The sequence below is a fragment of the Canis lupus genome, chromosome 3, assembly GCF_011100685.1.
Source record: "Canis lupus familiaris isolate Mischka breed German Shepherd chromosome 3, alternate assembly UU_Cfam_GSD_1.0, whole genome shotgun sequence".
Classification (NCBI taxonomy): Eukaryota; Metazoa; Chordata; class Mammalia; order Carnivora; family Canidae; genus Canis; species Canis lupus.
Genome location: NC_049224.1, coordinates 84,512,949 through 85,089,664, shown reverse-complemented (window position 1 = coordinate 85,089,664; position 576,716 = coordinate 84,512,949). Strand labels below are relative to the sequence as shown.

Below are 576,716 nucleotides of genomic sequence, written 5' to 3'. Positions count from 1 at the left end.
TGAGTGGGGGGGGGCGGGGAGCAGAGCCGCAGGCCCTGCCGCGGGGTCACCCCCCCCCCCACAGCCCGAGGCAGGAGCCCCAAGCGTTGCCACTTCTGACGCCCACGGCGTCGCTTTGAGGTCGTCGTCATGCCCATTTGACAGGCGGGAACACTGAGGCTCCGAGAGGTCGTGCGACAGGCCCAAGGTCGCACAGCCAGTGAGCTGCGAGGCAGGTCTTCCCTCCCCGGAAGGCGGGGCTGGTGATACTGGAGGGAGGCAGATGGAGCCCTGATCATCCTGAGCCTGAAGGTGTCTTTACGGCCCTTCGTTGCCACTCCCAGGGACAGCTTTGAGTGGAAATGTTTCAGACCTACACTGTTAAACCTGGGTGTTTTGAGTTTTTCCCCACATCTTTTTTTCAGCTCCTGCTGTCTTCCTTCATTTTAAAAGCGGGTTGCTCACATGACAATGCCCAATACCCCGGGAGTAATTTTCCTCCTTAATCATTCAAGTTCTATCATCCTAAAAGCCAAACTCTCCTTCCTGGAGACCTATACCTCAGCGAGGATTAGCACTTTGATACATCTGAAACCATCTGTCAGAGAGAAAATATTAGGCATTAGAGGCTCATTTTGTTCTCCAGGAAACCTGAATCATCTTGAAGATGGAAGAGGGCCAGCCCTGCCCCTGGAGACCATTAGCAGAGGCTGAGAGCTTGGCGATGTGAAGGCAGCAGCTCTGTGTAAATGCTCTGCCCGTTACAAATGCTACATTTGGTTTCTGGAGGCAGAGCATTTTAAGCACACACCCGCATTGCCCTGGAGCTTCTTTCATCACCCAGGACCGAGGTGGCCTCTGCATGCTGCCTCCCAGCCTGCGTCCACCTACCCGTGTGCCTGAGGATAAACGGGGGGGCGCTTGAAGCCCCGCGTGGTCTGGTTCCGTCATCCTGACCCGATCCTGCCCCAGGCTGTTTTCTTACTAGGGCATCTAGGATTGAACTTGGGACAAGGGGCTCTGCTCCAGATCCCACTGGAAAGGTGTCTGCCAGGAAGACAAACGCAGTGCCTCTCAGCTGGGGATGCTTTTGTCCCCCAGGGGACATTTGGTTCCATCTGGAGACATTTTTGCTTGTCACAGCTGGGGGTGGAGTGGGGTAGTGTGAGTGTGCTACTGGCATCCAGTGGAGAGAGGCCAGGGATGCTGCTAAACCTCCGCAGCGCACAGGGGAGCCCCCCATGACCTAGATTACCCAGCCCAGGTGTGCATGGTACCAAGCTTGAGACATGCTAGATCAGATGATGAAGGCGTGGACTTGTGCCACGCGTCCTGGCAAGTCTTTTTTTTTTTTTTAACTTTTTTTTCAAATATTTATTTATTCATGAGAGACACAGAGAGAACGGCAGAGACACAGGCAGAGGGAGAAGCAGGCTCCATGCAGGCAGGGACCCTGATGCAGGACTCGATCCCGGGACCCCAGGATCATGCCCTGGGCCGAAGGCAGGTGCTAAACCGCTGAGCCACCCAGGGATCCCTCTGACAATAGTCTCATAGGGATACCCTAGAATCTGTGGTTGTCTGAGTTGCTTGAGACAAAATCAGGGCTTTTAGGTGCATGTTTACTGAGTGTGCCTAAAATGTCTGCATTTTAACTCGAGAGCAGTCAGTCTATGCCTGCCCACCTTTCTGGCTCAGTTTTAGTTAATTGGCCGACTCTTATTTGAGACTCATAGCTGATTCTTTCAACAGGTAAATACTAAACAGCTAGTGTTTTTTGAGAGTTTATGTCTGCCTCTCTTCCCAGCACCTCATATATATATTAACCCACATAGTTTTCATAACCATTTGTTGTAGCTGCTGTGTGATCATCACCCACATTTTATACGTGGACACACTGAGGTCTGGGACAGTTAAGTGACTTGTACAAGGACCCACAGCAGATGGGTCAGACCTGGGATTGGAACCAATGTGCTCTTTCACTACACGAGGGCACCATTTGGTTTCTGAGGCGGTGAGAAGGGAAGCAGGGCAGGTGAGGGTCTAAATCCCTTGCAAGATAAGGGTCTTAAGGTGAGTTACGTAACCTGCCTGAGCCCAGTCTGTTTCTTCATCTGTAGCAGTGGACTTTGCAGGCCTTAATCTATAGGTGTTGGGTGTATTAAATGAGATCACAGGTATGGAAACATCTAGTATAGTTTTATATTAGGCATCCCCTAAAAATGTTTAAAAAAATAAGGAACCAGGGCACCTGGGTGGCTTAGTGGGTTGAGGATCTACCTTTGGCTTGGGCTGGGGTCCTGGGGTCCTGGGATTGAGCCCCACATGGGGCTCCAAGCTTCTCCCTCTCTCTGCCTGCCGCTCCCCCTGCTTGTGTGTTTGTATGCGTGAACACACACTCTCTCTCTCTGTCAAATAAATAAAATCTTAAAAAAAAAAAAAAAAGAGGAGCTATAAGGCAAGGATGTAAGGAGATTTAAGCCCGGCTGGCTGACCTGTCACTAACCTGGGGTCCAGGCAGGTGAGGCATTGGTGACCGGGCCATGGAAGCCTGGCCTGTCTGTAGGGAGGATGGAGCTGCAATTCATTTCAGCACCTTGGACTAGTCTTTGCATTTTTTATAACCTGGATTTTAGCAACGGCTGTGTACCTGGTACTGCGTTAGGTGTCGGGTATACGTGACTGTACAAGATGGTCAGAGCGCTTCTGTCCGTCTCACTGTCCCCACCGTCATCCAACCCATTTCCTTCACCCGCTCCTTAGACTCTGAGCTGGTCTCCCTGCTTCTGCCAAGCCCAAATCCTGATTCCCTACCCAGCAGTCACAGTTGCTAATTTTCTCTGGTTGCTCTTTTGTTGCCAATTTCTACTTTACTTGCATTTGTGGTTAAAGAATGAGGACTATATGATTTTGATTCCTTGATATTGGTCAGGATTTGCTCTGTGGGCTTAATACAGGTCAATTATGGAAGTGTTCCTTCTGTGCTTGAAGTGGGTATATCTCATTGTTGGGTACAGAGTTCTGTGTGCACCGATTCCAGACCAAGCTTCTTAATTCTGTTACTTAGGTATCCTCAGGCCATATTATTAGGTGCACACGATAGAGAATGTTCTGGAGACTTTTTTCCAATTATCATTGTATAAAGGGTCCTCTTTATCCCTCCTGTTCCTCTCCAGGTCTATCATATCAATATTAGAATTACCAGCATTGTTTTGGTTAGACTTTCCTGGTATATTTCTTATATTTGTGCCTGTCTGTCTGTCTGTCTTTCTTTCTTTCTTTCTTTCTTTCTTTCTTTCTTTCTTTCTTTCTTTCTCTTTCTTTCTTTCTTTCTTTCTTTCTTTCTTTCTTTCTTTCTTCATTCATTCATTCATTTATCTATTTATCTATTTATTTAAAGATTTTTTTATTTGAAAGACAGCAGGGGGAGGGGCAGAGGGAGAGGGAGACAAGCAGACTCCCCCCACCCCCACCAGAGTGGGGAGTCCAATGTAGGGCTCGATCTCAACCCGCAGATCATGACCTGAGTCGAAATCAAGAGTCAGATGCTTAACTGCCTGAGTCACCCAGGCAGCGCTTGGCATCTGTCCTTAAATCTCATAACCAGCCTAACTTGGATTTTTTAATCCAATCTGGTCATTTCTTTCAACTGCTGGATTGAGCTAATTTTCATATATGTTTACTGATAGATTTATTTGCCCTGTCTTGTTCTGTGTTTTCTATTTATCCTTCTATATCTACAACTCCTTCTTTTCTCTCCATTTCTGCCTTCACGGTTTCTCTACTTTTTACCTCCTCTGTTTTTTTTTTTTTTTTAAGTTTTACATTCTTTTTTGATTATTTTGTGATTACTGCTTAAAGTTAGTCAGTATCCTTATCCTCCTATACAAAGACCTGAGGAGAATGCCTTGGTCCTTGGACCGCACAGCACTCCCGGTGTTTATTCCTCTCCAGTCAGTACCATCAGGGTTTTATAGTCACTGATTGTTCCTCTTTGCCCCTATTCTTTACTCAGCAAACCCTACTTCTCACTGCTTCCCAGTGTCCGTTTTCTTCATTCTGAGATGCATCTGATATTTCTTTCTTGAGCGTCTGTAACTGGTGGAGTTCATCCTCGTTTGTCAGAATATGTCCAGAACTCCCAATTCTCCGTGTCTGTTGAAACGTCTGCTGTCATGCCATTTGTTCTTTGAATTTGATCATCCTGCTGGCTTGATTAAAATACTCCCACAGCCCTCTGCTGTCCCCAGCGTCTAGCCAGTGGAGGCTCATGGAAGTATTTTAATCGGGAGAGTGAGGCGACCGGATTCAGTCTCACCCAGGGTCAAGGCTGGGAACAAGAATTCCAGATAGAAGGAGGCTGTACTTGCTGTGGTCACAGGAGAGTACGGAGAGGTGACTAGCCTGAACCAGTGGTGGTCATGGGACTGGAGGAGGGGAGCTATATTTAAGAAGTAACGCTACAGGGTGAGGGAGGAGACAAGGGAGAGTGACAGCCTCCAGGTTCCAGCAGCGGAGGAGATGGTGGCGCGCTGGTCATTAACTAAGCAACACAAGAAGGAACTGGTTTTGGGAGTGAGGAGGATGAACCAGTTCAACTTTGGACACATGTGTTTTAGGTATCTGGATATGCTCCTGGAGATTTCTGATGGGCTATGGAATATTCCAGTCTGGAGCTGAGGCACTGGGCCTGAGCTAGAGCTAGAGATGGGGTGCTGGATCAGCATGGGACGGGAGGCAGAGCCATGGGAGGTGAGGGCTCCCAGACAGCACTCAGAGACCGCGCGAGACAAGCTGGCCTAGGACAGACCACTGGTGAACACGGTGTTGGAAGAGCAAGTGCTCAGAGAGGCAGCTGTCAAAGGAGATGGAGGAGGAGTGGCTGGAGCAAGAGGATTAAAACCAGCAGAGGCTACAGTCACACGTCCCATAAAGACAACTCTGGGTGCAAAGGGGTATGGCCAGCAGGGCTGGGCTTCTATGAGGCAAAAGATAAGAAGTGAAAGTATTCAGCGATGGGCGTTAAGGAGGGCATGTGATGTGATGAGCGCTGAGTGTCCCGCGCAGCGGGTAAATCATTGCGTGCTACATCTGATGGGCTACGGACTACGTGGCATATTCCATAAAGTATTCATAAAGTACGTATGTACTTTACGTAGCGTATTTATAAAGTACGTATGTACTTTATGTTGGCTAATTGAATTTAAGTTAAAAAAATACTCAGTAGATTTATGAAAACAAGGTGAGGGTCATAGTTATCTTGTTAAGAACACCTTAGTGGTTTGGTGGTGGGCAGAGAGCCGGCAGCTGTCCCCTGAATTGGCTATTTCAAGGTATTTGACTGTATGGAGAGAATGACGGAATATATTTGCAGCAGGTCAGGGGGTCTCGGGAGAGGGTTTTTTTGTTTGTTTGTTTTGTTTTTTAGGGAGAGGTGGGACAGCCAAAAGGTCTCTGGACAAAGAAAGGTGAAGATAATTCACAGAGCGACAGGTGATAGGGGATCTCGAGATCAGTTGGAGGAAAGCCTTGGACCAAAGTCAGGACACCTCTCCCACAGGCTCAGGAGGAAGGGCAGGTGTGGATGCAGCTATATCTAGGTTCAGTGTGGGGAAGTTGTTGGTGAGGACTTCTGTTCTGTCTGTAACACAGGAAGTGCAGTCATCTGTGAGAGGCACAACCCCCAGCCAGACTCACTCTCCCTTCTGGAAGCACCGTCTTCCCTGAACTTCTGTGACCACCCGGTGCCAGTCATCTTCCCTTTGCTCTTTTGCTCCTGCCTTTCAGCCACTCCATCTTTAACCTTTCTTGTTGGATCTTCCTCTCCCCACCATCCTCCACATGTTTGTCTTCCCCAGGACTCTGGACAGACTGAGGAGAAGGCCACAGCTGTTGAAAGTGCAGGGCAACGTAGGCCAGACATCCAGTCCTTGGGAAGGGGGCCAGTGGCTGGCAAGGGAGGAGCCCACATTCCCACGTAGGGCCTGAGTGTCAGCTGGGCCAGCCTCGGCATGGGGAGTGCAGGGACAGCTGGGTTCCCGGGTCTCTGCTGGAACAAGCCTCAAGGCAGCAGGAAAGAACAAGGCTGCTTAGATAAAGTGAGGTCAAAGAGATCTTCCATGCTTTAAAAGCAGGCAGGCTGCTGTGGCAAGTCTGCTTTGTTGGGTTTCATGTTGACATGCACTGTGACCCTCAGCTCTTCCACTCGCTAAGTGTTACATGGATGACAAGGTCAGTTCTACACATGACACTTCAGTCCCGAAATGAGCACTGGGGGAGACGGCGCTGGCACTGGTGGTCAGCGATCCCAAACCAGAAGTATGGGGGGACGGTTCTGTTGTGCTCCTGGAGGGAATCCCAGATGATGCTTTTTAGCTTTCATCCTGCTGGCACGGCGCGGTTTGCTGGAAGAGCCCGCGTTTCGGGGAGACTACAGCTGCTGTAGCTCAGAGCCTAATCTGGCTGTGTGTGTCCTAGAACTAGACAGTGATCCCGAATACGGCCTTTTAAAAATAACATGCATCTTATGCCAGCCAGTGAAATGAGACAGAATAGGATCATTTTCTGTGATCCTGCTTGTTTTTTGACTTTAATTAGATGTGCAGAAGCATAAAATCCTAAGAGCTTTGCCCAAAAACCCGTGCCCCTTCAGTCCCCTCACTTAGGTGACTTAACCAAAGTCACTGAGAACATTAATTGCTGGGTGGACACTAGAGCCTAACTCCCTGACCTTGTCTGCTCCTTAATGATGCACTGCTTCATGTGCCTTTAAGACAGCGGAGAGGGTTCAGTAGCAGAGGGAAAGGTCGCCCAGAATTGCTGCGGAGAGAGCTGTGTCCTCCTACCACTCGATTGCATTCTCTTAACTGCCGCACCTCCTGCCCCCAGCTAGAAGTCTGTCATTCCGGTTGCAAGAAATCACTTGATCCAGGATACTTCTTACCTTGGAGGAGCATCTGCCCTATTACATGCCAGGTGCTAGAACATGCTTTTTGTTTCTTTCGCCCATAGACTCCAGCGCAGTGCAGGGCTAGCCTGCAGCCTTATTTTCTGACCGGCATTACAGAGCCCCCTGGGTTCAACCAGACTCTGGTGGAGAAACAAAATGTGTATGGCGTTGGGAGGAGTCAGTACTTCCGGTGGCCATCTGGTCCCCCTCCACCACAGGTTCACACTTGTCACTATGGCCGTTTGATGCCTCCCACTGCTGGTTCAGCTGGGCACTGGTGCACAACCAGTTCTAGATGACCCCGCCGTCAGATGGAGCAAGGATCCAGGCAACAGCAGCAGGATGAGAGCACTGGAAAAGTAACTTCTAAATATTTTATTTGCTGTGTGAAAAAAGATGCCTTTAGGTAATTGTCACGGAACATCACAAGGAAGTGTAAGAACTTCCTAAAAATTTGTTTTGCAGTTGTGTGTTTTAGTTATTAAAAAAACAAACAAAAAAAACGTAACCAACAGAAAAGACCTAAGAATAGTATGATAAATCCCTGTATATTTATGTCACCTAGATTACCAGTTAGCATCTTGACGCATTTGCTTCCCCCCACGGATGCTGTATTACAGGTCTACACATACATACATACACATGTGAGTGCAGAATTACATATACGTATAATTATTTCTGTTGTTCTGCTGAGCCATTTGAGAGTAAGCTCGGGACCCTATGAGCTTTCCTTCCCAGACACTTCGATATGTATTTCCGAAGAACAAGGGCAGTCTCTTAGGTAACCACAATGCAGTTATCCAGGCCAGGAAACTTAATATTGACACAATGCTATTATCTCACACACAGTCCATACTCAAATGTTGCCATTTGTCCAAGGACTTCGGGTTTCGAGGGGCTTTTATTTTTAACTGTCCGTTGCTAAGAGGAGATGGCAGGGAGGGTCCTGAGGCCGTCTTCTCTCTGGGCAGGGCTTGGAGGCCCTGACCTTCTGCACCTGCTTTTCGGTTTCCAGCTGCTGGCCCTCCACCAGCGCACGCCCAGCCAGTCAGTGGTCAGCGGGCGCCGGGGAACACTGTCTTCCTTTGTTGTGGAGTTGTGGATGTCAAAGCAACAAGTCACACGGTTAGAGCTGTTTGACAGCATGGACTTTCAATATAAAGCTATGTTTTCATTTTCAGAGACTTAAAAATTATTATGTGGAATCACTACAATAGGAGGAGCAGCCCGCTCACAGGCATTAGCAGTGTTAATAATAATACTTTGGCCCTTGGACTGAAGATAACGATCCTCAATTAAAACCACAAATCACACCCCTGCCGTAGCACCAGGGGGCAGAGTCGGGCTTGCTGAGATGCCGGAGCGGGGACTTTGCTAACCAGCATCACAAAGCTCCAGGCCCAGGGTTGCCTATTTGCGTCTTAATCATTCCACTCCTGATAGAAACATGCTCACTACTGAAAAGTCAGTAATTAGCTTATCCTGATTTGTTCACATGGTTAAACCCCTGACTTCAGCATGCTCTTTTCCTGAGGTTTATAGACACTTGCTGTTTCTCTAATGACAACAAAATAGAAACTTACTGTCAACTTCAGCAAGAGGCACGTACTACTAAGTCCCGAGGGACCGGTTTGTTTTCCTTCTAGCAAATTCCACATTCACAAATTTTAAAGTGTCTTTGTGTCATGTCATGAATTTATATAAGACTGCTTGGGCTTTAGAGTATTTATAAAACATTAATGGATTAAAGAACCAGGGGATGTAGATAGGATGCTAATACCGGTTATCACTTGGTAGGAACTAGTTCAGCAAATCGGTTTAAATTGCCTGTCCAAGCCAAAAAAACCGAGGTGGTTGCATAAGGACAAGGATTAGAAAGAGATTATGGTCTATTTTAAATAAAGCCTTAGCCTCTCTCCAACCTCATTAGCAATTAGCAAGAAAGTGTGAAGACAGGGATTCCTTTCTCTTCACTTGGTTCTCCATTGCATTGTGAGAGGTTAGGATACAATTAGACATTCTGTCCTTGCTATCAGAAGTCAACTTCCTTTGGTGCTTGGCAGCCTGCCAGTGTCTCCAGCTTTGTAGTACCCGCCTCTTGGAGAATGTGTGCAATACACCAGGCTGTCAGATTTTCTTAAATTTATGGCTTAGAAAGCTTTCTGGCAATTTATTATTATTTTTTTAAAACCCACCTCTTCCCAGGGTCACCTGGGTGGCTCAGTCGGTTAAGCATCTGACTCTTGATTTAGGCTCAGGTCATGATCTCAGGGTGGTGGGATCGAGTCCTATATTGGGCTCCTCACTCAGTGTGGAGTCTACATACCCTTCACCCTCTGCCCCCACCCCCATGTACACGTGCATGCTCTCTCTCTCTCTCAAATAAATAAAATCTTAAATAAGAAAACCCCACCTCTTCCATAATACTGGCAAGTGGACCTTTTAGGTGCGGAACATCGTATCTATGTTTATTCCTGGCACAATCGATGGCAGTGTAGTCTTTCACTGGTTGGCATTTTCTAAGAGCATGTTTGAGACACATCCGTACATCGAGACCTTACACGTTGGCAGTATGGTAGGGCTCAATCCTCCAGGAATTTAATGGCTTAGGAAATGAGATCACCCTTTGTGTTGGAGTCATTTTAGAAAATCCGACACCTGAGAGGCTCCATTATCCACTCTAGATGGAAGAAACCTTTTGGCATATCTTGGTCCGGAGGGTGTTGGTTATCGCCTACCTGCTGCTTCTCAGAGAGGCCCGGGGAAACCACCGGGCCCTTGTCTGTAATGGGCTTCATTATGCTGTGTCTTCCCACTGCCTGTCGTAGAGTTAGATACCGAGATTCACATAATCCCTGTTGTCCAGTGTTTTATTTGCCAAAGCAAAACTTAGCATTGATAAAACTATCAGGTAGGTCACTTGGGATTGACTTTCTATCACATCACTCGAGAAGCAGGTTCTATGAATATTCGATTTAGCAAATCCCTGCTTCTTGTACCTTTACGCTTCTTGTAACTTTATGAGAATCCAGAGGCCAGAATAAAGAGAAAGGCCTGATATTAAATAAGAACTAAATGTGGATTTCAAGAAACACTGTCAGCCTGATTAAGACAAAGGTCTGATTACAACATTTAATTACTATAATTTAGTAGTAAACATCCTCTGGCTCCAAGTCTTTCCGCTGAAAAGCCGCCATTTGTTTGTCAAGATACTTGAAATAATAAGTCTTTGTTTTCACAGACCTTGGGTTTATTCTAAACCACTTAGAAAGATGTGTCGGAGCGCTTGAAGCCCACAGACATAAAATGCCCAATTTCTCTTGGCCCTCGCCTGTTGGACATCTCCAAAGAGATGGGCTGAGCTGCTATAGCTGGAACGCGCTTACTAATTGGCACAGCACCTGCAATCAATTAGGGAAGCTTCAATTATCCAAACCAAAGCCACCCACCCAAAGATTAATTTTCTGCTCTATTTCCTATCAAAAACATAGCATATTTAGCTCTGGGTCTAGTCCTTCGGCGGAGCACATTTGAGACATAGAAACTACATCGTTTTCTTGTTAATTGTGCTTGTTCCTTCAATTCAGCAGCCTTTCCCTCCTAATATCACGCCCACCAGCTCTTTCAAAATTGTTCTTTTTCTGTTGTTTTGTTGCCTTTCCAAAATGCTGAGATCACCGAGAAAAGATGTTAGTCGGGAGCTTTTCTTTTGAAGTACGGCTTTCTTTGCTTTTATTGAAAATGCCCAGTCTTTCTGCTCTGTTGGATCCAACTTCCATAACCTAAAAGCTCTGAGTATTAGTGTCTCGCGTGTATTGTTTCCGAATCATCCCCTGTCATTGTCCCACGTAAATAGATTTCCACGACCACGGCCCAGCCCCCACCTTTGTAAAGAGCAATTTTTCTGTTGTGTTTTTCAGAGAAAGAGCAAGCTGTAAATCGAGCTGGGATTATTCAGGAAGATGTGCAGCCACCAGGTAAACTTAAAAATCAAAGCAGAATCTCATTTGTAACTGTGTGTGTGCTGGCCCTGCAGCACAAGAAATCTTTGGAGTGGGGACGCTGGCTGGCGATTGTCCTGTTCCTTGCACAGAAGTTTAACATTTTCACCCCGGAGTACATTTTGCACGTTTGCCCATTCCTCTTGTGCATTTGATAAATGGGCATAAAAATGTCACAAATGTGCGATTGAGTATGAAGGATACTCGGTTCTGCAGACCGATTTACCAAGCACCTAGTTAAACCCTACCCTCCTGGGGAAAAGCCTGCTTACTCTCGAGCTATTCTAATTGATGCAAGATTCTGCTTTATTACAGCAGCTCAAAAGTTCCCTTTGTGGCTGAATGGTTACTTTCACATGGTCCAAGTTGGGTGAGAAGGAGAAGCTTCCAATTGATTAACCAAAACTCTTATAATCTGTGGCAATGTTTGTTTGTTTATTTTGTTTTTTGGGTTGTTTTTTCTTTTGGTAATATTGTTATTTATGTTTTAACTTGGCCAGATGCATCGCTTCCTGTTGTGGGGCAATTTCTGAGCCATTTAAAAGTCTCTCCTGGAGGTCATGGCTGCCCAGCCATAGCATCCCAGGCTCCCGGCAGCTTGCCCGCACTGTCTCAAACTACATGGAAATTCCACAACTCAATTCTGATGTCGTTTTGCCAGTTTGCAGTTGCAGGAAGTGAGGAAGTTGAAAGGCGAATCCTGTTTTGATTCATGTTTCTTTCTATAGGGTTAAAAGTGTGGTCTGATCCATTTGGCAGGAAATGAGAAGGCTATCACCACCTCGATTATGAAAGACATCTTCATGCTTTCCATTCTGCCGCAAGTACAATAAATTGCCTCACGGTAGAAGGATGGCTGGAGAAGAAAACTCCATAAAGCTGAAAATAAGAGTACTGTGCACAAGGACTAATATTTCCCTTCTTAAGTATCAAAAGAGCCCTGGAGCAAATCACACCATTAGGGAGGTTTTCATGATTTGCTTTACTTTCTAAAAATGAAGCTCTCTCACCCAGCTGTGTTTGGAGGAGATCTACTTATTATTCAGTCTCTACCGCTTTCCCAACCAAGCTGTGATGTGAATGCAAGCAGCCAGTGGACTTGGGAAGATCCTAGTCTGTCTTGCCATCCTCCAAATAGGAAATTTCAGTAAAAAGCCACCGTGCTGAGCAGCCTCACAGGGCTCTTTGGAAACATTAAGGTTGATAAAATTCTTTGGGGACAAGGTACATTGTACTCTTTAAGAATAAGCAGCTCAGCGTAGCCGTCTCATCGAAGGTTGCTGCATGTTGGAAAACAAATGCGAAGTGAGTTAAACTAAATGGCCGTGCATGCATAACAGAAATCAGTGTCGAATTAACAGGAGTGAAAATACGTTTATTAAAATGATCTGTTTTTAATTCAGAATGGTGTAAGTCTTTTTGAAAATCCTATATAAGCTCATGAATGTATGCTAAGAAGCACTATTTGACTAGAGCATATTTGACAAGATAGTCGACTGTGTGGCGTTTCTCACTTTGTGTACAAGTAAACATGTGAAAGGTAAATAGCAAAGGTGTTGAGACAGACCCTTCTTGGTTGCAGTGCTCTCCGAGGTTCCTCACCAGCTGCTGCAGAGATGAGGGTGAGAATGCTTTTCTTTCTCTGGGGCCCTGTCTGGCCCCTTACTAGACGATACGCTTTTGGAGAAACCCTTCCTTTTCATTTTTAGATTTCCCAGAGTGCCTTGCACATCACTGTGGGTTCTCTTTCGATAAGCTGCCTGATGACATAATGTTACTATTGTGAACTGGGAGTTTGCTTAACAGAGGACTGACACAGTGATATAATTACTGTCAGAAAAAAAACCCAGACTGACAGTTCCAAAACCAAAGCCATCATTTTTTGGTAGATATTCCCTGACATTTCATTGACTTACAGTTAATAATCCAATAAAAGAAGTTGACTCATTCAGGGTAAATATGGCCACTATTTTCCTTGGAGGGGGCACCAGGAAGTTGTGTATAGTGTAGCATTCTGTGGGTGCCTAATTGAGATTTCTTTATGACCGAGGCAAGCACGGTTACCATCTGCTCTGGGAGATGTTGTAGAGCCTGTTTGTTAGTTGGCCTGTTTGTTAGTTGGAACAGACTCCGCTTCGTCTCTTCCACGGGATCTTTGTCCTGGCTTTCACCCTGCCCTTGGTACACCTCTTAGCAGAGATAAAGGAACCCTATGTCCTGCTTAGCTGCCTTGATGTTTATAATAAAAGGAGCAGCCTTCATGTTGTCAGAGGTGTCATATCAGACTCTGCCGCCCACGTTTGACAAAAGCTGGGTGGTAAGAGACGCTACTCTTGGGGACTGACCAAGGGCCTTGAAGTTCATCCACGAGGCTCCCAGGTATGCCTCCAGGAGGATAATGAAAGCCGTCTGAACAGGGGATCTTGCTCAGATACAATGAGGAAACACAGAGTTAAAGTAAACATGGCTTCTTTGTTTCTAATTTGATGATTTCCAGGAGAGGTTTACCTTTTATCAAATGTATTTGACCACAAAATATTTTTCATGGATTATCTTCTGGGACTAGTGACCAATGACATCCTTTTCAAGAAATCTTTCTCTACATCAGTGGTTCCCCAACTTTTGATCTCAGGACTCTTTGACACTCTTAAATTTTTTGAAGATCCCAGAGTGTTTCTCCTCATGTGGGTTACCTGTAGGTACTGTATTTGAAATTAAAATACAATTTTAAAATGTTTATTAATTTATTTAATATCAATAACAAACCCATATAGAGTGATATGACATATTTTTTGTGAAAATTTGTTTTCCCAGGGACACCTGGGTGGCTTAGTGGTTGAGCATCTGCCTTTGGCTCAGGTCATGGTCTCGGGATCCTGAGATCGAGTCCCACATTGGGCTCCCTGTGAGGAGCCTGCTTCTCCCTCTGCCTGTGTCTCTGCCTCTCTCTGTGTCTTTAATGAATAAATAAATAAAATCTTAAAGAAAATTTGTTTTCCCAAATAAAAAATAATTTGCAATTTTCTTTAATGTCTGGCGCACAGATTCTCTTAACAGCTAGAGTATCTGCTTCTGCATTCGAGCTGTTGCTATACCACATGTCACGTGGCCTCTGGGAAACTCCATTGTACATACTCATAAGAAGATGAGAGTAAAAAAGGCAAAGAAGCAGGGGCACCTGGGTAGTGCTGTCAGTTAAATGGCCGGCTCTTGGTTTCGGCTCAGGTCATGATCTCAGGGTCCTAGGATGGAACCCTGGCGTCTGGCTCCATGCTCAGTGGGGAGTCTGGCTAGGGATTCTCTCTCTCTCTCTCTCTCTCTCTCTCAATTTCTCTCTCTCTCTGCCCCCCCCCCCCCATGAATAAATCTTTAAAAAAAAAAAAGGCAAGGAGAACCCTCCTACACTGTTGGTAGGAATGCAAACTGGTACAGCCACTCTGGAAAACAGTATGAGGGTTCCTCAAAAACTTAAAAATAGAGCTACCCTATGACCCAGCAATTGCACCTCTAGGTATTTATCAAAAGGTTACAAACGGTGATCCGAAGGGGCACATGCACCCCGATGCTTATAGCAGCAATGTCCACGGTAGCCAAAATATGGAAAGAGCCCAGATGTCCGTTGGCAGATGAATGGATAAAGAAGATGTGGTATAGACCCACAATGGAATACTACTCAGGCATCAGAAAGCATGAAATCTTGCCATTTGCAACACAGTGGATGGAACTAGAGGGCATTATGCTAAGCAAAATAAGAGAAAGAAATACCCTATGATTTCACTCATGTGGACCTTAAGAAACAAAACAGTTGAACATAGGGGAAGGGAAGGAAAAATTAAGATGAAATCAGGGAGACAAACCATAAGAGACTCTTCACTCTAGGAAACAAACTGAAGGTCACTGGAGGGAGGATGGGTGGGAGGACGGGGCAACTGGGGGATGGGCATTAAGGAGGGCACGTGATGTAATGAACACTGGGTGTTACATAAGACTGAGGAATCACTGAATTCTATCTCAGACTTGGAAAAAAAAAAAAGCAAAACAGCTTTAGTGGTATTATAAAAGTCCTTTTTGCCATGCTGATCTCCTGAAAAGGTCTCGGAGACCCTATAGGCCCCTAGACCTTGCTCTGAGTCTAGTTGTGTTTCTCACATTTAGTCAGACCTGAAAATTGTGTGTCTAGTTTGCACTAGTTGCTTGCAGCACACTTGTAGTGAACCATGCTTTGTCATGTCCACATGAAGGGAGGCTATCAGGGAGAGTGATCGAGAATTTTTTATTACCAAAATGAAGTTGGATCCTTCGTTTTCAGCGTCAAACAATATCCTCTTGAGGAAGGTTCAGGCTGACAAGTCTTTACTTCTCAGAACCAGAAATAGCTACACTGCCCAGCAGTCACTCCATCTACCCTGTGAGCCTCGTGTGGGTAGCTTGTTTCCCTCTGGCTGGCAGGAAGCTCAGCCACAGTTGTGCTCCAGCTTTTTACAAAGTACCTAAGCCCTTGTGGAATTTATATGGGCCACCGCACTCACTTTATCCTTTCCCCCTCCAGACCTTGTCTTCTTTGCTTTCTCACTCCAGTGTCCTATCCTGTACGTTAGATCCCTCGTTTGAAAATGAGGCGGGGGGGGGGGGGGGGGGGGGTAAGAAAATGAGGCGGGGCATAAACAGTATTTATTCAGTTAGAAACCACTAACAACCTAGGAAGGGAAATGAAGTCACAAATAAGATCGAGATGATGCGGAACATGAAAAGTGCCCTCCCAGATGTTCGGGGTATCTTCCGACACTGGGCATTCACCAGCCCTGGGCCCCTGTAGTTCTACTCCTGATGCAGCAGAAATGCAATTGTAGATTCATCCGTAGACATGTACCAGAATGTTCACAGCGGCCAAATGCCCGTCAACAGTACAATGGAAAAATAAGCTGTGATATATTCACATGATGGGATACGATACAGCAATGAGAATGAACAATACAATGAAGCCGCAAACAGTGCTGAATAAATGAAGCCAGTTGCAAGAGTACTTTTAGATTCCATTTGGATGAATAAAAACAGGATAAATTAAGCCATGCAGTTAGAAGTTCGGGACGGTGGCTACCCTCGGGAGGGGGGAGGGTTAGTACCCGGGAAGTGCTAGAGGCGTCTTCACGGGGCTGCTAGGTCCTACTTTTTGATCCGGGTGCGGGTTACACGGGTGTATTCAGTTTATGGAGACTCCACTGAGCTGTATGAGAAATTCACGTTCTTTTCTAGATGCACGTCATCCTCAAAGCTTTTTTAAAACCGGTGCAGAGATTGGCTTGAGAAGAAAAAGAAGTTGAATCGGGAACTTTCCAGAGAACCATGCTGTTCAGTGGAAGGAGCAGAGGCTCTAGGAGGGGCGGTAAAACGTACCCTGTAGGACTGCTGGGGACAGTGGTGACCCTGGAGGTAAAGTGGACCCAGCCAATGCCAGGGCCAGCGGAGGCCAGATCAGTGAGAGCCGCTAGGTATCATCAGTGGAGCAGCTGATGCTCCGCGGAGCCGTGAAGCATGCGGGGATTCAGACGCATGAGTGACAAGGGTGTGGACTTAGCAAAGCTATGCAGGTGTGGGGGGGAGACCGCCCGACGGTGGCCTGGAGCAGGCACTCATTAGTGTCTGGAGGGACCCAGTGATCGGTTGACAGAATGAGAGGGGGGCAGACGAAGGGGGCGGCAGCTTCAGACCACGTGGCGGTCACCCTGGACGTCAAGGTCACCCCGATCCATCCTACTTAATTCATAAACGCCTTCAGATGTGTCCATGGCCACGTGACAGGTGAGTTTTTATCTTTTGAATCTGAATTAAAACCATAAGCTTGCATTGTGGTTTTGTTTTTTCTGGGTTTTTTTGTTTTTGTTTTGTTTTGTTTTGTTTTTTACTTTTTTAGAGATTTCCGCCTTGGGGGGTGTAGCTCAGTAGGAGAGTGCGTGCTTTGCATGCCTGAGGCGGTGGGTGCGATGCCCTGTAAGGGGCGCCTGGGCAACTCAGTCCGTCAAGCACCTGCCAGGGGTCAGATCATGATCCCAGGGTCCTGGCATCTAGCCCCGCGGGGGCCCCTTGCTCAGCAGGGAGCCCACTTCTCCCTCTCCCCCCCCCCCCCCCCCCCCCCCCGTCCCTCTGCCTGCCGTTCACCCTCTGTCAAATGAATAAATAAAATATTTTAAAAGAATTTTCCAGGGCAGCCCCTGGTGGCTCAGCAGTGTAGCGCCACCTTCAGCCCAGGGCGTGATCCTGGAGACCTGGGATCGAGTCTCCCGTCGGGCTCCTTGCATGGAGCCTGCTTCTCCCTCTGCCTGTGTCTCTGCCTCTCTCTCTGTGTCTCTCATGAAAAATCTTTTTTTTTCTTCATGAAAAATCTTTAAAAAAATAATAATAAAAGAATTTCCCAATGACACTAATTTTATTGTATTTTACAGGGCTGCCGTAGATTGGCGCTTAGAAATGAAAACGGGGCTTGGCCCCAGGTAGGCTGAAAAGCATTGAGCTGGAGGCTCAATCCCACGTTCTCAGGTCCAGGCCAGTGCAAGGCTCGCAAGGCCTCACTATGCTCAGCAAGCTCCCCTGCTCCTGGCCTGCCCGAGGCTCCTCTGTTCTGCTGCATGAGCAGATGAGAGCACCCTGGTCTCAACCCGGGAGGGGACTCCTCGGAGAGGCAGAGGCCAGTTCACGCTCCCAGACCTCTCCTGCTCGTGCCTGGGGCCTTCTGCAGGACATGCCCTGCTCCCTGGCACCCCTGTGTGTGTGGGACGGCAGGGGAGCTGAACATGTGCCCCAAGAAGGCATTAACCCCATGGCCACCGGCCCCGGCGGAGGGGTTCCCAGGTGGTGGCCCCTGGCTTGCCCTCCCTGAGGCTCTCCCAGCTGACTGGAAGTAGCAGGGGGCCCTTCACTACTCCCCTAAGCGGCCTTTCCCAAACCCTGACCATCTGAACATACCAGAGAGAAAGGAGGGGTCCCTGCTGCTCCTCAGGAGAGTTGGGGAACAGTCTGCAGCCCTCTCCTCCTCCTGGGGCTCTCTGGGTGGCCGTACATAATGGAAATGAAATGCAATGAATGAATGAATGAATGAATGAATGAATGATGCTGTCCAGAACCTTTGGGTTGCAAGTGACAGAAAACCAAACCCAAAATGGTGCAAAAGGGAATTCAGTCATCACAATCCGTTTACATTGCCGTGATCATTTTTTTCAAATACAAAAGTCCTAGGTCACAATCATTTGTGAATGGTTAAGTGTTACACCCAGAGCCCCAAGGAAGAGGCGCTGGATCTCCTAGACAGTTACAGGCTTCATGTCCCCCGGTAGGCCTCAACGGCTCCTCTTGCCAGCACCTCGCTCCCTCTCTCACGGGAACATTGCACCCCTCTTCTCTTCTCCTCCCACTCCCTGTTGGCTCGTCCCACCCCGTCCGTCGCCCTGCTCCGGGTGAAGCTGACTTTACGCGGGAGTAGGCATGTGATCCACGTTTGGCCAGTCCGTGGGTTGGGCGGACTCCTGGCCTGTGTGGTCAGACTAGAGGAGGGTGACGTCTTCACCAGATTCGGAGGTGTTGGCAGCCTTCTTGCCGCCATGAGGGCAGAGCTGGTCTACCGAACGCTGTTGGAGGAGGAAACAAGAAAGAAGCCAGGTCCTGATGCTGCTGTTTCCACCTCCTGGATCCACTGGTGTCTGAATCAAGGAGATTTCTGGATTAATAAGTACTGTTAATTTCCTTTTTTGCACCATTTTAGATTGGGTTTTTGTCGCATGCAACCAAGAGGTTTGACTAGGCATCTCACTTATAGTGCAAAGAGTTGTGGGGTGTTTGTTTTGAAAGAGAGAGTGGGGGGCAGGCAGAGGGGGAGAATCTGAAGCAGGCTCCACCCTCAGCACGCAGCCCGACCAGGGCTCTATGTCACGGCCCTGAGATCATGACCTGAGCCAAAATCTAGAGCCTGGGGCTTAACCCATTGAGCCACCCAGGCGCCCCTTAATTTTATGATCTGAATTACTTTTCTGAAATGTGTTTCACATGTCATTTCCACCTTAAATAAAGGATGTTGGACATAATTCAGCAGCTCTTTATGACTTGGGTTTGTTGTGATTGTGCAGCTGTGCCTGAGGGGCTGTGGGATGGGTCAGGCGCTTACCTGCTGTGCTGGTGAGCTTTCCGGGTCCCTTATCTCTCTCTGCCCTGCCTCACAGCTGGTAAGGAGCAGGCCCCGGCTTCATCTCCCAGTCTGCAGTGAGATTGGGAAGCACTTAGCCAAAATTTTGGAATCTGGCATCAAATGAAAGTAACCGCCTTTCATGTGGATTTGGAAGCTCTGATACAGTTGAATTGCAAGGGCTTTGTGACATTTTGGCTGCCCCAAGGATATTTTTTTTTTCTTTTTGGTTTTTGCTTTTTATTTCTGCATGGTTCTGGATAGATGAGGTTTCCTGATTTTTCTATTGGTTGAGACTTTTACTGCAACAAGCTTTCCAAACACTAGAGGATTGTGCAGTGTGAGCAAGTGAGCGAGGGCCTGGGATGTCTTACAACAGCAGAATTAACTCCGTCGCCTTCAAAGAAGGGACAGAAACCGACAGCAATATTCTGAACCCCAGGCTGACCTTCACCGTGTTTTGCTTCTTTTCTAAAATAGCCCCTTTCTTTTCAACCTCTAATCACACACACTGGCTTGGGAGAGGAGGGGAGGAAAAACAACCAAGCGCGCTTGTATCAGAGAGAGCGGTTCACTTAAGGCAGATGTGGAATCAATTTGGGCAAACGTGGGTCGCCAGCTTCTGAACTTTTCTGCTGAGCATATGCACCCTGGAATACATCGGAGCCGCTTAAGCCTCGTAAATGCGATGCTGGAACATTGGGTGACCATCTGCAAGGGGCATGCGGCTTGCTGCCCTCTGGAGCTGAGGGAAAACCCAGAGGGGCACATCCTCTCTGGGCAGCTCAAATGAAGACAGTTGTGTTTAGAAAAACATCCAAAATCCAAAAAACCAAACTGAAGTCTGGTTTGGAGATTCCCAGGAAAATGGCACCTCTGGTGATTTACCTTGCGGAATAAGCAAAACCTGCCTTCTGAAATGGTGATTTTTTTTTTAAATTTTTATTTGTGCTCCCACTTGACGTGGGCTCACATTACAGAGATAAAATACCCGAGCACACAACCGTCATTTGGTGTTTGTAACCCAGAGAGCAGGACTTGGCTTCTGCGGGCCCCTGCCTTTTGCACGTTGGTCTGTGGCTCTGGGGGAGAAGTCAGGCAGAGGATGGAGAGTCCCAAAAGGGTCACTCTTGGTTGGTTGTTGTTGTTGTTGCTGTTTTCTCACCAAATACCCGACTCTTTAAAAAAAAAAAAAAAGATTTATTTATTTATTCATGATACACAGAGAGAGAGAGACACAGAGACACAGGCAGAGGGAGAAGCAGGCTCCATGCCGGCAGCCCGACGCGGGACTCGATCCTGGGACTCCAGGATCACACCTTGAGCCAAAGGCAGACGCTCAACCGCTGAGCCACCCAGGGATCCCCCAAACACCCAACTCTTAACTTCGTTTGGGCTCTCCCTGAACTTTGCACCAGCTCTTGCCAAAATGCAGTGGCTTTGGGTGATGGAGGGACGGTGATCCCAGTGAGTGCCAGTGAGCCCCGGCCTCCTGGATGTGCTTCCAGCAAGGCAAAGGGAAGACAAATAAGGGCGGTTGATTCTCCAGTGTCTAGAATGACTAACACAGTTACATAAACAGAGTAGGTGTTGTGGGCTGAACCGTGTCCCTCAGGATTCACATGTTGGGGTTTTGACCCCCCAGCACCTCTGTATTTAGAGACCGGGTCTCAGAGAGAGGATTAGGATCAAGAGGGGGCATCAGGCTGCGTCCTAATCCTGGTGTCCAGGGAGGAAAGACTGTGGAGACACAGAAAGAAGAGAGGCCTCAGAAGGAACCAAGCCTGCCCATAACCTTGAGCTTGGACTGTGAGAAAATCCATTTCGGTTGTCAAAAGCCGCCCAATCTGTGGGACTTATTATGGTGGCCCTGGCAAACGAATGCAGTGGCTGCATCCGCTGGATGTCGTTGCATCATCTCTCGCGAATATCCTTCTCCTTGCTCAACACAGGAGGCAGGTGAGGCCAGAGAAGGCCAGGGGACTTGGCCAAGGTCACTCAGCTGAGGGGTTGGGGGGGGAGGGCCAGGTGTAGAACTTGGGCCTCTAGGCCGCCCCTTCCACACTCTTACTTCACACGAGGAGGAAATGGCATACTTCGGAGAATCTAGGGTCGCTGTTTCCTTTGGAGGATATTTTGATACATGCAAAATTGTCCTTAAAAAGCACAGCGAGCGAATTTCACCCATTAGGAGATAAAGAAGCTGCAATGACAAAATGCTGAATATTCACATCTAATGAGCTTTCTGTGGGAAACAGCTGCATGGCACATGAAGAATGGACACATTTACTCCTTCTAAAGGACACAGTTACTCGTTCTGGGAGCAATGTGGTGTAATGACATGCCTGGCGCCGTACCTGGCCCAGAGCAGGCTCTCAGTACCTCCCTAACTCTGGACAAATGACATGATTATCCTCTCCAGACCTCTTGCTCATTGTGCGTAAAATGTGGGGAGGGGCCCCTCATGTTCTAATGGAGAGACCTGGTTTCAAGCTTCAACCTCACTTCAGGATCCCAGGTAAAGTCACCCTATCCCCCTAGGGCTCAGTTTGCCATAACTGTAAATAGAGAATTGATTACAAACTCTCTAAAGATGCCTCTTAGCTGAAAAGCCCTGAGTCTGATGGCCTAGATGCTCCTGCATCCCTTTCTAACTCTCCCAACCTCTGATTTTTTTTTCCAACCTCTGATTTTATTGGTTTTGGAATTGATTTGTTTCAGAGACTGATTTTTTTTTTTTTAAAGCCTAAGTAAAAATAAAATAACACTTTCCCTTCAGCCAGGCTAATCCCAAGCAAGCAGCTCAACAGATGAGCAAAGAAGTGTCAAGGAGACAAATAGAAGTGAGGACAACCACAGCAGGGGCGTTCCAAAACCTGTTTCTTTTCAGCCAAAGGTGATCCTTGGACAATTACTCTCACCTGTGGGACAGCAGGTAGAAAAGGAAGACCTGAGAACTTGCTCCGACAAACAAGGAAAGGTTACGAGCAACAGGAAATATGAATTTTCTCAAAGCCTTGTTCTTAGGTTCCGTTTTGAACTTCAGGGGGTGTCTTGTTCCCGAATGGTTATTTTCCCAGAACTCTTAGCAACAGGTTTAGGTCACCACCCTGACCTCCCAAAGTGGGTGCCCCAGGGCAGGAACCCGGAACGGAACGTAGGTTTCTGAAAGAATGTCACACACAGGAAATGCTGCATTGGGGTTTAATTCTTGATCTGGTTTTGAATATCTTGTGTGTGTTGGGGCGGGGGGGGGGGTGGGTATGGGTGTGGTAGTAAATAATGTGATTGATTTCTGTTTGAAGCAGAACTTTCCGAAGCTCTACACCCAAGCAGTCAGGTACCTTGGGCAGCCAGGTGCTCTTCCCAGCCATGCCAACCTGGGGAAATGATTTTTTAGAATTGTCCTCTCAGACTTGGTTTCTGAGTTGAAGGGAGAGTCTTTGGATTTTTTGTGATATTCGAGAAATGAGATCTTGGTGTGGATTTGAGTCTTAGAAAAGGCCACAGGCCATTCAGACCAAGACCTGTGGCTTAGAGGGGTTCTCTGGGTCCTGCACGCCCGGCAGAGGAATGCAGCCTGAGACACGTGGGAGGAAGGAGGGAAGCAGAGCATTGTCATTTTGTAACTCCGGGGGAAATCATCAATTCGGGCAATGATCCCCAGTGGATGAACTCGTTAGGTGACAGACAGATGGGGGACTTGGCTATGGGGGGTATCAGGCTGCGCTCCCCCAACCAATGATCAATCTGAGCGCCACAGAAAGTAGGACAGGGTGCGTTTCCCAAAGTGCTGCAACCCCAGCCTGCAGTACCTGCAGGAGGTGTCCCTGCCTGTTGTGCCCCCAGAGCCAACCCTTCCATTTACAGGAAGTGGGGAGGACTCGGGGAACAGGTACAATGACTTCCATGAGACCACAAAGAGGCAAAGGGACACATCCAGAAAGTAGGTCATTTTGCAGGACTACTGACCCCATTTCTACAAGGTAGCCGTGTGAGATAAAGATAGCGGTAGGAGTATTCGAGATGAAAAGAGGGTGGGGAAAAAAAAGATTAAAAGAGACTGAAGAGACATAACAGGCTCACGTAACGTATGGATCTTCTTGAACAAGCCAGCTCTGAAAGGGACATTTCTGCAACGACTGGGGGAATTTGCTTATAGGCGAGGCGTAGGATAATATCAGAGAATCACTCTTAATTTCGCGAGGCACAGTCGTCAATCTGTGGTTATATGACACAGCGTGGAGATGTTTCAGAGCGACAAGAGAGTAGGCGTGAAGAAACGCTGGCCTTGAAATGCATCCGCCAGGAATCAAAAGCAGAGCACATTAAAGATGAAGTAAATGTCGCAGAATCTTGATAATGAATGCATCTGCTTGGGCCACGGGGCTCCTTGTGCTAGCCTCCTTGTTTTTGTTGGAAATTAAAAAAATAAATAATAAACAGTAGGAGGAGGAAGTGGTGGTGACTTTCAAGAACTGGTCACTCTGAAGGTGGGCGTCAGGCCATAGGCTCTCTATGGTCCCTTTTATGTCAGATCATAAATAAATTCCCTCCAAGGGAAAGAGGAGAAAACGGAGGCACTTTCACCTATGTGGGTATGAAGCATGTCCAGGATATACTTTTAGGATAAAGCAAGGGACAGAATAATGGGCCCAGAATACTACTATTCAGGTAAAAACAAAAGGGGGAGAGGGGAGTAAGTCTGCTTTTCTCTGAAAGGACCCACATCAGTGGCTGCTTCAGAGGAGAGAGAGAGAGTGGCTGGGCCAGGGTGGAAGGGAAATTTACTTGCACACCATCTGCTGTGCAGCCCCTTTCGAATCTGGGACAATATGCACATCTTACCTGTTCAAAAAATGCAATTAAAAAAAAAAGAGCCATGCATTTATTTCTCTAGCTTAAGCAGGGCATCTGCAGTCTAAATCAGGTCTTAGACTTGAAGGATTTTAGATTTGGGGGGATGTCTACCTCATTTACGCCTCTCTCTCTTTCAAGGCCTACCTCCCTCAGGACCTGCTGAAGGAACAGGCCTGGGAGACGCGTCTGGGCTGCGGCCACAGCTCGCTGACCAGGCTGAACCAAAGACCCACTCTTCTCTCTCTCTCTCTCTCTCTCTCTCTCTCTCTCTCTCTCTCTCTCTCGGACAGGTGCATCACTCTCACGTTTCTTCTTTTAATTAAACACAATTTTTAGTTTTGGCAAAACATACACAGCATAACACGTACCGTCTTAACCATTCTTAAGTATAGAACTCAATAAGTACGCCCATATTGCTGTGCAGCCAACCTGCAGGATTCCTTTCATCCTGCAAAACTGAAACTATATCCATGCCACAGCGCCTCCCCGAGCTCCCCAGCCCCTGGCCGCCACCCTTCTACCTCCTACCTCCATGCATATGGCGGCTCTGCGTATGTCAGGTGAGTGGAATCACAGTCTCTCTTCTTGTGCTTACCTTGCTTCACTGAACATCGTATCTTCGAGGTCCATCCATGTTGCAGCAGGTGTCAGATTGTCTTTCCTATTCAAGGCTGAGTAATATTCCAGTGTGGGAGCACGCGTGCACGCACGTGTGTGTGTGTGTGTGTGTGTGTGTGTGTACCGCATTTTGTGTATACATTTATTTACTTGCTGATGGACACTTGGGTTGCTTTTAGCTACCTTAGAGCTTAAATATAATATAGTATATATATATTTATATATATATATATATAAATATATATATAGCTACTGGAAGCCATACTAAGTGTTACTTAGAATAACGCTGCTACGAACATAAGTGTACAAATAACTCTTCAAGACCGTGCTTTTCCTTCTTTTCTGTATATACCCAGAGGTGGGATCGCTGGATCACACACTAATTCTATTTTCTGGAGCCACCTCCATACTCTTCTTCGGAGTGGCTACACCATTTCATATTCCCACCAACAATGCGGCAAGCATTCCACATCCTCGCTAACCTTATTTGCTGGGGTTTCCTTGTGGTCCTTTTGTTTTGTTGTTGTTTTTGTTTCTGTTTTGTTCTTTTTTGACCCTCAGGGGTGTGAGGTGGTTTCTGTTTGCCTGGTGTCGGTTGCTCCTTGACCTGATTCCTCCTCTTCAGTCATGCTCTCTTGTCACAGCCGTCACCAAATCTATCAGTTTTGTCAGGGCTTCCAGTTTGCTGAATGTCCCAAGACATTCATTATTGGCTTCTCTGTGACTTTTGGAGGCCAAAGACCTTGCGGACCGACACGTTGTTGTTTCTACTTCAGACAGCTGATCTCCGACACGACGCAGTGGAAGAGAAGAGCCAGAAGATCCCGGGTGGGCAAGCCAACTCAAGCTAGCTCTAGAATGTCCGTTCCTCAGCAAGCTCCTTGCAGGAGGTTTGCTTCTTCTGGTGAATATTTGTTGAGATCTTTGGTGTTGTTTACAGTTGCGGGCAGATTTTAGTAGTCTGCCTGAGGACCAGAGGACCTGAAGTATGAGTAGTGGTCCTTAAGCCTCTCCAGCCTGCCCAGGAATGTATGATGAAGGAAGGCACCATGTGAACATCTGAGGGAAATCATATCTTCAGCAAGAGGGCCCAGCAAGTGCAAAGGTCCTGAGGCCCTGGAGTCCCGACTGGAGGGGCGAGGAAGCCAGAGGGGCCGGAGCGGCACTGTGAGAGAGGGCAGTGGTGGGGATGGGGACAGAGGGAGCAGCCACGGCAAAGGAGGGTGTTCCTTCACTCGGGCTGCCGTAGCAGAGCACCGCAAACTGGGTGGCTTCGAGCAACCAGCTTGTTGTCTGTGGTTCTGGAGGTGAGACATCCAAAATCAAAGCATCAGCAGGGTTGGTTGGTTCTTTCTGGAGGCTTTGAGAGAGAACCCATCCCATGCTTGTCGCCCAGCCTCCGGTGGCTGTGGCTAATCCTTGGCACTCCCTGGCTTGTAGACGCATCCGTCCAGTGACTGCCTCTGTCTTCACATGGTGTTCTCTCCACGCATCTGCGTCCAAACTTCCCTCTTCTGATAAAGACACCAGTGATCTTGGATTAAGGGCCCTCCCTTCTCCCCTATGACCTCATCTTACCTAATTGCATCTGTAGCACCGCCCCCACCCCATTTCCACATAAAGGCACACTCTGGGGACCTGGGGTCAGGACTTCAGTGTATCTTGTTGGAAAATGCAATTAAACTGACAAAGAAGGGCAGCACTGTGCTGTGCTGAACTAGAGAGCTTCAAAAAGAGAGAGAAGAAAAGAAAGAAAAAGAAATCACAGGGTAAGCAGAGGCCTTGCAGTGACAGAGGCCCAGAGATCCCGCAACTACAGCCTCCTTGGACCTAGAAGGTGGGGAGTCTGGGGGCCAGAGCCATCACTGAAGCCAGGAGATGAAGGCCGCAGGAACATGCGCCCCCAGACCTAGGCAGGCCGGGCTCCGGGGTCCCACACGTGGGTTGCAATGTGGCGTGGTAGGATAGATGTTAACAGCAAGGACTCTTGAGCTAGACTCCCTGGGTGCAAATCCAAATGTTACCATTTCGAGCCGTGTGTTCTTAGGCAAATTACTTATCCTCTCTGTTTCTTGGTTTCTTTACCTGAAAATGGGGGAAAAGAGGGTTGTCACAGGGTTAACTATGTCCATATGGGAAAAGCACTCCCTCCCCTCCAACCTCCTCATTTCCTGCTGGTAACTTGCCATTGCTGCTTCTGACTTCCCCAGTGCTCATTTTCCACCGACGGAACCCAACTGACAAAGAGCAGAAAGATCCAGGAGATTCCGAGTCCCAGAAGGACAGAGTATGCATCTGGAAGTTAAGCGCAGAGTTAAGGGCACCCCCTCCATACCCTGGGCTGGTCTTGCTGGGAAATCCAAGGCAACATCATGAAAACAGAGTACGTTCCCCGGGGCCACTTCTCCTGGGAAGGGGCGATGTAGCAGTTAGTGCTCTGCTCACCCAAAATTCCACGCACTTCCCACAGTCTGCTTGGGGCCACGCGGCTACTTTGGGCCAACCGACAGGGAGCAGAGATGACCTGTGTCACTTACAGGCCCAGTGTGTCCCTCCTCCATCCCTCTCTTCCTCTCCCGCAGTGACACACGTACTTAGGAAACCACGGTTTCAGGACAGTGCAGCTTCAGGATGGGGGAGGAACGCCGAGCCCAGTTTTAACCTAAGTGAGAAGAAACCCTTTTTGGAGGGTAAGCCTCTGAGATTTGGGGGTGCACCTGTTAGAGCAGCATCATTTATCATGTCCTGACTAATACAGGAGATGAACCGGGCCTGGAGAGGCCCCGGGCAGGGGAGAAAAGTCCCAGCTGAGACCTAGAAATATATGGGAAATGATAAATCACCCCCACCTACTTCCATCCTTGGGGGGGGTGGCAAGTTGCCTGTGCTCTCTGTGGTCAGAGTGAGTGGGGCTCGTGAAAGGAGAGGCTGGGGGCAGAGTGTGGGGACCAGACTGAAGGTACAGTGGGCAGGAAAGCCAGGGTGGGGAGCGCTGAGGGAGGACAAGGGAGGGGCCTTTCCAGTGTCCTCAGCCCAGCAAAGGCTCTAATTAGAAATGATGCATTTCAGCAATGGAGCACTTCCTTTTTTTTTTTTTTTTTTCAAGGAGCCGAGATGCCAAGGTCAATATTATACCCTTTGAGGATCTATTTGCGTTGTTAACATCAAAGGGTAAGGAAATTTAAATATCAGGCTTTACCTCTGGTGTTTTAAATGAATGCCTGGAACCTCACAGGATCCACAAAGGGAGCAGAAGTCCCGCTGCATGAGCCGGACCCAGAGGGCGCAGACCCGGGGCAAGTCCCAGGTGGCAGGCGTGGGACAGCGGGACCCTCGGCAGGTCAGAGCCTACAGTCCAGAAAACTCCAGTGGTCAGTGGTAGCGCTCCAGCCCCAGAAACCCAACACACGGAGAGAGACCTGGACGCAGAAGGAGAAGCCGGTCAGCCTTGGCCCGGACCTTGGGGCTGAGGCCTGCGCTGGGGACCTCACGGGCCAGGGTGGAGAGAGGGTGGGGGGGGGCTGAGAGAGGGCACCCGGAGAGGAGGGTCTCCCGCTGAGTGTGGGAGCTGCACTTTCTCCCCGGGGCGCTGCACAGCAAGCCGGCAGCCACCCCCTGTCCTAACCCCAGACACGGGGGCACGGCCGCTGTCCCCGCACCGCCCCAGGAACCGCGGTTCTCCACCTGCGGCCCGGGCGACACGCGTGGGAGGCATTGCCGATAGCTACGTGACCCCCCCAGAGCCCTGCAGTCAGAGTCCCAGGGGTGTTGTGAGCCTCCCTGGCGGCTCCCACGTCCAGCTGGGCCTGCAGGGCTCCGTGACAAGGGCGGTCCTCAAAGCAGGGTCCCTGGACGAGCAGCCGCGCTCGGGGGACAGGGTGGGAACGCAGCTTCTCAGGCCTTGCCCCCCCCCACACTCTGACATTCCGGGGCGGGGGCCCCGGCAACCGGTTTTAGCCAGTCCTCCAGGTGATTCTCACACACACTGAAGTTCCAGAACCACTGCATTTGGGGGGAAACAAGGTCGGCTGGGGGGTCTGGCCCTCCCCGCGCAGAGGGCCCATCTCTCCGGGAGCATGGAGGGGACACCGTGGTGACAGCCCCTCGACGGCTGGCATTTGGTGGCCACCCCATGTGCCAAGCACTCCACGTGCCTCATCTCATTTGATAAACCTCACAACATAACTAAGAGGTAGGTGTTAGGATGCACATTTTACTTTTTTTGGAAATGTATTTGGGTGAAGGAGAGAGAGAGAGAGAGAGAGAGCGCACAAGCAGAGGGAGGAACAGAGGGAGAAGACTCCCCACTGATCAGGGAGCCTGATGTGGGACTCGATCATGACCCCAGCCAAAGGCAGACAACTAACTGACTGAGCCACCCAGGCACCCCCATTTTATTTTATTTTTTAAAATTTATCCATGAGACACACACACACACACACACACACAGGCAGAGACACAGGCAGAGGGAGAAGCAGGCCCCCCATGGGGAGCCCGATGCAGGACTTGATCCCAGGACCTCAGGGTTCATGCCCTGAGCCAAAGGCTGATGTTCCACCCCTGAGCCCCCCAGGTGCCCCCTGTTTTACTTTCTCAAGAGGCTGAATCACCTGGCTGAGGACCCAGCCAGCCAGTGGGGCAGAGGCTGGAGTTCCGAGAGCTCCAAGGGGCCCAGCCCTGCCCTGAGGCAAGGACTAGATCTTTCCCTGACAACCTGGAAAGACCGCATGGCCAGTCAGGCTGCGGGGAGAGAGAGAGGAGGCCTGAGGGGCTGGGTGCTCTGGAGCCTGGGTTCCCTGCCTCCTGCACAACCCCGTGGTCCCTAGAGAGCATTGACACTTGGGGAGGGGGGTCCCGGGGGGGGGGGTGCTGAGAACCGCTCCCATGCGCCGAGCCTTTGGGAGACCTCTTCATCCCAGCCTCGGCTTCCCTGCCAGCCCCCCTGCATCCCACATCCCCTGCGCCCCTCCCCTGCCTTATGGGGAGCAGGTGTTCCGGGCCCCCAGGGCCTCTGCACTCCCCTTGCAGGCTGCAGGGCCCCGTGGGCCCTCTCAGATGCTCTCAACACCCCGATCCAAGAGACACAGATGAAAGCGGTGCCCCCGAGGCCCCAGGTGGCCTGGGCAGGCTCCTGCCCCTTTCTCCACACGCCACATGCAGGGTGGGATTCGAGGGGGGCTGGGAGGAGACGGTATGAATCCATTTTCTCAAGAAACTACTATCGGCCTCGTAGCAGTGAGGGCCCCCCAGAGGAACAGAGCCAATAGATTTTATATCATAAAGGGTGCCGGTCTGATACCAGGAGCAGAGGGAAAAGGGGAAGAGAAAGGGCGGAGAGGGGTCCAATTCTGCTGGAATTCCTGGTTCCAGGAATCCCCAAGCCCTGCCCTTCTTGTGATTTTTTTTATTAATAATGAGCGAATCAATTCCAGCTTTTTTGGCTTAATATGTGTGTGCTTGATTTTTGTTGCCTGCATGGAGAGAGGCCTGAGTTCTCCAAGGAGGAAGCGGGAACAGGGCCAGGAGTAGGGTGAGGCACGCAAGCACCCAGGGCCCCAGATGGAAGGAGGCCTCGCCGTCAGGCTAGGGCAAGTCCACAGCCGGCCTCTCAAGGGAGCGCCTTCTTCCATTCAGCGCCCTTGGCATCTCTTGCCCCCGTCTCCCCGGCCCTGGCTACCCATGGAAGCCTTGACTTTGAACTCACAAATATCACCACCCACTGATTTATTTGTTGATTTGCTAAGCAAGCATTGATTGGGTGCCTACTGAGTCCCCAGTGCTGTGGAGGGTGCTAGAAGGGGCAACAGATGAGGGACAGCGCCTTAGGGACAGACAGCCTGGGCAGGAAGACAAATGTGCCAGAAATAATAACTTGAGAGATGTGTCATAAAGGGCAGCATCTGTCCCAGAAGCACCGGGAAGTGGGTGGTGTTGCTGAAAACTGAAGGAGAAATACAACTTAGATAAGAGAGAGAGAGAGAGAAGCAAGTGCCCACTGGAGTCGTCCCAGGAAGAGGGGCAGCACAGAGCGCATGCTCGGCCACTTTCCGTGTCCACTCAATAAACACTTGTCCAAAGCCTATTAGGAACCAGACATGGGCTAGTCTTCATGGGTTACAGAGAAAAAAAAAATCCTACCCTCGGGACACCTGGGTGGCTGAGCAGTTGAGCATCTGCCTGAGACTCAGGGCATGACCCCAGGGTCCCGGGATCGAGTCCCACATCAGGTTCCCTGCATGGAGCCTCTTCTCCCTCTGCCTGTGTCTCTGTCTCTCTCTGTCTGTGGACAATGGACACATAAATAAATGGACAAATAAATAAAATCTTAAAAAAAAAATCCTACCCTCAAGGAATTGACCCTAACAGTGAAGGAAGCAGACAGGAGCCCCTGACCATGTAGAGCAATGCATTCTATGGGGTGGGGGGTGGGGTAGATACAGAGCAGGGTGTTCACTTCATCCGGGGAGGGCAAAGGACGGCTTCCGGGAGGGGTACTACTCGCCTGAGCTGGAGTCTGAAGGGGAAGTAGGTATTAGCCAGAGAAAGAAGTCAAGGCCGGCCGGGGAGAGAGACCAGTCCGCGAAAGGCAGGGTGACAAGGGGCCGCAGTGGGACGACTTCAGCAACGGTTAGGTGCCTGGGACGCCCACGGGATGCAGGCTGGGCCCGAAGTCCTATATAGGGTCACAACAGTAGGAGAACTCTGGAGCCGAGTGCCGTCCACCTCCTCTGTCGGTAAGGCCCACGCACCAGCTGCTCTTCCAGCGGGAGCAGGTCACGGCGTCCTCGGCTGAGCGCAGGATGGGCGGCTGGCCTGCATCGAAGGGTCTGCGCCGCGTGGCAAAATATGTCTTTACACTGGAATGAAATTCAGCGGGCGGGATGTTGTTCCATTAGAGTCTGACAAGTGGGAAGGAACTGGGATGGACCAAGGGAACCCCAGATTTATAGCTGGGAGGTACCCCACGCTCTCTAGGGCATGGCTAAGTGGGAACGACGGCAGGCAATTATCTACAGTTTAAAAAAGCGTTTCTCTCTCTCTCTCTCTCTCTCATTATCTCTTGTTACCTACAGATGAAAATTCACATATGATGCAATTTTTCTCTGTGCCAGGAGCATCGCCTCTTAGGAAAACAGATGGTCGGACCAGCTGCCTGGCTCGAATCCCAGCTCCACTCTCCGTGTCCTTAGAGGGGGAGTTACTTCTCTCTGCTTCGGTCTCCTCATCCGAAAAATAGGGACACTAATATTATTAGGAGGAATAAATTAGTGCTTAAACGAATGATTGCATGTGGGAAGCACTCTTTATTTTTTTATGAGGATTTCTTATTTATTTACTTGAGAGAGAGGGAGAGAGAGCACAGAGGGAGAGGGAGAAGCAGACTCCGCACTGAGCAGAGAGCCCGATGAGGGGCTCAATCCCAGGACCCCGGGGTCATGACCTGAGCCGAAGGCAGATGCTTCACCGACCGAGCTACCCAGGCGCTCCGGGGAAACCCTCCTTTAAATGAGAGTCATCGGGTGCCCTTTAGCCTCCAACCATGCCAATCTAAGTGTGGACGGCAGCCTGGCACTACCTGAAAGGTTGTAAGAAATGCAGAATTTTATTGAATGGATCTATATTTTAATAAAGTCCCTGGGTAAAGCTTGAGAGACACTGAGCTAAACCTACACGATTGTTTTGTTTTGTTTTGTTTTGTTTTGTTTTGTTTTGTTTTTGACTGCTCTCCCTGTGGTCCTCGCCAGTCCAAAAACTGGCTTCACCAGCTGTGCCCAGAGAACGGCCCTCCTCATCACCAATATTTGGGTTTGGGATTGGAGCTCACCTCACACCTTCGGCCCATCCTGCAGCTAGCTGGCCCCTCTCAGCCTTCCCAGTTTTGAGAACACTCTTCTTTGCCACTGAATTCCCCAGGGCAGCACACACAACTGTAACTGAAGGCCTGGGCTATTACACTGGAGCACAGTGAAATTTAAAAAAAAAAGTAATTATGTTTTAAATTGTTTTTTCTTAAATTTTAACTTAAAAAAATTTCTTAATTTGCTTTTTTAAGCCCAAGTAACACATCAAAGTTTTAACAGTCCATAAAGACGAAAGAAAGAAAGAAAGAAAGAAAGAAGGAAGGAAGGAAGGAAGGAAGGAAGGAAGGAAGGAAGGAGGGGAGGGAGGAAGGAAGGGAGGGGAGGGAGACGGGAGGAGGAGAAGAAGAAAGAAAAGAAAAAGAAAAGAATAGAAAAGAAAGAAAAAACATCCAGAAAAAAAGAAAAAAAAAGACCCCGCCCCGCCAGCCTCAGAGGAGGAGAGAGGAGAGAATGAGAAGAAAGAAAGAAAAAAAAAACAACAAAACTAAACAATTATTAATACCATTTCCCACCTCCTTTCTGGAAGTCAACCATTCCTCTAGGGCTCTAGGGTTCTCTTCAGGTATTACATCCATATACCGCCATTTCTTTTTTTTTTTTTTTAAGACTTTATTTATTTATTCATGAGAGACACACAGAGAGAGAGAGAGAGGCAGAGACGCAGGCAGAGGGAGAAGCAGGCTCCTTGCAGGGAGCCCGATGTGGGACTCGATCCCAGGTCTCCAGGATCAGGCCCTGGGTTGAAGGTGGCGCTTAACCGCTGAGCCACCTGGGCTGCCCCATATAGCACCATTTCTTGATTCAGTTATTATTAAACTTTATCTCATGGTGTCCTCTTTGGGGTGTATGAGGAGTTCACTCTTTAAAAATCTATCCCTTTGTCCATCCAGCTCCCCTTCCAGCTCCTTCGTCTGCTCTCCATTTTCAAATTCTGCAGTTCGGGGTGACAAAGGCGCATCAGAGCTGTATTTGTTTGCTGTCTTCCTTCTCCTTGTTTGAGAGTCATCTTTGACACAAAAAGGGAGGGGGAAAGTTATTGATTCTACCGTCTTAAAATTCAACAGGCAAGTGACAGATTCTTTTGTCCCTCTGCAATCTTTGCCAGGGACAAATTCCACGTTCACCACATTACTCCCTCACACGGTTTCCTGAGGGCGTGCCGGCCTTTTCTCCCCCTGGGTTCCCTACAACCTCCACCCCTCCACGTCTCTTGCTTCTCCTGCTCTCATGCTGAGCACTTCAGGCCTCTCCATTTCCAGTTTTTCCCCAGGGATCTGTTTCCACTCAAATGGTGTATTAGTTCCCTAGAGCTGCTGTAACACACTTCACAAAAGGGTGTGTGTGTGTGTGTGTGTGTGTGTGTGCTTAAAACAACAAACACTCTCTCCCTGTTCTGGAGACTGGAAGTTCAAAAGCAAGGTGGCAGCTGGGTCATGTTCTCTCTGAAGGTTAGGGAAGGACCCTTTGGGGGGGCAACCCCCCATCCTTCCTGGGCTTCCAGCCACCTCACTCCACTCTCTGCTTCGGTGTCACCTGCCACGTGGACTTCTTCCCTGGGCACGAGTCTGTGTGTTTTCAAATCTTCCTCTCCTTGCGAGGTCGCTGGTCCTATTGGATTTAGGACCTGCCCTAACCCAATATGACTTCATCTTAACTTGATCAGTGGACGGGAGTCTTGAGGAGACGCTATTCGACCCAGGACAAATGGCTTATAACGTGTTTTGCTGAGCAAAGCCCAGTTGTCTCCCTATAAAGAACTCCTGTTTTAGTTCTTAAAATAATATATGTTTTCTCCTCACCACAGGAATTGTTTAATTTCTTAGGCCTGTTAGCTTTGTTTCTCCACTTATTCCGAAGTGACATTAAGCCCAGGACTCCTGCCACGCTTAGCTCAGGGCTCAGCTCGTCGTCAGGTGTTCAGTAAATAGTAGAACATAAGTTTTGCTCTCATGTTTGCCCAGTGCCCTGGTTATTCTGTTCTCTGGTGTGAGAGTGATCTGATGCGCTCACCGTCTCTAAGAACCGATGGTTATTACCCTCCCAGAGCTTCTGCATTGATAGTTCCCAAGGCCAACCTTTTGTGGGTCTTCGGGGATCACCAAATAAAATGAAAACTCAGCCCAACATGTAAAGCTTTTCACAGTCGGGGGTGGGGAGGTGCTTTTCTAGTCTTTTCTCCCAGTGAACTTCTATTCATCCCTCAAGACCAAGTTCAACAGCCACTTCCTCTGTGAAGCCTTTTTTAAGCAGAATTCATTTCTTCCACCTTGATGTTCCCCACCATTGTGAGCACAGTTTCTTTTAACACTGGCCACATTGTGAGGGAATTTGTAGTGTCTGAGTCTACTGCCTACTAGACTGTGAGTCCTGCTGTGTCGACTAGGCACAGTGCCTGGCTTAGAGTAGACTCCAGTATATCTGTCCAAGGAGGCCATAATGGTGGCATTGGTGGCAAACAGGCATAGAGCCTTTTAGGGCCTCTCAACCCATACCTGGGGAGCTCCCACAGAATTTCTTAGTATAGTCATTGGGAATTGGAGCAGGGAATGAGGTGTTGTGTCAGTAAATCCGAATTCTATTATTTAAGAATCAATGCAAGGTGACAATCTTTTACGGTTTTTAAACCTCAGACAATAGAGGGTAGGCCTTTCCCTGTGGGAGGCTGGGGAGGGGATGGAGTCCTAGAAAAGAGGAGTGACTCTTTCTGTCTTCCGTCTCAGGGTCTTAGTTGGGCTCACTCAAATCTTGGGGGCTTACTGCAATGAAGCTCAAGATCTAGGCAACTATAAAAAAAAATAGGGAGTTCAAGGGGTTGACCATTGCCTCATCATCTCCCTCACACTGGGCTGTCACTCCTCCTTCTAATGATGCAGACCCCAGCACCTTGCCTATGGCTCTCAGACCTTTCAGTCGGCTTCTGTTCCTCCCCCTGCCAGTGTATACATTTCTGTGCCTAAGAAACTTTTTTCTGGGGCCATGGAAGACAACTCTTTCTTCCTTCATTCCTTTTTTTTTTTTTTTAATAAAGATCTATTTATTTATTTATTTGAGAGAGAGCGAGCGAGCAGTTGCATGAGTGGGAGGAGAGGCACAAGGAGAGAATCTCGAGCAGACTCGCTGCTGAGCACAGAGCCCAATGGGGGAGCTCCATCTCTGGACCTACAAAATCATGACCTCAGCTGAAACCAAGAGTCGGATGCTTAACTGACTGAGCAACCCAGATGTCTGGAGGCAGCTCTTTCTATAAGCAGTAGGCCAGGGTGTCAGGGAGTCAACTCTATGGGCGCAGCCCTCCACCAGTGATTCCAGGAGTTGCTGCATAGATGCTCCAACCCCTTTCTGTCTTGGCTGGGGCTAACCCTGGTGTGCTCTTCGGATTTCCCCCTGGAGTAAGACCCTGCTGCCTACTTCCCCCTGCAGGCTGGATAATGCACAATTTCTTGGCTACCTTTCCTCACCCATATCCCTTCCCACCCTTCTTCTGCACTTTCCCGGGACCACTGCCCCAATCCAGTGCCAATTTGCGCTCCAATCCTTGTCTCAAGAGTTTGCTTCTGAGAACCCAGACCAAGAAGAAACATGGCAACTTCGGTCCCTTGATGCTCTTTCCTCCTCTTGCCATTTGGGTTCTCCTTGCTTCTAATTCTCAGTAATCTTTTTTTTTTAATATATATATTTTTAATAAATTTATTTTTATTGGTTTTCAATTTGTCAACATACAGAATAACACCCAATGCTCATCCCGTCAAGTGCCTTTTTAAAAAACTCATAGCTCATAGTGTCTTTTGCTTATTTTTATTATTTATTTATTCATCTATTCATTTATTCGTTTATTTATATCTTAACAATTACTTCCACTTTCTTATAATCTGCACCACCTGCGGGTCCTCACGCCTTCCCTGTCCCCGAGCTCCCTCTTCTCAAGTCCTCTCACCTCCTACTCCCTCTGCTAACTACCTCCCTCCTCCCAAGTTCTCAGCTCAGGTCTGCCAGCAGGGGATCTGATTGGGGGGGACTCAGCAGGGGGTCTGATTGGGGGACTCAGCAGGGGGTCTGATTGGGGGAGTCAGCAGGGGGTCTGATTGGGGGGACTCAACAGCGGATCTGATTGGGGGACTCAGCAGGGGGTCTGATTGGGGGACTCAGCAGGGGGTCTGATTGGGGGGACTCAGCAGGGGATCTGATTGGGGGACTCAGCAGGGGGTCTGATTGGGGGACTCAGCAGGGGGTCTGATTTGGGGACTCAGCAGGGGGTCTGATGGGTTGGGGGACTCAGCAGGGAATCTGATTGGCGGACTCCTCCTTTTTGCCTCAGGACTTGGCCAATGCAGGGATTGGCTGCGGTGGGGTCAGCTGATCACGGTCTGTCCAATCAGCTGTGTTGAGGCAGGGGAGCTGGGACCGGAAGTGCCGGCAGGTGTCATGGCGGTCGGGGAAGAGGAAGTTATGGAAGGTTCGAGCCTCTCCCCGTAGTCATATGGGCAATGGATGTTTTCTCCTTTTACTTGGAATGTAACTTCAGCTTCCTAGGTTGTCCAGCCAAGTCACTCCAATGATGAAATTTTTTCTTTTTGAGACTTTATGTATTTATTCATGAGAGACACAGAGAGAGGCAGGGACCCAGGCAGAGGGAGAAGCAGGCTCCATGCAGGGAGCCCGACGTGGGACTCGATCCCGGGACCCCAGGATCGCGCCCTGGGCCAAAGGCAGGCGCTAAACCACTGAGCCCCCCAGGGATCCCCCAATGCGGAAGTTCTAAAGCCACCTGGGCCTCTACCAGTTAAGACCTGGCCATCTAGGACCTGGACCTTCAGCCAAGCTGGGACAGAAACTTCCTGTATATATCGAAGCCCATGTGATTGGCAGGGTTTGTACCCCAAGGCATCTGTGCAGGGGAGAAAAACAATCTTTTTAATTTAAAAGCTTGGAAAAAAAAAACAGCAAAGCACCACAAAAGAGAGAGAGAGAGAGAGAGAGAGAGAGAGAGAGAGAGAGAGAGAAAGAGGAAAAAAAAAATAGAAAGAAAGAAAGAAAGAAGAAAAGGCCCCAGGGAATCCCGCGAGGGAGAGATAATCACTCCCTGCCTTCTCAGACTGTTCCTTCTGTGTGCGTGTGCATTTAGAGGGAAAGATTTCTTCCCCATAATAAGAGGATTGTCCTACATATGCTGCTTTTTATAACCTGCTTTTTCCCCCACCTTATCACTGAACATTTTTCCGTGTCATTAAATATGCTCGTCCGGCCTCATTTTAGTGTCAGCCCGGCCTTCAGACCCGGGCCTCGGGCCCTGCCAGCTGCCTTCCCAACGTCGCCCCTCCCCTCCAGGACCCTCAGCTGTGAAAGGCGCCGCCGCCGCAGGGGATCCGACGAGCTCCCCCTTCGCCCCCCGCAGCAACCCACCGAGGCCCACGCCCCGGCTGCCACGTGGGGCCTGGGCAGCCCCCCCACCCCCACCCAGGCCCTCCGGGAAAGCACCAGGCCGCTCTCGGCAACTTCCTCGTTCCCCACGTGCTCTCTGCAAAGCCAGCTCAGGACGTGGGGAGCTCAAATGTCAGACAGTGGGAGCTGGAAGCCCCCGAGGGAGCCCGAGGAGCCAGGCCCAGGCGAGGGGAAGGGACGTGCCCACACCAGCCAGGGAGTGGGTGGCAAGGTGAGGGCTCCAGTCCCTGTGGCCAAGCCTCCTCTCTTCTTCCCCCTTCCCAGCGCCTGTAGGGAGCTGAGGTGCTCCCCTTCCCCCCTCTGTCCCCCGGGGCCAGGGGTGCGTGGCATTCCCCAGCCCCACGAGCTCGGCAGCTGAAACCCCAGCCCTGGGATCGACCTTGGGGAACCTGGCTCCTGCCCCCTCGCGCCCCAGCCTCCTGGATCCAGTCCTGGTTTCACATCCCTGGGTGTGGTGTGGTTAGAACAGCTGCCTTTCTGCCCCTGCCCCCCCATCCCCGGGGCCCTGGGTCTGAATCAACATTCCACCCACAGCAGGCCTTCCTGTCTCCAGGGCCTGGGCTCCCAGACTGTCGGGAAGCCCCAGGGACCCTCCCCGGGCCTCCAGGCTGCCTGAGTCCCGGCGGGTGGCAGTGGCTGGAGCTGCCCTGGGACTCGGACACCCAGTGCTTGCCTGCTGCCCTGCCACTCGGAGATGCACTCGGGTGGCGACCCCCAGACCCCCACTCCCCCGCCCCCCTCAGGAGGCTCTGGTTACCAGGGAAACCTGGAAGAGGCTTTGCCCCAGCTGATGAGAGGGGTGTGCCCTTGAGGGGTCACCACGAGACGGAGGATTATCCCAGCCGCCCCCGGCGGGCGGCGTGGTGGGCCCTGTGCCTGATGGCAGGAGCCTGGGGGGTGTGAGTTCAAGCAGCACCCGTGGATTTCCAGGCCCCGCCCCCCCTTTTTTAAGATTTTATTTATTTATTCATGAGAGACAGAGATAGGCAGAGGGAGAAGCAGGCTCCATGCAGGCAGCCCGACGTGGGACCCCATCCTGGGTCTCCAGGATCAGGCCCTGGGCCGAAGGCGGCGCTAAACCGCTGAGCCGCCCAGGCTGCCCCCTCGTCCCCCCTTTAGGGATCTTGAGCCCCAGCCTCGGGAGCCTCCTCGGGGCCCTGGCCGAAGGCCGAGCGGGGACCGATGTCTCTCGGGACAGCCACGGCTGTGGCCTCCCACCCCCGCCCTGCTCTAGAGACGCCCGCTGCTGTTACCCCGTGGCCTAGGTGCTGCCGTCTCTCTTGGGGGGAAGCACTTGGTGGGATAGGAGCTTTCTGCGAGTTTAGACCCCTTAGCTTTTTTTTTTCTTTTTTCTTTTTCTTTCTTTTTTTTTTTGCTTAAAGCACATGCTGCCTTCTTTCATCTTCAATCCCCTTGATTCCCCTGCATGTTTTCTTACATGGCGAGCACGATCAAAAAATAAACTAAAATAAAATTCCTGGTGGCCACTTTATTCGCTAAGCACTAACCCAGTTTTCTGATCTTCTATCAATCAGACAAGAGAAGTGAGGCGACGACTGGCCCCGGGGAAAGGACAGATGGGCATCCTCTCCGGTGGAAAGCTCGGGCGGGGATCCTTCCCGATTTCCCCGATCGGATGCCAAGCTCCAGGCCCACCCGTCCTCCACCCAGGCGTCCGTCCCTGCGGCAGGAGCCCCTTGCTGAGTCTCACACCCAGGCTCCGGGCCCAGAAACTGGAACGCTTCCTCTGCAATCCTTGTAAGTGTATCCAGGCCGCCGTGATTCCACTCGGCCAAAGACCATATCCGTTTCCACCACAGCGAGCCGAAAGGTAGACTGCACCTGCCCCACGGTGGGGAAAGGAGAGGGGCGCCTCTCGAGGAAGGGGATGCCTCCCGCCGGGCCTGGGGCACCTGATCTGGGGCAGGGGCAAGCCGGTTTCCTTTTTTTTTTTTTTTTTTTTTTTTTAAGATTTTATTTATTCACGAGAGACACAGAGAGAGGCAGAGACACAGGCAGAGGGAGAAGCAGGCTCCCTGAGGGGAGCCCAATGTGGAACTCGATCCCAGGACCCCAGGATCCCAGGATCACAACCTGAGCCAAAGGCAGATACTCAAGCACTGAGCCACCCAGATACCCCAGTGGCAAGCTGTTTTTTTTTTTTAAATTGGAGTTCGATTTGCCAACATATAGCACAACACCCAGTGCTCATCCCATCAAGTGTCCCCCTTGGTGCCCGTCACCCAGTCACCCCAACCCCCCGCCCATCTCCCCTTCCACTACCCCTTGTTCGCTTCCCAAAGTTAGGTGTCTCTCATGATCTGTCACCCTCACTGATATTTCCCACTCATTTTCTCTCCTTTCCCCTTTATTCCCTTGCACTATTTTTTATATTCCCCAAGTGAATGAGACCATATAATGTTTGTCCTTCTCCGACTGACTCACTTCACTCAGCATAATCCTCTCCAGTTCCATCCACGTCGAAGCAAATGGTGGGTATTTGTCGTTTCTGATGCCTGAGGAATATTCCACGGTATACACAGACCACAGCTTCTCTATCCATCATCTGTGGATGGACACCGAGGCTCCTCCCACGGTGTGGCTATTGTGGACATGGCTGCTGTGAACATCGGGGTGCAGGTGCCCTTTCACTTCACTGCATCTGTATCTTTGGGGTAAATCCCCAGCAGTGCAATTGCTGGGTCGTAGGGCAGCTCTATTTCTAACTCTTTGAGGAGCCTCCACACAGTTTCCCAGAGTGGCTGCACCAGCTTGTGTTCCCACCAACAGTGCAAGAGGCTCCCCTTTCTCCACATCCTCGCCAACATGTGTTGTTTCCTGTCTTGTTCATTTTCTCCATTCTCACCAGTGTGAGGCGGGATCTCATTGTGGTTTTGATTGGTATTTCCCTGGCGGCAGGTGATGGGGAACATTTTCTCATGTGCTTGTTGGTCATGTCTAGGTCTTCCTCTGTGAGATTTGTGTTCTTGTCTTTGGGGCAAGCTGTTCTGACCTTGGCTGCCAAGCAAAAGCAGGGAAAGTCAGAGAGGGTGGAGAGCAAGGGATGGGGGATGTGGGGGCGGTGAATGAGGAGACAGAAGAGGGGGTACACTGGACAGCTAAGCCCCACATTCACCAGTCCTGCTGCCCGAGTGGGAAGTGGCCAGGGGAGGAGCAGGCACTGCTGAGGACAGCGCTGCCCAGCTCTACCTACGCAGGAGGGCAAGAGGCCATGGGGCCAATTTTCCGGACAGGACCAGCAGGGTCATTTGCAAGCGCCAGTGCAAAACCAAAGTGCAGATTTGTGCAAAACCGGTTAAGAACCTCAAGGTGGAGGCTGCAGAGCATTCACGCAAGGGCAGGGCCCCGGCAGGTGTGTAGGTTGCCTGCCCTGGAGCCCACCTGGATTCCCGGGCTGGGACGGGTGCTGCGGAGCTGGGGGGTCACAGGCTGAGCGCGTGAGAAGCAGGGGATGGTGATCAGAAACACATCGGGGGAGGGACACCATAGGATTAAGCCCAGGGATGGACCTTACATCAGTAACAGCTAATTATTGAGCACCTCCTGTATACCAGGCTTTCTTCTAAGTCTATGTCATCCCGGTCAACCTCAGGACAACTGTAGGGGGCGAGTACTAGCATCATCATCATTACCACGTCCCAGACGAGAATGCCCGGGCGCTGAGAGGTCAGGTAAGGTCCCGCAACCTTTGTGACCCTTCCTCAACAGACAGGCGGAGTAATTTGCCCCAAGGCATAAAGCTCCTACACTGGAGATGGGTTTGAGCACAGGCCCAGGGCCTGGGCCCGGAGCCACTTGACAGAGCGCATCTCAGCAAAGGAAAGCTTCCTCACAAGGAGCCGTCTTACTGTAGCCAGGAATGTTCTAACTGAGCTATTCAGAGATGCATGGGCTGGAGAATTTGGAAATAGGCGGGAGGGCCCTTCATAGAGGGGAACCCAGCATTGCTGCAGAGCCGGGTTCACTACCAACCCGAACAGCAAGAGTCGTGGCTCTCTCGCTGGTTGGGATGGGACTCGGCTAAGTGCAGTCCAAGTGTCATGAGATCCTAGGAGGCCAGTAGCTGGTGCCCGTTACACAGAGAAGGAGAGAAGAACAAGATCGTGGAGCTTGGAGCTGGCACTCCTCAGTCAAGGAGACAGAACTTGAACCCAGGTCCATCTGCTTCCAACAGCCATTCCAGACGGGCTGACTCTGGGGGTCCCTCTCACCCCAAGATGCTATAATTCCAAATCTCCACAGGGATATGATACTGTATCTGCCCATGCGACTTCACTTGAGCTTGTGTTAATATTTTTACAGAGAGTTTGGAGATTGCTGGGGGGCCCGGGAATCTGTTCCCTGTCTTGAATCAGTCTTCTGGAATGTTGGCCCAGACTCTGGCCAGGCCATTCTGACTCTTTCTCCCTTGAATTTGACAATCTGGGTTTTATGTAAGTGCTGGTGAAGGCCCATGCTTCTGATTTCATCTGTATTTAAACAGACAGCCTTATGAGTCCTGGCATGACGTCCAGAAAAGCCTGTGGGCTCTCACCTTCTCTGAGCCGGGAGGTCTGTGGTGGCCCCGGCACTCAGACTGAACCCCAAGATTCCACCCTTGAAGTTGTGGGCGAAAGCCACAGGTTCACAGCGCTCTGGGTTAGGAATAAAGTCAGAGCCTTCTCCAGATTTCTCTCTCCGCTTCCAAACCAGACCCTTAGGCTTCGGTCATCTGGCTCCAACACCACACAGACCAGCAGATCCCTCAGGATCTGACCCCAAACACACACGCCAAGATATAGCTCCCCTGTTCCCATCCAGCTTCGCGGTTCTTCCAGGAATTTGCCATCTGCATTAGCTTCCTGGAGCTGCCGTCGCACGGGACAACCAAGCGGGTGGCTTTTTAAAACAAGAGAAATGTAGTCTCTCTCAGTGCTGGAGGCCAGAAGCCCAAAGTCGAGGTGTCCACAGGGCCATGCTGTCTCTCAAGGCTCGGGAAGGGAATCTGCTCACGCCTTCCTCCTAGCTGCTGTCAGAGATCCGTAGTATTCCTTGGCTTGTAGACACATCTCTTCCATCTCTGCCTTGTGGTCACATGGGGTGGGTTCACTCTGTTCACCGCTCTCTCTGTGTCTCTTATCCTCTTACATGGACACCGGTCATACCGGGGGAGGATCTACCCTAATCGCACGTGACCTCATCTTACCTTGATTACAAACGAGACCCTGTTATCAAGGTCACAATTACAAGTACTGGAAGTTAGCGCTTCAACATATCTTTTCGGGGGACACCACTCAACCCACAGTACCACCCAAACCTCCATCAGCATCCTGCTAGGGACACTTGATAGACTGTTTCCGGTGTGTTGACTCCATTCGTCATGTGAGCCTCACCTTGATCGTATGAAGTAGGTCCTACTTCCCCCACTGCAGATGAGAAAACAGACGGTCAGAGAGGTTACACAGGTCGCCCAAAGTCACATGCAGCTGCCAAGCGCGGGCCTGAGCCCCACATCCCAGGACAGTCAGCAGCACTGTTCTCAGCATGCGGTGAGCAGGAAAAAAGAAGTCTGAGCCCACCTGTTGGGACCAGGGCACTCCGAAACAACTGGGCAGTTCTGCAAAGGGACTCGCAGGTTCTGTGCCAGACAGCCTGGCTTCAGACTTCTTCCTTCATGTTAGATCATTTCTCTGAAACCCAGTTTCTTCACCCGTAAGCGAAGGGCATGGAGGCCACCTTCCTTCTCTCAAAGAATGGCTGGGAGGGTCAATACCCGGCCTTGAGCTGGCCCCTCGGAAGCTCCGTGAACAAGGGCTATAAACTCCCCTCCACCCGGCCTGCACTTCCTTTAGCTCCTGGCCCCAATGCCACCTCATCAGAGGCTTCCCTGGTCATGGTATCTAAACCGGCGCCGTGCACACTGCTGTGCCCTTGATCTCATTACACAGATTTCTGACTACTTGACACATTCATTGCTTTGTGGTCTATCTTACCTACTTCCAAACGTGCACTTTGAGGGAGCAAGGGCTTCGTCTATTCTGTTCCCCCCATTGCAGCCCCAGTGCCTACAACGGTGCCCGATGCACAGCAGGCACTCATTAGTATTCATCAACTGAATAAACAGAGTAGCCTGATGTCAAGTGGCGGTTCCTCCTCACGGTCGGAGTGGGAAGGGTTTTTCCACCGGAACTAAGCTCTGCGAAAGCAAGAGATCATGGCCATCTGATTCATTGCTCCATTGCCAGCGCCTGGCACAAAACAAGGTGCTCAATAAACATCTGTTAAATGGATGGCTGGGGAAAAGGCTGCTGGGGAGGTGGAGACCCCACGGTGCCCTGCTCTGGGAAACAAACAGCCAGGGAAGGCCTTGGCTGTGCCTGACCCGGACCTTCGAGGATTCCGGAAGGTGGGAAAAGGAAAGGGTGGCTTTCTAAGCTCAGAGAGACAGACCTGGGCTGTGCGGGCAGGTGGGGTGACAATGAGCAAGGCTTGTTTGCGACCTGAGGAGGGCTGCCTCCTTTGAACAAGGTTGGCATCAGAGGCAAAGAGGCAGGTTGGTTGCCTCTGATTATGAGTTGCTTAAATGCGGGGTGAAGTGGAACGCAGGGTTCCTTCCCAGCCGTATGCATCAGGGACTCCACTAATACCCCCCTAAGAAACAAATGATTTAAAGTGTGGAATGATAAGAGCTATTGAGTTTAGCTTGTCTCTCCCTCCCCCCAGTATCACTCGTGATCTCAGACTCCACGAAGGCCAGGGCACGTCTCGAAATAACTTCTCAGGCAATTAAACCACATCCAATTTTATAAGTCTGAATATGTCAGAGGATCCTGTTACCTCCATCTTCGGGCCCGGAGGCCAACATTTTCTCATCAAATCTAACGGGCTTGTAAGAGGAGCTGACATCTGGGTGATAGAGCAGACGTGCCGTCTCTCTGCTCTCTCTCTGCTCTCGTCTCTGATTTCTGGTTGCCGAGCAGCTGAGATCTGACTCTCTGGGGGTCCTGGGGTTTCAGGGGCAGGGGGAAGGAAGGTCCCTCTCCTCCAGCACCACCAGGATGCCAGGGATTCCTTGAATGCAGGTCAACACCTTCCATTTCATTGCAGGAGGATAAGCCTAAAATTCAAAGCACCCCGGGAGAAGCAATAGATTGGTTGGAATTAATACCAGAGTGCAAATGGCTAGCGCAGACCTTTGGTCCCTGGAGGGCCGATTTGAAAAAGCCAGGAGAGGAGAGGTGGTGTGGGGGAAATGAGTGGACTTCATACCAGCCCAGTTCTTCCTCTTACTACCCGTGGGACTTTGAACAAGTTAATTAACCTCTCATCTGTAAAAGTGCAGGAGCTCTGCTTCAGCCGGACTCAGCTGGCTACAGCTCCCTCTGTTTGCCAATCCCCACCCCCCAGCCCCGTGCCATTTCTCAGGGACCTTTCAGTCCAGAAAGGTCCTCTCCCTTTTTTCCACCTGACTCCTTCTCCTCTTTCTGCTTCCCTGGACGTCTGCCTGGGGTTGGAGGGCCAGCTGTGTGTTCACATGGTAAACTCAGCAGTCTCGACACCCCCCTCCCCGCCTCATACACAGCAGACAGGGAGAACCTGGGGAAGCCGGGGCTGTTTCTTCTTCTCCTCCAGGTCACGATTAGGGACTGAGCGATTGTTTCTTCAATAAGCGAGAATGACCTTTGTTAACAAAATGTTTCCAAAACATGGAAATAAAGCCAGAAAATGACTGCATGCCCTTTCAATGTCGTGCTGGAGCATCCGGGCTCACCAAGGATGATTTAAGTCTCTGGGAAAACTTGCCCATATTTGACTTTGCTGTTTGCTATTGAATAGAGCCAGGGCGCTAAGTGTTGTGTGTTAACTTGCAGAGTTTTGCCCCGTAGAGATGATCGTGGAAAATGATTTCTTCCTGGTAGAAAAGACAACCTATGACTTCGTGGCCATGCAGAGTATTAACCATTTGTACCTAACTCGATGATCCTATTCTACATTCTTTTTCTTTCTTTTTTCTTGCCTACAAATACCTCAGTCTGTGAATCAGCTTCATCATCATACTGGTTCCCTCAGTACTTAAATGGGTTCAATAAGACTTTGACTTATGTTCATTCTATATTTTATAAGAGCCCTTTTCTTTAAGAGCCATGTTTTTAAGTACTTGAAAATCATATTTTGACATCTTGCAGGAATTTTGAGAGGTCTAAATAATAGCAGCCCCCAACTGTTCTGTTTTGTTAGAGCTAAACATTGTGGGGCACCTGGGTGACTCAGTGGTTGAGCATCTGCCTTTGGCTCAGGGCATGATCCTGGGGTCCTGGGATTAAGTCCTACATCAGGCTCCTGGCAGTGAGCCTGCTTCTCCCTCTGCCTGTGTCTCAGCCTCTCTCTCTGTGGCTCTCATGAAAAAATAAATAAAATATTTTAAAAAAAAAAGAGCTAAGCATTGTGCCAATGCTTTATATCTTTCATCTCATTTAAGCCTCACCATCTTATAAAGCAGATCTTTATTTTATCAGTGAAGAATCTAACGCTCAGACGATTCATAAGCTTGGCAAAGCCAGGGACACACACGGTGTGCCAAGACCTCTACCTGCCCTTTGTTTAATCCTCACGATGACCCTGTGACCCAGGCATCATAATACCCACTTTGTCTATGAGAACACTAAGGTTTAGTTACCTGCCCAAGCCATCACCGTGTGTAAATGGCTAAGACAAGATTAGAAATCCGACACTTATATACCACTCTGAATTTTTTCTTCAGTGACCCAGATACTTAGCTTATGGGAAAGTCCACGATGCCTAGCACATTACACAAAATGTTAGTTTCGCTTCTGTCAGGGAAGTTTGGTGGTGAGGAGGTGGGATTGACAGGGTAAATTGCCTCGTGAAATTGTAACCATTTCCCCCTTCTTCTGTAATGTAGATTCCACCATTTTTAGCTGGGCCCTAAATCAAGATGATGTTTCCCAGCCTGCCTGGCAGGTGCACGTGGCCATGTGATTAAGTGAGAAGAAAGTGAAATTGTCCTATGGCTCTTTTTAGGAACCTTCCTTAAAAGATGGTGAATGAGCACCTTTTTCTGTATGCCTTCCTCCATCTACCTGCCAGTAACATGAGCGTGATGTCTAGAGCGCCAGCTGTGGTCTTGTGCCACGGGGATGATCCTGGCCCTGGATCCTATTCTACATTCTTTTTCTTTCTTTTTTCTTGCCTACAAATACCTCAGTCTGTGAATCAGCTTCATCATCATACTTAAATGGGTTCAATAAGACTTTGACTTATGTTCATTCTATATTTTATAAGAGCCCTTTTTAAGAGAAGTTTAAGGGATAAACTGAAAAGAAGCATGAGTCCCTGGGGGCTGGGCCAAGTACCACACAAACCCTGGGCTTCCGGCCTCCCAGCTTTCACATGAGAGAGAAAGGACCAGTTGTATGATGCAAGCCGCTACTTTTTTGGATCTCTGTTGCTTTCAGCCAAATGCAGTCCTAACTGATATGGCACAAAGGAGGAAGATGGAGTCTCCGGGGCAAGGTTGGCCTTCTTCACAGAAGGGCCTGGGGATGGCCTTGATTCGAAGAACCAACCAGAAAGGCCCTGGAGAACCCGGCAGTTGGAACTGTTGGGGAGACAGATGTTGAATGGGTTCTATCAGCCATGACTCGCCCTGACTTGCATCATTACACCTTCTTTCGGGTCTGCCCTGCCCACTGAGTTTACGGCATTAATAGGAGCTGCCTGCCAAGACATCATGGTTCCACACATGGGGGATCCCCAATCTCCCCTCTTTTCGGTACAAAGAAATGGTGTGTCACCAAAACCGTAATGAGAAAATCTGTCAAGCAGAGTTCACTTCTCAGGGAGCACGTGGAGCAAATACCTTCCATCCTGCCCTGCTGGGCTTTGTCCCTCGGCCGTGCAAGAATGGAACACGTCGATCTCTTCAACACAGACTGACAAGGCGAGGTGCAGAGCCCCTGAACTGGCTGGAAATTTAAAATCAGCTTCACCCTCTCCTGAGCCTCTGGAGAAGGGGAAGGATAGGCATCCCCTGCAGATGTAGTGCACACTTCAGAGGTCCGGGTGATGACATCAGTTGGTGGTGTGTGTGTGTGTGTGTGTGTGTGTGCATGCTACACACGTGTACTTTGAGACTGCTTTTTTTTTAAAAAAAAAAACATTTTATTTATTTATTTATTCATGAGAGACAGAGAGAGGCAGAGACACAGGCAGAGGGAGAAGCAGGCTCCCTGCGGGGAGCCCGATACGGGACTTGATCCCAGGACCCCAGGATCACACCCTGAGCCGAAGGCAGATGCTGGACCACTGAGCCACCCCAGCGCCCCATGACTCTGAACGAAGACACCAACAGAGGTGTTGTTCCCCGCCAGGACTGTATCAGCCTCTGCTGCCAGGTGCCCTCTCCTGGGGTCTGGCTGCCTTGAGTTAGTGTCCTGCTATGTGATCTTGGATACAATGTTGTATGCCTCAGTTTCCCAGCAGCAAAATAGAATTTATGACAGTCCCCATCTCCACAGGCTATTATAAAGACTGGATGATATATTCCAGGTAACGCTTTGAGATGCCCAGCATGTCGTAAGTACTCAACAAATGGTGCTCGTTGTTATTGTCATGGAGTAATAATAATGTACGTTAATGCTTCCAACTCCCCCCATGTGCTAGACATTGTGCTGAATCTGCCACACATATAAATTCTTTGTCCTTACACCTCTGAGGCTACTACTGTTACCTCGCGTTTTATTGGTAAGCAGACTGACACACATTTGAGGCCCAAACCCAGGCTTCTGCTCCATTCCCATGAAAAAGGAGAAAAGGAGGGGATCCTGACTCCTTACTGACTGCTGGCCTCATCTTAGCCCAGCGTTCTCGGTGCCTTCCCACCTCAGGCTTTTGAGGCTGCCGTGTTGCCCTGCCTTGTCTCCCCAGATCCATGTCGGCTCTCTGGGCACCTTGTCAGCCCTTGTCAACCCCCCATTTCTCTGTCACACAGTCTGCTGCTTCCATATATTCTCTGGTTCCTTTGGTAAGGATTTATTTTATTTAAAGATTATTCTTGGAGAGAGAGAGAGCATGAGCAGGGGGAGGGGCAGAGGGAGAGGGAGAAGCAGACTCCTGGCTGAGCAGGGAGCCCAATGTGGGGCGCGATCCCAGGACCCGGAGATCATGACCTGAGCTGAAGGCAGCTGCCTAACTGACTGAGCCACCCAGGTGCCCTAGCAAGGATTTATTTATTCCATGGTTTCCTTGTTTTCTCTCTTTCTGCAGACTAGATGCAAGCTCCCGGCAGGCAGGCCACATGCCCCCCGACGACAGGGATGCCCAGCACACAGGGAGCATGCCATAAACATTGAACATTCCTCAGGCTTCAGTAGAAGTAAGAGAAGGGATCCCCCGTCAGATGTCGCATGCCTCCAAAGAGCCCTGCGTGCACTGGGAGCTCTCCCATGATGTGCAGAGCTTGCGGCCTGCCTGGCCCCATTCCACGCACCTGACGTCATCTCACCACCACCTACTGGGATGCGTCCTCGAGGATCTGAGGATCTGTGAAGGCCCCCGGAACAAAAGCTCACAGACGGGGGGGGGGGGGGGGGGTAGGGGTGCCTCAACAACAGAAATGTATTTTCTTGGGGATCCCTGGGGGGCTCGGGGGTTTGGCACCTGCCTTTGGCCCGGTCTTGGAGACCGGGGATCAAGTCCCACGTCGGGCTTCTCGCATGGAGCCTGCTTCTCCCTCCTCTCTATGTCTCTGCCTCCCTCTCTCTCTCCCTTTCTCTATCATAAATAAATAAATAAATCTTTAAAAAAGAAAAAAAGAAATATATTTTCTCCCAGTTCTGGTGGCTGGAAGTCCATGTCGGGGTGTACGCAGGATTGATCTCTTCGGAGGCCTCTCTCCTTGGCTTGTAGATGGCCTCTCTGTCGTGTCTTCACATGGCCTTCCCTCGGTGTGTGTGTCCTAATTTCCTCCTCCTATGGGACACTGGTCCTATTGAAGGAGTGTCTACCCCAATGACCTTGTTTTACCTCATTTAGCTCTTTTTTTTTTAAGGTTTTATTTATTTATTCACAAGAGATACAGAGAGAGAGAGGCAGACACAGGCAGAGGGAGAAGCAGGCCCCATGCAGGGAACCTGATGTGGGACTCGATCCCGGGTCTCCAGGATCAGGCCCTGAGCCCAAGGCAGACAGACACCCAACCGCTGAGCCACCCAGGCATCCCTCAATTACCTCTTTAAAGACCCTGTCCCCAAACAGTCACCATTGTGAAGTACTGAGGGCTCAGATGTAAAGATTTGAGTTTGGGGGAGGGCAGCACCATTCAGCCCATCACAGGGTAGGAGCTGTTATGATCCCATTTTCCAGTTGAGGAAACTGAGGCACAGGGAGACTGGGTAAGTCACCCAGGCGCACAGCTGACAGAGGGCAGAATTTGAACCATCATCGCCTGACTCTGCGAGCTGACCACGGAAATGCTGTCGCTACCCGCCCCCCAGCCTGCAGAGGTGGTGTCTGGCCTGGCCTCTCTCCACCTTCCTCCAGGGGTGAAACAAATTGCCCAAGGCCACTTAGCTGACAGGTGGCAGAGTGAGAAACCAACCCAGGTGTCCTGGCTCAGGGCCTAACTTCCTTCCACGGCCCCACCCCTGCCTCCCTAAGCCAGCTGCTTCTATAGGAAAAGGGGGCTAGGAATTGGTCCCAAGAGGTCAAGGGCGGGTTTCAGAAGACACTGGCATTATAGGGAGACTCATGAAAACGTGGTTCCCTCCAGCACGTCCGACAGGAGCCTTTTAGGAATGACTCCTATGGTTCGGAACTGCCCCAGGCAAGGCTGGGGAGAGGACGCAGGGCTGGCCTCCTTCCTAGGTTCCCCCACCACCCGCTGCAGCGCCCCTCCCTTGCAGCGGCAGGAGCTGCCAGAATAAAACACTAGCACGGTCTGGTTCTGGACGAGGACTGTGTGCGAAGCATTTTTATGCATTCATTTCTTTAATCCGCTCAAGGACTCTACAGGTCAGGGGACGGCGTTATCATCGTCCCTATTTTGTACAGGATGAAATCAGGGCCCAGCAGGTGCCCCGAGTCCCCTAGGGAGGACTTGGTGGAGGCTGAGTGTAAAGCCGGGCAGCCGGCTCCCAGCCTCAGCCTAGGTCCCCTCCTTCACCCCGTGGGCCTGGCAGCTGCCGGGGAGTTGGGGCTACCCCTCCCCAGCTACTCCTTCACCCCTTCACCTGTCACTCACCCACTGAGAACTTCCGGCACCTCCTCTATGCATCCAGGCCAGCACTGGGTTCCTCCTCCTGGGGCTCCAGGCCTGGGGGCTGAGATCCCTTAAAGAGACCGTATGGACCCTGTAGAACAGGAGTGTGTCCCAGACGCTCCGGGGCAAAGGGGGGCATTGACGGTCTGGGGAAGTCAAAGGAGCCTGGATATGGGGCCGTGACTGACGTGCTGGGTCTGGAAGGAAGAGTTTGCTGGGCAGAGAAAGGGATGTCACCTGGTGTGTGTGGAGTCGGGGGTAGGGTGGGTGGGAGGAGAGTCCAGAGGTGGAGCTGGGGGTGCCATGCTAAGAAGGGGGGTGCATCTGGGAGGCCGTGGCATTTTAAGGCCCCTGTGAGATGTGAAGCAACTCGGTTTTCCAGCTCTGCAGTAGCTGCTCATCCTACTTAGGCTAAAATCCCAAGTCCCTCCACCCCCCACCCTCGTGGCCTGCAAAGCTGTAGGGGCCTCGGCCTCCCCTCCCACCTGTCGGTGTCCCTCCCCCGCCCCAACTGCCTTCCTGCTCTTCCCCAACAGGCCAAGCATGTGACCTAGATGCTCCCTCTACCCGGCCCTCCCCTCCGCCCCCTCCCCTCCCCTCCCCTCCAGCACGCTTCTGTTTAATCGGCTAATTGCATTCAGCCGAGCTGTAGCGTGGCTCTCAATAAAGTCTTGTTAAATGAATGAATGAGCTCTACTTTATTATATCCCAATTCATTAAAAGTAAGTATACAGACAGCTCTCAGCTGTCCAATTGTGCTGAACAATTAACCAGGACACACTGCTCCCCTTCGGGCTGCCCAGATCACCCCATTAACTCTGGGCTCTTCCCGGGGGTTGCGGCACCACCTCCGCTGCCGTCCAAGGGGGGCCGCTGAGCAACGGAGCAGCGCTCAGCCCGCGGCTGCCTCTAACCACCCTCCTGCCACAGACGCGGCTCAGCAGCGGAAAAGAAGCCGTGAAATTGCCTGAATGGAGAAGCTGTCGGGGAAGTAAAAGGGGCCTGTCAAAACCCTACGTTGCCCCCAGAGACAAAAGGCAATTCCTTCTAGCACCTTCCAGCAGGTTCCTGCCGCTGGAAAGGGATGGGCAGGGGGAGAGGGAAGCCTCTCCCACTCCCGGGTCCTACCTGCATCTCTTTCCCTCTGGCAGGGAGGAGGAAGGGGGGAGTCACAGGACTGCTGAGGGACGCGGCCCCTCTTAGGCGCGGGGGACGTTGCCGATGGTCCCAATAGCAATCAAGTCTTTGACGGGAAAGACACGCACGGAAATCCCATTCCCCTCCCTGGAAGGACAGTGGCAAAGGAAGTTGTTTCCGCCTCTGCGAATCCGTCCATCCCTGGACGACGGCAGGAGAGGACTGTGGGCTCCCAAACCTGGCTCAAGTCTCCTTCTCCCAGTATTAGTATTATTCTTTCCTGTTGGGTGACAGCTCGGGCTGATTATGCATCAGTCAGGGCCCCTTCCAGCAGGTGCAGCTGACCCCGTCCCCACCGCAGAGCTGTCTTAACAAACCGGGTGGAACGGAATCCTGGGGAGGACATCGGGGCTTGGTGGACCCCCAAACAGCCGCCGTGTCTTCCCGGGCAAGGAGATGAGAAAGAAGGCGGACGGGCTCTAAGTGTTGAGTGTGAGCCAACAACTGGTTGTGAAATTGTGATTTAGAGATGGGGGGGGGGGGGGGCACACTCTGGGAAGCAGGTGGCTTTTGCACCGCAGGAGACAGATTCTTCTCGTAGCAAAGGCTCTCCTGGCTCCCGGAGACGCTGCAGGTGAAACCCGAGGCCAGGTTTCCGGGGATGCTGCGCCCCGGAGCGCCCGGGGGCCCGGAGGGCTGGCTGGCGGCTCCTCGGGCTCTCCGGGCAATGGCCCCGGAGGTTTACTCCCGCAAGCCCGCAGGGCACAGCGACGCCCCGGTGTTGGCTAATGGGCCGCTGCGGCCTGGTCCTTGGGGGGGCGGGGGGGGGGCTTGCAATCGGCCCGCGGGGGCGCGCCCGGCCACGGCTCCGTTCGGCCACTAGATGGCGCCAGCAGCCTGCCGGCCGGGCCGCGGGGGGCCGAGGAGCCCCGGAGCTGCAAGGCCCCGCTTCCTCCGCAGGCTGCGGCGCCCCGGGCGAGGCGTGCGTGGCTTCCAGGTGCTTCTTGCCAGGGAGGATGGGTGTCCTCTGCCCTCCCCCGGCTCCCAGACGTCTTCCCTGCAAGAAAGTCTCCCCTCCGCTCGGGCAGACACTGCCTGGGGCCCCCTAGTGCATACTCTTCCCCGCCTGGGGCGCTGGGCAGCCCTGGGGGTCCCACCCGTGGGGCAGGGACGGGCACCAGGGGCCCCGTGGAAGGCTCAAGCGGGGCTGCGGTTCGAATCCGTAGGGTGAAGGCTGTGCCTGGTTTCAGACATTATCCCCCAGACCTGGGAGGCGGCCCCAGGCCCAACGAGGGGTGCAGACTTATTCCTACAGGACCTCAAGTTCCAACAGTCGCTGTGTCACGCTGCCATCCTCCGTCTGTACCAGGACTCTCTGATTTTCTGTTTACTCTTTTATCCTCATTCTCCATGGGCGATGGTGGCGTTTCACAGATATCCTCGAATTCACATGATCCGTGGAAAACATGTGTTCTCGAACATGTACGTATGTGTGCATGTACACTCTGGGGAGGAATATCCTTAGCGTGTGCACACACATGCATGCATGCGCACACGCCCCTGATCCAACAACACTGTGTATTAGAAATCCAAAGCTTGGGGAGGAGCTCTTTGTCTCAAAGAGCTCAAGGGGTTCACATTAGGGTGGGTGAGAATGTGGCCTCCATACCAGGTATCTTGATTCACAGGCCGGTCTTTCCACCAGAACATATATTTTTACGTTTTTTAATTCACATAAATGATTTATTAGGATCTAAGAGGAAAATCGAGGGCAGCCCGGGTGGCCCAGCAGTTTAGCATCTGCCTTCAGCCCAGGGCGTGATCCTGGAGACACGGGATCGAGTCCCACATCTTTCCTCTGTCTGTGTCTCTGCCTCTCTCTCTGTGTGTGTCTCTTATGAATAAATAAATGAAATCTTAAAAAAAAAAAAAAAAGAGGAACATTGGAAACCAACCTAGGTCTTTCACACAGAGGGGATTTAATACAGGGAATTGATTTGACCAGTGACAAGAGGAGAGACAGAGAAGATAAACATGGCAACCAGGGGACCCAGGGATTATCCACCACAGGAAATCACCACTGCCAGGCTGACAGCACAAAGGATGGTGGTGCTCTGGAGCCTGGGCTTTTAGCTGGGCCCTGAGTGAGGACTGCCTGGAGGTTGTGAAACAGTGGAGGAGGGACCATCCGGAAGGAGCTGGAACCACAGAAAAGGCACAGGGGCTGTGGGAGACACCACAGGAAACAGAGGGGGAACACCCTGGCTCTCCCTTCCTCTACCCACCGCCCCCTCATCTTCTACCAGAGTTTCCTATTGCCTGAACTGACCTGGAAGCCAGAGGCAAACGAGCCTGGAAACTGTCGATCCCTGTGACACAGAGGAGCCCAGCGAAGGGCTGAGATGGACTGAGAACAAGCTGGCAGTTCCTGAGCAGAATAGTGGGGTCCTGAAGACTTTGGGGGGGGTGTGTGCACATGTGCTTAGCATATTCAGGTGAAGTGTAGGCTTCCTGTCTCAAATCTCAGCTCCAGGTAGCAGCCATATAGCAGACCAAGTCCTGACCTCCTCTGTGCCCCTGTGCATTGGGGACATCAAGGATGTAATATTGACTTCCTGGGATTTGCAAGGACTGAGCAAGTTAGTCCGAGTCAAGTACTTGGAGTGCTGCCTGGCACCGAGTCAGCCTTCAGTCTCAGTGCGTGTGCATCCAGTTTGCTGCACGTGCTTCCACGGCACGTGCTCACCATATTTCATTTCTCCAGGGAAGCCTGAGACCACGCCGATCGTCTGTCCACTCTCATTCGGGATGGCAAGGAGTAGCGGGTATGTGTTGAATTAAGGAAAGACTATATTTCAGGAAAAAAAAGAAATCAGAGGGCTGCATGTAAGTGCTGCGTGAGAGGGGGGTGAAATCCAGGATGGCACCTTTAGGGTCAGCTTAAAAGCAGGATTACTTTGAAGGATTTGTCAATGAGATTTGGACCAAAGGCACTCGGTAAAATACACTTGACTCAGTTCGACCTTCTCATAAATGAAAATAACTTGGTTCTACTCTTCCATGACAATGCAAGATCTGTCAGGGGTAGAGTCCGTGTCTCATCTCACGGACTAAACCCCTCCCGACGCCCACAGAGGCTCTGTGAGTGGGGCCCTGTGATCGGCTGCGGAAGCTGAGGTTCACAGGACTTAAAACCCCTTTCAGGGGCTGAGCCAGGGTTGAACTCAAGCCCGAGCTAGGTCGTGCTCCTCTTAAGGGACCAGCAGGGAGCCCGCCCCATGGAGGGGGAGTCACTTTTCAGTCGCAGCTGGGAGCATAAGTTGATTCCATGGGCCTGCAGCTTGGGGCAGGAAGGGCTTGAATCTGGGGTACACAGCCAGAAAGGACCCCAGACGGAACCTGAGATGGAGTCCGAGCTAAGAGTGTGTGAGAAGTGACTCCAGGTCTGGAACCAGCCAGGGAGATGCTGGGAATCCTTGCCCTGGGGCAAGGCTGGTGGGTGGCAGCAGCAGGCTGGCAGGTCCAAGGTCTAGGTGGGAGGACAGATAGTTGGCAGCTTTATAGGGGCTCATTGAGTGATTACCGTAATGCCCCATTGTCTTTGTAAATGATTGCAGTTTGTAATTGAAAGCTCTGGAGACTTCTCCAACCGGAAGATTTGAGCTAATTCATTGGCTCAGCCAGTGTAGAGTGTGGTTCATTTGGGCACCTGCTTGCATTTCCAAGGATGGATGTGGACCATTTATCTCTGCCTTGTTGTCTCAGCAGGTCTAGAGTCCATGCTAATGAGAGCAGATTGATTTTCCTAAAGCACCATTTCCATCATGTTGCTCCTGGATTGGAACCCTGCGATGACGGCCCATGACCCCCAGGAAAAAGGCCAAATGCCACATTTGGAGTGGTAGCAGCGTCCTCTCGGTCAGCCTTCAGGGCCCCCCTTTCCAACCTGACCTTTCTCCACCTCCCACGCGTGCTCTAAGTACATTTGTTCATCCATTTAATGCTTAGTAAGTGCCTACTGTATACTGGGCCCTGCTAGGTTATTAAGATTTGAGCCGTGCTGTGGTTGGAATGCTTGCGTCTCCCCCAATTTGCATGTTGAAATCCTATGCCCAATGTATGGTATTAGGAGATGGGGCGCTGGGGAAGTGTTTAGGTCATGAGGGTTGATCCCTCATGAATGAGACCCCATAGAGCTCCCTCACTCCTTCTGTCATATGAGGTTATAACCAGATTGGCGTGCTACGACCAAGAAGAAGGCCAAAACCTGACCATGCCGGCGCGCTGACCTTGGACTTCCAGCATCCGAAACTGCTTATAAGCCACCCAGTCTCTGGCATTTTTGTTATAAGAGCCTCAACAGACAAAGACAGGGTACAAATAAAAAGACAACGTAGCATGTAATGTGCATTAGTTTCCTGTTAAGGATGCACCACAGATTTGAAGACTCAAGACAACAGAAGTATATATTCTCATAGTTCAGGAGCCAGAAGCCTGAGATCCAGGTAGGAGTGGAGTCGGGTCCTTCTGGAAGCTCTGAGGGAGGATCCATCTCATGTCCATCTCCTTGCTTCCGGGGGACTGCTGGCAATCCTCAGCATTCTTTGGCCTGTAGAGGGACCACTCCAATCTCTGCCTGCATCTTCCCATCACCTTCTCTGTGTCTTCTCTCCGTCTCCGTCTCTTATTGGGACACTTGTCATTGAATTTAGGACTGATTCTGATCAATCCCCCTAATTTTGAGATCCCTAACTTAATTACATCTGCAAAGATCCTTCTTCCAAATAAGGTAACATTCACAGGTTCTGGGGCAAAGACACAGCTTTGGGCTGGAGTGGGGGGAAGGTGGGAGGGTTGTGGGGGGGTGGACACCATTCAACTCCCTGCACAGTGTTTTAAATAACGAGGACTTTACTCTTCTCACTTAACAGGAAGTCTGGAAGTCTGCAGATCCCAGCCCTGCTTCATTCCCTCGCCTCTCTGCAGTTCTGCTGGGCTTACCTCATCACCTCAGCTCACTCTCTCATGTCTGTCTGCCTGGGAGGGGCAGCACCAATCACGTCTATCCGGATTGTTATGAGCTTTCTCAGAGGCCCACCCAGCATCTCCTCCCCTGGAAGAAAGACTGAGAATATGAGACTTGAGATTTTCCTGCTTCTGAGGTAGAGGTGGGTGATGCCACAGATTAGGTATGAATGTTGGATTGGGTAGCCACCCATGTCTACCCTGGGCAGGGGCACGCAGTGACCAGCACACTGTTCTGTCCTCAGGAAGCTGAGCATTACGGTCTTATCTCACCCTCATAACAACCTTGTCTTGAGGTTTGTTGGGCTGCATGGAGTGGAGCCCCAGAGGTGGTGGAGCCTGTGATGCACTACCCAAAGCCGTCTTCAGTGAAGGACCTACTGTCCCAGCTGCTGGGCCAGTTAGCAGACCGTCTTCAACGGTCAGACACCTTGTGCATTGATTGACTCAGCTGCAGAGAGTGGCCTCGTCCAAAGTCATGCCATTCCCAGATATTCCCACATCCAACGGCTGATCCACACAGCTCTGGCCATTTTGGCCCAACTAGAATAATTCTGAAGGGCCATTCTAAACTCCTGAACCTCCCATGGTGTTATGTGCTGAATTGCGCGTGGCACCTCCCCCTCTGCTGTCCCCATTCACATGTTGAAGCCCTAACCCAGGACTCAGAGGGTGACTATGTTCAGAGATTGGGCCTTTAAAAAGGCCTTTCTGGGTGGGCTCTTATCCAATATGACAGGTATCTTTTTAGAAAGAGGTGATTAAGGTACAGACACACACACAGAGAAGGCTATGTGAAGATGCCAGAGGAAAGTGGTCATCTACAAGTCAAGGAAAGAAGCCTCAGAAGAAACCAACTCTGCTGACACCTTGATCTCTGACTTCAGGTCTCCAGAAATGTGAAAATTAAATTTCTGACGTGTAAGCCCACCCAATCTGTGGTTTGCTACGGTGGCCCAGCAGACTAATACGCATGGGTTGGCTCAGGCTGGGAGCCTGCATGCCAGTGTGGCTCCTCCCTCCGTCCACTCCTGCTTCCTTCTCTTCCTGCCACTGTGTCCATCCCAAGAGCAGTCCTTGGAGAACATGGCGCCCGCGTACCTCCATCTCAGAGTTGACTTCCAGGGACCCAGCCTGGACCTCTGCTCACTCCAGCTGATGGAAAGTGGAGGTTGTGGGGAGGATATGTGGGAGAGATCTCAGATCCTGGAGGGTGGCGAGTTCATACGCTTCATGGATTGAAAGTGGGACTGGAAGCTGGTCAGGAACAGTGTCTGCTGTCTTTAGTGCCCAAGTGTCTGTCTTCCTCTACCTCTTCTCTTGCCTACACTTCTCTCTGAGCATTGGCTTCTGTCTGCAGATTCTCCCTGAAGACCTACTCTCTCTGCAGTCTCCTCTTTGCAGGTACCTTCAAGAGGACCAGCCTAAGTCGCTGGCCACCTCTGCCATTCCCTTTCTAGGTTCTTTTATTCAAAAATCTCACAGAATTGAGTGCCCAAGTGGTCAGGGGTGGGCCTCCTCCAGGCCTCCAGGTGGTGGAGTGGGGGAAGAAAGGACATGTGGTGAGGCGCACCAGGCCATGAGTCTGTGACGACTCTTTGGTATTTTACTGAAGCCATAGTGAAGGCCGAGGACACACTGCTCATTCCCATTTACTATTGGGAGGCACTTGTCTTGTGCTACATTGTGTTGTTATTGCTCAGTTTGATGAGAATTCCCCAATTTGATGAGAATTACAGGTCTCAAAGACCAGGGACTGTGCATCTTCTTTGCATTCTCCCTCTGTCCTCTGCACCTGAACCATGGCCCTCAGCCAGGCCTTGTTCCGAGCTGATGCTCAGTGAACACTCGTGGATTCAAGGATGGGGGCCAGAATTTCAGATCGGTGACATCCATTTTCTGCTGTGATCACCGCCCAGCGGTCTCCAAGACACAGGAAATGAAAGGCAGGGGTGTGGCTGGAGGCAATTGTTTCTCTACAATATGAACTGACTTAACAGCTAAATATTTTTTAATTGTGGTAAAATATACATAACAAAATTTACCATTTTAATCATTTTTAAGTGTACATTTTAGTGGCATTAAGTACATTCACATTGCTGTGCAACCATCACCACCATCCTTGTCCAGAGCTTCATCTTCCCCAGCTGAAACTCTATACCCATGAAACACTAACTCCCATCTCCCCTCTCCCTGGAGCCCTCACAACCACCACTGTGCTCTTTGTTTACATGCGGTGGACTACTCTAGGAATCTTATATAGGACCAATCGTACAATATTTGTCTTTTAGCGACTGGCTTAGTTCACATAGCATAATGTTTTCGAGGTTCATCCATTGTAGCCTGTGTCAAAATCCCCTTCCTTTTTAGGGTTGAATAATATTCCAGTATAGTGTATATACCACGTTTTGTTTATCCATTCATCTATTAGTGAATACTTGGATTGCTTCCACCAACAGCTCTTTTTTTTTTTTAAAGATTTATTTTTATTTATTTATTCATGAGAAACATACACAGAGAGGCAGAGACACAGGCAGAGGGAGAAGCAGGCTCCATGTTGGGAGCCCGACGCGGGACTCGATCCCGGGACTCCAGGATTCGCCCTGGGCCAAAGGCAGGCGCGAAACCGCTGAGCCACCCAGGGATCCCCCAACAATTCTTTTTAAGAAAAAAATTAATTTAGCACCTGTGATACAGCAGGCATAGTACTCAATTCCTCACATTCATTATTTAATTAAGCTTCCCAGTATCTTTAAGAGAAATGTATCATCTTCTTTTAAGTTGAAAAAATTGAGGTGTGGAAAAATTAAGGAACTTCCTCCAGCCACCAGAGGGTGGCTGGGTGCCAGAGCCTAGAGGCTTCCCACCTCATGCTTTAAGGGGCATCACAGTAACCCAATTAGCAAAATCTCAAGTGGGAAAACCACAGGACAAATGGCCCGACTTCTTCAACAAATGAAATGGAAAGGGAAGAAAAGAAAAGGAAGGGAATCTGAGGAGGAGACTTAACGGACAAATCAACCAAATGAAATGACTGTGCTTGTTTGCATTCTGATTTGAAAAAAAATCAACTTTTCAAAAAAGCAAGCCATTGGAGAGATTTGAATAATGGGTGGATAGTCTCGGATGATATCAAATTATTACTGTTACTATTATTTTGGTATACTAATGGTATTGTGGTTGCATTTTAAAAGGCAAGAGTGAGAGTCTTAGCAGTACAAACTGAAATATTTAGAGATGAAATTTATGATGCTGGTGTCTAGAATTTGCTTCAGAGTGCTCCAGGAGAGAAGACGGGTGGTCAAGGGGTAGGGAGCAGATACAGATGAAATAAGATTGAGTTTGTGTTGATAGTTGTCGGGACCTAAAGATTGAACCAGATTTAAGGGACTGGCAAACGAATGCGGAGTATAGACCTCGCTTTGGTCCTGATGCAAATGATTTCAAGAGGGAAAAACAATCCCAGAGACAATAAGGAGAATTTGAACTCTGAACTCTTGAATGATATTAAGAATATATTGTTAATATTTTTAGCTTCGATGATGGTATAGTGGTTATGTGTAAGGAAAAAAAGAGTTCCTATTTTTCAGAAATACATTCTGAAACATTTATGAGTGGAATGATATGGTATCTGCAACACACGTCAAAATTTTCCAAGAGAAGGGTGTGGAGAGAGGAAGTGGGGGATACAGATCAAAAAAGATCAGCCATGTGTTGATAATTATTAAAGCTGGGTGATGGGGGTTTGGAGTTCATTTTACCATCACGTCTACTTTTGAATATCCTTGAAAATTTCTACAATAAAAAGTTGAAAAGCAAATACCTGTGAAGAAATAGTGTCCCATTTCTACAAGTGGGAGAACTGAGGCTTTGGGAGATTAAGTAACATGTCTGCGATCTCACAGATGGTTGGGGTCTGGAGCCAGAGTTAACCACTGGAACATTGGCTGTTCCTACCTGTCCGGGGGCCACTTTCTTCTGTTAGAAACGCCTTGACTTTTTTTAGGGAGACCCCTCTCTCCAATTCTTAGTCCATGTGAAAAAAGAGGCTGACCCCAAGTCTGGTTGGAGCTCCAGGGCTGGGGATACAACCCAGACCCGAATAATCAGATTTGCTCATGGTGGTTGGCTCAAAGGAGGGCAAGCAGGCTGAGTTGATGCAGCAAGAGTCATCCTCAAAGTTTTCTGGAAGTAGAAGGAGAAGCTCCTTTGCCTCTGGAATTGCTAAAGAATAACAGCAACAATGAGAATAATACATACCAAAGCTTCCTATGTGCTAGGCAGTGCCGTGTGCACTTTAGGCATGATACCAATATATTATTTAGTTATCTATCATTAATTATTCCCCCTTTTACTGATAAAAACACTGAGGTGCAGAGAGGTGAAGATCTGGGGCAGCACTAAAGAGATCAATTCCATCTGAGGCGAAGTCAATGCTAAAGGAAAAAAATAGCTCCAAGGAGAGACCAAGTCCTGATGATGTCATTCCAGTTTCTGGATCTGAGTAGCCCGATCCAGCTCTACCTTGGGATCTTCCCTTTCTTGAGCCAATATCTTTCCTTTATTAGTGCAAGGCCATTTAAATTGCATCTCAGCACTTTTTGCAACTCGAAGGGACTTGACCCATACAATTATGGCGGACATTGAGTGCCAGGGGCAGAGAAAGGGAGAGCGTGGAAAGGAACCAACATACACTGCCTGTCTTAGGGCAGGCGTTGTGCCAGAGGCTTTATATACGTCCTCTCATTGATTCATTATAATAGGTGAATACTGTTCTCATTTCATACATTAGGAAAATGAGGTTATGGATGGCGGAGGCACACTGGTTGATTCAACAACCATTTCATTCTGGGCTAGGTACTCTGAAAAGTCCTGAGAATTCAAAGATAAGAGAAATAATAATATTATTATTTTTTATTGAGTGCTTATGGTGTGCCAGATATTGTTCTAAGCATTTGACATGTATTGTCTCATTTAAATCATTTGGAAAAAAATCAATCAATCAATCAATCAGTTGGACAAGCTTGTGAAGTAAGTCTTAAAGTCATTCCCATGAAAAGTTAAATAATGTGCTCAAGAGCTTGTGGCTGGGAAGTGGTGCAGGTAGGGTGACTTCAGGAACCCGGACCCTAACCTGACACCACACTGCCAGCTTTCCCTTCAGAAAGTTTCATGTGACTTGCCTTCAGGTCGCACAATGCAATCCAAACTGGGCTGCCCTACCCCAAAGCTCAGGCTCTTCCCGTAGCATCATAGTGCAATTGGACATTGCACTAGAGTTGGATTTGGATTTTGTAAGAAACCGAGAGCCATGGGATGGTTTGAGGTGGGGAGGAGAATGAGATTCTCATCAAAATCATATCATCTTCCCAAGAAGGGATGGGTCCTTGGCTGTATTTACACTGACCAGAGGGCAAAAACAGATCCCTATAAACACACCCCAGAGGCCACACCTTAGTGTGGTTTACATCGTGTGCCATGATGCACAGAAGTAGGTTTCATTTCTGCTTTTAGGGAGAGAACTTCCTGTTTGTCCCCGCCCTGAGTCTCTTGTAGCAGGGCACACTGGTGGCACAGCCCACAGAAGTCAATTTTTGCCTATCTTTTCTTTTGAACTGCCAACAATCCTTACTTATTTATTCTGGTAACGATCCTCTTCCCTTTAGCAACCGGCCCTCCTCCATTCCACATGGGTCTGTTGGGGCTACTGATCATAAGACCCACTTCCTCTGGCCAGGAATCCAATGATGGGTGAGAATGTCACCCTAGTAAAATTAATCAAACTCTTCTGGAATTGCATGTCTGGCCTTAGGAGAAAGGAGCTTACTTGTTACTGAGATTGGATGACATAAACCTGAACCTGTCTGTGTTTTCACTCCCTCCCCACCTCACCCCACCTCCACCAAAGCCATGGAGGAAGCTTATCTTCTGTAATAGGAATGAGCCCAATATCCCAAGAAAGACATGCTGAGAAATGGACCTAGAGAGATACATACAGAGAGAATAATATTGAGTCTCAGCATCCAATCAGGCCTGAAATAAATTCCATTTCAGAAACTCCCAGTTTCTGGCATCAATAAATATTCTTTTTGCTGAAACTAGCTTGATTTGAGTTTCTGTTGCTTGCAACCCAAAGAGTTCTGGCTAAGGCTTGCTTCTGCATCCAGAGACTTTATTATCCACTGCTTATTGTTCTGGCTTTTCTTACTTGTGACTTTCACAAATAATAATAAGTCAAGAATATGTGTGAAGATCTATCTAGATTGCTGCAGTTATTTATTATGGTAAAAACTTCGGAAGAAACTTGGATGTTCTCTTATAAATGAATTGTTCATCTGTACACTACCCTAGTGTTCCCAGGCCTAATGAGTTTGTGACCTAATAATATTAATGCCATGACTATGATACTCATGCTGGAGTTCAGCTCCACCCAGAGTTTCTCATGGTTATGTCTGGGGGTCCCCATGGTGGTTCCCACTTAAGTTCAAGCCTAGGCTCACTTATATTTTTCAGCTCTGGCTTCCTTCTTGAGACTTCACCATTGCCCCGGGCTCTATGGGAAAACATTGGTCCTGTGTGTGAAACTGTCCTTTCGGGTAGCTGCCCTGACCTTGGACATCAGAGCTGGGCTAGGTCTGCGGGGGTGGGAGAAGTAGGGAAGGGAGTCACCCTGAAGTGGATGTGGTGTTTATGTTTCTTTTTTCCCCCTGTTCGACAAGTTTCCCCATTTCCTTTCTTCTGCTAATAGATCCCATGAATCAGGCTGTAGGAGGGGACCCACAACCCAGGCCTGATAAGTCAGAGCTCCCTCTCCCCCTGACAACAGTGAGTGGTAGTGACACAGGACTGAAGCAGGACACACCAGGCCCCTCCCCTGGGACCTGGGGAGAAAGACACACTCTCTCTCTCTCTCTCACTCACTTTTTTTTTTTTTACTTTAGATTCCTGGTTTATTATAAAAGGATATAACTCAGCAAGAGTCAGATGGAAGAGACACATTAGGCAAAAGGTATGAAGAAAGTGTGCACAGCTTCCATGCTGTCTCTGAGTGCACCGCTCTCCCCAAACCTCCATGTGTTCACCAACTCAGAAGCTCCATGCTCTCTCTTCACTGTGGTTTCTAAGCTGCAGCTTATGAGGCTAAGCCTCTAATAAGAAAATCCAGAGGCTGTGAGGAACCTGGGTTTTAGCATGTGGATGGAGGCCCCAGGAAGGCTGGTTTACAGAGGATCAGGTTGGAACAGATTCATAGAGAGGAGCAGAGAGAAGAAACAAAATCTTAGCAACTTCCCATAGAGTTCCTGGTTCTAGATCTTTCCTGAAGGTCTGCTGCATCCCTGACCTGACCTTGGATATCTTGGAATCCATGCAATCAACTCCCAATATTTGCTGAAGCTCACTTCAATTAGTCTTTGCTTTTTGGCAACACTAAGGGTCCTAACTAACACATGCACTGTTCACCTTTCTTCTTCAGATATTGTGCACAAAACTTCTTTCTTCCATAGTCATAGAAAAATAACTAACCCTAAGCAAACCAATACATGCAAACCAATCCCTGGGCCACCAGCTCCAAGCCTGACATCTTACCTTGCCAAAGGAAATCCCTTTAAACACAACCTAAAACTCATAATTGCTCCTACACTAAGTCTAAATACAGTAAATAATGGTCACTAACCATTATTACTAATGGTTACAATGGTCGCTAACTTGCTCAAGGTGATCACATATGGGAGAAATAGGAGAGCCCGTATTCAAACCTATCCCCTCTACATAGAATGGTATTTAAACATTCCTATATTTTTATACTTGCATATCAACCAATTTTCCAGAGCTTTATCTCAAAGAAGTAGTCTGTGAAATGTTTATAGTCCTGGGGATCAGGGGCTGAGCAGCACCCTGCCTCAGTTCCACACAGCCAGGATCTTTGGTTTGACTGGCCCTTGCTGCCATCTGCTAGGCTGGGGAAAGAGAATGAGGTGACCTTGCATCTGCCCCCTTCACAGCTGCAGCAGAGGCCACAGGCTCACACTTGACAGCTGAGCCCCAAGGCCTCTCCAAGCACAAGGAAAAATGAAGACAACCCTGACATGAGAAGATACAGGCTTGGCATGAGGTCCAGGAGATAAGCCTGCCCAGAGTGTGGAAGGTGAAGGGGGGAGGTCATAACTAGAGCAGAAGGACTCTCTCTCAGGCAGCTGCTCCCTAGCTGAGGGCTGCCTCCTTGGTCAAAGAAGCCAAGAAACCAGAGGCCAGTGTCCTCAAGTTGCTCGCAGAGGTTAGCATGCTGCACCATCCCACCAAACACGTCCCAAGGGAATTTTCTGGATCACCATGACCCTCCAGATTCAAACCCAAGGATTGTAACTCTGATTCCTGATTTTAGAGACCTGGGACTCCCAAGGCCTGGGTCTTGCCTGTGAGACCTCTCTGGCCTTTGCCAGATTCTTCCTCCTAACCACTGCTCAGGTCTATATATAATGTGAAGCTGAATGCCATGGTGGACAGTGACACAGGAACCAGGACCTGAACTGAGCCACACGCTGGCTGAGTGAGCCACCCGCACTCATCCATATAAAGCTCAGTTAGAGGTAGGGCAAATGGAGGAAATTGCAAACTTTTAGACAAAGAGACAAAAAGAATAGGGAGGAAAGGAAGAGAAGAAAGAAGAGAGAAAGATATCAAGTTTAAAATGACTCTATCAACCCCCAGTCTGAAAGACATGGAGAAATCTATATTTAACTGATAATAACCAATCAATCAACTATTGATAAATTGTTCACCTCAGGTGAAACTAAAATAATAAAGCAGTCTGAAAAATAATTTAAATATTTTAAAGCATTTCTTTAAGAAAGTGAAGGAACAATAGGACATAAACAAGAATTTAGAATAGTGAAACAAAAATAAGCAGAAATAAGCTCTTTTAAATAAAAAAGGTAGATAGGAAAAGTAATTTTAAATAATTACTAAAATTAATTTATATTATATATTATGAATATATATTTTTTATATTTTTTAAATTATAAGAATTAATTAGGAATCTTAGAAATGTAAATTGCAATCCCTGCGAAAAAAATCTAATGAATTGGATAGAATCTAAACTTGATGCAGTCATGAAAGGAATTTAATTAAAAGATAATGCTTGGATGTTCACCCAAAACATGGCACAAAGGGACAAAAATTTAAAAGTATATAAAAACAATTAAGATGTATGGAGGGCAGTTTGGGAGGCAACAACATATAGCATATAGAAGTTACAGAGAGAAATAGTGGAGAAAACATAATAAAGGAATGATGGTTGAAAATTTTCAGAATGGTAGGAAGACTGAGCTCCCCAAACCGAAAATCACATCCTGAGTGAAGTTGCAGAGTATTCAAGATAGAGAGAAAATCTTGGAGGCAATCATAAAGAAGAGCTAGATTACCTAAAAAAGAACCACAATTAACCTGACAATAATTTTCTCATCAGCAACAGAGGAAGTCAGAGGTAGAAATTATAACAGCTAACACTTGAATGGCACTATGTGCCAGGAAGTACACGAAGTATTCCAGGTGTATTAACTAATTTAATCTTCACAAGAATTCTATGGGATAACATTCTTTTTTTTTTTTTTTTAGAGCATGAACTCTTTTTTTTTTTATAAGATTTTATTTATTTATTCATGAGAGACACAGAGAGAGAGAGGCAGAAACATAAGCAGAGGGAGAAGCAGGCTCCATACAGGGAGTCTCCATCCCAGGACTCCAGGATCATGCCCTGGGCCAAAGGCAGGGGCTAAACCACTGAGCCACCCAGGGATCCCCGAGATAGGATTCTTATTATGCCCTTTATACACAAGGAGATTGAACAGAAGAGAAGCATAGTACTTCCTGCCCAAGGTCTCAGGTAGTTAAGACTGGGAGTTGGAAGTCAAACCTAATTGGGACACCTGAGTGGTTCAGCGGTTGAGTATCTGCCTTCATCTCAGAGCATGATAAATAAAATCTTTAAAAAATTAAAAAACAAACAAATCCTAATTGCCTGGCTCCAAACACTCACAACCACCACTCTATACAGCTTCTCATTGAAAACACGGATGTGGAAGGCAATGAAGGAAAATAACTAACAACCTTGATTTTATCCCCAGCTAAATTAGAGATGTTTTGGCATATGAAGATTAAAAACTTAGTATTACTCACAGACAGTTGCTGAAATAAATTTTAACGTGTATTTCAACAAGCAGAAAAATTAACTCAAAAAGAAAACATGGAGGGATGCCTGGGTGGCTCAGTGATTGAGCGTCTGCCTTCAGCTCAGGGCATGATCCTGGGGTCCTGGGATCGAGTCCCACATCAGGCTCCCCTCAGGAAGCCTGCTTCTCCCTCTGCCTACATCTCTGCCTCTCTCTCTGTGTCTCTCATGAATAAAGAAAATCTTTTAAAAAGAAAGAAAGGAAGAAAGGAAGAAAGGAGGAAAGAAAGAAAGAAAGAAAGAAAGAAAGAAAGAAAGAAAGAAAGAAAGAAAGAAAGAAAGAAAAGAAAAGAAGAAAAGAAAAGAAAGAAAAGAAAAGAAAGAAAGAAAAGAAAAGAAAAGAAAAGAAAAGAAAAGAAAAGAAAAAGAAAAGCAAGTATGCACCCAAGAAACAATGATGAATGGACTATCTGGGTTGGTAACCCCAGCTATGAAATGTAAAAATGTTGAATTTTTAAAGATGAAAGAGAAGCTTACTCAACAATAACAAGATCAGTAGCAAAGGGTAGTTAACACAATTTTTTTCTTTTCATGTTTTATAGGAGGAGAAAAATATTGAATGACTTCAGGGTTGTTTTTTAAATTACAGCTAAAGATAATCATGATTCTGACCTTTAAGTGCCCCCCAATCCTGCTCTGTTCAGCACCAATCCTACCTTTAGGTTGGCACCAAAAAAGGGACAAGGAAGGGAAATTAACATTTAAATATAGTCATATTGGTGGAAATCTTTTTGGACTCCTTCTAATGTCTTTAATCCAAGCCACCCCATGCCTTAACACCCCATTGTCTTCTCCCAGTGCCTGCGCTCCCTGGGGAAGCTTTCCAGGACCATTCTCTGAACTTGGAATTCCTATAGCACTGTCACGATTATCTGATTCTTTTTTCCTGCCTCACATTTTTTTCCTTTGGGGGAATTCGCTATCGCCCAGCACTTTGGGATTCTGATAGGCTGTCCATCAAAGGCCAGACTTCCCCCACATGAGAGACATAAAACTCAGGCAACAAGCCAGAGTTCCCCATTCATGGGACACAGTGGCCTTGGTTGGAACCAACGGGCATCCCCTTTTCTACAACACGGAAGAACAGTGCCGGAAAATGAGGCCACACAGAGGAAAGCAGAGCTGAGATGACCAGAGAGAGTTCTGATTTTATCACAAGGGTGCCCTGGATTTAGCTGTGCCTGAAGTCAAATGACTCCAGGACCTGAGCCAGGACATTTCCCTCTTGCTTGAGCTACTTTGAATTCGGGTTTCTGTCACTTAAACCAAGAGTCTTGATCAACTCAGCCTCTCATTTTTAGGACGACTCATTTAACATGTGCCGTTGTTGCAACCCAGTGAAGCTGGTTCCTCAGAATGTCCCCCTTTTTCTACAGAAAGCTTTGGCGCATCTCTACTGTACGTCAGGGCAATCAGGCCAGCCAGGCTCCTGGTTTCTTTCAAGTACAAGCCTCTCTCTTTTGGCGCTTGTTTCTTTCCATATGGTAGATCAGGCTTTGATGCCAAAATAATTTAGAGGCACATCAAATTGCTTGAGGTTGCTTATGAGGAATTTCCACCGCCCGCTGACATTATCTGAAGCCTTTCCCTTGGGAAAATAAATGTATATATATGACATATATATATATCAACACTGTCTCCTTTCCTCCCTCACTTCTCCAACTAGGGAATAGGTGTGCACACCACCCCACTCCCCAAATGCCTCCTTCTCTATCTCATTCAAAGATAGAGCTTGCAGATTCAGGAGGCCTGCTAAGAAAGTCTTGCTTAAGGCTTCAGGGGGGCCTTGGGTTTTAAGACACCACCGGATCTTCTCTAGTGTAGCCTCGCATCTGGAGCTGGGGAGCAGAGGTCTCTCATCTGCAGTCGTAATTCAAGGAGCTGGGGAGCAGAGGTCACCACCTTACACCTTTCATCATGTGAATACCCACTCCCGAGCACACAGTGGCTCCCTAGGACTACGCATATCCAAACCAAACTTTTGCCAGAAATTGCCCTGTTTAGGCTAATTTTCTTTTTCTTTTCTTTTTTTAGGCTAATTTTCTTCCTGCACATTCTCTCTCCACACCCCCAGACTGGTTGGCTGACCCACTCCCTGCCTCCTAAAACTACCAAGTTCATTCTCCTCTCAAGGCTTTTGTTCTTGAAGTTCTTTCTGTCCAGAATGCCCTTCTTTCTTCTTCTTCCCACCTCCAAACCTACAAAACCCACATGAAGGTCCACCTCTTCCACACAGCTCTCCCTGATTCTTCCTTCTGTCCTCTCATCTACCATTTGCCACTTTTCTGAAGAACAGCTGTTCCAGAATGAGGAGTACACAGCTTATTATCTAATCATTGGCACTTTGTGGGATTTGAATCCATCTTGCCTCCTAACTGGAATATGTGCTTCTTGAAGGTAAGGAGCATTACTCACCCATCTTTTACTTGTGCTCCCACCCATCTCAGCATCGGTCAGGACTGGGCATATAGTCAGGAGATACTTTCTCACACTCGGTTGATCAAAAACATTACTTTGGGAATTTGTCTTAGAAATGCAGATTCTCTGATTCGCCTCCTGGAAATTCTGACTTACAAGTTCGGGGTAAGATGCTGGGATCTGTATTTTTGAAAGTGCCACGATGTAGGTTTTGCTGAGGCCAATTTGGAAAACAAGGCGTCAGAGTCAGCATATTGCCAAAACCCAAATCAAGACACATATCTGACAAGCTCAAGTGTTTTTATGAGAAAAAAATCACAGGATAATTTAAATATATATGGGCCTGGAAATTCCACGGTGTGAAGCTTTCTTGCCTTTGGTGATGTGGATTTTGGACATGGTGGCAGAGAGAATGGGCTTGGAGTCTGGAAAGGGTTTGAATCGTGCCTCGGCCACTCATTTCACCTCTCTGAACCTCAGTGTCCTCATCTGTTAAATATGGATAATAGGACCCACATCCCAGAATTGCTGTGAGAATTAAACAAGGTCACGTATGTAAAGTACCCAGCTCCATGCCTGGCACAGAGCACATATTTGTTACATATTAGTAACAAGCCCTAGTGGATGTTAAGTCATAGAAGCTGGGAAACTTGCCGGGTTGTCAGAGGTTATAGGTTAGACGAAATACTTTGTTGGCGGGGTGCATTCTCCATTCCTTTTGAGAGGGACCTCTTGGGGGGATCTCTTAGTCCTTATGTGAGTACTTTTCTACCACTAGGGGGTTCAGAGCCCCAACAGCATGAAGTCCCTGAAATGCAGACTGAGAAGTATTCTATTATCAATAATAATAATCATCTATGCAATAATAATATGCTCCCAGCATTGGATCCTTGCTAAGCCAGAGAACATTTTCCACCTGCAATCCATATTTATGCAGCATCACATCTTGCTTGTTTTGGGGAGCGGTGTGTCCCCTTGCCTTACTTTTGGTCACAGGACATTGGGAGCCTGATCTTCTCTGCTCCTAATGCCAAAGGAAAAACTGTGACCACGATGTGGCCTGGGAGAGGACATGTTGGGATCATTTCAGACGGAAAAACCCAGGCTTTGGAAATCACTGGCTGTATCTTAAATGAGGCAAGAGGTCAAGACCACAGCCCAATGGGAGGGATGGGGTTTCTCTGACAGGCAATAAGCCAATCGGTCACTGGATTAATGGGTCAAAGGATCAACGGATCAATGGGGTCTCACAGGCAGCCGATACTTCCAATCATTTTGGGTCAGAAAAAGGACAGGGTCTTAGTCTAGGCAGTGGGAAATTTCCCTCTTTCCTCAGGGGACAAAGGGCAGTTGGATCTGTGTTGTAAGGGGAGAAGATGACTGGGAAGTGCCGTTCTGGGGGAGGCTCCGGGTCACTGGCACCACTTTGGGAACAGGGTTGCCACAGTCCCGTGTCACCTGGAGGTCTGTCAGGGAAGTGGGGATACTGAGCTCAAGCCGTTGTTATAGAACTCCCTCTGTTTTGTGCTTCTGTTGCCCTAAACTTCAATAAAATCCTGCAGGAAGAATTTAGTAGTAGGAAGAATTTAGCAGAGATTTGTCCTTTCTTGGACTAGGGGTCTCAGCAATAAACACCTACAAAACAGCTGGAAGGAAGGAACCAAAGAGTCCTTCCTGGAGGAGGTAGTGCTGGGAAGGATTGTCAGTCAGCTCATATTATCAAGCCAAATGTTTGTGGTTGGCTTGGGAGGTTGCCATTGACCCCACAATCCCTCTCTTGATTCTCAGAATTGAGGCTTCTTAGTGCCTCACAAGGATAATTTCGGGGTCCAGAAATTGGACTCCTACCCTGCTCAGGTCCACTGCGCACTAGGTCCCCTTCCCCTCATCACGCAGGGCCATCTCCCTGGCTTGGCTTCCGCTGTGGCCACACTGCAGTCTCCCTCCCTCCTCACACCCTGACACACGCTCAGAAATGACAGGGTTCTTGTGGGTTCGGCCTGCCAGGAGCAAGGTTTGCCAAAGGCAGCCTGGAGCCAAGCGGGTGGCCTCCGAGTGAGCAATGGGTTATTCCAGGCTGGAAGGTGAGGGCAGCCTCCCAGCTATTTCCTCCAACCTCAGAAGCGAGTCAGTGGCTGGCAGTTCACATGAGGTCCCTCTGACATCTCTGGTCAGGAATGCAGCTTGCTGGGGATTCTGAAGCAAAGAGGTCATTGATGAGAGGAGAAGTCATTAGCAGGCAGGACATCAGCGTGGACCCGGGGCCTCCACCTGCCTTAGCAAGTGATGGCTCTGCCCGGAGCACCCAGGGCTCACGCGGGGGTGCCCAGGGGTCTTCCAGGACTCTGACCACCTGAGGCCCGGCAAAGCACGGCTGCGGCAGCCCGGTCTTGTCTTTAACTACACAAATCCCTGAATCTCACAAATGAGGGAGAAGAAAAGGTGGCCGGAGGCAGATCCAGAGTTGCATTTTTGTGGACTGTGCCAACATTGACAGATTGCCAACCTTCTTTGGTAAAGGTGTCCAAGGAAGGAGTAGGAGAGAGTTAGAAGCTCTGCTCTTGAACTCAAAGTACACTTGTTCCTGATGCAAGCTCCCTGGTCGTGACCTTGGGTTCTGCTCCGTACACATCAGTATGTTCTCTAGCATATGCTGTGTTCTGCTGTGGCCAGGCTCACACCTTCTCTGCCGGCTGCTAGCCTCCACACCAGGGCTGTTGGCTCAGTGTGCGAGGGGCACTCTGCGTCCTAGAGCACGCCCTGGCTGCGAATATATTCATCCCCCTGGGACTAGAGGGTACTAGAACCATGCTTCTTAAACTTTGATGTGCTTAGGAATTGTCTGCGGCTCTCATTAAAATGCAGATTCTTTTTAAAAAAAATATTTTATTTATTTATTCATGAGAGACACAGAGAGAGAGAGAGAGAGAGAGGCAGAGACACAGGTAGAGGGAGAAGCAGGCTCCATGCAGGGAGCCCGACGTGGGACTCGATCCTGGGTCTCCAGGATCACACCCCGGGCTGAAGGCGGTGCCAAACCGCTGAGCCACCCGGGCTGCCCTAAAATACAGATTCTGATCCAGAAGGTTTGGGTGGATGTCAAGATTCTGCATTTTCAGGAAGCCCCCAGGTGATGCTGGTGGTGTTGGCTCACGACTACACATTGAGAAGGAAAGTGCCAGAAGGCTCAGAAGCTATTGTTATGGGGTCAGGACTTGGAATTTCCAGGGTCAGAGGTCCAAATAGCACCCTCATTTTAATGGCCAGCTGACTCCCTGCTGGGACCACTTAGCCCCCACCGGCAGGCCCAGCTCTGCCGGAAGCTCTGGTGCCCAATCTCTTGAGAGATACATAAGATCAATGGTTGGATGGGTCTTAGGGGTCGTTATTTCTCCTCTATTCATCCTGCACCCAGTGTAAGATCCTCCCCTGCATCCTCCCGGCTTCCAGGGCTGACCCATCTCTGCTTCACCCACCTCCCTGAGTGGCCGTCCATTCCTGATGGACAGAGATCTCCTCTGGACTTTCTCAAGACTCGGTGCAATGACACCTTTTCTGGAACCCAGCTAAAAAGAGTAACTCTGCCTCCTCTAAGCAGCTGCAGTGACCTGGAACATGTAAGCATGGCATTTGTCACAGTGTGGTTGTGATTATGCACTTTTGTAACTGTCACTTCTGCAGTCCTTGAGACCAGGGAATAATAACGCAGCGCCTGGCCATCCCATATATGTGTTCAATCAATTGTGCTTTCTGTCCTGGTCCCTCTTCCTTAGGAGGCCCCTCCCTCACTTCCTAGGAGACATTTCTAGGTTAAGGAGCTCCAATTTCTGCAACCTCCATCAGACCTGTTCAGGGGAGTGGAAGACACCGATTCTTAAACTTGGCAATGCATTCGAATTAAGGGGGAGCTTTAAGAATATGGACTCTAACCCTCTGAGATTCTGACTTATTTGGTCTGGCCCAGGCATCAGGATTTCAGAAAACTCCTTGATGATTCTCATCTGCAGACAAGATTGAAGACCACAGGGAGTTAGGAATTTTAGACTAACACCCAACATTTTCAGCCTCCTGTCAGCACTGCGATCGGGCCTGTTCCAATCATGAGTCCCCAGTGCCGGCGAGTAGCACTTGCCATGGACTTGAAACTAAGCTCCTTTGGATGAAGAGAGGCCATAGAACTACACGGGTAAGGGACTAGAGGCTGGCATAAAACCAAACCCCAGCTGCATGGTTTAACTACAAATTTGACTTGAGATGGTTTTCTCTCTGAGCCTTGGTTTCCTAACCCACCAAAGGTGATAAAGGTTTATTTGTCACTTTCTACTTGGTAATAAAGCACTCCAGAATTTAGTGGCTGAAAGAACAAACATTTCATCTTCCTTGCAATTCTGAGGGGTGGCCGGGCAGTTCTTCTGGTCTGGACTGGCTTCGTTGGGGCCGGATGGCCTCCCCCAGATGGCTGGCAGTTGGCTTGCTGTCAGCTAGGGGGATAGAGGTGGCCTGGCTGGTGTCCACATCTCCCATCGTCCAGCGGGCTAGCCCAGGCTGCTTTACACGGTGGCTGTCATGAGGTTCTGGGAGCTACAAGGGACTGAGCCGTGATGTTCTTTTCATGGGTCTGTTTGCTAACATCCCATTGGTCAAAGCTAGTCAAGGCCAGTCCAGAATCAGTGTGGGGGATAGATTACCAAAGGGCATGACTCCGCTTACTAAAACAAGGTATAATTCAAAACTAAAAAAATAAAAGCCCCATTGACCTCCCAGCTCCAGGAACTAGGAAACCTGCCTGGCCTTCTCCTTTGTATTCATGTGCCTACGGATAATGCCAATGATGGTCACAATATATATTGAGCTCCAGGAGTTTAGCCACCCACAACAGTTTATCTGAATCTCAGGCTATAATTTTTGTTTCAGATGTTTCTCTGCAAGTTAGGTCATTAATTCATCTGACTTAAAGGTTTTTAAACAAGTGAAAATGGTCCCTTCCCTGCAGGAGCTCTGTCATCACCTGGGACAGCGTGCAAGTAAATGGAACCCAGAAGTCAATGTGAACTTTGGATTTATACCTACGTGTGTTTTCTCTGTGTGTACTTGCACAAAGAAATCCTTCCCCTTCAGAGTTCCACATCAGACAAATGTGTGTCTGAACAACGGAGGCATGACTGGAAGCTTGGGAGGGGTAACAAGGGGGTACGTGGTACCCATCACAGTCAACAGCGTCGACAACCTATCTAGATGTTCTGTTCTTCACATTTTGCCCTCTGTTGCTCACTTCCAGAAGCATCTTGTTCCCCCTACTTCCCTGGAGCAGCTCTGAACCCCACTTGCTCCCCTCTCCCCGGATTCTCTTGAACGAATGCCTCTCTTTGCTCTTTGTCATGCAAAGCAACGCAGCTCTCTCAGCCCCCACCCACACCTCAAAATATTTCTTCCTCTATTTTCAAAATTAGACCCGTGCAGTACAGAAGTCAAGGTATGGACTGTCTTGGGCTACTTGATCACATACTTCTAGATCTTTATCCCTTACCTCATCCCAAAGGACTTGCTGAATTATTTATTCTGATGTTCTCCCCAAAAAGACTCTTGTGAGTAAAAATAATCTCCATCTTCCTACAGCTACTTCTATTATCAAGCATTTTGAATTTTGTGAAAGGACAGAAGAAAGGAGTGATTCTTTCCAATAGAAGCATGAAGGAAGGTTTCCTGGAGGAAGTGACATTTGCACCAAGCCCCGATGGAACTCCTTTGAGAAGGATAGCCATCAATTTCAAAACTAATGGTTTCAAAATGTGTTCATCTTTCTAATTAGTTAGCCCAGTTCCTTAGGCTGCTATTCCATCCCTGTGTGGCATCCCCTACCCAATCTGACAGCCACTCCACTCCTTTTTTTTTTTTTTTTTTTTTTTTTTTTTTTGAGAGAGGAAGGGAGAGTGCAAGTGGGAGTCATGGTGCAGAGGAAGAAGGGAAGAAGGAGGATATTAAGCAGGCTCCACACTGAGCGTGGAGCTTGATCTCATGACCTGAGTCAAAATCAAGAACTGGATGCTTCACCAAATGAGCTACTCAGGCACCCCCTGATACCCACTCTTAACTGGAGAACTGGAATAAAGGAGTTAATACGAGTTCTTTTTCTGGTTAATTATTAGGAGGGGACCAAAAGCCAAATCACCACCTATTCATGGCATATAGAACAAGAAAAAAAATATTGGCCCTACAGTTTTAATTGTTCCCCAAATATTGTCTACGTATCATTGGTTTTTGTTTGGCAAGGATTTGTTGTTATTGTTTTTCACATGCTTTGGATCTAGACTAATCTTGGCACTTAGATGTCCCCCTGGCCTCACAGAATAGGATGCCTGGAATTGATCATCAAAACAAGCCAAGGAGTGCAAAGAAATTCCTCAGCAATTACTACATTATTTTTTTCTTTGTGTCGAATATGAGTTAGGTGAGAGAATTCATTCATCTCTTACTATACTACGAGGGTCAGAGGCAATTTTTCTCATAGGATTCAGAGCTAAAGTGAATTGTCTTCTGAACTTCCCTGCAACACTTACCTGAAACTAAATTCACACAAAAAAATCTTTCTTTTGAAAGATCATTCCCAGAAATTAAAAAAAAAAAAAAAAGTGTAGTAGTCCACTTGGAAGATGCAAAGATTTAATTTCAGGTGGCATTTTGTCAGGTGAGGGTGTTCGCACATGTGTTGCAAGATACAACAACCCTGACAGAGGTTTAAGCAAAACAGGGATTTTAGTTGTTTATAACAGAAAAGTCTAGGGTAGTCAGTCTTCAGTTATGGCTGGATCCAGGGGCTCAGATGATGTCGTGTGAGTTCTTATTACTCTGTAACGCTCAGCTCTGCTCTTCTTGTCCTACAAACTCTCCCCACTAGCAGCTTCAGGCTTAATTCTGCTAGTTTGACAACCATGGAGAAATAAGACAAGAGATGTCCACTGCAGTGGAATGCCTACTTCACAGTGGAGTAAGCTGAAGAGGGAAGTAGAAAGGTAGGTGGGAGGGGGTTGAGGGCAGTGGGTAGACCCAAGTGAATTTGGGTTGGCAGGTCTGATTTTCAAAGCAGTCGCATTGACTATTGGTAAAAATAATAATATCTCAAGACCCCAAACATTCCTTTCTTAATTTCATCTGAGTACCCAGTCATTGCTGATGTTTACGAGTGTCCGCATCAACCAGGGCCGCTGGTCGACCACGGGCAGCCTGGCAAGCGGGCAGCTGTCCATCAAGAGTGGAAGAGAGAAGTCTGAAAGCCAAGAGAGAAGTCGGGAACTTGGCCTGTGTGGTGCCCCGGGAAGGGAGGAGGGAAGGGGAGAAACCTCGGCAATTTGTTTTTAATATTTTGCTTGTTCTGGATACCATGAAGGCTGCGTACATTGGCTTCTGACTAATGAAAACAGAGGGAAAGCCAGGCTGGAAACCTGGCCGTGTTTCCGTGCACAATTAGGTTTGTTTGTTTAGGTCCCTTTTTATTTGTTTTCAGATGACTCAGATAGGAGTTCTGCAGGCATTTCAAAGCAGAGTGTTCTTATGTGTATTTTGGGTCTAGGGCTTCACCAAGTGCAGAAAGCCTTGGCTCCCTGAGGTTATTTTCCTATCCAAGGGTTTTTCAAACTTTCAAGTGGACCTGGAAGAGTGCCGTTGTGAGCCAGGTTACTTTCCTTAGCAGACCCCAGCTTGGGGTCGCACGGGGGACGGCGATCACAAACACACAAACACAGAAGTCCCCAAACAAGGCACAAGGGCGCCCATTGTGCTGACCTCTGGCACCATCTCCCCTTGATGGCTTTACCATCTGTGCACTCCAGTCCTCTCTGGAAACCTCTTTAGGAGCCGGCCTCCTTCTCTCCAGACAACCAAGTCCAGAGATGGATTCTCTTTTCCAATCTCTGGGTATCTGTCTACAAACTGTTCAACTCTGAGGACTCTCCTCTTGCGTTGGCATGGTTTAGAGTCTGAAGGCGCCCACGAAATACAGCGAGATTTACAACCTGGCCAAGTTCCTTTGCCTAAGGGGAGTGACTCCCATGGGGATTGTTTGCTCCTGGTCTGCTGATCCCCAAGTCCAGGAAGGGACACGGGAGGGGCCTCGGCAGGTGCTGGGCAGTAATCTCCTTCCTAGATGAGCAAGATGCAAATCAGGTAATGGTGAGGACCCCTCCAGCTTCCCTTCTTGGAGGCTTATGTCCAGCAGCCCTGCCTCTGCAGGATGAGTCACAGGACAGGGACCCCCGAAGTGGTCCTGATTGTTTTCAAATACTAAGAGTTTATGTACTCAGCAACAGCAGGTTTCCTAAGTTCCCTGGAAGCTGGGTCCCACCCTGAGTCTCGCAGTCTCCCCAGCTCAGCTGCCCGTGTTATATGAAGACATTGGCCCACGTGCTGGCCAGAGAATTACTTTCATACTTGAGTCACTCCAATGAAACTTCTGTGAACCAAGATTTTGTTTTTCAGTGCTCCTCTTCCTCTGAATGGGAAACTGCCCTGCTTTTAAGACTCTCCTCTTCCAGTATTTGAAGCTTGAAACCTCCTGAAGCTCAGAGCTGAACGATTCATTCTGTCGAAATGCACACATTTCAAGTATTTCTTTTCCAACCACTTTCTTCCAGAGCCATATTGTGGGGTCCAAACAGAGCTTTTACCCAGTCTCCTGCACCTGCTACAGCCACACTGCTGCGCCAGGACATGTGACCATGGGAACAACCGCCCTGTGTCCTTAGCAGACCCTGAGACAAAGACTGGATGAAAGTTGGTTAATCAGGAAGCGAACGCAGGAAGCACACGAGGTTAGACGTGAAGTGACTCTGGGCATCTGGAGCTCAGTCCTGCTCAGGACCCTCCGAGAGACTGTGTGGGATATGCCTCAGCTTGTCCCACAGGCGAGGAAGCTGTCACTGGTGGTTGAGCATTTGCTCCTGGCGTGGGGACTCCCAAGCACACTCCCGTAGCCCTAGAAAGTTCTCAGGCTGAGAGAGACACGAAGCCCCAGGCTAGTGTGGAACTCTCGGGAGGCCATCTCCAGGGTACACTGAGGGGATCTGGAAGGAACACCAACCATGATGTCTATAGCATTTCCTGTACCCTAAGAGGACCAAAGGAAGGGCACAGTTATCAGAAAGAAACTGGTCTGTTTTCACTCAGCTGAGTGTACCGAGACCGTGAAGACTAGTCCCAATTAGCACTAGTTGAAATGACAAGAGCTGAAAAGCAAAAGTTTTGTTTCAAGTCTCAGTTAACCTGTTTATTTAGCAGATGTTAACAGAGCGTCCACTAGCTTCAGGTTCTGTGCTAGGTGCTGGGGCACTGCAAGGAAGGAACCAGGCTCTGTCTCAGCCCCAGGAGACCACAGTCTGGTGGGGGAATGGAGGCAAGGAAAGAGTTCAAGGGAAGGGACTGTGACAGTACAGTCCCATCTAGGCTGACAGCGTGCGGTTTCTGTTCCTTAAGAAGGAAGCAGAAGAGTGTTCTAGTGAGAAGGAAGAGAATGTGAGAATGCCTGGAGGCACCAGTGCAGATGCACAGACTCAGGGCCATTTTCCAGTAGGTGGTAAGAAGAAGTGGTGCCCAATAAAGTCAGATGCCAACAAACACCAGGTCACATGGGACCTTGCCAGCCACTCTACAGTGTTCATGTCATCTTCCAGAACAGCGAGGAATGGCTTCTTCCTATTAATCTTACTATTATTTAATTAACGTTTGTTTCATTGCTTCTTGAAGCCCCCCCTTTTCCTTCTGGATTTCATTTCCTTCTTCCTGAAGAGTATCTTTTGGTAGCTTCTCACTGATGTTTGTTTGTGAGTGGTGAACTCTCTCAGTCAAGGGCAGATCCAGTTTTCCTGGTGCCTGAAGCTTATTCAATTTTGGTTCCTTTTTAGGAAAGAAACAATGCAAACTATGAATTAAGAATGAAAGTAAACATCGATGACAAGAAAAGGAATCTCAACAAATTTTAGAAATCTGACAACGTAAAATACACATTATAAAACCCAGAAAAATAACATTTACAAGAATTAATTCGCTATAATTTTTTCCAACTTCTCCTCATGTTGGTGGCATTGGCATGACCATGGGGACTTAACAAGGAGGGAAAAGACTCGGCCTACATTTAGAATGGGTTTCATGGGATATATTAGATGGTTTGCAGTCATTTCCATGTATAGTTCAGTTATTGCTGGGTGTACAGATTCTGGAATGGCTTCCAGAAATACTCCTACCCTCCACATGCTGCCGTGCCTGGCACACAAGCAAAAAATCCTACAATGCTCAATACCAAAAATATGTGGATGGTAGAGAAACAAAATTTAAGATGTTTAGAGCCATCTCCAATTTTCTAGCCCATGGAAAATTCTTCTAATATCAGAAATGTAAAATTGTAAGTGGAGGATTCATCCTTATTCACAGGCTAGGCAAAGTGGAAGTTTTCTTTCACCAGCAATATGTTTGAGAATGCAGTGCATGCAATCATCAACACACTATGAATTTACAGCTCATTTGTGAAAGAAATTTCATAGAGGTCTTTCCAAGGTTCACAATAATTTACGTGCCATTACCAAAAGTGTGATAAAGCCAAAAGAAAAAATTATAATGATCAGTGACAGAAAATAAATTTAACGCTGTTAGAAAAAAAATTGTATTTATCTTTCTCTTGTGTCTATAGAAAATAATTTTTACAATGTCATCACATGAAAAGGTGATTAAGGAATACGTAGCTAAAAATGGAACAAGTCTAAATGCAATAAGGCATCCTGGACTGGATCCTGGAGAAAAGACAGAAGTGGAAAAACTGGTGAGATCAGTCAATAAATTGGTGGATTATTGATGATGAGCAAGTTTAAGGATGCTAGGATGCCACCGAAACAAGTATTGGAATATTTGGGTTTCCAAAGGCTAAAGCTAAAGCCAGAGCTGAAAAGCAGATGTTGGCCGAATATGGAGGCCAAGCTTTAACTTTGTTGCATCCCTTGAGGAGAACCTAGGCCTCTATCATTGGGGCCCGTTCAAGGTCTAACGACGACTCCCAGGGCGGCATGGGATCACCTCATGTATCAACCACTCTTGTTTTCAATGTCCTCTTCATTTCCGACACAAGGGCACTTGTCCTTCTCTTTTACAAACTCAGTTGTGTACTTAAATTTCTAGATGTTTATACTGTGAGAGTTTCCAAGTTCATTAGCTCATCAAGTTGTTGGGCTGGTTTTCAGCAGGAGAGTGTGGGGCGGAGAACTTGACAATTTAGGAGGGAATTCTGGCTTCAGCATGGAGAATGGATTTGAGGTGTGGGATAAAATAGAAACAGGACAAAGACAGGTCTGATGGAATTCAGTTGCAGGGATTCAGGGCAATCTGAATGAGAGGCAGTGTAGCGGAGAGGGAGAGAAGTGGATGGACTGCGACATTTCCGAGGTCAGAGGAGCAGTGGTGACAGAGTAGCTTTGGTGGCAGAGGGAGAGGGAGGGGTTTACAATGTGTCCAGTGTGGAGTGGGGACAGCTGGGTGGATACTGTTGCCACTTCTTGAAATAGGAAACAGGAAAAGGGAAGGAGAAGAAGCCCTTAGATACCTATGTGGCACCCAAGTGGATGTAACCAAGTCTCAGTGTGACATACAGATTGGGAGAGAGATCTGCTCACCCTGAACTTGTGGATTTGGGACTTGCAGTGGGCACTCACTCCATGCAAAGTGCCTAGAATGGAACTTGGTTCAGAGCAAGGATGGGGTCTGTGTGAGGGTGAGCTGCTCTAATGACCACTGTCGTAGATGTACAAGCACCAATCACACAAATCGATGCAAAGTGAACCTGAGCTGATGAAGGGAAACAGCTGATGTACGACGGAAGCCTGTAGTAGCCTCTCTTGACACCATCAGGAGAGTCAGGGAGGGCTTCCCAGAGGACGTGGTGCTTGAACAGAAATCTAAAGAATAATTAGAAGGAATCAGGCAACAGGCAGAAGGAAGAACATTCCAGGCTGAGGGAACAGCATGCTCAAAGCTCTGTGGAGAAGCGATTGTGGGCACATATAAGAAGCTAAGCTGTTATTATGGCTGAAGAAGAGCAGGGGAGCCTTAGGGAAGACATGTCATCTCTCTGAAAGAACAAACTGGATAATTTGCAACATCCTCCTTTTAGGTCTCAAATTCTAGATTTTTGTGAGCCTTGTCACTTCTCCTTTTGGTAAGAAGAATTCTACAGAAAAGTTGCAATAGAACAGTCCTAGTCTTCACTAGGACTCAGCAATTGTTAAAATTTTGCCGTATTTTCTTTCATCTATCTCTCTACTTACCTATTAGCCAACACACTCTCTATACCTATATAATATCTGCAGCTCAATATAACACATACTATTATTTTTGTACAATTTAAGAGTAAGTTACTGTCATGACCTTCACCCTTAAATATTTCAGCATGTATCTCCTAAGAATAAGAACATTCTCTTACGTGCCTATGTCCAGTGATGGAATTCAGGATGGGGCCTACAATGCAGAATTCTGTGGTCTCTTTAAATATGGAAGAGATTCAAATAGCAGCTTATCCTGAGCCCCTACTGCGCGCCAGGTGCCATCCTCCGCATGGAGTATTCAAATGGGTATGAGAAACAAATCCATAGACAGATACTTACACGGAGATGTGGAAGGAGCAATGGCAGACGTATGCAGGAGTGCCCAGGGGACGCAGAGGAAGGAAATCTAGCCAGAGACTAGCTGTCTATACCATCTTCACTCTCCTCTTCTTTTTCCCTAACTGGACCTCTGCACTAGTAGGGTTTCCAATGCACCTCACTCAAAAACTATATTCCCCAATTTTTCTGTTGAAAGACCAAAGATACATATTGGAAGTCACCGGATGCAACTTTTGGGAGAGCTTATTAAAGTATCCAAGCCGGCTGGAAAGAACACACTTTGGCACTTGACCCCTCCTCTTTCCTGCTGTTGGGAAAGCCGTTGGAATCGCTAGAGCTGCAGCAGCCACCTTGCGCCATGAGGAGACATGAAAGATGGAAACTAGTGTTAAGAATGGTGGAGCAAAAAGACCAAAGGATCTTGGATGGTTGGCGATAAAAAGGAGTCACCATGCCAACTCTGAATTGTACACGCCAAACTCTGCAAGAGGCATTAATGATCTCACTTAAGCCACCATTAATTAGGGTTTCTGTTACATGTAGTTGAAGCTAGTCCTAACTGATAAATCACTTGATTCCGCCTTGGGGATCCAGGGAAAACTGCATGTGTAATATGAAAAATAAGTTTTAAAAAATAGCTTGGGTAAAAAAAAGTAGGAGGAGGCTCCAGAGCATAGCTTAAGAGCAGCAGAGGCCATGGAAGGGATCTGAAGAGAGCCCTGGTACTAAATTTCAGTTTTAGGAAGCAACAGAGGGGAAGTCGTCTCGCTGATAGTACACTGAGGCAGGAAAGCTAGTGAGAGACGATGTGACGATCTCCGTGAGGAATGACACGATCCTGGAATAATACTGCAAAACATGCTAAAAAGCAAGGCCTCTGCTGTCAGCAAGACCTAGGCTCCATTTGGGCTTTGCCACTTATTACCTATATGACCCTGAGCAAAATAACTTCTCAATGCCTCAGCCCCTCCCTATCCCCAGCAGACTGTTAAGAGAATTGAGGCTACGTGTGCAGGATGCTTAGCGCTTGGAGCAGTACCTGGCACATATAAGAAGCGCCCACTAAATTGCTGTTGAGGCCGTGGCAGTGCAAAAAGGATTCCAGGCCTTAAGGAAGAAGATGAAATGGACAAATGGACAGAATGCACGACGGGGGGGGGGGGGGGGGAGGAGGAGGGGCAGGTAAGAGAGAGAAAGGAGTTAAAAATGTCCCCTAGGCTTCTGTGGAAGAGCTGCCTGGGGAGCATAGGGCCTGGGACCTGCAGAGTTGGTTGGTGGTGTCTCTCCCCATCCGGTGGAGACAGCCAGGCCTCCCTGCATGGAGAGGTAGGGGGGCGTCCCAGCAAGGAGGGGAGCTGGAGACAGACTGGGGAGCAGCTGGAGCCCTAGAGGGCAGCTGGCCTTGGGTGGTGGCGGGGGTGGGGGGGGCACAGCCCTCAGTTGAGTGTATAGGATGGAAAGAAAACAAAGCCACGAGGGGCCCTGCAGCAGGTGCCGGTGGCCAGCGAGGTGGCCAGCAAGGCAGCCTAGGTGGCCTGGGCTTAAGGTGAGGGCAAGAGCAGGAGTGTCCCAGGAAGTTCAAGGGACGCAAAATCTGCAGAAAGCATGTCCGGTCGCATTAGACGCTGCGGAGCCATCCAAGGCGGCCTGAGAATTGGGCAAGTGGGGGTCACTGGAGCCCTCGGGGCCGGCGGAGGCCACGGCGCCCACGGGGCTGGAAGGCGGGGCGCGCTCAGCGGGGACGAGAAGGGGACACGGGATGGGGAGGCTTGCGGGAGGGAGCCGGGGAGTCGTCCGCGGTGGGAGAGGAAGCTGGGGGGGGGGGGTGCTCCGCAGGAGGGGGGCCGGCTTCGGGCGGGGCGGGGCAGGGGGGAGGGTCGGACCCCGCCGAGGGTCAGCCCACCCCAGGAGGACCCCACCGGCAGCCACCGTGACTCCTGCGGGGCGCCCGCCTCGTGCCGGCCGGAGCCTCGGCCAGGCCCCCTCTGCGGCCCTGCTTCAGGGGGGCCCGGGGGCTCCGGGACCCGCGGCCCTGACCCGCGTCTGAGCCCAGGCCCCCCCCCCCGCGCCCCCCACGCTCCACCCCGGGGCTGGCGACACAGTGGAACCGCGGGCAGGACGCGCGGATGCGGCCCGAAGGCGCAGGAAGGCCGCGGGCTGCCTGGAGGCGGCGGCCGGCGGGCCCGGGGGGTGGGGGGTTCGGGGCGGGGGTCGGGGGGGAGTCGGGGGGCGCAGATCCGGGCCCCAGCGGGGATCGTCCAGACCCCAGGGCGGCCCAAGCGGCTCCGGAGCGACAGGGGCCGGCGTCCCCAGGAGGGGGCAGCAGCGCCCCGCGGAAGGCCGCGCCTCGGCTCGCGGGTGGGGCTCCCGGGAGGGGGGCGCCCCGGGCTCCCCCCGCCCGCCCCCGGCCCCGGTGCACAGCCCCGGGTGCACTTGCTGCGCCCCACGGGCCCCGAGCGTCCCCCTTGGGCGCCACAGCCTCGGGAACAGCCCCCGGCCGTGCGCCCCAGACTCCCGGGTTGTTCTCCTCCGTCTCTCTGTCCCCCTCCTCCCCCTCCCCCGGGCCCTCCTGAGCTCCTCCACTGGGGGTTCCCCCCACTATGCTGCAGCCTAGCACCCCCCTCCCCGCCCCCGCCCTGCCTTCTGGCTTCCCAGCACCGCTGTGGACCATCTTCCCCGTCCTGGGCACATGCAAAGGCCCTGGGCCTGTTCTGGGTCCTCCCGGGACATGGAGCCCCCACTTCTCTTCCCAGGTCTCCTTCTAGGGGCTGCCTTTCCGGCTCTTTCTCCTCTTTGGTGCCTGCTGAGGCTGGCTCCCTCCCCTCTGCATCCTGCCCCCCTCCCCCGCCCTGGGGGGGAGCTGCCTCCCACCTTGTGGAGCAGAGACCCTTCCTCTTGCTGCACTGCTCTCCCTCCTCGAGGCCTCCCCACTGGGCAGGACAGGAGTAGGGGGGCCCTTCAGCTCTGCCGGGAAGCCCACACCCCCCCACCCCCGCCTGGCACAGAGCCCACCCTGTGGGAGCAGCCCTGGGGGCTTCTTCACAGGCTCCCTGGGGCCCCTGCCCAGGCCATGGGAGCCCAGTTCAGGCCTGGCGCTGGTGTGCCCGGCGCTCAGAGTCGCCGGCTGCACAAATATAACTCACCACACATGGGCTGTGAAGGGAAAATAGAGTATCATTATTTTGCTCAGATCTAATCTGGTCTTTCTCCTCTGGACCCCACCCACTAGTTAGTGGGATGGGGAAGAAAAGCTAAATGTCCAACCCAGTTAAATTCTGAACGGATATTTTAAACCCTTCAGATAATGCTCCGTCTTTAGGAAAAACACTGTGCGTGCCCGACAATCCCCCGCTCTGCCCCCCACCCTAGAGGCCTGGAATAGGGAGAGAGGGAAGCTTTCTCCTCTCATGGCACCCATGGCAAATGAAGGCCCTTGGATGTGTGCTGTGCACTGGTCTTGGGGGAGAGCTCCTTTTTGTTTTGGCCTTGACCTCCCGGACTCCAGCACTGGAAGTGTGGCTTGTTCCTCCAGCCCGGGCCTGGGGACAGTTGGTGCCTCGGCCTCAGCTGGGCAGCAGCCCTGAGCTCTTCCCATTGGTTCTCCAGTCTATCAGCTGGGAGGTCCACTCCTTAGCCATGGCTGCAGGGTTGAGGGTCACCTGTATCACGACAGCAGGCCCTTTCCTGGGCCCGTTGTCTCCCACCTTAGCACCTGCACCCCAGGAAAGTGAACTTCAGGCCTCCTCCAGGCAGACCACTTGGAGCTCCTTTTCTGCGGCTGCGCCCTGGTTCTAAAGGGGCGGCTCGTGAAGGGGCTTCCACCCAGCATCCCAAGGGGGGCACCTCTCTAGCAGCCTCCCCCCTGCAGGAGATGGGGACAGCAGGGCAATTCCGTGGATTGCTCGGCTCTTCACACTCTGTCCACTTCCTCTTCTTTTTAAAAGGTTTTCAGGGACAGAAAAAGGGTGGGCTTTCCTTTCCCCTGATTTCCTCCTTTCTGACTCTCCTGTAAGCCCTAAACGGCTGGCCTTGGGCTCTTGCCCTGCAAGAGGAAAGACTCTGAGCTGCAGGCTTAGTCTTGATGTACTGAGGGAGTGAGGAAGAATTTGGAAAAATCCCTTCTCCAGATAATGGTCTGGCTCCTAAAGGCTAGAACTTTCTGCGTAATCCTATTTTGAATGACCTGAACTAAACATTAGCTGGGTGTCCTTCTTTCTCTCTTGGAATTCCTTCGGAAATCAGTAGGAATCTGCAAGCACAGACCCCGCACCCCCTCCTCCTCTTACGGCCCACGGTTATCGAGGGTGGACCCAGGAGGGTGGGAAACAGAAGCGCAAAGCCCATGAATGCCTTCCAGCAGGAGCCCTCGCCCTTGCCCTGTTCTCCAGGCCTCTGTCCCTTCTGCTCCCTTCCCCAAGGTGGGCTTGTCAGCACCCTCTGTCCTCTGATGATCCAGGTGAAGATGTTTTTGTTTCCTACCTGCCCTCATCACCCCAAAGCCGGGCCCGGGCCCCCCCACCCCTGCTGCAGCCCCACCTCCATCCTCCGCCTTCAGGCAGAGTCCACACCATGGGCAGGTTTGCGGCGCGCTTTCCCCCCTCTGTGCCCAGGCCCGGCTTTCCCATCATCCAGCCTCTTTGCAAGGCTCACCTCCGGTTCTCATCATCTGTGCGAGGCTTTCCTGCCTCTGCGCACTCAGTGCGAGTTCTCTCTCCTCTGAGGGCCTGAAACCGCTTCAAATTCCTCACGTCCTACCCTGGATTTATGGCTGGGCTCGTATTTCTCTCCCAACTACACTGGAGTCTCTCGGAAGGCAGGCACCGTGTAGCACTTGGCTACGTTTCTTCCATGAGACCATGAGTCAAACTGACTAGGAGGCTCTGATATGAAGTGATAAGTTGAATATGATGATCAATAGGAATCGCCCCAGACCACATTTTAAAGTTGGCTCAGAGCACATCGGCTCACACAAATGATTTCATGGTTTTGGCCTCAGTTTCTTTATTTGTTAAATAATTGAGTGGGTTTCCATGATGTCTTAGGTCATCTCTGCCTCTGACAATCTGTGATTTTACCCATACTCTCTTGTAACGTGTGTGTGTGTGTGTGTGTGTGAGAGAGAGAGAGAGAGACAGAGAGACAGAGACAGAGAGAAAGGCAGAGAGACATGGGCAAGGGTCACTAACTGGGGAGGCCAGGTGGTGTAGAGGAATGGGACAGACTTAGTTAGGACAAGTCTAGGCACAGGCCTCACCTATTGGGTGACCTTAGGCAGGCTACCTTCTCCGCGTCAAATGGAAGATGAGGATATTTACTGAGCACCCATTGAGTGCACACCCTAGATTGGCAGTTGGGGATATGGAATAAATATGACCTGTCCCCGCTCTGTGGGAGGCCAGGGCCCATTAAAAGGAGACAAACCTGCAGACAGGCAAGTGTAATCCACGGTGTAGAAGTTCTCCGTGGGAGAATGTCCAGGACACAGTGGGGCCACAGAGGAAGGAGCGGTAGATCTACAGATTCCAAGGATGATGTAGCTGGGAGTGGGCCAAGGAAAGGTTCCCCAAAGACCCGAGACCAGAAAGGAGTGCTCCTGGAACCTTTGGAGAGAAGGAGAGAAGCAAGTGGTGTCAGGTCTATTACTGCTGTCACGAACCTTCTTTGACCCAGATTGGCGAGGCCTAGGAATCTTGGATCCTGACGGCATTTCCCAAGAGGTGATCACAGCTGACATTTAGACCACTGGCCTGGGCTCTGAACCTGTTGGTCTTCCTCCAAGCGCCAGTCCCTTTCCTTGTGGCTGATGAGTCATCGCTAGTCCCCGAGGTGGCCTCTGGAGCTTCTGTTTCTCCTCAGTGACCGCTGCCCACCTCATCTTCCTCCAGGGAAAAGCAGCACTTGAGAAAAGGTAACTAGTTCCATAAGAAGTGACCCCTCCTCAACCCCTCCCACCAACACCCCCCCTCCAGTGGATCCGGGGGAGATGTTTTCTGCGATGAATCCCTAAGAGTCCCTATCAAGGGATAGTCTGAAAACCAGCACTAACCAGAGGAAGCTGTTCAAACGCCATCCATTTTGACACTTGGCAGGATTAGCAAAGCACCTCTTCCCTCGGAGAGTGGGAAAGTTTCCAGAATTAGTCTGCGGCAGAAAGGGAGGTCGAGCAAACAGGCATATTGTTTTCTCATAGCTGTCTCTCTTGTTAATGTTTGGTCGGCCAGCCGCGCATTTTTGCAGTGTTACATAGGCTTACGTTCAGCTTTCATCAGAGAACAATTAGGACGAGTGTGGGGAGAGGCCAAAGGGTCAGGGACAACAGATGGGCCTCCACTTAAGCAGGTTAGAAGTTCAGTGCTCCGGAGGAAGAAGATCCATCTTTGGCCAGGGGACCGAGGGGTTGGGTAGAAAGAGGCAGAGCGGAAAGAAGCCAAGGGCCTCTCCTTTCTGAATATCCCTTTGGGACAAGTCTCTGTATCTTAGGCAGTTGATAGAGTTTTCCATGAAGAAGCATCGGCAGCTTTGGCGGCATCAAGAAGCCAGAGGCTTGGTGCCATACTAAAATAGCAGCATCGCTGTGTTTTCCAGCTGAAGGATTACTCCTTGGTGAGCCAGAGAGCTTTGGAACATCATTTGGAAGCAAAACCACATTTTTTTCCAAAAAAAAAATTTTTTTTAAAGACAACTTTGCATGCAATGAAGCTAGGGCTTAACTCTTGAGGGGAAGCAGTAGAGAGATGGCCATTGGTAGAAGGTGAATTTGCCTTTGGTGAGCCGAGGTGCCTGTGAGGGCCAGAGAGTTCCGGAAGGGTTGCTTAACAGGAAGAAAGGGCTGGTATGTTGGTAGAAAAGAGCCAAAGGCAGAAAGGGAATTGCACGAGTTAGTCTTTGCTGCACGACATTCCACCCTGACCTCGGTGGCTACAAACAACCACTGTTTTATTCACTCATGGTTCTGGGGATCAGCAGTTTGGTCTGGGCTCAGTTGGGTGATTCTTCTGCTTATCTCACCTGGGGGCATCTGGCTGCAGTCATGTGGCAGCTCAAAACGGTGTTGGTAGCCCAAGATGGCTTTCCTCACTTTTCTAGCGATTGATACTGGCTGTTAGCTGGGCCATGCGTCTCCAGAGACCAGCCTCAGCTTCGTCACATGGTGGCTAGTTTCCAAAAGCAGCAAGAGAGAGGAAAAGGCTCAACACACAATCATTTTTCCAGTCTCTGCTTATGTTACATTTGCTGTCCCATTAACAAAAGTAAGTTGCATGGCCAAGCTCCAAGTCAGTGTGGGAGGGGATGACACCAGGGTGTGGATGTAGGGAGGGAGCCCTGGCTCCATTGGGAACCATTACTGTAACTGTCTACCCACAAGAAGGAAGTAAATCTGAAATGGAATCGAATGCCCTAACCTCAGTGGGATGCGAACATGCAAGTCAGTCCATATGAGCTCGAGCTGAGGGAAGAAAGACCAGAGAATTATCTCATTGGGTTTTTAGAACAAGTCTGCTATTTCCTGGGGCTGTTGGAAGAGAGATGCTTGGATTAGTAAGACTTGAATAACTCAGTGGGGGTCATTTTTATCATCTCATAAATTTTATAACGCCCTCTTCCCCTATTTCCAAAATCTCCAAGTAGATATAACCCAAGATGCTTCAGGCCGCCTCAGCCTATGGGAAAGACTGGTGTAGCAATAGAGTCTAAATAGGAAAACAGGCACTGTGTCATTTCTACAAAAGAGGGAACTGGTTATACTGGTGATAGAGGAGGGGAGAACCAGACAAGGACAATGAGGCAACCCAGGGATGAGTGACCTCGAGGAGTCACTGCTACCTCAAGGCTGGAGAGGCAAGAGACAAGGCCCCATCATGGAGCCCAGGGAGCAGGGTGACCTGGTACAAGCCAGAGCTATGACTGGACTGTTCAGTATGAGTTGGAGCCACAGAGAAGATAGAAGCTTCTCTAGCCCAGACATTGCCTTCTTCCTTCCATTCAACCCCCCACCTCCTGCTAATGCTTGTCAAAAGCCGACTGCTATAGAGGATCCTAGTTAGTTTGGGCTGCTGTAACAAAATACTAAGACTCGATGGCTTAAACAACAAACATTTATTTCTCACAGTTCTGGAGGCTAGAAAGTCTACGGTCAAGGGACTGTGTCTTCTCACTGTGCCCTCACAGAGGGGAAGGGGTAAGAAAGATCTTTGGGGTCTCCTTTACAAGGGCATTAGTTCCATTCATGAGGGCCCTGCTCTCATGAGCTAATCTCTCCCCAAAAGCCCACCTCCAAGTATCATCACCTTGAAGGTTAGAATCCCAACATATAAATTTGAGGGGGCACAAGCTTTCAGTCCATAATAAGGGGCCTCAGAAACACAGTCGTCAAGGGCAGCTCCCTGGAACACAGAGCAGAGCGGGAGAAAGGCAAGGAGTGTATCCAGGGTAGAGGCCCAGGACCAGCTCATGGAGTACATTCACAGAGATAGCCTGCATCTTACCCCTGTTAGTAGAAGCAAGACTCCTGTTGCCCTCAACATCCTCTGGGTAATTTCTCTGCATCCCTGGGGTATTTCGGGTGAACTGAAGAAAAATTGCCCAGCCCTCCTTACTCAAGTCCAGAAGCCATTGAGAAGGGGTGGACTCCTCCCTGAGAATGCTGCCCTGCTCCGGCTGCTGCCATGTGCCACCCCGAGTGTCCAGACCCTTGGGCGTGTGGCATGGTGTTGTCCTGAGGCCTCCATGTGGTGGCACCTTGCCAGCGCTCTGAGAAGTAGGACTTACCCTGTTCACTCGGCAGTTCTCCTTATCATACAGGCCTTCACAAAAATAACTCATTCGGTGTCTTCCTGGGGTCCCTCCTCCAACTCACATCTCTGGGACCAGGGCAGGAAGCAGGGTCTAAGGCAAACTTCCTCTTTGCCCTTTGGGGAACATTGGACCAAACTGTTCCCTCATTCTCCTTCGACCCAAACACCTTTCAGCAAGCCCGCTCCTGGGTGCAAGCTAGGACCACACATTCAACACACACATGCACCTGCAGGCACAAGCATGTGCTCACACTGTTACCACCACAAAGCTGTGGGAGTGCAGGAGAAATGATATCATGAGGCTTGATTAGGTACCTGCAGTGTGTCACATATTTTATGCTTAATTCCTTTATTCCTGATGACAATGACATTATTCTCATTTACAGGTTATTGGGTGCACAGAGGTTTTGTTTCTGACACAGCAAAAAGCAATGAGGTCAAGATGTTAAGACAGGCCCGTCTAACACCAAAGTCCACATCCTTCTCCACCATGTTGCTTTTTAACATATATGAATGACATTCTATTCTCTTCTTGGTACTATTTTTATTTTCCCTAAGAGACTTGAACGAGTGGTTTTTCCCATGGTTTCTAGTACCTTTTCTGGTACCTTTGAGTACCAGAGAGTGTCACCTCCTGTTGAGTGGTCCCGAGACTGAGTCTAAAAGTCATCATGACCGGTGTGCTGTCTCATACTCCCATTCTGTTTTCCAGGGACCGATGTTGTTATAAGACGGGAGTATTGATGAATGGCCCCTGGAGATGATAAAGCCTGGGGATCTGGAGGTGATTTAGCCTTGTAGTTGAGAACACAGACTTTGGCTCTGGGCGCAGCTTTGGGAAAGGAATTTTCCATGGGCACACAAAGCTGCATTGTAGCTGCAAGCGTGGGTGATGCCAACCCAAGACTCGCGGCCAAGACAGGCCAGCCCCGTAGAGCCGTAGCAATAATATGGATCTGGGCAGTAGGAAGAAGCCAAGAAGGCAGGGAGACCAGTCATTGTAATGGTCCCTGGAAATGTGATGGGTGGTGATCCTCCAATTCTGAGTCAAGGTCCTGTACCTGAAAGGACAGGTATGAGCGGCACGGCTGCTGGAAATAAGAAATGCTTTTTTTCAGGGAATGAATGCGGTCCTGGCTTTCCTACTCTCCCTCCTTCAAGCTTGACTGGGCTGTTCCCTTTGCTCTCTGGTAACCAGAGTGATCCTGAGGACTGGGACCTCAAGCTGCCTTGTTCACCACTTTATCCCGGGTACCTGGGCATGGCAGGTGCTCCACAAACACTCACTGAATGAACAGATCAAACACATCAGCTGAAAAATCCACTGTTAATTTCATCCACACAAAGTCTTTATTCCTATCATGTTTGTATGGTGCAAGGTCGCTAACAGCGATTCAACTCATCTAAAAATATTTTTATAATGCCAACAAAACAATGTTACAGAACGATTAGAAATTGAAGGAGAAAAAAAAATATTACCCATAATTGCTACTTTCAGAGCAACAATTAGCATGCTGCACGTTTTCCTCACATCTTTGCTCAAGTGCTTGTATTTTGCCCATTTGCATTTATAGGTCCATTCCTTTTTATTTCTTCTTTTTTAACCACAGAACATTATACTGTCAGTATTTCTGGGTTGCTACTTAGTCTACATAGTTAGTTTGCATCATGCCATTGCGTAGTCTTAGGTCAGGGCTTCACAGATTCAGTTCCTGCATTATCAACGTCCCTCCTCCATGGGCATCTCATCAGTATACAGATGTGCAGGAATTTCTTCCATCTTCTAAACAAATGTCTCTTTCCTTTCACAGCAGAACTTTCCTCAAGTGTTGTCTGTCTCCTATTCTTTTTTTTTTAATAGACTACGCCCAAGGTGGGGCTCAAACTCATGACCCCAAGATCAAGAGTTACATTCTACTGACTGAGCTAACTAGGGACCTCTCTTCTTCTTGAACCAACTCCATTCAGGCTTTTGTCCCCATCACTCCCCACATATTGCTCTTATCAAGCTGATGGTGACCTGAGCGATGCTAAATCCAAAGGTCTCTTTCTAGAACCCACCTTGCTTGACCTGTCAACAGCATTCATCCCCATTCATCATCATTCACTCCTTCTTAAACCCCTTTCTTTCCTTCTCTTCCAAGATAATGTGCCTTATATCCCTGCCTGCTCCTTCTCAGTCTCCTCAAACCTTAAATGTTGGCATGCTCCCAAGTTGAGTGCAGAGCGTGTCTTTCCTTGTCTGTACTCACCCCCTGGTAGCCTCACCCATGCTCCTGTGATCTTTGTGCCCTGAGGACTCTCAGTTTTGCATCTGCAACCTAAACCTTTCCTCTGAACTGCAGACTCTTACAGCCAACAGCCCATTTGTCTTCACTGCTTGGATCACTAATAGCTTCACAAGCTTCATGTGTCCAAAAATGAAGCTCCGGACCCTTCTCTTCAACTTTCTTCTCCCATAGCCTACCCCTTCTCAGCAAATGGAAATTCTGTTTTTCCAGTTACTCAGACCAAAGATCTTGGCATCATCTTTGATTCTTCTTTTTCTTTTCCACCCAATGGCACTACTTAAAAATATATGTAAAACTCAATCGCTTCTGGTCCCCTCCACTGGTCAAAGCCCACTGTCTATATCATCCAAATTACCTTAAGAGCATCCTAACTTCATCTACTTTGCCCCCTACAGTTTATTCTCAATGCAGCGGCCAGACTGGGTTCCTATTAACCTACGTCATAGCATTTCATCCCTCTGCTCCAAATGTTCCAGTAGCTTACTGTCTTAGTCTGTAAGACAGATGGGATGCTATAACAAATATCACAGACTGTATGGCTTATCAACCCCAGAAATGCATTTCTCAAATTTCTAAAAGCTGGGAGTTAAATATTAGAGTGCAGGCATCATCAAAGGAGGACCCTCTTCTGGGTCACAAGCTTCTTGTTGTATCTTTATTTGGGAGAAGAGGTGAAGGAGTCTCTGTGGAGACTCCATGGGATCTCCTTTCCAGGGACAGTGATCCCATTCATGAGCCCTCATGGGCTAATCACCTCCCAAAGGCCCTACCTCCTAATATTACACTGGGCATCAGGATTTCAATATATGAATCTGGGCGGGGGACACAAACCTTCAGACCGTAGCACATACCATCACACACAGAATGAAGGGGACGGCCCTCACCATAGCCTGTAAGACCTTCCTCATCTGACGCCCCACACCTGGACCTTGTCCTACCACCACATGTAAACTAGTCTCCTTAGTGTCACTCTAATGCCATGCTTCTACCAACGGATCTTTGCACTTGTTGATTTCTGTGTCTGGAATGTTCTTTCCAGAGATATCTGACCTTCCGGCTCTTTCCAGTATTTGTTCAAATATGAGGCCCTCCTTCACCGTCCTAGTGAATGAGAATTGTGGTCCTATTTCTCTCGCTTGCCTTATGTTTCCCTATATGAGCTCCCGTGTAATTTACTTCTTCGTCTGTGTGTTGGGGGCCTCCCCCTGCTAGACTGTAAGACGTAGGAAGGCAGATTTTTAATCTTTTTGTGGTCCACTGCTACCTACCCGGTACCTGGAACAGCATGTGACACACAGTATTTGTTGAATGAATCAAACTGGGATTCAACATCTAGCAGTTAAAGACTCAGCCGTATGACATGAGAAAGCAGAGCACGATGGCCAAGAGCAGGGGCCGTGTCCGTGTCCGTGTCTACATGGTGCTTCCGTCACATGGCCATCCAGCTGTTTCCAGCTGTCCACATGACACAACCGTGAGCTTCTGGATGGTGAGGGCTGTGTTTTATCATTCCTGCATTCTTCTTGTTTTCAGCTTTATCAAGATACAATTGGCAAAATGATACTACAGTACAGTGCGATGCTTTGATGTACATGTACCATTGCCCCCGCTTACCTCCCAGCGCAGGGCCTACGGCATAGGAGTTGCTCATTCAATACTTGTTACGTTTGTTGAAAGGCAAGAAAAGGGCTCCTACAAAGAGTCTGGAAGTGCCCGTGACCAACTTTATCTCTTTCCCAGTTTTGCCTTGGGGGCCAGCTGTATACTAAATTTATTCACTTATTTACTTCATCAGTCAACAAATGCAGCCCTGCAAAATCATGTGATTGTTATTATTATAAACAGGGTTTTCCCGAAACAAAGTGCAAAGGCCCATTCCTCTAACGCTTCCCCTAGAAGGCTTTTTGTTCCAAACAGAAACTTCAGTGCCTCCATGCAATCAGCACAAATCCCAAGTGCACTCTGTCTGGCCAAGCACAGGGCATTTTTAGCTCCCCCTTCCCTGCTCCAGAATGTTGGAGAGCATTTCCCTGCCGAGAGCTCTCTGCCACCCCTTAAGCGCAATGACGGCTGCTCACCACACAGCAGATGTGTGGTCACACGCAATTAAGTGGGTGCAGGCCGTTAGTGGACAGACGGCATGAAGTATGCACAACTGAGCCAAGAAGCAAACAGTGGAAACCAGAGTGGTAACATGGCTGTGCCCGCCCAGCCACTCGCAGGAGGCTGGACTCGCTTTCTTCCTTCATTTCCTGGCACTTCCCTGAAGCAGCACCAACCGTCCTGCTAGTGTTATAATTCCTGCTTTATAAGGGAGACACCAAGATAGACTGAGAAGCTCACCCCACCTAGGAGGAGGGACGCTGTTCTTCGAGGTGACTGAGGCACTGCCACTTTTTCAGTGGTCGACACCTGAGTGTGGCTACTTTATGGGAACTTTGGGAGCAGTAGATATTTTGGCCCACACCTCCTATTTGGATTGAAAGCCATAACTCAAGTCTTTGTCTAGAGGAAGAAATGCTTTCAGAGGAAAATGAACCTGCCATCTTTATACCAGCCCCTGCTTCATCTCAGAGAGACCTATTCCGGCCATGTTTTTGGTTCATGTCCATTCAGGGGTGTGTTTTTTGGGGGGGCGGGGATTTGTTCTGAATTATCATATCTTACACAGACCATATGCAATAGCAGTTAACATTGCGTAAGTAAAAAGCATCCAACTGATACATGAACCAACACGTGTGGTCTCACATGCATTGTGCTAGGTCAGGGGTCTTCAATCTGGGGCGATTCGGTCCCCACAAGGGACATTGGGCAACATCTGAAGACCTTTTTGGTCGTGGCAGTTGGGGAAGGAGATGCCACTGGAGAAAGATGCCATCTAGTGAGTAGAGGCCGGGATGCTCCAGGGCAGACCCCACCACAGAATGATGCAGGCCCAATGTCAATAGTGCTAAGGTTGAGAAATCTCGTGCCAAGTGAAAGAAGCAGATTCCAAAGGCTACATGCTGTATAATTCCATTTATATGACATTCTGGAAAAGGCAAAACCATGCAGAAAGAAAATGCAACTGTGGTTTCCAGAAGCTGGCTGAGGGGAGGGGATTGACTTCCAAAGGGCACAAGGGAATTTGGAAAGGATGGAAATGTTCTCTATCTTGCTTGTGGTGGTGGATCACATATGTATGTGTTGTCAAACCACACAGGAATATACACTTAAAAGGGTAAATTTGTCCTATCTACATCATACCTGAAACAAACAAATAGAATTGCTCTATTTGACCCAAAGCAGTTCTGGAGAATATAGGGGATGGAAAATGGTTACACACACACACACACAAAGGGAAACAAGCTGAAGTGATAAGAAAAAAAAAATGAAGGAAAATACAAAAAGAACAGATTTTTGTTTAACTATCATGCAGTGAATCACACAAACTTAAAATATACAATTTGATAAGTCTTGACTTACGTATATACCTGTTCCACAGTTGGCACTATCATGATGAACCTGTCCCTCACCCTCAAAGGTTTCCTGGTGTCCTTCCCTCCCCAAAGAAGAATAATGGTGATGACCACAGGGGTGGCTGTCAGAATTTAAATGAGATACCAGCATAGAGAGGGCTTTGTTACACACCTGGCTCATTTTCTTTAGGGGGAAGAAATTCTTGTACTGTGAAAGCACCCCACAGCAGAACACCCGTATTCCATGCCTAGATACGCTGCTTATTCTTGATACTGAAGTGAGGTTGAAGATCAAAGAAGTGCCATGAGCAATGCAGATGTGCTTCATTAGTGCCTTCTGGATGAATGAATGAATGAATGCATACACTGGAACTGTGTGTTTAAATATTTAGCTGAAGACACAAGAACACGAGAGATGTAAAAGAAATGGAGACAAATAAGTTAGATAATCACATGGTACTAAATACAAGTGCATTTTAAACTTAAATATATCTCAAATCAAATTTGTGTTCTTCCCTAAAAAACACCGTTCCTGCTGAAATCCTTAGGTTAGTGGGTGGTCCCACTGCTCCCTTAGAAGCCTCACCAGCTACATCCTCAGCTTCCCATTCTCCTTCAGCCTCTCACTCAGTGCCGCAGGTATACATTTTCATCTGTTCGACTTCATTTCTGGAAACTCTTGCCTGCTCTTCATCTCCATGGCAGGTGCCAGCTCTCCTCCTCCGATCTCACAGAGCCTCCTGCAGTGCCTCTTAGGTAGCCTTTCCCCTCTGGGCTTCCTTCTCTCACGGCTAGAACTTTCTTAAACCCCTTGGTACTTCCCTGCTTCCCAGCTCTGTGAACTTTCCATTCCCCATATGTGAGGCCCCACCTCCTTGGGTACAGAACTTTCTATTACCGAGACTAAGCTTCCCATTACCCAATCTCTCATTCCACCTGAAGCTTCAGTCATACCTTCGTGTTGCCTTTCTCCAAATACACCACGATCATTCCTTTTCCCACAACTTTTTTTCCTTGTCAATTAAAAAAAAAAATTGTGGGTAAAACCTAGATAACATAAAAGTTACCATTTTAGCCCTTTATTTTTAGGGGCAATAGAGGAAGAGGGAGACAGAGATTCTTAAGCAGGCTCCACACCGGCATCAGGGAAATACAATTCAAATTCTCCATGAGATACCACCTGACACCCGTGAGAATGGCTAAAATTAACAAGACAGGAAACAACAGATGTTGGTGAGGATACAGAGAAAGGGGAGCCCTCTTGCACTGTTGGTGGGAATGCAAGCTGGTGCGGCCACTCTGGAAAACAGTGTGGAGGTTCCTCAATACGTTAAAAATAGAGCTGCCCTACAACCCAGCAATACACTACCAGGTATTTTTACTCCAGAGATACAATTGTAGTGATCCGAAGGGGCACCTGCACCCCAACACTCATAGCAGGAATGTCCACAATAGCCGAACTGCGGAAGGAGCCGAGATGTCCTTGGACAGATGGATGGATAAAGTTGGGGTCTATATATACAATGGAATATCACTCAGGCATCAGAAAGGATGAATACTTACCATTTACATCAATGTGGATGGAACTGGAGGGTCATGTTGTGCAAAATAATAAGTCAATCAGAGAAAGACACTTATCATATGGTTTCACTCATATGATGGAATATAAGAAACAGTGCAGAGGGTCGTAGGGGAAGGGAGGAAAAACTGAATGGGAAGTCATCAGAGAGGGAGAAAAACTGTGAGAGACTCTTAAATATAGAAAACAAACTGAGGGTTGCTGGAGGGGAGTTGGGATGGGGGTTGGAGTAACTGGGCGACGGACATTAAGGAGGGCACGTGATGAGCGCTGGGTGTTATACACAACTGACGAGTTATTGAACACTACACCCAAAACTAAGTATGTACTCTATGTTGGCTAATTGAATTCAAATAAAATTTAAAAAATGTCCTTCCTTTTTAAGACTAATTAATATTCCATTGTATGTGCATTGCACATTTTGTTTATCCCTTCACCTGCCAATGGACATTTGAGTAGTTTCCATCTTCTGGCTGCTGTGAGTAACACTTCTGTGAACATTGGTGTGCAAGTATCTGTTCAAATCCCTGCTTTCAGTTCTTTTTCTCCCCGTATCTTTTTATATTACATGCTGCTTCTGGCTGGACGATCCACCCAGAGGTATCTTTTACCCTCTTTGTGAAGAATTTCTACTCAACCATCAAGACTCATTTCAAAAGTTCCTCTCCAATAGTCAAGGAGAGGTGCCCTCCTCTGCACTCCCTCAGCCGCACATTCTATGCACTTTTATAGTTCTTCCTTCACTGAACCGCAATTTTTTGTGTCATTGTCTTCCTGCCTTACTAAACTATACTTAAGAAGGGAGCTTACCTTGTTCACCCCTCTCCTCCATATATCATGCTTGGTCCACGGTCAGAGCTGCATAAATATTCAAGGACAGATACTTTAAGGACTGCCTCTGGGTTCTTCAGGCTCAGGCTCTGTGGGGACTCAAGGAATATTAGTCAATGTTGACTTTTATTGTCCATTTGTTCCAGGAAAGGATCCAACACCAAGATGTCACCTTAGAAGTACTTTCTGGCTGCCACGGGGTCCTTATGTCCTTGGGGTCTCTGCAGAGGTGACTCACCATGGTTAAACATTTGAAAGGCTACCCCTTTTGACTCTGTTACTCATCTACCTAGACAGTCCTAATGGGAAGGCTCAAACCAGCTGGACTTTCCTATACACTTTCAACCTGGTGCATTCCATTCTACTTGTACCCAAGTCTGAGGACCTGAGGAACAGAGGGAGTTTTAGAGTTGGAATGCACTCAGCCTCAGATTCAAAAAGCATTTTCTGAACTCTTTGAAGAATTACTCTTCTACAGGCCAAGAATTGAGTAATTTTAGTAAAGCCATGGGAAACCCAAAAGTTGGGTCTTAGCTCCCCAGCCACCCTCCCTTCCCCCCTTTTCCTAGCTCTGCCCTCTCCCTGTCAGTTCTATCTTTCCTTCCTAACTATCCTATTGTATACTCTTAGCCTTTTCCTTACCTATGATCTTGACTCTCAGAGAGGAGAAAACATCTCACCTGCCTTGAATGATGATATACCCTACACCTCACAATGCATGGCATGCATATGTTTATCCGTTCATTCACTTACTTAGACTTCTGTTCACCACCCTGGAGGGATCCAGGTACCTGTTCACATTTGAGAAGGGGATGTTAGGGTCATGCTCCCTCCCTTAACCAGGAAGCATATGCACACATGTGTGCATATACCTTTGAAGAAAGTTCATTTACTTCTTAATAAAGTTCGAGTGGTATAGTCTGATCTACTTTGAGTCTGGAGTGTATTGAGGAGTTTTGAGGGGGTTCTTTGGATAACTCCTCCCATTTCACATTAACTTCTAAAACATCAGGACTGTAGGGGAGGAAAAATCTTTTTTCTCTCTACTCTTTTAGGTTCTAAGCTGAGACTCCTTCTGTACTAAAAGGAGAAAAACAAACAGAAATTTAATAGCATGTATACCTCCTATATACATGGAAGATATCCAGGAAAACTGAGTCATTCCCTGAAATGGCCTAAGCCACCACCTTAAATAATATCTCCAGCTAAAAACTCAAGATGAGTGAGTCAAGACTCAAGACTCAAATGAGGGTAGAGGGAGAGCCAGTTGTGGAAGGTTATTAGGCAAAACAGAGCAAACAAGAGTATGATTATTATGCAGATTTAAGCCATGCTTTCCCCATTGATAAGTTTCTGAAGATTTAGTCATCCTTCTCTTCCTGATTCAGAGAAGGAGACACTGTTCCAAGTAGAGATTTGTACCAATGGTTAGGGATACTGACCCCCTTGCAGCCAAGAATCCACACATAACTTTTGACTCCCCCACAATTTCTCTACTAAAAGCCTACTGCTGACCTTACCAATAACATAAAAAGTTGATTGGCACATATTTTATATGTTATATGTATTATATACTATATTCTTAAAATAAATAAGCTAGAGAGATGAAAATGTTATTAAGAAAATCATAAGGCATAAAATATACATTTATAGTGCTGAACTTTATTTATCAAAAACAGTTTATCTACATAGGACCGACGTGGTTCAAATTCATGTTGCTCAAGGGTCAGCTGTAAATGTTTCTTTTTTTTTTAAGATTTTATTTCTTTGATGGAGAAAGAGAGAGCACATGCAGGGGGAGGGAAAAAGGGAGAGGCAGAAGTAGGCTCCCCACTGAGCAGGGAGTCCAACGTGGGGCTGGATCTCAGGACCCTGGGATCATGACCCGAGCCAAAAGCAGACACTTAACTAACTGATCCACCCAAGTGCCCCTGTGAATGTTTCTTTCAAAAGGTTAACTACTCAGTTTTTAGAGCTTCTCCTGTATCTGCTGTTACTTAAAAATAATCAGCCTAAAATAATTCTTATGCCAAAGAGTCATATTTTGGGGTGGAAAACATGGCTCCCTTTCAGGACTAATCCCACAGCTAGCCCTAGGCCAGCAAAGAGTACCAGAGAAGCTCTTACTGGGATCCTTCTCCAACTTCTTGCTATTCCCTGAACCTTAATTTCCTCCTCCTGCCCTTTCCACTCCACACCACAACACGTCTCTTCCTAGGTGTCAGTCACCACCTACTTCACCAGTCCAACTGCCAGATGGGGGACAGAAGGGACCTGAGGTCTTGCAATTTGAGGAGGAGGGATACAAAATGAAGATGGACATCTGTTCTGATATTGGAATGTCTCAAAAAAAAAAAAAAAAACATTTTGGGTGCATCTCCAGGTATAAAAATGAACCAGCTAACAGAGTTTCAGCACCTAGCATGGCATAGGGGGCCTTCTAGGTTACATTATAATATTCAGTTCACTTACTTTTGGGGACAAGAACTCCTGAAAGTCAGGATAGGGGAGGGGAAGAGACGTAAGAGAAGAAGAAAAGTCCATCCCCGTCCCAATGAAGACAAAGTAGAGATAACTGGTCCCATAGGAAACCACTGCAGCAATTGAAGCCATGAATTAAGGTGATGGCTCTTGGCTTCACACCTACATACTTAAGCGGCCAGATGAGAAAAACTAGAACAGATGTTAGGAAAAGATGATGATAATGACTATTTGGGGCTGGTACCATCAATTCTTACCTGTCTCCTATTTGACATGCACATCTGCTCTTGTTCCCTCTGGTCTGTTTCCTGCATGGTGGTCTGAGTGATTGCCTTGAGAGCAAACTGCTCAGATCTGATCAGGGCCTTCTCAATTCTCATAGCTATCATCCAAAGTCCTCGATGTGACCTCCTGTACCTCACATGCATCACCCTGCCTGCTCTCCAGCCTCTTTGTTTAGAGTCTGTCATTCCCAATAGATAGTAAATTCCTTGAAGGCTGGGAATGCATCTATCTAGTTCTTGACTTCTTCTGCAACGCCTGTGACAAAGCTGGTTCTGGAGAGAGTTTGGGAGAGGAGAGAGTACAAGAATGAACACTATCTAACTGAAGATTCTAGCAGAGAGTTAGAGCTATAAATTTGGGATACCATTAGCATCAAGAACGTAGATACAAAAATAGAAGCAAATGAATTTGTATATAGTGAGAAGACAGGGTGGCTGGAGTCAAACCCTTGGGGGAACAATGGCATTTTATGTGGCCACATAAGTGAGGAAGGATAAGCAATCTAAAGGAGGCTGGCTGAGAAGGAGCTGCTAATGGCTGCTCAGGGAACCGTCAGAGAGCCTAAGGCAACAGGAAGGATTGTCAAGTGCTCGCATGAGACCCATAGAAGAAGGATTGGTGACAGACCAAGTTTACAGGCAATGTAAGGGATAGAGGAGCAAGTTAAATGACACCAAGGGGAGATGGTCTGGCCACTGTGGAGCAAGGGACACTCTACAAGGCAATCAGGACGACTTCTTAAAAAAAAGAAAAAATCAATATCATTTTTTTAAAAGGGGTGAGGAAGTTCAAGATCAAGAAACTAAAAAGACTGAACCACAACAATATGTTGGATTGTATCCTGGTTCAGGAGAAAACAAAACTAAAGTTAGCTGTGTGGATATCTGGAGGAAGAGCCTCCCAAGGAGAGGACACAGTGAGTACAGAGGGAGACCCTGTCCGGCCCTTTAAAGGAATGGCAAGGAGCCCGGTGAGGCTAGAGAGGGTGAGAAAGTTTCAAGGAGGGTAGAAGGTGTAGGGTCATTGTAAAGACTTTGGACTTGACTGGATCTTCAACATGCTATTGAAATGTCTATTTGACATCCAAGTGGTCATGTTGAGTAGGCCTTTGGGAAAACAAGTCTGAAATCCAGGGAAGAAGCTAAGGAGATAAAAATGTGGGGGTCATCAGCATATGCCGTAATTGCAAAGCCATGAGGCTGCATGAAATCATCAAGGAAATGAGTATAAAGAGAAGGTTCGAGCAGTGCTCACTGGGATGCTCTGAGACAAGAGGCCAGGAGGCCAGGAGAAACGAGCCAACGTGGTTCTGAAGGACTGGCCAGCACAGAGGAGAGAACCCAGAGAAAGCAGTGGAGTGAGGTGGAGTGACAGCAGTGTCTCGGGGAGGAGGAGTTGGCCCCCTACTGCAGGGAGGTCAGGATGAGGCCTGACACCTGATTCATCCACACAGGACCGCTGACCCTGACCTCGGCAGGGCAGTTCCGGTGGAGTGAGGTGGGTAAAAGCCTGAGCAGATGGAGCGCAGGAGAGATCAAGAAGGGAATAACTGGACACCAGAGTCCAGGCGACTGAAACAGGAGCTGAGAGATGGGTTCCCAGCCAAAGGGGAAGTTAGGTTGAGAGAAGTTTGAGCTTTTGGGTTTTCTTTCTTGTCTTTGTTTTAAGATTGGAGAAAAGATAGCGCGTCCATATGCTGATTGGACAGAGTGAGGGAGCCAGTGTGATTACAGGGGCGAGCAGGGGCTCTCTGCCATGTGGGAGAGGTCTGGGCAGCTTGATAAACTGAGTCCCAGGAGATGGGTGACACCCCAGGGAGCAGAAACAACAGAGAGGCCGGGGTGCTGGCTCCCAGCCGGCCTCCCTGCCTCCAGTGGCTGTGTCCTACCCTCCTGTTGACACCAGAATCTGGCTTTCCCCGCAGCCACTTTGCCTGGAGCCCAATTAAGGCAAAGATACAAATTCGCCCAGCCACGGCCCCATGAAGTCTGGCCTCAGGGCTGCAGCCCATTTGGAAAACGTTTTAATTTCATTTGTGTGTTTTTTCAATTTGATTATTAAGTGTTGTTTGCACATGGATGGGGGGAAGGCCTGTTTTTATTCGCTGAGCCCCCTTCCTCCCTGGCCTGCGTGCCTCCCTGGTGAGTAATGGGGAGGCTGCTTTTCTGGAACACAAGGGAAAACTTCCAGCAAATTGCAAAAGCATGTTCCTTCCTTGAAAAATCCTTTCACACTTGTTTTTTTACTCCGTTCGTAAAGTTCATGAAAAGCCTCCATAAAAGTACTTTAAAAGGCCATAACTTTCTTTGTTCTCCATATCAGACTTTCTTTTTCTCTCTTAAGGGGGTATGTAATTTAAAGGGATAATAAACAAAACCTAAGGCCAGCGGTGGGCGTGGTGTGATGAAGGGAATGGGGCACACTGTGGAAATGACAGAGGTTGGCAGGTTGGGGGTTCAGGAGGAGGAAACTCCATCTGCATTTTTGGGAAATGACACCCCGATGCTTCCCCCCCAGCCTCTTAGATCTGTTTCTCAAGTCGTTAACATCGACCACAGGACTAGGGCAGCAGGGCAGACAGAAGGGGCACAGGTCTAGGGCAGCAGGGCAGACAGAAGGGGCACCGTCAGAAAGGCTCAGGACAGCCACACATCCTTTCAGCCCCCTGAAATATAAGGGGAGTGGGACATGGGAAAACAGGAAGGCATGCTGTCCGGTGTCAAGAATTTGTGCAGGAGGTTCTGGTCTGAGAGCTAGAGGGGGATGTCGTCTCAGGAAGAGCCTCCGAGAGCTCTTCAAGGGGATGGAGCCATACAAGGAGTTGCCTCCGCCCAGAGAGGTATCCTGGCCTGGGTCGCTGTGGGGCTGTGGGACTGGGACGCTTTCTGAGCCCGGGGCAGGGGGAGGGAGGAGCTGAGTGCAGAGGATGCAGCTCCTGGGGGCAGCCCAGGGAAGCACCGTGGGGGGCTCAGTGGCAGTGCTTGGGACTGGGACCTGTGCCTTAGCCAGTCACCCATCTAATCCCTGTGATTGGGAGTTGTCATCCCCCCTCCCCCCCTTGCCTATGTGAGCCCACCCAGGGCTGCCCGTCTGACATCTCTGTCATTAGCCCTTCTAATGACAATGGCAAAGTAACAATGCCTCCCCCCCCACCCCATTTCCCTCTCTATAGCACCTGCTTCCCTCCCAAAAGCTCCTCACCTTGGGAGAACCAACAGTGCCCCGTCCCCTCCCTTAGGGCCTGGGCTGGACCCAAGGGCCCCGGTGCCTTCTGCTGCTGAGGCAGCGGCCCAGTGGGCCCTCCTGCAGGCCTGGCCACTGCCCACCTCTTCCTCTCCCCAGCTTGGCGAGTTGCCTCCTCTCTGTTCTGCCTTCTCCTCACCCCCCCTTCCTCTTTCTGCCCCTCTGAACTTCAGACTCTCCCTCTCCTTCCCACTCCCTTTGGCAGAGGGCCACAGAGTAATCAGGAGTTGGCCTTGGTGGCCTCAAGCTCTGGACAGTTTCTTGCTAAGCTGTGGTTTCCCTAAAGGCCCCTCACTAGGCTCCACACTTGGGGCTCCCCCCCTCCCACCCCGGAACACCCTCTTGGGCCCTCAGGGGAGGGTGGGACAGTAACTGTGTCTTTCTTTGTGCCAGCCCCAGGGATAACCCCAGCCCACACATCCTGCTTCCTCCAACACCTCACATTCTAGCTTTATCTTCATTTTGCAAATGGAGAAACTGAGGCTCAGAGAGACAAATTTACCTGCTCTCTGCTGTTTCTGCTGTCATAATTGTACCTAACTGGGGAAGCTCTTGCTAAATGCATCTAATTTTTCCATCTTCTTGTTGGGAAAGACCTGGTCGACGAGCTTGCACCAGGGATATTAAACCCAGTTCTCTGAACATTCACGCCTCTTCCGCAGCCTCTCATTGAGACCCTCAGTGTAGCAGAAGCTTCATGCATGCTGTGGCTCTTCCCCTATCCCAGGCTCCACCAGAACCATTGAGCGTGAGCAAAACTGTGTGTGTGTGGTTTTTTTAAAGATTTTTATTTATTTATTCATGAGAGAGAGAGAGAGAGAGAGGCAGAGACACAGGCAGAGGCAGAAGCAGGCTCCATGCAGGGAGCCTGATGTGGGACTCGGTCCCAGGACTCCAGGATCACGGTGCTAAACTGCTGAGCCATCCAGGGATCCCCTAAAACCGTGTTTTGACACAGCTCCCTGCTCCTCGAGATAACCCCTGCCAGCCACTTGAACACACGATGCTCTCGTATGTGCTTGTGATGGAATCGTTTCAGCCTTGCAAACCCAGGACGGTCAGCTCCTTTGCAGTGAATCCGCTCCCTCAATTAACTTGGGATTTGGGGAACCTAATAAAGAAGTTTTATTAAATGCAAAGAAGATCATCACTTTCAAATGTCCCAGTGGAGAAGTCTGAGCCAGATCCCTGTGATGATTTGTCTGAACCAACTGGTCCTTTATAGGGAGGTAAGTGAGAGCAGTTTGGTCAGGCGGCCAAGAGAAGCCGTCCCCCCTCCCCCCGCTTGGCCCCTGGAAGGCTCTTTTTAGGACATGCTGGTTTATATGCACGCTGATAGCTGTTTCATATCTGGGCTAAGGGGTTTGATGGAGCTGTTGCCCCACATCCAGCACACGCAGCACAGCATGGTTAGCAGGGAGTGTTTATGGGGCTCTCCGCTAATGACTCCCATTTATGGAACATGTGTGGAGCAGCTGAGTGGGGCCGGCTAAGACAGGACATCAGTAAGGCCTGGGTTTTGCAGCCCGGCTGCACGCACAGGCTTTCCCAAGCAGCTGCAAGGATGGGTCTAGTACAGGGTTCTGGGGGAATCCGAGGCTCCCCAGAACTCAACTTTCAAAGTGCTAACCATGCCCTGCCAAAGATGGCTTTGCCAGGCAAGCTGCTGCCCAGACTGATTGGACGAGGTCAATAGTAAGAATTCTATAATAGAAAAATCTAAAAAAAAAAAAAAAAAGAAAAATCTAATACTTATCATTTACGCCCTCATGCCAGAGATGGTGGAAAGCACCACAAATATATGTATATATATATATATAATTTTCTTTCATTTAGTCTTCAAACTGGCCTGTGAAGTTGGTAATATTTATTGCTTGTTTCATCTTCATTGTACAGAGACAGGAATAGGCGGAGAGATACCAAGTGGCTTGCGCAAGGCCGCAGAACTGGGGTTTCAACCCTGGTGATCTAACTCCAGGGCCCAGGTATGGAGGTGTGGAGACCTGAATTCTGGAATTTCATTCACTAAAACATGATAGTGGTTATGGCAGGATGACATAGCGGTTGAACACATGCATTTTGCTATTAGAGAGACCTTAGATGTGAGCTTCAGTCTCAACTTACATGAGCTCCTTCAGCCTGGTAGTGACACCTACTAGTGAGCCTCAACCCAGCTCCCCCCCCCCCCCCCCCCCCCCCCCCCCGCAGAATAAGCCCCTCATGAACGTGTGACAAGGCACCCGCCCCAGTGTAGATCCCTCGGGGCAGGAGCGTGAACTGGAGCCCTGCTTCTACAGTGCCACAGCTGTGCACCCCTAGACAAGTCCCACAACCACCCTGAGCCTCAGCTTCCTCAGAGTAGGGTGGGACAATAATAGTGCTCACAACAGAGCTGATAACAACAGGGGGTCAAGGACCACACCGATGGCTGTGAGGCACCCCTTTTGCAGCTTCCAAGGCACGTGCAAGTGCTGCCTCTTGTCTTTGGGAACCCTTGGATTTCTCCCTTTTGAGCACAGCCGCCCCGCACATTGCACGTGGTTATGAGCAGTGAAGGAAACAGAAACCCGACCTTCAAAGTGCTTATGCGCTCCAGGGGGAAGATGGGACCAACAAAAATAAAGCATTCATTAAAAACAAAAATGACATGTCCATATACACACATCCTTGTAGATAATCACTCACAGCCGTGCAGAGACTGGTGCCGGGGCTGCAAGATTTTGCTGGAGAGCATGAGAAGACATCTGGGAAGGGTTCTGGAAGGAGGGAGATTTAGGGCAGAGGAAGGAGCGTCCCCCCTGGAGTGGGAGCTCGAGTTTATTTCTTCCTCATCTTGCATCCCTTGCACCCAGCAAACAGTAGGTGCTTAATGCATGCTTGCCGAACGAGAACAGGAAGTGGAGAGAGGGGGTTCCAAGCAGAGGAAGTGAACAGTGCGGTGGTGACTCAGAGGTAGGGCAGGCGTTGCACCAAGTGCTGAAGGCATGAGTTTATTTTTCTTTAGTGTTTTCGCTCAGGGTTTGGCCCCTGATAAGCCTGGGGGTGGGGGGGGGGGAGGCGGGGATGGGCAGCCTTCCGTTATGTGTTGTCGTCGTGGCCCACCTTCACGCGCCCTGTACACACACTGTCCATGCCTGACGTCGGATCCTAGCCCGAAGCAGCTGAAAACTGCTCACCTTGGAGCACAGACACGTTTGGTTGTCTCCCCAACATCTGCTTCTTCCTTCTTCCCTTACAACACCCCAGTTTGGTTCAAGATCGCTTCCTCCGGGAAGGTAACATGATGGCTTTGCCGTATGCAGCAGGGCCAGCCCAAGCCTTGCTTCCCAGCGTCTCCCTTCCTGCGTGGTTCCGGTGGGGCCACGAGAGATGCCTTTGTCTGAGATTTGGAGGGTCCGCGTCAAGCTCAGAAGATCTGAGTGGGATCACCAAGCTCATCTCATCATCAAGGAACGTTGGCCCTGCTTCGCCTTCGGTCTGGAGCCTCCTTTGACTCCTCCAATGCCTTGGGGATCTTGGATCTCAGTGACGACGGGCCCCCGCCTCTTCTGCAGAGTGCTGAGCTTGGGGACCCTCAGAACGGCCCCGGCTCCAGTCCGTCCCTGTCCAGCTTGTCCTTGCTCTCCCGCATGTCACACCTACCTTGTCTTCCTCACTTACTGCTCCGTGGGCTTTGAAGCCGCAGCGTCAGATGCAAAGACAGCAGGCCTATAGAGAGGGTTTAACCAGCTCGCACAGTTGCAGAGGGTGAAGACCCTGCGACAAATCCGATTGCATGTTTTTATGGAGAGCAATTCTCTAGGGGTTCTGCAACTCTGAACCCTCACTGATGATACAGGTACGTATGGACACCATAGCCCCAGCTCAGGAGTGAATTCTGGTTGGTCCGAGCCAATCATGGTGCTTCTGGTCCCCTTGCTGGTAATGGGTTTAGGTATGGGCAAGACCTGGGTCTAATCAGTTATGGAAACTCCAGTAGGGGGTTTCAAGGGGCAAAGGCACCCTTGATCTGAGAAAGAGGCCAAAAAAAAAAAAACCCCCAAAAACGATGCTATTCTTCTATTAGGCGTTGTATCTGAATAACTTGGCATGGAGGCAGCTGCTACAGCCATGTGGGGGTATTGTCCCAAGAAGTAAGCTGAGGACCAAGCTAGAGAGAAAACATGGAAAGAACCTGTATCCTTGTAGATATAGATGAGCTGAGGAATTAACCTTCCTCGAAATTGCCTACCCCTGGAGTCCCAGTTATGTGAGAGAGTGTTTTGTCATCATTTAAGCCATTTGAGTCAGGGTTTCCTGTTTCTTGAAGCCAAAGGCATCCTAGTCCAATTCCCACCCCAAAAAAGAAGCCTCAGATTTTCTTCTTGCGATGGATCCCAACGTTTCCATCCACTAGGAGCTTTTCCAAAAAGGAAGTGGTCAGCTTGGCGTGAACTTGGTATCTGGCCTCCTCTTGCTTGGTCTTCTCATCAGAGAGAGTGGAAGATGAACACCCCAGCAATCAACAGAGGATGTAAGAGTAAACAGTAGAATTTGGGATTACCAAGATGGTTTCCAGATTATAGCCCAAAGAAAAGTGGGATAAGGCTGCAATTATGGTAATCATGACAATCGGGTCTATCAATAGGATGCAAGTAACAGGAAGCCATCGTGACTGGTCCTTACCTCTCATCTCTCAGCTCCCAGCTCACCCTTTGGCTCTGTGGCGAGGGAAGGGTACTCTGTAAGCCACATTGCACAGACTGGTTTTCTATGGTGTTCTGCCGGTTAGAGGCACTAGAGGGAGATTCGGAGACAGGAGGAGAGAAGAACTTCATTTCTGACTTTCAGCTCCTGGCAGTGTCTCTCCAGCAGGCATCGACAGTGGGCTCACTTCCAGCTCCTTTTGGGACTCCCAGAGCCCCCTCACCATGGCCCTGAAGAGGAACTAGACCATCAGCCGTGTCCCTTGGGACGTGGGGTGCCGGCTGCACTAGCTTCTCATCCAGTGGGCCATGTGCTCTGGGCCATCAGAGCAACCACCCTGCCACTTTAGGGGTGCGAGCACCCATCACATCCTGCCTCCTCTCCCCTTAGTGGTCTGAGAGCTTCAAGGGTCTGAACACAAGCCATGCGGGTTTCCCCCCGGGAGCCCAGCACAATCGCATGAGACCCTCTCTCTCCAAGGTCATAAGCTCTGGCAACCACCCTCTCTCTCTTTTTCTGTTGGCTCAGGATTTATTAATCTCTGGGTTACCTCAGCATCCTCCTTTTGATCTCTTGCTTGTGTAACAAATTCTTTTATTAAGCCCCTGTGTTTTGAAATATCTCGTGTGGTTTCTCTTTTTTCTGACTAGACCCCAACCAATCGAGAAAAATTTATTGGATCACGTAACCCAAAAGTCCAGATTGAGAACAGTCTTCGGGCACAATTTATTCCAGAGGGTCTAAATCTTACGAGGGCCCCATTCTGTTTTCTAACATTTTCTCACCACTGATCTTTTCTGTATGTGGATTGTTTTCAGAGTGGCTACCTTCCAGGTAGCAAGAATGGCTACAGCAGTTTCATTCCTCACACCCATAAACCATGCTGTCTCCAAAGAAGGGAGAGAATACGTTGGCCCTCAATTTCTAAGTAAGAGCCCGAACTTCACTTTGCTTGTACTGGCTTTGGCCAGTTGCCCAAAACTGAGCCAATCACTGTGGCCAAGGCCCAAGCCCATTGACTGGTTTAAGCTAGATCACACATCTCTGCAGGCTGACTTGAGCATGGAGCCCACAGATGGAAATCAGGGCTTCCTGGGAAGTGACAGACTGAGGCCAGGGAGATGAACAATTGTTCCCTGTACTTCAGCTCAGATTGTCCAGGATAGCCCCAATTTCATATTTCTGTTATCTTTTTATTTTTATTTTTAAAAATGTTTATTTATTTATTTGAGAGAAAGAAGAGGAAGAGAGAGAGAGAGAGAGAGGAGGAGTAGGGGCAGAAGCTGAGGGAGAAGCAGACTTTCCGCTGAGCCGGGAGCCCGATGCAGGGCTCGATCCCAGGATCCTGAGATTGCGACCTGAGCTGAAGGCAGAGGCTTAACCAACTTAGCCACTGAGGTGCCCACATTGTTGTTTTTTAAAAATATCTTTTAAAATATATAACCAAATACACAGTGGTGACTTTTTAGCTACAACATCAAAAGGACACTCCATGAACTTCATTAAACTTAAAAATTCCTGCTTTATGACAGACTCTATGGAGAGGTTGAGAAGATAAGGAACAGGCTAAGAGAAAAAAATTTCAAGGACCTGTCTGAAAAGGACAGCTACCCAAAATTTACAAAGAACTCCTAAAACTCAACAATAAGAAAACAAGCAACCTAATTAAAAAATGCTAGTGACCTTAACAAACACCTCGCTAAGGAAGATATGCAGGTGGTAATCAAGCATAAGGAAAGATGCTCCACATCATATATTATCAGGGAAATGCAAATTAAAACAACAACCAACACCACTACATGCCTGTTGGAACGGCCCCAAATCAGAATGCTGACAAGGCCAAATGCTATCAAAATGTGAAGCAACACGAACTCACATTTGTTGCTGGAGGAAATGCGAAATGGGGCTGCCATTTTGGAAAATAATTAGGCAGTTTCTTATAAAACTAAACATACTCTTATCACACAACACAGCAGTTGAGCTCTTTGATATTTACCCAGAGGAACTGAAAATTTACGTGCACGTGGAAACGTGCCCACAGGTGTTTCTGGCAGCTTTATCAATGGTTGCCAAAACTCAGAAGCCACCAAGGCGTCCTTTGGTAGGTGAAAGGATAAACGAGCACATCCAGACGATGGCATCTTACTTAGCACTAAAAAGAAACGTTATCAAGCCATGAAAAGACCTTAAATGCATATTACTAAGTGAAAAAGCCAACCTGAAAAGGCTACAGACTGAATGATTCCAACTGTATGTGGTCTGGAAGAGGCAAAACCACGGAGAAGGGGAGAAATATCGATGGTTGCCAGGGGTGGGAGGGGAGGGATGAACAGGCAGGTCAGAGAGGATTTTTAGGGGAGTGAAAATACTCTGAAAATCATAAGGGTGGATATATGTTATAACACATTTGTCTAAACCCATAGAACATACAACACCAAGAGTGAACCTGAAGGCAAACGATGGGCTTGGGGTGATTATGTGTCGGTGTAAGTTCATCAATGCAACACATGTCCCACTCTGGGGGTGGGGAGGATGGTGATAACCGGGTCGGCCGTGTATGTGTGGGGGCAGGGATATATGGGAAATCTCTTTCCTCTCAAATTTATCGGGAACCTAAAACTGCTCTGAAAAAAAAATAGTCTTTAAAATAAATAGAACACACACACACACACACACACACACACACACACACATATAGGGTCCTACAGCTGTCTCTCTATCTCTCTATACATTTATCCCCTTTTCAAATATCTTCACAAATGAGAAATAACCCTTCGGTCAACCCTGTGTCTCCATTTAGGTTTCCCAAGTGACGTTCCCCAGAGCTGTGAGGGAGACAGACCGATGAGTTGCGCGCCCCAGAGAAGTTGTTTCCATCTCTTTGTGGTCAAAGAAGTGATAAGGAAGATGTTGATGAACCGCAATTTACAGGAAATGCTTTTTTATTTTTAACTTACATTAGTTCACGTGCATTGGAAACGTAACCTGCGAGAGCTCGTTTCCACCATCTGGCAGCAACAAGCTCATCCCCGGCACCCAGGGGTCCGGAGGATCCTAGAGAGGCCCTTGTCTTCCAGCATCGACTTCCAAAGTCACTGAGAGTTGTTTAGTCCCTCCAGTCCTTAGGAGCCAAGTTCTGTTCTGTTCTTTTCTTTGAACTTTTCTCCCCTTCTCTCTCCCTCTTTTTTCACCGATGAAAGAATTAAGGCCCAGAGACATTAATTGGTTTGCCCAGAGTCCTAGAGCCCAGCCAAGACTCTAAGTGAGAACATGAAGTCCCGTCCTAGGCCACATCCCAAGCAAGGCCATCTTGTTTCCCAGATGTTTCTTGTTTCTCTGGAGACTTCCAGGAGCTTCAGTGCCCTTTCAAGGGCAGCATCTGAGCATCCTGATGTGTGTGTTGTCTCGTTATTATCTTCCACCTGCATTTACTCTGCCAGGGAATAACACCACCTAGCCCTCGCATGGCCTCTACCATGCGCCAGGCAGTTTCCTAAGCCTTTTACAATTATCACTGTATTTAAAACAAAGTAAACCAATTATTCATATATTCCATCCTCAAACAGCCTCATGAGGTAGATGCTATCATCATCAACATCCGTGGTGTACAGTGAGGTTAAGCCACTGCCCCATAATCGCTCAGCCAGTAAGAGTGAGGCCTGGGATCCGCACCCAGGCAGCAGGCTGCGCTCCTGGAATGCTCCATTGCTTTTGAGACTTAAAGGGAAGAAAATCAGACTTGTCGGAAGAAGGATAGATGAGCTAAATGAAGGATGGGGGCAAGCAAGGGAGAGGGGCTCAGGGGAGGGGAGCGGGAGGGAAAGCTTCGAGCGTCGGATTCTGGTTCTTAGGGCTTTGCAAGCCCACTTTTTGCCCAAAAGTCATGCTCTAATATCTCTATTCCCTCTTAGTCAAAGTTCTAGACGAGCTCTGGCCACTCCCAGGATGCCGTGAAGGATCGGGTCTCAGGGCGGGGGTGGGGGTGGGGGTGGGGGAGCCACAAAGGCAGCTGGCAACGTAAAGAAAAATCCGTCACCAAGAGTGGACCCTTCAGACTGGCACGTGTGAGCAGGAGGAGTCCTGCTGCAGTGAGCCTGCTGCAAGCGCCACCCTGGTGTGGAGGCGTCAACGAGGGATGGACCTGGGGACCCCCCACCCCCGGAGACTCAGCACTGAGGGGCGCCAGCAAATTCAACTCACCTGTGATGACCCAAGTGCAGGACACTCTTCACCCTTTTCCCTGATCCAGACAAACCCAAGGGAGATGCTGAAGCTTCTGTGTACACCGTGAGGTCCCCTTGATTGAGCTCCTACTGGATGCCCGGCACTGCAATGGGGCGCAGAACCTCTAAGAACGCGTGGAACCCGGGTCCCTGCAGGCAAACCCCACTGGTTATAACACAAGACATAGGGCTTAAGGGAACAGTGGGCCCAAAGCTTTTTGATCTTGCCCCTCTGTCATTTAGAAATTGTGAGCACGCCGAGTGCCGCACACCCTCCTGGCGGTACATCCTGTTCCCTGGATGCACCCCTTGGCCTGGTAACAGGGCCTCCCCAGGGCCCCTGCCTCATGAGGCTGGATCTTCTGGAAGGAGCCTGGGTCTTTAGCAAGGCTTCTACTGTCCTGGAGTAGTGACAGGGGTGACTCAGGGGTGTCACACGCCGCCACCCTCGGTGCGCTTGCCAGGGCAGGCTTGCCTCGGGGCCCCAGTCCAGTGTGCTGGGGACCAGGCATGCTTCACTCCCCCCGCCCCGGCCTCTCTCCTCCCTCCTGCCTCTGGCTCGGGGAGTGTGGGGCTCCCACCTGCTCCCCCTCACACTGGTCCTGCGCCGTCCAGTTGGGCCCAAGCCCCGGGCTTGGGAAGCGCAGGCCAGGCCTTGAGCCTTGGAGGGAGGCCCCCCAGCTCCTGCCTGCTGGACCCCCGCTCCCCCAGCTCCCCTCCAAGCCTTGGGGCAGCCCCCTTGCTCTTCCTGAAGCAGAACCCCCTTCAAGGGACGGATCAGCCTTCAAAAGGAAGTAATAGGCCATCTTAAGCAACAATTTAATTCCTGGACAGAAAGTAAGGAATCAGAAAACAAAAAAGAACCCACAAACCCCTAAGCAGCACATCTGTGAAAGAGCCTGGTGAAGACTGACAGTCATTTTTTTTTCTTTTTTTTTCCAAACATGCAATAGATGCGTAAAGAAAAAAAAATCACAATTTGTAAGATGTTGCTCAGGCAGACAGGTTGAGATGCTGCTGCTCATTAACTGACAACAGGTTTCCCTTGGCTTTGAATATGCTTTGCCCAGGGCTCAGCGTGCTGGACTCGGGAGCTGCCCTCAGCCTGAGCTCTGAAGAGAGGGCCTGCCCTCTGGGGTCGGGCTGGGGTCTTCCCAGGAAGCTTCCGAGGGACAGAGCAGAGGGTGCAGAGAGACAAGGCCACGGGTGGGTGCTTGGCCTGTGCCCTCCGGGGTTGTGCCTTTGGCTGGGCTGGGCTCCCTCGGAGGGTGACCTCAGGACCAAGTGTGAGGGCACACACCCCAGGAACCCCGGGACAGGATGGGGGGGCACCCAGGGCCCCTGCTTGGAGGACCTGCTGAGGATCCCTGTTTGGAGGAGCTGCCGGCCACTGAGGAGGAACCCCAGCGGGGCCTCGGGGACACGGTGTCACCTTGCCTCAGGGTGGCCTATCCTGGGGGTGAGGACCCTGGGGCCTGAGCCTGCAGGCAGCTCCCAAGGCCATGCCCGCGCCAGCACCCAAGCTGCCCTGGGCACCCACAAAGCCCCAGGACGGGGGCCCCGATATTTTGGGCAGGAGGCCAGCAGGATGCTGAGCGCCCAGGCTGGAGGGGGAGGCCCCGGCTGCCCCTGTCCCCCGAGGACTCAGGCAGGGGAGCAAGAGAGCTGGAATGGCACCTCGGGAGGTCAGGTGCGGCACCACTGTGTCAGCTAAGAGCATCCTACCAATGTTCCGTTTGATGCAAACAGTGACTCAGAAGCTTCTTTACTTGCCCCACATCCCTCAGAGGAATCTCTGATCAGAGGCCGGCGTCCTGCAGAGATCTGAAGCCTCCACTTTCCAAGGTGACTGCAGGTGACGGGTCCTCCGGGGCCTGGACTTTCTGAGGGAGCCACGAAATCTGCTGGGGATTCCTTCTCCCCCTCCTCCCCCAGCCCCAGACCTCTCAGCTTTCTGCAAAGAGGGGTGGGGGGGGGTGACTTTTAATCCTGATGGTTTTGAACTCTGTTTTGGGAATAGTTTATGTGCGCAGGGGGCAAAAGCCTGAAGAACACACTGAGTTGGACGGGGAGGCCGTCCCCGGGCCGCATTCACTGGGCTCCCTTAGTCCTCATGCACCTGTACAGTCCATATGTGTGTGTTGTGTCTTTTTTTTTTTTTAAGATTTTATTTCTTTATTCATGAGAGACACACAGAGAGAGAGAGATTGGCAGAGACACAGGCAGAGGGAGAAGCAGGCTCCATGCAGGGAGCCCGACCTGGGACTCGATCCTGGGTCTCCAGGATCACACCCTGGGCTGAAGGCGGCGCTAAACCGCTGAGCCACCTGGGCTGCCCAGTGTGTTGTGTATTTGTATCTGTTCGCACAGATGTGAACTGAATCCCATTGCCCCTCTTTTCTTGAAACACGGCGTTCTTCACCTTGCTTTGTCATTGAGCGCTGCAGCCGTGAGCAGTGTGGAGAGAGCTGCCTTTTTGGAAACAGCTCTGTAATATCCCGTACAACTTTTTTTTTTTTTTTTTTCCCTCCAGAAAGCAATAATCCCCAGCAATCAAGGAGCCTGCTAGGGGCCAGCACCATGCTAGTGATCTAACTCAACCCCGATGGCCCCAGCAGGGAGACAGGGGCTGCAGGACCCACCACCATGTTGCTGCAAGGGTCTGAGGCTTTACTGAGAGCTCCAGTACTTGGCCCAAGGTTACACAGCAGCTAAATTGGCAGACCAGCCCTGGAGGGGAGCTTGGGCTTGGCAGATGTCAAGTGTGTCCCTTGCTCACTGAAGCACCCTGCCTCTCAGGGGGAGACGGGGCACCACCATGAAGGCAGAGAGCCGTACAAAGGAACACCGATACCAAATTGGATATTTCTTTGACAGCATACCATGGTGCTTTGTGTGTGGTTCGTTTTATTTGAGCGAACATTTATAGAATTTCCTGCATTTTTGCCTATAAAGGTCCCAGCTGAGGCGCGAGGCATGAATGCGTGGCTGGAAGATGTTGGCTTTTGAAAGAACAGGCCCAAGAATTGTGGGTGCTGCTGCTGGGGTGCAGTGGAGCAGCCGTCCTGAGGGAGCTAGGAGCTAAGCCCTAGGGAGTCACTGAGAGGGGGTACACTGCTGGGCTGGGGCCGTGCTGAGGCCAGGGACAGGTCTGGGGTTCTGGGCCAGGGGTGGGGTTGAAGTAGGGGGTGGATGAAGGGAGCTGAAGCCAAGAACAGTATGGAAGGAGGAAGGGTCTGGGATCATCTGACCCAAGGCCACATTTTCAGGTGGAGAAACAGACCCAGAGCAAGGTGGTGGCCCTGCCAAGCTCACTGGGAGTGGAGATGAATGAAAGGCCAAGCCTCCTGACCTCTATCCAGTGCCCCTTCTACTACTGCTCTGAGGACAAAAGCAAAGAGGGTGTGTGTGTGTGCATGTGCATGTCTGTGTGTGTGTGCGTGTGTGCATATGTCCACGGGGACCGGGGAACCATATCTGGGCATAAAACTCTGCACAGGCTGAAGAATGGAGAGCAAAAGGAACTCAGGCAAGGAAGTCAAAGGGGAAGAAAAAAAAAAAAAAAACAGAACTCAGAGATCCTTCCAATGCTCATGCAAGTTCCAGAAATTTCCAACCTGGAATTTTGCCATCTTCAATGCCATGACAATGTTTGACAATATTACTGGTAACCTTTTGGGGGTTGTTTAGTTTTATGATGACAGCAACTGCAGATTTTAGAGTTCTCAGGCTCTTTGGCAGCTTCACAGCACCACTGCCTGACCAGCACCCACTTGTTCCTCCTCAGGTAGAGTGATAGCAATTGATACGGACTGAAAGCAGAGGGAGCTTCTCTAAAGAGCTTTTGTGAGAATTTGGGGGAACGGATAGTTCTTGCCTCTGTAGTTGCTTAGCACTAGAATGTAAGCCTGGAGATGAGGAGGCCTCATTAGAAGAGCATCTGAGGATGAGAGCAGAGCCCAGAGAGTGATTCTTCCAATTGATATGTTTTGAGCACCTGGATCCAACTGTGCCTGCAGCAGATATACTTGGGCTTTTACATTATAGAAGGCATTGAATTATCTTTTGCATGTGTAGGACATATATACGTAAGTGGTTGAGAGTCAGGCTATCTTGGATCTGCCACTTACTAGCTATGTAGCCTTGGGCAAGACACCTATCTCTCTGGGCCTCAATATTCTCATCTATAAAATGGGACAATAATAGCATCTATTTCATGGGGTTGATAGGAGGATTCAGCACATTAACCCATGAGAAGCTTTAAACAGTGCCTAGCATATAGTCAGCGTATTGGTTGCTATTTTCAAAAAGTATTTGTATCAGTCAATATGTCTTAGTAATAAATATCCCCCAAAGTCCTAGAGGCTGAAGGTAACAAATATTTCTTTTTTTTGCACAAACTACATGCCCACTATGGATCAGCTTATCATAGTCCCTCAGGAAGGGACACTGACAGAGCAGCTGCCATCTCTCGTGTTGCCGGTCACTGTGACAGAGAAAAACAGATCATAGAAAGGGACACATTGGCTTTTGCCCAGAAGGGTGCCCATCATTTATGCTCATATTTCGTTGGTGAGTTACGAGTGAGCCCCGCAGGCCACACAGACACGCCGATCTCTGGAAATTAAAGAAGGGCAGGGGGCCTGAGTGGTGCAGTCAGTTCAATGCCTGACTCTTAGTTTCAGCTCAGGTCATGGTCTCGGGGTCGTGAGATCGAGCCCTACATCGGGCTCCGCATTCAGTGTGGAGTCTGCTTGAGACTCTCTCCCTCCACCACTCCCACTTGTGCTCTCTCTCTCTCTAATAAATAAGTAAGTAAATAAATAAATAAACAAATCTTAAAACAAAAACAAGTGAAGGCCTTCCTGCCATGTTCCCGGAAGGGAATAACCCTACTGACCACCCCATTCCCGCCGTTAGGTTATAACGCAGTTCCCAGGCTGTGAATTTCCATCCACTCTTCAAGGCCCTACTAAACCCTGACTAGGTCGTTAGCCTTTCCTAATCACTTCATACGATATGAGCTTCTCTTTCTTTGAGACCTCAGAGCCCTTACTCTCTGGAGCAAGGAGCAATTTTATGAATTTGAATTATCTGTTATGTTATTACCTAAATCTTCTGTGGTCTCATTAGATGGAGTGGAGTCTTCTTCTATTTTTAGCATCTGGCAAACACCCTGAATTATAAAGTCGCCTAATTAATACGTGTGTGATTGAGTAGCTGCTTCAGTGAGATTAAACGTCCATGCATGATAAAAGCCCCTGTTTTACGTGCAGCGTCCATAACTGATATTTGCTGAGCACTTGGTCGGGAGGTGCTGTGCATAAAATATTTTCTTTGCATCGGTTGTTGCATTGAATTCTACTTTAGTTTTCTCCACCCCACCGATGAGAAGCTGAGGCTCAGAGAGGTCAAGCAACTTGCCCAAAGCCACACAGATAACAGGTGGCAGATCGGATGAGCACTTACGTTTGTCTACATTCATGGCTCACGCTCCTAACCCCAGTGATGCAGCCATAACAGGGACAAATGCAGGCTTGCCACCCGAAGACGTAGTTTCAAGTGCAGCCTCTGTCACTCGCCTTGGCACGACACCGAACAAAAGGGGCAGACCCTGACGGGATGCTCATTCTCTCTTCCCCCAGGGGAAGGCCAGTGCTTCTCAGGTGTCAGCAGCGTGTGATTCACCTGGGAGAACAGCAGAACACACACACACACACACACACCTCACATATGCAAGGTGAGAAATTCTATGATGCAAGTATGACCTCAGTAGAGAGAAGAAGGAAGGTTACCCTGGAGCTGAGTCTCAGAGATGAAGAGGAATTGGTTGAGTAATGAAGAGAAGGTTAATGGCCATCACCGCCACTGCTGCCATCGTGCCAGCCCCTCGGGTCCAACGAGGCCGGGTGACACTCCAGAATGGGAGGCCAGCCAATTTGGGAGCAGATCAGATCCAGCCTCATTCAGCATTACTACCAGTTATTTGATAATGACAGAACCCAACTAGACACAATGTCTATTGATGCATCATGCCTTGCATGGGAAGGACAGCAGTTCCAGGGGAAAGCTGCCATTGCGGGGAAGTTGTCTAGCCTTCCGTTCCAGAAAATCCAGCACAGCCTCATGGCACAGGACCATCAGCCCACGCCAGATAGCTGCATCATCAGCATGGTTGTGGGCCAGCTCACGGCGGATGAAGACCCCATCATGCGGTTCCACCAGATGTTCCTATTAAAGAACATCAATGATGCTTGGGTTTGCACCAATGCCGTGTTCAGGCTTGCCCTGCACGACTTCAGCTGACCTCTTTCCAGCCAGGCACTCATGCGGTTTCCTCCTCCCTCCTCTTCCTGATACTATTCACACTCCTCCAGATGCTCCAAATATCACACACAAATGAGCAGGGCTGTGGTGGGAGCGGGCGCAGTGCGCTGCTACTACTGTGCGTGTTTGGATGCTAGACTAGTTGCATCTGACAGAAGTTTGAGTCGTACCAGCACATGCCTTGGAAAGACTTAAGGAATGCAAAAGGTTGTCTTTTTTTTTTTTTTAATCTACTGACAAGTTGCTCTAGTCACCCAAAGAAGTGAAGGAGAAAGCAGCTGCCTCACCGCCCAGATAGTGACCGCCCAAATATTGATTTGTTCGGATGTTTCAATGGCTTATGATATAATAAAATGACAACAATTTTCTAAAAAAAGGAGAGAAGGTTAAGAAAGAGTTTTCATTTCAGGTGGGGTGGTTCAGTGCATGTGAAGTCAAGAAAGAGAGACGGTCCACAGGGGCATTTGGGGAATTGCCAGTGGCTCAATAGCCGCAAGATAGAATGAGGGATCTCTGGCAAGAGCCAGGGCTGGAGATGAAGAGGAGGGCAGATCCAAGAGGCAATGGCATTACGAGCAAGGATGAAGGCAACCACCGAGGAGTCTCAAGGTCAGTGGGTGATGGTGTCAAGCTGATCTCCAGATGTTTCCCTCCAGCTGCTGTTGGAGAGCCTGTGTCAGAGAGGCCAGAGCTGGGGGCCGCTGAGGTTATTTTGGATGAGGAGGATTCCGGGTCCCAGCAAGCCTCACTGCCCGGGACCCCATAGCAGACAGTTGTCCTTAGGATTTAGATTATGTACCCAGGGCATTTCCAGAGTCACAGAGCCACGTGGTTGCAGATGGCCCTAGGGACACAAAACAAACACCTTGGAGAAGGCCCCCAGGACGCAGAGTAGAAGAGGAGGCTGAAAGTGGAAGAAGAGTGTCCCCAGGCAGCCCCACCCTGACATCACTTCTCCCTCCCTCCCCAGTCAGTCTTCGTGATTTCTTTACTAAGCCACTGGTTCTCAACCTTTTTCCTGAGGGGACACACAGGCACTTGACCTTCCCTGGCCACACTCGTATCCTTGATACACCCAGGGTTCAGGGTTCTACACACTTCCTGGAGCCACCAGTGCCGGCAATTGAGAGTGACATTCGCAGAGGAAGACCCCCCCCACCCCCCAGCTCATTCTAATTTGCAAAAGAAGTAAATCACACAGACCCCTCCCTGCCTTCCCCAGTGCTAGCATAGATTACAAGCTTGGACACCAGGCAATCTCAGGTTCCGACCCCCTCCCCTAGGCTGTGTGACCCTGGGTGCCTTACTTAACCTCTTTGAGCCTTAGCTCTGTCCATCTGCAAAATGGGTGTGATAATAGACCTCCTGCCGTGAATGGTTTGTTGTTAGGATTGGATTCTATTACGGTACATGGTAAATAATAGGTGATGACTGGCTTATTATTAAAACTTTCTTATTCTTTTTCCCACAGTTGATGGGAATATACCAGCGTCTGATGACACTGTGCAGCAAATTAGTTTATTAGGCAAAGGAAAACCATTTTGTATACATGACTCCTAACTGACTTACCTTTATTCTTGGTAGTCATCACACTGATCCTCTGACGACATACTGTAATTCACAATCTGATCTAACGTACCGGCCTTCTCCTCTGTTCCTAATCAGCAAGACTCTTAGGAACTCGTTCATAGGTCCCATGCCAAAGCTCAGCTTTGATTTCCTATTATAAACCTGTCGTCCTCAAGATCTGTTGGGTGAAAAACACACCCATGGTGGATCAGAAGGAGCTAGAAATGGCAACTGGGGCATTGCCAAGGGGGGGATGCAGTCCTGAACCAATCTCTCAGCAGCCCACACCCTTGGGCTCCATGTGGTCTGTAGTCTCAGCCTTTCCAAGAACTTGTTCCTCTTCACTACCCAAAGGGTGCAGAAATAACTTAATTTGGGGCCCTTTCTGATGGTCTCCTCATCTGAAAAATGGGAATGCTGTCCACTCATCCCTCAAAGGATTTAATTCAGTTGTTGGCAAGTCCCCCAAAGATGAAAAGAGCAAGAGATTCCATTGCCTGATCCAAGCCAGCATCACCGCCAATAGCCTTCTAACTCATCCCACAGAGCCCACCCTGAGCCTTCCGCTCCCCAGGTCAGGAACTCTCAATAGCTTTCTGTGGCTCTAGGAACAGGATCCCCATCAGCCCACTACTCATGTGCCTGGTTCTTGCCAATCTTACAACCACATTGGGCTCATTCTGTACCTATTCACATGACTCCCCAAGCGTCACTTGGAAGATGTGGTTTCCCACCCACCATTGTGTGTGTTGACATCTCTGCTGGAAAAGCACATCCTCCGCACCACTGGCCCACCTCTACTCATCTTCAGCTCTCACTTCCAAAACCCCTTCCTTGGAGGGGTCATCTGTGACCACCAAATTGCTGCTGTGATCTCAGGGCCCCTTAGTGTTGTTCCCTGTAGGCTCTATCACTGCCTCCCCAAGTGAAACATCTGCTCCATGAAGGCAGGGACTCTGTTTTGTTTCCTCCTTTTTCCTAGCACCTACTGGCCCCAATGCCTGAGTAGTATTTAACAACAACAACAACAACAAACACAATAAAGTCTATAAAAATAGCATTCTTTTGTTAATGTTGGAGATCTCAGATGAAGAGCTCTGTTTTTACCAAGAGAAATAGAGTAGGAGAGTTCATTGTTCCATTTGATTTGATTGTTGTAGACTGAATTATTCCAATGACAAATGCAAATGTGCTTATTCCTCTAAAACATGATGCTGTTACTAAGGCAATTACTTCTCTTAATCTTAATGCTCCCTTCACATCCCTAAACCTCATTCTTGATCAGGAGCCACTGTTCATCATTTCTTCACCCATGAAGTCTCAGGTCTCCAGTGGTAATTATGTCACAAAGAGTATCTTGGGCAAACTCAGGTAGAAGGGAGACTACTGGGGGAAGAGAAAGGCTTTTCTCTCTCACCTGATTACTATATGCAAATATCCTGGGTCTGAGAGTGGGGGTGTTTGTAGGGAGAGGGAAGGGATGCCCTAAAACATGCTACTCAAAGCTTTACCAACCCATTCTAAGTTCAGAAATGTTAAGTACAAAATGTAACTGGCTCATGTTAAACTTTTAGGGAAGTTTGACTTTGTCATGACATCCAAGCCCATGATCAATGGGCCTGTGTCAGTGAACAGGGCAGTAGGGACCAGTTTGGATGCTGCTAAACTCCAGTGATGAGTCACATACACTGGGACCACAAGTTCTTCCTCAGCATTTTGGAAACATTCAAAAACTGGTTCTTCACCAGATAGTTTGAAAAACATGTTATAAAAGATGATGTTGCCCTAGTCATGTTGTAAGGAAAAGCCAAGCCTTCGAGAAATGGATAGAAACTGAGAAACATCTAAAGGCCAAAGTACAAAAGAGAGCAAGGGAATATCAATGAATCAGGGGAAATGAATCAGGGAAAATGTCCCTGGAGATGAACCTTGAGTTGGGTCTTAAATTGTTGGTAAACAGTAAGAGACGAGGGGGAGGCAGGCATTTCAGGAAAGAGGTAGAACCAAGCTAAGGCATGGAGGGCATGCGGGGTATGCAAAAGGCACACACGCTCCTAGCTCACTAAACTGAAATAGAGAGGATAAGAGATTACCATTTGGTAATCGTGGGATGTGATTTGGGTAAAAAAGGTCGCTGAGTAGTGAATGTAAGGGGGCAAGCTTGAGACAAACAGAATACTTACATAGTCTCAAAGTATCCGTCCTCCCTATTATTTTAATGACAAAATCAACATAGTGACCCAACTGTGGAGAAACCTAGCAGGGACCACCTCCGCTAAATGATCACAGTTAATGTTCTGAGTCATGGGAAAAATCGACCTCAAGGATCTCCTGATAGGATGCACTGGGAAGAGCACATATTGCATCATTCCTGCCAAAAAAATATTACTGAATCGAACTCATGAGGAAACATCAGACAAACCCCAATTGAAAAGGATTCTATAAAGCAGCTGACCTGTGTACTTCAAAAATGTCTGTATCGTGAAAGACAAAGACTAAGGAAGTGTTGCAGATTCAAGGAGACTGGAGAGATGTGACAAGTGAATGTAACAGACAATGTGGGATTTTCGTTTGCTTTAAAGGATAGTATTAGGACAATCGGTGACATCTGGATAGGATGTATCCATTGGATAACATTGGATAATGATACTGTATGAATGCAAATCTCCTGAATTGGATCATCCTACTGCGACTTGATAAAGGGAATGCTCTTATTTTTAGGATATAGACATTGAAATATGTAAAGGGACATCACTCATCAAATGGATCAGAAAAAATACAGCATGAATGAGGATACGAGGATGGGTGTAGACAGTGCCAGAGGTCAGAGCTGGTTATACAGAAGAAAGCAAAGAGGTAGAATGTTAACATTTGGGAAATCGGAGTGAGAGGTGTATGAGGACTCTTTGTGCTGTGCTTGCCAACTTTCCTGTGAGTCTTAAATTGTGTCGAAATGGAAAAGTTAATGGAAGAGAAAAGAGCCATTAGGTTCCAGTCCCTGCTTGGCTCCAAGTCAGTGTGTGACTTTGGTTTATTTCTCCCATCCCCTACCCCACCCTCATCTTTTCCTGCTCCCACCAGCCCTGCCCTCTGGAGGCCTTATAGCTTGGCCTCTCTCACTCCAAGTCCTTTCAGCCAGTTTCTGGATTTACACCTTCTCTCCTCTTCCTGTGTCTAATGTTCCTTTCAGAATGCACCCTGGGAGCTGATCTGTTTGGCTCGATGCCCCTTGAGATCTGGGGTGGCATTGAGAAGTTCTGCCCAGTGTCCGGAACTTGCCTACCTTGCCAATCCCTGCTTATGCCCCAGACAGCTCAAAATAGCTAACATTTATTGAAGGCCTACTCTGCACCTGGCACTGCACTTTATCATCCCAATAACCTAAAAGGTAACTTGTAGTGAGTGTAGTCCAGTCTCATGCTCATCTCGCCCTAAATCCCAGTGGCTGTAAAACCCTACTTCTTTGACTATAGGAAGCGTAATATTTAAGGCATTGCCTTCGCTATAGATTGCTGGGAAAACTCTGGGAAAACTTAGTTGTGTCCAAGGATCCCTTTTGGTCGTCTCCTTACCCAAAGCTCACAGAACTAGGATTTTTGGCTTCAGGTCCTCAGTGTTCCATGGAGAGGCCCCTCCAAGTTGGCAGTCCCACCTCTATCACCATTAGAGCTGAAAATACCTGCACCTCAATGCCAGAGATTTTGTCACCCCCAAAATAAATAGGAAAATGTTCCTTTTGTGTTACAGCCCATTGGAGTAGGAGTTAGAAGGTCCCACACTCAGCTGCTCAACCTCTAGGGCTATGGCATTTATGTCAAAGTTTTTTAAGTCCTGGGTGGGGTCAAATTCTAATATCAGCCACAATAAATACATTACTGGGGCCATACTTCTTCTCCAACACTCAGGCCTGGTTGCTGGGCCCATCTCTCCACACGAGACCACTTCCCTTAGTGTGAGTTCTTTCATAGCCTTTGTCAATGCTCTGTACAAACTGAACTTAGTATGTATCTGAGATAGAGATCATGAGTATAAAAAAGGGCGTTGCCTATCACCACTGGCCGAAATGGCTGAGGGCCAGATCCTGCTCCATCAAGATACCCTGTTTATAGCTGACGCTCAAAGAAGCTTCTTAGGATCCTGTAGGGGCTCCCATTTGGAGGGGCAAGATGTGAACCCATGTCACTGCAGGACTCTTTCCAGGGCATGGCCTTGTCTTCTCTTCAAAGCAGAGCATAGCCAATACTTTGGTAAATGGAGGCTTTCTTACTCAAGGGATTGTTAGCTAAATGAGGCTTTCCTGGACCAGCCGAGGATTCTGGAAATATTTTGGGCAAGTGTTCATGATGTTGCTGCTGCTGCTGATGATTTCATACTTGGAATATTCAGGCCACTTATTTTTCTTTTTTCCTAGTATCTCTTTCCTCACAAGTACTTTATTTACCCCAAAGAAGGTAAAATCAAGAGTGGCCCATTTTTATAAGGTTCTGGAAAATGCTTGAGGGAGGTAGGAGGAAGGTTGAAACTATTGGCAACATGGTTTTAGAGAGAGAGCGTGGGTTTCAGAATCAGACAGGCCTGGGTTCAAATCTGCGTTTGTTACTTACTATTTGAGTAAATGTTCAGAAGTTCAAGGCCCTCATCTGTAAGACAGAGATAATATCATCAAGCTCTCAGAGTTAAATAAGAAAACTTATTTTAAACCATCAGTCTTAAGACAGGCTTGATACATCTGAGTTTCTCTTGCCTTGAATGACCTTTTCTGGATTATATGAGAATTTTAGCTATCTATATTTTTCTGTTCCTTCTTCTTGTGGACAACCCTTAAAGCCAGCTCAAAAGCAGGCCTTGTTTCCATGGAAACGTACTTAAGGTAAACAAATTTGAAAAGGGGAAACACAGACGCCCGTCCCCTACGCCCACTCACAACCAATGCACAGCCTCAGCAGAAACGTTTCCAAAGAAATGTTTCACAAAGCTTTCGGGGAAGGCACCAAGTGCTCTTTCAAAGTCTTTACATGCTTTTTCATTGTAGGGCTCTTGAAATGAACAATAATTTGAAACAGATAATAATGAACTTCACACAGCAATGGATCAAAAGTGGAATTACTGAGCTCACCATTGTCTAATATAATTAGGCTGACACGCTGTTGAATCCAAATGCAAGACTTCTCTCTTTCTCTTCTCTCTCTCTCTCTCTCCTATATGTTCACATTTATTTGAAGAACTTTTAATGAACAGGATATTACAAGATTCCTGAGCCCCACATGGTTTCAGTTCTAATCTAAGCAATTTACTTTCTTCTGAAATTCTGATTTTCCTTTCTTTTCTTTCTTCTCTCTCTCTCTCTCTCTTTCTTGGCATCATTATTTTGTTCATTTGAAAGGGGAATTGCTTCCCTGAGTGTGCATGGAAATATAAGCACATAAATCACACACCAAATCTACTTAACGAGAAGGAGTAATCCCACTGCCATTTCCCACTGAATAATGCATTCTTGGTGAAAATGCTGCAGGTACTTTAGAAGACCAAAAGATATCTTGTCAAATGACTTTTTAAAATTCCACAAAATAATTTTTCTGTCTTAAGTAGCTTATTAAACATAGCAGCAATTAGACAATAGATATTTCTTAATTGGTTCTAACCTTAGATCTCTCTTCCATCATGGCAGAAATCAAACTAGCTATACAGGGATGTAAACATTCTTTTGAAAACCCTAATAACAGAGTAGTTTCCTCTACTTTCTGTCTAGCACAAGGGCCAACTTTTAACACGTGAAAATCAACTCATGTCATGTCTTACCCAAGACATCTATCCTCAAGATGTGACACCTAAAATGATAACAGCAGAAACATAAGTCACCAAAGACAACTCATAAAATTATGGCTAACAATGGTAGACAGTTTTGTTGTTGCAATCAACTACATAAAAGAAAGAGAAAGGGCATCTATTAAAGCCTTTATTAGTTGCTTTATTAATCACTAGAACATGTGAATTTTCCAAAGGCTCTAACAGAAGAAATGGCTTGGCCAATGTTGCAAAACCACAGGCAAAACAGTTTATGCTACTGAGGATATACATCATGGTAGAGAGAAAGATTAGCAGAACAATTTTCCCCCAAATCAGATTGTCTAGATGCCCCTGAGTGGACAAGTCAAAGCAACCACCCTGAAAGGGAGCTCTGAGTCTTAGCTAGTGGGATACAAGGAGCTATAGTCACTAGAGAAAGAAGGCCCAGCCAGGCCACTGATGATTAACATCACTCCTAACTCCATCGGTCAACATCAGATCCAAAGCAGAAAATGGAGAGGTAGCTAAGGTAGTCCTTCCCTTTGTCATGTGAACAAATCTTTTTGATGAGATGTGAGGAGGGTTTAGCAGCCACAAAACCATAGACTTGCTGAACATTGGAGCTGGAAAAGTTGTAGAAGAGAAACTGCAGCTGAAGGTGATGAAATGACTTGTCCAAGGTCACAGAGGAACCACTACCCTCCTTCACCACTTGAGACTTGAATGGAAATAGTTTTTTACTGACACAAAAAGAAAAAATTTAAAAAATGAGTACACTATGTGTCAGCAAAAGTTATGCCACATGCAGCTAGATCATTGCCCAACAAAGGAAATGTGGATTCACAGAACTAGCTTCCTACTTCAAACACTATTTTTCCTGTAATTGGGTATGGTTGGGGGCAAGCTCTGGTCAAACACCACAAAGATAAAGGGAACCTCTGTGTTCTTAGATGTGTCAACTGTAGGCCCAATTAAGATGTCTCAGCCATTCATAGATCCAGAGTTGCTTGAGGCAGGCCCAACCTGGGCTCCACGTTCTGGAAAATATAGAGAAAGCATGGCAGCATCTTTTCTTTCCAGAAAAATGTGGACAAGTACAGGAGATCTGAGATCAAGTGCAAAGATTGAGTATTGACAAAGTTCCCAGCAGGAGTTCAGGAATGGGAGAAATTGTAGGGTACTAGACAAATAGTCAAGGATGGCTTGATTGAGCTGATATCCATGGGATCTTGAAGGCTGGGCTGGATAGGGGACTAGGTATAGAGGAAGAGACAGGTTGGGGGGATCTAAAACAAAGTGGGAACAAAGTTTCTGAGGTAGAAATTAATATGGCTCCAGAGAGTCTGGTGAAGAGACCCAACTAAGTGTCCCAGAAGTTGGGTTTAAAGACATGATGAAAAACAACAGTGAATAATCCATAGGGAAAGCATGATGAATGACTCACTAAGTCATCTGGCTGAGGCAACACAAAACAAAGCACCAGAGTCTGGACCCATTTCCTTGGAGATCCTTGTCTCACTGGTGTGTTAAGAAAAAAATCAGATCTTCATTTTTTATTTATTTTTTAAAAGATATGTATGTATGTATGTATTTATTTGAGAGAGAGCAAGTGAGCAGGTAAGCACAAGCAGAGGAGGGCAGAGGAAGAGGGAGAAGCAGGCTCTTGGCTGAGCAGGGAGCCTGGCACGAGGCTCGATCCTAGGACCCTGGGATCATGACCTGAGTTTAAGGCAGACACTTAACCAACTGAGCCACCTAGGCATCCCAAATCTGCAATTTCTAGATGTACATAGGCCAGAATCATCAAAAGGTAATATCCTTCATATGATGAGTAATATCTTGACCTCTGTACAAAATACAAAGTTACTCTGACCCATATGAGGGATCATTGACCTTTCACAGAACCACTCCCCAAGGGAAAATTGACCAGATAGTTTTAGAAGCCATTTCTAGGTCCACAGGATACTGACTCAACAAAATACGGTATTTGCCAAAACTACTAAAGATCCAAATAGCTAGCCAAATTTGCCTTTATATGCCTTTGAACATTCCTTCTCTTTGGCCTTAAAGGCACTCTTAAATTTATCAACTCCTCCTAGAGGAAGGCCTGCCCAAGGCCTTCCAATGATTACCTCTAATTTCTGGGGCGGGAAGGTAAACTGAGATGCAGAGGAATTATGGAGTCATCTAAATGGGAGACTATTTCAATGTTAAAACATGGCACACCCAAACGCCTGCTGTACACAAAGGCTATTTATAAGTCTGATTTTACACTTGGATTTACAATGAAGTTTGAAGCAGAAAGAGCAAAATTCCAGATTCAAGAAAAATTACAGCTGGAAAAATAATCTTAAAATAAAAAAACCAAGAAAGCCTTCCAAGAAGTTACTCAATCTGGGAATTTAAGGAAGATGGAGGTTTGTGTCCAAGAGGAAACTGCTTTGGGGACATAGAGGAATGGAAACTCTTGCCTTCAGACTATTTTTGTAGCCCTCTCTTCAGCCACACACACATCTGAGGAGAGAGAAGGCATTCCTCTTCAACTGCTTCCAATAAGGCACACGCGAGCAGAGACCTCTGGTCACGCTGAGCACGAGCCACGTGCATAAGGCGCTGAGAGGCTGAGTGAGGGGAGATATGAATTTGCCCCTGACCCTTGGCCCCAAACAAACACACCCTCCCTGCCTATCTGCTTATGCCTCCACCATCCACACAGCCTGGAGCTCCAGGTCACTCACAAGTGGTGTGTGTTGAGGGTGGGAGTTGGGATTTGATGGGCAGAAATTCCCTTCCTCCGCCCTTCTTGCCTTGTCTTAAGTGGGAGGGAGCTTTGGATTCATGTTTAATAGCTGCCCAGTGTAGTTATTTGCTGTCCGGAGGCTGTAGATTTTCATTGTGGTTTGGCAAACACGTGGCATGGAAGCTGCCACCCCTTACTCACCTTCCTGTGGCAGACATCACTGAGCAAGCAGAGCATTCTTTTGTTTTGAGCAAAGACTCAACCTCAGAATTCTCCTCAACCCGACAGTCAGGCTGTCATCACCAATTATAGTTGGCAAGTGGTTTGTAACTTATTTGCCAGCCCCAGGGTAGAGAGAAAGAAAGAGAAAAGGAGGGGCACCTGGGTGGCTCAGCGGTTGAGCATCTGCCTTTGGCTCAGGTCATGATCCCAGGGTTCTGGGATCAAGTCCCATTTGGGCTCCCCCGCAGGGAGCCTGCTTCTCCCTCTGTCTGGGTCTCTGTGTCTCTCAAGAATAAATAAATAAAATCTTTTTTAAAAAAGAGAGAGAGGGAAAGAAAGAAGGAAGAAAGATGAGAGCAGCATTTACTCAGCACCAACTATGTACCAAGTAGGGGTCTATCATAGAGGGTGGGAGTCGGCCTTGATGCAGAAGGGTATTTTATTGTAATAAAAACCGGACTTCACTGGCCTGATGCTGGGCTTAAATTCCCCACAGACAATGCATTTATATTGTCAACACCCTGGTTGGCCAGCTCCCACCAAGCAGTGCTCTACTAGGACCAAGAACTGCGGGTTGTGTTTCCACACAGCCCGCCTCTGAGAACCACCTGGTGAGGGAACGAGAAATTGGAGTCCGAAGGGCCATCCATCCTTTTTTTTTTTTAAAGATTTATTTATTTATTTATTTATTTATTTATTTATTTACGATAGAGAGACAGAGAGACACAGGCAGAGGGAGAAGCAGGTTCCATGCCGGGAACTCAACTCGGGACTCGATCCAGGGACTCCAGGACCACGCCCTGGGCCAAAGGCAGGAGCTGAATAGCTGAGCCACCCAGGCATCCCCCCAATCCATCCTTTTATCCCTGTTCTACCTTCACTGGTGAGCAAGCTGCATTTCAGTTTTTCCTCATTTGCAAAATGGAGACAACAAAGCTCCCTTTCTTAGAACATTGTAAGGAAGGTTAGTACTTATGCAACTGTGAAATGGCTCAGATCCCGGTGTGTCGGAGGAATCATTTAAATGTCAGGTTTCTTTCTTAAGTTACCAACTAAACTGGACTCCCCTTCCTGGAGTTTTAAGATGATTACAGTAATAATGGATGCAATTCATTATAAACCAACTATGACTGTCAGACTTATAAAAAACAAACAAAAAAATAGAGGGCTCCTGGTTAAATCTGAATTTCAGATAGAAATAGGAATGTTTCCAGTATAAATCCTTCCTAAATATTACAAGGAACATACTAATACTAAAAAAAGTATTCATTTTTAAAAATCTGAAATTTAAATTTAACTTGCTGTCTGGTATTTTAGGTGGCAATGCTTGCATCAAATCTGGAGATGTGGAATGGATAAAAGAATGACTTTAGAGAAAAGAAATGTCATACTGAAAGGAATGTTTCTCGAAATGGATGACTTTGCATCATATCCTTCCATAAGAACTACATTTTGTCCCACCATTGAATGCACACATACGTATGTGAATTAATGGAAATAAACATCTCACAAAACCTTTTCTACGAACAGTGCAGTCTGACAGTTTCTCTTCTTTACCTTCCTTTTTTTTTTTTTTTTAAATTTCATTTTAGGAAAAATTCCTGGTCTAGCTTTTCACTTAATTGATTTCCTGCCCCTCTAATGCAGAGGTCAGCAAACTAAAGCCCAAGGGCCAAATCTAACCAGTCAGCTGTTTTGTGTATGGCCAGTGAGCTAAGAATGGTTTCTATGTTTTTAAATGAAAAATCATGAGGAGAATTGTATTTCATAATGTGAAAATTACTCGAAATTAAAATTTCAGTGCCCTCAAATAAGGTTTTATTGGCACCCAGCCACACTCATTCACGTTCGCATTGTCCATGAATGCTTTCACGCTATAATGGCTGAGTTGAGTAGTAGTGAGTTGAGAGTTGCATGTTAAGTATGACCCACAAAGCCTGAAATACTTATGACTTGTGCCTCTACTGAAAATTTGCCTGCTTCTGTCTTAAAGTCCTAATGGGTTGTAACCCCTAGTTTGAAAAGCTCTGCTCTAAACGGTTTTGCCCTGAAAGCATCTATTTCTATTCATGTCAGTGGACAGCTTTTTCTAAGAATTTCAGGTCAACCTTATTCTTCTCGGTTCCTCATAAGATAAACCCAGATGAAAAGACTTTGGCCAGAAAATTTATTTTTGGCTGCCCTTAGAGTATGGGTTAAATTCAGTCAAGGCCCAGACTAAGCAAGAGTCACTTGCGGCATTGGTGGCTCCCAGAGAAGGGAAGGGTTATGAAGAATGTGGACAATAAAACATCAAGTTCTTGACCTTGAGCCATTGACTCTTATTACAGAATTTAGAGCTTCCAGAGCAAAGGTTTGTGATTTGCAAGAGCTAGGTGTAACTGAATCTAAACTGCATCTAAATCCCAAGTAAGAGCAACATAAAATTCACTCTACACAATAGAATGGAAAAAAAAAGTGAGGGTAGTTGCTCCAGTCAGAGAAAGAGGAAAGGGAGTAAGAGAGCCACAGGCTGACAGATCCCCGAGGGGTCATGTACCTTGCCTTCTCCCACACCTAATGACTTTCAGAGGCAAGGTAATAAATCCTCAAGATAGGTTTAGGGGGCACTAGGACGTGAAAGAATTTGAGCCTTGCTCTTTGGAAGATGCCTGGAGCTAGAGGGGACACCACAGATAAATATATGGAGTCGGCAAACTACCACCCAAGGGCCAAATTCAGTACACTACCTGGTCTTATAAATAAAGTTCCATTGGAATTGGAACTGAGCCATGTCCACTTATCCACAAAGCGTCTCTGGCTGCTCTTGTGCTACAACGGCAGAGTTGAGGATTTGCCTAAGACATTTCCTATCTGGCCTTTTACAGGACATAATTTGCCAGCTCCTCTTCCCTATGCTGGGAATAGTGTCCTAGATGGGCAATAGGGTGAAGCAGGCAGAAGGGCCCTGAGAAAGTCCCTGGATGTTCCTATAACATTAATGTGTAGGACAGCATCTTCCCTTGTTCTGTACATTCCTCCATGGGAACGAAATGGCTAAAAAAAAAAAAAAAAGATAAGCAGATCTGAGCAGGGCTTGAAGTTGGGATAAAGAGGATATATTGGAGAGGGAGGGCTCCCTAACAATTAAGATCTGGGCAGGACGCCAACTATGGCCATTGGGTGCCAGTATGAATAGATGCCAATGGCCAAAGACTAGGCCTCTATCAGATTAAAGATGTCCATGGACCAGACCACCCCCATCCCTTCCTCACCCACCTCAGCACCCCATTTCCTACACCTAAACAATCTTAAGGCTTCAGGATCTTAGTTGCAACCCCAGGAAGAAGGGAAGGGAACGAAATGTTGAAATAAGTGACTAGAACCAGAAATGACTGCGTAAATACCAAAATGGATGATTTTACTCCAGAAGTCACTCTATATTAAGTTTCCTGCCACTAGCAGAATGTGGGCTTACACTAGAAATTAGGTTATAGAAAAATGAAGAAAGCTGCCTGCCATGTACACAATAGGAAGAACAGAAAACTGACTTTGCCGCTGTAAGAAACTGGAACCACTTCATTCACAGCAATTCAGGAGACCACAGCAGTTGAAGTCCCAATGGCTCATGACTCAGTGACTCCATACTGAATTCTTTGTCTACTCCTACCTAGAATAAAACAATTTAAACCATTCTGAATCTCCCATCATCCCCCATTCTACCTTCAACTTCAGAGAGAAATCCTGGGCGAGCTTAAATTCTCAGCAGTAGGTGGCGCTAACATGGAGAGTGCCATACTCATTATCGGATGATGAATTAGCCAGACGCTAATTAGAGCTCCCTTCATTGACTCTTTCCTCTACTGCATACTCCCCTAGGTCTAATTGAACCTCGTTATTTAGTAGGCCCTGAGTGGTGTTACCCCCGGGCTAACTCTGCCTCTCCTGAGTATAATGGAAAGAATTCCAGAGTTAGGAAACATGGGACATGGATTTGGGTTGTCCTACTAATTAGGTGAATTGGCCAAGTCAGTTAATCTCTCTGAGTCTTGGGATCTTCATCTTGAAAATCCATGAGTTGGAATTGTGGAGTTTTTGTTTTCCAGGTTTAGAAAGTGATTTAATAACCACAATAACGCTTTTCACTCATCAAATTAGTAAATTTTAAGAAAAACTTAAGATTCCAAGAGAGAGGATGAGCACTGGGTGTTATCCTATATGTTGGGAAATTGAACTTCGATAGAAACAAAACAAAACAGAAAAGATTCCAAGAGAAAGGCGCTTGGAGGGCTTTGGAGGGCTGTGGAGAATGTAAACTGGTACAGACTTTCCAGGGGGCAATTGGGTAATATGTAGCCAACGTCCTAAGAATGCACATATTTTTGTGTCTACCAATTCCCCACCTAGGAATTAATCTTAAAGAAATAAGTACAGGGATCCCTGGGTGGCGCAGCGGTTTGGCGCCTGCCTTTGGCCCAGGGCGCGATCCTGGAGAACCAGGATCGAATCCCACGTCAGGCTCCCGGTGCATGGAGCCTGCTTCTCCCTCTGCCTATGTCTCTGCCTCTCTCTCTCTCTCTCTCTGTATGACTGTCATAAATAAAAATAAATAAATAAATAAATAAATAAATAAATAAAAAAGAAATAAGTACAGATGTGTGCAAAGACATAGCTAAAAAGATACTCAACAAAGCAGAACATTTCAGCTTCTCTGAAGACTCAGTGTATCTTTGTTAACAAGTTTCTGAACCTTCATATAATTCTCAGAACTGCATTACAATACTCGCATAAGGCAACAAAGCAAACCATTGTTTAATCACATAAAGAGAGAAACAAGTAGAGCCTAGGATTTCTTGAATAGTTCTTGAATTCCAGGCGCCATGCTAAACAGTTTTCTTAAATTCTGCCTTTAAATATTCTTACAATGACCCTATGCAAGAGGTATTATTACACTTATTTTACAGATAGAGGCTGTGAGGTCAGACAAGTTAACTCCTTGCCCAAAGTCACACAATGCTAGAACACAATGGAAGAAGAAATACAGCTTCTGCTTTGTAAAGATCCAGTTCCCTTGGGCTGGCAGAAAACTTTCCCTGTAGTGGAGGTAAGGGGAGGGAAATTCTCTATGTGGGCATTAATCCTGAGTGGGAATTGGATCCAGGCTCTCCAGAACCGTTAAGTTAGAATGGTAATTTCAAAGCTTTCCAATTCTTTGTGCTGCTAAAAATGGGAAGCCAACTTGGTCTGTGACAGCCAAGGCTTTCTTATAGGGAAAAAGCACTTCACTGGACTTTTAACTGGAGAAAAAAGGGAAATTCCATCCTGGAATTGGAAGCCTAGACACAAGGAGACTCCTCAAGTTCTGCTGTCCATCGAAGTCAAAGGTGGGGGAGTTGTTCCGATGTTAGTGGATTTAGGTCTTTCTCTGGTGGGATAGAAGGCAGAAGCTGTTGGGGTCTAGCCCTGGAGGAGGAAAGACATGGTCCAAGCGAAATTCTGTGCAGAGGTGAGGAAAGGGCAGGGCCACACTCAGCAATATGTGGGAACCTGAAGATCGAGGAAGACCACTAGGGAACTGGGTGGGATGACATCTGGTCCAGGGTTTTGGGGTGTGGTTATGGCCAGCACCGAACTTACTTTTCTCCTCTGTGCACTGACATTCCTTCAGGTTTTCACTCAAGCCAGGAAGCCTCATGTGAGCACTGCCTTAGAGGCGATGGAATGCACCGAGTCGGCCTGGGCAGCGGGAACCCCATCCACATGGAGAATGGCAAGCGACCACCAGAATTATGTATACACTCTCGAAAGAGCCTGGGTTTCCTGAAGTCTTATGGGTCAGAAGCTGGAGTTATTTTACTTTGAAAGAAGGGTGAGCCCCGGAAGGTGGCAAGAAACTCAGGGACACATGAGCTGGATGTTGTGCTTGCGTGTCGGGGAGCTGGAGGTAGGCCGGTCGGCAGGGCAGCTGAAACCATGTAGTCGGATGCCTCTTCGCAGGGCTCACCTGTTGTGGGGTGACCACGAGCACCCGGCGGCTGGCAGCAGGCTAGGAGATTACAGCATGAGATCATGCTTATAATGGGAAAAAGGCTTCTCTCCTCCGGCTGACTAATCAGCGTGCCATTTTTATTGTATGATCAGTATCAAGAGACAGCGGTTCTGAACTCGGTCAGCATCCTGGGTTCATGCTGGCTGACAGAAAGAACAGTTCTATTAGCAAAGAGAACAGGTGGAGGGATTCGCAATCTTGCTAAGAGGGTCAAGACAGCTTGGTCCCTGGAGCCCCGGGACCAAGGCAGCTCCCCTTAGTACGAGATCAGCTATTCCAGAGCCCCCATCCACCAGGTCCTCCGTGGACACTCTGCATCTGCCTCTTTCTTCTTATTTTAACATCAAAATCTGTCCTGCTCCTCATCAATCTGCATTGCTTCCCTAGGGCCCCCGCAATAAATTACTACAAACTCGGTGCTTCAAACAGCAGAAAATGATTCTCTCACTGTTCTGGAGGTCAGAAGTTCAAAATCAAGGTGTTGGCAGGGCTGTGCTCCCTCTGGAGGCTCTGGGAGGGGGCTGGGGATCCTTCCTTGCCTCTTCCAGCACCTGGTGACTCCAAGCAAATCGTTGGCATTCCTTCGCTTGTAACTACATCATTCCAGCCACTGTCTCCATCCCGCATGGCCTTGTGCTCTTCTCCCTCTGTGGGTCTCATATGAGGATGCTGGTCATTGTACTTGGGGCCCCCTGCACAACCCAGGATGATCTCATCTCGAGATCTTTCACTTAGTTATATCTGCAATGACCCTTTTCCAAATAAGGTCACATCCAAAAGTACCAGGGGTTAGGATGCAGACGTAGCCTTTGAGAGGCCACCATTCAACCCACTGGAGTAACTAATGAATTTATTTATTTACTTATTTAAAGATTTTATTCACTTATTCATGAGAGACACACAGAGAGAGGCAGAGACACAGGCAGAGGGAGAAGCAGGCTCCATGCAGGGAGCCCAGCGTGGGATCCGATCCTGGGATCCCAGGATCATGACCTGAGCCAAAGGCAGACGCTCAACCACTGAGCCACCCAGGCAATGAATGAATGAATTTAAAGGTGGGTTTAAGGAAGGGATAAAGTAAACCTTGTCAACGTATTTACCCTCTCTTAATTATCTCAGTTCTCATTCTGTAGCCCGTCCTCACTTGTTTCCTGCCTCAGTAAATACTATGAAGTAGAAGACAAGGAAGATAAAGGGTAAAAGGGTAAGGGCAGGATAAAAAGAAAGGTAAGGAGAGAGCCCTCCCACTCCCAGGAGAGGTCAAGAAGGGGAGAGGGGAGGAGGAAGAGTTTCCACCTGGGTACTCACCGCCCCCTCCCCTTTCAGGGAGAACCCTAGGGGGAGAGGAAGTGAAGGGAATCAGAAAACCCAGACCAACTGGGAACTCCAAGTGCAAGGATCTGTATGCTCATCCCCGCAGGCCAGCTCAAGACAACAGGAAATCCCTTACAGAAGCCCTGTGTTTGTCACAGTGCCGAGTGACAGGGTGCTGCCCAGAGGGCGGTTTAAAGAGGGCTGACAGTGGGGTGCCTGGGCAGCTGGGTCAGTTAAGTGTCCAACTCTAGGTTTTGGCTCAGGTCATGAGCTCAAGGATCGTGAGATCGAGCCCCCACCTCGGGCTCTGCACTCAGCAGAGAGCCTGCTTGAGATTCTCTCCCTCCCTCCATCCCTGTACTTGCGTACTTTGGCTTTCTCTCAAATAAATAAGTAAATAAAAATAAAGAAGGCCGAGAGAAAGGTACGCATGCACCGATGGAGAAGCCACCCCAGTTCCAATGGCCTGTTGTCCTGGAATTTCTGTGCAACTTCCAGGAGGGGACATGGAGCTACTGATACCAGATAAATCCCAGAGACATGGGGACCACAAGGCCTCTGGGTGCAGGGATCTCAATAAGGCGTGAACATAAGGCCCCATGGACTTCTGCGACAGGGGTCCCCAAATCAAGAAACGAGATTATTGAGCTACACCCCAACAGGCATTTGTGCCAGGTGCCTACAGATGGAAACGGCCAGGAAAGGTCACTTTCTGTCCTATCCCTCCTGGAGGTCATCGGGGAGGGAGCCAGGGCTGAGGGAGCTCCTGAGACCAGAGGAAAAGGATAATAATGAGTTTAAACTCTGAACTGCCAGACTGTTTTCAAAAATTACTTGTAAACAAAATACATTGCTTCTTTTAACTGTCAAAATATGGGACTGTCGGCTCTGGGAAGCAAAGTGGCACGAAAGCAGAGGGTGATAAAGATGACAGAAATGGCTTTCGTGTGGGTGTGTGGCATCGGAGAATGGCACACGCACCTGCTATGGACGCACTCTTTTTTTAAAGTTTATCACCTTCGAATGGCCAAAATGAACAAGACAGGAAACAACACATGTTGGCGAGGATGCAGAGAAAGGGGAGCCTCCTGCACTGTTGGTGGGAACACAAGCTGGTGCAGCCACTCTGGGAAACTGTGTGGAGGCTCCTCAACAAGTTGAAAATAGAGCTGCCCTACGACTCAGCAATTGCACTTCTGGGGATTTACCCCAAAGATACAGATGCAGTGACGTGAAAGGGCACCTGCACCCCGATGTTCACAGCAGCCGTGTCCACAATAGCCACACCGTGGGAGGAGCCTCGGTGTCCTTGGACAGATGGATGGATAGAGAAGCTGTGGTCTATGTATACCGTGGAATATTCCTCAGGCATCAGAAGAGATGAATGCCCACCACGGACGTGGATGGAACTGGAGGGTATTATGTGAGTGAAATAAGTGAGTCGGAGAAGGACAATCATCAGATGGTCTCACTCATACTGGGAATATAAGAAATAGTGAGAGGGATTATAAGGGAAAGGAGGGGAAGTGAATGGGGAAAAACTAGAGAGGGAGACAAACCATGAGAGACTCCTGACTCTGGGAAACAAAGTTTCAGAAGTGGAGGTGGGTAGGGCGATGGGGTAACTGGGTGACGGGCAATGAGGAGGGCACCTGATTAGATGAGCACTAGGTGTTATACTATATGCTGGCAAATCGAATTCAAATTTTTAAAAAATGTAAAAAAATTAATAAATAAAGTTTATCACCTTCCCTTAAGGTAACAAATTCATTGACTGGCTATGTAGCATCCCACACCTGTCCCCATGCTCACCTCGTTACATGCACACATAGATATATTTTTTTTATTTTAATTTTTTTTAGGTTTGCTTTTTTTAGTAATCTCTACACTCAGTGTGGGGCTTGAACTCACAACCCCAAGATCAAGAGTCACATGCTCCTCCCACTGAGCCATCTGGGAGGCTCAAGACGTGTTCTTTGTTTTTAAATGGGAGCATGCCCAGCTACTTTTCTTACTCGACATGACATGTGAATGTGTATGTTTGTGTAGTGAGTATGTATATATGTGTGTGTGTGTGTGCTTCTTTTGATTCCAAGCATGCAGTACACACGAATCTTAGCCTCAATTTGCTCGGTATTACCACCACCTTCACTGTCATCTACCTCCCCTTTTTTGACCATGTTAAGGAATGTCTTGTTTTGTTTTGTTTTTTGTTTTTAAAGATTTCATTTATTTATTCATGAAAGACAAAGAGAGAGAGGCAGAGACACAGGCAGAGGGAGAAGCAGGCTCCATGCAGGGAGCCCGATGCAGGACTCGATCCCGGGTCTCCAGGATCACACCCTGGGCTGAAGGCGGTGCCAAACCGCTGAGCCACCCGGGCTGCCCAGCAATGGTTTTTTTAAAAGATATTTTATTTATTTATTTGAGAGAGAGAAAACAAGATCACAAGCAGGGGGGGTGGGGGCAATGGGAGAAGCAGACTCCCCACTGAGCAGGGAGCCCGATGCGTGACTCGGTCCCAGGACCCCTGGAATCAAGACTTGAGCAGAAGGCAGATGCTTAACAGACTGAGCCCTTAAGCAATGTTTTGATAGACACACTCGTTTTCTTATCTAATCCTCACAAGACCCTTCTGAGGTGAAGGTCTTTCTGAGACTCCTGGCGCAGTGACAGGCCTGGGCATGCCCTGATGGTCCATGCTCTTTTTTTTCTGCACCACAGTCAAATTCCTGGAAATATCACTCCCCATGGCTGTCCACAGTGTATGGAAATCCCACCTTCCAGGATGTATATTAGTTTCCTAGGGTTGCTCACAATTACCCCCAAACTGGGCAGCCTGAAGAAGCAAAAGTTTATCCTCTCACCATTCTGGAAGCCAGAAATCTAAACTTAAGGTGTAAGCAGGGCCACACTCCTGGAAGCTCTAGGGAAGGATCTTTCCTTGTCTCCTCCCAGCTTCCACTGGTGGCAGGCAATCCTTGGCTTTCCTTGGCTTATAGACTCCTCATTCAGTCCTGCCTCTGTCAGCACAGGGTGTTCTCCGGGTGTAGCTCTGTGCCCAAACTTCCCTCTTCGGAGGGGGACACCAGTCCTTGCGTTAGGACCTGCATTCACCCAGTATGATCTCCTCCTTAACTTGATTCCATCTGCAAAGCCCCTTTTGCAAGGGTCACATATATGAGCTCTTGGTAGACATGAATTTTGGGGGACACCAAGCCACCCAGCACAAGGGGATATTCTTTTGAGTCCAAATGTGATTTCTTAAAGACTCACATTCAAGTTCTAAAGTGCAAGTGGCTTGTCTGCAAAGAGCTAATGTGTCCAGTACCACGTGAATGTGGACAACCAGGTGGGCACATTGCTGGGGCTGGAGTGTTGATAGGTACCTGGGGATCAACCCAGACTCTCAACTCCCTCCCCACAGAGCTCACACCAGTCACCAATCACTGTGTTTGGGTCTCCTGCCCTCACTTTCTGAATTCCTCACCTCAGTAGGAGTGACACCCTCTGGGAAGAATTTCTTCACCTCTAGTCTCACCCTCCTCCTCTGACCTTCAACCCCAGTGATCTTTCTGAGTTAAAATTAAGATCATGTAAAACCTGGTCCTTGCCTTCGGGGCACAGTCCAAGCCTGTTGGCCAGCATAAAGGCAGATTGCTTCCCAGGTAACCTCAGCTCTTCCCTACCCCCAACCCCTGGAACCCTGTGTTCAGGGTTCCAAGCCATTTCCAGAAACAACCTGCCCTCCCATACCTCCTTGGCTTTCCATACTCTGTGCCACTGTTTAAAAACCCCTTCCCTCCCTTCTTCACATGGTGTAGCAGGTTGACTGGTCAACCCCAGGAAGAGATGTCCATGTGCCAACTTCCCAAACATAAGAATTTGATGCATTTGGAAAAAGAGCCTTTGCAGCTATAATCAACTTAGAGTTCTCAAGGTGAGATCATTCTCAATTACCTGGGAGGGCCTAAATTGAATGACAGGAGTCCCTATAAGAAAAAGGCAGAGGGAGATTTGACCAGAGATATACAGAAGGGAAGGCCATGTGAAGACAGAGGCAGGGAATGGATGATGTGGCCTCAAGCCAAAGAATGTCTGGAGCCCCCAGAACCTGGAAGAAGCAAGGAAGGATTCCCCCTAGAGACTTCAGAGGGAATGTGGCCCTGTCAACACCTTAACTTTGGACCTCTCACCTCTAGAACTGGAAGGGAATACTTTTCTGCTCTTTTAAGCCACCCAGTTTGTAGTACTTTGTTATAGCAGCCCCAGGAAATGAATATCCGAGGGCTCTCCCCATGGATATGGAAGGCTCTGCCGGCTGCTGCTGTCACTAGGCCACCGAGCTGAGAGGGTGAGTAGAGACTACATCCAGGTTTCACTCAGCTTGCCACACTGTGTGCTATGCACGAACCTGCCTCTTGCTAGAAGGGGGGCCTTTCTCTTCTGATGGGCCAGCAGTAGTCCTAATCCCTGGGTGTTGTCCAAGGTTCTCTTCCTGAGTTGGTCCTCCAGGAAGCCTTCCCTCACCCACACAATCTCCCTCAGACTAGTTTGGACACATCACCTCTCTAATAGCACCAAATCATACATGCATGCCACTGTAAAACAATTGTTCCCATTCCTGTCCCCTCCCTAGCATCTTGGAAGCAAAGACTATTTATCATTCCCTTTCCCCTATACCTACACCTAATAGGTGTTCAAACGTGGCCTACTGAATGAATGAGCAGAAACACACAATGGGGTGTTAGCAAGCTTGAGGCAGGGAGAAGGTAAGAGTCAGCAGGGGCAGAGATGGGATGCTATTCCCAAAGGGTGGGGCTGCATAAGGGCAATTTTATGCACATCACAATTTTGCCTAAACTAGCCATCAAAGAAAACCAAAAAAATAGACTTAAATGGAGAGCATCACCAGGATATTAATGTTTTACAGATGCCATATCTGATCTTGTGTCTTTATCTTTTCCCTAATTGAGGCATCAGTGCCTAAGGATGTTTCCATTGGGGCCAAACACGTGTTCCACACATCCAATGGGATGCAGTGCATTGCATTCCATGCAGATACACACATGAGCTCATACAAGTCCCAGGGTGCTCATCTGGTCCAGATTTGAAGGAAACTATGTAGCTGGATGGAGAAAAACACATCATGTATCAACTTAATACCAAACAGATTTTATGACATACTGAAACTGCTTTTGATAATCTACTAATATATCAGAAGGGCTAATGAACTAAAAAAAAACCCAAAAAAACAACAACAAAAAAAACCCCACCACAGCTAATCATTGTATCTTTGAGGTCTGGACAATGTTTGTGTATGTTGCAGGGAAGACAGACAAAAAGATATAGGGAACTTTAGTGAAATTTATCCAAAAGGACTTCAGAGAGGCAATATGTCTATTGTAACAAGAGGTATATTTTGCCAATTTATGAGTGTAGGCAAATTTTTTTTTTTTTTTTTTTTTTCTGGTGGAAAGTCAAGTTGGACCTTTCCAGAGATAAAGAAGGACAATGGCCTGGTCGTTCTCATCCCTGCTAGGTATGGGCATCATGGAAGCTGTCATTGGGGGTCAGCTCTTGGTTGTCTCGTTTGGGAATTCCTCAACCCATTGTTGAGATTGGTGTGAGTAGCACCCCCCCCCCCCCAACTATTACTTCACATAAAATTAAAAATTGGGAAAATGGGATTAAAATGATAAATTAGCTAAGAACTTTTTGGCCACTCATGAAAAATCACTTGTGGTTGGCATAAGAAAAAAGACAATTGTAAGGAAGGGTATTGGCGAGACTAATCCAGTGAAATGGAGAGTTAATGAATATTGGGAAAGCTAAGGACTGAGAGGGTTCAGGATCTTTAGCAGCAGGAGCTGCCATTCATGAGACAACTTCACCTTCTGAGTAAACAATTCTGAGAGGACAGAAACTGGTTGACCCAGTTTGAGATTGAATTGAATTAGGATAGATTACTCAATTAAGGGCAGGGGGAGGTTATATTCACACAGAGTGATCTCTATAAGCCAGCGAATGCTGGACTTGGGGCCGATGGTAAATACCTACTCACATGTTGGGAGGGTTTTAGGGCACATGGGAATTTAATATAAGGTGTTTGTTTACTTGCGTTCTTTAGTACAAGATTTTCAGCTTGGTATTAGGGAGAAGTGGTACTGTCCCCTGGGATGGGGGATGGCATCTGAAAATCTGTAGAATTCTACTGGATTGTCTCAATGTCTGGGAAGGGACAAGAAGGAGAGCTGAGCACTACTGACCTCAGAAGGCAGGGACCCAAGGAGGGCACCTTCTTACAATACCCCCAGTGAGAAACACTGCATTAAAGTTAATTCCTGAATCTGCATGTAACTCGCTTATTCTATGGGATATGGAAGCCAAAGGGATATTACTGTTTGTATTTGCTTTTGTTTGGATATTGGTTGCTCCTTGGAGGTGTTTTTATGTTGTCATATTATATTTTTTACATAACCAAACCATTTTGTTTGCCTTATGTAAACAGACATATCTTCTAAAATGCAAGAGAGGAGTGGAGGGCATTCTTTAGAGAAAAACCATCCTTTCAGATGCCCTACTCACACTAGGAGCTCCAGAAGGTCCTCTCCGTTTGGTCTCCTGTGAGGAGATATTATAAAGAGATTCTGAGCTATTAGCCAGGGCCACAGGTCAAAGGCAGCAGTGCTTCAGTTCCTGATGCACATAAAGGAATTTGAGACAAAAAACTAACATAGAGACTTTTCCTCTTACTGGACAAAAGTAGTAATAGGGCCTTTGTAACAGGGGAATCATGTGATCCTTTTAAAAATAAGAGTGAATTCAGAAGTCAGGACTGTCTGTGTAGGAAGCTTCAGGGAAATGCAAAGAATTTTTTAAACGAAGAAGTTCTCAGAATAGGGCTGTAGAAAAATGTCTCCTGACAACTGGGGCAGCCATATTGGCGAGGTGCAGACATGATTAACTTCATTTTATTTTCATACAGGAAACCATAGGGATAGCCAAGAAACAAGATCACTATTTCAGTTCTTGGCTGGTTCTACCTCTTAGGGGATACCCCCTTCCTCAGTTAGAGAGCTGTTTTTATGAGGAGGGACTCACATGCTTTTTCATTGCTACATTTTCTTTGAATCATGATTGGCAATTAGGCATTCAAATGGACTATATGTCTTTGGGATTCTTCTAGATACATAAAGAATTCCCCCATCTGTTTTGCTCAGGATGTGGGCAGATGAAGAAGCAGTAACCACTGATAGATATTGCTTCTATTTGACTGGTGTTGGGAAAGAACCTTCACAATCAGCCAAGGAGACATTCACCAGTGCTAAGAGATGGGAAATAGAACTATATCTTTGGGTCTCACTTACTTCTGCAACTGCCCCCAGGTCGGAGGGAGTTGGGGTGGGTGGGGGGAGGGTGGTGTGGGAAATCCCACCTTCCAAAGGTTAAAGACAACCTATGACTTAAACAGAGAGCTATGGAAATTGGCAAAAGAAAAAAAGAGAAGAAAAAGGGAAGGTCATGCCATAAAGTGAAAAAAGCAAAAAGAAGGAATTCAAGTCAACAAATATTTATTAAGCATTAGGTGCTGTGCTAGATGAGTCATCATAACAACAATTGTAAGAGTAGGTCATGCTTGTTGTCCTCTTTCCAAGTTCCAGACACTGATTTTTGTTTTTGTTTTTAGTTAAAGTATAAGGAACATACAGTATTACATTAGTTTCAGGTGTGCAAGGTAGTGATTCAACAATTCTATATATTAGTCAGTGCTCCTCATTATAAGTGTATTCTTAATCCCCTTTATTTCATTCATCCCCTCATCTACCTCCTGTCTGGCACTATTTTAAGTATGTCTTAACTCATTTAATCCTCAAAGCAAACCTATAATATCTATACCTGTTAGTATGATTCCTCACTTTAAGAATGCAGAAATGAGGCACCAAAAGGCTAAGTATCTTCCTAGAATTATCCAGGTAGTAAATACTAGAGCTGTTATTTAAACTCAGTAGGTCTTCAGAAACTGGGTTATAAATCACTATATTATAGTTTCTTAAGACATGATTTATTTTCTCAAGAAGGTTACAGAAAGATAGGGTTATAAACAGTAATACTAGTATTATTTGGACAGAAGATGATGGATAAGGAAGGGTTTTGGGGACGCCCTTAGTCCAGTCATTGGAATGGAGGTGGCATCTAACCAGAATCTGGAGGAGTGGATAGGAATAAGTTAGGGAGACAAAGAAGCAGAGGGAAAACAACCAAGACAACAGGAATAAAAAGTGTGTGTGTGCAGGGAGAAACAAGCAATCTAGAGGTAGAAATACTATAGAGTACGAGGAGAAAGATAAGTGAGGTATAGTTGGGAGCTTAACATGTTAAAGGCACACCATATACATTTGTTGAATGAATACATGGGGGTCCAGCCAGTATGGCTCTGTGGGCCTAGTTAAGGAGATGGGTGGCTATTGGGGGGAGTTTAAGCAAAGAATACTATGATATTAGATCACTTTAGCAATTAATATATAGATCTCTCTCTCTCTCTCTCCATAGATATATATAGGATGAGAGGATGGCAATTTTAACTATCTTTTCTTATAGTTCTTTATAGAAGACCTTATGTTAGAAACTGGTTAGAGGGGCACCTGGATGGCTCAGTGGTTGAACATCTGCCTTTAGCTCAGGTCATGATCCCAGGGTCCTGGGATCAAGTCCCGCATCAGGATCCCTGTGGGGAGCCTGCTTCTCCCTCTGCCTATGTCACTGCCTCTCTCTGTGTCTCCCATGAATAAATAAATAAAATCTTAAAAAAAAATAAAAGAAACTGATTATAAAGTGGACAAAGAAGTTTGTCTTGAAATTACAATTTTCTTTTTATTAGTCTATTGCCCAAAAGTAGTAATTTCTTAGTTACTTCCTTCCACAAATTAAACCATGACATCATCAGTGTAAATAATTTAATCTATGCCTGAAAAGGGTTCTTTTCTTTCCTCTTTTATTCTTTTTTTCTTCCTTAATTCCTTTCTTCCCCTTCTTTCTACTTTTATCTTACTTATTTGATCAAGTGGCCAAATTGGCATAAAACCACACCTCAACTTGACCACAAGGGTTACAATGGAGATCTGAAAACCCAGAAGGAGGATAATGCAACACGCCAAGCAAGAGAGTCTGCTGACGGCCTAAACTGGAATAATATTAGGAATGGAGAAGAGAGAGCATATTTGAGAAAGAGCAAAGAGCTAGCATTGGTCAGTTATGTGTGCATGGGAGCCAAAATGGTAACAGAACTAGAGCAACTGGGATGAATTCTGGTTTCTGGCCTGGATGGCTATCATTTTTTGAAATAAAGAGCAGAGGATGAGACACAGGTCTAGGAATGAGAGTGATGTTTAGTTTCAGGCATACGGATTTGAGGTGCATGTGGGAAAACCCAATAGGAAGCAGAAGGGTTTGAAACCAAGGAAATGTTGACAGAGTTGGAAATGTAAATTCAGTACTTACAGCCTGGAGGGTGTGATTGGAGGGTGTGATCACTAATTTCAAAGATGCCATCAATCTCTTCCCTCCAGGTAATGCATATGCCACTCCCCCACCCACAGGAGGACTCTGTGGCCCTCCCCTCAAATTTCATCTGAATTTGTAAATACTCTGACCAAGAAAATGCTGGGGAAGAGATATTCTGGGACTTCTGAGTTTCAAGACTTAAGAAGATGGAAAACTTTTAGTTATTTCCTCTTGGATCATAACGTGGAATGCAACTGCCATTCTATGAGGAAGCCCAAACTATTAACCCAGAGAATCATGATAATGAATGGTTATGAATGGTTATCATTGCTGTTTTAAGCTACTAGTTTTAAATGGCTTAATCCATGGCAATAGGAAGATAAATTGGTAACTGAAAGAGTGCAGTGATGCTTATAACAAAAACCTAATTTTATATGTATAAATATATAAAATGTAATCAGTGGGATGATTGATGTATGGGTCTAGCTAAGAAGATTTCCAAGCAGAGTGACAACTTCCTTTAGCTGCCAATAATAAAGTACAAGAAGAATGAGATGATATTAAGAAGGAACTTTTCAGTTTTCAAGCAGAATTTAGAGGCAGAACTTCTGATGCAAAATCTGCTTGATGGGAAATTAAAACAATTTTGTATTTGCAGCTTTCAGGGAAATAAGAGATACGCAGAGTAAGAAATAGCCACAGGGAGGGGTGCCTGGCTGGCTCAGTTGGTAGAGTGTCCCACTTCAGGTATAGAGATTACTTTTTAAAATATTTTATTTTATTTTAAAGATTGTATTTATTTGAGAGAGAGAGACAGAGAGCACATGTAAGAGAGTAAGCATGAGCTGGGGTGGGGGGGAGGGCAGAGGGAGAGGGAGAAGCAGACTCCCCGCTGAGCAGAGAGCAGGACATGGGGCTCTATCCCAGGACCCCAGGATTATGACCTGAGCCAAAGGCAGACACTTAACTGACTGAGTCACTCAGGTGTCCCTGTAGAGATTACTTAAAGGAGGTGGGGCGGGGATCCCTGGGTGGCGCAGCGGTTTGGCGCCTGCCTTTGGCCCAGGGCGCCATCCTGGAGACCCGGGATCGAATCCCACGTCGGGCTCCCGGTGCATGAAGCCTGCTTCTCCCTCTGCCTGTGTCTCCGCCTCCCTCTCTCTCTCTCTGTAACTATCATAAAAAAAAAAAAAAAAAAAGGAGGTGGGGCGTAAATAAATAAATATATAAATAGGCACAGGGAAAAATCAAAACCAGAGGCTTCTAAGAAAACATAGCCTTTGGTAAAGATCAGATCAAGGATGTGATATTAAGACGTTTTGTTGACACCTCAGAAATATGTAAGGTAGTACCTCAGAAGCTTCTCAACTCGATAAAAGATCTTCCTCATGGAGAACTTCCTAGACCCTTTCAGTAAGACAATAGGACTTCTGAGAACCTTAAAGATTTTTGCCCCATGGCACACTGATTTTGAGGATCATATATCAAAGAGATTTATGTGCATGAATTATAATTTAATACACAGTCCACAGCATTTTAAAAAAGGAATTTTGTCACTTTAAACTCAACAAACAGGGCTTGAGAAGCTATTAATCAGAAGAGAAATGTTTCACTGGAGAACGACAATGCATGATGTTTAGGTTATAGATCTAGAATGTGGTAAGGGATGGATCACAGGAAATGAAAAGCGGTCCCGGGTCCCTTTCTATGAGCAGGAAGGAGGCTGAGAAAGCTACCCAGTAGCAAACAGAAGGTATTTCCTCTAGGAAAGGAAGGACAACTCAGAAGGAGAAGCCAAGATTCCAGAGGGAGGAGTCAAATTCCTTGGAAAACCACTCACATGGAGCAGAAATAAACTCTTAATCAAGGAACTGTTCTCTCCCCTGGAGTCAGAGAAAAATGACCACATGGGTTCAGTTGGATCTCAAAACTGCTAAGGACAGTGGTGGTAATATGTACCTCCTTTACTTTTCCTTTTTTGAGTCGGAACATCTATTACTTTATTCAGACAGACAATGTAGATCACTACAAGATGCTTGCTATTATGTTTCATAAATCTCCACACCCAAAAGACCATGACTGAAGCAGACCAGAGGTGCTTCATCTTTATCTGTTTTATTTTATATTTTTAATATTTTATTTATTTATTCATTCATTTATTTTATTTATTTATTTATTTATTTATTTATTCATGTAGAGAGAGGCAGAGACACAGGCAGAAGAAGAAGCAAGCTCCCTACAGGGAGCCTGATGTGGGACTCAATCCCAGGACACCAGGATCATGACTTGAGCTGAATGCAGACTCTCAACCACTGAGCCACCCAGGTGCCCTCTTCATCTTCATTTACACCTGATTTAAATGATATCTTGGACTTTGAGTGAATGCCATAGGGGATGAGAATTTTGAGGGAGAGATGAGTGCATTTTGCACACAAGAGTATTGTTCATTGTTGAGGTCAGAGAGCCAACTCTGGTGGGTAAATCTCCAAATATATCCACTATCTATTCCTTCCCTCCTTGAATGTATATGTTACCTGTCAAAGGACAACTAGGACTGGACTATAGTCACAGAAGTGAAACAGATTTTATTCAGGACTATTGCAATAAGGAAAAAGAGATCTCAATATGGAATCGGGCTCAGTTCTGAACATGGCATGGGTAAGTGGCCATCTATAGCCAAGAAGCAAGTTTGGGGTGGGGGTCAGTGGATGAAAATAGCTAAAAGGAAAAGTTGGGGATAAAGGAGGATTCTGGCTAAACTGTTCCAGTAGGATTCTTGCTGAAGATAAGCCAGGGGGCTCAGACATCACCCAGGGGATGGTAGGTAAGGAACCTAAATCAGATCCTGAGGGTGATCAGATATGGAAGATGAGGGATTCTGGCTAAACCCGCTTAGCAGGATTCTCACGAAAACTGGACAAGGCAGATGTACATGAAAGTCCAAAAGTCAGGAGCCTGAGCGGAGTTTGGTCTCAATGAGAGAACCTTTGTCACACTCCTCCATCAAGAGAAGAGGTTTATTTCTCCTAGGCTGGCCTCGTGACTTCCTTGGTCAATACAATGCAGCAAAAGTAACACCTGGGACTTTTGAATATCCATTTTAAGAGAACTGGCAGCTTCTACCACCTTCTTTTTGGAACACAGCCACCATCTGTAAGGAAGCTCAACATCCATGAGGCAAGGACCATGTAGAAGAATACAAAGACCCTCAACTGTCAGCCCTAGCTGAACTCCCAGTCAGGAGCCAGCATCAATCACCAGCCTTGTGAAGGAGGCCATTTTGGAACTATCATCCTCCTCAGCACCCTGGCCAATACTACAAAAACCAGAGGAATCACCCACTTAACCCACAGAATTGTGGGGATCTTAATTTATTGTTGCTTTAAACCACTAAGTTTCAGGTGGTTTGTTGTAGCAACACATAACCAAAACAGATAATGATTAAAACTTTGGAGACTGGATAAGGTATTTCCAAGAAAGCACGTGAAAGAATAAAGCAAGAACAACTCCAGGGAGAACAAGAATTCTAGGTGGTTAGAAGCTGTCCCCAAAAGGAGACTGAGAAGTGTTCAAAGAGATAGGAGGAAAGCAAGAGAGAAAAGGAGGAAGGACTCCTTCACAGTGTCAGATGCAGCAGAGAGTTCTAGAAAGAAAAGAACAAATATGGATGTGAAGCTACTGTTGATGAACTTTGTCAAAGCAGCTTTTAACAAAGGAGTGGAAACAGAAGCCAAATTACCGGGGGTTAAAGAGATTTCTAACCAGGAAATTTTATTTAGTCATAGACAGTAAAAACGAGAGGAAACAACATCCCTGTAACCAAGTGTCTAGAAAGGAAGTAAGAGTAATATAGTACCTTTGGTAAATAGGGGGTCACGGGGTCAAGAGAAGTGTTATATTAACACATTCATGCTTTCCATTCAGGCTTTTTACAAATGCCCATCTTCAAACTGATGTGTGACTTCTGCTATTACATTTGTCCACATGGTTCTGCTTGAAAGCTAAGCAGAACTGAGCTTTTATGATGGGTGCATCTTGTGGTGTAGGGAGCACTGTAGTGGGGGTTCTGACACTTAGTTTGTCATTAGTTACAGCAGGTCACTTATTTCTGGACCTCAGCTCCATCTCCATTTAACAAATGGATTTGAATGGAGGACCGTGAAGCGCCTTTCAGTGTTAACATTCTATAAAAGTGATTTCACTCTCAAAAGCTTCTATGTGTGATTATAATGCTTCATTCTTGTTATTTCCTAAAAATCTGGGATGTGACTATGGGCTAAATCACTTAACTTACACAAAGTACTTGGACCTAAAGCACACACAATAGTCTGATTTTTATCCCATATCCTATGAGTTGGAATTTGAGTATATGGTGCTCAACAAAGGGACGAGTAATCATGAGCCCTTGGGACTTTAATTATTCAAAGCAGGTCATTCTGGCCCCACGGTTGATGAGCTAAGACTGTCCCCTTGATCATACCACTGGGGAGAAGGTCTGTGGGCATGCCCAGGGATAAACCAGGCTACCAAGCAAAAAGGGAAGGGCCAAGGGGATTTACCAAGCCTAGCATATTCCTCAGTCTACTTGACTGGGGAGATTTCTGACTCATGTAGTGTGGAGACGGGAGCATATCCTAAGCCTTTCCACAGCTCTTCCTCCCAAGGGTCCGTATTATCAAACATCCTTTTTTTGTATTGAACATCTACTGGAGGATACTATTTCTGCATTCAGACTCTTTTTTTTTCTATTTCTCATTTATACTTTCATCTTTACTCTGTGGGGTGTCTTCATTCCCAAATACCATTAAAGACAAAGCCAGCGGTAAATAGTTCTTGTACAATCAGGAAATGTATTTAATTGGTATTACCAAACTTCCTTCTTTTAGAGTAAGAAAATAAACTAGAAAGAGAAATCTGATTATATCTCTCAAATCCTAATACTTTAATATCGATATATTAATGTGACAGGAGGAGAAATATATTTGCAGCAGGAAAAATAATTCTTTTTTCAAAGATGCGCATCCTCCGAGTGCTCAACTAAGTGGGATGATGAATAGGAGTATGCAGCCTGGGAGAAGCCTTCATAGAACCAGCTAGTGTTGGTTAAGGAAAAGGAAAAAAGAAGAGACAGAGCCAGGAAGGGAGGAAAAGAGAATTCTGGAGACACCAGAATGCTGGTGCTCATCAAGCTACAGCGTCTATTGGAGGGAGACAGTAGAGCAGCAAAGCAGTTATTAGCTGAAGAGAAACACTATGGGCAGAGCTGAGATGCTTAGTGCTCTAGTTTATTCTTAAAATAGAACTTGGCTCTTTGTCACATCCTCCCCAAACAAACAAACAAAAAAATTGGATTTCAGAAAGTATTAGTAAGTACCAATAAAGTATGTGTCAGGCCTATTTTAAGCCCTTACCATGTATTAACACATTTAATTCTCACAAGAACTTTGTGAGGTAGGTGCCATTACTACCCTGGTTTTACAGATAAGGAAACCAAAGCATGAAGATGTTAGATTAAATCACCCAAAGTCGCACAGTCAGTGGTTATGTGTGGGGCCAGGAGTTGAAACCAGGTATCTGGCTCCAGAGTCTCTGTTCTTAGCCAGCACCCAAGGGAAAAGCTGGGGAAGGCACAGGACAGAAATGGTAGAGAGTGTTCAGTCACACAGCACAAGGCATGGCCATAGAAATCCTCACTAGACCCAGTCCATGGGCCTGTTCCCATGTGTGCATGCTCGCTTCCCCCAGACTGAGGGACGTAGCAGAGAAAGAGGGAGAGAAAAGTGTGTGCTCAAGAGGAAGCCACAGTCTATTTATAACCAAATCTTTTGGTGATGACACCCAATCATTTCTACATATTCTATTTGTTAGACGTGACTTAGTAAGTCCCACCTACACTCAAGGGAAGGGACTCCACAAGGACATAAATACCAAGAGGTCTCCTACCACGCAATCCTAACCACTCTTGGTGGGCTGGACTCTCCGTGGTAGCAAGGAGAAGCAGCAAAAATAGTAACAAACCCTTCCCTTTATAATCTCATCCTTTGTTGAGTGGACAAATCTTGCTAAACTCTTCGGCAAACTTTTCCCAAAATGATGTTACTTGTCTACCCTTCATCACAGCCTCCTTCATTTGCATGTGACTTTTCTCATGACAGCATATGAGGAGGCAGCACCAGGAATGCTCCTCGCTGAACTCCAACTGTGCTCTTGGCTCATCACACTCTTCAATACAAAAGAATGTAAACATTCGACAGTCTCCCCTTCTCCTCTCCTCCGCTCTCCCACAATGTCTTGCTGTTTGGTGCAAGTTTCTCTGAATTCACTTACTTCATACATTACATATCTGTAATCTACGCTTCATGCATTTTCCTTGTCTACCGAAACATTTGTCTTCTGACTAATAGTTCCCCAAACTCTGCTTGTTTGACATTTTCTTCTCCAGAACAAGTATCTTCAAAAACATAGGTTTTCAACTTAGGTTAAATGTAAATACCACAAAGTCCAATAGCAGTCACCAAAAAGCAATAAAATAATATCAGAATAAGCCAGATGATAAGCAAAAAATTCTCTTTACAACCTGAATTTCCACAATACTTCTTGGCTACTGCCCAGTTCTACTTCATCAAAAGTGTTGGGCTTTCCTACTCCTAGACAATTAGAATTGAATTGTAAACCGTCAAAACTTTTTTTTTTTTCTTGGTCTGTGATCTAAAGCAGCTCTCCACTCAAAGGCTCTGAAAACTGATTAACTATAAGCCAGATAAAATTCCATTCTTCTGCTCCGCATCCCACCTACATCACCATGTTCCAACAGAACTGTCAATTTCTTGGTCTTGGTGTTTCATATTTTTTAAACTGGTATTTAACTGGTACTTAAGTTTGAATCAACTTCATGATATATACTGGTATTTATTTTAAATCAAATCAATGATTTCAAAAAGCTTGAAATCCCCTAACTAAATGCATTCCCATTCTTTTTTTTTCCTTTTTTTTTTTTTAAGATTTTATTTCTTCATTTCTGAGAGAGAGAGAGAGAGAGAGCATGAGTAGCGAGAAGGGACAGAGTGAGAGGGAGAAGCAGACTCCCCGCTGAGCAGAGAGCCTGATGTAGAGCTCTATCCCAGGACCCTGAGATCATGACCTAAGCTGAAGGCAGATGCTTAACCAACTGAGTCACCCAAGCACCCCAATGCATTCCCACTCTTAAACAAAAAACAGACAAACAAACAAACAAAATCTCTATGGGCTTCCAGAAGGATCAGCATGATGGAGTAGGTTTGAATCCCAAGACCTCACTTACCTTAATCAAGTCACTTGGCCTCTGTGTATAATGTAGTTTCTAATTCTCAGCTTTGAGAGTATTGTAGGTCTACGAGGTAATCATCACGCATTTAACAACTGTTGATTGTTATCTCCCAAGCAGGAGGCACACAAGGTAATAAGCTCTGCAGGATACGAAGATGAATTCGAAAAGGATAATGCCCTTGAGAAGCTTAAGATAAAGAACGGGATATTGCAATCAATAGCTATGACTCAGGACACCTGGGTGGCTCAGTGGTTGAGCATCTACCTTTGGCTCAAAGTGGGATCCCAGGATCCTGGGATTGAGTCCCACATTGGTCTCCTCGAAGGGAACCTGCTTTCTCCCTCTGCCTCTGTCTCTGCCTCTCTCTGAGTGTCTCTCATGAATAAATAAATAAAATCTTTTGAAAAAATAACTATGATTCAAGGTAGCTAGAGATAAAAACCCTTTCAACCAGGTTTCCTCTTCCAAGCAAATGTCACCTCTTCAGAGAAGTCTTGAGCACTCCTGCTAATGTGGCCCTTGCTCGCTCGTCTCCACTACACCTGTTTCATTAGCTTATAGCACTTTCATTATCTGACACGATCATGATTATTTAATCTTAGTATATAATTAATTTTGGTCCTCCCCTTTCCTGAACATGTGAGCACCATGAAAATAGTGTAGAACAATGTTCCATGAATGCCTGTAGAAGAGCAAATGAGAGATTCAAAATTAGAAACTCAGAGAATGCAGAAATGAGAGATCATTGTAAAAGTATGTAGTAAAGACTAATCATTTTCCCAAAAGGAGAACCCTAGTCTATGAGCTTTATGTCATTTCTGATGACGTCTATGAGGGATGTCCTGTTCTCCCCCAGGACAGAGCCTGGGGATAGAGCTGATCATTGAATAAGGCCAGAGGAAAGAGAGGAGTCCACCTTCCTCCCCAGCCCCTGGAAAAAAACAATCCCTGATTCTCTCACCATGTATGGAATGGCTGACTTATAGCATCTTCCTAGAGAACAGAAAAAAATCAATTTTGTTAGATGAGGCTGTCCTTTCGCATTGCTCCCAGTGAGTTATTTAACACAATTAGATTTCACACATGTCAACACCATGTGTGAACAAGTACATAAACTTGTATCAAAGAGCTGCTAGCTGCTAGAGTATACTTTAATATATGAAGGATATTACTGTTCAATAGGATAACTACTATTCAAATGAGGAAAAAAATTAGAAAAAGTGTAAATGCTCTAAGGTAATTTTTATATGATTAGACAATATTTAAACAACCCAGAAAATATCCATGCCTTGTCTGAAAAGACCATAATTAAATATCTAATAAAAAGAAACTGATTTATGATTCCAACCATTTCTTCTCTTACAAGGCCTTGTAAGATCAATAATAAAATGCAAGTTTTTAAAACCTCATTATAGTTAAATTACATTTACTAACAATTGCCTCTTTCTTCATTAAAATAATGTTTCATCCAATAACTACCACAAGTATCAAATCAATTTAGCCAGGGCTCCACCATTTCCGCGCTGCTAGACACTCACCACATTGGACTCAACTATTCATGTTTGCAATCTCAATAGAACTTCTCTCCACTGGATGACAATGAAAAGATGCTCTTCTTTTCACTCTTCTCCCAGGGGCAAAGAAGTAGAGAAATTGTCATTCTGGTGTTTCAGCATGTGACATGATTTTGGGGGTAGTTTAAAAAATGAATTTGTTCTTGATGTTTTCATGTAAACCAGGGACTCAGTCAATAGTTCTGAGTTGTTGAAATTCCTCTGGAGTAGAGGCCACCAATGACATTAAGAGCCTCTCCAGAAAAGGCTTGTGTTTGTAAAATGTCTATTATATACTAAGTAATTCACATGTGCCAGCTTATTTAATCTAGTGTTGAAAACACCTAACAATTATGTATTATTTACCACCATGCGTCTTACAAGGCACATGCTCTCTGGGGATTGGTGGCATGAAGAAATGAGAACATAAGTCTCAGAGGCCGGGGATCCCTGGGTGGCTCAGCGGTTGAGTGCCTGCCTGCCTTCAGCCCAGGGTGTGATCCTGGAGTCCCGGGATTGAGTCCCGTGTCGGGCTCCCTGCATGGAGCTTGCTTCTCCCTCTGCCTGTGTCTCTGCCTCTCTCTCTCTCTCTGTATGTCTCATGAATAAATAAATAAATAAAATCTTTTAAAAAAAGTCTCAGAGGCCATATATTTTATTTTCAAAGCAATATTTTTGGGGTGAGTGACTCCTATGCCCATTTTATATACAGTGTAGGTTCCAATTTGGATTTAAGTTATATCCATCTTGCTGTGCCTAGGAGAGTAATCCATCAGATATCTATCTGCATGAAACGGTGAAGAACTTTATCAAAGAGATCTCACACTAAAGGAAGTTGAACACAATGATCTTGACCCATTTACAAATATTCTATTGAAAGAGTCAGTAGAATGTGGTATTTACCATCGATATCCTTGAACCCACTTATAAGGATTCATACCTAGGTCCTAAGAAGATAAGAAGGATTCATGTCTGGGTCCTAAGAGTTATAACAGCAAAGCTACACAAAAGAAAACATAAAGAGTCATTTCTCTAAAAACCACGTATGCCCATGGGCCATAAAAAGTAAGCTTTAGTGTCACCTTTCCTTGGCCCGATGAGAGGGTCCTCCACCCAACTAATGTTCTTCCCTTTTATTCTTTCCTTTTTTTTTTTTTTAATTTTTATTTATTTATGATAGTCACAGAGAGAGAGAGAGAGAGAGGCAGAGACACAGGCAGAGGGAGAAGCAGGCTCCATGCACCGGGAGCCCGATGTGGGATTCGATCCTGGGTCTCCAGGACCACGCCCTGGGCCAAAGGCAAGCGCCAAACCGCTGCGCCACCCAGGGACCCCCCTTTTATTCTTTCCTAACACAATCCCAACTTTGTTCAGTTGTCCACTCTTCTTCCTTGAAGAGGAAGCTTGCACTGGGAAAGCTGGCCTCACCTCCAGTCTCATAATGAGCTTGACTGATATAGATATAAACTCTTCTCCCTTGCCACTGATTGACTCAAATGTGAGCAAGGGATGAAATCCAGCTTTGCTATGGTCTTGTGGGAAACTTCTTTCATGTTCCCTTAAAAGAATGTGCAGAAGCAACCTCCTCTCTCTGGACATTGTCATGGTGGGCATATTCTGGAACTGCTTCTGTTGCTTTCTTGTGAAATTCAAAGGAAGCTAAAACACTACTTTGTTTGAGTAGTTAAACTACTACTCTACTTTGTTTGAGTAGAACAAAGCCAAGAGAATCATAAGAAGACAGAGTTGAAGCCCCTAGAGTTCATCAACCTGAAAAGTGCTTTGGCAGAAACTATCCCTTCTAAATTCATTCTTTGCATTTTCCATGTGAGAGAGTCCCTATTATAGTTGTGCATGTGACTATCCAGAATAAAGGTATCTTCTCTTTGCAATGTGGTATGTCTGCATGACTAAGCTCTGGCTGATGAACATGAGCAGAAATGTCGTGTGGCAGCTTCTAGGGACCTTCCTTACAAGACATCTGGTTCACGGACATTCTTACTCTTTTCTTCTTCCTGTTCTGAGAGATAAATATGATGACTGGAGCTCTAGCCAACATCTTGGTTTATGGTCACAGTGTTTACTTCTTTCAGAAATAACAGAGTAGTAAGCTGGAAGGAACCTAGAAAAAAGATGAAAGCTTCTCCAGATTTTGTTGAGCACAGTTATGATAGAAGCCCTGGCCTTCCTATCTCTGGCCTTGTACATGTGTGAGAGAAATAAAGCTCATTTAAGCTGCTGTTAGTTTGGGTCTCCATTTCTCACTCTAACTTAACACTCACTGGTACATATGCCTTCTTATCTTTGGACTTCTACTGAACTGTCTAGCAGACAATAATTTCCACTCCCTTGATCCAGATTGGATTGAATTTTCTATTATCTGCAACCAAAAACATCTTAGGTAATACATGGAGTGAGCCAGTCTCAATCCCAACTTGGCTACAAACCATTTTATAGCTTTGACATTGTGAGGCATGCAATGTATTGATGACTGCACCAAGTTAAATATGGCATTAGAGAGGCAGTGCCCATCAGGAGACCTTACTGCCCAAAGATAGCCAGAAGTGATGATGATATACATTAGAGGTGGTAAGCCAAAGAGGTACTCCACATGGTGGTCAACATAGTGGATTTGTCTGGGAGTTAATGCGAGACACTCCTGAGACTCTCAGAAATATTTAAGGAACATTCCATTGACTAAATGGAATAAAAATTAGTGGAATATGCTTTCTTAACTTTAAATTGAGCTCTTTTAACCAACAGGGATACAAAAGAGAGAACAGAAAAAGTTGAACTCAATATAGATGAGGAAATAAGCTCAAAGAAGTCAATCAACTTGCCCAAGTTCATGAAAGTAGCCTCACAATTTGAACGAACACCAATTCCTTATGAAAGGATATTTTTATGTCATGTTTTTTTCCCTAATACTACTTATTGCCTTCCTCTAAACAAATGCATTCTTATATTTGCCAAATATTTTTAAAGAGAAACAAAACCATGTTTACAATAACACCCACCAACTCAAGATAAATGAAAATGACCTAATCAGGAATGCTGGTGCCCAAAGGTTCCCTTCTAAATATAAGTTATCTGATTTTATGATCCAATACTTGATTTTCTTTTTTTTTTTTTTTAATTTTTATTTATTTATGATAGTCACACAGAGAGAGAGAGAGAGAGAGAGAGAGGCAGAGGGAGAAGCAGGCTCCATGCACCGGGAGCCTGATGTGGGATTCGATCCCGGGTCTCCAGGATCATGCCCTGGGCCAAAGGCAGGTGCCAAACCACTGCGCCACCCAGGGATCCCTAATACTTGATTTTCATTATAAATTTTAAGCCATATTTTTGAGATTCAATCCATGTAGTTTTAATAATGCATATATTCCTCCATAACCTTAAATAAAAATAAATAAGATTTAATTCGGTTTTGGAATAATCTGAATAATTTTCACTGCTGGATTGTTCAGTTGTTAAAAATTGTCCTTCCAATTTTAACCAGTTGACCTCAGCTTTGAAACATGTGTAAATTAGTATCCTGACAGAGAGAAGAGACAGACATTTTTCCAAGGATTGGCCAGAAAATGTGTGATTTTTTTCTTCTCCTTCAGGCTGTTGGCTTACCAGTTGCAAGGGTTGAATCTCAAGAGATTCAGAAGCTCAATTTGAATAAACAAGCAAAAGTTTGGATACTTATCAAAACTCTGGCAAAACTAGGCCAGAAATGGACCCGATTTTCTAGTGTGGTTTCCAGTATTTCCTGTTTCCAGTAGGACTGGGCTATCTTGGGAAGAGTCTGCTAATGACTGGAACCAGCTGGACATAACTGGAGAACACTCAAAGATTGAAAAAAAAAAAAAACAAGAGAAAAGATAGTGCGTGTGATTTCAGGCTGCAAGAGAGATGGAGAAAATTAAAACATGGTGCTGAAAATAAGTATCAACTACTCAACTTATTGCTTCTTGTATTTCCCTAGAGAAAAAAAAATCTGGAAGAGTTTATCCTTTCTGCTGTCAGTACCGCCCCAGTAAAGATATCTACCTCATAGACCTCAAGCCATCTATATAGTATGAACTGCCAACAAATTTCAATGGCTTAGTACCAAGAGGGGGAAATGGCTATTTATCTACTTTTGGCCGTTCCTAAATTACTGTGCATCCACAAGTTGGAAGAGGCTACAATGCAGTCTATGATAAATAATAGTTGATAATAAGTTTTCCTTTCCTAAGCCAAACAGGACTACCCTCAGTCATTCCAAAGAGGCGAGCCATAAATCTATTTGGAAAAAGAGATTCTGAAGAGCCACTGAAGATCGAGGTTAACCATCTGTGATAAACACAATTGATCAAAGTGCAACATCCCTTCCAACCTTCTCCTGATGTGCCTTCCTGTGCAGAAGAGGTTAGTAAGCTAAGCAGTATTTCCTGGGCTTCATTGCAGCTAGAGTTCTAGACATCATTTTGACTCCATTACTGAAATTACTAGTGCAAGAGTTGAGGTAGACACCAAGATGAATGCTACCCTTCTTCTTCTACTACTGTTTCTGTAGGCAAATGCCACCATGACAGAATCAGCATGGTCCCAGCAACTGGTCACTAGCTTCGTATGAGTCTAGTGGCAGGACTGAGCCATCCATTGTTAAGTAAAGGCTCTACAGCTGGCAGTTATGAAGGGTTCACTGATTATGGCATATTCTTGATGATGTTGGTGTCGTGACTGTTGGATTGGATTTCTGATAATGTTGGTAGGTGGTGCTGGAGCCAGAAGCAGCTTCCTGATTGTAGCTAATTTGGTGCTCCAGTTCTGTGGTATGGCTTGAGTGTTGTTCCTATAAACTCAACCTTCCCGATGGTTATCTAAGCCACTGAATACTCATTAATAAATGTCTTTCTGTTTTAAATGTATGTTCTGTTTTCTGCAGCCAAATGCTAATCGATGTATCTCCTTCTCAAGGGGGATCTACAGAAATCCCAACTTCTTCCCAGTTTCTGCACATGGACCTGAGATAAACTGAATGAGTAGTGAGGGTAGAATAGAAAACAGGGGTGTTCCCAGGAGCTGACTAGTGCAGGGAGATTTTTACCCAGGATGTCATTCCTGAATAGAGGAGTTGAGAAGAGGAGAGAGACTCAGAAGCCAGGAAATGGAGTCAAGTTCAGAGTAGGAGAGAGATTAAAGTCTGTGTTAAATGGGAGTGGCTGGGATGAAGATAGAGACCAAGAATGAGTTGGAAGGCCTGTAGCAAAAGAAGCTGACAGTGTGGAGCAAGAAGAGAGATGCAACTCTGGGTGATCCCAAGTCCTTCAGGTTGCCATGAATTTAGGTAGAAATTGGCTCAAATACCCATTTTACACACCCCAATAAAATTCATATTCTTCCCAACATGCCAAAGTGCTTTGGAAAGGAGAGGTGACTCATATTTCTTCTAACCTTCTGAGGTTCCTGCTTCCACTGTTTCTCTACCTCTGCTTCCTACTCCATCCTCCACCAGAGGATTTCTCCAAGGTGTTGCCCTCAAGCCAACTCTTCAAACACTTCACTTCCGAAAGTGCCACCAGATTGTATGTAGCAGACTTCACTCAAAGGCTAAGATATTACATCACTATTTGTTACAGAAAACCACACAATTGAACATGAGTCCATTTCTTTAAAGTCCCTTGGTCAATTTGACCCTCAAAGAGTTTTCTTTGGTTCTTTCTTCCACTTGGTTCCTGACTCATCTTGCCATGGAGTCAACACCCTCCTGCTCCCTCCAACTAATTTTTATATATTTCTCTGTTGGGTGGTTTTAATATTATTGCCTTCTCATCCAAGCTTTTCTGCCCAGATGGTCCTTTTTTCAAGCAAAATGGCTCATTAAAAAAAAAAAAAAAAAGGCTCATTAAGACAGTTTGTCTCCTAAGAGATCCACTAGTTCATAAATCAGGGTGGAAGGTGGATTTGCAGATATAGTAGAAGGCTTATACAAAGCAGAATCCCAGAAGAGAGATGAAAGGTGGCATTCTGGCTCAAATGGAAGAGGTGATTCACCTTGAATCCCTACCACTGAAATGTGGGGAGAGCAGCAGGGACAGGTAATAACACAAGGGACAGGAGAAGGAAGACTGTTCCCACTCCCATCCCCAGAAGGCTGGGAATCTGGTGGGCTGGTCTTTTCTTCTTTTTACTCAGCCTTGGCACATCCCATGGTGGTAAAATGTGGTAGTTGAGAGTCTGCCCTGAAGAGTCAGCCTGCCAGATTATATATCCTTACTCCATTACTCACCAGTTACATGGCTTTCAAGGCAAGTTTGCTTGACACTCTGCATTTGTCAAGTGAGAACCGCAATAGCACCTATGGTGTAGAGCTGATGGGAGACTGAAATTAGAAAATGTATGAAATGTATAGAAAAGTGACTGAAATATCTTCGGTTCTCAGTAAAATCATCTATTATTATAGTAACATAAATGTCCCCTTAAAAAAAAGAAAAAAAACAACCAGATGGGTGGACACATCTAAGACACAGCACAAATTGATTGGGCAGTAGAGAAGATTAAAAGATAGAGCCCTCACTGGGCTATTTAAATACACTATGGACTCTGCTTAGCCTGCCCAAGACTCAGTTTCCTCATCCATAAACTTGGTGTGATTATACCTACCTCATGGGGCTCTTCTCAGGATAAAAGACAATAATGTTTATGAAGAGAATAGCACAGCGGCACTATTAAGTTCCTCCTTGTCCAGGAACTTGGACTGATCTCTCTCATTCTTGATCTTCTATAACCAGACTTTGGAGATAAAAACAGCAGCAACAATAAGCTGCAAGTGTCTCCCCCTTGCCTTCTTTTTTTCTGCATTGCCTACTGTATTCTCAGTTGATTTTATGAACCGAATAAAATTAAAGCAACAACAGATATATCTTTGTAATAATAATGCTTATAACCAGCTGGTTTAATAAACCAGCGGGCAGACAAAATTCATTTTATTCTTTCTCTCTTTGCCCATTTAATGTGTTCTTTGGTCCTCTTCCCTACTCGGTGGGGAAACTCAGTGAAGTCCCATGCTTTTCCCCATTGTTCTTAGCTACTAAAAGGTCTTCAGGTCATTTCAACCATATATAGAGACCAATCCAATGTAATAATCAAATAAGCAAAACTACAAGCTTTCACAACCTGAATGGGCCTTGAGGGCATTATACTAAGTAAACTAAACCAGAGAAAGAAAAACACTGTGATATCACTTAATTAATTGTGAAATTCTAAAAAGCCAAACTCAGAGATAGAGGGGGTACAGAGCAGTGGTTACCAGGGGTCACAGGAGGAGGGGGATGGGGAGATATTGGTCAAAGGGTACAAACTTCAAGTTATGAGTCTGATAAGTTTGAGGATCTAATGTGCAGTGTAGTGATTATATTTAATAATGCTGTTATCAAACACTTGAATGTTTCTAAGATGAGATCTTAAATATTCTCACCACAAAAAAGAAATGATAGTCATGTGACGGGATGGAGACGGTAGCTAATCCTATGGTAATGATCATTTTGTAATTTATAAATGTTATGTTTCAATCATATCTCCATATGTGGAATAAAAGGAATAGTGAAAGGGACCATAAGGGAAAGGAAGGAAGCTGAGTGGGGAAAAATTAGAGAGGAAGACAAACCACGAGGGACTCCTGACTCTGGGAAATAAACAAAGGGCCGCAGAAGGGGAGGGGGATGGGGGGATGGGGTGACTGGGTGACAGGCACTGAGGAGGGCACTTGATGGGATGAGCACTGGGTGGGTTGAATTTAAATGAAATATTTTTAAAAATCTTATCTCAATAAAGTTAGTTGGGGGAGGGGGACTACAAGCTTTCACCTGGTTGACGCTTTACACATCCTTCAACACAGGCTTGCGGGAGGCAAAGGGGTATAGTGGACCTCTCTATCCTTCTTACTCTATCTCCTCTCCCACTCAATAGCTGCTAGTTAAGGACTTCCAGTGTGCAGCACACGGGGATGGTAGGAGGAGAAGGTGAAAGAAAAATGACTTGCTTGAGAGGAGCGGCTGGAAAGGCCCACTGTGCCCTGTGCCGTGACAGATGTCCACAGCTAACTCATGGTTTCCTGGAGCTCTGTGGCTGACTCTTTGGGAAGTTCCTACTAGGCCTCTCCAAATCATCTCCAAATGTGACTCTTGTTCTAGGCACCGCCTCTCCTCCAGGTGGCTGCTTTGAAGTCTCTCCTTAGCCCTGACTGCCAGCTGCCAATCCTTCTTTCAAGGTAAGTGGACAACTGTCATTTCCACACCCTCTTGCATGTTTATAGATCCTCACAGTCTGAACCCAGCTTCCCACAGAAGAATCCACAACGCAACATTTTCCAGTTCTCTTGGTGCTAGGGCATGGGCATGTGACCAAGATTCTGCTGATTGGAGACACCGCATGAGGCTTTCACACCCGAGTTAGTCATGTGAGGAAATAGGCAGGCGGACACGGCTTCCATGGCACTGATGTGGGTGATGGCGGGTACAGCTCAGTCCCGGAGACAACAGAAGGCCAGCAGCAGCTTTCTCCCCAGGGTGAGGTTCTGAGACTGGTTTCCCAGAGATCAGACTTAAAACCTGTTCCAAAGATTCCGTAGGTCACTGACGCCTTATACTAAATCTCTCCCTGTAGCTCTGACTGGAGGGAGTTCCATCACCTGTAGCTAAGAACTCTCAACCAAGGTAAGATCCTCCAAAGGCCATTGGTCCAGCTGTCTTTGAAGATGATACCAGACCAACTTCGTTTCAGGGGCCATATGCCAACGGTTCACAATACTAACAGTGCAGCTTACTCAGATACCACTGCCCATCTTCTCTCTGCTTTAAAAGAAAAGATGATTGACCCAGCCCCAAGCCTGTAGACTTCTTGTGAGAGTCACACACCAGTCCCTGTACCCCTAAGTTCCAGGAGACTTTTACCCTATCTCTTCAAGTAGCTCTCCAAAAAGCCCTCCTCACTTGGCATAAGGTGAAGGGAATGCACTCCCAGCCCACACACACACCTCTATGTAATGTTCACAGAAATGCCCAGAACCCCCAAGATGTACCCCATGGATTTCTTCCCACTACACATACCCTTCGGCCTCCTCACTTCTTTATTTTCTCCTTCTATTGCGTAGGTATAGTTTTAGGGCTAAAACTGGCAGAAAAAGCTTTGTAATTTCTCAGCATGCTTCACACAAGAGGTCTAGCCCCTTATCAGTCATATGAGGCTGTACTGGGCAACCACTGTGCTGTTCTCAGCTTCTGAAGCTTCTGAAAAACCTCTAAGATAGAGAGAGTCCCTTTTTAACATCCTGTTAAAAATAAACAGGCACCAAGAATTGAATTTTTTAAAATAAAACCATATCAAAATTAGCATTTAGTTTGAGATTCCAAATTTTCATCAAGTTCTCATTCAGTAATATTCACCAAGCCAACATTTCCTGTTTGGGCTATCAGCACGGAAAACACACATCCATTCATGCTGACAGGCTCTAACAGACTGACTCATGCGGAGGCATCAACAGGCTGCACTGAGCTGACAGGTTGTCAAATCAATAAATGGGGTGGGATGATGTCAGAAAACCAGTCCATCATTGCTGCCTGCAGCTTGTGTTCATTATATGGAATGCTAGGCATGCTGTGAAGAGCTGGAAACAGAAAGTCGTACCTGTTCTTAATCTGTATGCAAGCCAAGTTTCTCGAGGAGCACAGTCCTGAGGGAAATAGGTTCACACACTAATTTTTTTTCCAGCCTGCTATTGCAGGATCTTTAGCTTTCCCTATCTCCAAAATTCCCTCAACAGTTTCTGGGAGGCTTTTGAAGATACCTGGCATGTCTCAATGGACTATCTTCTCAGCTACCCTGGGTGTACATCATTATTTCCCTCTATAGCTTCTCATGCCCACAAAGTTGCAACAAACAGATTGCAATCAAGCCACACAGGATTCCATAAAGCTAGTTTATGACTGACCTTCTGCTGTTGCCAATGCCACCACCCCCTGTGGCCACTTCCATGATATCACAGGCTGCCAAAGCTACCCCAAACAGCTCAAAGTGGCACCAGGGTTCTTTGCCTTCTTTGTCATTAAGGATACCCTCTGTCTTCCTGGGGTCGCACTCTGCAATATGGATTCCATGTTGATGTGATTTGGGCCTTCAGGTCTCACATGAATCCTAGATAAGCTGCTCTTTAATAGACTTGCAGATGTTCCCATATCTGAGCCAGAGGCAAAGCTGAAAGATCCTGAGAGGCAGACTGCAAGATTCTGAATCCAGCACATCTGCTGTGGACCACCTGTGGGGCTTGGGTTCTCCTCTCCGAGACACCACAGGTACCAGGAGAATGCACTACAAAGGTATCTTTGTATAAGATCGGGCCTAGATACACCCTATGGTGAAAATATCTTCAACTCCAAGAACACTGACTTCCCACAGATTGAAAGCCACAATCATTTTTCTAGAGGAAAAGTCATATTTTCTGAGGAAAAGTCAAATTGTCAAAATTTTACTATTGAATTTGTAATGCACACTAAATGTTGATTGAGGCAGGAGAGTTGACTTCTTGAAGCAGAGTACTGCCAATATTGCTCTACAGAACAAGCTGTTCTTCCAGAATGGGGAGAAGTATCAATGACATTCTACCCTCGGCACTTCTGCCCATGTGACTTCCCCATTCCCCATCCTCTCAAACTTCTTCCATGATCACAAAACTGTATGCGGAGCATTTAGCCCAACCATCCTGCTCTGGGGTTTTTGACTTCAAATATCTTACTTTACGTCCCCCTGTAACCCTAAATTCTGATAATCTTTCTTCCCCAATAGTATCTGAACTTGCATTATACCTCACGAGACCAGGCCTCACTACATTACATATTATATAATATATAGCATGAAATGATGCAGTCCATGTTGGCCAAGTAGGGAAAAGATGATTCAATTCAGCATCACACACATGTACTGACCACCTGCTAGGTGACAAGTATTAAATAATGGAGATGAGTTAAACTGACTTCACAGAGCTTACCATCTAATCCAAAAGGGTAATGTAGCAGAAAGGGTCATGGGCACAGACCCTACAGAGAAAGCTGGGCTACTTTGTAACCTTGAGACAAAAGAACGTCCTTGAATACATATACTCATCCTTCGAGAGGAGATAAGAAGAGTATTTAATGCTTAGTATTGCTGTGAAGAAGCAACAAGTCAATACACGTAAAATACTCAGAAAAGTGCCTAGCATTATTAGCATTCACAATAATTTTAGAGAAAATAGACATGGTCATAACTGCCTACGACAGAATAAATTATTGAGCAGTGTAGCAAAAGCACAAATAGTAACTATACACAATTCCATGTTTGAGGCAAAGCTGTGTCCATAGATAAGATTTAAATATACATTCATCATATATATTTACTGATTGCCTAATGTGCCAGGCATGGAGCTGGACCTGTAGGATGCAGTGATAAGAGGAAATCATAAGGACTCAGTCCTGTCCTTAAACACTATTTAGTAAGTGACTAGAGAGGTCTAAAAAATTAGAGATACCAGTCTGTCTGTCAGATGTGTAGTGTGCAAAAGAGTTCATCCTTCATCATTAATCAACCTCCAGGTGGGGCATAGGTTACTGGTCAATCCATGGTTTGGTTACTCTCCAGCCTGCTGTGGCCAGGTCAGTGAGCTCATGTGTTACAAACATGGCTGCCACCTCCTCCTCAGGACTATGGGCAGGGCTCTCCACTTCCTAGGAGTGGGTAGACAGGGCCCACATGTTGATATTGTTTAACATTAGCAGGCAGGTGTGGAAGACCAATCAGGGTTTTAGGGCAATGTAGCTTCCAGAACAGAGGTGGTCATTCATGCCAGTCCAAATACAAGAGAAGAGATGGAGCACTTGATTGGTCCACTTTTGTAATATTGAGTCTCCTGACCTCTTTATGTCCTATGATTTCCACTGCTGCTTAGGTTGATTCATGTCTTTTGCCTTAAGGGAAGGTCTAAGTAAGCTCATAACCCTGTACATTTCCCCAGATTTCCTTTTACACTTCCAACTCTCCCCTCCAAAAATTATTCCTTTATTTATCTCCTGCCCAGAGCACTAGGACACTCTCCATTAACTGCTCTTGAGAACTTGACACTCTCTTTGACACAGCTTTTTTTCTTGTCCCTTTATTAAGTCAGTTGCCAATGACTTTGGAAGGTGGTCTAGAGTAGTCCAAAAAGCATGACTTTTGGAGTCCTCCAGACCCAAGGATAAATTCTAGCTCTATCACTCCCTAATACGTGATCTTTAACAGGTTATTACTGCATTGACTTGAGTCTTTGTTTCATGATCTGCAAAATAAGACTAATAATACCTACCTTATAATATCACAATGGGAGCATATAAAATAGGGTGAGGAGATCCCCCAGCACAGGGCTACCCATAGTGAGCACTCAGTAACCATAGGCTCTTATTTCACATCTATCATCTCACTTTGTTTTCTCTGGTACACCCTAGCACAACAACGATCATCTTGTCTTACATTGTTTCCCACCTCAACCCATTACATACCCAGCTGTCAGAAGACTCTTCCTAAAAACAGCTCCAATCCTGTCACTGCCCACATTGGAAATCTTTAATGCCTCCTCCAATGTCAACCCAATAAATGAAGTTCAGGCTCTTTAGGTTGGCATTTTAATTGTTCAGATTGAGCTCCCTTTCCTCTCTCTCTGTGAAAGCCTCCAACCTACTCAAACTGGGTAGCTCATCCATTCCCTGTGCTTTTTTTTTACACCATTCTTCCTGCCTAAAATGCACTATCCTCATTCCTTTCAATCAAAATTCTATCCATTTTATTTTCACCTCACCCATGAGGCCTTTCTGAATCACCAGTTTTAAATTAACTTTCTCACTAAATTTCCACATAGCATTTTAGCACCTTGCATAAGGTATAGGTTACCTTCTATACTACAGTGGAATTATCAGTGTAACAGCCTCAACAATTTTGTGGTACAAAGCACAGATTAAACAAATATATGCAAGTAATAGACATGGTATGAAGCCTTAAAATGCCTGAGAGTTGCATAGACCTTTTTCTTCATAGCTTATATATAAATTACCATGTTTTGGATAGTAAGACCCAACCACCCTGGCTGCAAATGATTGAAAAAGGCTTTGTGCCTGAGCCAAAAGTATCTGGGTTATAGGCAGGTTCTCTTTCTAGGAAAGTTTGCATTTAAGCCACATAGAAGGGGAGTAATTGGAAGAACTAGCATTTGAGAAAACCAAAAAAGCCATGAGAGATGCCAGTATGCAAGCATCATAGGCAGTGGGTGAGCAAGAAGCATGAGGTTGAACAGAAAGTAGGGCATGGGGAAGCAGGAACAAGAGTCAGTAAGAGCAGTAGGTACAGACTCAGTCCAGTAGAAGCAACAAAGGCACAGCTGAGTCATCAGACAGATGCACCACTAGAGTGGCTGCTGGGACCTGGAATGGTGTGCAGTCATAAGCAAGCTTCTGGATCTGCATTCAAAGAACTCTTCAGCTGTTGTTGACTTTCTGTGCTTTCTTACTAGCTAAGCATCCCTACAGTAAACCCCTATCACCTGGAACAAATTAGTAAATATTTATTCTCAACAGTCTAGAAGAGCCTTCTATGGGACACTGAGGCATGAAGTAGCTCTCTCTGCACCCTTGTTTTCTCTTCAAAGACAGATTGAGTCTTCTCTGTCTTGCCCCATAGCATATTAGTGAAATGTATAAGTGCTTATGGCCTTTTATACTGTTCAGACAGTAAGGTTTTGAGACCTGATGGTCTTCATCCTGACTTTGGCAGCTTACTGCTTGATACTATCTTGTTTGAAAGTTCTGACTTATCCTTTTATCTCCTAATGATCATATGTCAGCTTCTTAACCAATAGGTTACTCAAGATCATTATCTCAACTTTATAGATGAGTCAGTCAAGGCATGGACAGTTTAGAGCCTGGCAAGAGTATTGTGGCTTAGAAGCAAGAATGTAACCTAGAATTTCCGAGATGCCCTAGCTATGACTCTCCCCTAGTCCCTTTGTGATTAGACTGAGTTGAATGAACATGAATTTAAGAAAAGAAAAAGAAAAATACCATCTACCATCTTCAAAGGTGGGTAGTAACTGAAACAGCAATTTAACAAAATCCTTCTGGATGCCCCTTGGAAACCTACAGAAAATGATAGATTCTAAGCACTTACCTGAAACATCAGCCTCCATGGGCGTAAGATTTAATCTGATAATGTCATGGATCTGAAGCTAGTTGCTTTTTCACTTATGAATTTTATTTGGTCAACAAATTTTCTCTTGCCAAATGCTCTTTTGTGGACTGACAGTAACTTGAGAGTCCAACTGACAGACACATCTTTGCACCCAATAATTGAAAAGAATGGAATCAACTGTCAGGATAGAGATAGAAAATTAATCCTTAAAGCAATCCTGAGAGATTAATCTCATCATCCCCATTTTTTAAAAAAGATTTTATTTATTTATTCATGAGCGACACAGAGACATAGGCAGAGGAAGAAGCAGGTCTCCCATGGGGAGCCCAATGCAGGGCTTGATCTCAGGATCCCAGGATCACAACCTGAGCCAAAGGCAGATGCTCAACCAATGAGCGACCAAGGTGCCTCTATCCTGCCTTTTTACATCTTGCTATTTACAGGAAGCTGGATATTGCCTATGTTTCAGTGTTCAGACAGTTAGATTCTATAAACTATAGTCATGGCTAAAAGCAAAAAAAAAAAAAAAAAAAAAAAAGGAGAAAAAGAATTCTGAGTTGACATAGATACTGTGATGTGCTAGCCTTGGTGTAGTAACTTAAACAATCGTCAATTCACATCCAACTCAGACAATAGAGATGGACATTAGCATCCAAATAAATGTAACATCACACACCCAGAAGCAATCAAAACTACATACAAGAACTCTAAGGTGTCTAGAATGAGCAGCCATTTGCTTTGTTTGTTTGTCTGTTTTGTTTTGTTTTGATCTCATGGGCTCCCTTTTGTCCTTTTTAGGTAATAAAACCACTCTTCTGAGAGAAATCCATGTAATTGTTGACATTGAGCCTCCTCATCTGGCTAATCAAATCATTCCCTCCTCTTAGATACAATGATTGGTTCAGACATAAATTTTGATTCAAGCAAGGCCAACCAGAATGGTCTCTGCGATTTGATATGTGGACACATTTATGAATTATTAGTCAGAAAGATACAAGCTCCAATCTTCCAGCAGCCATATTTTTAGAGCACAAAGAGCCCATTTAAAGATAAATGATTACAAATTAGCAGAGCCAAGAGATGGAGAGAAAGATGGAGCCAATAAATTATACCTATTAAGTCCAATTCTGGCTTTGAGCAAACAAATCATCCTACCAAATACAATAGCAGACCCCATATTTTTATAAAAACTGGTGAGTGGCTTGAATGTTTCTGGTAGGGAGGAGAATAACAATAAAAGTGTGGATATTGCCGGTTCATACAGGGTGGAATTGATTGTAAATTCATCCATTTTATGTGGAGATTTTTTTTTTCTTTTGAGAAGGATTAACTGATCAAATGGGAAAAACATAAGGAAAAAGTAAAATATCCATAAGTAACTATCATTAATATTTCAATACATGTATGAATTAATAGGATATAGCAAACTGTCAAAATTTGCTGTAAAGTTCCACATAGTAAATATTTTAAGCTTTGTGAACCATATGGTCTCTATTGCACCTAACCACTGAAGCCATAGGCAATGCAAAAATGAAGAGACATGTCTGAGTTTCAATAAAACTTTATTTGCAAAAACAGGTGGTGGGCCAGATTTAGCCTGTAAGCCACGGTTTATGGATTCGTGAATTATAGGATCAGCCGCTCTAACAGAAATCCAAAATAATAGTGACATAGACTAGAAATGCATTTTCCCTTTAGGAACAGGTTGGACATTAATAATTCAGGGCTGCTATGGCAACTGGACTGTGCCGGAGACCTGGACTCCTTCCATCTTGTTGCTCTGCCATCCCTGGGATGTCGCCCTTATACACATTGTCTGAGATGACTTGCTGCCATGTCTGTGATCTGGCAGGAAGGGAGAAGTGGGGGAAGGAAAGGAGAAAAGGAAAAGCATATCCCTTCCCTCTAAGGGTACCAGCCAGGAATTACATAGGAAACTCCCACTCACATCCCGTTGGCCAGAAGTTAGTCCTATGGCCACATCTAGTTGCAAAGGAGGCTGGGAAATGCAGGCTGTATTCTGGACAACATGTAGGTAGCTAAAAATTCAGGTTTGCTTGTTTGTTTTGATTATAGAAAACGGGGAGAATGGATATTAGGGGGAAACTAGCTGCCTTTGCCACCATTTTCCTCCTGTCTTTCTCTTTAACGCATGTATGCATGTGAGGAGAGTCTTCGCATCCCCCTGCCCCCATCCCACAGCCTGGAAAGAAACCCAGGAAAAAAGGAGTGACTGGAACAGGTGGCTTTATTGTTAATTTAACAGAACGGGTTTTGTAATCTAACCCAGAGTTGGAAGGTGGATAAATGCTCTTTGAGGATAGTGAATTAAAGTAATATTACCAGGAGCTACATGGTTATCTCGTCTAAACCTAAGGTTTTTCAGCAAGAGACTAGTTTCAGCAGTGAAAGATACGTGTATTATTTGGTTTAGATGCCTGGAGCAAAGCTAAGAGTCATTAGGAGTGGGAGTGGGAACTCCCAAACCTTTTTTTCTTGGGACTGTAGTTCAAGTCTTTTCACCAACAGGAGAAACAGTAGCCTTGACCATGCCTTTGACTTATTAGCAGGTTCCAGAAGCCAGACCACAAGAAGTCACAAAAGAGGATATGAGACTTGGTGAATTCTGAGAGAAGCACAGTGTGTCCCAGGAAATGGGCTGGAGTGAATAAGCCAGGACTTAGTTTGGGAGGGAGGAGTATGGAGAGAGAGAATAAAGAAAAAGAAGAGGGAGCGTGAGGACAAGACAGAGCATCTGTGGGTGGCACAATCTGGATCCTGACGTGGGGCATTCTGAAGTGTGGGCACTGAATGCCTTCCCCCCATTTTGGTGGGGAGGGATGGAGACCATCTAGGAGCGCAGTGGTTGATTTTTCTACACCCCTGATTCAGGAAATTTTTAATGCCCCCTTCAAGCACTGAGTGAAAGGTGCTTACACCTTCCCTGGAGGACAGATTTGCATGTGATAGCTTGGGGGTGGGGGGTAACACGCTATCTGGAACAGGGAGAGAAAAACAACCCCTCCTCCTTAGTTAGGCACCCTCTTGGTGGATCACAGGGTGACTGGGGATTCCATTTATGACAACACAACCAGGGGGCAGAACGACAAAACTCCTCATGGCCTCACCCGGTGCATGGATGGAGAAATAGCTGTACTCTAGAGGGTGTCCATCACACATGATACATATGTATACAGATATACTATCTGTATGCCCCAACCCAACTTCTAGATCTTAAAGCCTCCAAGAATTGGTGTTATATGTATCCATCTTTGCATTCCTAAGGGAACAATTACCAGTTTCCCATATATGTTGATTTCTTGAATAAAAGAAACCACCTAACCTGCAATTTCTTTTTTTTTTTAATTTTTTTTAATTTATTTATGATAGTCACACAGAGAGAGAGAGGCAGAGACACAGGCAGAGGGAGAAGCAGGCTCCATGCACCAGGAGCCCGACGTGGGATTCGATCCCGGGTCTCCAGGATCGCGCCCTGGGCCAAAGGCAGGCGCCAAACCGCTGCGCCATCCAGGAATCCCCTAACCTGCAATTTCTTAAAAAAAAAAAAAAAAAATCTATTAAGCACCTACTGAGTACCAGGCACTAGGCATCTAGGATACAAAGATGAAAATTCATAGTCCCTGCTTCTAGCCTATAAGGGAGATGGACACTGAAGTGGACATCTGTTGTTTTTTGGCTTCCAGCCCTTAACCCCAACTTCCTCTTAGCATATCACTCCCTCGTTTGGGAAATCCCCCACACTGTGTGTTTGAGATAGTCAGTACACTCTCACACCACAGAAGTCAAAATTGCTAGCTGCTCCTCTCTCTCTTCCTTTTCCATTCCTGGTGCAGCTCCAGGTGAGCATATGACTAGGATCAGCCAACCAGAGGCTCTCCCAGGACGAGGAATTTTGATGGTGTTATAAGAACCTTGAGTATGGCTGGAGGTTCTAATCATCATGATGTTAGTGGCAGAACCTCTGGTTCTTTTTTTTTTTTTTTTTTTTAAAGATTTATTTATTTATTTTTGATAGACAGAGAGAGAGAGAGAGAGGCAGAGACACAGGCAGAGGGAGAAGCAAGCAGGCTCCATGCCGGGAACCCGACGTGGGATTCGATCCCGGGTCTCCAGGATCGCTCCCTGGGCCAAAGGCAGGCGCCAAATCGCTGCGCCACCCAGGGATCCCAGAACCTCTGGTTCTTGCCCATTCTCTAGCCGTTGTCTTTCTTTGATCTTGAGAACCCCCTCATATTGTTCCAGTAAGTTTATTTCTTTCCCTTAAGATTTCCAGAATTGGTTTCTGTGGACAACAACCAACCAAATCCCTTGCTGATGCAGAAGTGTTAATATTTTGGATACAAAGATGGGAACCTACCCAAACCATCTCAAATAAGTGGAGAGTTTGCTGTAGAAACACAGAGAGCAATATGGGAAGTGGAGGTGCCTAAATTTAAGACAGATGCCATTACAGAAGCCTTCATGAAGCATGATCTTAAAGGATAGTTATGGGTCTCAAATACTATAGACCCTTGTCCAAAATCTTATGGAACTCATATTCTAGTTAAAAAAAAAAATGTAACATTGAACTGATGAGCAAAATATTTAAGTTTATGATAAAAGTTAGAAAAGAATGAAGAAGATCTATTTACTAGAGACCCAAAATAGTTCTAGAACCCTCAGCCCAGAGCTGCTATTGACATAACTACTATCGTCAGCTTCTTTCACTTCCATCCCCAACTGAGTTCTGGGCTCCCTATAACATAGCTTTTCTCTACCTTATAGTTCCTGCTTATTTAGAGCTTCCAATGCCTTATAATTTAAATTTTTACATCATCGCTTCTCCAGGGTCATAGTTTGGGTCCCCTGGGAAGCAGACCCTGAGATGGTGATTAGCAGGCCAGAGGTTTATTAGGGAGTACTTTTGGGATTCCCACCTGCAGAAGGAAAAAGACACTGATAGAAATAAATGGGGAGAGCAGTTGAGCCGCAGTGCTGTCTTGACTTGCATGACCTACTCATTTGCTAGGGACTTCCCAGATTTTAGCTTTTGTCCCTGCAACTGCCGCTATACCAGGCAAACTGGGATTCTTGGTCATCGTAGTATTGACAAAAGCCTCAGCCAACTAAATCACTCTGAAGCTGAGATGATATTCCAAATTTTCCCAAGCAACCATTGGAAATGGGCTTCCCTGGGAAGGACACATGCTTAGGTGGGGAGAAGGGGGAGTCTTCAGTAGAGACAATTCTCCCGAAAAGCTGACAATCGAGGGTTGTCTGCTGGCAGTGCCATCAGCAGCTGAGGGAATAGATCCTTCATTTCTGAATGGGATCTGGGCAGCACATCACACCGTCCACCACAGGTTCTCTGTATGTCATGACCTTTCAGCTTCAGTTACTACTGCTCATTGCTGGAGACTCTCCCAGTCCAAATCCCTGACTGTGAGAGTCTGGTTTAACCTGGCCCACATCACCATCTAGGGACTGGCTCCCCTTGGCCATTCAGCTATGGTAGGATTGTATGGTAGAACCATGCCCCTCGTGAAGGGTATGTGGGGAACTTCTGTGCTTTGTTTTTTTTCTTCAATTTTTCTGTAAGATTGAAATTCTTTCAAAATAAAAAGTTAGGGCAGCCCGGGTGGCTCAGCAGTTTAGTGCCACCTTCAGCCCAGGGCGTGATCCTGGAGACCCGGGATCAAGTCCTACATCGGGCTCCCTGCATGGAGCCTGCTTCTCCCTCTGCCTGTGTCTCTGCCTCTGTGTGTGTGTGTGTGTGTGTGTGTGTGTGTGTGTATCTCATGAATGAATAAATAAAATCTTAAAAAAATAAAAATAAAAAGTTAAAAGGGGAAAAAATAATCATGTCCTTCTAGACTCACCACTTTGACAAGGTCAAAGCTAGAGGAAATCTTGTCGGTGAGCATCCCCATTGGCATGACCACATACCAGCAAACAATTGTAACGTGCGATAGTGGGTCGAGCATTACAATGTACATATATAAGAAGGAGTGTTTAAGGGAACAGTGGGTGGGATACATATGGTTTGTGAGGGGTCCAAAACACCTCGCTCTGCCTAGTAGAGCCCAGAAACTTTTGCCCACAGTCTTGAAGTAGGACCTGAAAAATGAGCTAGGGCCTAGGTTTTTGTCCAGGTGGTAGGGAGAGGAAGATATTCCAAGCAGAGAAAATCATCATTGTGAAGGCGCAGAGGTGTGAGAGAAACTGGAGTGGCCCTGAAGGGGTTGGCCTTCCAGCCACCCTTGTACTCGCTGCCTCTTAGCCAGTGCCTGAGAGGCATTTTTGGCAGCTGTGCAGAGGGAAACATGCCACCCATTGAATCATCTGGGGCACTCCCTGTTCCCACCTTTCACGAGCTGGTGCCAATGGGTTCTCTGGGCCAAATCATGCCCCACCCTGATCCTGTTTGACTTGTATACTCTGCCAGAATCCTCACAAGGGGCGGCTTTGCCTGAGGCCCCTGCTGCCCTTCGCTCTACTCCAGCAGCCAGGTCAAAGCCAACACGGGTCCCTTCTCGTGCTGTCAAGCTCCCACTGATGTAAACTGGGCCTTGGGAAGTGGGGGTAGCAGGTTGCTTCGGTTGCCAACTTGGCTCTGGTAGGCAGCTCTGCTTTTCCTACTAGAATGCTAATAATGGAAGGATTCCCAGGAGAGGTGTAGAGGTTCCCATCTATGGTTTCCAGAGGCACTAAGTTTGCTGACTTTTAAAGCTTCACACGAGTACAACAGTGAGAAGACCTCTACAACAGTGAAAACCATCAGCAAGTCTGCAAGATAATAATAATAGCTAACTCTTATTGAGTACTTACTATGTGCCACACAGTGGTTTATAGGAATTAATCCATATAATCCTCATAAAAGCCCTATAAGATAAACACTATTACTATCCCCATTTCTCAAACGAGGAAATAGAGACCCAGACGTGATGTTACTCTGCTTGGAATTACACATCTCGTAAGCGGACTTGAGCCCAGCCATTCCCTCCATTTCAATGACTCTATTAGTCTATGTTCTGATGATTTCACTGGCATCTTATAAGGTGATGTCTGAAAATGCTCTACACTATATTAACACCAAGTTCTTTCACATACATCATCTCAGTTCAGCTTCGTATTAGTCCAATGAGGACATCGAGCACAGGGCCGTCGTTTCATGTTGCAGATGAGGAAATGGAGGCTCAGAGAAAATGAAGTGAATTAATAACCAGCGAGTGGTCAGATTGTGTTTTGCTTGTTGGCCTTCCTTTTGGTAAGTCATTTCAAAGGGTCCTAAGAATATTTGTATCCAAAACTATCTATATTGGTAGGCCGAACTACCAATAATTATAGTAAAACCCACCTACGATGGGGTGGGACACAGAGAGCTCCGTTGAGAGAGAGGTGTTTGGAGTGTCAGCATATTTTGTGTTAGGTAAGAACCCAATCCCTTCTTGCATCAGAGCCCGGGATGGGGGACAGCAGTTTGAGAATCAAGGAGAAGCAGAAAATAGCCCCTGGAGAAGGAGGTTAGCTATACATCAGAGACAGTGTTTTGTTTGGTTTTTAAAGCCGGATGTTGCTCCTAAATCTTTGCTGCCAGATTAGCAATGCATGTACATGAATGTACATGTACATGTACATACATGAATGCATGTACCCTAAAAGGACCTCAGAGTAGCTACACACTGGTTTTGTGTTTGTATTTAATATAGTGGGCATTTTGTAAAATACAAACATTACATGGAAGGAGAATCAAGTTTCTGTGGAAAGAGGTCTACACTGGAAGTCAGGATTATTGTCTGAATTAAAGTTTTTGTTTCATCATGAACTCCAGTGACCTTGATTAACTTACCTTTTGGGGCCTGATTTTTCTCTCCTGAAAAACCAACAGGTTGGGTTTTTATAAACTGACTGGCCCTTCCAACTCTTAGAAATATCGTGATGATATTGTAAGACTGGCCTACTTAGAAATACTCAAATTGGCTTAGGCTCAAAGTGGAGCTGCTGAGGAACTAGCATCAGTGTAGTGGCAACCAGTCCCTTCACTCACAGGGGTTCCCCACCTGGCCTTGACTGAGATGGAGGGTTTCTATTTGGGTACCACATAATTTTTCTATCTTTTTTTTAATTTTAATTTAATTTTTCTATCTTTAACATTCGAGGAAGAAAGATTATTTTAAAATAATCAAAAAATGGGCAGCCTGGGTGGCTCAGCGGTTGAGCATCTGCCTTGGGCTCAGAGCATGATCCTAGAGTCCCAGGATCGAGTCCCACATCGGGCTCCCTGCATGGAGCCTGCTTCTCCCTCTGCCTGTGTCTCTGCCTCTCTGTCCCGCATGAATGGATAAATAAAACCTTTAAAAAAAATAAATAAATAAAATAAAATAAAATAATCAAAAAACCTACAGGTTTAAAATGTTTTTTTTTTTTGTTGTTGTTGTTGTTTTTTAAGTTTTATTTACTTAAGTAATCTCTACACTGAACATGGGGCTCAAATTCACAACCCCAAGGCATTTTGTTAATAATAGTCATCATGCTGCACAGTACAGCTCTAGGTTTATTCATCCTACCTAACTCTAACTTTGTACTCTTTGACCAACATTTCCCCATTGCCCATCCTTGATAACCACCATTCTCTCTGCTTCTGTGGATGGGCTTTTTTAGATTCCGTATATAAGTGAAATCATGCAGGTTTTCTTCGTTTTGTGTGCAGCTTATTTCACCTAGTGTAATGTCCTCCATTCATTCAACTTGTTGCAAATGGCAGGATCTCCTTTTTTAAGGATGAATAATTTTCCATTGTGTATGTGTGTACATATATCACAATTTACTTATCCATTTATTCATCAATGGAATTTTAAATTGTTTCCATATCTTAGCTATTGTGAATAATGCTGCAATAAATACAAGAGCACAGGTATCTCTTTGAAGGACTAATTTCACTTCCCTTAGGTATATACTCAGAAGTTTCATTAGATCAAATAGTAATTCTATTTTTAGTTTTCTGAGAAACCTTCATAGATATAATATTGGCTGTACCAATTTGTGTTCCCATCAAAAATGTACAAAGGCTCCCTTTCTCCGTATCCTCACCTATACTTATCTCTTTTTTTGTTTTGTTTTGTTTTTTAAGATAACCATTCTAACAGGTGTGAGGTGATATCTCACTGTGGTTTTGATTTGCATTTCTCTGATGATCAGTGATATTGAACACATTTTCATATAACTGCTGGCCAGCCAGTTGTATGTCTTCTTCAGAAAAATGTTTATTTAGGCCTTTTGCACATTTTGAAATCGGGTTGTTTGGGTTTTTTGTTTGTTTGGTTTTTGCTGTTGAGCTGTAGCAGTTCCTTATATAATTTGGATATTAACTTCTTAACTGATGTGTGGTTTGTACATATTTTCTCCCAATTTGTAGGTTGCTTATTCATTTTGTTGATATTTTTTTTTCTTTCTGTGCAGAAGCTTTTCTGTTTGATGTGGCCTCACTTATTTATTTCTGGTTTTGGCACCCAAGCTTTTGGTGTCTTATTTTAAAAATCATTGTGAAGGCTGATATCAAGGAGTTTTTCCCCTATGTTTTCTTCTAAGAGTTATACAGTTTCAAGTCTAGGCCTTAATCCATTTTGAATTTATTTTTATATATGGTGTAAGACAAAGGTCCAGTTTCATTCTTCTGCATGTGAATGTCCTATTTTCCCAGTGCCATTATGTATCCCTGTTGCCCTTGTCAAAAATTAGTTGATCATATATGCTTGGATTTATTTCTGGGCTCTTATTCTGTTCATTGGTCTTTGTGTCTGTTTTTATGTCAGTCCTATACTACATCATGTACATATTAAAGCTCTCTCTATTCTTGTTCTTTTCTCATTAACCTGCAATAATATAGGTTTAGTGCCATTGACACAAATATAGAGAATGGAAGTGTGGCATCACTAAGTTATTAGGTTATAAGTTATTGCAGTGTTTTTCAAACTGGGTCACAACCCAACAGTGGGTCAATTTAGTGTACTGAAACAAGCACTTATTAAAAAAAAAGATATAGAAAAGAAAAACTCTCAAAATTTGTCATATGGTGTCAATAAGTATTGTATACAGAAAATTGTTTCATACATGTGCACACAGAGGCGACCAATCCAAAGAAGTGCAGGTGCACCATCTCTGGAGCAGGGGCCCTCCAAGCTCACTGTAGTAGGCTGCATAATGATCCTCAGCAATTGCAGGTCCTGATCCCTGGAACCCGAGAATGTTACATTAGAAGGAAAAAAGAATCTTTGCAGGTGTGATTAAGTTTAGGGTGTTGAGATGGCTAGATTATCCTGGGTTATCTGTGTGGGCCACACTATGTAATCACAGGTGTTCTTATAAGAGAAAGGCAGAGGGAGATCTGACACAGATAGAAGCACGGCTCTGTAATACCTTGGTTTTGACCCAGTGAAACCGATTTCAGACTTCTGGCATCCAGAAGTGAGAGAATAAATGTCTGGTGTTTAGACTACCAGTTTGTGGCCATTTGTCACAGCAATCACAGGAAACTGTACTCCCCCCCTCTTCTCACCTCTGCTGGTTGTTGCATCCTGGGTGGGGGAGGATCCTAGAGAGGGAACCAACACCATCAGAGAGGTAGTAGTGGTGACACTTAAAAGGTTATAGAGCTATTTACCAAGTGGCCTGGAATGTTCCTATTATTTTCACAACTGGTGCAGCTGCACTGCCCTAGACAGGCCGCCCAGCCGCTCTGTTTATGTGAGTATGAATATCAGTGTATTCATATTCATACTGGAAACCAGGTCATCATGTAAAATGGATTCCTCTGTGAGTGGATGCCAAAAAAAAAAGGGGGGGGGATTGAAATCCGCTGACCCAGATGACCCAGATTATGTTTAGACTGACTTTTTTTTTAGGATGTCATCAATATGAAAACCTAAAATGTAAATATCCTCGAAAAGAATCCATGGACTCCCAAGATTCATCTCCAGACACTCAAGGACCCTTGGACCCCAGTTTGAGAAGCAGTAAAGTCAACTTCTCTCTAGCATCAAGTAGAGTACCCAGCTATTTCACATCTCTTGTATCGGAAGCCTAATTTGTGAGCGCTCATCCACCCCAGGCTGTGCTGACCTGTTGTTCCTTCTTAACCAGCCCTTGGCACCTGCCTCTCAACATGGAGCTTTCACATTGGCCACCTTTCCCACAGAGTGGGTTTGAGGCCTCTAGAGACTCACTCTTGTCTGTGCAGACGGAGAGCCACTCTGACCATCTGCCCTCACCCTGTCCCCCACCTCTCTCTGCCTCAGAGCCTCAGAGTCCTTGTTCCAGTGAGCCCCTGGCTCCTTGCTATCTGTAGTCCCCGAGGACTGACTTATCTTAGCCCCATAGTCTTAAAAGCAAAGATTTAGGAGCAACATCCTGCTTTAAAAACCAAACAAAACACTGTCTCTGATGTATAGCAAACCTCCTTCTCCAGGGGCTATTTTCTGCTTCTCCTTGATTCTCAAACTGCTGTCCCCCATCCCGGGCTCTGATGCAAGAAGGGATTGGGTTCTTACCTAACACAAAATATGCTGACACTCCAAACACCTCTCTCTCAACGGAGCTCTCTGTGTCCCACCCCATCGTAGGTGGGTTTTACTATAATTATTGGTAGTTCGGCCTCCCTTTGTGACAGATCAGCTTTGAGCAACTAGAACATAGAGTTCCAATCCCTGTGGCACCCCTAATCTGCCACCGAGCTCCCATTCCAGACCACCAATGAGCCCCAGTTCCACCTGAGGGACACCAGAGGTGCCTACCCTGAGGCAAAACTTCCCTCTTCATGACCCGGGCGTCCTTCACTCCAGCCAAACCATTTCCTTATGCATGCACCAACCAACCTTCCGAGTCATGAATGTCCCAGAGCTTATATGACCCTTTATACGTTGTTTCCTCTACCCCTAACCATTTCATTTTCACCACAACCTTGGGCATTCAAGGTTTTGAAAAAAACTGATGCTCATTGTTCAAGAGACCCATTACTCTGTGCTGTTCAATTAGTGAGTGTCATTGCTGGCTTTGGACTCCCACCTTCTGGCTCTAGATCCTGTCCACTTTTCATTCCACCCTATTGCCATATCCTCACTGTATAGTAAAGCTAACATGAGAGGCAGGGAAGAGAAGGATTCTCCACATTTCTCCAACAGGGGCTGTCTGCCTGAAGTTACAAAGAATCATCCCTACCCTGAAGTTAAGTGAGTTTATACATTCGCCTTATCTTTATGGGCAAGAGCATAGATGGAAACCTACCTATATAGTTTGAGGGTGCCCAGAGAAGGGTCCCCCCAGCCTAAGACCTAATAAGGTGGCAGAAATTGAAACTCCATTATTAGAGTCCTTCCATTCTTTTGAGCCTTAAAGTCATGGGGTAGCAAAGCTTTGGAATCAGATACACCAAGATTCCAAACCCACTTCTACAACTTGGCTATGTAGCCTTAGGCAAGTCCATCTTTTCTGTAATTTTCATCTATATTGTGAACAGGACCTGCTACATAATTTGTGAAGCCTAGTGCAAAATGAAAATGTGCCCCCCCCCTTGTTCAAACATTAAGAATTTCAAGATGGCCACAGCAGAGCATTAAACCTCTAAACATAGAACCCCCCATACCCATGAAGCCAGCCCTGAGAACAAAGGATTGCTTTATGGAAAGAGTGTAAAGAGAATTTAGTGTTTAGTATAATGTTTTTTTTTTTTTAAGATTTTATTTATTTATTCATGATAGTCACAGAGAGAGAGAGAGAGAGGCAGAGACACAGGCAGAGGGAGAAGCAGGCTCCATGCAGGGAGCCCGACGTGGGATTCGATCCCGGGTCTCCAGGATCGCGCCCCGGGCCAAAGGCAGGCGCTAAACCACTGCACCACCCAGGGATCCCTAGTATAATGTTTTATTTTTGTCCTTTTGGTCCATGCTTCTCAAGCCAGAAGACCTGTCTGGGGTGTTCCCTGCAAATACAGGTTCCCAGAACCTTTCTAGTCCATTCTGATTGGGGAGAGAGGGCAGAAATGTACATTTTAACAAGGATCTTTGCCAAGATCCTTTGGAATCCCTAGTCTACTTGGCATGAAGCATCCTCAGCTCAGCAAAACTCCCCAGGAGGAATGGCAACCCAAGCCAGGTTTGCAGCGGGCCTTGGTACAGCAATTCTTCTGCAGTTCAAGTGCCACCACTACGCTTCCTGAGGTCAACAGGATGGACCTTTGTCTGCCTCATTCCTCACTGCATTTCCTCCTTGAAACTCCCAACCACTCCTCCTGCTTCGTTAATTCTACTGTTGGGGCCCTGTGGGTGCAGTAAAGGCACCTGTTCCCCTCAGCACCCTCACTGCCCCCCACATGTAGCCTAGTTTCATGTCTAAGTTGCTCTCAGTCAATGAAAGGCGATAGGACTTCTTCCTTAACCCAGGATATAAAAGCACCTTGGAGTTTAGTAATCCTGAGAGCTACCTTGTGGTGAGTAATTTGCATCCCTCATAGCATTTAAGCCTTACCACAACCCTCTGCAGGAGGCTTCGTAACCCCATTTTACAGATGAGGAAGCTGAGGACAATTCACGCACTTCCGTTATAGGCAGCGGTGGACACAACCCTGCAAGGCAGAGAGTGCAAATATTAGCAGTCCTTATTTTACAGATGAGGAAACTGAGGTTCAGGTGGGTTAGGCAGTTCCCCAAAGTCACAAATGCTGCAAGCAGAAGGGCTGAGATTTGACCTCGGGCCCAGGCTCTTGCCAGCTCACTTCTTCTATGCTTCTCCAAATGTCTTTCCTTCCAACCTTATTTAAGTCCATTTGGGCTGCTATCACAGAATACCATGGACTGAGTGGCTTATAAACAACCAAAACTTATTTCTCGGAGTTTTGAAAGCTGGGAAGTCCAAGATCAGGGTGCTGACAGATATGGTGTCTGCTGAAGGCCCAATTCCTGGTTCATAAATGGTGTCTCTTCCCCATGTCCTCCCACAGTGGGAGGGCCAAGGGCACTATCTTGGGTGTCTTTCATAAGGGCACTAATCTCATTCATGAGGGTTGCACTCTCATACCCTACTCACTTCCTGAAGACCACACCTCCAAATACCATCTCACTGGGGTTAGGTTTCAACATACAAATTTGGGAAGAGAGACACAAACATTCAGAATTTAGCAGTCCTCTTTGGCAGAAGCCTTAAGAAGGGGGAGCTAACTTTAGCCACGAGGAAAGAGCCCCAAATAGTGAGGACCTGTGGTGCTAACCTTCATGGGTCACACACAAAGGTCACCTCAGGCTCTGATGGAGAAGTGCCTCTAAGCTATGGGAACTGAGGAGATAGGCCCCAGGTGTGCTGGGTGTCTCTCCTTCAGGGCCAACTTGGCTGCTGCTCTGTTGGGGAAAGCAGGTCAGCGACGCACCCAGCTTCACAATCCAAGACGCCGAAAGGATCCCTTCTTTCCCAAGTCACCATATCCTGGCTTCCTGCTCCTCTTCTCTCACACCAACCAACCATGTTGCCCACACTGCCACCCAGACCTGTCCCTCAACTCATTTCTTGTTCACTCCCACACCCCCAGCCTCCATACCTGCTGCCATGGTTAGGAAACTGGAGGGACGTCCCCCTCAAGTGACCCAGAAGCAAGGAGCTGCAGGGGGGTGGGTAACAAATCCAGAGGGCAGTAGACACTGAATGAAAGCAGCCTGCTCTCCCAGGGCATGCTTTCACTCTGGATTGCCGCTGGCAGCACCTTGCTGGTGGTCAGTCATGTCAAAAATTTAGATTACTTAGATGGAAAAGAAAAATTAGTCATATTGGGAGCTTCAAAACATTGTAATTTTTTTTTTTTTACCACCTCTTTGGTGGCAGGAACTACTCTAAGCACTTTTCACATATTAATCTATTCATTGAGCACTGTTTAACTTCTTCATTTGCCTTACCCCAGTGACCCTGAAGGTCTGAGACTTTTATTCACTCATGTCGTAGATGAAAAAGTTCAACCTCAGGAATATAAAGTCATTTGCTCAAGGTCACACGGTCACTAAGAAGTAGACTTCAAACTCCAATCCAAATACTTGAGACACCGAAGCCTACATTCTACAGTTTCCGTATCATGTAAACATCTTCAAAAGTCACTTCTAGAACTAAATAAAACCTCCAAAATAACAGATCTGTCTGTCCAGTAGAAGCCTGACAAATGGGGTCAGAAGAGAGGTGGAAGAGAGAAGTTCTGCCTTCAGAGGCCTCTCCATTTGATTACCGAGGTGAGGTTGCCCCATGAGGGCAGCTGGAGAAGCAGGTAGGACAGCAGGGAGTGACTGTGGGGTTGGGTGGGCCGGCTGGCCGGAGAAGGCACAGGCTTCTCCCTATAAGTCTCTTTTCTTTCATAAGTCCCTGGAATCTTCTTTTCACCCTAGTTTTACCTTCAGTGACATACACAATTTGAGGGACTTTTTTCCCCCAACTTTAATGCATGTGTCCTGACTCACTCTGTGATGGACTAAGAGACACCCAGACGGCTAATAAAATATTATTTTTGAGTGTGTCTATGGAGGTGCTTCTGGAAACATTTTGCATTCAAATTGGTAGACTGAGGAAAGATCACCTTACCTATGCAGGTGGGCATCATCCATCTGTTAAGGGCCTAAATAGAACAAAAAAGTGGAGGAAGGGCAAATTCTTTCTCTCCGCTTGAGCTAAGACACCCATGTTCTCCTGCCCTCAGCCATTGGAGCTCCTGGTTCCCAGGTTTTCGGACTCGGACCAGTACTTGCACCATCAACCCCTGATTCTCAGGCCCTCAGGCTCAGACTGAATTATACCACCACCTTTTCCTGGTTCTCTGGCCTCCCGATGGCAGATCGTGGGACTTCTCAGCCTCCATAACTGTGTGAGCTAATTCCTACAATCTATCAATCAACTTTCTATTGGTTGTGTTTCTCTGAAGAACACTGAGTAATGCCCACCCTTTCTGTTCTAGACTCTCTACTAGTCCCACCCCACATAGTCTAGTAATCTTTGTGTCTGAACTACCTGTCTATAGACCTTAAACCTTTCTTTACTCTAACCAAATCCATCTTTAGGGAGGCAGCGATGACACTGTCCAGTGAGCTCACCCTGCTCTGCCAACTGCTAACTTCTGCCCACAGTGTGATGGAGAGAGAGGGCATGGTTCAAGCCTAGGTTTGCCAAGTATGGCCAGTGACCTTGAGCAAGCCACTGTACCTCTCTAAGCCTCTTTGTTTTATTTATAAAACATGGAAAATCATGTGTGGCCATTGCAATTGATGCACAGTTTTTCCTGAAGATCTAATAAAGGAAAAGAGAGAGAAAAGGGCTTTGAAAAGTGTGTACTCCATTTCACTATCAGATGTAACTGTCCCCTAGGTGCCATGAGCATTATGGTATGTGGATCATAGAAGTATGGTGGATGTTGACCTATTGCTTCCCCCAGCATCTGGTCCTCCTCCTGTCAACAGTACCCTGATTTCTCTTTGGGCACTCAGTATGTGTATGTTGGATGGGATTGACCCTACCCCATCTCCAGGGATGGATTCCAACTAGCATAAGTCAATAAGGATAAACCTCCTATCACACACAATAATTGGTTAAGGGAAGAGCATGTAAGTCAGTGTAGGCCAATGAAAGAGTGATATTCCTCACATTTAGGAGCTACCAAAAGACAGGATATCTTACCTCTCAGGACGTGAGGTCTGACATTTCATAACTATTTGCTGGCATGAGGTGAGGGCCTAGAACTGCCAGGGAACAGCCTTGTAAAATCTAAGGATAAAGCCCACACTGTGGAGGTAGAAGGAGAGAAACATGGCACTGGCAATCTCAGTTGCTGGAGCTAACTCTACCTGATGTCATCCTAACCAGCAGACTTTTTAGTTATTCATATAACAAAATAAATGTCTTGTACTATTTAAGCCGGCTTGAGTTGGATTTTCCATTATTTACACAGAGTACTTTGCTACATCAATCCTCTTGCTGCTCTTCTCTTTCCTTATCCAGTGCTGGAGGCTTTTCTCTCACAGAGAAAAAAAAAACAAACAAAGGCAAAACAGAAGACAGAAGAAAAGTGGGGAGGATTTGAAAGCCAAGTCCATAGATCTGACTTCTCGGTAGATGCTCTGGAAAGAGATCCAACACAGGGGACACTTGGAGCTGTTGGCCAGAATAAGTTCCAGGATTATTTGGAAATGTCAATGGTCTATCCTCTCCCTTCTCCCACAGATAATCAAGAGTTGGCTGAGAGTGCTAATCCCCACCAAACACAGCCAAGGAAATATCACCGCTCTGGAATTCTGAGTCTTTCCAGGGGTATAAACCATCATGTTCAGAGTGAGTTCCAGGGCTGGGGCCAGAGGCCACCTCATGTTAGTGACCCATCTGGAGCACCACAATCCATTTCATAGACATTAGGACAGAGGATTATAAGCAGTCCTGCTTGCTCCTATTCCACAATGCCCTAGCCCTGCCCCAAAGAACAAGAGGAAATGAGGCCTAAAGGCCCATCTTACTGACCAGAGACAGCAATACAAGAACTCAAGTGCACAGCACAGCCTCTCCTGGTAGCAGGATTTGAGAGAATGTGAGGCTTAGTTTCCTAAATGCCAGGCGTGTACTTGGAGTTAACTAGGACCACCTGAAATCGATCTGAATCCAAGATGGAGAGGCAGGTGGGCCTGGAGGAGGATGGAACAATAATCAATAAGCCAGTGCATCTAAAGGGCTGGGCCAGTTCATGGGCAATTCAGGCAACTGCCAGACCTGTGGTTCCAAGACAAGGGACCACATCACAGCAGCAGGGAGTTAGGGAGATAGTCACTACCCAAGGGGTATGCCCACGAGGGATAGAGCACCATCCCCAGTCTTTTTTTTTTTTTAAGATTTTATTTATTTATTCATGAGAGAAATAGAGAGAGAGAGACAGAGACATAGGAAGAGGGAGAAGCAGCTCCCTCTGGGGAGCCCGACGCGGGACTTGATCACAGGACCCCGGATCATGGCCTGGGCTGAAGGCAGATGCTCAACCGCTGAGCCACCCAGGTGCCCCTCCATTCCCGAGTCTTAAGCTCCAACACATATCAGTGTTTGCCCTCAAATAGTGTCTTGGAGATTTCAGTTTCCTCACCTGAGAGATGGGAATAATAGTAATTCCTCCCTTATAAGATTGTCTAGATGAGTAAGTACATGCTAAGTGCTTAAGACAGTGCTTGGCACATAGCTGAGCTCAAAACAAGGCGTTTTTTGGTTACTGGGATCAAGGGGAACTAGGATTCAATGAGGAGGTTGGCATGGGGAAGTGGTGGTGAGCAAAGCAGGGGCCCTATGCTCACCCCCTCTATTCACTCAGCACATAGCATCTACTAACTGGAGATGCAGAGAATCAGAGCTTCAGTGAGGCCAGGTTGCCAGAGGGTTGGGCCAAGACCTTTCCTCCAGCTGTAGGGGAGGCTCCCTCTGAAATTGAGGCAAACAGGCCTTACTGGGGAGGGCTCGGTGGTTCACTGCCAGGGTCTGGGAAGAGCAGACCCTAGAGACAGGAGACAGGTAGATGGACTCTGGAGAACAGTAGCTCTGCACAGAGCTGGCCAAGCTGGTGCCTGTCCATGACCCTCTGTTTTCTATTCTCCTTTAATGTCATGGGTGGATCAGTAAGGGAAAACCAAAAGGATAAGAGTCTTAGTCTCTAGCTGGGTGGTTCAGAATTTCCTTAACAAATGCCCTTGAATTTTCCCTCATGTTTCTGTATTTCATGTTTTAAAGTAAAGAATTTTTTTAAAAGAGACTGTCTGCTACAAGAATGTTCTTTCGTCCTGTGAATGCACTTGGAGCCTCTGCTCCTTTGCCATTGGTCCTGAGAGGCCGGTGGAGCACAACACTGAGAGCATGCCCAGAGCAAGACTGCAGCATTTGGAGCTGGCACTACCACACTCCTAGTTCTGAAGCTGTGTGAATTTGGATCTGTTCTCCAGCTTCTCTCATGCCTTTGGAATTCTGAGTCTCCCATATTTTTAAAAAATGGAGATAATGGTAAGTTAAATTAGCTAATATGAACAAAGGCACTTGAAATGGTACTTGGTAAAGGCCGCACAAGTAGCTCTGGTCCACATCTGAAGCTGCTGTGGCTCTGCCCAAGCCCCTGAGCTCCCCACATAGACTCGCGGCCTCCTTAATGACCCGGTTACAGCAGACTGTGACATAGACCACACTTTTGCTGAAGGCTTAATGTATCCACCAGGATTCTTTTGGTTACAAGTAAGAGTAAGCCCGACCCAAACAGACATCAGCAAAAATAAGATTTTATGAGCACACATAACTGGAGAGTGCATGGCTTGGTTCAGATGCTCAAAGGATGAGGTCAGGCTCTGGTGTCACTCTCTCGACTTGGCTCTACGCTGCGTGTTGACTCCATTCTCAGACTGGAACTATACTCACAGTCACAAGATGGCTGCCAATAGCGGCAGAGGCTGCCTCCTCCCTGACTCACCATTACAGAGAAACAAGTGAGACTGCTTCGCTACAGGTTGAAACAGAAGCCCTCAGTGCTCCGATTGGCCTGACTTGGTCATGTAGTAGTCACCAGCATCTTGTGCTATCCCTAGAGCCAGAAATAGAGCCACATAGAGAAACTGAAGTGCTACTCCCCTCCACAAACAACAACAAAAACAAACAAAAAAAAAGTTTGCAATATTTGAAGACGGCAGAGTGAATTACAATGGAGAGGGGGAAAGCTCAGCTTTCTTCCTCCTTGCCATGTCTAAGCAGTTCATCTCTCCTTACCATCCCCCAAATGAGATGCCAGGCAAGATGGAGGATGATGGTTAGGAATCCACATTTGGGAACCAGACTGCCTGGGGCAAGTCTTGGCTTTGCCACCGATACCTGTGCAACCAGGGCAACTGACTTTATGGCCATGAGCCTCTACAGTCATCGTGTCTGCAAAACAAGGCTGGTAATACCACGGAGATCCTGGAGGGTCGCGAGAGTCCCATGAAAGGGTAAGGCCTAGGAGCATGTGTCTGATCCACAGTAGAGAGCCAGTTCACCTTGCAACTGTTTTCACTGAGTGGTTGTCCTTCTACCAACTCTGGGCTATGTCACTCAGCTGGGCCCTGGCCTGAAAGCCTTCAGGAGGGAAGGTGACCCGGGCCAGGGGTAGGGAGGGCACTCAGTGAAAGGCTGACTCACTCCTGAGATGAGGAAGAAACCACGAGCATGGATGCAAGAGAGCCAGGCGGGGGCACGGGGCCAAGGATGGGAGCTGGCCGAGGCCAGGAATTCCTAAGAAGTGCTCCCTACACTCGAGTTCGGGTTCATAAGAAAACCACAGCATCTCCTTTTGCCTTCAGAGCCCTGTCTCCTGAGGTAGGAAGTGAAAAACACCATCCAAATAAGGCCCAAAGCCCTGCCGGAATTTGCATGCAGGGTGTTTATATAGATTAGGACATCTCTGTGGACTTGGAGCTTAAACCTCCAAGGCTTTGCTGTTCATCAAAGTTTAATGTTTTGTTTCATGATGTTCCTTGTCAGCGCTAAGTGGCTCTATCAGCTCTTAGGAGGGAAACTTCCCCCTTCGGGGTGCATTTCCCCTGCCCCGAGCTGGAGAGCCCCGTTGCTAAGGGCATCTGTCTGTTTGCTTGTGAGAAGTACAGATGTGAATAGTCACCGAGTCACATCTTTTGTTCTGCTCATCTGGCAGCTGGGGCACCGGCTGATGTCACAACTGCAGAACACTGGGGCTCCCCAAAGAGGAAAAAGAACAGAAAAAATGCCAAATGGAGCCCAGGAGGCTATGGCTGCACTCAGGGGCCTCCAAGAATAGGGTCTGTTCTCAGAAATTTCACTCTACATGGCTCCAACTAGCATGAAGGCTGATGGAATGTGATTCGTTTCGATCTGGGTTTGTTGGGCCATCACTGACCAGCTGTGAGGGGAAGGTGGTCACTCACAAAGGCCACTGAGATACGATTTCTACCCCCTGCAAGAGTACATTCCAGTTGGGGCTGGGTAGAGCTGGCTCTCCCATTGAAGGGATCTAATTTACGAAGCATCCATCTGGGTCGCATCTCCATCAGAGGATGGGACCAGGACTAGGTTCTTTGCCAGCAGGTGCTCAATTACCTGAGCTAAGTCAATTGTTCACGCCCAAACCACAGCTACTTCTTGAGTTGCCACTGGGTTTTCTACACCGTGAAAGCATGAGATGAAGAATAAGCATTCAAGAAATCTTTATCTAATTGATGACTACCTCAAACCCTACACTAAAAGTAAGTTCGTATATCATAATAATGCCAAAATGGAAGTTTTAGGAATCAGGGATGAATATTAATCCAGGTCCAATCTTATCGGCTCCCCTTGCTGCCTCATTTGTCCAAACCACCATTATTTGTCCCCAGTTGCTTCCTAACTGGTCCTCCCCCTCTTTTAATTTATATGCAACAGAGCAGCCAAGCTAATCATGTGAACCTTGATTTACCTGATTTATATCATGTCGCTGTTTGGCCCCAAGTCTCCCGCTGGCTTTCCATCTCACAAAAAGCAAAAGCCAAAGCCCTTCCAGTTAAGGGACTTTCAGGGCCCTACATGATTTGTGCCCCCACAGGAGTGAAGCCACCTTGGAAGTGGCTCCTAGGGCCCCTGGGATGGAGCCATCACATCAAGCACACAGAGCAGAGATGATTAAATTATCCTTGCTGAGCCTGTAGAAATTACAGAATCATGAATGAATAAGTGATTGTCATTTTTGTAAGCTGCTAAATCTAAGGTGATTTGTTCCCCAGCCGGAGATAACCATTAAGATTTCACATTTTATTTTTTTAAATAATTCGCTACCAAAAAGATTCAAAGGCCACCATTGCATGACAGTATTTAATGAAAAGATAAACTTTTTATTATCCGTTAGGTTTCGAAAGGGTATCATACAGTATGTATACAACTTTTTAAAATGTATTTGAGTACACAAGGTATCCATAAAGTTCTCGTGTGGTTTGAATTTTTTATTAATTCCTGCTGTAACAGGTAGAAACAAGTTGCAAAATGCATCTCAATATTTAAACAAAATTGCCCATGGTTTATTTGCTCTAATTTCTTTATAGAGAGGAAGAATGAAGAAGGAAGAGAAAAAAATTCCGTCATTTATTTCTATGTCCCCTACCTTCTAAAGCAGCCAACATCCTCAGTCTCGGGACAGGCAAGGCCACAGCTGAAATGTAAAAGGAATAAAACAAGTTAATTCTTAGGCTGAGCTACCAAGAGCCCAGTTCCTGATGACTTGGGAAATCTGGACACGTTTTAGGTGTTCTTAAATATTTTTTGTTTTTTGAGATGCCTGGTGGCTCAGAGGTTGAGCATCTGCCTTTGGCTTAGGGCATGATCTCCGAGTCCCAGGATCGAGTCTTACATCGAGCTCCCCGCAGGGAGCCTGCTTCTCCCTCTGCCTGTGTCTCGGCCTGTCTCTATGAGTCTCTTGTGAATAAATAAATAAAATCTTTTTTTTAAAAGGTAATAAAAAATATTTTTTGTTTTGTTTTGTTGTTAGTGGCAGTGGCAGCGATGGTCTTGCCTCTGGCCCAACCCCAAGCAAGATGCAGCTCCTTTGGCTAGACTGGGTGACCAGACTGGAGAAGCCTGTGTAGGCTGCAGTTGAAACTTTCCCCCCACGTCCCCTCCCTGTGATTCCTTAACTCCTCTCTGTGTGTCCTGAGAAAAATGTATGTCACTGTTCCTTGCAAACAGAACAGGCTTGAATCAATACATCCACATCAACTTTCCAGGCAAACTAAAATTTCATTCTTTTTACTAAACCTCTTGCACTCTGGTATTGATTTTTTTTTCTTTTCAGGCAAAATGCAGTAGTTTACATTTTTCTGAATTTCATTTTATCTTTTTGGTTTCAACAGTGCTTTCCAGCCTGTCCAGACCCACTGAACCTTAAATGGATCACCTGTCCTACAAGCTGCTCCTCTCAGCCTTAGATTTTCTGGAAGTTTTACAAATATGTCTCATGTGTCTTCATTGAGAAAAATGTTGAATTTTTAAGCCATGTTGAGATGGGTAGAGTCTTCCTGTAGAATTTCATACTTGTTTGATGTTCTAAAACCCCACAACCACCACCCAAAAGAGTAAGGTAGGGTCAAACAAACGGGTAGGAACAATCTGAGCAGGGGCTGGGTGACTTGTCCACGACCCCACCCAAAGTAAACACAAAACTCCCCTGAGAATGCCTTCAGTTCGGTTGCTGTTCCACAAATGCACTAACCCTCTGTGAGGCCCAATGCAAATATCTGTTCCGTGTTTATTATTCTAACATGTGTCAACGTCCTCTTCCTATTTGCCAACATAAGCTCTTTTGAAGTAGGGACAATTTTTGTCATTTGGTTAAACAGAATAGAGGATTAGGGGCTTCTAAAATGCTGGACGGGGCGAAATGGAATGAGTCAGAGTAACATGGAGGAGGTTTTTATAAAAATGTCTTTTAACCATTTAATAAACATGGCCAATCAATGGAGAAGGAAAGGATGATTCGAGAAACAATGCCAGGATATTTGTTAGCTATTTTGAGGGGGGAAGCTCCATTCTGGCCCTAACCTCATGCCATGAATCAAAATAAATTCTAGAAAGATTCAAGAGACAAATGCTACAAAAGCAAATTGTAACATTTGATCTACAAATGCAGATCAATGGGATAGAACTGAAGGTCCAGAAATAAATCTTTAATTTCTTCTTACATCGATGGTCAATTGATTTTCAGCAAAGGTGCCAACACAATTCTTTGGAAAAAGGACAGCCTTTGGAACAAACAGTGCTGGGACAACTGGAGGGGCACAGGCAAAAAGATCAATTACACCCTTACACTATACACAGACCTGAACTCGAATTGATCATGGACTTAAGTACAAGGGCTAAAACAATAAGACACTTAGAAGGTAACACAGAGAAAATCTTTAAGACCTTAGGTTAGGCAAGGATTTCATAGATATGACACCACAAGTATGATCCATGAAAGAACAAATTGATAAATCAGACATCATCAAACTTGAAAGGTTTTGTGCTTCCTGGGGCTCATGGGTGGCTCGGTAGGCCGGCCTCAACTCTTGGTTTCAGCTCAGGTCATGATCTCACAGTTGTGGGGTGCTCAGTGCAAGTCTGTTTCAGATTCTTTCTCCCTCTCCCTCCCCCTCTACCCCTTCCCACTCATGTGTGTGTGTGTGTGTGTGTGTGTGTGTTCTCTCTCAAATAAATAAATAAAATATTTTGTATTTCCTAAGACAACATTAAGAAATCAAAAACTTTTGTATTTCCCAAGACAACATTAAGAAAAATGAAAAACCAAGCAATAAACCAAAGGAGAAAATCTTACACACAACTCCTGTTCTCACAGTTTGTCTTCTTCAGGAGCCACACAGTAAACTCATTAACAAATAAGAGAAACACTAGAGTGACGAGTGCTCTGCAGTAGACAAAACTACTATGATACGTTGCGTGTTAGCCCCGTTAGACTGCATAGTTAGAAAAGAGTTTTCTGCTGAGATGTTCATTTCTATCAGGAAACTTGAGTTCTGAATAACTAACAAAAAGTCAGTCATGTGAAGATCCTAAGGGAGCACCCACCAGGCTGAAGCATGGGCATGTGCAAAGGCCCTTTGGTGGTCACAAGCTTGCTTGTTTGAGAAAATAAACAATGGCTGGTAAGTGTCGGCCAGAGTGGGCAAGAGCCATGGGAAGATGCCTGGTCCCAGAGGGCTTTGAGAAATAAGGTGAGGACAGGGTGTGTGACTGAATCAGATCTGTGTGCGAAATCTACTGAGCAGAGAATGGATTCCAAAAGGGTTTATCACTTGGAGTTCTCAGTTGCAAATAGCAAAGCTGACCCCAGCTGGTTTAGCAGAAAGAAACTTATTTTCATTTTCTGTAAGTATTTTAATTAAATATTCAATCAAATAAATTAATCTCTTCTGAAGGATTTTATTTTAAAAGGCATTGGGTTCACAGATTTTTTTCGGAGGGCCCATAAAACAAGACTCAGGGGTTGAGGGCCCGGGAACAATTCCGAAAACTGCAAGGAGGGAAGCCCTGCAGCTGATGCCCAACTGGTGCTACTTCTTTGTATGGAACTCAACCGTGGCACTCTTTGAGGCCCCCAAGTCAGTTGTCTTTTGCTGTTTCCAAAAATAAAAGAGATTACACAGACCTTCCTTTTTCAAGCTGCTCAGCACTGAATCAAAGTCTCCGAACAGCAAAGCCTGGGTCACCAGCTTACATCCTAGTTGCAAAGGAAGCTAGGAACTTGAGTTTTCGACATTCTGACTTTAGAGAGTGAAACTCCCAAGGCCAGAATTTTCTGAAATATTAAAATGATATTTTTTTAAAAAGTACTAGAAAGTAAGAAAGCATGAAAAAAAATCCATGAAAAAGAATGTTTCCAAATGAGGACAATGTTATGGTAGTCCAGGGGAGGAATAATGCGAGACTTGATAAGTTGATGACGTTATAGGATGATGGTTCTCAAAGTACAGTTCATGACTAGAGCATCTTCTGAAATTTTTGAAAGAAATGTACGTTTCAGGCCCCACCCTGAACTTAGTGATTCAGAAGCTCTGAGGATGAGTGAGGCCCGGCATTTTGATTTTAATAAGGCATCCAGGGGCACCCTGGGTGGCTCAGTGGTTGAGCATCTGCCTTTGGCTCAGCTGTGATCCCAGGGTCCTGGGATCAAATCCCACATCAGGCTCCCCACAGGGAGCCTGCTTCTCCCTCTGCCTGTGTCTCTGCCTCTCTCTCTGTGTCTCTCATGAATAAATAAATTAAAAATATTTTTAAAAAATAAGGCATCCAGATAATTTGTTGTACACTCGAGTTTGAGAATCACTGATTTAGGACACGGAGAGAAGAATATTCAGAAGTAGTCTCTAGAATTTCTTGATGGATTTGATATGGAATTTAAGGGAGAGAGTGGAATCAAGGAAACCACCTAGATTTTTACTTGAGCAACTGGGATAATAGTAGCACCTTTTCCCAAAATGGAGAGACAGCTGGTTGAAGGAGTGAGGACTGGGTTTGCTAAGCATGCAGGGGAAGACACTAAGGAGGCAGTTGACTAAGAATCCGGAGTGTTTGGGAAAAGCCAGTGATGGAGAAATAGGTTTGGAAAGCCTCAACATTTAGATAGAATTTAAAGCAAATACTAGTGAGGTCACCAGGAAAAGATGTGATAGAAAAAGGGATCCAAGACAGATTTTAAAAGTCAAAGTGAAACATAGGAGGAGGATTCAACCAAAGATAGAGATGGAGTGGCCACGGTGGGCATGAGTAGATAGCTCACAGGATGCAGCATCACAGAATGCAAGAAAAAAAAGTGTTTTCAGGTAAAGGGCATGGCCCACTCCCCTGGATGCTGCTGAAAGGTCAAGATAAGAGGAGAGTGACCCCTTGACTGCAAGGAATTTTGGTGAATCATAGGGAAATTACTAGATTTTTTTTCTAAATATATTTCCTGCTACCCAGAGGGGTAGGGAGTTAATAAGGGAGATTAAATAATATATTAGTTATCTCAGGCTGTTATACAAAATACCACAGAGTGTGTGGCTTAAACATCAGAACTACGTATCAGGACGCCCATATCATCAGGCTCTAGCTTGCAGAAAGTTAGCTGCCTTTTCATTCTGTCCTCAGAGCAAGCTCTCTGGTATCTGTTCTTAAAAAGGAACTAATCCCATCATGAGGGCCCTACCCTCCTGACCTGCAAATATCATCACTTTGGAGATTAAAGCTTAAGGTTATCGATTTGGAGTGTGGAGGGGAGACGTGATTCAGCCCATAGCAGATAAGTTATATAATATCAAGAAGATATTTTTCTTTGCTCAAGTGAGAGGAAGGTGGGTGCATCTGGGACATTGCTACTGGGAAGTCCTCCTCAACTCCCACCCATTGCACCTCCTCCCATTGGGTTCTCATGATCTCACCTGTCACCAGCCGTCCAATTTTGCCACCCTGCCTCCAATGCATCTTCCACATAACAGACTGATGTCAGAAAAAGTCAATGCTCTCCATGGCTGTCCTCTTGGCTTCAAACCCCATGATTCAGCAGTGTTTCCAAAGTGTGCCTGATTCTAAGAGTCACTAGGGTGCTTGTTAGTCTGATCCTAAGGTCCTCCAACAGGAGTGAGTCTGGGGCATTCAAATTCTAAGCAAGTGTCCACCAAGTGATACTTATCATCAATGAAGTTTGAGAAACCCTCCTCCACATGATAAAGTTCAAGTCCTTGGCAGGGCACAGTGGGGCCCAATGAACTGGCCCCATCCTCTCCCTGCAGCTCCTTGGAACTCCCACCTAGCACTCTAACTCTAGTTGTGGACAACTACTTGTGGCTCCTGACCTCCCCATTCTTCCTTGTGCCCCCATTATTCTTTACCTGAAAGGAGACCCTCTCTTCACTTGGCCCCCTGGCCAACTCCTCATCTTTCATCTCCCTGCTTTAGAGCTCCCTCTTCTTCACCACCCTCCTTGTTGACATTCATTTTACACTTCTGCTACACTCAGTATGTTTCCACTATAGCAACTTTTGCAGAGTTTTAGATTTGCCTATTTGCATGTTTGTCTCCCCACCGGCTTGATAGGTCCAGAGAAGGGAATGCATCCTTTCATCTTTGTATCCCTGGCCTCTTGCACAAAACCAGGTGCAATGCAAATATCCATTAGACGTTTGCCAACTAAATAGACTAGTAAATTATTATGGACAGGACAAAGGAATTCAATAGAATTGCATATTCCTTAAGGACTGCTATTAAAAATCAGGGGAAAGATGATCATCAAGCACACGTGCACACACGCACAATGGTACCCAAAGAGAAGAAGAATGCTACCCCATGTGGAAACCAAGACCTCGGCTGTTGCAGACAATAATTGTGACAATTAACCACAAGCTGGCCCCTCTCTGGGTGGGGATCCAAATGAGAGAGAGACAAAGAACTCAGTCAGAATAGTGAAAGCAGCATTGTTTCTGGCAGGCGGGCTGGAGAATGTGGAGGCTTCTAAGACCCTGTTGAAATTCTGAATATCCTGAATGTCCTATTCAATCAGGGAAAAGGAATATCCCTTTCCCTTATTGAAAACTTTGGGATAAACTATCTCCCAGAAGATTGACCAGAACCCTAACCAACAGGAGCCGAGGATGCTGCTTCCAGAGATCTGGAATAAAGGTTGCTATCCTCCTCCACTCCTCAGGAGAGGACCCTTCCCCAGTCTCACCAGCCAGAGAAAGTTACTTCCGTTTCCAGGAAGAAAAAAGGAAGAGTGGAGGGTGAAGGAAGTGTGTCGGTCATCGGTTTCTCTCCTGAGAGTGGAGCGGAAGCTCCCCCTCTCTCTGTGGAAACACGGGCAGTGGGGGACACATCCTCCCCCATGAGCCCCTGCTGTGGAAGTGCTTTGAGAAGAGCTGATAATTGTAGAGTCAGGTTGAAGAAGGAAGTGAGAAGTTTTTCCAAAACCAGAAGGGAAATGGAAAAGTTCATGTCACGTGAATCTGTGGAGAGCTGAGAAGAAGCCTGTATGAGAAACTCAGAATACTCCCCAACTTCAAAGTGGGGAGAAGGAGAGAGAGCCACTTAACCTTTCGGAGCCTCCCTTCAGCCGCCTGTCCAATGTAGGAGGGTGGGAAGGGGGTCACTCTAAAATGGTAGAAGGGCTGGGTGGACTCAATGTACTGTTGTCATGGGGAATTGTAATAGCCTATGTCACACTCAAGAGATGGGCGATGATGGATGAATCCATACTTATGCCACTCTAGTGGTTGGCTCTCCCTCATCAACTTCCTCCCCACTTTTCCACCCAGTCCATCCACCTCACCAGCGTCTTCCAGTGTCAGCTCTGCCTCAAGAGACAAAATGTATGCTCCCTGGACCCTCACATGCTATTGCAGTTAACATCTAAGGATTGTTCCACACTAATTTGGCTTCCCATGCCCTTGAACTCTGCCTTCAATGTTATCACCACCTCCAGGTACGAGGTTCTAGGGAATCTCATGCCCCTTTCTGAATTCAGAGCCCAAACAGGCACAAACAGACCTTCACCCCAGAGGCTCTTTCTAAAACTTGGTTGTTGATGGTAAATTTTCTGTTATAGGTTACACAAGCAACAATATTTTGACCCAAGAAAGGTCTACTCTATCATCAGACACATTCAACAGATGATGACCACAGGCCCTGATGGGGCTAAGCAATCTTGGCCAAGATCTCACTGTAAGGGAGAGGCAGACGGGGGTTAAAAATTAGGCTCTGGCCCCCAGCTGTGCTTGCAAACATGTTCAGCCCTTGAAGTCTAACTCTGTCCTAGACTCTGCATATTTACTTAGCCAACACTTGTGGATCATTTGTGGTGTGCCAGGTACTGTGTGAAGCACTTTACAATCATTAACTCGTTTAATCCTTAAAACAATCTGAGATAGGCAACCTCTGAGAAGCTACTTAATCTTCTTGTGTCTCAATTTCTCCTTCTGGAAAAGAGGATTCCAAGAAGTACTTACTTCATAGTATTGTTGTGACAGTATCATTAAGTTAACACACCTGGAGCACAGTGCCTGGTATAGAGCAAGTACTACATGATGAAATATTTGTGATATAAATAATAGGGACAAGAACAAGGATGGGTACCCAGTCTTAGAGGGTGAGGGAAAAGTTCCTCGGGAACCACCTACTTGGTGGAGAGTTGGCCAGTTTCTCGCTAGTGAAGGAGCTTCTTGCGCCTTTGCTCTGGTCCCCGCCAACGGTCAAATATGAGATGCAGCTTCAGATGAGAGTAAATACGCTTTCCAAGATGTAAAGATGCATTTGCTAGCTCTTATTTACAGACGTGCTAACAATGGAAAACTCATGTTCCCTCATCTGACCAACCCTGAGAGCAACGCCAAAGATTTCCTGTAATGAAAGGGACTAAAAATACTTTTTGATGATGGAGAGGGTGGAAGTTGAGCAACGCTGACTGAGTGAAATACGGAAATGATACCAAATGGCACCCAAGCAACAAAGCAAACAGCCCACCTGGCTTTTGATCTCTCAATCTTATCCCAAGACTCAGTACGTCTTGTTTTGTTCCGGGAGGCCATGCTGTGTCTTTGCATCTGCAAGATCCACCTAATTTTCTAGAGAAAAAAATTAGTCGGCATTGACTAATGCTGAACTACTGCAGAAGATGGTTTCCAGCAAATCAAACACCTAAATAATATAACTTTCTCATCTTCACAACCCTTTGGAGATCTTTAAGAACTGGGAATATGTTTCAGGCTTTGGGGACTCAACAACTAACTCCATATTTACTGTCAATTAAGACATACTTCATATTTTTATTAAATTTAACTGTTTTTATTCAATTTAGCCATTTTGTTAAACCATCATGGAATAGTTTTCCTAGTTTATAAAACTCCTCATATATGTTATTTTATTTTACTGTCATCCCCACTCGATGAGCAATAGTCATCATTCCCATCACCATCGCCCTTTTCACAGATGAAGAAACTGAGGCACAGAGAAGTAAAGAAACTTGTCAGAGATCACATGGCAGCAGATGACAGCCTTCTGATGCAAGAGCTGTTTCTTCTGTTCTGCCCTCCTGATCCCCTGAAATTCAGTTTAACACTGTTTGGGGTATCCTCATTGTTACAAATCTTCTCTGTTTATTGTGGCTGACTTCCAAAAGAGGCCTCAGCCTGGCCAAGAGGAACCTTCTCTTTTCCTTTGCAAGTAAGTTTTTCCTCTTCTCCTGTCTGGAAAAGGTAGCTTGGCGGCCAATTCAGTGAGCAATTCAATGATTTAGGAACAAATATGTGGGACAGCTGAGTCTCTCCAGATGTTGAGCTAAATAAGGCACAATTGGACTTTTTGGACCTGACACCTCTTCAAGCCAAACTGGGAGAAGGGGCCTGAGAATACTTGAGAGAGTAATGATAGTATTCTTATTCAATAATGCGTAATACATGCCAGATACTTTACAGAGAGGTAGGACTCAAGATAAATAGCTGGTACATTATACATCTATATGATAAAATATTATGATTTCCCTTCCTTTGGTTATCCTGCTTGCAGGAGGATTTTTCCACCCCTGCACTATTGAACTCAGAAGTAGCTGCATGACTTGCATTAGCCAATGAAAAGTAGACAGAGATGACACATGTCTTCCAGCTTGTGGTTTTCCATCTGCCACATAGACTGGCCATGTTCTAGATAGAGGCTGCCCTGGGCCCCAGAGAGGGGTGGAGAAACCAAGTTTCAGCCAATCCGTAGTAGCTAAGTAGTGTGAGCCAGCACTATTTCTCTGCTGGGTGGCAAGCCACTGATGTTTTCAGATTGTTACAGCAGCATGATCTACCCTCTGCTGACTGGTAAACTTGCAGGAGATCCCATAGCTAGTACGAGATTGAGCCAGAATGGTTCTTCTCCAGCATTTAATGAGTGCTTTCTAAGTGCATTAACAATGCTAAGTTTTCCATATATCATCTATTTTTTAAAGATTTTATTTATTTATTTATTTATTTACTTATTTATTTACTGAGAGAGAGGAGGAGGAGAGTGTGAGTTGGGGGAGGGGAGAGGGAGAGGGAGAGAGAGAATCCCAAGCAGACTCTGCTACTCCATGTGGAAGCCTGACCCAGGGCTCAATCTCATGATGCTGAGATCATGACCTAGGCAGAAACCAAGAGCTGGATGCTTAACCATCTGAGCCACCCAGGTGCCCCTCCATGTATTCTTAATCGATCCTCACAATAACCCCATAACATGTATATATTGTTCTTATGTCAATGTTTCAGTTAAGGATCTTTCAGCTCATAAGGAGCAGATCCAGGACTTGAACCCAGATTGCTCTGGATTCCTATCCAAATCTCATAATTATGAATCCATGTGGTAACCACGTTCACTTCTTTAGGACACGGAGCTTGAGAAATGGAAAAGAGCAGAATGAATTTGCCAACCCCTGTCAGACTGTCAGATGGTAGTTATGAACCTATAAAGTCAAGAGAATAAGGTAAACTGCTCCAGTTTTTGAACAATCACCCAATGAATACTCTGTGCGTGGACAAAGGAGATAAAAGTATTTGGAGCTTCCTTGACACTCCTCCATTCCTGCTTACCTCCTTTATTAGTTCAGTTTTCCCTGTCCAGCTTCTGACCCAGAGTTCCCTTCTTGTCCTGTTAGTGGACAAATGAAGATACAAGAGCTACCTTCCACTCTGAGGTTGGAGCCAGCAGGACCATAGGGAAGAGAAACAACTAAGACTTTGGAAGTAAACAGACCTGAATTCAAATTCTGATTTTGCCATTTATCAGATTTGGGACCTCAGGCAAGTTGTTTCCCTTCTTCATCTATAAAATGGGATAAGTAAGCATGCCTACCTCACTGGGCTACTGGGGTGAAAGATATGATTTTTCTGACAAGTGCCTTGGGCAGGGCCTGACATATATTACATATTTGATGAATGTTAGTTCCCTTAGGAATTTATTCCCTCAAACCCCTTAAATTTGTGTGGACTTGTCTGCTTTCCTGTTTGTACTTTCCCTTTGTTCCTAACCTTCCTATCCCTTCCCTAAAAGCACCACGTGAGGAAGCCCAGGTTAGTCTACTGGAGGATGAGAAGTCATATGGAGTAGCAATAGGCTTTCCCAGTTGATATTAAACACCAGCTCCCAAATGTAAGTGAAACCCTTTTGGACCATCTAGCCTCATCTGAGCTACCAGGCAGCTGCAGCCATAAGAATGACCCTAAGCAAAATCAACAGATGGGATGAGCACTGGGTGTTATGCCATATGTTGGCAAATTGAATTTAAATTTTTAAAACTGTAAAAACAACAACAGATGAACCACCCAGCTGAGCACAGCCCAAATTGCTGACCCACAGAATCATGAGCAAGTAAAATGGTTGCTGTTAAACCCTTTTGGGATAGTTTGTTATGCACAAAAGATAACTGACACACAAAGTCTTTAACACACAGCTCTGGGGAACTGTTGAATTCATAGTAAATCCCCATTCTCTAGTAATATCCCCAACATCACCAATGTGAGCTCTGGCCAAAGGTGAACTGCATCTGAGATTGGACCAACCATAGTCCCTCTGACATCATGGTGGCACTGTAGAGAGCTGGCCCACTGGCTCTGATTGCTGAGGCCTCTGGGGTTACCCTGACTCTGCTCTTCTCAAGGTCTCGTTGTTCAATAGATTTGCTGAGCTTCCCTGGGTCCTTCAGATAAATTGCATCTCTCTTTGAGATAGCTTGAATTAGTTTCTGTTGCTCATACCCCTAAAATCCTAAATGAATAAAAGTCTCTTCAAAAAGTTTGACCCCGCAGAAGAGGAAAAGGTAATCAGTGAGTATGTCTAAATGTTCCTAAAAGCCATGCTAGTCTCTGCAGAAAAAGAAAGTGTGAAGAGAAGGCACCAACCTTACTCTCATGGAGGCTCCAATGTAAGAGTCCTCCTGGCTCAATTTTTTTCACTGCTTTTTCCTTTAATTTGTGGACCCGGCAACTAAAGATAGTTTGGCCAAGTCAATAATTATTCCTAATTAACTTGAGTTCTAATGTATCATCCTTGGCTTTACCAGAAAAACCCACAATCAGATCTGAGTCTTCACTACTTGCCCAGGGTTATTCAGATCCTTGAAAGATGAGGAAGTAAGTCACCTGTCTTCCTTAGTATCCACTTAGTACCCCTAAAAGGGAGCTAATACTCTTCCTTATGACTTTTACAACTAGCTTAATAGCTGTCTCCACCCCCCTCCTCTCACCCTGCTTTAAATGTAGCCCCTTTCAGAATTCAGGTAATATGAGGAAAAGCATTCGTAGAACTGATCTTGACTTTGACTTTGACTTGAGAAGGGAGTGTTTACAGGTGACCTGAGAGTGAATTTCTTTGTTAAAAGGATTGTGAAACCCTGACAGAAATTTCATGGATGGGCAGGAAAGAATAGGAAGAGTAAGAGGACACTCACATGCCACGCACTGTTATAGACAGGATCCAAACAACCCTTTGAGAGGTAGGCAATGGTGTTCTCATTTTACAGATGAATAAATGGAGACCCGGAGAAGTGAAGAGGATGCCCAAGGTCACCAGAGTCTTAATTTAAGTCCAGACTTGTTGTCCAAGCTCCTGCCCTTTCCACTACCTGGCTGCTTTTCTAAGAAGAAAGCAATAGAAACTGACTTGGAGTTGGAGGTAGGTGGGTGTCATGCACCTTATTAACAGTCATTAGAAATGGTAACTCCCCAGTTCTTCCTGGTTACCAAGATGAATTTTTCCCAGCACTTCTCAAAGAACAAATTTATTTTAAAGTCGTCTCTATGATATCAATAAGTGAATATCAACAAATGTTCTATAAAAGAGGAGGGATTCTCTCAGCAAATAAAATCTGAACTGGTCACTTTACTGTAGGACACCTCAAAAACTTAGCTCAAAATTTAGAGTGCCCCTATGAAACTCCAATGAGAAGATCTAGTGTGATATTAGAGTACACCTTAGTTGGCCATAACAAAGATCCTCTGAAATACAGTGGCTAAAATAGAAGTAAATTTCCCTTGCATATATCAGCACAAAGATGAGTGGGCCAAGGCTGGCCAACTAGTTCTTCCATCCTCAACACATGGATTCTAAGAAGGTAGCAGTGGTTACCATTTCTCAGGCAGAAGAAGCCAGAAAAGAGGGAGTCTGGGACTAGACGTTTTCTCTTTAAGGAGATAACATGAAAGTTACACACATCACATGTGCTTACTTCTCACTCGCCGAAACTTAGCCAGCTGGACACAACCAGACCAAAGAGATACAATACAGCCTCTAGTCTGGTGTCCAAATCTCAGGCCAAAATTCAGAAGACTTCTGTCACCAAAATGCAGAAAGGGAGAACAAATACCAAAGGAAAATTGGCAATTTCTCATTGTCCCTAAATTTATTTACTAACAAAGTCCTTTTTTACAAATGTTCCTCAGAATTGGCTTTTCATTAAATACTTTACTAGTCAGCATAGGATAGTTAATATGCAGTAACAAACAGATCCAAGCTCCAGAGACTGAAACCATAGAAGTTTGTTCTCACCCATACCACATGTCTATAAGTGGGGGAGGGATGGAAAGAGAGAGTCTGCTCTGCTCTCTGGGAAGGAGTTGATGGAGAATCTGTTCTCTGAAACGATGCTGATCTCCAGGATAGAAGGAATGAGAATGGGGGTGAAGCACAGACCACCACATCTAACTTCAAGAAAATGTAAGTTGAGTCTGACAGCAATTCATAGCCTCTTCCTCACGTGCACCTCCCTCAAATCAGGCCTTTGTTCCCAGAATTGAGGCAGCTTAGACAGAGCCACCCTGTCTCTCTCACAGTTTTTAAGAATCTGTCGAAGAGGAAGAGGCCTCCTTTTCTCTACCTTGTTCTGATCTGCCACTGCATTGTACGGATAGGGGTACCAAACACAAGCTTTGAATAATTATGGCAATTGGCAAAAGTGCCTGCAATTACTACTTTCCTGCATCTATGTTCACACTATCAAGAGGCAGAGCCTATTTCTCCAGTTTCTGAACCTGGTTGGGATCTGTGACTTGCTTTGACCAACAGAATGAGACAGAAGCGACACTACACCCGTTCTGGGCCTCAGGAAGCCCTGTTACTATGTCCACTCTCTCCCTGGAATACTGTCACCTCTATATGATTACTGCATGATCCCTAAGTGATTGACTATGGGTTCATCTGACTATGGGAGGGTAATAGATCACATGGAATAGAAATGAGCCACCCTAGTTGAGGTAACACTAGATGATATAGTGGGGTGGGGGACATAGGACAGGGCATCTCAAGGCCCAAGAGATCCATCATTAGTGTTCTGTGGAACATAGCAAGGGTCCCAGGGTAACCACTGTCCCACTCTACCATGTTCCCAGGACTTGGGACTTTCTGGGCTAAAATCACAAAGCCCAGAATGAACCAGGACAACTTGGTTGCCTTATGGCAAAGCTAATTAGTCCATGATCTGCGTAGCATTACTTAAGAGGAGCTAGAAAGGGCCAGGAAAGTAGAATGTCTTACCCAAGAGCACAAAGTTAATTCATTCATCCCATTTCTTCATTTAATCATACATTCAATACCACTTCAGGTTACAGTCCTGTGACATGGCTGTTTTTCTACAGGTGAAGAAGATTCATTCTAATATACTCAATAAAAATAAGAATAATAGCCTTTGCCAAGTACCTATCATCTGGCCAACATGGTTCTAGGCACTTCATTTATATTAATCTGTTTAATCTTCACAATAGTCATAGGGAAGAAGTACCATTATCTCTGTTTTACAAATGAACAAACTGAGACAATAAAAGGGTTAAGTAACTTGCCAATGTCACATAGTCATGGTCACATAGTGGTAGGACTAGAACATCTGGGGCCGTGAAGCTCCAGGGCATGTGCCCTTTATTAGATCCCATGCTGTCTGCTGCCCATCTCAGGGTGCCCAGCCTGACTGCATTCGAGACAAATCCACCCTCCAAAGCCAGCAGATCCCACTCAGGCCCCTCTTTCCAGCCAAAATGTACAAGGTGACATGCATCTTGATGAAGAGGGATGACTAATGGAAGACTAAGAAGGTCACAAATGTGCCTGGGTTGAACCTCTGTTTAAGAGGTATGCTTGGTGAGTGTTGAACCCTAGAGAGTGTGACGCTATGGGTTAGAGGGCCCTGTGATGTGGCACATTGCATCACCATACCTCAGCTTTCACAGCTACAAAACTGAAATTTCCCACCCAGCTATGATTAAGACTCTGTCTACACTTGGGGGAACCCAGTTCACCCAAGGATTTCCATTCAACAGAAACAATGGAGGTCAGGAACATCAAGGCAGCCATGAGACATGAAAAAAAAATCAAATTAACTTAAAGCAGCTGGAGCATCATTCCCCTGCTTCTCCCCACCTCCCCCCCCCCTTTGGCAATTTATTCCCAGGCTGCTCTTCTATTAAAAAAAAAAAAAAAAAAAAACAGGCCTCAGATCTCAGGAGCAGCTAAGGAAAACCAAGAAAGAAGAAAGATTATTTCTTGTTTGTCTCTATAGATAGCGTCTATAGTCAGGGCACTTCTGAACCCTCCACTCTTCAAAAAAAAAAAAAAAAAAAAAAGAGAGAGAGAGAGAGAGAGAGAGAAAAGCCTGTGTCTGCACTTTTCCCCCCTCGAGAGAATGCTGGCTTTCTTCTTCTTCATTTTGACACTTTCACTTCCCATGCTACAAGGTGAAGTGACCATCAGACTCGGGGTGCGAGTGGCTATCTCTTGCCACGGTGCTTCATGACTTTGGAGCCTCCAAAAAGAACCCGTGTCAAGATGATTGGACCGCTCTACCCAGCATTGCCAAGGTGAGTGCTTCCTCCAACAGAATATGTCACGTTGCCCATAGAAATATTTAATATGCTCTAGCTGGTGATCTATGAATAAGGATATTGCTCTTTGCCACTTGCACCTCAAGGTGTAATGAGCTAAGCATCCCCTCTGCTGTCTCACTCCACCCAACAGTGCCCTGGTCACATTGCCTACTCTGCTGAGGCCTTAGATTGCTCAGCAGAAGACTGAGGCAGGCTTCAAACGTTGAGGTTTCTACCCCATTAACCAGACCCTCTCCCTCCCTTAGGGCCAGCAGCACAACTTCTTCCTCGGGCTCTTTTCCCACTGCCCTATGTTTTCCTGCCTCCTTGGTTTCTCCCTACTTACTTCTGCAGAGAAACACGGGAGTTTTCTGCAATCAAAAACATGTATGTGCCCATGTTCCCTCTAGGCATTTTATATTTTGGCCTTTTCCTTTCTAATAACCCCTTCCAGAAAGGTCGGTAGGGGATGCTAACCAAGTTAGTTGCTTATTGAAAGCAGGCCACTCTCACCACAATGTTGGGCTCTGCTGGGAACAGCCCATGACATATCTGCTATTCTCAAAACTTGCAATCTAGCTGGGAGACAAGCAGGACTCATCCATGCATTCGTATGGACTTTCAGCACACAATTAGTGAGTGCCTACTGTATGTGGGGTATTTGGAAAACAATTAAGTGATTTCTAAACTCTGAGCTCTGGCTCCCAAGGCAGGAAGAGGGGAATGGAGTTTATGACAGAGTCACAAATCCACACATATCACAAGTAGTGTCTGCAAATTTTTATTCTCTTCTTATTCATACATTCATCTGACAGATATGTACTGAGTGTTTTTATAAACATAGAAGAATATCTCAGACACGTCTGTGTGTTTTCCAAAAGCATTTGGATGCAGTTGTGACCGATGAAATATAAATCCACCTCAAAGTTTTACTGAATTTGGAATGTCCTTTTCTCACTGAGTATTTTCGGAGTCTGGATGCCAGAAATTCATTCTCATCATGGAACTGCACAATAGGAGTTAATACTTTTTAAAATGTGCTCTTATACTGGAAAATGTGGGAATGTCTGCAAGAGAAGGTTAACAGAGGGTACTTAACCGTACCCATAGGTGTGGGTTTTGTAGGATGCTAGCCAGGAGTGTACGGTCAAAGAAACCAGGGAGATGTGGCGGGGAAGCCCAGGAGGCACCAACACTGTATTCGAGCAACCCTCACCCGTTTTTTTGTCTACGGCACGGAGACCACATTACTTTAAAATATGTACATATTCTCTCTCTTTGAAAATGCTTTAGTGACAAGTTATTTGATACAATTAGCATATATTATATATCATAGCTAATAAATAAATCCAGAACATCTAAATCTCCACCTGATTTAGTTAGCTCATTTTTATACAATGTGGGTTTTCCAAAAGCAAAATATTTTATAATGGTCTGTGTTCATTGTTCTTTAATACTTTTCCACATGCTTTCCCTATACATGGTTGGAGCATCACCAAAATGATGAGATGCGGACAGAGCAGGAATCATTGCTCTGACTTTATAGACAGGCAAGGGTTAGCTAGCTAAAATTGTCAGGAAAGTGGATTATGAAGAAATGTAAAATGATCCCAGGACATAGAATCTGGAATTTGGGAAAGAAGAGGTAAGCCATCATAGGAGTTCTAAGAAGATCATGGGGCTGTTAAACGTCAATCTCTTAAAATGGAAGAAGAGACACATTAAGAAGGGCCTAGAAAAAAGGTAACAGCAGATATTTTTGAAAAAATGGAAAATAAAATATAGAAAAGACAGTCCAACCAGCAGAGTGAGGCATGGTGGGGAAAATTGAGGTTCGAGTTGGCTGAATGGGATTCAACCCACTAGTACTTCTGTTAACTGTATTTTCATGGGACAATGATTCATGTGGCCTAAAAAGGTCCAAAAGATTAAACTATATTCGGTCTCATTTCAGGTGATGCATATTTAAGTGAAAGGCAGCACTGTCAAAAACATGAGTTTGGGTTTGAATTTTGCTTTCAGCACACATTAGCCATCGGGCCACTACTTAATCTCTCCGAACTTCCGTTTTTTGCTGTTGTCATTGTTGTTGTTGTTGTTGCTGTTTTTATCTCTAAACTGAGTCTGATAATACTTCCCTTGCATAGTTGCTTCAAAGACTCGAGATGTTGTATGCAAAGCACCTAGTAAAGTACCAGGGACATTGCAGAAACTCAAGCAGGGAGAGTTGGTACGTTGGGTGGCGGTGCTGGGTTTAGTTTATATGTGTCTCATGGCTTCAGTACTAGACTTGGAGTCAACAGAATGCAAGCTTTGGGTCCTGACTCTTCCATTTAATAACCCTAAGATGAGATGTTATTAAAGGTATTTAGGTTTATCCACCCTGAGTCTCTTTTCTGATATAAAAATGAGTATAATTGCCCTTCCGGTTTTCAGTTCAAGGTTCAAATGAAGTGGTGTATGTGAAACAGCTCTTAAATATAAATGTCATATAAAAATAGCATATCACTGCCCCTGGGTCTTTAAAAACTAATTACCTATGTTAAAACAGATGCATCACTGTATATGTAACAAACGTATCTCTGTAATAAGAATACAGGGTAGACGTCTCTCCAAGCTTCAGAAGTCCTAGTAACAACAACAAAAGCCCCTCAAATTCTAAGAAACGTTTTAGTTAGCATGGAGGCAATTGTTCAATTTTCAGGGTAAGGACACATTTGAACGGGTTTACAAGCATCGTGATGGACTGGCCATCTCTAGGCTGACATCAGGAAGGATGAACAGCCTTTCTGTCCCGAGTTTATCCGAGAATCAGAGTCCTTAGCTCAGGAGGGATGAGAGATAGTGCCGCCCACCCACCTGCTTTGACCCTAAGAAGTGAAGTCACTCAATCACAAGGACACCCATGGAGAGGATCTCCAGGGGCCGGCTTGCCCCCTGCCTCTACCTTAGGCTTCTGGCTCCCTGCTTTCTGTGACTACACTGTTACTTCTGTTCAAATGCAATTCCCCCGTGGTTTTCAAATCTGCATCTGATAAATGGGAAGGACTAAAGAGCAAACCCAAGGTTGTCTGCTAATCTGCGGGACAAAAACCACCCTGGGATGTTTCCCTGCGTAGGGCCGGAGGGCAGCAAGAGGCTGGAACTCAGCATCTCAAAGTTCCTCCCATCCTCTTGCATTTATGATATCATCCAGGAAACATTTAAACAACCTAGAGGGAACGAAATGTCTTGCCAGGTGGTGGCTTGTGATATATACAGACGGCCCCTGACTCACAAAGAAAAGACTACAGAGGGCCCATACATACAAACAGCTGCTGCCATCCGCCTGGCCCCCACCACCTTGCAGCTGCCATGGGCTGTGTGAAAAAATTAAAAAAGAAAGAAAGGGGATAGAAAAAAAAAAAAAAAAAAAAACTTGGACCACTTGCAGATTCGGTACATTCAGAGGCAGAAGCAAGGAAGAAGCTGTGGAAACAGGACTCACTTAAGGGAATGGACTCCCCGGATGAGTTTTCAGCCACGGGGGATGCTACTGCAGCCTCCCTCTCTCTTTGCCCTGAAAAATCTCTTCCCAGGAATGACTGCCCTCTTGCATCCAGAAGACCTTGGCAATGTAGGATTTTGCCTCCAGGCCTTTTGGGAAGAAGGAAGGCAGGAATAAAGAATAATTTATCATTAGAAACTCTTTCAAAAAAGCCACTCCCCCTCTTTAATGGTTAATAATAAGAATGCTTACTTCTTGGGGTTGACGTGAAGACCAAGTGAGTCGATGAGGAAGTTCTTACAACTGTGCCCAATATGTGCTGATATGACAATGATAAGTGTCATAAAAGTGTTGGCTCCCTGTAAAACTACAATTATTCCCAGTTTGCAGGTGAGAGAACTGAGGATTAGAGAAGTTAAATTATGCTACCGAGGCCATAGAATGTAGAGGTGGAAGCAGGATTCAAATCTAGGTCGGCCTCCAAATCCTATAATCTTAACTACTGGGCTACCAACAGTCCTATGCATAGCATTGGGCAATCATTCACACGTTAGCAAGAATTCACTCAAGGGCATTGTTTTCTGCTGAAAATCAACTTAGCTCAGCTGCACTCAGGAAACAGGAATTTTGGCCGGGGGAGCGGGGTGGGTGGCAAGTAGGATATTTGGGGAAAGAGTGGAAGACCTGATGGAGAGACCACAGCTGAGTGTTGAGTAGGGAGCCTGGAGGTGGTGGCACCCAAGGATGGGAGAGGTTTAAAAAAAAAAAAAGGGCAATTTAGAAGGAGTCAAAGATAAATTCTGACCCATGTGAAATTTCATCTCGATCTGACTCAGGAAAGGGGAAGGAAGATTTCTCTCTTTTTCCCCACCTACCACCTCTGGGCCCACCCATGGCTCCAAATTCCTTACTGGTTCTCTTGGTAGACTACAAGAAACTTCTGTGGGCTGGTTGGAAACATAATGCTTCCCCTCCCATTTGTCATGCGTTTCTTTTGGGAAATGTGTGCTGAGTTCCAAACAAATGACTTGTCATTTAATACAACGTGTGTACACTTCCCATCTGCCTGAGCCGGGCACTGTGCTGGGTGCTGGGAATAGCAAAGGAGCCACGAGGCAAGGTGCAAGGCCCTAAGCAGGAGCCCCCGTGGGGGGTGAGCCGGGTAAGCAGCTAAGAGACAACGTGCTGAGTGCAACGGGAGAGGTGTACACAAAGTGCCTTGCAGCCCAGAGGAGGGGGATGGGGAAATTGCCTTTAAATCAACTTCTGGAATCCCAACCCCTCTGCAAGTTGGGAACCGCATGCAATGCATTAGAAGTTACTGGAAGGACATACTTACCATTTAGTACTGAATGAACTCATTCTTCGACAGGACTGTTGCCTGCTTCTTTTTCCTGGCAAGTGGTAGTATCAATATCTGTGTTTTTTGTCAGAGGTGAAGGACAGAAGTGATTGCATGGACTCGGAACTCGGACTGCTCTGGTTTGAATCTGACTCTCACTTAACTAGTCAGATGACCTTTGCCTCCATAGGTCTTGGGGGTTTTTTATCTGTAAAATGGGGCCCCTGAGAATACCTTCTTCATAGAGGGGATAAGTGAGCTAATGCATGCAAAGCCCAGTGCCCAAGATGGAGAAAACATCTCACCCAAACTTGGCTGCTACTACCTGGGTGATAAATATCAACTGGCTTCAAATAACTCTACAAAATAGAGCTCTGTTTCCGGAAGATCGTTTTAAGGGATACACAGACAAGCATGTTCCCTTTTTTTTTTTTTTTTTTTTTTTTTTGAGATTTATTTACTGATTTGAGAGGAAGAGAGTGAGCAGTGAGGGGCAGAGAGAGAGAACCTTCACACCGACTCCATGCTGAGTGCAGAGCCTGATGCAGGGCTCAATCTCATGACCTCAAGATCACGACCTGAGCCTGAACCAGAGCCTGATGCTTAACCAACTATGACACTCAGGCCGCCCCTAGTACGTTTACATTTTAATAGCATATACTTGGGGATCCCTGGGTGGCGCAGCAGTTTGGCGCCTGCCTTTGGCCCAGGGCGCTATCCTGGAGACCCCGAATCGAATCCCACATCGGGCTCCCGGTGCATGGAGCCTGCTTCTCCCTCTGCCTGTGTCTCTGCCTCTCTCTCTCTCTGTGTGACTATCATTAAAAAAAAAAAAAAAAAATAGCATATATTTGTCTTCCCACATTACAGGGGGGCATACATAGAGCTCATCAAACTCACATTTTAAAGATAACATTCATAGGATTAATAAAAAATCTTAAAAATTTTTAGTCAAACTACAAGAAAACAAATTAGGAAATAATAGTCAGATGTTACTTCTTGTCTTCCAGAATAAAAGTACCAAGCTGACCAGGAGACTTAAATCGAGGCTAGGGCAGCAGACAGACATTTCACTTTAAAGTTTTCTTCTTCTTTTCTTCCCTCTACCCCATCCTTTTTATTTTATTTTATTTTATTTTATTTTATTTATTTATTTATTTATTTATTTTTTGCACTGGGCATGGCTTGAATTCATTTTAGTTTTCTTAATATCAAATATGTATATGAAAGCACCTATTAAAATGTTCTCTAGATGTTTAAAAAAAAAAGAAAAAGGGATACAGGGAAAAAACAGAACAGATTAAGAAACGCAGCAAGTGATGGTCTCCCTTTCCGTGTTTTCTCACTTTAATGAAATTCAAAACTTTCATCTAGGACTCTGGGGAAAAGCACCATTTTCTAATGCCCTAACTAAAGGGAGAGTGCATCTGAATAGCAGAAAAGAATGCCTTCTGCATGCCCGCGCTTTGTTGGCCCCAATTTCAATCCTGGTGGAAAAATCCCTGAAGCCTACAACAGCTGAGCTTTTCGCCTGGAATTCAGATGATCAGAAAAGGAAAATTATACCCTGAGGTTCTGGGGGCCACTGGAGCAGCTTGTGACGCCACCTGCCGCTTCCACCCCACGAGCTGGGGGAGCTTAAGCTCAAGGGGATTCAGGTTTGGGGGAGGCGGTGGCAAGGAGACCTAAGAGATGAGGACAGGTCTGTGTCAGCTCATTCGTTGGGTTTCCCCCAAGTTGCAGTAAGGTCTCCGGGGCACCCAGTCACCTCAACCCCTCCTTTGTAAAAATTACCCCCAGGAAAGTCCCTCTGTCGACCACAACAGTTGGCCTTTGAAGTCTATGGAATGGTCATGTCTGGACGGGGTTTCCCTGGGGTCAGTATCCCCATCCTGGCTTCTCCTGGCCCTGCACCGTCACCTCCGTTCACAGCCTTGGAGAGAGCAGAGTGTGTCACAGGCACACCAAACCAAGGGACACTAGGTGCCAAGGTCTTTAAAGCCGTCTGTTAAGAAGAGTTTTCACTTCTTACCAGCCTACGTATCTCCTCCCTTACTCCTCCTATGGAGATGGCCTCCCCTCACCCAGCATCCTCCCCTGCCCTCCACCAACCTGGTCACACAGTCTTTCATTCCCCCACTCTGCCCCTACTAGGAAAGGGGGAAGCAATTAATCCCCTTGTGGATCTCACCCTGGGAGAGCAGCAGGTACAGAGGAAAGAGTACTCACTGAACTGTGGGCAGTGGCTTTCAGATAGATGCCTTTTTTTTTTTTTTTCCAGCCTCAAGAATAGGATTCTCAGGCACAATACAGGGCACGCAGTTACACTGGGACAACTAATTTTTCGGTATGGGTATGTCCGAAGTACTTATGGTAAATACTGATCCTCAATGCTATTTGTTGTTTGTCTGGCATTCCAGATAAACAACAACTAATTTTTCAGTAGGAGTATGCCCAAAGTACTCACATACTGATGCTCAACATCATTTGTTGTTTATCTGACAGTCCCATGCAACTGGATGTCTATATTTTCATTCCCTGAATCCAGCAACCTTACCCAAGAACAACCTCATGAGGCTGGCATTATTTTAGAGATGGGCAAACGAGGTCTGGGAGGGATTAAGCGACCTGGCAGGAGCCACAGTGCTTGCAGGCGACAGAGTAGAGATGAAATTGTCAGCCCAAACCCACTGATTTCAGGACTGACACTACTTCCACGATACCGCACAGGGTTCCGAGCCTTAAACCAAGGCCTAGATGGGATGCTGATGGAGGAAAATGAGACATTCTCTACGGAGTCTGGGGAGAATCTTGGATGCCTTGTTCAACGTGTAGAGGATCATTCAATAAACACCGGGTGGCTGCAATTGAACTGAATTGTTGCCACGTTTGGTAGCTAAAAGACTCCGCTCCTTTCCTTTCCTATAAACACTCTTAAGAAAAGTCTTGTCTCTCTGTCTCCCAGCTCTAGTCCGCCTTCAACACGACCCTTCAGCTCTTGCAGAGAGCACTTCACCCGTGTGTTTAGGCAGTGGTAGATGAGGTCATGGGACACAGCTCCAAAAGAAGCTTCGAGTCATGTTACATCCATTTAACACATGGAGGAAACCCACAGGACTGAAGGAATTGGCTGGCCCGAGGAATAAACCAGTCCTCGTTCAGCTGGACAACCTTCAAGGCTCAGTGTGTGTAGCTTAGTCACCTTGCTTGAACCAGGCTGCCTCACCAGACCTTGAAAACTTCGATGTACACTTTAGTTGGTGTTGTTTTAGGGGAGTGGGGAGCCTGTGGGGATCAAGAGAAGGAAGGGACATCTTGCTAGAACTCTTTCCCACCTGAAGATGAGATCAATCATTTAGAAACCTTCAGCCTGGTTTCCTTTGTAAATCTATGAAGCTCTATGAATCCGCACGCGGGAATCTGTTTGGAGCACATGCAGCTCAAAGATGCCCACAAACCTCCAGGTCCCAAGGGAAATTGCTGTGGTTCCATACATAGGGGGACATCTTACCCTCCTCATCTTAAGTCCCAGCCTTTTCCTCCAAACCCTCACTAGAGAAGCCATGTGAGGACAGAGGGTAGATAGTAAGAGCCAAGGAAAATGGCACTGAAAGAAAATGTGCACCCAAATCTGTCACCACCAGGAAAGTTGGCTGCCTCATAATCAGTTTAATATCTGATGATGAAAGCAATAAATTCTCATTGTGGGAAAAATTTGAAAGTGCTAAAAGTATAAAGAAACAAAAACTACCCATAATCCCCTCATGCTGAGATAGAACCTTTCCTAAAACTGCGGTGCATTTCCTGAGGATCTCTGTGCACACAACCAACGTCATCGGCCTCACACGTCATCCATGACTCTGCCTTCCACTTTTCCTAACCTAACGAGTTCTAGAACTTCTCTCACATCATTAAAAACTCTCCAAAGGAAAAAAAAAAAAAAAAAAACTCTCCAAAGAAGCTGCACGACTTTGATGAACCTTTAACCGATACATTGAAGACAACGTGCTTTAGTTATTATTCTTCTGCTGCTAAAGATTGAGTGTTGGCCACATTTTCCCTAATAGACATAACATAGCAGTGAGTGGCTCCTTCGCGTACATTCTCCTCAGACCCTTGGCACCTGTTTCCTTATGTCTAACATCTAATACAAAATGGCAGCCGATCTGACCCAAAGGGATGTGTCTTACCATGTTTTCTGCTTTGCCCTGCTCTGCAGAGGCCCTTACGTCTTCCAGCAACTGCACTAGTTGGAGAAGCACTGGGGTCGATTATAGAGCGAGGACTGTCTAATCCCTTGTCAAGCGAAGGGGGCTCTTCACAGCGAAGAAGTTCCAACCCCACGTGGACTCAGGCCACAGTTTATAAGACAGAGACAGAGACAAAGAGAGACAGAGAGAAAACCCCAGGAACCATTTTCAGAGAAACCACCCCACGATATAATGCCACTGAGCACATGACAATAAAAGTCCTCAGAACTGTGCCGCTTGGTATTTTCAACAGAACCATTGCTTGCTGATTCAGTTAATGATAATGTTGGGTTCCAATTTTTTTTCCAAAAGGGAGTCGTAAGTGTTCTCAGCTTGGACAGGGCTGGCTTAAAAATAAACAAATAAGTTATATAAGTCCAAACTTTGGAGGATCAGGTTTTAGAAGCCAGAGCTCTGGTGTAGGATTAAAGGGGCCTGCTCGCATCTTGTGGTTGGGCCTCACGTGCAGCCTCCAGGGTGGAGCAACAGGAGAGCATGCCAGCTGTCCCTGAACTCCAGCTTCTAATTTGAGTACCAACACCCACCAGGAACTCACGCAGAGCGCACCCCATGTCGCAGTGCTTAGAAGACGGGGGAGAGAGACAAAAAAGCAAGTGCAACCACACTGGTAGATCGGGGCAGACTTCTTTTTCTTTACTCTCTCCAAATGTTAGAGTTTTTGAAAGGCTTAATGGTGTTATTCAAGAGCTGTCATCTTCCTCTTGACAGCTGGCCGCATTTTAGTGGGAAGTGAACCGATTACTTGAAAGCTTTTAAGACTCCTCCAGGAAGAAAGATGTCAGATTCCTCAAAGTTACCAGTGTGGATGGAGCCCCACTTTGGGTCCAGCTGGGGAAACTGTCGAGGGCCAGAAGCAGCCCTGGGCTCTGGGGGGGTTCAGAATCCTCCTTGCACTCCTAGAGCAATAAGAACATGTGAAATGGGGGCATCTGCGTGGCTCTGTCGGTTAAGCATCTGCCTTCAGCTCAGGTCGTGATCCCGAGGTCCTGGGATCGAGCCCCACGTCAGCTGGTGGGGAAGGCTCCCTGCCCAGGGGGGAGCCTGCTTCTCCCTCTCCCACTCCCCTGCTTGTGCTCTCTTGCTCTCTATCTGTCAAATAAAATCTCAAAAAAAAAAAAAGAAGAAGAATATGTGAAATGTCACAAATAAGTGCACTCATTCAAGTATGTATGTATCCCTACTATGAAGAGCTTTATAAGTGGCAGGTACTGAGGACCCAAGGATAGAAGTTAAAGTAGAAGAGGCCCTGCCCTCCAATTGCTGATTCTAGTTGAGGAGAATAGATTTGTTCAGAAATAGCCAGAAAATGTCACACACCCATCCCACATGGCGATGTAGACCAGGGGTCTACATGGGACAGGACAGCAAGGTAAAAGCAGGTCTCCATTCTAGCCAGTAACTAGCCTTCTGGAATGCAGGCTCAGTGTGGTGACAGCTTCAGATTTTCCAAAGCAGGAGAATGTGATTTTTCTGTAAAATATCTCAATTTCTTTTTAAGCTGGCTGAATTTTATTTTTTTTTAAGATTTAATTTATTTATTCATGACAGACACACACAGAGAGAGAGAGGCAGAGACATAGGCAGAGGAAGAAGCAAGCTCTGTGCAGGGAGCCCGACGTGGGACTCGATCCCGGGTCTCCAGGATCAGGCCCTGGGCCAAAGGCAGCTCTAAACCGCTGAGCCACCGGGGCTGCCCTGGCTGAAATTTATTGAACCCTATGCAAACTAAACAAAACAAACCTATAAGCTGGATCGCAACAAGCCACCAGTGTGGACCTCTGATGCAGATGATATTTGTTAATATAGAAAAAATATCTACCCTCTTGAAAAATGCATTTTACATAAACAGTATGTTTAATATGATCACATTTTTGTTCTAAAGCATGCATTTAACACATAGAAAACAAACAAACAAACAAAAAACACATAGAAAAAAGATGGAAGGTGTTAACAGTAGATCCCGGACAGCAGGGCTGTAAGTGATTTTTTTTCCCCTTTTGTTTTTCTGTTTTTAGCAACATTTTTATAATAAGCATGTGTTGCTTCAATACCCAGAATTTTCGACAAAATCAAATTTTTTATGAAAACACAAGTTCTGTTTTATTATGAAACAGATAAAATATTATGAAAGCTTTAAGAAATAAGACAAAAATTAAATGGGAATAAGAATTCTTAAAACATGTTAAGGATAATAAATTTTGAGTAGTAAGAAAATAAATGGTACACATTGGACATTTACAGTGAGCTCTACGGGCATCATGTCACATATTCTTCTCAACTTCTATGCAATGCTACTACTGTTATTCCCATGCACAGGGGAGAGGATGAGGCTTGAAGAGGTTAAGTAACTTACCCAAGGTCACACGGAGCTAGAATCCAAAACCCAGGTCATCTGCGTCCAGAGGCTGTGCGTTCTCTTAGCCTTAAGTAGGAGATTACAGTAGGTCCCCCTTTTCCACGGTTTCAGTTTCTGAGTTTTCAGAAAACCTGAACCTGTGGTCAACTGTGGTTGGGAGACAGAAGATCTTCCTTCTGATGAGTCATCAGAAGGTCAATAGTAACCCCGTGCCATGTCACAGCGTCTACACCTATCACTTCACAATGCCTCACTTCAGCTCATGGTGTAGGCATTTCATCCTCTCACATCATCACGCGAAGAAGGATGAGTATCCTCAGGTATTTTGAGAGAGAAAGAGAAACCACATTCATATAACTTTTAATATAGTATAATGTTATAATTGCTCAATTTTTTAAAAAAGATCTTATTTATTCAATGGAGGGAGAGAGAACATAAGCAGAGGGAGTGGCAGGCAGAGGCAGAGAGAGAAGCAGGCTCTTGGCTGAGCAGGGAGCCCGACACGGGGCTCGATCCCAGGACGCCAGGATCATGACCTGAGCCGAAGGCAGACGCTTAACTGACTGAGCCACCAGGCGCCCCATATAATTGTTCTATTTTATTAGTATATTGTTCGTCATCTCTCATGTGCCTAATCTATAAATTAAACTTTATCGTAGGTCTGTATGTGTAGGAGAAGCATGGCTTCTATAGGGTTTGGTCACTATCTCCGGCTTCAGGCATCCACTGGGGGTCTTGGACAGTATCCCCTGTGGATTAGGGGCAGTATTGTACTAGAAGCAAAGTGAATGAGGAAGGTCAAGGAGATGGTGGTCTTTGACCTGGGCCTTGAAGACCCAGTAGGAGTTCAACCCCTAGAGATAGAGAGGAAGCAATATCACCAAAGGAGTAACCATGATAGCAGGGGGCATGACAAGAAGTTCTGATGACGTGAGGTAGGTGGGCTGGAGATAGTCACGAGAGCCACTGACACTTCCAGTACCAGAATGAGATCCGGTGCCATGGTGTTACTTAATTTGCTGGTGCCGCCATAACAAAATACCACAGACTAGGGGGGCTTGAGCAACAGAAATTTATCGTCTCACAGTTCTGGAGGCTGGAAGCTCAGGATCAAAGCGTTGGCAAGCTTGGTTTCTCCTGAGGCCTCTCCCCTTGGCTGGAAGATGTCACCTTTTCAGTGTGCCCTCCCATGACCCTTCCTCTAGAGTCTCGCCTTCCTCTTTTCATAAGGACATGGTCAGGTGGCACTAAAGCCCACCCTAATGGCCTTATTTAACTTGATTTCCTCTTTAAAGGCCCTGTCTCCAAACACAGGCAGATTCTGAGGTACCCAGGATTAGCACTTCAACACGTGAATTTGGCGGAGAACATAGACCGTAGACATGCTCTCATCTTTCCCTCCTCCCCATTTTCTTCATTACCAAACGGTCCCATCCCTGCTCTGGGACCCTCAAAACTTATCACTGGAAAAATGTGCTGTGAATCACTGCTATGATTTCTCTCCTGTGTCTCCTGGAGCCCTTGACATTCAGACGGCCTGTCCGGTGTTGGCGCATGAGGTCACATGCAAAGAAGCACAGTCCAAATAGCCATTGGAGATTTTTTAAAATGTTGTAACCTCTGATTTGCATCTTTCAAAACAAAATTAAAGAGGACTTAAATCATAACCCTCTTGCAACCCCTTTAACCCTAATTCTCCCATTCTCGCTGCAGCAACTTCCTTTCTTCCCTCTGTCCCCCTAGACCGCAAATGCAATCCTTTCCCCTCATCTCTTCCAAACTCCCGACTTTTTATTATTTAATAAAAATTATTTTTATTTTAAATAATTTAATAATTAAATATTATAAATAATAATTAAATATTATTTAATTCCTTTCTACAGGACAGGGGCCAGGGGGGAGTCAGGGCACAGGATCATATTAATAATCATCTACCTCCGGGAGCCTGGGTGGCTCAGTTGGTTAAACCTCCAACTCTTGGGTTCAGCTCAGGTCATGATCTCAGGGTGGTGAGGTCGAGGCCTGCATGGGGCTCCGGGCTCAGCGGGGAGACCACTTGAGACTCTCTCTCTCCCTCTGCCTCTCCCCACTCTCTAAAATAAATAAATAAATCTTTTTAAAAAATCATCTACCTCATCCCACGCTGCTATGTCTCTCTGATGCCACTAACACAGCCCAGTGTTGGCACAGCTCTTTGTAGACCAAAGCTTTTTTTTTTTTTCACCTCAGTTCTATCTCCAGCAACTCAGACAACTAGAAGGCAATCTAATCTTTAGAGGGTGGGGGGAAGAATGAGGTTTTCGGAAATTTTTCTGACAAATTTAAGGCTGGCTAGCGGTGGAGTGGGACCTGGCTGATCCATACAGGCTTTCTTCCCAGGATTGGGCCCGGGATGCTTCTATTCCCAAAACAGGTGGCAACGAGGGTTGGCTCATAGCTCTCAAGTGCCCTGTATAATACTGAGAACATTGAAATATTCCAGAGTTGCCCCAAAGTAGTTTTATCTTGCCAGAAAGCATCGTCATAAGATAGATACCAATCTAGCTATCAATGCAAGATTTTTCTTTTCTTTTCTTTTTCCTTTTCTTTTCTTTTTTAAGATCATTATGTTGTTTGGGAAAGGGGGGGATTGTTTTTTTTGTTTTTTTTGTTTTTTTTTTTTTTCAGAAGAGAGTTGGATTTTCAAAGTGGTTTTCCTTTGGCAAAGTGGCAAACTTCCGCAGGTATTTTTCACTCTCAAAGTTCTCGCAACCTTTCTCTCTTCGATGCCTTTGACTCTGCCAGAGTCAGATGGCAAGCCCAATGGAAGTCATTTGGCAGGCAGCGGCAGGCGATGGCAGAGAAACAGTTTCTCCTTTCCACCGTGCTGTCAGGGTAATTTGTTTTCCTCATTGCTGCAAAGGAAACCAGAAGCGCATTTCGCCCGCTCCAGATCCCTGAAGCTGGAGTTCTGAGGTCGCATGGAGGAGGCCAGGAAAAATCATTTCTTGGGGTGGTTTGATGCTTTCTGAGGCCTTTTACTAGTGACCTGTAATACTAATTACCTCGCCTTCCTGTCTGAATAAAACATCTTTCTGATGATTCACGGCTGTGGAAGCCAGCGTCAGTAAACAGGCCACTGAAATTCAATTCTATTGCATCTCAAAACTGGATTCTTTGGCTCTTCACAGGCAAATCCAGTCTCCTTGTAATCCAGGCCAGTGTGGGTTATAGAAATAGGAGCAGGACCTACTAGGCCTCAGTGGGGGAGAAAGGAGTCCAGAGAGTGGGGCCCACTCGGGTACAAAGCATAGAATCATTTCTTTCTGCTCTTTTTTTGTTGTTGTTTATATAAAAATCCTGAAATGGTTCCATCATTTCTTGGCTGTGTGACATTTTTCTGCAACTTAATCTCTCTGTGCCTTGGTTTCCTCATCTGGAAAATGGGGACAATAGCAGTACCTACCTCACAGGGTTTTCATGAGGCTTAAATGAGTTAACATTTATAGAGCCGTTGGAACAATATCTGGTACAGAGTGAGGGCTACATGTGGATTTTTAAAATGTGCTTTGAGAAAATAGTCATGTTTAATAAAATCAAGCAGAGTGAACTGAAAGGCAACAGCGACTGACTGGGCCCCGGGATCCGATGCTCTCTTTCCTGCAGAGTGAGCCTGAGTAGGACACACAGAGGTCAGAGCAGGCCGTCAATAATGAACCAAGAGGTGAGGCACAGATCCAGAGCTGGCCGTTTGCTCTCCAGACCAGTGGACCATCATTTTCAGCAGACTTCAACACTTTCCTCCTTAAAAATGGATTTTGAAAACTATACCTCTGCATACATGCTTAATTTACCTAAACTTTAATTTATCATTCAAAGATTAAATGATTGCAGAAGATACATTACACAGGATAAAAACTGACATTTGAAAGGAAAACAGTTGCATCAGTATTTTAAACAAATTCTATCGAGTTATTACCCAGCCAAGATCTTAGCAAATTTGCCACCCATTTAAAAAAAATACACAAGCGCAAAATAAAAATTAAAAAAATAAAAATGTACACAAGCCAGCTTTTCTTTCACAACTGAGAAATTCTACTGTTGTTCTTTTATCTCCTTAAACTGCTATTCTGTTTGTCTTCCTCCTCAGAATTTTATCCTACTCTATGTTTTTTATGTTAGTCTTTTTCTGTTCATCATCCTGTTGTGCTTCTCTCCAACACGTATCTGAATATTTTTTTCCTCTGGCCACTAGGCTCTAAACATAAAAAAATGAAAGAGAGAAAGAATTCAATTCTATTGCATCTAAGAAAGAAAGAAAGAAAGAAAGAAAGAAGAAAGAAAAGAAAAAAGAAAAAAAGAAAAAAGAAGGAAGGGAGGGAGAGAGAGAGGTTCTTTGAGATTTAAGTATCTTAAATTACTAGCAATATACAATTGATCAAAATATCATCAATATATTTTAACTTTTGATATATAATTATAATCTCAAAAGTAAGTTTTAATGCATTTCAATGAGATTGGTAGAGATATTTCCCCCTCGATTAGTTCAGATATCCTAGAATGACTATCACTTACTATTAGGAAGATTAAAAGTAATCTAATTAAAAGATTAGAATCATTGCTACTCCCGACATTCAGTTCTTTGAATTCCTTCCTAACTGTATGCCCAAACACAATGTAACTCTTAAGCACCTATAAGTTCGATTAGGTCTTTCTCCAATTTTATTGAAATTAAATAATTAAAAACCATCTAACTTGAGAAAGGATTTGTTATTCAGTCATTAATGTCTCATTCTGTGAAGTATAACCAAAAAGGCCAAGACTTGTAAATTACTTATTTTATTATTATTTTACTTGTTATCGTCTCTTTTAGAGGCACTTTGTTAAATTTGTTTTGGTAAGAGAGGAGAAAACCAAAATATTTATTTCCCTACATCTTTTAGAGTAGAACTACTTTAATGCTTTTATCTTGTTGGGTGCTTTAAATAAAATTTTGTCAAAATCTTATTCAGACCTGGCTCATTCAACTAATGAAAGATACTCTTTTGTGTAACGCAATTATCAGACAAATCAGTTCAGTTAGATGCATTTCTTGTCATTAAAAATGTGACCATATCTCTTAAATGAGTGTCTTAATGATCATTTTGGAGAGTATTATGAAAACCGCTGAGAAATAAATTATGGAATGCATCACAGAAAGTAGATTATTAAAAAGCAGCCAAGTTTACATTGATGTAGATCAGATATAATTAATGTTATAATGAATGTAAAACAGGATGACAATACTGTTTCTCATTACTTGATTTGCAATAGAATAACACGCTATTTTGCCAGAATTATGATCTTTGTGGAGGCGGAAATGTGATAGAAGGGATGATATTCTTTCTCTAAGTCATGTGAATGTGTGCTTCTAACTCTGATATGTGGCTTCGGGAATAATTAAATAGGAATTATGTCCAAAAATCAGAAATAATTTTGTCAATTTCATTAGTTCTCCTGGCTCAAACTTTTCTGTTTAATGAAGTTATTTAATAGGAAAGTAGTGTATTTGTGTATACTGCTAAAACTAATCGGACCAACATGCATCAAATACCTACATATTTATTCATAAGAAGTAGGTAAGATATGGGACACCTGAGTGGCTCAGCGGTTGAGTGTCTGCCTTCGGCCAAGGGCGTGAGCCTGGAATCCTGGGATCGAGGCCCACATCGGGCTCTCTGCACAGAACCTGCTTCTCCCTCTGCCTATGTCTCTGCCTATCTCTCTCTCTCTCTCTCTCTCTGTGTCTCTCATGAATAAATACATAAAATAAAATCTTTAAAAAAAAAGAAGTAAGTAAGATAGGATTTTATCAAAACAATTCTAACAACCTCATGGAATAGCATACACATTATCTGAAAAATGTAACCTAAAATCTCTGTAGGTTTTATCCAACATATCATGGAAATCTTAGTGGTCCCAGAAAATATTCCAGGTCTATCTTTTAAGAGTTAGCATAATTGATTAGCCTGGACAGCTCAACTTTTGTCAGACACTTTTCTTTCCGGCTAATGATAAGTCCCAGGCATGAAGAATCAGACTTTTCTTAAACACACAAATTCCCCCAACACACACATACACACGCACACACCCAGATGTTGCCATTAGTAATCAAATTCAACCACAAGAACAAAAAGATTATAGGATACCCATCCATCAGATAATAATGGCCAATATTTAATGAGCACTTACGATGTGCCAGTCATCTTTCAGAGTTATTGACATACACTCGCACTTAATTGGTCCTTATTTGGCCAACTTTGTGAGGCGGGTCTGTTAAACATCCCCATTACCAGAGGAGGAATGGCCACTCAGAGGCCACAGGACTGGCAGCTGGAGAAGGCAGCATGTCATCCAAGGGTTCCTCAAAGCCAATGCTCAGGTTTAACTATCACATGCATCGCCTCCCCAGCACATGAGTTCATCTGTTATTATTTCCATTCCATAATTAACCACTACTCCATAATAACAACCACTGTGGTAGACACATAATGCCCTCCCCAAAAGACATCCAATCCCTAGGACCCGTCAGTGCATGGCAGGAGGGACTCTGCAGATGTGATTGAGTTAAGGATCCTGCGATGGAGAACATGTCCTGGATGATCCCAGTGTCATCAAAAGGTGTCGTATAAGGGAATGGGAGGCAGGAGGCTGAGAGTCAGAGGAGATCTGACCATGGAGTCAGAGGTCAGAGCGAGTGATTGCTGAATTTGAAGATGAAGGAAGGGGCCACGAGGCAAAGAATGCAGGCAGCCCCTAGAGCCTGGAAAAGGCTAGAAAACAGGTTCTCCCCTAGAGCCGTCGGAAAGGAGCACAGCCCTCCCAACATTTTGATTTTAGCCACAGGAGAACCATGTCAGACTTCTGCCCTTTCAAACTGTAAAATAATAAATGTGTGTAGTTTTAAGCCGCTAGGTTTGTGGCATTATTACAGGAGCAATAGGAAACTAAGTCAATCGCCAAAGCACAAATAGAAGGCATCAGTCAGAGGAGGGTATGAGCATTCACCAACCATTGTGTACAAGCTGATGGCAGCCACACGCTTGCTGCCAAATAAAGCCAAGAAATACGTCTGAGCAGCTAAGAAATGACAAATAGGTTCATGTTTCCGTACTGAAAGTGAAGGTGCCCCTTGTCTCAGTTTTGGAATAAGTAAAGATTATCCATGGAGATTCTTTCTCTTTTTTTACTTTTACAAAGTTGACTTTGGTAGTTCTTTTTACGAAATGTCCCCCTTCTTTGTTTCAGTGTCAATTTTTGCTTGAAGACTTTTCAAGACTTTCCCTCCCCGAACATTTTCCACTGGGTTTGAGCCTTGACTCTCCCAGTTAACTTGCTCCAGACCATTGGCATTATTATAATTGCTGGTGTAATAAATCATGTAACTATTACCTCTGCTCTTGCATAATGGCTAACTCTGCGGTCAGATGGTCTTCCCGCATCTCAAGCCCCACACAGCAGCCAGAGGGAGCTTTTCACTCCAGAAATCTGACAGTGTCATTCCTCTCCTCAAACCCCCTCCCTGACTCCCATGACACCGAGAATGAAGAACAGACTGCTAAGCGTGATATCCAAGAGCCCCCTCGTCATCTGCCTCCCCTCGTGGTCTCCCAAACTCACCTGGCGTCTCTATCCCAAGCTCTGCTGGGCTGCAGTCTTATCCAGGGCTCGTTGCCAGATTCTCTCAAGCCTATGTAGATGCACATTCTGCTTCCTTTACCTAGAGCAGCATCTGCTCCCTTTTCCATTGGACCAACTCTGTCGCCTTCTTCCCTGACTCAAGGGTACAACCGATTGTCCCGGCACCACCTGCAAAGACGCAGGTGACCAGGTAATAGACACACAGGTGTGGGTTCGGACATCCCCTCTGTTTACCTTTGAGCCATGGTTTCCTATGTTATCTATCTCTGATTTCCCGGCTGCCTGTTGAACTACCCACCTTTGTTTTCTGGCTTTTGGCTTTGCTCTTCTCCACTGGACAGCTGACGCTGTGAAGCTCATTCCCATAAATCTAATAGTACCTGCAGCCCCAGGTAAGAGATGTTCCCAGAGGATTCAGCATCAGCTAAAAGCCACCCCTCCCACTACACACACACACACACACACACACACACACAGCCCAGATGAGAAAACACTAAGGGAGACTGATACAATAACAATAATCGATACCTATTGTGTACCACAGCATGCAGGCATTTTGTAAAACACTTTGTTTCTTTCAGAAAAGAGAAAAATCAGGGAGCTGGCTGGTGCACTAGACTGAGTGTACCACTCTTGGTTTTGGCTCAGGTGCTAATCAGGGTCATGAGATTAAGCCCAATGGCCAGCTCCATGCTCAGCATGAAATATGCTTGAGATTCTCTCTCTTTCTCTCCCTCTTCCCCCCTTCCATGCTCTTACTTGCTCTCTCTCTCTCTCAAATAAAGAAAGAAATCTTCAAAAAAAAGAAAAGAAAAGAAAAGTCACCTGTAAAAGCAGGTACTATCTTTTCTCCATTGACAGACGAGGAAACTAATTCCACTAAGATGAAATACTTGTTTAATGCCATAGAGTCTTTTAGTGATGAGCCACTGGGTCACATGACTTCAGAGAGCTCAGTCAATTAACAAGCCCCAGTCCATTTTTTCTGATCCTTATGGGCCCCCACCCACCCCCACCACACTTCAAAGTACTTCTCTGAGCTACCAAAGTTACTTTGCATTTATTTCACTGGAGTCTAATTGTGTGGACCTGTGTGTCTCCCTAGAGACATGAGCTCCTCAGAGTAGGGAACATGTCTTTCAAAAGAACACACAAAAGAAGCACTAAAAATGTCTTCCTAAATAAGTTGTTATTATTGGTGTCCCAAGACATATCCATTGCCCTAGCTTTGCACATCCTCCTTAACTGCACATATGTGTACACCTACCAGGACCTAGGAATAAGATTTCAGTCTCCTATTGACCTCTCACCTCAGGTTCCCAATGCAATTATGAGTTCTCTTTATGAACTAATTTCTAATTGTCATATTAAGTTAGTATTGTAAATCACTTCCAAATCCCTTGAGAAATCAAAAGTGGGTTTTATATATAAAAGAATGCATGTGTATGTGAGATTTTAATAAAATCCTAGGAAAGTGAAGTTTTAAAGCTTAAGGGATCCATGGGAGGTCAGCTGGTTCATATCTTCCTTTTTTCAGACAAAACAACCAAGGTCAATGAAAAACTTGAACACTGGTCCCTGAATATGTTTTGGGTTTGGCCCACCTGAATTTTTAAAAATTGAATCAGTATTTTTACTTTGTGTCCACACAGAAAGAAAGAAAGAAAGAAAGAAAGAAAGAAAGAAAGAAAGAAAGAAAGAAAGAAAAAGAGAGAGTGGGAGAAAAGGGGTTCTGTTCGTTCTGCTTCTGCTGAAAAATTAAAATATCTGGCAACCTCTAGGTATATACCCAAGAGAAATGACAACATGTCTGTGTAAAAATGTGTACATGAATGATCACAGCAGCATTAGTCATAATAACCCAGGAGTAGAGACAGTCCAAATGTCCATCAGTTGATGAACAGCTAAATGAAATACGGTAGATCCATATAATCCATACAATCCCTAGAATGGAATATTATTCATCATAAAAAAGAATGAAGGGCTGATACATGCCACAGCATGGATGAACCTTGAAAACATTATATTAAGGGGGACTTGGGTGGCTCAGTGGTTGAGCGTCTGCCTTTGGCTCAGGTCGTGATCCTTGGGTCCTGGGATTGAGTCCCACATCTGCAGGGAGTTTGCTTCTCCCTCTGCCTATATCTCTGCTTCTCTCTGTATGTCTCTCATGAATAAATAAATAAAATCTTTTTAAAAAAATTATATTAAGTGAAAGAACAAGCCACAAAAGGCCCAACATTATATGATTCCATTCATATGAAATATTTGGAGTAGACCAACCTGCAGACACAGAAAATAGATTAGTAGTTGTGTGGGGATCAGGGATAACAGGAATGGGAGTGACTGCTAATGGGTAAAGAGTGTCTTTCTGGAGTGATGAAAATGTTCTAGAATTGATTGTGGCAATGGTTGTACCACTCTGAATATACTAAAAAAATTAAATTATTTAAACATATATGTTCATATAGACACATACATGCATATACGTGGGTGTATGTTGATAGATTCAGATATGAATATGTATCAACAGGGAAGCCCATATATCTGTGGAATTCTAGTAATTATTGGCTGGCTCTAAGTCATGACTGCTCCCTTTGAATGAAACTTCTTCTGGGTCCACGGTCTCCACCACCCCACTACCCCCGACTACAAGCTTCCCCCACTTCACTCAACTGTTTTCTGCCTGGCCTGGGTCTTTGAGTTTTCAGCTTTTGGTCAAGACTATCATGGAATCTCAAAAACGGAAAAGATGTCTCCAGTCTGATCTCCTCACAAAACAGGACAACAGGAGTCCTCATTCATATGCCAGGTGTCCTCTTCTTGAATACCTTCCTCTGCTTAAATTCTTTCCATAAGGGTCATTCACTATGTAGTGAGGCAACCCATTATCGTTGTCACTGCCATCATTACTCTTAATAACATTAATGTAATACCTTGAAATTGACAGAAGGCTTTAACTGCTTTATCTTGTTTGATCACCATAACTAACCTGTGAATTACTTATTGTTACCCATATTTTACATAAACATATTGAGAAATTGGATGACTTGTCCAAGGAGGTGAAACTTGAGCTCAGATTTTTCTGACTCCAAATTCCATGCCATTATAGTATGAAATATTGCAAAAATACATAAAAGTACAAAGTCATATAAGAGACATCCAGGTACCCACCACTGAGGTTAAACAGATGTCAGCTTTTTTTTTTATTTGTGTCAGAGCTCCCTCATGCTCTTTATCCTGTGCCGAGGTCTACCATCATTGAGAGGACCAGATCATCCCACTGCGGTGTATAGAATTAAGTCCAATCCCTCTGTCATGGAGGGCCATTCCATCTTCATTTTAAATTGATGTTCTTGGGACCCCTGGGTGGCTCAGTGGTTTAGCACCTGCCTTTGGCTCAGGGTGTGATCCTGGAGTCCTGGGATTGAGTCCCACATCGGGCTCCCTGTGCGGAGCCTGCTTCTCCCTCTGCCTCTCTCTCTCTTTCTCTGTCTCTCATGAATGAATAAATAAAATCTTTTAAATAAATAAATAAATAGATGTTCTCGAGGATTTCCTTGGTTCAAAGGAAATGTCTGAAAGAGAACGAGGACACAGAGGGAAGAATGGTATACAAATACTTGGTGAATGTTCTTATCTTAGCATATGTCATTCATGACAATCTCTCCCTCTCTTTTTCTAACAACTGGTTAACTCTACTTCCAAAAACTCCATGCGATTGACCCAATTGTTTTGTTACACTAGAGTATAGCTATGTCCAATAAGTGTACTTAAACTAAGGTGGGTATGGATGAGGTTGTAGTAAAACCAATGGTTTGGTTGCACTGGAATCTACTCAGTAGTTGGGGAAATAATATAATGTGGGGTGGAACAATCTGGAGAAGCTTTCTCGACTCTTCCACTCATTGACTGTCCCACACACAAGTGGATAGTGTCCCCAGGCCTCCTTTCCATTGTGTAAAATGGAACTAAGAACACAGGCTGGACCCCTGGTATACCTGCCCCAGCCTGGTCCAGATGTGCTCAAGCACCCAGCACAGCTAAGAAAGAATCATCCTACACCTGGCAATTCGACTCATTTCATGAGCTGAATGCAATCAAAGGGCTGAGGAACCAGCTCAAGATGAGTCACCTGGCTCAAGAGATGATTGTCAGTGGTCCTAGCTACATACTTCACCATCAATAGCCATCTCATTTGATCTCTGCACTGATGCTCAAACCACAGATTTCCTGGGCCTGCAGCCTCCCAGGAAATGGAAGCCAAACAACAAATGATTCATACTTCCTTTAAAGTGGCAAGAAAAACTGCCACATAAATTGCCACCAACTTTGCAAAGCCCTGGCCTGAGCTGCTCCCTCCACATGCTGAGCTGATGGGCATGGTAAGCCTCCCCTGGGTCCGGGGACTGTCTTTCCCCTAACTGGGTTCTCTCCAAAAATGAGAGGGGAAAGACAGAAAGAGCTGGAGGAGGAGAAGAGAGTTGACATTTATTAAATGCCCAGTGTGAGCCGGGTTCTGACTCCATGAGCCACTTTTACATATATTATGTCATGCAATTTCACCACAATGAGATGAGGCTGGTATATCTGATGCTATCTGCCATCCTTTACATTCTCTTTTTATTGTCCATTTCCCTCACTAAATGGTTCACTGCTGTATCTCCAGTTTCTATAACTGGAACATAATAATGTATAGTAATTAGACATAACACTCCAACCAGGTACTGTTCTAAGTACTTTAATACGCTAACTCAAGCAAATAGTAATAGTAATAATAAGCACTTAGCTTTTGCCAGATGCTGTTCAATGTTCATACATTAACTCAGTTATTTCTCACAACAACCCTATCACTTCAAAACAAAACAAAACAAACTACTATTTTCACTTTCCGGATGATGCAGTTGAGGCACAGAGAAAAAACTGGCTTGCCCATTCCCCTACAGCTAGATTCAAAACCAAGCTACCAGCCTCTAGTTTTAACCATGATGCTAGCCTGCCTCTCTCATGATAGATGCTTAATAAATATTTGTTAATGATCATACCCATTTTACAGATGCAGAAATTCAGCTACTTGCTAAGATCTTGCAGCTGGTAGGACCAACTAGGATACAAACTGAGCCCCGTGTGATCATAAACTACCATAACCATAGCCGATGAATTTTTTTAAATTATAATGAAATACACAAAGTATAAAGTTTACTGTTGTAACCACTTTTAAGTGTACAGTTCTGTGGCATTAAGTACATCACACTGTTGTGCAACCATCATCTCCAGAACTTTTGTATCTTCCCCAACTGAAACTCTGCACCCATGAAACACTAACTTCCCATTCCTGGAAAATTCTTAACAAGGAGACATGTGGCCAGAGTTAGACCCTGGAGTGAGAATTCAACTGTGGGAGATGATGTGAGAGGAGCAATAAAGAATTCCTGCCCTTGAAATTTGTTTCCTCTGTTAGCAGTCATAAATTTGGACATTATACCATTAAGCAGTCATTCTTGTGATTTTTATAGATCTTGATATCTTCAAGAACCCAAAGAGAAGGCTAGCATATCAGGCTGCTACAATGCAGGGTTAACTGAAAGGGAAAGTTAGAAGGGCTGGTACCAGGAAACTCGCTTCCCTTCTAGCTTGTTAGGGACCAGGAACTGCCTTCTTTTGTTTATCATCAAATATTGAGGAGTGCCCATCGTGTTCCAGGCACCCCTGAAGTGCTGTGGATATGCTGATGAGCACTGTCATGGGGCTTCACGGAAGAGTAGCAGGATGACCCTTTTGCTAGGGAAGAAGTGCTCAAGCTATGGGAACACATAGGAGGAGTCCAAGGAAGGCTTTCTTGGAAATGCAACATCTAAGCCCAGACCTAAAGTTTGAATAGGAGTAACCTGGATGCAGGTGGCTGGAAAGAGCAGGAAAAATGTTCCAGGGCAAAGGGAATAGTATGTGCAAGATTGGAAAGCAAGATACCTATGTGAGGAGCAGCACGATTGTCAAAGGTGGGGTGAGGCATGGTGCGGGAAGAACAGAGAGAGAGAGAGATTGAAGGCTAGAATGAGGCTGAGGACCAGATCAAGTCAGGCCTTATAAGCCAAATAAAGGAACAGGGACTTGATCCTGACAACAGCTAGGAGCCATGGAGGGTTTAAAGCAGGAAGGTGGCACACTCAGATTTGCACATCACAAAACGTGGAGGACAGAAAGGAAGGAGGGACAGAACTGGGAATAGGAAGACCCATGTAGGAGTTGATGATGTAAATCAGGGCAGAGGCAAGGGTTCTCTGAACCAGGATAGTGGCCACTGTGGAGATGAAGTTGGTAGACAGGCTCAAGAGTGCCCGTGAAGCAGATTTAAGAGAATTAACTGGGTGATTGCAGGAAGAAGGGGAGAGGCAGGAGTCACAAAAGTTGCCTGGGTTTCCACTTTGAATAGCCAAATGGCTGGAGATTATAGTCACCCATTCACTGAGATAAAGGACCCTGGGAGAGTGGCTGGTTTGGGTAGAAGTTAATGAGTCTCATTTTAGACAAGTTCAACTGAGGGGCCTGTGAAATACCCCAAGGTGCCCAAAGGTGAGGCTGGTATGATTCTCCTTCTGTATGTGGGGGTTAGATAGGATGCAGAAAGGTTGACAAGAGGAACAAGAATCTAGTGAATTCTAGATAACAGGTATTCACTAATCCGTTATACACACACACACACACACACACACACACACGCTAGAATGAAACAGAGGACAATGCTGCATGTGACAGCTCTTCTGGGTCAGTAGACTTTGAAGGTCTAGAGCAAGCATGCAGGGGCTGGGAGTCACGGGGCAGGAAACCCCTGGAAATGAGCTTTACAGTTCTAATCTCATGCAGTTTATGAATTTATTGAACAAAGATACTCAATTTCTACATTAGAAACACTGGCACAGACCTGCATCTTTCGAAAACCTGGCAAGCGGTTCATTTTTGAGGTGATTAAAAATGTGCTGGAGTCGGATAGTGCTGATGACTGCACAACCTTGTAAAATACTAAAAACCACTGAATTGTACACTTTTAAAAGACACATTTTATGGTAGGTGAATTATATCTGAATAAAAAGCATCCTTAATAAAACGAAGACCCACGTACAAATCCCGGCCGGTACTATTCAGTCCCAGTGACCCTGTGAGCTCTTCTCTTTTGTACATGTTTCTGGCTGGGCCAGGGCCCTGTGGTTTACTCTATTTTCAGTGACTGAAGATGGTGCCATCCACCCTCCAGTAATCTTTCGACATCCGATTCTGATGCTTCTCCTTTTCCCTGCTGCCCCTAAAGGCAGAGCTGCAGACCGGGATGTCAAGTGCATTTGCTATTGAGGAACATAAAAAAATTGTGAGGAAGATAGAGTTAGACTCCCTACGTATGATGAGGTGCCCCTCCTCTGGGACACAAGTTGCCTGTAATTTCTCCTTTATTGCCTATTAATTCAGCTATACTGATTGTATATGGTGTGAGGGCAGGGATCACACCCACCTTGTTCTATAATGTATCTCCAGGCCCTGGCATGTGGGTGGTTTTCCAAAACCAAATTGAATGAATGAACACATTTCTATGTGCTACCTCTCACTCTCAAGAGACTTTTCTGGGCCTTCCTACTCTGCAACTTCATTCATTTTGCTTTGTGGTAGGTAATGCCCATAATATAAAGCTCCCCTCCCCCAGTGGGTTCTCTTTCCAAATGTTTGATGCTTTCCTAATTTTGTGACTCAGACTTGTTGACTGGTTTTTGCCTTCAGGGTTTGTTCTCCTGGTTTTAATTGTGGTCCCAAATTCGTGGTATAATTGGGATATTGGTGATGGAAAAAGGATGGTGTAACTTTTACTTAACTGGGTGACAGAGCTGAGTAGGTATTTCTTAATAGTCTCTCTGGTACTCAAAGAGTTTTAGCTCTGTTGTGATAGCTTTGCATCAAGTACATGTCCTGGACTTCCCTTTACAAGTGCCTCCATCCTCCTTCCCAATATGGCGTCAGTATGACTCCAAAGACCAAATGGGCTTTGCCTTCATATTTCATTATGACTCCCACAGCTTTATTGCAAAACCTCTACCCTTCCTTTGCCTTTACTTCTCTCTTCCATTTCCACCCCCAAGAGGCATGACCCACAATTCAGTCTCCAGAAATAAAAGGTGCATTGAAGTAAATTTCATTGCAACTGGTGTAGGCTGCTCTGACACCACAGAGTACAGAAAATGCCACATTTCTTTAATGTCCTAAAACAAATTAAACCTATAACCTGCCCTACACTCAAAAGGATCAAGGGTAGCCCCAGTGGCTCAGCGGTTTAGCGCTTCCTTCAGTCCAGGGGGTGGTCCTGGAGCCCCGGGATGGAATCCCACGTTGGGCTCCCTGCATTGAGCCTGCTTCTCCCTCTGCCTGTGTCTCTGCCTCTGTGTGTGTGTGTGTGTGTGTGTGTGTGTGTGTGCCTCACATGAATAAATAAATAAAATCTTAAAAAAAAAAAAAGGATCAAGAGTTGCCAAATCACAGGAATACCCCATGGTTCATCCTTGCCCCCTGCATTGCACAAGAAACATGGGGCTTTACAGAGATCAAAATTGGGTGGAAGGTCATGCGTCCTCCGTCCTTCATTTCAATGATACCCATGAGCTGCTACTTGCAAAATCATATGGTAATTTTTTCTGTCTTCATCTTACTCAAACGGACATGGTCAGTTTCTCTCTCTTCCCAAAAAAAACTTTTTCTTTCCACTTTTCTGCTTGTTCTTCTCTTTCCCCAGCCACTCCTGCTCTGTGACTCTACTGATTCCTCCTCATCTTCTCCAACTCTAAAATCAGAGAACCCCAGACCTCCATCTCTGGACCTCTTCTCTATCATCAGTCCTTGTCTAGATGAGCTCATCTGGCCCCATGGCTCTGCGGATCATCTCTGCGTTGATCATTTCCAAAGCAATCTCCAGTTCTAACTTCTCCCTTCAACTCCAACTCCTATAGCTGACTGCTTATTTGACGTCTCCACTCAGATGCTGAACAGACATTTCCAATTTAACGTCTCCAAAACCTGATCAGTCCTCCCCACACCAAGTCACAGCTCCATCCTCATTCCTTCCCATCTCAGCAAATGACACTTCATTGTCCTGTTTGCACAGGCTAAAACCTTGGAGTCATTCTTGACTTCTCTCTCTCTCTCTCTCTCTCTTCCTCTCCTTCCCACTCCCCTTCCCCTCCTCTCTCTCCCTCTGTCCCTCTCCCCCCAGTCCCATATCCAATCCATCTGCAAATAGGATTGTCCCTTGCTTAGTAACATAATTCCTCACCTCCTCTGCTGCTGTCACCCTAGTCCAGGTCACCAGCATATTTTTGCCCTGATTATTGCATCAAGGCTCTATCTGCTTCACTTCCATCTTGTATCTCCTAAATCTATTCTTCACACAGCAGCCATAGTAATTCTTTTCAATCAAAAGTCAGATCATATCTATGCTTGAAACTTTCCAAGAGTTTCTCATCACAGTCAGAGTAAAATGCAAAGGCTTTGCAGTGCAAGTGCTTACATGGTCTGGTCCTTTCTGCCTGGAATAGTCCTTCTCAAACATCCATGGGGCTTATTCCCTTTTTGGCCATATTCAATGCAACTTCTCAGTGGCGCTTTCTCTGACCACCCTATATGTACGACTGTCTCTCTCTCTCTCTCTCTGTCCCCTTATCATCTGTATTCATTTTCATGGCCCTTAGCACGATTTCTCGTAAATGCATTTATCTCTGTATTGTCTGTCATCCTCCTCTAAGATGTCAACTCAGTGAGAGAAGGGACCTGAGGCTGCTTTGTTCACTGCTGCACCGTCCACTCCGACAGGATCTGCCTCAAACTACAGGCTGTCTGCTAAGTGCATGGATGATGGGCCGTTGCTGTCTGTGGAACCCGCGCAAAAGTGGTGACTACCAGCAACCTCTCCCTTTCTGGTCTTCGACAGGTTCCCACACTCACTGCCCTCAGTTCCATCCTCCAAGCTTCCCCCACAGCCATCCCCATTGAACACTGCACCTTAGGGGTTCAGGGCACAGGGCAGGGTGCACTGCCACTCACACAACCAGCCCCTCCACACCTCCTCTCTGTCTCAAAGGACTGTATGTAACTTCACCTTGACCTTTCAAACATACACACACACACACACACACACACAGCACCCTGTGGAGTGCTTCCTTGTTCCCTGGAGAGGAGAGCCCTGAGAGGCAGTGGAGCACAATGCTTGCTAGACCTTGGAGGCCAACTTCTGTGTCCAATTCCCTGCCATTTAACAGTTGTGTGGCTTGGGGCAAGTTTCTTAACTTCTCCGTGTCTTAGTTTCCTTATCTGCAAAATAGAAATGAGAATGAGTCACTTCCTCGTGGGTTTGTTGTAAGGATTAAATTCGTTTATTTCTGTTAAATCCTGAGAATCATGCTTAGCACAATATGTGTTCACTCTGATTGTTGTAAAATGTCTGTCTCTTTCACAAGGATGGTGAGCTACAGGGAAAGAGACGGCTCTTCCTTCCCTAGGGCTTCTATGGCAGAGAGGGCTTCTACAGCAAGGATGGGACCCCTGAGGTTGGCCCTTCAGTAATTGCTCAGGGGCCTCCCCTCATCCTCACTCTACCAGAATACATCAAGTCAGAGCAATGGGCACAGGATTTCCTGTGCGTGATGGGCAGGAGGCGGCGTGGTGGTCCTCCCTGGCCCTGCACCTTCTGCTGCATTGTTTAACTCCCTGGGCCTCCGTTCTCCCATTGACACGACTGCACTGGGCGGGTCTCCGAGGACTCTTTCCATCCCTGAGTCAGTGATTTTTTTATTTTATTTATGAATTCAGTAAGAAATAGAAGACACCGCTCTTGCACTTGAGGAATGCTCAATCTACGTAAGGAAATTGTCCTGATGCCCAGGAAACTGGGGATAGCCCTTGAAGACAGGACATAAGGAAGGGTCCCCCTGCACTCCAAAACAGTTCTGGAAATGATTCACAGAGAAAGGCAGTGGGTCTGGTCCCCGGGGGCAGGCAGATGCAGGCCCACCATCTGTGACATCGCCCATTGTGTGTATGGGTGCGGACAGCCGGCCGGGACCCTGATAGATGGGGCTTTGCAAGGAGGCAGCCTGTGGGGCAAGATGACCTGGGTGTTAATCCAAGTTAGAAGTAACTAGACTCAGAAGTAAGACAGGCCAGGAGGAAATCCCAGCACCTTTGTTAGTTGTGAGATGCCCCGTCTCAGTTTTCTCACGTCAAAAAATAGTGCTGTGCTCATACACTGGTTGTTAGGATTCCATAGAATGAAGTATGTGGAGTTTGGCACAATGCACGAGAGGTAGTGAGTGCTCAAAAAGCATTAGCAATAGCCCGGGTTTATTACTGTTAGTATGTGCCCTGGCACATCTTCCCTGAATTGGGCCGAGAACAATCCCACCCCCTGCACTCACTTCACCCAAGATGTGGGTCAGAAAACTGTGAGAATCTAGCAAGTGCAGAGTTGGCCACCTTTCCAAAGTGTATGCCAAGATCCCAGATTCAGTGCCAGGGGCCCCAGGGCTGAAAGGAGATGTCTCTCATAGCAGAGATACATGGGGGAGGGGCTTCAGAGGTCCAGGGGTGCCCCCCATCTCCCTGCCACCAGGAGCACAGGGGGTGGGGGGGTCAGCCAGCAGGTAGGTGCTGAGAGGGGGCACAAGGTGAGGGCTCGTGGCTCAGTCTCAGGCAATGGCAGGTGTGTACTCCCTTCCCACTAGGAGAAGGGACGGGGGTGGGGGCAGCTCCAGCCCTGGGCCATCTTTTACTCCAACTGTTTGCATATAGGACACGGCACGCCCAGTGCAAACCACGTAGGGCAAACAAGGCTGGATTAGTGGTTGCAATCCTGGAGTCAGATTCAGTGATGGTGTGGGATTCATTTTTAGCTTTTTGCATTGTCCCCTTTCCACAATTGGGCACCGCTCTGGTTATTACACTCACATGTGAAAGTCCAACCCAAAGTTGCAAAGAGTAAGGACAAATAACCCACTCAATCGGCTGAATTGAGGAAAGTAAATATGATATAGGCATATTTTCTTGATAAATATATGCACAAGTAAACATGTGGCCTAGAGTCTTATGCCTCGAATAAATTGATAACATGATAGTCTAAAATAAAACACCAAAAGCTTTGCTACACCCCCCCTTACACATGCCAACCGCCGGCCAAAATGGAAAGATTTAAGACTTTCGAACGTAGACAGCTCCATCGTGGCTGCAATATGATTATTGTCTGTCAAAGCAATGGTTTTCACTTACCAACACTGATTTATTTTTGTTTGGTTTGGTGTCTTTCCCCCTCAGTGTGATGAGTCTGAGTGAAAAACTTGGCAGCGAGAGGGAATGTGACCATCCTCGTGGACTTAGAAGTTGCCCTGTGTTATCTCCTTTCCCCAGAGGTGGAGATTTCTTCCCCCGTCCCTCCCAGAAGCTCACCGTGGCAGGCTGCTTTCTGAGAGTTTATGTGTAACTTCCTTCACTGCAGAGGCCAGGCTCTAGGTTAACTTCTGGAAGTATCTTTGGAAACTAATTCTCAGGCAAAACTCCAAGAAAAAGAGGCACATGGGTGAGGAACTGACATAATTTTTTAACACCACAACGAGCATATTTCTGCAGGCAACTGCAGCCAAAACAGGTTGCCAAGACCAATATTGATCTAGTCCTTCATCCAATCAACAAATGCCATTGTTTATAAGATATAATTTTTCTTGGTTAAAGTTCAAAGTTAAACTCCAAGGATTTTCAAAACTATAAAAATGAGAGGCTTTCATACCCTCAAAAAAAAAAAAAAAAATCCTGGCCAGTTTTCCTCTTTCATGGCTTTTCATAGTTGCTATAGGAAACAGAGCCAAAAAAACATTTTGGGGGTCTTTTTCTCTCTGAACTCTTGATAGTTTTCTAAAGGAGGATTACACCACGTAAAAGCCCCTTAAATCTTTGTACCTCTCCTGAAAATCATGACATGCCAGTTGCACAGGTGACTAGTGTTTACTTTTCTGCTCCAGGCCTCACCCACCTGCAGAATTCTATAAATCAATTCCGCTTTCTCCAGGTTCAGGTCCCAACAGCCCTCCGCCTTCCCACCTCTCTTCTCTTATGTGGAAATGACGGTCTTTTCTAAGCCCCTTAGAACAAGACAAAAGGCTCTGTGGCTCACATCTGGGTTCCGAAAAGGAAAACCTTAGCAGATAAATACTGACTAGATGGCACTTTGGAAACCAGTTCCTCGCGATCCTTCTAGATCCAGATGAGTATCCACTTCTGGGAGGTGGCCTTGGCGATGGACAGGGCAGGTTTAGGAGGTGGAACTAGGGCGGGAGAGTGATGAAATTTATGAGATCTCAAGTTGGGCAGCTTCTTCCTTAAGAAAAAAATAATTCTAGTTAACCGAGGTCTTGCCATCTTCTGAATACCTGCCTCCCCACCCCAGCCCCCGCCTGCCCAGAGGACCTGGCGGAGTGGCCTGTCCACATGGAGTGCCGAGTGTTAGTGGTTCATTTGGGGGTGCCTACAGTGCCCCGATTCACTCCTAGGGCACTCTCAGCTCACTTTTCTAGTTTGGAAGAAATGTGAGCTGAGGATGGCGAGCATCCATTCCTGCCCTGGACGTGTACTGAGTGCCTATCACACACCACGCTCTTGTCTAGACACTCGGGTCCAGCCATGAATAAACCCAACAAGCAGTCCCTGCCTTCGGGGGACTTGTGCTGTAATGGAAGGGGAGTGGGAAGATTATAAATGATGAGCTAATTTCTTAGAAGAGATGCTTTGAGTGCATTTATATGATGTTCTCTTACAAAAGACAAGCAAGGGAAACAAGTGAAAGACACAGCACCCCGCAACCCTGTGCACTGGGACATGGCGACGGGATTCCCATCAGCAGTAGGAACCACGGCAACACCCCAAATACATCAAGCCATCACGAGGCCAAGAACCAAGGGGGCTCATTCTAAGCACAGACGTCTTTGTGCCGGCACTGGCAGCTCACATCCATGCAGAACTTTCCAGCCTGCCAAGAGATTTCACAAACTCTGTTTTGTACAGAGTGGGTAGAGATGATTGTGTCAGTCCTTTGGATGAGCAATCCAAGGTTTCAAGATCAAGGGTGACTTGCACAAGCTTGCGAAATCCACATGGCAGGTACTGGGCTTCAAACTCAGCAGAAAAATAGCAATAATAATAACAATTATAATAAATATGGCTCTTGCCACGTGCTCACCCCTGTTCTAAGAGCTGCATAAGAATTAATCCAGTTCAATCTTCAAACTATCCTAATGAGACAAATATGACTCTTTTCCTCATCTTGTAGATGAGGTCATTGAGGCACAGAGAGGATGAATCGCTTGGATAAGGTCACACCACTAACGAGTGGCAGAGGTTGGCTTCAAACTCAAGTCTCTCAAACTCAAGCAGCCTCCTCAAATGGTAGCTACGGCTCTAGGTCCGAAAGCAGTGCACTCTCTCAAGGGCAGAAAAGAAGGTTGATCCATTCATCAACCGGCCAGGAATGAATACATAGCCACATGCCAGAGATGTCACCCTCTCTCACAGAGAGCAACCGTGTCTCTGTGCTAATAATATATTTCATGAGTGATAGTGATATTAAATAAGAGGGAGAGAAAGTCAAAGGAATTTTTTAATTGTCTGTGGATCCCTTTGCTGCAAACCAGACGTCTCATTAGGATGAAGCTGGTTTATCTATTACTCCTTTGAATTCACAGAGGACCATGTTTTGCACAGTTTTCTTAATGTTAACCACTTTGTGATCTCTCCCTCCTCTGAATTGTTACACCCGGTCTTTACGAGACAATATTACATGTAATTACACTTTGCTTTATACTCTGACACAACCGTTCTATGTACGCCCATCCTGTCGCCCCAGATGATAAGCTACTCAATGATTCCATCTACATCGGATGCCTTCATTGCCCCTTCAGCACTAACCTAGGTACCTGACCACTCTTTGTTGACTGCTTCGATGATAATATTCTAGGCAAGTTTTAAGTGGTTTTTCCAGAAGTATCTATATTTATTCCATATTGGTTGGCTAGAGATTGTTTATTCTTTGTTTTGCTTTGTTGCTGTTAGAACTGTAAATGTTCATATACAAAGACATTGTGCTGGTACATGTTTAGTAGCAAGCTCTCCAGGAAAAAAAAAGAAAACAAGGCCTTGATCTATAGGATTTCCCATGTATAAATCCTCTTGCAGTGGCCTATTTCAAACTACCAGCATGATGTCAACCGGCTGACAAAGCTCTTGAGAATTTAACAATTGGTTCTAGTGAGCCAGTGAATGTGGCTCTGAAACACGATAATTTTCCCCCTAAAATATGATCTTTGCTGGATATGGTGACTTCCGGTTTCCTATCACAACAAAGGCTTTCTTAGCGAGAGACTATATTCAGGTTTGCCTGAAATATATGACCCTTGGTTTATATGTGTGATAGTTTGAAATACACCCTTCAGCAGTGTAGAATCACTCACTTCATCCTTCCAGGGTCAGGTTGTAGGAAAGGCTCTATATTTAAATTGATGGACCTAGGGGGCATCTGGGTGGCTCAGTGGGTTAAGCGTCTGCCTTTGGCTCAGGTCATGATCCCAGGGTCCTTGGGATGGAGCCCTGTGATGGGCTCCCTGCTCAGCCAGAAGCCTGTTCTCCCTCTCCACCCTGCCCATAGTCTTTCTCACTATGTCTCTCTCTTTTTCAAATAAATAAATAAGATCTTTAAAAAAAAAAAAAAAAGGTTAAAAAAGGGATCCCTGGGTGGCTCAGCGGTTTAGCACCACCTTCTGCCCGGGGCATGATCCTGAAGTCCAGGGATTGAGTCCCACATCGGGCTCCCAGCATGGAGCCTGCTTCTCCCTCTGCCTGCGTCTCTGCCTCTCTATCTCCCATGAATAAATGAATAAAATATTTTTTAAAAAGGTAAAAAAAAAAATTGATGGACCTAAAAAATTGAAGTCTACTCTCTTAAGTCAACCAAACAACCAAGCCATATTCCGTCTCCTGCCTTCTTACCAGCTTCCTTCTTCCCTCCCCCTGTTCTGTCCTTCCCCACCTCACTTCACCTTCTTTACTGCTTGTGTCTTTTTCATTTTGAGTGGTAGGCTTTGCCCTTAACTTACAGTGACATTGGTAGGCCGAGAAATCAGTTTGGGCCAATGATCTTGCCATCCTAAACCCATGTGAAAACCCAGTGTAGAACTTAAAACAACTGTTGGGTCAGTTTTCTTTCTAGCCAGTTTTCCAGAAAGTCCTTCTCCTAATTTAGCTTTTTATTTAGGGCTCCAAAAATGTCCTTAATGGACTGTGTACATTTTAGAGGGGAAGAGATAACTCTCCACCCAGTTGGGAGAGTTTCACAGGATTCTGAGAATGTTGTCTTCTCTGAATTTATGAAGATTCTAACTGCTGGCTACCTCCTCTACCCTCCCGGACAACCCCCTCCTCTTTATTAAACTTCTGGTTATGAGAAATTTTACTTGGTGTATGAGTTGAGGGAGGGAGGGAGGGAGGTTAAGACCTATCCATATGTGGAAACTGGCTCCTTCATGACTTGGCTGATGGGGCTGCCTGGGCGCAGAAGAGCAGCAGAAAGCAATTACATTGCTTCAAAATCATTCCCATCGTATCAAAACCATCATTGCTATTTTCTTAAAAAAAAAAAAAGCTATATGACATTAATAGGTTTTTAAAGGAAAATAATAAAAACCATTTTTATTTGAAATATCAGTGAGACTTTCTATTAAATTTGTTGTGACAAAGCCCACTTTTCTTGAAGACTTGGTTCTGAAATCCCTCATCAAGCTCGCATGCTCTTTCTCTTCGTTTTGCTGTATATGTCTGGCTCTTTTGTCACTCTGGCAGTGGAAAGCCTAGTCACAGGTACTTTCAACCCAAGAGCCTCCATGACACCTTTCCCTGAACTGCTTACACTTCTCCATTTGGTTTTGTGTTATGTGGGTGTTTTCCACTCCAAGTAGACTAGAAGCTCCTTGTAAGCTGAGGCAATTTCACTTTCTGTTTGAGTCCCTGTGTTTTGCAGAGCACAGGTGTGTGGAATCCCATAATTTCAGAGCCAGAGTATTAGGCATTAGTACTTTGGTCCATGGTATCCATGAACTCCCTGCAATTATATAGAAAGGACTCTACGGGGGACCTGGGGAGCTCAGTCGGTTGAGTGTCTGCCTTCAGTTCAGGTCATGACCCCAGGGTCCTGGGATGGAGCCCCGTATCAGGCTCCCCGCTCAGCGGAGAGCCTGCTTCTCCCTCTGCCCTGCTTGTGCACTCTCGATCTGTCAGATAATTAATTACAATCGTTTAAAAATAATTTTTAAAAAAAGAATGGACTCTGTGCAGCTGTGTGTGGATACGCAGGCACGTGCTGTTGGCATTTTACTTGGAGGAAATGTTCATCAGATTCTCAAAGATGTCACTGTCATTAAACATCTGGGGAATTTTGATATATTACCGAGAAAAGAACTAAGTCCCAGAAAGAAGAGAGATTTATACAATAATTAATAATAGCATCCATACATTCATGAAAGAATTGTGAGATGTATTTCATATACCTTTAAAGTGTATAAGTCAGTGGTTTTTATAGTCTATTCGAAGTTGTGCAACCATTACCACGGTCTAGTAAGGATTATTTACTGAGAGCCTTGGGGCCAGCTACTGTTCTCAGTGCAGTGGGTAGGACAGATAGATTACATCTCTGCCCTCAAGAAACGTAGCCTCCACTGGTGCAGACAAGAAATAAGGAACCAAACCAGTAAACAACAGTGCTCTTGGTTGACCTGTGTCCAATGCTAAAATTCATATGTTGAAGTCCTGACCCTCAGTACTTCAGAATGTGACCTTATTTGGAATTAGAGTCTTTGCAAATATAATTAGTTAAGATGAGGTTCTTCTAGAGAAGGGCAGGTCCCGTATCCCCTTCATGAAAAGGGGAAATTTGGAAACAGAGCCACACACAGAATACCTTGTGAAGGTCGTTATCAGGGTGATGCAGCAGAAGCCAAGGAACCCCGAAGATTGGCAGCAGACCACCAGAAGCTAGGGTGCGGCCTGGAGCAGGTTCTCCCTCGCAACCTCAGAAGAACTCACCTGCTACCACCCAGTTTATGGTACTTTGTTTTATCAGCCCTACCAAAGTAATACCTCCAGCTAGCTTGTAATTGCCTACAAAGAAAATTATAAGGGTACCATGGGACAGTTGGGGAAGAGGGCTACGTTTTACTTTGAACAGAGGACGGTAAGGGAAGCCCTCTCTGAGAAGCCTGGCATGGGATAAAGAGAAGGAGCTACTTGTGTAGAAATCATTAAAAAAAAAAAAAAAAAAAAAGGCATTCCTCAGTAGATACAGCAAATGCAAACACCCTGAGGCAGGAGTGAGATCAGACTATCCGAAGAACAGAATGACAGGTGAGGCTGTGGCGCAGTGGTCGCAGGCAAGAGTGAGACCAAATGAGAATGAGAAGGGAGGAAGGGGCTAGACCCACCTTGGCTTGGGAGAATCATACTAATGTGTTTGGATTTTTTCCAAATGCAAGGAAAAGCAATGGAAAGATCTCAAACAGAATTGCCAAGATCAGATTTATATTTGGAAGAGCGACTCTGGGTGTTAGGTAGAGACTAGATTGCAATGTGGGCAAGAGGCTGGCTGTGAATCCAGTGGGGAGGTCGCTGGAGAATCCAGGGCTGAGAGGTGGTGGCTTGAACTAGAGTGGAGGCTTGAAGGTGGCAAGGAGTGACCCACCTGGAGATGTGTTATCAGACAGAATTAAGAGGACTTAGGGGCAGCCCAGGTGGCGCAGCGGTTTAGCGCCGCCTTCAGCCCAGGGCCTGATCCTGGAGACCTGGGATCGAGTCCCACGTCGGGCTCCCTGCATGGAACCTGCTTCTCCCTTGACTGTGTCTCTGCCTCTCTCTGTGTGTGTGTGTCTTTCATGAATAAATAAATAAAATCTTAAAAAAAAAAAATAAGAGGACTTCAGGTAGGGGAGATGGCAAGAGAGAACAGAAGGGTGTCACTCAAGTCTTGGGCTTATGCAACTAAGTGGAGGGCAGTGCCATGAACCAAGATGGAAGGGCTGGGAAAGGAACAAATTTCACGGGGAAACCAAGAGTCTGTTCAACTCACATAAAGTTTGAAGGGATTCAAAGATGCTCAAATATACTTGCTAATTGATTAAAATATGTTTTTAAAACAAATACCTGTTAAAAGCAAATTAAACTTAATTTGATGAGAAAACATTTCTGAGCCTTTGTACCACCTACTGAGATGACAGGAGGCCCACTGGAGTATGACGAAAATGGGGTTGCAGGTCCCAGGCTCCAGGGCCCCTCGTCTAAGAGGAGAACCACTCCCATACGTTGGAGATGCTTCTGGAAACTTTTCACTAACTTTCCACACCTCTTAGCACACCTCCCTCTCTCCCAGTCTCCCCAATCCCTTTCATTTTCTTGCCAGTCTCCTGGACTTGGTTCATCCAAGACATGGTTTGGGGCCACCTCCTCAGTGCTGGGCAGCATGTTCAATATGAGCAGTACGGCAGGGTATGTTTCCTAGGGCTGTCCCAACAAGTTACCAAGGGAGTGGTTTAAAAAAACACAAAATGTGTTCTCTGTGAGTTCTGGAAGCCAGAAGTCTGAAATCTATAAGGCTGTGTTTCTTCCTAAGACCCTGGGGGAGAATCCTTCAGCTTCTTCCAGCTTCTGGAGGCTCTAAGTGCTTTTTGCCTCGTGGCGTGTAACTCACGTGGCCTTCACTGTGTGTCCCCAACCTCCTTGTGCCTTCCTCTGTAAGGACACTTATCACTGCCCAGATAATCCAACATGATCTCATCTCCGGATCCTTAACTTAATTACATGTGCAGAGACCCCTTTCCCAAAAAAGGTCCCATTCACAGGTACTAGATGGGCAGAGTTGGTGGAGGGTGAGGGCCACCATTCAAGCAACTGCAAGCAGTGAATGAGAGGCTTGCTCCCTCTTCTCACAGGACGGTAACTGAGACCTGAGGGTAAATATAAACTAGCAGAGTGAAGGAGAGAGGGACAGCATCCAGGCAGAGGAGCTGGCAAGTTTGAAGAGAGAGCATGGAGCATCTGAGGACACAGACCAAGTTAGAGGAGGCCTGGGAAGAGGTCAGAGAAGGGTGGGCAGGGCCAGACCATTGAAGACCTCGTCAGCTCTGGGGAAAATGTGTGGACTTGGAGGCAATGGGGAACCACTAGGGATTTTAAGCAGGGAAGGGTCATGGCCAGGTACGCATTTGAGAAGTGAGCCCTGTGTCTTACGGAGAATGGGTGTGAGAATGGAAAATTGGGAGGTAGACCAGTCAGTTAAGATGCCCACTGAGAGTCTAGGCAAAACATAGCAGTGGCTTGGACCAGAGAAGAGAGGGGGGCAGAGGAGTTCTAGAGTAGAATGGTAGGTCAAACCACCAAATTTTACTGGATCTTGTCTGTCCCAACCAGAGATCTGATTAGTCATACTGGGAAAAGCAATATGTAAAGACCATGCCTTATTGTGGTCTGGTAAAACCATTTGAAAAGGGAGTCAGCTTTTATAAATTAATTTGAAAGGCTTGAGGAAGACCTTTTTAGGAGGGCAAATGGAAACCTTATAATGATTGGTACTGAACTCACCCTGAAAATATCCCTTCCTTTTCCATTCAGCTATGCACTCTTGTGGCCTCGAAGAGCGACACTGGTGTAATTTGGAGGTTTTAATAGCCTCTGCATGGAATATGTGGATGTGTGGTTGCTACAAGTATTTTCATTCTGTGTTTTTATGGCCTGAGCTATTTTAGCCGGTGATCCCCATGCCAAGAGGACCCAAGTAGACCCCAATAGCCCAATTATTGTCTCGAGGAAACTGGATGCCCAATAACTTGGGCAGTTGTGAGAAGCAGCTCAAGATTCAGGGCTATGTGCCCTCCCTGTGCTCGGAACGGGGGAGTGGGCCTCCTGGTTTAAAGGTAGGACATCCTTCCTCTCTTGGCAGTGTCGTTTGTATTCAATGTAAAACTAGAAGAGGATGGAAAATTTGCCCAGCTGGAAAAAACCAACAAAAACACGAGCCAGTATTTGGTATTTTCACCCAATTCCTTCCACTATGACACAAAACTTTTTCAATTCCCCCCCAAGACCCAGCCTGCTCTGCAGCTGAGGCTGTTCTCAGGCCCAGACTTGGGCTTGAACAGTCCTGGTCTCACGGACTGGTCTGATCTGTCCCCACGGGTCTGCACGGGTGACACACCTCAATCTTGGGGTCTTTGTTGTTCCTGCAGGATCTCACAAGTGCTGGGCACATAGATTTGCTAAGTAGATACTCAGAGAAGAGTAGATCTGCACTCAAAGGTTTTGGAAAGGGCAGAGGAGGGGAATAAAACAACAGAATAAGGCACGTCCACTTTTTTTTTTTTATTTTATTTATGTATTCATGAGAGACAGAGAGAGAGAGAGAGAGACAGAGGCAGAGACACAGGCAGAGGGAGAAGCAGGCTCCATGCAGGGAGCCTGACGTGGGGCTTGATCCCTGGTCTCCAGGATCAGGCCCTGGGCCGAAGGCAGGTGCTAAACCACTGAGCCACCCAGGGATCCCCAAGGCACGTCCACTTTAATAAAATGCAGCGAGATCACCCTGATGGGAGCGTGTTGACTTACCACAAGCCCTGCACAGGCAACTAGAAGACTCAAGGCCCACGAGGGGGTCTTTCGGGTTGTGTGGCCTTGAGCAAGTCCGGGCCCGGTCTGGGCCTAGTTACGTTTTTGCTCAAGTGAGGAGTTGGGTTGGGAGACCCCATGCGCTGGCGATCGGCCCTTCAGCATCCACCCTGCTGCGGCCTGTGGCTCTGTGCACACGCAGGCCGTCTGCTGCTGATGGGGAAATAGCAGCAGGCAGGGTCTCAGTGATGTGACCCAGAGAGAACCGAGCAGAGGACTCCAGCAGAAGTGAAAGTCCTTCCCAGAACTGTGGCTGCCGAGCAAATTCCCCTGGAGGACCCTGATGGATGCCGCGGGCACAAGTGCATGGCTCCGCTCACGTCCTGGCCTCTCTGCACCTGCCCCCGCCCGGCCCCACCCGAAGGACACTTCAGCCGGAAAGCAGGAAGGTATAAGCACTCCTGCCAAGTCGTGCTCGGGGGTTCAAACAGGGCCCCCACCCCAGGGCCGGGCGCCTGCGGGTTCATAAGTGGCCCTCCGACCACGCCGTGGCGGTCACCGCTGCCATCTGCGCCAGGATGCCTAAGGGCCGGCCTCTCCTTTCTTTTCGGCCACAGCTCCCCCTCTCTCCGCACACAGCAGGCATCCATAACCACTTGTTGATTAGCCCTTAAAAATAAACCAGATCAAGGCACCTGGGGGGCTCAGTGGTTGGGCACCTGCCTTTGGCTCAGGTCGTGACCCCGGGGTCCTGGGACCCAGTCCCACATCGGGCTCCCCGCAGGGAGCCTGCTTCTCCCTCTGCCTGTGTTCCTGCCTCTCTCTCGTGTGTGTCTCTCATAAATAAATAAATAATTTTTTTTTTTTTTTAAAGCCAGGTTAAAAAAAAAAAGCCAGGTCAGGGTGGTCAGAGCTGGGAAGGGCATGATGGGGGGCAGAAGGGCATGGAGCTGTGTGCAGCCAGGGCTCTAACGAGAAACAGGTCCCAGCACTCAGGGGACATTCACGACCTCTCCTCCCCAGCCCTTCTCCCCAGAGCCAGCCCTCAGAGAGCTTGAGGCCCAGAGCCGAGGCCAACACCCAGCCTCAGCCCCTCCTGGGCTCTCCAAACCCCACTCCCCTGCCTAAAAGGTGATATGTGTATCTACAACCCCGTTTGTCCCAAAAAAGGATGTCGAGCATCTTTCAAAGGTGGAAATGATACCGTGGAATGAATTTAAAAGAAAAATGAGTCAAGGGGAAAGTAAAGTTAGGATTATCTAAGGTGGAAATTCAGGTTTGGGGGTCAGGGGGAGGGAGGGCTGGTGTTTAAGAAGAGGATCCTCTGGATTCCTTGTGGTCCTGCCTCCAGGTCCTGGGCACCCTGGTCAGGGGAAGCAAGATGAGCCAGAGAAGGTGACTGTTCGTGTTTCCTTGGCCGTGAGCAGGGCGGCCGTGTCAGGCATTGGGATAGAGTACTTGGCAAATGGGGATCAGGACCCAAGCACTTCGTAAGTCGGGGACAACATGCTGGTACTGCCTGTGGTCACTGGGGAGTGCGGTGGGCCAGCCCTTGGCGGGCCTTCAGGCCCCAGCTCTGCGGCTTGTGGCGAGTCTCCAAAATCCCCATGAAAAGAAAGTGAGCACACACCTAAGTCTGTAGAGCGGGCGTGTACACGGAGGCCACACGCTTACACACGTGAACCCCTATGACACACTTCCCAGCCCTGCGAGGCACGCGTTCTCCATCTGGAGTTCGCAGACAGGGAAGCAGAAAGGTTAAGGAACGTGGTGAAGGCCACACTGCTATTTGGCAGGGGCCGGATTTAAATCCAGGCCCCCTGCTTCCCAAGGTGTGCTCTCAACCACTACTTCACACCGCGGCCAGGCTCCGTAAGCGGGAGCCACCTGCGCCCCGTGCGGGCCCACGCAGTAGGCGGATGAGTTACCCTAAGACCTAACTGAAGAGTCGGAGGGTGGGTGTTTATCTCGCACCTGCAGAGATGTATGTGTGCGTTTTAAATTTGGATCGATTGACTCTCAAAAGGCTGTATCAATAGTCACTCTCAGTAACGTGTTACAGACCTAGGTTCCAAAGGCACTAAAATACCTCTTACACTGCAAGATGAACTTCTTTTTTTTTTTTTTTTCTTTTTTTTTTTTAATTCAACAAATGCTTAGCAAGCCCTTCCAATGGGCTGGGAACCGTGGTAGGCACTCGGGATACATCACTGAACAAAAAGGACGAAATCTCTGCCCTAACAGAGTTTATAGGGGGTTGGACTTAGACTATTTTGTTGTCAGACAGACCTTGGACTCTGGTCCCAGGATTTCCTGCCTCCCTCTGGGTCTCACACGGAAAGAATGTAGAACTGGGGGATTCAGATTGAACAGCCATTCCCTGAGCTTCGAAGGAACAAGCCTCCATGATGTCACTGGAGTCTCCGAGTGCTTCAGAGAGGGGTATTCCTGGTATAAACATCCCCATCTCAGAGATGAGGAACTGGAGGCTCCGAGAGTTAAGGCCCTCATTCTTGGTGGCCCGCCCAGTGCCCAGGGGCAGAGCGAGGAGAGAACTCTGGCCCGGAGTCCCGTGCTGATGTCACCCTACTGCAGGGGTTAGATCACTACAAGGGAATTCATCTGGGGCCCGAACACATATTTTGGCCCTTAATCCTATAGCATCTACTGATTGCATCATTCATTTGGAACTCGGAATATGATTGCCCAGATCCTTATTTTTTGCTCGTGTACGTACACATTAAGCTGTAACAAGGACAGATATCGTTAATGTATTAATTCTCGTTATCCTCCCCCTTCCCCTTAGGTAAATTTTAAGGAGTGTGGATTCTAGTTTTCTGAGTCAGTTTGTAGACTATGGTTTATCAAGGGGAATCCTGTTAATGGACCAACCGAGGAAACTAAAGAGGCCAGAAAGGTTAAGCCGATCTTCAGAACAAAGGTCAGAGGAATTACAGGAGGAGAAGAATGGCAAAGCCCTTGGGCTAGCTGTCTGGAAAGGACTCTCAGATTTGAAAAGTGAGAGGAGGGAAGAGAGGGCGTTTTGGAGGAACCAGTACTGACTCCTGGGAGTACTGACACCTGAACCAATGCTAACATTTCTTTTTTTTTTTTTTTTTAATATTTTATTTATTTATTCCGAGACAAAGAGATTGAGAGAGAGGCAGAGACACAGGCAGAGGGAGAAGCGGGCTCCACGCAGGGAGCCCGATGTGGGACTCGATCCTGGGTCTCCAGGATCATACCCTGGGCCGAAGGCTCAGCTGAACCGCTGAGCCACCCGGGCTGCCCAGTGCTAACATTTCTTAGGAAATGTTTCCTCATTGCATAGATGAGCAAATAAGTGACTGAATTAAGGAGTAAATGAATGAATTGAATGAATTCAGTGGAAAGCTGCCGTGCCTGTGGAGGCTACTGCAGGTGGCAGAGATGGGGAGTTTCTAAAGGCTTTACAGGGCATAAAACATACATTTTGGATATTTCCTCAGAGACCAGGTTAACGATGATAATACTTGATGGTAGATGTGCTTCTTTTTATTCTTGTTTTTAAGTCTAGTTGACATCTACGTTATATCCGTTTCAGATGGACAACATATGATTCGACGGTTCCATACGTTACACAGTGCTCACCACAATAAATGTAGTCACCATCTGTATTTATACAACGTTATTATAATATTATTGACTAGATTCCCCATGCTGTACTTTTCATCCCTGTAACTTATTTATTTCACAAACTCAGTTTGTAACTTTTAACTTCCTTCACCTGTATTTCCCATCCCTCCCACCCCTTCCCGTTCTGGCAGCCACCTGTTTGTTCTCTGTATGCATGAGTCTGTTTCTGTTTGTTTGTTCATTTGTTTTGATTTTTAGAACCCACATGTAAGTGAAATCATACGGTGTTTGTCTTTCTCTGTCTGACTTATATCATTTAGCGTAATACCTTCTAGGTCCATCCATGTTGTGTGGATGTGCTTATTTGAGGAGCACTCCAGAAATGAGAACCATAGGACTTGCTGGGTTTTATACGGGTTTCACATTGAGGAATAACCCATGTGATGGTCTCCATGAAAGGTTGAGCATACAGAGATGAATAAGACATGCTCTCCCACACTAAGGAGATCACAGGCAAGTCAACAGATAGCAATGTACATCTCACTTTGTCAAGGACTGTAATAGGGAAATGAGTAGAGTATCCAGATGCTCAGAGAAGGCTGTCTCAATTTGGCCTAGGGGTCTGGGGAAGATCTCATGAAGGAGGTTATCTCTGAAGGTGGTCCTAAAGTATAAGTAGCAGGATGGGCACCTGGGTGGCTCAGCAGTTGAGCATCTGCCTTCAGCTCAGGTTGTGATTCTGGGGTCCTGGGATCGAGTCCCACATCAGGCTCCCTGCAGGGGGCCTGCTTCTCCGTCTGCCTGTGTCTCTGCCTCTCTTTTTGTGTCTCTCGTGAATAAATAAATAAGATCTTTTTAAAAAAAAAAGTATAAGTAGCAGGAGCTTTGCAGGTAATGAAGAAGAGGAAAGGCATTCCAGAAAGATCAGAGAAAGAGAACCCTGACATGACAAGTTAGAGCCAGAGGAGAGCCAAGATTCAGGGAGGAGGGGAGTGAGAGCACAAGAGGATCATGTACTACAGGATAGTTGGGCTGGTGGTAATAGGTTTTGTGCTCCCAGCTGAAAAGTTGGGTTGGTCCCTAGGAAGCAAAGCCAACAGAAGAGAAAAAAGAGGAGCAGAATTTTTCCTAGGAATAAAAGAGTAGCATCAGAGGATAGAACAGGGTCAAGAGAGACTCAGGACTCAGAAACTATCTTTTATCCCCCACTTTATTCCAGTACTTGAGGATGATTGTCCAAGTTGGTAACCATGTTCTACAAGTTACTAACTCTCTGAACTTTGGGGAGTTACTTGAATCCTCCGTGTGTCAGTTTTCTAAATGGGAGTAACAAAACCCACCTCATAGATTTGGGGCATCTGGGTGGTGCAGTTGGTTAAGCATCAGACTCTTGATCTTGATCTAGGGTCATGGGATCAGCCCCACGACAGGCTCCTTGCTCAGCATGGAGTCTGCTTAGGATTCTCTCTCCCTCCGCCTCTCCTACTTGTGCTCTCTCTCAAATAAATAAATCCTGTTTAAAAAATGAAAGGCAATGAAAAGGCACAGAGAAAACCTAACTGCATATAGCAAAGTGAAAGAAGCCAGTCTGAAGGCTACAAACTGTCTGATTCCAGCTACATGACATTATGGAAAAAGCAAAACTCTAGAGACGGTAAAAAGATCAGTGGTTGCCAGTGACTGGGAGGGGGTGGGTAGGGGGAGAGAGATGAATAGATGGAGCACAGGGGATTTTTGTGACAGTGAAGATATTTTGTGTGAGACAGCAATAGTGAATACATGTCATTATACATTTGTCAAAACCCACAAACATACAACACCACTAGTGAAGTCTGATATGAACTATGCACTTTAGTTAATAATGTATCGGTGTGGGTTCATCAGTTATAACAAATGTACCACATCAATGCAAAAATGTTAATAATAGGAGAAACTAGGAGGTTGGAGAGGGAATATAGGGGAACTCCGTAGTTTCTGCTCAACTTTTCTATAAACCTAAAATGGCTGTAAAAAATACAATCTACTTAAAAAAAAAAAGAAAAAAAAACAGGGACGCCTGGGTGGCTCAGCGGTTAAGTGTCTGCCTTCTGGCTCAGGGCGTGATCCTCCTGGGGTCCAGGGATCGAATCCCATGTCGGGCTCCCAGTGCATGAAGCCTGCTTCTCCCTCTGCCTGTGTCTCTGCCTCTCTCTCTCTCTCTCTCTCTCCCTCTCTCTCTGTGTGTGCCTCTCATGAATAAATAAATAAAATCTTTAAAAAAAAATCGAAGACAAACACTAGTAAAAATAGAAGTAAGGTACTTCAACTGCCATGTCACTAAATGGGAAGGAAAATTAATAAAAAACCTGGATAGATTAAAAAAATCAGGGATGGAGAACAGTTAGAGGAGGTGATCATCCAATTTCTGCAATTCTGAAATGGGGAAACTGAGGCTCAGAATGACCTGATGTGCTGGCCGTCTATGCAAGTGGGGTTACACAGGGCTTAATCTGACCCTCTCTACGACTCTATAGACATAGAATTCCTGAGATTCTGTTGAAGAGTGCCAACATGATTCTGTCTGCGGTTAGCTCCATTTATCTAGAATGTCAAGCACAGAGTGGCCTGGTTCATTTCATATTCTGTTTAAGTGAAGGTTGCCATGGATACCATATAGAGTCATCCAATTTTCTCAGAATTAAAATGCATGCAAGAAAACTGGTTTAAGGAGAAAAGTAGGCCAAACATAATTTAAATTTATTCAATGATGAGTCCTTAGTGACGGGGAAGGCACCCCAGGATCCATCAGGGCCTTCATGTGTCATTCCAAATTTCACTTATTCTTGCTCAGAACTGCAGAGACATGAGGGCTGGGAGAGGGGGGATGAACCCCCCTCCCTCACTTGACCATATCAAAGAGCTTTGGAAGTGGCTCTTTTTGCTTAACCCCCAAATATTCACCTGTGTCTCTGTCTCAAGAAAGCCCTGTGGAGAATGATTACGCAGCAAGAGCAGAAGAATAAAAAAGCTTTCCTTTGAGTCATCTGATGGTTCCATCCTGCATGATTGGCAGCCATGAAATTAAATTAGAATCCTTCCCCGTGTCCTTTGTCATCACAAAGACCTGGGTAATTCCTTAACTAACCAAGGTCAGTCCTCCAAGCAGGGAGGTGGGCTGAATGTGGACCTGCTGTTCAGATCCCAGCTCCGGCCCATCCTGGCTACGACAACTTGGCTGGTTCCCCAATATTTACGTAAAATGGGAATGGATGGTAATCATGTCTGCCTCAAAGGGTGGTTGTGAGGAGTCAATAAGAAAATGCAAATACTGAGCAGGGCCCACAGTGCACAATCCTAAATACCAGCAATTATTATGGTCATTATTAATATTCATCTAGTCCGCGGAAAGGACCTGCCACGAGACCCTGTATCAGGCTCTAAATGACATTGAATCAGTACCATCCTATTGGAATACAGTCTTGCATTCATTTATTCCTTTTTTTTTTTTTTTTTTTTTTGCATTTGGAGTGGCTGCTGTTTCAGGATATGGGAGGCACCAGGCCCAGGGTCCATATGTCCACCTCATTCCGAGAACACTCTCCCAGAATCTGCCGCTTATGATGTGGAAATCCATAAATGCAGAGCAGCCTTCGCTTTGGTGGTGGAGCATCTGGGTGCTGCTGATACATGTCAGATGTCAGCACATTTGCTGCACGTCTCCCTGCTGGCCTAGCCCGGCTCTGGCTGGCTTTCACATTCTCATTCCTCAGTGTCCCGAGAGAATGCTCCTTCACATCTCCAGTTTCTGGGGTTCCTGAACTGCTACTTGTTTCCAGGCCTCACCGGCAGTTCTCGGCCGTGAGACAGTTCTGGCAAGATGCGCAGGCCATTAGGGCCAGGGCCTCTTCCAGGAAAGTCAGGGCTCCCGTGCTCCTGCACTTACTGGACACATCGCCTTAGCATCCCCCCCACCCCACCCCACCCCGCCACCCCCGCTGGACGGTTCCCTTTCATCTGGAAGGAGGGATCTGGACATTGTCTCACAGGTACGCTCGTGAAAGCGAATCTGCCACAGGGATTTATTTGTTCAAGCTTATTCGCTTTTCCGAGGCAATCTGGTTGTAATTTCAGCGGCAGACTCTTGGTTTGGCTACTTTATCCGTTGCTCCCCCTTTTGCCATTTTCTCCACTTGCTGCTTTGCAGACTGTCTCTTTCTGTTTGGGTTATTCCTTTTAAAACATACCCCCAAACGCACAATTGCACACATACGCATGCTCACACGCACACCCACGTAGAGACGTACAAGAATCCCTCCAGCGTAAGAATTCTAGTGAGTTGCTGGATACCGGGGGCCACAAACATTTGTCCTTAATGGTGACGTTCGGTTCTGATAGCCGTGATCCCTGCCACTTTCAGTTCCCCTTCCCAGTGGTGTTTTGTCCCACGTTCACCAGCTTCCTCATCCAAGTCTGTATTGAGTGGAGTTGGCTCTTATTGCCAAGACTCTACAGTCCCCCTCTTTGGAAAAGAGAGAGAAGAAAAAGAACACCCAAGAACACAACATGTTACTAATCAACAAAACTCTAGGTAAAACTCAAATCTTAAAACGGACTTGGACAGAGCCCCAGGGACCTTCCCCTAGGAAATAACCCGGAGCGGGCTAAGAGCAGAGGCCCAGAGTAACAAGTCTGTTCCCTCTTGCTGGGTCTCCAAGCATGGCTTGACCGGGTGGGGTCTGGCCACTCCCCGTTCATTCATATAGACTTGGCCCTGCTGGGCCTGGTACAGAAACTCTCTGTTACCCTGCTTACCTTGCTATTTCGAATACTACGTCTGAATGGCTCCTTGTTTTGGCCCTGACTTTTTTTCCCACCTCCATTAACTCAACTCCACAGGCGGAATCCACACTTAATAAAACAACCATTGGGCCGATGGTGCAAGTCACAGGAGCCTTAGAGCTCTTCCTGGCTTTGTTTTTCTAAAAAGTACCCATGACCGTGGCCAAGCAAACCAGCATATACCCATGGGCTTCCTTGGGAGAAATTAAAACAAGTGAAGCAGCGGGGATGGAGGATCAGGCAGGGAGCCGAGAAGAAATTTAATAAACTCTGTGCCCCTCTTCTCTTTCCTTTTGGGGGGATCTGACTGACTGTGGTGGAAAGTTCTATGGGCGTTTGTGGTGGGCCAAATGGCCTCCTCAGTTGAAGTTGGCTGCGGTGTAGCTGAGTCAAGGGGGAGGCGTCTGCTTTGAGTGGGTCGGTGTGCTCTAACATATGGAGGGGGACCCTGGCACACTTAGAAGTGGGTGACGGATTTACACGGCTGTCCTCCACTGTTTGTGCCTCCTCCTCTCTCTTGGGCGCTCAAGAGCACCCGCTGGCCGTGCTGCCCTTGACTTGGCTGCAATGGGCCCCCCGGGTCCCTCCGAGATGTCCCTCAGTGGATGCCTGGAGCTGCAGATACTGACCCTTGCGTACACCACGGGTTTTTCTCTTCATGCACACCTCTGATAAAGTTTAATTGATTAATGAGGCACAGTAAGAGGTTAACAGCAATAACTGATTACGAAATACAACAATTATGACAATATACTGTAATAAAAGTTACGTGGATGTCGCCTCTCTCTCAAAATATCTTATTGCACGGGATTCACACTCCTGGTGATGAAGGGACACAATGCCTACGTGCTGAGATGAGATGAGGTGAAGGACGGCCACACTGTGACCTAGCAGCTCTCGGCTGCTGTTGACCTTGGGACGATCCACCGGAAGGAGGATCAATCATCTGCGGGGAGATGAAACTGCAGAAAGCAAAACCACGGACAAGGGGGACCTACTGCATCCCCCCTCGAGCGCCGCCTCCTAGCCAGAAGCACTTGCCCCTTACCATTTTCATCTTACTCCACTGCATCGGGATGTTCCCCTCACTGCGAGGCCCAACAAAGCCACAGCAAGGACCCCGACGTGGGTGCATTGAGGCCGGGGTTCAAATCCCATCTCTGCCACTTACTAGTTGTGTGTCCCTGAGCAAGAGACCTCCCAGCCCTCTGAGCTTCCATTTCCCTGGCCTGGAAAATGCAGATCAATAATACTGCCCACACCATCTGGGCATGTTTAGAGGATAATAATAGTAGGATAACCACCATAGATGACAGCAGGAAAACACAATTGGATAAAAGGAGATAACAAATGCGAAGTACTGAGTCAGGATTAGGACCCAGGTAGTCTGGAGGCACCTGGGGGGCTCAGCGGTTGAGCGCCTGACTTTGGCTCAGGGCGTGATCCTAGGGTCCCGGGATTGAGTCCCACGTTGGGCTCCCTACAGGGAGCCTGCTTCTCCCTCTGCCTGTGTCTCTGCCTCTCTCTCTCCTTCTCTCTCTCTCATGAATGAATAAATAAAATCTTAGGAAAATAAAAAAAAAAAAAAAGAACTCAAGGAGTCTGATGAAAGAGACCATATGCTTGGTGACTGAGCTCTACCACTGCCTCTAAAGTCGGTTTTTAAAAGTCATCATGAAAAAATAAATAAAATTAAATTAAATTAAAAAGTCATCATGAGGGATCCTGGGTGGTTCAGCAGTTTGGCACCTGCCTTCGGCCCAGGGCGTGATCCTGGGGTCCTGGGATCAAGTCCACATCGGGCTCCCTGCATGGAGCCTGCTTCTCCCTCTGCCTGTGTCTCTGCCTCTCTCTCTCTCTCTGTGTCTCTCAGGAATAAATTAATAAAAATCTTTAAAAAAAAAAGTCACCATGAGATATCGTATTCATTGCAGGGCTATTCACCCTGCAATAGAGTGGAATGGATGCAAACAACTGATTTTTTTGCCTTTCTCATTTCTACACTGCTAGGTACCATAATTCAAGCAAACTGGTGTTTTTATTGTGACTTGTACAAATATGCCAATAATACTAACAACAATAACATTTAACACTAACACGGCAAGCGAATGGCAGAGCCAGGGTTTGAATCTGAGACACTCAAATGAGATCTTGTTCTAACCATTAGGCTCCACTGCCCACACACAGCTGGTCTTTTAGGTAAGTTCTCTCGTTTCATTAAATCCTCTTTATTTCTAATACAATCAATGGTTTCTTTTTGTTTCCTGGCAAATAAGTTCAGTTCCTTTCTCTTCTGTTTTTTTTTTTCTTCAGAGAGTCATTAGCTTCCCACACTTTTGTCTTAGCATCAAAATGGCCCACAAAACGTACCCGGAGTGAAATAAAAATGACAAGCATAGCTCTTGCATTCTAGCATCTCATAATGAGGTCTGATAAAATATCTCCACCGATAAATTTCGACACCTTGAGTGAAGTGTTCCACTCTTCCGTGATTTTCATCCCCTGGCTCCGAGATTATGGCAGAGATAAAGGCCTCCTCTGGGCCCTCTGACAATATCCAACAAGGAAACATAGAAGTGGGCTTTATAAACATCAGCAAAAGTGATGGATTCTGAACATTAAAATGCATAGTGGAAGAAACAGCCATTTCCACGATGTGACCTGTTTACAAAATCTATTGATTGAAGGAAAGAGATCAATATTTTAACTCCATCTTATACCCCCAAAGAACCACAAAACCACAGGAGAAAGGCTGGAGCCTCAAGGAACCAAGGCGATTATTTTAAATGGGATGAAACAAGTGACCTGGCCAAGCATTTCTGGAATCTATTTTGATTCAACAAATCACTTTTTTTTTTTTTTATGGCCAATCAGTTCAGCCCAGTTGTAAATTTAGGACATGCGGCCCAAAAGGAAATGTACTTGATCCAATTCTTTGTTTTAAAGCTATATTTATTTATTTGGGAGAGAGAGTGGGGGAGGAGGAAGGGGTGGAGGGGCAGAGGGAGAGAGTCTTAAGCAGACTCCATGCTGAGCAGGGAGCCCAACTCAGAGCTTGATCTCAGGACCCCAAGGTCATGACCTGAACTGAGACCAAGAGTCTGACACTTAACCAACTCTGTCACCCAGGCGCCCCGATCCAATTATTTCTAAAGTGTCTGTTTTATGTGGGGCACCCGAATGGTGCAGTTGGTTAAGCATCTGCCTTCAGCTCAGGTCATGATTCCAGGGTCTGGGAATCGAGCCATCCCCCACGCCCCCCCCTTACCCCCCACATTGGGCTCCCTGCTCAGTGGGGAGCCTGCTTCTCCCTCTCCCTCTGCCACTCTGCCTGCTTGTGCGCCCTCTCTCTCTCAAACAAATAAATAAAATCTTTCTTTAAAAAGTGTCTGTTTTATCAGTTCCCATTTTCTTCCCATCTGAATGTGTTTGGGAGTCTCAGGGAAGCGATTGTGACTGCATCTCTTTAAGTAAGAAATACTGTATCACCTCCCTATAACGATAGCCCATTAATTGAGCCCTGGCTACTTGACATCCGTCATTAGAGAAATATTTTAGTGTGGCAGTTGAGTACGTGGTTTTTGTGGCCAGTTCCACCATTATGTGGCTGCAAGCAAATAGCTTGGTCTCTTTGACTTGGTTCCCTCATCTGTAAATCATAACACCGAGGCCATAGGATTGTTGTGAGAATGAAATAAATGCATACACATAAGGGTTTTAAAAGAGTACCCGGAGCCTGGTGTAAGCTGGCTATTTTTTCTTTTCTTTCTTTCCTTTTTTTTTTTTCTTAATGTTGCTCAGCACCGTCTAAGTTTGGTGTTATCACTCCCGCATTACAGTGAAAGGAAGCGAAGTTCAGAATGGTAAATCATTTGCCCAAGGTCTCACTTACACAGTGAGCAGCTGCTTTTCCTTCTCCAGATGCTCCAGCAGTATTGTATGCACTGTAAAAAAGAATTAAGTCAGTCCTTTTTTTGTCTAACTGGCATCCTGAAATGATTAAGATTCAGAATAGCTGGTGCATGGTTGGACTTGTATTTCCCCAGATGGTAAAAAAGGCATTAGTGAATCCACTGGAGGGCTGACTATGAGAGAATGTGTGGAGCTGTAAATTGAAATACCGGAAGGAAAAAAAAAAAAATTATGAGTGGTGACATTCATGTTCTCCTAATATTCATCCTTAATGGCATTTATGTGACCACAGGTGTCAAGGTAGCAAGCTCCTCTGTGACACAGTTGACTGTCTTCTTACCTGTCATCTGATCTGTCTCTTCCAACAAGTTTTCCTTCCCTATTTGGGATTAAACTCAGTTGTCCTTTAGAGAATGATAGGCCCCAAGCCTCCAATTCCCTTGGTTTCATGAAGATGTTGCCTTGCCCATTACTCAGCCGCCGACTCTCTTTTGTGTTGGACTTGCTGTGAATTATTGTTGGGGTCATTAGGATCATCACTGTTGTAATTCTGTTTCATTTCCAATCTGTCTCTTCAAAACAAAAATCAAAGCGGGCAAGCTCAGAGCATATACTCTTATGGAAAAAGCACTCAATCAAGCAAGGTCAAGGTCTCATTGGTATGAAAACTGAGACTCTCGGGCAAAAGGAGATTAGAAAGTGTTTCTGTGAAGTGTCCCTTTTTGCAAAAGTCAAGGAGGAACAAGTTACTAGCCATGAATGATTTCTGTCCTTGTGAATTCCAGACACCTTAATATTTAGGTGGCACAGAATATTATTAAGAATAACAGGATGTCTCTAGCTTAGGCAGGAAACCATTTTCAAAAAGTGTCAGAGCTGATTGTACAAAAAGAATATAATTACAAATAGTGATGGTGGATTCCATTTCAGGTTTGGAGGTGAATAAAGGCGGCTGAGAGACTATAGGGGTTTCCTGTTTTGAATTTGGGAGAAGCCAAGACTTTTGTAAATATTTTTAGATGTACTGTTTATGGAAGGCAAAGAATACTAACCCGGAATGTTGGATAGTACGGCTGAATGTTGGTTTGTACGTCCTAAGTAATTTAGGCTATTGGACGGAGTACCAGACTCATGTAGGTTTCCCTTAATTTCTTGCCTAAAAAGGGCAATAGTGAGAAAATGACTTTGACCAAAACATTCAACAAGTATTTATTAAAAGCCTGTGGCACAAATGACATTCTGCAGAAGGCACTTATATTAGACCCAAAGGAAGGAGAAGATGAAATACACACTTGTGAGGATTTATTAAGGGACAGAAGAATAATAAAATTACAAGCATGAAAGAACCTGAGAATAATTCCCTACTAATATATGGAAGAGCAGTATTTCTTCCCCCAGATGACCACATGGCTTTCTCCCTCAAGTCTTTCAAGTCTTGCCCAAATATCACCTTTGCAGTGAGAAGGTTCCAAACCATTCTATCTGCAAATTGCATAAACCACCTCGCAGACCCTGTCCCTCCCCCACTGCCCCGTTTGGCTTTTCTCCATCACCTTTTAGCTTCTTTTATAATTTTGTCGTTTCGCTTACAATATTCACTCACCTGTAAACGTAACCTTCATAAAAACAGGGAAATTTTGCATTTATTTTGCTCATGGCTGAAGCCCTGGCAGGTAGTAGAGTACCTGGCACATGCTACAAGTTCAAACACCCTTGCTTAATAAAGTGTTGAATAGTGTGTGTCAGATGACATACTGGTGCTGACAATTTTCAAAAATAAGTAACCTTCGGCGATGTTAATGAGGAAAAGCTTCTTGGAAGAAGGGACATGTGGGCCTTTCAGCCCAAAACAAATTGATTTGATCAAACGGGGCGATTACAGCATAGGTTTGGGGTTTTAGACCAAACTCTGCCTCTGTTTGGCTAGGGGACCTAAACCAAGACACTTAACTTTGGTTTTCGTGGATCTCTGAAGATACCTACACCTGGAACCAAGGACTTCTGACTCTCAGTGAGTTTGGAAAACAAACAAACATAACAGAAAAGCTTGGAAAAAGAATTACTGCATTCTGTTCTTGGTCTCTCCTGGCCAAAACTGAAGTCGCAAATACTCAAGGTGATGCCTGGCACAAAGGTCACCTCTGTTGGTGTACTCTGGGTATGGCCGGGCGGCCCTGGGTGTATTGGTGAAGAAAGGATCCTTCCCACTTTGGGTGGCTGGGCCCCATTCCTGCCCTCGCAGGGCCCTCATGATGCCCTTTATTCCAGAAGCTCTGCGGGGCGCCCATCCAAGCCAGCCTGCTCCCGAAGTAACCCGTACTCAAAAATTATGTCTTCCTGTCCTTTGCTCTCCAAGCAAAAAAAAAAGTCTGTCTTCTCAGTCTCCTGCCAGTTAGGACTGGATTCTGATGAGCTAATTCCCTCTAGGGTGGGAATGACAGATTGTTGGCTGGGCTAACCTTCTGTCTTCCTCACCACCAAAGCGAGGCCCGATGCTAAAGAAGGAGTTGGAAAGGAAGGGCGCCTAGAATATCCCGTGCCTGGAATCTGCCTGCACTTTTACTATATGAAATTATTTCACCCACAACCAGGTAGATGGTATTACCCTCCGAGGACCTGAAGGTCAGGAGAGGTAAAGCATGGAGAGACTGCAGGAGTTTCTGTATTATCACAGCACTGAACTGAATAAACGGGCCTCGAAATAGACCTCTGGATCCCCTAACCGACTTCTGGGGCAGCGTTGGGGGCTGTGAAGAGTCCTTTGCAGCTTCCTACCACAGCCCCATAAACCCTGGCTGTGACCCTCAGCGCGTAAGCCCTGTGAGGAACTCACTTCACTTCTCTCTGCTCTGTTTCCTCAAACGAGGGACAGTAAGAGTGTGTGCTTTAGTTATGTCTTGCTTGTAACAATTTGCTCCAAAACTTGGTTGCTTAAAACCACAACAGTCATCCCTACAGGCCAAGAATTTGGGTGCAGCCCAGGGTCGCTCATGACATTGCAGTCAGGTGTCGCCTGGCATGTGCAGTCTTCCGAAAGTCTGACCGGGGGCTGGAGCATCCACTCCCAAGACGGCTCACCAGCACAGCTGGCAAGTTATTTGCTTTCCCCGTCAGCCTCTCCACAGAGTTGCTTGAGTGTCTTCACAGAATGGCAGCTGGCTACCCAGAGCAAGCAATCCAAGAGACCAAGGTCCAAGTCTCCGGGACTTCATGCTTACCTTCGGAAGTCACGTGCCATCACCCCTGCCATATTCTGTTGGTCACCCAAGGCAGCCCCTGATTCGATGTGGGAGGGAACCACATGAGGGCCATCTTGGAAGTTCCGACAGCAGCATCTACCCCACAGGTTGTCGGAAGAGGTAAATGAAACAACCCATGTTAAACCTGGAACATGGTAACTACTGAACACACGGTAGCTACTATTGCAGAGTGCTGAATGCCAACCTATACTAAGGCTGGTTCGGACTCTTCACTTTGCCCTGAGTTCTATTCTATTGGATTTTAAAGATTTTATTTATTTGAGAGATAGAGGGCGAGCACAGAGGGAGAGGGAGAGGCGGGCTCCCCACTGAGCAGAGAGCCCGATGGTGGCAGGGCTCCATCCCAGGACCCTGAGATCATGACCCGAGCCAAAGGCAGACGCTTAACCGACTGAGCCACTCAGGTGCCCCTGTTCTATTGGATTTTAACAGGAGACTCCCTTATGAAATACTTGGGCCCTCATTAGAATCCAACAGGAAGAATCCAGAAAGCCACAGAGCGCAAAACAGCAGCAAAAGCAAACACCAGTTCAATGAACTGATGAAGCAAACAGCATCTGGGGGCCAGGCTCCGAGGACCAATGCAGCTAGTCGGCCCTGGCGGGCTCAACAGCTCGACCAGCCTGGGAAGCACCTGGGGCAACCTTGTCACTACCTCCTAAACAAGTAACAGCAACAACACATGTATCTCTAGCTGTAGCTTGGTCACGCAGGTGTCATGTCTTAAATAGTGTAGTAGAGTGTTTCACAAACAGCTTCATGGTCCAATACATTTGGAAGGCTATTAAATCCTTTTTTTTCTGGAGACTCACAGCGCACCTTTTGTGGCATTAAAGACTCTAGGAAGTCCTATGGGTAAACAATAACACAATTGGTAGGGGGAAAAAAAAACAAAAAAATGTGTTTAGTTAGATGTGACCCAGCACTTTGCAAACTTGTTAGAGCACAACATGCATTTTGTTGTTTTCCTCTGCAGGTGTAAGCCTCCTATGTGGAAACATTGCCTCCTTCCTAAAGGCACGATCATGCATAAACCACTAAAACTTGTTGACTTAGTCGCTTCGTGATGAGTGTGAGGTGGAGATAACACACACTTCACGGGGCTGTTGAGAAATAAGAAAGGTCCCTCACCTGGCATCTGGATTTGACAGTAAGAACTTGGCTTTGGCAGTCAGAGCTCAGACCCTCTGGCTCCCAATTCCAGCACCACCTTGAAGGAGCTATTTGACCTTGACCCCAGCTTCTTATCTCCCCTTCAATTTCTGGCCCAAAAAACAAGAATTCTTGCACTTCTTCTGTAGCTTTAACACGGGGATAAAATAAAAGGGAGCCAGTGAAAGCCCAGCCCTTGCTCTGCACCCTGCCAGGGCTCTCTGGTTGTAGGGGTTTCGGGGTGATTGTGCGGCCAATCACCACGACTGTGAGGTCACAGTGCTGATGACAGGGCTGATGAAGCCTGTCCCCCCCCCACCTCCGAGCGCATGCGTTTCTCCCCCTCTATGGTGCCACGCAAACCATCAGCAGCAGTGAGATGTGGTCATTTGCAGAGTGGCTCCGCCAGGGGATGGTGCTGGCAGTTGGAGACAAGTGGGTGGCGACCGATCCCGAGAGCTTCCCAGAAGTGGTGGGGTTGCAGGAGGATATTTAAAGGCAGGGAGGCAGGTGGCGGGGCAGATGGGGGTGGCAGGGTTTACACCCTCAGGACAGCCGGGACAACGGCTTAGAGGCCTGAGTGGCGGCGGCTGCAAGACGCCAGCTTTGCTGGAACAAAGCAGCAGGTGAGGACCACAGCGAGTCCCCGCTCCAGGCACCCGGGGAGGGCTGAGGCCCAATAAAACCCTTGGCAGCGAGACTGCGGCCCCATTTGCCTTTTTCAATCAATCAGCCAACAATTGATGGACAGGCCCTGAAGCAAAGCCCCAAGATTCCCGCCTCCCCCACCTTCTCCCAAGCAATAGCTGCACAGATAACTGTCTAACTTCTGAGACCGTCTCCTCCCTCCTGAAGCCACAATCAGTCGTCCAGAGATTTATTTTTATTATTGAGCTCCTATTTCTGCTTTTGCCATCACTGCAGATCAGTTTGGGTTTTGTCTCCCAGCCAAGTGCTTTTCATATTTTCCAGATCACTCCAAAGTCTGTATGTGCTGCCTGGAGCAGGTTTAAGGAACAATCCAAGATTTCTTTCTGAATAAGCAGTTATTTGTACTTTGTTTTGCTTTTCTTGGTTACTGAAGAGAAACAGTGACATAAAGAAAGCGCTGGTAACACTTAGCATTGAGCAGCACAAATGTCAATGGTAGTGACTTTGCAAATAAATAGTTACATTGTCAAGCACACAAGAGTCTCATTGAGGAAATCTGTGCGGTGACTGCTAACAGGGTTAACACTTTAGGCGCAATGTAATCAAGGAAAGACTGTAAACTTTGTCCAAATTGACCTCGGAATGTACTAAAAGCAAATGCCAACCGAGGATCCCAGGATATATTTCCAGACCAGTCACAATGCATTGGGAAGAGAGGAGAGAAGAGAGAAGAGGGAGGGTGGGGGAGACTCTGATAGAGAGGAACTCTGTTTATGGGGAAATGGAAAACGTTTCCTTAATTGTTTCAGTGATTATGGCAAATCCAGTTATACTCTGTTTCGTTCTCTATTTTCATCCTGGTTCTACTCAAAGCCAAGATATATATTTTTTTTAATGAGAGGGAAAATGCAATTTGCCACTTTGCACTATTTTTCCTTGTAAAGGATGTTATTGTAAAGAAACTAGAATCTCTTTGGCAAAAACTTAAGTGACTAAACGCTTAGGACTCCCACCACCCTCTTCCCAGAGATTTTGGCAGATGACAGTGTGGGCGAAGCCTGTCTGTCCTGCCTCCCAGTTTAGGGGTTGCCAAATTTAGCACATAAAAATACAGGATGCCTTATTAACTTTGAATGTCAGATAAACTACAAATAATTTTTTGGTATAAGTATGTTCTGAACGTTACACAGGACCTACTAAAAAATGTTGTTTATCTGATGTTCAAATTTAACTGGGTATCCTGTATTTTGTTTGATCACACCGTTCCAATGGACTATAGATGTATAGGTTTATTTCTGGACTCTCAATTCTCTTCTCTTGATCCACACGTCTGTCTTCATGCCTGTATCACACAGTCTTGATTACTCTAGCTTTATACATTTTGAAATAGAAAAGTCTGAATCTTCCAACTTTGTTGTTCTCGTTAAAGACTGCTTTGGCTACCCCGGGCCCCTTTTATTTCCACATGAATTTTATTTCTGCAAATAAGCCAGCTGCGATTTTGATATGGATTGTGTTGAATCTGTGGATCAGTGCTTGCTTCGGGAGCACATATAATAAAATTGAATCTGTGGATCAATTTGGGGAATATTGCAACCTTAGTTATATTAAGTCTTTCCATCCATGAACATGGGATGTCTTTCCACTTATCTAGGCCTTCTTTAATTTATTTCAATGATGCTTTGTAGTTTCCAGTGTACAAGTCTTATGTTTTTTTGTTGTTGTTATTTAACTTATTCCTAAGTATATTTTTTAGTGCTATTATAAATAGAATTTTCTTAATTTCATTTTCAGATTGTTCATTGCTAGCGTACATCAATAAGATTGATTTCGGTATGCTGATTGCTATGACATTTAAGATTGAAAGTTTGTTTTTTGTTTTTTAAGATTTTGTTTATTTATTCATGAGAGACACACAGAGAGAGGCAGAGACATAGGCAGAGGGAGAAGCAGGCTCCATGCAGAAAGCCTGATGTGGGACTTGATCCCGGGTCTCCAGGATCATGCCCTGAGCCAAAGGCAGATGCTCAACTGCTGAGCCACCCAGGCGTCCCTAAGATTGCAAGTTTGAAGAACAACTGTTCTAGTGAGTTATAATTTACATTTTGATGGCCTGCTACAAGGATATTAACTTTTCTGGGGATTTTTGCTAGCCTGGCTCTTTGAGAAAATGCCAGTGGCACTGGCTAAGGGACCACAAACATATAACCTGTCAGACTAGGGGCTCAGGTGAATTGATAGAAATGAGGAGAAGCAAGATCCCCACAGGCAGATGTGTTGCCCTTTGGTACTGTAATTGCCTATTTCTCTCATTAGACTTTCAAACTCTAGGGTCTCCTGCACAGTTGTCTCTTAAAGCACAGTCTGGTGCCTACTTTAAGTGTGTTGCCTGACTAAATGGAAGGGGAAAAGTGGAACTCCTGAGTTCAGCAGGATCTTATATTGCTTAGGGGCTTCACATCCTACTGTGGATAGTGTGGCTCATTTATAAGCACCTTGCTCATAAAAAACAATAAACCAATTTCTAGGGCTACAAAAGTATTATCTATTATCTATATGACATACTATGCTATTTTTATTGCTGTCATTTCATAATACTTTTAAAAATACATTGCATAGCATATTGGCCTTTATTATTCTTGTTTAAGATTATTTTGACAATTTTTGACTTTTTATTTTCTAATATTCATTCCATTACTCAGTCCTTAGTGGGACTTCAACTGGATCCAGTAACATTTTTATATTACTTGGGAAATATTTTATTTTCATGATTTTTTTCTAATCTAAGATTTTGATATATCTCTCCATTTATTAAGACATGTTTTATTTTACTTCAATGAAATTGTACTGCTTTCTTTCCTTTTTTTTTTTTTTTTTTTTTTTTTTACTGCTTTCTCTAGGTGGGTTCTAGACTTCTTTATTTTTTAAGATTTATTTATTTATTTATTCACAAGAGACACAGAGAGAGAGAGGCAGAGACACAGGCAGAGGGAGAAGCAGGCTCCATGCAGGGAGCCCGATGTGGGACTTGATCCTGGATCTCCAGGATCACGCCCTAGGCTGAAGATGGCACTAAACCACTGAGCCACCTGGGCTGCCCAGGTTCTAGACATCTATAGTTCAATTTGTTCATGACACTATTTTTAAAGAATTTATTTTGTATATTCTTTTTTTTTTTTTTTTTTTTTATTTTATGATAGTCACACAGAGAGAGAGAGAGAGAGAGGCAGAGACACAGGCAGAGGGAGAAGCAGGCTCCATGCACCGGGAGCCTGACGTGGGATTCGATCCTGGGTCTCCAGGATCGTACCCTGGGCCAAAGGCAGGCGCCAAACCGCTGCGCCACCCAGGGATCCCTATTTTGTATATTCTATATGTAACTCACTATTACTAATATAAAGAGAAGTTATTGGGTTTTTTTTTAAATATTTATCATATGCTCAGTCACTCTTCCAATTCTCTTGTAGGTTTTAATATTTTTAATTGAGTCATTTTGGATTTCTAACCATAAAAGTACATAACATGCACAAAAAATAACTTCACCTTTTCTTGTTCAGTATTTTAAAGCTTCATTTGCTTTTCTTGTCTTATTACATGGTTAGAACCTCCTAGATAATGATAAATAATAGTGAAGATACTCGTTTACCTGTTTTGAAGTAAAAAATGTTTTCTCTTGAAAATCCTTTATCCAATACAAACTATAATACAAAACAGGAAACCAAACCCTTTTTGGATATAGCCAGACCCTCTTTGGATATAGCCATAATTATATTTAGGAGATATATATAATATATATAATAATGAATAATTCCCTGAGAGCAGAGTAAGCTCAAGTCTCCATGGGATAGAAATGCAGACTTGAAGGAATTTTTCATTCTTCAAATTCTTGAAAGAAGTGATGGGAGAGAGGAGCCAGGAAGAATCTGATCTATCCAAGATGGCAGATTAAGAGTTCAAAGATTAGGAACAGCTGGGGAGAACAAGAGACCAGAGATCAGAAAGCAGGATTTTCTTGGGCAAAAGCCAAGAAAACCAGCTGGGAGGTGACCACTGTGTCAAAACAGCTTTATGCAGAAGCCAAAGAGGGAATGCAAATCTCTGATAGGAAAGAATTGTGAAGAGTAATAGAAAGTCTTGACAAGCAGCTTCTAGAACAGAGTTTTTAAGTTTTAAAAATATGACTGTCATCTTCCTATCAAAGTAGTGGAATCCTTTGCCTAGCACAGTGACTTGTATACAGTTGGTCACAAAAGAAAAAAAAATTGTTGATTTAATAGACTGGGAGAGAGAAAAGTAACAGTATCTCAGAAGCCAAAGAAAAAGTGGTGATTTCTAATACAAAAAGAATGATTTTTTAGGGTTTAAGTAAACACTTTATTGAACTATAACATGCATACAGAGAAGTTACAAATCATACACCATAATAAATTATTAGCTCCCCCTAACCACCACTGAGAGTAAGAAACAGAACATCACCAATTCCCTAGACATTGCCTTTGAGCTCTCTCCTAGCCACTACCCCTGCCAAAGAGTAATCACAAAGCAACATAGATTCGTTTTAGCTATTTTTAAACTTTGTATAAATTAAAATCACACAGTATGTACTCTTTTGTATCTGGCTTCTCTCATTCAACATTGTGTTTTTAAGATCCTTCCATGTTGTTTCATGTATTTTCACTGCTGTATTGTATTCCATTATATGATTATAGCACAATTTACTTATCTATTCTATTGTTGATGGACATCTAGGATTAGTACAGATTGGAACTACTAAGAATAGGGCTGCCATAAACATCTTAGTAAATGTCTTTGGATGAACATATGTAAGTTTACATAGGGTCTCCATCAAGAAGTAGAATTACTACAGGTATCTTTATTTTCAGCTTTAAGAGACATTATTAAACAGTTTCCCTGGGAAGCCCAGGTGGCTCAGCAGTTTAGCGCCACCTTCAGCCCAGGACCTGATCCTGGAGACCCGGGATCGAGTCCTACACTGGGCTCCCCACATGGAGCCTGCTTTTCCTTCTGCCTGTGTCTCTGCCTCTCTCTCTCTCTCTCTCTCTCTGTCTCTCGGGAATAAATAAATAAAATCTTTAAAATAAATAAATAAATAAACAGTTTTCCAAGTGGTTATAACAACTATGTTCTACTAACAATATATAGTTCCAGTTGCTCTACAGCCTCACCAACTTTGAGTGGTCTTTTAAATTTTAGATATTCTGGTGCGTGTGTAATGGTCTTACATTGTAATTTTAATTTGCATTTTCCTGATGACTAACAAGGCTAAGTGAACATTTTTCCTTTGGTTGAAGAGTTCAATCATATCCAAGGTAAAATATCTAATAATACAAGAGTATAGGGGTGCCCAGCTGGCTCAGGAGAGCAAGCAACTCTTGATTTCTCAGTGTCATGAGTTCAAGTCCTACATTGGGCATGGAGGCTACTTAAATATATATATATATTTATAAAATAAAGCCCATGGTATTAGTTTCCTAAAGCTATCATATCAAAGTACCACAAACTAGGTGTTTTACAATAGAAATTTATTTTCTCAAAGTTCCAGAAACTAGAAGTCTGAAATCAAGGTGTTGGCAGGGCCCCACTTTCTCTAAAACCTATATGGGAGTCCTTCCTTGCTTCTTCCTTGCTTCTAGTGGTTTATCAGCAAAATTTGGCATTCTTTGGTTTGTAAAAGCACCACTCCAATCTTCCGTCTTCATGTGATGTTTTCCGTATGCGTCTGTCTTCGCATGCCTGTCTTCTTATAAAGACACAAATAATATTGGATTAGGGGCTCTCCCTACTATGATATCTTAGTTATATCTGCAACCGTTCTATTTCCAAATAAGGTCATGTTCAGAGGTTCTGGGGGGTTAGGGCTTGAAAGTATCTTTTTCTGGTGACACAGTTCAAACCATAACACTCCTCTTAACTTTTTACTCTTAATAATTTAGTACATATCCTAGAGAAAATCCCTGTGCATTTATACATGTATGTATATAGTATGTATATGTGTGTTTACATATACACAAGCATATGCCATATATTATCACATCATGGATGCTGACACTTTTTATTTTTAAAACATTTTATTGTGTTTTTAAAATATCTAACATCAAAAATAAATAAATAAATAAATAAATAAATAAATAAATAAATAAAATATCTAACATCAAATATACCACTTTAACTATTTTTAAGTGTAGAATTCAATGGTGTCAAGCACATTCGCAATTTATGCAACCATCACCACTATCTGTTTCTAGAATTTTTCATCATTCCAAACAGAAACTCAGTACCTATTGAGCAATAACTCCTCATTCTTTCCTCCCCCATCCCCTAGTAATCTCCATTCTACTTTCTGTTCCTATAAATCTGCATATTCCAGATACCTCATGCAATATTTGTTCATTTTTGTCGACTTATTTTCTTATTTTACTTAGACTAGTGTTTTCAAGGTTCATCCATGATGTAGCAAGACTCAAAAAGTCATTCCTTCTTAGGCTGAATAATATTCTTCTATTGTGTGTATAGACCACATTTTGTTTATCTACTAATCTACTGATGGACATGGCCTCTTTCCATATTTTGTTATTGTGAATAATGCTGCTTTGAGCACTGGTGTACAAGCATCTGTTTTGAGTGCCTGTTTTTTATCCTGCTATACTGCTTTTGCCACTTAATAAATTGTGGCCATGTCTTCAAGTCAGGACAGATGGGGCTACCCCATTTTTTTCACCACTTGCTTTGTATTCCATAGTATGATGGATGTGAGGATGACATTCTATGGAAGTAAAATTTATCCTGCCTGGGGATGCTTGGGTGACTCAGTGGTTGAGCATCTGTCTTCGGCTCAGGTCTTGATTCTGGGGTCCTGAGATCGAGTCCCGCATCAGGTTCCCCGCAGGGAGCCTGCTTCTCCCTCTGCCTGTGTCTCTGCCTCTTTCTCTGTGTCTCTCATGAATAAATAAATGAAATCTTAAAAAAAATTATCCCACCTGGGTGGTGAAAATGAAGAAAGAATCTGAGACTATACAATGCAAATGTAAGTTTTCTCAAAATGGGTTTTGTGGAACCCTGTGATTTCCCAGACATACTCTTATAAGTCCACACGTTTTTTTATAAAGTGCAATTTTGTGCTTTCATTTTTGAGATAATCTAAAATGTAGTTATAAGCATTATTCGGATCATCTGCATGAGCAGCTGTTGAGTATTGCCAACCCACGTTGGTACCCTAATTTATGGGCAGTTTCTATAATTGTCATGATGCCAAGTCAAGGATAACACAAAAAGAATAGAGGTAGACCTAGCAAGTTCACTCTGTTACAGAGCCAGTGATGTCATGTGCACTATAGGAATGAAGGGGTTGAAGTAGCTCGAATAGAAGAAAGTAGAAGAATGGGACCATCACAGAGTCACAGTAGTGAGAATCTGAGTAAAAAGAACCTGTGACAGTAGTCAGTGCTATTTTCATGGGGGGTGGGGGCTGGGGGGGAAAGGCTGCAATAATGTGGACCGAAGAATTTCTCTAGAAATATTTGAATTTAATTTTTTAAAATTTTCCTTTTATGGTTTGAATTTAATTTTTAAATTCACTCTGGGTTCTATTATTGCACATGTCAAAGCTGTAAACACAAGGAGTCTATAACTAGTTTTCTATTTATATATTTTATTTATTTTTTTTAGACACTATTTATTTTTTTTTTAATTTTATTTATTTATGATAGTCACACAGAGAGAGAGAGAGAGAGAGAGGCAGAGACACAGGCAGAGGGAGAAGCAGGCTCCATGCACCGGGAGCCTGACGTGGGATTCGATCCCGGGTCTCCAGGATCGCGCCCTGGGCCAAAGGCAGGCGCCAAACCGCTGCGCCACCCAGGGATCCCTATTTATATATTTTAAAGTTGCGTCCTTTGAAAGGTAATTTAAATCAATGATACATGTTTATTCCCTATCAAAAAGTTCCATACGTTGCTCAAGTCTGAGAAACACTAGCCTAGCAGTTAACTTGATGCAGAATTTCCAGACCACAGCCGTCACGATGGGAAATGTCAGCACAAACAGCTAAATAGGTCTTTGGCCGGAGAACATCAGTTTTTGAATGTGAATATGGATTTATATGTAAATGTTACTCTATGCCAAAGTCAGAATGAATGATTCATGACATCGGGCATATCCGAAAGATCGGGCCCAGGAACTAGGCTGGTTTTCCATCCTGCCCTGTTTCCACCACATCTGAACCCCAGCTGCCTCTTTTCCAAATGAGAGATCGATAACAGTACCAAACTTGCATGTCTGCCTAAGGATTGTGTGTAACATATTGAAAGCATCTGGGGGAGTATTAGGGGTGTTCAGTGACAGCTACTGATAGGACAGGGTCATTTGAGCTGTAGGTTTTGAGCATGTTCCATGAGCTTTATGTCATGCTTAAGCCTTTTCCACACATGGGAAAATATTCTCAACTGGGTAACCGAATACTACACGTATAATCAAAGTCATATTTACTAATGCTATTATTATAGGATGCAAAAATACAAAAAAACAAAGTAAAAACTCTTAAAGTCTCATTAATTGAATTTTTAAAACTATTTCTTTTATTTATTTGAGAGAGAGAGAGCACAAGCGGGAGTAGGTGGGCAGAGGGAGAGGAAGAAGCAGACTGCTCGCCAAGCAGGGATGTGGGGCTAGATCAGGCTGAGTTCATGACCTAAACTGAAGGCAGATGCTTAACTGACTGAGCCACCCAGGTGCCCCATTAACTGAATTTTTATCAACTCTTCCTGGTTCGTTAAATTCTGCAGAGCAGATATTTCAACTCTCAGTGTTAGAACTATCTCTAACGTCTGCCGATCCACTTTTACACGGAATATATTGTGGTCTTGCCCCTGCAGCCCTGGTCATGAATAAAATCATGGAAATATGAATGTCTACATGGATATACATCTATAAGGCGTACGCGAAGTTGAGCTAAACCTATGCTGACTTCAGACCATAAACTGGAAGCTTGTTGTATTTTATAACCCTGGCATCTGTTTGCTTTCTTGTGATTATTTTTATTCCAAAATTGGAGTGACATAAGGTAGAGATTCTGGTCCCTCTCAGTTTACAAACAGTAATCATATTTTAAACAGGTACACGGCCTAAAACAACATTAATGAAAAATGATGATCATCATGTTGAAGGGTTTTGGAATGTTGCTTTACTTAGACATTCCATCTTTCCCCTTATTAGTAATAAAAATGTTGAGTAATAAGTAATAAGGTTGGGGACATGCCTAATGGTGTTTTCCCTTAGCACCAGAGTCTGTCCACTTCCTCCCAACTTTACTGCAACCATATGGTCCACATCATCCTGCACCTAAGTAAGTCCTGTAGCATCTTAGTTGGTTTCCTTGCTTCTACTCTAGCCCCTTCCCCATACAATATGTCAGAGTGGCCTTTCTTAACTATAAATCAAATCATGTCACTGCCTGCTTAAGACTCTCCAACTGTTCCCACTGCACATAGCATAAAACCCAATCCTGACTGCGGTCCTACAGCCGTGCCTGATCTGGCCCATGCCTTCCCTCTCCCACCACCACTGACACCACTGTCCCTCTGGCTCACCATGCTGCAGGGTCACACCTTTTCTCTCCTCAAATACTCCTAATACATTCCCACTTGAGAGCTATGTCCTCTGCCTAAAAATGCTGTTTTATAACGTTTGCATGGTTATTTCCTTCACGTCACTCAACTAACTCCTTAGAGACTTCCTTCCCCACACATGCCATCACCCTGAGTTTACCACCTTGTTTTATTTCCTTTAAAGCTCTCAGTACTCTGATTTCATCCCTACCTTTTATTGGGAACTACCTTATGCTTTGATATCTCCCTACCTTAGACTATAAGCTACTGGAGTGTCTTGTCACTAAATGCCTAATATGAAGCCTAATGAAGGCACAGTGTCTTGTCACTAAATGCCTAATATGAAGCCTAAATGAAGTGGAAGTGAATGGAAGTCTTTCAGCAACATTGTTTGAATGAATGAATGAATGAGTGAGTGAATGAATACCCAAGTTCAGGAATCACCTAAGTTCTAGTCCTAGCTTGGTTGCTGAGTAATGGAGTAACCTCTGGCAGGTACTGAACCTCTTTAGGCCTCAGATTTCCCTATGAAATATATTTAGTAAGCTAGACTAGATGATCATTGAGGGCTCTTCTTGTTTAATACTTCCGTGGTCTGTATTCATTTATTATTTCCCCCTTTCCTTACCTTCCTTCTCTGTCTCTCTTTCTCTGTCTCTGTCTCTCTCTCTCTCTCTTCCTCAGCAGCACTCCCTTGGATTCATAAATAGTTCTAAATCAGTTGGAGATATTTTATGCATAAACACAGAGTTCTCAAGGATGTATGGTCTGTAGACACTGAACTGTCATCACAACCACATGTTGTAGTGTTTATTTTCCTGCCCAGCCAGCCCCATCAGAACCACACCCTCCACTGCCAAGCCACAACCCCACCCTGCCTTTGGAAATAAAAATGGAATAGCAGGCTCCCTGGCTTTTGGAAAGAAAAAAAATAATAATAAAAAAGCTGCATAAATTTCAGCCAGTATGATGTTTCTGGAGAAATCAGGGTGTCACTGACAGGATTGACAACTTTATAAAATTTCTTAATATAATAAAGTCTGTGAAGACAATAGGGACAAATTTTAGATACTGCCAAAGATAATTTATTTTTCCTTTTTTTTTTTTTTAAGAGAGAGTGAGGAGGGGGTGGTGGGCAGACGGAGAGAGAGAGAAAGAGAATCTTAAGCAGACTCCATGCCCAGTGCACAGCCAGAGCTCAATCTAATGACCCTGAGATCATGACTTAAGCCCAAATCAAGAGTCGGATACCTAACCCACTGAGCCACCCAGGTCATGCATGCCTGCCAGAGATAATTTCCAAATTACTTTTTCTAGTCCACTCTTAATTATAGTTCTACCCTTAAACATGCTAAACTTTTAGCCATTTAGTTTATACTATGCTAGAAGTATACATTTAAAAATATATAAAAATGATTAGAAAGCAACACTACACAGTGGAATGTACACCATTCCTTATTTCAGATCCTGTGAAAAATGGTCTCAGGAAATGAAAAAGGAATGTTTTCCCATGTCTAGAAGAGCTGAAGTCAATACCCAGCTGCAAGGATAGATTTTTAATTTGCTTGGAAATGTATATCTGCAAACCGAGTTTTTAAAATTTTAAAAGCCACTTGGAAACTTAGAATCACAGCATTTATGAGCTTGGAGAACACTGTACCTTCATTTAACAAATGAGGAAATTGAAACTCAAAGAGATCAAATGACTAGACTAAGGTCATAAAGCTCATTGGTGCTAGACCTGGAACTAAACCTCTGGTCTCCTACTTGGTAGTTCCACGATTTCCTCATCATTATATGATACTGCCTTTATGACTCTGTAATTACCTGCAACTTTTGATCCTGGGTACCAACCCAGAATATGGTCGATCGGGATATAAAATGATTACTCCATTAACTGAGAAGCCACTTGAGGAATTACAGTATTAGTTGTTATGCTGTTGTTACAGCAATTCCTAATATTTGTTGAGTTTATGTGTCAGGTACTGCACTGGGTGTGTTATTTGCCTGATCCTATTTAATCTACATGTAGTCCAGGGGCATAGATAATAATAAGATCATTAAAATTTATGTGTCATTCACTTTCCTAAGATTTTTTTTTAAGATTTTATTTATTTATTCATGAGAGACACAGAGAGAGAGGCAGAGACACAGGTTGAGGGAGAAGCAGGCTCCCTGTGGGGATCCTGATGCAGGACTTGATGATCTCCGGATCCCAGGATCACGACCTGAGCCAAAGGCAGATGCTCAATCACTGAGCCACCCAGGAGCCCCTTTTCTAAGATTTTTACATCAATAAATAATTTATTCCTCAAAACTATCCTATAAAATAATATTATTACTCCTATTTACAAATAAAGAAACTAAGTCAGAAAGAGGTTGGGTTTTGCTCAAGTTCAGACTCAAGTACATACCTTTAAACCAATGTGCAATCTGCTTCTCTATGCTTTACCATCTACTCATTTGTTTCTACTTTCCCATCACCAAACTGTTAGGAGAAATAATAAGTAGCTAGCCTGGGCTGCTTCTCCCTGTATCCACCCATCTTCTCAATAGTAGCTGGCAGTAGAGACATTTAAAGATAGAGGAACCAAAAAGAAGAGAAAGCCATCTACAATCTGAGTATCTCGGACAATCCAGGATCTTACTATCTTATCAGCAATGTGTAAACTTCAACAGGTTTCAGGGTATGGCCTCCAAATTATGTTTTCTATCCATGGTGGCCTGGTATAAAAACATAATCCGTAAATTACTGTGTGAGCTAGATTCTTTCTGCAAGAAGGAACAGAGACACTCATGTTATGTCAGTTAGTGGGGAAATGATGTGTTGCTAAAAACATATGGAGAAGCAGGGAAACACAAAAAATGGTCTCCGCAGCTGCACAGCCAGGCCTCACAGAGCAGCATTCATTTTTCTTCAGGCTGCAATAGCAGCTCTAGTCAGCCAACAGCAATTCCAGTTGTCTACCGTAGTGATGACTTGACATCTCTGTTGGCCATCTGTCTCATAATCTGCTCACTGTCAATGGACTTTTCTCTATGTCTTCTCTACCTCTTTTTGCTCCTGCCTCTGCTCTGGATCTCTCTTCTTTTGCCTCTATTTATCAGCTATGGCTTTTTTCTGTAGGACTTACAATCAAACTCCAGAAGGAAAGGGGGTCTGACCGGGAAAATGAGTAGACCTATCAGTTCACCAAATAGACGATGCTTCCATCATGCAGAATACTTACATCGAGCTATCTCAAAGTCTATCAATGGCTGTGTATCACCCACCTCCCCAAGCTGGGACAGACTCCCAGGTCCACTAGCTGCAGCCAAGGTAGCAGGATCACACAGAGCAAAGCCTGGACCTGCATGTCTAGCAGGGAATATGGAGCATGGCAGGTTCTATATATGTTTTGTCTGCTACAAATACAAATCCTCTTTCATGTACTTAGAGTGCTAATCAGAACAAAAAAATATATATTAAATTTAAGAATAAACCAAAAAATAAAAGGTCATTGCCAACTATTCTCTTATTGCTAGAGTTCCATTTTTGGCTGTGACAAACTCCAAACTGAACATCATACACTTTTTTTTTAATGCTCTTGAACATAAGCTCTCTCACCTGTTGAATCTATAGCCAAACAGTTTAGTTGACTCAGGATACAAAAAAAGCAGCTGTTACCTGACTGGGTTCTTTTTTAAAGAATTTATTTATTTATTTATTTAGTTAGTTAGTTAGTTAGTTAGTTAGTTAGTTAGTTAGTTAGTTATTTGACAGAGAGAGAGAGAGAGAATGCACATAAGCTGGCAGAGGGGCAGAGGAAGAGGAAGAAACAGACTTCCTGCTGAGCAGGGAGCTGAACCCAGATATGGGGCTCCATCCCAGAACCCCAGGATCATGACCTGAGCTTAAGGCAGATGCTTAACCAACTGAGCCACCCAGGTGCCTTATCTGTCTGTTCTTTTGTAACCCAGAATCTCTGATAATTCTAGCATTTCAAAATGGCCAAATATTGAAGGGTTTTTGGCCAATATTTTGGCCTATTGTTTTATTGATGGCATTGACTTAGGAAGAGATGGAAATAATAGTACCCTGTAGTCCATTTTGCATTTTGGAAGTGCTCTTCATTGAAATGCCACTCTTTCACTCCTTTGTACTTCTGCAGGGCTCTGACTAACCATAAAATGCAAATCCTTCACAGCTCTGCTGAAAGCTCCTTTCCTTTTCCATGAGGCCATTTTGGTTTTTCTAAATCCACCTGGATTCCTTTTTTCCTCTGAACTCACTATGGTTCATTAGCTGTGCTGTTCATGCATGACACCTCTTACTATAATTGCTTTTAGGAATCCATGAATTTTTACTTGTTGATGATAAACTCCTTGAGGGCAGAGAAAACGACCAATGCCTTATCCTCTAAGCCACTTAAAACAATATCTTGCACATAAAATGTATGAAAAAAAAATACAGGAGGGGGGAGCATGAGAAAAGGCATGATTGTGCCCACTTAAAGTTAAAATACAGCTTTTGGAATTGAGGAAAATCTTGCACTGACTCATGGTGGCACTAAGCCAAAGTGCAGAAGCAAAGAAACTATTTAAAGGTAGAAGAAGAGAAAGAATGAGAAGACACAGGAAAGAAAGAGATGCATCAGCTGGAGGGCTAAGATGAGTGGATAAACAGGAAAGAGGAGGAAATTCTTTCTAAAAGAGAGGAAGGTTAGGGTGCCTGGGTGGCTCCATTGGTTAAGTGTCAAACTCTTCATTTTGGCTCAGGTCATGAACTCAGGGTGGTGAGATCAAGCCTGTGTTGTCAGGCTTCATGCTCAGTGGGGAGTCTGCTTTTCACTCTCTCTGCTCCTCCCCCTGCTCACTCACTTGCATGTGTTTATGAGCATTCTCTCTCTCCCAAATAAATAAACCTTATAAAAAATAATAAAAATAAAAGAGAGGGAGGTGGAAGATAAGAGCAGAAGAAGAAGGCAGAAATGTGTTTTTACAATCTCTTTGAGAAAATGCTTTATGGCAACCAGAAGAGCTAATTTGGGCTTTGGGAAGTAGAGAAGAAATGGGGAAGGTTCTATCCTTTGGTCAAAGGTAAGAGAACTGAGAAAAGTAAAAACAGGATAAAGGGGAAGAAGAGAGGGAAGTGGTTGGTCCTTTTTTGGTGATTAAAATTATTCCAAACAAAATCTGTTTTTGACAATTTGCAAAATCAAAGGGAAAAAAGAAAACCACAATGAAAGGAACTTCAAAGTCTAGATTATACTTTTCTTATTACGATGGAATACTTCACTATACTTATGAAGTTACTTCCACCTTCTACTTTATTCTAATGATGATGTAGACCCAAATAGCACCCTGAAATATCAAGTGCTCTATCAACACCAGGAATGTGACCAGGTATGTGATGCTTTGAGTTAGAAATTCTGTGCAATTTGGATAATTGTAGGCAAAACTTCTAACACATGAATATAAATTGTTTGTCATTGTGGAAGAACTTTTCCAACATTTTATTTTTTTATTTTTTTATATAAATTTATTTTTTATTGGTGTTCAATTCTTTTCCAATATTTTAAACCAGAACTTTCAAATGACTGTCTAATCTAGCAATGTTCTATGGCCATCCTAAATCAGATTCCTATCATGCAAAAGTATCAGAGAAAATTCATTCTAAGTTTCTTTAAATTAGAAAGTAAAGATACAGGTGTAACATTTTTTCCCTTTGTTTTTAGGATACCTTTCTTCTCCAGTTTCCTCTTACCATTCTGACTGCTACTCTCTGAGTTTTCTTTGAAGCCTCCTCTTCCTAGATTCTTCCATTACATTGGTATTCCTTGGGAGTCCATGTTTTACCCTCTGCGTTTCTGACACTACACCATCTTGTTTGCTTTACTTCCCTTAGTTCAATTATTATTTAGAGGGAGAAGACTCCCCAAAGTCTACTTGCCACCTAATCCTTCTCTACAGAGTTTCAGAAACATAATTCCAACAGTCTGGACATCTCTAGTGTGGTCTTCAGGCACCATGAATTTCTTATGTCCAAAATTTTCTTATCTCCCCACCAAAACTTGTCCTTTTTCCTCTATGCTCCTACACCAGCATTATCATCCATCAGGTTTCCCAAAGCAGAATCTTGGATATTATCTATTTATTTATTTATTTATTTATTTATGGATATTATCTTTAATTTCTTCTTCTACACATCCATTTATCTGGTCTTTTGGAGCCCATCGGTTGGGCCTTTCTTGAACGGTCTACTTCTACCAGTCTCAGGAGACTCTGAATTATCCTCACAGCTCCACAATAAAATCTTCCTGACTTTCCTTCCCCAGATTATGTCAGGTGCCCCAACTGTGCTCTTGCATTGCACTCTGTGCCTCCCTTTTACAGTATATATTGGTTTATGCTGTGCTGAGCTGATGTAACAAATAGACCCAAATATGTAACCACTCAGTCATTAGGAACTAATTCCTGCCCACATAACACTCCTGGGCTGGGATTCAGGTTGTCAGACCAACGTGTCTCCACACATTTAGAGAACAAGGCTCCTCTTGCTTTACTTCCCTTCCACTCCCTATCCAAGTCCTTGCTAGACTTCAGTCACACAACCGTACCCAACTGCAAGGGAAGCTGGGAAATGCAGCTTTTCTGTCCACGTGGATGAAGAAGCAAACAACAGATGTAGGGGGAGGGCCATCTCTGCCACAGTAGAACTTATCACAGTTGTAATTTTACATTTTTTGTATAATTCTATCATTATCTCTATTTCCTTCCCCCGATTGTAAACTTTGTGGAGATAGGTGCATTTTCATCCACAGTCTGGTCCCAGTATGCCTCCGTAAATATGTGTTGAATTAATCGATACATCCTTATTAATCTCCATCTCTAGCATGTCCAGCCCAGAGCACTGCAGCAACTTTTAACAGACTGTCCTCTTTGCTCTCTCTGTAGCGTCTGTCCTCCATAGCGTCTGTCCTCCATAGCGTTTGTCCTCTATAGAGTCTGTCCTCCAGATTGATCTTTCTAAACTGCACAGTTGACCCTGCCATTTCTTCTACTTTACAATTCTTCAGCAGACTTGCATTGCCTTCTGAACTCTTTATCTGGCCATGTAATTCCCTTCCTGATCATCTTTCTAGCCTTCTCATTGCTGTTCTCTTTCCCCCTTCCCTCGCATCACGTACGTGTGGGCGGTCACTCACCCTCTCACACTTGATCTTAGCCAAAAGGCCGAGAAGCCATTCTCACTCACCCTCTCTCACACACTCTCCCTCTCCATCCTAGTCGCACTGAAACACTGACACTTGCCCCATGCCCACCCTACCTCTACCCTCCCCACCCCCTGCCCCACAACTGCTCATGTCTTTGAGTTTCAGCTAAGCTTCTCACTAAACTAGGAATGCCCATTAACCCCCGAGATGGTGTTAATGCCCTTCTCCTGTGCTCCCATGGCCCTCTGCCCACTGTAGGAGGTATTTTATGGTTTCCTAAAGTTATTAAGCCCTTCTTCCTCAGCAGACTGTCCTGACACATCTTGTTCCCTGTAGAGCTCCTAGCACTTAACACACTGGGTAGCACAAAATCTATATCCCGGAAACAGAGGATGGATTGAAGGAGGGAGGAATGGATCGGTAGATAAATGACATTTCGTAGAAGGAGAGTTGTAAGCCACAAAGTTTCCAAAAAACATCAGTCATCACTGGTAGCATCTGTTACAAAAGCTTCAGTGGTAAAAACATCAGGTAAAATTATACTAAAGGTAGAAGTGCCAATTATCAAAAAAGTTTTCCAAATTTCTTTCCATAATCTGAACCTCTTCATCACCATCTTATTGCAAAAATTCCAAAGAGGTGCTTTTCTTCTCTTCCATAATAACATTAATTTTTAAAACCCAAATAGCCTTATATCTGTACCTTCTGATGATGCAAATCGTCAACCAGTTGTCTCTTCTCTCGAGTTCAAGGTAGAACAGGGGATGGGTTTATCCACCGTTTATCTTACTTGCTCTTCCTGGGGCTCCCAGAGGCTGGTGGATCTCTAAATCTGTAAAATAGAAGAGGATCTGATTTTGTTTCAGGTCACCTTTGCCTGTGTGTGCTCCCGAGCCGTGGAATCTGGAGAGGGTGGGGCTTGGAGATGAGCCAAGGCTTGTCCAGGGTCCAGCCTTCCAGTGTAGATGCAATTCAGTAGCCAGAAGAGCAGACTCCCAATTTAGGAATTTGCCAAAGACACTGCCCAAGGATCATTCCTGAGTTCTTCTGACTGTGTTAGACCAACTAAAAAAAAAAAAAAAAAAAAAAAAAAGCAGCAACCTGTATTCATATGTAAATGTCAGCGTGTTCTATCATCACCTGAGCAAGAACAATAGATTTCTAAGGGCACATTATTGCCAAAGGCAAATGAATGAATTTAATAGGCATTCACAGGGCAGGAAACTTTACAATTTCCATGTAAGAGTAACAGCTACTTGCAGAAGTCAGATTGAAAAGATCCTCTGACTTAATTGATCCCGATTCCATCTGACCGTCCTATAATAATAACTGAATATTAAAAAAATAGTACTAAGTGTAAGCTTCTAAACCAGTGTCTCTATTCCAAGGATTTCACTGAATCTAAATATTCCTAAAACCCTGTTGATTAGTCTGTAAGCTGTTTTGATTTGTATACGGAGGGAAGAGGGGAAAGAACAGCACATGCTATGATTTAGCTTCAACTTCCTACCCTGCTTTATTTTCAGTCTCGTCAGAAAACCACTTTCCTTGCTTGCCTCACTCCTTTATTTTTTCCAAAGAAGTGTCCTCTTCTCTGTAAGGTCCTGGTCCAAAATAATCAGTATTGGAAGTTGGGCTGTTTTTGCTTCATTTCTGTGGTCTGAGTCATTCTCTCCAATACCAGGGTGCCCTTAGGGAAGATACAGAGGAAATGATGTAATTCTCTTTGGTCTCTCTCTTTCACGCTTTGGGCTTTTTCTTTGGGCCTGAGCCTTAATGAATCTGTTTCCTAATTAGCCAGCAAGGAGTACAGTGAACCACATGTGGATCCTCTGCTTCTCCCTTCTCCTCACTAAAGGCACACACGCTCTTTGCTCCTTCAGTGGGTTCTGGTGATTTTGCCAGAATTAGCACCTAAATCTTCTTAGCATCATTGTCAAGCAGCTGGAAGCAAAGGCATTTATTATGCCTATTTTATGAGCTGGAAACCAAAAAAGCAGAGCGTCTTGTCCAAGGTGGAGCAAGGCCGAAAGGAGAGGAGAGGGATCAGCAGCAGCAGAGGGGGGCGGAGGAGGGGGTGAGTATCTATCTCCGGGTCCCTGGGCTTCACCTCCCAGCCATGCCCTTTGCATGCAAATGTGGGAAGCAAAAGTCTAAATTCAGAAAATCTGTTGAGAACAGATTTCATGTACCACTTGATAGACGTGTGTTCAATCCTGGGCGTTTTAGACCCTGTACCATGTCATCATTCTAACTTTTTTTTTTTTCCATCATTCTAACTTTGAGTCAGTTTTATTCTTTTTCTCTGAAACCCAGCTTCTCTGGCTATTCTCCTGGTTTCTTAAATTGGCTATTGACAAATAAACACATGTGCTCTCGTTTGGTGGGAGGGGGAGCTGGGGTGCCTGGAGCAGGCTTTGCCACTGTACCCCCACTTCAGCTACCCAGACGACTACGGCACTTGGCCTTGCTCACAGCACTTTCTCAAATACCCTTCCCTCTGAGCCTTACAACTCGGTTATTTTAACTCCTGGCTCTTTCTGTTGAAATGATCTGTTCAATCTGTGTCTGTCTCCTCAACCGGAATTCAGCTTCATAAGGGCAGGGGCTCCATCTTAATGCTTTTCGATAACCCCAGCACCTTAAATTTTAGTGGAAGCCCATGAAATGATTCCTCGAACCACACGAAGGAAAAGGAGGAACAGGTGAAGGGTGGTAGGAGGAGGAGAATCCAAGGGAGAGGAGTGAAGGGGAGGAAGGGGACAGGAAGGCCTGAAGGAACAGAGAATTGAAACTGGCATCCCCAAAATGCTTTGAGGCAGCTAGCATTTACTGTTAAGAAGGATCCAGAATCTCAGAAGGAAGCAACACATTTATTAAAAAGTTACCAGAAAGATTCCCCGGAAACAAAGAATCCGGCCCATCGCGTAAGCTGGCTTGTTTCTCAACATGTGAAGTGGCCGGTATGGTGCTTAGGAGACCAATTCCTGACTCCTGACTCGGGGGGCAGGGGGGTGAGGGGAGCCTCAGAGATTTTTTTTAACAAGCATCTCAGGTGCTAGAGTTTGGAAAGCATTGCTTGGGTCTTTCCTGAGTGCCTTCATCCCCCTCTATCCCACCCAGGTCCAACTAGTGTGAAGCGGTTTTCATCAAAGCCCTAGCCCTCTGGCAAAGCCTGGTTTGTCAATTTGGAAAGACCCCCGAGACTCCAACACATAATCCATGATGCCCTGTTTCATTCATTCTGCACAGTGTCACCGTGATACACACACGTGTGCACACACATATACTTCCCACGTGCACAGACATGCACGGGTACACACGGTCACACAGTGCTCTCTGCGGGGCTGGTGCCTTGGGTCACTTACCTTGTCCTAGGATGTCTCCTGCCTAGGGCAGCCCTGACCAAGACTGGGTCTGGAAATTTGGTAGGGGAGTGAAAAGGCTGTTTAGGGCAAAAACTCTTTGGATGAAGTTCCTCATATTTCAGACCTTTGACTTCTGTTTTCTTTCCTTTTTTTTTAAAAGATTTTATTTATTTATTTATTTATTTATTTATTTATTTATTTATTTATTTGAGAGAGAGAGAGTGAGAGAGAATGAGCAGGGGATGGCAAGTCAGAGGAGAGGGAGAAGCAGGCAACTTGCTGAGCAGGGACCCCGATGTGGGGCTCAATTCCAGGACCCCCAGATCATGACCTGAGCTGATGGCAAACGTTTAACTAACTGAGCCACCCGGGGAGGTGCCCCTGGCTTCTGTTTTCTAGAGAGAGAGAGAGAGAGAGAGAGTGCATGATTTGAAGACATGAGAAAATGAAAAGGTTAATTATGTTTTCTAAAAGTCACTACAGATTCGGTGACAGGCGAACTTGCATTTTGTCTTCATTTTTTCCAAAGTGATTCATTCTTGGTTTCTCACACCTGCTTAAAAAACAGGGCTTTCTTCTCTCTGTCCTTAGGGTGAGGGTGTGCCAACCATGTTTGGAACCCTGAGGTAGGTCTACCAACCAGGGGAGGGCTAGGTGGGGGTGGCGGTGGAGGAGAGCCTTATTTGACCGACATAATGTAGTCATTGTTTAAAAGCATACATTGCGCAGAAAGCCGTGGTTAGATTTGTGGTGTGACACGGGGAGCCCGATGCATTCCCCAAGAGCAAGACTTTCCATGCCCAAGGTGAATGTTTACACTGCAGAGGCTGCAATCCCTGTTCATACCGTAGGTTTCCCTTCCGTGAAGGCGGCTTGAAGCTGGGGAATTTCTGGCCCCCGGAGTTCTTCAAAGCAACCGGCCCCAAAGAGAAGGAAGGCTCCACAGGCCGAACTGACTTGTGCAAAGTGGCCCGCGTGGCCCAAGTTTGTGCCTTTGTAGGACTCTCTCTCTCTGCTCTCACTTCTCTTCTGGGTTGCCTCAGCCCCATTTTTTAAAACTCCTTGTCAGTTAATTCACATTTCCTGATTTGGCAAGCAGCCCCCCACCACCACCCCTCTTCTTGGGTAAAACTTCCTGAGCTGACATAAAGAGAGCTGTTACCTCACCCGTCGATGGCATTTAGGTTTAATGACATGAAGCCCCACAGTAGTTACCACTTTATAAAATTCAAGTGACTTTTTTTTTCTTGCTGGGCTCCCTGTTTTGCGAGGCCGGCGGGTTGGCCACCTCGGGGAGAGGGCGAGCGCGGCTGCAGGCCCAGACCTTGGCAGGCAGTGGGCAAGGGCCTTTCCAGCTCTAGGCAGCAAAGGGCAGCCGGCGGCACAGAGCTTTCTGGATTTCCAAGGCTCTTCGGGAATCTAAGAGAAGGAGGGCATAGACCCCAAGCCCACAGAAGAGCCGCTCTGTTAACCGTTTCGATGCCCGGCGATGGGCACGTGCCTTCAGGGCGGCTGAAGGCCCTGGGCCAGGGGGCCGTTGGCACCCCCGCCCCGGCAGCTCGCAGGGAGGAGAGGGCAGGGGTCATCGGAGGCCCCCCTGCACCCACTCTCCCAGGGCTCCCGCTTCGGCCCTTCTCCCTCCTGGAAAGCTGCCCACAACCAACAGGAGGCCACGGGCACTGACCCCTTGCAGGGGACCAGCTGTCGGGGCCCTGATCGCGGCCCCTGGCGCCGCCCGTGTCACCTCCGGTTTGGGGAAAGGGATCGCAGTATTGGCCCACTCCGTTAGCACCTGTGGGTCCCTGCGTGGATGTTACCTGGTGGGTGGAGAGGCGATGGAGGCCCCAGGCTGCAGACGCAGGCCTCACCGCGATGCGTCCCCTGCCACCACCTCTGCTGCCGGTTGCCTCCTGGCCAGCTTGGCCCACGTGTCCCCAGCCCCTGCTCCACTCTTCCCCTCTGCCGCCCACCCCCCGGCCCCGTGGCCCCTTAGAGTGGGGCCGCCGAGCCTCAGGAACCCGGGCGGCCGGTTGGGTTTGTCCCCCACTGCACCCTGGCCCGGCCCGACGCCCCACACGTAGCAGGTGCTCAAGACCTAGTGGTGGGATGATGAAGGAATTGAGGAATTTGTGAAACTCAAGAGAAGCTACGGGAAGGTAGGGTCTCTGATCAAGGAGAATCTTTCCAAAAAGTACCAGGGCCAGGGGACCCCTGGAGGGCTCAGCAGTTTAGCACCTGCCTTCCACCTAGAGTGTGATCCCCGAGTCCTGGGATCGAGTCCCCTGTCGGGCTCCCTGCGTGGAGCCTGCTTCTCCCTCTGCCTGTGCCTCAGCCTCTCTCTCTGTCTCTCTCTCTGTCTCTCATGAATAAATAAATAGAGTCTTTAAAAAAAAAAAAAAACAAGCACCAGGGCCAGAGTGGGGGGTGGAAGGCACGGAGATAGAGAACGTTTGAGCAAGGAGTTGGCTCCTCTGTCACTTCGTGCTTGCGTTAAACGAGCCAGTTAGATGTTCTTAAATGACGTCATCCGTATCTCAGAAATGGAGAAGCGAAGCATCGCAAGGCCCTAAGCCCACCCCAGGTCATGCAGAGAAAAAGCGGCAGACGGCGTCCGGCCCGCGTGACCTTCTACGGAAGTCCTTTCCACGCTGCTGCTGTGGTCCCCTGACTTCTAGCTGCCACCGAGCCGGGGCAGGGGCATCCTAAGCAGATTCAGTTAAAATGCACGAGGCCTGGATGCACATCCCAGCGCGGCTGCTCCCCGGGAGGCTGTGCAGGCTCCTCGTCTCCGTCTCGGGGCTACCTGTTTCCTAGGAAGAAAATGAGGAGGTGGGGACCCAGCATCCTCATTGTACCTACTCCTCCCAGCGCCAGGCGGGGCAGCGAGAGAACACACCTGAACCAGTCCAGGGGATCCCTGGGGGGCTCAGCAGTTTAGTGCTGCCTTCGGCCCAGACCGTGACCCTGGAGACCCAGGATTGCGTCCCCCATGGGGCCCCCTGCAGGGAGCCTGCTTCTCCCTCTGCCTGTGTCTCTGTCCCTCTCTCTCTCTCTCTGTCTCATGGATAAATAAATAAAATTAAAAAAAAAAAAAAAAAACAAGTCCAGAAGAAGAAATGAAAACCCGGGAAGGCTACATGCCTCGCTGTGTGGTTAAGCAACATGTTAAGTTGATGGTTTGGAGGAAAACCACCCGGGCTGGAGGTGTCTTGACATATCATAATTGTCACCACCTCCCTGAACCACGGTTTTATAGCTCACAAGAAATACTGACGTGCTAACTTGGAAGCTATTGCCCATGTAGAGTAGACCTACCTTTTATAGTTTTGGGTTTAAAACACCTTCTTCAGGATGATGAAACAAAGCCGTAGCCATGTGGCTGATGGGGTCTGGGGGCTGAGGGGTCTGGCTCGGGCGACACTGGCTGCCTCAGAGGATTGGAAGCCACCTGTGCTGGTGGGGCTGCTTCCCTGCAAGGACACAATCCGCAGAAGTCGATTAAAACACAGTCCAGGGACACCTGGGTGGCTCAGTGGTGGAGCGTCTGCCTTCGGCTCAGGGCATGATCCTGGGGTCACAGGATCGAGGCCCATATTGGGCTCCTTGCATGGAGCCTACTTCTCCTGTCTCTGCCTCTCTCTGTAACTCTCATGAATAAGTAAATAAAATCTTTTTAAAAAATTAAAACAAAACACAATCCGTGGAAAATCTCCAGTCCCCTTGGGCTCCAGGCTTATATGTGCTTCGTTGTTAATACACCCAAAATACCGTCTCTGTTGACCACGTCTCTGTTTCCGTGGGTTTTCTGGCTAAATGCTGTATGTGAAATATTTAAGAGTCCCTTAAATGGGAGAGAAAACAAGTCTTTGCTTCACTGTGACATCAGGCCTGACAGGAGCGGCGCTGATTGACATTTAATTGAGCGCACACTGTGTTCAGAAAACTTCTCACAAGCCAAGTGCCAGGTTGAGTGTCCCTGTATCTTCGGAGAAAGGCGATTTAGCAAAGAAATCCTTCTCTCTTTCCCTTGGGGCAAGCACAGAGTCAAGTAATACCTTCCTTCTTCAATCTGTGAGATTGGTTTCAATATTTTTTTTTTTTTTCCTTTTGGCCAGACGGCATTCTGGCTTCACTGTTACAGAATCACCAGGCCACATAGTTGTCTATTAAGTAAAAAAGCCAAACTTGTGAAAATTAGGCTCTGATCCCTCTCGGTAACACTAGCCCTCATGAAAAATCCAACATTTATGGAATTTCTTAGCTTATGATATAGGAATCTCCACTCCACCCCCTGCACCACCAGACCAGTCTCTCCCGGCTCTTGGGGTGAGCACTGGGCTGTAAGCCTGAGGGCGGTGGGGCCTTGTGGTCACCCTCGAGATGGGCATAGGTAGGTGCCAGCCAGCCTGAGCTGTAGAAAGCCCAGGGCAGCACCAGGGAAAATCTGATTTGTGGGGACACCTGGGGGGCTCAGCGGTTAAGCATCTGCATTTGGCCCAGGGTGTGACCCCGGGGTCTGGGATTGAGTCCCCCATCGGGCTCCCTGCAGGGAGCCTGCTTCTCCCTCTGCCTCCCTCTCTGTGTCTCCCATGAATAAATAAAATCTTTTAAAAAAAAATCTGATTTGTGAAAAGCATGGGATGAAGCACGCACAGGCTTACTGGGGTGGTGGGAGCCTGTTCATCTCTTCTGCAGGATTTAAACTATCTAGGATAAAAAAGAAATTAACTTAAAAAAAAAAAAAACAACTATCTAGAATAGCCACGATAGAGGCAAATGTTAGCAGAAGGAAGAGACTTCATTTGTACATGTGGGCTCATATTTTTCCCTGAGAGAAATGCCCTCCTGACCTTCTCCAGCCCCAGAAGCACAGAGGAAGAATTTTGCTGGCGCGATTCATGTTTTTAAATGTATTATTTTCCCCCATAGGTTTCTGTCATGCTTTTAAGAATTGGCTTCGGTATCCTTATCATGTTTACAAGTTTTTTGTGCATGATATCTTCATGTTCTTTTTCCTGGTATTTATCTATATATATATATATCTTATTTTCCAGGCTAGCTCCTTTGTTGAATATTTACCGAGCACCTACTATGTGCTACGCACTGTGTATAGCATTGTGATTGAGAATGCCAAAGGTTTATTTTCTTTTTGCCTGCAATTAAAAAAAATTTTTTCTTTTAAGATTTTATTTATTTATTCACGAGAGACACACACAGAGAAAGAGAGAGGCAGGCTCCACGCAGGGGGCCCGATGTGGGACTCGATCCCGGGTCTCCAGCATCAGGCCCTGAGCCTAAGGCAGGCGCACCAAACCGCTGAGCCACCCAAGGATCCCCGATTTTTAAAGATTTAATTACGTGTAGTTAACATAGTGTTATATTAGTTTCAGGTGTACAATATGATGATTCAACAATCCCACCTATTACCCAGTGTTCATCAAGATAAGTGTCCTCTTAATCCTCATCACCTATTTCCCCCATCCCCCCACCCACCTCCCCTCTGGAAGCCATCGGTTTGTTCTTTGTAGTTGAGTCTGTCTTTCTGTTTGTCTCCTTTGTTTTTCTTTCTTACTTGTTCATTTGTTTTGTTTCTTAAATTCACCGGGAGTGCAATCGTATGCTTTTGTCTTCCTCTGACTGACTTATTTCGCTTCGCATTATACTGTCTAGCTCCAACCATGTTGTTGCAAATGGCAAGATCTCATTCTTTTTATGGCTAAATAATATTCCATGATATATATACACATATATATAAACCTACTTTTGCTATTTATCTATTGACGGACACTTAGGATTATTTCATATCCTGTAAATAATGCTGCAATAAACATAAGGGTGCATGTATCCCTTCTAATTAGCATTTTCATATATTTTTTAAAATTTTATTTATGTATTTGTCAGAGAGAGAGCACAAGCAGGGGGAGCAGCAGGCTCCCTGGAGCAAGGAGGCCAATGCAGGGCTAGATCCCAGGACCCTGGGACTATGACCCGAGCCAAAGGCAGACACTTAACCGCCTGAACCACCTGGGCATCCCGAGCATTTTCACATTCTTTGGATAAATACCCAGTGGTGCAATCATTGGATCATACGGTAGTTCTTTCTCTGTTTTTTTTTTTTTGTTTTTTTTTTTGAGGAACCTCCCTACTGTCCTCCCCAGAGGCTTCACTAGTTTGCTTTCCCACCAGCAGCACACAAAGGTGTTCTCTTTTCTCCACATCCTCACCAACACATGTTGTTTCGTGTGTTCTTGATGTTAGCCAGTCTGACAGGTGTGAGGTGATAGCTCATTGTGGTTTTGACTTGCATTTCCCTGGTGATGGTGGTGCTGAATATCTTTTCATGTGTCTGTTGAAAAAGCCACGGCTTTGACATTCTAATTAGGAGCTCTTCAGTGACTGCTCCTTTACCCTCTATTTGCTGTCTTTGTGTCCTGGTTACTTTATCGCATTTGCTGCATATTCATCTTCAATTCTTCTTCTAAAGATAAGGGGCTAAGATATAATTGCCAAAAGGGTAAAATCATGACTCTCACGCACATGTAAAACGAACATAGGCTAAGGATGTCATTTAGCTCATTAATCCATGAGGGAACCAGAAAGATGTTAGAGCGAATTCTTTTTTTTTTTTTTTAAGATTTTATTTATTCATAGAGACGGACAAAGAGACAGAGACAGAGACACAGGCAGAGGGAGAAGCAGCCCCCATGCAGGGAGCCCGATGTGGGACTTGATCCCGGGTCTCCAGGATCACACTCCCAGCTGCAGGCAGCGCTAAACCGCTGCCTGCGCCCCTGGGGCTGCCCTGTTAGAGCCAATTCAAAGGACAATTTGAAGATCAAATCTCTATGGGGGCAATCTGGAATGCCAAAATGAATTTACTGGTGGATGCAAAATTGCCCAGCACATAGTAGGTACTCGATAGAGGTTAACTGTATGTGGTAAATGTCTGTTATATCTGGCAGTTCTTAATGAAATATCACTAAATTAAACCTGATTGAACAGGAGGCTGTGATCTGAGCCTAGCGCTTGTGGAGGGTCCACTTACAGAAGAACACAAGGTTTGCATAGCAGGCTGTTTTGCAAATGATACTTGAAATGTTCACACCGATTTCTGTAGTCGCTTCGACTTGCTTTTAATTTAGGATGATTCTGAGACCAGACTAGACAAGCAGTGATGAATTTCAGTAAAACCTCCCAGGAAGATAGCAGGTTTTTGCACGCCACATCTGAACTCCTCATTTTCAGGTGCAGAGAGAGGCAAAAGGAGTTTTGTGAGTGGCGTTGCAATCGTCTTTTCGAGACTAGACCCATAAAGAGATGTTGCCTCTCAGGATGGCACGAACAAAAAAGCAGCACCGTTTGGTGGCCGGGAGAGCGCCGTCCCTGCCCTGGCTACCCACGGGCAGTGGGATCTGTCCCCGTCACTTCTTTCTCTGTGCCTCGGATCACTGAGGGCACCATTACTTTTTAAAGCTGTTCTATAAAGGTGCTTGAGGAGCTTTGCAAACATTTGACTCAAATTTCATTTTTTACTGCTTTAAAATGGGTTACTAAAAGCAAATGGTTTGATTAATGCCAGACAAGGCATTTTCAGAGGCTCAGCACCCTGCTGCATACTGTCTTTCCAGAAAAGCCTGCAGTCAGAGTGGCCCCCACAGTCAGGGTGGAGTCTTCCTGGGGAGCCCTGCTCTGGGCGAGCTGTCAGACACAGATGGGGTGGGCAAGGGTTGGATGTGAGTTCCAGGACTCTGCAAACAGCTATTCACGCTACTGTTGTGGGTTAGGCAGCTGATGTCAATCTTCCTGAAGCAGGGTAATGGAAAAAATTAATTTCAAAAGTGGACTGGAGGGGCATTTGGGTGGCTCAGTCAGTTAAGGGGGACCGACCCTTGGTTTTAGCTCAGGTCCTCATCTCATGGGTGGTGAGATCAAGCCCTGAGTCGGGCTCCTCACTTAGTGGGAGTCTGCTTGGATAGTCTCTTCCTCTGCCCCCTTCCTCCCTTAAATAAATAAATTAATCTTTAAAAAAAAATGGACTGGAAAACCTTGAATTAAAAACATACAGTTTGGGATGAGACGGTTCTGGAAATAGTTCTGGTGATGGTTGTACAACCTTGTGAATGTACTTAATGCCATGGGGTTGCACACTTAATAATTAAAATGGTAAATTTTATGTTAAGTATATTTTATCACAATAAAAATTTTTAAAAAGCGAATGGACACTCAGATGAGTTTTATGCTAAATTTTTGTAAGTTCGAGACTTCCCATGTGCTATCAAGTTTTTTTTTGTTTGTTTGCTATCAAGTTTTTTTGTATTCCTCCCCTCTTTATTTATTTGAAGAATATCCTGAGATTGAAAGGTGACTATTTAAAAATTGTGACTGTTTGCAACTACATTTATATCTGAATCAGAATTTCCTTAATATTTATTGAGTAGCCCAAACTAAATACAGAAATACAATGGAGGATGGGCCTGTAACTATTTTCCATTAGATCCTATTTCTAAATGTTTGTGTTAAACAAAAACAGCCTCTTGGAATGACATTATAATTAAGAGTTGTTTTCATTTTAACATATAAAAACAATTTATGCTAAAAAAGCCAGTTTAATCTGTTATATTTTAGGATACTACTGAGAGTCCCATTGCTTAAAAAAAAAAATGTTTGAAACCACTTTACTACATCATCTTAAAATTCTCTCTGACTTGTTTATTATCATAATTATAAAATATTCAGTGTTTGAAAAAGATTTATATTCTATGGGTTGCTTTTAGCAGCCATTGGGGGTGGGGTGGAGACAAGCAAGATGTATATATATATATCTCTTCAGAATAGGCAAATCAGAAAGATGGGATTATCCAATAAGTGTATCCATCTTCAACTGGCTACATGTAAATAATCATAGACACTGGAGTTCTGATTTCTTGATGTCGGAGCAAAAGAGTTATGCTAATTTAAACAGTTCTTCGTCTTGAACTTATAAAGTTATTTTTTAAAACCCTTCTGTTCTACTTTAATCCTCTTTCTGGGCAGCCAGGGTGGCTCAGTGGTTTAGCGCTGCCTTCAATCCGGGGTGTGATCCTGGAGACCCGGGATCGAGTCCCACGTTGGGCTCCCCACATGGAGCCTGCTTCTCTCTCTGCCTCTCTCTCTCCCTGTGTCTCTCATGAATAAATAAATAAAATATTTTTTTTAAAAAATCATAATCCTCTTTCTATTTGAGTCATAGAACTCTTTCAAACAAAGTGCTTCATCCTTTCCAAATTATCTAGATCCCGGAGGGCCTCCCCTGACAAATTATCATGCAAACTTTCTGTGTGTGTTTATCTAGGGAAAGGGTCATAGTTCCATCAAATTTTCTAGGGATTCTACAAGATGTAAATAACTCCCTCCATCCTTAATCCTCCTTTTCTTTTTGCTAATATAAATCTTGCCTATGAATCATCTAAAAAGGAATTTTGCTATGGACAGTACAATCAGGTCACCAAGAGAAATAAACCCTTGAAAAGGAACATAACCACGTCGGTGCATTTCTTTCTTCTGGGATAAGCTGCCAGCACCATGTTAAAATCCCCACCTACTCTGAGATTGTGCTCAAATTCCAATATCCAGATTAGTATTAAATGTGGTAACATGGAACAAAATGATCTGAGAAAGAAACAAAATAAACTGGTACATGAGAAAAAGAGTGGGGGACGCCTGGGTGGCTCATTGGTTGAGCATCTGCCTTTGGCTCAAAGAGTGATCCCAGGGTCCTGGAATTGAGTCCTGCATTGGGCTCCCTGCAGAGAGCCTGCTTCTCCCTCTGCCTTTGTCTCTGCCTCTCTCTCTGCGTGTCTCTCGTGAATAAATAAATAAAATCTTAAAAAAGAGAGACAGTGGAATGACACATTTTGTATTCAAATGAGCATCTAAGAAATGTAAATGATGACATCAAATGAGCTTGATATATTTCATAGTAGTTTAATATTGTAACAGAAAGAAATATTTAGTTGAAATCAAGACACTATTGCCACTTTGATTTTGAAGTATAAACTCTTATTTTTTATTTATTTTTATTTTTTATTTATTTATTTTTTAAAGGTTTTATTTATTTATTCATGATAGAGAGAGAGAGAGGCAGAGACACAGGCAGAGGGAGAAGCAGGCTCATGCAGGGAGCCCGACGTGGGACTCGATCCAGAGACTCCAGGATCATGCCCTGGGCAAAAGTCAGGAGCTAAACTGCTGAGCCACCCAGGGATCCCTAAACTCTTATTTTTTAATTAAAGATATCTTACATGGTTTTCTAAAGGAAAGGGAGTCAGAAGCTACTGAGTTTCTCCTCTTTCCTACAGAATGCACTTAAATAAGCTTTTTAATACGGTGATTTTTGGGTTTTGGTAAGGCGTCCCAAAAACTTAAAAGTAAATGATATCAGCCATTTATATAACCCACAAGTCTCCATTTTCTCGCAAAATCTAAATTAATCAATGTATCCAAATTATGGAATACAATCAGGTCATGATTACTGAAAGCACCTCTCAAACTGGGAAGTTCTTTTCAATAGTACTTATTTTATTATTAGGATATGTTACTTACAAAATCCAAAAATGAGAGACGAGGGGTAAAGACAAAAAAAAGTTACAAATCATGAGATTACTGTCCTCACACTCATTCATCAGAACAAGCTCAGATGTATTTCCTCAACAGTTGTGTTGCTGGATTCTTAAAAATTGTCTTTCACTTATTAGCCCTTACTGTAATTACGATTCCCCAACACACAGCTTCCTACTTATGGAAATAAATTTTGGTTTTGCAACTGACTAGCAGTTATTTGATTAGAGAGTGACATTACCATGTTGAGAATACCCCAAAGCATCTTATCTGGTCCATATCAACTCTATTTTTTTCCTCTTTTGTTTGGCATGAGAAAGCCTACTGTATGACTTCCATCTCTAGGACGGGTTAAATTTAAATGTTCCTTCAAACATGTATCTTCGTGTCTGGCAAGGCATTTTTGCACTCCTGCATAACAGCCCCATTCCCAGAAAACTAATCTAAGCCTCCACACCTCTACCACGACCATGGTGGCAGCCAGGGCCCGGTGATCTGGAATATCTACCACCTTCTTTTAGTTACCTTTTGCCATCCAACAGAACCGAGCAACTTAAAACAATAATGAACATTTATCATCCTGACCCCAGTCCATTTCATCCATCCCCCATGTAGGAACAGCTGTATCTACCTCAAACTGGTACCATCCCTGCTATTATTTCAGAAAATCTTCTGCAAGACTTCTCTGCCTTGAAATTTTAGCAAATAAAGATTACAGCCTTGTTCTTCCAACAGTTTGAAAAGAGAATGTGGGAGAAGGGAGAGGGATAGGAGTTGATGCCAAAGACAATAATGTCATCAATAGTGTATGTATAGCAATGGCTCCAAATGGCTCACGATCGCCATCAATTTCAAATCCCACCCCAAACCCCTATGTAAAGATGGCATGTTACCAAATGCAGATTCCAGACAAGTCCCCAGCACCATTTTCCAACCATACGCTACTTCCTTAATTCTGTTTTACATAGAAATTCTTGAACTATCCCTACCTGAATATAGATTATATATATGCCCAGAGCCTAGCACAGCACCTGATGTTTTAGAGAAGCTTATTAATTACATGAGCAAAATTGCTCACTAGGAGTGTATTGAAGAGTTTAGTCTAAAATTCCTTAAAACATTTTTTTCGTGCTGGCATATTAATTTTGAAGACTTGCTTTGGACCTTATTCTGGGGGAGTGATTACAGAACACTGTAAATAGGATCCTTCTGTCCTTCAATATCCCATAATTCATTGTTCCAACTGTGCTTAGTACCTCTGATTGTGAGATTGTGAGAAACTTAAGAGCTTAGTTCATCTTCCTTGATCCTGTACAGTGTCTTTTTGTGTGTGTGTGTGTGTGTGTACAGTGTCTTACAAACAGAAGGTGTTCACATCAACATATGTTCATTTGGGGCAATTTCCTTATCTGAGGGCCACCCAGTCTTTTGGAAAATGATGTCATAAACTAAAAACTACTGATTGGCATTTTTCAGGTGAAAAAGGCAAAGGAAAAAAAGTAGAATGGTATGGGAGATAGAAAGTATCAATTTTGAACCATTCCATCATTCTTCGATCTGTGCTCAAAAATAAAGGAGCTCTTTAGATCATTAAAGAAAGAAAGATGATATCAAATGGAAGATGACCAGGAAATGGTCTAGCCCTATGTTTGCTATTCATTTTAATGTCCTTGAAGAGCTCACCTCTCTGCTACCTGGTTCTCCCATTTGCAAAATGAGTGTATTGCCCCACATGGCACTGAGGTGGTTTCCTCTTTTTTTTTTTTTAACTTTATTTATCTATTCATGAAAAACACAGAGAGAGAGGCGGAGACATAGGCAGAGGGAGAAGCAGGCTCCCTGCGGGGAGCCTGATGCAAATCTGGATCCCAATACCCCAGGATCAGGACCCGAGCCAAAGGCAGATGCTCAACCACTGAGCCACCCAGGCTTCCCCACGGAGGTGATTTCCAATGCAATGATTCTAATTTTTATTTATTTATTTTTTTATTCTAATATATTGAGGCACTTGACTTACTTTTAATAACAACATCTGAGGAGAATAAATAAGACCTGCTATTTGTCCTCAATAGTGTTCTCCAAGAGAACGGGTAGGTAACTAGGAACATTTTATCAGTTATCTATTGCTGTGTGATAAATTGCCCCACTTTACCCCCAATGATAAATTGCCCCACCTTACCCCCAATGTTAGCCCAAATTTAGGGGCTTAGTTAAGCAAGAATACATATATCTTCTTTTATAGAGTTTCTGAAGGTCAGGAATTCAGGGGAGCCTTAGCCAGATGGTTCTAGTTTACGGTCTCTCAGGAGTCGATAGGCTAGAAGTTGGCTGGAGGATGCATTCTGAAAACTTGACTGGGGCCAAAGGGTCTGCTTCCAAGATGGTGCGCTCGCTTGGCTCTTAGCAAGATTTCAGTTGCTTACCACATGGAGCTCTGTGTAAGGCTGCTTGAGTGTCCTCATGACACAGCAGTTGGCTTTCCCCTTAATGAGTGATTTAAGAGTGAGAGCAAAGAGGAAGCCACAACACTTTTAATGACCTAGTCTCACAAGTCGCACACTGTCACTCCTGCCACACTCTATTTGCCAGAAACAAGTTGTTAAATACAGCCCTCACTCCAGGGGAGAGAAATTAGTCGCCACCTCCTAAAACGAGGAGTATCAAAGAATTTCTAAGTTTATTTGTGAATTTGTGGACTTATTCTGAAACTCCCTCAAACATCACGTACTGGTGAGGTCGGGTCAGCACTGCAAGATAGAGGACGGAAGTTACAACAACGAACACTTCTAGAGTGACTCACTATTGAGAAAGCATCTCCCCTTGTTTTCTCATTTGGTTGTCACAACAACCCAGTGGATCAACAGCATTAATATCCCCATTTAGAAATGAGGAAATGGAGGCTTAGGTAACTTTTGTAAGGTTATTCTGCAAGTTAAGTTGTATAGCTGGGAATTAAGCCCAGATTTTCTGATACAAAACACGAGATCTCTTTACTGCCTCAAAAGGCTTTGCACAGACAAGTGTCACTGGCAAGTTTGACCCTTCCTTGTTACCCACCAGTTGTCCTCACTCATTTTTTTTTCTCATTTAAATTTTCATTGTCAGCCTCCAGACTTGAGACTTCAACAGTGACTTGAGGCCATTTACAAATGAAATATTTAAGAAACCAGGAGGAGTAAATACTTTTAGGCACCAGAGTTTATCAGATTACACTTGGCAATAAATTTGGTTCATATTTTTCTGGCAGCAAAGGTGAAAAGAGAAACATAATAGGCAACAGAGGTTTCACTTTCTGACAAGAGCCGGCCTCCACGTTCTTATTGCCTAAAGCTAAATTCGGGAGGGAATTTATCACATGGATCTGTGTAGAGATAACGCAACTTGACATTCTGGTCAGTATCTTCAATCTTGCTTGTGTGAAAGATCTTCTCGGACCATCCCTGTATATCAACAGAGGTCACCTTTAACTTTTGTAAATAACATTTGATCAAGAAGCTAAAGAAAATGCCGTCCAGGCCAACTGTCCTCCAATTTCTTTACCAAATTAAGGGATGTAAACTGGAGAGTATACATGAACAGGATGATTAATCCGTCTGCTGGACAATATCCTTCGAATATCAGGAGTTGTCAGTGAGAGTCCTTAAATAAGCTGCTGGATCTTATTTCTTTGTCTTGACATCCTCTATCAGCCATCTAGCATACAAACGTTCTGCATTGTCAGTTAAATTAGGGGTTTTTGGATATTTCCTATATGGGAGCAGGGAATGCTAATATAATGTTACAGAAAAATGTAAAGTAAGTAAGGGCCATCTGAACTCTAAAGTCTGTTTTGGGGCCCAAATGCTATGATTCTGTGACTTTAAGGGTGAGATGCCAATAGGCATTCTTGTCGCCAAGGAGAGCCAGCCCACTCTGGCCAGGGTGTGAGAAGCAGTGCTGTCAAAAGCCTTGGCCAATTTTTTCCCCCAAAAGGAATTTCAAATATATCCAAGGTCCTGGGTTAGTGACTGATTGAAACCAAAGCTTTCTACTGCATGACATAGGATCCTGGAATAGATAACTTTAGCCCGAAAAAAAGTTAGGGCAGGTGCAAGCAGCTGTCCAGTCTTGCCATAAAAGTACTGAGTAATAATGTGCTTTCTTTACTCCTGTTCTTTCAGAATTTGTCCAGTTAGCTGAAAAATACACCCTAAATGTTCCCCTAAAAGTAGATGATTTAGTGTGCTTCTATTTAGATATCATAGTACTTATAAATATTCCTGTTTATTCATGGGAACCCACCTTCCAGAATAGGATTGTAAATTCAACACATAAAAATCAATAGCCTTTATTTCTGTGTGGGTTTTTTTTTTTTTTTTTTTTTTTTTTTCTGTTTTAAAGCTGTTGGTCTTCCCTCAAGGAAGTGGGCAGGTAATAAAGTAAATCATCCTTCATTTAAAAAAATAAAAAGCATTCTTCTTGAACACAGTGTCTGTGCCCTGAGCCAGTAAGTATTCATTTACAAGCTTTGCTTTCCGTTTATGACCTATATTTCCAAACTACCTAGCTGAGAAGTGCTGCAGAGACAAAATCGATGTGCATGGAAAGAGTAGAGAGAAAAAGTGTTACTCTTTGTACAATAACCCAGAGTCTCGAGGAGGAGGCAGTCAAGGTGGGCCGGCCGCTCGTCAGAACCACAAGTGTGTTTAGATCCTCTTCTGGTCCGTAGGTTGCGTGGAGCAGGTGAGGTTATTTGCCTGTCCTATTAATAGGACAGTGTTTGGTATAATCTTTTTTTATGTCAAATGGAATTATAAATATTAATTTTCATGGCACATAGAAAACCTTAGGTATTGGAAAACTGCTGAAAGATCTTATTACAAAGTGGCCATTTAGAGAAAAAGAACAGGTTTAACAATTTTACCATTTTCTGAGCAAGTGGGGAAACAAGAAATTAGCTCCTGGTAGGGGAAATTTAGCCCGGGGCATCATACAAACTGAGTAAATATTCACCAGGAAGAAAAGTGGGGTGAAGCCCCTTCTTTTAAGCAGAGGAAAGGTGGGGTGAGGCAAGAAAGTGTCCCTGCTTTCGAGAATTAAAGGTATTTGAATCTAGCTTGAGCACAGGCCCAAGGGAGGGAGGAGGGGGGAAGCGGGAGAAACGGAGAGGGGGTGGGCAGGAGCCACTCCCTGGAGGGGTCTTTCCACGGCTCAGCCAAGGCCCCTGCTCCGGTGCAAATCAGCCCTCAGCATCCTTTTTCCTTCCTGGGCTCCAGGCCCCCAGAGCTCTCCCGCCTTTCCTCTCCCTTTGACAGCTATAACCACCCACCTTTGCTCTTGTATCCGGAAGGTGGTGCCTTCAGCTTGCAATTTGTTTCCTGTAAAACAGCACACAGCTTTTGGGTTAAAACAAAACAAAACAACAACAAAAAAATCCAATGCTAATTTCAACGCTCATTGCCAGAGCAAAATGCTCGAGGAATAACAAAAAAATAATAGATATGCATATTGAAGTTTCAAATTTGAGTCACATGATTTACATTTTAAAGATCACACCAGGATATCCCACAGAGAATGGACTGTAGGGGTGGGGGTGGGGTAGAGTCGAAGTAAGAAGAAGGTGGGATGGTAATGCAGGTACCTAGAAGAGAGGTGATGGTGCCCTAGACTACGATGCAGTGGGGAGAGGGTAAAAAGTATTAGATGTGGGGCATAGTTTAAGAAAAGAACTAATGGGCCTTACCAATGGATTGGATAGGGTTGGTGATGAAGAGATAGGAACCAGGGAAGAACCGCTGAGCCCCTGGGTGAGTGCTGCCCCGTTCACCAGGTTTTGCCCTTCCCAGGAATGATCCCTTCTAGACATTTCCTCTGGACCAACTAAGTTGGGGCTTTGGGATGAAATGCTGTACATAAGTGACAACATTTAAGTAGGGAAATGACAAGATCGTTTTTCTCCTCTTTCATTACACCCACATTTCCTCCATGAGAAGAACGACTTTGTTGGGTGAAGTGACAAGGATGGCTGCGGTCCAGGACGAGAAGGTGTGAGTGTCTGTGTGCGTGCACAGGTGTGGGGAGGAGGAGGGATTCTTTTCTCTCTTTCACGGTGAGGTCGCTTCGCTTGGTGAGTAGTTGTCTTTTTTGGAAAGCCAAGAGTAACTGCACCGTGATGGATGCAGGACCAGAAAGCATGATGGGTGTTATGACAGAGGCCAGTCTGCTGGCAGCCCCTTCCATCTCTTCTTTTTGCCATGCTACGTCCAAGAATCAATCACTGGGCTGATTTGGGGATTGGAGCAGAGGGATGGTTGTGGATGTTCAGCAGCTTGGTCCCGCTCATCTAATAATCCTTTGATGGAGGGATGTTCCAAGGGGGAGAAAGGAGCCTCCTAAGGGATTCCCTGCCTCCACAATCTGGGTCCTTCTGCTGGGTTCACATTCAGATTGTGATGCTGCAGAGTTGCCCCAAGGGTGAAATCAGATTGTATAATTGTATAACCACAATACACCACTTGGCTCCCTAATGTTTAGTGGAGAGCCATCACCGAGAGACACGTCCTTCCCACTGAGATCTGCTAAAGAAAGCACCTGAATTAATGAGCCCGGATGAGTTTGGTAAGGGTGCAATGGATATAAAATATTCCCTCAGCCTCCACTGAAGATCCTTCCTTGGGATCTGTCTTAAGTGGAGGCTAGACAGACAGATTGGACTCCTTGTCAGGCAGCTTCTGTAATCGGCAGCAGCGTCGCTTTCTGATGTCATCACTCAGAATGAATAGAAAAGTTGCTAAATCTTGCCCAGTGATCTCCCAGGATAATTACAGAGCACAGGGCTGTTGGCCACACCCACCCCACGCACCCTACCCTACCTCTAACAATCCCCCTTTTCTTCACCCCCAGGTCACTGAGAACAGAGATAGGCCCAAAGTCCATTGTTGAATGTGGCTGTGAGGCACCAAGTTGTGGGTGATGTCCCTGTGTTAGGGCAAGATTAGCCAGGCTCAGTGTCACTCTGGTCTTAGCAAAGAAGCCATTAACTTATCCTTTTTAAAATTTTAATTAATTAAAAAAATAAATAAAATTTTAATTAATTAATTAATTCATTCATTTTACTTACCTTCATCTATTCTCCACTCTATTTCGTAAGTTTCAAGAAAGCTGCCATATACGCACTATTAATATCTTATTCTTTACCTGGATGAATAACAATTGCTTTTCTTTTAACCAATGACATTAACATTTACGTTCTATTTTCTTTCGGAGTAGAATATTTGTCTACGTACCCAATATAAGCTCTACATTTGTAGTTGGCTACCTACCACACCCACTCTGAAGATCAAGGTCAACCAAAAAGAAAAGAGCTTCATCCAGAGCCATAATTCATTCTGCATTCTGTTAACAAGCAACATCCATTTAAAATAGCAATAGTGTTTTCAAGGTCCTGTTATTATTCAGGCAGGGACTCAAAGCGATCACTTTCTTGGATCACTTTCTTGGCATTCATAGAAGCTTAAATGTAAGATGTGTTCTGTGGGCAACTGTCTGCTTATTTTCTTTCCTAGACAAGTGGTTAACCCGTGTTGCATATCCTGTGTTTATAGAATTCCAGAAAGGTTATGTCATAGAAATCGCTGGTGTGTGTGTGTGTGTGTATGTGTGTGTGTGTGTGTGTGTGAGAGAGAGAGAGAGAGAGAGAGAGAGAGAGAGAGAGAGAGATTTATAGGGAGAATGTAAACTGAGACATCTTGAGGAGACATGCATCAGTTTACAGTCGATAGAGGATGCTGGCCTTAACTTGTCTACTCTGGTCACTGTTTTCTGTTTAATAAGCAGTGGAGAGTCCAAGAATACATCCAATGGTAACAGCCAGCCCGAGCACAAAACAATTAAAGTCAAACGCACCGATTTATTAAGTCTTTCACTTGTAACGTTAGGAAAACCTTCTTGAAGCTTGTAATCAGATGCAAAAAGCTTCCATTTACATTTTTTTTGAAAAGCCAATTTATTTTGTCCTAAAATCTCTGAGGGTTTTTTAACAAGCATCAGCTCCTAAAATAAACAAAGAGAATAAGGGGGAAAAATAGAATTTATTAGAAGGAAAAAGTCCCCAAGGAGCTTTTATATTTTTAACATTGCCTTACATTAAAAAAAAAAACAAACAAACATTATTTTACTGTTTATCCCCAAGGACTTAACGAATTTCTTGGGGGGAGGTGCTATTTTAAATTCAGGGTTTTATTTCTGATTTTAAAATCACAATTAGCACAATTACTAAAGAAAATGTTTCTCCCGATATCCATAAAACAACTTAATGTTTTAATCTACCTCAGCCACCAGCTAAACACTATAGGCCATTTTGAAAACATTCCCTAATCCTTGGAAATAGCATGCTTTCTCTTATATTCTTTCATACACTAATCCTTAAAAAACATATCTTTTCTCATTTTCTATTCAATGTTTGCTATTGTTGTAATCTAAGAAGGGCTTCTTTGAAAAAATGCAAAATTAAGTTTAACCCACAATTGAGTCTTACATCCTGTGGTCTTGGAATTTTAAAATTTCATTCAAAACACACATTATAAACAAAGTCTCCCAAATGACCATCCAGAGAGGAATGTGGCAAAAATCCAGAAACTATTGTAATATTTGGAACTAGCATAAGCACAAATAATCAGTGTGTTTTTTCAAGAGGGGATTATGGGTTGCAGTTTTACAAACCCTACAGGGGATTTGCACGAGATGGGCAAAGCTACATTCCACACTAGTTGTGTGCCTCCAAAAGAGACCAAACCCTTTACAGTGAATGAAGAGGATGAGGAGGTATTAAAAGGATCATCTTAATAACTGATATTTGTCCAATATAATGATAATTTGAGGACACATTCTGGTTTATAAATTCCTATAAAAATTAAATTCAATGCAGTATTTTTAATGAGCTTGTTTTTTAGCATATTAATTCAAGTATTAACTGTGGAGGCTGATTTGGGATGAACACAAGTTTTAGAGAGGACAACAAGGCTTTTACTTAACTTGTTAAACAAAAACCAAAATTGATATCACCAAATCAAGAGAATCCAAATTTTAGAGGCAGGAAGACCTGTGGAGTTATTAACATACAAAGTAATATTCTAAAAAAAAAAAAAGAAAAAGCACTTTTAAGAAGTAAATCTGGGGGCGCCTGGCTGGCTCAGTCAGTAGAGCACATGACTCTTCATCTCAAGGTTGTGAGTTCAAGCCCCACATTGGGTGTAGAGATTACTAAAATATAATAATGATAATAAACTTTAAAAATGAAAACAAAAACCCTCAAAAAAAAAAAAAGAAGTAAATCTATAAAAAGAGTGCAAGGAGAATTACAATTAACCATTTTAGAAGCATTTAAAATCTAGACTTCCGGGCAGCCCAGGTGGCTCAGCGGTTTAGCGCCGCCTTTGGCCCAGGGCTTGATCTCGGAAACTCGGGATCGAGTCCCAAGTCAGGCTCCCTGCATGGAACCTGCTTCTCCCTCTGCCTGTGTCTCTGCCTCTCTCTCTCTCTCTCTCTCTCTCTCTCTCTCTCTGTGTATGTGTGCCCCAGGAATAAATAAATAAAATCTTTAAAAAATAAAAATAAAATCTAGACGTCCAAGAAAAAAGGGAGAACAGAGAAAGTTGCATTAGTACTGCAAGATATGTCAACCCATTTCCCTCCTACTCCAAAAAAAAGAAGAAAGGAAGGAAGGAAGGAAGGAAGGAAGGAAGGAAGGAAGGAAGGAAGGAAGAAAGGAAGAAGGAAAAAAAGGAAGGAAGGAAGAAAGAAAGAAAGAAAAGCTCTAAAAAAAGAATGAGGCAATGAAATAAATATAATTTTTACATCAAAAGATACAATATTTAGGGACAGGGCAGGGGAGGGAGAGTCAACGAAGAAGCTGGAAGGCGAGGCACCTGAGGTGCTTGGTTGGGTAAGCATCTGCTTTGGCTCAGGTCGTGATCCTGGAGTCCAGGGATGGAGCCCCAGGTCAGGCTCCCTGCTCAGTGGGGAGTCTGCTCCCTCCGCCCCTCCCCCCAGCTTGTCTGCTCTGGTGGTTTCTCTTCTCTCAAATGAATAAATACAATCTAAAAAAAAAAAAAAAGGAAAGAGGCTGGCAAGCAGTCACAACTCAAAACGATTCTTATCTTAGCAAAGCTGAGTATAATAATATCTTAGATATTTCTCATCTTATACCTTAGTTAATTTTATGAGTCTAATAATTAATCAAACCTTCTAACCCTACTTAGAAGAACAACCTCATCTAGAGGATTCACCCTAAATGTCATGTTTATTTCCAATATCAGAGTTAACACATTGTGTAGATCTGCAAACACTGATGGTATCTAATCTTTCTCTGCCCATATATAATTGAATGTGAGTAGATTTCGCCACCTCCGTAATGTGTCAGTTTCAGTTTTAACACACTATTCTGAGAAATTTTTGTGAACTAATATAGCATTTTTGGCTGTTTTGCTTTTAATCATCATGAAAATGCATGATTTCACTGGGAGGAACCAAGGAAAAAGATTTTCTTTACCTAAATTGTACTCATTTCATAATGTACAAACAGGAATTGCATTATCCTGGCAAACAAGCAGCGTCTCAGAAAAGATAGCCAAGTTGCTTTAAAAATAACGTAGGAATCACTCCCACTACTGAATATTAGCTCTGATAGTATGTGATCTAACAGGAAAAGTGGGGACTTCTTATATTGTGCTTTTTTTGTGATGCTGAATTATTTACACCAAACCTCCTCAACATATCCCAACTTCCTTTACAGTAATTTTTTTTTTTTTAATGAAAACTTCTTAATGAAGAAAGCAAGGTTTTGGGAGTAGTGGAAATGGCATGCAATTATAGATTAACCAACATAAATAAGGCAGAAAGATGGCTTCAAATCTGGTTTGTCCTCTTGTGATCTGGGTGTGAAAACAGCCAACTTTCAGCACTGTGTGCGTGTGTGTGTGTGTCTGGGGTGTGGGTGAATTATAAATGTGAATAACTGGCCTGAGGCTTTGCTCATTCATAATTTGCAGTCAACTTGAATGCTCATCACTTTTCCTCTTCCCATGGAGACTTTACCAAAGAAGGGTAGAAAGAGCTAAGTCTACGGTTTTGAAAGACCTTGGTCTCTATATACTGCTGAGTCTTTTTTTTTTTTTTTTTTTTTTTAAACAACACAGAGAGAGGCAGAGACACAGGCAGAGGGAGAAGCAGGCTCCATGCAGGGAGCCCGATGTGGGACTGGATCCCGGGTCTCCAGGATCATGACCTGGGCGGAAGGCAGGCGCTAAACCGCTGAGCCACCCAGGGATCCCCATACTGCTGAGTCTTAAGATCTTAAAATGGCTTTCTACTTGTATTGTTCAAAACCTTTTTAAATGAATGACACAATTAAACTACTCTTAGCAGCTTAAAAACGATGGAAGAAATTTAGTATTAGGAGGGCAGTTGGTCTGAATAAAGTCAGCTCATCTCTCCCCCACCTTTTTCCACTCCTGTTTAATTTTTTGCATAATTTCTATTATTATTTAAAATAGTCTTACTTTTATGTTTACCCTTTTCTTATCTGTGTCTCCATCCCCCCATCTTGTTTTACTTGCTCAAACTTGTCTCCCTAATACCTAGAATGGTGCCTTGCTCAGGGTGGGTGTTCAGTAAATACTTTTTTTGAATCCATGGATGACAGAGGAATAGATTCTACGAGGTGAAAGTGGGATAGGATACACTGAGCCATCAGGGCTCCGCATGATGTATTTGGTGGAGTAGAGGCTATAGGGAGAAAATTGAGTTAATGGGTTACCCAAGGGCAAATTTAGAAGATTCTACTGAGACAGACTTAGTTTATCCGACCTATGTTTCCAGACAGAGGCCTCTATGATGAATTTCTTAAGAAAGTTACACATGAATGAATACCCTCAAACATTCAGAGAGGGCCTCTGCTGATCCTACGCCTACCTTGTGCCGGGCATTTTGCATATATATTACATGTGTTATTTATTATTCACTACTACTGTATGAGGTGAGTATTAATATTAACTTCCTTTTAAAAATTTATTTATTTATTCATGAGAGACACAGAGAGAGAGAGGCAGAGACAGAGGCAGAGGGAGAAGCAGTCTCTCTGCAGGGAGCCTGATACAGGCCTCAGGACTCCATCACAAGACCCCTCTGATCATGACCTGAGCTGAAGGCAGCTGTTCAACCACTGAGCCACCAGGTGCCCCAGTATTAACCTCCTTTTGCAAAGGATCCTAGAAGTTAAGGAACATACTTAAGGTTACCCAGTTGGTATGAACTAAAATCCCTTCCCTATGCGTCACATGGTCTCTGTTAAGTTCCTTTAGTAACGGTCATGAGTCCAAATTAAAAACACAGACACTGTTATATTTGGTTTAGATCTGTTTCTCCAAAATCTATTTTGTACTGAGGCTTGATAACTTTGCTGCAAAAAAAGAAAGTTAATTATAGAATATCCCTGGAAGGATACTCAAGAAATTGGTTATAGGATTGCCCTTCTAAAGGATAACTGACTGGGCCCCTGGGAGACCACAGCCAGAGGGATTTTTTTTCTGCCAGTTAGTATTGTTAGCTAAAATGCAGGATACTTGCTTACATTTGAATTTCAGATAAATAACAAATAATTTTTAGTACAAATACGTCCCAAATCCCAGGTGGGGCAAATCCACACTAAAAATTTATTTGTTGTTTATCTGAAATTTAACCGTATTTTAACTTGTGTCCTATATTTGTATCTGCTAGATCTGGCGACGCTATGTGCATTCACTACTATAAATTTTAAATTTTGTTCCATGTGTACATATTACTCATTCTAAAAATAATCAAGTTTTTAAAAAAGTGGTTTGTTTTTACAATCTGTCATACATTGAAAGGCAATTTTAGCAAAGGATGAGAAGTAGACCTGGTATAGACTGCAATTAAATATGTGTCCTAAGGATGATTTTTCTAAATAAGTATAAAAGAACTAAATTTACAAAGATAATTCTGGCGTGCATTTTGCCAGCAGAGCATAACTAAGCGGGGAAGAAAGTCTGAAAACACGCCTCCTGATGAAGTTGTAGGCATTAGAGATCTGAAGGGGACACTTCAATCATGGATCCTGGGACAAGAATAAGTCAGGAGGGGAAAGAAATTGGTATCTGTATCCCAGGTACCTTGAGCGCCATTAAGGTAGAGTCTTAAACTGACTGAACTTGAGAGCTGGAAGGAACTTTTGGGATTTTCTTTTCAATTTCGTCATCCTTTCCTGCACATTTGAAAATAAGGAAGTTCCATTTCCAACTCCAACCCCACAACTCCCCACCCCCATCATTAGCTCTCCCCCGTGGCCTAGAGATGTGTCCCAATTCTTAGGTTCTCAAAGTAACATTAACATACCTATTACGTAATTACCCTACAAGTCCCAGCCTTGGGATTTTAATTCACCGATGGTAATGAAAGAGAAAGTGACCCAGTCGGCCTAGCATAAGACGGGCTATAGGAGAGGTCAGAAGAGCCCACAGATATATAGCTACAGATATTCTAGTTATATCTATAACTGAGTGTGCCCTGAGGAAGGCTACATAATTTCTCTGGGCCACAGCTTCCTTAGCTCTTAAAAGGGGGAGTAGGAATCCTCTTCAAGGGCATGGGAGGATCAAATGGGATCATGTACCAGAAGTCCTTGGATTAAGTTGGTTTGCAGTCATTTCAACTATGATTTTTATCTTAAAACAAGATCAGTCCTAAAACAAGATCAGTCCACTTCTGAAATGAAGCTGGATGGTAAATCAACTGACATAATGATGACTATTCCCTGATATTCTGTGGAGTTTATTATTTATTTGCCTGCACGCTAATATTTATATCAGCGACTAAGACAAAAATTATCATGTCATTGAATAGTTACATTTTAATTTTTTTCTGCCCTTTTTTTTTTTGGTTAACAGCTTTATTGGGACATACTTCACATACCATATAATTTGCCCATTGAGGTTTACAGTCAATGGATTTTAGTATATTCAGAGCTGTGCAATCATCACCATGATTTTAGAACATTTTCATCCCTCCAGAAGAGTCAGTCCTTCACCCATTAGCAGTCACTCCCCTCCCCCGCCCCATATTCCCTAGCCCCAGGCAACTATTAACCTACTTTCTATCCCTACAGATTTATTTATTCTGGATATTTCATATAAACAGAATCATACAAATATGGGATCTTTTTGTGACTCACTTCTTTCATATAGTGTATTTTCAAGATTTATCCATGCTGTAACAAGTATTAGTACTTTTTTTTTTAAGGTTTTATTTATTTATTCATGAGAGACAGAGAGAGACAGAGACACAGGCAGAGGGAGAAGCAGGCTCCCTCAGGGGAGCCCGATGCGGGACTTGATCCCAGGACCCGGGGATCATGATCTGAGCCCAAGGCAGACACTCAGCCACTGAGCCACCCAGGTGCCCCAGTACTTCATTTCTTTTTGTGGCCTAGTATTATTCTGTTTTATAGATATGGTACATTTTATTTAACCACTCATCAGTTGATGGCCATTTGGGTTGTTTCTACTTTTTGGCTATTATGAATAATGGTGCCATGCATATTCATGTACAAGTTTTTATGTGGACATATGTTCTCTGTTCTCTTGGGTATCCACATAGGAATGGGGTTGCTGGGTTTACCTTTAGCCATTCGAAGAACTGGCAGACTGTTTTTCAATGTGGCTTCATCATTTTATATTTCCATCACATTAATGTGTGAAAGTTCTGATTTTGTACCTCCTTGCCAACATTTGTCATTATCTGTCTTTTTGGTTACTGCCATCCTAGTGGGTGTGAAATGGTATTACATTGTGGTTTTGATGTGCATTTCCTGAATGGCTAATGATATTGAATAGTTTTCCAAGGGCTTGTTGATGGTTTACATATCTTGTAGAGACATGTCTATTTGAATTGTTTGCCTGTATTTAAACTGGGTTGTAGTTTTTATTTTCTTTTTTTTTTTTTTTTTAAATTTTTATTTATTTACTTATGATAGTCACAGAGAGAGAGAGAGAGAGAGGCAGAGACACAGGCAGAGGGAGAAGCAGGCTCCATGCTTCGGGAGCCTGATATGGGATTCGATCCCGGGTCTCCAGGATCACGCCCTGGGCCAAAGGCAGGCGCCAAACCGCTGCGCCACCCAGGGATCCCTAGTTTTTATTTTCAGTTTAAGAACTGTTTACATATGTGTATACGTTTATATACTCTGAATACTACTAGATCCTTGTCAGATACATGATTTGCAAATATTTTATTACACTCTGTGGGGTGTCTTTCTCACTTTCTTGAGAGTGTCCCTTTGAAGCATAAAAGTTTAGTTTTGATGAAATCCAATTATCTGTTTATTGTTCTTTTGTTGCTTATACTTTTGTTGTCATATCTAAGAAACCATTGCTAGTACAAGGTCATGCATATTTACCTCAATGCTTTTTTCTATGAGTTTTACAGTTTTAGTTATTACATTTAGATCTCTGATCCATTTTAAGGCCACTTATAAATATGTATGAAGCTTAGGCCCAATTTCAGTCTTTTGCTTGTGGATATCTAGCTGTCCCAGCACCATTTGTTGAAGACTATTTCTTCCCCATTACATTGCTTTTGTTTTTGCTTTTGGTTGTGAGATTTTATTTATTTATTCATAAGAGACACACAAAGAGAGGCAGAGACATAGGCAGAGGGAGAAGCAGGCTCCATGCTGGGAGCCCAATGCAGGACTCACCCCAGGACCCCGGGATCACACTCTTGAGCCCAAGGCAGATGCGCAACCACGGAGCCACCCTGGCATCCCCCCATTACATTGTTTTGAGACTTTTGTTGGAAAGTTAATTGACCATAAATATGAGGGCTTATATCTGCTCTCATTCTATGCCATTGATTTGCATACCTACTTTTTTCCAGTACCACATAGTTTTGATTACCATAGTTTTGTAGTAGTTTTGAAAAGAGGAAGTGTAAATCTTCCAACTTTGTCTTTCTTCAAGATTGTTTTAGTTATTCTGGTTCCCTTGAATTTCCATATGAATTTCAGGAACAGTTTGTCATTTCTGCAACATGGACAGCTGGGATTTTGATTGTTACTATGTTGACTCTACAGATCGATCTGGGAGTATTGCCATCTTAATAATCTTTCTTTCAATCCATGAACATGAGATGCCTTTCCAGTTATTTAGATCTTTTAAAATTTCTTTCAACAATGTTTTGTAGCTTTCAGAGTATAAGAACTGAACCTTTTTTTAATCAAATTTATTCCTAAGTATTTTATTCTTTTTGATGCTATGGTAAATGGAATTGTTTTCTTTATTTTTGGCTTGTCCATTGCAACTATATAGAAATATAATGGATTTTTGTATCCATTGTATCCTTGTATCCTACAACCTTGCTAAACTTGTGTATCTAGAATACACTTTTTTTTTAAAGATTTTATTTATTTATTTATTCATGAGAGACACAGAGAGAGAGTCAGAGACATAGGTAGAGGGAGAAGCTGGCTCCATGCAGTCCTGATGCAGGACTTGAATCGGGGACTCTGGGATCACATCCTGAGCCGAAGGTAGACATTCAACCACTGAGCCACCCAGGTGTCACTTTAACACTTTTTTAGTGGAGTCCTTAGAATGTTCTATAAGATTATGTATTGTGCAAATAGGAATAGTTTTACTCTTTTCTTTCTTTTGGATTTTATTTATTTATTTGAGGGAGAGACTGAGAGCATGAGTGAAGGGAGGGGAGAAGGTGAGGGAGAGAGACAAGCAGACTCCCTGCTGAGTCTAATGTGGGGCTTGATCCCAGAACCCTGAGATTATGATCTGAGCCAAAGTCAGATGCCTACTGGATTGAGCCATGCTGGTACCCAATTTTGCTCCTTTCCAATCTGGATGCCTTTTATTTAATTTTCTTGCCAAATTATCTGATTAGAACCTCCAGTACAATGTTGAATAAAAGTGGTAAGAGTGGAAATCTTTGCCTTCTTCCTGATGTTAGTGGAAAAACAACAGTCTTTTACCTTTAAATATGATATTGTTCTGAATTTTTCATAGATGCCCTGTCTCATGTTGAACAAATTTCCTTCTATTCCTAGTTTGTTTGGTGTTCATTAGTACAGATCTTCCTTGATTTATGATGGGGTTACATCCAGATAAATCCAACGTAAGTTGAAAATATCATAAGCTGAAAATGCATGTAATACACCTAACACAGCAAACATTACAGCTCAGCCTAGCCTACTACCTTAACCATGCTCAGTATATTTACATTTAGCCTATAGATGGGCAAAATCATCTAACACAAAGTCTACTTATAATAGTGTATTGAATAGCTCATGTAATTTATTGAATACCATAAGAAAAGTGAAAAACAGAATGATTGTATGGGAATAGAGTGGTTGTAAGTGTATCAGTTGTTTACCCCTGTGATGGCGTGGCTGATTGTGAGCTGCATCTTGCTCCCACTGCCCAGCATCATGAGAGAGTATCATACCACCTATTGCTAGCCTGGGAAAAGATCAAAATTGAAAATTTGAAGTATGGGTTATACTGAATGCATATTATTTTCACAGCATCATAAAGTCAATAACTTGTAAGTCGAACCATTGTAAGGTAAGGGCCATTTGTATTTTGTTGAGGATTTTGTGTCTATATTTATCAGTTTGCAGTGTTCCTCTCTTGTGGTATCTTTGGTGAATTATTTTTAAAAATAATAATCATACCAAAAAATCTCCAAGGGAGTTAGGTCTTCTCCCTCCCTTGGCTACCCACCCTTTAGCCATTCACTAGTTCATAAAAACAGCTATTCAAAAATAAATCTTTTTGAATTCATTACCAATTATATTCTTGGAAATAAGTTATTAAAATTATAATCAGTTACTGAGTATTTGACATAAGATATTAGACTCTATTAGGTTGTAATAATAAAATCATTTAAATTTCCATAGTAAAAACAAACAAACAAACAACTCACTGACAATCAGAAACTCCATCTCTAGAGGTATAATTTGTGTAAGTCATGCTCTCTGAACCTCACCTGTAAAAACAGGAATAAAGGGGGGACCTGGATGGCTCAGTAAGTTAAGCATCCAACTCTTGATTTCAGCTCAGGTCATGATCTCGGGGTGGAGACATCAAGCCCCCTGTTGGGCTCTGCCCTGGGCATGGAGCCTACTTGGGATTTTCTCTCTCCCTCTGTCGCTCCCAACTCTCTCTTTCTCTCTCTCTTTTCCTCCCTCTTAAAACAAACAAACAAACAATCACACAAGGAATAAAATCCCCTCCCTGCTACTTTGTCCTGAGGACTGATTGAGATATTTGTGAGAAGGCTTGGGATAGTGTAGATTCAATTATATTTACTGTGGACTGACAAACTGTATATCACAGTATCCCTTTAAATAGAAAGCTGCTTGCCTGCATGTTAGATTGGCACACAGCTTTTCAAAAACCCTCTATGGCATAAAACTAAATACTTCTGTATGTAATATATTTTTCAGAAGTTATCTTTCAGTTCTTAAGTCCTTTTTTTGCCTAGATTCTTTGATTTGTTGCCTATTTCGGAAACTTGGAAAGTACCATGCAAATACAGATATAGCTTTGCTAAGTTAAAAATAAAATAGTGTTTGCTGGTGAAGGAAAATATGATGCTATGTAGGTAAAACTGTGTGATGAAAATCAGATTCGCATTTCATAAGAACATTTCTGGAGGACCTTAGACTTGAAAAGAAAGAGCCAAATGCTTCTCCCAGATGATAGTTTATAACTCGCACTGAAGTCAAGAGTAATTCTGAGGGTAGACTTTAAGCCAAGTGTTTGGAAAGCTGGGAGAAAAAAAGAAAAACGAAGCATGCATAAATTTCCAAATCTTTCCAAAGTACTTAGATGGGAGGCAATTTGTAGTTAAGATCTTGAGAAATGTTTTTTCCACTAGTGGGATATTCATAATACCTTAATATATTTTAGCCTCCACAGGATGCTAATCATGAACCATTTAAGTAGCAAAAACTATATAGACAACAGTACTATTTATAATATCTAACATGGAGTATTTTTCAAAATTTCTACCTAGTTTTTAAATTTAATTTTATTTATTTATTCATGAGAGACATAGAGAGACAGAGAGAGGCAGAGACACAGGCAGAGGAAGAAGCAGGCTCCATGCAGGAAGCCCAATGTGGGACTCGATCTTGGGTCTCTAGGAACACACCCTGGGCCAAAGGCAGCACTAAACTGCTGAGCCACCCGGGCTGCCCTCTATTTAGTTTTTAAAAAACACATGTTGATGTTTGTTTATTTATGAATTTATTATAAGGAAAAAATAACTTTATTTTTACATTTTATTTAAACTCAACTTGCCAACATAGAGTATAACACCCAGGGCTCATCTCATCAAGTGCCTTCCTTAATAACCATCACCCAGTTACCCCATCGCCCCCACCTCGCCTTCCACAACCCTTTGTTTCCCAGAGTTAGGAGTCTCTCATGGTTTGTCTTCCTCTCTAATTTTTCCCTATTTATATATTTTTAAAGCAAACTCTATACCCAACATGGGGCTCAATCTCATGACCCCAAGATGAAGAGTTGTACACTCTACCGACCGAGCCAGCCAGATGCCCCTAACATGAAGTCTTTAAAGATGCCTTTAGATACAGTTTTTCTAAATGCCTTTTACAAACTAAATACAACATTGTGAGATTGAGGTGAAACTTTTCAAACATACCTCTTGCATGAAACTAAGCCCATACTCAATATTTATTACTAGCCTAATAATTTGAAATTATCTTAGATAACCTTTTTCCTGCAGTAATTTCACAAGATGTCTTCTTAAAATTCCTACATGTTGACATAAATAAAAGTTTTTAAATTAGTTAAAATTAAAATATGTACATCCTGATATAATGGCAATTATTAAAGTGACAATGTACAACTTTGATTACGAAGTTCCAGGGGATTCGTGGTTAATCAACTGTTTTTGACACAGTTAGGTATTTCACAAGACAGGAATTGCTATCTCTCACTATTTGTCACTGCTTGAATAGACTGGTTCCGAAGTTGATCTTAGTCTATTTTGGACAAGGGTGCTAGCCACAAAGGTCATAATCTATCAGTTGATGCTTATCATTACACTATCTATGACACAAAGTAACACAGATGCAAACAGTACAACCTTTCTGGTAGGCTTTCTCCGAAAAACTGATAAAGGCCATCTGTGCCCAAGGTTAATAGTAACACAGGCCAGGGGAGAAAATGTGGGGATCTTTTTCTATCCTCTTGATTTCCTATATCACCATAGCCAGATTTTTATGAAAAAAATGTACCCCCCCCAAAAAAAATACAATGAATTTATTGAGAGACAATTCTTTCCATTTAATCATCTACATAATTTTCTAGTTTCATCTTTGCAACAGATCTCTAAAGGAGTTAGTATTAGTCCCTCTAATAGAAAAACAAAACAAAACAAAACTCAGCTGAGCATCAGTATGAGTGACAGAATTTTTTTTAAGATTTTATTTATTTATTAATGAGAGACACAGAGAGAGAGAGAGAGAGGCAGAGACACAGGCAGAGGGAGAAGCAGGCTCCATGCAGGGAGCCCGACGTGGGACTCAATCCCAGGTCTCCAGGATCAGGCCCTGGGCTGAAGGCAGCGTTAAACTGCTGAGCCACCCGGGCTGCCCCTTCTAAAGAGGTAACATTTACAGAGTACCTACTGCATACACTGTTATTTTGTGTAATGTCTGAACCAATTCTTAATTTGTGCCTGAGAAATAGGTTTTACATTCCCCACTAGCAGGTGAGGAAAAATGAGCTTGCCCACAGTTGGCCTTCTGACTTGTAGTGGAGGGAGGACGCAGTGGTAGAGCTAGTCCAGTGCTCTTTCCTTCACATCCCAGCTGTTTTTAAACTATGGGTGTCCAACACTGGCTCAGCACAGAACCCAAACCCACTGCAATATCTGATACATGACAAAGGGGAAAGTTTAGGAAATCAAAATTTATATATATATTCCCTTGTAAACAAATAACTGGTATGTTGTGATGCATGTGGCATTGTCTTTTTATTTTTTTGCACAGTGCTGTCATTTTTTGTAAAACTGGCTTTATCTTGTTTTTACCATAAAAAGAACAAGGCATATCAATCACACATGGAAACGTTTTCTTCCAATTACATTAGCTATGAAAACTTTTGACAAATTATTAGATTTGTACACACCAAATGTGCATTTGATTCCATTCACGTTCCACATCAGTAGAGTGAACGGCCCGTTCTTTTTCTTACTTCACCTTCTTGAACTGCTGCACATGTTAGCAAGTTATGTGAAGCTTTGGAGCTGCAAAGAAAAAAAAAGAGAGAGAAAAAAAATCAAATTTCCAGGGCTAAAGAATCCTGTGCAAATCAAACACAATGGGAAAGAAAAGAGTGAATATTTATTTTTGTTACTCAAGTTCTCCTGAAGCCCACTCCATGAGTCATTTTCAGGGTTCTCTTTATTTCTTTTAATCCTTCTTTTCCTTCTAGAATTACATAGCCTGATGGAATCCTTGACACTCTTTCAGTCTCCTGTACATTTTGTTAACCTTGATGAACATGTAGTAGAAAACTATGGGGATGCTGTTAGTAAAGAAGTGGGGGGGGGGGGTATAAAGAGGAATGAAAACCACAAGTTAAGAAATTTCTCTAGAGTGGGGCGCCTGGGTGGCTCAGGTGGTAAAGCACCTACTTTCATATCAGGTCGTGATTCCAGGGTCCTGGGATGGAGCCCCCAAAGTGGGACGTCTGCTTCTTCCTCTCTTCCTCTGTCCCTACCCCCGCTTGTGCTTTCTCTCAAATAAATAATTTTTTTTTAAGAAGGAAATTTCTCTGGAGTAAAGTTCTTAATTTTTTTTCTTATTTTTTACTTAAATTCAGTTTAGTTAACATATACTTTATTATTAGTTTCAGGGGTAGAATTTAGTGATTCGTCAGTCTTACATAATACCCAGGGTTCATTACATCATGTGTCCTCCTTAATGCCCATCACCCAGTTACCCCATCCCCCTACCCATCTCCCCTCCAGTGATCCTCAGTTTGTTTCCTAGTTATGAGTCTCTCTTATGGTTTGCCTCCCTCTCTGTTTTCACCTTATTTTATTTTTTAAGATTTATTTATTTATTCATGAGAGACACACAGAGACAGGCAGAGACACAGGCAGAGGGAGAAGCAGGCTCCCTACAGGGAGCCCTATGCAGGACTCATTCCAGGGCCCCAGGATCACACCCTGAGCCAAAGGCAGATGCTCAACCACTGAGCCACCCAAGCATCTCTTATTTTATTTTTCCTTCCCTTCCTCTATGTTCATCTGTTTGGTTTCTTAAATTCCACATACAAATGGAATCCTATGGTATTTTCTTTCTCTGAAAAAGTTCCTAATTTCTAATATGATTTGTCAGTAAAGCTTTCTTAGGCACACAGCTACCTTACAATCCAATCACACCAAATGCTGCTTTACAGCCTGAGAGGCTCTCATTGGCCATCTACACCAAGTTTCCCAACCTTTTCTGACATGAGCACCTCTTAAAATGGAATAACAATAATAGCAGTAGTGCCATTTCTGAGTGGGATAGGATAAAGAAGTGAATTCACACCAATCTGGATAAAATGACCAGTACATTCATCAATTTAAACACTGATTTTGGAAGTGTTAAAGATATTTCACATGCTTTGCAAGAATTTTCATTAGGTGAATGCAACTTATGGATTTATTGAATAAAAATAACAATGATAAAAAAATAACAATGATCAAAACTAACACTGCCACAGCAAATATGTGACAGGTATCATTCTGTGTGATTTAGACATCAGCAACACTTTGAAGCCTCATGACATAATGAACGTCTTCAGTCCTCATGACAACCCTGTGAATTAAGTGCTATCATCTCCAATTCGTAGGAGCAAAAACTCAGGCATTAGCAATAGGCAGTCACTTGTCCAAGGGCTCAGAGGCAGAACCTATGCAACGTGGTGCTAGAGCCCACGTTCTTCATCATGAGGCTGCCTGGCAAAATGTTCAATGTTTTACTGTGTCTCATCAATACAAGATGGTGTCACTTAATCTTTGAATAAAAGCAATGTTGAGGGGCACCTGGGTGGCTCAGTGGTTGAACATCTGTCTTTGGCTCAGGTCCTGATCCCAGAGTCCTGGGATCTAGTCCCACATCAGGCTCCCCTCAGGAGTCTATTTCTCCCTCTGCCTATGTCTCTGCCTCTCTGTCTGTGTCTCTCATGAATAAATAAAAATTTTTTAAAAAGTTATTTAAAAAAGCAATGTTGAAATGTGTCATTGAGTTTATTTTTTATTAAAAATTCTTTTTTTTTTTTTTTTTTTTTTTACAGATTTTATTTGACAGAGAGAGCACAAGCAGGGGGAGGTACACTCAGAGGCAGAGGGAGAAGCAGACTCCCCGCTGAGCAGGGAGCCCAACGTGGGGCTGGATCCTAGTACTCTGGGATCATAACCTGAGCCAAAGGTTGCCCTGTGCCACCGAGTTTAAACCACCACAGCAAAGCATGCCCCCTTCATGAATGTGCTTATCTTATTGCCACTAACTGCTTCACATGCTCCTTGGATATACACTCAAGGGCTCTGAACCTCATTTCCTTTAATATTTAAATGTTTTGTTTATTGTTTTTATTTTTATTATTATTTTTTAATGTTGACACTTGTATAGCAGCAATCTGTATATATTTTTTTAATTTTTATTTATTTATGATAGTCACACAGAGAGAGAGAGAGAGAGAAAGAGGCAGAGACACAGGCAGAGGGAGAAGCAGGCTCCATGCACCGGGAGCCCGACGTGGGATTCGATCCCGGGTCTCCAGGATCACGCCCTGGGCCAAAGGCAGGCGCTAAACCGCTGCACCACCCAGGGATCCCTGTTTATTGTTTTTAAAAAGAAACTACAGGCCATTACTCCCTTTAATGTTAAACTCTTGAAGAAAGATTAGGTCTAATCCCTATGACAAAGATTCTCCAAGTTTGGCTCATGGACAATTCGCATCAGAATCCCTGACCAGCCTGCCAGGAATGCCTGTTCCTAAGCTTCCGCCCAGATTTTCCCCTCTAGAGTCTTAAGGAGTGGGACCCAGGAGATGCTGACGCCAAGGTTTGAGGACCTTTCTCCAGACCCTTCTTGTGACTCTGCTTAGAATGCCTACCCGCTGCTTCTACATGCACCAAACCCCCACCTGGAGTTCCCCTGAGTACAAGATACTCTTTCACACCTCAGAGCCTGAACATGTTGTTTCCTGTGCTTCTCATGCTTCTTCCTCCTCTGATCGTCTTCTAACCTCCCCCTCTATTAAGAGTCAGTTCAATAATCATCTCTGTAAGGCTTCCTCGGGTCCATCAATCAAGAGTTAGGTACTTCTTCCACTAGACTCCATTGCCATTAAACTCCCACATCTATCCTAGAATTACACTGCGCTCCGTTAGCCAGGGAGTCCCCTGAAGTCTCTGCATTATCTACCTTTTTAAACCACCAAAGATCATGTCTGACGTGAAGTGGTAGGGACTCTAAACTTGCTGTGTGGATGGACTTGCTGGTGAGTTCAGTGTTGCCCAAAGACTGGAATACTGACAGTTTTGCAGTTAATTCTACTGAGATGGTAGGTCAAGTACATAATGTCTGTTAGAAAATAATTTTCTAGGGCACCTCGGTGGCTTAGTTGGTGTAGCCTTAGGCTCGGGTCATGATCCCAGGGTCCTGGGATTGAGCCCTGTTGTCAGGCTCCCTACTCAGCAGGGAGCCTGCTTCTCCCTCTCTTCCCTGCTCACTTTCTTGCTATCTGTCATTATTTTTTTCTCTCTCTCTCTCAAATAAAATCTTTTTATAAAAAAGAAAATAATTTTCTAGCAAATAGTACAACGGGAATAATTTTATATGGTAAATTTTTTTTTCTGGCACATTTATTCTTTTTTTCTTTTCTATGTTTTGTATTTTGAATGGGCAATACTTGCATTAGATACAAAAATTCAAAGTATCCAAGACAGCTGACTGGGAGATAAGTCACCCCCTCACTACATCCTCCAACCACTGAGTCCTTTACAGTTTCTATTGTGTCCTTCCAAAGCCATTTTAGATACATATAGGCAAATAAGTGTGTATTTATCTAATGCTACTTTGTATCTTGCTTTTTAAACTTTGTGATTTTTTTCACATAAGTACATAAAAAGCACCTCATTAATAGATGCATACTATTCAATTCTGTGAATCTATCATGATTTTTAAATTAAGTATTTAATTTTAATTCCAGTAGAGTTAATACAGTGTTATATTTGTTTCAGGTATGATTTTTAAAAAATATTTTATTACTTTTTAAATAAATTTATTTATTTATTTATTTATTTATTTATTTATTTATTTATTTATTTATGAGAGACACACAGAGAGAGGCAGAGCCATAGGCAGAGGGAGAAGCAGGCTCCCTACCAGAAGCCTGATAAGGGACTCGATCCCAGGACCCCAGGATCACAACCTGAGCCAAAGGCAGACGCTCAACCACTGAGCCACTCAGGGACCCCATGAGTTTTTTTCTAAATAAGACACCTCTTGATTGACATTTACATTGTTACCAGTATTCTCTACCATCAATGATGCTACAATATATAGGTAATTTCATACATGTGTGAGTATATCTGTAGGATAGATTTCTAGAAATGGAGTTGTAGGATTAACGGGTAGTGACAAGTTTTGCAAAACTGGTTTCATAAAGATTATACCCATTTTCACTCCCATTAGAATATATGTGAATACTTGTTTCTTGACATCTGGCCAATAGTATTTTCTTTCTTGAGGTTCTAAAATGAATAAAGGAAACCCTTCAAATAAGTGTAGTTTCATCTACTGGTCTAACCCAGGAGCAAGATTTTTTTTTTTTCCAGAAAGTCAACACAGATGATTGCTCTATAGGATCTCTTCTCCTCCCCGAGCAGGCTGGCCCTGGGGCACTCATTGTTGGTCTAATACCCATACTTTTGAACCCTAGAAGGCTTTGTGTGTCTTCAGAATAATTTCTCCCTTGCTGTGGAAGACATCCTGTTCATTCTATACTTACTGAGCACCTATCATGTACCAGGCATTGTTCTAGTGGCTTAGTTTTGAACAATAAATAAAATAGACAAAAGTCCCGGTGATCATTAAGATTACATTATGGGGCAGCCCGGGTGGCTCAGTGGTTTAGCGCCGCCTTTAACTCAGGGCCTGATCCTGGAGACCTGGGATCTAGTTCTGCGTGGGGCTCCCTGCATGGAGCCTGCTTCTCCCTCTGCCTGTGTCTCTGCTCTTCTCTCTGTGTGTCTCTCATGAATAAATAAACAAAATTAAAAAAAAAATTACATTATGATGGGAGGAGGCAGAGAGTAAACACAATACACAGGTATGATATGTGGTATATTAATTTATAAGTGCCTTGGGAAAAATAGAGAAGGAGGGAATAGGGAGCATGAAGAGTCACTTTTGTGGAGAGTGGTTAGGAAAGGTCTCAGGTGACTTTTTTTTTTTTTTAAGATTTTATTTATTTATTCATGAGAGACACAGAAAGAGAGAGAGGCAGAGACACAGGCAGAGGGAGAAACAGGCTCCATGCAGGAAGCCTGATGTGGGACTCGATCCTGGGACTCCAGAATCATGCCCTGGGCCAAAGGCAGGCACAAAACTGCTGAGCCACCCAGGGATCCCTCAGGTGACATTTAAGCAAAAATCTGAAAGCAGTGAAAGAACGAGCAAGGTAAAAAGCAAGGAAAGAGCAAAAGAAGTTGGTAGTGTGTCTGGTTTGTCCTGGAACAGCAAGATAGCCTGCTAGCTAGAGCTTAGCGAGCAAGAGGAAGAGGAAGAGGGGAGGTCAGGAGGTCAGGGAATTTGAGTAGCAGGTCAGATTGTGCAAGTCCTTATAGTGAAATGGGAAAACCATGGCGAGTTCTAGAGGGTTGTTCTGAGTGCTCCACTGAGAATAGACTGAAAGAGGGCAAGAATGGAAGAAGGGAAAACCAGTTAGGAGACTTTCTGAAGAGGAGGTGAGAAAGGAGGTGGGTCACACCGGGTTGGTAGCCATGGAGGTGTGGAAATGTTGGGACTGTGGGTCTATTTTGAAGGAATGGCTGGCAGGATTTGGTTAGACTGGATACTGGATGTGAGAGGAAAAGGAGGCAAGAAGGACTCCAAGATCCTTGGCTTAAAGAAGTAGAAGGATGGAGCTGTCTTTTACTGGAGTTGGAAAAGAAAGCGGGCAGAGCATGTTTTAGGGCGAAGAGGAATTGTGATTTGGCTTGTGGTCACCATGGCTTTCTGTGGCTGGGGTTCTCAGATGGCCTTGGTTCCAAACTAAGTTAATGGCCTAGACTAGAGCATCACTGAAATAAATGCCTTCTTGGGCTGAAGACTCTAAGGAATTTGCCCATGGGCACTGTCCTCCTTCTGGGCTACCCTGTTCCAAGTCAGACTTGCACAGGGAGCTATTATATTTAAATGCTCTTACATCTTCCCTTTTTCTGCGTGAAATACTTAATCAAAGGGATAGGCGAATGCACACACAGCATCACACATAACGAAAAACCTTGCAAACAAAAACAAAAACAACTTGATTTCTTGTCCGCTATGGAACAAGCGGAACATGAGATGAGCCTCCATCAGAGGATGATGAGGGTTTTTCCTCCTCCAAAAATCAAGGCTCCACTCAATCCCACATTTGCGGGTCTGTGGGATCACCAAACCCCCAGCTCCCAGACATCCCCAGGCTGGGCTGGTAAAGAAAAATACACCGGGGCAATCTGAACCGTGCCTGATTGAAGGACGCAGCCAGCCAGCAATTAATTCACTGGACTAACATATTCAAAAGAGGGCACTCGGCTTCAAAGAGTCGTTGCTAAAACGTCTGATGAAATAATACCCGCGATGGAATGAATATTTCTGCAAACGCGCAGAAGGGCGAGGTTGAGAGCAAAGCCGTAGTTTTAACGCTTACTGGTGGGAGGAAAGGAAAACAAAACACACAGGAACAGAAACTCAGATGCAGCAATGAATTTCCAAAGGCTGAGAAGAGGTGAGGGGAGAAGAGACTGTGAACCGAGTCCCTGAGAGGCAGGTGGACCCTGTGCCGGGCGACGAGGCAGAGCATCCACCTGCCTTATTATTTATTTATTTATTTATTTATCCCCCCGTATTCCACTCGCGATGCCAGCGGGTAGTTCAGAAAAAAAAAAACAACCCACTGCTTCAAGAGAGTGGCTCAGGAAATCCGAACTCGCCTCGAGGCAGGCCGAGGGGTGGCCGGACTAGGTGACTCAGAGGCATGACTCAAACCCGACACCGGGGGCCGCCAGCTCCGGGAGGCCGGGGGCGCGGCGTCAAACACATTTTAGGAAAGTACCAGGCTCGAGGAAGGCGACAGGAAGCCTCCCCGGGGGACCGGCCTGCGGCTCCCCCTGCCCCCGGGTCTGACCTCTTAACCATCTGCGCCGAGCGCGGTTTCTAATCTCCTGGCTTCCCCTTCTTCCCTTGCAGCCCGCCCACCCCGCCACCCAGTGTCACGCGGCGTGTGTGTGCTAGACGTCGTGCCCCTCGCAGCGGCCCCGCGCCCGCCCGCTCCCCGCCTCCGCGGCCGCCGCTGCCCCATCCCGGCCCCGCCCCGCCCGGGCACGCGCGGCACGGACAGCGCCGGGAGCCGCGCTAGACAAACACCTGTCCCGCCCGGGCTCCGCGAGATTTGGGGGCGAAAGCCTAGGCAGCAGTGGGCGCGTTCTCGCGAGGTTTAGGAAATTTCCCACGGCCCGTGTTGTGTCTGAGTTGAGTAGTGGAAGGCGGTGGGAAGGAGGTGTAGCGTGAGACTGGGCTGCCCGCATTGCGCACATGCGCAGTGCCGCGCGCGTGTGCCGCGCCAATCCTGCAGCGCCTAGGGCAGGCCTCCGGCGGCGGATTCCAGTTCTCCGGGTTTTGGGGCTCCCTACGGGAGGGGCCGGTGCTCGAGCTGGGAAATCTCTAGGAATTGAAAGGGCAAGGCCGGCGGGGGTGGCGGGGGTGGCGGGGGTGGCGGAGGGGATGTGGCAGGTAGGAGGGGGCCGTCGGAGCTCGGGCCCTTCTTTCTATTAAATGCCCACACGCCAAGCCCGCCTGTGCTCCGGGGTTTCCGGGCGTGGGCCGGCTGGAGTGCGTCCCGGGCGGCGATCAGCCTCCTCGACGGTGCCAGGCCCCCGGGGCACCTGGGCAGGGTCTGTCCCCGTTGCACCCGGGCTCACACGCGGCCGCGCACGGCGAGGAGGCTCGGCCAGCGGGCAGCTCCCCGCCCCGGGGGCTCCTCGGGTGGGAGTGCGGCGTGGGGTTCGGGGGCTCGGTCCCGGCGCAGCCTCCACCTCGGGGCGCTCGGGCCTGCGCCTGCGAGGTGCACATCGGCGGCGGGGGGTGCCTCGCCAGGGGCCTCGGCCTGACCTCATTCCACGCCCGGGGAGGGGGAGGCGGGTCCCCGGAGGGTCGGCCCACGCTGCCCTGTCGCGCACGGGCACGGGCGGGGGCGCGGGGGGGGGGGGCGCGGGCCGTGCGGGGCGCGTCCCTCCCCGGCTCCGGGCGCCTCCGCGGCTCCGGCTTGTAACGCGGACATTAGCATAAGGGAGGCGTCCAATGAACGTCTGAATGAATGAAAAGGGCTGGGAACCGGAGTGAGCGGGAAGCCACTTGGAAAACACCCATTTGAGGAGGCGTCTCCTCCAGGCCTGTGAGACGCGGCCGGTTTTCCCAGGACCCCTCCTCCCTTCCCCTCGGCCCCGCCTCCTGACCCCTCCAGTCCCCGTCCCCGTCCCCGTCCCCGTCCCCGTCCCGGTCCCCGCCGTAATCCCCTCCGGTTTTCCTCAGTCTCCGCGTCCGTCCCTCAGGGCGCGTCCCAAAACCCGGATAACCGGAGCGCTCCCCATGGACCACACTGCGGGCTCGCCCGCGGAGGCGCCGCCTGCGCATGCTCCGTCGCTCGGGTAGGTTTCCAGGGAAGGCGGCGAGCAGGATCCCCTACTCCGCGGGCGGCGCGAGGCGTCCGACTCTTCGCGGCGGCGGCGGCGGCGGCGGCGGCGGAGGCGGCGGCGAGGGGAAGAGCCGCGCGGGGGCTGGGTGGCCTCGAGGAGTGAGGAGAAAGGGAAGGGGCGGGGGAGAGGGACCGGGGAAGGCGTCCGGGGGAATCTCGCGAGGGTTGGAGTTTTGGCGAGAGTTTGTGGAAGATGGCGCCTGTTGTGACAGGGTAAGTCTGGGGGAATCGGAGCGCTGGGAATCGGGGAAAGTTGCGGGCGTCTCGCAGCCCGCGGCGGGCGGCGCGTTCGGGGGCCGCGGCGCGCTCGGCGTCCGGGGCCGCGGGGGCGGCGGCGCGTGGCCGTGCGCTGCCCGCTCCGCTCCGCTCCGCGCCGCGGTGGCCGTGGCCGTGGCCGGGGCTCGGGCTCCGGCTCGGGCTCGGGCGCGAGGGGCGGGCGGCGGCGGCGGCGGGTGCGGGCGCGGGTGCGGGCGAGAGTGCGGCGGGGCCCGCGGGCGCCGTGCGGGGCGCGCGCCTCCTGCGCCTCCTGCGCCTCCCGCGCCGCCCGCGCCTCCCGCGCCGCCCGCGCCGCCGCCTCCCGCCGCCCGGGGCCCGTCCTCCCGGCCTCCCGGCCCCGCGCAGCTTTGTTCCTGCGGGCGCTCGTCGCCTCCTCGCCCGGCCGCGGCCCCGGAGCCCCCGGCGCTTTGTCTCGCCCGCTGCCCCCCGCGACTCTCTACCCCCGGCCCTTTGTCTCGCCGCCTCGGGCGCTTTGTCCGCCCCCTCCCTCCCTCCCCTCCCTCGGCCGTCCTTCCTCCCGTGCCCCTTTGTTGTGCCCTGCCCAGCGCGCAGGCACGGCCCCTGCGTGTGCTCGTGCCCCTTCCCGGGCTCCGCGCTCACCTTGCGCCCGGCACCCGAGCGGCCCGAGCCTTTGTGTCCCCCACGCGGGGCCGGGTCGGCGGGGCAGCCCCCGCGCTCGCATCCCCGCCGACGGCTGAAGCGGCTCGGCCCCGGGGACTCCGTCCGTCCGTCGGTCGGTCGGTCCGTGCGTCCGCCCGCCCTCCCGCCCCTGCGCGCTGCAGCCCCACGGCGCTGGCGGTGGCGGCGGTGCCTGGGGTCTCAGCACCCGCGGGGACACCCCGCCCCCTCGGCGCCCCCATCTCGGGATCCCGTGTAACCCGCACACACGCGCGCACAGGCACCCCCGCCTCCCGGGATCGCAGCGTCTCCAGTTTGCTTCGTGGCCTCTCGGGCCCGCGGATGTTTTGCTTGGAAACAGCAGTAGCCCCGGAGGAGGACCTGGTCCCCGGGTCCCTCGGTCCCTGCCGCCGCCGCAGCCCCCGGCCTCCCCCCCCCCCCCCCGCTGTCGCAGCCTGGCGCTGGCGGACCCGGGGTGTCGCAGGCCGCTCGGGGGACGCGCGACCCGAGGGCTCGGTGCCAGCTGCTGCGCCGGGACGGGCGGCGCTCCACCGGGGGTGTCTCTGCTCCGTGAACTAGTCGTCGAGTGCTTTCTGATGTTGCAGACCTCTGCGTATTCCGGGGGCGAATTTCAGCCTCTCCTAGACCGTAGGTCTGGAGTTACTTCTTTTCTTTTCTTTTTTTTTTTTCTTCCTAGTAACTCCTATAGGGTAAAAGGGAAGGCATCCTGATTGGGAGTTTTGATATGAATGTTTTACTTTTCTCTTAATCCTCAGATAGTTTGTAATTATGTGCTTTCGCCCTGTAGATTTGTGACAACCCTTCTGTCCCATCTTTGGAGTTGAAATGAGGAACACGCTTAAGAGTGCGGTTTCTGGTTGATGAATACTGCTCCTAGAATCTTTGTGGAATGCATTAATCAAATGCAATTAAAAGACATTTAAGTAATAGTCTTAAGTAAGGTAAAGTCACTTCTAATGTTAAAGGAGCTTTAAATTGTTCAGAGTGCTTATTGTCATGGTAATGTGAAAACTGGGAGCTGGGGAAGGGGTGGGCGGAGAGTGGTGTGGTGTGTTTAAGCAGCCTGAATATTCCGGTGCTGGGGATAAGAATTATTCGATGTTCCAGGTTTACTAGATGAAATGTTTTTTTTTTTGTTTGTTTTGTTTTTGTTTTTGTTTTTTTTTAGATTAAATGTGTCGTTTGGAAGTTGTTTTCTTCCCCCTTATTAATTGACCACTAACTTTAGAAGTTGTGTTGCCCAGAGAATCCTTTGGAGTGTCATTTCTTTATGAACTAAAGTTCCACCTAAAGTGGTACTAGTGGAGGATATACAAAATTTAATGTGAGGAACGTTGTCAAAGCATTTTTTTTTTTGAAGCCTGTGATGAGACTTAGTAGTTTGAATTTTAATTAGTGGAAAATCATGTTTCATAATTGATAAGTGAGGGTTTTGTGAAAAATTGCAGTCTGGGTTCCGTGAGTGGATTTTACCAGTAACCGTCTGTCTCCGTGCTTGTTCTTCATGCATAATCATTCCTTTGAAGGTGAAATCTTGAGTATGCTTTTTCTGACTCTCGACAAAGTGTAAATACGGGGTAATAATGGTAGGTATTTTGTTCTGACTTGTACGTGTAGGAATGATCACACAAACATCATAAAAGCAACTTTTACAAACTGAGTTGTGTTTTTTATTTCTAATTTGAATAAGACCTGTATTTCGTGATCGTATAAAACATCGCCTTCACTAAGTTCTGTCAAACAGCAGCAATCTTACAAATATGTGGGAAGAGTTGAGCTTGGGACACTTTCATTCTGATTATTGACTACTAAAGCTTTAAATTTATTATCCATGCATATTGCAGCTGGGTCTGCAAGTGTGTTTTCAGGAAAAAAAAAAAACAGCTCACTTGTAGGATCTTCAGATCTATTCTAATATATGCTTTGTAAGATTTTAAGCAATTAGGTTTTTAAAAAGTTACCTGTTGTCCAATAACAGATTTCTATCCATGTCTTTTTAAAAAGATAAGATAAAAAAAATGGTTTGAGGGGGAAAGCCACTCTTGCCAGCTGTACCTCATTAAATAATCTTTGACATGCTGGGTCGATAAGGCATTACTGGAGTGGGGGAAATGGTGTGTTTGAAAGTTCTTACAAATCTTAATTCTAGGATTGGGTCATTTTAAAAAATAAAGTTTAAAAACCTAGGATGTGGCTTTAAAACATTTTTTGCTTCCTCCTAATACTAAATTTCATGTTATTTCAACTAGGGGCAGTATTTTCTCATGGATTGACTAAAAGTTGTTATTCTTGGCATCTGGCTTTATGATTATTTCCAAGTTACTCTACTTCCCCTGGGCCAATTTCCTAACTATGTAGTAAAATGGGAATTGTAATAACTTGCCACATCTGCACAGGATTGCTGTGCCTTAGGATTTACAGAGAGCATCCTTGGATGAAAGGTGTGGTTAAAGTCTAGGAACTGTTACTGAAATAAGCTGATGTGAAGTAGGTCATATTTTATAGGAAGTCAAGTAGGAGGTTATGAACAAAGTTCTTGGCAAGTCACAGTGGTGATAGTGGGATGAAAAAAAATGAAAATATGTATTATAGTTGGGTAATAAAACCAATACATTTTTTTTCCCCTATAAGCTTAGAGGGAGAGGGATAAGTCAAATTACAGGGTGGTGTGTTTGTTGTATAAGAGATTGAAAATCTGTCAAACTCATGTAATAACACATTGTAAAATTATGGGATACTTTCCGTCTATTGATTTGTTTTCTGCATATGGTGATTTTTAAGTTTTTATTTTATGCATGTGGGTTACTATGTTTTAAAAATGGTGGCACAAGATGTTTTCATTAGACTCTAGGCTAAATTTGTTATTAGTAATGACTGTTATCAATATCCCTTATAGTTTTTAATGCTTCTCATTTGCTCTAAAGAATATTTTCTAACAACCAGGACCGTGATTTCAGTGTTGGCCCTTGATCTAGGAAAAGCGTTTTATATTTAGGAGGTGCTCTGAACAAATGAAACCTGTTGCTTCTCTGTTCCTGGTAGATGATACCATGTCCCAGCTAAGTTCCACAAGCTGAGTTTCTGGATTCCTCTCAACACTAACCCTTCACGTTTAGATACTAAGAGCTGAAAATTTTCCCTCCTGAAAAATCTAGAGTCTGTGTCCTTCACCCCTAGTGCCACAATTCATGTTCTCCTCATTTCTCATATGGATTAGTATAAACATTGGCAGCTTTTTTCTGTTAGTAGACTCACCTCCTTTATCCTGATTCCACACAGTCTAAGGAGCAAATCTGATCACTTCACTTCTTAGTTTAAAAACCTTTCAATGGCTCCCCCTAGCAGCCTTCATTAAAGAGGCAATGGAGTAGAGAGTTTATGACTTCACATTTCAGATTTAATCCGGACTGGGTACCAATTCTGTCTCTGCCATTTAAAACCTCTTAACATTGACAACTCTTGCCTTTTCCATCAATTGCAAGGTAATTATTCTGAGCTCAGTGGGTTGTTGTGAGGATTGAATGCAAGAAAACACTTAGTAGGATACCTGGCATGTAGCAGGTGCTCAAAAAACATTAGCTAGCTTGGCATATAGGGTCCTCTATGACTGTTTCATTTACTTTTTCTCTAGCTGAACTGTATGCCTTAGTTTCCCTTCATATTCAGTGCTCCAGCTATGTTAGAGAATCTGTAGTTCCCTGGATGGGTGTAGCAGTTTAATGCCTCCCAGTACATGAAAAGTGCTGGTATTAGGGGGTTATTTTTCAAGACTTAGGTCTGAGGGGGGTTATCTGGATGACTCAGTGGTTGAGCACCTGTCTTTGGCTCAGGTTGTGATCCCAGAGTCCTGGGGGTGTGTCCCGAATCAGGTTCCCCATGGGAAGCCTACTTCATTCACTCTCTGCCTGTCTCTGCCTCTCTCTGTGTTTCTCATGGATAAATAAATAAAATCTTAAACAAACAAACAAACAAACAAAACAAAAAAACAAAGACTTAGGTCTGAGGATATTCTGAAATCCACCAGGCTGGGTTCAGTGCCGCTTGCATGTGTTCTTACAGGACTCAGGATAATTCTCTTGGGAGTTGTAATTGTCTGTTAACAGTCAAAGGCTTTTATTTAGTTACCTGGTGGCAGATACCATTTTTTTCATAATCATTTATATATTCTTATACTCAAGAGTGTCCAGCACATGATAAGGACACACTAAAAAGGGTTTTTGAACAGATGATTCAAGTACTTTGAAACCTTGCCACAACTTTGTACCTGTAGGCAAAATTTGAAATACATGGGGGAATTTTATTGATTCTCTAGGGAGTTTAATTGCTGAGTTACCCAAAGGAATTGATGTGTTCAGCTATAGGCAGTCTCATATCCTCTAAGAACATTATAGTGAAATCTTGGATAAAAGTTCCTTTAGAATTATACGTACCATTTGTACAAAATTGACAAGCCTAAATTTCACATTTTGTTTTTTGTATGGTTGACTGGTGTTTCTCAAAAGGTTCTACTATTTTTTACATGTTCTAAGTCCTTCTGAGATGCTTAGGGGTGTACACTGAAACTTGACTCTGTGGACTGCTTCTTTTGCTGTGTGTGGGGGACCCATGCCATGGAACCAAATAATAATCTGATAATCTTCAGGAATCCTCCAGAATTCTGGGCAGGTTGCAGTTTCTCCAAGCTTCAGACTTTACCTCTGTGTAATAGGGAATGACAGTTTTGCTGTCTTTATCTGACGGGCATGTGACTATCAAGGTCAAACAGAACAATATATGTTTAAGTATATACACCTAGTAAAGCACTGTATACAGATATTTTGGTTGTAACAAATGGTTTCTCCCGCTAACCTTTCACAGGCAGGGTTCAAGATGGACTTTTTATTTTGTAACCTGTGGTTTGTGGGCCATGTTTTAGGAAGGCAGCAGTGTATTTAGCGCAGAGGACCGCAGCCCTTGAACTATGTGCCTTGGCATTTTGAGCAGACATATTTGGTAAATTACTGCTTGACCATGGATGTTGTCATTGAGACACCCTCAACTTTTGGGGTCTACTTGTTACTGCTGTCTTCTCTGCTTGAACAGCCGTAATAATGTAGGAATGTTGAATGCCTCCCTACTACCACCTTTAATACACCCTGCCCACAGTTCTGGATGCCCCTTAGGCCTGGCACAACATCATGGTGTCACTTACTGCCTCATTAGGGCTGCTTCTGCTTCAGGGAATGAAATGATATTCTAGTAGTATGAAAAGGATAATGTGTTTCCTGAACATAGTTCTGAGGAAAAACAAGCATTAGAGGCACTCTGACTTGGGTTGTATAATTGGTAGTAATTACCTATCTGCATAAATATTTGTGTAGGTTTGTTACGTTGACACAGTGTATATAATGATAAGCATGACAGCTTTTCAGTCAGATTGGTCATGTTCATGGCAGTCTTGGGAAATATTTGCACTATTGTAAGTTTACAAAAACAATATAGAAACCACTGTTGCTTAGGTATCCTAAGTTGCAAAAGCCTTGAGATGAAAATGCTGCACCTGTTGGATGTGAGCTGGAATATACTAGAAAATTAAGCTGGCTCTTTTTATCTCCCACGCTCCCTTTTCTGTATTCAATAGTTTTAACTTGGCCTTAGAGCCAATGTTTTTTCTGTGCATTGTTAATTAGATGATAGAATCGTAAATGAATAAGAGAGAATTTCTCATAAAAAGTTTTTATAACCAGGAAAAATGTTTATCACTTTATGAAACCCTGTTATTTTTTATTGGTGTGATAAAGATTGTGTTCTATAACTGCAATATTAGTTGCCTTGTAAAGTATAGAACCAATGTTTATTATTATGAAATTTTTATTTTGGAACTGTTTTGCTGCAGACAGAATATACTAGCTTTAGGCTGGTTTGCATAATTGGAAGAAGGGTATTCACTTATTGGAAACCTGCAGACCCACTAAGAGCTTGCCTTATTTTGCTAACATGCCTTAGTGTTCTGTTTGTTTTTTATTTTTTTTAATTTAATTAATTATTTATTTTTTTAAAAGAGGTTGGCCAATTTATTTTTGTTTTGTTTTAAAGATTTTATTTATTTATTCATGAGAGAGAGAGAGAGAGAGAGGCAGAGACGTAGGCAGAGGGAGAAGCAGGCTCCATGGAGGGAGCCCGATGTGGGACTTGATTCCGGGACCCCAGGGTCATGCCCTGGGCCCAAGGCAGACGCTCAACTGCTGAGCCACCCAGGCACCCCTGTTTTTTATTTTTAAGATTATTTGAGAGAAAGAGGGAGTGTGTGTGCATGCGCATGGGAGGGGGGGGGGGCGTGCAGAGGGACCCTAGAGGGAGAGAATCTCCAGCAGATTTCCTGCTGAACGGGAGCTCACACGGGGCTCAATCTCATGACCCCAAGACCATGACCTATAAAGATGACTAAGTAGTCTGGTGAAGCTAATGATTTAGTGGAAAGTGCACAGATAGTTATAATGAGGGAGAGTATAAGTGTTGTAACATGTATTATGTTGGTGGGAACACAAAGGTGTGAATGGTTATTTTTAATTGGAAGAGAGTTCATAGAAGAGGTGAGAGTTGGTAAGGGGGTGTTAGGAAATAAACTCGGAAAAGTGGTTGCGGCTTCTTGGAGGACCTTGAATGGCTAAGTTAAGGATTTGCGTATCAACCAAGGTTTGGTAGGAAGGCATTGGCCGCTGTTAAAGAAGTGAGACGGAGTGTTATCAGTGTAAAATAGGTTGAGATAGATGGAGTCTGTAGGAGAAATATAATCGAGATCTGATGCTCATGGTAGCAGGCCTAGGAATGGAAAGAACAGAGGAGCCCTTTTTGAGACAGGATGATATAGAGAGCTTTGGAATCAGTGCACTATAGAGCTGCGGCTATGAGCATTTCACTTAATCTGTCTTGCCTTTGTCTGAAAAATTAGAGAAAATAATACTTTGTGGTATTGGTGTGAGGGTTAAATGAGATACGAGATATAAAATGCCTTAGTTCTGGGAGTAGTAGGCCCTTCTTTTCCCCTTATCTGGTGTAGAATTTAAAGGATAAGATAGGGGAGCAGGGAAAGGTAGGAGGAAACGGTGTGTGTGGGGGAACCAAACGATTGAAAGCTGGATGAAGTAATTAGAAATGGGAAAGTGTGAGTGAGGTGCGCAGGTACAAGAGAACCTACACAACAGTGTTTTTTTTTTTTTTTTTAGCTTTTGAACAAATGCCGAATACTTAATTTGCCTATTTCTGTAAATTTTTGCGTACTTTTGTGACATTTAACATCTTTCTGCAGTTACATAAATATATCTGTATTGAGTATTTCTCCCTTTCTAAGTCTAATTTGTCAGCGACCTCTGTAAGGACAGGATCAGTATTTTACTTACTTTGCATGATTATGGTGCAACTGTTACCAACCAGAAAGTTACTTGCTGGATGAACAGGACTTGAATTCAAGGATTTAATAATATATAACACTTGCCACTAGGTGGCACTTAGTCTAAGTGATAGTCTGATATTCAGCATAGATTAGTTTTTCTAAGAACCTATGGAGAAACTGACCTCCTAGACTATGGTCTTTCTGCCATTTCTGCACCACAGTTTTTGAAGTGGAATATGAAACACACAGTAGATAGAAAACTCAGAGTATTGGAAAATAGAAAAAGCGTAATGCCATTACAAATGTCCTGTAGAAAAGCTGAAGGGAGGCTCAGTGAAACTGCACAAGTAACCAAATTCCCCATCTCCAAATGTATAGACAGTGAAGCCTAGTGGTTAGACTTTAGGCTATGGTTTTTATGGTTAAAGGAGGAGACTATGGGACTTTGTTTCTTACTGGACTTAATGAAAGGCAATGAAGTATAGTTTGTAGGGATGCTAGGCTGTGATTCTATGTTATTTATATTTGGTATATTGTATTCTCCTTGTAACATACCATAGCATGTAACTAGTGTGTAACTACATCCTGTGTGACCAGTGTTACAGATTATTAACTCCATTAGATTCAGTAGACTTCAGAGTTGGAAAAGATCTTGCTAATCATGTGTTCTAAAGTAACTATTTAAGCAAAGGCACAGATGGACTGATTTCTAGTTGGCTAGTGGCTGAGATACCTTTAGTGATTGAGCTAGTGCTAGTTTGCTTTTTGGGGAGAGACTTATGCTGGTCTTTTGTTCTATTTATACCACTCCATTGCCCCCCCCCCCACTTTTTTTTTTTTTTTTTTAAGATTTTATTTACTTATTCATGAGAGAGACACGGAAAGAGGCAGAGACACAGGCAGAGGGAGAAGCAGGGTCCCTGCGGGGAGCCTGATGCAGGTCTCGATCCTGGGACCCAGGGATCATAACCTAAGCCAACGGTGCTCAACCACTGAGCTATCCAGGCGTCCCTCCACTCCTTTTTTTTTTTTTTCCTCCACTCCTTTTTAATGTTACATGCAATTTGCTTTGTCTTTTTCCCCCCTTTTTTCCCCTCAGTGTGGACTTAGACCAAGAATACAAATCTCTCCGCCCCAAGCTAGGCTGGAGGGCTGCTGCCAGTGTTGCTTAAACCATCAGCCCCACGCCTGCCTCTTCTTTCCTCCTTGGCTGTTTTCCTGTTTTGATGCTGCTTGTGTTCTCTATTTTATATTTTTGACTGACCTCTAAAAGAGGGTGGCCTCTTTTAGAACACATTTGTTCTTAGCACACACTTCTCACCCACTCTGCCTGCTTTAGTCATCCTTGCTGCAGAACTCCTGGGTTCGGTTACCCCTGGCTTGCCCGAGGCTCTGCCTCTAGCCTCCGGAGCATCTTGAGTTCTGCCACTTGCACCAAATTGGAGCTGGTTGTTTCTGGAGCCTCTGTTAGAGAAAATGAAAGGACACAAGAAGAGATTTAGAAAAAAGACTGTCCTATAGGGAAGGAGGGAGGCCACAACCTGAAATTTTACACTGGAAGATGGACTCATTTATGAATCTGAGAGTTTTTATACAGAGATTTTTCTAGTGTGTATGTCAAGACAGTATTATTCTCTTGACTATGGAATTCATTAAATGTGTCATATCTGTCATCTGTGCTTAACCAAATGTCAAGGAAGTGAATTAAATCCTTTCAGCATTCCACAGATAGTAGTGATAGTTTTAGTAATTTGCTTACAGCTTATTATAAGGAGTGTCGTCATTTGATTCAATGGATAGAAATAGTGGGAGTGGCCATTTCCCTATTGTAATTGTAAAAAAAAAAAAACAAATTTAGTAGCTGTAGTGTTCAAAGATTATTTTCTAATTATTGGTAAACAGGGATCCCTGGGTGGCGCAGCGGTTTGGCGCCTGCCTTTGGCTCAGGGCGTGATCCTGGAGACCCAAGATCGAATCCCACGTCGGGCTCCCTGCATGGAGCCTGCTTCTCCCTCTGCCTGTGTCTCTGCCTCTCTCTCTCTCTCTGTGACTATCATAAATAAATAAATAAATAAACTTTAAAAAAAAATAATTATTGGTAAACAAGTCATTTTTCATCCTGGCCTCCCCCCACAATATAGGGGAAATCTTTTTACATTTAGGATTTAGTAGCATATCATTCACTGAAACCCAGTTTCTTTTTTTTTGAAGTTTTTCTTAAGGGTTAATTAATATCATCTGCAAACACTTAGATTATTTTTTCTGTTGGAAAAAGATACATAAGAAATTCAACAGTTACTTAAATATATCTTGGAAAGTCAGCCACTGTAGTCTTCCGCCAGGAAATTAGCTTCTGTGAACAATTAGGAGTATAGTCTTCAACTTTTTTTTTTTAATTTTTAGTGGGATTGCTGACATCCTTTTATTAACTGTCAATAGTTTATCAAACATATTAAGGGGTTTTAGGGAATTGACATTTTGTTGAGTATCTACCGAGTCCTCAACTACATTGAGGGAGATGGTATCTCCATTTTATACATAAGAAGTCTGGGGGTCAGGTATTTAGTAATTTAACTCAAGTTCACACTGCTTTACTTCTGACTCTGCCATTCATTGCCCTTCCCTGTGCTGATAGAGCTTTTGTTTATCTCTACCTGAAAGCTTCCAAGCTTTTTTAGGTGGCAGGCAGTCCCAGAGAATTCTAATAAAGGCTTTTTTTTTTTTTTTTTTTTTAAGATTTTATTTATTTATTCATGAGAGACACAGGCAAGCAGGCTCCATGCAGGGAGCCTGACATGGGACTCGATCCCGGGTCTCCAGGATCACACCCTGGGCTGAAGGCAGGGCTAAACTGCTGGGCCACCCCAGGCTGCCCTCTAATAAAGGCTTTAAGGAAAAGACGATTTTATTAGATTATTACTTTAAAGGAAGTATTAGATTTACTTTTTGTTAGACTACTTTAAAAATAAATGTATATACTAGAATTACATTCAAAGTTCGATTTGACAATATTTTTCTGATGAAATGTCTTTTTCTGATTTTGTATAAAATAACTTTATTTTCCAGATGATACTTTTTGTTAACTTATATTTTCTCCTAGTGTTTCATTTGTCATTCAGTTTTGTTATTGAATTTAAAATTTTTATGTAGTCAAATTTGTAATTTTTCCTTTGGCTTTGTGTTTTGCTTGTCATCTTCATGCCTGAGATTATACAAGCATTCTTGTGCTTTTCTTATAAATGTTCTTGTACAATTTAAAAAATGATTTATCCCTTTAACCCTCTGGGGAGGGTTTTGGTTGGTTGGTTTGTTGGTTGGATTTTGCTGTGTGTTATGTGATGTAGACTCTGACCTTATTTTTTTCTTAATGTGTAACCAAATGTATTGTTTTCATATACTCAGTTATTTCTGTCTTCTGTTGTATAGATTGTGGTTCTTAAAATGAGATCCTTGGATGGGCAGCAAAAGGATAATCTGGGAACTTGTTAGAAGTGCACATTCTTTCACTCCACCCCATACCTCCTGTATCTGGAGCCCTGGAGGTGTGGAGTCCAGCAGCAGTCTGTTTCAGCAAGCCCTGCAGCTGATTCTGATGCCTGTTGGAGTTTGTACATCACTGTGAGAACTCCTCTTTAAGGAAGGGCAAGCCCTCTACTTGTGCACTGGATCCCATCCCTTCTCAGATACTCTAGGACATTGGAGTAGCCAACTAGCCTTCCCTGTCTCTGATATCAATTTTTAGCTTTCTCTTGAAGTATCCTTGACTGTATACAAACATGCTATTATTTCTCTGGATTCCACACTCCCCTTTAGTTTTGTTTTTTCTTTTGCCCTTTGCAACAAACTTCCTACGGAGAGTTCTTTCTGTCTCTACTCTTCTAAACCTACTTCAGCCAGGCTTTTATCTCCACCACTCCAACAAAACTGCTCCTTTCAATTTACCAGTTCTCTCTAGAGCTGAATGTATTGGTGAGTTTTTTTTTTTTTTTTTTTTCAGATATTATCTGACTTGATCAGCATTTGGTATCTTGGATCACGCCCTTCTTGTTCTTTTTCTTTCTTTCTTTTTTTAAGATTTTATTTATTTATTTATGAGAGACAGAGAGAGAGAGAGGCAGAGACACAGGCAGAGGGAGAAGCAGGCTCCATGCAGGGACCTCAACGCTGGACCTGATCCGGGGTCCTCAGGATCACACTCTGGGCTGAAGGCGGCACTAAACCACTGAGCCACCTGGGCTTCCCCATTTCTTTTTTTTTTTTTTTTTTTCCCCACTTCACTTGTAGGATACCACACTCCTGGATTGCCACCTTGCTAGCACCTTTTTCTTGGTCTCCTTTCTAGTACTTTCTCATTTTACCACATTTTCGCTACTTATTATCCTATACATTCTGTTCTCCTTCCTATTTTATTTTTCTCACTTGCATGTAACAACTTCTCATGATAGGTATTGCCTTTTGATTTTGTCTTTCTCTGCCCTACTAAAATAGTGCTTGGTAAATAGATGGTACTCAGTAAGTATTTGTTGAATGAATGAATGAACCAGGGAAGTGTTCCAGCAACATCACTTTTTGAATGCCCTGTCCTTTTCTCACTGATTGGAAATCCTGCTTATACTACTGTATGTTAGAAAGTTTTATAGGCCCCCAGTATTAGTGCAGATTCATCTGATATGTTTTAAATATAATCTATTACCTGCATGTAGTTCAGTAGCCTTGAGATCTGTGGTTATATTTAGCCTTTGCCATTTTCTGGTGTGGAAGGTAGTATTGCTCTGTGTTAGAGAAATTTAACTATGTATACCTGCTAGTTAGTGGGAGAGTTGGAATTTACTCATGTCTCTGGGTTCCAATTTCTTGTGATGAGCATGTTATGATGATTGTGTCATCTAGTATGTGATAATGCCACCGGGCATTCCTCTCTACACCTCCTCCCCAAATCCAAATTCATGATTAACCTTTAATCATCAGTCTACATGATTAGTTGTGCTCATCGCTAACCAGAAGAGCCTCTTCCCTCGGTCCAGCTAGAGTAAAGATATGAGGCAGGAGGATGAAATTGAGCAGGGAATTGGTTTATGTGGGATTTTTAAAAGTAGACTTTATTTTTTTAGACCAGTTGTATGTGGGATTTTTGTCTCTGCATTTCAATTTATGATTTTGGAAGAAAGGTTGTGGAAAGAACACAGGCTGGAGATTGTGAAACAGATTCTATTCGCTACTAATTTCGTGATATCTCTGCTTCACTTTTTTATTTTATTTTTTTTGGTGTCAATAATAGCTCTTTAGGCTTTAAGTTAAACATGATACTATATGTGTTAGAGAACTTAAAAAATAATTCTTTTTTTTTATTTTTTTTTATTTTTTTTAAAATAATTCTTATACTGAGTAAACAAAAGGTATTACTATGAAGAATGACTTGAGTCTCATACTTTTGGTACTCTACATACATTCCTTCTTTGTATTATACTGGAGTAATTTTCATTTTGTTTTTATGCAAACTGTTTTATAAATGTAATTTTAAAGTTTTTGCTGCAAATGTTGTTTTTCTAAGACACCAGCTGTGGATGTGGCTTAAAAACTGATGAGCATCTACAATGATGAGCCTTTATGGAGCAATGAAAGGCTGCTTACAAATTGTAGCCATGGTTGAAATGAATTCTGTGTTTGTTATTTGTGAATCCCTAAGGGTAAATGTGTTTTGAGGGGGGTGAGTTAGGATAGTACAAACTGAGAAAGTGTTTCTGTTCTGGTAATCTTTGGAGCAGTCATTTCTGCTGCTGCTCTTTCTTATGACTGAAGGAATTTGGAATATTTTGCTTGACAGCTTTGATGATTCTTTCTCTAAATGTATTATTTGGATGTATATAAAGGTAAATTGTAATTTTAAAATATTTTATGGACATAGTGTCTGTCATCAAATATTTTTATTCTCAACAACTACTGTGTATAATAGCTCTTGTGAATGATTCTTACTGAGTCCACTAAAACCCATAAGTGTTTGGTTGTTTGGAACTTAAGTATTTTCTATTTGGTATGATTAGTTCATACATATCAATAGTTTTAGGCACAGTGCATATTTCAAAGGCATATGGTTTTAATAAGTTACTGAGCAGGTTCAAATAGTTAACTGTAGGTTATTAAAAGTAGTTTTACTCCAAGATCTTAAATATCACATCTAGAGCTGAGCTACAAGAAATAAAGAAGCTGTGGTATTTTCTATCAAAGTATCTAGAAGATAAATTTCTCAAAAGAATTCTAGAAAAATTTTTTTTTTCTTAAAAAAAAAAAAAGGGTGGAAAAGTGACATTTGGAACAAATGAGGATCCATGACCAAAAAACTCCCACTGCAGTATATGTGGGATTATGGCCAGTATTTCTGAAAGTCTTAGAATATATATTTGTAAATCTCTGAACTATATATATATTTAAATCATCATAATAGATTCACTTTACTTTTATTTTTTCCACTTTACTTTTAAAGGCAGTTCTTAACATGTTTCCTGATAAATTGTTGAGTATTGAAGATATTAAAAAATGTGTTGTTAAAATTAACTTTTTTTTTTGTTAAATTTAGTCTCATTCCTCCTAGTAATAATGTTTAAACTTTGACAGTAACATCTGTTCCTTTATTGTGTGGGACATGTTTTCAGGAGGATTTTATGCACATTAAAAGTAACAGTTTTTGTGAATTGTAGTTATTATCTGTAGTCACTTTTAAATATAAAAGCATTCTCAGTGAGTTACCTCTGATTCATAAGCAAATTTTAGCAGAGCAGATGTAGACTACCAGTGGAATAATTAGCCAAAAAATATTAGAGGGTTAGAGAGCCCTTTGTGTAACATTTAATTTCTTGGCCAGTTTATATGAATAATTAGTTTTGAGGCAGTTAAAATTTCTTCTCTTGGGATTTCACAGTTGTTACGGATAGCTGTAATCACTAGGGAAGTAGAAATATTATTTCCATTGAACAGATGGCTTTCCTAGCACTGGTCCCTAACACTGCTTACTGAGGTTCATGTTTATGTTGGATGATTTCCTAATCACACCTTTTGAAAGATCACACCTGGTAATAGAATATGATGCAGATGATAAAATGACTTAGTAAATTTGAGAACTTGTAAAAGTTGGAAGTGTGTGTAGTTCCCACGCTCCTGGGGAAGGTAATCTGTTTGTGTTAGAGAAATCAGTAGTGGCTACTAATGCCTCAGCTGTCCTTTCAGGGATTCCTTAGCTACCCTCTTCCACTTTTTGACTTTCATCAGCTCTGACATCAGTGTGCTATTTTCATTTCTGTCTAGTCAGATGACCAGTCCATCAGTGCTTTGAGGCATTGGGAGTTTTTGTTAGGCTTACAGATAGGTTTCCATTATGTGTGAGGAAGATTTTCAGAGAATATAGTGATGCAGGGGTTTACAATTATAAAATCACATCTTTTTTCAAAAGTTTTATGGAGATTTTACTTAGTTACTAATAGAATTATCTTCCCCTTGTTAATATGTCTGTTTTCTTTGTGTTGGAAATTTAAAAACACATGCACACGTGTATTGGAGATTCACATGTATACTTATGCTCCTGAAATTTCAAAACCACGGTCAACTAATATGATTCTAAGAACTTTACATTTGTAGGCTATGTTTACTCAATAGCAAGAAATGTTTAATTTTGAAATCATTTCTTAATGATATCTGAAAGGCAGACAGTGATGTTTTTGGAGATATGTTGCCTTTTGGAAAGATAAGGGCTGGGTTTTACTTTTTTAATATAACTGTTTTGGGCAAGTTGTAAGAGTGAATAGAGTTATGGTAGATCTCAGCTTTGGAGCTATTACAAATTTGTCAAGAAGGAAAAAAAAATCGGGTGCTTGTTGTCAGGGGCAGGGAGGTGGCGCCATTTGTTGAGATGAAATGGCATTGAAATAGATGGCATAGTAGAGGAGTTGAGTTAGTGTTAGGGGGAGAAGGTTCTGGTTTAGTGTGTCTTGAGTTTGAGGCCCTTCTAGGAGCGCTAGATGAAGACATCTGGTGGTCAGTTATGTATGTATTAGGTCTGGGTCCTAGAGCTCAGCAGAGAGGTCAGGGTTGGAGAGGCATACCTGAAAGCTGTTAGATGGTAATTAAAACCTTGGGAGGGGGCAAAACTCTCTGGGAGAGTTGGAGGTAAGCAGGGACAAACTGCTGGTGAGCACTAATGTTTAAGGAATGGGTAGAGGTGTGGAAACCAGTGGGGAAAAACTAATAATGAAAGAAGAGGTGGGACAAAACCTAGACAGCATTGTGTCACAAAAATACTTTGAGGAGGGAAACTAGTCAGTTGTGTCAGATGCTGGAAAGAGGGCAAATGCTATAAATCCAAATGTTCACCAGATTTAGGGCTTCAAAGACCTTGGCAAGAACAATTTCCGTGAAGTGGTGGGAGCTGTAATATGGTTTGTCATGGGTGAGGACGTGGAGACAACTCTTTCAGGAACAATGGCAGTGAATTTAGTGTGAGTGGAGCCATAGGGTTGTGATGGAGCTTTTAAAGGAAGACTAAGGATGCTGATTGGAAGGAACGCAGAGAGGAAAGGGGGATGAAGCTAAGAATGAAACTCTTTGGGTTTTCTTTAAAGGGGTTTTGCTGGGGAGGCGGGCACAACACATTCAGTAATGCTCTGACTGTGAGGACATTCAGGAATTTGACTGTTAACCTCACAGTCTTTTCCATATTGACTGTTTCATTTTAGGATTGAGGTTCTTTATTGTTTTTCTACTGAAGGGGTGATTTTTATGCTTGATTCTTTTCACATTTTTTTGCTTGGTGTCTCTGTGATTCATTGAAGTGGTGGATTTAGTCAGTTTCTGTGAAGCCGAAGGTTGTGTGTCTTTGGGGTCTTCAGCGATGCGAACTGTGAGCTGTGTGACACATGCAGCAGCTTGTTCTGTTTTGCACTGTATCATAATCTCCAGACTTCTGTTTGCTCACCTGTGTCCGTAGAAAGCTAACATGTACCCCGGTATATGTAATTGCGCGTTAAGGAATTACAGTGAACCGTTGTGCTTTAATAATGGACACATCAAAATATGTACAGAAATTTGAAATGTTAAAAAGTATTGTGCTAAAAATCAAGTAAGGTTTTAAAGATACTTTAATAGAAGAATCCCTTTTTATCTTCATTTTTATTTTTTAGTGGTGGCACTGTAAAGACCACTTTGCTATATTTTTAAGTTGGGAAAATGTACATAATATAAATATACTCCATTATTTTTTAAAATCTTGGTTAATTTCTTGTGATAGAGTCATTCAGAGGACTAGATTCAAGTTCATTTTATTTTTGTACAAGTCAGGTGATTTTTCTTAGCTGACAAGCTATTGTTTACCTTAAGTGTTTTTAATGTTACAAAAATAACTTCTAGATAGCATACTACAGGAAACTGCTGGTCTTCACAGGAAAATTAATCAATTTGGGGACATTTTTGTATAAGAAAAACGAGTAACTCAAGTTTCACAACCCTTTTAAATTCTTTGCCACCAGATAAAGAGCAGACCTCTATGTGGTATAGCAGATTTTCGTGGCTACTCCTTATCTCATGAAGATACATTGGTTATTTTATGAAACTGGCCACGTCCATAACATCTGGTAGTACTTTGTGCCATTCTGTCATCATTTTTGTTGTTTGCTAATGAAAGATGAAATGAATGAGTTTTTGTGTGATGGGATTTCAGTTAAGCTTTTTACAGGAATCTCCCTTTTATTTTGGTTAAAGCAGCCACCCTCAGCAGATAATGCTCTCATTGCTTTTCCATAGAATGCTTTTATTAAAGAAGCCAAAGAAGCTTCCTCCTGAAGATACCTTGTGTTTTTGTTCAATGCTCTCTCACTTGCACCTGGAAGAATGCCTTTTATGTAAAAGGCATTCATTAAATATTTAACTGTAGAATGAATTTGCAGTTGAGAATATTTTCACATATTTTCTTAGAAATGTTTGCATTTCATTCAGAAGTCAGCAAAAGCTGTAAACTGAGGCATGTTAGTAAAACCATCTATACTACCAACTATATGGCAAATCTTCCACGCTATGTACTTTTTTCCTAATAAAATTCTTCATGATTTTCAGCACTGTTTTGTGTGTATGTTTATACAGTTATTTACTGACAGAAAATACATTTTGGCTTATGTTCATGTTATTCCCCAAGTCATATTTCAGCTGTTTCTACCATGGCAGGAAGAACAAGTCTTTTCCCATAATAGGTGGCTTTTTACTTTATACTGTTTTATAAGAAGCCACAGCAAAAGAGGCATGTAGACATACATAGTTAAATTCTGGGAAATTTTCCATAGTTCTCAGTTGAAAATAACTACTCTTAAACCTTATTGGAGAGAAAAAAAATCATAATCCATAGCAATGTCGTATGTGTTTGGGTACTAATTTTTTTTAAAGATTTTATTTATTTATTTGTGGGAGAGAGACAGATAGCAACAGAGAGCATGAGTGGGAGGAGAGGGAGAAGCAGGCCTCCCACTGAGCAGGGAGCCTGACCTGGAACCTCAATCCCAGGGTCCTGGGATCAAGACCTGAGCCACCTGGCCGCCCCAGTACTTAATTTTTTAAGAATCTTGCTAGTTGTAATTGCTTTATGCTGTCATTTGCTAATATTTCAGGGTAAAATTTATATGTAGCATGAGGTTATTGATAATAGATGTAAGCCTATAGGTTTTTTGTTTTTGTTTTTCATGGACCAATCTAAGTTATTTGTTGAAGCCATCTCCTGCCATAAGCAAAGGGATGGAGGATTAGTATACTGGTCATCAAAGTAAGGAAGGTGAGCTTAAGGTCTCATATACTTTGCTGGTCCGTGTGCAGAGTCATGGTCCAAACCAGTCCTGTGGTCCTCACTGGGTGGTGGTCCAGGTTCTCTTTATTCATCTTCATAGCCGGTTGGAAGTGGATTCACATGAGAGTTATGGAATAGAGTATGATTACCATCTCCCCAGGGAAGGGGATTGGACCTGATGTGGAGATGGGGGTAGGCGATGAACTCTGGTCTCTTGTGTTCTCTGTGATGCAACTTCAGGAATCTGTTCAGCATGCTCACTCCCACGCTGGGGAGTGCTACAAAGTAGGTGAGGGCCTTCCACGTGCGAGCTGAGCCCTCCTCGCCCTCCTGCCCTTCCTCGCCGTGGGCACCCCTCGACATGGACCACCCCAGCTGTGCCCCGGACCGACCTAGCAGCCCAGAGAGCCGGAACACAGCTGCCCCGCTGCCATTTTCAACCTGGTCAAGCCTATAGTTTTAAAAGTATCTTGGTTCTTTTCTTTTTTCTTTTCTTTTCTTCTTTTCTTTTCTTTTCTTTTCTTTTCTTTTCTTTTCTTTTCTTTTCTTTTCTTTTCTTTTCTTTTCTTTCTTTTCTTTTCTTTTCCTTTCCTTTCCTTTCCTTTCCTTTCCTTTCCTTTCCTTTCCTTTCCTTTCCTTTCCTTTCCTTTCCTTTCCTTTCCTTTTCTTTCTTTTCTTTCTTTCTCTTTATTCATGAGAGACACAGAGGGAGAGGCAGATACATAGGCAGAGGGAGAAGCTCCTCTGTGGGGAGTCTGATGCGGGACTGGATCCCAGGGTCCTGGGATCACCACCTGAGCCAAAGGCAGACCTTCAACCTTGAGCCACCCAGGTGCCCCTCTCTCTTATCTTTCTCATGTCCCCTTCTTTAATTTTTAAGTAATCTCTATGTCCAACATGGGGTTCAAGTGCAGAACCCCAAGATCTAGAGTTGCATATATGCTCTATGAACCGAGCCAGCCAGGTGCTCCTTGACTGTCCTGTTATAGTCTCATGTGATTAGCTAATCATTTTTTTTTTACTTGGTAAAGAACGAATACTAGGAGGAAAGAGGTACCCTTCTGCTATTTATTTATTTAGAGTGCTTGATTATTAGTATTCTCTCCAATATCTGTTTTGTTGAGGAAATCATCCTAAGGCCTTTCCCTGTTTTCTAAGAGTTCAGGTCATGGAAGTAGGTAATTAGTGATATTCTGAAACAAATCAGTGAGAGCACCATTACCAATCCTTCATATTGTGGGATATCTCTTTTCAGGTTGGGGTCTTCTGACATAGAATGAGCTCTGGTGTCATATTTAAAGATTTTTGAGTGTCATCTGTGTTCTAGGTACTAGGACAAGACAAAACAATCTTTGCCAGTGTATAGAGGTTACATTTTAGTGAGAAGGGGTACCTGGCTCGCTTAGTCGGTGGAGCTTGGGGGTGTGAGTTACTTAAGTCATACTTTGGGGTGCCTGGGTGGCTGTCGGTTAAGTGTCTGCTTTTGGCTCTGGTCTTGATCCTGGAGTCCTGGGATTAAGCCCCTTGACAGCTCTGCTCAGCAGGGAATCTGCTTCTCCCTCTCCCTTGCTCATGCTCTCTCAACTAAATAAATGAAATCTTTTTTTAAAAAAAAGTGTTGTTAACGGGACGCTTGGGTGGCTCAGCTGTTGAGCGTCTGCCTTCAGCTCAGGGTGTGGCCCCGGGTTCCTGGCTCCCTGCGGAGACCCTGCTTCTCCCTCTGCCTGAGTCTCTGCCTCTCTCTGTGTCTCTCGTGAATAAAATCTTAAAAAAAAGTCATATTAAAAATACATTTTAGTGAGAGAAAGACAAAAGACAAAGAAGTAAAATATTGAGATAAGGGCTTTAGAAGAGAAAGTTGGGGATAGGGAGTATCATGTCAGGAAGAGGTTGTAACAAGATGGAGTGCTTATGTAAAGTCTCACTTATGTAAAGGTGACATTTGAGCCAAAGGATAAATGGATAAATGGAGAATTGAGGTGTGTATGTATGGGGGAAGAACATTTTGGCAAGCAGGAATAACACTTATAAAGTGTGTGTGTGCCTAGAGACAGCGTGTACCTAGATTATGTATGGTATGTGAAGTAAAGAGGGGTGTCAGCGATGGCCCTGTGGATTTTGGCCTAAACAATGGTAATAACAAGGTCACTCTCATTTGATGTGGAGAATAGATAATTGGGTGTGAGCATCTGAGATGAGGTTGTATCCAAAGTACTAATTTGCTTGTGTGGCTTCTGGATTTTCATGGGGACGGATAAAAAAAAATTAGGCAGGCCAACTTTTGGTAAGAAACATTATTTTGAATAACTTTTCCTCTAAATTAGGTAAGGAAAATGAACAAATTTATTTGCCTGAGCCAAATGTAATTGTAAAGAAAAAGAACTTTCCAGGAGTTAACATTTCCCCCCTTTTTTTCTTTTGTTTTTTGAATTTCTACTCCTACTGGGAATCTGTCACGGACTTTTTTTTTTTTTTTTTGCATTTAAAAATTCTATTTACATTCTATTATATAATGTATTATTGGTTTCAGAGGTAGAGGTCCATAATTCATCTGTCTTATATAACAGCCATGCTCATTACATCAAGTGCCCTTCCTAATGTCCATCACCCAGTTCCCCATTCTCCCATCCTCCCCTCCCACAACCCTCAGTTTGTTTCCTATGAATAAAAGTCTCTTGTAGTTTGTCTCCCTCTCTGGTTTCATCTTGTTTTATTTTTTCCTCTCTTCGGGAGTTAATATGTTTTACACGTTAATTTTGGATTACCTAAATAATTACTTGTAAAAAAGAATTTTTACTTTATTATAGTAAGGTGCATAACTTTTCTCCCAATGCTGTTTATTTAAACAATAAATGTAGTACTATTCTAGAGATTAGTATGTAATCTGACATGGGAAACAAATACTAAGATTCAGATAGAGATAGGGAAGTAGGGCAGTACGAAGGTCTAATATTTAGATCAATGAGAAAAGACATATATATTTGACCATTGTGATATTGTGATTTATAAGAAATATGTATTTGGTCAGTCAGATGACCACACTGTCTTTTTATATATATTTTGGTCTTTACCTACAGTGCTTGGCTCACGGCTGCTAAAACCTTTGGGATTTCCTAAATGATTCCCGAGATAAGAGTTTCTTTCTTGTGTTAATGAGATGACTTTGGGAAAGCGCCTAAGGATGGGGGCAGATTGCCCACGGAGCCAACCCTGTGATGAGCCAACCCTGTGACTTTGAGTCCTCCCCTCCTCCCCACCTCTGTAAGTTGAACCAGTTGCCAAAGGCTGATGGTTTAGTAAATCAGGACTGTGTAATGAAGCCTCCACCAAACCCCAGAAGATCAGGGTTCAGAGAGCTTCCAGGTTGGTGAAGACTTGGGGCTGAGGTGTTTACTTGGGAGGATGTTGTCCCTGGGGAGGGCATGGAAACTCTTTGCCCTTTTCCCATACCTTGCCCTGTGCATCTCTTCTATTGGGTGGTTCCTTAGTTATATCCTTTTATAATAAAGGAAGTCTCATAAGTAAAGTGTTTCCCTTAGTTCTGTGAGCTGCACTTGCAAATTAATCAAACTCAAGGAGAAGGTGCTTGGAGCTTCCAATCTATAGTTGGTCTGTCAGAAGCATGGGTTTAATAACCTTGGCTTGCTACCAGCATCTGATGTTTGGGGGAAGGGGGCAGTCTTGTGGAACTGAACTGTTCACCTGGGGGAATCTGTCTCTGGGTAGTGTTAGATTTGAGCTGAATTGTAGGACATCCTGCTGGTCTCTAGAGAATTGCTTATTAGTGTGGGAAATCCCCTCTGCATGTTGGAATTGGTACTAGAACCCATTTAACCACATACTTAGGTCTCCAGGCATCATTTGAAACAGTTTTTTTTGTTTTGTTTTGTTTTTTTTTTTTTTTGAGAATGCTTTATGTTATAGCAATTAATTCAGGGCAACTGTCTTTCAAAATATCTTTACATGGCTTGTTTTCTATACAAACTGTGTTTTATCTTTTTCTATGAGCTTTCTGTTTTTATATTTGGAGTTAGATGTATGCTGGATAGAACCTACTGCCTTAGTTGATGCAATAGATTACTCAGTAGGGTTACTCTATAATATCAGCTTCTCTAGTTAAGAAGGAAAATATGCTAAGAGCTGCTTTTGTGTGTTTGGGTGTGTTTCTTGGCACCTTTGCCTGGGATCACAATGAGTGGATATTGTTTATGATATTGTTGATCCTTGCTTAAGGATCAACAAAAAGTCATTTAAATTGTAAATGCAAAGGAGTGTGGATCTCTACTTCTTCACTTTTGTCCTAATGGTAGCAGTTTTAACACACATTCATTATTTTGTCTTTATTTATTTATTTTAAAGTTTATTTATTCATGAGACACACACACACACACAGAGAGAAAGAGAGAGAGAGAGAGAGAGAGGCAGAGACACAGGCAGAGGGAGAAGCAGGCTCCATGCAGGATGTGGGACTTGATCTCCATCTTGGGACTCCAGGATCACGCCCTGCACAGAAGGCAGGCACTAAACCGCTGAGCCACCCAGGGATCCACATTGTTTTGTCTTTAGGTTTGGCGTTCACCTCAAAGCTTTTAGAAACCAAAACCAAACAAAAAACTATCCATGACATTTTATTACGTCCATATATGCAGGAGGTTCATAAGAGTTGTTTCGTCTCCTGCATACAAGAGTTTTTGCCACGATGCCATATATATCTTTGACAAGTCTTCAAGTCTGTAAAATCCTGCTGTGTAAGTAAGAAAGCTTATTGGAGCAAAAGGGATGGGGGAGATTACTGAAAATCCATGGAACTCTGCTCTTGGATATTAACCCAAACCAGTAGCAATTCTAATAAAAAACAAAAGACTAGCTTTTGTGTACCTTGTATTACGCAATCCTCAATCTTTGGAGTCTTAAACCCTCCTGAGCTCCAGCCTCCTAGATGTAGGTTCTGGAAGAACCTGTAAGAGCCTATTTTCATTAAAATTAAAAATCTACTCCAAGATGTGTAGCCTTCTTCATTTGTCCATTGTTTGAATACAGGGGGATTTTTTTTTTTTTTTCTGCTTCCTCATCTGCACAGGCAGCTTTGCCAAATAAGTGAATTTAGCTGAAAGAGAAACAATTCCTCAAGCCACTGAATCAGCCACTACTTACAAGAAAGACAAGTACTTTTGTAGGTTTTCAGGTTTTTTTCCTTAAAATAATCAATATTCTGTTGCTAAGGGTTGCCCTCTAATTGTGAAGGAGCTTGTTCCTGTGGCCTCAAAACATTAACATGCTAGGAAACATCGTGTTATTTGCCAACACGACTTCCTTTCACACCAGCCTCATTCCCCTATTTCTAGTTGCCTAAGAAGTAATTCACAGCAGAGAAACCTACAGTGTAGAAGAACAGAATTTTATTTTTGTTTTGGTTGGATATATAAAATTACTTAAGATGAGTGGCAGGTAAGTATTAGTTTTGGGCTCAGACTAAGCTTTGAATTTTGGCTCTGCTGCTTAAATGTTCCTTTCTACAAGTTACTTGGCTTTGTTAAGCCTCAGTTTCTGTATTTATAAAATGGAATTATTAAAACCTACCCACAGAGCTGGTGGTAAGTAAATGAGATAATACTAGGCAATCTTTTCTACACATGAAGTTTACTAATAAATGTTAGCTCTTAAAATTCACAATATTCTTCAGAGCATGACATCACATATACCATTATTAAGGAATATTTTCAGCAAATTTTAACATTTTCAATAATTTTTGCATCTGTCAATTTTAGTTAATATAAAATATGAGAAGACAGGATTGTGTTTTTACCACCAAATGTACATCGCAAGGAAAGCATACATAAGATGTAGTAAAAGAGATTTGTATTTTCATATTTTGGCAAAGACTTATATAGGGAATTGATCAAATAATCAGAATATGCAGAAGCTGTGATTATATTTAGGCTCTTAGGGCAGCCCGGGTGGCTCAGCAGTTTGGTGCCTGCCTTTGGCCCAGGGTGTGATCCTGGGGACCCAGGATCGAGTCCCACGTCGGGCTCCCTGCATGGAGCCTGCTTCTCCCTCTGCCTGTGTCTGTGCCTCTCTCTGTCTCTCTGTCTCTCATGAATAAAGAAAATCTTTAAAAAATAAATAAATAAAATAAATCATTAAAAAAAATGTTTAGGCTCTTATCATATGAATGGGATACAGACCTGATAAGGTTTTTCCTTTAGGTTACAACAGGGATGAACTTTCTTCTGTTTAAATGCCATGGAAAGTTTTATACTTCATACTTTGTGTAGATTTTGAGAGTTATTCTCTTCGAATTCAAGGCTTTTGTTTTGCCAGATACATTGAAATGGAACTTTATTTAAAACTTAGTATTGAGTCTTTTTTGAATTGATGTTGCCTATTGACATTTTTATTTCTGAAGTCAAAAATATCTGTGAACCGCCTAGCGTCATACACTGGAATATTTTCCACAAATGCTTTTCAGAGTCCTTTCTTGAAAACGTGGTACAGGCAAGGATTTTGAACACCTTAAGTTTTACAAAAGATATGTTAAGACAGTGTAGTCCTCAGTAGTTTTGTGCTTTAGTGGGGACTCTATGGATGCTTTTACCTATAACATAAGGAGAACACAGAGGCTCCTACGATCAGACACCTTTCACAAGGAACCTTGCAGTATAGGAGAATAAATTATTCATCCAGACTGAGGGTTTCAGCAAAACTTAAGCAAGGATTTTTTTTCTTCCTCTTCTTACTTTTAAACATTTAAATTACACGAGAGGAAGATGAGTTCTGGAAATGCGGAGGCAGGAGATTTTGTTCAGGAATACTCAGGGACCGACTCTGTTCTCTGCCTTTCCAGTCAGGATGTGGTTCTTGCTGGCGACAGATGAGTTTATTCACAAGCCACGAGTGCCAGTGTTTGTAAACATTCCTTTAATGGAAGAAAACAGAAAGCCAGTTGAAAGGTAAGCCTGAGTAGTGGCCTAGTGAGACTGGCTGTTTTCTCGATGCTGCTAGAGCTGGACCCAAGTGTGTTACAGCTGTGAATGCCAAGGTGCGTCTGTGCCAAGATAGGCTGCATGCGTTTTGCTCTTTATAGCCACTGCCATTCGGTTAGGTTCTGTATCATTGGCTAAATGGGGTAGGAACTGGCTCGGGCCAAATAGATCAGGAGTGAGAGTCTGCTCTTCCTGTTTGTTATCTGTTGACATGTTACGCAGTTAATACAAGAATATATTCCTATGTCATTATTATGATCAGCCCCAGTTCCACCCCCCTCCCCACAGGTAACCACTGTTAAAATTTTGGGATGCATTCTTCCAGACAATTTTCTGTGTACTTAACATATTTAAAGTACGTACATAGAGTTTGGGTTTCCTTCCTTCCTTCCTTCCTTCCTTCCTTCCTTCCTTCCTTCCTTCCTTCCTTCCTTCTTTCTTTCTTTCTTTCTTTCTTTCTTTCTTTCTTTCTTTCTTTCTTTCTTTCTTTCTTTCTGTTTTTATTTATTCATGAGAGACACAGGGTGGGGATGGGGGAGAGAGAGAGAGAGAGAGAGAGAGGCAGGCAGAGACACAGACAGAGGGAGAAGTAGGCTCCATGCAGGGAACCCGACATGGGACTCGATCCTGGGTCTCTAGAATCAGGCCCTGGACTGAAGGCGGCGCTAAACCACTGAGCCACCCGGGCTGCCCATAGTTTGGGTTTTCTTCAGGGTAGATGGGCTCATGTTGTGTTCATATTTTATGTGTTATGTGTATTTTTAAAAGTTAAAGGCAACTCTTGAGTTCTTGGAATATATTTAGGGTTACTTTGCTCTTTTTTTAAAATCTGTGTAGTATTCCATGTTCATAATGTAGGTGTAACCATTTATTTAGCCAGTTCCCATTTGGTGCACAACTAGATGTATTTCTCTTTTAGGAACAACACTGTAGTAAATATCCTTGTGTGCCACATTTGCATGAATATTTTTATGGGACATACTGAGAAGTGGAATTGCTAGGATATATGCATTTATAGTTTTGATCCTGCCAAATTGTTCTTCAAAAGTTTATATTACTTACATATATATGGCATATGCGAGAGTTGATGAATAGATTTCAATAGGAATGGAAATAGGGGATTCTGTACAGATAAAGAAGCATGAGTAAAAGCATGGAGGCAGGAGGGCCTAGTACATATGATGAGGGAAAAGGGAATAAAGAATCTGATATAGAGTTTAGGAGGTAAGGGGCTTCTGGAAGATGAATCTAGAAATGTAGGCTGGACCAAATAACAAAGTACTTTTTAATGTGTTGTTCAGAAGTTTGAATTTGAATAGACAGTGGAAGCCTTTCAACATTTTGTTGTTGTTGTTTTAAGATTTATTGGAGAGCACATATGTGTATGCAGGTAGAGCCCGAGTTGGGGGAGAGGGAGAGGATTTCAAGCAGACTCTGAGCCATAGCCTGCCTTGGGGCTTGATCTCAACCCTGAGATCCTGACTTGAGCCAAAACCAAGAGTCAGATGCTCAACTGACTGAGCCATCCAGGTGTCTCCCCTATAAAAAGATTTTACATGTGAGCTGTATTTCAAGAGCAGTAACTGTGAAGGCTAGGATTTTGAGGATGGAAGAGATTGGCTGTGAGGTTACAGTGATCATATGCTATAATGAAGGCCATAGCATGAAAAATGAGAGGAAGGAATCAGATTCAAGTGGTGGTACAGATTTAAAATCAGTTTTTAAGTCTTGGCGGCTTTGAATGAGAAGTTAAAACATTGAATGTTGTAGCTTTCTGAATGCATAGGTGGTGCCTTTTATGAAGTCAGTAAAAGTGGAATGAGAATTATATTTGGGAAAAGTCTAGGTTTGGGGAAAGTAATGGAAATTTTAATTAAAATATAAAGAAATAGAAGTTACTCCACTGATATATTCTATAAGATGTGTTCACTCTTTTATTGTGGTAAAATACATGTGACAAAAAATTTTAAATTTTAGCTGTTTTTAATTGTATGGTTCAGTGTTATTAAGTACATTCATATCATTGTACAACCATCACCACCATCCTATCTCCAGAACGAACTTCTTCCATCTTCCTAAATTGAAGCTCTGAACCCATTAAATAGTAAGTCCCCATTCCTCCCTACCCTGAGCCCCAGTAAGTACTTTGGTAACCACAATTCTACTTTTTCTATCTCTGAATTTGACTTAAGGTACCTCATAATCAGTAGATTCATAGAGTATTTGTCCTTCTGTGACTGGCTTATTTTACTTAGCATCATGTTTTCAAGTTTCATCCACCTTACACAGCATGTGTCAGAATTTCTTTTTATGAGAGAATAGTATTCCATTGTATGCATACACATTTTTTAAAAATCCATCTATTTGCCAGTGGATACTTGAGTTGCTTTTGTTGCTTTTTTTTGGGGGCGGGGGCGTGGGGGTGGGCCTTTTGTTTTTAGAGTATGAACACAATAAAATTGAATTTGATAAAACTGTGCAAGCCATGGTACTGTTGTATAGATCCACTATTAGGAAATAGTGTTTGTTGCCACTGAGAGGAGTACAAAAGGTATAACTCCTACATATCATGGCTACTGGAAAAATGACCTAAAATGCTTATCCTACCAGTGGGTAGACCCCATAATGGTCAGAGGTGTAGCATAAACAGAATTTAGAAGACCTGGGGTTTTTAATATAATCTTTGGGATTTTGAGAAGCTTTAGTAATATGTACACAATTTTGTGCGCTTTGAAGTGCCCCAAACAGAGAGGTGTTGTAATAGATATTGTAGTTTGGTTGACTGAGGAATCAGTTTTTGAAAGAATTTTGAATGATTAAGTGGATGAAATAAAACATCCCCTGCACTGATGAACTAACCTAGGTGATACAGGTTTTTATAAGGTAGGGCTGGATGAGTTGCCATCAAGAAGGTGTTACCTGTTAATAGTAAAACTGTCTCCAAAATCTTGATTCCTTTGTTGTAATAATTTTCTAGTTGAAGTTACAATGAGAAAGAGAGGTGAGAATCAGTGTATGAGGGAGATTCATTACTCTTTAGAAAACACGTACTCACTTGCCTTGTTCTCTGCAGTCCATTACTCTCTAGCAGAGTTGTGATTGTGGACTTGCTGTCTGAGTTGTGACTTCTGTTAATACATTTCAGTACAATTCCATCTTAGGAAAATGTGTTGAGAACTCATTAATGTATGCTTTTCCTCGATGTTCTTTTCCTATCAAAACATACACCCACATATATTGCTGCACATCAAATTTTCATAACATTTGGCACTGGAAAATTGAAAAGCATGCACAGAATACAAAATATAGATGAAGATGGTAATGGAAAATTAAAACAACAGATTAAAGAGTCTCTGGAGACTTAAAGTAGTTCTTTCTTGGATGACTAAAGTTATAGGATAGCTCTTTAGCTTTATTTCTTTCAGTGTCATTGTAAAAGATAAGCTATCAGAAGGTAGTTGGTGATTTAAATGAGATGTTTAGCATGTGGAGAGCACTTTGTGAATGTTGTCTGTTAAATTTATTATTTATCATTATTTCTAATCTATGGGTTTGAGGCTGAGAGGTGTTTTAGTGGCTTGAGAGCATCAATCAGATAAGTTGCTCTTCTTAGTTGAAAATTGCCTTGTTTTACCTCTACAGTGTTTGAATATGGACTCTCTCTCTCCCAGATTAGTCTCTGTAATTAGAGATTTTCTTAAATATTCTTACCACATTATCTTTTATTTAATACTGAGAAGTGCAGATGGCATAGGATGTGTAATTAAAATAATAAGATTATCAGAACACTTGCTTAATAAATAATACTTTTACCTCCTCAGTTTTCCTTTTTTTAAATTGGATATTTATATCCAATTGCAGGAGAGAACTAAGTAGACTAACTTGGTTGGCCACATCTCCCTAGCCTTGGCAGAAAGCTCTGATAAACTGTAATAAACTTTATTAGAATATCTGAGCATATCCAATTTATTATGTCCAAGCCAAACTACTGAAAGCTCCCTCCTTAAATCTTCTGAGGTCTTCCCTGTCTCCGTAAGTAACTCCGTCCTTTGTGTTGCTGAGCCTCGAGAAACCTTGGAGTCACCATTGCCTCTTCCTTTTTTCCCTCCAACTCCACCATCCGGTGTGTGAACAGAGTTGTTGTCATTTTACCTTTAAAATAGGCCCATAGTTTCCTCATGAGTGATGTGTCCACTGCTTTCCCCCTGGTGTAAGGCTCCGTCATCTCTACTTCCACAGTCAAGTAGCCGCCTAATTGATCTCTGCTGCTGCTTCTCTCCTGCCTTACCATCTTTCTCTGCTCACCAGCCAGACTCCCGCTGAGCTTTCTTGGCTCAGATGTTGATCTTCCTTGGCTCAAAATTTAGAATAAAAAGCTGAAGGCCTTCGTGATCAGTGGTGTCCCCCAGAACATGTGCGTCCACACTCCCACCCACATTCATGTAATGTCTCATTTAGTATCCACCTACAGTCTCTGTGTTCTAGTCACGCTGGTCTCCTGCTTCAGGAATCTTGGACCTGCTGTTTATTTCATTCGCATGGAATCCTCCTTTCAACACCTCCTTCAGATCTTGGCTCAAATAGTACCTCAGTGAGGGCTTATTTAAAATTGTACCCCATCTCCTGTCCTTGTCCTTTCCTACTTGGTTTCTCTTCATAGCATTTACCACCATATGAAATTCTTAATTATTGTGTTAACTCTGCCAAGGACTTTGGTCTGATTTGTGCACTGAAGTGTCCTTGGTGCTTAAAAAAGGGCTGCCACGTTGTAGTTGTTCAAATATTTGTTAAGCTAGTGAATTTGTCGAGAAAGGAGAGGTTGCTTGAAGGCATGAATTAGAGCCACAGACTAGATCATCGCCCCCATAATTGGAATAAAGATTAAGTGCAAACATTTTTTTAAATGAACTTAAATCATAAGTACTTCTTGAACATTAAAATATTCCTAGGAACATGTTTTATTTTGATTCTAACATTGTGGCATTAGCAGACATTGTCATTGTGCTTGCAAAGTAAATAAATGTTTATGCCTCCTCAGGGGGGCAGTGTTTTAGATACTTTCCCATATAAGCATTATTACTGCAGCTTTTTTCTGGTGTTAGACACAGACACATTGTGAGTGCTGACAAGTTACATGTCCAGTAAGTTTCTGACCTGTGATTTCTGACTCCAAGTCCAGAACTTGATTGGCACATTCTTGTATCACTCATGACAACATACTCTTTTAAGCCACCAAAATTTACATTTTATTTTATTTTATTTTATTTTTTTTTTTAATTTTTATTTATTTATGATAGTCAAAGAGAGAGAGAGAGGCAGAGACATAGGCAGAGGGAGAAGCAGGCTCCATGCACCGGGAGCCCGATGTGGGATTCGATCCCGGGTCTCCAGGATCGCGCCCTGGGCCAAAGGCAGGCGCTAAACAGCTGCGCCACCCAGGGATCCCCTACATTTTATTTTAAATAAAGAGCTCCCTGGGCAACTAAGCTGAAGGAGAAATAACAAACTCCGTCCACCCATAAACACTTTTATAAGTATGTATGTACATAAAAAGTACTAAGAAAGTAGAAGTGAATTTGTTTCAGTCTCTTCACCATTTATTTAGTTTCCTCTCAAGTCTTGGAATGGAAAGAAGCTTCTGTTGATTTGTTTTGAATAAACGTGGGGGTTTATGAGCTGATTTGCTTTACTACTACTACTACTGCTACTATTACTACTCTTCCTTCCCTAATGTCCTTTACTCAACACTTTTGAACTACTGGTTTTTCATGTCCCTCTCCACTTTTCCCACCCTCCTACCTTTGGTCTCGTGGACAGGTAACAACTTGCTAACATCAGTCCGTTTGAAAAAGGATAGTTGTGTGTGTGTGTGTGTGTGTGTATGCATGTGTGTGTTTATGTTTAAATTATACCTGTGTTTACTGTGCCATCTAGAATTCTAGCGAAAATACGGATGCACATCGTGGTTGAATCCTGAGTGTTTGCGACGGTAAGGGTGGTAGCAGCAGCAGCAGGCCACTTTGATGGAAGTTGTTAATCAGAGTTACTGAAGATTAAGACATACATTTTTAAGAAAAGAGTTTTCCCATTTGGGAGTCCCTCCAAAGTAAAATTAACCGAATACTCTATCTTTCAAAATTATTAGGTCGCAAGTGTCCTTTAGTTATTGAGCCTTGTTGATCCTGAGTTTATCCTCTTAGTTGTAGGTTCTGATGTCCCCTTGTTCCTCATTGGAAAAGGACTTACGATTTTATTATCAGAATGGGAATCAGAGTAGTTCATTATTGTTAGATTCTTTGAAAATTATTCAATCAGGGGATCCCTGGGTGGCGCAGCGGTTTGGCTGGCGCCTGCCTTTGGCCCAGGGCGCGATCCTGGAGACCCGGGATCGAATCCCATATCGGGCTCCCCGTGCATGGAGCCTGCTTCTCCCTCTGCCTATGTCTCTGCCTCTGTTTCTCTCTCTCTCTGTGACTATCATAAAAAAAAAAAAAAATTATTCAATCAGATTTAGCTTTAGATTTATTATAATCCTTTTTAGCATTGCCAAAAACTAGAGTTGAAGTTCCTGGAATATGTGATTTTCATACTTTTGATAATAGTGGTGGTTAATTTTCTGTCGTCATATATAACTGGACTGTTGCTGAGGACTTGGTTTGCCAAACTTGTTTAAAATTCAAATGTCCAAAGAACACATCAAGTACATTACATTATCTAATTTGAAAGACTTTGTTTCATCAATTCAGCATTTGCTATTTTTCTTTTTAAACATTTTTTATACATAATTAACTTGGGAGAATTTACGTAAAAATACCAACTTGGCTCACATGTCATACATTGTAGGCACTGAAAACATTTAAAAGATTGTTCGCTTCTAGTCTCACCTATTTCATTTTTTTCTTTCCTTTATTCTTATATTATCATGTGATGTTAAAGTCTGTTTCTCACACTGCTCCTGCAGTTCAGGGATGTGGGAGAGTGGGGCAAAATAGCATGTGCAGAGGCCAGGAGATCTAAAACACCATAGTGTGTTCTGAGAGATGTGTAAGTTCCAGTGTGGCTAGAACATATGTTGTCTTTGTATGAGTTTGGAGAGGACCAGAAGCTGGATCAGAAAAGACCCTGTGGGAATGCAGTTCTCCATCTAGATACTAAACCCAGCAACCTGTATTCTTTCATTCCTTTCTTAACTTTGTGTTCTTTTCTTACCCAATTTAATTTCTTCAAGAGTAAGTTCATCTGGGTATATGTTAAAAGCTGGCAAATTTGTGTCACTTTTTAATGGTCTTAAATTTTTCTGTAAGATTTCTGGTGATTTAAGGGTAAAGAATAAAATTTTGAATAAAAAAATATGTGAGAAATCAAAAACTTTTTTGGAGTATTTTCTGACCTTAGATTCTTGATTTAATGGGTAAATAGTCTTGCCCCTTGTTTATTTATTTTTTTTAATTTTTATTTATTTATGATAGTCACACACAGAGAGAGAGAGAGAGGCAGAGACATAGGCAGAGGGAGAAGCAGGCTCCATGCACTGGGAGCCCGACGTGGGATTCGATCCCGGGTCTCCAGGATCGCGCCCTGGGCCAAAGGCAGGCGCCAAACCGCTGCACCACCCAGGAATCCCCTTGCCCCTTGTTTAGAAATAAAGTTGAAGGACAAAAATAAAGGGCAATTTAAGAGTCCATGATTTACAAAGTGACCTGCTAGTTGTCATGAAATGAATTTAGTGGGTTACAAACTAGCATTTAAATAAATTCATGATAGAATAGGATACAATATAACTACAGGAGTGTGTATCAGGTTGTTATGTAAAAATGTAGGTTGGGTTGAGGTAAGCAAAGTTTGAAAAACTCTATTCAATATTTGTATATGCTTTTAGCATTTCTATCTGTATTTTAAAGATAGTATCCATTAATTTACTCAGGTATTTGAGAACCCACTGTCTCTCTTTCTCACCCCATCTCCCATTCATTGGGGCACTACTACTATGTGTCAGATAGTATTCTAAAGCCTGTACATGTATTAACTAATTTTTTTCTCCCATTTTTTGAATGTTATTTTTATTTATTTATTTTTTAATTTTTATTTATTTATGATAGTCACAGAGAGAGAAAGAGAGAGGCAGAGACATAGGCAGAGGGAGAAGCAGGCTCCATGCACCGTGAGCCCGATGTGGGATTCGATCCCGGGTCTCCAGGATCGCGCCCTGGGCCAAAGGCAGGCGCCAAACCGCTGCGCCACCCAGGGATCCCCTGAATGTTATTTTTATCTCAAATTTTCAAAAGGAGAAGATAAGTTGCCTAGTGATTATTAACTTGCCTGAAATTGTATAGCTGGTAAATTGTGTATCTGGGATTCACATTCAGAACCAGGCAGTCTTTTCTTCAGAGACCTTTCTTCTAACCATCAAGCTTTATTGTCACCTATGTGAAGACACCTCTCAAGGCATTGTGATAAGTGCTGGAGGTATGTCTGAAATGGTTCTTGATCTCATGGAGCTTAGATATTTACAAATATATTTATAATCTACATTTGTTAAAATATATAAATACATACAGACATACCCAGTGTAGGAAAACACATGTATAATTAGCATATTCCCATGTTACAAATTTCAGTATTATCGACTATAATTTCCATTGTATGGATATGCCATAATTTATTCTTGTGTTATTAGAAAGAAATCCCCAGTCCTATTCCCAGTAAGTAATAGTGCAGTGAACATCAGAATGCATTCATCATTGCCGTTTCAGATTACTATGTGAGGCTGTTTGTAAAAGCACAAAAATTTCAAGTTACTGGCATCTGTTTCTAATTTTCTGAAGTTTATACTTTAGCAGTAGTGCTGATCTACCTTCAAAATGGTTGTATGTTAAGTATTCAATAGTTACAAAGCAAAATTCAGCAGTCAAAAATGGTATTCTGGGTTAAGCTGCCTTCTTTCAAAATCTTTGTTGTTCTTAATATTGTCATTGTAGCATGTATAAACCATTCCTAAATATTTTCTTTCATTCACTTAAGTATTTATGTGTCTAGAGCATATCGTGAACTTTCTCCTTTTAGTTGTCAATCATGTATCCAAATGGAGTTTATAACATTTTCATGTAATTAGATCATTAGTGCCTAGTGTATTCCAGGTCTTTGGTAGTTAGATAATAGGGTTTAGAAAGGCAAAGACAGCAGCTCTTCTTTTGGACATAGCGTAGTGAAGGAGGCTGTAACAACTAGCATTGAAATGTATTGGTCTCTTTTATAAGAAGTGAAATGTTTTGTAGACAGATCCACAGCCTTTAATACACATCAATTTTGAAATTCAAAGGTATGTAGTTGGGCATCAGAATTTCTGACGGCCATTCCTATTATCCGTTCTTTTGGATATTAATGCTTATAAAATGAGTTAAACAGAAGGGTTAATGCTATTATTGATGAAGACACTGTTTAAAAGACCCTTTCAAGTTTTTTACAATAACAGTTTGACTCTTAAATAATTCTGCAAGATTTTGTTTCAGCAATTTAAAAAATGGTTTCTTTGAGTCATCTAACTTGTTACTCAACAGTGGCATGCAGTGTGGAAGCCTGGTTTCCATTCAAATTTGAAGTCGCTTAGGAGTTTCCTGTCCTTAATTTGGGGGATTTTTTTTCAGTGCTTTTTGTTTCTCTTTTAGTTTAACAGTGTTTTGAGGCACTGAAGGGAGCTGTCCATCTGTGCTTTTTTAAAGTTCTGTTTTATTTTGTTTGTATTTTTAATTAGCGATAACCTGACTGTGAATGAATGGCCTCACCTCTCTTAGCTAATAAATTTCTCCTCCCATGAGGCTAATACTGGTACTAGTTTATGGGACAGGGCCCAGTTGGAAAAATATAGCAGTATACCCTTTTTTTTGGGTTTTGTTTTTTGAAGTAGGCTCCACACCCAACATGAGGTTTGAACTCATGACCCTGAGATCAAGAGTCACAGTCTTTACCAGCTGAGTCAGCCAGGCGCCCTGGCAGTGTACCCTCTTAAGGAAAATACCTTTCATGCTCATTTGGTCACCTAAAATTTATATTGATTACTACTGTGATTTTCAAGTTATCTTCAAAAGGTCTTCAAGTGTATAACTTCATGAAAATAGTAGATTTCATTTGTAGGACAAATGGAGTTTCTGATTTTAGTGAGTGTATATGATCCTGATTCTTAGTGGCTTTACTGTAGTGTGTATAGTCTTAAGTTACAAATCCATTTACATATGTTAACTGGGTTTTGAATGAGAAGCACTTGTAAAATTATCGTTATATCAGCTGGATTAAAAAACAAACATAACTGTTGGACTTGCATTCTTCTGGAAGATTGATTGGCATAGCAGATTACTTAAATCTCTGAGCTTCCATCTCCTCACTGTAAAAGGAGGCACCTTGTCAGTCTTAGGAGTGGGAGGTAAGGATGAAATAACATGAAAATGCTCAGCACAGTTTTTGGTGCGGTGTCAGCAAGTGTTAGTCTCAGTACCACCCCTTTTTTCCAACAGTATTCTCTGACAATACTGTAGTACAAGAGTGCTGGTGTTTTGGCTAGAAGATCTAGATTTAAGTCCTAGTTCTTTTACTGCTATGCTTTCTTGGATCAGTCCCTTGACCAGAGTGTTTCTCCTCTATAAAATAAGGTTCTGAAAGTTTTTTTTTTTTTTTTTTTAGGTTCTGAAAGTTAAATGAGGTAATGAGTGAGTGCTTCAGACCTAGGCTTTTATTCTTTATTATCTAGCATATTTATTATATCTTGTTTTATTTCCCAATAGTTGACATTAATTTTTATGTGCAGGGGGAAGGAGCTATACTTCAGATCTTTAACCTCACAGTTGTGTGGAGGATGCATTTATTTAGAGGCACAGAGTACATATCAGAAACAATGCCAGTGTTTCCAGGTAGTTTTAACATATAAGATCAGGTGGGAAGGGTTAGGGGTTAGAGGGAGTGGTGTAACAATCAGTTTTAAAAAGATGGCTGTGGGGCAGCCCTGGTGGTGCAGCGGTTTAACGCTGCCTGCAGCCCAGGGTGTATCCTGGAGACCCGGGATCGAGTCCTATGTTGGGGTCCCTGTATGGAGCCTGCTTCTCCCTCTGCCTGTGACTCTCTCTGCCTCTTTCTTTCTCTGTGTGGGTCTCTCATGAATAAATAAATAAAATCTTAAAAAAAAAAAAAAAAAAAAAAAAGATGGCCGGACCAGGTCCCTTGATTCTGTTCTTCGTTAGTTTCTTCCTGCCTAGTCTGGTAGAGTTCTCTCCTACGTGCAATCCTGCTGCTATTATCAGCTTTCTGAAGAGTGACCTACATTTTGTAATCTGCATTCCCCACAACCTGCAATAAATTTAAATCTCAGAAATACGTTATTTTCAGACATTGGATTTTGAAAGGTTTTCATCAATTGAGTCTATTTCTTTTAAACAGGAAATAGTTCCACTTTCTCCTTAGGACATACTTTTTAGCTTTAGCTGGGAAATTTGTCATTTTCCACTTCTTGCTTGTTAACTTTATACAAGCTGTTCCACAGGCCCAGAGTGTAACCTCTTCCAGTGACTTTTCCTTCAGAAGCCCTTCTTATGGTTTGCTTTTATTAAAAAATTTCTTGATCAGTCACCCTAAAGTAATTTTAATTGCCTTATGACAATTGTGTATGATAATTGGTATCAATATGTTATTGATAATTTAGTTACTTTCTTTGTGTAGCTTGAGTATTCCTTCTAGTAACTATTACAGAGTGTCAAACTTGAGGCAAAAGTAGAGTAAATCCTTAGATTTAAAATGTGACACACAAATTTCATATCATTAAAATAATGTAATGTTTTACGTGTTCTTATATAAGAAAGGTGGGTTGGAGTGAGGAGGAAAGGGGGACCAATAACCTGCCAAGGCAATCACAGAGCAACAGTACAACTTGATAGTTAACTATTGTTCATGGATACGTGCATACTCTTAATGGAAGTAAGCTTTTTTTAAAACTAGAGCTCCTTGGAATTAAAATGATTCAGTGACATTAATATTAGGTGGGACAGGACTCTTTGCTGTGTTTATTTTTAAAAGATTGTATTTATTCATGAGAGACAGAGCCAGAGACACAGGCAGAGGGAGAAGCAGGCTCCATGCAGGGAGCCCGATGGGACTCGATCCAGGGACTCCAGCATCACGCCCTAGGCTGAAGGTGGCACTAAACCGCTGAGCCACCCGGGGTTGCCCTCTGCTGTGTTTATTAACGAGTTCCCTCTTGTGCAGGAGTGTGGGTGGTTTCCAGCTCTCATACAACACAGAATAGTATAGTTGGTCAATCAGAAGCACCTACCAAGTGTTCAGACCTGTCTTTTAGGTCATTTTCATTTCTGGAGAAGAAAGGTGAAGAATCTGTTGGGGCAAAGAGATTTGTGGGGTTTCGATGGCTCGCCATGAAGCAAAAGCTGTCACTCTGACCATTAAGCATGTACTCCCTCTCATTCATATGAGGATTCACCTTAAAAATGACAAGAGTGACATAGTAGCAGCAGCAGCTTCTGTGTTTTTTCTTAGTCATGGCAGCAGTTAACAGTGCACTAGTGGCTTAACATACTGACACTTAAGTCCTTATTTTTTGTTTTTGTTTTTAAGTCATTGAAATTATGAGACTATCATTCAAATGGAAGCATTGTAGTTCTTCGGAACCATTATGATCTCAAAAGGAAAGGAGAATGATACAGATACACTGGCAGAGGTGTTTTGAGGTGCATCGAAGTGTTCCAAGCTGTGACTTACCTTAACATGTTCTTGAAGTACCATGGCGTGGATTAAAAGGTATGCTTTAGAAATCTCCCAGTGACCCCAAGGTCATGGATAGAATGAATGCTCATGATTCTATATTTAATTATCACATATTTTAAGAGATTTTAATAATTAGATTATAGATTTTGGTTATGGATCTATGGCAATAGTATTTTTTCTTTTGTTAAAAAAAATCCATATATCACAAGCTTGATGAGTGATCCCCCTCCCTTTTGAGATATGGTTATAGAAGAGACTGGGGTAGATACTTCCCCTGGATTTTAATAGTAATGGGCTGTAATTTCTTTCACCAAATAGTTTAGGTATTATTCATGTATTGGTCTGTAATTAGCTTTTTGGTTTACATCATAGACTAGTCCTTTGCAGTGTTGTCATTCCATGGCCTGAATAGGAAATAGATAAATGCTTTAGTTGGAGCCTTAATTTGACCAAACAAGATAATGCTTATGTGAACCATTTATAGTTTGTGCTTGTTTTTGTCTTTTACAAAGAATTTTTCCTGAGAGGAAAATGAGTGGCTCCTTATTAACAGTGATTTTTATCACTTCACTAATGTATGTATGTAATTAATCATTTATGTGTTTGTGGTATGTAGTCCCCCTGTTATTTGTGGTTGCTAATAGTGGTAATTCTAGGTTTCATATTACCCACTTAACCGTCAAAAATTGTACGGTTTTTATGTTCATACATTTTATTTGACTGATGTAGTTAAAAGCACTTTTTAATTATTTGAAACCTTAGAAACCTCCTAATTTTGTACTGTGTTCTTGCTACTAAATGTTTTCTTATGGATGGTGGAAGTGAATGAGCCCAGGAAGAATGTGGAGTTTATTAATATTACATTAGGCTCAGAATTCTTTATCTTTTAGGTAATAAAGGAAAGTATGTTGAGAAGGTAACTGTTTAAATCATGGATAGATAAATTCAATAGAAATACACTAGTGCAGTCTGTAATTTTTATCACTTAGGCTGTCCTATGTTAAGATCCTTTTGATATGTCAGCACTTAAATTCTAAATGGAATTTAGTTATTAAACCTAAGACAAAATGGCTTTATATTAAATTCCAGTCTATTATGACAGTGATCTAATCACAGTTTGTAGGTAAAGTAGGTTGCTTATTAACCAAGGCAATCATTCACTTCAACCAGGTATTTCGTGTCTGATGGCACACAGTGGTGTGCTCTTAAAAAAAGATCTTTTCTGACATGAGTTGGAGATGATATTTGATACATTGTTTACAAACTGTAATTCTCTGTAATATTTGCTACTTCAACTTTAAAAATCTCTTTTTGGGTAGCACTTGGGCATCTGTTTGTTTTGTTGTAACTCCACAGAGGATTCTTGATGCACAGCCAGGGCTGAGAACTCCTGTGGAAAGTTTATAGCCTAGTGGTTAAGAGCTTAGACTCATGGGCCAACTGACCTGTGTTTCAGATCTAACACTTAATTATTTTAACAGGTTATAAAAATTATCTGGAAAAAAGTTTAAATTTGTATATTAAAAATATAATAAGTACATAATTGTATAATTTATGTTAATACATTTTATATGTGTATGTATAAAATATACGTACCTATATAAATATCTGCCTATGTAAATAAATTATACACACGATGTTGTGCAGGGAGCGAGTGTTAGATTAACAGTAGTAGTGATTATTTTTTTTTTTTTAAAGATTTTATTTATTTATTCATGAGAGATACAGAGAGAGAGAGAGGAGCAGAGACACAGGCAGAGAGAGAAACAGGCTCCATGCACTGGGAGCCCGATGTGGGATTCGATCCCGGGTCTCCAGGATCGCGCCCTGGGCTAAATGCAGGCGCTAAACCGCTGCGCCACCCAGGGATCCCAGTAGTAGTGATTATTAAATGCCAGATCACGAACCTGTTGTTTGAAAGGGGGGTGGTATTATATTTTTTTCTTATCTTGAGTCTTACAGTTTCTCATAAGATCTTCCTAGAGCTAAATAAACAATCACTATTTGTTTGATGTTTTCAATTCTTTGGGCTTTTTCTCATTAGTGAAAGGTGGCCACTAGAGACCTATAATTTATCTGTGGTCCTCTTATCCTGCTAGGTTGATTTGTGTGTCTAACACTATATATTTCAAATTGCAGGTTTCAACCCAGTCATTAGTGGGTCAAGAAATCGATTTAGTGGGTTATGACCAGCATTAAGACACATATTAGAATAGAAAATATCAGAGTGCCTGAATGTAGAAAAGGGTATTTTTTTAAAAAGCCTTTTGTTTCAAATTTTTGCAATGTAGAAATAAACAAAATATATGCCCATTTATGAGTATGTTAATTGGATTATCTTAGTTCCACTAAGTATATGTCTACCATAATCACAGATGTCTCTCACAGGTGCTGTTAGTTCTGTCTTGTTTTGCCTTGCTAGGAGGTGACCAGGATAGGTTCCAGTGCTTATAATGGTACGCCATGGTGTATATTACCCTCAAGGATCACTCTTCCATCCGTTTCGTTTGAAGTGAAGGTTATTACTGGAGAGTATCTAGGGAGTGGAGTAGAGGAGAACTTAACAACAGCTTTTGGGTGGGATTAATCAAGGCTGTTTTATTAAGTAGACTGATCTAGTATACTGCCCCTTGACATACATTCTGGTATTTATCATCTATAGATTCCTGATCTTCAGACTGCTAGTGGCAGCCCATTCTGGAGTCCATTTAATAAGTTGCTGCCTTTCCCCTCAAATTAAATGAAGCAGAAAAGAACAGAATAGCGAATGTCGTGAATATATCCCACAACATGGTTTTGTAAAACTTTTGTTTCAGGAGCACATATATGTACTGAATTGCAGAGACCCACATTCAGTTAATGATCAACTGAGAGACTCTTACAGTCTTACAAATAGAGGCTGCCAAACTGACCAAAGTCAGACTTCAGCTATCTAAAGCAGGATTATCAGCTCAGTAGTCTTATCTCTGATGGTAGGCTATAATTAATTAGATGTGAAACCTTGTTTTTATTTTTTGTTATGTTGTTGGTGCCCAAGCTTACCCTGGTAAATACTTATAAAGGCTCATAGGTAAGGAATTTAGAATATTTCCTAGTAAAGGAGGAATTTACTCTTACTTTACATTGATGAAAGTGACCCATACAGTTAAAAAAAAACCCAAAACCTGATGATATTTACTGAAGCCCACCCAATTCATTTTCCCAGTCCTTTTATGTTAAGACTTTTTCATGCAATAGGGGCTGCTTTTATTCAGAAGGTAGATTAAAAGTTTAATGTTGTAAAAAGATTAAGCATAAATCAGATATATTACAATATTTAGGGTAAATGTTAGAGCTTTTGTTTTTTTTGGATTAGTGCCTGTGCCTACCACAGTATCCTTATAACGGGCAGATTTTTGTTTTACAGATTTATTGAAGATGATCACAGTTTCTGGTGAATATTTTAAGATAAATGTAGCTTCAAACTAAGACAGTGTCAGCATATGTATATTTTAGGGTTGTGTCTAAAATAGTTTCTTCCTCCCTAGAAAACAATAAGAGAATGAAGATTTCTGGTAAATTGTTTCATAGCAATGGAATTTGTATATTAGTTTTCTACACTTGGGAGTTGAAAAATGGAAGAAATCATTGCCAGAATAGGAGGCCAAAAGATGATAAGCACATTTCATCTTTCTCTGCAAGTTCTTGGAATTTGAGTCAAATGAACATGGTTCCTGCTCTGAATTGGGTACAATATACTAAACTTAGAGACTAGGTTTTGAAATTACAGAAGATAAAGTAATACCACTCCCCCACCCCCAACTACCATCAGTAGTATAAGTACCTTAATGATGGTTGCTTGTCTTTGCACCAGTTTGTACAGGCATATGTTGCTAGTGGTGAATATGTTGCTAGTGGTGAAGGTAGAAAACAAGAGTGTGTGGATTCAGAGAATGGGAGAGTTAATCCCTTTTTTCTATTACTCTGTTTCTCCAAAAACCCCTACCCCCCACCTGACCTTGCTTTCTCCCAGACTCTCCAGTTCTCTCTCCCTTATCAACTACATTGCTTGCTTTCCATCACTATTTTAGTCCTTTTACTCCAATCTCATCACTTGCTACCTCATGCTTTTTGCCCTGTTGAGGGAGCAGGATTTCATCCTGTCACTTTGTGGCATCTGTTCTTCAAAACTGTGTCCCTTTACTTTAGTTATCATCATGCATGAGAATGAGAGCAACTTGTATTCTTTTTCTTTGGTAGATTTTTTTCTCTTAAAGTGTAGTTTTAGGAGGAAACTAAACTACATTTTAGTTTGGTTGGCCTAGAATGGAGATCAGTGGCTACCATGGTACTCCAGCGACATACCTAGGAGTAGAAGAAAGAACATATCATAAATTACTATATTAGTTATTAGATATTGTTCCAGTATATTTTTGGTTACTAAAAAGAAGTCAAAAACACACTAAAAATGAAGATGAGCTGCTTCAGGAAAATTTTAAAGCAGTGTTTTAGATTCTGAAAGTAAAGTTTAAAAATCTTTTCTATAAAGAGTAGCATTGTTAGCATTCGGTACTTTTTCAAGCTAATTTATATTTCATTACTTTGAAAAATGCTATTTTGCATGTCTGGTATCTGGGATATATTATTAAAAGAATACTTTAGAACCCCATCTTAACCATAAACCTCATCGAAAAGTGGAATATGCTATATCAGTAATTTTCATGAAAATCAGGGAATATTTTCCTTTTCAAAAACACAACAAAGTTTATCTTGTAATATTTTTTTAAAAGATTTATTTATTTGTGGGGATAGGGGAAGGAGAGGGTGTGCAGGGGCCAGCGGAGGGAGAGGGAGAGAGGGAGAATCTTAAGCAGACTCTGCATGGACCATGGAGCCTGATATGGGTCCCGGAGCCCCGGGACCATGACCTGAGCCGAAGTCAAGAGTGGGAGCCTTAACTGAGCCACCCAGGTGCCCCTGTTTTGTAAGTACAGACTTATTAGGTGATCATGAGGAGACTAGTATGTAGGTGATATGGAAAATGTGCACACATGCCAAAACTGTTACTGAAATGAGGAGTACAGTTTTCGTTCTGGAGCCCTTATCTGCGACGTGGCCAGGTCCTTACACATTGGAGTGAGTAAACTTCGAATACAATAGTGGCAGCTTCTGTTGCCCCCACAACTCTTCAGACATTGCTTTAACAACTATCATGTCAGCGTGTAATCTTTATAAATAATGACTGGAAATGTACGACTTTGGAAAATAGAGATCAGAAAGGACAACTGCCTTTTCCCTCCTGTTCCTTGATTATTTGTTATACGAAATCCTGGGGAGGAAAGCTTGGGGTGATGGGCAGGACAGAGAGCATTTTCAGAGCTTTACTTTGGTTGAGTGCTTTTGTGTTTCAGTTGGACTGTGCACAAACGAAGGTGATTAAAAATGTGCTAGAAGTGCTGATGGTAGCAGCTAAGCATCTAGATTAATGAAGTATGCATGAGATTTAGCCTTATTAAAGCTCACCCAAAAAAGTTTGCAATTCTTTTGGAAAGAGTAATCTGTGAGTACAGGTCACCCTGGGGCAGGGATGTAGGAGATGCCGGTAACGTATCAAACTGAGATGACTGGGAACAGGGAAAACCCCCTGAAAGTGCTTTTGAAATGAAAGCTGTTGCTCCAGCTGCTGGGAACCAATTTTCAATCTTACCCTCTCTACCCCTGCAGTTACACACTTTGTTTTGTTGATTCACGTTTTCCCTGCCGCAAGACAGTGCCTAGTCATCACAGGTACTTCGTAAATACTTGTCAGACGAATGAACTTTTGGTAATACAGATTATTAAGACCTGCATCTGTCCTGCAATGGCAACACAGGCCATTTTCTTAACTTACCAATGGAGACAATGCGTGAATATATAAGGAAGTATTCACTGCTTGAAAAGTTGGTCATTTCTACAGTTTTGTCATCAATGCACTTTTTTTTCTTTTAAGATTTTATTTATTTATTCATGAGAGACACAGAGAGAGAAAGAGAGAGAGAGGCAGAGACACAGGCAGAGGGAGAAGCAGGCCCCTTGCAAGGAGCCCAGTGCGAGACTGGGTCCCCAGACTCTGGGGTCACACCCCGAGCCGAAGGCAGATACTCAACCATTGAGCCACCCAGGCATCCTGTCATTAATGCACTCTTTTGTGAGTTAAAGTTTATATAAAGACTGAGAAAATTCGACCTCTCGGGTAGCTCAGCGGTTTAGTGCTCCCTTCAGCCCAGGGCGTGATCCTGGAGACCCAGGATAGAGTCCCACATTGGGCTCCCTGCATGGGGCCTGCTTCTCCCTCTGCCTGTGTCTCTGCCTTTCTCTCTGTCTGTGTCTCTCATGAATAAAAAATAAAATCTAAAAGGAAAAAAAAAAGAAAATCTTGGGGTACTCGAGTGACTCAGTTAAATGTCTGACTCTTGATCTCACCTCGGATCTCGATCTCAGGATCATGAGTTCAAGCTCTGTGTTGGGCTCCATGCTGGGTGTAGAGCCTACTTTTAAAAAAAGTAAAAAAGTCTTGGATGCATAATAGCTAACATTTAATGAGTATTGGACTTAGAATTGTCCAGCTCTCCAGGTTGTTAAAATGAACACTTGTATTTTACACATATAGAGACTTGAAGTCCTAGAAAAATTGTGAAAGGACTAAAGTTGTTTTTTTTGTTTTTTTTTTGTTTTTTTTTGCCGGAAAGACCTGGACTTTGGGGGAACAAAAGTTGGAAATAGTTTATATAATAATTCAACAGATTTTTCTCACAGTGGTAGATCTCCAAGTGTGAGGTTTTTTTTATAGGGAAAGAATGATTGTGATCTGTGCTTGTATCCCACAGAAGAAAAGCTCTGTATTTCAACTAAAACATTTCCATATTTGGGATTGACCAGATTTAGTTTGTTAGGAGGTGGACAATTGCCCTTTTATGGCTGCTAGACACTCCATTGCTTTTATTTCTCTTCAGCTTGGTGGCTCTGACACTTGCTAAGGCAATCCTTTTCTCTTCTCTTTTACTGCTCTCTCACATTCCAGTGTTTTCCTCTCTTTTCTTCCTACCTTACAACCCTCTTCCTCCCTCATTTACATGCAACCTGAACAAACATGGATATCATTTCTACATTCCTATTTAATATGTGAACAGTGCTTTTGAGTCTCAAACCTGGGCAGACCAAGTGAGAAATGAGGATATTATGAAAATAGTATAAAATATAGGTCCTAACAAGTTGTCCAGAAGTCAAGAGGGCTGACCCCAGGCAAGGAGTATTCCTTTTTCAGATTAAAAGATTTGTTGATTATAAAGACCATACTAGTAGGATTAATTCTTATGGAATACTAGAACCAAACCAAGGCACTGAGGGATAACCAGGAAAAAAAATCAACAGTTTAAATGACCCCCTTTTAATTTTGGTTTTCATTCCAAAGTTCCAATTTATATTAGAATTAAGGATCTATTTTATCTTAAACTTTCCTTCAGACCCAGGAACTACTGTCATTTTAAAAGCCCAGGAAGTTAGCCTGTTAATTGTATCATTATATTGGTTTATATATAATGGGTTTTATGTTAGTATTTGTTTATTGATACTGCAATGAAAAATTGCCTACGTGAAATTACTGGAGACCTATACCTAGTATATGTAAGCTCTCCTTTCAATTCGTTTTAGACTTCTCAAAATTACATGAATGAATATGGACTTCTAAGGACCTCTCCTTCAGGTGTATTGTTTGTAGCTCCATTTAGATCTTGATGCCACTTACAGAATCTGTCAGAAACATGGATTATCGCTATTTGGAAGTTGTCAACATGCTTCATTAAGGAACACGATATTGTTGAGCAAGTAATAATGGTAACCTATATCAGGACAGTCTCTGAGGAGAAAATACTGTAATGAAAGTGAGGAAATTTATCATCATTTACTTGGGTAAAGTAGTTACTTTTTCTCTGCATTGTAAAGCTTGTAAATTTAATATCAGCTTATTTGGGAGACTTTATAATTTTTTTCTCCAATGTAGATAATAATTTATTAATTTTAGATTGGCTTGTTCATAATTATTGTTAAAATAGTCTAAATAATAGAGTTTGAGCTACTATTCCATAATTTTTTTTGTTTTTATTGCCTTTTTTCTTTTTTAACATGACATGCTATTCTGGCTTATTAGTTTAGTGAACATATACTGTGTATAGGCTTATATTTAAAAACTTGGTATTAATACTATACACTCTTGAGTCAACATTAATGTGAATAATATAAGCTTATAGCTTTGGCCATATTTCTCTGATGTACACTTCTGCTATTTAAAAATAAAAAAAGATTGTTCAGCATGAAAGTTATGGCCTAAAAAAAGTCCACTGTGCATATTTAATTTATTGTGGAAACAGGTTGGCATTTTTTCCCATTACTGCGATATTTAGTTATAATTCTTTAAAGGCTCTGGATTCCACTAATCCCCAGAGCTATTAACCCATCAGATTTCCCTGGTTTATTTAACTTTATGCCATTGTTTCATATTTTCTAGTTGGATTACTATAGTATTACATCCTTGGGATTCAGCAGTGTTGGTTTGCTGAGAAATAGTTTACAGGGTAAAACGTGATTTTTCTGAAACATTAAATAAATGTTCATATGATAGGTACTTTGTTTAATGGAAAAAGCAAATAGGAATTAATTTTTCAGTGAATTAGGAGGGGAAAAAGTCCTTATTTGGGTAAGGCGAAGATAAGCACTTTAAGGACCAGAGGATGGGTCTTATTATAAAGACCAGAGGGTGGATCTTATTATCTTGACCTTAGTATGGCAGTGTCTAATCAGAAAGTAGGGGAAAGTCCTACCGTGTGACTTTCTGAACTTTAACTTTCCCATCTAAGTTGGAAATAATTCCTACCTTCTCAGGATTGTTAATGGGAATTAAATAAGAGCATATATAAGGAGATACATTCTATTTGTTGTTTGTTATCTACTTTTCTCTTCTGATATATGAGGCCAGTTTAAGAAGCTGTGGATTTAGGTAGTAATGAGAGCTTCATCCAGCCTTCTGAAATAATTCAGAATACAGTTGGTATTAGTCAATGAATTGGCTTGTGACAGAAGGCAAAAATGAGGGGAAGAGGTCAATAATACTCATACTATAGAGAAGAAAAACAGCATGTCTTTAGGGAGCACACAGGTATAGAAGTTGGTGTTAAGAATTAAGTTGCTACAGTGGAATTTAAAGAAAACCTATTCTCCTATTTTCTAGTTAGACAGTTGGATGTCAGGCTGGATGCCAGTTGACTGTACAGTTAACTACTGAATTAGCTCTAACAACAGCTTTGTAGTTTACATAATTTAAATTCATGGCATAGCAAAATACCAAGTAAATACATAGCATGAATGACCCAAATGGTGAGAGTTCAGCCTACACTTACGAAAGGCCTTATCCTTGTTTTCTTTACGGCTACCCCCAAGCTCCTGGATTAGTACTTCACCACCATGAGTTACTGATGATCTATATTTTTAATCATTTCAAGATCATTCTTTTTTTTTTAAAGATGTTATTTATTTATTCATGAGAGGCACAGAGAGAGAGAGAGGCAGAGAAGAGGCAGAGACACAGGCAGAGGGAGAAGCAGGCTCCATGCAGGGAGCCCGACACGGGATTTGATCCCGGGTCTCTAGGGCCAGGCCCTGGGCCAAAGGCGGCCCTAAACCACTAAGCCACCCGGGCTGCCCTAAGATCATTCTCAATTCAGAACCTTTCCCTTTGTTTTTGCTGGGCAGAGGCTTCTCAGGTGAGTTTTGGAGAATTAGGTAGCTTATGGTACCACCCAGGGCAAAGCAGTTTGCTGTCAGATGACACTATCGACCCTTGTGCCCCTGTCTTGTGTATTACCTTTCAGAGCCTCCGGGCCTCCTGTGAGGCTTGTGGGAGCAGATACTAGCTGCTGGGCCTAGTACTGGTCCAGCAGTACATGAAGGCAGTGTGACAGGTTGATGGCTCAGATATAATTTGGCAGAAAGCCATTCTTTAAGCTTTGAGTTGTGGTTAAGACCACTTCTTCAGAGTGGTTTTGGTGTTACCACAAATGCAGGTCTATTATAATGACCTATGATAACAGAAGGCAAAGCTACAATTCAGAAAAAATGTATTGTTTTGGGTATTAACATTTAGGCAGAAAGGTGTTTCCTTATTCATGCAGTGGTGGTATAAAAAACATTTTGGAGGGGCATTTGGGTGGTGCAGTCGGTTAAGCATCTGTTTCTTGACTTCAGCTCAGGGTTGTGGGATCCCCATGTGGGGCTCTGTACTCAGCACAGAGGCTTGGGTTTCTCTGTCCCTCTAACCTCCCACACATGTGCGCTTGTTTAAATGCTCTCTCTCAAATGAATATATAATGTTTTTTTAAAAGACCGTTTTGGAAATCTCTTCCCCATTCCAAACATATGAAATTTGATTTTATTATTTTTGTTCATAAAATTCTCCATTTTAATCCAATGTCCTATTTTATATATTTTAAAAGGATAATTACCATTTTTTATTTTGCCCTTAGGGACAGGATTCTTTGAAAGTGCTTAACTCCTTTATGAACCTTAGTCGTAGGGACACCTGGGTGTCTCAGTCAATTAAGCATACTTTGGCTCAGGTCCTCCTCTCTGAAGCTGTGGGATTCAGGCCCCTCCTCCCCCATTAGCTTCCAAGGAGTCTGCTTCAGATTCTTTCTCCCTTTGCCCCTTCCCTGCACTTGTGCACGTGTGCTCGCTCTCTCTCAAATAATAAAATTTAAATAAATAAACCTGAGCTATAGCCCTACCTTTATGCACTATCTATCCTGTCCATAAATATTCTGGGTCTGGATTATTTAAGAGGAAAATAAAAGGCAGATGCATTGCTAAATTCAAATACTTTAGAGTACCAGACTATGTGTTTGAGATTTGGCTATTTAAGAAATTGGCCAAACATGGATGGCTTGAGGGAGGTTGGGCCAGTACTGTGCCTGTATAATTTCTACCAACAGAAAAAAAAAAAAAGTAAAGCCTCTTTGTTAACTGAAGATGTCTGTAGGTTCTTGGTCCTTTTCAGCTCAGAAAAAAATGTACTTTGCAGAATTGTGATTGATAGTATAAACAGAGTCATGAGACTCCTAGCTCCCAGTGTAATTGTAACATTTGCCCTTGTGCAGGGGAAATGTATGAGTAATTGTCAAATTTATGACATATACGTGTACACATGTCTGTATGTATCTATGTGGTAGCCAAGATATGGCTTCCACAGCAGTTGTCTTTAGATTTACTAAATTTTAGGTATTTATAGCTTTGGACAGCATTTTTTCCGCTTTCTAGTATTCAAAGGAAAATTCACCCTTTCTCTTTCTGAAATTTAGTCAGTTGCTAAAGTATTGGAAGGGTAATGAAAGAAGGTTTCCTTTTGGGTTTTTTGTTGACCTCTCACTGAAGCAAACCAAATCTTGTATCATAAAAGGTTTTAGGATCAATTACTGCAGTTTATAATCCTATCATAAAAATTTATTCCCCAGACACCCTCTCCACATGTTAGTATCCAGAATTGAACTGTAATTAAATTCTATCTTAATGCAAGAGCGTATGGAAAATCATGATCTAAGTTCATATTATGTTTTGTTCAAAACACGTTACATTTTGAACAAAATTTACCGTAGTTTTATATTTAAAACTATGTTTAAAACGTAACATGTTTTGAACAAAATTTACCATTACGTAAACTTGAGCAAGTACTTTCTAAGCTGATTTCCTCTTCTTGTAATAAGGATAATAGCACCTGCCTTATAAGACTGATAATAGCGCCTGCCTTATAAGCACCTGTATGAAGTTGAGATATGAGGGCACAGTTCCTAGCCTAATGGGGCCCTCTACTACTGCTATTAGTATGGTCTGTATAGATAGAGACAGCGTATCTTATTTGTTGCTATATATTCCATGTCTAGTTGCAGTGCCTAACCCATAGTAGGCACTTAAATGTGTATTAAATGGTTAAAATAAAAAAGACCCAGACTCTAGGAAAACAATTATACCATTCTCTCTCCTCCTCTTCTCAGTTTTGGGTGAGATAAGCAAAGGAAGCCAATTTTAAGATTAATAAGGGGAACATTTTTGTCCTAGTACATGCTCAATATTTTTCTATGACACTGCATAATTAGTGATTTTTTTTACTGATTTTTTTTAATGCATAATCTTGTGATAGGTGATTTGCCAAACAGAAGACCACAGATGATCCTAATTTTTTGCCTACTAAGTAGGAGAGAAGATTGTTGGAATATGATCTGCAATTTGGGTGAAGAGGGAAGAAGACCAGTTTTGTTAGGACTTATATCCTCATTGGTATAATATTTAACTTTTTTTAATATGAAATACATCTTCTAGTGGTATAGCCAAGGACTAGAAATCAGAGCCTTATAAAATTTTGATATTAAAATCTGAAGACAAGAATGAAGTCCAGGAACTTTTTTTTCCCTCAAAACCATCCATTCATTCAAAAATATTAAAGATACACAAATATTTTTTCTAAATTAATGTGATAAACTTACAGAAACAAAGTACATAAATTGTAAATGTACAATGAAGTAAATTTTCACAAAGTGAATAGATTTGTGAACATCATATACAGATGCAGAAAGAAATTACCAGCTTCCTAGAAGCCGTCTTATAGCCCCTTCTAGTCTATACTGCATTTTTGAAGGTAACCTGTATCCTGGTGAACACTGCAGATTAGTTTTGCTTGCTTTTGAATTTCATATAAGCAGAGTGATACAATAATGTACCTTTTGGGTCTGGCAGCTTTTGCTAGTGATAAACTGGTCATATGTGTGGTGATAGTTTACTTTGATTGCTGAATAGCACTATTGTAGGATTATAATTTATCTGTTCCTTATAATAGCCTTTTGGCTTGTTTCTAATTTGGGGTTATGTCTGATGATGTAATGGACATTCTTGTACATGTCTTTTGGTACCCATTTTTACACATAATGTGATTATAAAGTTTTTACTACGTTTGAACTTCATCAGCAGTAATAATCAGAAGTCAGCAAGCATATGTTTGTCAGTGATCTAGTAGTATCACTACATTCTAGAGTGTGCTTTTATTAAGGAAAAGGCACGGATCTTCACATACTGCCTAATTGCTTGGTAGTGCTTCTGAACCTATTTTAATCTATGGAATCAGGATTAATTTAGGGAGAAACCCACTGGACCTGACTTTTACAGGGAAACACTCTTTTCCTACTTACTTCTCCTGTTTCCTTTCATATGATGTGTAATGCTTGGCCTCTCTCCACCATATTTATCCTTTGATTCCTCACCAGGTACATGGAAACTTTTATTTTTAGAGTGTTAGGACTCCATATAGAATCCAATTTTAAAATTGCAAAGTCTTTTGGCAGTTATTAATACATTTTTTGAAAATTGAAAATTACCTATTTTTCTGTAGTTTGTTAATTCTTTGGAGTTAGGAACTTACCCTGAGAAACCTCCTGAAATGTAACTTATTTGTCTTCCTCATATCCTTTCCTATTAAAAATCTCCTTGGCCCTTTCTGCTGTAGGTTAAACTTCCCCAGTGGAAATTATTGATGGCCACTTTTGGAGGTTCTAACCTATCAGTACCAATTCTTGTTCACTTGTCCTAGGCAGTGGTTAACAGATAACTAGAAGAACAGGTAAACAAACAAACAAACAAAAACCTGTTATGGATGATTATATATTCCTATGGCCTCTCTCTCTCTCTCTCTCTCTCTCTCTCTCTCTCTCTCTCCCTCCCTCTCTCTCCCTCCCCCTCCACCCCTTTTTTAAAAGAATGAATTTATCTGTCTATCACACACAAGAGCAGGGGTGGGGGAAGAGAGACAAGCAAAGTGTAGAGCCCTCCTCAGGGTTCATTCAGTCCCATTACCTGGAGATCACAACCTAAGCCAAAAATCAAGAATCTGTTACTCAACTGAGCCACGCAGGTATCCTGACCTTAGGCCTTCTATATTTCATTTTAGGTAGGGGGAAAATGTCTTTTACTTTTCCTGCCTTCCTTCCTTCCTTCCTTCTTTCCCTCCTTCCTTCTCTTACTCCCTTGTCTCATTAGGGTTAGAAAGAATGTTTAAGAGATAAAAGTTAATACCTCTTCTGATTAATATGAGATTTATTTCTTCTTGCAAAAAAATTTCAGTTGACTTCCTAGCCTTTAAAGAACTGACAATCTTAACATGTCTGACAGAAAATTTGTAGAGAGGAAAAAATCTTCACTGCTTACAATTTGAAGTGGGGGTGAGGCAGAAGTACATGGGAGAAAATTTTGTGACTTCATCTCATATATAAGCCACTTGTCCATGGTCACTTGTGGATTTTCAATGAAAGATGTTTAGTCCTAAACAGTTTTTGATGGGTTGCTTTGCATGCTGTTTAGCTACTCTTCCTTGAAAAGTATAGATTCTCAAACAGACTTCTCTTTTTCCTTTTGTATATTTGCTATAATAGTAGTAGGAACCACTTGTGTGTATTTGTGGGTATGTGTGTGTATGTTTGTACACATGTGTACTATTTCTACCTATACCCCTTGTCTATTTTGTTTTGGCACCTACTTGTCTGTTTTTAAGTTACTAGGCAGCTGTCACTTGACCAGTAGTAACATAGGACCCCTCAAAGCTGAGCCATTATCTCTCTGTAAGCCATAGTTTAAGGCAAAACTGAATGTATTTTTGCATGTGGCAAAATGTATACAATATAAAATTTACTATTTTAAGTGTACAGTTCAGTTGCAGTAAGTACATTTACATTATTGTACAACCATTACCACCATCTGTCTCCAGAGCTTTTCCATCTTCCCAAATTGAAACTCTGTACTCATCAAGTACTACCTCTCTCTGCTCTCCTGCCCCTGCCTCAGCCCCAGTCCCAGTCCCAGCTCCTGACAACCACCATTCTACTTTTCTATTACGTATCTGGCTTATTTCACTTAGCATAATGTTTTCAAGGTCATCCACATGGTAGCATGTTTCAGAATAATATATATATACATATATATTTTTTAAGGCTTAATAATATTTCATTGTATGTATATACCCCATTTGTTCATCTCGTTACTTGCTATTTTCGCATTTGGGTTGTTTCCACCTTTTGACTGATGTGAATATTGGCTGCTATGAGCATTGGTGTGTAAGTATCTATTTGAGTCCCTGCTTTCACTTTTGGGTTTATACCCAGAATTGGAATTGACTGAGGAACCACTATACTGTTTTCTACAGTGACTACACCATTTTACATTCCCATCAGCAATGTATAAGGATTCTAGTTTCTCTATATCCTCTCCAATACTTTATTTTCTGTTATTGTTGATCACCACCATCCTAATGGGTGTGAAGTGGTATCTCATTATGGTTTTGAATTGCATTTTCCTAATGATTAGTGATGTTGAATATCTTTTCACATGCTTATTGGCCATTTTTTTATCTTCTTGGACAAATGTCTATTCAAGTCCTTTTCCCCTTTCCTATTTTTATTGAGCCAGGAGCCTGAAGCTGGGCCCAGTCCCAGGACCCTGAGATCACTACCTGAGTCAAAAGCAGACTCTTAACCAACTGAGCCACCCAGGCACCCCCTTTTCCTATTTTTAAATCAGATTTTTTGTTGTTGATTTAGAGGAATTCTTTTTGTATTCTGGATTCCAGTCCCTTATGAGGTGTATGGTTATTTACCTGGATTTCTAAAGCAGTATACATATGTATTTGTTTCAAAGGCCCATCTCAGTTTTACTGTATTTGTTAGAATAAATATCATTGATCCAGTCTTGAAGGAGGAGTAGTGGTGTTTACTGAGTGCTTTTGCAGTGACCTGCATTCTTTTAGATGCTGTACACATAGGAACATTTTAAATTCTTCAAGAAACCTATATAGAAGTACTTTTATCTGTGTTTTCCGACGAGGAAACTGAGACTTAGAGTTTAGGTGCCTTCCATTAGTTTTCATTAAAGCCAGGATTTGGATTTAAGCAACCCAGTTCCTGACCTCATGTACTTAATTAACTATAGCACTTTCCTACCTCTCCCATGAATGATACATTTTGTGTTCTCATCAGATGACACTTTCCATTCCTTGAACACTGCCTTAAAAGGTAGTTCATAAAGCCAAGTAAAGATTCTGATGGAGTTCTTAACAAAAATTAAACAGCTGGTTAATAGTGGAACCTATTTAAAGTTCAGTTACATTGTATTTTCCTTTGTGTTTTCCATAAGGGTGTGACTTTATTTGAATTGGGCATATTTTTTCTAAAGTAGCCTGCTCAGTGAAATTTTTTTGAGTAAATTTTTAACTCCTATGCATTTTTCTGTTTTAATTTTAAGCTACTTGTATTCCAGACTTGGTGTGTGAGTTGATACCCAGAGAATGCAATTTTATTTTGCTGTTTACCTAAGTCAAACTTAATTAGTAAAGAATAAAACACCTGTTAAATTGTATAATGCGGGATCCCTGGGTGGCGCAGCGGTTTGGTGCCTGCCTTTGGCCCAGGGCGCGATCCTGGAGACCCAGGATCGAATCCCACGTCAGGCTCCCGGTGCATGGAGCCTGCTTCTCCCTCTGCCTGTGTCTCTACCTCTCTCTCTCTCTCTGTGTGTGACTATCATAAATAAATAAAAAATTTAAAAAAAATAAATTGTATAATGCATTGTAGAGCAAAATGAAATTTTTACCACTGCCCACCATTATCACAAATAATTAATTGTGTGTAGGGTATATGTATTGTTTTATATGTGCACTTGGGGGGAAAAGATGAAAATGTAGATCTTACTTCCTCCTTGAAAACGAATGCTACTAACTGGATCACTTTTTGTTGTGTGTTTGTAACCTGTGACTGGGAGGTGATATGTATTCAACAATCTATTCCTAATTGTACACATGGAATTTAAATTTTTTTTGTTAACATAAATGATGCTTTATCCAGTATTTTGGTATGCATATTTGCCTACCTACATAATAAATTTCTAGGATCAAAATGGCTAGGAACTCGAATTCACATCTAGAATTATTGAATTCCCATCTAGAATTATAGCAGACATTGTTAAAATGTCTTCCAAAAAGGTTGCACAAATTTAAACTCCAACAGTGCATGAGATTTCCTGTTTCTCCGTTTGTACACTAGCACTGAGTATTATCACGCTTTACATCTACAGCAAGCGAATCTTGCATAATTGTCATGAGAACATAAAAGCTATGCCAGGAAGCTGGCCATAGTCTTTTATGTGACACCTCCCATGAATGTTTTTTGATAGGTTTGTCAGCACCAGGTTCTGTGGCAAGCAGGGTCAGGCCAGCAACTTGATGAAGAGATTAATGTTTCTCTGAGTATGGCCTTTTTATTCTGATAATTTCAGTTTACAGAAAAATTGCAAAAAATACTACAAAGGAGCTCACCCAGATATCTCAAGTATTAACATTTTACCACGTTTGCTTTATTCCTCTAAATGTACACACACACACGTATTTTCTCTAGACCATTTGAAGGTGAGAAGTAGACAACATTCTCTTTTCTCCCTAAGTACTGCAGTGATTATTCTAAAAATAAGGACAGTCTCTTACATAACTCCTGTACAGTTATCAAAACCAGGAAATTAAAATTGCTATAATCCTGTTCTCCACTCTGCTAGTTTTGTTTTGTGTTTTAAATATTTAATTTATTTATTCATGAGAGAGAGAGAGAGAGAGGCTGAGACACAGGCAGAGGGAGAAGCAGGCTCCACACAGGGAGCCCGACATGAGACTCGATCCCGGGTCTCCAGGATCACGCCCTGGACTGAAGACAATGCCAAACCGCTGAGCCACATGGGCTGCCCCACTCTGCTCGTTTTATTCAGATTTTGTCAGTCTGAATAATATCCTTTAAAGCAGAAGTAAATGCTGGATAGTATGTTGCACTCAGTTATCATGTGTCTTTAGCCTCTGAATCTGGGCCAGTTCCTTAGTGTTTTTTGTCTTTTATCACCTTGATACTTTTAAAAGTATAGTTCAGTTATTTTGTTGATTTTTCCACTCTAGGTTTGTTAAGTTTCCTCATGTTTAAACTCAAGTTCTGAATTTTTTGACAGTAACTTCACAGAAGTGATACTGTGTCTTCTTAATGTATCATATTAGAAAGCATTTGATATCAGTTTGCCCTATTCAGTCTTTTAATATATGAAATTAGTTTGCCCAGTGTCCTGTTGCCCCCTCTTGTGGAGGCCATAGATTTTAAGATGCATACTTTCCATATGAGATCTTCATATGCAATGTTAATGGATGCCAGTGTTCTCACGACTCAATTACGCCATCTAGATCGGAAGACTTACGGTGTATTGCAGATTTAACCTGGGAAAGTCCTTTTTCAGGTATGGCTTTTTTGGAAAGGCACCCTTAATCTGACAGTAATATTGGAGATACCTAAGAATGCAGATGCTGCGCATAGCTGGAGATGATAGTGTCATTCACCCTTCTTTCTCTCTGCTCTTCCTGCTGCTTTTCACAAACTGCTGCCAGATTGCTGAAAGTTAAGTTGAAATTTTTCTTTTATTGTAAAGAAAAGGTAGAATAAAAAATTAAGGAAAACAGTGCTTTTCAAATGTTTTACCCAGTAGATGGAATTAAGAGAGGAAGCATGTTTCTCCTCCACCCGATAAGGCTGGCTGCAAGCATGACTTGTCTTTGAAGTCTGCCCCATAGGATATCTGTTCTCATAGAAACATGTTTAATAAATGTGATAGTCCAGGAGGTTACATCCTTCTCAGTTGTCTTGTTTCAGTAGCCCGGGACCACTGGTTACACCTCCATCATCTCTGAGAAATTAATAATGGACTGTAGTCATTTCTGCTGAAAAGTGAATATTTTGGATGCATGATATAAATATTACATTATGGATTTTCTTGGGTCATTCATATTTAAAGTTGGACCTTTTTGCAGTAGATAATTTGAATCTTTATGTATTAGTTATATATCAGATTAGTAGTGAAATGGATCTTGTTAAGTGCAGGATCCATATAGAACCTTGTTATATAACTTAACATTGTCAAATATGTAGACCTATGAATTTTGTTAAATAGTTAGAATTAGTTCAATTGCAACCTTCAGAATTTTGCGTTGTGAACCTACTAAATGCATTTCAGGACTTTTCTCAGAAAACCCGTTTTCTTATTCCTCCATTGCAGTGGATACAGTAACCATTAGTTTTAACGAGATAAATAGGAATGTGATCGCATATTCATTAAATAAAGGAATATGGTCACACCTGACAATTATTGGAGATGCTTTATTATATACTCAAGAAACAGTTTAATCTTAGTAATGTTTATAAGATCCCCTACCCTTAAGAAGGCACCAAGATAGAATGATGATAAAATTTGAAGTGCTGTTCAAGCTTAGCATGCAAACTATTAGAGTTCTCTTGCACATGTATTCTATGGGAGCAGTTTTACTGCATGAGCATGTTTTGTAATTGTTGACTTCATCTAACTTCATCTAGGTGTTTCCAAAAAGAAGTAGAAACAGCTATTTTAATTAATGTCTAGTTGGTAATTTAATTTTGAAAGCATTTCAGAGCACCAAGAAACAAAATTTACATTTCATTGGCTCTCTTACTAGTCCTGTGACACTTATGTTAGATCCCAAAGGGTGCTTGATGATTGGAATACTAGTAGCTAGTATAAAGAGTACTGTGTCCTCGTCTTCATTAAAAAGTTGTATTTCAAAAAAAAAAAAAGTTGTATTTCATTTGTTAACTATATCTTTGTCAAATTTTCACCATTTTAACCCCTTGGGTAGATTCTGGCCAAGTCTCACTTTGCTTCTTTTTATTTTTTATTTTATTATCTATCTATCTATCTATCTATCTATCTATCTATCTATCTATCTGTCTATCTATCTATTTATTCTTTTTATAAAGTATAGCTGTGCTCTTACACATACAAAGAAGTATTTTAAAGCCTATCTTAAACCTCTTGGTTTTTGTAAACTATATTTAACCCAGTAAGGCAGTTACATTTTAATCACATGCTATAATGGTACATTTAATCAGTTTCAAAGATTCAAAGAAGTCTTTACTGTGGAAAAAGATTCAGGAGTAGATTTTTGCCTTTAATTCCGTAACTGAATTTCACAGATGTGCCAGTATTTCAAAACCTATGGTCTTCAGTGGCCTTACTGATGTTGCTACTAAAACATTGTGTTTTGTTTCTTGGTTTTTAAAATTGAATGTCCTGGAGGGTAAAATCAAAGAATAAGTAATTCTTCCAATAAAAACTTGGATTATTTAGTCATATTTTTGCTATTTCAATTAAGTCACTTTTCAGTATTTCAGGGTTAACAAACATTGATAGTGACAGATACACACTGCTTATAAATTTTGAGTTCATAAACAGTGTCGCAAATAGCATTAAATTACACAACAAAATGAACCGCATTGTATTCCAAGACCTTTATCATCAAAGTTAATAATATTGTGGGACATTAAATACAGTGGAGAAATCTGAAGTCAAATTAGGCTTTACAGCCTGTAGCTGTGATTATGAACAAGTCATTTAACCAGTCTATAACTGCAATCTGCTTTAAAAAAGAAAACAAAATTCTATTGGTCCTTTTTCAAGTGTTGTGTTTCCACCATCTCTCAGAAGACCACATTTCCTATTTCAGAGGAAATAGGTCATCACATAAGAATTAGTTTCTTCCTTTGTTTTCATTCATCCTTGTTAGCACCTCATTTAACTCCTTTATTTTATTATTTTGGCTTACCGGTTTATAACTAAGATATAGTAATAATTACCAACATTTATTGAGCACTTACTGCATACCAGGCACTGTTCTGTGTGTTTTCTATTAACACATTTAATCCCTTCAACGCCTCTGAGGTAAACACAGTCACTGTGCCCATTTTACACAAGGAAGCTGAGGTCTAGAGAGTTAAGTAACTTCAGAGTCACACCGTAAGAAAATAATCATGGATTTGAACTCAACTGCCTTACTCTAGAGCGTTTTTCTTACCCTCCGTGTTATACTCTGACTCTAGCCTGCATTGTGCATCCTTGTCCGTGCTCTAGGTTTTCTCTTTGCCCTTCTTACAACCAGGTGAAATGCTTTTGTTAGTCCACTTAGCATATTTCTTTCTGAGGGGCCTTATACTATAAGCTAGTTAAGTAGTCAACATTTAGGATTAAAAAAAATTATTTTCATACAGTTGCAGAAGGTTACACTAGTTTCAGGGGTACAACATAGTGATTCAGCTTCTTTCTATGTTATACTGCATTCACCACAAGTGTAGTTACACTCTGATAGTGCACAACACTTAAAATATCATTAACTATATTCCCTATGCTGTGCCTTATAGTCCCGTGACTTATTCATTCCCTAACTGGAAACCTGCATCTCCCATTCCCCTTCACCCATTTTGCCCATCACCCCCATGTTCCTTCCCTTTAGCGAGCATCAGTTTATTCTGTATATTTACAGGTCTGATTCTGTTTTTTCACTTAGTGTTTGTTTTCTTTTTAGATTTCACATGAGTGAAATCATAGGGTTGTTGTCTTTCTCAGTCTGATTTATTTCAGTGACCATAATACCCTCTAGGTTCATCCATGTTTTCTCAAATGGCAAGATCTTCCTTTTTTATGTCTAATATTCCTGTGTGTGTGTGTACACTCACACCATATTTTCCTTATCCATTCATCAGCACTTAATTTGCTCTGATATCTTGGCTATTGTAAGTAATGCTGCACTAAACATAAGGGTGCATATATCATTTTGAATGAGTTTTTAAATTTTCTTTGGGTAGATACCCTGTAGTGGAAGTACTAAGTCCCAGGAGTTTCTATTTTTAATTTTTAAGGAACCTCTGTACTGTTTTCCACAGTGGCTGTATCAATTTACATTCCTACCAATGGTCCATAAGGGTTACTTTTTCTTCACATCCTTGCCGACCTTGTTATTTTTTGTTTTTGATTTTAGCTATTCTGACTGTAAGATGATATCTCATTGTGGTTTTGATTTGTATTTCCCTGATGATAAGTGATGTTCAGTATCTTTTTATGCATCTTTTGGCCCTCTGTATGTCCTCTTTGGCAAAATGTCTATTCAGGCCCTCTCCCCAATTTTTTTTTTTTTTTTAAATGGGGACATGACCCTTTTTTTTTTTTTAATTTTTATTTATTTATGATAGTCACAGAGAGAGAAAGAGAGGCAGAGACACAGGCAGAGGGAGAAGCAGGCTCCATGCACCAGGAGCCCGATGTGGGATTCGATCCCGGGTCTCCAGGATCACGCCCTGAGCCAAAGGCAGGCGCCAAACCGCTGCGCCACCCAGGGATCCCTCTCTCCCCATTTTTAATCAGATTATTTTGGTGTCAAGTTATTGAAATTATTTATATATTCTGGATATTAAGTCTTTATTGAATATATCATTTACAGATCCTTCTCCTCTTCAGTATGTTGCCTTTTCGTTTTGTTGATGGTTTCCTTTGATGTGCACAAGCATTTTATTTTGATGTGGTCACAACAGTTTATTTTTGCTTTTGTTTCCCTTACCTTAGGAGACCCACCTAGAAAAATACTGCTTTGGCCAAGGTCAGATGTTACTGCCGTGTTCTCTTCTAGGATTTTTATGGTTTCAGGTCTCTCATTTAGGTCTTTAATCCATTTTGAGTTTATTTTTGTCTGTAGTATTAAAAAATAATCCAGTTTCATTCTTTTGCATATCATAGTCCAGTGCTCCCTGCACTGTTTATTGAAGAGCCTCTTGCCCTCCATTGTATATTCTTGCTTCTTTTGTCATAGATTAATTGACCATATAAGCATGGGTTTATTTCTGGGTTTACAGTTCTGTTCCATTGTTCTATGTATATGTTTTTGTGCTGGTACTATACTGTTTTGATTACTACAGCTTTGTAGTAGATCTTGAAATCTGAAATTGTGATACTTCTAGCTTTGTTATATTTCAAGATTACTTTGGCTATTCTGGGTCTTCTGTGGTTCCATACAAATGTTGATAATATTTGTCAATATCTAGGTTTAAATTTCAACTCGGCTTGCTACTAATTTACTTCGTGGGCAAGTTGCTTTCTATCTTTTTTTAGTGAGTCCATATGTAGTTCAGAGTTGTTTTGTAATGATTAAAGAGGGTAAGGTATAAAGAATGTACAGCAAAGTGCCTGACACATGACAAACACTTGTAAGCTCTATACCACCACCTCTTGGGCTTTGTGGATTTTTCTGAGTGTCACAGGTTGTGTGAGACTGGAGATCTTTGGTTGTTGTCATTGCTGAGGTTGGTTGATTGGTTGATTGGTTGGTTGGTTGCATGGTGTCATCCTCATCTAATCATTGTGCTACATGCTTAGAGTGGGTGTGTAAGACCTAGTTAGGGTGTGTTGATTTGTTTACGAACCATTTTTAAAGTACATTATTTTACCATTTCTGGGCATGGATGGTTATTAGAGGATTTTCCTTTATGCTGTTCATTAGTAGAGCTGAAGTATAAGTCATAAAGAAGATTTCACGGTGCCTAAAAAGCTTACTGTGGAAATGTGTCATACAGCTTATGTATTTATTTATTTTTTCTTATTTTTTCCAGAAAATTTGGTGAGCGGCCTCCACCTAAACGACTCACGAGGTAAGCATAATATTAGTCTTTTACCCAAATGTTTCATGAAAATATCAGAACCTGTCATCTTAAAAATTGTTAGGTGCTCTTGAAAAGAAGTTTTTCAAATATTAGTATCTATATCATAAGCTTATTCACATCCTCCCCCCCCAGAAAAAGACGATAATGGGATACAGTTCAAAGGGGAAAGTGAAACCTTTCAAGAATTAATCTTGAGTATTATATAGTTAATATAACAAGGGCGACAATGTAAAGATAGCTTCCTTCTAGCCAATCTAGCTGCATTTAGCTAGTCACAATTTATTAATTATAGTCACAATATATTGATTATTTAAGGTAATTTAATAAATGCTTTAGAAAAGAGTTTATTTATTTATTTATTTTAAATATTTTTATTTATTTATTCATGAGAGACACACATAGAGAAACAGAGACACAGGCAGAGGGAGAAGCAGGATCCATGCAGGGAGCCCGACATGGGACTCTCTCCCAGGACTCCAGGATCACGCCCTGGGCCAAAGGTGGCGCTAAACCGCTGAGCCACCTGGGCTGCCCTAGAAAAGAATTTTAAAGAAAATATAAGATTATACTCACTTTTAAGGAGACTATAAATATTACATTGTATTCTAATTATAGAAATTAATTTTACAATATATATTTTAATTACAAATGTTAAATTTGAAAGTATTAGTCTCGAAAATGATTTTTAAATTGTTCAACAATCAGCAGTTATAAAATAAAAAGTAAGACAGCCACTTGCACAGTTACATCCTAGAGTTAATGTTAATCCTGCATTGTGAGTATCTTTCAAGAAAATTACAGGCATATATAAGCATATGCTTGGCTTTTTTTGTCTTTTTTTTTTAAGTCTAGCATTCATAGTTTACTGTTCTGGACCTTTTAACTCCACTTAACTGTACATCTTCTACCTTGTTCTCTTTCACGTCTCCATAGTTTTTCATTGCCTTCACACTACTCCCTATTTAGTATTTCACATTGATGACCATTTGGGTCATTTTCACATCATTGTTATTATTAAAAAGCTGTTTCATGCAAAGAATTATAGGGACATGCCAGAGGGACACAGAAAGAGAACTGGTTTGAGAAGGCTCCCTTTAGCCAAATCATGAACACTTTCATCCTCAAAATAAATAATGACGGTAATAGATAAGAACCCATAGAATAAAATACAGTTTAAAAGTCTACACTGAGTTAAAGAAATGATCCTATAGTGAAGGAGAGGAATTCTTTTTCCACCTAATAAATGTAGAAGGAATGATGGAACTAGGAAATCACACTTTGGCAACCACTACAGTCATAATTGTTTCAGGCAAAAATCATCAGTGAAATCTTAAACTATTGGTTTAAAGACTGATGAGAACCATATATTTAGTTTCTAAGCATATCCTCACAAAGTATGTATTAATTATAAAGTGAACGATAGTAACATGACAGTGAAGAAACTTGGCAGACACTACCTTAATGAAGTGATCTAAATTAATATCACTAGTAAGGGACAAATAAACATCAAGTGCATCCTGAGGAGGATGACATAATGTCACTTTTGTAATATTCCAGCCAAAAATGCATACGCTAAGTCTAAGCATAAGAAAATAGGCACAATGAGGGACATTCTATAAAATAAATGGCATTTGCTCTTCAAACTTATCAAGATCATGAAAAACAAAGCCTGAGGAATAGCAGACTAATGGAGAACAAAAATATGACAACTAAATTCAGTAAATCCTGGGTCAGGAAAAAAATTCTTGTTTTGAAGCTGGAGTTAGCAAATGTTTTCTATAATGGGCCAGATAATAAACATATTAGACTTTTTGGTCCACACTGAGGTTATTATGATTTCTCATCTCAGTTTTTATATCCCCAGATTAGTAAAAAATATCAATATATCCATGAACTGTATGTCTGTATTCCTGCTCAATTTAGAAAAACTGGTGGCTATCCTGATGTGGTCCAAGGGTATTAGTTTCTCAACACTGTCTTACACCTCCCAAATAAAGGACATTTGTAGGACAATTGGAAACATTTGAATAAAATCTGTATATACAAGTATTTGTATCAGTGATAATTGCATTTGGCTTGTTTTAAGAGCATATCTTTTTTTTTTTTTTTGGAAACTAACACTGACGTATCTTGGGTAAAAGGGTTTTATGCCTATAATAGACTCTTAAATGGTTTAAAAATATATAAATATGGTTGGGCAGCCCTGGTGGCTCAGCGATTTAGCACTGCCTTCAGCCCAGGGCACAGTCCTGGGGACCCAGGATCGAGTCCCATGTCAGGCTCCCTGCATGGAGCCTGCTTCTCCCTCTGCCTGTGTCTCTGCCTCTCTCTCTCTCTCTCTCTGTCTCTCTCTGTCTCTCATGAATAAATAAATAAAATCTTTAAAAATATATAAATATGGCAAAATACTGATATTTGGGGAGTCTGGAGAAAAGGGGACAAGGAATTCTTTGCACTACTTTTGCTATTTTCCTAGAAGTCTGAAATTACTTAAATTTCAAAAAATTTCTAAAGACATTAGATACAGTTACATGTTTGTATATTTCTTGAAGAAATTCTAAGCAGAATTATTTAATTCACATGTATAGACATTTTTTAAATTGCAATTTAATTGATACTTTTATTATCAATAGTAATATATTGGAATGACTCCTAACCATAAAATGTATTTTGATGAATAAATCACTTGCTTTTAATGGATATCTGTAAAAATAGCAATCATTGTGATGATAATAAATATCCTTAGGAAATTATCCTTTCCTTTCCTTAAACATACACAGTAATATAATTAAGTCCTGTCTACCTTATCATGCTTTTTCCATTTACCCTTTAAGCAATTTTCCCTGTTTGGAAAATTTTAGTTAGCTTTTAAGTCTTCTACTTTTGGCTAAGTTGGAATAACAGGGACTGGAATTACTCTCCAAACTAAAACAGCTAAAAACCTGGACAAAATATATCAAACAATGATTTTCAAAGTACTGGACAGCAGGCAAAAAAGGACAGTGATCCTTGAGAGAAGGGAAACAAAGGAGATGAGCTCTGGAATTGCCCTAGCATAGTACCTAGAGAGCTTCTAGGACATGATGTAGGCAGAAGGAATCCAGGTGGAGCCTGGTAAGCACCTTGAGCTGTGAAGAGATAGAGCTTAGGTATCTAGGGGTCCAGGGTGGCTAGAGTTGCCAGGACAAATAGCTGGTGAGGAAAAAGATCCAGAGATCTACAGAAGGTCCCATCTTGTCTTCAGCTGAGTATTGATTAGCACACATGTGTGAGGAAACTATCCAAGGCTGGGAGATAAATACCAATCTGAAGAATTAGAGGAAAAAATCCCTAAAGTGACTGTTCCCAGTAACTAAAGTGGAAAAATATTATAACTCATGATACATCTGCTACAGTACTACAGCACAGAAGAGTTTTTCTTCAGTAGTGGTGCAAAATTTGACCAACACTAAATGCTGCTCTGGTTTTACCTAACAAAACTTAAAAATAAGATTGAGAGGATCAAATTATTTCCAAGTAACTTAAATGTATACCAGAACAAAGCTCAAGAATATTTACAGGAATAGAAAAATATCAAATACTCAAAAGTAAGATTTACTGAGTCTTAACATCTAATCAAAACACCAGTCATACAATGAAGCAGGAAAATAAAATCCCTAATAAGGAGAAAACTCAATTAAAACCAACCCAGAAATGACATGCATGATGGAATCAGACAAGACATTACAGCAGATATTATATTTGACTTCTAAATGTTCAGTATGCTAACATCAGGAGTTTGCATATTTTTTTGTTAAAGGGTCAGGTGGTAAATATTTTAGTTTTTGTGGCCCACGTAGCCTCTGTTGTACTACTCAACTCTTGTAGAAAAGCAGCAAAAGAACCAATGGACATGTCTGTACACTGGAGTACAATTTTCTGTCACAAAGAGGTTTGTATCAGATTTGCGATCCCTGAGCTAAAGATTGAACAAATAAAATAGAGGACATAGAGGATTAAAAAGCTACCTAAATCAGATTTCTAGAGATGAAAATTATAATACTAAAGGAGAAACACACTTGATGGGATTAATTACAGCTACATGCTGCTCAAAGAGGGACTAATGAACTTGCATACATAGCAATAGAAACTAGACAAAATAAACAGAGAAAGGTGGTAAAATAACATGATCATAAGTGAACCGGGGTTTATGTTCAAGTGGCTAATATCCGAGTAATTGGAGTCTTCAAAGAGGGGGGTGTATGACTTAAAAGAAGAGATGAAGAAATAACAGCTGGTACTTTCCTTGATTTGGTGAAAACTGTAAAACCGTAGTTTTGAGAACTCAGTAAACCCAAGTGCAAAACTACACTGGAGCATATTGTCATCAAATTACTTAAAGTTTGTGATGAAGAGAAAATGTTAAAAAGCAACAGAGAAAAAGATATATACAAAGGAATGAAGACAGATGAGGATGATGAGGGTTTTCTTCTGAAATCTTGCTAGGGAGATGACAGTGAAGCAAGACTTTAAAGTACTCACAGGGGAAAAATGTAGTAACCTCCAGGCAAGACAAAGACCTTTTTAGACATAAAAAAAACTGGAAAGGAGGTAACAAGCAAACATTAGAAATGACTTTCTCGCCAATAAATTCAACAACTTGTGAAGAAATGCACAGATTGCTCGAAATTAACAAACTACTAAAGCTTACTCAAGAAGAAACAGATAAAATTTGTAATTATAAATCTTCCCACAAAGAAAACTACAGGCTCAGGGACACCTGGGTGGCTCAAGCAGTTGAGCATCTGCCTTCAACTCGGGACATGATCCTGGAGTCCCAGGATCGAGTCCCACATCAGGCCCCCCGGTGGGAGCCTGCTTCTTCCTCTGCCTATGTCTCTGCCTTTTCTGTGTGTGTCTCATGAATGAATAAATAAAATCTTAAAAAAAGAAAGAAAGAAAGAAAGAAAGAAAGAAAGAAAGAAAGAAAGAAAGAAAGAAAGAAAGAAAAGAAAGAAAGAGAGAGAGAGAGAGAGAGAGAGAAAGAAAGAAAGAAAAAGAAAGAAAGAAAGAAAGAAAGAAAGAAAGAAAGAAAGAAAGAAAGAAAGAAAGAAAGAAAGAAAGAAAGAAAGAAAAGAAAGAAAGAAAACTACAGGCTCAGATGATTTCACTGTGAGTATCTACCAGACATTTGAGAAATAAATCATGCCACTTCTATATACACTCTTCCGGAAAATCGGAGAGTGGGATATTCTTTCCAGTTCATTCTATGAGGATAGCGTTGCCCTGTTAAACTCAGGACAGAGACATTTCAAGAAAATAAAACTATAAGCCAATTACTTACGGACACAGATACAAAAAGTCTTAAATTTTCACAGTCAAAATAACAGTACGGCTTTATCTCAAAAATGCTAGTCACTGTAATTCAGTATATTAACAGAGCAAAAAGTAAAATCATCTGGTCATCTCAAGGGGTTTTGAAAAGCTTTTGACATTCATTCTTGACCAAAATTCTCATCAAATTAAGTATAGAAAAAAAATTAAGTATAGAAGGGTTCTTTCCTCATTCTGAAAAAGTATACCTATGAAAAAAATTACAGTGAACACAATACTTAATTGTGAAAGACTGAATGTTTTCCCTCAAGATCAGGAACAATGCAAGGTTGTCTGCTTTCACCACTTCCATTTAACATTGTATTTGGGGTTCTAGTTAGTATAGTAAGTCCAGGAAAGAAAAGAAAGGCATCCACATTGGAAAGAAAGAAGTAAAACTGTCTTTATTTGCAGACATCATGATCTGTGGAAAATGATCTGTGGATTTTTGCCATGGAAAATCCTATAGAGTCTTAAAAAAAGGCTGCTAAAACTAATTGGTGAGTTTTATCAAAGTAAACACGATCAACATATAAAAATGAATTGTATTTTTTATATCAACAATGGGAAATTGAAATATAATAATGCTATATTTAAAAGCATCAAAAAACATAATTTTTAGGGGAAAATCTGACACAGTCATAACGAAAACTATACACCTTGAAAACCTTAAAATGTTGAGAGAACTTGAAGTCCTAAATAAATGTTCTTGGGACAGAAGACTCAATATTAAGATGCCCAAATTCATCTATGGATTCAACATAATACTATTCAAAATCCCAGTGGACTTTTTCTTGCAGTTGACAAGCTGTTTCTAAAATTTATATGGAGATGCAAGCAACCTAGTCTAGCCAAAACAACCTTGAAAAAAGAGAAGAATAGAAGAATTTAGACTACTGGTTTTCAAAATTTAGTAGAAAGCTATATACAGTAATCAAGGATGGTATTGGCATAAGAATAACTAAGTAGATCATCACTGTAACAGAATAGTGGCCAGAAATAGTTCTTGAGATATATGTTCTTCAATGAAGGTGCAAAGGCAATTTAGTTAGAGTTTTTAACAAAGGATTCCGAAACAACTGAATATCCATATGTCCCTACCATTTACATACACATAAACACAAAATAACTGTGATCTGTGCATGGAACCATATATAAAAATGTATCTAAATGTAAAACTTCGAATTATGCAGCTTTTACAAGAAAATACAGGAGAATATCTTTGTGACCCTGGGTTAGGCAAAGATTTCTTAGATATAACACCAAAAGCACTACCTCTGGAAAAAAGAAATGAATAAGTTTTACTTCATCCAAATTAGGAATAAAACATTTGTATCCAGATTATGAAAAGAACTCCAAACAAAGTCAATAATAAGGAAATAACCTGTTTTTCATTTGGGAAAATGATTTGAACAGATACTCCAGACAATGTGTATATATGGCAAATATGCATTAAAGAAATGCAAAGTAAGACCACAATGAGATACTTCCTAGAACAACTAATACTCTTATACCTTGGTGGTGGGTATGTAAAGTAGTACAGCAACTTTGGAAAATAATATGGCACTTTAAAAAGAAAGTGCCCTACCATAGGGCCCAGCCATGCCATTTTTACATATGTAATCAAGAAAAATTAAAACATAATGTGAACACAAAGACTTGAACACAGATGTTCATGGTAGTGTTTTGAGAATGATGACTATCTTCACCTGGATTGTGGTGACGGGTATATACGTATGCTAAAACTTACCCAACCATACACTTAAAATTTATACATCTTATTGTGTTTCAATTCAATCTCAATAAAGTTGTACAAGGTTTTATTAGCTTTTGTCCTTTAAAAATACCTTAAAAGGGATTAATGTATCTTCCAGAGGGATAATTCAGTTAAGCTTTTATGTCTTTTTAACTCTTTCTTAAAGAGAGCAAACTTAGGATTTTTATTCTTTATTATCTTTTTTAAAAAATATATTATTATTTTATTTTTTAGAGAGGGAGAGAGAGGCAGAGGGCACAGGGAGAGGGAGAATCTTAAGCAGGCTCCATGGCCAGTGCAGAGCCCAACACGAGGCTCAGGCTCACAACCCTGAGATCATGACCTGAGCTGAAATCAGGAGTCAGACACTTAACCAAATGAACCACCCAGGCGCTCCTTATTCTTTATTATGAAAGCTAGCATAAAGCAAATTTAGTAAAATAGTTTTTATAAAACAGAAAATTGGAATGAAAAGTCAGCGACCAATTCTGTGATAAAAATTTAATTTTAAACCCAAGGTTAAAAATTAGGAAGTTTTCCCTTTTGATAGTATAGCAAATTTAGGTTTCCTCTGGTTCCTTTTAATCACATTTTCCCAGTTTTTCCTTTTAAGAGTTTTCGCTGTTAGGAAAACTTTAGTGTCTTTTATTCTATAAAAAATGTTTTAGGGGCAAGTGCGTGGCTCAGTCAGTTAAGCGTCTGCCTTCTGTTCAGGTCATGATCCCAGTGTCCTGGGATCCAGCTGAGTCAGGTTCCCTGCTCAGTGGGGAGTCTACTTCTCCCTCTCCCTCTCCCCTTCCCCCTGCATCATTGTTTCTCTCTCAAATAAATTAAAAAAAAATTTTTTTTTAAGATTTTATTTATTCATGAGAGACACACAGAGGCAGAAACACAGGCACAAGGAGAAGCAGGCTCCTCTTGGGGAGCCTGATGTAGGACTTGATCCCAGGACCCCTGGATCACACCCTGAGCTGAAGGCAAATGCTCAACCACTGAGCCACCCAGGCGTTCTAAAATGTTTATTTTATTTTATTTTTTTTCTAAAATGTTTTTAAAGGAAGTTGATATATCTCCTTTTATTGGGGTGCAGGGGAGGTAGGGAGTTAATTTAGAGAAGGTTCCTTAAAAAATAAGTATTTTAAACCTACTCTATTCTGTTCCTAGCCTCATCTTCTGAATTAAGCAGTATTAAATAATGGTCTATTTAGAGGACAATGTTTTGGATAGTGCTTAGAATGCAGTTCTACATACACAAAATGTAAATTTTTGATTAAGGATAATTAACACCATGTTCTACTCAGCATTATTGTGGATTCACTTTTTTTTTCTTTTGAATATTACATTCTTTCAGAAATACATTTAGAAACCATTGAGTCCTAACTTCCAAGGGCATCCTGTTCTCTTGAAATAGTCCCTTTCATGAGGCTTTCAAGTATAACTGTGGATTCAAAGACAGAATAACCAGACTTTACATTATCATATAGAAATAGTTGTTTTTTTATTGTGGAAGCTTCTCATTTTGTCACTTAGAGCCTGGGGTCATCAGTGAAACTACTAGTTTTAGTACAGCAGGATGTCAGTCTCTGGGAATGCTGACTAGATCACAGCGAGTGTGCCTGTCCCTTATGTGGGAATATGTCTGAGCTCCGCAGTTATGACCTGCAGCAGCGCTATATAACACATGCTTTTAGAAAACACAGATGCTATTCAGTGTAATACCCCATTGTATTAAGAGACTTTGCTGTGTTGTCAATTATCAGAAGGTTAGAACTGGAATTTTGAATATGCTTGAGTTATAGGCAGTCTTCAAAGGCGTGTACTCCTAACTTTCTTCCCCCTCTGTGACACTGCAGACTGCTCTCCACCAACTCATGCGTTTGCTTGAATTCATTTAGTACTGGGATTTCCTTCATTAGGTTTTTTTTTTTTTTTTTTAAAGATTTGCTGTAATTGTTGGAACTATTTTGTTATTTACTCTGAAAACTTTTTCCCTGTCACTTGGACTAATACTTTTTTTTGAAACCCCATCCCTTTTGGTCTCCCTACCATGCCTCTGTTCTCAGTGTACTTGTACATACCTCCATTCCTCTCCTGGTCAGACTCTGGAAAAACTGAATTTCTGAAGTTCTTCCTTGGCTTGTTTTCAGGTTGCCCTAGAGTAAGTAATAACATCCTAAAAGGAGAGTTAGGATTTAACCTCTGTATCTGTTGTTTACTTCAACACAGGTTATGTATATTTTATAAATATTTGTGTATTAATTTTGGGATTCTGTTGTCTTTGAATGAGCTCCCATTTTCTTCTTTTTGAATGTCTTGTCTTTCTTGAACATAGCATGCAGTTTTGAGAAGCATTTTACCAATGCCTAATGAGAAACTCTTAAAGCAGTGTATTCTTCTTGTCTGCCCTGGATCATAGCTTAAGCAGCTATTTGCTATGCCTATTTATGATCCATTCCCTTCAACTTATGACAAGAGAATCATCCATTCCTTATTAGATTAGGTCAGATTAATGTCTGTTCTGGTTCTTTTCTAGAAGTCAGAGGTTACTTTATGTTTTATAGAGCACAATATTCATGTTTTAACCTAATTATGGATTTTCCATTTACTTTATCATAAGACAACCACGAGTAGCAAACACCATATAAACCAAGTCAAAATGAAACAAATTAGATTTATAGTAAAATAAAACCATTAAGTTAAATATACATTGATAGTAACGTGTGACCTTCAGTCTATATAGTTATTAGTCAAATAGTTTATAAGTAGTAAATAATTCATATTAAAGTAGTCGCAACTAATATCCAACTTTACTTAGGCCAGTCGTATGTTTGTAGGGCATCTTGGGGAAGAAGAAAAATGAGCTGGAATAGGAAGGGTCCACGTGGTCCCTGGGATTCAAGGAGCCAAGTTTGGATCATCCAGGCCTAGATATCTAAGAACCAAGGTGATGATCTACCTTTGAATATGAGTACTCCCTACTGTTATCATGTTATCAAAATCTTCAAGTCTCAGATTTTCCTCTACATGAGTAAAGCCTTAAAGAAGTAGTGAAATTGTTTATTTCCAAAATAAACTTAAAATAGTAGAACACAGAAGTGATATTCTATTAGCGATGAATGGCCCAATTCTTACAGTGTAATGGCTTGTATGTTTGGGAGGGGGACTAGAAACCAAAAATTTATGAAAGGATTTGTCTCAAAGCTGTGAGAAAGGACATTAAGCAGTTTACCTGTATATGAACTTTCATAGAATTCCATAGAATTCTGTATGGATCATTCATTTTATTTTTATCATAAGAGGGAGTGGAATGAGATTTGCCAGCATTCTCCTAGGAACATGACCTGTACTGTTGTTTGGCCTTGGTCACCAATAGGTATAGAAACCTACTGTGGCATCCTTATGTTTCCTTAGTATTATGAGGGACTTTTTTAGCCCTTTTTCTGGATTATCATTTTCAGAACTGGCACTCGGGGAAAAAACAACAGATCTTGGTCTGGTCTAATAGTTGATCCAATATAGTATTACAGATACCTCTCTTAGAGATTTGCTTAAGATTGAGTAGTCCTGCCATGAAAGAATTGGTTTTACTTTATGTGATCTAGTTGCTCTAAAACGTCTTTGAATAGAGCACTCTCCATTGCAAATTGACACTGTTGGTGGAGCTCACTTTGAGAAGTACTGTCTGTGATGATGTAAAAGACCTAACTATTGAATCTGACAGAAATAGGGCAGCTCCATGGACTTTGTTTGGGTTGAGGGGTGGCATGAATCTGGATGTCTTTTGGCAACATTCCAGAGGAGAGGTGAGAAGAGTCTAACTCAGGCTTCTGAGCTATCAAGTATCCTATCACCAAGTCCAGTTTCAAGGAAGAGGTGGGTTTTTTTTTTTTTAATTGAATTAAATGTCAACCGTGTGGTATACGTAATTGATTAAACAAATTAGAATGTCATTATTCATTCTGTTTTGCAGCTTTTAAAATTATCTTTTTTTTTTTTTAATTGCCTATGCACAGGGGTCAGCAAATGCTTTCTGTAAAGAGCCAAGTAGTACATATTTTAAGATTTGAGGACCACATAATGTTACATAGCTTTCTTTTCATTTTTACAATCCCTTAAAAATGTAAAAGGCATTTTTAGTTCCTAGGGAGTATGAAAGGCTGCTGGCATGGTTTCTAAAACCTAGCCTATAGTAGTATTTCCCACGGTATACTTTGCAGCTCTCTAAAATGTTTGTGGCTACAGTATATATGGGGACGGGGTTACTTTGGAAACACTTTATAAAAATGGGTTTCTGGGGGATCCCTGGGTGGCTCAGCAGTTTAGCACCTGTCTTTGGCCCAAAGTGTGATCCTGGAGTCCTGGGATCAAGCCCCATGTCAGGCTCCCTGCATGGAGCCTGCTTCTCCCTCTGCCTCTCTCTATGTGTGTCTCTCATGAATGAATAAATAAATAAAATCTTTAAAAAAAATTATGAACAAATACAATGACAGGCAGTTTGAACATAATAACCTAGCATGGCACTTGCCATGATTTTATGTTAGTAAAAATATCGATAGAAATAAAATACTGTTTTTCTAAAAGATAAGCTTCTATGTTTTGAGTAAGCAGACTGTTTCAAAAGCAGTTGCTACAATGTTCTTCACATAATTTTTAATTGGTTTTTATTCAGAATGAATATTTTACCTTCTAAAGGAATCATTAAATGAAACAAGTCAACAAAGAATATACTTCAAAGTTGTTAGAATAGTAACTATTCCAAGAAATTACTACTTTTAACTTTGCTACTTTTTAACAATTCAGTAATACAAAGTAGTAATTCTACTAGAAAGATTCTTATAATACTTACATTATGTTTTTCAATGATAAAATTTCCCTTATTCTTTTTTAAAAGAACAGCAGATGACTTTACCATCTTGTTGAAATACTTTTGACTTTTCTCTAAACCAGTGGTTTTTAACCCAGATGACTCCCCCTTGCACCCCTCTTCACATTTGCCAAAACCTGGAGACAGTTTTGGTTGTCACAGTTTGAGGAAGGGTGCTGCTGACATCAAATGGTGGAAGCTAGAAATGTTGCCAAATACCCCAAGGTATACTCTGCAGCTCTCTAAAATGTTTGTGGCTACAGTATATATGGGACTGGGTTACTTTGGAAACCGAACACACAGTGCACAGAACAGTCCCCTCACAGCAAAGGATTGTTTTGCTCAGGATGTCAGCAGTGCTGAAACTGAAACCCCATTCTGTTGATGAAACCCTACTCTATTTAGATGGAAGGCACGTGGGCTCTCATTCTATAGGCTTTATTGAATTGTGTTTCTTTAGAGTATATCATTTTTATTTGTTATGGCTCCTTAAGAATGCTGGAGGAAATGAATTTTCACACATTGAAGTTCTATCAAGGAAGCAAAGGGGTTCTTTTTTTTTCCCCCTTGTTGAAAGAACCTATTTGGCAAATTAGTTACTAGATAACTATTATTAATGATTATCTGAAGGTTCTTGTTGCTTTTTCAAGAATTCATATTATAAATACGAAGGGAGAGAATGAAAACTAGAGCTGTCATCTTGCACTCACCATAAACCACTTGAGATCTGAAATCTTCTGTCGTGATCAGAATTGTACATAGCTGCTTCCAATACAGGCAACTGGCATGATGGTCAGTGCCTAGGATGTAACAGCCTCTCAGTAAATCTTTAAGGGGAAAATGGGTAAATGTGCAGTTTACCTGTTGTGCCCACAGGTAGTGCGCCTTTCAAGTCAAATGACGTGCGGGATCATTTACCTCCAGGCCCTTTTTAAGTTTGCTGTCAAACTTCATTGGAAGTATTGCCATGCCTTGTCCTCCTGCTCCCTACTAGCCCTTCCAAGAGAATAATAATAATAGCAAGAGATTACTGATACTTGGTATAAGTTAGTTTGTTGGACTTACTTTAAATATGTATGTATGCGTCTATTTTACAACTGAGGAAACTCAGGCTTGGTAAGAGATCAGAGTTAAGATTCAGACCTATGTGTATATGTGTTTCACAGCAAATTACCTAGCACCAGGGTGTTGTTTCTATAATGGGTTTGGATAAAATTAAATGATCTCATCCCAGTTCTCAAAGAGAAGGATTTTATTTTGCTTATTTATTTATTTACACTTAAATTTTTTCCCGGGTCTTTTAAAAATTTTATTACTTGCTACCACTTTTATCATCATCTATCATAGAGTGATATTTGACTTAACTTTTCAGACCTAGTATGTAAGTGTACAAAGGTCACATTTTCAAAGGGTTTAACAAGCCTTTCACACTTGGACACTACCCAGTGTGTCTGCTTTCATCACAGCCATGGCTCACTTTAGACTCCTAAAGAATTGAGTTCCGAACTGCCGGGAACTGCAACACATTGGGCAAGAAATTCAAAGTGGTTTTAAGAATCCTCTTACCTTTCTGGTTTATGAGGATTAAATGAAGTAGTGCACAGGAAGTGCTTAGTTCAGGGCCTAGCACACAATAAATACTCAAGAGATAGCAGCTGCTGTTTCGTTGTGTCTGCCTTATCCCTCAGCCTGAATCTCGGTGTACCCAAATGTGTGGGGTCTCTTGTGTCTTTATACTTACTACTTCCAGATCCTGGAATGCCGCCTTCTTTCCTCTTCCCACTTCCTGGGTCTGCTCCTCTTCCTTTTGAATTTAACTCTTCTAAGAAATTTTTCGAAGCATGTACAGTTAACCCTTTAACAACAATATGGTATTTGAATTGCATGAGTCCGTTTATATGCAGATTTTTTCAATAAACACAATACATTACTGTAAATGGATTTTCCTTATGGTTTTCTTAAACCTTTTCTCTAGCATACTGAATTGTAAGAATCCAGTGTATAATACATATATAACATGCAAAATATGTATTAATCGACTATGGTGTCGATAAGGCTTCCAGTCCACAGTAGGCTATTGGTAGTTGAGTTTGAGGGGAGTCAAAAATTGTATGCAGATTTCTGACTGTGCAGGGTGCTGGCTCCCCTGACCCCGACTTTGTTCAAGAGTTAACTGTAGTTCTTTATCACGGCTCCCTTCCTTTACACAAATATTGCCTTAGTGGGGCTTTTTGTTCATACCTCTGAGTCATGTATTTTATTACAATTTGTTTTCCAAACTCTTGTCTTCACTGGACTTTTAAAATAAAAGCTCTTTGTCAGAGGTAGGGATTAATTCTCAAGCTATTGGATCTCAGTGTTACCTGCCCTGCCTTGCAGCTAACAAATATTTCTTTTTTCTTTTTTATTTTTCCTTTTTTTTTTTTTTTTTAAGATTTTACTTATTTATTCATGAGACACAGAGAGAGGCAGAGACATAGGCAGAGGGAGAAGCAGGCTCCCTGCAAGGAGCCCAATGAGGGGTTCGATACTGGACACTGGAATCATGCCCCAGGCCAAAGGCAGATGCTCACCCGCTGAGCCACCCAGGTGTCCCACTAACAAGTATTCCAATCAGAAACCACACATGCTGCCATCTAGATTATCTCATTTAATCCCCACAACCACTCTGTGTTAGGTCTGCATTATTATCTGACTGCGTGAGGTGAATTGATTTGCCCCCAGCCACTTACATTCTAAGTGCTGCAAGTCTAGAATTCCCTACATTTAATAATGTACTGTTATTGGATAGCTATCTTCTTCTGCATGTCTTTTATTTACAATATAAATAAAATAGCATTTAATGCATTAAAAGTGCTCGTTGATTGTTTTTGAAGTACCTTTGCTTTAATTTCATCATGCGTAAAACGTCTCAAGAATTGGGATTCAGCAAATTCAGACAGTGGCTTCTTATGAAGCTTATGCATAATAGGCAGTTGAAATCGTTTGGTTTTTCACTAATTTGAATTAATCTTTATGAAATTTTGTTTTATCTTCAGTAACATCCGTCAGGGTAATTGTGTGCTTATGTATAAATGATGGCCTTTTCATAGTAGTATTATGTAGGCTGTTATTTTAAGAACATGTAATAATTAAACGTGTAATAAGTTTAGGTGACCTAATGATTTGTTACAGCTTTGTAGTTGTTGGAAAATATTGATTCTAATAGCTGGGAGAGTGGTGCTGGTGGTGGTGGGGAATTAGATTATTAAATATGAAACTGTTACATGTCATTAATTTTATAAACAGTTGAAAGCAAAATAAGCAATGTATATAATGATTCTAGTTATTCTATAGTTATTCTTCTCTATAAGTTCTAATTATGATTTAATTCAGTAACATCATAAATTCCAGGAATGAGGGACAGTTTCTTTTAAAGAATAAAATATAGAGTTGAAGATAAACAGTATTTATTGCCCCATTGTATAATATTCCTTAAGTTTAGTTATTGGATTTGTTTTGCTTTGTTTTCATTTTTATATTTGCTTATTTTAAAATATTTTTAATCATTCCTTTCATCACAGAGCATAGTAATATTCTAAATCCTACTCCTATAATAGTAATATTTATATCTTATTTTAGGGAAGCTATGCGAAATTACTTAAAAGAGCGAGGGGATCAAACAGTACTTATTCTTCATGCAAAAGTTGCACAGAAGTCATATGGAAATGAAAAAAGGTAAGGTCGTTTTTCTGGTGGGTAGTTAATTGTAGCTATCAAGTGAACTTGCAAATGATGTATTAATACACAAGTTAGAGGTGATTTCTTTTATTGGGTTAATTTGTAAGTACAAAATGAAAAATAGGGCATTTGTCTCTGTTGAAAGGGAGAAACAAAGTGAATTGTGGCATATATAGTAAAGATCATCTGGCTAGATCCCCGATGTCATGAAATGAAATAATCCATAAATTGCCTGTGATGGGGGGTGGGCAGCCCACATGATATTCCCTAAGTATTTCGGTGGTGCATTAGCTTGTTCAAAAAATAGCTCTCCTTTTGGTGGAACATGTAGTTTTATAAACATGTGATCTCCCCAAAGTACTTTTGAAAAGGAGAAGGCTAAACAAATCCCTGAATTTGAACCGTGGAGTGATTATAAAGAAAAGAGCTCCCAGTCCTGTCCACCTAGACCCTGTGCCTATTCAGGTTAAGAAAAAATAGCAAAACTGAGTTAGTACTCACTTTGTACGACTGAGAATGTGGCCACTGCGGAAATAACCTAGAAGTCAGATTAGCAGAATTAAAGTATAACAAAGTGATCTTCGTATTTAGTATTTGATGCAGTATCTTAACAAATTTCAGCATTCAAGATGTATAATTATAAACTTTTGCTGTTTGTTTTTTCATTTGGTTGCTGGGATTTTCTTGTCTTTGGGACTTCTTTGAGACTGTTAAGCATTTTGTGGACAAAGGCTGCTTGTGAGGGAAGATGAAAGATTTTCTGGATTGGTCAGAAAGGCACCAAACTGAAGTGAGAGAAAGAACGAGAACTCAGGGTTGGGTGTTGGGTTGAAAGGGATGACTGATATTTTAGAGTTTGTGAGATAACTTAGAATTTTAGAGTTTGTGAGAAAACTTAGCATAATGCATAAGAGGAGCAAAATGTAACTGTGTGATTAATTCTTGTGCTGGAAGAAAGTTAAGAGATCTCTTAAAGTCCTCTCAATCCAAGCTGAGATGATGGTGAATCTCTTTTACTAGTAAGACTTAACCATCTCATTTATAATTAAATATGGGAAGAAGTTGGTATCCACAGTTTGAGACACAGAACCAAATCAAGATAGTGGCTCCTTTTTCTTATGACATTGTTACTGGATATTCTGTTTAAAAAAAAAAAAAAAAACTAATGTAATTGGGTGTGTGTGCAGAGCAGATTGTCTTTCGAAGAAACAGAACAAGTAAACACCCTCAATATTTGATTAGTCTAGCAGGCCAGACTTACACTTCATAATGAACCTGAAGAAACACTTGTCCTTTATTCAGCTCCAATCAGGGACCCGACTGGAAATGCCTTACAGATATTTTAAATTTTTAATCCTCAGAATAATCTTGTAAAGTCAGTATGTTATAATCCTCATTCTGTGAATGAGGAAATGAAAGATCAGAGACTTTAATATGCCTAGGTTCATCTTAATTTAAGAATCCATGGAGCCAGGATTAGAACCCCTGTGACTATAACTCCAAATTTCATATTTTTTATTGCCCTAATTTTCATAGTTTTCCATTTTGTGTCTGAGTGTTGGTCACATATAGTAGAGCTTGAAGATGGAGGAGATGATGATGCCTAAAGAACACAAACTTTGTGAACTTTGCTTTGGATCGTTCCTTTACTATCAGCTGAGAGAACCTGGGCTGCGTCTAATGGAAATCATTAGTAGACGTGTTTATTGCTGTTCTTTCTCTGGGTTTTTGAAGGTGCATTTTGGTGCAACTGGATTCATTCATTAATTCATTTATTCCTTATTTTGGTTAGGAAATTAGGTGCCAGTACTATGCAAAAGGATCTTTACTAGGAATTTTGAAAGTCACTGTGTCATTTAATACTGGATAACTGAGGCCCCAAGGGGAAAATAGAAAGGAACAGCTACTTAAGAAGTTACGCCTAAGTCCAAATGAGGTTCCTTCCTGTTAGTCACTATCAAAAATAAATGAGGACAAAGAGATAGTGCCTTCTCAAGTAGGTGATTTAAAGGTTATCCTTTGTTGTGATTGCCTTTGTTTTCACTTCCTCTCTATTTGGGTATGTCCTGGCTTGTCTAAGACACCAGGTAAAGCAGAGCTTCAAGAATCTAAGCTTCTGGCCTCCAAAGAATGAAGAAATAAAAAGGCCAAAGGAACTATTTTCCTGTGTTTTTACATATTTGTGTTATTAAAATTTCAGAGTAGATATGTATTCATTTTACAACAAAGGGTGAAAACCTATTAAAATTACTTGATTTTAAAAAAGGATTAGTGGTAAGGAACTGCTCGTGTGGTCCAGCCTCCCGGACGAAGTCTGGCCCCTTACTGGTGGCATACACAGTGGAAAGAGTAAGATCTGCCTTCTTTCTTGTTAATCCAAATTCAGGCCTTTCTGAAAAGCTGCTAAGGCATAAGGCACAAGGTAACTTGGGGACATGACCACAGTCTTCTTGGCTTATAAAATAACTCCAGTGAATGATGCTAGAAATACTAGGTCAGAAAAAAAAAAAGAAAAAAAAAGAAATACTAGGTCAGGAAAATTTATCCTTAAATTTTAAATTGTCCTTGGTATTAACTTTGGTGCCTAATAACAAATATTTATTTTTTTGGACATCTGGTCACTGATGTTAATGATTAGTTTTACTTTTTCATTAAAGAAGATTATTCCAGGTTAAAGTAAAACAGACTTTTAAAAAGATTATTTTGTATGGAGGAAAATTTTCATTAATCACAAGGAAACTACATTTGACATATTAGTATTCCTTCAACTTTGTGTCAACGGAAGTCATTAAGCAGTAGTGAAGGTGATAGAGATGCTGTTGAGGCGACAATAAAGCCATGTAGACAATGAGGTGATGCTCCTGAAGTCATACTGAGAATGTGTTTTAAATGAGGTAACTGTGGTGTGTAAAAACATTTCTATTTTGGTACTTTTGGATTGAATAATCATCAAAGGATAATGATTCTGCAAAGGTCAGATAACATAAATGATGTTTGGATTTTGTCTAACCTGACCTATTTTATGTATTGGGCTGAATGAAAAGGCTTCTTTGAATCTGTAAGGTATTTTCCAGACCCCATCTCCTGGTTTGAGGAAAAAGTTGTTGAATCATTCTCTGAAAATAAAGACTGATTGTTTAAACTAGGAAATGAGCAACATTGTAAATGTGTGCATATTGCCACCAAGTGGCAGGAAAAAAGCATTGTTTGTCACAGTTGCTAGATAGAGCTATGTAGGGGACATGCAGAAAATCAAGGCACATTGTTTTGTAGCATATTCTTTTATAGTGGCTCTTAAACTCTGGGAGCTGGCCACTTGTTGGTCAGACTTTTCACTGAGTATTTGGTACATACTGACCAACTGCCCAAATTTAAAAACTCAGTGATTCCATATGGCAGTATCAGGTGTATTTTAATTTTTCTTCTGTCAATTAGGTGACTTTTTTTTTAATCCTCACTCTCTTTAATTTCCTTTTTCTTTTTTGTATAGTTTTTTATTGGAGTTCAATTTGCCAACATAGAGTGTAACACCCAGTGCTAATCTCGTCTAGTGCCCCCCTCAGTGCCTGTCACCCAGTCACCCCAACACCCCCCCCCACCCACCTCCCCTTCCACTACCCCTTGTTTGTTTCTTAGAGTTAGGAGTCTCTTATGGTCTGTCACCCTCTCTGATTTTTCCCACTCATTTTCTCTCCTTTCCCCTGTAATCCCTTTTACTATTCTTTTATATTCCCCACATGAGTGAAACCATGTAATGTTTGTCCTTCTCCAATTGACTTACTTCACTCAGCATAATACCTTCCAGTTCCATCCATGTTGAAACAAATGGTAGATATTCGTCATTTCTAGAGAGCCTTTTCCCTGATATCAGGAACACAACAGGGATGTCTACTCTCACCACTGCTTATTCAACATAGTACTAGAAGTCCTAGCCTCAGCAATCAGACAACAGAAAGAAATAAAAGGCATTCAAATTGGCAAAGAAGTCAAACTCTCCCTTTTCACAGATGACATGATACTGTACTTAGAAAACCCAAAAGAAAAAAAAAGAAAAGAAAAAAGAAAACCCAAAAGAGGGCAGCCCCGGTGGCCCAGCGGTTTAGCACCACCTTCAGCCCAGAGCGTGATCCTGAAGACCGAGGATCGAGTCCCGCATTGGGCTCCCTGCATGGAGTCTGCTTCTGCCTCTCTGCCTCTCTCTCTATCTGTGTCTCTCATGAATAAATAAATAAAAAATTTTTAAAAACAAAAAAAGAAAACCCGGAAGACTCCACCCCAAGATCGCTAGAACTCATACAGCAATTCGGCAGTGTGGCAGGATACAAAATCAATGCCCAGAAATCAGTGACATTTCTATACACTAACAATGAGACTGAAGAAAGAGAAATTAAGGAGTCAATCCCATTTACAGTTGCACCCAAAAGCATAAGGTACCTAGGAATAAACCTAACCAAAGAGGTAAAGGATCTCCACCCTAAAAACTACAGAACACTTCTGAAAGAAATTGAGGAAGACCCAAAGAGATGGAAAAATTTCCTTTCTTTTGTCTGTGTTCTTTTGCTGTGTGTATGCTTATCTTCTATTTAATGATGTTACTACTGAAGTCTTTGGAAATGCAAACCTGACTCATTAGCTGTTTCCTAGGGGGTGACAATATGGGGTGTTTAGAATACGGTTTTCATCAACGCATTATATAGAAATAGTCTCGATGTTTAGATTGTACTGGATTTGCTGTTTTCTTACATTGCAACTTTTTTGAATTGTTGTAGAGTTGACAAAAAACACAAGGCATTTGTGAAGTCTTTATTTTTCTTATTGGAAAGCACTTTCAATATAGAATCTTGTCTGAGTTTTAAGTGATGAAGAATTGATTGGCAACCTAATTTTATACCTTGTTTATGCCCTTTTATCACAATACTCTTGAGAAAGCCAGTACTACCCAATCTTCTACAGTTTTAACCCTCTTTATATTATTTTAGGTGTGAGATAAAAAATATCTTTTATGATAGCTTGTTGAGATTTGACTCCCATGTCTGGTACACTCTACTGAAGCACCACTCTGAATTTTATAGCTGGTATACCAGTTTACTAAGGAATTTTAATATCAGCGTTCAATAAAAAAAAAAAAAACACTAATAGGAGGCAAGTTTCTTAAATTGATGCCTTCTCAACCTCCCAATAGTGTGCCAGCTAGGTATTTGAGTCTGTGCCATGGTAAGCATTGGGAGGCTCCCAGTGTGAGAGGCCAGAAAGATCCCTGCCGTAGACTTGAATTGAGCCAACTCCAGTACTAGCCCAGCTACTCCAGGCATCCCTCCAAACTTGGAGTGACCTGGAGCTGAGCCCACTACCTCGGCTGTGACCTCTGTATCCACAGCCACAGTGAGAGTATGTAGGCATGAAAGCTGCTCTGCTGCCTTTTTATTGCTTTAGATAAATATGAGAAGACTTCAGTGGCTTCCCTCCTCACTCAGCTTGACCCCCAGGGCCTACTTCATCTTCTTCTCCATTATCTAGGCTTCATCTTCTATTCTCAACTCCAGCCACACTGGTCTGTGTTTGTTTAGACACAGTCCGTTTTAGTCCTTCCTACTGTAGAGCCTTTACACTTGATTTTCCCTCAACTGAAATACTCCTACCCCAGCTACCCATTGCTTTAGGATGTAACTCGGGCTTACCTTTTAAGGAAGCTTTCCCTGGCTACGTAGGTATTCTACATTTTAAGTACTCCTTATCTGCTTAATTTTTTCCCTCAGTACTTCTCACCAGCTAACAGAATATATAAGCTACCTTACTCAATTATGTTTTTTTTGTTTTGTTTTGTTTTTTAATTGTGTGTCGCTTCTATTAGAGTGTGAATTCCATCAGGACAGAAATTTTTGTCTTTTTTTTTTTTTTGACTCCTATATTCCCAGTGCCTCATACACTAGGGGTACAGACTAGGGGTGTAATAATGTGGTAAATTAATAAATATTACATAAACCCAGCTCACTTATAAATTAATATAAATTGCTCCTAAAGTAGTCTTTAGAGTTGAGTGAAAAGTAGTTGTTACATAGTTTTGATTCAGTTCAGTCAATATTGTAGTAGGTGCTAAGGGGGGAAACAAACAAAAAGTAGATACTAACTACCTTTAGGAAGGGCTGAGGCCAAATCCACCCTGGTGTTGTCAGTGTGTTACATACATGCACACAAATAGGCACATGTACACATTTTGTCACTTAAGCCTGCACGCTCTTGGCCTACAAAGTGTTAAAAAACATAAATTAGTGGCTAAATTTTATAAGGAACTTCATATAAAATTTAATTTCAAGCATCTGTTGAACAATCGGAGGATGTGACCAACACTAGGTCCACATGCCAGTAGTTGAGCAAACTGTGTGTTCACAGGCTTGCTATTCTGTATTGTGCCTCGTTATCATCAGAATCACACACCAATAGCTGCTTATCATTGCATTTAAGTTCTTCTTTTTCTTCTAGTAGGCTTAAAAGAAATAAAAATTTTCCTTTACTCATAACTATACAGAAAGTGGGAATTACCATCAGGACTGTGTGTTTTCAAGAAAGAAAGGAGGGAACCTACTTCTTTGTGTTATTAAAGGATATTCCTACTTATTTATTGTAGCCTGGTTCACCCACTAAATTAGTTACCTGGCTACTATTTGAGTTTACTTAGCTCCTATTTGAGTAGGTATTTGGTTTTCAGACCCGTTGATGAGACATGGTGTAAACGTTTTAAAGTATGCACAAGCCAATATGTATAATTGAGCAAAAGCAAATTATACCCTGTGTAAGGACCGGATTGATGATCTGAGCTATAAAATAGGGGCTTGAGCTAGGCTTTGAAATAGATATTTTTTAATTGCTAGAGAGAAAATAGCAGTTAACTCTTGAACTACATGGGTTCAATCTGCAGGGTCTACTTACGTGCATATTTTTTTCAATTAATACTATATATTGCAAATGTATTTTTCTTAAGATTTTCTTAGTAATATTTTCTTTTGTCTAGCTTTGTTGTGAGAATACAGCATATAATACATATAAGATACAAAGTATGTGTTGACTGTTTATGTTAATGGTAAGGCTTCCTGGTCAACAGTAGGCTATTTGTAGGCTACTGTTTTGGGGGAGTCAGAAGTTAGGCATGGATTTTTTTTTTTTTGCTGCATAGAAAGCTGGCACCCCTAACCCCCACAGTGTTCAAGGGTCAACGATATAAGGAAGTTATTCTAGGTGGGAAGAATTTTTGAAGGCAGGTTTTTTGGCAGCTAGCAAACCAAATCCGTTGGTAATCTGTGAGTTGAAAGGGTACAATGTCATTGTTCTTTCAGTCATCCACTTGCACCAGGTGTTCAGGGTGGAACATACAGAAAACATAGTAATCCAGTCATTCACTTTGTTTTTAATTTTTCTACTTTTATTAATATTTTGAAAACTTCTACTTAGGATGCTGCTCTTACTCTGTTTTCCAGGTTAATTACCAAATATAGTTAAGTGTATTAGCCCTAACAATAGTGTCCTTGATTAATAATATATCATTTTTGAGTAGACCTTAATTAATAATTGCAGATTCCGCAGTGGTGTATCATCTTCTGTAACCTTTTAGACTTCATTGGATTTGCTGAATTCCAATAGTTCAGAATTCTGAGCTCTATGAAAATTAAAGGGAGACTCCCTGCTCCAAAAAGTATTTAATGTAATTGATTGCATGATTCCAATATAGATGAACCTGCTCTGAACAAATGTAGTTTTGTGGAAGCCTTGATTTCTGTGCTCTGGACATGACTATTTGCATTTCAAAAGGCTTCACCAAAATGTTTCGTTAGGAGGTTACTTATGCAGTTCAATATAATTTTGTATTCATATGTTCAAGGAAAGGAAATATTTTTCTTGAATCTAATTGCATTTTTTTGTGTGTGGTGTGTGTGTGTGTGTATGTGTGTGTGTGTGTGTGTTTCCCCCACTGTTTCAGGTTTTTTTGCCCTCCTCCTTGTGTGTATCTTATGGGCAGTGGATGGAAGAAAAAAAAAGAACAAATGGAACGGGATGGTTGTTCTGAACAAGAGTCTCAACCATGTGCATTTATTGGAATAGGAAATAGTGACCAAGAAATGCAGCAGCTGAACTTGGAAGGAAAGGTAAATTAAAACTGTGTTGGTTCTCCTAAAAGGCACCATGGCAGCATGTGGTTTTCTTATTTGTTTTTGTGGTGGTGATTTTTTTTTCTTTTTATGGCTTTTGGTAGCAATATTCTGAACACCTTCCCACAGATACACACAGCCTCACCCATCAGAGATAAAGTTCTCAAATAGCTATGGTCTAGTAATGAGCTTGTGGACATCTAAAAGTGGCACGCGGCAAGCTTCCTCAGCTTGGGGGCAGTTTTAGCAGGCTGTGAAAAAAGTTCCATTGGAAGCCAATAATAATTGAAAAGCCTACTCTCTCATGTGTCTGACGGGTATATGAGACTCAATAAACAGTGAAAATACACAGTTCAGTAATATTTTACTCTCAGTCTTATATGGAAGCAAAGAGAGAAATTCTTAGAAGTATTTACGTGGGTTGTAAAGATTGTAAATGTCTAGCTTCTCTGTGGAACAAAACTACACTATTGACAAAAATAGCCACAATTAGCTTTACTCAGACTTTTAGGGGTTTAATTTGTTAGGAAATGGAATTTATTTATTAGTTTTATTAATTGTATTTTATTAGAAACTAATCATTTCAGTCTATACCTTTAGTATTCAAAAATAGTTCTTACTGAGTTAGCATTTAACTATTATTTTTTCCCTTAATATTAAAATTCGAAAAATGGTTTGTTCTCAACGATCATATGACTCTCCTTTAAAATAATACAAAAGAAGCTATTTCCTCATTCAGTAAATCTTCACTGACTATCTTAGTGTTTGCCTTATCGTAGTTGGCAATAGGGATGGGGGCTGGCAGGTAACATTGAAGGTGATGAGCTAGACACAGAATGCACACTAAGAAGCCTTAATAATGACCTTCTTCAAATATTTTTATGACATTTGTATCTTTATAATTTTTATAAATAAAACTTATCAACTATGTATTTTTTAAATTAGGTTGGTAGTAAAGCTTATTACCATAAAGGTGGTTTCATTTTAAAAGAAAATAGAACAGTAAGAAATATATCTAAATTATGGCCCTTGAGCCCAAGGATATATTTAAGTGATAGGCTGATCTGATAGGTCTTAGCTGTGTCTCCCCTATTTTACTATTTTGTAGAAAGTCTCAAGAGTTATAGGTCTCCACTTAGACAGTTGGTACTATGAAAAGAATACTTAGGTAGGTAGTGAGAAGCCAGAGATTGTAGCTACCAGTGTATACAACTGTTAACCGAATTCCATTGCTTGCTTTAACCAGTTCCAGCTTCCAGTATTTTATTTTATTTTATTTTATTTTATTTTATTTTATTTTATTTTATTATCTTATTTTATCTTATTTTATCTTATTTTATCTTATTTTATCTTATTTTGCTTTATTTTAAGATTTTATTTATTTATTCATGAGAGACAGAGAGAGGCAGAGACACAAGCAGAGGAAGAAGCAGGCTTCATGCAGGGAGTCAGATGTGGGACTTGATCCCGGGACTCCAGGATCATACCCTGAGCGGAAAGCAGAAACTCAACCACTGAGCCATGCAGCCGTCTCCCCGCCCCTTCTTTTTTTTTTTTTAATCAGCTTCCAGCATTTTGAAGGAAGTAATAACAAACAAACAGCATCCCCACTTGCCTTTCCCAGCATCGTGGCTTAGTATTGTTTCTTCAACTTATATCATTATATTCTTTCCCCAAGCCTTAAAAATTCACAGAAGACAAAAGAATACCTGAAACCTTGAGCATTAACTAGTATTGAAAGCATCTACTAATGGGTAGTATAATGTCTATAAGCCAAATATTAAGTTACTAGTTAATACTAGTTTTAATGAAAAATGCTATTAGAGAAGTCTCACATTATATAAAGTTAAGACTTGTTGAGTTGAGAGTTAGCAGAAAGGCATTCCAGGTGGAAGGAGCATCTTCTGTGCTTGGAACCTAAAGATGTAAGAACATGGTAGATGTGGGCCCAGGTAGGCAAAGACAGCCGGAGCATTACAATGCTGAGCTTCAGAGAGAGGGCCCTTTGCTCTTGCCTGTCTCACTTTACCTCCATTCATTTAAGGTAATACTCTTTTCTTTCAACAGTCTGCTCAATGAATGGTTCAATTAGCCATTACTCAAAAAGAAGGGCTATTTATTTTTGTACTATTGGGTATTTGTACTTAATATGCATTACAGTAAAGTACTGTATGTAGTGCTTAATATGGTCATGACATTTGACTCTATTAGTAATATTTTGGATCTGAGATTTCACTTAAGGTTTTAAATTTGTTAAATATTAATTTCCTCAATTTTATATCTTACATAATTGGAACTAGGTAAGCAATAAAACATGAATTAACTCCCTGTTTAGCCCACTTGTGTTTTTCTTACATATTTTTAAAAAATATACTCCCTAAACCTCTCTTGCTAGCACTGTTTGTATAATTCACATATTTCTACTTTTGCAGTATTAGATCTGATACTCATTTCGGGGCAAAGGTTTTTTTACTACGGCATGAAGATCTTGTCTTCAAAGAGTTGTTCTTGAATTGTTCATTATTTACAGAAAGGTTTATTACATGCCATTTTCTATTCTAGAATTTTGTTAGCTAATCTAGCCTTTTAGTATGACAAATGTAACTTTAAACTTTATTTATTTTCTCAAAGCTGTAATACTTTTTCTGAATAGTGAGTCGTTCTTCCCCCTGCCCCCATAGAATGGAATTTGAGTAGTTTGTAGTCTGTAATCTTACAGTTTTTTTTTTTTTAAATAATGGTTCTAATTAAGTTACCCCAGGTATGATGTTTGTTTGTTTGTTTTATGGATTCAGATTACTCACTTTTGTAAAAATAGGGATACATTTTCCTTTTTTTCCAAAGGGATATACATGCATTTGCTTTTTCCAAATAAAACCCTTTGGGTGAAAGTCTTTTTCCCTTGAGAATTTTTCTTCATTTATTTTTTTTTTTAAGGTTTTATTTATTTATTCATGAGAGACACACACACAGAGAGAAAGAGAGAGAGAGAGAGAGAGAGAGAGGCAGAGGCAGAGGCAGAGGGAGAAGCAGGCTCCATGCAGGGAGCCCGATGTGTCCAGGATCACGCCCTAGGCTGAAGGCAGGCGCCAAACCGCTGAGCCACCCAGGCATCCCGAATTTGTCTTCATTTAGACACACATTTTATTTTTGTTTCCTGTAACTCTCTGCTTTAGTACGTTGATACTTATTTTCCTAGTGTCTTTTATGGTGCAGAACAATTCCATAGTTTAGGCTTAATCTGACCTTCAGTGTTTTTTATTGTATTTGCAGCATCTCTTAGAACTTGGAGATCCTGAGAAAAAAAAGCTGCATGAGTGCGAAGTACTGTTGTTTTCATTTTTCTTATTGCTATTATTAACTTTATCTTCATTTTGTCTTCTACAGTACAAAGCTTCTCAAAGCTTTTACCATACTTCTGAATTTTTGCAAACTTAATTGAGTGTAAAATAGTCACATGGCACCTGCATTTTCTTACATGATTTTGTTATTGAGAAGTGAAATAAACTGCGGCATTGTTTTTGTTTTGCTACTAAAATTGCTTGTGATTACAATTTAAAAAATCAAGAACCTAGAGTACATTAGCTATTTCCTAAATGAGTTGCATTTTTCCTAATTTTTAAAAGAAACAACAGAGGTAGTCAAAGAAACTTGTTTAACCTAATTTTAAGGTAGAACATTGATCTTTTAAAAAATATAATTCAAATATTTTAAATATCTAAGCTGTGTTTGAGCATCATTTATCCAATGTGGAAAAAGAGATCAAGAATTCATTTCTTTGCCTAATTCACGGCGATCAGGGGAGTAGGAAAGATTTTAGAATTTGTCATATATATTTGAAACAATAGCATTGAGAGTGTTGCTACTGTTTTGCTAGTGCAATATCTCCTTAATTCTATCTTGTCAGTTACCAGAATTTATTTTCTGGTAAACTGCCATCTTGATGTGCTTATTTTCTCTGTTACCTTTCAATCTAGTTGTTGTTGTTGTTGTTCTTTTTCTTTTTTCTTTCTTTCTTCTTCTTCCTTTTTTTTTTTTTTTTTTTTAAATTAAGCACTGTCCCCAAAGTGGGGCTTGAACTCAACCGGGAGATCGAAAGTCTCATGCTCTACTGACTGAGCCAGCCAGGCACCCCTCAGTCCAGTCTTTGGATGATATAATAATATGAATTACCCATTGGGCAGTCACCCCCTTTTTTATAAAGAGTTCTTTAATCTATGTTCATATCACTTTCTGGCATTAAAATATTTTATAACTATCTGATTAGTCTAATGCTGTTTTCATCAGATTTACAGGTGGTTCTCTAAAGTCTAACTAAGAAAAACACTGCACTATTTTCAAAAGGACCACTGCTAAAAACTCTTAACATAATTCTGTTGAATTCAGATAGCCTTATGTATATGTGTTCTTTGAAGAAATACAGTCATGGGCTTTTTTTTTTTTTAACTGTAAAATTCTATTTTAAAAAAGACTGCTGTAGCATTAATAATTCTGTGATATAGGTGTAGAGCTATATAAAACAGAAAACTTTTAAAACAGTCTTAGGGTAAAATGGATCACAATGTTAGTATTTTATAGACTTGATAAAGATGACTGACAGTGCTTTGTCTTCAGAGATGAATTTCAGTAATTTTTGCAGTTTTATCAGTTATTCATCGAATTCATTCATTGAAAACCTAGCTACGGCCATGCTGAGCTGTAAGTACATAACCAACAGGGTTTTGGTGCTATTGAAATTCTCCTTTTCTTTCACAGAACTATTGCACAGCCAAAACATTGTACATATCTGATTCAGACAAAAGAAAGCACTTCATGTTGTCTGTAAAGATGTTCTACGGCAACAGCGATGACATTGGTGTGTTCCTCAGCAAGCGGATAAAAGTCATTTCCAAACCTTCCAAAAAGAAGCAGTCATTGAAAAATGCTGACTGTATGTATGCTTGAATTTTCTTTTTTGCCACCAATTCCCACCATAAATTGATAAGATAGATTCAACTATATTTTTAATTAAAAATTAAAGATTATGCTTTTTGATAGCAAATTTATTTACTAATATTTTTGTGGCCCTCACTTTATCTGAAACTGTCACATTAATTTATTATTGCCACTTTATGGGTTTCTTTCTTTTTTTTTTTTTTTTTTTTTTTTAATTGAAATGGACAGTACCTGGTCTAGGGAAATGGTTCCCAACCAGACTGGGTTCTTCACTGCTCCCCAGAGGCATATGGAAAAATGGAGGTTTTATTCCCTTTTGCCATGAGTGACTAGGGAGTGATGATGGCATTGGGTGTTTTGGGCCAGTGATGCTAAATGTTTTCATTCTCATTCCATGGAGAATTGATCCACCAAGAATGTCAAAAGCTCCTCTTTGAGAGACACTATTCTTAAGCAGGCTTTGGAAGGCCATCCTGAAAACCTAAACAAAAATTTTAATATGGTTACTCTGGCAAAGATTGCTGTCTCATGAGCAAATTTTTGGACTACCAAAGATAAATGCTGTCTGATTTAAATTATAGATTTCAACTCCTACATCTCCTTTGCTTTTCTTTATTTTAACTCTCTGTGATGAAAAACTTTCAGACTTAGTAAAAGGGAGAAAGGAGTGTAAGGTGACCATATACCTGGCCTCAACAGGTTTTGCCAGTGCTGTTTTATTATTTCCATGGCCTCTTCCTTCTCTGACAGGTGGAATATTTTAATGGAAATCTCAGCTATCCTGTTCTTTCAGCCACCATTTCTGCAGGAGTGACTCTAACAGATAACTTTCTTTTTAAGCAACAGTATGCCTAAAAAAGTTGACAGTAGTCCTCTAATGCCATCTAAAAAGCCAGTCCCTCTGCAGACTTTTTGCAGTTATGTTTCCATGGTGTTTTGTTTTTTTTTAGCAGTTGGCCTGTTCAAACTTGGATCCAAAGAAGGTCCATACGTTTTAATCTGTAATAGGGTATTCTCTCCCCCTCCAACCTTTTCTTCCATGTTGTTGGTTGAAGAAACTGGGCATTTTTCTTTTGGAATTTCCATATTCTGAATCTGGCTGATTACATGTGCTTCTGTCTCTCATATTTTCCATAAACTGCTGGTTAGACTTAAAGACTTAGTTTAGAATTAGGTGGTCCTCTATATGTTTTGTTTCCTTCAAATCAGAAGCCATATGATATCTGATCACCCCACTTCTTGATCCTTAAAATTGTTTAGAGTAAGTTGAGCTGTTGTTAGCCTAATCCATCTGTTACAGAGTTCCTCAGCAACCTTAACTATTGATGATTGCTGCTTAAATCCAGCGTTTTATGAAGGGCTTTTTCTAATTCTTTTACTTATGACTTAATTTGTTAGCAGTTTGTTTCAAGTATAGTCTACAGAGGAAAGGTAGGATGAATGCTTATTTACTAATTTGTAGAATAACAATAATAGTATTCTTTCTTTTAAAGTGCCCAGTGAGGTTTTAGGAGTTTTGTGTAGTTTAATTGCTTTTGTTTTGTTTCATTTTGTCTTATTATGAACTTACTGAGTTTTTATGTATTGGTTGGTTTTAGCTCTCTCAGTCATTATTACTGTAATCATTTACTTTATATTATGGAAGTTTTCAAATAGAATACAGTAGAAAGTTACATAATTACATGAAACCTCTTGTGTTCATCATCTAACTTTGGCAGTGATCTTAACTGTAGGCCAGTCTTACTTCATCTATATTCCTCTCTCACCCTGCTTTCCTCTGCCTCATTTTAGTTTGTTGTAAATCCAAGACAAATCATCTATAAATATGTATCTCTGAAAGATAGGGGCTCTTGGATTTTTTTTAATATAATTATAAAACTATGATCACATAAAAACAAATATGTCATAAAACAACTATAAAAAATAATTTCATCTCATCAAATACCTAGTCGATCAAATATAAAATTGTCTAAAATGTTATTTTTTAAGTTTTTTGTTTGAATCACAATTCACATTTTGAATCTCCACCAGAAATAATGTGTAGACATGTCCTTGAGTATTTATCATCTGTGGATTCCATTTTCATTTCCTTCCCTCCCTCCCTCTCTCTCTCTCTCTGTCTCTCTCCCCCCTTGTAATGTGTTTATTCAGGAGACCAAGACATTTAGCTCTGGGAGATTTCCACATATTAGATTTTGTTAATTTCATTTCCTAGATGTAGTTTAATGTATTTTTGTAAATTTGTAGTATCAAAGAGAAACACACTAGAGCCAGACACTAGTTAAAGGTGATAAAGGTGAATTTTGTTCAGTACTATGACAGTATGGAGAAGAAACTTCAATGTAGAACTGAGCTCAGTTCTCTATACATCCAGGACAAGTAAAGATTTATATAGTCAAGGAGCAGCATGGCGGGAGCTACGGGACAGAGGGGTCGGTGGGTAGAAAATGACTAAGAGGAAACACTAAGGGTAAGGGTGTTCTAGAGGAGCCTGCTCAGCAGGCTTTTTGCTAAAAGTTGGCCCGATAGGCAGAGTGGGAGATGAGAAACTTGATCAGATACCGAGGGTGGGAAGATGACTTAGCAGGTTCTTGGAGTAACTGGGCTGGGCAGGCCAATCCCTGGGCCCGAGGTAGAGGCCTACTTGAAAACAGGGCTCAGAGGAACCTGTCTATTAAGTTTGGTTTTATAGATTTAATTTAGAAGTTTGGTCAGATTTAAATTTGTTTTTCTTTGTGGTTTTTTGTTGCTGCTGAAGGACAAGGCTTATTTATAGTGATAGTAGAGGGTTCTTGCTAATGTCATGTATTTGGACTTTTTAAGATTTTATCTATTTATTAGAGCACAAGTGGGATGAGGGAGACCCAGAGGGGGAGGGGCTGACTCCCCACTGAGCAGGGAGCCTGACCTGGGGTCCATCCCAGGACTCCAGGATCATGACCTGAGCCAAAGGCAGATGCTTAACTGACTGAGCCAACCAGGCACCCCCAGACTATTTCTAATTCAAATTAGAGGATTTTATTTAACCTCTAACTTTGTTTTTCTATTGATCATAAGTATCTTCTTGGCAAAAAACATATTTCACTTTCAGAATATTTTCCTGCTTACATAGATGTGGTTGGTTTGTTGTGTGTGTGTGTGTTTTCTCCATGAAATTTCATGCACCACCATACTTCAAGGTATTTAGAAAAAAATCAAAATCTCTAAAATCACAGAGGCAGTTGGCATCAACTTTGGTAAACATTCTCCTAGACCTCTCTCTATGAATACATTCCATAGAATTGGATTTGAGCACATGGAGAACGTGCAATCACATAAATGTGTGTGTGTGTGTGTGTGTGTGTGTGTGTGTGTATTTACCTGATGAAACCACAGTATACAGAGGGTTTTAGAGTCTGCTTTTCCACTCCGGGATCTTCTAGGGAGATATTTATCAATGCATTTTAGATGCACATTATTTAAATAGGTGAATGATATTATATTTAATCAATTTTCTATTTGATATTTATTATTTAAAAAATAATTTCCCTTTACTGTATAGCACTGCATGAAACATACTGTGTAGTCCTCATTTTAAAATTTTTAAAATTTTTAAAATTATTCTTATGGTCATAGTTTATCTTTTTAGCATAACATTATCAATGAGTTACTTTGACTTTTTTTTGGGGGGGGGGGGTATCAATTTGTAAAGAATAATCACAATTTGCCAAGTACAGCTCCCTTCTCCCAATCACATAAATAGAAGCTATTTTTTCTTTGCAGTATGCATTGCCTCAGGAACAAAGGTGGCTCTGTTTAATCGACTTCGATCCCAGACAGTTAGTACCAGATACTTACATGTAGAAGGAGGTAATTTCCATGCCAGTTCTCAGCAATGGGGAGCATTTTATATTCATCTCTGTGAGTATGAGAATGCATATTTGATGTTTTTAGTGTGAAATTGTTAAATTCTTTGATAATAAGACATATAAGTATATATTGTTTTATTGTTTTCCTGAGTAAGTTAATGAATCCTACAAGATAATAATTTGATCTTTTTTTTTTTCACTCTACTGTAGTGGATGATGATGAATCAGAAGGAGAAGAGTTCACAGTTCGCGATGGCTACATCCACTATGGACAAACAGTCAAACTTGTGTGTTCTGTTACTGGCATGGCACTCCCAAGATTGGTATGGCTCTACTTTAGCTTTAGTCATATGTGTAGTAAAATAGGCACAGCATTCAAATGTAAAAATACACTTCAATTTCATGCTTTTTAATTTAAGAACATGCATCTATAATCACTGCTATTCATTATTCACAATTATATTCCACTTTATTTTAAAAACGATTTAAGTCAGCCAGTTTTTATGGATTTCATTCGTAATGACTTTCTGTTACACTACTCTAATAAATTTTTATGGAATTTTCCTTTTTGGTTGTATATCTGTACATGTTCAATAGAGGGCACTAAATAATTATGTTATGATTTCTTTCCTTAACTAATACAGATACTCTGTATTCATTTTTTGTGGTACCTGTTATATCCCATCATGGGACCAGGTTTTCAGAAGCATAGGCATTCTTATTTCTTTAAAAATATAAGTATAGTTTTTATTAGTTTACTCTCCCACAAGAAGATAGATTTATTGAAAATTAAATTGTTATTTCATACTCTGAGAGAGAAGCATGGTGTTTAAGGCTTTTTGTTCCCTAGGATGATTTTGAAACTGTAAAAACTGCATTTCTTAGCAAAATGAAAGCAAAAGCCCCTACACTCCTTCCTTTGTGTTCCCCCTTCTTTTCTGAAACAGTACAGTTTAGTTAGGATGGAGGGGATTTATGAGTAGCCCTGATTCAAGGTCAGGCTGGGGGACAGTGTTGTATCCAGTTTATCTCAGAAATATGTTAAATATTGTACCAACAAAGTTACAGAGCCAGCATAGAGGAGAGAACACCAGCTGGAATAATTCCTGATGTTTTATGAATGTAGAATTCACCAGACAGATAGCTTAAGTTAGAATATTTGCAATACCTGGTATCAGATTTCCCTACTTTTCTCAATAATTAGAAATGACCAAAGCAAGTTTTTGATGCCAAACACTAGTGAATATCTTTGGTTTCTTTATTGGTGAGAGGTCATTCAGCAGTGTCTATGTCCAAAGAACTCTTGTGGGGAATAAAATTGAGCCAAACATGGTTCATGGTCTCAATGTGCTTATTCTTAGCTAGTGGAGAAACAGTGGAGCACTCAAGTAACAGTACTCTATACAAATCATGACTCTTACGTGATGGGAGAAGCATGAGTGAGTGCTATAGACTTAGAGGACGCTTTAGACTTAACATTATTCAAAAATCAGTTGTTTCTCTAAAATTCAAACCTCATCAAATTTAAATATAACTCAAAGACTTTGGCACTGAATTGAAACATTTTGTTTGAGTTTAGTCAGTCTTCCAGACTTAGAAGTTATAATTGCTAAAAGTGTACTGTCTGCCCTTAAACTCAGAAATTGGCATGGTTTTAATAGAATGGCCAATATTCTAATAACCTGCAGAACTAAAAACTGTAAATGCAAAGAATGTTAACTTAAAAGATTGGGACCCTTTTTTTTTTTTTTTTTTTACTATTGTGGCTTAGTTAAAGAAGAATCTTTGAATATTAAGATTTAAAGTAATAAAAGCCAACAATTTCACATGATATTGATAGTACTGTTCTAAGTACTTCTACATATGTTGATTTAATCCTTATAAAACTGAGTAGTTACTATTAAGGATGTTCATTGTGGAGCAAAGTATTACATCCTGCATTCATACGTGCATCCTGCAAATAGTCCTGACAGTGCCAGACACCAGAAATATATTGGTGAGCAAGACAGGCTCTCTGTCTTCATGGAGCTTACATTTTGTTAGAGAGATGGACAAAAATCAGCTAAAGAAACACCCATATTAAAATATTAAAGGTTAATACAAGTGATAAGAAAATAAAGCTAAAACAGGATAAAGAGAATACAGACTGAGGGGAGTCCTTCGAGTGGTCAGAGAAATCTTTGGAGTGGGGATATTTGCAGAGACCAGGATGAAGTTGGGAACCACAGACTGTGAATAGCATTTCAAACAGCACAAGTGCAAAAAGAACTTGAGATGGGAATGTGAGAGAACTAGTAATGAAGCCATGGTAGCCCGAGCTGGGGAGAGGGATGGAGGGAACAAGTGGCAGGAATTGGGATATTATCTACATATACTAGGAGGCCACCGGAGGGTTTTAAACAGGGCCTGGTGGCTAGTTTATGTTTAGAAGGGTAATTTCAGCTGCTCTGTGAAAGGAGGAAAACATGGGGTATAGCAGTGGGAGCAGAGAGACAGTGGTTGGGCTTCTGTCATAATTCAGGCAGGAGCTGGTGGTGGCATCTTAAACCAGTATTGTAGTGGTAAGGTGATAAGAGGTGACAGATTTATTTGAAAGGAGACTTAACAGAATTTTTTGATAGATTGGATGATTCGGTGTAAGAGAAAACAAGGAGTCGAGGGTGACTTGAGGTTTTTAGATTGAGTGAATGGTGGTGCTGCTTATCGACCTGTGAGTTGGAAGAGGATCATGCAAAGGAGGAATTTTAAAATTTGGTGTTTTGATTAAGACTTTGGTAGCCTATTCAGTATCTTAAGTGGAACTGTTGAGTCTAGCTAAATATATGAGTGCCAGAGAAGAGAGCCTAGGGCTGGAGATAAAACTTTAGGATTTGCCAACCTCCAAGTAGTGCAGAAAGGAAAGAGGATGGAAGAAGGAGAAGGGGTCTGAGGACTTGGCCCTGGGGTACTCTGAAGGCCAGTTAGAGCACGGCTGTCCCCAAAAGGAGGACAGCTGTGTCAGTGCTTCTGAGAAAGCTAGCAAGCTAAGGACAGATGTCTCCTGATACCTACGGATTCATCTCTCCCAAAGTCCTGGGTGGCTCTCCACAAGGGCAATTATAGTGGAGACTTTGAGACAAAAGGCTGAAGTTAACTTCAGGAGATTGGACAGTGAGGATGAGAGTTTGCCATAAGCAAAGAAATGGAGTAGAAAGGGAGGGAGAAGGATGTGTAGTCAAGGAAGGATTTTCTTTACTTTTGATTTTAGATGAGAAATAGTTCTGTAACATGTTTGTGTGCTCTTGAGAGTGATCTTCATAATCATCAAACACTCAGTGATTACCTTCTATGGGTTAAGTGACATCTCAGACTTGATAGGATTCTCTTTCATCTGTGCTTTTTGTGAAATATTTGAATTATAAAATATAATAGAGCTCAGGCTGGGCAGGCAGCCAGCCAGCCCTGGAATCGCACTCTGGTCCTTCAGCTTCCAACCAGGTGATTTTGAGCCCGCTTCCTAAGCCGCAAAATGATACTTAATTTAGATTTTTTAAAACAGATCTATAGATAATGGACTGCATTGACTAGCATACGCATAGTATTCTTTTAGAGTTAGGTTTTCCTTTGATGTCATTGTATATTATTGGAAGAGTCCACTGAACTTGCTACACAGAATATGGTCTATTGGCCAGCAGGATTAATATCAGCTGTCAATTTGTTAGAGATACAGACTGTTAGGCCCCCATGAGATCTGTGGGATTAGAACAGATATGTTCTTAACAAGGATCCCAGAAGATTTGTATGCACATCAGAGTTTGAAAAGCAATGATCCGGAAAACAAGTAGCTGCCTGCCCTATTTTTCAGGTGTTTACAGAAGAAGGTAACCGCTTCCACATTCTACTATGTTTATGATCTGAAAGTGTTTTTTACACTTCACCTCATTGTTTGTGAATGTCTTTGTGAACTGCGATATATTATTATAGCATATTCTTTCTCTGTACTCCTGGCAGTGTACATAATGAAAGCTCTCCATATGTGATGACTTTTTTCTTTATCATTGAAATATAGATAATTAGGAAGGTTGATAAGCAGACCGCATTACTGGATGCAGATGATCCTGTGTCACAACTCCATAAATGTGCATTTTACCTTAAGGATACAGAAAGAATGTACTTGTGCCTTTCTCAAGAAAGAATAATCCAGTTTCAGGTATGTTCTTAAATTATTGGTAAAAATGTGCCATCTCTTTGCTTAACAGCATACAGAAACAGGAAACTCTCATTTAATGTTATTTGTACCCAAATACACAAAGCTGTTCTCCCATATTTATCTCGAGTCCAGTGGTTCTTAACCTACGTGATCCTAAGATATGGCAGTCACCCTAACTTAATGAAGAACTCAAAACTATAACAATGTTTTTGTAGAAATAATTGCAGTTCTGGGAACCGAAAAGTTTTCCTCAGATCATCCAAAAGTAGATTTTGGTTGTTCAATGAATCTCCTGAAACTGTGTGAAGACATCATATATAGATACACGTGTACTTTGGGGGAGGGTTCATAATTACTAGATTTACATTGGGGTCTTCCAAGATCGTAATGATGAGATGTTTCGAAAGCTCATTTTTTACTGTGTTCACTCAGAAGTCTTTCGTGTATGACATGGGTATCCCATTGCATAGGATAATTATACTTTGATGTGAAACTCATTTGTAAACATCTAAAGACCTGTTTCAGAGAGATGACCACATGCAGCCATTCTCCTCAGCCAGAGCTGATGGGCTGGTCTGGGTGTTTTAAGGTAGGGATAGGCGAGTGCCAGTTCACATCTTGGTTCCCTCCTGCTGAAATTGCACGAGTTTCTAACTGCCTCTAAGCATCAGGGGCGCCTGGTTTCTTTCTTAGGGCCCCGTAAAGACTTCTAAATAGCTACTTAAACCACAAATACTGATGTTTTCAGGTACCGGTGTACTCTCAAATGGTCATTGTGAAAGGTGTCATTTTTAATAATGTCACCAAAATATTTCATATTATAATAAAAGCTGCTGAATGTGAGGTTGCTGTATTAAATATTCTGTTTGTGTTTAAGGACTGGCAAAGCACCGTGTTTGGGATGTTCATGAATTTTTACCAAACTCTTCCCCTGTTAAGTCCAGTGTTTGAGTGCTACCTTGTTAGAATTGTCTTACCCTGCAGTGTATGTAATACTGCCTTTCTGAACATTCTTTCTTTGTAAGGCCACTCCATGCCCAAAAGAACCAAATAAAGAGATGATAAATGATGGAGCTTCCTGGACAATCATTAGTACGGATAAGGCGGAGTATACGTTTTATGAGGGGATGGGCCCTGTCCTTGCCCCCGTCACCCCTGTGCCTGTCGTAGAAAGTCTTCAGGTAAGACCACCTCCTCACACGTTGACTCTTAGCTCTTTGCAACTGCTTTCGGCCCTGACTTGGGATGATTTTATTTCACAATAAATTTGATTTTTCTTCAAATCTTATGATTTGAGGATTTTGTTAATACATCACCTGTTGGTTTAAAAAAGGAAAAAAGAAAAGAAAAAAAGAAAAAAAATAAGAGCATACTTTTATACAAGAAAACAGAAGTTTAAATTCACTCTTATGTTATCTTGAGATATATTATTAGCTCACTTTGTCTTTATACTCATTTATTTTTTTCCTAAAGATTTTATTTATTTATTTGAGAGACTATGGCGGAGGTAGGGGTGTGGGGAGGGAGGAGGGCACAGAAGGAGAGGGAGAAGCAGGTTCCCTTATGTCTTGTGTCTCATGTCTCAGGCTCTGTCCCAGGACCTTGGGATCACTTACCTGAGCCAAAGGCGGTTGCTTAACTAAGCCACCCAGGTGCCCCCATAATCGTATAATTTAAAAGAAGAGTTTTAGTCATCCATTTTTTTTCCATAGATCATAGTCAAATGAAAAACTAATCTGTGCACTTTAATGAAAAATGAAAAGTTTCTCAACAGTGTCTAATTTTCTGTGAATTTCAGTTGAATGGCGGTGGGGACGTAGCAATGCTTGAACTTACAGGACAGAATTTCACTCCAAATTTACGGGTGTGGTTTGGAGATGTAGAAGCTGAAACTATGTACAGGTAATTAATGAAGCTTTTTCCATCATCTAGAGTTTTTGACGGGCGGGGGGGTGGTGGTGTACATGAGATCCTTTCCTAATACTGATTGTAGTGTGTCAGAAGTCCCAGTTCTAAAACGGACGTGGCTATTTTAAGTGATTTCTGTTGCCCCCTCAGATGTGGCGAGAGCATGCTCTGTGTTGTCCCAGACATTTCTGCATTCCGAGAAGGTTGGAGATGGGTCCGGCAGCCAGTCCAGGTTCCAGTAACTTTGGTCCGTAACGATGGGATCATTTATTCTACCAGCCTTACCTTTACCTACACACCAGAACCGGGGCCTCGGCCACACTGCAGCGCAGCAGGAGCAATCCTCCGAGCCAATTCCAGCCAAGTGCCCCCTAATGAATCAAACACAAACAGCGAGGGAAGTTACACAAACGTCAGCACAAATTCAACCAGTGTCACATCCTCTGCAGCAACAGTGGTGTCCTAACTACCGTCTTTTTGCTAGGACTTAAACTGACTCGAGTGTGGCAAAATGTTGACAAAAAGAGAGAGAGAAAGAAAAAGGAAAAAGATGAACAATCTTTTGTGGTTTCTTGGGAAAACTTTTCATACCAGGTGATACTGTTCCAAAACCCCATTACCTGCAAGTGCTGATTGGAAGTGCAGAAGCCACAGTAAAACAGACAAGCAAAACGTCAAAATGTACAAACTATTGGAAATCGATTTTTTTTTCAGCTGTTCTTTTTTTGTTTGTTTGTTTGGTTGGTTGGTTTTTGTTTGGTTTTGTTTAAATGGGCAAGAAATAGAGATGTGGCTGGAATAAAAGTTAATCAAACTAGAAGGCACAAACCTAACATAGTTTTTACGGACCAAGGAACTTGTATAAGCTTTAGCAAAAGGTACATTTTCACCATACCTTTTTTTATATCACAGTATATAGTCCACCTTTGTTACCAAATAGGTTGTTCTCCTCCCTCTCCGCCCCTTGGAGCTTCTGCTCTTCAGTACATTCAAGTTCCAAGCCCGACCATGCTTGTTTAATCTGATTACCATATTCTTCCAGGTTTTTGTTTTTGTTTCTGGTTGGTTTTGTTTGGTTGGTTTTTTTTTTTTTTTTTTTTTGGTTTAAGGCTGGAACTTTTTTTTTAAGCTGATGTCTTATGACTTTTTATGAGTCGAAATTGTTTTGATTTCAGCAAGTCAAATCTTGTAAAGGCCCGCGTATTTTTTTTAAGATTATATGAAGTCTGTGCAAAAGCTTTAAAAAGAAATGCCTCTGCCTTGCCTGCAATACATGCAATGTACGTTAACTTCGTCTCTGTTCTCAGACACTGTCCGTATTTACTTCCTTGTTTTCCTTTTTCTTAAAAAAAAAAAAAAGGTATTTATAGTGGTATTCCAAGAGGTTCTAACATTTACATGGAATTAAACATGGCCATTTCGTCATTAATGAATTAATGGCACAGAACATGTTGGTATTTGAAGCGTCCTCTCCCCTTCGCTCATGCGTAAATGTATCTCCATGTTCCAGGGTTTGTTCAGCGCCCCCAACCCCTAACCCCCTGATCTTGTACATACCTTGTATTATGTGTAAGTTAAACATTTTATTTTGAACTTGGAATGTTCCCAGTGATTTCATTCAGCAGGGTGTTTTCTGCCTTTGTCAGCGTATGACAAAAAAAATATATATATCATGAGAAGTATTTGCTACCAGTTGGTAGATGGTGCCCTTATTGGATAAATGAGGAAAATCTCAGCAAAAGCATGTGTTTGTTTACTTTTTTTTTTTTTTTTTGGTAGCCTAGGTCAAAACATCATTGTAACCTTAAAACAAGATCCTTTTATTAGATGACCAACTAAAATAGCTTGAAAGACAGTACTTTAGCACAGATAGTTGTGAGATTATAAAATTGCAAATGTAATTTATCTTTCCACATCTCTCCTGCCTTTCTTCGTCTTCTCTTCCCCAGCACTGAGCATCTCCACAAATGTCTCCTGCTCAGATAACATTTCTTTTCCATTCAGTTAAGATTTAGTTGCATTCAGGGTTGTGTTGGACTCATATGCCAGGCTCGCCGGTTTTACATTGCTTCCATCCCTGCACTTGGGTTATGCCTTTGTTCGGTTTCTTAGAAATCGTGGCAGACTCAATTGGGCTACATTTAGTACAGGAACCATGTGTGTAATGTTACAGGACACAGTCTAGTAATACAATCATCCTTCTTAGAGTTAAAAACTACCTCTAGATTGTGGTAAGCTTTTACTGTCCCATAAAACAGGAGCCACAAGTACCTTATGAATGCAGAACTAACTTCCTGCAGTGTTTCCTTACAGAACATTGTCTTTCTGGTGTCCTGGGCGATTTTGAAAACATTTTCTTTGGAAGATTTTTTAAATACCCTATTAGTAGCTTTTTTGGTCACCCCCAGCTTTGCTGTGTTCATCACTCATTCTTTTGCTCAGACTATGCCATTGTAAATACAATTCCTAACCTCTCTAAATCACCTTTTCCTCAGTTTTCAAGGGGGAAGTCATTTGTAAAACACATTAGTGGTTAAATCAAAGTTATTGTGGTTTTATCTTACTGCAAGCCTTTTTAATTACTCACGGGCTGCATTACTCTCTCTATATAGCCTTCTCTTCAGATCTGCTCCAGTCACTAGCTTCTCTCGTAAGCTAACCCTGCCTCACACTTTTTAAATCTGTTTCAGTGATCGAGGGCAGAATTGTGGCCTTATCTGTCTTTGTTTTAACTGTTTACTAGCGTCTTGCAAACTTGCTTATTTCTGAGTAGTATTTATTCTCTGTTGAGTCACGGAAGTAGTCTTTACACAGTGCTTTTTGTTCGGAGCGTGGAAATATTTTCAGTACTGCTTTACTTTGAATGGGCCACACATTTCCTCCACTTCCCAGGTTTGGTATTTAGTTATGAAACTGTATTAAATTAACTGATAACAGATGAGATACTTTTGAAGAACAAACTATTCCTTACCTACCTTTGCAGCTCAAATTAATTTTTCAAGTTCTATGACTTTATTAAAATGAACTTTGCTTTTTTTTTTTTTTTTTTTTTTTTTACTATTTATACCTTATTTTGGCTCTTTGTTTCTTTTAATAAGATAATTTTGAAATATTAAACTGTAAAGCCTTTTCCTGTTTGTTTGAAAAGTCCAAGAATGTACTTATACAGGCATTTCCCTTGCTATTTTATGCCATTCTGCATACCACAAACTAAAGACTGAAATTATTTGTCTGTTGTAGCTTCATTTTTTATCAGTAGTTCTTTTGTCAGCTGCTTTAAAAAAAAAAAAAGAACTTTGTGGATTTACGAATCATTTTCAATGTGTAATTTATAGGAGCCTTGACCTCTGGTTATAGTAGAACCTAACCCCTCCTCCGATGGCATTACTAGAGATGCTGGTCCTTTTTCCTCATAAAGACTCTCTTCTTAGAATGCCGACCGCTTCAGATAAAGTAGAGAGCATTCGAGTTTGGGGTTGTTTCTTGTTTTTTTGTTTTTTAATTCTGTTTTAGAAGTGTGTCTTCTGCTCTCATGAGCTATGCAATTTCTAAAAGTATGCTAGAAGCTGAGTCTGTGATCCAGTGTGTTTTTATTAGTTCCATTGAATTGATCATACAAATTGGGAAGGCAAGTTAAGGGCTTTGAATGTAGAATGCCCTTTTGATTTTGAATGATTTCAGAATTGAACACTAGGATAATAATTAACCTGCTGCTGACTTCTCTTCAACTGTGGCAACTAAAGGCATCCTCATTTGTGTGTTAATTTATCGCTCTTCTGCACAGACTTATTTGCGGTCATAACTGGTTAGTTGTGTGTTTCTTTTTAACGAAACTGGTACCATCTGTGCCCTCACAGAATATTCCCAATGCAGTTTTTGAGAACTTATAAACTCATCCTGTTTAACCAGATAATCCACAGGGGGGAGGGGTTCCTTTTTTAAACAAAATGCTATTCAATTATTAACCAAGTTACTTACTTTGATTTCAAAAGCAGCTGTGTTTTCTGATGAGTACTGAACAAATGTGTGTAATTTTCTGTGCCAGACTTTTGACTTTGTTTTCAAGCACTGTAATGTGGGATGGATGATTAGAAACAATAATATATTAGGGTTTCTATTTAACCCTTTCAGGACTGAACTGTATCTCCTTTTATTAATTTTTCCCTGTGTCGTGATAAATGTTTGCCAGCATTCAGTACTGTGTTGGTCCAGATGTAGGTTTTTATGCTCATTTTTAGCTTATTTCTTGTACCTTGCAGCATGCTCTATGCATTCAGTCCTTAAGGGGTTTATTTTACAAACTGTGCGCCTGTAAGGTTTATTAGCAATAAGATAGAAAATTGAGCAAGTTTATACCATAATTTTGTAGAAAAAAAAGAATCTGCTCAGTTCCATATTTCATCCATGAGAATCCTGCAATACGGGCAGTTTCAAGGAATAAATAAAAAGGAAATGTAAACCATTGTAAAAGTCTTCTGTTGGATGTGCCTGATGCATGTATGATCTTTTTTTGATTTCAGAATACTTCATAAAGATACAATTAAATTACATACCACATTTTGTGTATGACAAAATCTTACCTTGCTATCGCATCACATCGAATTGATAGCTATGTGGATTTCCTTTTTGGTGTTTTTAACTATGTCGTGCTTCCAAGAGAGTTCTGGGGTTTCCCCCCTGTAAATAAGGAGAGGGGCTTTGTCACTCAAGGGGCGTATCTCCCAGTTCAGGAACACTTCAAGCTACTCTCAACAAGATTAAAGAGTATTATTTAGCAATAGCTTGCTTTCCAATATAAAGTTGCCATTTGATTTACTATACAGAAGAGCATATAATGATGATTTATGCTTTTAGCGGGGGCTCCTAATCAGAGAGAGCATTCTTTGTGTAATAGAGAAAGTAAAAGGGGGGGGATGTTACATATTCTTTAAATCATAGCAAGTTTATTTTTTATCTGACTTCTCCCAAAAGAAAAAAATAGATTACCAGAATTTTGCCAAAGATCTCTTGCTTCTAAAAATAATGATTGTTAAATAAGAGACAATTTAGTTGTAAGCTTTTAAAGGTGGAGATTGAGAGTGATTACTTGATGTAGAATTTAGAAGAGAGTAATAAGCATATATTCCTTCCTATAAATAGTGCATGAGCCCTTTCTGAGCAATCTTACCAAAGATCCATTAAGTATGTTTTCTTCTTGTCACTGAACCTCTAGATGATTGCCATTTACAGAGACGCAGAGGGCAAAGCTACATCAGATTCTAGTCATAAGCTATCACTGAAGGGAGTCTTCTTTAAAAATTAAAAAAAAAAAAAAGTCTAGGAAGATAGACTAAAAAGAAACCCTAAAAAAAGTTTAGTGCTAGGAAATCATGAGGGAGATGGATGAAGCTGATGCATCCAAAGAGGTGATCCATCTTGACATAAGGGTTAGAGCCTAAACCATATGGCCAAGCTCTAGCACCTGTAAGACTGGACAGCCATACACATCGTTCTTTGGGTTCGGGATAAAGTCGCCTGTGTGCCTGGCACATAGTCAATAAATAGTTAAAGGTGTTATGCTCACATATGTGGAAATCACGACTCCTCTTGGTTCATTGAAAAGGCAGATGAATATTCTCTACTACGGAGAAGGGAGAAGGTTTTGACCACAAGAACCCGCTTATACCACACACAGAGAAAACTTGGAATTTATAGAATGTTTTGCTTTTCGAGAGCTGGCACTTTAAACTGTGGTATTCTGTGGAAAAAAATATTTAAAGGTAAGTATGAAGTTTAGGTGTGTATCGAGTTCTTTCTGGCATAATGGTTGTAGTCCTTGCTCTTCATCTCTTACGTCCCATCACCTTACTCTTAGGAACATGTAGGTCAGTCATTTCTGGCACCTTTATCTGGTTGATCATCTCTACGGGTGCTGGACAGAGTAAGGTCACTAGTATTTATTTAAATCCCAAACTTCTGATCTAGTAGCACCCCTTGCCTTCATAAAAAGGAGTAAACAGTGTAAGTGGGTGGTTTCCACGGTGGCCTCCTGGGTGGTCCCTGACCGCTGTTCCATTTACCTAGAACTAACTTTTCTCCTCGCAAGCCTCCTCTCTCCTCTGTTCTTCCTCACCACACAACACTAATGGTAACTAAGTTCTTAATATGGTCTGCACATATTTAGATGATATAATGAAAAGTTTTGGGGAAAAATAATTGTGACTTCAAGGATGATTGTTATTTTAACAATCGCCAAATGTCCTGGAGGTTTCATGAGCTTGAGATTCCAAAAGTGCAAATGATGTGGTTTGGGGGAAAGAACTTTAGCTGAAGGATAATGGAATAGACAGCTGTTGGCTTAGAAACAGGAATGTCCATCCCTAGTTCTGGACGGTGCCAGAAGCTAGACCTCGTTGTTAAAGACACAAATGGGAATTTTTAAAGCCAGTAATCTAGGCTCTGAGCTCAATCAGGGTGTGGCCAGTTGGGAAAATTTCCACTAAGGGCTGTCTTAGTCTGTCCAGGCTGCTGTAAGAAAATACCATGGCCTGGGTAGTATAAACAACAAAAATTGATTTTTTTCCTCCCAGTTTTGGAGGCTGGAAGTCAGATCAGGGTGCCAGCATGGTCAGGTTCAGGTGAGAACTTACTTACTGGCTTGCAGACAGCCACCGTCACTGTGGCCTCACGTGGCACACAAGACATCTGGTCTTTGCGGCAGGCCGCAGTCCTATCTGACTAGGGCCCCACCTTAGGACCTCGTTTAACTTTAATTACCTCCCGAGGGCCCTATCTCCAGAGGGAGTCCCTGGGAGTTAGGGCTTCAACATGAAAGGATGGCATGGAGGCACAATTCCGTCCATAGCCGGGCTTGTTCCTGGGCTGCAGTTTAAATAAATGACATACTGGGCGTCCGTCCCTATGATGGTATTCGGGTTTACAGCATATGTCGGTCCTGACTGGGGTTTCTCCATAGTTAGCTAAGATGATGAATGGACTGGGCTGAGAGACCAGAGGTGAGGCAAGACTGGGAGAAGTCACTTTGGCCACTTGGAAACTGAAGGCCACTATGTCCTCCTCACCACAACCCTGTGAGCTCATGCCTGAGCCATGAAGAGACTGGCCCAGTGGTCTAAGCGCCACACTAGACTCGGGTTACTAGGGAGTGGTTCTGTGACAAGTTCGGTCTTAAGGAACTTTATAGGGAACAGCTGTTCTATTTCTATCCTCAGATTTTACAGTTGAGAAAAACAGCCCTAGAGAAGTTGAAAAATCCACACATAGTTCCAGGTTGAAAATGCTTTATGAAAACTTGAAAGTGCTATTCAGTTGCCAGGTGTTTTCTTGTTCCTGTTATTATTATTATGTTGATATCCGCCGGCTGACTGCTTGGCTTGTCCTCCATGTACATGTGCAAAATGTCATAACCCTAGAATGATCCCATAGACTTCAAAACATTTTCCATCTTCCCAGTGAAGATAATAATGGGTCTTCATGTCTAACAGGTTTAGTAGCCAATGCTGATAACTTCAGGTGTTTCTGGACCTCCTCCGTCGGCTTTAGGAAGACCAGAGCTCAGAGACCAGGGTCTGGATGATGCCGTTGAGTGGTTGGCGCTCAAATCATAAACCCCCTTCCGCCAGTGGTTTATCTGGGTGGTTGTGCAGCTCTCCACTCTTCCTTTGCCCCATTTCTAAGTGGGGCGGGATGACCCCTAGCTCCTAGGAGGGGCACAAATGAGAAGCCCTCCGCCGTGGTCCTGCCTCTGGGTAGCCTCCAAGCCCAGATACACCTGCTTCGACTGCCCTCAGTCGGGTTCAGGAGTCCATTTGCCTTGGGTCTTTGAGGATCAGTGGGGGGTTTGGTCCTCAAGCCCGGTTTTGGCCTATTCATTGAGAAAACAGTGATCCGACTGTCTTGCTGTTAATACTTCAAAGGTTTACAAACGCACATCTTCACTGCGACGGCCCTCGCTGGGGTTAAAATAGTTCTTAAAGTCAGAAACCAAGACTGGTTATTAGGGGAAGGAGATTTTGTGAGAAAAACAGAAGCCCACGGGATTGAAGGGAGGCCTGGATCACGCTTGGAAACCACTCCTGCCTGTGGGTTCCGGAGCCCGCTTCATTGGGGGGCCCTCGCCCCGGGCGTTCCCTGTCTTATCCCGAAGGCCTCTGCTCCAGACTCAGTGTTGCAGATACAGCAAGTGCTGGTGGGACCTAGGCCGCTGCCCCCCGCTGTGCATTTATTTATTTTTTTATTATTTTTATTATTGTTATTATTTTTTTCCCACTGTGCATTTAGAGGGAAGGTCAGTCAGAAGGAACCTCCGGGGCTCATTTGGTCCCGTGCTGAGGCCCAGACTGACAGGGGAAGATCATTACCCACAGAGGAAATTGAGGCCGCGAGGACGGGGAACAGACGCTAGGCAGTCACTGGGGGCTACAAACCATAAATTCTGGAATCCGATGTATTTTTTTTTAATATTTATTTATTCATGAGAGACACAGGGAGAGAGGCAGAGACACAGGCAGAGGGAGAAGCAGGCTCCTTGCCGGACCCGACGCAGGACTCGATCCCAGGACTCCAGGATCACGCCCTGGGCCAAAGGCGGGCGCTGAACCGCTGAGCCCCCCAGGGATCCCCGAATCCGACGTATTAAGAGTGTTCTCCGTGCTAAAGGCTTTACGTGGAAACATCTCTTACTCCTCAGTAAATGCCCGCGAGCCCATTCACCGGGCTCCATTCAGGAGCCCCCTCCCGCCCCGCCGGCCTCTTCAGCGTGTGGGGGGCTCCCTCCACGGCCTGGGCCTCTGCTGCCCCCGCGGCCCCGACCTTCTCGGGCCCGCAGCCCTTGGGCAGGAAGCACGCGGGAGCCCCCACGGGCCTCGTTCCCACGGAGGACCTGACCTGCGAGGGGAACTGCTGGGTCGGGAGGACCTGGGGGTGACCCCTGTCCCCCCTTCAGCGCTCGGGTTCACTCGAAGGTGGGGAGTCCTTGCCGCTGAGGTCCTGTTGGGGAGGAAGTCTGGCCCCGGTTACCCTAATTTCACCGATGACGAGATGAAGGGAGAAGGGCGAGGGTCACCGGCAGGGCTCCCCAGCTGGCAAAGCCCCCTGTGGGCCAGGGGACCCCGGGGGCTTGGTGGCCTCCCGAGCCTACTGGAGAGCAGCGGGGAGGTGGCCTCGGAGAGGGGGGCCCACGGCGCCCTCCCTTAGCGTGTGCTCTGCGGCCTGTGCCCCGCACCCGGCGTCAGGAACCCCGCGGAACTGGTGAATTCTGCTCCATTCCAGCCTCGTACTGCAGAGGGAGCCACACAGGCTCAGCTTAGGGACGCCCGGCTGGCTCTCAGTCGGTTACACACCTGCCTTCGCTCCGCTCGCTCGGGATCCCGGGGTCCTGGGATCGAGCCCCGCGTCGGGAGTCTGCATCTCCCCCTCCGTCTGTCCCTCCCCCGTCTCGTGCACACCCACTCTATTTCTCTCTGTCTCTAATAAGTAAAATCTTTAAAACACAAAAGCAAAGCCAAAAAGCTCCGCTTACAGGGAGCTTTCCTTGTAGTGGAGAGAGGCCGGACGTATCCACAAACCTTATTTATCTGCACGCACACACGTATGTACCTACTAAGGGCTCGACCTGAAAGTGTCGCTCATCTAGAGGTGAGGTCATGGCATCTGAGCACCCAAACAGCCCAGCAGCGTCACATCTGCCCACTTTCCAGAGAGAGAGAGAGAGAGGGAGGGAGGGAGGGCGGGCAAGCCCCTCCTTGGGGAAGAGCCAGCCTAGCCAGAGGCGGGCACCGAGGCTGAGCGGGGCCCCAGGAAGCCGACCCAGCAGCCGTCCTGCCGGCTGTGTTGGGCCACTTCAGGGGGACGTCCCCCCACAGGGAGGGCAGCCCCGAGAACGCAGGTGCCACTTGCAAGAATGAGGAGCCTGAGGGCGGGCGGGGGCAGGAGGGAATGCAGAGTAGATTTTAGGTCTGGTAATTTTGAAATGACTATTAGTCTTTTCTTTTTTAAGATTTTATTTATTTATCCCTGAGACACAGAGAGAGAGAGGCAGAGACCCAGGCAAAGGGAGAAGCAGGCTCCCTGCGGGGACCCTGATGCGGGACTTGATCCCAGGACCCAGAGATCACCACCTGAGTCAAAGGCAGATGCTCAACCCCTGAGCCACCCGGGTGTCCTGAGATAACAATTTTTGTTTTTGTTTTTGTTTTAAGATTTCGTTTATTTATTCCTGAGAGACATACAGAGAAAGAGAGAGAGAGAGAGAGGCAGAGGGAGAAGCAGGCTCCGTGCAGGGAGCCTGATGCAGGACTCAATCCCGGGTCTCCAGGATCACGCCCTGGGCTGAAGGAGGCATTAAACCGCTGAGCCACCTGGGTGTCCTGAGATAACTCTTTGTTTTTAAGTTAAAATGTCAAGTGAGCAGTCAGGTGTCTGGGTCCGGAGCTCAGGGCGCGGCCTGTGCTAGAGATACACATCTGGGAGCCTCCCGCAGGTAGATGGAGCCTAAAGTCCTAGCCTGATGGGATCACCAAGGAAGGTTCCAATCCCAAGCCCAGGGCAGCACTTCTCAAACTTTATAGTAGGTCAGTGGGGTCAGTGGGCCTGGGTGTGGAGATCCTGCATCTCTAACAAACTCCCAGGGGACCCACTTCGAGTAGCGAGGGCCTCGTGTATCCCCTCCAGACAGAAATGGGAGTGACTGGCAGAAAGAGCGAAGTGCCTCTTGACTCCACAAGGGTGATTGTTGAACCAACGTCATTGTTTTCCAAGTCACTGTGAACTCACTATAGTGGCCTTAGAACAGGTGTTACTATTGTTGTTGCTGTTGTTGTAACTGAACTCAAGATGGGGAGTCCAGGCCCCACCTACCGAGCCACCCGGCTGCCCCAGGCCGGGCTCTTTGTGAAGCAACACAGAGTGAAAATTTCTCTTTACACTCGGGGAGGCCTTTGATGCCAAACCGCTGGCTAGTGGGCTGGGCAGGTGCGTGTTACAGGGCCCGTGGCGTGGCCTGTCGAAAAATGCCAAGTGTTCGTGCGCAAGGACAGGATGCACAGAAGCCTCCGTTACTGACAACGTGTCAGAAACCCCAGAGCCTCGAAGCACCCAAGAAATTGGTGTACCCAGAGGCTGGAGGAATGTTGCACGAAAAAAAAAAAATATATATATATATTAGTTAAAAAAAAACTAAGTTTAAAAAAAATCTTTGGTTTAAAAAAACGCCAAAACTGCTCATTTTTTTTAAAGATTTTATTTATTTATTTCTGAGAGACACACACACACACAGAGAGAGAGAGGCAGAGACCCAGGCAGAGGGAGAAGCAGGCTCCATGCAGGGAGCCCGACGTGGGACTCGATCCTGGGTCCCCAGGATCACGCCCTGGGCTGAAGGCAGGTGCACAACCGCTGGGCCACCCGGGCTGCCCAAAACCGCTCATTTTTAAGCTTTTCTCATGAGAGCAATTGTGCAAGCCCAGAGACTGAATGGCTGATGACAAGAGCCTCGGTGAGCGGCATCTCTCCGCGGAGACACTTCCCGGGGGGCCTGGCTCTGCGGAGGCCGCTTCTCCCCTCGCCGGGATTTTAGATCTGAATGAACCCAGCCACACTTGGGCTCCTCTGGGGAAGAGGCCTGTGGGTGCCAGGTGAGCCGGGGGGCCCCGACCGCACAGCCCCCAGGCTCTCTCTCACACACACACACACACACACACACACACGACCCTCCTACGCTCCACCATCGCCACCGTGGCCACCCCGCTGCCCTGGATGTGTGTTCACGCCGGGCGCCCCTTGGGAGGGTGCCGCTTAACCCTTCCTGCCCCGAGAGGCGCCCCCCAGCTGGGTGTGAAGAGCAGGGCGCCGGCACCCAAGGGGAGCTGCGCTCAGCGGGCCGCGCTGCGAGGACCGGGCCTACCCGGGGCTGTGCCCGGTGGGGCCCTTTCTAACCGTGTGGCTAAAGCTCAGATCTTTCAAAAGATCGAGGAGGGCACCTGGGGGCTCAGCGGTTGGGTGTCTGCCTTGGGCCCAGGCCGTGACCCCGGGGTCCCGGGATGGAGCCCCGCGTCGGGCTCCCCGCATGGAGCCTGCCCCTCCCTCCCCCTGGGTCTCTACCTCTCTCTCTCTCTGTCTCTGTGTCTCTCATGAATAAATACATAAAACCTTAAAAAAAAAAAAAAAGATCAAAAGCGGCACCTGAAGGCACGCAAAACACTTTATTTTCTGCTCTTAAAGACAAATATTTGCCAACCCACCGTTTCCGAGGTGGAGGGAGGTTAGGGACGCTCAAGGCTCCGTGGCCCCCACCTCCCCCCGGGGCAGCCCCAGAGCGAAGTCCTGTCCCCTCGACTCCCAGCCGACCCCCCACAGTGGTGGCTCCCGCCTCTCTCCTGCGGCGATGACTCCCCACGTCCCCAGAACTGGGGACGCCTGAGGGCCACCCTTCGACATCCTCCCGGGCCCATCCCAGCGCCCCCAGCCCACCGCCCGCTTTGGGTAAAGGGCACACCCAGTTCTTCGCGGGCCTCCTTGGAAACTCCAAGTCAGTCCTGGTCCTCTGTCCGGCTCACGCCACTCGCCCAGCCCGAAGGCCAGGCAATAGGTCCTGGGAAACACCTGCAAACCGTGACCCCGGTCACCTGCTCCGCCACCGCGGGAGCCAAGCCACCACTGGCCGTCGCAGTGGCCGCCCAACAGCTGCTCCTGCTTCCTCCCGGGCCCTCTTACGGGGATTCCTCCAAAAGGTGTCCTGCTGCTGCTGAAAGCCCCCGACCCCCTTCCCTAAGTCCCCCTCCTGGTCCCCGCCAACGTGCCGTGCGGCCTCTTGGTCCTCATCTTTCGCCCTCACCCTGGGCCCACTGGTTTCCAGACACACCGGCTTCTCTTGTCTTCCCCAGATTTCACCAAACGTGCTCTCACCCCAGGGCCTTTGCATCGACCATTCTCTACGTCTGGAGGAGCATCCAGCATTTTTGCCACAAGCATCCTTGCCATGCACAACTTCGCTGCACAACCAGTGGGCGGCAAGGCAATTTTGCTTTGTTAATAAAAAATGATAACTGGTTGACAATTTGGTTTGATAGTTTGGTTTCATTTCCCCATTTTTATATCATATAGATCTTAGCCCTCATAACGGTCTATACAGCGGCAGAGTTGTGAACCCACATTTCCCACAGAACTTTGGGACGTAGGGCAATATGCCAAGAACAAAACAGTGTAGAGAGCCTTCACGAGGCGATACAAAGCATATGCAGTCTAGTATTCAAGAACTGCTATCTCTCTTAGAGAAGGAAGACATTTTAGCAAAACAATAAAAGCGTAAGGGAAAAGGAGACATCAACAAGCAAAAAAAAAAATGTAATGCTATGAAAAAAACACTTCAAAGACGAGTGCTTAGGTAAACCTCGCAAACTAAAATCCATTGTCATTGCCACGCATCTACACACATTTTTTTAAAAAAGATTCTATTTATCTATTCATGAGAGACACACACACACACAGAGAGAGAGAGAGAGAGAATGGCAGAGACACAGGCAGAGGGAGAAGCAGGCTCCATGCAGGGGGCCCCATGCGGGACTCGATCCCGGGTCTCCAGGATCAGGCCCTGGGCTAAAGATGGAGCCAAACCACTGAGCCACCCAGGGACTCCCCACCAAAAAAAATTTTTTAAGTGGATGGGAATGCGTCCAGGAGGGGGAAGGATGACAGCAAGGACACCTCTGACAGGCTGAGTTAGTGCTGCAGTGTAGCCAGAAGGTCAAGGACAGATGAATAAATCAAAGAGCCAGCGGTGGATGCAGGAGGTGGAGATGCTTCAGGGCTCGGTTCCCGGGGGAGCTTTCTCACCTGCAGGGTAGGAGCCCCCACCCCACCCCCCCCACCCCCAAACAGGTGAGTCCCCAGCAGGCCAGGCTCCCCACAGCTCCGTTGGCTCCTCCATCTGCCGAGTCTGAGGGTCTCGGTCCAGGCACATAGGCCGGTGTTGGAGGGTCACGCAGGTGCGCAGGATCTCACGGCCGCCCCACGCAGGTGCCCGCGGCTTAGGGCCCCGGCATCCGGGCGTTCTCACGCCGCCGGGCAAGGACAGAGCAGAAGCAAATAATGAAAAAAAAGAAAGGCCAAACAAAGAAAGTTTCGAAAGCAAATGTTGACCTTAAACAGAAGGCTCCTTTGAACGGCCAGGAGGACAAGTGTAGCCAAACACAGGCCAGGCTGTCGGAGCTCCTGTCCCCGTGGGGGAGCCCCAACAGATTAGCCGTGGGGACTGTTCATTTGTTTCTCGAGATAAGGCAACTACAGGCTGATTAGGGAATGGCATCTGGGCGGGGCTGTGCAAGGCTCCCCCGGGGCCCCTGTGACAGCAGGAGAAAGGCCACGTCAGGGCCTGAGCCCGCAGGCCCAGGCAAAGGAGACTGGGTCCCAGGGGGCTGCTCAGGCTCCTCCTCCCAGGCCTATAGCTGTCCTCCAGGCTGGAAGGATGGCCCGGGCCACCGCACAGGGCCGGAGGACCACACCAGAGCTGCCTGAAGCCGGGGCAGAGCCGAGTGGCGAGGGCTGGGGCCCGGGGCCTCTGGGCACGGCCACCCACAGGTGGACGGAGAGGGACAGGCCACTTGCGCTTCTCGAAGCGGCTCATGTGTTGCAAGGTGAAGGGATGACCCCCCCAGTCCCACACTCAAGGCAGTGGAAGCGTAGGTCCGAGCGAAGACCTGCGGACGTTCAGTGCGGCTGCATTTGTCATGCTCCCCACACTGGAAACAACCCAGGTGCCTATCATCCGGGGAAAGAATAAACAGACGGGTCTGTCCATATGTACCGGGGGGGATGGTGGCCCCAAGAAGTTATATCCACACTCTGATCCCTCAAACCTGTGAATGGGGCCCGTCTTAGGAGAAAGCGTCCTTGCAGATAAAATTAAAGTAAGGCTCTTCATAGATTTTTGGATCCCAACCCTTTATCTGATATGTCGTTTGCAAATACCTTCTCCCATTCCATAGGTTCCTTTTCAGTTTTGTTGCCTGATAAAAGAGCAAGAGCTTTTTTATCCTGATGAAGTCCCAGAAGCTCATTTTTGCTTTTGTTTCCTTTGCCTCCAGCAACGAGCCTAATAAGTAGTTCCTACGCTAGAGCTCAAAAAACAAACAATCCAGTTAAGAAATGGGCAGAAGACACGAATAGACATTTTTTTCCAAAGGCCTGCAGGTGGCCAGGAGACACGTGAAAAGATGCGCAACGTCGCTCGGCAGCGGGCAGCAGGGAAATGCGAATTAAAACCGCGGTGAGATCGCACCGTCAGGATGGCAACATCAAGGGCACAGGAGTCACAGGTGTGGGGGGATGCGGAGGAAGGGGAGCCTCTTGCACTGTTGGTGGGAACGCGAGCTGGCGCAGCCACTCTGGGAAGCAGGGGGGAGGCTCCTCAACAAGTTAGAAAGAGAAATGCCCTGTGACCCCGGGATGGCAGCACTGGGGATTCACCCGAAGGACACAAAGACACAAAGTTGAAGCGGTACGTGCACCGGGTTGGTTATAGCAGCGCCGCGACAACAGCCCATGGGAAGGGCCCCAGTGTCCACTGACTGATGCACATGGACAAAGAGGAGCTGGGGTGGCCCGGGTGGTTCAGCATTTAGCACCGCCTTCTACCAGGGCCTGATCCTGGAGACCCGGGATCAAGTCCCCCTCGGGCTCCCCGCAGGGAGCCTCTTCTCCCTCTGCCTGTGTCTCTGCCTCTCTCTGTGTCTCTCATGAATAAATAAATAAAATCTTTTAAAAAATGAATCTTCAAAGGGGTGCCTGCCTGGGTGGCATAGTCAGTTAAGCCTGCGACTCTTGGTTTCGGTTCAGGTCCTGAACTTGGGTCTGGGGTCCTGGGAGGAGCCCCACCGGCCGACTCTGCTCCCAGGGGGGAGTCTGCTTAAGCTGCTCTCTCCCTCTCCCCCACTCTTTTGCCTGCACGCATGTGTGCTCTCTCTCCCTCTCTCTCTCTCTCTCAAATAAATAAGTAAATCTTGAAAAAAAAAAAGACATATTTGGTCTTTGTCATTTCTGGCAGAGCTTTTAAAACCCTTGGAATTTCCTGTGATAAATGAGGTCGACGTTTCTTTTGTTATGCTAATGAGACGACTTTTCCAAAGTCCCTAAGGCAGGGGGTGGTGGCCAGTGGAGTCCTCTGCGGGGTTGTGAGCCCTCAGGTGGGGCCCACCGCCACCTCCCCCCCACCCCACCCCCTGCCTTGAAGCACCAGGGAGGGGAGGGCCCTGGAGGTTTCAGTTCAATCACCAAAGGCCCATGATTTAAGCAGTGGTGACTGCGTAATGACGACTCCCTAAACACCCCAAAGGAGGGGTTCAGAGAGGGCACGCGCAGTGGGGGGGTGGTAGGGGGCGGGAGGCGGGGGCATGGAGGCTCCACACCCTTTACCCCCCCTTGCCCCATGTGTCTCTCCCGGGTGGCTGTTCCCAAGTTATATCCTGTATAAACAACAAGCTGGTGACCTAGTGAGTAAAACGTTCATCTGAGTCCCATGAGCTGCTCTAGCAAATCAATCAAACCCAAGGAGGGGGGGCGTTGGAACCCCCAATCCATAGCCAGTTGGTGGGTCAGAAGATGAGGGACAGGATCAGAAAAATGTCCCCCTGTGGCCCAGAAGGCTCACCTACAGCCCGCACAGCTCGGAGGAGATCAAGCCCGTCTGGAGCCGGGTTCTCACAGGGTCCCTGACTGCCTGCGGGTCTCACTGATGCTTAATATCGAACTGGGCGATAAATACCACAGAAATTCCTCAAAAGCAGTTTCATTAGTAGAAATTTGAAGAACACCTAACGCTCCCTGTGCGTCCGCTCTGCCTTGAGCAACCGAAGTGGCAGGTGACAAGCTGGACTGGCAATGGACTTCCAAGGTGGGGAGGGGGGCAGGGATGCAGTCTTGTAGGGCTGAGCCCGCCACCTGTGGGATCGGGATGGGATGCTATCTCCAGGTCAGAACCGAGTGAGGTGGTAGGACACGCAGCTGGGGCCCCAGAGTTAGCTGCTGCGGGTGGCGGGGACCCCACAGTGGAATTGGGTGCAGAATCTTGTCATGCCCACGTCCACTTCCTCGAGGCCTCTGGCCGGTGACCTCCACCTGCACGGCCGGTCCCAGGACCCACAGCTCTCACAGATAGTTCCAGGAGGCCACCTCGTCTTCATCTTCCCCCTCTTCGCCTCCCTCTGTCTCTTGCCCGCCCTAGATCCGTCACCTTTTCAGAAAGCCGTAAACCATGGGTTCCCTCAATTCACCAGTCACCAGTCTCAGGCCCTGGCAAAGCCTTGAACTTGAGGAGCAGGGAGCAAACTCCGTAAGCAGGCTCCTGGGAGGGATAGTGAAAGGCAGAAACCCCACTTCAATCTTTTGTTTCCCGGACCTGAGTATTCTCTCTTGGGAAGAGAGTTGCATATTTTTGGTCCATGATTCAGTGCATGTATGACATTCTTTTTAAAGATTTTATTTATGTATTTAGAGAGGAAGAGAGAGAAAGCGTGAGTCGGGGGAGAGGCAGAGGGAGAAGGAGAGAGAGAATCTCAAGTAGACTCTGCGCTGAGTGTGGAGCCCGATGTGGGGCTTGATCCCGTGACCCCGAAGTCGTGACCCAAGTTGAAATCAAGAGTCAGGGGCTCAACCAACTGAGCTACCCGGGCACCTTTCAGTGCATGTATGACATCCTGAAGGACAGCACCCCCACCCCCCACCCCCAGGGTGCTTCTCTGAGCTGGCATCTTAGCTGAACCATTAATAGTTCCTTCTATCATTCTATTAGGCAGCTGCTTCCAGGTGACACTGTACACGCAGAACCCGTGGATCTCAGGGCCATGCGCCCACTGCCAGGCCTCTCCGCCATAAATCGGTTGCTTGAGCCGAAGCCCTACGCGCTGGTGGTGGTGCTGTGGGCAGGGAACGCAAACGCCGATCCGGCCTGGGCATCAGTTCCAGAAAGGACAAATTGCTGCCCCTTCCAGATAAAGGGGATCCGAGGAAATCCATCGGTCACCAATGTCCCCCAGTGTCCCTGGGGCACCTGCATTGTAGACCACTTTCAGTACCAACTGTCTTAGCCTACGTTCCCTCAAAAGCCAGAGCCTGAGATGACAGCTTACAGGCAGATGGCTCATTTTGTGAAAGGAACCCAAGGAGCCGTGGACGGAGGCCGGAATGGTGTGCAGAGGAAGGGGGAGAGCCACGTAGACGCGCCCTGGGAAGGTCATCACTTGGGTGGTTCATCCCACTGGGCACCACCCTGAAAGCCGAGTAGGACACGACCAGAAATAGAACAGTGCCCTTGCTTGGGGAGCGGGGGAGATAACATTTATCCTTCCCCCATGGTCGAGGGGTCAAGGGGTGCCCTTGTAACAATTCTAATCAAGACTCAGGGCTCACGATTCTAGTTCACCCTTTTGAGCTCCTTACGTGGGGTGAGTGCTTTCTAAATAAAGGACCACCTTGGTCCTCCGTAGGCCCCTTAGAGGAAGGGGAGGCAGGGAAGCCCCGGGGCAGAGACCTAGCCCGGGTGAGGTGCTGTCGGGGGGCTCCTGCCCCAGGTGGCTGTTCCGGCAACAGCCAAGGTCAACCAGGGGCTGAGAGGAGGTGAGGCCCAGGGAGGGGTGGGGAGGCAGGGCTAGAGGAGCCGGGGGCAAGATGGACACAAAATATTACACTGTTAACCTGATTAATCATCCAATGTAACACTCAAATATCTTTCATTTTATTATATTTTATTTGATGTAGTAAAATATTAATGCATAATATGTATGATGTATAATCTAATAAGGTATAAGATTTTACTATATTTGGAAATGATTTATGGTTAGGTTTTCTCACTTGGCTAAGATTTTTGGCTATGCCCAAAGACTGCTAAGACCCTGACCGCGTAAGTGTATTAAACATGTAGCTGAATACTTCAAAAGGCAAAATTATAAGAATCTTTTCAAAACAAATTTTTTTTTTTTTTTTTTTTTACTGCAGAACCACGTTTATTTAACGTGGGATGTGGGTACCTGACATGAATGTGGGGAAAGGCCTCCAAGAAGACCGAGGACCTAGGGCCTCGGAAGCCTCGCAGTTGTCCCACGGTGGGAGGAGTGGGACTATAAAGTACATTTCTGAACCTGCTCTGATCACAGCTGTCTTGCTGACTCGGGTCCTACGCGTCTCTTCACGCTATCCTTGGCCAAGGCCATCCTCCACCATCCAGACGTCCCGCATCTCTCGTATGGAGTTCTCCACTAGCCTCTCCGCGAGTCGGCTTCGCCCACGCAGCAGCCAGGGGACCTCTCTACAATAGAAATGCATCACATCTCTGTCCCCTCAACCCCTTCCCTGTTACTGGATTGTCAGTGCCCTAGTGTGAAGGACAAGATTCCTAACAAATCCTAAAGTCCCACAGGGGTGGGCCCTGCTTGTCTCTCCAGCCTCATCTGTCCGTCGTCCCCCGACTTCGGCACCAGCCACACCGCCTGGGTCAACCGCTCCTCACCACCTTCGCCCTGTCTCTTCCTTCTGCCTTCATGCCTTTCCCCTTGACCCTCATCACCTTGAACTCCTATTTGCTCTACTGGGGTCGGCCCCGATTATCACTTCATCTGGGAGCTGTCCCGGGTCTCTTCCTCACCCTCCACCACCACCCTCATTGGGTGCTCTTGGCTCCCTGACCTTTCAGTAACGAGGATGATTGCTTGGTCTCTCTTTTTCCAAACCCCTAGCACTGAGTGACCAGCACTTGGTAAGGGCTCAGCGGTGTCCCGAAGGGATGGGTAAGGGCGTGGGTGACTGAAGGACGCCGTGGGTCTCCTCTGCCCCGAGGTCCCGCTCACGCTCAAGCACGGGGCTTACTTACAGGAAAGGCACCCACCGGCGGAGCTGCTATGCCGCACCTGGGCGATGCCCGCTGGTGCCAGGGACAGGACTAGCCTCAGGCCATAGGCTTCCCCTGTCCCTCCAGCCCTCAGGACCCAGAGCCCTCGTCCCCACTCTGTGGGCAGCTGCCAGCTTGCATCTGCGGGTCTGCAGCCTGTGGGACCCGGTGGCCCTCACCCACTGCTGGGTGAGTGGCATGAAGACTCCTTTCCCAGGAGAGCGGGGAGACAGGCGATGTCCTCAGAATCGCCCAGAAAGGTTGTTTCCAATGTGCTGCTCGTGGTACAAATTTAAAGGGCATCACATCTAAGGCGGGTGGCGAGGGCCTTTCTTTTTCATCGTGATCATGTATTCATTTCCCCCTAAAAATAAAAAATGTCCTTGCCCGCTAGGAACCTCCAGCCTGGGAGGACAGGGAAGCAGGATAAAGCATCTTCCCAGAAAACAAGGCACTTGTGGTCTGAGGATAAGAAACTCACGCAGGCAAAACCAGTGCTCCGTTTACTTATTATTCCTTCCACCAACAGCGAACACCTATCACGTGTGGGGCCCCGCTTGGCACCAGGGCTCAGAGCCGCAGGACCATCCGCAGGGCGCATAGTGAGGCGCATGGGCTCTGGAGCTGACTGCCTGGGTCCCATTCCTGGTTCTGCTTTTTTTAAAATATATTTTTAAATTTAAAAAAAAAATTTTTTGGGGGGCTATGTAAACTTGGGCAAGTCTTTTAACCCCTCTGTGGGTTTTCTTTGAGTTGGGACTACTGATGCTACCGATCCACAGGCCCATCACCAGGACTGCGTCACCTCTGAGAAGTGCCTAGGACGGCACCCGGGGGAAGTTGGCCTGCCCCAAGTTGCTGTCCCTGCTGATGGTCAGTCCCCTCTCCCTGTTTCCCACAGCGCCGATCATTTGTAACTCCTCCCCCGCGGCCTCTGCACCTTCTTCTCAAGATTTTCATAAGGGGATCCCCGGGTGGCTCAGCGGTTGGGCACCTGCCTTGGGCTCGGGCCATGACCCCGGGGTCCTGGAATCGAGTCCCCCATCAGGCTCCCTGCAGGGAGCCTGCTTCTCTCTCTGCCTGTGTCTCATCTCTCTGTGTGTCTGTCACGAATAAATAAATAAATAAAATCTTAAAAAAAGAAAAAAGAAAAGAAACAAGGAGAGACAGGACAAAGATATGTGTGCTTTTTATTAAAAGAAATAAAAGAGGATCCCTGGGTGGCACAGCGGTTTGGTGCCTGCCTTTGGCCCAGGGCGGGATCCTGGAGACCCGGGATCGAATCCCACGTCGGGCTCCTGGTGCATGGAGCCTGCTTCTCCCTCTGCCTGTGTCTCTGCCTCTCTCTCTCTCTGTGTGTGTGACTATCATAAATAAATAAAAATTTAACAAAAAAAAAAAAAAAAAAAGATTTTCGTTAAGTGATCTCCCCTGCCTTCTCTGCGTATTTAGGAATCTGGGTCTGGGGTGGAGCCAATCAAAGCACCAACCTTCATCCCCCGTTTTCTTTTCTGTGTAGCACTTACTGCTTCTGCACTTGTGAGCTTGCCTATTGCCTTTCTCTCGGGCCAGAAGGCGAGGCCTAGAGAGGAGAGGCTGTCTCACTCGCCCCTGTGTTCCCAGGGCCTGCTATGGCTCCATAAATCTTTATTGGATGAGTTTGTAGAACGATGAGCTGTAGGGAGACTGCCCAGGGTCACTGGGTGGGGGTCGAGGTGGGGTGCGGGGACGGTTTGGCAATGCCAGACAGCGAGAGGTTGTGCAAGAGGCCACTCTTAAGTCACGCACACACAGGCACACCTGTCCTCAAGGAGAACCTCAGAGGCCCTAAATCTCTTTTCCAGGAAGCAGAGTATTTCCTGGACCACAGCCTCGTGTGCCCTCCTGCCCCCGGCCCAGAGTGGGCTCGTGGCTCCACATCAGTCTGAAGAATCAGCAACCAGACGTCGGATCTGTCGGTGTCTAAAAGTCAGGGCCCATTCTAGGACCATCAGTTTCTTTTTTTTATTTTTATTTTTATTTTATTTTTTTTAGGACCATCAGTTTCTTAGTGGCCATTCCTGAGCCACCTGAGTCTTGGAAGAATCTTTGAAATGAAGAATGTGTGTGTGAGTGTGTGTGTCCAGGCCTTTTCTTTCTGGGGCAATTTTACTTCTTGGACCAGACCTTCCCCTGATATGCAGCGGGAGGTAGTGTGAAGGGCTCTGCGTTTCTCTGCAAGCACAACCCCCTCCATGAAAGATCAGATATTCAAAAAGTATAGTAAATATTCTCTCCCCCCCCCCACTGTGGGGAACAGGGAGGATGGATTTCCTGGCTTATCCTACTGAGCAGACTGCTGTACCTGCCAGCCTTCTGAATCTCTACATTTCTGAGCTGCAGTGTCTTCAGGAGACACATTCAGACCCAACTTGCTTTTTTCCAAACTCACAGACTGTGGAGGAGTGGCCGAAAAGCCCGGCAGAAACAGCACATCCATCATATGAGCCTGTAACGTAGTTTGTTGACTGGAGATTTCGTTGAGCCCTAATTTATAATCTAAGCCTTTAAAACACTTAATCCCAAACAATTTATGTTCATTCTTCTTGAAAATGGAATATCACCGCCAAGTCTTTTTTAATTGACCTTGTTTCCATAACTTTCTGCAAATGTTTTAAGTTTCACCTGGGCCTGGTTGAAATTTAAATGGACTCAGGTGTTAAGTCTCAGCCAGTAGGTGGCAGCAAGTTTGAACTTGGCCTGGAAACCGGATTTTCTTTCTTTCTTTCTTTCTTTCTTTCTTTCTTTCTTTCTTTCTTTCTTTCTTTCTTTCTTTCTTTCTTTCTTTCTTTCTTTCTTTCTTTTTTCTTTTTTAACTGCAGGAAACTTAGATTTAATGGAATTTGCTCTATAATACACACAGTAAGAAGGCATGATTATAGGTCAACAAGGCCATAAATTTCAAGCCAAGGAAAACCATGTATATTTAATTGTTCAGTGAAAAAACCCAATCAGAAAATATGGATTTTAATTTAACTTCCTTGCACATATCTTGTTTTTTTTTTAATTTTTTTTATTGGAGTTCAATTTGCCAACATCTAGAATAACACCCAGTGCTCATCCCATCAAGTGCCCCCCTCAGTGCCCGTCACCCAGTCACCCCAAACCCTTGCCCACCTCCCTTTCCACTATCCCTTGGTCGTTTCCCAGAGTTAGGTGTCTCTCATGTTCTGTCTCCCTTTCTGATATTTCCCACTCGTTTTTTCTCCTTTCCCCTTTATTCCTTTTCACTATTTTTTATATTCCCCAAATGAATGAGACCATAGAATGTTTGTCCTTCTCCGACTGACTTACTTCACTCAGCATAATCCCCTCCAGGTCCATCCATGTTGAAGCAAATGGTGGGTATTTGTCGTTTCTGATGCCTGAGGAATATCCCACTGTATGCATAGACGACAGCTTCTCTATCCATTCATTTGTTGATGGACACCGAGGCTCCTCCCACAGTTTGGCTATCGTGGCCATTGCTGCTATAAACATCGGGGTGCAGGTGTCCCTGCGTTTCACTGCATCTGTATCTTTGGGGTAAATCCCCAGCAGGGCAATTGCTGGGTCGTAGGGCAGGTCTATTTTTAACTCTTTGAGGAACCTCCACACAGTTTTCCAGAGTGGCTGCCCAGGATCCGGCGCTCCCCCCAGATTTTCTTGTCTGATGTAGCTCAAGGTGAGCCAGGGCACAGTGAAGGCTCAGGCAGACAGCCTGGGTAAAAGCAGGAACCCCATGTGGCCTCCACTTACCATCTCTTTTTCTTTTTTTAAAATTTATTTGTTCATGAGAGACACAGAGAGAGGCAGAGACACAGGCAGAGGGAGAAGCAGGCTCCCTGCGGGGATTCTGGTGCGGGACTCGATCCCAGGACCCCGGGGTCACTCCTGAGCCCAAGGCAGACGCTCAACCACTGAGCCACCCAGGCGCCCCCCACCCTGCCCCCAGTCATCATCTTGATGAGCATCTTTTCAAGTCCACTCACGTCTCTGTATTCGAGGGCATTTATCAAGCAATATAAACGAATGTCCACTTCGTGCCGGGGAGGGTGCTGGTGGCAGAGAGAGCAGCTCCCTGCCTCGCTGAAGGTATGTCTCAGCGTGATTACTCAGCCCATCACCCCCGTGCGGACGGTCCCTAACTGATTTTTAAAAGCAGATGTAGGGATCCCTGGATGGCGCAGCGGTTTGGCGTCTGCTTTTGGCCCAGGGCGCGATCCTGGAGACCCGGGATCGAGTCCCATGTCGGGCTCCCGGTGCATGGAGCCTGCTTCTCCCTCTGCCTGTGTCTCTGCCTGTCTCTCTCTCTCTCTCTCTCTCTCTCTCTCTCTGTGACTATCATAAATAAATAAAAATTAAAAAAAAAAAGCAGATGTATTGAGGTGCCAAGCGAAGGTGGTACGGGGTGGTGGGCAAGGCATTCTCGTCTCAGAGCGCCTGGCAGATCCAAATGAATAGTCACCAAGGATGAAAAGCAGGTTCCTGCGCCTCACTAGGGTGAGTTCTGCACCAATGAGGAGAAGAAAATTTAGTTTCTGGAAGTTTCGATCGTGTCTTAGAAATGAACACATTTTTATGACACCCTGGGCTCCGAGTTGGTTAATGAGCAGTGAGTGTGGATGTGCCTGGAAAACGTTTGATGGGGTGGTAGGAACTTGTCCCGGCTTAGACGTCACCTTTAAGGTTTATGTAGCTTGGGATTTAGAAGTGAGGCTGCCTTCCCGTCAGGCAGCTTCCTGTTCCCTTGTGTTTCCTCAGGCAGGAGGGGAGCTCGGTGTCCCCCTCGGTGACATCGGGGGCTGAGCCAGCCCGGGTCGTGCTCCCACTGTGTGCGATGCTACTGGACCATCCCAAGCCCAGCTGATGGCCCAGCATGGACGGCTAATGGGGTGGTTGTCAGGTTGCCAGGGGCTCGTTAGGAGCAGCAGGGCCTGAGCCATGGCAGTGGGAGCAGGCGGGTGGGCGTGCGGAGGGCCAGGCAGCAAGCGCAGGGTTGGGGGCTGGGGTCCTTGTGTTCAGAGCAGTACTGGGAGGTGGGATCTCGGACTGGAGCCAGCTCAGCTATCCCAACGTTTTCTTTGATAATAAGAATCACACAGGATGAGGGGGTGGGCTGTGCTCATTAAATATACAGATAACTGGGTCTCTCCTCCAGAGACTCAGATGCAGTGGGTCTGAGGTGTGAGTTCCTTTATCTCTCACAGTCTCCCAGAGGACACGGATGGGCAGGTCCTTGGACCACACTTGGGGTCACAAGGACTTAAAGTCCCTTTATTCTTTTTTTTTTTTTTTAATTTCATTTATTCATGAGAGATACACAGAGAGAGAGAGAGAGAGAGAGGCAGAGACACAGGCAGAGGGAGAAGCAGGCTCCATGCAGGGAGCCCGATGTGGGACTCGATCCCGGGTCTACAGGGTCACACCCTGGGCCAAAGACAGATGCTCAACCACTGAGCCACCCAGGGGCCCCTTAAGGCCCTTTCAACTGGAAATTCTACAATGGGTTCATGTCCCTAGAACAACCGTGCTGTGTGTGTTGTAGGGAAAACAACTCAGACACCGCCATTTCCGTAAGCCTGTCCTACGGCAGTCTTGTGCTTGACTCTACATAATCTATCTCATTTAATTCTCTTGACACCCAACCTTGGGACTGTCTTATAGCTCCCACTGTTTGGAAAAATCAAAGTGAGGATCAGAGAGGTTAAGTAACCAAGGTCCAACAGTTAACAGGTGAAGGACTTGAGATTCAAAGTAACATCAGACTGGTCCAATGTTCATAAATGTTTTTAAAAAAGATTTTATGTATTTATTTGAGAGAGAGCACAAGCAGGGGGAGCAGCAGGCCAAGGGACAGGGAGAAGCAAGCTCCCCACTGAGCAGGGACCCCAGGACTTGAGCTCAACCCCAGGACCCTGAGATCATGACCTGAGCCAAAAGCAGATGCTTAACCGACTGAGCCACCCAGGCGTCCCACTCATTCATTTTTTAAAAAAGATGCAAATGAGTGGGAAATATCAGAAAGGGAGACAGAACATGAGAGACTCCTAACTCTGGGAAACGAACTAGGGGTGGTGGAAGGGGAGGTGGGCGGGGGGTGGGGGTGAATGGGTGATGGGCACTGAGGGGGGCACTTGGTGGGATGAGCACTGGGTGTTATGCTATATGTTGGCAAATTGAACCAAAAAAAAATAAATTTTTATTAAAAAAAGATGCAATTACTTATTTAAGGGGGGAGGCACAGAGAGAGAGAGAGAGAGAGAGTATCCAAGCGGCCTCCCCGCTGAACGCAGAGCCCGGACACTTAACCTCCTGAGCCACCCGGGTGCCCTCCAGTTAAATGAATTCATTAATCTAAAAAGAATTACTAAATCTGTCTATGAGCTCGGCCCCGTATGAAGCATCGGGACATAAGATGAGGAAAACAGACGAGGCACAGGTGCTCGCGGAGCTTAGAGGTTAGCAGGACAAATGACGTTGAAATGGAGAATGACCCCAAGAGTGAACACGGATCCCCGAACTGCCACTTGTCACTGTGCCCATTGCTGCTACCTTGATCTATGTCTCCGTCATCTCTTGCCTATGGGACTGCAGTGGCCCCACTCTTCCCCGGATCTTCATGTGGGCCCCCCTCCTATTACTTCGGGTTCAGCTCTGACGTCACCTGCTCCATGAGGTAGCATGTTGGTGTAGCAGGTAAATGTGAGAACCGTGGCGCCAAGGCCTGGGCCTGCAACCCAGCTCCTGTACTTCCCAGCCCTGTGATTCAGGGCAGGTTACTTCACCTCTTGGGCGGGAGTAGTACCTCCCCCAGAGTTGCTGTGAGGCTCAAACCAGCAAATATGCGTGAAGTTCTTACAGTAGTGTTGTCACAGGGCAAGCAGCCTGGACGCTTCAGCTTCTGTTCGTTCCTGGCCACCTGACCCAGGTGTAGCGCATCCCCTCTTGGCCACAGGTACCATATTGTCCTCTTTTGTTTCCTTCATAGTCCATATTGCCAAACCACTCTTCTGTGTTCGTGTGTGTCTGCACCTCCAGGACCCAACCAGGGAGCCTGAGCATTGTCCTGGAGCGGGGCTCGGGGGCTCGGCACGGCGGAGGTTCTCAATAACTCTTCGCTAAAGGAGGGAAAGACCGAACAGAGAGTCATGGCTCCCATGGGTGTTCTCTAGCCCAGGCCAGGCAGTCAGGATCGGCCCCCTTCTACGGATCCTGACTTTGACCCGACTATGTACTTTATCTGCAGCATGAAAGCTACAGCCTTTGCCATGAAGAGCAGATGATGGCAAGAAATAGACAGGCCTTGTCGGCCTCCCTTGACCTCTTCCTTGAGTAGCTTGAGACTTCCTGGAAAAGCTTTAAGGGCTCTCAGCCCAGAAGTCAAAACTTGAAGAACACGTAGTTATCAATGGTTAGGGCCGGCAGTCTGTCTTGGATCATGTTGGTCCGTGTCATCCCCTTGACATTATATTTAAACATGAATTTTTCTATTTAATAAACAAAAGGGCCCTGAGAGATTCTCTGGAGCCTCGCACTAACATTAATCATCTTCCCGAGCACATGCTGCCATTTGGGCTGGGGATCTGGCCAAACTTTCCGGGAGGGCTCGGGAAAGGGAGAAGTCCTCATGCACCGGCTAGAATTGCAAACTCATGCTTCAGCTTCTTCGGAGCCAATGATGGAATGAAACAGAAGCATAGCTTTGGCCAAGTCCTTCTTTCAGTATTTTAAGCCTTCCCCCCTAAAATCAGCTGTGTGTCAGGGTCAGCCCCACCTAGGCTGCTAGGACTGTGAAATCAGGAGACCTAAAAATAAAAAATATGTCCCCAGTTTTAGGTGCCTTCGTCATCTGCTAGCTGGTTCCTGCAATCCTAACAGCGAAGGCTGTCTTTCCACGAAGAGACATTTGAGAAGCGAAAAGTCTGTAATTTTCATTTATTCTGAGAGGTGAGATGTTGGCCTCAGACCTTTTAAGCTGAAAGATTTTTTTTTTTAAGATTTATTTATTTGACAGAGAGAGAGAACAAGCAGGGGGAGCAGTAGGCAGAGGGAGAGGGAGAGGCAGACTCCCCGCCGAGCAGGGAGCCCAACACGGGGCTCGATCATGACCTGGGATCACGACCTGAGCCGAAGGCAGGTGCTTAACCCACGGAGCCATGCAGGTGGCCCAAGGCTGAAAGATTTTGACAGAGAGAAGACAGGAGAAAGGATGGGAGGTGCACAGAGCGGGGAGGTAGGCAACAGGAAAGGGCGCTGAGTCAGTCAGCTATGGCCACGGTAATGCTGTGTAACAAATCATTCAAAGCTCAGTGACATATGTCAAGCATTTATTTCTTGCTCAAGCGTCTGTTGCTCAGCCGGGGTCCAGCACCACCACCCTCCTCAATAAAAAATCAGCCATTGTCCAGGATCCCAAAATTTCTCAAAATTCCCCCTGTAAAAACGAAGGATGGGCAGCCCAGGTGGCTCAGTGGTTTAGCGCCGCCTTCAGCCCAGGGCGTGATCCTGGAGACCTGGGATCAAGTCCCCTGTTGGGCTCCCTACATGGAGCCTGCTTCTCCCCCTGTGTCTCTGCCTCTCTCTCTCTCTCTCTCTGTCATGAATAAATAAATAAAATCTAAAAAAAAAAAAAAAAAAAAAAAAGAGGGGTAAGAGGGCCAGGAACTGGGGTTTCCAACTCACTTTAACGAGATTATCTTTCCCACAAGAAATTCAATAAAAAAGAGTATTTTCATAGTTAATAAGTGTAATTTGTTATTGCCAAGGAAAAAATAAGAAATTGACAGATTGGAACTGACAATAATAGGCCCAAACACATTGTCCCATGTGCCCTGAGTGCACCTGTGCAGAGCCCCCCACCTTTGGCCTTGGTCTTGCATTGCGCAAGCAGCTCGGCACCAGGGGCTGCAGGACACAGTGGCAGCGTTTTTCTTCCTCCGGTGACACTGGTTCTCCAGCCCCGTCGGTGGGGCCAGCATGCCAGCCGCCCATCCCAGCCCCTCGTGAATCAGCAGGACCCAGTTCACACTATGGAAGCTCACCCGGTGGGAGAGACAGGGAGGCATGAAAACCCGCCCTGCCCCCAACACCTGGCAGGGGCCACTTGGGGGCGGGTGAAGTCCCAGATGTCTACTAACAAGTCACTAGGGTGTGATGGAGCTTCAGAAAGAAGAAATAGCAACATTGACTTTGCGGTTTTATGAGTGATGAAAACCTGGCGAGCCCACCTGTTTAAAGTATCAGGGGGCAGGGTGGGGAAAAATGATGTAACTACCCCATGGCATCCATTTCCATCTGGGCTTTTGTTCAAACAGTTTGGGGGCTGGTGGTATCATTGGCACCTGTCTGGGTGGACCCTGTGCAGGGCACACTGGAGCATGCAGACGCTCCTGGGCCTGCCCTGCGGGTGCTTCGGATCTAAGGGGGGGGGGGGACAGGAACAGCAAGCAGGAAGGTTTGCAAATGTGAAGCAATGCTGCACAAAACTGTTCCTGTGAGGGGTCAGATGGTGCAGGTGGGGGTGGAGTGGGGGGGTCAGATGGAGGTGGGTCAGGTGGTGGGGGTCAGATGGTGGAGGTCAGATGGTGGGGGTCAGATGGTGGGAGTCAGATTGTGGAGGTCAGATGGTGGGGGTCAGATGGAGATGGGTCAGGTGGTGGGGAGTCAGATTGTAGAGGGTCAGATAGTGGGAGTCAGATGGCAAGGGGTCAGATGGTAGAGGTCAGACGGTCGGGATCACATGGTGGGGGTCAGATGGAGATGGGTCAGATGGTGAGGAGTCAGATGGTGGAGGCTGGCTGGTGGGGATCAGATGGCAGGGAGTCAGATGGTGGGGGTCAGAGCTTGCTAGAAGACCAGGGCACCTGCTCAGTCCCTATAAGGGGCTCAGTTTTCTATTAGGGACTTTTTCAGATGGGCCCCTGTCCTGCACCTCACTCACCTGTCCCTCCTCTGAAGGGGCCAGTGCATGCGTGTGTCTCAGCTGGGACTTCCTGCTCTGCCCTCATGAGTGGATGTGGCTCTGGGCAGGTTTCTCAACCTCTGTCAACCATAAAATGAGGTTAAGAATACCCCCCTTGGTTCCTGGCCCAAGCCTGAGTCCTGGCCTCCCGTGTCACCCTCTTACTCTCTGAACAGGGTGAGCTTCACCACCCGCTCCACCTTCTCTTTCAACTATCGGTCCCTGGGCTCCATGCAGTCACCCAGCCACTGGGTCCAGCCGATCAGCAGCAGTGCAGCTAGCGTCTATGCAGGCGCAGGGGGCTCGGGCTCCTGGATCTCTGTATCTGGCTCCAGCAGCTTCCAGGGCAGCTGGGGGTCCAGGGACCAGGCCACAGTGATGGCTGGGGGTCTGGCGGGCATAGGGGGCATCCAGGGCGAGAAGGAGACCAGGCAAGACCTGAATGACCACATGGCCTCCTACCAGGAAAGGGTGAGGAGACTGGAGGCTGATAATCAGAGGCTGGAGATGAAAATCTGGGAACACCTGGAGAGGGAGGGACCCCAGGTCAGAGACTGAGGGCATAACCTCAAGACCATCAAGGACCTGAGGGCTCAGATTTTTGCAAGTGCTGTGGGCAACGCCCGCATCGTTCTGCAGATTGACAATGCCCGGCTTGCTGTTGACGACTTCCGAGTCAAGTATGAGACGGAGCTGGCCATGTGCCAGTCTGTGGAGAGTGACATCCATGGGCTCCGCAAAGTCCTTGATGACACCAATGTCACTCGGCTGCAGCTAGAGACAGAGATCGAGGCTCTCAAGGAGGAGCTGCTCTTCATGAAGAAGAACCATGAGGAGGAAGTAAAGGGCCCACAAAACCAAATTGCCAACTCTGGGTTGATGGTGGGGTTGGATGCCCCCAAATCTCAGGGCCTCCGCAAGATCATGGCAGATATCCGGGCCCAGATGACGAGCTGGCTCAGAAGAACTGGGAGGAGCTGGACAAGTACTGGTCCCAGCAGATGGAGGAGAGTCACCACACAGGCCGCTGAGATCGGAGAAGCTGAGGTGACCCTCACGGAGCTGAGACGTACCGCCCAGTCCTTGGAGATCAACCTGGACTCCATGAGAAACCTGAACAGCCTGTTTGGGGAACAGCCTGAGGGAGGTTGAGACTACGTGCACCACTACGTGATGCAGATGGAGCCGCTCAGTGGGGTCCTGCTGCACCTGGAGTTCAAGCTGTCCCAGACCCGGGCAGAGGGGAGCCCCAGGCCCAGGAGTAGGAGGCCCTGCTGAATGTCAAGGTCAAGCTGGAGGCTGAGCCTGCCACCTATCGTCACCTGTTGGAAGACAGGGAGGACTTCAGTCTTACTGACGCCCTGGACAACAGCAACTCCTTGCAGGCCATCCAGAAGACCACCACCCGCAAGGCCGTGGATGGCAAGGTGGTGTCTGAGACCAATGACACCAAAATTCTGAGGCATTGAGACAGCAAAACAGGGTACCCTTTGAGGAGCAGGAGGCCAATAAAAGGTTCAAAGGTCAACAAAAAAAAGAATATCCCTTTGGGGGCCTCTGGGTGACTCAGTGGTTGAGCCTCTGCCTTTGGCTCAGGTGATGCTCCCTGGTCCTGGGATCGAGTCCAGCATTGGGCTCCCTGCATGGAGCCTGCTTCTCCCTCTGCCTGTATCTCTGCCTCTCTCTGTGTGTCGCTCATGAATAAATAAATAAATAAATAAATAAAATCTTAAAAAAATACCCACCTCAAGGGGCGCCTGGGTGGCTCAGTCAGTTAAGCATCTGACTCTTGGTTTTGGCTCAGGTCATGAGCTCAGGGTTGTGGAATCGAGCCCTGTGACGGGCTCAACGCTCCATGGAGTCTGCTTGGGGTTCTCTCTCCCTCTCCCTTTGCCTCACACCCCTGCACTGGGCTCACGTGTTCTCTCTCTCAAATAAAAAAAAAAAAAAAAGATTTTATTTACTTGACAGAGAGAGAGAGAAGAGAGCGTGGATAAGCAGGGGGAACAGCAGAGGGAGAGGGAGAAGCAGGCTTCCCATTGAGCAGGGAGCCTGATGTGGGGCTCAAACCCAGGACCCCGGGATCATGACCTGAGCTGAAGGCAGACGATTCATTGACTGAACCATCCAGGTGCCCCATTAAAAAAAAAAAAAAAAAAAAAAAGACTCGACCTCAAAGAGCTGTGAAGACAGGAAAGAGACACACACATTGAAACCGCTTTCTGACGTGAGCTGAGCAACCAGAGGATCGTGCATTTGATGGAAACAGCACGGGAGATGAGCACATACTTCACGGGCACAGTGGTTTGTGCCCATCTCACAGAGGGCTGGAGAACTAGGCCTGAAGCCACTGCTCTGTGTTGAACGGTACACCCCCTTCCTCAAAGTCATATGTTTTGTTTTGTGTTGTTTTGTTTTTAAAAGATTTTATTTATTTATTCATGAGAGACACAGAGAGAGAGAAGCAGAGACACAGGCAGAGGGAGGAGCAGGCTCCCTGCTGGGAGGCTGATACAGGACTCGATTCCAGGACCCCGGGATGACGCCCTGGGCCGAAGGCAGATGCTCAACCAATGAGCCAGCCAGGCGTCCCTCAAATTCACATGTTGAAGGCCTAACCCCCAGGACCTCAGGACGTGACCTTACTCAGAGATGGGGTCATCGCAGACGCCGTCAGCTAGGATGAGGTCACTGGGGTGGGCCCCAACCCACCACGGCTGGCATCTTTACAGGAACGGGAGATCGGGGCACGGGGGCGTGAGCACCAGGGAGCACTGCGTGAGCACAAAGGGAGAGACGGGGGGACGCATCTACCGGCCGAGGAGCGTCAAAGGCGGCCAGCCGGCCACTGGTATCGGGGAGAGGCTGGAGCAGAGCGCCCCTCGGCCCCAAAAGGGAACCAGCCCCACCAACACCTTGATCTTGGACTTCCAGCCTCTGAATGCTAAGAAAAATTTTCTTTTTTTTATTTTATTTATTTATTCATGAGAGACACAGAGAGAGGCAGAGACACAGGCAGAGGGAGAACCAGGCTCCCTGCGGGGAGCCCGATGCGGGGTCTGGGGTACTCTCCAGAACCTGTGCATGTCCCATGATGCCGCCGGACTGAGGCCACCCCGAGGGGCCTGGCCAGAGGGAGACGGGAGGGGGTGGTGGGGGGGGGGGCACCGTGCAGGCAGGAGCCTCGGGGACAAGGCCAGCGGCTGGTGTCCTACAGGCCAAGGGGCCAAGAGCCGTGGGTGGCGGGGGGGCTCAGAGACTGGAGACGTGACTTCTCCCCCCACCCCCGAGTTTCCAGAAGTGGAATACAGGCCCCTTGCCTGGTGTTGGCGCCCTGAGGCCCATGTGGGGCGCCGACCCTCCCACTGGAGTGTCCTGTGGTGTCCCCGGGGCCCCCCTGCCCCCTCCCGGGGGTCCAGCACCTGCTATGCACCTGTGCCCGCCTCTGCCCTGGGTGCACGGTGCCACAGCCTGGCCGACCTCTCTGCCCCCACCCCCACCCCCCCGCAGCACCTGCCCGGCGACAGTCCTGGGCCCGGCGATCCGCGGGACACGCTTCCCCTGCCCCGCTGTTCCCTGCGAGTCGGAAATGCTAACTCCAGTGGCCTCTCGTGTTTTCTCAGGCAAGCGTACACCTGGAAGGGCCCAGGAAACACCTGCTGGGGTGGGGCTCGGGGGAGTTCCTCCGCTGGGCTGAACACCCGTCGCTGGCCCATCTCCGTTTATGGGACACCCCCCCCCCCCCCCCCCCCGCCCGGCGGCTGGTTCCTTCTCGCAGCTGCTGCTCTGTGCTCCGCGCGGAGGAAACCGGAGCAGCGGAGGGAGGCGGGGTCTGGGAGCAGGTGGAAGGACCCGGCCCAGGCTCTCCGGGCTTCTGGGAGGGCTCTGGGGAGCTTCATCTCCTCTGCCCTGGGCCAGAGGGAGGAGGGCGGCCCTCGGGGCGCTGCACCCATCGTCCTGGAGGCTGAAAGTCCAAGGTTAAGGTGCAGCAGCATCGGGTCCCCCCCCCAGGCCTCTCCATGGCTTGCACCTGGCCACTGCCTGTGCTGATGCACCGGGAAGGAGACCCATAAGATCGAAGAAGAGAGGAGGAGGGAGGAGGAGCGAGGGAGGAGGAGGAGGGAGGAGGAGGAGGAGGAGAGGAGGAGGAGGAGGAGGGGAGGAGGAGGAGAGGAGGAGAAAAGGAAGAGAGGAAGGAGAAAGAGAAGAGGGGACTGACTAGTAGAATGACGGGAGGAATCTCAATCCTACTCTACTCATCCTCCTCCTCCTCCTCCTACTCCTACTCCCCTTCTTCTTCTTCCTTCTTCTTCTTCTTCTTCTTCTTCTTCTTCTTCTTCTTCTTCTTCTTCTTCTTCTTCTTCTTCTTCTTCTTCTTAAAAAGATTTTATGCCTTCGGCCCAGGGTGCGATCCTGGAGTCCCAGGATCAAGTCCCGCGTTGGGCTCCCGGCATGGAGCCTGCTTCTCCCTCCTCCTGTGTCTCTGCCTCAATCTCTCTCTTTCTCTCTCTATCATAAATAAATAAATCTTAAAAAAAAAAGATTTTGTTTATTCACGAGACACACCGAGAGGCAGAGACTCAGGCAGAGGGAGAAGCAGGCTCCATGCAGGGAGCCCGATGCGGGGCTGCATCTCAGGACGCTCAACCGCTGAGCCACCCAGGTGTCCCTGGTCTGCCCAAAGACAAGGAGGGTACCAGTCAGATGAGATTAGGGTCTCCCCCCCACAAAGGGCCCCATTTTAACGTCATCACCTCGGGAAAGGCCCAGTCTTCAAATCCGGCCGCATTCCGAGGTCCTGGGAGTCAGGACTGCCGCACGTGACCTTGAGGGGGACACACCGCAGTCCCGGCAGGAGGCATGTGGGACACCTGTCCCCAGCGTGCCCTCGCAGCTAGGTGCTGGGACCCGTGGGGAGGGGGCGTGTATTCCTCAGCAGAGGGCCTCCACCTGACCTCGGGCTGCTCCTCCTCCACGCCCCGCGAGTTTTTCGGGCAGTGCCCGCGGCCCGGCTGCACGAGCCCTGGAAGGGCAGGCACTCCGGCTGCTGCCGTCACTAGAGCCCAGCGGGACGGGCCTTGGGAAAACCCACGTAGGGACTGGGAACGGTGGGAGGTCGGGGCGCACCTTCGGTCACAGGCCGTTGATCCTCCTGTGCAAGCTCGGGATCTGGGGAATCCCAGTCCTCTAAGGCGGGGATAGAACCTAGTCGGGGCCTTTATTTTTTGGCTGAGCTTTCCAGATTGGAAAACTCGGGTCATCTCAGCCGGCCTGAGAGCCCCGTGATGGCTGCTGGCGTGGGCCAGCTGGGAAAGGTTGGCTCTTACACGGGGTCACGGGTTGTTCCGATGCAGGAGAGACAACGGGCCCCAGGCCCTGGCCGGCACTCACGGGGCCAGGACACCGCTCGGGGCGGGGTGGGTGGCCTGGTCGGGTGGGCTGGCGTGGAGCTTGCAAGCGCGTCTAAGGAGAGCCTCGTGGAAAGAGGTCTGCTCGTTCAGCCAACCAAGGGCACCGCAAGTCTGGAAGTTGAGGCCAAGCTTTATTCAAGTCACTGGTGTAACGGCTGGTAGAGTACAGGTCCCAGGATCATCGCCTATTCGTCCTGGCATGGAGCTAAGTTAGTGGTCTTCAAACCATGCTCTGTGGAACCCAGGGGGTTCCACTAGGACTTCAAGAAAGTGTCTTAAAGCCTCCTTTCTTCAAACAGAACAACACTACCATTACCTCTTTCTTACTTGGGCGGCCGAACAGAACTGCTTGGGGGAAAAATGAGAAGTTTCCTTGTGTTAACATTTAGAAACCACCAACGAAGTCCCAATCCTTTATTTTAGAGGCAAGGGATATTCGTTCATCAAACATATTTCGCAAACCCCAAGACATGATGCTCTGTGCTAGATTTGGGGGTTGCTTGTTGTTGAAGCAAATTGCCATAAAAACCGGCCAAGAAATCCAGAAACCCCAAGTAGATTTCTCCATGCGTTTCTTTGGTATCTTAGCCCATTCAGCTGCTCTCACAAAATATCACACACTGAGAGTCTTAAACAACCAACACTTCTCTCTCACAGTTCTGGAGGCTGAGAAGCCCAAGATCGAGGTGCTAGTAGATGCAGTGTCTGGTGAGAACCTACTTCCTGGTTCATAAATAGCCAAGTGTCCTCAACATGGTGACAAAGGCAAGGAGCTCTCTGGGGTCTCTTTTCCGAGGGTGCTAATCGCATTCCCCAGGCTGCTACCCTCGTGACCTGACCAGCTCCCAAGGACCCCACTTCCAAATACCACCACGTTGAGGGTGAGATTTCAATATGTGAATCTGGGGTGGACACAAACGTGTCCATAGCAATCGGGTAGGACCAGGGGTGTGTGAGAATTGGACTTTATTGGCTTGCAAGGGCCAATTGTTAAGTTTTCGGGGCACTTGGTAATAAACACTCAGAAAGCATCACTTCCTAATTCGCCTACCACCCTCTGCTCTCATCTGTGCTCTTGATGTTATTGGATGACAAGGTGGAAACCTCTAAAATGGTGGGCATCTCCCAATTCCACGCTCAACAATGTGGTAACTTGAAGTTGCCCGTGATGGGAGTCATGGCACCATGGAAATAGCAAACTTTCGCTACCGATTAAGGCTTTTTTTTTTTTTTCCACTGGACAGTGCATTGTGAAGCATTCCTGGTGAGAACGGAGAACCCCCCCCCGCACCCCAACAACTAACAGAAGACAATGAGCTTGCCTCCTCTGGTGCAGCTCCACCGCGGTAGAGGCCTCAGAACTGGACTTTCTTTTTCGCTCCCAGACGTAACACCGCCCGTACAGAGTGCAAGCAATGAGGAGCAGGGTGGGGACGAGGTTTTGCGGGACAACTAAAAATATACAAAAGCAGGGGCGCTCAGAGGAGGGAGAAAGCCTTTCCAACAGAGGATTTTGGACGTTTTATGCAGAAGACAACGGTGTGAGCTGAGCTAGGAAGAGCGACAGGGTTTTCACAGAAAGAGCCAAAGAGAAAAGGAGCCCAGAGCAAACTAGGGGAGGCCTCGGTGCCCCCAGTGCAAACTTGGGGGGCAGCAGGTCATTCTGCTCTGAAAGGAAGAGAAGCCTGATTGATCGAGAAGGAAGTCTGGAAGGAGGGTTGGCTCCCAGGTGCTGGGGACTCTGATGCCAGGCTAAGAAGCAGGGGCTTTTAGATGATGGGACAGTGGGGTGAGCAGGACGGGAGAGAATTGGGAGTCGGGAGGTCCGCTGAGAGGCTCCTGTGGCTTTTGGGGTGGTAAGTAGAGACGTGAGTCTGATTAGAATGTTCCCAGTAAATAAATAAATAAATATTAAAAAAAAAAAAAAGAGTGTTCCCAGTAACAGCCCAGTACACCCGCCGGGCTGGCCCAGTAAGCGACACGGCGTCTTAGGTCCCCTCACGACGGGCCACCGCTCCCAAGGCGTGACGGTCGACCAGACCCCTCCGCATGCAGCACACACGGCGAAAGATTCGGATCGAGCAGGAAATGGCTTTACATTTCTGTCCTCAATCCCTGTCCGTCAGGGGACCCCCAGTGCCCCCACAGTCACCTTGGGCAGCCCCCCTAGCTTGCCCATCGCCTCCCGCCTCTTTTTTCTCTTCCTTAGGATGACCTAATTTGTAGGTATCAGATATGATATAAATCAAACCTTTTTTTTTTTCTTTTTAGATTTAATTTGTTTATGACACAGAGAGAGAGAGAGGCAGAGGGAGAAGCAGGCTCCATGCAAGGAGCCCCATGCGGGACTCGATCCTGGGACCCCGGGATCACGCCCTGGGCTGGAGATGCTCACCCGCTGAGCCCCTCGGGGGCGCCCCTAAATCAAACCTTGTATCTCACATCCAGTTTGCAGCTTCTCGCCTCCCCCCTAAGTCAGACCAGCCCGGGCAAGACACCCACCCGGGAGGAGGAGGCTGGCGGATTTCTTCCCTCCTCTTCTCTCCTCCCTGCTCCATCTCCCCCGTCCTCAGGAAGAGGGGGTAAGTGGTAAACCAGCAAAAGTGAGGTGCTCTGTGATTCTTGCTCCGTGGACAAATCCTCTTTGTCACGCCAGATGTGCTAGTGCCGGCTCTTTCCCCTGGGGGGCAGCACTGCAGGTTTTCCAGAGCCTTCTACTGCCCCCCCTCCCCAGACCCTACCCCTCTCCCCAACCACCTACTGTGGGGTGGGGGGGACCCTCCAACACCGCATGGTGTCCTGAGGCGGTGACGCGGCCTCCATCAGCTCCTGTCGCGTTGGCACAGCCCACGTGAACGAGCAGGCCTGGCTGGCCTCCTCGGGGCCTGGTACGGCCGCGGAACCAGAGCCTCCGTCCTCTCTGCTGGGGACCGAATACTTGCGTCCCCACGAAATTCACCTGCTGAACCCCGATCCCCGGCTCGAGGGCAGTAGGAGGTGGGGCCTTTGGAAGGTAACTAAGAGGTGAGGGTGCAGCCCCCACGAGTGAGATTCGAGCCCCTGTAAGCAGAGACAGAGTCTGGCTCCTTGGTTTGAAGCTGTGGCAGGAGGGCGTCCTGCAAAGCACGAGCACGAGGAGGGTCTCACGATCCGAGTCAGGCGGCCCTGGGTCTTGGGCTCCCCAGCTTTCTGCACCGCGAGGAAGGCACCGCTGTTTAGCCCCCCAGCTGGGGCGATCCCTGCTTGTAAGCAGCTCCCACCCACTTAGAGCTCGCACCCCGTCCTCGAAGCCCAGCTCCGGCCGGGCTCTCCCTGCTCGCCTTACAGCACCGCGCACGAGGATCAAATGCTGCATCCAGGAGACCCGAGTTCCCCGCGAACTATTCCCCCAGCTGAGGTCCCGTGGAAAGAAAGACCCGATGCTCGTTTTCCCTTCGGGCAAAAAGGCCCACCTTCTCCAAATGTTTCTGGAAGTCTCTCCTGCCTGGTCCCGCGGTGAGAGGAGAAGGCCACAGCACGGGATTGCCGACTCATCTCAAAGGACCCCCCCCTTTTGCATTTATAGGGGCAAGAGAAAGGTGGAGAAACACGTGCACCCCAGACCACGCGTCCCTACCCCTTGGCAGGTCACCGCGCCGCAGCCTGTCTCCCTTTGGAACCTCAGAGGCCTTGTTGCCTGTGTCCGCGGCCACAGTCCACGTGTGGAAAATCTTCCTTTGAGCTCCTTTAATATTGTTTCAAATTTAGTGTCCTCAACGTCCCTCACACCCCGAGGGGTCCTCCGGCCGAGGACCCCCGCGCGACCTGCGCCCCCAGCCCAGGGGGTATCGCAGGCTCTGGGAGGGGACCTCCAGCCTGCCTGACACCCGAGGCCCCCGGGGTGCCCTGCAGGGAGCAATGGGGTGCCGATCTCACCGGGAAAGAGGGGCTCACTGAACAGGGAACAGGTGAGGGGCAGAGCGGGAGGCTGATGGGCCCGCTGGCCTCGGTGTGTCACCTGCTGATGATTCCCAGACACTGGGTCTGCCTCAATAACGTCGATGGTTTGCGACGAGGTGAGAGCTCCTTTAGGGACATTACCTCTCGGCTTCCCAGTGAGGTGACAAAGCGTGTTATCTTTCTTCTAAAAATAAACACGGCGACAGCAGCAGCCAGGGCACGGCGCTCAGAGCCAGCTCGCAGATCCTCCGCAGCCCGGGGCTCAGAGACAGGACCGAGGGTCCCGGGGGACGGAGGGGACGAGGATGCCGGCAGGACTTGGCCTCCGAGGGGGGCGTGGCACGAGGACAAGCAACTGCAAGGCGTCCCGGGAGACAGGACTGACCGCCTGACTGTTGGACCCCACGGGCTGCCACCTAACCTCCACAGCAGCCTGGTGGCGTCCGATGGGGCCCGATCCTGTCTGTCACTCACCGGCTGCCTGACCCTGGACACGTCGCCGCCCCCTCTGAGACTCAGTTTCTTCACCCGCGAGATGTGCAGAATGACGCCTCGCACACCTGGCTTTGAGAATGACACGCATAGCAGACATTCGTCCTTTCGTGTCTATTGTCACCTGCTGTCACCAGTGACTTGCACAGTGCACAAAACAGGCTTTAATCGGTGTTGGTCCCCGTCACCCAGGCCAAATTTCTCTTGGCAGTGGCTTGTCACGCCAACATTTCAATGGGAAGGGGGCTGGTGCGCCGGGGCCTAGCTCTCCACGGGTAGCTCCGGGCAGCTGTGGCCTAGACGGGGCGGGGGCTGCAGCCTCCTCTCTGCGCCCTTCTCCTCCCCGGCCTGGGAGCCCTCCCTCAGGTGCTCCCGAGGCCACCTTCCTCAGAGGTGCTACGCGGTTGGGCGTCGGGCCGCTCCTCTGGCTGCAAAGTCAGAGGGAAGCCAATGGGGTGAAGGAGCAGGTGTGGGCTTCTAAGGGGACCTGGCGCATTCTGAGCCCCTGGGTCACGCAGTGTCAGAGCGGGGCTGTGACTTGCCTGGAGCCACCCAGGAGGTAAGCACGAGGGCTAGAGTCGGGACACAGGCGTCCGGACTCCGCTTTGCCCGCGGGCCAGGCGTTTCTGGTCGGTGAACCTGAAAGCGGGGGGCGCTGGGCTTGGGAGGCGGCTGCCTGCAGCGCTGTCCCCTGTCCAGCTCGACGGCCCGCTCCGCGCCGGATCCTCCCGCTGCCCCCAAGGGGCCAGGAAAGAATCGCATTGAGGAACAACTGCATCGAAATATGGTCATTCGTTCACTCATTCGTTCATCCCCCAAACACTTACGGGCACCTGTATGCGCTGCGAGCAACGCGGGGTGCCGGAGAACCGGTGCCGCCTGACCTCTCCTCCTGGCAGGAGCAGCTGGGATCCCTCCCCGGCTGGGCTGGCAGGGAAGCGGTGGAGGGGGGGGTGCCGCTGGCCCTTCGCTGCAGGAGCAGGTGCAGGGAATTTGGAACCTACACCCCCCTCCCAACGGCGGCTGGGAAGCCAGAGGGCCAGATGCATCCAAGTCAAAGGAGCGGAGGGCTGGAGCTCCCTGGTTGGAACCAGATGTTTGGGGGGGGGGGGTCGTGCTGAGAGCACCAGGCGGGAGGAAGCAGCGAAGGGCTCCTGGGGGGCCTCCAGAGAATTCACAGCCCTACCCAGTGAGCTGGGCGCTTCCGCAGGGATTGGGATGTCGTGATGGTTCTTGGCTCCGCTCCTTAAGGAGAGCGAGGCCAGAGAAGAGCAAAATCGAGGGATGTGATAGACCAACTCCTGCCTCGCTTTTCCACTTTGCTTGAAAAAAAAAAAAAAAGTGTAATGTTACATTTACCACCTTAACAATTTTTAGGTGTCAGTTCAGTACTGTTGGGGATTTTCACGTTGTTGCACAACAGACCTCTAGAATTTTGCATCGTGCAACACGAAAACCCTATACTTGCTGAACACTAACTCCCCCTCGTCGCTCCCCCAGCCCTTCCTAAATACCTTTCTATTTTTATTTCTAGGATTTTTGATCATTTTAGTAACTTCCCGTGAATGGAATCATACGGTATTTGTCCTTTTGCCTGGCCTTTTTATTTATTTTATTTGTTTTAATTAAAGATTTTATTTATTGATTTGAGAGTGAGCAAGAGAGAAAGAGAGAGGGAGAGGAGAGAGAGAGAGAATGCACAAGCTGGGGAAGGGACAGAGGGAGAGGGAGGAGCAGCCTCCCCGTGGAGCAGGGAGCCTGATGAGGGGCTCCATCCCAAGACCCCAAGGATCATGACCTGAGCCAAAGACAGACGCTTAACCGACTGAGCCACCCAGGCACCCCTTCTTCAGCCCTTAAAAAAAAATCTGTCGGGTGCTATTCACAGACACAACATCCTCCCATTAGTAAAATCTCCAGTTGTGCACGCACACACTCACACCTACACCCACACCCCCACCAGCATGCACACGCAACCCCTGCCCCCCCCACAGGAAGGGACAAAAGGAAGGGAAAGAAGGCAACATGTGCATCTGCTGATGCTCACATGGCCAACTCTTGGCTGAAGATCCACACAGTGTTGGAAAAAGCCCTCTAGAAATCCTGGGTACTCTCCCAAGAACATGCGCCCTTGTGGAGAGTCACGGCCGCGGACAGAAAGAGCGCTCGGCCAAGCACAGGAGGCAGGGTAGACGTTAGTCACCACGTTTATTGATCAGTCCCGGTGTGCAGTGCCGGGCAAAACACTGGAGGGAATCACAGTGGAGGCCGGAGGGTCAACAGCTACGATCACGAGCCTCACGAGTACATTTAGCTGGATGGAGGTGATACAGGTTGAGCGTACGCAGACATGTGGGACCAACACAGATCCACGCATTGCTCACTCACCACAAGTTTATTATGAGAAAGTACTGCAGCAACCAGGGCGCAGAAGCCATTGGGACACGTGGGTTAAGCCAAGATCAGAGATGTAATTTGCCACACCGGCGATGCGTGGAAGCTACTGGAAAACACTAGAAGATACCAGGAACTTGGTGAATCTGTTTTCTTAACTGTACATCCCCTTTTGTTCAAGTTCACATTAGTCATCCACTTCGGCATGAAATACGGGCCCTTGATTCAACAAAGTACCAGGACAGCTTTATGTTAATAAACATGTTTCTCAAGTAAAATCAGCCTGTTGAGAGTTCTCAAAGGTCAGACACAGAGTCTGGAGGTTAATAACGTATTTCTTCTTCTTCTTCTTCTTTTTTTTTAAACTTCCATCATATGAAAGACCATCCAATAAATTTTAGTGAACAGAGGCACATACATTACTGTCCTCTATCTGGGAAATCTCATTTATATTTTCATGTATTTTAAAAATTGTTTTAAAGTAGGGTTGCTACCTAAAATACAGGACGTATGTTAGGGTGTGGGACATACTCGTGCTAAAAAAAAAGATCCGTTGTTTATCTGAAATTAGAATTTAACAGGACATCCCCTATTTTTATTTTTATTTTTATTTTTTTTCATCCCCTATTTTTATTTGCCGAATCTGATAGCCCTATGGTTCCACCTTTGGAACTTCCTGAGGTTCCCAATAACGCAGGGAGGGCCTGATTTGTCTTTCTATATATGCTAACCGTGTTGAAGGGGAAGGCTTTTTCCTCTGGAAGGAAAATTAGATTTTGTAGAGTTTACTTAAATAATGGAGACAACTTCATGTCTTACGCCTTTTATCATTTAGCAGTACCTGCTTTAGGCCGCTGAATGCTTACCTTGAAATATTTAAGATGACCGGTCATAAACACTAAACATGATATCGCAGCCTGAGAAATAGAAAAACTAACATCCGGCTTGAAAAGTCCCCTATAATATATGGTCTTGTCCTCAGTAATTTTTTGTCTGTTAGCACATGGCCCTCCCACCTGAAAAATCAAATGGTGACACTCACATCTTATTAGGTTACACCACCTCCCTTCCCCTATTCATGGTCCCTTCTTGCCACTGTCCTCCCCTTTCTCCTTTTCACACTGATTTTTTTTTCCGTGATTGAAATCTCCGACCTTTGTGCATCCAGAAGAATGTCAGGCCTGGAACAATGGATGGTCATGGTCCCATGAAAGCAAGGGAAAGAAAAGCTCGCTTGTCAGAGGCTTGGAGGAATGGAAGCCATGCTCCCTCCCTCCCTCCTCCCTTCCAGTCTTCTTTCCTTTTTTATTCCTACACTAGCATGTACCCTTGTTTCTGTCAAAAATGCCTGCGTTAATTTATCGAACTGTCAAGACAATGTTGCCCCCCCCCCAAAAAAAAAGATAAACAGAGACGCGCCGGCAGAGTGGATTGATGCATTCTAATTTAGAAATGTGCCTCCTACTATCTAAATTTATAGCTCATGTCTTATTTTCATCGAGATTTCTAAATTAGAGGAGAGAGATTTCAACCCTAATTTGCATGGATAAGTTCACATGGAATTCCAGCTGTGGTAAAGGAATGCAAAACGATAACAATGATTGAATTCCCACATCCATTCACTATTGTTTTTTCTTTTTTTTAAACACACAGGAGAATACACTTATATGTAAAGAACATACTTATATGTTTGGTTTGTGTGTGTGTATATATATATAAAATTAATACAATTATTGACAAATACATAGATTGTATTTAACAGCACAGACAGCCTTGACCTTCAAAGCCATCTGTGTACCACCTCACACCAGTGAGAATGGGGAAAATTAACAAAGCAGGAAACCACAAATGTTGGAGAGGATGTGGAGAAAGGGGAACCCTCCTGCACTGTTGGTGGGAATGGGAACTGGTGCAGCCATTCTGGAAAACTGTGTTTTCCTCCAAGAGTTCCTCAAAGAGTTAAAAATAGACCTGCCCTACGCCCCAGCAATTGCACTGTTGGGGATTTACCCCAAAGATACAGATGCAGTGAAACGCCGGGACACCTGCACCCCGATGTTTATAGCAGCAATGTCCACAATAGCCAAACTGTGGAAGGAGCCTCGGTATCCATCGAAAGATGAATGGGTAGAGAAGATGTGGTTTATGTATACAATGGAATATTCTTCAGCCATTAGAAACAACAAATACCCACCATTTGCTTTGACGTGGATGGAACTGGAGGGTATTATGCTGAGTGAAATAAGTCAATTGGAGAAGGACAAACATTATATGGTCTCACTCACTTGGGGAATATAAAAAATAGTGAAAGGGAATAAAGGGGAAAGGAGAGAAAATGAGTGGGAAATATCAGAAAGGGAGACAGAACATGAGAGACACCTAACTCTGGGAAACGACCAAGGGATAGTGGAAAGAGAGGTGGGCAGGGGTTTGGGGTGACTGGGTGATGGGCACTGAGGGGGGCACTTGACGGGATGAGCACTGGGTGTTATTCTATATGTTGGCAAATTGAACACCAATAAAAAATAAATTTATAAAAAACAAACAAACAAACAAACAAAAAACCAAAGCTATCTGTGAATGGAGCCCGCGTATGCCAGTTTTTATCCTGGGACTGACTACACGTGTTTTCCCCCCTCTTGGGCAGGTACATAGGTTACAACTCTCCTTTGTACCTCGAGTCTTTCTGGAAAAGAGGAAGTGCCAGAGGAGTATGGGAAATTACGTTGAGGCCAAGAGGCCATGGGGTTCAACATCACCATATAAAGACAGAGTTAAGCGATCTATGTCATTCAAGCAGAAAAAAATCTCCACGTACCTTCTGGCTCTTAATATTCACTATGGGAAGTTCGCATTCCATATGGAGCCATTTGTCACACATCTCTTTGCCTTTTAGAAATATAAATTCCAAATTCAATCTTTAAGACAACTTTCCTTCTGCTCTTTGGATAAAATTATGTCTCTGAACGTCCTTCACCAACCTCCAAAAGAAAAAAGTCAGGCTGTTGTCTCACTTCAAACACACGACCAGAAGAGGGTTTGCTTCTGATGGGGGCGGGGGGCGGGGGATGGTTACACTGTGTACATGATAGACTCTCTCCAGGGGCAAAGCAGCCTCCATCCTTCTGCACCAGCAGATGAAGCGGGCCATAGAACTGGGTCACTAGAGGGGAGGGCCCACCTTGGATGTTCTAGAAGCTTCTAAAGCTCAAGGAGGGTCCACATCTCCATTTTGAACATGTGTTTGGCGTTGCATCTGAAGTAGGAGCCCCGTTGGACTCCTGTTACTGGCCTGCTGAGGTGTTTCTGATGGTGAATGTTGCTGGACATGGGCTGCCTGGCATTGCCTAGAGACCAAGTCACGGCCCCACTCTGCTGGAGCTCCCCTGGAACCCGGAGGAAGGAGGAAGAGCAGACCGTGCACAGGCCCCACCGGCAATGACATCTTCCTTCTGGCCCCCCCTCCGCCCCCTGCCTGCTGCCCCTCTGGAGTGGGGTCCCGCTCAGGGGCCCGGGGCCGAGGCGCTCATGTGGCTGTAGGAGTACCTGGACACAGAGGCCCCCGTGGTCCTGCCTTCCTCCTCCTCTCCCGCCTCGCCTCTCGGCCCTGGGGGACCGGGGTGGGGGCAGCAGGGGAAGGTGGCCAGGAAGCCGAGGCGGAAGCGCTTGTTCATGAAGCAGTAGATGATGGGGTTGACGCAGGAGGAGGTATAGGACAGCAGGAGGATGAAGGAAATGGGGGTCCCCGAGAGGCGGCGCTCAGCAGAGGCCGTGTCATAGGCCCGCCAGGCGTTGGCGCTGAAGATGGGCATCCAGCACAGGAAGAAGAGGACCACGATGACCATGAGCATGCGGATCACCCGCTTCTTGGCCATCAGGTTGGCCGTAGAGCTGGTGCTCCTGATGCGGTTGAGCCTGCCGCTGCCGGGGGTGGACAGCTGCCGGAGCTCCAGCCTCCGGCGGGGCCTGGCCTTCTGCAGGTAACAGCCGTCGCCGTCCTCATACCTGCCGCTGCTGCTGGTGCTCGGGTTCCTGTCTGCAGGGGGGCAAGGGACACCCCTGACTGCTGGGGACGGGCGAGGGAGCCTCCCCGCTGCAGCAAGGGGGTCGCTCCAAGCCTGAGCACCCTGGGGCCTCGCTGCCAAGGGTGATCACTGATCGACAGTGGCCCTTTCCTTCAGAGGAAAAGCCACTTAACACTAATAAACCAATGTGGGGCGCCCGGGGGGGCTCAGGGCGCTCGGGTCACGATCTGCGGGTTTTGAGATCAAAACCCACATTGAGTCTGCCTGAGATTCTCTCTCTCTCCCTCGCCCTCTGCCCCTGCCCCTGCTCTCTCTGTCTCTCTCAAATACATATTAATTAAATCTTAGAAAACAATAATATAGGCTCTATCATACACATACTATATAATAAAAGAATCTTCTATGCACGTCAATTATAAGGATCATAATTATTAGATAATGAACACACTCTTCCCCTCCCCAGATTCTCAGGTAAGGCTCCTGCTTGCTCGGTCAGCCTCTGGAATGCGTTTACTGAGAGGCCTGGACAAGGAGCAGGAATCAACCCAGATGGAAGCAGCTCTAGTTGTGGTAAAAGAGCGGAGGGGTGGGGGTGGAGTGAGAAGGGCACCCAGTTGTATCCACAGAGGGGTGGGGGTAAATTTTAGTGGCCAGGGGATCGCAGTGCGTGGGAAGAAGCTAGGTTTTGGGCAACTGCGTGTGACAAAGAAAGGATGGGGAATCGGAGTTATAATTCCCTTCGGTTGCGGAAGGGGTCCCTTTGAACGCAGCACTGCAGAAAATGAGGGATGCCCAACCCTCAGGTGATAATTGGGTACGTGCACATTATGTCATTTTGTTCCACGCAGCACCATTTTGAGGGGAACATATTCACCATTTTACAGATGAGGGAATAGGGACGCGAGGTCTTATGACTGTGCCTTACGACGTAGGGCCTCCTAAGGATACTTGCAAAAATCCCCAACATACACGCTGGGTGTATCTATTTAAGTCACGGGAGACAAGCTTTTGTGAAATGTTGGCATAAACAGAGAGCGAAAAGATAGTTACCCCTAGCAGACTTCTTCTGGATAGCATCAAATTTTATTCCTTGGTAAAGTTCCAAAGAGATCAATCCGTATGCCACCATCATCACAATTCCAGGAATAAGAAAGAGGATGAGTAACAGGAACGTGTGCCTAATAAAATAAAAAGAAAATTCAATAACCATCAACTCTAGTATTTCAGACTCAGACGGGATGGAATAAATAGGGTTCATCTCCATTTTAACTGGTCTGAGCAAACACATTAATTACTAGTATTTAATAGCCTCGGAAATTCTATGTCTGGAAGTTCAGTCATTTGAGGTTGTTCTCTCTCTCTCTCTCTTTTTTTTTTTCTTCAGGTAGTCTCTTATGGGGACGAGTTAGATTGGAAAAGGTTGGTGTGATTCTGTGCCTGAAACACATCTTCATGTAAAACCAATGAGAACGACAACAAAGGGTATGTGAATAATCTCAATAAAGCTGCTACCAAAAACATAATACTTACAAGAGCTTACGCTCACTGAGGACTTACTGAGCAATGTGCCAAGCTAAGTATTATATATAGACTAATATTTCATATATACACATACGTAACATTAGATTTAACTCCCATCGTCATCCTTGTGGTAGGCACTATGATCATAATACCTATTTCACATGTGAGGAAACTGAAATTCATGGGGATTAACTCATTCGTCCCAAGTCACACACCTAGTGGCAAAGGTGCGGTTTGAACCCAAAGAATACGATTCTAGAACAGTGCTCTTCAGCATCACAATATACTATGTGTTGACTCTACAACAAAACCATCAAACGCATACATAGGAATGATGGAAAATCTCCTTGGTTTTGCAAAATCTGGTGTCCCGGCTGTGCCCGACCCCTTGGCACGGTGGCGTTCCCATTCTAGTGCCTGGCCGGGGCAGAGCTGTGCTTTCTCTAAACAGGTTTGATTCCTGAAGCACCACAGCCTTCTTTATGAGTCTGGCCCCTAAATCATTTTTGCCGTCTGGCATGTGTAAGGTTACACGATCAGGCCATAAAATTGTCAGAGGCTCATGGTGGCGGGGCCATTTCTCATTTCAATTGGACATATTTTGATAAGATTCCTTTTCAAGTCTTGGAAATGTTTCTCTCATTTGCAAGATAATTCTGTGTGTGTGTGTGTGTGTGTGTGTGTGTGTGTGCGTATGTTACTCGGTGGAAATAAAAAAAAGAAAAGAAAGGAAGGTAAAGAAGCAGAGATTATCTCAGTTTTGAGCCATTTTTGAGTGTCTAGTTTCCCTGATCCTAAAATAGGCTTGGAATTAGTAAACGTAGTACCCTCTGCTTGTATTTTTTAAGCTATTTAATGACACTTTCATACACATACTCTTATTTGAATCTTACAGCCACCCAATGAGGTAGATTTTAAAAAAACCAGCAACCTGTATTATTGAACCCTTGCATAGACAGAGAACCTGAACCTCAGAGCGGTTACGTGAACTTGCCCAATGTCGGTTGGCTAGTCAGCAAAGAATCAAGTCTTAGATTCGAGCCTGTTTATTTCTAGGGAAGCGTTCCGTGCCAGAACCATAGCTCTTAAAAAGAAAAAAAAAAAAAAAAAGCCCACGTGGGGTTTGGGACTCATTCTCTGCTTTATCTTCAGTTCTTAGGAAAATCAAAACCCCCCAGATCCTCTAGCCGAACCCTCCCCTAGACCATCCAGAGGCATTCTGCTCTGTGGGTGAGCAGAGAGGCTCTGCATCTTCTCGTTTTGTGACCTTGCTCCACTCACTTAACCCCTCCAGGTCTCAGTTGCTTTATCTGTAAAACGGGCCCAATGATAGTACCTACCCTATAGGGTTTTGAGGGGATTAACTGAGTTAATATGTGGATGGCATTTAAAACAGAGACCAGGTGTTCTCTCTCACCATTATCCTAAAGAAGCGGTTACAATAATCCTTCCCCAAATCTCCAGGAAACTGATCCCCCGGCCACTCCAGACAACACATTCCAGTTCCTATAAAAAGCGTGGACTCGAACAAGTCGTATTACACGAATAAACACCACAGGCCTTACCAGGACTGCTGCATCACATCGTTTGGCAGTAGAAAGCGGCACATGTTCGCCGTCTGGTTGTTAGTTTTGGTAAAAGGCACCAGGTTGCTGTAGATGGGGTAGGGAGTCATGATGGTAAAGGACAGGCACCAGGTGGTGGCGATCACCTTCAAAGCGTGGGATTTCGTCTGCCAGACCCGGGACTGTAAGGGTTTGCAAATCGCACCGTATCTTTCCAGAGATATGGCTACCAGGTTAAAGGTGGATACGCTCACCGACGTGCCTGGAAAACAGAGGAGCACTCTTTCTTTGGCTCTGAAATCCAAAGTTTATTTGCACACTAGCTCAGCCATATCTGCTCTGCACAGGTTTGATAACAAGCGACAACACTCAGGGGGTAAGGAAGTATCATGTACCTGTATTTTTTTTTTTAATGATTTATTCCCAGCTTCAACCTGTTTTTTTTTTTTTTAATGATTTATTCCCAGCTTCAAAGAGGACTTAAGGCAGTTAAAGAAATGTCTGTACGAATGCATCTTGCTGCCAATTATTCAAGAAGTTTATTGAATTTCGACTGCAGCCACACTCCTTCTCAGGCTGAAGTTGCTCATTAATCAATAACCAAGGGGGTGAGATGTGTTCCTACCCCGCAGAAGAGGTTTTTGGGGCCACCCAGAGAAAAGCTCCAGTGCGGAGCATAACCTGAAATCAAACTCACCTAGGAGCCCTGGGTTCTCAAGGCCTGGGACCCGGAAAGGTCACTGGGGTCTGGGCGGGAGGCATTAAAACTTTCAGAGAATGTCTAGTACAGACTGTTCGTAAGAATGAAACACAGTGAATTTTTAAAAAGCAGTTTGTCGGGATCCCTGGGTGGCCCAGCGGTTTAGCGCCTGCCTTTGGCCCAGGGCGCGATCCTGGAGACCCGGGATCGAATCCCACGTTGGGCTCCCGGTGCATGGAGCCTGCTTCTCCCTCTGCCTGTGTCTCTGCCTCTCTCTCTCTCTGTGTGTGTGTGACTATCATAAATAAATAAAAATAACAACAACAAAAAAAAGCAGTTTGTCAACAAAGCACATAGTGAAGAAAGGATGAGGGGGGGCACGCCTTTCTGTAACTAAAGGTTGCTCCTGGTGGGGGGACTGGAGCTTCCCGCAGCATTCTGTTTGCTGTTCCGTGTATTGTAGGACAAGCATGTGTCACCGGGGAGAAAGACCTCAGAACACCTCATTTAAAATGATGTGCATAGGCATCGTCAGAGAAGCTTAATTACCCTTAATTTTGGTATTTTGAGCGTGTATACTTATTATCACGTCTTATGCCCTTAAAAGTCCCCTTAATTATTCATCCATGCATTCTGTCAATTTTTTCTGATTACCTTTAGCAGGATTTCTTAAACCTTAGAGTTGATCTAAGTTTGGGAGAAGAAATTCTCTGAAACCATGTCTAAAAATGTTCTTTTCCTAGGGGAAAATACCTACAGTATTCCTTAGAGACTTGAAGGGATTTACAACCCCAAGATTGTTAAATAAAAACTCACATTCTGAGACAGGAGGTCTGTGTTTTCCTACATTTTACCCCAAGGAACTGATGACATTTAGATTACAGAGTGTAGCTCCAAAGACTTCAGGGTCAAGTCTGTGTAATGGGCCCACTCTTATTATAAACCCACCATCAGGTAAGCTTTCTTTTCTTTTCTTTTCTTTTCTTTTCTTTTCTTTTCTTTTCTTTTCTTTTCTTTTCTTTTTTCTTTTCTTTTCTTTTCTTTGCTTTCTTTTTTCTTTTCTTTCTTTTCTTTTCTTTCCTTTCCTTTCCTTTCCTTTCCTTTCCTTTCCTTTCCTTGTTTCCTTTTCTTCTTTCTTTCTTTCGGCTGCCTATGAGGAGCTTAATGAATATTAACTTAATGAATATTAGGAATAGTATTGAGGAGAACACAAAATCAAGGGAAGAATCAAGATCCCCAGATTTAAAAATCCAACAAAACTGTTATGGCATCGCACATAGCTTCAGCACTATCTTGCTTTTCATTTTAGCTATTTTTAAAAACCCTTTGGGTTTTTTTTTTTTTTTTCCAGGTGAAACTCACATCACATAAAATTAACCATTTTCAAGCGGGCACTTCTGTGGCATTTATTACATTTACAGTGTTGTGCAATCACACAAGCACTCGCTTTTAATCTCCTTTCACAGACCCTGGCTAAGACTCTTAAATAATATTATCATAAGATACATATGGGTGGGCCTTGAAAACTGAAAGCCCTCGGGGATGCTGGTAACTATTATTGCTTCATTGTTTACTAATGACCCCTTCCATTTGTGAGTCTGGTTTCGTGTTCAGAGTTCTTGGACAAGGACTGACACTTTCTGGGTTGTTTGTCTGTGGCACACAGATCAGTAATTCATCACCCGTTTTGTCAGGGCTGGATCCCGCTTCCTCCACTGGGGAGAAGGTAAGACTTTGAAAGCTCTCCGGGGTGGCCTGCCCGAGCTGGCCCAACTCAGCGCTGCACAGCTTGCAAGGCTTAGGTCAGAACAAAAAACTCCCCTCCCTCATTTCCCCGCCTCCCCTCCTCCCCGCAGCTAGTTCTCAGGATGGGCAAGGAAAGAACTAGGCAACCTGGCAGACGGGGAGGCCGAGACATCTCTTTGTGCAGCTTCAGGAGAGCTACGGCAGTTGGCAACTGGGGCAGCTTACTCACCCGGCACCGTGGTGGCTTCCGATCCAGGCTCACATCTCTGCCCTGAGGCTTACCTACCACCTGGCTGTCCCTGGGCACATGGGTGACCTCTCTGTGCCTCTGTCCCCTCCTCAGCGAGACTGTGAAGGATGACTACTGTATACCTTGCAGGGTGGGTTGGGAGGTGAGACGGTGGGAGTAAAAGCCCTTTGTACAACATCTGGTGCATAAAAGTACTCAAAAATATCAGCGCTCCTGGTTTTTATTTGTCACCGTCATCATTTTGATTGGCAAAGGCAGCGAGCTGCATATCTCAGCCAACCGGGGTGAGCTTAGTGACCCACAGGCTCTGGGAGCATAGGCAACTCCTCACATAGTGCCAGAAGGGCTCTCTGTCTCTCTGTCTGTCTGTCTGTCTGTCTCTCTCTCTCTCTGTCCAAGAGGGTCTCAGCCCCTTGGGATCAGGCTGGGAAGTGAATCTTGACACAGGCATCGAGAGCTGGGATGCAACTGGTTCTCACCTAGCCCTGGTTCCCTGGAAGGCAGGAGCAGCGACAGAAAGGACCCTCCTCCACCACCCTCACCACCCGCAGAAGCCACGGCTTGGGTTGGGCAGGGCTCCCACCTTCCAGGAAGTGAAAGCATTCTTTTCCTTTTATCTTTCTAGCACAAGCAAGCAAAGCCAACCTCTTCTGCGGTTTCTCTGCAACTCCCTCCGAGAAACTGAGCTCTGCAAACGGACGACCGGGGACTGACTCCCGGGGTGGGGGGAGGTGGGGGGGGGACACAGGAGAATGGACCTACCTTAACACTAGCACCTGCGTCCCCGCACCCAGCCCCACACAGCCAGATGCTTTTTTGGGGTTCTGTTCTGTTTTGGCTCTGGCCTCGCTGAGGCTGCCAGGGGCTTGGGAAGGTCGAGCCCAGCGAGAGCCCCCAGCAGCCACTCACCCATGAAGTAGGTGGTGGTCTTGCAGACGGCGCTCCCGAAGATGAAATCCTTGAGCAGGTTGGGGATGAGGTTGAAGGGCATGCAGAAGAGGCACAGCATGAGGTCGCTGACGGCCAGGGACAGCAGGAAGATGTTGGTGACGGTGCGCATCCTCTTGTTCCGAATGAGCACCGTGATGACCAGCGTGTTCCCCAGCACGCTGAGCAGGAAAATCAGGGAATACAGGAGGATCTGCACAGCCGGCTGCCACTCTGCGGGGGGACGGGGCGAGCCGGGAGGGGACGGGAGCAGAACGTTAAAACCTGAGCACACCAAGTCAACGGCTGTTTCCTGCAGACTCTTAATTTTAATTTATTTTAGGGGCGAGGGAGGGTGGACCCCACCGAGCCCCACTATCCCTCCATTGACAGCACTTGGCCGAAACAGACCGAGGAGGAGCGCACCGAGTGACCCGGTGGCTTCTAAAGGGTCGGTTTGTTAAAGCATCGCCCGGGGCCCCACTTTTTCTTAAGAACAAAGCTTCTCCAGTGACTGGTGGCTGCTTTCTCGCCCAGCTGCTAAGCGTCATTTCCCTTTCATCACTTTTTCACACTGGATTTCCCCCCCAGGAAAGGTGACAGCTAGATGGTGACAGCACCTTTTCTGCGCTGCTGGTAAGTTCCAGCTTTGACACTTGCACGCACACACAGACACACACACACACACACACACCCCGGCTTATTGCACTTCAGCTCCTCCTCCCTTGGCTTTTGCTGATCCCCCCACCCCAGCGCCCGCCACCCCGACCCCGCGTGCCGGGGACCCCTCAGCTCTCCGGCGGGGAGCAATAAGGGCATTTGACTCCGTCCTGCGTTTCGCTCCATCGTCCAAACTTGCGACCGTCTGACTTCGCGCAGCCTTGCCCAAGGGGACCTGGCTCGGTTTTCCCCATCAGCCTGGTCTTGGCTGAGCTCTCCCCCCACCTCATCTCCGGGGAATGGAAAGAGCGGGGGGCCGGCGCCTACCTTTGGCGGCGCGGGGCTGCTCCAGGCAGACCAGGGTCTCGTTCTCGAGCCCCAGCTCACAGGGCGGGGGGACGTCGCTGCCATTCCCAAGCAGGCTGTCGGCCACCTCCATCCTCGCTCGCTGCTGTCCCAGTGCCGGCGGCCGGCGGCCGGTGAGTGCGCACCCTGGGCTCACGCCTCTGGCGCCCGGGGAGCCTGCCCGGGGCGACCTGCCGCCGAGGGGCCGGGAGGGAGGGGTTTCCAGGTGTGGGCTTTTCCAGCCATTCCTGCGGCCGACGTGACTTCCCGCACTGGGTCGGGCTGGGCAAGCGTTGGCTCCCCCAGGGCAGGCCGCGCCGGCTCCACCTTCGGCGCCCACCCCTCCCGTGCCCGTGCCCGGCCAGGCCCAGGGCCCCGAGCGCAGCCCGCAGGCTGCCAGTTAACCCTTCCCACGCTTGTCCGCCCCGGGCACCCACGCCAGACACAGCCACGCTCACTCCCCCAGTCAGTACCTCTCGCCTCTGAGTGGGGACCTGGCCCCAACCTGGACACGCGCAGGAGAAAGCCCACGCTGGCTGAGTGACACAGGGACAATCAAGACGGTAACAGATACGATAATGCAGGCCATCGGCACTGAAGGGCACGCAGGGACTGCCGCCCTACCTCCTTATAGAAAAGCAATTAGTGCCTTTTTAGCTTTGGAACCATGCCCGGCCGTGCGTGTGGACAGGCCCGCCCGCCGGTTGTTAAGTTGTTACCAACCCCAGGGCTATTTCTCGTGGTCGCTGCCCTTGTTAGCTGGAAGGACAGGGGTGCTTTGGGATGGAGGTTTCTGGATCCTTATTACAAAAAAACCTTAGTGAGACCTCCCATTCGTTCATGTATTCACTGGGCACAGACTCACTGGGAGGCCACCGCTCGCCACGCACTTTCTGAACACGGAGGCCAAGTCGTGGACAGGACCCTTGCGGGGAGAATTAAGCACCACGACGGAAGTCAAGCCAGAGGATGGGCCGGAGGGGAGTGGATTGGGGATACTAATTCAGAGGAGGTGCTCAGGAAAGGCGATCGGAAGGAGGGGGCTGGGATCCGAGACCTGGAAGACAAGGAAGCCTAAGGGAGATCTGGGGAAAGTGTCTTCCAGGCAGGAAGAACAGTGGCTGTTGGCAGAGGCCCCAGCAAGTGCAAAGGCCCTGAGGTGGGAATGAGCTTGGCCTCTTTGGGGAACAGCTGACAGTAGGAGCGAGTGAGGGGCAAACGGTGAGAGGTAAGATCAGAGGGGAAGGCCGGCCTGGGAGTCTGGGCTCTCGCTGAAGCTCAGTCACCCTCCAAGTCCCTTAGTGTCCTTCATACGGATGGTCCCCTCAGTTGAGACCTTTGGGGAAGTAGATGACAGCCGTGGCACCTGTGTTTCCAACATGCCACTTGGCGGGGCTGACACTGGGCCCATTGGCCAGGTGTCGCTGGGCCGCTGTGTACCGACAGCTCTCGATTGACAGAGCTCCGCACTGCGTCTTTGCTGAATACGGATGAACCACCTGGCACGTGTGCTGCGGGGGCTGAGGATGTGGGCTGGGAGGGTAGAGGACACCTCTTTTCTTTGAAACCACGGTCACGGCAACTGGAAGTGGAAGGAAGATTGGAGAAGCTGCCAGCAGTCAGTAAGAGGCCAGGCTTCGGCACCAGGCGGACCTGGGATCGAATCCTGGCTTCCCCGTTACCTGCTGGGCGCTGCCGGGCAGGGCTCTCAATCCCTCCAAGACTCACTCCCTTCTGTCCAATGGGGATCAGGACGGCTTCAGAGACATTTATTATGAAAATCGGCCAATTGCCTCAAGCCAGGGGCAGGGCCAGACCCAGGAGGTGTGCACCCAATCACACATCACAATACCAGAGGCCGTCAAATAAGTTATTATTTTCCTTCCAAGCGCAGAGAGAGAAATTGAGGCTCAGAGGGGCTCCGTGATTTGCTGGGGAGAACCAGCGCTGGCCACCGCCCCCCCCCCCCCCCCCCCCCGCATGCCCATCCTGGCTCCCCTCCCCGCGGCCTGGAACCCCCTGTGTTATCCTAGGATCTGCGGCCCGTCTGGTCAGGGCCCTCGGCTCTGCTCCTCCTTCCTGCCGGGTGCCCTGTTGGCCGAATCTTTCCAGCCTGGACTCTGCCCCTTAGGAGGGGGCCGGTGCGGTCCTGTCCTGCTCCGGGGAGGGATCGCCATTCAGGTTTAGAGCCCTGGGAACAGCTCTATGTCCCCCTGCTTCCATTCCCAGCAGTTGGCAGTTCAGCTGCAGAGGGAGCCCCCTCCTGAGGCTCATCGCCCCCATCAGCAGCTTTAGCAGGTGGAAGGATGTGCTGCTGCAGGTCCAAGGGCAGGAGAGGAGGGGGCTCCGCTGACCTGCCTCCCTCCCTTCTACCTCCCTCCCTCCCTCCCTCCCTCCCTCCTTCCTTTCCTCTTTATTCCAAGCAACTCAGCAGTTGGCAGGAGGCAAGGCTGCAGTACAGGAGGGTGGGTGCTAGGGAGTCTGTAAACTCCCAAGCGGTGAGTGTGGCACATCTTTACCAACGTCAGTGCACATCGGAAACGCTTGGGTTAGTGCTTTAAAAAAAAACAACAAAAAATGGGGGTTTTCAGGCTCCCTCTCCCAGGGATTCTGACCCTCTAGCCCCAGACCTGAAAATCTGCTTTTTTATCCAACGTCCCTGTGATTCCAAAGGCAGTGATCCCAGGGTCACCTCTCCCGGGAAGCTCCCTGCGAGCCATTGAGAGATGAGCACAGGCACCCAGCGGCGGGCACCCGCGCCTGGCCTTCCCCTTTGGCCGGCTGAGGAACACGGACAAATCACCGCACCTCATGATGAGCTGATGATGAGCCTCAGCTTGCTCATCTCTAAAATGGGGATAACACAATGCTGCCCCTAAACAAAGCAATCCGTGGGAAGCCCTTGGAACAATGCCTGGGACACAGTGCTGGACACTCATCGTCAGTGGATAAGGTGACGCTAGGGATGTAGGGATGCTCTATTTACACCCCCCCTTACCACGGCCGGGTGAAGGGGTCTCTATCTCTAGCACTGGAGCCCAGTGATTGGCATAAAGTATGCGTTTGGGAAATGTGAATGGATGAAGCATAAAAAATAGGGAGAGCCAGTATTTCATTGCTTATTGTCCCTTTTTACGACTCCGTCACGTTGGCTCTTCTCCTGGCCAGCTCTGGATTTTTCTCTCTGAGTCTCCGGCCCAGGGTCACGTAGGAATGAAACCAGAAGAGAGAATTCCCACGGGAGATTTGAGGGCTTCCGAGGGAGGAACTGATGCATTTCCAGGGGATTAGTCCTTATTTCACGCATGTATTGGTGCCTCCAGGCGTCAGCCGCTGGGATGGGGCCGGGAACAAGCCACCAGCAAGGCTGGTACGAATCCTGCCCTCGTGAAATCAGTCCACAGACGGACACAGGTGACTATTATTAATACACTGGGCAAAACGGGAGTGCCCCGGGTCACCTCGGAGCCTAACCTGTGTTCAGATCCAGCTCCAGGCAAATTGATCATCATCGACTAAATTGAGTCGAAACGGTGTAGATGCCTCCCTGCTTCCAGGCACGCAGTACCCGCTGCAGAAAGTGGGCGCCTCCCGCACGACCCCCCCCAAGCCCTGTGGTGCTGGAGACTCTCTTCTCTGGCAAATACTCCAAAGACAGACCACCACGCACAACCTCACTTGGTTCTAAGGTAAGGAAATCCGTAGCCGCTCCCTAAACCACCCCATCTTAAGGAACAATTGTTCTGAGACACCAAAAAAAAAAAATCCCTAAGTATTTTTTTTTCCTCATTAGCCCATCCCTCACACGGTCATTGCCAATTTTGTGGATCAAGAAAGAGAGAGAGAGAGAGAGGTATAATTAGAGGGGTCATGGGGATCCCTGGGTGGCTCAGCAGTTTAGCGCCTGCCTTCGGCCCGGGGTGATCCTGGAGTCCCAGGATCGAGTCCCACATTGGGCTTCTCGCAGGGAGCCTGCTTCTCCCTCCTCCTGTGTCTCTGCCTCTCTCTCTCTGTGTCTCTCAGGAATAAATAAATAAAATCTTTTTTTTTTTACTATCAAACTAACAATATAAATTTTATTTATTTATTTATTTATTTATTTATTTATTTACTTTCTTTTTATTGGAGTTCAATTTGCCAATATATAGCATAACAGCCAGTGCTCATCCCTTCAAGTGCCCGTCACCCAGTCACCCCCCCCCACGCCCACCTCCCTTTCCACTACCCTTTGTTCATTTCTCAGAGTTAGGAGTCTCTCATGATCTGTCACCCTCTCTGATATTTCCCACTCATTTTCTCTCCTTTCCCCTTTATTCCCCTTCACTATTTTTTATAATTAAATAAAATGTTTTAAAAAGAAATAAATTCCTTATTCTTCAGTCTCCCAAACACAGCCAGACCCCTGCCTGCTAGAATTCTCCTCTTCCCCCCCCGCCCCATCTAGCCATCCCCAAGCTTCTGGAACCTCCTGGTAGGACTGGGGCACTTCAGGGGTGAACCCCTGCTCCCTGCAGAGTGCATGCAACCTGGGTGCCTGGGGTGGGGGGACTCCCACCGGCTGTCCCTGGGTAAACCACGGTGGCTCCTTTCTGATGAAAGGAACGTGCTTCTGCAGGGGGAGCCTGTTTGCTGAGGCTGTTGCTTGGCCAGCCACCTGGGTTTGGGCAAGTCGCTTTGCCTCCCTCGCTCGAACTTGATTTTCTTACCTGGAAGGTGGCTGTGCCCCGCCCCCCCCCCCCAGACGGCTGGGACATTACAGGTCACCGGGTGTGGAAAGCGCCCAGGGGAGTGCTTGGCATGTCACATACGTTCAGCAAATGAGAATAGCAGGCATTTACCATATTTCTTGTCCTTAGGGCTATTGAGCTCGTCCTTAATGCCCCTGCCTCAAGATCACGTCTGTTAAATTGAATTTAAATAGAAAAAATTACTAAAAAAAGATCATGTCTGTTTATGGCTAGGAGCATAGTTTTCCAGCCTTTCCCTCTAAACACATCTTTTTAAAAGCAACTTTGGAATCACTCTGTGTATGGCATGCATCCTCCTCACTGCTCTTTGAAAATGCAGTTTTAATGAAAACTTTGATTTTTAAAGAAAAATTTTATTTGTTTACACAGAGAGAGAGAGAGGCAGAGACACAAGCAGGCGCCCTGCAGGGAACCTGACGCGGGACTCGATCCCAGGACCCCGGGATCACGCCCTGAGCCAAAGGCAGGGGCTCAAGCGCTGGGCCACCCACGTCTCCCTGATGAAAACTTTGAAAATGAGAAATTGACATTTTGCGAGGTTTGGAAAAATGTGTTTACTTTTTTAAAAGTTAGATAAGAAAGTGAAAAAAAAATCTATAACCTTATTACCCAGAGAATTTACAGAGTTTTGCATACATACTATTTTGTATATTCATTTTTTTTTTACCCAGCACTATTTCATTGTCATGTTCTAGTTCTTCTCCAGAGTATTATGTCAAAGTGGTGTCTATTTTTTCATTAAGAGTAGGTGCTCCAGGGGATCCCTGGGTGGCTCACTGGTTGAGCATCTGCCTTCGGCTCAAAGAGTGATCCCAGGGTCCTGGGATCGAGTCCCACGTCCGGCTCCCTGCAGGGAGCCTGCTTCTCCCTCTGCCTGTGTCTCTGCCTCTCTCTCTCTCTCTCTATCATGAATAAATATATTAAAAAAAAATAGGTGCACCTGGGGCACCCGGGTGGCTCAGTGTCTCAAGCGTCTGCCTTGGGCTCGGGTCCTGATCCCAGGGTCCTGGGATCGAGCCCTGTATTGGGGCTCCCTGCTTGTCAGAGGGTCTACGCCTCCCTCTCCCTCTGCCCCTTCCTCACACCTCCCTACTCCCGCTTGTTCTTTCTAATAAATCAAATATTTAAGAAAAAAAGAATATGTACTTCGATTTCCGAAAATATTTCTGTAGGGCTGAATGTTTTGTTATTGGGTTTAGCCCTCTATTTTCACAAGTGACGTTGTAGGGAACACTCATGCACACATTTTTGTAGCACAGGGTGGACATCGGTGACCTCGGGGCTGCCATCAGCCAGCTCCAAGGGCTCCATTCACACCGGATGCACCGGCGTGTCACCCCCTCCAGCTGCCAATGCCCAGGGTACCACCTCCTCCAACCGGTAGCCCGAGGCCCTGGCAAGCCGCTTTCTAGAAGCTCCTCCCCATTTGTTTTTTTGTTTTGTTGTTGTTGTTTTAAGATTTCATTTATTTATTCATAAGAGAGAGAGAGAGGCAGAGACCCAGGCAGAGGGAGAAGCAGGCTCCATGCGGGGAGCCTGACGCAGGACTCGATCCCAGGACCCCGGGATCACGACCTGAGCCAGAGGCAGATGCCCAACTGCTGAGCCCCCCCAAGGATCCCTCTTCATTTTTATTTTTAATTTTTTTAAGATTTTATTTACTCGTTCCCGTTTGTAAGGCTGCCTTTTATTACTACTGGTTCCTTATCCTCTTTACCAGCATCCGAGGGTATCAGTCTCCGTTTTCATTTTGCTGATTTAATGTATGAAAAAAGGCGCCTGGAGGTTGTTTTAATTTGCAGGGTTTCCATGGCCACAGATGCCCCCTGTTTTCCACGGGGTTCGCTGCCAGTCGCGTTCCTTCTCTGGCTATTCATGCAAACCTAAGATGAACCAGAGCGCCCTTTAGGGACTGTTGGTGTGCTTTGCCCATTTCTTTATCCCATCAACGAATATGGAGTGAACAGGTGCCATGAGGCGGGAACTTGGACGCGGGTTGGGTTCCCAGCAGCGAGCTCCCCCCACTGGGCTCCCAGCCTAGCGGGGGACACCCAAGAAGCACCTAGGTCAGCAGAGGACACGATGTCGCGCGGTGGTAAGTGCCATGAGGGAAAACAAAGCCAGCTTAGGGGGGTCAAGAGGGGCAGGGATCAGGGGAGGTGGCATCAGAGCAGAGATGGGAGGGAATTGAGGGAGTGAGGCTCAGGACTCCCTGGAGGAAGAACCTTCCAGATGGGATGTTCATTATGGTCTTCATGTCGTCCTCATTGCTCGATGGGAACTCTACTCAAACATAATGATGTTTGACTTACATCTGACTGTCAGCAGCTGCTGAGTGGAGCTGTCGCTGCCTCCCTTCCCCCTTTTATGTCGTAACTGGATCCCCAATGTTTAACCGGGTACGTGGCTGCCCAGAGCTAATGCAATGTTTTCCAGCTTCCTCCACAGCGAGGGACGGCTCCGTGACAGGGTTCTGGCCAACGGGGTGTAGGCCGCACGAGCGTGCAGCTCCTGAGAAGTATCTTTACAGGGAGCTCGCAGACCCTTTTCTTTCCTCTTCCTCGTTCCCCTGGCTTGGATGGAGACGTGATCCCCGGAGCGGGGGCAGCCTCCTTGTATCACGAGGCGGGTGGTCGAGTGTAGCAGGACAGGCTCTTAAAAGGAATCTGGATCCTTGATGGTCTTAGAATTTATGTACCCGTTGGCCCGGGACTCCTTACCTTTACACTTCATGTATGTGACAAAGAAAAATAAACCTACTTTATTAAGCAAATGTTACTTTGGCTTTTCTGCCTCTTGCAGCCCAATTCTTTTTTTTTTTTTTTTTTAGTTTTATTTTTTATTTTTTATTTTTTATTTTTTTTGCAGCCCAATCCTAACAAAAACACTGTGGATTCGAGTCTGCGTGTCTTAGCTGCTGGCGCTGCCTCACGCTATCCCTCCTCAGCTGTGTTCAGGCTACGTCACGGTGGCTTTCGCTTCTCTGACTCAGATCCTATTTCCGCAGCCTGCAGGTTTCCTGTCTGACTCCTTGCCTCCGACCTGGGGCCGAGCATTCTGGAGGGTCCGACGTTACCCCGCCTCCGAGCGGTCTTCTCCAGCCCACAGCCCCATTGCTCTGCCTTCTCCCTTCACTGCCACACAGCCCTGCCCTCCGATCCCGCTCCCTGGGACTTCATCAAATCGTCTTGCTTCTCAGGTGGAAGATACACCGCTGCCCAATTTCTCCCCGTGTCCCTAGGTCTCCACCTCCGCCGTAGCCCTGGTGGCCCTCGCCGCTCACGTGGGGAATGTCGTAGGCCTCAAAACCCATCTCCCTGCCCCCCCCCACACCAAGCCTCCCATCCCTCTTCATGCAGTAACTTGCATTTTTAAAACACAGACCAGGATGTCACTGGTCACCCGAAGCTCTCTAACCCAGTAGGGCCCTGCCCCTCCTCCTGGCTTCATCTTATACCCTTCCTCCTCCCGTCCCCCAGTCCATGCATGCAGGATGCGCTGGCTCCGGGCCCCCCTTGTCCCCTGACCCCCAGGCTGCGGGCACACACCGGCCTCTCTTCCCAGCCGCTCTGCCCCTGGCTTCCTCCCATTAGGCCTCACCCGCTGCGAGGGAGCAGGCTTCGCAGCCAACCCGCCCCTTGGGCCCGGACTAGACCAAGGGGCCCTGGTGGATGTCCAGATGTCTCCCGGTCTCTTCCTTCATTTCCTCTGCGCTTGCACAGCCCTCCCTCGGGTTCGTGATACTACGTGTGTGCCCTTGCCCCACTAGCCCGAAGCTTCACGAAGACAAGGACCGGGCCTGCTGCGGGCAGCTCTGTCATCAACCCCTCGAGGCAAGCACCCAGCTCCGTTCCTCGGGACCCCTGATGCATCAGAACTCCGTGGTGTTATCATTTCCTCTTTGCAGGTGAGGGAGATCCGTCCCACAGAGGCGGTACGTGCAGCCTTGGGCCTCTGTACTCACTGCATCACCGCATCAGCGTCACCCTAACACCTGCCACGTCCGACAGGGACCCAGAGCGGTTGCTGGCCGACTCCCACTCCCATCGGGGTCTCTGCACGGTTGCCGAGGGCCTGGTGAGCCTCTAAGACTCCAGGGCATGGAGTCGCCACCCGGTGGCGCAGCGGTTTAGCGCCGTCTTCAGCCCAGGGTGTGATCCTGGAGACCCGGGATCGAGTCCCACATCGGGCTCCCTGCCTGGAGCCTGCTTCTCCCTCTGCCTGGGTCTCTGCCCCCGCCCCATCTATCTATCTCTATCTCTATCTCTATCATCTCTATCTCTATCTCTCATGAATAAATAAATAAAATTTTTAAAAAAAAGGACTCCAGGGCATGAATCTCAGAATGGAATTCCACAGCGTGTGACACACACTGGGAGACACCCCTGGGGGCGGATGGTGGTAACTTGAGAGCCTGCGGGCAGACAAGGAGTCCCCCGGTCTTTCTTCGGGTCTCTGAGGACTGCTCGGAACAGGACGCCAAGAGGCAGCTGCCTGGAGGTGACCACGAGGACCTAGTGTGTGTCTCCACTGTGCAGCCTCCGCGATCTCACGTCAGCTGGGCTCCACCCTGGGCCTTTGTCCCTCTGAATGTCCAACGCCTCATCCTTAAAGTACAGATCGTAGTATGAACCTCACAGAGCCCTGTGAGGATCCCGTGGGATGAGGCACTGGTTGGAACGTTCTGGATGAACTCTGGTGACATGTCTGAGCCACACAAGCGCCGTTGATGGAGCCCCAGCTTCTGTTAGGACCACCTGGCCCTGCACCTCCCCGCCCCCCTTTGGTGTCCCCAACCCTCCCCAAGCCCCTTCCTCCTTCCTAAGTTAGAAGACAACTCGGTGGAGGAAGAGAGCTGTGGCTGCGCCTCTGGGGACGGCGGAGGCCTGGGCCCGTGTCTGCCAGCCAGTGTCCTACTCATTTACTGTCACTACCCAGGGACAAGTGCCCACCGTAGGAAGACAAGGTTGCCGCACACTGTCGGTCACTGAAGCCCTGAGGTTCCCAAGCATCCGGGGTGCGGGGGAGCTGACAACTGGGCTCTTGAGGGAACCTTTTAGAAAGCTGAGCCCGGCTGGCCTCTGGTCGACCCACATGTCCATTCTCTACTTTGGGATTGTCACGACTACCGAATCCATTAACTGGACTAAAAGTAAAAGCCAGTGGGAGCACGAGGGCCTTGAAATGTCTAAGCACCCGCAAGGCCGAGCTGGCTGATTACTGCTGAGAGGAGGGTCAGGAGAGCACTCTGGGCCTCCGCCCCCTCCCAGGCCCAGCGGATGCAAGGCCTAGAAATATAGATACTGTCTCTGCCTGTCAATAATAAAAGCTCGAGTTTGAAATTCAGTTATCTGAGGAAGCCAGGGACAGGTCAGGGAGTAATCAGGGCACCCCAGCCCCCAGCTGGGGATGTGGCGCAGGGGTTCCGAGCCCCTGGAGCCTCCCGCCTTCCGACCACATCGAGCACACTGCGAGCAGGCACTGGTGCTCGCCAGGTAAAGGCTGGGCAGACAGACGGGAGGGCGCATGGCACTTGATGGCATTTTATTGTTCTTACAGATGGAAGAAATTTAGTAGGAGCCTGAAACTGCGGGACCTCCAGACTGGCCGGATGGCATCGTCTCCTGGACTTACCTTGTGATGTGACTCTCTTGAGAACTCAAGTCTCCCGAGTGAAGTGCTCTTTCCAAGCCATACACAATGGCACCAACGTTGAAAGTAGTAGTCACAGCTAAGGTCATGGACTTCTGTTTCCAGAGCTTTCCACACACCAGCTCACGTGATCCTCACATTGACCCCCATGAGGTGAGAACCACCAGGATGCCCGTTTTCCAGAAAGGCTGGGCCACTCTGCTAAGGCCACCACAGAACACGAACGTGTCCTACTAAAGTTGTTGTTGATCACCTTTGGGTCTTAAGTCACCCTTGGAAACTCGATATTATGAGTCTCCACCGAAGGAGAAACTTGCACTCCTCGAGGCACACAGTTGCACACGTGGTTTCAGGAAGTTCGCGAACTTGCAGAAATCCAACCATAAACCATAGGTAAAGAACCAAGGTGACCATAACCTCTGGCTATGGAGTCAACCACATCTGGTTCCTTTCTTTTATTTTAAATACTGTTGATTAAGAAGTAATTCAGGAGTACATTTACTTTAGGGAAAAACCCAACCATTTGATATAATGTCCCTTTGACCAATTAATTCCAGGAGCTTTCCTTGAAATAACTATTGTTACCAGTTCATTTTATATCCTTTTTCTATCATTAAATACCCATCCATGTCCCCTTGGAAATTACACGGTGTCGCTGTGCGTTACAGGGCCATTTACCCAAATGATATTGTACTACATCTTTTTTTTTTTCTTGCTACTTGGTTTTTTCCCACTTAAGAAGATCATCTTAGAGGATTTTCAGCCTCTGTAGATCTTGCCATATTCTTTTAAGCTACTGTGTGGTAGTCCATTTTGTGGACGTGCCCCACTATCACTGTGTTCTTACTAAGTGCCTTTAAGTTGTTCCTGGATTCTTGCTCTTGCAGACATAACCACAGTGAACATTTTTATACACACTTCTCAAGCACACGAGCAGATGTTTGTCTAGAGGAACACCAAAACACTGGGATGGCTGAGTCACAGATTAGGTGCATTTTAAAAAATATAAAAGATACCACCAAATTTCCTACTCCCTCCAGCAATGTACCAGATCCACACATATCAACATCCAACCATTACTATTATCAATCTTTTCACTCTTTCCCCATATCATGAATGAAAAAAGGTACCTTGTGTTATTTTGCAGTTTTGATTACTAGCGATGTTGAGCATCTTTTTGTATTTTATTGTTTGTGTTTTTCTCCTGTGGATTACCTGCTTGTTTCTTTTGCTAATTTTTCTACGCATTTTCTTTCTGTCATTGATTTATGAGCTCTCTACTATTCTGTTACTGAATATTTTCTAACTTTGTGACAAATATTTTCTCTCCATTTATCCTTTGTGCTTGTGACCTACATCCCTGGATTGGAGTTCTGGCATTAACATTGACCTTCCGGATGACTTAAACACAGCTGACCCTTGAACAATGTGGGGATCAGGGGTGTCCATCCCCTCGAGCAGTTGAAAAATCCATGTATAAATCTTGACTCCCCAAAACTTAACTCTTTTAGCTTACTGTTGACCAAAGCCTGACTAATCACATAGTAGTCAACACATATTTTCGATGTTATATGTTATTATATACTACATTTTTAATAAGAGAAAAGAAAATTTTATTTAAAAATCATAAAGAAGAAAAAATACATTTATACTACTGTACTGAATACTGTATATAAATACTATACTGTATTTATATATATTAAAAAACACCTGTAAATTAATCCACACAGTTCAAACCCATGTTGTCCAAGGGTCAACTGTAAATACTTGCCCCTCCAAGCTTTGGAGTCCTCCTCTGTAAAATGGAAGTAGCATTGATCTGGAGGACTGTTGTTAGGGATTAAATGAGATATTGCCTATAAAACACTTGCCATATAATAAGTGCTCAAAAGTAATTATTATTATTCATCACTAATCTTGAGAGAAAAAATTTTTCTATGTATGAGCAAAAATAATGCCTGCCTTCACCTTTTACCCATTGGTTATAGATTTATTTTCTATAGGAAAACAGAAAGTCTGAGAGATCTTTTAGGATGAATAGTAGAAAAAAACATCATGTCTGATTTTGGTTTATAACTTCTACAGTAGGTTGTTTTATTTTCATTTCCATCCAATGTTGTAGAAATCCAATTGTTAGCACAGCAGGGAAAAGCCTGAATAGGAAATAAAATTCAGTTTTCATTGAAAAAATTTTAAAGCAAATTTATAAAAACATGTTTCAAAAACAGCCTGGGAAGATGCAGAGACTTCCTGTTTTCTTCTCCCCACCCTGTAACTTACCTACGAAATCACTATTCTTAAAATCGCCCATTTGTTCTGAGAGAGCAAAGAGCTCTTTCTGAATCTGAATATTCCTAAGACTCTTGTATGACCATGCTCTACAGGTCATACACCTTCCTATGAACTTAATTCCCCAAACAAGCCTCTAGAACAGATGAGAAAAATAGAATTTCTTCCAAACTTCTAAATGAACAAAATCTGGAAGAAATAAGACTTTCTTCCAAACTTCTAAATGAGCGAACAGAGGCTCTGAGGGCAACATCACCTTTGACCTTCCCAGTGTGACTTGGGGCCCCCTTCTAGGTGCCTCCATCCTGCCATTGTACGTATCTCTATCAAACCAGGTTAAAATCATGCGTATAAGCTTTGGTTTCCTCCCCCGGAACAAGTTGGTTATGAGCAGAAACTCTCCCTTCTGGCTGTGCATCTGTAATAGCCGCCTGGCATGAACGCAGGGCTGGCTGGCTGATGGCTGATGAGTGAATGGGTGAGTGAATATCACACTTGCAAAGAAGTGGAGACCCAGGTCTCCATAAGCCACATCAAACACTCCTTCTTTAGATGTATTGAAGATTTAAAAGAAAAAGTCTTAAATCATCATATGGTACAATTGACTTTTGGGGGGCGTGTCCATAGACTTCTACAAATTTTAGGGCATATATACAGATTCATACACTCACTGCCATAAGCGAGTGACAGAGCTGTTCCATCATCACAAAAAACCCCACTCTCTTGTTGCCTTTATAGGCGCATCCTCCCCTACCCCAACCCCTACAACCATGGGTTTGTTCTCCATCACTTTCCTCTTGTCTCTTGATAACGCTATATAAATGGAATCAGACAGTGTGGACCCTTTGAGACTGGTTTCTGTTATTCAGTATAAGGCATTTGAGGTCCACTCAAGTTGTGTGTATCAGTAGTTTGTTGTTTTCTTCTGCCGAGAGTACCTTTCCGTGTGGTTGTGCTATAGGGCATTTATCCATTCACTTAGAGAAGATGATTTAGGTTGTTTCCAGTTTGGGGCAGTTATGAGTAAAGCTGCTGTGAACTCTCATGGATTGATTTTTTTTTTAAGATTTTATTTATTTAAGAGAGTTTGAGAGAGCATGAGCGAGGTGGGGGGATGGGGGCAGAGGGACAAGCCGACTCTGCGGTGAGTGGGGAGCCCAACCCAGGCCCAATCCCAGGACACTGAGATCATGACCTGAGCCAAAGCCAGATCTTAACCGACTGAGCCACCCAGGTGCCCCTCATGGACAGGTCTTTATGTGAACTTAAGTTTTAATTTCTCTAGGACAAATTCCCAGGAATGATATTGCTGAGTCTTATGGTAAGCGTGTGTTTACCTTTTTAAAAAAATTACCAAACTGTTTTCCAGAGTGGCTAAGTCAAGCATTGTCACCTTGGCACCATAGAGCTTTTAAAGAAACTCTCTCCTTTTCTCCAGGCCTCCCCAAGCTCTAGGGCCGAAGAGACATCCATCCATCGTGGTATGAGGTAAGGAAGCCTTGCCCTCCTGGCTTTCACATGCACTCTCTTTCTCAGAACCAGATTCTTTCATTCTTGTTAAAAACCAGATGCTCAGGATTGGGGCCACACTAGGCTCTTATCAGTCATACTCTCCTTAGAACAAATCACATTCGGGGCTTTCCCGAGACTTGGTTCTGGAAATGGAGCAACCAGGAGGCGGTTGGGTATCTGGAGAGAATGAGGGGGGAAGGCAGAGAGGGCCTGAGCCAGGTTCAATGTCTGGAGCCACTTTTGCTCACGTACACTCTGCCTCTTGGTAGTGGGCCAGGGCGACCCCCACCCCACCCCTTCTTTTTCCTGTATGGGTCACCATGATGAGCACACTCCTACTGGTTCCTTCATGCAACCTTCTGTAGTGTTGTGATTAGCACAGAGAAGCAAGCTAGATGCTTTTATATTTAGATCCCATATGATGGCTTCTTTCTTAGGGTCTAAGTATGGAGCCTTCCTAATTCACCGCAGCGGTGGGGAGAGGCGAGGAGTCCTGATGTACCACAGGCTATGAGCTGGAAGATGGTCCTGCCCTCTAAACCTTTGGAAGAGACAGCGCTGCCACTTAGTATAATCTATGTGTAATATTTCAAGCCTCACGCTCTTTATTTTATCTGTGATTTTAAACATAGCCCTGGCAATGAGGTAGGATTGTGTCAGGCCTCATGGTCACAAATCGTGATGTTATGCGAATTGCTTCATTTCTTGACCAACCTCACAAACACAGGGGATGGAAAGGAGAGGTTCGTTTTGTCTTCCCCTCTTTGTGAAATCTCGAGACGATGCAGATCCACATTCTTCTAACGGCCCTTGGGCCACCCCTGGGGCGGCGTTGGTGGCATCCACGAGCGAAGCCCACCCAACGTTCCCCTGTGTGAAGCTGGGAGGGCCGCCTGGAGCCCCCCCTGCTGGCCCTTGCACCCCGGGGGTGGTGTTTCAGGTAGACCTGACCCCTGGTCCCTTCTCGCTGCAGTGCTCCTCCCTGACCGGTCTTGCTGGGATCTCCACATTTCAGGAAAGCAAATTGCTCACAAGCTTCACAGCTCAGAGACTCCTTCAGGCTGTGGCCCCTCCTCCACCGGCCCTGAAGTTTGCACAAGGGAAGCTCCTTGCCAGATCCCAACCTCAAAGCTTGGCCTCATTACCTTTGCCCTGGGGCTTATAGACTAGGGAGAAATGAAGAGGGAGGACCAGAGGATGGGATGGTGAATGTTATGGGGTCATGTCAAAAAAACCCATATGGGACAGTGGCCAGCAATTGCTGACCCCCTGCTCTAGGGAATGATACATAAGCCAGAGGAAGAGTCCTAGTCCCTATCATATCAACTCTGGATTACTTATATTTAGTCTTATACTTAGGCGAGAGATAAATCTATATCTTGCTTGGGCAGCTGTACTGTGGGCTCTCTGCTACAGCAGTCCATCCTGAACTTGCTTGGCTCCTGCCCTGATTTTATTAACTTGTACTTGAACGCCACCTTCTGAGAGGGGCCTTCCCTGACCACCTCACCTAAAATAGCACCATCCATCATCTCCAGCTCCTGACCTATTTCTTTGTTCCTATTACTATATGGCATTTAACATTGTATCTATATAGAGATATATAAAAGTTGTCTGTATCTCCCGGTAAGTTCTGTGACCACAAGGAAATTTCCCATCTGAATGTTGTATACCCACCCCTGGAACAGGTATAGCACATCGTCAGCACTCAATGAATATCTGATGAGTGAAAGATTGGAAAAAAAAAAAAAAAGAATAACCTTAAAGGATCCGGAAAGCTTGAAATATGAGAGACTAAAATTGAGATCTCAACTTTTCTCGTCTATCTTCCATCAGCCAAAAATATTTGAGTGTGTTCCCTTTCTATAAGTCTATTTATTTTTCTTTAAAATAAACTATGGAGGGATTTTTAAAAGACAAGAAGAAAAAAGAAATAGAACTTCTTGCCATCAATGAATTGTCTCACGAACATAGTTTGGAGTCCACTGAATTAGAGGTGGTGATAAGAGAGGAAAACCGAGACTAAAGTTGATACTGGGGATGGAGGAGAAATAGAGTCACTAGCAGTGACTTATTGGCTCATTCAAAAGACCTTTGAAGGCATCGTCTTTTCTCAAATCTTTGCTGATGCTACCTCTTACCTGGGTAAATGTTTCAAGGAGTCAACCATTCTGACCAAACAATGTAGACTCTGGGGGACGACTCCCGCCGAGAAACAACAAAAGCATATTCACAGGTTTTGGAATCAACAGGAAAAAAATTGTATACTTCAGTGGAAGAGCTTGAGGGTGAGAGTGGTCTCTGCTTTAGTTTCCAAATCATCTAGAGGGTGTATGTGCTACTCTTATTTTAAATAGATTCGCTTTCATTTATTAAACGCTGTCACGTGCCAAGCATGTGGGTTAAATTAAAAAAAAAAAAAAAAACTGATGGCAGGCAGAGGGGAGGAGGATTGGGAATGGGCAAAATGGGTGAAGAGGAGCCGGAGATCCAAGCTTCCAGTCATGGAGTGGATACGTCACGGGGATAAAAGGCACAGCATAAGGAGTATAGTCAATGGGGCTGCAAGAGCACCGCGTGGTGCCAGGGGGTAGCTATACTCGTGGGCAGCACTGCATGATGTAGAAACCTGCCAAGTCACGGGGCTGTACACCTGAAACTTATGTACCACTGTGTGTGTCAACCAGACTCAAATAAAAAACAAACAAAACAAAGACAAAAACAAAATCCCAAGGGTCTCAAAACCTCGGAAGCATCACCTTCCTTTTGAATGGGGGGCACAGGGGAGGGCGCGGGAAGCAGGAGGAAAGCACAGATATGGAATGAGTCCTGTCGCTTACAGAGCATAGAAAACGTTTTACGGGGCACTGAACATTCTAGAGCCTGACACTGGCGTTATTAGCATCACAGGAGTGGTGAGCAGCTGCTCCCTTGAATATTTACCTTGCAATCCCCTTGGCCTTCTCTGGCTCCTGTGTTATTGGCAACTTGCCTCTCTTACAGGAACTGACTGCCCAGACCGTCCCAGCCCGCTCTTGCCTCTGGCTGCACCGAGAGGGACTTTTATTTGTCATAAACATTTTTCACACTGTCTGTGCCCTCATGTCTTTCCTCTTTGCTTTATTAAAACTGGACATACTGGGGCACCTGGGTGGTACAGTCGGTTAAGCGTCTGACTCTTGGTTTCGCCTCAGGTCATGATGTCATGGGTCATGAGATCGAGCCCTGAGTCGGGCTCCATGCTCAGCACGGAGTCTGCTTGAGTCTCTCCCTCTCCCTCTGCTCCACTACCCCCAAACCCTAAGCATGCACTTTCTCTGTCTCCAAAATAAATCAATAAATCTTTAAAAAGAAACAAAAAAACCCACATTAAAAAAAAAAACCTGGATATACTATCACTGAGTGGTTTTTTTTTTTTTCTCTCTATTCATATATTGAGAAAGAGCTTGTTACTATAATTACTTCTTCCAGGACTCAGGTATGCGTCCCCAGGGCCTGAGTCAGAAGGCAGACTGTGGAAGTGACTAGGAAATCCTATGCTGGGCTCCAGCCCTCCCTCCATAGTCATCTTGCTGAGCTTGGATCACATCTGCACACTTAACTCTAGCCTGGGATGAGTGTTTTCCCAAGATGATCCTCATTCCTCATGTAAATAGGGCCTTTTTAAAAAAAGATTTTATTTATTTATTCATGAGAGACACACAGAGACACAGGCAGAGGGAGAAGCAGGCTCCATGGAGGGAGCCTGATGTGAGACTCAATCCTGGGACCCCAGGGTCACGCCCTGGCCCGAAGGGCTCAACCACTAAGCCACCCAGGCATCCCTGTAAATAGGGTCTTGATCTGATTCTTCCCCTACTCTTCCAGATGCATCTAAATTCTAGAATAAACACCTGTGGGGGTCTTCAGAAATATGTTTGCACACACAGAGTGTGCACCATTTGGTTGAAATAGCAGGGCTTTACGATCAGCAAGATTGGCAATTGAAAGTGATTTCATCATGTTCTCGGTGTGAGACCTTGGCCAAGTTACTCAGGCCTTCTGAGCCTTGGGTCCCTTATCAGTATGTGACAGAGAAAGAAGGACAGATATTAGATTATTAGTATTAACCCTCTTCTACACGCACCTACACATGCACACACATTGCACATCACAGTATCCTTGAAATGGGCAAGGATCTTTGTCTGCTTAACCAGGGCTCTGGATGGGTTCCATCAGGGTGAGAGGTAGAGAGAGAATTAAAGAAACCAACTAAGGGAGGCCAATTATTTAAGATATGAAGGGACAGTGGTGAGTCAGACAGGAGCAAACAGGAGACTGTTTCATGGCCAACTACAAGGACAAGGGAATTTTGGAGCTGGGCCTTGGACGGTGTGTCATTCTGGGTATTCAATGAAACAGACACCGAGATGGAATTAGATATACTGAGAGTTACTGGCTTGGAGGGGGATGCCTGTAGGATAAAGAGGAGAGGAAGCAGGAAGTGTAGGAGGGAAGTTGGACATCTGTGAAGAAAGAGGGAAGGAAGGAAGATTGGATAAGAAGAGACTCGGTCAGCAGTGCAGCTCTGTGCTGCCAGGCTGATGGGGAGGAATGGCTGGGCTCTAGGACACCCAGCAGGCTCAGTCATCAGCTGGGAGCACCCAACGAGAGGATGTCCTTGTCATGGGTCCCGTAGGTGCAGCCCCTCAAGGCTGTCAGCTGTTACACGCATCACATACCACAATAGGCTCTCTCCTGATGGGAGATTAGAGAGGCGTGCTCCCACGTCTGCCACAGTGAGGCAAAGACAGCCTCCCTGTACGCCGTCACAGCTGCAGGGGTGGTGGTCACCGTTGCTGTGCTAGTATCCTATTGCCGCCATCACAATTACTGCAAACTTAGTGCCTTGAACCAACACAAATGTATTACCTTCCAGTTTTGTAGATTAGAAGGCAGATGAGAGCCTCGGGCTTAAAAGCAAGAGTCAGTAGACCTTTTTTTTTTTTTTCCTGGAGACTTTGAGAAGAATCTTTGTCTTTCCCAGGCTCTGGAGGCTCACGGTCCCATTCCTCCATCTTCAAAGCCAACCACAGCAGAGTCCCTACATCCCATCACGTGGACCTTCCTTCTTCGGTCCCATCTCCCTCCCTGTCTTTCCATTTCTGCCTCTTAAGGACCTTGTGGTTGCATTGGGCCATTCAAATGATTCAGGATAATCTCCCCATTATGAGGCCCTCAATTGCATCTGCAAAAGCCTGTTTGCTATGTGAGGTGACATCTCAGCAGGTGCCAGGAATTAGGACATGGACCTCTTTGGGGAACCATTATTCTACGTCTCACAGTGGTTGGGGGTTTTCAGTTCTGATCATGTGTCCCATCAGAACGCATAGAAAAGGAAGTGATCTGTGTGGCAAAGAGGTGAACTCCAAAGTTGGGTTTGCATCAAGGATCATACCGGAAGTTAATGATGGAAAATCTTACAAGCCATTTCCGAAAGATAGTTTTGCTTAGTCAAAAACTGGAACAAGGGGGTGATCAGTTTGAAGGCAGAGGCAGCCATCAACAACTCCTTCTGTGAAAAGAGCACAGATGTGACAAGTTTAGTGGAAGCTAGTTCTTTGTGTCCAACACCTTTCTCCCACAGGGAGAGCACACGATGACCATCCACATGATCACAGCTCCAAAAGAAACACACTTACAATGAAGGCTAACATAACCTATGCAAGAATGACAATCTGGAGATGTAGTGAGTTTTTAAAATATTTCATGTAAATTCAATTTGCCCATATAGAGCATAACACCCAGTGCTCGTCCCATCAGAAATGTAGTGAATTCACAAAAGATTTAATTATTTTGCTTAAGAGTAGTCATTCACTCTTTGGGGGAAATTCACTGAGAATCAGGACTGGGCGATGGCCTCCATCACTGTTCACAGCTCCATCAACATCACAGACTTCACACTAGAATAAAAAGGCGTGAATGTAACACATGGAAGGAGGTCTTTAGCCCTGGCTCACACCTTGGTCAACATCAAGGAATATATACTGGGAGGGAAATGCTCTGGATATAATGAATCTGAAAGGCTCTTTAGCCACTGCTCGGTGTTGACTCTCTACTGGGACATTCATATTGTGGTTGAAACCTGTGACTGTAATGGGCATAGCTTTTTGCAAATGCTCAGACCTTACTAGGCACCGCATAATGAATAATAAAGATGAAACTTATGAGTAGAATGACTTCAGAAGGCAGAGCCTTCAACTATGACGCCAGCCTCGCGTCGAATGAGACAATGCATATCAAAGAGAAGCCTCTGAATGTCATCATTGTGAGGAGTCCTTCAGGCAGAGTGCAAACCTCCAGCGACATCACAGAATTCACACTGGGGGAGAGGTCTGTGTAGGTAACGGATGCAGAGAAGCCCGTAATCAACATCAGCAATTCCTACACTGAACAAACCCTAATAATACAAGGGAGGCATCTTTGGCCAATGTCACTCCTCACTCCTATCAGAATTCAGACGAAAGTATGAGAAATGGAACTTATCTTAGTTATAAACGTCACTGATTAAACATCAGAAAATTTACAGCGATGGGAAACAACTGAGTTCAGCACTGTCTTTTGCCATAGCTCAAATTTATTGACAAGTAGAAAAGTCTTACTGGGGAGATATCCAAACCACAGAACAAGTGAGTGACTTGAAGACCCAGGCAGCAAAGCGTGTGAAATGTGAAGAAATTCGTTTATTTATGGAAAAACATGGTTTCCATTACCAGTTCATAATACATTTTGGTAATCTTTTGTCTTGGAGTAAATATTAATGGACACGGTGGTCAAAAGTAGGCCTTGTCCTAGTGCAACAAGCGGAGAGGCAATGTCTTTGTTATAAGGAAAGCCTACTGGATTTGTCTTTAGAGGCTTTGCCTTTTAGTAACTTCTATGCTAGGAATCATCGATTAGTTCAGTTTTTAACACAGTTACGATTCTATTCTAAATGGCTCTGGAGAGATTTTGAAGGACGAATCACTGCAGAATTAAAAAGTTTCCAGATGAGTGAAGGGATGATGAAGGTAAAGAGGAAGGCGTGGGATGAGCCTGCAAGAACCTGGTGACTCTAGAGCAGATGGTAGGGTCATGATGGTGAGGAGAATTATCTCATGGGGAGGAAAAAAAAATAAGGAGAGGGGCCAAGATGGCATTCTGTGGAGCCTAAGGGAAATGTTTCCTTCAGTGTCAGGACCCATGTCAAGAAGCAAGTGAGACCAAGGCGAATGGGAATGAAGGGTCCACGTGCTTGGGGAAGACCCCAGCAAGACTCGTATGTAACCCACAATGAACATAACGCTTCGCGGTTATAAAATTGCTTCCCTTGACAGCAAATTTAATATATTGTATAAGGAAAAATAACTTTTTTTTTGGAAAAACGTGAATGTTTTCTATCACAGGGAGAAAAGATTTGAGAGTGGAGAGGAGAGAGGACCAGGGAATGTCAGGTGGCTGAGAAGGTGTGGCGTTGCGGGGAGGAAGAAGAGAGAGGTGACTGGGCCCCTCTCTGATGGGGAGGATATTGAGTTCTGGAGAGAGGGTCTAGAGCCGTTGTGCAATGTTGCTCCCCCCTACCACCACCACGTACTTCCACATCCTGCTCCCCCGCATGTTCATGTCGCCTTCCATGCCATCAGGTGGGATTTGTGCTTCTTTTAAGGTGGCCTTGTTTTATTTGGATTATGTGTAAAATGGCAATAACATCTACCTTTCAGTATTATAAGAAATAAATAAAGCAAATAAAGCAAAACGTGAGGAATTGCACGACACACAACCTATCGAGCACTGAATATGGACCTGTCGCTATTCAACGTGGTGGGAACAGAGCAATAGACAGAACAGATATAATCCTGGCCCTTGTGGATCTTAGTAAGTTCTCATTTTCCCTATCTTCCTTTCCCTAATCTCAGGGGGTATTCCACGCCACCAAAAGGAAATGTTTGACCTCGTTGCAATCCTGATTTCACACCTGCTTCGATGAGCAGTCTCCTTGATTGATAGAATGTTGCTGATTAGTTATGATAATAATGATCTTGGCGGCTATTTGCTGCGTGTGCTTTGGTCTCCATGTGTTAACACACTAAATCCTCACAGCATACCGATAAAGCGAGGGTTCGTGTTACCCCCATTCTAGAGGTACGATAACGGGGCACAGAGGGCTTGTTTTGGCAGAGGTGGCATTTAAACCAGATGTTGGCCTTTAAAAGCTGCTATTTTCCCGAGACATCACGCTGCCACGGGAGTGAAAAGTCCTATTCCCTCCGGAGAAATAAGCATTATCTAATGACCCTGCGCAGGTAGCCCTGAACAAGTTAAATGTTGGACAAATGTTTGCTTTTCATAAAGCAAACCTTAATGCCTTTATCTTTCCAAATGTGTGTAGTGCCGACTCAAGGCCATTCAGGGAGCCAGGGAACAGAGGCAGGCCGAGTAAGCCTTTATTTACATTTTGAGAAGAGTTCAGCATTTTTCTTGTCTACAGAAGAATGCTAACATCTGTCTTTGGAGCTCATTTTGGGTTCTCACTGCTGTTTGCTACTGCTGCCCCCAATCCCTGGCGGCCGAGGCTGAGCGCTCCCCTTGGTCTCAAGAACACCGAGACTTCCCTGGCTCCCAGTTCCAGACAGATATTTCTTTCCTATGCCAACGTCAAGAGTAATTCTTCAACAAATTGTCACGTTGCTCCATCATTTTGAAGTCTGTGGCCCCGGCTGATTTTTTTCCCACTGCCGTATTAATTTCGTATATGACATTCCTGGTTTTGGATTCATTTCTTTTTTTTTCTTTTGCTCATTTAATTTTTTCCTTCCTATTATTCAAGGTCAACAGTGATATTAATATATTTGAATCGCGCTCTCTGAACTACAAGTGTTTTCATTTGTATAACTTGAATCCTCTCAACATGAGTGAAAACTCAGGAGATGAGTTTTCACACATATCATGTAAATGAGAAAACTGAGGCTCAGGTGGTTTTGGTGATTTGTCCTATGTGACTGCAGTGGACATTTGTTGTTCCTCTGGCATCTGCCCCTTTTCCTGATTTTTATCGGAGTCAACTTCCGCCGTCTCAGGGTGTAAGGTCCTGGTGAAGCTGAGTTAGCCAATGGTTCTACAAGTGGATGTTAGACTAACACACCATCCAAGAACCCTTGAAAATTGGTCAGTGAGCCCCACCCCCACCCCCTCAGATCCACCCTACCTCACCCTGGGAGTGCCCTGTAGAAGGGCCTTCTTTTTCACTAGACATTAAATTTTAGGTGGGACCACAGGAGGAAAGAGGTGATGGAAAATACTGTTGATGCATAACTGGGGACACAGCTTTTGTGTAACTGGGATCCTGCTGGAAGTCGCGTTGAGAGGGCCAATACGCCTGGCCTACACCAGTGAGCTGGCTTTCTGTGACCGAGTTCTGGTCATAACCCCCGTCCTCAAAAGTAGCACAGCAGGTGTGACTCAGCTCAGCTGGTTGTGGGACTGGTGTGTTTGCCTGCTCCAAGCCACCTTCAATGGGCTAGTGGTTCCACCCCTCTGAGTGTGACCGGAAAGTCTAAGAGGCCACTTCATTATGATGTCACTCCCTCCGCTCCCCCCAGCAGCTTCCTGTTTATCCCAGCAGGCTGCATCTCTACTTGCATAAGGTCCCTCTCTAATATATTTCCCAGTGATAAAAGCAGAGTTTAAAATGTCCAGCCTGTAAACCCAAGGTCATCTTTTCTTCATTTGGAGGAGAAGGACGATGTGCTCTCATTTTTCAAGAGCTTCCTTTATCCTTCTTGAGAACTAAAAAATAATAGTTGATGGCTTTGCGGTCACATCTTCCCATTCCCTGAGTACCTGAGAATCGGTGCCATCCAGCCTGCGTGGTTGGAATACGTTCCGCTTCTAAATATTCTCGGCCATTCTTTCTATTTGTAGATCCAGAGATTAAAGAGACAACCGTAAAAGCTGCTGACCTTAGGATGATATTTTTTGCGTATTTCTCTTGCATATTGTTTTCTTCTCTTTTATTATAAAATTCGCACATACTTCCTGCACTGATTTCAGATAAAGAACACATAATTAAAAGCACAAAACACTCTCCATTAACCCACCTTTCCCTGCCCAACTCTCCAGAAATAATTACTGTTCACAAATTATATTTGGATCTTTCCTGATAATTGTGTATGCGTTTCAAACATATTCTCTGAAAAAAAAAAAGGTACATATCTGTATAAAAAATATTCCTTTTTCTCATTCTCAATTTTCACTTCTTCAGTGTAGCAGTAGGGACTCTTTAGATTGTTCTGTGATAGTTTTGATTTTTACTTAGGAATATGTGATGGACACTTTCCAGACGAGCACCTAGAGTTCTACTTCATTTTTTCCAAAGGTTGCATAACGGTGATAGTTTATTTATACCATAATTTAATTAGCCCTTCTCCAATTGATGAGCACCTAAATTTTGTCTGTTTTTTATGATTATAGACAATAAAGCAACAAGTATCCTTCTGTACATATCTTTACACACTGGTGCAACTATTTCTAAAGGTTCAGCTCTAAGAGTGAAATTTTGGGGACACGGATTAAACACATATATTCATATATTTTTGAGAGATATCATGAAATAATGCTCCAAAAAGGTTTTATCAGTTGATGCTGTCATCAAGCACACAAAAATGACTATTTCTTAATATGCTTGTCAATACCAGAGGTAATAATTTAAAAAATATCTTTACCAGGCAGCAGATGGGAAATGGAGTCTTGTTGCTATTTTAAATACTCTTCCTTTACTATTGGTAGGCATTTTCTCCTTTTTAATAGTTACTAACCATTAATATTTCTTCAGTGAATTTCCTGAATATATCGTTTGATTGTATTTTTGTTTAGTTTTTTGACCTTTTCTTATTGATTTTGAAGGGACACTTAATATATATAATTGTGTGTTTATCTCATGTCTCTGAAAGATTTCATATTATAGAATTATTTATATCATGACCTATGATCATTCATTGTACTCTAATTTGCCAAAGAGAAGATTTTCATGTAAATTTGTCAGTTTTTCCTGACATAGTGATTTCTTGGTTTCATTTCATCGTAAGGAAAACCAACCTCAATCAAGAACTGATTTTTCTCCAATGTTTTCATAACACTTTTTAGTTTATTTTCAATTTAATAGATTGGTGCCAATTATTCCAACACACTCCATGAAATACTAGTTCATCCTTTTTCTTTTGGTTTGAAATGCCATCTGTATCATATTTCCTAAATCGCTCTTTATTCCATTTCTTGGATTCCCTGTTCTAGCAATAATGTATTTGTGTGTTCTGAACCAGCATTACAGCATACCCGTACTCTAAGTTATCCATTATATGTACTATGTAGTCAAAAGCATAGGCTCTGGAATCAGACTGCCTGGGTTCAAATCCTGATTATACCAATTACTAGTTCTATGACTTCAGGCAAGTTATCAAATCTTTCTTCATCTGGACAATGTGAGCAATAATAGTCTCAGTTTCATAGTGTTGTTGTGATGGTTAAATGAGATAAGATGTGTTTGCCTGGCTCATTAAAAGCCATGCATTTCCAGGGAACTTCAACTCTGAGACCTACCATGTGTGATGTGTTCTTTTTGTGGGTAAACATTTTTAAATCTCTACTTATAAAACATTGTAAGTAAAATTCAGAAATATTCAGAAACTTGCCTGATGTGTGGAACCATGGTACTGAACTGTGTGTCTCATTATAAAAGATGTGCTCTTTCCATTCTATTTTCCTCCTTTTAAACAGGCACTATGCAATAATTGTACTTTGTGACTCATCTTACATTTTCTGACCATGATATTCTTTTTTTAAAAAAATAGACTCCATGCCCAGCATGGAGCCCGATGTGGGTCTTAAACTCACAACCCTGAGATCAAGACCCCAGATGAGATCAGGAGCCAGTTGCTTAACCAACTGAGCCCCCGAGAAGCCCCTGCCCATAATATTCTTACTTTTAGTCCCCAATGTCAGGAATCAGTTTTCCTCCAAACCACTGCTTTTTACTCTCTCTTGACCCCACTGGCTTCCATACTGAAGAAGGACGGTATCAAAGTGAGTTCTCTCGAGGAAAGTCTCATGTACTAAGAACTGGGGGGTGGGAGGAGTGGGGGGGTGGCGAGCAGCAGGAATGAAACCTGAAAGCACAGTAATGCATTTTTTATTCTGGTGATTTTCATAGCTATTTTGCCAAAAAGAATATTCAGCACAGGCTGTTGGTCAAGGCTTAAAATTATTTTAATTCCACTAAATTTTTCAAATGATATTCCAAACAATAGACTTGGTCATGTGATCTTGGTTTGCACTCTGCTCTGAATTCCCAGGATATCCAATACCTTGCCACCCTCTGCACTCTGGCAACTTGTTGGACATCCTCCTCACTTTCTTCTAGAACTTTTGGGATTGCTCTTTCCTGGATCAAGGATTCTTTATGTTAAAAACACTGTGGCAGAGACTGGCTAGATCTTTGCCAATCCAGTTTCCTCTTCCTAGACACATGGGAAGATTATATTCCCTGGCTTTCCTTGTGGGGAGATTGGGGCCTGATGACGAATTATAGCCAGTGGAATGTGGTCAAAAGTGATATGTACCACTTTCAGGTCTAACAATAAAGTATACTGTCTGTGTCTGATGGTTAATTCTGTGTCAGCTTGATTGGGCCATAGTGCCCAGGTATATGGTCAAACATTACTGTGGATGTGTGAGGGCATTTTTGGATGACATGATCATTTAAATGGGTAGTTGAGTAAAATAGATTGCATTCCATAATGTGGGTGGGCCTTATCCAATAAGTTGAAGAACTGAACTAAAGACTGACCTCCCCCAAGCAAGAGGGAATTCTGCTGACAGTTGGCCTCTAGACTTAAATTGCAGCATTGGCTCTTCGTTGGCCTCCAGCCTGGCTGCCTACCCTCCAGAGTTTGGAATTGCCAGTCCCCAAAATTGCATGGGCCAATTCCTTAAAATAAATCTTTTATATAGATAGATAGATAGATAGATAGATAGATATCTATCTATCTACACATATACACACACACATCCTATTGGCTCTGTTTTTTTTTTTTTTTTTTTCTGGAGAACCCCAACTAATACACTGGGCCATTCTCCATGCTATTTTGCTCCCTAGCTACAAAGCTAGAAGCAAAGGTCTCCAGAGATGATGGAGCTATTTGATAGAAAGAGCTTGTATCCCTGAGTCACTATTGAAGACATTCTATCCAGTAGCATCATCTGACCTCTATCACACTTTATACAAGCTAGAAATAAATGCTCTTCTGTGAAGTCATGGAGATGTGTTACAGCAGCAAGAGTTGCTTGTCATAATATAAACACTTACATCATTGTTGTCTAGAAAACCCAATGAAAATGTCTGACTTTCCTGAGCCCTTCCTTGAAACTAGGAATTTTGCTTGGAAGATATCCTGACCCTGGAGATCTATCATACTTGAATGGATAACCCTGGGGCTAAACTGTATTATGATCCTAATAATCTTGTCATAGCATTTGTCATTTTCTATGATGGCCTGATTAAGTGATTTACAAATATTATTCTATTAATTAATTGAAGAAATATCTATGGAGTAGATACCACATTCTAGGCACTATTGGACCTAGTGGTTTTGTTCAATAGTGAGCAAGATATACATGATGATTATCCCATAAAACATACAATCCAGCGGTGGATTTAGGTCTCACAAAACCTTGCAAGGTTCACATTATTATTTCTACAAATGAGCAAAATGAAGCACACAGAGGTCAGGAGCTGTTAAGTTCTTGCTTGTTAAAGAGACCTTTAGCTTTGACTCACTGAGCCACCCTAGATGTGGGCTTCCTATGAGCAGTGTGTATTTCTAGTTTCAGTAGCATTTGATTCAGGAGGAGAGCATTGTTTACCACTGTTCATGCTTGGTTTTTTTTTTCAGAGCCCCTCCACTTTCTGTGCAAAATTTAGTGCCCAGCAGGCCATGGAAACCATGGGCACTAAGTGCACTGATGTGCACATCAAATGTATCATCAGGGCTTTTGTTTATAAGCCACAGAAACTAAGCTTGGTAAACTGGGCAGAAAAAAGAGTCATTAGATATATTTCTCATAGAAATGATGGAAGATTTAGAGAGCCAGTTGGAAAAAGTAGCAGGAACCCAGAGTAGCAGAAACAAAGCCATAACCACAGCTCAGGAACTTTCTGGCTAGACTACCATGGTGGCATTGTGGCCACTGGATTCAAAACCACCATTTCTGCTATGAGTACTGTCCCTACATCTTTGTATCACCTTCTGAATGGAACACCTGAGTCTCAAAAATCTGGGCCGGGTGTCCATGCTACCAGTAGCCAGGAATCAGGGAGAGGAATCCCTTTGAATAGAAAGGGTGATGTGTGCAGATATTGGGTAGCCAAAAGTAGTGAGTGTCCACCCCCTCGAGACAGCCCCGAGTGATAGTGGGGTACAGAGGAAAGGCACAATTGCATGGGAGACCCCAGAAGCTAGGCATTGGCAGGGTTTTAATTCTGGGGTAGAGGGGATCCATCAGGTTTGTAGCAGGTAGTAATCGGGAGTCTGTGTTTCAAGAAATTTAAAACAAACTCCAATGACTTTAAGCAAAAAAATAAAATTACTAGTTTAATGAAATTGAAATGTTCAAGAGTATTTTAGCTTTAAATATGTCTTGATCCAGAGATTCAGTTGATGTTGCTAAATCGAGTCTTTCCACCTCTGAGCAATACCTTCCTGTATATTTGCTCTATTCTCAGGTTCTGCTTGGTGGCAAGATAGCTGCCAGCATCTCCTGGTTCATAATCAGCAGAAAAGAATATCTGGCCCTCTCCAGAAAATCCCAGCAGAAGCCTGATTATGTCTCATTGGCTTGTACTGGGTGACATGCGCATCCCGTAACTCATCACTAGGTCAGGAAAATATCTGATTGGCCAACCCCGAGACACATGCCCACCCTAGAGCTAGAATAGGAATTAAGTCCACCTATGGCACAGGACAGAAACTGGGGGAGGAATTGGTCCTTCAGAGAGAAACCAGAAGAGGGCAAATGTCTGTTAGCAGCAAAAGTTAGTCAGAAACAGGACCCCAGGCAGTGGTGGAACATGCTGGCTACGGGGTCTAACCTCACAGATTAGCAGGGGTTCAGTCCAAGTGGGGAGCCCTACTGAAAATCAAGGAGGTGATGCAGAAGGGACCTGAAAATAGAGCAAACACAGAGGAGGCTTATGGACCAGAAGCTGGTCTGGTAGATCGAAGCTCTTCTAGGCAAAACACATGCCTATCCGCTCGTCCTGCAAAATGAATTTCAGACTCTAGCTGCAGATGCCTATCAGCCAACCGTCTTGTAAGCTATCAGCTCAGGGGCTGCATAGGAAGTAGCAACTTGGCCCCTGTGGATCCGGAGAGGCTGGGATCCACTCCAGTTCACTTGGAATTAATCTTCACAGACATGGGAAGGCAGTGTGGGTAGCCAGATCAGCAGCAGTGGCAAACTGTCTCTTCTGCTCTACCTCCCTTGATCCTTTGGTTATGTTCATACTTCTCCAAGTGTCCCTGACCTTCAGGTTAATCTTGCTAATATCCTCATTTATCCACCTTGCCTTATTTCTCTCTGGTGAGCTGGGCTTCTTACTGCCCTCATTTAGCCCTCTGGCTCTGACCCATCTCTTGTGTTGGCTCCCAGGCGACCAGATCAGAATGCAGGAATTAGGAACTGACCTCAGCCAGGCTCTCGCCTTTGATCTTTACTTACTCCTTGTACTGGATTGAATAGTGTTTCCCCCTTGACCAACCATGTCCACCCAGATTCTCAGAATATGACCTTATTTGAAAACAGGGTCCTGGCAATTATATCAATTATATCAAGGATCTCAAAATGAGGTCGTCTTAGATTTAGGGTAAGCCTTAATGACTGATGTCCTTTTAAGATCTGGAGAGGACAGAGACACACAACAAAGAAGGTGATGTGGAAATCAAGGCAAGATTGGAAGGGTGTCTCTGTCAGCCAAGGAACAACAAGGATCACAGCCCACCACTGGAGGCTAGGAGAGAAGCGTGGAATAGATTCTCCCTTAGAACCTTTGGAAAGTACCAATCCTGCTCACACTTTGACTTCAGATTTCTGACTTTCAGAACCATGAGAAAATAAATTTTGGTCGTTTCAAGCCACACAGGTTGTGGTGATTTGTTATGGCAGCCCTAGAAAACTAATTATCCACTCAGACCCGTGGCTGTTGTCCTATGTTCAGAGCCTGCTGCCCAATACCACGCCGCCAGTTAGTGGTAGAATGGGATTTGAGCCTAGTCCTCATGATGCCTAAATTAAGACTCTTTCCTCTACTTCCCTAGCTGGAGGCTGTGAGAAGAGAGGGTGTGGGAACACCTGGTTGAAGTAGAAAATGAGGCAGCAGGGAGCAAAGGGTCCCTGATAACAGCCACCCTGCCTGTAGACTCATGGTTCAGTATACTTGTTGCTTCATTTTTACTCCTCCTACATGGAAAAGAAGAGAGCTGTCTATATGAGCTGTATGAAATGGAAAAATTCTGTGCATCCCTTGAATTTTTATTTTTTATTTTATAGTACCAAACAGCTAAAGAGCAGAGTTCTCAAACTGCCGTCAGAATGTTTGTTTGACGTGGGTATGGAGGGGGTAGGCATCTCCACGGTTGGCTTTGTTAAAGGAAAAAGAATTAAGAGTGGTGTCTCAGAATGTAAAAATCACATTACTTTAAATGATATGAATAGCAGTCAAGGCAAGAACACAATTATCTGTAGGTAGAATCAGAAAACAGAGATACACTGTCACAGTCCATATCAAGGTTTGTGGTTGTCTGCTTTCCTTCCTTTTCCAGACAATTTAACTGACTATTGATCAGTCAAACACAATCAGGAGTGCAGATACTGACCCCAACGTATTTAAAGAAATAAAATGGTGTCTTAGTCTGTTTGGGCTGGGCTGCTGCCACAGAATATCATTGACTACACAGCTCATAAACAAGAGAAATTTATTTCTCACGGTTCTGGAGGCTGGGAAGTCTCAGACCGATGTGCCAGCAGATTTGGTGTCTGGTAAAAAAAAAACCCTGACTGGCTCACAGGCAGTCTTTTTCTCCTTCTGTCCTCACATGGTGGAAAGGTGGGGAAGTCACTTTGGGGGGTATATTTTATATTTGCCTATTCATGAGACTCCACGCTCTTGACCTAACCACCTCCCAAAGGGCCCACCTCCAAATAGCGTCAAACTGGGGATTTGGATTTCAACATATGAATTTTAGGGGATCACAATCATCTTAGTCTATAGCAGATGGCATTTCAAATTAGTTTTGGGGGAAAATAGATTGCTATTATTGTTCAACAACTCATATAGGAGCAATTGAATATGTATTTGAAAAAAAATTAAGTTCTATTCTCACCTCAAAGCATTTTGAATCAGTCAGTGTTCTTGGTTGCAGACAACACAATCTTTTAAAGCTAGTTTAAGCAGAAAAGGAACTTATTAATAGATATTAAGGAGCCCCAAGACTCTCTCAGGTCAGGAATCAGTCCTGGGGACTTATGCAACCAGGAATAGCCCAAATACAACACAGGCCCTCCCACCCTTCACCTTTGAGCACTAACCTCCAGACCTCACCGCTGTAGCCAGGAAGCTGGTGCCACTAAAACCTCTATCATCACTGCCTTTGAGGTCTGGAGCTTTATGCCACCATGCTCCCCAGAATGGATTTTTGGAGACCCCCTACTCTGCTCATCACTGTTTTTTTTTTTTTTTTTTTTTTTAAATTGAAATTCCACACGAATTGGTTGATTCTTGGTCGTATAGCTGTGCCCTATTTCCGAAGGCAGCTGAACATCGAGTTCTGGCTTCTACCATGGGAGAACAAACAGATAAGGTGGGAACATTCCCCCGTGCCCCCAACACACACACATGCACGTGAAGGATGTATCCAAGTTGCTGGTCAACCAACCATGTAAAAAACAGTCACTGTAATGCTTTAGAATAAATTCTAGCAATTAAAGGGTTAATGTAAAAAAGGGAGCCCTAAAAGGACTGGAAAAAGATATAGGCAAATATTGAATCAATCTTGGAATAAGGAAGGACTTTCTGTGCATAAAAGCAATAGAAGAAATCACAAAGGAACAGATCGATAGATTCAACTACTTAAGAATCCAGTGCTTACGTCAAGCAAAACATGAACAATCCGACTGATGCCCCCCATGGTGGGTGCCTCCTTTAAGATGTGTACATGTATCATGCCAGAGTCAACTGAATAAAATATATTTGGAAGGTCATCAGAAATCACATAATTTGAGTCCAAATGAAACTATTTCAGTCCTCTCAGGATTGCCTAAAAACCAGCTCGGTTCTACTTCAGGAAATTATTTATATTTCTAAGGAAGAAGCTTTTGTTTTTCCCAGTCTCTTAAGAACTGCTCTTACATATTTGGAAAGTTTAATTATTTTTATTGTCCAAATTACTTTCTGTCTTTTAGAGGAATTTAAGTTAATCCATGTCTAGACTTAGGAGATTCTTTTAATTAGCAAGAGGAATGAGTTGGGTCACAATGTAGACTTTTCCTCCAGTTCCCTCAAGCTCTGTTTACAAGGTTACTGCTGAATGTATTATTGCTAAAGCGAAGGCTGACGTGGGGCAGTTAAAAAGAATTCTCTTTATTTCTTTTCATTACGGCTACTGGAGAATGTTTGGACTCAGCTCTTGTGGCTCGCTGGGATCTGACAATTGCTTTTTACTGGCAACATAAAATATATTGCTTTTTGATTTCCTGTCAGATTTTAAATGTACCATTCAGATGATAATAAACTTAATCTGCAAAGAAAATGAAGGGAAGAGGAGGAACACTTCAGGGTCTTGACACAGGGATGTGCTGATGAGTGTGATGCTGGTAATCTGAGCCTGAGAGCAGGGCAGACATATGGGCCAGGACCCCCTCTCTGTCATCTGTCATATCCCACCCCCTTTAGGGTGAGTGAAGGATGAACAATACATCACAGCTGGAGAGGAGATAAAGAAGAGCTATCTGGGATGCCTGGGGGGCTCAGTGGTTGAGCCTCTGCCTTTGACTCAGGTCGTGATCCTGAGGCCCTGGGATCGAGTCCCACATTGGGCTCCCCACAGGGAGCCTGCTTCTCCTCTGCCTGTGTCTCTGCCTCTCTCTGTGTCTCTCATTAAATAAAATCTTTAAAAAAAAAAAAAAAAGAAGAGCTATCTGATCAATATGATCTTAATTGTTTTGGGGTTTGTATTCTAAGATTAAGCAAAAGAGGGTTCTCGTAAGCAGATATGAAAATTAGGGTCTTTCCTAGCATTCTTTGTCTTCTCACTCCTGTAAACCCACTGATGTATCCATTCATCGAAAGAGATGGAAAAAGTCAGAAATTTCATTCCGGCATTTATATCTCAAATCCTTTGAATTGATAATGGAAGAACATTTTGTTATTGACAATCCTTTTTTCAAAACGATGGGTGTGGTGGATGAAAGATGGCACAAATTCTTTGCCTCTCCTCCCCTCAATGTGCTTGTCTCTAGCGTTGACCAATAGAAAGTAGTAGACATTTTTACTATAGAACTTCCAAGCCTGTGCCTTAAGAGAGCTGCAGCTTCTGCTTCCAGGTGCTGGGAGTGCTCCCTCCTGGAACCCAGTTGCCATACCGTGAGAAGCCCAAGTAAGTGGAGAGGCCACATGGAGGAGGACTAAGTTGCTTCAATTTGGCTTCCAGAAGAAGGCCAGCACCAACTGCCAGCCATATGAATAATCCATCTTGGACCATTTTAGCCTCTTGATGATCATCAGGCCAGCTGACACCATGCAGAGCAGAGGAACCACCAATCTGAGCCTAATCAACCTAAAGAACTGTGAGAGATAAATGCTTGTTGTTATGTTAGCCAGTAAGACTGGGGGTAGGTTTTTAATGCAGTGATCTATAACCACATAATGGGTCCTGATAAAATAAGGAGAGGGCCTTTGTTTGCTGAGCAATGTCTCAAGTTCGTATGTGTTAGTGTAGAATTCAGAGCTGACTTAGAGCCAAAGTAATAGGGTAATAAAAGTTTGATGGACTGTTGCAGCTGAAAGATCTTGGAGGGAAAAAGAGTCTAAATGTTGAGAGTAGGGAGTTGGGGCAATAAAGAAAAACAAAAAAGAAGGAAGAAAAAAGGGAGAGAAAGACTGGTAGGGGGAGCTCAAGCCATAGCCCGCATGACCTCATGCCCTCTTGAGGCAGGTTAGCAGAGAAGGAAGTTGGGGGAAAAAACATTAACTCATGTGCTGTGGTGAGTGATATGCAAAGCTCTTCTTCGTTGCTCCTACACAATCCTCAGTCAAGTCTATATTATTTACAGATGCTTCTGTGCAAGTGCATTCTTGGGGGAAAACTAAAAAGTGACTTGGGTTCCTCACACAAGTGAGTAGGGAGCAATCAAGACACAGAGGCTGCCCACAGTTACTCAGGAGTCAGGAGACAAGAAGGCAGAGTGCAGGCCACAGGCATGATTCAACATCTCATTTTTGTCAGCAGCCCTGTGAGACGAGTATCATTCAACTCATTGGCAGATGAGCAAATCAAAGCTCCAAGATGTGAAGTAATGTTTCCAAAAGTAGCGCAGCCCAGCCTGGCAGCAGTGGGATTCACATGCAGTTCCATCCTAATACCATTGCTTGAATTCTTTCCACCCTACTTTTTTGTGTGTGTGTGCCTCTTCTCATCTTTTACTGTTCAGGAAAGCCATCATCAGACTAAAACAAGGGTTTCACATGACTTTTATACCTTGATTTCTCAAGCCTTTTATCCTCTGTAAGTGCAATGCCCGAATAGTATTTAAATGCTGTTTGAGAGACCGTATCAGCCTAATGGTCATATGCAAATTCTGGAGCCAGACTACCTAGTTTCACAGCTCAGCTCTACCACTTAATGGCTTTGTATTATTGGGCAAGTTCCCCACCTGTCCGAGCCTGGTTTTCCTCATCTGTAAAAGGGGGATGGTGTTTTTACTTCTTCAATTTGTTCAGAATTTTCAATGAGTTAATTCCTAAAGTTCTTTTTTTTTTTTAATTCCTAAAGTTCTTATGGCAGTGCCTAACACATAGTAAATGTTACATGAGTATTAGCTATGGTGATTATGTTCCCTGCACTGTTTCAGTCCCCTTCCTGAAGATGGAAAACTAAGTTTTCTTAATTATCTTGGGGCTTGTTACTAGTATCCTTCATTTGTATTGGAGATGAGAAGAGGATGCCCTCTTCTCGCAGTGAGCCTGAACTGCCTGCTGCCTGAATGGTCAGGTCATCCCCATCAAGTGGAGAGTTCTGTTCCAGGGTGGCAACTGTGAACCAATGAAGAAGTCCACTCAAGACTTTGTCTTTATATTGAAGGAAAAGAGATAAGTTTCTCCAAAATTTAAGGAGACAAATGCATACCAAAAGAACAAACAAATGAGCTTATTAAACAAGAACTCTAAAGTACAGATTTTTGGATGACACTTATTTTCCTTCATTAAAATAAAAGAGATAGTGATTTTAGTTGGCATACCTTGTTTAAGAACCTTATTTGTTTCCATGAAAAGGAAACAATATTACAGTCTCATGCCAAAGGTGTCAAATGCAATTTGGGGATTTATCTCTATGCTTCTCCCACAAAAGGAAATGTACCCCCCAAAATTCTGAAAAACCATTCAATAAAATATTAATGGAAAGGAATTTGAAGCTTTTCCACTAAGATCAAGGCAAGGAACTCACCACTTCTTTTAACATCATACTAGAAGTTCCAGTCAATGAAATAAGTCAAAGAAAAAAAAAAAGGAAATAAGAGGTATACAAATTGGGAATGAAGAAATAATACTTTCTTTGTTTGTAGATGATACAATTGTCTATGTACAAAATCCCAAATATTTGACAACAAATTTCTAATAAGCAATTATAGCAAGGTGGCAGCATACAAGGTTAATATACAAAAGTCAATTTTTTTCCTATATGCCAATAATGAACAAGTAGAATTTGAAATTAAAAACACAATACCATTTACATTAGCATCCAAAAAAGAAAAAAGATTTCAACTTTGGTATAAGCCTAACAGAATATCTACAAGATCTATTTGATAAAAACTACAAAACTCTGAGAAACAAAATCAAAGAAGAACTAAATAAATGGAGAACTATTCCATGTTAATAGATAGGAAGACTAGATATTGTCAGGATGTTGGTTCTACCCAACTTGATCTATAGATTTAGTGCAATTACAATCAAAATCTCAGAATGTTATTTCATGGAGATTGACAAATGGATTCTAAAGTTTATATGGAGACGCAAAAACTCAGAATAGCCAAAACAATACTGAAGGAGAACAAAGTTGGAAGACTGACAGTACCTGACTTTAAGACTTACTAAAAAAGCTATAATAGGGATCCCTGGGTGGCTCAGCGGTTTAGTGCCTGCCTTTGGCCCAGGGCATGATCCTGCAGTCCCGGGATCAAGTCCCACCTCGGGCTCCTGGCATGGAGACTGTTTCTCCCTCCTCCTGTGTCTCTGCCTCTATATCTATCATAAATAAATAAATCTTTAAAAAAAAAGCTATAATAATCAAGGCAGTATGGTATTGGAGAAAGAATAAACAAAGAAATTAATGGAAATTTTGCCATTTGCAATGACGTGCATAGAGCTAGAGAGTATAATGCTAAGTGAAATAAGTCAGTCAGAGAAAGACAAATACAAATAATTTCACTTACATATGGAATTTAATAAACAAAACAAAGGAGTAAACGGAAAGAGACTGAGAGGCAGAGAGAGAGAAAAAGAGTGAGAGAGAAACCAAGAAACAGACTTTTAGCTATAGAGAACAAACTAATGATTGCCAGAGGGGAAGTGGGTGGGGGGAAATGAGTGAAATAGGAGATAGGGATTAAGGAGTGCACATGTCATGATGGAGCACTGGGTGATGTAAAGAAATGTTGAATCACTATATGTACACTTGAAACTAATGTAACACTTATGTTAACTACACTAAAGTCAAAATTAAAGAAAAAGAGAAATCAATAGCTGAGTGAAGTAAGTCAGTCGGAGAAGGACAAACATATGTTCTCATTCATTTGGGGAATATAAATAATAGTGAAAGGGAATATAAGGGAAGGGAGAAGAAATGTGTGGGAAATATCAGAAAGGGAGACAGAACGTAAAGACTGCTAACTCTGGGAAACAAACTAAGGGTGGTAGAAGGGGAGGAGGGCGGGGAGTGGGAGTGAATGGGTGACGGGCACTGGGGGTTATTCTGTATGTTGGTAAATTGAACACCAATAAAAAATAAATTAAAAAAAAGAAATCAATGGACTAAAACAGAGATTTCAGAAATAGACCTTCATAAATATATTCAACTGATCTTTGACGGAAGAACAAAGGCAATTCAATGGAGCAAAGAAACTTTCCTCTGCAAATTGTACTAGAACAACTAGATATCCACATGCAGAAAATTTAACCTAGACAGAGATCTCACACTCATCACAAAAATTAGCTCAAGATAGATCACAGACCTAAATTTAAAACACAAATCTATAAAACTCATAGAAGATAACATAGGAGAAACTCCAGATGTCCTCGGGTGTTGTGATGCCTTTGTAGATACAGCATCGAAAAATGAATACATAGTTTATGAAGGAAATAATTGACAAGCTGGACTTCAGTCAATTAAAAAAAGTAATAAACCCTTCTGTTCTGTAAAAGAGTGTCAAGAGAATTAGAAGACAAACCACAGACTGGGAGAAAATTTTTGCAAAAGACACCTCTGATAAAGGACTGTTATCCACTATATACAAAGAACTTTTAAACTCAACAATAAGAAAACAAACAACCCAATTAAAAAATGGGCCAAGGACCTTAAGAGACACCTCACCAAAGACATCAGGGAAATGAAAATTAAAATAACAATGAGATACCACTACCCACCAATTAGAATGGTCAAAATCTAAAACACTGATAACAAATTCTGATGAGCAGTAGAAATCCTCATTCATTGTTGGTAGAGGTGCAAAACCGTACAACCGCTTTGGAAGACATTTTGGTGGTTTTGTACAAAATTAAACGTACTCTTACCATACAACGCAGCAAATACCGCACAATACCGCACAAATATCGTTGTGCCCCTTGGTATTTACCCAAAAAAGTTGAGAACTTAAGTGCATACAAAAACCAACACATAGTTGTTTAAAGCAGCTTTATTCATAATTGCCAAAAGTTGGAGGCAACCAAGATGTCCTTCAGCAGGGGAGTGTATAAAGAAACTGGAAATTCAAACAATGGAAACTCTTCAGTGCTAACAAGGAATGGGCTATCAAGCCATGAAACAATAGGGAGGGAACTTAAATGCCTATCACTAAGTGAAAGGAGCCAATCTGAAAAGGTTAAGTACTGTATGCTCCAACTGTCTGACGTCCTGGAAAAGGCAAAACTATGGAGACAGGAAAAGGATTAGTGGTTGCCAGGAGTTGGTTGGGTGGGCAGGGGGTGGAATGAGTAGTCAGAGGACAGAGGACTTTAGGGCAGTGAAAATACATTGTATGGTATTATAACGATGGATATACGTTATTATACATTTTTCCAAACCCCTAGAATGTACAATACCAAGAGGCAACCCTATGGTAAGCTATGGACTTTGGGTGATTATGACATGTTCACGTTGGTTCTCCGGTTATAACAAATATACCATATTGGTGAGGGTTGTTGATAATAGGGGGCACTATGCATGCATGGGGCAGGAGATGTATGGGAAATCTCTACATCTTCTCAATCTTATTAGAGATTAAAAATGCTCTAAAACAGAGTCTTAAAAAAATTAACAGTGGCCATCTCTTATTAAGCATGCTTAACTTTTTCCTTTATCCTTTTCTGTGTTGTCTCATTTGCTAAAGCAGGACATGTTTTGCTTTTACTGTTAATAGGAACAAGGAAGCCATTTCAAAGAAAAAAACTCACGGAACTCACTATTAATGCGGGATTTGTGGATTTGCCAGGAAGCTTCAGCTTTAGTAATAGTCTGTGTTATTCCCAGCTCAAGCCATCTGTCCTTAGTTGACAGAAAGAATATCCACTCGTAGCCCTTCATGATGGTCTCTCTGTCTATTGGAAGGCTATTATGATGTTTTTGCCTCTCTCCTTGTGGAAAATTATGCCAATTTCATTAGTCTTTTCTCCTAGAGCCAATTTTCCCAACCCTTTCATCATGTTAGCACTTCCCATTGGCAACCCCCTCCCACCCCAACTATGAAAAAAAATTACATCAAAGCAGGTTGACCACATCCTGCAACAGACATGTGGAGACTCTGAAATAAAATCTTACCACATCACTTGTGTCTGAGAAAGGGCTAATGGGGCCTAGGGATTAAATAGGGCTCTGGTGGTCTCCAGAAATAATGCTTATATAAGGACTAGCACACCCTTAGGAGTTCCTGCAACTCCCCAGCCCCTGTCCTCGCTCCTTCCCCACCCTCACCCCCCACCCCAGGGGTGGGCTTTATCAGGAGGCCCTTGGACTGGAATGTTCCATTGCCAATTCTTCTGTCCGAATAATAATAGTCCTGACTATTGTGTATTAATGATGACAAAATGACATATTGGTATATTACAGTGACGGCTATCATTATAGTCGATTCTCATTCTTTGCAGTAGTAATGTTCTATAAAGTTGTCGACAACTTCAAATTAGTTGATGTTCAACCATTATTCCCAGGGGAAAAGGAAGGTTGGGTATGTACAAGGCTCCTGTAGCCTCGTTTTCATTAGTTGGTCATACCTTTTTCATGGGTGTTTCTGTTTAAAGACACTGTATTTAGCATATATTGTTGATTCATTGTCTGACACGCGTATTTTTGAAGCTTATCTGACATGCATTTTTTTCTGCAGGGCGCATTGCAAGCCTTCTGGCCCTTAGGAACACTGGGAACATTTCGCCATTACTCACAGGGACTATTTGAAGCAGAGAAATCGCTAACAAAAAAGCATAAATAAATAAATAAATAAATAAATAAATAAATAAATAAATAAATAACAAAGAAACAGGGCACTAAATAGACTGCGAAAGGACACTCGTTTAAGATAGGAGAGCTGGAACAAGGAAAGCTGGCACAGGGCCTTGCCTCACTCGGCCTCAGTTGGGACCCTGTGCGTCAAGTTCCTCTCTAATTTTTTTTTCCCTCCCTAACTTTAAGAGACAAATACCCAGCAGCATAGCAAATAAACACGCTTGCTCAAAAAAAGAACACCTTTGTCTAATTTCTCAATTAGATCAGAACTTACCGGGTGCTGGCATGTGCCCCAATACCCAGTGAGAGCTTGACCAGAGCCCCAAGAATCGGAAATAGCTGAAAATTTCCATCTCTGATTTTGGAAATTACCTGAGCTACCCATTTTTCACACACATCCAATTTCCCAGAAGAAGGAGATGCTTCCTGCAGCAAACTGTGAGAGAAAGCACCCAGCAGGTGACAGTGAGCCTCAGGCTTGGCCTGCGACGTCATTGTGCTACCGGACATGCCAGAGGTTGACTTAACCCATCAGGACCACCCGTGTCACTGTTCCCCGTGTATGCCAACTTGACAGGGCTCCCTGGTTGTCAGGACTAAATATCACCCAAACAGTGACCAGGACCCCAGTTGCTCTATTTCCTTTGTTTTGATTTTAGAGCGCATTATCAGTCCCCCCCACCACCGCTTCCCAGGGTGCTTTATATTCAGAAAAGATCTTCCCAGGAAACAGTAGGTAGCTTTTATGGTTTGGCAGTGTTTACACAGGACTGGGCTGGGGGGTGGCCGAAATGAAGTAAAATCTGAACCTAATTTTTGTTCCAAGCTCTTCATATACAGAGCGGCCCGCTGCCCACAAAATAAGAGCATCCAACTGAGAGGAACGTGGAAGGGTAAGTCCAGGTTCGATTTCTAGCAAATTCGTTCTCATCAGGGCCTCTCCTCTAAAGCCATTTGTTCATGGCAAACCTAAGCCTCAAACCACCACTCACTCACTGATGTGCAGTTTACAAACAGCTTGGACACCTTTGGACTGGAATGAAAGTCTGTCTTGGCGAACGTTCAGTTGCTCAGAGCACGGTGCCAGATGCTTCCACAGATAATGGTGAGCTTAACCTGCACCATACCTATGTCAAGGTTTTACTTCACATTTTGCTGGTAGAGGAACAAAGGTTTAGACCCATAGTGTGATTTTTGCCCACAGCAGTTCGGTTTGTAATGGGAGAACTGGAAGGAGAATCGAAGTTTTAAGACCAGGAATAGGATGAGAAAAAAAAATTTTTTTGACCTAGGGACAAAAGAATGACGAATTAGACTGTGTTAAACAAACAAACAGCAGCAAACATCTCTTACATGGCAAAAACACCGCAGGCAACACGGTGTGTCAAGAACTTCTACATTCCAAAGCCAGACACGAGGCCATCTCTGCAGGACTTGCAAAAGAAATTTTGAAGAACCTGTTTCGTGACCCCAGATGAATGCTCTGCAGGGTCAAGGTTGAGGACAGTTGCGTGTGCTGTGCACTCGGCCTTCTTTCAACGAGGGCGGAGGGGACAGCGTTGCCTCCACACCCTACGTCAAATTCTGCAGGTTGCAAGAGATCTTAGCATGCGTCCCTGGAGGTGAAGTAACTCCTGGATTCGTACTTGACCCACTTCAGAGAAATTCTACAAGGCAGGTGGCTGGGCGATGCAGCCTTAGGGGGCTGAGTAGAGACCCCCACTGGGGACAAATTGAAGGGATGCAGCTTGAAGTCATCCTGGACTCCACCCAAAAGAGCTTTCTGGAGGGGTATTGTGAGCCCAACAGACGACTTCATAACGGCCCATTTGTGGGGCGACGGGCTGGTGGTGGTGAAGGAAGCTGTAACCACACGGGGCATCTCTGGCAGGCGGGGGGGGGGGGTCCCTGAAAGCATCACTCCAGATAAAGAATCAGCTTGAGAGTCTCCACACAAGTGGAGACCAGGCGATGCATTTTAACGCCCAGGCACACAGTTAGACCGCATTTCCCAGCTGCCCTTGCAGTTGGGTGGGCTCATCTGACTGAGCTCCAGCCAACAGGGGGTGGACAGCAGAGGGTGCCACAGACACCTTCCCAAGGGAAGTGTACCCCTCAGGATCCTCCGTGGTTTTCCTCCTCCCCACCCACAGCAGAGCTGGGTGAGGCCCTAGGAGAGGGAGAAGCCACACGCCGGAAGAAGTATGGCTTGGAGTGACAGTATGGAACCGAGTCCTGGCGGCCCACCTGGTCCAGTGCTGACCCAGGTTGTCCATACATAGATGGTGGCTGTTGAGTCCTTCTCATCGGTGGCTGTCTGTGGTTATAGTTCATGTAAATCTGACTGGTTCACCCTGACACCTTGAAGTCACCATTGCCAGATCGTATCTATGACAACTAACTAAGCCTTCTTCTGTCCCTTACCTTTCTTGCCCCTGCCCCTCTCCAGCCCTCTAAACTCCGGAGAAGTCAGAGGCTGACTCAGTGTGGGGCAGAGAGGACAGGAGCCCGGATGGAAACGAGCCCCTCCCTCCGCTGCAGACTCCCCACCTGTGTTGGGGGAGAGGGGGGCCATCCATAAACAGGCTCAGAGTACGACAGTTTCAATATCAGCCTGGATATTCAGGCTCATACCACAGGGGCAACATGGTAATAAAAATCTCCAAAGGCATTTTTTATTATCTTAAGTGTCTGGGGGGAAAAAAAATGAGAACAGCTTGTGATTTCATGTAGGGGCAGGACAAAAAAGCTAGGCCCACAATGAGAGAACACATGAAGTCATGTTTTTATTGTTCCGTATCAGAGTCAAGCTCCTTTAACACAAAGGTCAACACATTTAGGATTGTTTCTAGTCTATTGCTCCAAATGGTGCTCCAGTGGACAACCTTGCACATACATAACTTGGTAGGCATGTGAGTCTAGCTGTTGGATAAATTCCTGTCATTGGAATTGCTGGTTCAAAGGGTGTGTGTGTTTGAAATGGTGATAAATCTCACCAAATTGCCTTCCATAAAAGGTGCTCTCCAATTTACCCCCCATCAGTTATGTGTGAGAGAATTGGTTTCCCCGCCTCCCTCAATTACGCTCATTTTCTGAGGTCCCCGTGCACAAATGATCACAAATCTGGTGACTTAAAATGAGAGAAATTTATTTCTGCACAGTTTTGGAGACCGGAAGTCACCATCAAGATGGTGGCAGAGCCATGCCCCCTTCAGAGGTTCTGGGGGAGGATCATCCTTCCCTCCTCCAGCTTCCGGCAGCTCCAGGGACTCGTGGGTGTCATTGGCTTGTGGCCCTGTTCACTCTGGACTCTGCCTCTGTCCTCAGGGCCTTGTCCTCCTCCGGCTGCCTGATGTCCCTCTACCTTCCTCGTATGAGGACACTTGTCTTTGGATTTCAGGCTCATCCGGATAATTCAGGGGGATCTCTTCATCTCAAGATCCTCAAACTAATTACATCTGCCAAGACCCACTTCCCACATAAGGTTAACGTCCACAGGTTCCTGGATTAGGATGTGGGTCCATCTCCCCAGGAGTCACCATTCCACCTGCTACAAGTTTACTAAAACCTTGGAAAATCTTTACCAATCTTATAGATGCGGAAGTCGTATCTCTATACATAGCTTTCCGTTCCCTCCTTCTGAAATACTCCTGCTCCTTGATTTCCGTGACAACGCTGCCTCATGTGGGTTCCTGCCTGTTCCTCTTCGGGTATGTCTGTGAGGCTGCTCTCCCGTCCTCGTATCCTTCCCCAGGGTGTACCCCTCAGACCACTTAACTTCCTTTGCCTTCCTGCTGTTTCTCCATCCGAGCTCAACCAGCCCATGGTTCCAAATACCACATTTATTGGTCCACACTGCCACATTCATGTCTCCAGCACTCCAGGCTCCACGTCTACACTTGCTCTTTCTGCTCGGATTTGCTCCCCTGCTGAGCACATTGCAGCATAAAGTCAAAGAAGACAGCTGAGCCCCTCTCTGCGCTTATCAGAACACGCTCCATGTCCTGAACTGGGTGTTGAAGGCAGCAGAAGTTCTACGCTTTAAAAAAAAAAGGCGATACGTAGAGCTCTGTGACCTAATCCCCAAAGGCCACTGTCAACCCTCATTAAGGGGAACGAGGGGTCCCACGGGGAACCACAGGCTGATGTAAATGGTCGTTCCTGCTGCAGAACAATACAGGCTCACGAACAAACAAGCCATAATAGCCTACTTTTAAATTCTTGATATTTTGTTCACCATCAATTTTTATTTTTTAATATTTTTAAATATTTATTTTTATTTTTTTTAAGTATGTTTTAAAATATTACTTATCTTGGGCAGCCCGGGTGGCTCAGCGGTTTAGCACCTGCCTTCAGCCCAGGGTGTGATCCTGGAGACCCAGGATTGAGTCCCACATCGGGCTCCCTGCGTGGAGCCTGCATCTCCCTCTGCCTGTGTCTCTGGCTCTCTCTGTATGTCTCTCATGAATAAATAAATAATATCTTTAAAAAAATAAAATACTTATCTTGGGGCGCCTGGAGGGCTCAGCCAGGTAAGTGTCTGATCTTGGTCTCGGCTCAGGTCGTGATCTCAGGGTCATGAGATCGAGCCCCGCTCAGCACAGAGTCTGCTCCAGATTCTCTCTTTCTCTGTCCACCTTTGCCCCTCCTCCACCTCAAATCAATCAATCAATCAATCTTAAAAAAATATTATCTTGATTACTGAATTTTCAATTTTCTGTCTAAGGCTAACACCATACTTGCTTCACCTTGGCCCGGGCCCTGCCTGGTGTGGCAAAGCCAAGCTCTCAAATCCCCACCCTGCTCCCCTCCACCTCCAATCTCAAATCTGTTCCATGTCCATTTCAGTAGATGTTAGCTCTTTCTCCCAGTTGCTCAGGGCAAAACTCTGGATCGACCTTGATCCCTTGCTTTCTTCTAGCCTCCACGTTGAGCCCATCAGTAAATCTGGTCAGCTCTATCTCCAATTACCACGGAGGAAGACATAGACGTGGCCAACATGCACATGAGAAAATGCTCCGCATCACTGGCCATCAGGGAAATACAAATCAAAACCACAATGAGATCCCACCTCACACCAGTGAGAATGGGGAAAATTAACAAGGCAGGAAACAACAAATGTTGGAGAGGATGCAGAGAAAAGGGAACCCTCTTACACTGTTGGCGGGAATGGGACCTGGTGCAGCCACTCTGGAGAACTGTGTGGAGGTTCCTCAAAGAGTTAAAAATAGACCTGCCCTACGACCCAGCAATTGCACTGCTGGGGATTTACCCAAAGATACAGATGCAGTGAAACGCCGGGACACCTGCACCCCGATGTTTCTAGCAGCAATGTCCACAATAGCCAAACTGTGGAAGGAGCCTCGGTGTCCATCGACAGATGAATGGATAGAGAAGCTGTGGTCTGTGTATACAATGGAATATCCCTCAGCCATTAGAAACGACAAATACCCACCTTTTGCTTCAACGTGGATGGAACTGGAGGGTATTACGCTGAGTGAAATAAGTCAGTCGGAAAAGGACAAACATTATATGGTCTCATTCATTTGGGGAATATAAATAATAGTGAAAGGCAATAGAGGGGAAGGGAGAAGAAATGAGTGGGAAATATCAGGGAGGGAGACAGAACATGAGAGACTCCTAACTCTGGGAAACGAACTAGGGGTGGTGGAAGGGGAGGTGGGCGGGGGGTGGGGGTGACTGGGTGACGGGCACTGAGGGGGGCACTGGATGGGATGAGCACTGGGTGTTATTCTGTATGTTGGCAAATTAAACACCAATAAAAAATAAATTTATTATTAAAAAAAAAAACAAAAAAAACCACAAAGCTATTCTGTGTCTGACAAGACACCTCACCACCTTTCTGACATTATCTCCTCCTTCTTCCTTTGTCCCTCCCGGGCTCCCATGCTCTAGCCACACTGGCCTCCTTACCATTTCCTTAAGTATGTCAGTGCCTCAGGGCCTTTGCACTTGCTGTCCCCTCTGCCCAAGATGTGTTCCTGCAGATATCTGCATGGCCAGATATTTCACTCCGTTAAGATCTCAGTTCACATATCACTTCATCATAAAGGTCTTCCTGACCATTATTTCTAAAATAATGCAATCCTTCTACCTCCCACCCCCATTCTTACCTGTTTATTTTCTTCATACTGACCAATAGCCACCTAATGTAATGTACACATTCCTTTTTTTTTTTGTCTGTCATCTCCCACTAGATTGTAAATCCATGAAAGCAGGGAATTTCTATTATTCAGTCCTATATCCCCAGTGCCTAGAATAGAACCTGGCTGGCAGTAATTTTTTTTTGGAGCTAAAATACTTGAACTTGGCTCCTACTCCTACAAGGCAGTTAAATATTTTATCGTTGGTTTTATTTCTAGCCACCTACATGGCCTATTCAAGTTTATTCTGGATGTTTCTCTCTCTCTGCAAGCAAGGCCAGGTCTTTCTGGTGTTCTCTCTCCTCCTTACCACTGCTTCAGGCAGTTCATAAAAATCTGATGTTTATAAGGATTTTCCTCATTAAATCAGGAAGATGTGATATCAGCAGAGTGACAGATGATTGAAAGTCACCCTGGAGAATCACGCTGATTGGTAGCCTATAAGATAGAGGTCGAAATGATTTAGTTCTTATTATGTGAATGAAAACATTTTAAAGCTTGTTTATATTGCTTGTTGATTATTTCACTGAGCCCGTCGTTAACACATTGAGGAAAATAAATGTAATTCAAAGTCACCTTTGCCAAAGAGAAAATGATCTCCTGAGGGGGGGAAAAAAACTTCAAAAGGAACAAGTGAGACAAATTTTGGGGAAAATGAATGGCAGTGAGTCAGGTCGTGAAAGACTCGATTACACACGGAACACATAGAAGTTTGGCATTTTAGTGACACCCAGGCTGGACCAAATGCTATAGAAGGACAGCAGCTGGCATTTCATTGGGCATTCATAAGAGGCCAGGCTCCATGGAATCCTGTGAGAGGTAACAGTGTCATCCCCACTTACCTGATAAGCAAACTGAGGTTCCCAGAATTAGCAACTTGCTCCAGGTCACGCCCAGCCTGGTGCTCAATATATGCTCAGGGGAATCACAAGGAAAGTGAGAGTGCTTTTCTGATCTGGAAGGAAAGCTTTGGGTCCCCAGGCATCCCCTCAATTTTTTTTAAAAATTTAAATTCAATTAGCCAACATGTAGTGCATCAGTAGTTTCAGATGTAGTTTTCAATAATCCATCAGTTGCATATAACACCCAGAGCTCATCACATCACGCCCCCTCCTTAATGCCCATCCCCCAGTTACCCGATCTCCCCCCCCACACCTCCCCTCCAGCAAACCTCAGTTTGTTTCCCAGGGTTAAGGGTCTCTTCTGGGGCAGCCCAGGTGGCTCAGCGGTTTAGTGCCGCCTTCAGCCCCAGAGTGTGATCCTGGAGAGCCTGGGTGGAGTCCCATGTTGGGCTCCCTGCATGGAGCCTGCTTCTCCCTCTGCCTGTCTCTGCCTCTCTCTCTCTTTGTGTCTCTCATGAATAAATAAATTAAAAAAAAAAAAAAGAGTCTCTTCTGGCTTGTCTCCCTCTCTGATTTTTTTCCCATTCAGTTTTCCTTCTCTTCCATTACAGTCCTCTGCACTATTTCTTACAGTCCCCCTGTGAGTGAGATCATGGGATAATTGTCTTTCTCTGATTGATTTATTTCATCAGCCTAATACCCTTCAGTTCCATCCACGCCAATGTAGATGGCAGGTATTCAGCCTTCTGATGGGCTATAGTCCATTGGATATACTCACATCTTCTTTCTCCATTCCCTCGCTTCTAGAAAGAATTTGACACAGCCTGAAAAAGAGCCAAGAAAAATGACTTAAACGTTGCACATGTGTGAAGAAAGCATCAGAGTCAGCTTATTCATGGTGAAGGAGAAGGGTTAAGACAATGTTTCCCAAACCTTCCTGCTCTCAAATGATTTACTTCGCAACCGAGGAAAAGGCAAGCTGACTGGCTACTTGACGTATACCTATGAATGGAACGTATGTAGAATAGGAAAGGGTAATTATAAGATTTTTTAAACTGCCTTGCATTTTTAAATAAATTGTCCTCCTCCACATTGGGGGTGGACAGAGGACAGAGGCAAATGCCATTTAAATACTAGTTGTCCGTAAATGGGAAATGACAAGGTGAAATTGGAGTTAATATAGTGGTAGAATGACCATATCCTGTATATAATTTTGTCATTGCTCTTGTCATTCTGTAGGGAACTATTTGCTGAGTGTTTTTCCTGCTGACCGTGAGCTTCGTAACAGTAGCAACCACTGCCTTTTCATCTCGCTGTTCCGGTGCCATGTCCTTGTTGATTTTACTTATCATAAATAATGGCCACCATTTTTCTGTTAATTAAAGACAAATTTGACCCCCTTGAAAATACCTGTTTGTGAATTAGAGTTGAGCCAGAGTGCCTTCATTAGTCCTCTGTCAGTTGTAAGGGGCAGAATTTTAACCCAAATTGGTTGAAATTAATTGTGGGTCCTATACACGCTCACAGAATTAATACAAATTTTATGGGAATCATAAAAATCAGCTCCAGCAGTGCCTGGGATTGGAACCGGATCCCAAATGTTCCAGAAGTCAACACCACCTGTCATGTTTTGTGGTCTCTCTTTGTTTATTTTTACCTTTTGAAGATGGGCTTGATTTGTTTCGTTTTGTAGGGAAGAGGGCTAAAGAAAGGCCAAGTTGTCAGGGGAATAAGGGACTATATAGCCCCGCTCAGAGGCTAAAGAATCAGGCAGGGCTTTGGAGGGGGCTATCACTCGAATGGAAGGAGAAAGTCTGTTCCTCTACTTGGAGGAGATGTGCTAGGTGAACAAAACAGTCACCTCGGGGATGTTTTGTTATTTGGGGGAGGGGAGGATGTTACATCAGTATGTGTTTCCTGAGCTTCTGAGGCTTGGTGCTGAGTGTTGGGTCCAGCAGAAGTTGTTGGAGACCCAGTGTCTCCTTAAGGAGTTCACAAATTATTTGGGGAGACCCATGGCCCTTGCACCTGCAGATCCCACCTTCTCACCCTTCAGACCCCAGCTCAGATGGTTGCAGGATATTTTTCTCCACCAGAGCCCACTGTTCTTGGTCATGCAGCTTTGAAGAGTGAAGGGGTAGATGGTGGTGGGCAGCAAAGCAAGGCTTATTGGACGATAGTAAAGTTTATTGGGTGAGAGGGTACGAAGCTCCCAAGGAGGGAGGGAGCCTGAGAGGGTTGCCACTGGAATTTCTAAGTCTAGAGTTTTTTTGTTTTGTTTTGTTTTCTTGTGTTTTGTTTTTGTTTTTGTTTTTGTGGACTAGTTGGCTGTTTTAATCTGATTAATCCTCCCTGTGCCACTCATCCAATCAGGTTTTTGTCATCTATCCCTCACGTAGGAAAGGGTGGAGGGTTCCTTCCAAGATGGTGTAAATGCTTTTAAGGGTCATTTCCTCTTAGGAAGGATGACCAGGGGAGTCCTTACCCCGCCTGCCTTCCAGCTATCCTTCCTCAAAATGTCAGTTTCCCTCATGTCCCCAACTAGAGGCATCCCTTTTGTCCCTCTGTCATACGCTCTTTCAGAGCTCTGTCCCTGTCCGTAAGACAACTTGCATTTGTACATTTGCTTGTGTGTCTCTTCTGAATAAGTGGGCTTCCTCCCACCAGAGTGCACGCTCTGCGAGGCAGGGGCCTTGTGGATTCCAGTCCGCCATTGTATCACGAACACGAGCACTTAGGACACTTAGAAGAAAGGGTGGATGTGACTGCTGAAGATATCAGCGTGAATAACCAATTTGAGGAATTGTGAACACAAAACAAAGCTGAGAGCCAAGGACTAAGCCTTGGGGAGGGCCTAAAATAAATCAAGCAAGAGGAAGAAGAGGCAGACGATGAACCAAACAGTGATGAGCCCCAGGAGGGAGACTTGGCTTGTGGAAACATTGCTCTAGTCAAGATAGGATAAAGTTTCAATGCGAATGGGGAGATGGCAATGTTTACTGCAGTGAATTGGAAAAGGATAAAAAAATTTTTTTAAAGTCACAGGCCCCTAGGTTTTTTTCCAGAAGAGAGAGATGAGACTCCACCCCCTGCCACAATCCCTCTTGACCCAAGCTGAAACTGGTCTTTCCCACTTACAAAAAGCCTGAGCGGTTGGCCTTGATCTGAGGGACTGTGCAGCCTTTAAGGGAAAATGAATAATTTTAGAGCTTCTGCTTGTTATTTATTTTGTTAAAGGTCATCAGTTGGGATTTGCTTCTGGTGGAGAAAGGAGTGAGTAGGTCTTTAGCTATGCAAAGAAGAATGCACACTTTTATACTCGAATGGAGGAGCGGACACGGGGAGCAGACAGCTGGGATTTCTTTACTCTGGCTGCACATTAAACCACATGGGGAGCTTTTCAAACAGAACCATTCCCCAGCCCCAATTCGAAGCACATGCCTCTGAATCTCGGCAGGTACAGTCCAATCACTGGCATTTTTAAAAGCTCCCCAGGTGATTCTAGTGTGTAGCCAGGATTGAGAATCACAGAACTAAACTGTTTTATGTGATAAGGTCAAAGCCTGATTTTCCTAGGGGGCAGGGATTGTATGCGGCCTTTAGAAGTCTAGCCTCTGTGTGAGTTAGAGATGGGGAGTCAGACCTGGGGGTGTGGAAAGATGAGAGTGGTCTTTGATCTGATTGAGGAATGGACTCTCTGCAACATGGTGGCTGGCCTGTGGCTAAGGAGGTAGACAGCCAATATTGGCTTTCCTCCCTGGCTCCCAATTCCACCCCTGTCCCCCATCCACTGAAGGGGCACAGCCAGTGAACTTTAGGAATTTTTTGGTATCTGACTTACACCGATGTCATATTTAGTTGGTTTTTGTTTTGTCTTTTTTTTTTTTTTTTCCTTCTGTGATAATTCCTCACAGTGAACTTGTCAGCAGGGACATGGGGAATGAAAGAAGGGGTGGTGTCCAAGAATGGCAAGATGGCAAGATGGTGAGAGGGCCCCAACAGAGCAGGCTGGTACAACCATCTTGAGGGGAGTGACTAGTATCTCTCACTCAGTGATCTTCAGCTGTACTAACAAGACACTGGATTTCTCATAATAATGCACAACGAAGGTGAAAGATTTTATTTTGTGTATAATTTTTAAAAGTAATACAAAAGGGCAATAAATTTGGGGGCTAGAATGTCAATGATCAACCAAAAATTTTTATTTTTATTTTATTTATTTATTTTTAAGATTTTATTTATTCATGAGAGACACAGAGAGAGAGGCAGAGACACAGGCAGAGGGTGAAGCAGGCTCCCTGCAGGGAGGCCCGATCCCAGGACCCCCGGGATCACGACCTGAGCCAAAGGCAGACAGACGCTCAACCGCTGAGCCACCCAGGCATCCCAGGAAAGTTTTTCAGATTTGGCGTTAAGATCTGAAGGAACATCCAAACGACCAGCTTCAGAGATGTATCTGTAGGTTCTTCCAAACAGGGTCTGTGTGTGGTGTGTGTGTGTGTGCTGGGGAAGGTGGTAAGGAAAAAAAGAAGCATGAAGGTAACGAGTATTCAAGCAACAGGGGCATCGCTAATGCCCTACTAAGAGCAGAAATTAGCAGTAAAAAGGAGAGAAATAGAAACTCAGCGAGAAGAAGTTACAGGATCAAACGAGGATGTTCTTGTGTGTTTGATTTCAAGACAGCATGGAGGTGTGCACGCCTGAATAGAAAGCAAGAGGCAGCAAGGAGAACTAAAGATGTTGGACAAGAAGTGCCTAAGTGTGAGCCCATGGACGTAAGATATTTTTAGGGGAGTGGGCTTGAAACTTCAGATTGTGCCATTCCTATGGGTAAAACATTTTTGAGGGTTTACTTTGAGCTCATATAGGTTTACTTATTTAAAAATTGCTTACATATACCATTGTCATGTACATAATAAAACTATGCAAAATGGATACTTAACAGTGATGTTACAAAAATAAAATATTTTAAAGTAATTCAATTTTATGTATTTCGTATTGAAAATTACTTATATCCACTACTATATATTATTAATAGTGATAATAATATTTTTAGTGGCAGCAAAGTGATTGAATATGCTTCACTATTTTTGAGAATCTTGACTTAGCATTTTGTAACATAGCAATTCAAAAGTCTGGTTCGAATTTCAGCTTATTTTGGTACTTGATTTTGTGTCTGTTATAGCTGAGAAAGATACCTCAACTAAGACATGTGGATCTGCCTGGAAGTAGTGTAGCATTTGCTTTGCTTACCAAATCATAATCCCCACCCATCAATTATGCAAGGGCTGTTACTGAAATTTAGGCAGGAAATTTCCATCTTCCCTAATGTCAATCATTCGTTCTTAGAAACTAACTGTAAGGTGTTCTGTCTCTATATTTTTAACAAATGTGTTTAAAAACCATTGAAATTCTCTGTTCGAAAAAATTTTTTTTAAATAGGTCATGGGAGTGTCATTTACAGCATGTCAACTCTAGTTAATAATGCCATATTGCATATTTGAAAGTTGCTAAGAGAGTAGATCTTAAAAGTTCTCATCTCAAGGGAAAAAAATGTGTGATAATGGATATTAACTGAACTTACTGTGGTGATCATTTTGGAATATATGCAAATATCAAATCATGTGGTACACCTGAAACTAATAAGTTGAATGTCAATTATTCCTCAATTAAAAAAAAAAGGAAATGGAAAAAAAATGTTGTTTATTGAGTGACAACTTACACACAGTAAAATAGACTGGTCTTAAGCTCAAAAAAGGATTTTTAAGTAGAAGAAAATGCAGTCTCCAAGCAGAAGAAAATTCAGTTTCTAAGACTCTCCAGTGTCCTGCTTTTAAAGGGAACAAGCATAAGTCATTTGGAGCAGCCTCCTGAAATATTGTGGGAAACTTCCAGCATAAGCCAATCCTTCCATAGCATAAATATATATTTAAAAACGATGACTTGTACTCATCATTAAAAATCACCATTATCTTGAAGAGGGAGTTAACATCAAATATCTGCTAATTAGCATTCTAGCAACATTTACTGCTCATCACAGGAAAGGTCAGCAGATTTGTAATGCTTCGAATTTTTGTAAAAAATAAAAAAATAAATGAGTATCATTTTAAGTTTGACAACAATCTGACCTCGATATAACCGCTTTGTCTGAGGGGTACCACGTTGTTGGTCTACTCTTGCTGCACTGACCAGCAAGTGCAGGACCTGTGGCGGAAGGCATAGCATTATTTGCTGCTCACAGGTCCAGGGAGACCCTGCTTCCTGCTGGGGGTGACTGGGCTTGGCTCTGGGCTGCTCCAAGCATCTTACTACAGAGCCCGTGGCTATAGCAAGTGAGCAGGGATTGACTAGGGCATTTTAAGCCTCTGCTCATGCAACAGCCTCTAATATCCCACTGGTCAAAATGAGTCACACATTAAACCCAAAGTCCAGAGTGGAAAGAACAGTCCGCCCACCATGAAACCATGTCAAGGGTATTAAAATGTGCTTTTCTAGCAGGAAAATGAAGAATTGGGATCAATCTTTCAGTCCACCACAGGTTCCTAAGATTTTTGTGGTCCCTTCTCATCTTGCTAGAACAGATGACACAAACTTCATCCCAGGGAGTGTTATTTATTTTTTTGGGGGGGGGAGTGTTATTTTTATAACTCCTGCCCCCCCTGCCCCGACAATGTCTTTGTTTATTCCTATCAAGGCTCTTGCCCCATCAGGAGTTACACTCACACAGCTTTTAACAAAGCAAAAACTTTTTTTTTTAATGGAAAACATTCCCTGTTGAATCCTTCTACTGGACATCTTGGAGGTTCTCATGCACACACAAAAATCCTTCCTCTGTTCATTAGTGAAACCCAACCCTGAAAACGATCAAGTTGAAGCATGCCTGCTACGTCTGTGGTTTCCTCCAACAGAATAACAAACTTCCCAAACTGCTTAACTTGTACTGGTATAGATTCAATTTTGCAGCTTGCAATTTTGTCTTGTTTTTGTTTTTGTTTTATGATTATTTATTTGAGAGAGAGAGAGCATGTGCGAGGGGAGGATAGGGAGGCACAGAAGAGAGGGAGTGAATCTCAAGCAGACTTGTAGTTGACTGAGGAACCCAGCATGGGGCCAGATCTCACCTCTGAGATCCTGACCTGAGCCGAAATCAAGAGTAGAATGTTCAACTGACTGAGCCACCCAGGTGCCCCTCAATTTTTTCAGTTTCATCTTGTTTGTGTCTTTGGATCTGAAGTGAATCTTTTCATTTCTCCAAAGAAGACACACAGATGGCTAAGAGAGACATGAAATGATGCTCAGCATCACTCATGATCAGGGACATACCAATCGAAACTACAATGAGATATCACCTTGCATCAGTCAGAATGGCCAAAATTAATAATACAGGAAACAACAGATGTTGGTGAGGATGCAGGGAAAGGGGAACCCTCTTATACTGTTGGTGGGAATGCAAACTCGTGTAGCCACTCTGAAAAACAGTATGGAGGTTCCTCAAAAGTTAAAAATAGAACTATCCTGCAATGCAGCAATTGTACTACTAGGTATTTATCCAAAGTATCCAAAAATATTGATTCAAAGGGATACCCCAATGTTCATAGCAGCATTACCAAAAACAGGCTAATTATAGAAAGAGCCCAAATGTCCACCAGCTGATGAATGGGTAAAGAAGATGTGGTATGTATATATATAATGGGATATGACTTAGCCATAAAAAGGAATGAGATCTTGCCATTTGTGATGACATGGATGGAGCAAGAGAGTATTATGCTAAGCAAAACTAGTCAGTCAGAGGATGACAAATACCATATGATTTCACTCATGTGTGGAATTTAAGAAACAAAACAGAGGATCACAGGGGGAAAAAAGACAGGCAAACCGAGACACAGACTCTTATTTATACAGAATAAATTGATGGTTACTGGAGGGAAGGTGGGCAAGAGGGATGGAGTGGGCTAAATAGGTGATAAGGATCAGGGAAGGTACTCGTGAGGAGCACTGGTGTTGAATGTAAGTAATGAATCACAAAATTCTACACCTGAAACTAATATTGTGCTGTTTGTTAACTACCTGGAATTTATCTTTTAAAAAATTTTATTTATTCATTTGAGACAGAGAGAGAGCATGAGCAGGGTGAGAAGCAGAGGGAGAGGGAGAAGCAGACTCCCTCCTGAGCCAGGAGTGGACATAAGCCTCGATCCTAGGACTCTAGAATCAGGACTTCAGCCAAAGGCAGACACTTAACCCTCTGAGCCACCCAGTCACCCCACTAACTGGAATTTAAATAAAAACTTAGGGGAAAGGAAAGGACTATAAAAAAAAACGAAGCGAGTCTCTTGTAGACAGCATATAATTGGATAATGTTTTTAATCCATGCTACCAATCTTTGTCTTTTGATTAGAGAATTTAATCCATTTACATTAAAAGTAATTACTGATGAGTTACTTAATTCTGTAATTTTACTATTTGTTTTCTATGCCTTATAGCTTTTCTTTTGTTCCTCATTTCCCGCATTACTGTGTTTATTGGCTTTTTGTGTTTAGCTGATTTTTTGTAATGGGATGTTTAATTCCCTTCGCATTTCCTATTGTGTATATTCTATAGCTATTTTCTTTGTGGTCACCATGGGGATTTCACTTAATATTCTAAAGTTAAAGCACGTTAATTTGACTTTATATCTTCTTAACTTCAATAACATACAAATCTCTGCTCCTTCACAATTCCTTTCCAGTTCCCAAAGCTTTTGGTTGCTGAAGTCCCAAAACTTCATCTTTATACATTGTGTTTCCAAAAACATAAGCTAATAAGCTAATTGTTTTGTTTTTAAATAAATTGGACTCTTAAGTGATGTGGAGAACAAAATTAGACTCAAAAGTGATGTAGAGAGTTACAAACCAAAGTTATAACAATACTAGTTTTTATAATTGCCCATGTATTTACTTTTACTGTAATCCTTATTTCTTTATGCAAATTCCAGTTGCTGTTTAATGTCCTTTCCTTTCAACCTGCAAAACTCTCTCTAGCATTTCTTGCAGAAAAGGTCTAGAAGAAACGATCTCCCTCGGCTTCTGTTTATTGGGGAATGTCTTAAGTTCTTCATGTTTGAAGGCTAGTTTTGCCAGATATAGGTGAACAGGTTTTTTGGGTTTTTATGTGTTTGTTTCAGCACTTTAAATACATCAGTGCACTGCCTTCTGGCCTCCTAAGTTTCTGATGAGAAATCTGCTGATAATCTTATTGAGGATCTTTTGTATGTGATGAGTTACTGATTTATTGCTGCTTTAAAGATTCGTTGTGTCTCCACTGTTTGATTACAGTGCATCTCAGTGGGGGTCTTTTTGAGTTTATCCTGCTGCAGTTTGTTGAGTATCTTGGTTATTTATAATTATGCCTTTCATTAAATTTGCGAAGTTTTGGCCATTGTTTCTGAAAACATTCTCTTTGCCTCTTTCCCTCTCCTCTTCTCCTTGGTGATGTCCCACAAGTCTCTTAGGTTCTGTTTACTTTTCTAAAATCATTTTTCTATCTTTCCTTCTTTTTTTTCTAAAATCTTTCTTTCTCATTTCCATTCTCCTATCTTCAGGTTGGCTCTTTCTTTCTTCCACCTGCTCAAAGCTGCCTTTGGATTCTTCTAGTGAATTCTTTAGTTTAGTTATTGTACTTTACAGCTCCAGAATTTATTTATTTATTTTCTTTCTTTCTCTCTCTCTCTCTTTCTCTTTTTTTTGGGGGGGGGTTCTCTTTCATTATTGATATTTACATTTTATTCATACATCATTTTCTTGATTTTCCAGGTCTTTCTTTTGTCTTTGAGCATCTTTAAGATAAGTCATTTTCAAGACTTTGTCTAATACATCCGCAGGTCTTTCTTGGAAACTGTGTTTTGGTTTATTTTTTTTCCTTTTAGTGGGTCATAGTTTCTTATATCTTTGTATGCCTCGTGATTTTTTTTGTTGAAAATTGAACATTTGAATCAATTGATGTGGTAACTCTGGAAATTAGATTGCTCCCCTTCCCTAGGTTTTGCATGGTTTTATTTTGTTTGGCTTTGTTTGGATTGCTGTAGGCAATTTCTGTGCCAAGGATAGGGCTGAGGTATAATCTTAAAGCCTTTCCAGGTCTTTTCTGAGACTAAGCCTTTTCCTGGGCATGTGTGGTGACTTTCCAATTTCTCCTATACATGTGGGTGCTCTTGAATGTCCTAATTTTTAATGTCCAACCTCAAAAGGAGGAAAATGGAGAAAAGTGAAGGGAGAAAACAAACACTCTGGTTTAAAAACCCCTGGGAAGTCACCTCAGCTGGATGAGGAGGGGCTTATAACAAAAGAAGGAGGTGCAACAACAGGAGCTGCCCACCTTTGTGTCTGCACCTATGGGATCGAAGCAGCAACCAGCAAATAGAAAACAAAGCCCTGGTGTTTGGAGGACATGATTTTTATTGCCCACCTCCCCCAACCCCCCAACCCCCACTCCTGCTCCCCCCCCCCCCTCCCCAGCAGCCTGCAAGCAGCTCCAGGAACTGGTGCACAACCGCGTGCCCCCAGTGTGGGTAAGTAGCTGTTGCTGAGCGGAAAGCTAAAGTTGACCAAAGCCTACCACATGAGCCTTCCCCTGGAGGTTGCAAGTCTTCAACTGAATCCATAATTCCCAGATAGCTACATCAGACAGATTCTGCCAAAATAATTGCTGTCTGAGTGGGGAGACAGATTCCTGATGCTTCCTAGTCTGTCATCTTCCCAGAATCCTCCTTGCCTGCTTGATTTTTAAGAGTCTCATGAATTGTGCTGCCTCCAGGCCGACAATAACTAATATCCAGATCATGAGATACATTTAAGGTGATGGTGGTAGGGTCATTGCTTATGCGAATGTATAAAAACCTGTATTTCAAGGAGGCTTATTAATATTTGCAAGAAATACTGCCAATGTCTAGTCATATCATTGTTTTTTTATAATACGTTAAGTGACACATGACTGACAAAGAGTGTAGATGAATAGTCACAAAATAATAGCTTTGCCTTTATGGTTTATTTGCAGGTATCTTTTGTTGTTGCTTTGTTGTTGTTGGCCCATTTCTAAGGGTTGATTTAATTGAAGCATGAGCACACAATCTGTGAATCCACTTCCCACAGCTCAAATCCATGTGTTCCAAACTGTTGAAAAGTGAAATAGCCTGAGACCTCCATGGTCAGTCCCTCTGAAACCTCCTTGCCTCCACCCTCAGCACGCTTCCGAGCCTGAGAGTGCAACATGGCCAAAGAAGATGTGCAGTAAGTGTGGGCAACCTTTTTACTAAATAACACTGTGGTGTGACTTTCTTTTCATAAGACAAATACATATAAGTAGAGCTTCTAATATTGATTCAATAATCCTATCGTGGAAACTGCTAATTCAGGCCAATAGTTACATAATGGTGAAAGAGTGTCTTAGAAAAATATTTAAATTATTTGTTCAAGATTAGGTTCAACCAGCAGGGTTAGAAAGAGCCCTGCTTCAAGAGCCCTGCTTCTCTTTCTTGGCTTTCTGACCCTGTAGTAGATCTCCTTCACGGGCTGGTATTTTCCAGGAAGGTGAGTTATTTTCAGTTGAATTCTCAGGGTTTAAAGCTTTCTTTTTCAAAACTATGTTATCTTTGCGACCTAAGCAAAATATAATCTGTACAGTATAATATGGAAATGACATGCTTTTTTTGTGTGTGTTTGGTTAAAATTTGTACCACTGAAAATGGGCTCTGGCTTTTCTTTGCTGTCTTATGCTAGAACTATTCATTTTGCTATAATCAGCTCCGGCAACATTGAGAGAGCCATTTAAAATTAGTCATTTTTCCCTTCCTGAGCTTAATAGACACCTATTTATGCAAAGACAGAGAAAGGATCTTTGCATTTCCAGGAAATAGATCAGGAGACTGTGCAAATAGTGCTCCCAGACAGCACAGTGGCTAACAGAATTTTATGCCATTCAGGAAATGGGAAAGCAACATGAGCAAGGTAAAGAGCAAATTATGAATGTATTTCTCTTTCTAACAGACTGCCCAAGGAATTAGACAAAGAACATTAAACCCCATAAGAAGAATGAAGAATAATTTGACCTGTTGAAATAGTAGACCGAATCATTGGGAAATGAACAAAGTTTATCTTTAGCCATTCAGCCTTTCCCTTTATTAATAACAATCTCTAATATCTAATATTTTTACAACACTTTGCAATTTACATAAAGCTCTTCTTGTTGGTGGCACCCTCCTTCTCGCATTATCTCCTGGTCCCCGTGGGCTTTTATCAAATCTGATCAACTCATTTCCAGTAGGCAGTTTCAAATCCTTTATGGAACAAGGCAGGGTCAAATTGGGGGAAAAATCATTCAAACAAAGGTAAAAATGACTGATAATGTTTAATGCGTGACCTTTCCAGAGGCATTTGTATTTTCCGAGAAGATAAGGTCTTAGACGAATCTGTAATTTTATAAATCAGGCAGCAAGAGAGGTTCTCTGGGGGAAAGGGAGGGCATAGGACTTGCAGTGTCTTTTCTGATATTTTTTCAATGGAACAATTTAGGAAGTCATTTTGCTCTCTGGTAAGGTATGCCTCTCCCCAAGTCTATATATCTGAGAGCATATATTTCTTAGATTACTTGAATTTAATGAGAGTCCAGATTTTCAAACTGTCCAGAAATATAAACTCTCCGAATTTTAGAAACTGGAAGAATCTTCGAGTTATTTTAGCCAAACCTCTTATCTTACAGATAAGAAAATTGAAGACAAGAAAGTCTAAATCATTCTGATTAGTTAAAGCCACAAAATCCAAATGCTTTAATAAACAAGGAAGCTAATGATATGGGGACTATATTTTGAGTTGATCAGGGAAGTATCTTGAAATGTGTTATTGTTATTTAGGTACTGGTCGGGCACAGTATGCTTGGGGTTTGTTGTTGTTATTGTTCCATAGATCTAACTGAACCATATATGAGTAGTAGGAGATGCTACTATTCCGGTGTCTATCAGTGTGTTTTGACCTGGTATAATCATTACCTGTTGTCCCTAGATTAATCATTATTACTTGTGTTAAACTTTTCTAATTGTCTGTATATTCATGAAATTTAATACATAGTAGAATACTAGTAGAATACTAGAAAAGCCAACAGATTCTGTTTAATACTAGATTTTTCATCACAAGATGTCCTTCCTTAAATACAATATTGTTGAGCTGCTAGATTCTTTGTTAGCTTTACATCGTCATAGGTTTTGATGGAAAATCTTTAAAGATCTTGCTGGTTAGCAACATCATACTTTCAGATGAGACACTAAGAGCTGAGGAGCCACACACATAATTTGTAGCAGAACCAGAATGAGACCCTAAACCTCCTGAATCTGTCCAGGTCTCTGTCCACCATACTACATGGCACAATGTTACAACCCCAGAAGTTTCTGGTGGCTCCAGAAAGGCACGTCTCCCATATACTTCAAACCTAGAGAATATTAACTGGTTTGGTTCTTTTGTTGTAAGTGAAATTCTGGAAGAAGAGAAGAGACAACGCGATTCTTCTCCCAGGCTTCCTGAGATCACAGGAAATATTCACAGATAATGTGTGAGCTGCTAAGAGTTTGATTTTTCCATTTAGCTCTCTTTTGTTTTGCTTGGCCTTATGAGGAAGGAAAATGTGTAACTGAGTGATAAAGTCAATAAAATCTGAATTGGCTGTTTGTTTTATGTTTTCCTTGTTAAGTATTTCCATTTTGTGCTTAAAATTCAGAAGCTCATCTTAAATAGCAAAGGTTACATTCAAGATTAACATCAAAGAATTTCTGGGAAAATTGACTGAGAAACCGATCCTGGTCCTCTGGTCCTGGGAGGAACTGTTCTTTCTGAGAAAAGACTGATGAGTCATGCTGGTTGTAGAAGTTTGTAATCTGCCATGAAAATTGGGCATTTACGATTCAAAGATTTCCTTGGCTGCATCTACACTGAATCATCTGGAGGAATATTGGAAAAAACCAAAACACACAAAAAAACACATAGTCAATTATCTGGGTATTTTGGTTACATAATGACAAACATATAGCTGTTTGCAAGGTATCAGATGAATGTCTGAGGCTCCCTGCCCCCAGGTTCTTATTTAAATTCTAGTTGGTTCACATAAGTGTAATATTTGTTTCAGGTGTACAATACAGTGATTCAACACTTCCATACATCACCAGTGCTCATCACAAGTTCACTCCTTAATCCCCATCACCTGTTTAACCCATCCGCCTGCCCACCTCCCCTCTGGGAACCATCAGTTTGTTCTCTATACTTAAGTCCATTTCTTGGTTTTCCTCTTTTCCCCCATACTTCACCATGTTCATTTGTTTTATTTTTTTAAAATCCACATATGAATTGAAAGCATACGGTATTTGTCTTTCTCTGACTGACTTATTTCGATTCACATCATGCTCTCTAGCCTGAGATTTTTATCATCCAGATTTACAGTAATGGACACAGTCAAATTCAAACCTGTATTAGCATCAAGGAGACATTCGTTTCTACCTGAAATATAATTGGAAATTTAAGACACAGATTTTGACTATTACTAGCTTAATGAAAGAACATGGCTTCATTGAGTGGGCGATACAAAACCCATATGCTCAAAAATTCTTTGAAAGAAAAATATCATGTAAGAGGATGGACCAAAGTGATCCAGAGCAACTTTGTAATCAGAAGCCAGCATGCTGTTGGCTTAATGTGCTGTATTTTAAATGTACATGGTCAATAAGACAATTGTTGGAGACAATTCAGTAAAGTGGCAGGGTCTCTGGAATGCTAAGCCCTGAGTTCTCCCAATTACTAATAAGAAAGAACATGCACACATAACTCCCAGTTTCAAGGATTCACACTCATCTAAGAGTTCCATGAAGAAATCCCTGGTACCTAGAAAACAGGAGAAAAAACAGGATATTGTACTGAAAAGCAAGGATACACAAAAGCAGGATATTGTACCAAATGAGGGAGGCCAGTTCTTAGCCACAGCTTTTCATCAGTTTTCAGAAGCTTTACTGCTCACAGCTACCAAACATCTAACCACTAGCAGCTTGGGCTTACTCTCCTTTGGTTTTCATTTCTTCACACAAGCTATAATGACCTTTAAGTGTGTATTAATTATTTGGATGATGACTATAACTTGACGTCAATGGCTAAGAACCCTGGGTCAGCCTTGTCAAATGTCACCGCCTCTGAGATGCCTTCCCTGACCACCCAGTCCACATATCAGATGCCTCCGCCCATCACAATGTTTTGTTTTTTGGAAACAATCATGATTATCTAAAATTATCCTTTATTCTCTTTTTAAATTTGGTTACATGGTTACAGCCCATTTCCTCCATGGGATGTAAGCATTGTTAAGTCAGTTTTCCTGATGATCTAGTTCACTGCTGGATTTCCGGTGTCTAGAATGGAGCCTGACATATGAGAGACATGAAACAAATATCTGTTAAATGAGTATCTGAAAACTGAAAGCAGATGGCCTTAATTATATCTTTTTCTTTCCTTTGGAATGAAAACTAATTTCCAAGTTGCTGTGCAAAGGAGGAGCTTCTCTAAGACAAATGGAGAAATTGGAAACAGTTAGGAATGACTAAAGAACAAGACTAAATAAAACAGAGACAGATGATTGAAAAATAAGGAATAAAGTGATATGACTTTTATTATTAAATAATTTAAATGATTTTATGGGTAAAAATTCAAAAGAAGGCAAAAAGATAAAAAAGCAGAAATAAATTTGGCAAAAAATAAAAAGGTAAGGTATTAGGTGGAAGGTTTGAACTGCAGGGCTGGGATGCTGTCTGTGGTGATCCTCAAGGATGAGAATGCTGGATGAATCAGAAAGGCAGAGAATCCGGGTTCTTGACAACATAAAAAAAAACAGTGTCTGGAGACAGCCCAGATTCAAATCCTGGAAAGTCTAGACGATTCTGAGATGAGGCTTAAGGGGAATAAACATGTAAAGATCTTAGCACTGAACCTGCTTCATAGTGAGTGTTCAAAACTGTCACCTTTTATTTTGTATTTTAAATCAGTCAACAGGGTGCTAATGAGCAAAACTGTCTTACTGCCCTTCCTGTAGCCCATCAGCCACCAAGTCGCTCCTGAAGTCAAAGGAGTAGAGATATGTACAGCAAATCAGCAACTTCCTACATGCAACATCTTGTGCCATCCTTTCCGATTATTGTTGCGCATTGGAGTTTGCACTAGAACTCTACCTCTGGAACAGAAAAGGAGAATTAATATGCACAAGGATTCTAGTTATAAGCTCTGTACAGACATATGCATCTGTACAGACATGAGCCTCATCATCCAAGGCTCACCTCCATCCTGTGCTGTATTTTTACCATAATCTCTACCTACTTCTCTTATGACTCTTAACACCTGCTCTTGTGTTCACAACTTTTTCTCTTAGAGGAAATTCTTCCAAGGAAGAGGTCTGAGCTGTGTCCTCTCATCCCCAATTCAGTTGAAGCCCTTACTCCTAGTATGACTGTATTTGGAAATAGGGCCTCTAAGAAGCAATTAAGACTAAATGAAGTCATAAGGGTAAGGCCCTAACCCAATAGGGCTGGTGTCTTTATAAGAAGAGGAAGAAACACCAGAGATGCACACTTAGAGTAGAAAGGCCAGGTGATGACACAGCCATCTAGAAGCCAAGGAAGAAAGCAACCAGACATGTCAATGCCTTGATCTTGGACTTCAAGCCTCCAGAACCATCCAACATAGACTTGTGTTATTTAAGGTACGCAGTCTGGTATTTTGGTATCTTGTTATGGCAGCCTTAGCCAACTAATATATTTATATAATGGAATTGGAAGTTTGGCACTCAGCAGCCCTTCCACCTTCCAGGGTGTCTTCTTGTACTGTAGAGGCCAGAGAATTGCAAATATTCTCTCCAGTCTCAAATGTAAATTAGCTTCACTGATTAGGTGCCCTCAAGGGAAATTTAGAAGGTGGAAGTGAAGTGGAGCCATCTTCAGGCTGCTGTGGGTGTTGCTGGGACAAGCACAGTCCTGGAATGCTGGGTTGCTGTGTAGCAGCCTGCTAGCTAGTGTCCAGTCCTAGTGTGAAGGAGGTTGTGAGGCAGTTATTGTGGTGATCAAGGTAGACTCTTGATTGCCAGATGGCAGCTAAGGCAGTGTATCCTCAAACTCAACAGTTCCTAACAGGATAGTCTCCTTTTTCTTGCTTCTCCTCCACTTTCCTCTGCTCCTCTAAAAGAAGGAGGAGGAGGAGGAGGACCCGCGGGAGAGAAAGAGAGAATCTTAAGATCTTAAACAGACTCTACACCCAGGGCGGAGCCTGACATGGAGCTTGATCTCACAATCTTGAGATCATGACCTGATCCAAAATCAAAAGTCGGATGCTTAACCAACTGATGTATCCAGGTGACCCATCAGTGACTCTTCTTATTCTCATTCTGACCTCATGAAGTAGAAAGTAGTATTATCCCCATTTTTTAGATGAAAAAAACTGAGGCATAGAGAGCCTTAGAAAAGTACCCAAGATAACACAGTTAGTAAGTAAATCTTAGTATCTAAATCTAAGGACTAATGGACTTAGACCTTGACCCCCAAGCTCATGACCACTATATTCTGCTTGAATTCTCTTCTCTTGGAAGGGCCTAAAGATGAATCCCATTTAAATTTAAATCAGATTCCTCCAAATAATTTTTAAAAACTTAACAGTATCTCAGTCTTGGGGCACATGGGTGGTGACCAACTCCTGATTTTGGCTCAGGTCATGATCTCAGGGTTGTGAGATTGAGCCCCAAACTGGGCTCCATGATCAGAAGGGAGTCTGCTTGAGAGTCTCCCTCTGCCTCCTTCCCCCTCCCCTGTCTGTGTCTCAGTCTTTCTCTCAAATAAATAATAAAATCCTAAAAACAAAACAAAACAAAACAAAAACAAAACAAAACAAAACAAAAAAACACCTCACAATATCCCATTCTCTGATCAGGTCATTTAGTTACTAAAGAAAAGTATTGGGCTAACAAAAATCTTTCTAGTGAAATAAATCTCTAGGGTAGATGCCAACAAACTTGAAAGTTTAATAAAACCTATTTAAATCAAGCAATAGCTTGAAGGAATAATTGCTCTCAGATTCAAAGCTAATAATTCCCTGAATATTATTATTATCTTTGAAGTGAAGAATAGCAAACTGACCCTTAGGTGCCTCCATTTATTATTAGAGAAACATACATTTTCAAGAAGAATAGATCAAAATACTATTATTTAGCTGCAGAGTCCTACATTCCATTTTTTTTACTAATCATGTTTCTTACATTTCCAAGATTGCATCTCTAAGATTTAATAAAATCGTATTATTCTTTTAATGCGTAGAAATTAATAATGTAGGGGAAGATATTGGAAGATGCTCAGAGGAACTTCTCATAGATATGTGCAGAAATGCACAATGAATAAAAGGAAATATAATCCCCTTTTAAACTTTGTAAACTTTTTAGTCAATAGAAGTTCTCAAATTTAAATTTATCATTATTAAGAGAGAGGATTTCTGAAAACTTCTGAAGTTGTCATTTTTATCATTAGCCGGGCTTGCAAGACAAAAATGAGACCTAAACATTTTTGAGGCAAAAATCACCCTCTTTTATCCCGGAGAGGAAATGGGATGTATTAGAAGCTGGATTCAAATCCAAGCTCTGTTATGAACTTCATTGTACATTTTGACAAGGTATCTAACATTCAAGTCTTGTGGGGTTTTTTTTTGAGTTTCATTTTCTTAATCTGTAAAACTTAAAGAAAATAACCCCTACCTTATAAGGTGTTACAAAGATTAAATTAGTTAATATTGGTTTTTTCCCTCCATGTGGAATCTCTGCAGCTATGGAGAAGAAAGAAAAAGAGAGAAAGAGAGAGACAGAGAAAGAGGGATGGAGGGAAGGAAATAAAAGGAAGGAAGAAAGGAAGAAATACAGAAGAGAATGACAACAACAAACCATAGACGCCAAAAATAAACATTCTGGAATCATAAGAAAGCATGAGCTGAATTATTAGAAAATTTGGGTGTGAACTTAGTGCTTTGCCTCCATCTTGTTTTGTGATGTGGAGCAACTCTCTTAATTTTACTCTTGGAAAGAACAAATCTCACTCTTGTCAAAGGAAATTAAATTTTGGACTTCCCAGGTTTGTTCTAATTCTGCAGTCTGTGTTGCAGGGATAGAAAAAGTAATTCTTAAAATTTTTAAAAACTTTTACATCTTTACTCATATACTGAATACCTTAAAATGTGCTCTTCGAACATCCGCATTTCCTATCTGCTTTGTTTATTTGTCTTGTTAAGTGAAGTTGTCCCAGCACATGAGTCATTTGAGATGGAAACATTGATCTGATGTAATGTGTCAAGGATATTCTTTTAATATCTAAACATACTGGAAACATCTTAAGTCACACACACACACACACACACACACACAGGAGATCTGACTAAAACATTACTGGTGAATCATAACCTCCTTTCCCTTGCCCCTCTGGACTGAAGTTTGATTTTGCCACTTTCCCTTTCTGTTAGCAGAAGTGCTATTTGACATATTTCATGTTTAGTTCTATGAATTAAATTTTGCACTGTTTTGGGACTCTGGAGAGAATATCACGTCTGCGGCCCACCAGAATGGACCACTCTGGACCCACATGACAGCCAAGGGGTACTCTATTAAGGGCCCTGGACCAGCTCAAGAGGCCAATCCCCGAGAGTGGAGTCCAACTGAGAAGGAACAAACCAGGAATAGAAGAATAAGGTGGCAGGGTAAAGGGCCAAAGTGCCCTATAAAACAGAAAGTCAAAACAGAATTGTGGTAGAGTCAGGATATTAGGGAGACAATGAGAGGTCAAAGTAGAATAGGACTCTGAGGATGCATATATGACCAGGACAAGGGCTTTTAAAGATGGGTACCTCTTTTGAGGGTTAATTTTATATGTTAACCTGGCTAGGCTATGGTGCCCAGTTGTTTGGTCAAACACTAACATAAATATTTCTGTGAATGTTTTTGGTAGATATGATTAGCATCTACAATAGTTGACTTTAAGTAAAGCAGATTGCTCTCCATAAGATGGGCCTCACTCAATAAGTTGAAGAACTTAATTAAGAGCAAAAATTGGGGTTTTCCTGGAGAAGAAGAAATTCTGCCTTAAGACTGTCACTTAGAAAGCCTGAGTCTCTAGCGTGCTCCCTTGTGGATGCTGGACTCAAGATATCAGCTCTTACCTAAATTTCCAGCTTGATGACCTGCCCTATAGATTTCACATTTTCCAGTTCCCACAATCATGTGAATCAATCTCTTAAAATAAATCTATCTCTATCTCTTACTGGTTCTGTTCTGGAGAATCCTACTGATCATATCTCTGTTGTCATTCTTCTCTAATGCAAAAATGTAAAGTTTGGAAGGCTCTGCTGGGCTGGAAGTTTGGGGTTAAAGCTGGAAGACTCCAGTCAAGAAGTTTCAACTGGAGAAAATTAGGAATCATCATTCTTTTTCTTTGACCACTTAAGAAGTACCTGCTACCTTCCAGGCACTACTTTAGGTACTAGATGTAGATTAGGTTCCCCCAGAGAAGACTCTGAAATAAAAATTTGAGTGGTCATAGGGTACTGGGGTGGGGGTGATCTTAGCAAACATATGTAGTAGAGTGGGGAAGTGAGTCAGGGAAGGGGAGATAAAGCGGTATGTTAATGAGTAGGGTACAGCTGTGGGCTGTGTGGTTCAATACTGCCGAGATTTCTGGGACAGCATGTGGTGGGGGGCATTCAGCTGTGTGCCAGGGAGTATGCTGACACCAAGGTCACACATGGTGCATTCATTATCTAGATGTGGCAGTATTTAAAACATTTTTATATTGAAATAAACAAAAGCATATTTTGGAATACACCTATCATGTCATGAATTTTTTAGATAAAGCATAAGAACTCAAGGATATTCGAGCTGAAAAACATTGTTTTATTGTAGTCTTTGTCTCTTGTTCTCTCTCTTCTCTGCATCAAATGTTTAATTCAATTTCCCATTTTTTGAGTCATGCTGTAAGTTTATTTACAAACATATCAAGTATGTTGAATTCAAGAGTTTGATCCATTTGTCAAAGAAATTGCATTTCTTAAAATATTCTTCTTCTCATCCAGCTCTTGGATTAACTCAAACATCCTTATTTCTTAAGTAGTTGGTGTCTTATTATAAAAACGGATGCAGTAAATCCAGATCCAAGTACCCAGTCGTCATAATTAGTAACCGCCACTTATTTTCACTGAAAGTGGCAAATTCTTCCCTAGTCCCTCCTCATAGTGGTGCCTGTGGACAGCAGAGGTTATGAACCTCTGGGTGCTCTGTCTCAACATGGTGCTGGTGGAAGTTCTGTGAAAGGCAGCAAGACTCAAGACAGAAGAAATGGTGGCACCACACCAAGTTCTCCTTTCCCCTTCTGAGTTTCCCACTTGAAAGGCCTCTCCTTGCCAAGACACCCACTTTGTTCTAGGGTCCATGGCTTTGCTCTTTGCAATGCCCAGAGCTTGTCTCAGGCTTAAGTCCTGGTTACAGACCTGTTGGCCCCTTCTCTAGGACCCCTCCTCTTAACAAGCATTTGCAGTGGAGCTGCTGGTTATGCACTAGAGTTCCACACTCTGTTCCTCACTGGCTCTGCTCCTGGATAACTGAGCTTGTTAACAGACAATTTTTGGTCTTCCTTCTAGGTCTATCACTTAAGCCTAATTCTCTGCATGCATCCATATGGACAATTTTTCCTTCCCCAATGGACAGAGACAGGCCCCACTGTGACCTCCAATTTGCTCTCAAGTACTTAGTATTGTATCTGTTCTATCTATCTATCTATCTATCTATCTATCTATCTATCTATCCATCTATCATCTATCTTGCATGTACATGTTACTATGCCTTCAAAAAAAACTGGAAAGAAAAAAAAAAAAGATGGCAGGAGGTATGTAAGTTTCCTAGGAGGCAATGGAGGAAGGGTAGTACCAAACAAAGAATAATTAAAAAAGAAACATCTTGGCATGCAAGTCTGTGTGTGTGTGTGTGTGTGTGTGTGTGTGTGGTGCAATTTGGCTGGGGGAGGTGAGAAAGCAGAGCTATGATTAGAGAACTGAGGAGAAAATGAGTCAAGTAGATCCTGCTCTACTGTGTTACCTGAAACCTAGAGTGTCTGAAAAAACTAGGCCATCCATCACTTTGCAACAGTAAGCCTTTTTGTTCCAAGCAGTACAGATTGTATTAGAGAATAGGTTCTTTCTTTCTTTCTTTCTTTCTTTCTTCTTTCTTTCTTTCTTTCTTTCTTTCTTTCTTTCTTTCTTTCTTTCTTTCTTTCTTTCTCTTTCTTTCTTTCTTTCTTTTTTCTTTCTTTCTTCTTCTATTTTTTTTTTTTTTTTTTTTTTTAGAATAGGTTATTTCCCCTGCCCACTTCTGCTTCTACCATCTGAGAGAATAACTTAGAATTCCAGCAGAGTGACTTCTAGATACAGGAGGCCTTCACCAAAGTTATTAATGAACAGGGTGTTTTCGTCACAAGTCATCAATTTTTGTCTTTTTTTTAAAAAATAATAATACTTGCAAATATTCTGTTGTTGTCACATAATCTTTTACTAATAGATCTTATTTTGCAAATGGGTCAACCTTATTTATTTTTAGCTTTTAGAATGTCACGTGATACTAAGAAAATGCCACATCAATAAGTACTATAATTTAGATTCTGGATTCTGAACTTCACACAAGCAACTCTGTGGGTGATAAATGATCTGGATATTGCCCAACTCCAGTTTATTTGTGGTCTGATTGGCCTGAATGTCAGTCAGGAATGCTCACCTATGAGCGTTCATATCACGATGCCAACCTGACACTGGAGTGGTTTTGGACAATATGGTAGAATCAATAAGCCATTCTTCTTCATCTTTCTCCCAGGATTGAGAAGAAAATACCAGATCATTTCTTGCCACTGTCTTGTGGCTAGAGGTGGTCAGGCGACACAGCTTTGGGCAATAAAATGCACTGGAAAGTCTTCTTGGAGGCTTCTTAAAGAAAGAATCTTTCCTCAAAAAAAAAGAAGTAAAAGTCATTGAGTCCTTTATTTTGTCTTCTTCCTGCCTCCCTTTGTAGGCAGCAATAGAAGGATGTCATATTTAGAACTGCAGCAGCCACCTTAAGACAGTAAGCTGAATGGTGAAGGCCAGCATGCTAAGGAGGCCAGAATGGAAAAGAGGGAAGGAGCTTCAATTTTGATGATGTTGTGGAGGTGTTAAATCAGCCTTTGTACCCTCCTTTAGACCTATTGGTAATAATAAATATCCTATGATTTAAACCACTGTTACTTGGATTTTTCCCAGGAGTTTTATGTTTAACATGAAGCCAACACAGTCCCTGAGATTGTTCATGGAAACAATAGCCCAATCTTCTCCATTTATGCATAACTGCCTGGGGCCAGAGACAGGAAAGATGGAGAAATGGAGTATAGTGTAGGGCAGAAAAAATATTCCTCTTTCATTCTAGGTTCTTTGGCGGGTCTAATGATTAAACTAATATAAGATAGATTAAGAGGAGAAAAACAAACAAAATTTCGTGGATAGGGGAGCCCCCAACTAGATAGGAAGACTCAAAGGTCAACTAGTCAATTGAGGCTTATTTAACAGCCTGAGCTAAGGAAAGGTGTAGGTGTTTGGGGACACAAAGGAGAGAATACCATTCAAAGGAAGGCAAAGATGTTTAGGAAGCAAAGGTTGCCTTCTTATGCAGATGAATTTCTTAGGGAAAATGATATCTTTGGTAATAGCTCTCTTCCTGGTATAGATCCCCTTTCCTATATAATTTAAGCAATTGAGGGATGCCTGGGTGGCTGAATGGTTGAGCCTTTACCTCAGGGTCTGGGGATCGAATCCCCCACATTGGGCTCTCTGCAGGGAGCCTGCTTCTCCCTCTGCCTGTGTCTCCGCCACTCTCTCTGTGTCTCTCATGAATAAATAAATAAAATCTTAAAAAAATTTAAGCATTTGAGTAAAGAACTTTTCCTGAATCTGTTGGGTTTTAAATGCCTTTAGCTCAAAGTAATCATTATGCCAAAGAGACATATCAGGGTAGCAAAATCTGTTCCCCTCCAATAGCATGGTCTGATATTCAGCTTGGGCTCAGAAAAGAGGTCTGACCACCTTGTAAAGGGAGGTGGCAAGCAGAACCATAAGGGACTTTGTTCTTGAGGGGTTTTGTGAGCCTTTGGGATTCAAGCATCTCTGGGTTTTTGTGAGTATGAAAAAGCAGCACCCTGGACAGTAGCTGTGAGGCCTCAGATATCACCAGAGCAGGCAAAGCAGATCACAACCACATTTGCTCCTCAGCACAGTCATGCCACTTCCTGAGGACTCCCAGAAGTAACAGGAAGAGACTTTGATGAGGAGCCTGAGGTCCTGTGCTAGCAAATGGGGGCTAACTATCCAGGGACAGGTCACCGGTATCACAATGGATTCGTTTGTTCCCAAAGACAAGGAGGCCTATGCCATTGGTGGTACACACAACATACAAAGTACTTCTTATTTATTTTAAGTAAACTCATGACAACATACAGTTCAACCTGTTCTTCAGATACAGCGTGCTAACAGCAGTGTCTCCTGAAACAACAGCTGAACCTGTTGTAGATTGTGGAGTTTATGCAAACCTAAGTTTTGTGTGAGCTCACAGGGTGTTTTTGATGTGGTCCTCATCTTTGTTCATGTGAGGCCCCTGGTCAGTGCTTTTCCCCCCACCCTCTCACCCACAGTGAAATCTGACATAATATTATATATAAAATAAATCAAAGCAGAGCAGATCCAAGAAAGGCAAGATTCAGCCCAGAACCTTACGCATGTTGGCCCAGAGGTGCCTTTGCTTTGAATTTGAGAGGATTTGGAGGATAGTTTTCCTTGAATTTATTTTTACTTTTGTTTCTGTTTGTATAGTTTCAGCTACTCAGATGAGATTGGGTTTTATTTTTTTATTTTTTGAGATTGGGTTTTAAATTCCTTTTGCTATTCATCTGTTAGGTGGGGTCATGGTTCACTCTAAAATGTCAGAAATGGAGCGTTTCCCCAGTTCCCGCCCATTCTGAGTAGAATAAGGATTTCCAACGCAAAGTTCTCCTTGTGAGATGGAGATGGAACTCTGCACCTTTTGTTTCTTATACGACAACGACTTTATTCTTTTTAAAAGATTGTATTTAGGGGATCCCTGGGTGGCTCAGCGGTTTAGCGCCACCTTCAGCCCAGGGCCTGATCCTGGAGCCCTGGGATCAAGTCCAGCATCTGGCTCCCTGCATGGAGCATGCTTCTCCCTCTGCCTGGGTCTCTGCCTCTCTCTCTCTCTGTGTCTCTCATAAATAAATAAATACAATCTTAAAAAAAATAAAATTTATTCATGAGAGACACACAGAGAGAGGTAGAGACATAGGCAGAGGGAGAAGCAGGATCCCCACAGGGAGCCCGATGCAGAACTAGATCCCAGACCCCAGGATCATGATCTGAGCCAAAGGTAGATGCTCAACCACTGAGCCACCCAGGTGCCCCTAGGACAATGACTTTAGAGTAATAAAATTTCCAAATATACAGGTGGAAGTCTAAAGAAGCCCGTCTACCATTATAGCTCTTTGTGTACTGGCTTCACTATTCCTTTGAGACTGAGAATTTCTTAGGAAAAACAAATTTCCTCACTTATTTTTGTATTCCTTGCCTTTCTTCACACAGAGCAGGTGTTCTGAAAAGTTTTGCTAAATTGAATTGGAAAAAGAGAACAGAGGGCATTCTAAAATTGAATTACAACATAACACACCTGCTTCTATGTGTGTAAGAAACAAATCTTTAATATTAGGATTCAGAATTTTTATTTTTGCTTGGGCATGTCTTCAGAATCAAATATAAACTTCCTAATTGTTGCTGTAAGACTGCAAATTGTTTTCTCCTTAGAAAAAGCTTTTAAAGCCTCTACCTATGAAAAAAAAAATTGTGCTGGCCACATTCACACGTTGCTACATTTATTTACTTTCCATTCCCTTGTCAATAGCATTGGATATTATTTTTATTTACTTATCTCAATTTTAATATTTCATTTATTCATATTTTAAAATATTTAACACAAGGCACATCTGTCCTCAGAGTGTCCCCTCAGGTCAGTATTTTAACCTCTTGTTACAGATGAGAAAGCTGAAACTCTGACAGGGGAAGGGTCCCAAGGCTACATAGCAGAACAGGAGGTAGGCCATTTTGACTCCAGGTACCATGGCTTTCCTCCACTCAACAGTTTCATTTTCTTTCCTCCCTACACTTTATGAGCCTTCTCAACCTCAGCATTCTTATCTCTTGAGTTATTAACTACTTTCACCCTTCCAATCTCAAAAGAACTCCCTCCCTAGCTTTCCTTTTTTTTTTTTTTTTTGTTCAAAGTGTTGCTTGTCCTGGAGATTCATGGATGGTTGGGGTGTTGGGATGGAGAGGCTGTAAAGGGTTGAGATTTACTCATCTGCAAGTTGGAGAAATTCTGAATTGTAGGGGGAATGCTTTGTAATGAAACTACATGTTTTGTGTAATGTTATTAATTGCCTTTAATTACCTTTTTCCTCCTGCCTGCCTCTTTCCAAAGTTGTTTTTAATAAATAAGCATGACCAAATGGGTTATCTGAAATCTGTATTTACCATTGCAATACTCTGAACAGTGGTATCACGAATGCCAGGGTGTTGTGCATGGGTGCCAAAGGTCCAGTCCTTTAGAATTTCTCTATGTACCTGCTTTAGTCCTTTGGTGTTCAGAAGGTACTTTCTGAACCACCAGCATCACAGTCTCCTTGGAACTTGCCAGAAATCAGATTAGCAGGCCCTACAAGGGGCCTATTGAATCAGAGAATGTGATTCAACCTTACCTTAAAGTTCAAGGTAGTCAGGGCGGGGTAGTTTTTGCAGTAATCTTGGTCTGTTTTCTTGGGCTCTTACCTTTGCTTTGCTTAAAACATCTGCACACACACATCTGAAATTAATTCTTGATCATTTTGGTGAGGTTATTCTAATGCGTATAATATTCCACAGGGATCTTTCTAGCTGCTTCTGGGAAATGCCATTTAAAAGAGCCAATCCGAAATAAAATATGAAAACTGAAGCTAACTAACAGCATCACGTTTTAAGCAATAACCTAAAACACCTAAATAAAAAACAAAAAAAAACTACAACAATAGACACCAACAAAAAACAAAAAAAAAACCAAAAAACAAACCTAAAACAAAAAACAAAAATTAAACAGCCAACAAATACACAAAAAAAAAAAAACAATTACCTTCACAAAACCCCCCCAAATATCAAGAAAACAAAAACCAACAAAACAAAACAACAAACTCTTCAAAAACATAAAAAAATAAAACCAAACCAGAACAAAAAATAACATTAACAACCAACTAAACCACAAAAAAAGACTAACAAAAAAAAACAACAAAAAATATCGATGTGATGATGGTGTTTTTAATAGTGTCACTCCTGGTAAATCAGAATAAAAAAGGAATCCTCATACCCCCCAGTTATTTTCTGTTCGATCCGTTTTTCTGTGAAGGCAAGAAAAACGGTCAGAGGGCGGCGTGTCGGGGAAACCCCGAGGACAGGCACACAGGCGTGCCCCTAACCGTTCTAGCTACCAGCCGTCTCCCGCACTCCCCGCCGAGGGCCTGCCGACCCCGCGGCAGGCGTTGGCCGTGCAGGCTGATGACGGGATGAGGGATCATGGATGCCCGGGGGGAAGCGGGCGGTAGTGCAGGGAGCCCGAGGCGGAAAGGGCGGGGACGCCCGTGTGGGAGGGAGGGCGGGGGGTGGTGGGACGTTCCCGTTTGGGGAGTACCCGGGGGGAGAGGGGAGGACGTTTGGGGCGAGGGCGGGGGGGGGGGGGTGAGGGTGGCGAGGGCGGAGGGCGAGGGAGGCGGGGGATAGGGGGGGAGGAGGGGGGGGGGCGGGGGGGCGGGGGGAGGTGGGGGGGGGGGGGGGGGGGGGGGGGGGGCGGGGGGGGGCGGCAGACGTGGGGGAGGGGGGGATTGCGGGATGGAGACGCGGAGGGGCGGTGGGGGGGCGGGCCGCAACTCGGCCTGTGTCGGCGGTGCGCGATCCGGGGGGGGAAACGGTTGGCGGCTTGCGGCCGGGACGACGCGAGCTCGGCGTGGCCGACGGAGGGGGGTGGGCAGGCGCGGAGAACAGGCCCGGGAACGGGGCGCACGGCCGGCCGTGAGTGATCAGGCGGGCGATGTTGCATGACGCGGACCGGGGACAAGGATGGTGGGGGGAGGGACTCCCGGGGGCATTTACAGCCATTCTCTCTCACTCTCAAACCTTACCCTTCCTCAGGACGACGGCGGGTAGGAGAGGGACCAGGGGGGGGGGGGAGGGAGGAGCCTGCGGCGCGAGGGGGGGGGGGATAGGGCGGCAGGGGGGGAGCTGGGGGGAGGGACAGGAGGGGCGGGGGTGAGGGGGCGCCGGGGGAGGGACGAGGGGGGGAAGGGGGGGGGGGGGGGGGGGAGTGGGAGGGGGGGGGGGGGGGGGTCTGAGGGGAAGGATGAAAAAGAGAGGGAGGGGGGCGGGGAGGGAATGCACAAGGGGGGAGAGGGGGGGGCGGGGAAAGGGAGGTGAGGGAGAGGAGGGAAGAGACAACAGGAGAGAGGAGAGGAGAGAGAGAGGAGGAGGCAGGAGGGGAGAAAAGCAGGGGAGCCTGCTGCGGGACCACCTGAGCCTTTTTCAGGTTGCCAGCCAAGGGCAGTAGGGAATCTCCCTCAAGCTCAATCCCATCTCTTCCCTCTCTCGTCCCCCCACCCCCCATCCATAGACCAGCTGCCCACTACGCTTGTTAACCTGAGGGCCTGGCATTGGGTACACTCCGTAGCCTATGATGTTTCTAATCCGTGCCCGTTCCTCATAGCGGACATCACCGGTTCGCCTGTCCTGTTCACCGCATCCTCCTCCCCATCAACTCTCCGCACACTATCTCACGCCTCCCCCTCCAATCATATGGACCGACGCACGAAGGCTTCCCAGGAGTGGTCGATTGGGATAAGAAGAATGTTTGAGAAAAAAGAGGAGCAAAGAACCGGGGTATCATTTACCTCTGGACCACAGCAGTTTATGTATGGAGAATGCTAATTTAGAAGTATGAAAGTGAGTATGAACTTTCTGGAGAAGTAGAGGAATGGAATGAAAGAAAAGAAGAGGAGGAGTAGAGGAAAGTCAACCCAAACGAACCGGTGACCAAGGTTTGGACGACATTTCGATGGGGAGTCCTACTCGTGGGACGGCCGGCTGTCACAAATACTACTTGCTTTAGACTGGGAGGATAGATAGAAGGGAGTTCCCTTTAGCAGGATAAAGAAAGAAGCGTAGATTGTTGAATACTGAAAATCCCCCCCCCCCACATGGATCCCGGAGGAGACCAGAGAAGAGAGGGAGACGGCAAAGGCAAAAAAGACAAAAGAGCGACGAAAAAAAAACACAAGAAAATTTAAAAAGTAAAAGCGGCGGTAAATGGGAACACGACAGAGGAGGATCAGAAACTAAAGAGAAGAAAGGAAAGGAAAGCAGCCAACACCTGCGAGTTAATGCAAAGGAGTTGAAAAGAAAAGAAGAGTGGCCAAAAGGCCCAACAAGCAGGAAAGAGTGTGGAAAAGTTAGAGATTGAGGAAGGATAGAGCATAGGGGATAAAGGAGACACCGAAGCCACGCGTATTTCCTCCGAGAGACCGGGCAAATGGGGACGAGCAAGCCGGCTTGCGAGAGCCGCCTCTCGGGGCCATCTAGACGCGCGCCAGGGCGGGAACAATGCGAGGAAAAGCTGTACCACCCCCTCCGCCCCCTTCCCTGCCCCCGCCCCTCCCCCTCCCCCTCCCCGTCTTTTTTTTTTTTTTTTTTTTCCTGTTTTTTTTCTTTTTTTCCTCCCCGCCAGCGGAACGCAGGAGGCTGGCCCCACTCGGCTTTTTTCGGAACGCGGGGGGTTTGAGCGCATGAGAGGACGGACCCTGACGGACAGCGGTTGCTGGCAACTTGACCGCTGATTGGGAAGATGAAGAGATCAGCTGAGAGAGCGTACGAGGAGGAAGAGAGCGGGAGCCACAGAGAAGCCACTGTCAAAGAGGGCCCGGCGGGCAGGGCAGGGGACGGCCGATGATGTTTATAAGAGTAGTTCGGATACTGTCTCTCACGTTGTTGAACTTTCGCGCAGATCGTTTTTGCAGAAGCTAAACTGGGCTCCACTCTGTACCGGATGATAAGAGCGGCTTTCGGAAAGGAAGGACCCAGGGGCTGAGTCCCCTTATTGGCACTCGGAAGCACCAGGAGGGGACCACTTTTGGGCGGGGCGCGAGCGGGGGGGTGCGGGAGGAATAAAAACGCTTCAAGGGCATCCCCAGCACCAGGGAACTAACCGAGCGACTCCTCCGATCGCGCACGGCGGTCATGGGCGTTGCGCCGAGGAGCGGTGCGAGCAGCGCGCGTCTGGAAGGCACGCGAGGCGACCGAGGCCTTCCAGGGAGCTGAGGCTGCGAGATGCTGGACCATTTGTTGCCCGCGGCCACGGGCTTGGCGCTGCCCTGCCCCCCCACCCCCCCCCCCCCACCCCGGCCTGTCCGTCCTCTCGGTCCTTTGGCTTCGGACCCCCGCTGCATTTTTCTATTTTTGTTTTTCTTTTGCACTTCCGAGCCCCCTGCCAGAGACGTCTTTCCTCTTTTTCCAATCACCGTTAACGGCGTGTAATTCTGACTGTCCATGGGCCCTTGGGACCTGGAGGAAAAGAGGCGGGATTACGGGAGGAAAGTGGATAGTCCCGTTTGCAAACGTAAAAGAGAGGGCCCGGGCGGGCGGGGTCGCGCAGGGACGCGACCCTGCTGTCGGGTTTTCCTTTGGGGTTTTTTCATATGGCCCCTTAAGTGACTTGGGAGGTCTCTCCTATCCTTACAATACCATCTCATTCCTTCTCCTTTTTCTCCAGGTTTTCTTTTTACTCCCTCTGTCCCTCTTCTTTTTTCTGGCTTACTCTTATCACCCGATCCCTCTTCTGTCACCCCGTCACACCCTTATTACCTTCGTCCCCGCCCCCTTTTTTTTTTCAGTAGTTTTTCCCCGACCCTTACCCCCCCCCCTACTCATTTGTTGTCCCCTCCTACTCTTCCCCCTTTGTATTCCTCTTTCCCCAGCCGCTTTTTCCTTTTCTTTTCCCCCCGCTACCGGCTTCAATGCGTGACCCTATGCACCGAACTTTTACCCTTTCGCTGAACCCCCCCCTCCCCTGTTGCGCTGAAGGACCATCGCTCCTATTCCTAGATGTGTCGTGCCCTTTCTGATTTTTTTTCTCTTTTGCGTTCCACATTTGTGCTTCTTTTCCCCCCTTTTCGTGTTGTTCTCTACCCCTAGCTTGACCGATCCACGGCACCCTCGCAAATGCAGCAGCCTGGCACCTCCTCATGCTGATGTACTACAGTCTCGTTTTGATTGCGTTCACACTAGATCTCTTATTCACGTAATTTTACTATTACATATGTAGAAGTATTATATGGTACATCGGGCTAGACGCCTGGTGGCTCAGCATGCATGATTGTCCTCTTCTCCTTCTGCCTACATGGCAGATGGATTCCCTACAGGCAGAGGGCAAGAGAAGCATTTTTTCTTTTGCACCATGCAGGTCGCACGATTGGGCTCCCTGCTGGAAGCTGACTTCTCCGTCTGCCGTTTTTCTCTACGCCGTGGACTCCGAATAATGGCTGACCACCCCCAGGATCACGCCCTGGGCCAAAAGGAAGACGCCTAAGCCGATCCTACTACCTCGACCGCTGCCCACAGGGCCACTCTCAGCCGCCCCCCCCCCCCGCCCCCCCCCGCCCCACTTCCCTATCACATTCTCACAGTGACCTAGTAGAGCAATTTGTGTATGCTTGCGAGACGTTAGAGAGCCATTGCGTCCTTCAGCAGGTATAATAATCTTGAGGATTGCCCGAATTCCTGCCTGTATTTGTCCCTTGTCTTGGACGTAAGTGTATGTTTTCGGTTCCTATTTGCAGATACCCTTGCCTTGGACGTTTCCAGCGAATTGACCTTGCAATTTTTTTTTTACCTTTTTTCTTTTTTTTCACAGATTTGTATTCTATTTATTCAGGATGTAGCCGGCACTTTCCTCTTTATCGAGATCGCACCTGGGCATGCAGGCTCCCGGCGCGAGAATAGCAGTAGCGGGTGACCCCGCCACCCGCCCCCATGGTCTCCTTGGGCCTCTGCACTATCGGAGAGAGGACTACTACGTATGCATGAGGATAAATAGATAAAATCTTTAGAGAGAAGAGAAGAAATAAGAAGCAACCCCAAGATGACAAAAAGCAACCACGAAATTAGCAAACAGACCTCAGCACCGGATACCCTCCCCTCTCCATTCTTAGCACAAGCGACCTTTTTCCCAGGGATGAAGCACTCATTTTACGGACCTTCGCCGGCTCCCAGCCCTGAGCAATAGATAGGCAGGTCGTAAGATGGCACGGCCGCATCCACTTCACGCAAATCAGCAGAATCAAAGACCAGACCCCTACTGCGCATGCAGTCACCTGGATCCTTCCCTCTGTGCCGCTCTACCCTTTCCCTCCTATTTCTTGGTTTTTTTTAGATTCCATGACAGATTCTAGCAGAAGAACTCCGCCCCTTACCAGCCGGCTAACGGTCCCCCTTTAGGCAGAAGCACCGCAGATACTTTTTGAAGCAGCCCAGGCTTTTTTTCCTCTCCCACCACTTTTTTTGCCGGTTTCCCGGCCCCCCCCCCAGAAGAACTCCGTCCTTTCTCTCGCCCCCCGCCCCCGCCCTCGACGACCCTACCAGGCGAGATAGCAAACGTGTGTCGGGAGCAAAGGAAGACTCAGACACAGGGCCTTAGCCACCTAGGTTTACTAGCGGAGATGCCCAGAAAGACGGGAGGAATAGAGGGGAGAGCAGACGCAAGGAGAACAGGGAAGGGTAAGGCGAAGGGAGGAGGAATGGGGATGGGACAAAAGAGCAGACGGAGTAGGGTAAAAGACGGAGGGAAGGGATTGTGAGGACAGGAGCCGCGGAGGGGATTGAGAGAGGGAACCCCCCGACCTAGAGGGTGAAACGTGGGGGGAGCCTGATGCAGGGACTCGATCCCGGGACCCTGGGGTCACGACCTGAGCCGAAGGCAGACGCTCCACCGCTGAGCCCCACAGGTGCCCCGATTCTGCATTTTCGCCAGCAGTTATGAGAGTTTCGGTTGCTCCGCATCCTTGTTAGTACTTGATGTCAGTTTTTTTTTTTTTTTAATTTTATTTATTTATTCATGGGAGATGGAGAGGCAGAGACACAGGCAGACGGAGAAGCAGGCTCCATGCAGGGAGCCCAATGTGGGACTCGATTCCAGGTCTCTAGGATCACACCTTAGGCCGAAGGCGACGCTAAACCGCTGAGCCACCAGGGCTGCCCGATGTCAGTTTTTATTAATTAAAAGATTTTATTTATTTATTCATGAGCAATACAGAGAGACAGAGACACAGGCAGAGGGAGGTGCAGGCTCCATGCAGGGAGCCTGATGCGGGACTGGACCCCAGGACCCCGGGATCACGACCTAAACCCAAGGCAGACCCTCAGCCACCCAGCCACTCAGGTGCCCCTAGTTAACTTTATATATTAATTACATTCCTCTGGTAGGAGCATAATGATATCCCATCATGGCTTTGATTACATTTTCTTTTTGACTAATGATACCAGGCATCTTACCATAGGTTAATATCTTCTTTGATCAAGTAGTTTGTGTAAATATTTTGACTATTAAAAAAATTGTGTTTGTTCTCCTATAGTTGGATTGTAAGGACTCTTTATATATGACAGAAATCTTTGATCAGATACACGTCTTGCAGATATTTTCTACCAGTCTGAGGCTTATCTTTCCATTTCCTTAACTGGATCTTTCAAAGAGCAAACTTTTTATTTTGATGACAATTTTAAAAAATCAGTTTCTTCTTTTATGATTTGTGTTTTTTTGCCCTACCTGTGAAGCTGTGTCTAACCCAGAGCCTCAAAAATTTTCTCCTATGTTTGGTTCTGGAAGTTTCATGGTCGTAGCTTTTACATTTAGATCTGCGATCCATTTTGTGTATTTTTGATATAGATAGATGGATGTCCAATACCACACTTATTTCCAGTACCTGTTGATTGACATACCTATTTACCTTTCTCCACTAATTGCATTGGCACCTTTGTTGAAAACTGATTTAGGACACACACACACACAAACACACACGACTATTTCTGAGTCTTTGTCCTGTTCCACTAATCTATTTGTTTTGATTTTTGTGAACTTATAGTAAGTGTTGAAATCAGATAGTTAGTTTCCCAACTTTGTTCCTCTTTTTCAAAATTGTCTTGGATATTCTAGAACCTTTACTTTTCTCTATAAAGCTTAGAGTCATCTTGTAAATTACTACAGAGTTTGCTGGGATTCCGATTGGGATTATATTGAATATGTAGTCCAATTTTGGGAGAATTGATATGTAAACAATATTGAGTAGTCTGCCTATGATATTTTACCTCTATTTCTATTTATTTTTTCTCAACAGTGTTTGATAGTTCAGTCTATGAATCTTGCACATACTTTGTTTAGATTTTCCCTTAAATACTTATTTTTTTGATGCTACTATAAATGCCAATTTTGTTCTTATTTCATTTTCCAGTTGTTTGTTGTTAGTATGCAGAAATATAATTGATTTTCGTATATTTACCTTGTATCCTGTGATCTCACTAAACTTACTTATAAGTTATAGTAGCACGTTTTGTAGATTGCATAGGATTTTCCAAGTACATATGTCCTACGTGAATAAAGACAGTTTTACTTTTTCCTTCCAATTTGTATTTCCTTTCCTTTCCTTTCCTTTCCTTTCCTTTCCTTTCCTTTCCTTTCCTTTCCTTTCCTTTCCTTTCCTTTCCTTTTGCCTTGTTGCACTGGCTAGTACCTCCACTGCAGTGGTGTATAGATGTATTCTGTTAGGTCGAGGAAACTCTCTTTTATTCCTCATTTTTTGAGAGTTTTATTATGAATGGATGTTGAATTTTGTTAGATACTTTCCTTGTATCTGTAGAGATGCTCATGTGATTTTTTCTTTTTTAAATGTGTTGATATGGCAAATGATACTGACTGGTTTTTAATGTTGAACCAGTTTTGCATTCCTGAGATAAATTCCACGTGGTTTTAATACATCATTCCTTTATATATATATATATATATATATATATATATATATATATATTTCTTGATCTGCTAGTATTTTGTTGAAGATTTTGTGAATATTTTCATGAAGAAAATTGGCTTGTAGTTTTTTTTTTTTTTAATATTTTATTTATTCATAGAGACACAGAGAGAGAGAGAGAGAGAGAGAGAGAGAGAGGCGGAGACACAGGCAGAGGGAGAAGCAGGCTCCATGCAGGGAGCCTGACGCAGGACCTGATCAGGTCCTGGACTGAAGGCAGCGCTAAACCGCTGAGCCACCTGGGCTGCCCAGCTCATAGTTTTATTTTCACATCTTTGTCTAATTTTGTTATTAGGTAATGCTGACCTCATAAATTGGGTTGGAAAGTGTTCCCTCTTTCCTATTTTCTGGAAGAATTTGTATAGAATTAAAATTATTTTTTTCTTACATATTTGGTAGAATTCCCAGTAAGGTCACTGGGGCCTGGCGTTTTCTAGGTATGAACATATTCTGTATTAAAAACTTAAGTAAAAAATATATGCAGGGCTCTTCAGGTTATTTATCTTGTTGAATGTTCCATGTGCATTTGAAAAGAATGAGCATTTTGCTCTTGATATTCTACAAATGTCGACTGGGTCAGGTAGACTGGCAGTTTTGTTCAAGGGAGTGTGGAGGCGTACCGCGTATGGAAACTTCAGTCAGTAGAGTTGGGGATCAAGCTGGGCTTGAGTTTTATTACCGTCATTAGCTTCATTGTCCCACAGGCTTCAAATTTGGTGGGCTGCTGTAACTTTGTGCTTAGGAAGGGCCCCAGAATACTGGAAGGTTTTTCTCAGTGTTAGTTCTGCATCCTGTGCTTTCATTGGCCTCTGCTTGCCTGTCTCTCTTCATGCTCTGCTCTTGTCCTCAGAAGTTGGAATGTCATTGTTACTCAGTCCTAAGCTCATGGTAGGCACGGGCATTCTCTGTTCTATGGGTCCTGTCTCAGGCCATGTGCCTTGGGAGTAGGTCTTTCTCAGTGTTCTTTCCTCTTCTCCCCTTGGCAACCAAAGTGCCTTGGATCTGTGGCTGATAATGGGTGAAGGAGATTCCGGACCTTTGCTAGTGCTGGCTCACCTCTGCTTGTACTGGTGTAGGATCCTGGACCCAGGGGAGGTTTTTTTTTTTTTTTTTTTAAACCTTCCCATGAGGAGGATCATTTTTGCATCTATCTCACCCTAGAAACAATTAATTATTGCCTTGTCTTCAGAATGAAATGTTTTCTGAGCTTTCCTTCAGGGGTTTAAGGCCTTTTCCTCAAATGAATGGAAAGTTTAGGCAAGATAGCATGGTTTTTTAATGCCTGTCCTGGAGTGGCAGCTTGTCTCCTCTTGTGCACCTGTGCCACAAAAGGAGGCTTTCTGCAGTTCTTTGCACCCATTCTTTTGGGTGGGCACCTGTTAGAGATCCATGGAAAGAGCACGAAAGTAGTATAAATTCTCCTTGTGTTTTGAGCTTCTAGTTATTCTAAAGTTATTTCTTCCTGAGATACCTGGAAGAATTTTCCAATAAAGGCCGTGTCTTAGATTTTCTTTTGGCAAGGTTTTGTTTGTTTGTTTGTCTTTAAATTAGCAGACTTTAATTTTTCAGGATAGTTTTAGGCTTATGGCAAAATTGAGCAGAAGATACAGAGTTCCGATATATTCCTTTGCACACAATTTTCCCTATTATTAACATCTGTTATTAGTGTGGTACTTTTTTACAATTGGTGAGCCAATATTGATACATAATTATTAAATAAAATCCATAGTTTACATCAGGATTCACTTTTTGTGTTGTACAGTTCTAATGGTTTTGACAGATGTATAATGTCATATATTCAGTATTTCTGTTCCTTACAGAATAGTTGCACTGCCCCCCAAATCCTCTGCCTTATCTACTCTTCCCTCCCTCTTTTCCTCCCAAGCACCTGGCAACCACAGACTTTTCTCTCTATGATTTCACCTTGAAGAATGTCATATATATAGTTGGACTCATGCAGTATGTAGTAGCATTTTCTTTTTCTTTTTTTTTTTTAAGATTTTATTTATTTATTCATGACAGACACAGAACGAGAGAGAGAGAGAGAGAGAGAGAGGCAGACATAGGCAGAGGGAGAAGCAGGCTCCATGCAGGGAGCCCGACGTGGGACTCGATCCCGGGTCTCCAGGATCACGCCCCATTAGTCCTCCGTTAATGTAATAGTTACATGTTTTTTTGTTGGTCTTTAAATAGCTACCCTAGAGGTTATAATTAATAGTCTAATATAAATATAGTCTCATATAAATGATCACATTTACTATTTCCCTGTTATGTAATGCTAAAACTTAGAATACTTTACTCATTAATGTATTTTTTCTTTTGTTATTTTTGCCATGCCTTTTATGTGTAGTTTAAATCCCTCAAGACATGGCTATTATTGTTTTGTAGCGTCAATATTCAGTCTGTATTTACTCATTTTTAACTGCATTTTTATCCTTTCTTGCTCATTTACTTCTATGTTTCTATATTTACTTCAGAATTATTTTTCTTCCTCAATAAGAACTCTTTTTAGTATTTTTTTTAAGTGCAAGTTTCCTAGGATGAATTCCCCAATTTTATTTGTCTGATTATGTCTTTATTTCATCTTCATTTTTGCAGGATATTTTTTTATACATTTCAAAGTTGGCAATAATTTTTTTTCAGCACATCGAGACAATTTATTGCCTTTTGGCATCTTTGTTTTCTGTTATGAAATCAGCCATTAGTCTTTTTGTTGTCCACTGAATGTATACCCCCCCACCTTTACCTTGTCTGCTTTTAACATTTCTTTCTTTTTTTAAATTTTTATTTATTTATTTATTTATTTATTTTATTTATTTTTAAATATTTTATTTATTTATTCATGAGACACACACACACAGAGAAAGAGAGAAAGAGAAAGAGAGAGAGGCAGAGACACAGGCAGAGGGAGAAGCAGGCTCCATGCAGGGAGCCCAATGTGGGACTCAATCCCGGATCCTGGGATCACACCCTGAGCCGAAGGCAGGCACCCGACTGCTGAGCCACCCAGGCGTCCCTTAACATTTCTTTCTGTCTTTGGTGTTTAGTAGTTTTGTTAAGATGTGCTTTGGTGTGTTTTTGTTGCTTGTTTGTTTTATTTATTATTTGTTGTTTGTATTATTGTTGTTATTTGTATTATTATTATTATTTTATTTATCCTGGTTTGAGTTTGTGGGGCTTCTTAAATCTGGAGTTGATATCTTTTACCAGTTTTGGAAAATTCTTGGCCATTGTTTGTTCCAGTATTTTTTTTGTTGTCGTTCCATTATTTTTTTCTGCCACATTTTTCTCTCTCCTCTCTGAGACTCCAATTTATACATGTTAGACATTTTACTGAATCCCATATATCTCCAATACTCTTTTTCTGTGTTTTCCATTATTTTTTTTCTCTGCATCAATGTAGATAATTCTTTTGACCTTCCAATTCACTAATCCTGTTTTAGGCTATTTCCTATCTCCTGGTAAATCCATGTATTACACTATTCACATAGTGTATTTTTCAATTCAAAAATTTCCAGATGGTTCTTCTTAATTGATTTAATTCTTGGATAAAATTATCTGCTTTCCATCTATTTTGTCCATTTATTTGTCTTTTTCAAAAAACATAACACGTCATTATTTTAAAGTCCTTGTTAGTTACCACCAATATCTGGATCACATGTAGATCTGTGTCTTTGCTGTTATTTTCTCTTAGCTTTTGTTTATCTGATTTTTGCTATCAGCATGACTAGTAAATTTTTATTTGATGCTAGACATTGTGTATGAAAAACTGTAAAGCCTCTAGGTGATATCTTACTTTATGGAGGGTTCCCTCTTCACTGAGAAGATAAGTCTTTTGACAGGTCACTATAATCCAGTTAGGGAATGTTCTGGATTGAGGCTGAGTTTAGCTCAGTTAAGCTCAATTTTCCTTTGGTTCTTTCCTGGCTCTCCAGGGTTTTCAACTAAGAATTTGATGTATTCTAGAGGTCCTTTTTGTCTTGGGTCCCACAGTCTTATGTTTTTCTTGTCAGACTTCTTAAAACAAGAACTTTTTACAGGTTTCCTGCTTAGACTTTTAGCTTTCCACTGCACAGAATCCTAGTATTCAGAGAATTTCTTGAGGACAAAACCAGTCAAGTGCTTAAGACCTCCAAGTCTCTGCCAAAGCTCTCCTATTTCTCTGTCTACTTTTTGTAGCCCTGCTTTGTGCTGGGTTTGTATTGATTCTCTGCCTCTTCCTGTGCTCAGAATAATGATCCCAGGGAAGACATGGCTATAGATACCAGTTCATCTCTCAAGATTTTTCCCTTTCTGTTACTGTAGTTTTTGTTCTCTCAGCAACTCTCTTCTACCTTCAGATAGTTGATTTTTTTCTCCTTGGCTCTACTTGTTTTTCTATGCAGAGGTGCTGATCAGCCACCAGCTCCTCCATCAACCTGGAAATGTAAGTCCCATTTTGTGAGGACTGAAGAAGATAATATGCCTGGCACATTTTAAGTGCTCAGTAAAATGGAAGCCTGAGTATTCCTTAAAAGTCCAAACAAGATTGCTTAGAGCCCTCAAGGCTTCTTATGGCCCTTAGAAAAATGGTCAAGATCCTTGATCATGCCTATGAAGCTTGGTGATACTTACTGTTCTTCAGTCTACGTCTACTCTTTCAGCCAAGACCATTTAAGGTTTTAAGTCTTCCATAACCTCCCAGTTTAGTGGCCCGTAGTACCTGGAATTTCTTTCTTTTTTTTTTTTTATTTAAATAATATTTATCATACCTGTATTTATTTTTTAAACATTTGCTTTGTCCATTAAAGTATAAGTTTCATGAAGACAGGAAAGGAGTATGTCTTCTTGTTCTGCTGTATTCTACACCTAGCAAATAAAAGATTAAACACCTATGAATAATATAACCTTCTTTGGAGATTACTGCCCTGAGGAATTATTTTTGTTGCTTTCTATTTTGAACTCCACTCACATTAATAAACATGATTATTTATTTGATTATTCAACGGTATTTATTGAGCATTTAGTGTATGTCGGGCACAACTCTACTCCCAGGGGAAACAATTGTGAATAAAATAAAGTTCTGCCATCATGGAGGGATGATAGCATCACAAATAAATATAGGCCCACAATCCCTTACCTAAAACCTGGGGGCCAGGTATGTTTTGGAATTCAGATTTTTTTTTCAAGTTTTAGAAGGGTAATTCAGACATTTTCTGTTATTTAATATCCCTACCATGGTCTTGTAGCACCTTGTAATTATACAAATTAATATTTCTGCTACAAAATGTAAGAATTTTCACACTAAGTGTGATAAATAATGACTATAAATAGTCTCATGTCAGTTCAGGTCAGATCAGATTTTGCTGCCAAATGAGTTCAAGTCAGGACCGATTATGCCATGAGTTCAATTATGAAAAAACTTTGACGTTCAAGGCTTTTCAGGCCTTGGAATTTCAAATAAAGGATAATGTATCTGCAGTATAACATCAGTTAATTACTTTGATATAATAAAAAATAGGGCAAGGGAAAAGAAAGAAAAATAAGCAGGGTAAGGAGATGGAGATGATTACCTGGGAACTCAACTTATATTTGGCTGGTTCTCAAGATACATGAAGTGAAAGATCTATAATATTATAGATTGATACTTGAATGAAATTATAGATCTTCTAATATTAATACAACCTTGAACTTGAAAAAATATGTTAACAACTTTGCTTTAGCTTATATCTACTACTGCAGACATTGAGTAGAAGTAAGCTAACTCTTAAAAGGCAACTCTACAATCAGTTTTTTTGTTTTTGTTTTTGTTTTTCTTTTAGATTTTATTTATTTATTTATTTGAGAGAGAAAGAGCATGAGCAGGGGGAGGGGCAGAAGGAGAAGCGACTCCCGCACTAAGCAAGGGCCTAATGCAGGGCTTGATCCCAGGACCCGAGATCATGACCTGAGCCAAAGGCAGATGCTTAACTGACTGAGCCACCCAGGAAGCCCCTCTACAATCAATTTTAATAACATACTTTTAAGCAACTAGCTACTTATTTGTTACATTCCCTTACAACTTTAATCCTGAGGGCAGTTTCAGGCTACCAGCATTTTCCTGTGCTGTCCTCATTTTGTCTGAGTATATTCTGAAAGTGCTAGAGCAGTGTTGGTTCAACTTAATTTGAAGAATAAAATCACATAGAATATGTCAAAGACAAATATAAATTATTTTTAGACTATTGCCCCATCATTAGCACTTCTTTTTTAATATTATAATTAAGCTGTATTTAATATATATCCTTTTGTGTTTTTTAAAGACATTTATTTTTGCAAGGGAGAAAGAGAGAGAGAAAGAACAAGAGTGGGGAGGGGCAGAGAGAGAAGCAGCCTCCCCGCTGAGCAAGGAGCCCCCAGGACTTGATAGTAGGACCTTGGGATCATGACCTGAAACAAAGGCAGACGCTTGACTGACTGAGCCACCCAGGAGCCCTAATATATCCTTTTGTAGATTGAAGTTTAATTATCAAGATCTTCATGTAATAACATGGAATTTTGTGTTTCTGGAAAGGGTGATGTTTTTTGATTTCTAAGTTTTCTTGAGTTTGTTATGAAGTCAACCTGCATCCTAAATTGAATTTCCTCACTCATCCTCTAGACACTAGAGTGATAACCAAATCCAAATTTGATGTTTAGCACCAAGATCAACATTGTTATTTTGTATCATTCATTATTTATATTTAAAATGGATGTTGTGTAAAACCTCAAATGTCATTTCCATTCCATTAAGTGTTTAATAAGTCTTGTTGTTCAGATTGTTATTATAAATAATAGAATTGTGAAAGGAAGGAACCTGAAAGAAGATATGCTTTGGAGAGAGAAAGAATAATATAATTGATAGGATGTTGTTATAAGTCTAGAACCCCAGAGCATCTCAGTGCTAGTTGTCTTTTACTAAAAAATTTATGAAATTGTATTTAAAATATTGTTTTCTATTCATTATCCAAAATATATACATGTAGAGATAATTTAGAGATAATAAAAAGAAGAAACCTTCATTTATCATTTATTTTAAGGAAATGAAAATTTAATGAATTTAGATAAATTTTAATGAAATATATTTTCTGTAAGACATAGAACATTTATTGTTTTTTTTTTTTTTAAGATATCATTTATTGGAGCACCTGCATGGCTCAGTCAAGTTTCTATCTTTGATTCAAACAAAATAAAATCTTAAGATTTTATCTATGTATTTGAGAGATGGTGTGAGAGCACAAACAGAGGGAGCAGCAGAGGGAGGGTGAGAAGCAAGCTTCCCCCTTGAGGAGGGAGCCCAATGCAGAGCTTGATCCCAGGAACTGGAATCATGACCCGAGCCAAAGACAGACACTTGACCCACTGAGCCACCCAGACTCCCCAGAATATACATTGGTATTGAAAGGCCTGTGCCATGAATGGAGCTTACCATCTTCTGTCTTTTTTTTTTTTTATTTTTTTTCCTCTAGGGTAGGATTTGGTGTATATATAGTTAAGCTGCAGGTTGGACTACTGCAGTTGATATATAAATTAATAATTCAGGGACTCTGATTGTATTTGGTGTGAACCAAGGACTGGTATCATTCTTACCCATATCTGTCTTGGCTATTGTTGTGTTCTTTAATCCTGGAAAGTAAGATAATTGTGGGAGTGCTGAAAATACTGACTCCATCTTTGGCCCTTCATTATGTTCATGTTCACGGATGACCTTTCTTGGAGCTATGTGTTCCTGGCTTCTTGGAGATTAAAACACATAACTTAGAAATGCCCATGAAGGCTAGAATGGGGGGAGGCTTGCTTTGACTTCTCACGAGTCCATTAAAGATAATTTAATCTTTCTCCTTCCTGATGCACAGGTGGTGCCACAAGATCTAATTAAAGGTTAGCTGTTAGTTAGATGCATGCAAAGCCTTTGAGGTGCATGCAGACCCTTTGATCTCACTACAGTGCCCTCCTATATATCCTGTCACACTATATAATCTGTGGACTAAGGTCTAGACTTTGTGGAGAAAAGCTATACAGCTCCTGAATTGTCATCTGCTGATCCACCCCTATCAGTAAGTTACCTTGTAAAACTGTGTAAGTTGTATAGAGTTTCATTTTCTGGCCTCAAAGTGCCTTCTCTCTCTCTTCCATTGATTGATTGATATGGTATCAATTTTTTAATTTGCATTTTAGTTAATTAACATATAGCGTAATATTGGTTTCAAGAGTAGAGTGATTCATCACTTACATATAACACCCACTGCTCATCACAAGTGACACCCTTTAACTGATCGCCCATTTGGCCCATCGCCCATCAGACTACCTTCTAATAATCCTCAGTTTGTTCTTTAAAGTTAAAAGTCTCTTATAGTTTGTCTTCCTTTCTCTCTCTTTTTTTCCCATTCCCTATGTTCCTCTATTTTGTTTCTTAAATTCCACATAGGAATGAAATCATATGGTATTTGTCTTTTTCTGACTTATTTTTCTTAGCATAATATGCTCTAGCTTCATGCACATCATTGCAAATGGCAAGATTTCATTTTTTTGATGGCTGAGTAATATTCCATCACACACACACACACACACACACACACTACTTCTTTATCCATTGATCAGTCAATGAACATTTAGACTCTCCATAATTTGGTTATTGTTGATAATGCTTCTATAAACATTGGGGTGCATGTGCCCTTTATAATCAATATATTTATATCCTTTGGTTAAATACTTAGTAATGCAATTGCTGGATTGTAGGGTAGTTTTATTTTTAACTCTTTGAGGAACCTCCATACTGTTTTCCAGAGTGGTTGCCCCATTAAAGTGCCTTCTCAATTTGGGAATACTTTACTGTCTCTCCCTCACCTTCTTACAACTGTGTAGAAATGAATGATTGTATATAGCATTTAAAAATAAGAAACCTCTTTTCTCTATAGAATTTATATACTTGGGGAGAAGGAGTTAACATAACTATTAAAATATGGATTTGCTTTCAGTAAGTAAGCATATCTCTTTGCATTTTATTTCAGCACGGAGTTGCTTACAGGTCATGTCAGGTTTTTGAATTAGATAAGGCCAAGCTGAAACAAGGAAAATTGATTACTAAATGTGAACTGAAGACTGGCTCAGGCATAAAGTATATTATGAAAGGCTAAGAAGTAAAGATGTGAAATAAGGGAGATAAGACAGCCAGTGCTAGCAGAGAACTGGGTCAGCTTTGGGATGTCAGCAAAAGAAAACCAGTGAAGGATCTATCTTCAGGTGAGAGAAACCAGAGCAGGGCTTGAATTATATAACACAGATGGAGTATAAGGCCTGATCAGCTTGCACAGAGCCAAAACTTCCAGTTTGTAACTAAAACTCATTCCTGGCTACAATGCATGTCCCCTGGGACTACTTAAATTACAGAAATAGATAAGGTCTACAGTTTCATAAAGAACCAAAAATATTAGGAAGGAATGGGAATACCCAATTCAGCATATTTTAATTGAGCCTCTTCTGTGGTGGTGATGGAAGATACTAGACAAAGTCCCAAACAGTGATGTTAATGAGAAGAATGTGGGTTGATGCAGGAAAGAGCATTCATTTATCATACTTTTTCTTAGCTTTTTTTCCCCCAAGTTATCTCTACACCCAATGTGGGGCTCAAACTTAAGATCCCAGGATTAAGAGTCACATACTCTACTGAGTGAGCCAGCCAGGCACCCCAGCTTTTTCTGTCTCTCAGTACATTGGGAGTTCCTCAAGAGAGAGAGAGGGACAATCATGTCTTGTTTTTCTTTTTATATTCAGCAGCTGGCACATAGGATGTGTTCAATTAATTATTGAAAGAAGAAAGAATGTAAATAAGTATACTAGGCATATACTAGGATATAAATATACTCAAAGGACACAGCTGGGGATAGAGAAGGCTTGGCTAGCACTGAAGGTGGGAAGATTGGAGTGAATTTCCAATATAGGAACAGCAGGAGGTTAAGCAGAAGATATCTGTTGTAGGGCACTTCTAGAGAGTGAAGGAGTTCAGAAAGTCTCCCCAAAATGTGCCACTTTGGTATGTGGACTGTTTTGAGTTGAAGGCAATTGAGATCTTGCAGGCTCAAAAGAAACCTTTGCATTTAGCTACCTAGAGGATTCTAAATTGTGGTGTTTCCCAGAATGAGAATTATTACCAGAGATAAATTTTATCTGAGTGACCCATCTGTATGGCAGGGCAAACATCTAATTATGAAACATCTGCTCTTCTTACTGCTCTGTGGATTACCTTCCTTCCTTTTGAAGCCCCAAATTTCTACTCCATTCTTTAGCTTAGGATGGCATGTATATGTCCTTTTACCTTTCTATTTTGAACTTGATATGTATGTGGAATTCCCATATGTATGAATTTAAATTTGATTTTCTCCTATTAATCTGTTTCATGTCAATTTAATTCTTAGACCAGCTGAAAGAATCTTGAAGGGTAGAGGAAAATGTTTCCTTCCCAACAAAAGATAAGATTATATAGGTTCAGAAGGACTAGGTTTTTGAAGATCATAAATGCCAGAATAATTTGCCTTATTCTGTAGGTTTTAAAGGGGTCATTGAGGTATTTTGAGGAGGCTGAAGACATGAAGGGTTTTTTAAGGAGTATTAATCTGGCACTTGTGAGTTCAATAGATAGGAATGAGAGAGGCCGTTCCAGCTTCATCTTCCACTTTATTCCTTCCTACGTTCTCTTGGAACTTTTGCCTTTCCATAAAGTGATAATGCGCAAGAGCATCTGTATACCTTTGCTCAGTCTACTTAGTTTATACTCCTTTTCCAGTTCTTAAATTAGAATTAATTGCTTGTCTTAATGGATGATACCTTTTTTAAATATGGTTTTTTTAAAAAACATTTTTTTTCTTACAGTGGCATTAGTTTTTTTATTGAGTTTCTTGTCTGGACTAAAAATTCCAGAGAACAAGAGCAATCACCATGTGTTTCCCATGGGGTTTTTGCAGGTGTAAGTCTAAGGAATCTTCAGTGCAAATGCATTCATTGAGAACATGTTTATGAAGTACTCACTATGTGAAAGCTATTGTGCTGATTCTTGAGGTACAGAGATGAAAGACACTTAGATTCTGGAAAACTTGAATTCACCACTATGAACTTGATAGCTCCTCAATACTTAAAAGACTTTACTGGTGATATTTATGATGATGTTAAAGAATGTTACCTTTTGATATTGTTTAGTGAACGTGTCTAGTGCATCACTTAATATATTCAAAATGATCAGTGCATAATGTTATGAAGTCATGAATAGGTGGAATATTGATTCAAAGTGCAAAGCAGAGCATTACGTGTTTATGTAATAAAAAAGTGAAAAGTTGACTGATGTTCAGATTCCATGTTGCAACTAATTTTTAGGAAACTACTGGTCAAATTTTGGTAGCTATCAAAGGAGAATATCTAAGTATCTTAAAAGGATACCCTTTTCTAGTTATATGGCCTTGCCTTTTCCAGTTATATATCTGTGCAACACTGACCTTTCTCATATATTTCAATCAAAATAACATAGTGTCACAGATGGTATATTGCAGCAGATTGAAGAATCCAGCTGTCTTCGGTTAAGCCAAACATTAGAGATTTGTAGAAATGTAAAACAGTGCCTCCTTTTCTCACTAATTTTTGTTTCTGAATATACAGTTCTTTTAAATAAAAATATTTAGGCTAATAT

At 44.2% G+C, this 576,716-nt stretch overlaps 5 protein-coding genes, 8 long non-coding RNA genes and 1 pseudogene across 23 annotated transcripts in view; 6 read left to right on the top strand and 8 right to left on the bottom strand.

The window, feature by feature from the left end:
- The window catches only part of SMIM20 (small integral membrane protein 20), a 12,861-nt gene extending 527 nt beyond the window's left edge, over positions 1-12,334 (top strand). The window contains 2 exon segments of the mRNA NM_001145429.1: positions 10,849-10,905; positions 11,658-12,334. Of these exon segments, the coding sequence (NP_001138901.1) occupies positions 10,849-10,905; positions 11,658-11,695 (95 nt within the window). The 3' untranslated portion in view covers positions 11,696-12,334.
- Positions 12,335-20,036: 7,702 nt separating this feature from the next.
- On the bottom strand, positions 20,037-26,657 carry LOC119871265. Its single transcript, XR_005357354.1, has 2 exons — positions 25,060-26,657; positions 20,037-20,277 (listed from the first exon to the last, which is right to left on the bottom strand). It is a non-coding gene; the product is annotated as an uncharacterized LOC119871265 (long non-coding RNA).
- Positions 25,673-32,229, top strand: LOC106558596. Of its 4 annotated transcripts, none has more exons than XR_005357350.1 (5): positions 25,673-26,346; positions 26,788-26,960; positions 27,160-27,267; positions 27,684-27,748; positions 31,690-32,229. It is a non-coding gene; the product is annotated as an uncharacterized LOC106558596 (long non-coding RNA). The 4 variants fall into 4 exon arrangements; XR_005357348.1 differs by having other exon boundaries at positions 31,651-32,229; XR_005357349.1 differs by lacking the exons at positions 25,673-26,346; positions 26,788-26,960; positions 27,160-27,267; positions 27,684-27,748 and adding an exon at positions 27,758-28,769 and having other exon boundaries at positions 31,651-32,229.
- On the bottom strand, positions 26,760-28,501 carry LOC111095312. The gene is made up of 4 exons (XR_005357352.1): positions 28,262-28,501; positions 27,777-27,996; positions 27,172-27,239; positions 26,760-26,872 (listed from the first exon to the last, which is right to left on the bottom strand). It is a non-coding gene; the product is annotated as an uncharacterized LOC111095312 (long non-coding RNA).
- A 5,664-nt stretch (positions 32,230-37,893) lies between the features above and the next one.
- On the top strand, positions 37,894-48,095 carry LOC119871264. The gene is made up of 3 exons (XR_005357353.1): positions 37,894-38,089; positions 39,414-39,709; positions 46,802-48,095. It is a non-coding gene; the product is annotated as an uncharacterized LOC119871264 (long non-coding RNA).
- Positions 48,096-119,935: 71,840 nt separating this feature from the next.
- Positions 119,936-120,781, top strand: LOC100686918 (nuclear transport factor 2-like). Its single transcript, XM_038532116.1, has one exon. The coding sequence runs from the start codon at positions 120,395-120,397 to the stop codon at positions 120,776-120,778; it is 384 nt and encodes a 127-aa protein (XP_038388044.1). The 5' UTR covers positions 119,936-120,394; the 3' UTR covers positions 120,779-120,781.
- A 53,751-nt stretch (positions 120,782-174,532) lies between these two features.
- On the bottom strand, positions 174,533-200,922 carry LOC111095403. The gene is made up of 4 exons (XR_005357345.1): positions 200,736-200,922; positions 193,199-193,246; positions 184,558-184,654; positions 174,533-174,592 (listed from the first exon to the last, which is right to left on the bottom strand). It is a non-coding gene; the product is annotated as an uncharacterized LOC111095403 (long non-coding RNA).
- Positions 200,923-208,327: 7,405 nt separating this feature from the next.
- On the top strand, positions 208,328-433,225 carry RBPJ (recombination signal binding protein for immunoglobulin kappa J region). 7 transcript variants are annotated; one of them, XM_038533545.1, is made up of 12 exons: positions 327,552-327,695; positions 329,185-329,338; positions 389,910-389,948; positions 405,554-405,649; positions 413,625-413,790; positions 418,549-418,723; positions 422,491-422,628; positions 422,787-422,899; positions 426,625-426,765; positions 427,791-427,946; positions 428,564-428,667; positions 428,824-429,139. In XM_038533545.1, exons 4-12 carry the CDS (start codon positions 405,561-405,563, stop codon positions 429,137-429,139), a joined length of 1,398 nt encoding a protein of 465 aa, XP_038389473.1. In that variant the 5' UTR covers positions 327,552-327,695; positions 329,185-329,338; positions 389,910-389,948; positions 405,554-405,560. The 7 variants fall into 7 exon arrangements, with proteins under 7 accessions (XP_038389469.1, XP_038389470.1, XP_038389473.1 ...); XM_038533544.1 differs by lacking the exon at positions 329,185-329,338 and adding an exon at positions 366,181-366,363 and having other exon boundaries at positions 327,564-327,695; XM_038533541.1 differs by lacking the exons at positions 327,552-327,695; positions 329,185-329,338 and adding an exon at positions 208,328-208,412.
- Positions 259,963-266,212, bottom strand: LOC111095310. The gene is made up of 4 exons (XR_005357344.1): positions 265,975-266,212; positions 261,924-262,155; positions 261,564-261,615; positions 259,963-260,345 (listed from the first exon to the last, which is right to left on the bottom strand). It is a non-coding gene; the product is annotated as an uncharacterized LOC111095310 (long non-coding RNA).
- On the bottom strand, positions 271,724-285,115 carry LOC119871263. 2 transcript variants are annotated; one of them, XR_005357347.1, is made up of 3 exons: positions 284,976-285,115; positions 284,168-284,297; positions 271,724-272,407 (listed from the first exon to the last, which is right to left on the bottom strand). It is a non-coding gene; the product is annotated as an uncharacterized LOC119871263 (long non-coding RNA). The 2 variants fall into 2 exon arrangements; XR_005357346.1 differs by having other exon boundaries at positions 271,724-272,404.
- On the bottom strand, positions 346,618-366,106 carry LOC119876115 (cytochrome c oxidase subunit 6A1, mitochondrial-like). Its single transcript, XM_038532124.1, has 2 exons — positions 365,895-366,106; positions 346,618-347,033 (listed from the first exon to the last, which is right to left on the bottom strand). The coding sequence occupies exons 1-2, from the start codon at positions 366,104-366,106 to the stop codon at positions 346,667-346,669; spliced, it is 579 nt and encodes a 192-aa protein (XP_038388052.1). The 3' UTR covers positions 346,618-346,666.
- Positions 433,226-443,882: 10,657 nt separating the features above from the next.
- On the top strand, positions 443,883-459,997 carry LOC100686760 (annotated as a pseudogene).
- Positions 459,998-474,267: 14,270 nt separating this feature from the next.
- Positions 474,268-482,597, bottom strand: CCKAR (cholecystokinin A receptor). The gene is given in 5 exon segments (NM_001012646.2): positions 474,268-474,800; positions 475,840-475,967; positions 477,876-478,137; positions 481,481-481,732; positions 482,486-482,597. Coding segments are annotated over 5 exon segments (1,287 nt in total).
- Positions 482,598-495,005: 12,408 nt separating this feature from the next.
- LOC119876113 lies at positions 495,006-502,226 on the bottom strand. The gene is made up of 2 exons (XR_005356450.1): positions 501,616-502,226; positions 495,006-495,056 (listed from the first exon to the last, which is right to left on the bottom strand). It is a non-coding gene; the product is annotated as an uncharacterized LOC119876113 (long non-coding RNA).
- Between the last annotated feature and the right edge of the window lie 74,490 nt (positions 502,227-576,716).

Bases quoted from the DNA above. Each gene is read 5' to 3' on its own strand.
- LOC100686918 (XM_038532116.1), top strand. From the start codon at position 120,395: ATGGGAGGCCAGCCAATTTGGGAGCAGATCAGATCCAGCCTCATTCAG.
- LOC119876115 (XM_038532124.1), bottom strand. From the start codon at position 366,106: ATGACTAAGAAAAAACACAGAAGCTGCTGCTGCTACTATGTCACTCTT. The intron at 347,034-365,894 runs GTCTGAACACTT...TTAAAACTATAG, and splicing joins GAAAATGACCTAAAAGACAG to GCTTGACCAGGTTGAAAATG.
- RBPJ (XM_038533540.1), top strand. From the start codon at position 400,805: ATGGACTTTGTTTGGGTTGAGGGGTGGCATGAATCTGGATGTCTTTTG. The intron at 426,766-427,790 runs GTATGTTCTTAA...TTTCTTTGTAAG, and splicing joins AAAGAATAATCCAGTTTCAG to GCCACTCCATGCCCAAAAGA. The intron at 427,947-428,563 runs GTAAGACCACCT...TGTGAATTTCAG, and splicing joins CTGTCGTAGAAAGTCTTCAG to TTGAATGGCGGTGGGGACGT.